Below are 576,716 nucleotides of genomic sequence, written 5' to 3' on the forward strand. Positions count from 1 at the left end.
AAAGTGGGACAAAGGCCCCAAAATAGGGACAATTTTTAAATATTGCTCTTACAAACTTGGAAAGTTAATAGCCTAACAGGTTTTGCATTAACATGAATTTTCTGAAGGCTATGAAGTCTGAAACTCAAATCTCTCATTATTTCCAACTTCAATCTTTAATGATTTGCAACTAATTTGCCATAAAACCACAATTTTATGAAAAGTGGACCAAATTATGAAGCAAAAATCTGGACATTCTGCAAAAATCTGGACAGTTGACAGGTATGTCTGCTCTTCCCTATTCTGCATTCAAGGACAGTAAGTCACGAACGTATCTCGAATGAGATAGAATAAGTTTCTTATGAAAACTGAAAGGATATTCATCAAAAACTGTAAAAGCTGGTATTCATATTCTGTTTCCTTTTTATACCTAGCAACTTTAATCTACATTTGGCAGAATAGCTTCATATTACATGTTAGATAATCCCCTGCTAATCTCTCTCTCTCTTTTCTTCACCGCAGTTAGGCTGGTTCAGCAATGAAATGCCAACTTTTGGAATGCTGAAGAGCCAAAGGATAAATAAATGCTTGAAACACAGAAGGGCAAAAACATCAACTTTAATTGTTTTTTTGCAGGTGTCAATCCCCGCCACCACACCCCCATTCTTATATATACCAGCTCTGCAGTCTCACCAACTAGAAGAAGGCAGAATTCTACCAAAAATCTGAATCATTGCAAATGCACACTTAGAAACTTCACCATAAAGGATTCCCTATGGGAAACAGCATTTGTTGATATGCATTTTGTCTTTGTTCTCTTCAAGCTACTGATGCTCAAGCAATTTTACCTTGAGTGACTGTAGGGAACCCATTAGGGGTTAGGATGGAGATTTCTGTTAACTCACCTAATTTTTATTTTGTACCTTGCACATTGGTTTATAACTGTAGAATGTTTCTAGGTGTCTGATTACTTCACACTTGCTTAATGGGGGTATTTTAGTTTTGTCAGTATGAATATGTGTATGCATATTGATTTCTGGGTGTACATAGTAAGGAACATTTCAGCTGACTGCTAAACTGGTTTATTAAACAGTATATATATTTTTACAGTGGTCTTCTTTGCCAGTAGTGTTATTATTGTATGCCTCTTTTTCTCAGCAGTTACATGCTTTTGACTTACAGTAGAATGACCTTTTGTATTGTTTATGCTTTGAACTATTTAAAGTTATTGATTCTTACTCTGTGTAACAAACTGCAGCCTAAAAAGGGGCCTTTCTGTTCTATTTCACTTACTTTCTCAAACATAAATAAAGTAGTTCTTACATTTTCCTCCCAACCCTGAGGAATTTGTAAAAGGTCCACAGTAAAGCAACAGAAGGCATCTAATAAATGGATACAGGAAAAGGATGAATAATTTTGGGACAGGATAGGGCAATATTGTCACACCAATTACAGACTTCAGTGTCAGGAGGCTTTCTGTAGTTATGCAAAACTAAATATCAATTGTTTCTGTGAGAAATTACTATCTCTTAGTTTGGATTTCTATCTTTGTAAGTGCTACTTATTTAACTATATAATGATAGTAATGACATTTTAGTTTATGATCATGTATAAAATCAACAAGTAATATTGTGATCTTATTTAATATTAATAAAATATGCTATTTATTTGTTTGATATATAATATTAAAATGCATTTACTATAAGCTGCATTTTCTGTCATGCCATTTATAAGGGGAGAGGGCTAACAGTCCACTTAACTCACTAAAGGATAAACACACTGTTAAAGCATTTCTTTTCCCTGGGAGCATGTTTGTCCCATCAAAGTGATCCCCATACTTCCACAAATTACAAAAAAATGCAGATATGTGCACACACATCACACACACAAATTAGCAGTTTCTTCCCTCAGTGACATTTCCATCCTATTCAGATTCCTCACTGCATACCATTTTGTAGCAAAATGAAGTCTAATGATACTTTCTTAAGGAATTTGTCTCAGTTGCTCTTACATTACTTTATATATCACATATGAACATTTCTTGTGAAGGAAAACACACATAGCATTGCATTTGAACTTCCCTCTTGTTATTTAGATCCACCGGGATCATAACGTTATTCAAACTCTAAGACATTGCAGCTCTACTGCCATTTAAAACTGCATTCTTTCACTCCCTTCTGTTCATAAACCAATTGAGCCATTGATTAGTTTTAAATGTTATGACTTCCTGCAAAATAAAGCTTAACTTAACATATAGGAATATGGGCAAAATAAAGTAACAGTTACAGGAAATATAGGGGCATGTCATAAATGACTGAGCTAGTCATTGTTAAAAAGAAACACACAAAAGCATTTGATTGCTATGTAAAGTGCTGTAAAACAAAACAGTTTGCTTAATGCTAAATGGCTATTTCTGTGCAAAGAGATATGTGTGAAGACTAAACATGAATTTCAAATTGTATATTGTACTGGGCACATTTCTAGGGAACTTTTGACTTGTCTATTCATAAATGCATTGTCTAATTTACTGGGAAAAGTGGAACTGTTGCAAACAGAAAGAGACATGGATAAGAATACAACTAAATAATTTTGCTGGCAGGACCAGACACAGCAACCTTTTAATATGTATTCCCATTTATAATTGACTAATTATACGATGACTTCACATTATGATTCAAAAATGAGTACACTGATTGGACAGCCCAATCAGCATGCCTGTTGTAAATTGAGCAGATAGCAAGAGAAAAAAGTCCAGCCGCAGAAGTACCATTGAGTGGCCAGACATTCTATTGATATATGCTGAGGGACAGAACAAAATATGAGACAAATCAGGTACATTTTGTAAAACTTAACAGTCAGAAATATGCCTGATTTACCTTTTATTTCTGACCTGTCCCTTGGCAAATCTCAAAAACAGCAACAGAGATCCTCTCTTTTCTGTTGCTTCTGCTACACTGTACTGATGTACTATGCAAGTGTGGGAACATAAGTCTCATATGTATGTGCAATACATCAATAAACAAGGTAAAATGTGGAAGAACACTATAGCTCATTTATACAAATACATTATTTAAGAAAGGTTAGCAATTTCTTTCGTAAATAATGTCATTGTATAATAGCAATAATTCACACGTGGGCGTGGGTGCATCAGGATTTACTCACTGTTGGATTTGTCCTTGTGATAAAACCACATCAGCTGTAGGTAAATCCTGATATACACACACACAGGAGTGGATTATTATTTAATTAGCTCTGTTTTTCTAAAGTAGGAAATACAATAGTCGGAGGTTTTCTAAGGCAGTAAATATAACCTGGCTGACAAAGGAAAAAGGGGGTGGAAAATGAATGCTTGGGACAAAACCTGAAACTCCATTTTCATTTTAGGTCTATATTTATGCCAACTATTGCACATCACCAACCACTTTTTACTCAATGTATGACATATCTTAGGAAAACAAATATGTAAAAGCCACATCAAGCCAGTCACTGACACTACTGAGGATTCTAAACATTAGCAATATTTCTCACCACTTCCATTATAAGTGAATGAAAACATGATCTGACAGGAGAGACTAGGGCATTATAATCTGATTAGTAGCACTCTCAAAGTAGCTTTCCAGTTATAAAAAAATACAATTATATATATGTATATGTATAATTATATATATGTATATGTATATATATATATATATATATATATATATATATATATATATATATATGGTTCCCTATCAGAAGCCTGAAACACTATAAGCCTGAAAATCAAAATCCTGAAACCAAAAGCCTGAAAATTCAAAATCCCGAAAACCCAAAATCCTGAAACTCAAAATCCTGAAAACACAAAATGGACATACTGACGTCATTGTGGCTTTGCTATTGTTAGCCCTGCGGTGTTAGGTCATGCGTTGGGTTCAGGTAAGTGTGCGGTTGGTTTTCTGTTTGGGTTAGGGGCGGTTTAAGTGAGTTAGGATTAGGGCGCAGGTTAGGCATGTATGCAATAGTGACAAATATTGGGGTTAGGGGTGGTTTAAGTGAGTTAGGGTTAGGGCACGGGTCAGGTGAGTGTGCGATAGTGACGGACCTTAGGGTTTGGGTTAGGGTCAGGGTCAGTTGGCTGATATTAGTGTCTTTATAGTGACATATTAGCATTATTTGTGTTTTCAGGATTCTGAGTTTCAGGATTTTGGGTTTTCGGGATTTTGAATTTTCAGGCTTTTGGTTTCAGGATTTTGATTTTCAGGCTTATAGTGTTTCAGGCTTCTGATAGGGAACTATATATATATATATATATATATATATATATATATATATATATATATATATATATATGGGTTCACTACAGAATCCCGAAATACTAAAATCCCGAATTTCAGTATTTCAAAATTTTATAGCCAAAACCTTTAAATACCGAAACCCCATAACCGCAAAATTTAAAACCGCGAATCTACATTGCAAATACACCACACACATACACATACACACAATCTCCCCCACAATCAAACAAACATTCTTACACTACAGACAAGTAGGGGGGAAGCGCCCCTGCACCCCCATGTGGGAGGCTACATCCCCCACACACCCCTTACTTACATATACTAACTCAGAGATCGCACAATCGCACACAGAAAAGTAACTCACACGCACACATTTCACAGCCCCTTGCACACACACACATCACAGCCAAAACACATACTAACATACACTAAAGCCCCTAACCAACACACTCATACGTACTTACCTACACTTACACCTATGCATTCACACGCTGCAACACCAGAAGCTCCGAACTTCGGTATTTTGAAGTTCGCGCTTCTGGTGTTTTGGAATTTCAAGGCTTCGGTATTATAATTTCGAAATACTGAAAGTCGGGATTTCAGTATTTCGAAATTATAAAGGGAACCCATATATATATATATATATATATATATATATATATATATATATATATATATATATAGATATAGATAGATATAGATAGATATAGATATATAGAATATATATAAACTATACAGAGAGAGAGAAATGCATATATATCTATTTATAGAGAGAGAGAGAGAGCAGCACTTTAAGAATTAGATAGAGGATAAGGAAGGCAAAAATCAAGCCTTACAAATAGTTTTTTTTTTCCAGGAAGTGTCTGATCTCTATGCTTATTTGCAGTGCAAAATGTACATTGTTCACATTGTTCAGTATACATATTGTGCTGTTCCTTAATCATGTAGTATTTTTGTGGTAGGACTCAGCAGTGCAGTTACTTAAGAGTCAGAAGAGCTCTGTTTAAGCTGTACCTTCTAAATGAGTACAGAACTATAAATGGACATGGCTTCTGCATTGACTATCAAAACAGAGCAAAGGCAGCCCCACTGCAATAAATATGGTACATAGTTTTGGGATATTAATGGTGGTTTTCATACTTAGTAAGTGGATATGTGTTAAGACTATACAGTCTATCCAGAAATGAGCATGGCTGAGCCACAATTCATACAGGCCATTTACATTAATACAAGGTCACAAATGAGCATCAGCAAATAAACTCATAATGAGAAGCAAATGAGGAATGATGTAGCCCAGCGTATGCTAATTAAACATTCGCTCCCTATTTGCAATTTATAGCATAATATCCCTGCTTTTCCATGCCATCTACAGATGCTTTATGTTAAGTGAAGTCCCTCCAATCCTATTTACTCAGCAGTATGTGAAAATGCTGTCTCTTGCTGCTAGCCTTGCTATTTCCAGGTGTGAGTTGCTGGTCTTGGCCAAGCCAAAAATGCTTGCACCCAGCAGCGCTCACTGGACAAGAAGGCAAAGATATAGGTAGAGGATAACTCACTATAACTGATAATCAGGTGATACATGATAGGTTCAGGGTAGACAGGGGAAATTATAAGGGTCTTAGTGAGTATATATGATCCTCATAGGGATACTAGAGGAATGGATGGAATTCCTATCCCTGTGGACACTAAGGTATGTATAGCCATCACTATACTTGCCACAGAAATCTTACAGAGACAGACTGGGGACATTTTGGGGATCCTACAGGCTTCTGCCTTGAGGATAGTGTAGCAGTTCCTGGATGTACTCTTGGCACATGTCAAGTCAGTACATCTATTTCCTGGTGACACCTCAAAACCAAGCCTGGACTATAAGTGCCTTTTATGAGGTGGCACATTTCCCTGAGGTATTCAGTGAAATAGATTACACCCATGTTGCAATTAGGGCCCCATCTGATACACAGGGGGAGTGTTACCACAATAGGAAGGGTTACCATTCCATCACTTTCCAGGTAGTGTGTGATGCATGCGGGTGGATCACCAATATCTCTGCCCAGCATCCCTGCAGTGCACATGATTCCCATATCTGGTACACAAGCTCACTCTACAACCTCTTTCTGCATGGTAGGATGCCCAGTGGTCATGTTGTTGGTAAGTTTTTTTTTCATTTACTATTGTATATAAATAGTTATTTATGTAAAATGTATTGCTGAATATTAAACCACTTTTTTGTTTTGTATCCTCCCCTTTTCTTCCCCTCTCTCTCTCTCTTTTTTATTGTTCAGGTGATTCTGGATATTCCCTGGAGCCATGGCTCATGACACCAGTGAGAAATTCAACTGGTGCTGCAGACGAAACCTATTACATATCCCTGTCCCAGAACTGCATTATCAAGAGGGTCTTCAGTCTGCTGAAGAGCCATTTTAGGTGGCTGGATGAGTTTGGAGGTGTCCTTCAGTATGACCCACCTACTGAGTGCAGGGTGTTTACTGCATATTTTGTTCTGCAGAACATGATTGGGAGCCAGTCTGCTGGTGAAGTGACCTGTACTGTTACTGCAACTCCAAGGTCCAGTCCTACTATGACTATTGGTGATTAGCTGACAACAGTAGTAAGGGAACCCATGCAGCAGGCTTGTGCACAGAATATGGCTGCACAGGTAAAGAGGCAGCATTTAGTCAAGAGCTATGGACTATGACATTCAAGTTAGTGTTTCTTTCTTGTAAAAAACACATAGAGTATAACTGTTGCATGCAGTGATGTCTGTAGAATATGCTCTGTGGTGCATGATCTGTTATCACTGTTCATCTATTATTCTCTCTCACCTTAAATATGTTTTTTCCAGAACAGTTACTCATATTATTGCTTTTAAAAGTCATGTCTGAGTGCTCATTGACTCCTGTTCAGTGATGTCATAAGGCGTCATATAAAGAGTAAGCACAATTAACTGTTCTGTACAATTAATTATATTGAGTTGTTTTACCTAAGCATGCAGGTATTAAATGTCCTCAAGTGGTATAATTAGTAAAAAGCATTAATTCATTACTTAACATGAATTCATACCTTACATTTGAATAAAAAGTATACATTTTTTTTTATATTATGCAATGTTTTCAAAGTTTATGCTGTCTGTTGACTACTGCACATCAGATTATTTTATTTTGTCACACACAATACTTTGTGACTTTAGTGACAAAAAAAATCACCATTTGTGCAGTGGTGAGGGTGAAGTGGCAGCAGTGTTTGTTTACATGGTAGGATACTCATTTTAATATATAATTTTCTCATTGCTGTGTGTCCACGAAAAGGTGTGCATTGCTACTTTGGTAACTGCCAGCTGTAAACATTGTAATGCATAGGGCATTGGTGTTCATGACTGCAAACTTACGTATTTTATGTCATAGAGATTTCTTTCCATAGTCACCTAAGGTTTTAAGCAGTACCATTACAAGACTGAAATACATACAGTTGTAAAGTGTCCTAAGCACACAACTCCCCCTTTTTCAATAACTTATTCCTTTTTTAGTTAACATTGACCTTTGTTTGTGAAGGTAAAATTGTAAGTAACATAAATGTCACACTTGAATCACAGTAGGTCAAGGTCAAATGTGTCAATCACATCTCCTAAAGATAGGCTAGGGGACAGTGGAAGCGATTTTGAAGAGGCGCTCTCATGAGAGTTGGATGTTGAGTTGTTGTGATGTCATGACTTAGCTGATGCAGGTAGTCCTGCAGATACTAATCTGACAGTGCCGCAGGAACACAATCAAGACCTTGAATGAATCATCCTGCTAGGTGTAGATGAGCACTGACATGGCCTGCATGAAATTTGTTGTTCTTATACCCCTTGACTAATCATAGTACTTTCTTCAAATGCACTTGCAGTCTCATGTGACTTGCCTCCACATGTCCAGACAGCACCCCATCCTCTTTACTTTCCAAGACTGACTCCTGCTTGAGTTTGGTAAGTCCTAGCTAGTATATAAATGGAGACAGCCATGAATGCTAGGTGTCCAAGAGGACAAACAAACTCTAGCAAAGCCAAATTTGAGGCAAATTTGGCCTCCCAGGCCAAGGACAACTACAAGGCATTTTTTAGCTATGTCCACAACCTAAAAGGCAATACACAATTGTGTGCAGAGATCATTGTAAATGGAGCCACCTATACTGAGCCAGAAGATATAGCAAAAATACTAGCTAACAACTTTAGTTCCAATTTTACCCCTTTCTCCCTATCAACCTTCTCCCAGGAAATACCATCAACTACAACTCCCCTTACTACCTTAATGCTCTCTCTAAGGCTAGGAACACTGCATCAATGGGCCAAGACAATATCCCAGGATGCCTTCTAAATAGCATGAGATATAACCTATTAGCCCCTCTGAAACTGTTCTTTAACTGTAGTCTCCAATCATGCTTTGTGCCTCATGAATGCAGAACAGCAACAGTCATCCCTCTGCACAAATGTGGACTGCCTACAGACTCTGGACACTACAGACCCTTAAGTCTCATTAGTCTCATATAATGGAAAGAATTATCATGGAAATGATTGGTAATGATATAGTAAACTTCCAGACACTGGATCCAACCCAATTTGGTTTTGTCAAGGGCAGGTCATGCCTACTCAGCCTGGTGGACTTCTTTGAGAAGGTCACCAAAGCAATGGATCAGGGCAAAATGGTTCACCCTGCTTATCTTGACCTAGCCAAGGCATTTGACAAAATACCCGACTTGGGTGTTGTTGACAAACTCAGTCGGTTAGGTATAAACCCTTATGTGATCTGGTGGATAGCCAACTGGATCACATACAGGACCCAGGAAGTTAGAACTGGGGAATCCACCTCTACAAACAGGCCAGTCACAAGTGGATTTTTCAGGGATCAATCCTGGGACCACTTTGTTTTGGCATTTACTTCCCTGAAGTCAAGGCCAATGTCAGTGACCTCTGGCTGACTAAATTAGCAGATGATTGCAAACTAGGAGCTGTCATTGAATCCCACACCAACACAAATGTTCTCAAGGAAGAACTGAGACAGATGTAGAACTGGTGACAGAACCACAGACTAAAACTAAATGCCAAGAAATGCATAATAGTATTCTTTGGGAAGTCATCCACCCCTAGTAACTATCGTATTGACAACACACCCCTTAGAGTTGACCCAGTAGTCAGGGACTTAGGAACATACATAGACAGTAATCTAGACTTTGACCATCATGTGTCTGCAGTAGTGAGGAAATCTTTCTATGTTGTGCAACTTATAAATAAAGGTATGGCATCTAGGTCCAAGGAAGCCATTGTTCTGCTGTATTCGGCATTCATCAGACCTATCATTGAGTAAAGTGCCTCCTTTGATATGCATCCAACCAGGCATATCCAACATTTGGAATGTCCACAGAGGTTCCTCACTAAAAGAATTCAGGCCGTAAGTAACATGTATTATGCAGACCACCTCAAGGTCCTATCCCTGTATTCTGTCTGCTACAGACTGTTGTAGAGAGATCTATGTCTGGCATACAGGGCATTGTCAGACTACACTCTGATGGATCTCCTGCATATCTGAAAAACACACAGCACCAGAATTACCTGTTATAAAGACTTAAACCTTACATGTGATATAAATAGGGCCTGCTGGAGTGACAGGTATGTATCCCAGAGACTACCCCATCTCTGGAACAAGCTCCCCATCCATGTGAAGCAGAGTTCCTCCCTAACACAATTTAAGTGTAACTGGACAATTGGATGGGGAGCAAGAAAATTCATCCCTGGTTTGGCACTTATGTCTCTGATGTACTCAGGCAGCCCATAAACAGCTCATCTTCCAGGCCCCTGTTTCTAAATGTTTCATCTCACAAGTCCCTGCTTACGCTTATCAAGGGTACCAGAACTTGTCAAAGATTTGGAATACATGGCTAGGCTTAAAAAGGCCATTGTGGTCATTAGCCTATTAAACACCTATGAACCTTTTTGTGGCATACCAAGCATTCATGGCCACAAATGCTTGGTGTGCACCATACTATGCATCAGTGTGATCATGGCATTATTCCCTACTCTGTGCCATTTCCGAGTAGTGCTAGAAATCCTTATGCATACACTGGAAGATTCTGACTATTTCCTCTTGACTCTCTATGGTTTGTAGGTTCATAGCTGTATACCAGGATAATGACCACTAGGGCCATTAGAAGCCTAGTCATGCAACCCAAATGTGACCTACAAGTTTGATTTATGTGCAGGGTGATTTACCGATTAGCTCTGTCAATCAGAGTCAGGTGCCAGACCAGGGGTGAATTTCCAATTACCCATCCATTAGTCCAAGTTGTGGGTAAATAATGTTAGGAAAGAGCACTGCTTCACATGGATAGGAGCCTATTCCATAGAATATGAACTCTCTGAGATTCATATTTGTCTCTCCAACACGTCCTGTTTATGTTGCAAGAAAAATTTAGGTCGTTTGAGCTAGTAGTTCTGATGCTGTTTGTTTTGAGAGTGTGCAAAAAGTTAATCAAAACAGGGTCCAGAGATGCTTGTACACAAGGCAAACATCACCTCTCAGATGTCTGTATGATACTGAGTAAAGAGAGGGGGCTTTGAGGTGATCAGTGCAGGACATTGTATTTACTCCTTGTAGTCTTTTTGGAAGGAACCTTTGTGGGCATTCTTTTTTTAAATATCTTTACTGAATTATCACTTGTGACATAGACAAATTTAAATTTATACAAAAGTAATCAAATTGAATTAAATTAACATTAATAAACATTATACTTGACATATATTGCTATATATCATATAACCTAAACAAGATTACATAAATTATTCAATTCCTGTCCCTGTTTTAAACAAGAAACCTCTTTATTAAACCATCACATACAACATAAGCAATCATAGATTTATATAAATGAAAATGAACCACACCGACACAGTCCTAGTTGCAAGCTTTTTACATCACAAACCATACTGACACACTCCCAGTTGCAAACATTATGCATCACTTATAATCTAGCCAATCATTTTCAGTCAAACATTACATAGCTCATTTAAGTCCTGCCCTCTTTTAAACTTCATTCCTCCCCTGTATGTATTGTTCCCACAATTCCCATTTTCCCCTATGTAGTTTGCTCCTAGCCTTGCCTAAAGATGTCAATTTAAGTTGTTTTATCTCTGTTACTATATTCATTACTTCTAATATAGATGGTTTAGATTCTGATTTCCATTTTCTAGTAATTTCTTTTTTGGCAGCCACCATAATTAAACACAGCAAGGACTTATCATGTCTAGGCAATTCCGATTCTGTATCATAGCTCAGAAAAATCATCTCCCTCTTCCCACCAGTCCACCCACCCAGCATCTAGTTGCTGTATATGTCTGGTCAGGTACATACTGAAGGGGCATTATACTTTATGATGGGTCTGATGAGGGCTGAGTACAGTGGAATGATGACCACTGTGAGCCTAGATGCCATGCTGTTACTTATAAGCTGAGAAACATAGAAGTATTTTCTTACTACCTTGGGCATATGTGGTCAAAGGCTAGGTCACTATCTACATGAGTTCTCATATCCCTGACAAGTGAATCAACAGTGTTTTACAGATGAAGTAGTTACCCAGGGTTGCTGACTTTCCAAAAGGTGCTATAGTGTATTTCTTGGTATTGAGTTTTAAGCCATGGCTTTGGCACCAAACGTTTGTCTGTCTTAGACCTTCCTGAAGGATGTTGTCATATTAAGGAGATTCAATGACTGCTCCCAATTTTCAGTCATCTGCAAACTTGGTCAGCCAGAGGCCTTTGACATTTGCTCTGACCTCCAATAAGTAAATTCCAAAAAGGAACAGGCTCTGCACAGAGCCCTGAGGGACTCCATTGTTTGTAGAGGTGGCCTCACTGATCCTAACATCTTGGGTTCTATCTGTGAGCCAGCTAGATATCCAGTGTGTTATAAAGGAGATTATACCTAATTCCCTAAGTTTATTGACAATGCCCTAGTGGGGTATTGTATCAAATACTTTAGCCAGACTTTGATAGGCAGTATGCACCACTTTCCCTTTATCCATTGCCTTAGTGACCTTTTCAAAGAAATACACTAGGTTCAGTAAGTATGACCTCCCTTTGACAAAGCCAAACTGGGATGGATCATGTGTCTAGATGTCTCCTATGCCTGTGTTGAAAATTTCCATGATAATTCTTTCCATGACTTTGCAAATAAGACTAATCAGACTAATGGATCTGTAGTTTCCAGGATCCTTTGAAGGCCCTCCTTTATGAATGGTGATGACCATTGCAGTCTTCCATTCTTGTGGCACAAAGCCTGTTTTAAGACTATAGTTAAATAGTGGATCCAGGGGTCTTGATAAGTCACATTTATGACTGTTAAGGAAGCATCCCAGGATGTTATCAGGGCCTATTGAGACTGTGCTCTTGGTTTTAGCGAGCTCAGTCAGTTCATGCTCCCTCTTTATAGTTGGAGAGGTTATGTTTGAGGGTATTTCTTGGGGTATGGTTGTTGAGATAGGGGTAAAGTTGGAACTGAATTCATCTGTTAATAGATTCGCTATATCATCAGGCTCAGTGAATGTGGCATCATTATACACCAGTTCAGCACATTGCTGTGTGCTGTTCTTGAGGTTTCTGACATTGCTGAAGAAGGCCTTATGATAATTTTTCACCATAGAGGCTATCCTAACCTCAATGATGGCTTTGTCTGACCAGATTAGCCAAATTAGTTGCCTATTTAGGGCAGTGCTCTGAGGTCTAACAATGCATAACATATTTGCTTCTGGGCAGCAATGCTTTCTGTGTTTCATGGGGTGGCTGTAACAGATTCCTGCATCTGGGTCTCCTTCGTAAAGGTGTCACTGTGGACACTGTTACCTCTGAATATCTGTCATTATCTTGAAAGTGTTCATCTGGTTTTGGAGGCACTGGTGTAGAAGTGCATGGGTTTTCTCCCTGTACATGTGTGTGTGTAATGTCAGCATATGCTTGACTTTGTGATGCACTGCTACTTCCTGCAGAGCTACTAACATGTTGTGGGGTGTGAGATCTTGGCATTAAACTCAGGGACTGTGTGTCATTTTCCTCAGGCTGCCTCATAAATATAACTATGTTTTCATTACCATCTGCAACAGCTATTCTGCGCTGATATCCTCCAAATTTATTAGTATAGTGAAACTGTTTCTGCTGCTGACCCTGAAAGAAATGATTTGAAAACATCACTAATAAGGAAATCTCATAATCTATCATATGCTTAATAAGGAGGTATGGGGACATTTACCATGCACACTGACTTCATTGTCATGCTGTGCAGATGTAGAAGGTTTGCCTATTAAAATTAATTGTCATGTGCTTAATGCAATTATTGCTTGTCAGCATTCAGTTCTCTATATAAATATATGTTGCTGTTTTTAAACTAACCTTCCTGAGTAAATTAGTGTTGCTGCTGCAGACATTGGTAATAGCCAGTGTCCACACCACCTCTGATTATTCCATTACCATCATTGTCTATGTCATAGTCAGCCCCATGAATGGCGAGGAGGTATTCCTCATCTGGTGTTACTGGGATAATTATTGGTACTCACCCCAGTACTGATATAGGCTATTGTATGCAGCCTGCCCTTGCTTCTTGCACATCCTACCATATAATTTGCTTTCTTTTTGTAGTGTGTTAATATGCAGTTTTTGCTACCCACTGCATTAATGTCCAAGACAACATAATTCCAGGCTTTTGTCCTCTTAGCTTGTTTGGGCCCCCTTTACCAGACATTTCCTGTATGTCCTATGGGCTGCCATGAGAATTCAGTTTTCCTCATGGCTGAAGTTGTCCTATCTCTGCCTTGAGCCCTTGTTTTTTGCATTATTACTGTATATCACATGAAAAAGAAAGCCCAGACACACACACAAAAAAGTTGATGTAATTGTCAGTCAAACAACTCTACAATGACCATGTAGACCATGCTTTCCATTCTCCTATAAAAAGGTTAACAAAAAAAAACCATAATTATATACACATGCAAACGTTCAGTCTAACAAAGTAAAGTTGTGCTATACTAATGTCGTCAACATCATTCACAACAATAAAGGAATCAATGTCATTCTTCCTCTAGCCACTACTGTTTTCATGAGTTTGTAATACTGTCATTCATCATTCTTCAGTGATACTAGGAACTCTTCATGTCAAGACACATGTATGTTCAGTGTTCAACACATTCTTACTACTTTAGTACTTCACAATTAAAACACACGTATTCACAATCACTACATGACAATAAACTAAATAATTTCATCAGTGATCACTAATCATTTCCCACTGCTGCTGTAATGATTTTCCGCTTACTTTTCCACTTGCAAATGTTTGCTTTACACTATTCATTAAAGCCATGATAATATGTCCATCAAAACAGTAAAGTAAATATTTATTAAAGGTAAGCCACTCATTTTACAATATTTTCAAGTGTTTCATTATAAATGTTAATGTTTTTATCACTTTTTTCCTCACTTTAAGAGGTCAGCGGTTTCCTAAGAAATTTGTTGAGTTGAGTAATAGCAACTCAATATAGCACTGTTGAACTATTTCACATAAATGCAGGCCCACTTACATGTTTTACATGCAAATTAGGCCCTTTTACATTTATCTCTATGGATCATAGTAATACCAAAGTGTGTGTGTCACTTAAGCAAATAACTCACTGTCAGCTGCTCATGAATGTGGCCTTGCATTCACATGGACAAGCTGCAGATAGCGGCAGAGTCCATATCAGTCCTCAGTTCTCCCCAGCATGCCACAGAAACACAAAGCCTCTGATATGATCAAATATGAATATATTTAAAGAAGATAAAATTGAGTCTTATGTATTAGTCTGCACAACTATGACATGTCATTTCTGCCAATCTATGATCATCTGGCACACTTTCTCTACTCATATCACTCAATACTTAATAAAAGCTGGTCATCACATACATAGGAATATGCATTTATACACCCCCAAAAAGAAAAAAAAAGTTTATTGATGCTACAATGCAGATATAAATACCATTCAAGGGCAATAATTCAAAAAAGATAGCTAAGGCAATGTACAGCAATAGAAGCAATTATAATTAATACAAAATAAATATGATGATTGCATATTGCTTTTTATGCAGCATATAAATGAAAATTTGAATGTATTCCTTTAAAAAACATGTCATTTTTGGCTAAACCAAACTTGCCAGTAATCACAGTTCCTGCTTTAATGCCCCGCCTGGTTAACTGATTTGGTTAAAGTGGTGGCACACCCCAGAGGAGTATTTCTAAATCTTTGAATCACAGCCCTGTTTATACTTTATTTTGGTTCTGGCACTTCTAATAAAGACAGCACCTGTGAAGGCATAAGGCTGTGCTCCAAACTGGTCCGATAAGAAGACCAAAATTATGATTTCCCTTCTCAGTGAGTCATATCTGGTAATGACTGAGGCATATACAAAATGTTCCAAACTGAAAAAATAGACATCTCGATGGAGTCAGGTGAGCACTTGCCATGCATGACAGGGATCACCCACTCTTGTCAACAGTGCCATCACAGAAATGATGACCCACGGAAGTGTAGGCCAGACTGGCTGGCTGAGTGGGTTGACCAGGTATGGGCAAGAAGGTCAGAGTTCTATAGTAAGAATTAATTTTTTTTTGGGTCGTATTAAACATAGGTTTAAAAATAAATATAAGAAAGTTGCATAATTGAAGGTATTTGCTAAAATAAATACAAGCACCTGAAAAAAATGTACCTGTATTATTAATATTATTATAATGCAAAATAAAGCATAAATACATGTGTACACAGACCTGCATCTGTATACAAATATATGGAATGTTTATTTGATAACATAATTGTCTGTATAACTACAAATGTAATATATGTATGAGTAAAATAATACTAATCTGCATATAAATATAAATATATATATATATGTGTGTGTGTGTGTGTGTGTGTGTATGTGTGTCTGTAAATCACAGATATACGTCTGCATGAGTACAATTAAAACTACTTTTTCACGTATTTACACAGAAAGCGAAAAATGTTTGCATTTCCATATTTTCATTTACTATTGAATCAACTTAGGTAGTAGTCAAATTACACAAAGACAGTTTGCATAGGTCAAAGAATATTTATTAGTATAGCAACTGTATAAGAAATCCATTTATTCCACAATTTTATCTGCATGCACAAGATAGCTGAATTCAGGCAATGCACCATAGTCAGAGGGGAATCTGGGGGGGGGGAGGGGGGGGTGTAGTGTCAAGTGAATGTCCAGCACATAATCATATAATTTACTGAGAAATGGCCACTACTATTACCTCTGTATTACTTCTACATACATTTTTAAATCATCCCCTGATATGCTTAAAATACTTAAGGAAGAAAACTATCAAAGCACACTATTTTGTACAGCTAAGGAAATGCAAACTTCAATGACTTGCTGCGTTGTTCTCTATGTCTCTAGGTTCTCTATGTCTGTATCTTCTGGCTGAATACAATGGACTATTACATGCAAACCGAAATATATATATAAAAAAATTCCACTAAGAGTGTATCTGTGTTTTAACTACAGTAAAGTGAAGATTAGCAAGTATGAGAATTCAGATACTAATGCATATTTTAACAAACACATACTAAGCAAATACTACAGTGAATGGAATAGCTTAGAAATAATACTCTTAGAAGTAATGCTAAGAGGGAAATTGAAATACAGGTAAATACGAATTGTCTTATGGCTTCTCTTTATAGCTAAAAGAGAAATCTCCTATAAGCAGCAACAGGAGAGAAGTGCAATCAAATTGGCTGACTCTACTGGTAAACATGAATAAAGTAGTAAGTAGTATTTCTGTCTTTAACTTTTTATTATTACTGTATATAAAAAAGCAATTAATACAGAATTGTAACTAAAGCACTAGAGTGCATTCAGTATATTACTGCAAGGAAGGGTGAGAAATATGGCAGTATACAAGTACAACATTTCTGTATTTAACTCATTTTATTATTGTATATAAATAAATAATTAATACAGAATACTAACCAAAGCACTACAGTGCATTCCTAAGTACCTTCTACAAAAAATCCTTTCTCTTTGAAAGAAAAAAGTGAAAAATCAGCATCTGTCCCACAAAAAAATAACGCCCCATACATAACTTTCCACTTCACCTATGCATCTTTTTGAAACACTTGATTTGGTACAATTAGCTCTACAAGATTATTCTGTTGTTGTCACCTACCCTTAGTGTGGTGACAGTCCACAATCAGCAAATTTTAGCTACATGTCTATAATTATGTTGCAAAGAATTGGATAGCTATGGTTCTCTCCCACTACCTTCCTGCAAATTCCTCTATTTTTCCATGTGTCCTCCCCTCTGCTTCCCCCATTTCACCATTTTCCTATCAACCCCCTTTTCACACCTTTAATCTTGTCAAAAAATAGAATCATATACAGCACACAGAGACAGAAATGGGCCATAAGAAAGCCTTCACCTTTTGTCTTTAAGTCTTTGCTCAGAGTTCGACATCGCACACCAATGCTGAGTGACCGTGAATGGTTGTTCATGTCTATGGCAAAATCTGGTTAGTTGTTGCCATCAGTTGCAGTAGTCTGATTATTCTCATGCAAAGGTGCTTAAACATGCACTATCAGAATACAGAGTAAAAGTAGAATAAAGACAATACTTTGCAACAATTACTCAAAGAGTTCTTTGACTACTTGATGTAACAAATTGCAGCTTCCACTGTGGAGTGTTGACATAAATCACTTATTCTGAAGCTGGCTTTTTGGTCATAGCATTAAGGGTTCAAGTCCAGACATATGGTACATTATTTCATATTGTGATGTTATACTTCTATGATATGTTTAATGACATACATCTTAATTTTCACCCAGTAACAACCTCGCATGACCAGATTTTTAATACTGATGCAAAAAAGAATTTGCAAGCACATCAGTGCCCATAAGAAAGAATTATTAATCCACCCTTATTCTACCCATGCCATCATCAGTTTTTGCCTGTCCTACAGCTTCTTCATCCCCACAGCCATCACTTACTGATACAGAGCATGACTGATAAATACTGAGGACATGCCATAAAGATGTACATTAATGACCCATAAGACTACCTTTTCACATCTATCTCTGTCTTCACCATTTCTCTCTCACCCCTTGGTACTGTTGACAATTTATTAGCCTGATGGATGTAAATGTAATGCTATGGCATTGTCTGTCTGCCATTACTTTGCTGAAGAATAAAAGCTACATATTCCATTGGCTAAATAGGGTATCACTGTCCCTTCAAAGGTGTTATTTTGAGATTTGTGTAGTAGGATTTCCTTGGTGGGCTCTAGAGATAGTGATTAAGTCTATAAACTTAGTTTTTCATCTTGGCAATGGTTCATATCCAGCATTAGGTCAAACTCATACTGCCTGTTTTTGTAAGTGCCTTTTCTTTGAATGTGTTGCCTATGTATCTAAGCTCCTTCTGTTTTATCAGTTGTAGTGCTCAGGAGCTGTGTGAGATCTGCCAATGAGCAACTGTACTATGTCATGCTAAACGGCATTTCATGTGTTATCACATTATGCAGTGAGTGTTTGCCTTACACTTCATTGCAAACCCAGCTAACTTGTGATTCCCTTTGAAGCATGTCTCATATGTAGTAGAAATAAAAGATTATTTCAGTACTTATTACATACATAATTTTGCCAGTCAACATATTTGTAGTAGTCATTCCTAGGTATTCTTAAAGTTATGATAAAAAGTTAATATAATAATCACATTCTGACACTCTTTGTAAAAACATCTGCATACTGGAGTTGAACTCTACTTCATCTATGTTTTTCATTTAGCTCAGAGAGTTTACACTTTGTGCCACAGAGAAAGCTAGGTTGAGAGGTAGATTTTCTCCAAGTATTGTCCAGAGTATTGACATTCTAACATTGCTGCTAAGCCTGTTTGCACTCTAGAAGGCACACCAAATGTAGTGTTTCACTGTTTCCTTCAGCAGAGAACTCTGTTTGCTCACAGCGTACCATCACACAAATTGGGAAGGCAAGCACAATACTTAATTTCTGATTTCAGCTTTGGAGCTAACATTGAAGGGTACAACAAAACATGTAGGGCACATTTATGCAACATGTGAAGATAAAACTGATCTGTTGTAAACGTAACAGAATCACAACATTTCCCCTGTGATTCGTATTTGTGCAAAGGTTGCCTGGGAACACCACTGAATAGCACTAAACAGCACTAAACATTGTTACTTCACAGTCCAGTTCAACACTTCAAGATCTGCGTGTGCATATGTTAACACTTTGTCAACACAGTGTAAATAAGTTTCTAAGCAATGCGCTTTCAGGAGTGATTTGCAACAAAAATAAATATTGCTACTGGATGATATTAGTTCATTGCATGCAAATTGTGTAATATACTTATGTGAAATGTAATGAACTGTATGGTTAATTGACCACTTCATTCTGGACAGTTGGATCTTCACTACAGCACTGACACTTACAAATAATATACAACCACATACAGCCTTGACATGCAGAAATCATACTTTTTATCCCTTCTGCATTGGAACATTAAGTATTGCTTGGTATTGACAGTCCGCATGCTAAGCATGAGCACATACCATTGCTAATATCAGTACCATTCATTTAGGTTTACATACCATCATCATAACCTGATGATCCATGTATGATTCATGTCAATCCTGTGTTTCACAAGTGTGTGTGTGTGTGTGTGTGTGTGTGTGTGTGTGTGTGTGTGTGTGTGTGTGTGTGTGTGTGTGTGTGTCATATCCACAAGACAGCTACATACATGTCACTCCTAGTTCTGCCGTATACATTAATGACAGCAAAGCTGACATAAGTCAGCAGCATGTATGTACTACTGATCAAAACATTGACCTTACTCTGTCATATGAACAAATTCCAATTTACACAACATTTTCAACATCACAATATCTTGTCTGACACAGAATAAGATGCTAATCCTATCTACACTGCACTGTCAGACTGTAAAGTCAGATTTCTACAGTGGTGCTTATATTATGAACTGTGTCCTCTACGTTATATAGCTATATAGGTAGGGGGCTCTAATCTCAGAGCAGTCAGCGTATGTATGTGTATGTATGATGTTGTGCAGAGATTACCTTACCAATTGCTGTACACAAAACAGCAGCAGCCTGGAGTTAATTTTACACTGTAGGGTGAGTCCACATCAATGTCAGATCCTTTTCCTAACATCATCTTCTCTGCAACACCCCATTGACATCATCCTGCATAAGGTGCACTCTCACACTATAAAAGTTAGACTTCTGCGGTGGCACTTGCATTAAGTATTGTGTCCTCTAGATTGCATAACAAGATAGGTGGGAGGTTCTAATATCACATCAATCAACTTGGGTGTGTGCGTGTGCATGTGTGTGTGCATGTGTGTGTGTGTGTGTGTGTGTGTGTGTGTGTGTGTGTGTGTGTGTGTGTGTGTGTGTGTGTGTGTGTGGACTTGTGCAGATATGACCTTAATTACTACTGTCCATGATACGGTAATAGCCTGAAGATAATTTTACACTGCAGGATGAGTCCACATCAGTTTCAGACCCTTCTTGCAACATCATGTTCTCTGCAAAACCGCACTCATGTCATTCTGTAAAAAGTGCACTCTCACATTGTGAAAGTCAGACTGGTGTGCTGGTGCTTTTGTTAAGTAGTATGTCCTCTAGATGGCATAGCTAGCTAGGTAAGGAGTTCTAATCTCACAGCAGTCCACTTCTGTGTGTATGGAGTTGTGTAGATATGCCCTTAACTATTGCTGTCCACAATACAGTAGTAACCTGGAGTTAATTTTACACTCCAGGGTGAGTCAACATCAGTTTCAGACCCTTCTCCCAACATCACATTTTCTGCAACATAATGCTGATGTCATCCTCTATAAAGTGTACTCTCTCACTATCAAAGTCAGACTTCAGTGATGGCACTTGCACTAAATACTGTGTCTTCTAGACTGTATAACTAGATAGGTAGGGGGTTCTAATCTCACAGCATATCAGTGTGTGTGTGTGTGTGTGTGTGTGTGTGTGTGTGTGTGTGTGTGTGTGTGTGTGTGTGTGTGTGAAGCTGGGTCCATTGCATCAGTGTCAGATTAATTCAACAGGTGTGCTCATTTCACCCCCACTCATGAAAAAAATGTACAGGGTCAGATCAATCCCACATCCTCTTTTCACTCTATCCACAAACACATACTGTCTTAGACACACTTATGAGGTCATCATTTCAATAATGCACTCTCACACCACTATAGTCAGACCTCTCCTGTGGTGTGCGCATATAATAAACTTATCTGTAGAGTGTGTCAGCTGATAGGGAGTTCAAATACAGAAGTGATACTCTCCTGATTGTGTGTGTGTGTGTGTGTGTGTGTGTGTGTGTGTGTGTGTGTGTGTGTGTGTGTGTGTGTGTGTGTGTGTGTGTGTGTGTGTGTGTGTGTGCGCATGTGTGTGTGTATGTAAATGGATGCAGGAGTACGTTATACCTCTTAGTATCGACAACATTTAGAATTCCCATAGCTGTAGAGGTCATCTTTGCACACACATCTCTGTCACATGACAGAGTTTTTGTCATCCTTTCAAAGATGCAGTGCAGCTCACATGCAGTTAGATTTCTTCTGTGGTGTGTGCATATAATACACTTGTATGTAGGTTGTTTCAGTACATAGGTAGGGAGTCTGAATACAGGAATGACTGTCATTATGATTTGTGCATTTCTTCCTCTTACTGTGCAGAGCAGACTCAAATATAAATATGAGGTGTATCTATACGAACTTGTGCTGTGCATCCACTTTTTATCAGAATCATTCAGGTAGGACACAATGGTGATGCCATCCATTGTTGCCCTTGTGTTTCAGCAAATCTTCATTAGCCTGTGACGTTAGCTGTATAGTTCAAATTCCAACAACACTGCTTACAGTCACTGTATATGTTGTTAACAGTGTTGTCACCCACATGTGCTATGTTCAGGTGTAGATGTTGTTTGCTGTTACAAGCGTTTATTCTACATTTCCTTTGGAAAGGCTGTATTCAAGACAGATGCTGTAATTTGAATAGGTTGTCATGCCATCACAGTTGTAGTGAAATACTTCCACAATACTGAGGACATGAGGCGATACAATGTATGTTGTTGTCAAACTAAGGCATGTGTGCTTGTATGGGATTATATCCACATTGTACATAATTGTACTACCATCACAGTGACAACAGCAGGGGGGCTACATGTGTGTTTGGGTATACCTAGCATCAGGCAATGTTATCTGACATACAGCATGATTCTTTCTAAGTAATTACAGGGACACGTATTCCTTGATTCATACACATGATGTAAAGCTTTCACATAACCACATATACCGCAATTGGAGATACACTTATATCATGGTACATTCTTTGATCCCACTATAGTGAAGATTATCTCAATGCTTAGGCAAGTGTTCCAGACCAGCACTGAGTGACTGTAAGCACTTGTGTATTTAAGACATCCCCCCAATTATACTTTGTACATATAGAGTAACAGAGGTCTCCACCATCAATTTTAGCAGATAAAAATTTGGGGCAAATAAAGTAGAGCTGATTGAATGATTTCACATAGGTGGAGTTCAACAGCTGTGATAACAGTTCCACTGTGAAGAATGTGGTTAATAGCCATCTTATTATTTGGAGGTGCTGTATGGTTTGATGTTCAGTTCTAGCATAGTGATTCATTTTGTGTGAATGTACTGACATCACATAACAACCATTATATCATGTCAGTGTTATCCCTTGATATGCTACAAAAACATATGCAAATGCAATTTTGGATTTTCTGAATGTTTACGTTTGTTCTGCCAATGTAACAGTGAGACTGCTACCTTGGCACATGCATTGAGTACTGTGGTGTACACAAGTATGCTTCAGGTCTGGGGTGGTATGAGTGTACATTTATACAGAGAAGCTGTCTTTGACCATGGAACATTGCAACAGGACTGATCACATTTGTGTGCACATGAGCATAATAATTTGCCATCAGTCTGACATGCTGGTATGGCATTTATTCTCAGGGATTCTTTCTTAATTTACACATTAATTTAATTTATTTGTCATAAAACCCATAGCTACCTCCTGGAGCAGATGCTGACAATACACATCTCTGGGGAATATATTGCATCATGGTGTGGGGTTTGCATCTGTTCTTATCTGTCAACACAGTAACTGTGTCAGGCAGGACTGCCTTACACAAGGGTACTAACATATGTCACACTCTGCTTCTACATTTGTAACGCCACACTCTCCTACTTATGGGATGCATAACTATTAGAATACTGAGGTACAAAATTCCTTTCTAGGCTGATCCTCCTTGTACACGTGTTAGGCCTATTTCTGTGGAGTGTACAGTTAATACAAAGGTCATTGTTGACATTGACAGCATGAGTTTGATTCTTGCAAAAGTAGATTGTGGCTTCTAAGCCCTTCTTATTTTTCAACATATTATATAGATGTAATGCACCTGTGCAAGTATCCTATTCTGTATGTACTGTCCTTGCAAACTGTAATCTCAAGTCAGCATATCAATGACATTCATATGTCATGTAATTACCCTCTGTTCATAGGTTCATAGGTGTGTACTAGGCTAATGGCCCTGGAGCCTTTACAAGCCTAGCCCATAGAAGTGCCCTGGCATTGTGCCACCTGACATCAGTTCCCAGTGCCTCTATCAAGTAGAGCCACTGGAGTGATCCCCGGGGTGAACTTTCTATTTCCCATCCACTCATAAAGATTCCTCTTGAAGAGGGCCAGTGAGGTGCTCTGCTTGACATGTATGGGAAGTCTATTCCAGAGCATGGGCAGTCTCTGTGTTATGAAGCTGTCCCTCCAGCATGTTCTGTAGATTGCGGTAATGAGGTCGAGATCTCTGGAGCATGTGGTGTGGAGGGATTGGGATTTCTTTAGATGTAGCATTTCTAACAGAGCTGCGTCAGGCATGGCTTTGTAAGTTAAGCAGGGATCCCCTGTTAGTAGAAGATATGAGACAGAGAATAGCTGGAGTTTTTTTAGTCTGTCCAAGTAGGACATGTGTTTAAGGCCAAGGATCCTCTTCATGAGGTACTTTTGTGGCTTCCCCAGCTGTTGCAGCTGTCTGGCGAGGTACATGCCAAATGAGGCATTATACTCTACAATTGGTCTAATGAGGGAAGAGTAGAGAGAAATGATGACCTCTTTCTTCCTGGACTCAAAACCCTTGGTAATGAGATGTGCCACATAGAAGGACTTTCTGACTACAGTGGCAATGTGATGGCCGAAGGAGAGGTTGCTGTCAACCTGTGTCTTCAGATCCTTCAGTGTTCAGTGGGCTCCCATTGATGTGGTAATTAGTGGGAACTGAGTTTTTCCCAAAGGGGATCATGATGCATTTTTTGGCATTAAGCTTAAGACCATGGTTTTGATACCAGTCATTGGTCTCAGTGAGGCCTTTCTGTAGGATGTCTGCATCACTTGGGGAGTTAATAATGGCTCCCAGCTTGTAGTTGTCTGTGAACTTGGTCAGCCAGAGTCCCTCCGTGTTGGCCTGGACTTCTGAGAAGTAGATGCCAAACAGCAGAGGACCTAGGACCGATACCTGTGAGACTCCACTCTTGACTGGTTGGCAGTCTGACTTGGAGTCTGCTACTTTCACACTGTGGGTTCTATCTGTGAGCCAATTTGCAACCCACCTAATGATATAGGGGTTTATGCCTACTTTGGTGAGTTTATCAATAATTCCTGAGTGAGGAATGGTATCAAAGGCCTTGGCCAGATTGAAGTAGGCTGTATGAACTGCCTTACCCTCATCCACAGATCCGGTGACTGACTCAAAAAAGTCAACCAGGTTGAGCAGGCATGAGCTAACTTTCACAAAACCAAATTGTGTGGGATCTAGAGTTTGGAGATTCCCTATATCCTTGTTAATGAGGTCCATGATGATGCGCTCCATAGCCTTACATATCAGACTCGTCAAGTTAATGGGGTGATAATTTCCAGGGTCTGTAGTTGGTCCTCCTTTATGGAGAAGGATGACTATAGCAGTGCACCATTCAGAAGGGACAAACCCTGAGGTGAGGCTGTGAGTGAACAGGGCACACAGATGTGGTGCTAGTTCACTTTGTAATTCATGTAGAACACAGATAGAGCTATTGTCAGGTCCCATAGAAGCTGCATTCTTGGCTTTGGACAGCACTGTTTTAACCTGTGCAACAGTAATACTGGGTGCCTGGCAATCTACTGATATTGTGATTGGTCCTTTGGTGGGGGAGAGTAAAGTTAGCACTGAATCTGTTGGCCAGTATGTTAGCAATATATGTTGGCTCAGTATAGGATGTACCATTTTGCAGTAACTCAGAGCAAATCTAGGTATTGCCATGGAGATTCTTGATATTACTATAGAAGGCTTTGTGGTTGTTTTTAGTGTCTGTCACAATTCTGCCTTCATAGCTGACTTTGGAGGATTTGATGAGGGATCTCAACTTTTTGTTGAGGCTAATAAGGGAATTTATCCACTCTTGGGACTTCACCTTTTTTGCAACAGTTTCTTCCTTCTGTTGTAGAGTTTATTAATGGCAGGGAACCACCAGATTGGCTTTCTTTTTTGGAGGAGAGGGTCTTGATTCTGTTGGGTATGGCTAGTTCCATGCATTTATGTACCTGTTTGTACATTGCATTGGTGTATGATTTGGCAGTCATGCAACTATTTTCCATTGGCATGGGTGCTGTGAAGTTAACCACCTCTGTTTTTAGGAGTCCAAAGTCAATTTTGGAGAAGTTTTTCATAATGGATACATTTGCAGGGGGTGTGGGTGAGATGTGGATTTCCATGGTGATTAGTTTGTGGTCAGATCTAACCAGGGAGGAGTTGACTATTGGTGTAGAGCAACGGTTGCCATCTTAGTAATAACCAGGTCAAGGATATTGCTTCCTCTAGTGGGGGTAAGAATGAGCTGGTCCAGGGCATTGGAATTGATGAATTCCAGGAAGCATTGGGCCAGTGCATTTTGGTGCATGAGCAGTTTTCCCAGTTGATGGAGTGGTAGTTGAAGTCACCTAGTATGAGACTGTTGGGTTGAATCTTAATAGTTTCCAGGGTGCTTAGGAATGTGGAGTGAGAGTCTTGGGACATGGTTGGGGACCTATAGCAGGCTACAACCTGAATCACCATCTTACCCAATGTTAGTTGTACCTGGAGTATCTCAGATGCTTTATGCTGGGCTACTAGTCTGGAGGTGTGCATATCCTTTATGAACATAGCGACACCACCACCTTTGGAGCTTTGGTCCATGTTCTGGGGCAGAAAGGTATGGAATGAGTTATAGCCTGGTAATGCAGGGTTGCTTTCTGCTGCTTTAAACCAGGTCTCTATTACAGCACAAATGTCGATTTTCTCCATTTTGAGGAGTGCTTTGAGTGAGTGCATCTTGAGATTTAGACTTCTAGCATTGAGCAGCATGACCCTCAGATTGCATTTATTTGTAACTGTTATGGCGGTAATTTGGTCTTTGGAACACCGCCTAAAAAACGCATAATAGGAGTGGCAAGAGCCTTAGCCAGTACCCAGAAACCCAGGGGTGACAGATGCAGGCAATCTCTGGCAAAGCATCGAGATCTGTCAATCATGTCATCCCAAGCAGGCAAATACTAGATCCCCTTAGAATGATGCCAGAAATTTAGCCAATTGTTGAAGTCAATCATTTTATGTTTGTACTGCGGTATCATTTTGGGTGATGGTAGGATGCTGCTCAGGGCTATGGTCATACCTGCCTGGGCCACATAATCTGAGTGCTCCATCATGTTTCTTTTCATGTAGTCCAGGGAGGTGCATCTCAGGTCATTCACGCCCACATGGCAATGACAGAGTCATACTTGTACTTGTTGTGGAGTGACCTGATTGTGTGTGTTATGTGTCGGATTGTGGCACCTGATAGAGAGCTGACTGTTACCTTCTCTTTATCCATCCTAGTGAGTGGGACATCAGTGTGCCTCACTATTGAGTCACCTTTGATTATTGTATTGGGGAAGCTGTTTTGCCTTAGGGGCTTAGGTTGAGGGGAACACTGTGTAGGTCAGCTGTGTGTCTTGGGGTTTGTGCTGTGTTGTGGCGGTTGAGTGCGTTTCTGCCTTGGAGGTGTCTGCTGTTTGCGTAGATTTCTATTGAGAGCCTCCATGAAGGTGGATGTGTGGTTTGTGTTTTTATGTGAGGGCTGTGATGGTGGGTGTTCTGGGGGGCTATGCGTTCCATGTGGTGTGGTGCAGGTGTTGACCTTCTCCTCTTGACCAGATATTCCAGTCTTGGCTAGAGAGTGCATGGCTTCCAATTTGGAGGTATAAGTGCATCTCTCACAAGTCTGAGCATTGGGAGGTAAGAGGAGAGGATTTTCTGTGTACATGAGGCAGTTGCTACACTGCCTCAGAATGCCCAAGTTCACCAGGTTAATAGGAAAAAAGAAGGGATGGTCATCATTACTAAGTACTGGAGCTGTTTCCTTATAGGACATCTAGTGTTGATAGCACTTATGTTTGCTACAATAATTACTACAAAAAGCTTGATGAAATGCTAGGTGAATAAGCTAATTAAAGTGTGAGAGAGAAGAGAACTAGCAAGATCTAAGGGAAAATTTGAAGAGCAGACTTTCTGGCATCAGTAATAGTTTACCGCTTTTAAACCAGAAAGTTGAAAGGAATAGAAAAACTGCCCAAACAGCAAATAAACTACAATTTCAGAGCCAGAAACCACTCATCTTGTGATAGATAGGCTACCTAGTGCTTGCCACTTCCACTGATAAGCTGGAAGGCTTCCCTCTAATACAGATATGTCTGGGGAACTTGGAAACTTACAAAACAGTCCTGGATAAAGCAAATCTGTATTTGGACTACTCTAGTAACAGGAAAGGCAGGAAACAAGCTTAGAACTTTTTTTTAGTATACTGTGAATTTGTGTAACTGTTCATCCTATATCATGTCTTTTATTTACCTATATTTGCTCAGATATTGTGACCACTGTTAATTATTCCAACATAGGTGTTGCAAAATTTTAATATTGCAAAGTTGTCTGTGTGATATAAGCACTCTCACATTAATTATTGTATTAATATTTGAACATTTACCCTCCCCTCTTACATATTTTTGTACATATCTCTGTGATTTCTGTGCACATTATCTTGAGTAGACTTTTCCTGTCTGGTAACCTATGTATTGTAGTCCCCCTTGCAGCTTTACATCCTGTCTTACTTATTATTGTATTCATGTGTTTCATTTATGTGAACAGTATACTCAGTATAGTTTCTCTGTCTGTGTTATTTGCCTTATGTAGCACATCATGCTGTCGGAGAAACTACACTTAACAGGTCTGCTCATAGACAAGCCTTTTTGTTTACTGTGTGTGCTCGTGCTGCTCAAGACATATCCCTACCCCGCCAGCAATGTTGCTGGTCAAGGAAATGTTTTTGTATTTGTGTTAGCATGATGAGCAGCATACATATTTGATTAGTTCTGCTGTTGATCATGCTTACACATAAATGTTGTGCAGGCATCGTGCAAAGCCTACACAATTGTTCATGAATCCCAGGGAAAAAAATATTACTGTGGCCACTCATTTTTTTAATTGTCTATAATCAAAATCAAACATCTGAGATGTACAGTTGAGTGGCAATAAATTAGTGGGTATAGTAGGAGTAAATGGGGGACGTTAGTAATGACTCCTGATGACTTTTGTCCACTATTTGGTCATTGATCTGAGTTTGTCAGACTACATTATATTTGTGGGAAGCAAGGTTAAACATATTACTGTGGCCACTATTTTATGTAGTTGAAAGCAAACATTTGTGGTGTACGTTGTTAAATTGGTATAATTGATGAGTATAGTGTCAGTCTGTGGATGAAAGTGACTCATGCTGTCATTTGATTATTGTTTTTTTTTTTTTACTTAGTTGTTCACTTAACCACTGTTTGCTTGTTTGACTATTTTTGGAAAGTCAGTAATCTGGCTTTGCAGGGCTAATATGCATGTTTGTGAAATAAGTACATTATATTGCCATGGCCACTCATTTTTTTTATGTTATAAAATCAAACATCTGAAATGTACATAGTTAAGTGGCTATAATTGGACAGTATTGCGGGAATCTGTGGAGGAAAATGGCTTATCCCTGTTTTTGTTTGGAAACCATTCGGTTGTTTGACTGCAGAGTGACAGTCATCAATCTGGCTTGCAGGGCTACTGTGCATTTTGAGTGAAACAAGCTAAAATATTTAACTGTGGCCACTCATCTTTATTTTATGTGATCAAAAAATATCTAAGTTAAATGTAACTCATAGAGATATGGTTGCAGTTTTTTGGATTGAAGCAAATAACCTTTTCTATAGTCTGATAACAGTTCCAGTAATGTATCAACATTTACAGGGCTACCATGCATTTACAAGTAACTTGTTAGAAAAAAAAATAGCCATGTCCTTTATGTATGTATTTATTTATTTGATAGCAGTCAAGCATCTAAGGTGTACATAATCAAACTGACTATAATTGGTGGGTGTGGATGCAATATGTGGGAGTAACTGACTCTGCTATCATTTGACCCAGGTTAGACTGTAGCTGCTCCAACTTTGAAGGGCAACAGTGATTTTGTGTAAAATAATGTAAAACTATGAAAGCAAACTTTTTTGCAGATGTTAATCTGCAGATTGGAGAGTTTAGTGTCTCATTCAGCAGCATACTGAACCATTACAGTAAACTTTCCTGGTGAAAGCTGCTGTGATCCTTGGCATACAGTTGTGCACACCAGTGGGTATGTGCATGCTGACATTTGAAAATTATGTAAAATTGAAATCATAGACTATAGCTTCTTAGGAGTATGTGGTTCTAGATTATCTTCCCCAGCAGTTTGCCATGATTCTAGAAAACTGACAAGCAGCTATTTGCTACAAAAGAAAGTTATATCTGGAGTTAACATGGTTGTAGATTATTACTACTGGTACTCAAATGTGCATCATTGAGACAGTGTAGAAATCCTCACAATTATGAACTGATTAACATTTTGACACAAGCACAGTGTATGTCATTGTAAAACAAAGTTGCAGTTCATTTTAACTAATTGATAAGAGGATTATATTGGTATGAACAGTTTTTATGGAATTTGCATTGAGTGCTGCATTGCAGAATTAATTTTAAATGTCATTCATTTTGTACACATTTTTGTGAATTACATTTTGGATGCAAGTCACAGTAAATTAATGTCATAGTTCAGGTGGCAGTGGTTTATCAATGGAACATTGAAAATTTGCCCTTCAAATGTGTTTTAGTAGAGCTAATGTTTGAAAAAAACACTTTTTTTTTTACAAATTTTATCAACTTGTTATTATTATTATTACCTTATTATACCATTATAGTATTTTATAGTTTCCTGGCACTCTTCTGTGTTTGACACTCTCTGTGTGGCAGCAGTAAGCACTTCACAGCTTTCATACCTGTAGAACATTTAACCATTGCTACACATTTTTCTCTAACTTTTGTAACACATGGGAGCAGGAAAACCTCCGTGCACTACAAAGAATTATGATCCAGTCCTTCCAATCATAATCTAGCTTCTTATATCTTCTCAACATGAATGTAGGGGTTCTCCTCAAGAAGCTCTCAGGTGAGTTTCTTGACATACATGTCTCAAATGCCTAACGAATTGGTTATGATCTGAGACCCAATCATAATCTTCCATATCCATTCCATTTGGATTTGTTATAGCTTTTCATAGATAAGCTGCTATGTTTCTGTTGTCCTGAGGCATTCCCTTTGCCACTCTAAAACAGCAATAATACACGATGATCATGTTGCTGTTTATTGAGTCTATCACCCTGTGAAAATATAAAATCATAACAATACATGCTGTACTGTCCTGTTTCTAAAAAATACTTAGTAAACTTGTGATTTCAAACTGATAAGCTCCATTTTGTTGCATGTTTTCCCTGACATGTACAAATCCAAAGGCTAAACAACTCTGATAACAGCCAGTATTCATAGCAACCCAAGGCAAGGCAACTTGAATGTTTTTTTATTTTTATTTTTTAACTGTGCAATGTAAAGCAGCATATATGCACACTTATTTGGGAATGGCACCGATATTCTAAAACATTTAATAACCATTAGCAAAACCTTTCACTGCTGATCTGATATCTGCATTATTTATTATATCTGAAGTTATGTACCATGTATATTAGACCTATAATTGAATACAACTTGTTATTTTCTACATATTCAAGGAGGTGACCTCTCCATGTTAGAAAGTCTTCCAAGAAAATTTACTAAAATAATTATGGCATGCAGGACAATCACATATCAGGTATATGTAGCTAAACTTAACTTTTATTTTATAAGTTACTGTCTCTCAGGTTACATGGCAGACTCGGCCTAGCATATCTTGTACTTCATGATGAAGAAACACAGCTTTTGTTCAATATTGTTCTTGTGGGGCAGAAATTAGACCTTTCAAATAGCAAAATGCAGAACCACTTTCAGATCAAGGTTTATCACCTGAAGTATTGTGAGATCATGTAACAGACTACTATTGAAAGTCAGTAAATGTAACTCACTAGAATCATTAAAGAAGCATTTTGATACTTGGTTTGAATGTTTACTCCATGATCTTGATGCCTGAGTTATGATAGTCCTTGACCTTTATGTAGCTTACCAGAAACTATAAAAATATGAACTTATCATAAGTAATGTGCATGCTCAGTTTCCATCTTTCATCACATCCTTGCAATCCCAGGACACTGTACAATACTGCACACTTGAATGAGCCATCTCTTATTCTTTGTGTCTATTCCCTTACACATGACTGCATTCACATATTTATAACCTTCTATGCTGTCATCTTCCTCTCTGAACCTGTATTACTCCAATACCATTTTGCTAATAAAATGACATTGTAATGTCATTCATTTTGTACACATTTTTGTAAATTATATTTTAGATGCAACTGTGAAGTTTTCACAACAGACATATTGACAGCTTGGTACAACACATCTATGCCTAGTTAAATGTCATGTTCAGATCTATCAGCATTGCTAATGCAGGCCAAGAATGAGCATGTCTTAGCTATGGATATGCACCTCAGGTGCTTGCTGTTCTTTGGAATGTTAATCTCAATTAAATCAGATAGCATTTTGCATTACTATTAGAAAATAATTTTTCACAAAATAGAGATGTGTTTCTTGTAGGCAGACTTGAATATGTACCACACATATCCTGGACACAAGTAAGGATAGACTAGTTGTTTTTCTGAGCACTGATATGTTGTGTAGGAATGCCATAGGATTAGCATGCACCTCATACTAAATACTGATAAATGTGAGTATTGTGCCATCTAGACATTTTATTCCCTAAGGGTTTCAGTGTCAGTCAGCTGCCTGTACTGTATTTTCATTACATCTACAGTATGTGTACATATAACTTCAGTAAAGACTTTAGATTCAAACGATGTGATGCACAGTAAACATGAAACATGACATATAGCACATGCAGGTTACTTATCTACAGTTACTTCACAAGTGCACCACACATTAAGTATGTGTATCATATGACCATATTGTCACACATCAATGCACTGGTAGCAGAATGGCTAACCACTGTGCACATTGAATAAAGCTTTGGATCATTAAATGTCTATACAACATACCACATAGACATTCACAGATTTCAAGCTGTGTGAATTTCAACCATGTAGCATGCATGTTTCGCTGAGACGTCACATGAATGTTCCATATATATATATATATATATAGGTTCCTATTACATTATCGAAAGATAATGTAATCAAACAGCCAAAACATTGAAATGGCCGCATTTCGAAGTTTGAATTGTGGGATCGCAGTACAGTGAAGATTGAGATATTTGCCCTTTCCTCACTGTAGTGCAATCGCGGAGTTGCAATATATATTTAGCGGGGGGATGTGGGGGACTCAGCCCCCTACAATAAAAGTTTTGAAATGCGTCTGTTTCGATGTTTCGGCCATTCGATTACGTTATCGTTCGATAACATATGAACCCTACATATATATATATATATATATATATATATATATATACACACACACACACACACACACACACACACACACACACACACACACACACACACACACACACACACACACACACACACACACACACACACACACACACACACACACACACACACACACACACAAAATTTCATTTTAGACCATAGATGTTATCGTGAGGAATCTCATGTTCTCTTAATTTTTATGCTTCAATTGTTACAGAACTTTTATGATGAGAAATGTTAAGCTCCTTGTTTGGCATTGGCATGTGTGACACAGGTTTTTGATACATACACGGGTAAATGCCCGTTGCATTACTGTTTTGCAAGAAATGTGCGACAGTAAAGGAAATAGGAAATCAAATGAGTATAGTGACAATATACTTGTGAAGCTGAGCCAGAGACAAAATAATATGTGATATAAATCAGTTCAATGCATTGTAACATCACTTTTGTCCATTTTAGTAGCAAGTTGTGTAGATGCATCTGCAATAACATGGTGGTCTGTTAACCCATACTCTAACTCAATACTGCATTTCCCATTTCACCAGATTTAAGGTTATCAGTACTCCATATGGTGATTCAGGTTATGCTTCTGAAGCAGAATAGGGAGGTGGGGAGAAGAGAGTACCTGAGAACCACTTGAGGTACCTATAAAGGTAAGTATCTTATTGGTATGGCCCTATATTCCTTGCAAATGCACACTATAACGCAAAGACAGTAATGATCCAGTATGAAGGATATCATCTCCATAGGTGACATCGTCAGATGCCCCACAGCTCACAGCAGATGCCTCACAGCTCCTTCTGTACCTGAACTAATAATTAAACATGATTCACCTTGGTTGTAATCAAGACTTTATCCCTCTATGCCACAGAGCAGTAGAACACATCATGACTACTTGAGATTTTTACATCAAAGGATGTTAGAATAAGTTGTGTGGTTTTATAATGTCAGACATATATGATGTGCATCATAGTGTCACAGTCCTATTCATTGATGTATAGCTTATACACAGAGTGTGTGAGTAATGACAGTGTGTAATACAGCTACACTTGTGATATTTGATACGTTATAGTATTGTTTCATGCCTTAGTCATGCATATTATGTCATGTAATGATTTTGTGTGGCTTGTGATTATCAATCAAGACTAGAAAATGTTAAATATGTTGAAGTTTGTGTGTTTTAAAGAGATGCTCTCATAACAAAAAATCACCAGTGTGATTTGCTCAGATATTTCAAACAAGTATATGTTACTGTTGGTGCTTCTCACAAAAGTGTCATGCCTTTACTAATAATTCTGTTATGGCAGTGAAGATGAAGGAGTATATGGTGATCACACAGGTTATGAATGAACAGGCGCACTGTGACTAGGCAGCAGTGTTGGCAGAGAGTTGTAGCCCAAAACAAAAATGGCATGTGGTGAACAGTAAGTGCTGTATACATTTCCTGTAATCTTTCACAAGTAAGATGACCTGGCTTCTGGTATGCATTCAGATGAAGGCTATCACTGTTTATCTTTACATATAGGTTAATAAATATGCATCCATACATGGAAAAATGTAGGTATTCTCATTAGTAGCATATGATTTTAGGGGAACTGATTTGCTTGCCTTAGTAGATGTCAGACGTGCATATTCAGAGCTGGATGGGGCAGGTTTTTGCTGACGGCACTCAGGGATATGACTGTAGGGTGCAGAAAGTACTTTATGAAAGTGGAAATTTTTGTAGAGACTGCTGAAGATGCAGTGAAATGGTTATTTAGATATTTGGTTTAAAGGAATGCAGGATATACTTAAGAGGGAGCAAGTGACAGGTGCAGGAAGCAAAGATGCTGGTACTAATGTCTAGAAGATAGACTATTATGTATGTTACATTAACAACTTGTGTGCTTCTGACATCAAGTCAGGTAGATAACACATTTGTAATACACAAAGAATTATTTTTCACTGAACCTGTTCTACGTTCATATTCATTCATATAACTATTGATGAGTAAGAGCTGCAACTCTGGACCTCATCAACTCCAGTGCCCTATACCAATTGGTTGACACCCCCTCAAGGGTCCCAAACATTCTGGATCTGGTGCTCAGTAACATGGGTGATTGCTGCATCACCCCATGTGTGTGGCCCTTCCTAGTGAGGTTTGATTATAAATCAGTCACATAAGAAGTAACAATAACATCTGACCCCCATTAGCACTAACTAGGCTATAAAAAACTTCTCCAAATTACATCCTAATACATGACGGCATTAATAGATTCATAGCCCCTGCCCTCACTGATGGCATGAACACCTATACTGGGATTTACACCAATATCTTGTATCAGCATCTATACAAATGTATTGACTCAGCCGTACCTGATAGGATTAAAACAAGATCCTCAAGAAAGAGCAAGTCTGCCTGGTGGACAGTCACCATTAACAAGTTAGACAATAACAGAAAGAAATGTCTGCCCAAGACCAGGAAGGAAAGGTCTCTGAATTGGACACAGTCCCTCCTCAGCTTAAACAAGCAAATAAGACACCTCATAAGGCATTCTAAAGCTAACTATGAATCTAAATTAGTCTCCTTCACTAAGGATAACCATAAGGCCTTCTTTAGCAATGTCAGAAACCTTAAAGGAAAAACCCAGATCTGCACAGAACTGGTTGTTAATGGTACCACGTATATTGAATCCACAGAAATAGCCAACCTGCTAGCTGACAGGTTCAGTAAAAAATTTCCCCCCTGTCCCCGCCACATATCCCCAAATCATCCCTACTACCTGCCCTCCACGTAGTATCTTCAAGGAGCAGGTCATAAATGCTCTCTCCAAAGCCAAAAACACAGCCTCTGTGGGACCTGATAATATCCCAGACTGCATTCTAAATGGATTAAAACAGGAACTAGCTGCGCTGCTGGGTAATCATTTTAACCACAGTCTAAGCACTGGTTTTGTACCTGCTGAATGGAAAACAGCAACTGTCATCCCATTGCATAAAGGAGGTGCCTCCAGAGACCTTGGGAACTATAGACCCATAAGCCTGAATCTGCAAGGCTATGGAAAGAATAATCATAGACCTAATCAACAAAGATATAGGAGGCCTGCAAATGCTAGACCCAACCCAGTCTGGCTTTGTTAAAGGGAGATCCTGCCTCTTGAACTTGTTGGACTTCTTTGAGACAGTCACAAAAGCTCTAGATGAAGGTAAATCCATGCATATGGCCTACCTGGACCTGGCCAAGGCTTTTGACACTATTCCCTACTCAGGCATCATTGATAAATTCACCCAACTGGGGATCAACCAGTATATTGTCAGGTGGGTTGCAAACTGGCTTACTGATAGAACACACAAAGTCAAAATAGGTGACTCTACCTCCACCAGCAGACCCATAACCAGTGGTGTTCCGCAGAGATCAGTGCTGGGGCCCCTATTGTTTGGAATCAACTTCTTGGTTCAACAGGCTAAAACAAAAGGCCTATAGCTGACAATGTTTGGTGATGATTGCAAACTGGGTGCAGTCATCAAGTCGCCAAATCATGTCAACATCCTACAAGAGGGACTTACACAGACAAACGACTGGTGCCAAAGTCATGGGCTAAAAATGCATTATCATCCCCTTCAGCAAGGGTGACATCCTTGCAGATTACCACATTAATAACAACACACTAAACATGCAATCAGTGGTGAGAGATTTGGACACACAGGTTGAAAGCAACCTTTCCTTTGTCCACCATGTCTCCACAACAGTAAGAAAGGCTTTCTATGTTGCCCAACTCATAAGTAAAGGCATTGCCTCCAGAACAAAGGAGGCTTTGACCCCCCTGTACTCCTCACTCATCAGGCCAATAATAGAATACAGTGCTACCTTTGGTATGTACCTTACCAGGTAACTGCAGCAACTGGAAAGACCTCAAGGGTTTCTTACAAAACAAATTCAGGGTCTTCAGCATATTTCATATGTTGTCAAACTGAAATCATTGTCAGTATACTCTGTGTCTTACAGGCTACTCAGAGTTGACCTCTGCCTTGCATATAAAGCAATCCTGCGCTAATGGAAATGCTGCACATTCGTAAATCAAATGGTATAAGATGCACCACTCACTGTAGGGAACTCAACCTAGTATGTGACATCAACAGGACTTGGAGAGACAGATATATCTCACAGATGTTACCTCTCCTCTGGAACAAACTCTTAAATAATTCAGGTGAAGGAGAGCCCCTCGCTGACCCTATTTAAGCATAGTTTGGATGATTGGATGGGAAACCAAAATTCACCCTAGGAGTTTCACCTGTGTCCCTCTTGGACAGGGAGAAAAGTTGCTGACTTAGTTCCACTTAATACCTTGATATTTTTGGGAATAGGGGTTGTACTTGGCTAGGCTTGTAAGGGCCCTAGGATCATTAGCTTAGTAATGTCCTATGATTCTGTGACAGAGTGGCCACTGTTTCCTGATGATTCCCTTGCTGTGAAACTTCAAATGGTCATTCGTACTGGTCTCCTAACAGATGTCTCCAGAGCATCATCATGTTGCAAATGTTCTTTGGATGCTTCCTGCTCCACCTTTTACTCCTTAATCTGGGAACCCATAATTCCATCATTTACAACATTACCTATACGTCTCCACACTAAATCCATCAATTCACAGGTAATCTATAACTTCAGTTACCTCGCTAATGTCCTTTTCTACATCTACCTTTGTTTCCTTATTTTTTGTATTGTGAAAATTTCCATATCTGGGTGTCTTTGCCTGTGTTTGTCTTCAAATGTATTTTGGAGTTGCATTTTCTGTATTGAATAGTTTGGATTTCTCCTTTGCATAAATATTTGCACCATACTCGATCACTTTTTCTTTCCTATGCCCATGTTTTTTTTATACCTTTCAAAAATCTCTGTGTTTTATTCTTTATGTTTTCACACTTCCTCTGTTACTTCTTTTTCCAGGTGGCCCAAAGTTCCTTTCTCTATGTAATGTTTTTCGTAAATCTATTTTATTAATGAATACAAATTTTCATTTGAAGCTTTTGATAGTTTATCTTAGGAACTATTTTTATTTCGTCAGTTTCTCTTGTAATCTTTCTAAATATCTTCTATATAGAAATTCTGGGCTTCTTGTGTAATAGTAACAACACATAATTTCTTCACTAGCCTCAATAATCCACTTTGTAATATTTATGGTTCTTTTTTAGCTTGTTAGTTTTTGTGTTTTTTTTTTGTAGACTAGTTTTTCCTACTACAAAATGGGGGGGGGGGTATCCCCCCCCCCTGAGCCTATCCTAACCCTGTTGTTGGAGTGTTTCTGTGTCTTGAGGATTATACTCTGCCTTTTTTTCCAGTCCTGGCACCAGTACATTCACCAGAATTGGGCACTTTTTTATCCTGGGATCTGATTGCCTAACTTTTTTTATTTTTAAACTATCGTTCTCCATGACATATGCTATATATACAATCTATAGTCTTTATATCAGCATCGTCTTTGTGAGAGTTTGTGAAAACAGGGTCTGCCAGATGAAGGAACTCACCAAGGTTTGAGGAAGAATTATGTTCAAGCAATATTACTCTCTTTTTTGCTGATTTCATCTCTCCATTGTTACATATGGAATCAGATTATGTGCCATGTAGAAATAAAAAGTAGGTAATACTGTCAGTAGTTGTGGAAGATTAAAGTAGCTAAGATCACCTGTCTTTATAAAAAAATAAAGCAGTTTACTGTACACAGATGAAAATAAGGCAGGTTCTTCCAAGCAAAACAAAGTTTTGTAATTTAAATAAATGCACAAGGACCATTAATTTAGTCTTACACTGCTTGGAAACAATCTCTGTCGGTATCACTTCTCTCTCTGGATTACACTGGCAGAGAAAATTTCGGACTTCTTCTCCATGGTCTTCCTTCATCTGGTGGATTCTCATTCTTAGAACCACTGATCTTCTTTTTATTTCGGCTTTTCCCGTTAGGGGTCGACACAGCAGATCATCTGTTTCCATTTCTTCCTGTCCTCTGCATTTTGCTGTGTCACACCAACCACCTGCATGTCCTCTCTCACCACATCCACAAACCTTATCTTAGGCCTTCCTCTTTTCCTCTTACCTGGCAGCTCCATCCTTAGCATCCTTCTCACAATATACCCAGTATTCCTCCTCAGCACATGTCCAAACCAATGCAATCTTGCCTCTCTGGCTTTGTCTCCAAACCGTCCAACCTGATGACCCTCTAATATACTGATTTCTAATCCTGTCCATCTTCATCAAACCCAATGCAAATTTTAACATCTATAACTCTGTCATCTCCAGCTTTGACTCCTGTCTTTTCATCAGTGCCACTGTCTCCAACCCATATAACATAGCTGGTCTCACTACCCTCTTGTAGACCTTCCCTTTCACTCTTACTGGCATCTGTCTGTCAGAAATCACTCCTGACACTCTTCTCTACCCACTCCACCCTGCCCACACTCTCCTCTTCCTTCTCTTCCACACTCACCATTACTCTGAATTGTTGATCCCAAGTATTTAAACTCATCCACCTTCATCACCTCTACTCCCTGCATCCTCACCATTCCTCTACCCTCCCTCTCATTCACACACATATATTCTGTCTTAGTCCTGCTGACCTTCATTCCTCTTCTCTCTAGAGCATATATCCACCTCTCCAGGGTCTCCTCCACCTGTTCCCTACTCTCACTACAGACCACAATGTCATCTACAAACATCATAGTCCATGGGGACTCCTGTCTGATCTCATCTGTCAACCTGTCCATCACCATTGCAAATAAGAAAGGGCTCAGATCTGTTCCTTGATGTAATCCCATCTCCTCGTTAAACGCATCCATCACCCTTACCTCAGACCTAACCACTGTCACACTGCCCTTGTACATATCCTGTACCACTCTTACATACTTCTCTGCCACTCCCAACTTCCTCATACAATACCACAACTCCTCTCTAGGCACCTTGTCATATGTTTTCTCTAAGTCCACAAAGACACAATGCAACTCTTTCTGACCTTCTCTATACTTCTCTATCAACACTCTCAGGGCAAACATTGTATCTGTAGTGCTCTTTCCTAGCATAAAAAATACTGCTGCTCACTAATCATCACATTTCTTCCTAACTTAGCTTCCACTACTCTTTCCCAAAACTTCATGCTGTGGCTGATCAATTTTATCCCTCTGTAGTTACTACAGCTCTGCACATCACCCTTATTCTTAAAAATTGCTCCACTCTTCAAGCATCCTCTCACTTTCTGAGATTTTGTTAAACAATCGGGTTAAAAAACCCACTGCCATCTCTCCTAAACTCCTCCATGCTTCCACAGGTATGTTATCTGGACCAACAGCCTTTTCATTCTTCATCCTCTTCATAGCTGTCCTTACTTCCGCCTTGATAATCTATTACACTTCCTGCTTTACTGTCCCCACATCATCCAACCTTCTCTCTCTCTCCCTCTCTCTCATTCTCTTCATTCATCAGCCCCTCAGAGTACTCTTTCCATCTGCTCAACACACTCTCCTCTCTTGTGAGGACATTTCTCTTGTTATATTTTATCACTGTAATGTGTTGCACATCTTTTCCAGCTTAGTCCCTCTGTCTAGCCAATTGGTACAGGTCTTTTTCTCCCTCCTTAGTGTTCAACCTTTCATACAACTTGCCATATGCCTTATCCTTAGCCTTTGCCACCTCTGTCTTTACCATACACCTCATCTGCTTGTACTCCTGACTACTTTCTTTATCTCTCTGACAATCTCACTTCTTCTTCGCCAACCTCTTCCTCTGTATACTGTCCTGTACTTCCTCATTCCACCACTGGGTCTTCTTGTTCTCCTTCCTCTGTCCAGATGTCACATCAAGCACCTTTCTAGCTGTCTCCCTTACCACCTCTGTTGTAGCTGCCCAGCTATCTGGTAACTCTTTACTATCACCCAATGCCTGTCTTAACTGTTCCCTGAACTCCACCTTACAGTTATCCTTTTTCAACTTCCACCATTTCATTCTTGGCACTGCCCTCACTCTCCTCCTCCTCTTCTTCTTGATCACCAACATCATCCTACAGACTACCATCCTATGCTGCCTAACTATGATTTCCCCAGTCTCTACACTCCTTCAGACTGGCCCTCCTGCATAGGATATAATCCACCTGTGTGCATCTTCCTCCACTCTTGTACATCACTCTATGCGCCTCCCTCTTCTTAAAATATGTATTCACCACAGCAATGTCCATCCTTTTTGATCTGAATGCCCAATTATTTTACATATAGGGCAAATGCTCTCTGACTGGGCTTCTCTCAAACCTCTTTTTATATTACATTTAATAGCTTAACTTAAGAAAATTCTTATGCCATTTAATAAGCCATCATTCAATTTTCAATGGATATTTTATAACTCTGCTGTAAACATTACTTGCATACCTTGGGTCAGGTGAATTCCTCCATTTCATGAGAGCCACCACTCCAAATATATGTAAATGCAGAAATGTCTATTCCCCTCTCTATAATATTTAGATAGCTATATAGATAGATAAATAAATATAGATATAACTATATGTGTGTGCATGTGAAACATACTACATAGGATATTCCATAGGCACTATAGTGGTATCAGTGTATTGCAGACATTGATAATGTTAACTGTGAAATGGACACATAATTGGATTGTGTCTATTATATATTGCTTCATTAATGACATGTTGATCATTGTACAGGAGGATACAGCCTTAAGATTAATTTCTCTTGAGATTCTACATACAGACTAAAAGATGTGGATTTCTGTGCTCTATTGGTACTTTTCAAACTGCATAAAGGTATGCTCTGGGCATCTGGCCTTGATATTGCGCAGAACACAAATGTTGTTAACTTAGAAGTCAGTACATATATGATGACACTCCTTTAATCATTAGAAATATGTTGCTGCAGAGATTATGGTAACATATATGCAATAAAGTGTTTCTTTGGGAATAAATAATCTAACTGATCTTTTACATTAACAGCATGGAAAATATTTATTTCTTTTAAATCTTAGAGATTATGACATGTTGCTACTTTATTGCTATACACTGCAAGATTTATTACAAAGATGGTGTTTTTGGAACAGCTATAACACTGAGTACCAGTTAAATAAAACGTGACATTGGCATTCTTCAAATGATGTTTATATATCCACAATTAGACTAAAAATAGGTAATTTACTCATGCAATGTTATATTTGTGACCTTCGTGCATTATCTAAATAATAATGTTTATGATTTTAAAAGCGATTATACGGTGGCAACATCTGGCATTTATGATGGGGCCATTATTTGGACAGTCACACAAATATGTGTGTACTTGTACATGGTACAATAGAAGACCTTTTTTTTTCTTTAGTCATCTCACTTTTATCATTTTGTGATGAGACCGCTATGTAAAGAATCAGAGAGCCATATATATATATATATATATATATATATATATATATATATATATATATATATATGTGTGTGTGTGTGTGTGTATTTTACGCAGCACAGCAGAGGCCATTCTCCAAACTTGGCATTTCACTTTGCAGTGTTTCAATACAGGGGTCACTATATGGAAAAACAAATCACAGAGCCACATGTATATAATTCTACATAGCATAACAACAGGTATTTTTAATTTTTTTACTTTTGGCGTTTCATTTTATGACATTTTGTGATGGGCCTCTTCGTGGCAGATCAAATCACAGAGTCATTTGTATGTATTTGCACATGCCAAAAGAATGTCTTTCTTTTCTTAGTATTTCAGTTTGTGACTTTTGTGACAGGGTTACAATAGGTTCATAGGTGTTTACTAGGTTAATGACCACAAGTGCCTTTTTGCTTGTGTCCATTAGAGACATACGTGCCAAACCAGGGATGAATTTCCAGTTTCCCATCCAGTTGTCCAAGTTGCACTTGAATTGGATTAGGGAGGAACTCTGCTTCACATGGATGGGGGCCTGTTCCATAGACTGGGTAGTCTCTGGGATACATACCGACAGTATCTCTCCAGCAGGTCCTATTTATATCACAGGCAAAGTTTAAGCCTTTAGAATGAGTAATTCTGGTGCTGTTAGTTTTGTGGATATGCAGGAGGTCCAACAGAGTGGGTCCTGACAGTGCTCTGTATGCCAGGTATAGATCTCCCCTAAAATGTCTTTAGGAGACAGAATACTGGGGTTCATATTAGAATGACAAAAACACATTTTGTCGAATGCATTTTCGTCGACACATGTAGGGCAAACAGGCAAAACAGCGAAGCGGCTGTTCAGCAAATTCTTTCCCTGTGAAAGAAGTCGCTTGCCCGCTTCATTGCTTTGCCTATTCTGGAGTGTAGTGTGGTCCCTTGTCATGTATAGCTCCCAAGTGTGATTGTGCAACAGTTACTGATGGGTTTATATTAGCTCAGCGAATGCTTAAACAAGCGAACGCTGATTGATCGACCTTATTTTAACAAAAGTGAAAAATATTGAAGCAGCAGAAACTCAAATTTTTTCCTAGGGAAAGAATTCAGTTGTCCGTTTCTGTTGCTTCGGTATTTTCAGTGCTGTGGTGGAAAGTTCCAGGTCAGATTCAGGTAAGTGTGCGATTGTGTGGATGTGAGTGTTAGAGTGGTTTAGGTGAGTTAGGGTTAGGGCTCAGGTTAGGTATGTGTGCGATTGTGTGGACATGATGGTTAGGGCGGATTTAGGTGAGTTAGGGTTAGGGAGCGGGTGAGGTGAGTGTGCAATGGTGACGGACCTTAGGGTTAGGGTTTGGGTTAAGGTAAGTGGATAGTTAGTGCATAGTTTAGTGTAGGGTTAGGTGTCAGATTTTAGGTGTATGTGTGTGGATTTCTTTTTGTTTGGTGTGCTTGTGTTGTGTGTATGTGTTTTGGATCAGCGATTTTTTTCCCTAGGAAAAAAATCACTGATCTGACAGTTCGAGATTGTAAGCTTTCACTTACATAAGGTCGATCAATCAGCGTTCACTTTTTTAAGTGTTCGCTAATATAATATAGACCCTTACTGACCTTAGAGTTAGGGTGCGGGTTAAGGTAAGTGCATATGTATGAAAGTGTTTACTGTTTTTTATTTTGCGTTAGATGTATGATTGAGTTACGGCTGTGTGTGTTTTTAGTTGTTTACTTTTGTTTTGGGGGTAGGATTAGGGTTAAGGTAAGTGTGTTTTTGTTTGGAACTGTTAATGTAAATGTGCGAGAGTTACTGACCTTAGGGTTAGGGTGCGGGTTAAGGTAAGTGCATATGTTTTAAAATGTTTACTGTTTTTTTTTTTTTTTTTGTTAGCTGTATGGTTGGGTTACGTGCATATGTCTATTTCGTTGTTTACTGGTTTTTGGGGGGGTATAATTAGGGTTAGGGTATGTGTGTATGTATTTGAAAGCGTTTAATGTTTTTTTGGGAGGGTTGGAACAATGATTTCTTTCCTTAGGAAAGAAATCGCTGTTCTGTGGTTTCAACATTTTCAGCATTCGCTGAATATGTGTCGATGTAACACTGTTCGCTGTTTTCAGAGTTTGGTGTTATAATATGAACCCGAATACTGGAATAGGGCCTTGAGGTGGTCTGCTTAGGCCATTTTACTTATGCCCTGTATACCTTTAGTGAGGAACCTCTGTGGAAGTTCCAATTGTTGGATATGCCTGGTTAGGTACATACCAAAGGGGGTATTGTACTCAATGATAGGTCTGATGAATGCCGAATACAGTGGAACAATGACTTACTTGGATTTAGATGCTATACCTTTGTTTATAAGTTGCACAACATAGAATTATTTCCTCATCACTGTAGACACATGATGGTTAAAGGCTAGATTACTATCTATGTGTGTGTTTCTAGGTCCCTGACTACTGGATCAGCTCTAAGGGGTGTGTTGACAATATGATAGTTACCAGGGGTGGATGACTTCCTAAAGGATACTACTATGCATTTCTTGGCATTTAATTTTAGTCCGTGACTCTGACACCAGTTGTTTGTTTGTGTCAGCTCCTCCTGGAGAACATTTGTGTCAGTATGATATTCAATGATAGCTCCTAATTTGCAATCATCTGCAAATTTAGTCAGCCAGAGACCACTGACATTGGCCTTGATTTCTGAGAAGTAAATGCCAAAAACAAGTGGTCCAAGGACTGATCCATGAGGGAATCCACTTGTGACTGGCCTCTTTGTAGAGGTGAACTCCCCAATTCTAACTTCCTGGGTCCTGTCTGTGAGGCAGTTGGCTATCCACCGGGTGACATACAGGTTTGTACCTAACCTCTTGAGTTTATCAACAATGCCTTTGTGGGGTATTGTGTCAAATGCCTTGGCAAGGTCAAGGTAGACAGTGTGAATGATTTTGCCGTCATCCATTTCCACCAGGCTGAGTAGGCATGATCTGCCCTTGACAAAACCAAACTGGGTTGGGTCCAGGGTCTAGAGGTTTACTGTATCCCTATTGATAATCTCCATGATAATTCTTTCCATGTCTTTACATATAAGACTAGTGAGACTTATGGGTCTGTAGTTTCCAGGGTCTGAGGATGGCCCATCTTTGTGTAGAAGGATGATTGTTGCCTTTCTCCACTCATGAGGTACGAAGCCTGTTTGGAGGCTACAGTTAAATACTAATTCCAGACTCCCTGATAGGTCATGACTCTGAGTCATACAGCCTCAGACATAGTATTAATCAAAAACTGAAATCTAAAACAGTCAGCACACCGCAGCATTAATAATGCAGTAAATGACTTCAGGTGTCAACAGCTTGGCTGACTAATGACAGTGTTCCCACTTATTCATATATGCATATCTACTGCTTAGTGTATTGTATGCATATTAGATAGATAGAGAGATACACACACACACACACACACACACACACACACACACACACACACACACACACACACATGTGTGTGTGTGTGTGTGTGTGTGTGTGTGTGTGTGTGTGTGTGTGTGTGTGTGTGTGTGTGTGTGTAAAAAGATAGAGAGAGAGACTGAACACAAATACCCAAAATCTCATAAAAAATTACCAACGTCAAGTAACTTTAGCATTTTTGTTCATTTTTATTAACCAGAACTTTATCTGAAATAAATGATTACTCATATAGTCCAAAAGCCCCAAATAAAACCATACCAGAGGTAGTGATTTATTTCAAAAATTTATTTTTTTCCCAATAAAGCCAGGCTGGAACATACTTAGAGCTTAATGGGACACACTAGTAAGTGTTTGTTTGATTTGGATGAGGAAACTAAATCTATCAGCAGAGACATTAAGGAGGAACAAGAGTAATTGTCATCTTTATCAGATTATGATTTAGTTACTGACAGAGTTAAAAAGAAGGGGGCAACATTAAAAGAAAATATAAAAAGTTGTAACAAGACATGTAAGAGTACGCCAAAGGCACGGTGTTCTCTATAATTCTTCATTCGGGGGTGAAAAGCTATTCTACAAAAAAAATCCTCAACGACAGAAAAAATTAATAAATTAGAAATTACATAAGTTTTAATGCAGACACTCTGGTGTTGAAAACCAGGACATTGAACACAATTTTAACATAAATAATGAAGAACATTTTTAGATTCAACTGAATAGTCAAACCTATGGACGTCTGAATGCTTGACCCAGAGGTGGCAACAGTAACAGATCAATTAGAATTCGTTAAACTTCCAACAAGAAGTACTTCAGACAATAGTTTACTGAAGGAAACATTATTACAGCTCCAACTGAGGGTGAGGTTTTTCACTGCAGACAAACAGAAGAGGAAGGAGGCCAATGTCATCATCTTCTTCTTTATCATCATCAACCCCCCTTTTTCTCATTTTCTAAATGGGGTTGAGGTGTTGTGTCAACTGTCACTATATTTCTCAGTTCAATGCTCTTACCTTATTGATAGTCATACCTGAATGTTGCAAGTCTTCTGTCACACAGTCTATCCGCTTCTTTGCTGGATGTCCTCATTTCCTCTTGCTTTCTTTCTGTCTGTCTTAAATCTTCTTCATCAGATTATCTTCATCTTTCCCTGCGCATGTGCCTAAACCACAGTAATCTGTTCTTTTTGATCTTCTCAGCAATTGGAAGTGCTTGGGCTTCTTTTCTGATGTTCTCATTTCTTCTTCTTCTGTCTCACAGTATATATCCGACTACCCTTTTCAAGCATATCATCTCTATCACCTCTAGCTTTTAAAGCTGGGAGCTCCTATATGAGTATGAATGCTGTTTGTACTTGTGCCATTGGGTCCTTGTACATAGCTTGCACTACTTTTACCAATGCTTCTGGGATTTCAAACCATCACAGAACTGCCCAAATCAGCTTACTTGGGACTTTGTCATATGATTTCTTCAAGTCTAGGAATGCCCATTTGGACTCTCTCCTTTTCTCTAGCTTCTTCTCAACCATATGTCTCACTGTGTACTTTGGATTGGTTGTGCTGCATCCTGATCCAAACTGTTAATCTCCCCACTTAGTTTCTACTACTCTGCATATTTTTTATCACCCTCTACAGACCTTTCATGCAGTGTGACAGGAGTCTGATATCTCTATACAGCACACAGTTATGAATGTCCACTTTGTTCTGGTGCACTGACTTTAGAATGCTTCTTCTGCAGTTCTTGCCATTCTTTCCATACTTCTGTGAGTACCCCCCCCAAAGTCACCTGTCCCCTGCCTCACCCAACATCTTGATCATATCTTTCATCATCTCATCTGAGACCTGCTGCTTTCCTTGACTTTATTTTCCTTAGTGCTGTTCTTATTTCTTCTGTGGTAGGCTACTCTTCTTTCATTGTAGGCTGTATTTGGGGCAGTACAGCTTCTGTGGAGTTTTCTTCATTCAGAAGCTGACAGAAGTACCCCTCCCATCTGCCCTTGATGTCCTGTGGACTTTTCAGCAGGTTGTTTGCTGGTATCCCTTATGATGGGTGTCTGATGACTGTCTTCTTTATCTTTCTGTCTTTGTTCTGCAGCATAAGAGTTTCTTTGTACCATCTGCTGAATCCCTTTTCAGAAGCTGGTAGAGTGCCTCTGATGCCTTCTTCTTTGCTAGTGTAGTTGGTCTTTTAGTGTCTTTGTTAGCCAACCACTAGTCTTTCTTTGCCTGGTCTGTGTTTTCTATCTTTTACTTTTTCCTGTGCTCCTTTCTTTTGATAACTTCTTGGAATTCTGCATTCCATCACCAGTTTTCCTTATGCACCTTATTTCCATACCTGACTTGGTTGTATATCTGTTCTATAGTCCTCACACTTGCTATTATGAGGCATCACTATTCTTCTTCAACTCCACCTATTTCCTCTTCTTTCTGAAGTATTAGGGCCATGAGTATTTCCTCAAACTCTTGTGCTTTCTCTTCAGTCAACCAACATGTCTTCAGCCTAGTCACTGATGACCTTAGAGCCTTCTCTGACCACTGCTTATAGCTGATTGTGACAACCTGTGGTTTATGCTGTGGGATGACTGTTTCACTGGGGATGACTTTGCAATCTCTGCTTCTAGCCCAATGCCTTTTCCTTGCTAAGATGAAATCTACCCAAGTTGCATGTTGACTACTCTTGTACATGATCATGTGACTGTCGTTCTTGATAATCCATGTGTTGGCCACCATCAAGCCATTTGCCTGACAGAAGTCTAGAATGTCTTCTCCTTCCTTATTCCTGTTGCCTCACTCATGTGAACTCAAGCAGTTTTCATATCTTGTTCTGCCTGTCCTAATATTTGTATTCAGGCCCTCCATTATCAACACCAGCTCATGTTGTCCTTCTTTACCTAGAAGGTACTTTAACTGCTGCCTGAATGCAGTCTTTTCCTTGCTATCACAATCCTGCTGTGGGGCACATGCTGAGATTAAAAATAGTGTCCTATCCATACACTGGAGTCTGATTGCCATGGGTCTGTCACTAATTCTGATGACATCCCTCATTGCGTTATGAAGCCTTTCCCTTACCACAATTCCAACACCATTTCTAGTCTGTCCTCCTGCAGAGTAGTGGACTCTAGATTCTAAGCCAAGTGGTTTTGCTGCACTGCCCTTCCATATTGTCTCCTAGATTCAGAGTATGTCCAGCCTCTTCCTTACCAACATGTCATCCACTTCCAAATGGTGCTCTGTCAGTGAACCTTTATTGAGTATAGCAATCCTTTGCTCATGTTTGGCAGGTTGACTAGTTTTATGTCCAGATTTCGCTCAGTGTAATTATCCTTGATAACCCAAGTTGGGCAACTGGATACTGGCCTGCTAGTAGCTTGCTGACCCAAGGCCACACACTGGCCGGAAGAGGACACATAGACCAGTCCCACCATTAGTATGGGTCCTTGCAAAGGTCCTAGGAGGCCAGGTCCTCAACCCACTTATCAATGGCTAATTAAAACCCATGCCCATTTTTGGTGATATTAGTCAATGTGACACAATCACCTATAGCCAGTTTTTACAGTGTTGAGTGACTAGCCCTGACACAGTACACAATCTGTAATCCATGTACTCTTATCTAGAGGATAATGTGCAACACAGTTGATGCCTAAAGCAGTTGGTCTATAGAACTTTTCCCTGATAAGCACCATATGGAGTCTGTGCTGCTGCCCACAACCCCATTATTGGATGAATATAAGGTAGAAATGCCCAGCATGTTTTTGGAAGGTGGGAGGAACCAACAGAAACACAGGGACAACTTGGAAACTCTACACGGGCATTAGACAGAGGTCAGAATCGAACCTTGTATTTTGCATGAGAGGTGAAAATCGTAACCATTATGGTAACTCTGCTCTAAAGGAAGAGAAGAAGGCCAATGAAATAATCAGTAGTATTAATACAAGGGTTTCTCAGTCTTCATGTTATTTCAAGAAAATAAATTTGATTGGCATTAACTTTAGAGATAAGAACTGTTGTAATTTAAGGTAAAGAATGAACTTCATTTCTTGATGGAGGGTGTCCTTGCATTTATTGTATTATATTCATTTGAAAAGAAACATAATCTGATGTATATTCTTAAAGGAATTACTAGTATAAACAAGAACTGTTGTAGTAGTTTAAGAAGAAAATCTTGTTTTAATCCTCCCTTGTATGCAACTTTACAAGGATTTCAAAATATTTGTGAAATTTTTTCAGTCAATTATGAACTTTTTTTTAAATTTACCTTTGAGTGAAAAGAAAACATTGAATGAGTTAAATAGTATGATGGAAGTGCCATTGATGAAAGTGGTAATGAAAGAGATTATGTAAAGGTTGTGAAAAGAACTGCTTGACCAAGATGAAAGTTATTCCTTAGTTACTAGAAATGGTTTGAATACTGCTTATAAGAGACTAGATGACACTCTTTTAGATTTATGGAATGATGAGTGCTTTACTCTTCCTTATATGAATTTTTGCTTGTTAGAAATCTCAGATTAGGTTACCTAATGGCATGCCAAAAATCACAAAAGCATGAGTAACGAGGCTTAAAATCAAATGAATAAACATTTCTTGGATGTAGAGCTTGAAAAAGTTTTGGAGTTGGTAAAACTCTGCATAAAAGTTTAATGGGAGTTTTCTAGAACAACTGAAAATTTGGATTTACTATAAGCACTCTTGTGCTATATGCTCGAGATACACTTGCTCTTTGCCACTTGCTGAAATAGGCAAGTGCTCAAACTCCTACTAGTACAATCTACCAGAAGCTTAACTTTAACCCTAAAACTCCCATCCTGCTCTCCAACCCTAAAACTCTCTTCCCACTCCCTAAAACTAAAACTCCAGTGTTCTCCATAAACCTAAAACTCCCTTACCATTTCCTAACCCTAAAACTCCCTTCTCACTCTCTGAAATTAAAACTCCAATGCTCTTCATAAACCTAAAACTCCCTTCCCACTTCCTAACCTAAAACTCCCTTCCCACTCCCTAAATCTAAAACTCCAATTCTCCCAACCCTAAAATTCCATTCCTGCTTCCTAAACCTAAAACTCCCTTCCCACTCCCTAACCCTAAAACTCTCTTCCTGCTCCCTAAACCTTAAACCCCAGTCTCCTCCTAAACCTAAGATTCCCTTCCTGCTTATTAATCCAAAATTCACTCTCCTGCTCCCCTAATCCTAAACCCTGTCCCAATCCCTCTCCACAATGCTTGCACAAACTCACATTTGACTTTAAGCATCTGCAGCATCCTATGCAAGCTACAAGGCACTCATGTCCCTGGCTTCAAAACACTGTTTTTAGAACTTTTGGGACTTGAGCACCTGTAATGAACCCAAGAACTTTTTGTTCAATAGATACTGATTTTGATGTTTTGTTATAGTTTACATGATATCATTGTGCTATATTATCCCAAATGAAGAAAGCATGGATTTAGTTAGGAATTTTTCAGCTGAAAAATCTACTTTAGCAATTAACAAACTAAACGCCATTTTTACTTTATTAGATGCAGTATTGCACAATAGTTTTTTTGTTTTTTTTGTCGAAAATTACATTTATTATCAGACTAAGGGAATGGTGAAAGAGATCCAATGGCCACAGTATACGTCAACCTAGCCTGAGGTCAATGAGAGGATATTCATCTTTGTACAAATTAATAGTTTAAACAGAAAGTAACATTTCATTGCTGTGTTACAGGTGACATGTTTTTGGTTAGAGGTATGGAAGAGGAATGTAATGCCATTCTATTGAATTGAGAGGGCAAAATATCTTTTTTGAGATTTACTTTTCAAGCTTAAAAATAGGTTATCAACTATTTAAATACAGATGTTTACAAAGACCTGAATTCATGTATGTTGGGCTTTAGAATTTACAGGATGGAGACATTCACAAATGTGTATTTACACTTCTCTATTGTATATCCTGTTTGCAATAAACAAAATATTGTGAGGGGTCAGCATGTGAGAGTGTTTCAATAGGTATCTGACAATGAAGGACTTAAAGAAGAATTTGAGATACTTTAGGTTTTAATTTTGGGAGGGTTTAACCAGAATACACGAACGACTTAGCTAAGGATAAATTTTTCATCTGAGAAACAAAGTTCCTAAACAATGCATAAAGATTACTCAACAAAAAGTACTAATAGAGAGAGAAATGATTCTGACCAGGCATTAGTTTTGACATTTTATTATATGCTTTCAGCATTAAACAGAAAATAGTTAACAATTGCAAAATTGTCCTGGGCATGTATGATTGTGGGGGGGGGGGGTCACAGGTTTCTGTCTAAGGCAGTATATAAAAAGGGGCAACTATTAAGCATTTCCTTGAACATCATTAGGCAAAATATAAAATATTATTTAGAAAAAGAGGCGCCATTCCATGTATGTGTGCATGTTCACAAAGTTGATTAATTGTTCAGTACTGAACAATAGCGAAGTTCTTAATATAAATAGTCATTATTCATGTATTTCTAAAGGCATTATTTGTTTAGTTAATTGTGTGGTGCATAGAACATACTATGTGGGCAAAATGACACTCAAATTTTGGATTGCATTTAAGAACATAGCTATGTGATCATACAGAGTAAAATTGAAAATGCCATAGCAAAATATAGTCTGAGCTGCAAGAAGTTCGGTAAATTCACTTTCCTGGTAATAGAGAAGATTGAGTTGGATGTCAGAAGAGGAGATTTTGATAATTTACTTGAAGAGAGAGAACTTTTTTTGCAATTAATGTTAAATGATAAAAAGTGTTTTAAATCTGAGATCATTGAAATGAAATGTTGAATATACTTTCAACAAATGGTAATGCCTTTGACTGTGTTTTTTGTATATCATATGATTTTATTTGGGTTATTTAAGTTATATGAGAGTGATCATCCATTTTTTCTAATCAAGTTCTAGTTAAAAAAATAGACCAAAAGCACTAAAGTTATTTGATACTACTGATTATTGATGCAGTTTTTGTTTGATTTTTTTTTTTGATTATTTGGTCACTTGTTGCATCATAGTCAGTGAATTTTTCACTGTTTAGGGATATATAAATGTGTGTGTGTGTGTGTGTGTGTGTGTGTGTGTGTGTGTGTGTGTGTGTGTGTGTGTGTGTGTGTGTGTGTGTGTGTGTGTGTGTGTGTGTGTGTGTGTGTGTGTGTGTGTGTGTGTGTGCGTGCTTGGGTATGTTTGTGTGTGCATGTGTGTGTACATGTGTGCATCTGTATCTGGGTGCATGGGTGTACACACACACACACACACACACACACATATATATATATATATATATATATATATATATATATATATATATATATGTGTTAACTGATTAACACTGAAATACCTACATGTTGGCTGTCAAGAAACTGATAATGTTAATGTTGGCATGCTACTGCTCATGCTTCACGGAATAAATTCAGTGCGTGCAAAATTTTAAACTAAAAAAAAATAAAACATCATTTTTTTTTTCAGGGGCCCAACCCCCCCCCCCCCGCACTTCCCACACCCCTTGCTAATTATATATACTAACTCTAAGACTGCATAATGTCAAAGAAAAGGCATATTTCCCAAATCTGCAAACTGTGTGAACTTGATCACTTGCCAACCAACTGTGCAGCTGATAAATTTTGTAGACTAAACAAATGTCAATCAAATGTGGATTCGATGTTATTTATTTCACCATATAAAAATATATATACACACATCTATCTATCTATCTATCTATCTATCTATCTATCTATCTATCTATCTATCTGTCTATCTGTCTATATAAGGGGAAGCATATTCCATAACCATGGATGGCATAGTATAATTTGTCTATCTGTCATTTTTTTTGTATTACTGGTATTTATTTTTTATTATACAATTACAGGTCATTAACATTTAAAAATGTGCACGGTAATTGGTCAGCCCAACTAGCACGCCTGTTGTAAATCAAGCATATAACAATATTCCGGTTGCCCAGACTTTCTTCTAGTAATATATGCCAACACTTTGCAGTTTTCTTGAGCTAAGAGGTCAAGAGGTAGCTACAGAGGGCAAAGAAAATATAAGGAAAATCAGGTATGTTATACAGAACAAAAGAAACATACCTTATTTTCCTTGTATTTTGCCGTCTCGTACCTCTAAACTGTCTGAATTTCACGGTTTCTTTAAAAAAAAAAAAAAAAAAAGACGCAACTTCCCATTTCCATTGCTTGCTTGACAAAGCACTGGTATACTTTATAAGTGTGGGAATGTAAGTCCCATAGGCATGCGCAGTACATCAACAAAGCCGCAGGATATGGAAACAATGTGGAAGAAGACCATGGCTCCATTATACAAAGACATGTAATTTTTTTTATTAAATAATGTAATTGTATAATAGCAATAACTAACTACTGGATATGATATATTAAAGATTTACCCAGGGTTGCCTTTGTTTAATCACTCTGGCTTCACCCTTGTGATTAATCCACATTAACCACAGGTAAATCTTCAAAATACCACACCCATGTCATTGGTTATTGCGATAATATTATATTCACTGAACTGCTATTAGCAAGTCCAGCTGGATAAGTCATGCAAAAGCTTTTAAACTTTAACAGATCAAACACTGTGTTACAGTTACAGGTCATCTCTATGTAACATAAAAAAGAAGATATAATGACAATTCATGAAGTGTAGCTGAACTATTCAAGCTTTTCAGGCATATGACTTTTATAATATGGAATTGCTTTTCAAATTGTTTTCAGTGACTTGCTTGAGAGCTACAAAAATGTAGCATAGTATTTAATAATGACTTCATACCTCTCAACTGTACAGATTTTTGCAGAATGTCCAGATTTTTGCCTCATATTTTTGGTGTGTTCCTCCTAAAATATGTACCTTTCTGGCAAATAGCTGAGGATTGAAGTCATTAAATAATGACACATATTTGAGTTTAAGAAAGACTCCACATCCTTCAGAAAATTCATGGTAAGGCAAAACCTATTATTTTATCAACTTTCTAAGTTTGTAAGAGCAATGTTTAAAATCTGTCCCTATTTGTCCCCCCATCATTTTAGGCTTTGTCCAGATTTTTTGCTCTAAGTGGTTGAGAGGTATGGTGTGATTCACTTTATGAAATGGCTAGACATGCCCTGTAGGATTAGGCAAGTTACTAACTATACTTTTCTGATTCTGATAGATACAAGCTGGGCAAGTTTAAACTGTTTGCCATTGTTTTTGAATCTGTAATATTTTTCTTAATATCTGACCATTTTATGATAACAAGAGTGTTTTTTTTGTCAAGTCTCATGTTGCTACATTTATTTGCATTAAAGGCAAGGCCATTCTTACTGCACTAAGGATGTATTTTTGTAGACCACGTCACCTAGCAGTAGATTTTCACTATCTAAAATAACTATGTTACCCAATTTGCTATTATCATCATATTTGGTTATGTATAATCTATTTCTCACTTTTTCAGCTGAAAAAACAGTCCAAAAAGAAATGGCCTCAGTATAGCACACTAAGAAGCAATAATCGTAACCCTCACTGGGATAGACAGGTACACCCATCTGTATCCTCACTCACCCTGACTTTCTGCACCCCGGTGCTTAACCTGTGTTTAACCACTGAAGTATGTATGAATTGACATTTAATGCTTTTAATTTGTCTGTTATTCCCTTACATGGAATATTGTTGAATATATTAGCAAAAAACAAGATCTCTCCTTGATAAACCGATACACTTTCAGATTTAAGAGATGTGACTCCCCTTCATAATTTTGGATAAGCTCCATTATGACTTTAGCCATGATGGTACATATGTACTAGTAAAACTGAAGGGTATAAAATTGTTTGGAATTGATGTATTATACTCTTTTTTTAGAATGCAAGGGGGAAAGCCTATGTGGCCCAGGTTGGGAATGAAACGTGTCTGCAGAACAGGCCACTTACCCAGTCAATAACTACTAAATGAAAAAAAAGATATATTTTACTCTCAAAACAGGATGTCTGGGGTAGCAGCTTTCTCCCTTACACTTGAAATATGTCACCTCTGTAGATTCATAGATGTACACTAGGCTAATGATGACTAGGGGACTTATAAACCTAGCAGTGCAACCCAAATGGGACCCATACATTTTATTTATATATAGGTGATGATTTACTGACTGCCTTTGTCCATCAGACACACAGGAGTCAGACCATGGGGTGAATTTCCAATTACCCATCCATTGGTCTAAGTTGTGCTTAAATATGGATAGGGAGGAACTCTGCTTCACATGGACGGGGAACCTGTTCCAGAGAATGGGAATTCCCTGTGAAGCATATCTGGCTGTCTAACATGTCCTATTTATGTTACAAGCAAAATCTTAATAGTACTGATGCTGTTTGATTTGCAGATGTGCAAAATGTTCATCAAAACAGGGTCCAGGGATGCCTTGTATCAGAAGTCTGTATGATACCAAATAAAGAGACAGGTTTTTGAGATGATCAGCACAGGACATTGTGTTTATTACCTATATTCTTTCTGTAAGGAACCTTTGTGGACATTCAAGTTGCTGCATGTGTTAGGTCAAGTACATACCGAAGGGGGACTTATACTCTATGATGGGACTGATGGCAGAATACAGTGGTATGCTGACCTTTCTGGACCCAGATACCATACCCTTACTGATAAGCTGTGCAAACTAGAAGGATTTTCTTACTACTGTAGACACATGTTTCCCAAAGGCTAGGTTACTTTCTACACGAGTTCCCAGATCCCTGACTAGTGAATCAACTTTTAAGGGTGTTTTATTGATGAATCAATTACCCATGCTGGCAGATTTTTCAAAAGGTACTATAATGCATTTCTTGGCATTGAGTTTTAAGCCATTGTTTGACACCAATCGTTTGTCTGTATTAGACCTTTAGACCTTCCTGAAGGGTGTTGTCATCTTGGGAGGATTTAATGACTACTCTCAGTTTGCAATCATCTGTAAACTTGCTTAGACAGAGGCCTTTGACATTGGTTTTGACATCCAAGAAGTAGATACCAAAGAGGAGTGGGCCTAGCACAAATCCCTGGGGGAAACCACTGGTAACCAGCCTATTTGTGGAGGTGGCCTCACCAATTCTCATCTCATGGATCTTATCCATGAGCCAGCTAGCTATCCAGCATGTTATAAAGGGATATATACCTAGTTCCATAACTTTGCTGACTATGCAAAAGTGGGGTATTGTACCAAGTGCCTTAGCCAGATCTAGGTAGACAGTGTGCACTGTCTTCCCTTCATCCATTGCCTTGGTGACCTTTTCAAAGACATTCACTAGACTTAGTAAGCATGACCTCCCTTTGACAAAGCCAAACTGGAATGGATTTAGTGGTTGGAGGTCTCCGCTGTCCTTGTTGATAATTTCCATGATAATTCTTTCCATGGCTTTGCAAATAAGGCTCGTCAGTCTAACTGGGCCGCAGTTTTCAGGATCTGTTGAAGGTCGTCCCATATGAAGGGAGAAGACTGTCACTGTCTGACATTCACATGGTACAAAGCCTGTTTTAAGACTTTAGTTACGTAATGATTCTAGAGGTCCTGATACGTTGTATTTTAAATTATTCAGGAGGCATCCTGGGATGTTATCACAGCCCATTGAGTCTGTGTTCTTGGCTTTAGTGAGCACAGCCAGTACATGCTCAGTAGTTATAGTTGGAGGGGGTTATGTTTGAGGTCATTTTGTGGGGGGGGGGGTTGGAAATGAGAGGAGGGTAAAGCTGGAACTGAACTTGTCAGCTAACAGGTTTGCTATATCGCCAGGCTCAGTAAATCTGGTACCATTAACTGCTGTGTGCTGCCTTTGAGGTTTTTGACATAGCTGTAGAAGGCCTTACAGTTATCTTTCATCTGGGAGGCTATCTTAAGCTCAAAGTTGGCTTTGCTTGACCTAATTATACCCTCTTAGGTGCCTATTTACTTTGATGAGAGAGTGTTTATGTTTATGGGAATTACCCTTCCTGCTTTTTGCCATATATTTCCTTTTGTTATATATCCTGTTTAATTTGGGATGCCACCAGGGCTGTTTGTTTCTGGGGCTAGTCCTGGGCTTACTTCTGGTAGCTACAATAGCCACTATGTGGCCATTGACATGGTTGTACAGAGTTTCTGACAACATTCAGCATAGGCCGCTGTGTTCCTGGGGTTTGGAGGGACACTGAATTTTGACAAACCATCACTTAATAACAGGTAATTTGCTTGAAATACTTTCTAACTGTTACTGGTTTTAATGCATTCATGCAGTTGATTTTGATTTCAAAAGAGACAAATTTATGGTTGGACCTTACCAGGGAGCATGAGGTCAAGTATATTGGAACCTCTAGTGGGCATATCCATTGTTTGGTCAAAGGTGTTTGTATTTATGAAGTCCAGGAATCTCTGTGACTATAAATTTGAGGCTGTGCAGGATTCCCAGTATACAGGAGTAGTTAAAGTCTCCCATAAGTAGGGTGCTAGGTTAGATGGCAAGTGTCTCCAGTAGGTCTAAGTGCATCATGAGTTTCTTGGGACTTAGAGAGTGACATACAACTGGCTAGGATATGGTATGAGATTTTGTGCATGGTGATCTGGAAATGGGGGAACTCCAGCACACCATCCCTAAAGGTATGCTTGTTATTGATGTATATTGAGATACCCCCACCTTTAGCCCTTGTCTGTGCAGCTACTGGTCTAAAAGTGTGGAAGGCACTAAAACCTTGCACTGCCAGGGTACTCTCTGCCTCTTTAAACCATGTCTTGGTAACTGCACAGATGTCTATATTCTTGAGTGTGAAGAGGGCTTGCAGAGAGTGTAGTTTGCTTTATTTAGGCTCCTGACATTGAGCAGGAATACTTTGAAGTTGAGTTAAGTTGATTTTGCTATGCTGGGAGGTTTGTCAATTCGGCATTGCCTAAAAACGGCACTATGGGGGTGGATTAAGTTTTAGCCAATATTCAAAAACCTAAATGGAAGAGATGCAGATAAATGTATTCTCCTTAGGGGAAGTGGATAAAGCACCAGGTGTTACACACACAAGTTTCCCACCCTGAGCACCAAACCTCCTACTTACCTAGTTACACAATCTAGACAGCACAGTATTAGTCTCTAGTGCCACAGGAGAAGCCTGGAAACACAAAATCAAAGCCTGTCCAAATTCAAAATGGCAGAAAACAAAAACAAGATTGAGATGTGTACACTCCCCCTCCCACATATCAAAAACCTATGCTGAATTCTTAGGTACCTATGTCAGTCACTGGAATGTCTTCAAGGAGTTTGTTATCTACTCAGTCTCTGCTGGAGGAGATAAACACTTGCCATTTTTCTTTTCATTTGCTGTCCCCTTATCTCATTACAAGAGACTGATAACGTATCAAGATGCGTGCCTTCAGTTGGCTGTCCAAACCCCAGTGTCTATTATCCCTAACTTCTAAAAGCATGTAACTCTTTAATAGCCATTTCTGCATGCAAAATATAAATCTATCTTTAAGTACCTGCCTTTCACCAAATCTCTGAAAAACGTTTTATATGAAGCCTATTCCAAAATCATCCATGTAATACCATGTAATGCCACATCCAGTCTGCACTCCGTAACTTTACTATTCTTTCCAGTTCAGAAAGTAACACAAAAAAGTATGGTCCACACTTCTGCACTCACAAAGAAAGGGGTGCAGGAAGTAAAAAATTCCAGTACATCTGAAGTGACTTATGAAAATGTTATTAAATGTGAGTTAAACACTTTCGTCCATATCCAATGCTTGGACTTCTTCAGAACTCATGAAATTAAAAAAACAGCTTTTCTGAGGTCACTGCTGGGCACAGGCCCTGACTGATTACCTCTGACTTTTCTTGGGAGTTGTGCCTTGCTTTGCTCTCCTCCCAACCTACAGCAGGTTTCCGTGTACAGAAAACTGCTGTATGTTATGTGGGGATGGGGGGTGGGAATTGTGTGGTTATTACTTCTTTAATTTTCATCACAGTCAAACCTTAGAGATGTGCACAGGAGGTCATTATAGCTTGTGTTTGGCCTGATGACAGTGAGGTCATCGTTTGTTTTACTTTTCTGACAGACCTCAGAGGTGTACAAAGAAGGTTACTAAAGCTTCTGCAGGGGCAGTGTCTGTCTAGGAGCAACAAAGTAGAATACATTACTGTAATCATTATTTTTTTTCATTTTCCTCACTGTGACGCCTGCTCCCTGGCCCAGCAATCAAGGAGCCTCAATCCTCACCACTAACACCAGAGAGGGTGTCTCATATAAGAGGAAAGGATAAGAAATACACACAGTAAAGTACAATTTCCCTTAAGTGCACACAGAGATCACAGTCAGTCTGGGGCTGGTTGCTCCCTTGCTCTCCAGGTCCCCAATAAGACTCCCCACTGGCACAGCTATAGGGTCCAGATCTCAGCCTAGCTGGCAAGCTAACCTCCAGTACCCTCTCTGTCCAACCAGTGCTTTGTGCCCCTGCCCAAGTAGCTGACACACACACACACACACACACACACACACACACACACACACACACACACACACACACACACACTTTGAGATAAGTATTTTTACAACTTCAACGACACTCCTGGGAAAGACTGACACAGATTCTCCAGCTGTGCCCCTTTACCCAGGCTATACGGTAGTAATTACTGCCACCACCAGCTAATAATTATCAGATACCCAAAGGCCCTTAAAAGGGTGTCCAATTATTACTGTACAATATTATTATCCAATTAGTAAGTGTGACTAATCAGTCTTAAGGCTTATCAGAGTGGCCTTGTACAATAAACTCTATAAATATGCAATGTACTCTAGAGCTTAACTTATTGCTACACAAACCAGCCACAGGTAAAAGGTTTTTAAAATATTTAATAATAAATACTAAAAAACACAAGACAATAGTACTACACCACAGTGCTATTCAAGAATTCAGAGATCACACAGAAACTTAAAATAAATCAGTAGTACAGTTCTGACATAACAGAAAAACACTTAGTCTAACTTTCTTCTTATTTCCTAGCTATTACTACAAGAAAACATACTTCTAAGATAACTTACATAGAGCAAGGCAGTGCTGAGTTGAATAGTCAGATCAAAATGCTTAATAATCTCTGTTTCTCACTGTTTAAATTGAAACTGCAGTTCTGCTAAAACATTACATCATTTGTTTACACTTTCCTAGTTCCCAGGCCACAGAAACTACATTTACATTAGTTTACACTTAGAGCAATAAAGGGCATTCCATATGTAAATTCTGGTCATTAACTTTAGCCTTAAAACAATAGACAGGATGCTTACTCCAGACTCATCGACTCCAAATTCTAACTTCAAAGGACATACAAAACATAATTTTAATTTCAAAGAACATTTGAAATGCTTGGCTTAGTTTTCCTTACAGCAGATGGCAATGTTGCCACAATCTTGAAGTTCACATTTTACAGTATTTGCTTTCATTTAAGAAACAAGCCTGTATTTTACATTTATATTTACATATACCAGAATTATCTATAAAATTCTATCTGGCTAGGCTGGCAGCCTTCACCCTTCTCTACCAGTCTTCACACTCACAATCATATATCAGGCATATATACTGGTGGCTGTTTTTAGGAGCTACAGTGAGGAGTGAGGAGGCATGATATGTATATTTATGTCAGCAATTACTTGAAATACATGACTGTGACAATTTGTACCTCTGCTTTCATCCCAACCTAACACCGGTGGGATGCATAGGCAGTAACTGTACTTTTTTTCCGGGGGGGGGGAGCTAGGGAGGCAGGCAGTATTCCGGGATAGACCTGTGTATCCTCACAACAACTGACTTGTTAGTTTATTGTGAGATACTATTTTGTCAGCTTTGAACATTTAGCCTTGGGCACAATTTAATATTTATTTATTATTTATTTTACATCTGTTTACCGGGATAGTCCGACTGGATACATGTCCATTTTCAGCGGAGGCTCGGGGAGAAAAGCTCCACATAGACAAACACATAGATTACACAGAAGTTAGCAAACAATTATAAAAACAAAGTGATTATATACAATGGGTTAGTAGTGCTCCCTAGTAGGGACTCACAATTCTCATGGACAGATAATTAAAAGTAAGAGACATCAGATTGGAAGCAGAGCTTGGTGATATAGTTACAAGTTATGATAATTGCAGAATATGCTTTTAGTTTATAACTTAATCAGGGTTGGTACATGGGCATAGCCAATTCACTTTGAGATACTGTTTGAGGTTTTTTTTTTTTTAAGAGAATTTTGGAGGATTGTAGGGTTATATAATTTGGCAATGAATTCCAGGTTTTACCAATGAAGTTGGCAAACAGGGATTCACCAGCAGAGTTATTAGCTTTGTGGGTTTGGACCAGTCTTCCTTGAAAGACAAAAAAAGACTGGAATTCTTTTCTTACTCTTGATTTTTGTTTAGGCCACCATTGGATTAAAAGGTTAGGAAAGTGCTCAGAAATACATCCCATAGTATCTATAACCATACGGCTTCTTGGACCTGGCTTATTTGCATTATTTCCTAAATGGTTATTACTGTGGTGTCCTGGTTAGGAAAGGTGTGTTGAAAGGATACAAGGAAAACTAAAGCTCAACAGCAACACTGAATTTCTTTCTTTAATCATAATTTATGTTTAAGCCATAATGGATAATAAGGTTGTGTAAAGAGGAAAACAAATAAAAATGCACTTTACGGTACATAGAAAACAGAAGGCAGGACTGGAAGGTTTGGTGTGTGTGTGTGTGTGTGTGTGTGTGTGTGTGTGTGTGTGTGTGTGTGTGTGTGTGTTGGAGGGGCTGAAACAGTAGGCCTAAGGTGCCATTTCACTCAAATTCAGACCTTTACATACAGTTGTGATGTATCACTGTTGCAACTAAATGCCAGTAACTGTAAATGCCCCTTTTTGAGAAGGGCTAACATAGTGTGGTACATTGGGTCTATATTACATTGTTGAACTCACAGGAGTTCGAATGATGTAATATCAAACCAGGAAGTTGGAAACCCAAAAAGTACGAAAACACAGAACAGCGATATTTTTCCCCAGGGAAAAAAAATCACTGTTCTGGTACAAAAAAACAAAACACGTACACTTTAAATTAATGTGGGGGGCTTTGCCCCCACACCCCCTTACTTAAATATACTAACTCCGAGATCGCACACAGTGGAGTAAATAGCAAAGCTGTGAAAATGGCCCACCAATTTTTTTTCCCTGGGAAAAAAATCAGTGTTCCGTGGCTTCGCTATTTTCACATTTCAAACATAAGGGTTCGATATTACAACGTTCGGACTCCTGTAAGTTCGGTGTTGTAATATAGACCCTGGTACACTGACCTGTTGTAATGTAACAGCATTATAACTACAGATCAATCTGTGCATACTACTCCTAAAAGTTTGCAGCATGAAGTAAAAGTTTGCTTAAAGGGGTGCAAGTGACAGGGTGATACTTACACTGGAAGTGCCTTGGGGGCCCCAACTTGAATTTTACTGGGGGCGTGAAGATTTTTGGTGAGACTTTTAGCACTGAGCAGTAACTCCTTAAGGTTGCTTTGAGTTTTTTTTTGCTATATTGGAAGGTTTGTCATTTTTCATTGCCTAAAAAACGCTCTAAGGAGTTGGACAAAGTTTTAGCTAATATCCAAAAGCCCAGGAGTACAGGTGCTGATCATCCTTGGCAAAGCAATGAGGTCTATTAATCATGTCCTCTCATGCTGATAGATATTGAATCCTCCCCTGGAATGACACCGGAAACTAAGTTAAAATCAGTCATTTTTTTGTTCATACTGTGACATCATGTTAGGTGAAACAAGAATGCTTCTCAATGCTAGGCGCACACCTGTTTTTGACACATATTCAGAGAGATCCATAATGTTTCTTTTCATATAGTCCAGTGAGGTACGTCTCAGGTCATTTCAACCACATGGACTATGACTGAATCATATTTGTACCTGTGATGCAGTGACTTGAGTGTATACATGATATTGCAGATCCTGGCTCCAGATAAGCAGCTGACCATTATCCTCTTCTTGCCTTGACCAGTGATTGGGGTATCTGTGTGTTGTACAATGGAATTCCCTATGACAAGGTAAAATGTTTGCTTGGCTAATGGGCTTTAATCTTGGGGGACCATCGGCTGTAGGATTATAAGCAGTGTTTGCTGTAGCTTTTGGTCTGTGCTTTAAAGATTGCTCAGAATAGGCATTGCTGTTTGTAGTCTCAGAAGGTATTTGGGGTTTGGGAAGGTTTCTTTTAAATGACTTAGCACAAGATGGTCTATGTGTATGGTAAGTGTCACTTAACTGGAGGTCAATAAGCAGTAGATTACCTACTTCTCATGTCTACAATTCTAAATTTTAAACCACTGTCCATCATTAAAATCTATTTAAGAACTCTCCTGAACATGACCACCTAAGGACCTTAAATGCTCACTTAATATTGGGCATACAGTCTTTGGCTATATTGCCCCTATTACATAGAACAATATTCTCCATTGAATCTGTAGCCATGGCCTAATCAATCCACCTTCCCATTTGTAACAACCAATGTGCATTCACAACTATTTCTTCATTCTTATTATTATCACATCCCTTCTGCATATTTCTATAAGCAGTAAGTCCCCTTCTCGTTGAACTAAACTTGTTTTGGATGTTGGTATGCCCAGTACTGTGTCTCTTCTCAGATAGCCTCATTTTCTGTATCTTTTGAGTTTTTACTAACACATTTTTTTTATCTAATCAACACTTCATTTTCCATTGTTTTAGTTTTTGAAAAGCTTATCCTTGTTGTTCTTTTTCTTCTAGTCAATGGTTTTATTTTTAACTGAAGCCTCCATGTTTTTCCACCCATTTTATGATTTCCAAACATGGTTATGCTTTTAAGTTTAGGTTTACTGCTGAAAACTGGCATTATTTATACTACTGTTCATTTCATTGCTGTTTTTTGTTTATTGTGATTAGAATGATAGTTTAAAAATGCCTACATGACCCTGATTACGAATCTGTTAAAAATAAAACATTAAATACAAGTAAAAGTATAAATTTTAAATTAAACAATATTTAACTTTTTGTTTCACTTGACAAAAATATTTTTAGAGATACAACTGCTGTGAGACTCATACCTCTCAAATATGTACCTCATTATCAGGAATGTTCATCACTTTGAGTCTAAAAAGTACATGTTCCATGCAGAGTTTGGCTTTATTGGCCTGAAAATGCCCATAAATAGACTTAAAAAGAAAAAGTTATGGACATTCAGAATTGCCATTTAGATGAAACACTTGATATCCTTAAATGGTAATTTGCATATAGCCCATGTCACCTCTAGTACAAGAGGTTTAAGGTATCACACAGCGGAAACTCTAGCTTTGCTAGATTTTTCTTTTTGTGTGTTTTAACTGATTGATTTTTTTTCTGTGTGACCTTTTTACTCTTTGTTTTAACACTGAGAAAGGCTGTCACACTTTCAGTGTTTACAAATGCTAAATAATACAAAACGTATTAATCTATCAAGATAATGTTGAAGTGACATATTTTAACCACCTTGTGAGATTCCTAATTCAAATTGTTAGTAAGTTTTCCACATTTTGCCCATTTGTTCCACATTATGAGAGTCTTCTTCTTCTGGCATTTCCTGGTTAGGGGTCACCACAGCAGATCATCTGTCTGCTCATGATTGGCAGTGGAGTTTTATGGTGTTGAGTTGCCAGCCCGGCGCCCAACCTTCCAAAGAAGGCACACCCACATGCACACACTCACACCTAGGGCCAATTTAGAGTGCCCAATCCACCTACTGCATGTCTTTGGGATGTAACCGAAGCACCCAGAGGAAACCCACGTGACCACAGGGAGGACATGCAGACTCCGCACGGAAGGCACCCCTGCTGAGAATCGAACCAGAGAACCTCTTGCTGTGAGGCGGCAACGCTAACCGCGGCACCACCCCAGCTACCCTTGCTCCACATTATGAGAGCATTATTCCACATTCAAAAGGTGGTGGGTTAAGAGTTATGATGACCTTTCCTCACACTTACATCTAGAGATGTTAAAACCAGATGACACAGTGTTTATTTGTACACAGACTTATTGCATTCCTGAATGCTGCAGCATGTTTCTATCACTGATGCCATTGCAAAGACAATATCTAGCCAATCTGCTCATCTATTACCTAAATTGCGTTTCGCGTCATGCAGTAGCAAGATGAGCAAGGCAGAGGACTTCCCTATCCCAATGATGGTGTGAACAGCTTTTCCTTATGGTTATACTGCAACAGGTGGTGAAAGACAACGTTTTCCGTTTAATCTAACCTCGAGTAGAAAACAAAAACACGAGTTAAGACCATTAAACGTATTTGTATTAATTTGGTCATTCATTTCCTTAAATAAAGGTATAATTTATAGTTATATAGTAGATGTTTCAAAATAATAGGCAATGCATCAAGGCTTAGCTCCTACGTTAAATAAACTAGTTGGACCAAGAGCTTCACTAAACCAAGCCTTGATTTTTGTTAACAGATAAGCACAGTGCTGTAGCAGTCAGCTTGTAGAGCCTTGTCCTCGTCTAGTTATAACTCTTAAATAATTACGGATCTTCTAGCAATATAAAATTGGAAAGCTACAACTCTACTACTATAGATATTAAGAAGCCACGCAAAGCTTCCAGCGACAGCTTTGAATTTTACATATTATAAACGAAAATAAACCCTCAGTGAGTAGCATAAGACACTATTACGGACATTTTCTTAACTGGCTTAGTAAAATATGGTTATATTACAAATAACCAGTATCTAGCACTGCATTTATGGCATACAACTATTTTTACTGAATGAATATTGAAGTGCATTTCAACACGTCTATAGCTAGCCTTTAGTTTTTCGACAACAATTTTATACGACCGTCCCCGGTACACCTGGAAACGTTAGAGGGTCTCCCCATTTGACAACTGTCAAATATGTACCATTTGTACACAAAGGAGGAGCAGAGAAAGCCAACAAAGCAGCGGTGAAGTAAACCTACAAACACTTCCTACGTCAGCGAGAAGTAGTAGGCGGGGCTAATACCTTACACGTCAAAGGCAATCTCTTCCATATTAATTAGATCTTCAACCGCGGAGAGGTTGTAAAAACTGGCTCTTTCTGGTTTAGGTATCAGAGCCAGTACGCCTGTATTTGTACAAGTGTTTTTTTTTTTTACCAGCTTAACTATCTTGAGGCACGAACGGCAAAAAAGGCAGTGAGTGACAGACCTAGAGGTTGTTTCTTAGGAAGCAGCAGGTGAAGGAGTCGTTTTACAAAAGGGCAGCACACTTTACACTGAGTTTCGCCGGAGTAAGGTAGGCACTGGCAGTAGTCTATCCTAATAGTACCCATACCATTTTTTAGCTTATCTTTTCTTGCCTCCTTACGTTGGTCTTTGACTTCTTGTGTTGGTCGTCGTTGCTTCTTAGGAATGTAGTTGTAGGCTCGAGGCGACTAACGGGAAAGTGAGATCTTGATTGTTATGTTTGCCATTTCTCTTATTTGTTCATGTATTAGGCAGCAGAACACATTAACATTTTTTACATTTTATTCTTAGAATAAGTTAGTGTGGGTACGTGAGTGGATCTGCATTGTATACGTTTTATTCCACCCGAATGCATTTCCCAATTCCTTTTTTTGAGAACTAGCGTTCCTGGTGATGGATCAAATCTGTACCACCGTTCCCATCATAATCGAGATGGCTGAAAGAAGATGACATTAGGAGTTTATTTACCCTGAGGGAACTTGAATGTACATAATTAGTTTTTTGGGGGGAGGGGGGTGCAGTGTGGGAAGGAATTGTAGGTGCTGGACAGTACTTAAAACGTGGCAGTAGACGTAGTCTAACGTGGCAGGCAGTGGCAAGTACAATACATACAGTAGTAACTGAACCCGTGAACGTAGTGATTCTTCGGTTGTACATAATACGTGTCGGACTGAATATTTAGCCCTCCGCCCCCAAAGCACACGCGCGCGCACCCACCTTGTTTTTCTTGCTGTTTTGGGCTATCTGTTCGCCGACAACTTGGACTTGTAGTGGTAATGGTGGTTGTGTACATGGTTATGTATAGCTCGAGGGAAACGGAGCCTACAGCGTTACCCTATGTACGGCTATAGGCAGCGAGTTTGTCATCCTAAAGTGATATGTTCATGCAAACAATGGCTGCCTTTGTTGAACGAAAATCTGGGTGAAGAATTAACTGCCCTTGCTTTGCGTGCCAAATCTGGACACGTTTTGCGTTCCAGCTGTGTGCTGGTCATTTTGTCATTTGGGTTATAGTTTATGGTTGTGGGGATGCTGGCTTCATTAGGTAGTGTTTTCCTTAGTTTGACATTATGTTTATGTTTCGCACGGCACCGTTTGTAAAGGGACTAATGAATAATATTTGATAAACTGTCGCTTCGGTATTCGGACATGGACATGGTAGATTAAGAAAAAAATGCCTAATGGCATCGGCACAGAGCCTGGCAGTGGCACAAGGAAAAATAAAGGTGTGTGTGTTTATATATATATATGTATATATATATATATATATACACGCATATGTGTATGTGTAACAAATAGCCGGAAATATTTTACTAATTTCATATTTTTTTAAGTAAATAGTTTTTTTTAAAAAAAAATGTCATGCGTGCCCTTTCAGCACTAAGAAAAAACACTTACTTTGCTTCTTCAGCGCTCTTAGTAATACTGAGATGCCGTCTCTTTATCCCACCTACATACAAATGGTCAGTGTTATCACCATTTCATATGCCCAAAAAAAAGTTACTTTGGCCAAAGTAATGTATTCTACAACAGTTTCCAAAGTAGCTCCTATGATTTGGGCAGATATTCTTTCCACTCTAGTTCCTAGAGTGATTTTATTTTTTGAGCTACTGTTTAGAATATAATTTCTGTTTAAATAAAAGCACTGTAGAAGTGATGGTAAATTTAATTTTAAAAGCATGCAAAGTAATAATACAAACAAAGGAAGAAACTAAAGATTTAAGTATAGAAAGTGATGAGCTTTTTGGATAAGATATAGTTCCTTTTCACACTTTCTGTGGATTATGGTCTTCATATTGGCAAATTTAGTTGATTAGGCCACAAAACGAAACTCTGCGTGATAATGCTGTCATCAGCCAATGTCATCCATATAGCCATATCACTGATCTTGAGCTACATCACTGTTTTTCTTACTAGCAACAGTCTTACTTTCCTTCATGTGGCAGGTTCTGGTGTATCAATCTTCACATGTTTTGCTTAATTTAACTTTCCTGTTCAACTACTCACAACCTTTGCTCAAAATCCTGCACTCCACTCGACTGTCCCATCATGTCCACTTAAATAACATACACTTATGGTTATTACATGGCTTTCTATGTGAGATTGTCTTGATTTTTGTAAATACTATTCATATTTTAACAGCTGATAATGGTATTTTACATATGCGTATTTTGTTGTACTCTTGAAATTCTGATTTTCTTTGTAATTTCAGGCTGAGACCTGAGTGGCTGATACCTACATTTCATAAGTGTCAGTTGTAGTCTTGCCAATAAAGTGCAACACCATTGAGTGCAGAACATCCAAGGGAACTTGTACATGATAAACAAAAAAGAGAAATGGTGGGACCAGTAAATCAACACAGAAAGTAAAAACAAATGCAACATTTGTAATGTGCCTATAAGTCAAGGCTGTGTTTTTTCTGATTCTTCCAGACTCTTTATAGGAGCTGTGAGAGTTTCACATTATTGCATCTGCAAGGAGTATAACCAAATCATACTTCATATAAATTATGAACATATCGTGTAGCAGAAAGAATGTCAACATATTGTCTTGTTCGTTCAACTGTCCCCATAGGGATTGCCACACCGGATCATCTGTATTCATTTCTTCCTGTCTTCTGCATCTTGCTCTTTCACACCAACCACCTGCATGTCCTCTCTCACCACATCTATAAACCTTATCTTAGGCCTTTCTCTTTTCCTCTTATCTGGCAGCGCCGTCCTTAACATCCTTTTCCCAATATACCCAGCATCCCTCCTCAGCACATGTCCAAACTAATGCAATTTCACCTCTCTGGCTTTGTCTCCAAACTGTCCAACCGGAGCTGGCCCTCTGAGTCCTAATCCTGTCCATCCATGTCACATCCAGTGCAAATCTTAACATCTTTAACTCTGTCACCTCCAGCTCTGCCTCCTGCCTTTTTGTCAATGCCACCATCTCCAACCCATGTAACCTAGCTGGTCTCACTACCCTCTTGTAGACCTTCCCTTTCACTCTTACTGGTAACTGTCTGTCACAAATCACTCCTGATACTCTTCTCCACCCTGCCTGTACTCTCTTTTTCACCTGTCTTCCACACTCACAGTTACGCTGAATTGTTGATCCCAAGTATTTAAACTGATCCACTTTCACCAACTCCACTCCTTGCATATTCACCATTTTTCTATCCTCCTCTCATTCATACACATGTATATTCTGTCTTTGTCCTGCTGACCTTCATTCCTCTCCTCTCTAGAGCATGTTTCCACCTCTCCAGGGTCCTCAACCTGTTCCGTACTCTCACTAGTTTGCACTTTGTATAAATTATAAACTTACAGTGTGGCAGAAAGAATGTAAACATATTGCATATTATGTAAGCTATAGATCTGCACTGTAGTAGCAGACACAGTACCTAAATGATTCCTACATATTTTATACCTTGAGGTTAAGTTGTGACTTCATTCAAACCTAAGCAGGAAATAAGGCAACTGCATTGCCTGTTCTACACAACATACCAATTAGCCGTACAAGTAAGCAGTAATGTGTTTCTGTATCAAATGCCTTAACAGCTATTTTAAACATTGTTGTGCATGAGCATCTGAAAGGAAGAGTACCTAACCTGTGTTCTTAAACAGACTGTTAAAAAGTATGTCTTCATCAGTGCTTGGTGTTATTAGTGGTCTGCCAATTCTGTGTTATGCAAAATGTAAAAATTCTCATCTGTCTCTACGCAACACTTGCTACAGCAATGTCATGCTGTGTCAGAGCAGTTTCTTAATGTGCTTTATTATACGCAAAAGGATGTGGTATTTCTGAAAAAAGTATGAAATGTTTTCATGATGGGTAATACAAAGGAAACGCATACAACCACAGTCTAAGCCACATGCTACATGACCCCTTGAGGCTTATGCACAACTATTTTTCCAGAATGTCTTTGTACTGTTTTTTTTTTTTTTTCCTTTTTAGTGAATTTACTACAATAAAAGCTCTTAATTCACAATAGAAGTGTTTTAATTGCTAAGTTTGTATGTTGTTAAAAATTTATGAATGTGTTATTTTCTTTCTAATCTCAGGAATAATTTCCACAGGAAGCAGGTGTGTCATTGTATAGTTGGGTGATCCATGATAATGATACTTTTGCGACTTGTCATCTCATGTTTCTGTAAGCTTTTCTGATGGTGAAAATAGAAAACAAACTGATCAAATAGGTACATAAAGTTTTGCTATAAAACTAACAAGCTGGTAAACATAAACTTTATGTTGATTATCTTGTTTGTTTTGCAGCAGAAAGGCAATGGCTGTTGCAATATATTTTATTATCCTGGTCCGTGGCTGTTGTCTTGATTATTTTATTTTTGATCCGTGAGTTCAACAGACACAGGAAATTACCTCATAGTTGAAAGTGGGACATTTAGGGTGGTATTAGTAGACAACTTGCTTAGTTATGTGAAGGTGTCCCCATTCACATCCCTCCATGCAGCAGTGTGGTGCAGCTGAACTCTGCTGAGCATCCCATAGAAATGTCGTAGTCAGGAGGGGGGGTCTCAGCTGATGAGGTCCCTTTGTAGTCTCCTGCACTGCTCTAGAGCACAAATTGCCTAGTAGTGCGTTCTGCCTAAATACACACCACTGGCAATCTAATGTCATTTTAGAGTGAAATTAACAGTCTGACAATTAGATAAAATGCTCTGAGGTTAAATAACTGGTATGTTACTTGTTCCAAAGAAATTGCTAATATTATTTGCCAGTTATTTTGCCTACTTTACAGGCAAGGATAGTAATGCAACAGTGGCTCTTCCACAGATAGCCATTGAATTATTGCCTATTTTCAACAGTTCCCACGCAAAGAAGTGAACTGATGGCTGAAAAATATACCTAGTTGTGGCTCATGTGGTTTTAATAAGTTTTGCCCAGAGTTTATCAAGGCATGTGACACTTTCCTGTCTAAGTAACATATAATTAGCATGTTTTTAAACTACTGTACCATTGCTGGACTATGGAAACATCTACAGTGATTCAACTTCCCATACTGTGTTCATTGTAACACATGCAGATATATAAACGTCTCTCTGTACACTTGCTAAATTGCTAGCAGGGGTCACCTCATCTAAAATCCTTCTTATTCCATCAGGGGCTGATAGCAAAATGTGGAGAACTCTTCTGGGGTTAGCTGCATTGATTTTTCAACAGTGTTTGATTTTATGCACCACCTTAAACTTTTTTTGGAGTTTATATTGTACTGCTTCACCATTTGTCTGCAGCATTGTGTCTTCAAGATGCTGGTAAACTATTTTTCTCATTATTTAGTAGTCTCCAGTGGTGTTCCTAAACTAGGCCCACCCTTTTTTTTCCCCAAAATTTTCCTCAAACTTGGACCATATTCCTTACACTGATAATCTAGATAAGACTCACAACATTTTTTTATGGAGCAGATTAATCTGAATTGCAGATGTGGGATTAAATGTGAACTGAAAAAAAATCTGAGGGAATGCTTTTTAGAAACCCTCAAAAACTTCCGAAAATTACAGACAGTTTGGTCTGTCATTTCACCCTTTGGAGGTACTGTCAGTAACATTATGTAATACAGATCCCTTGGTGTTTGGCTGAACAAACACGCATACATACACATTGGCAAGATGTGAACCAAAGTGCATACTCTATGAGGGCTTGCCACAAACTAAGCCACTAAATAGCAACAGAAGGAAGAATGACTTTTGGTAACGGTGTGTCATTGCCTATCTTAGAATGTGCAGTAGTTGGCATTACTGGTAAATCCATTTATAGCTTGCAGTGATTGCTGTCTGAGATCAACAAGCTCTGGTAGGTTTTTGGTCAGTGCACTTAGTAAAGGACATCACTGCTGTAGCTTGAGTCTGACCAATTCTCCATTTTATGTTTACCACTTGCACTCTTTTGTTAACCTTTCTTTTGCACACTCATTCAGTATGACCTTTCTAATGCATTTTATGTAGCCTTTTACTTGAACCTGCAATTACTTGCCTTGTGTCACCTCCTGCCTCTGAAAATATTCTTACTTTTATATGCCTTAAATGGGTCTGTATTATATCATCGAACACTTAAAAAAAGTGTACAATGAATAATCGACCCTATGTAAGCGAAAGCTTACAATCTCGAAAGCTCAGAACAGCGATTTTTTTTCCAAGGGAAAAAAATTGCTGTTCCCAAAAAAAGGGAAAAAAATTGAAAGAATACACAAAGTGGGGGGCTTCACCCCCCACCCCCCTACTTAAATATGCCAACTCTGAGATCGCACTGCAGTGCCGAAAACGGCACAGTAACGGAAGCGACCAAGCAAATTCTTTCCCTGGGAAAGAATCACTTAAAAGCCGGTTCACTATTTTGCCTTTTTGTTGTTTTAAGTTTGACCAAGACACATTTGATAGAATGCGTCTTCGGTCATCTAATAGAAACCCCCTTAAATAGTTATATTATTAATAATGTATTAAACTATGCCTGAGTTATTTGTTTGGATGATTTCATCATATGGACTACAGCTGGTCTATCCATTAACATATTAGTACACTTATGAACTGACACTGTTCTGCTAATTTATGTAGTTCTGCCATGTAGATTAATGATACTTTCATGTACCATTTTGAATTTGTGAAAATTACTATTGGTCTGTGTTTACTAAAAGTTTTAAAGTTGTTGTTTGTGTAGAGGTGCACTTTCTGGTTGCCATTTGTGTAACAGTATAAAGTGTTAGTATTTATAGCTGTTAGACATACCACACTCCTGGCGTTTTTAATCTAGTAATTCAATGACATTTAAAAAAACTCCCCATATATTTAAAGAATTATAATTCAGGTCCCTGATCATAATTTCAGTTCATGTGTTGCTGAAATGGGATAATTACAAGGTAAGTGTTGACAAGTGTTGTCAATGGGATAGTTACAAGGGAAGTCATGCTTGCTGAAGGATATGATGATACATTTCTTGGCTTTTAGTTTTAGGCTCAGTATGGAAGTAATCTTCGGTATTGAGTGTTATATTAGCAGGAAAGAAAAATAAAGTACCCCTATTGACATCACTGTAAATATTGTTGGGAATCTGATAATTTTCTTTTGTTTTGGGGAATGTGCATTAAGCCCCTTCCTCCAAAATGATGATTCCTAGACGGATCCACTGTCATTGTGAAGGTACATGACTCTTGCTGATGTCATATTACATTTTTGAGTTGAGTCACCTTGTTTGCCATTTGAGTAAAAAAGTAGGCCATATTTAACTTTGGATGATTCACTGGTGTGTCTGCAAAGTTTCAGACAGAAAGGAATTGTTAAAGAGGCTTTCTTTTTTTTTAAGTAGTAGACTAATAAGTGCAAGGGTGCTTTCCTTTGTGGAAACAATGTAAAAAAAAAAAAGCTGTTCAGGTAAATACATGAGTTCTGCTTCATGCTATCATTTGGATTCACTATTTGGTTGGTCTGAATGCACTTCTGTTTCCTTAGTTTTGTACCATTAGACATTGCCCGTTCGATTCTCAGTAAGAGCGTCTTCTGTGTGGCGACATGCGTGAATGGGTGTTCCTTCGTTGAAGGTTGTGCGTTAGGCCCGGCAAGCCAGCACGTAAAAATCCACTGCCAATCATTAGCGGACTGGAGTTCCGCTGTGGCGACCCCTAACCGGGAAAAGCCGAAAGACACAACAACAACCAGTTTAATGAAGATAAGTGAAAATGAGATGTATGCTTCGGCATAGTTCTTATTTATTCATCATTAGTTGTTGTGTTCAAGGCTGCTGGATCTCTGAACATAGCAATGCTGAATCAGAGACCACCCAGAATGAGGACTGACATGTTTTGTGAACTGGTGGTATTTTAAGTGTAGACTTTTTGCATCAATTATCAGAAGGTTTAAGACTGACTGATTAGTGTATCAAAACACGCCATCACTGTAGCAAATGTATATACTGAAATTGCTTTGTAGAGCATTTTCAAAAGTTAATCTTTTTGATTTAATTTTAATGGTTGATTTTAGTCTTCTTTATATGATCAGAGTATTGGAAAAATAATATGAAAAATTTGTACTTTTTAGAGTCTGAGCTAATGTCGTTAGATGTGTACAAGTAGGTATTATGTAATATGAGTACATTTTTGTGCTCAACTTGGGTGTCGGGTTGTGGCCTCGGAGGTGGGCAAATACTGTGTGACTTGAAAGTTTCCCAGAATTTTGACTGCTTTTCAGATTTTTTTGTATGAATATAGTATGAGGTGAGGAAAGATATTTGGATTGTCAAGCTCAGTTGATGTTTTTGCTAATTCTTCTATTACCTTCCTTTTTTGTATTTGCTTCTTATACCTTTAAACCCTTGTGTAGCTTCACACTGTCTCTCACTGTCTGTACATTTTAAGCATGTTTCACCTTGTCTTTTAAGTAACATTTCCTGATATTGGTTTTAAATCAGTGCACCCCTAGCTGTCCTGTATAAACCTGTGTCGTTTGTTAGTTTCTTTTCAGTTCTGTGTCCTTTGATGTAGTGCATTTATAGCATATTCCTTTTCCCTTATTCTGTTTTACCAAAATGTGAGTTGAACTTGACGGACATACTTCTTTTTGACCCTAGGGTTACTCCGAACAAACAATTTCACCAAATTTTACTAAATTTCACCCAACCAGCATCCCTCATCGTCCAGCGGCTAGCAGTTGACATAGAACTGGTGCAAACAGGGCATCCGACTGTTTAATTAAAACAAAGCATCCCAAAGGCCCGAGACAGGTGTTGACGCAATGTGATTTCTGCCCACTGCTCTGAACGTCAAAGTGAAAAAATTCAATGAAGCGCAAGTAAACGGCAGGAGTAACTATAACTCTCTTAAGGTATCCAAATGCCATATCATCTAATTAGTGACGCAAATGAATGGATGAACGAGATTCCCACTGTTCCTACCTACTATCTAGCGAAACCACAGCCAAGGGAACGGGCTTGGCAGAATCAGCTAATTGATGAATTCCTGCCTTCCCATAAACTCACTCACTCCTCCTCCTGAACATTATTCTGCATATTGTTCCCACAACTTCCATTTATTTCTGTAAGATCTATAATGTATGTAAAAGGAATTTTTTTTTTTGCTAATGTATATTTGTCTGTATCTTAAGTGATAATTTAATAAAGGTGTTTAAAAATGTTGTTATATATTTCTGCCTTTGAAGATGATCCTTTCAGGTGGTTAACAGTTTTATTTGTCTCATCCTTTGCTCATTTATAAACTAGCAGAACTTAATCTGTCCCCATTCACTATCTCTTGGTTCAGCAGCTACCTGTCCAATAGGCAACAATCTGTTAGATGGCTTTCTACACTGTCCCCTCCTCTGCCAGTCACTACAGGTGTGCCCCAAGGCTCCATCATAGGACCTTATAAATACTGCCCCAACGCAATGCTCATCCAATATGTGGACACTTCTACAGTCATCACCTCCTCTGATTATTCCTCAGACCTGCTTTCCAAAACCCAGCAAGCATTCAAAGGTATTGAGATCTGGCTAACCAATAACCAGCTAATACTCAATGCTAAGAAAACTAAACTACTGCTATTTCTGCCTAAATCACTCTCTCATAACACCTCAAGCCTTCACTATCACCTCGTTAGACAACACCACCATCAATGTTGAATCCCATACCAAACTACTAGGGGTCATAATTGGATGATAAACTAAAGTTCGGCCTTCATATAAATTACTGTACCAGAAATACTAACCAAAGGCTTGGCTTATTGTACCATAACAAAAGATATCTCACACCAGAGGCAAGATGGTTACTCCTACTGTGTTTCTTCTATGGCTCCCAAATCCTCACTAACCTACAGGCGGTACTACTGAATAAGATGGAAAATACATATCACAATATAGCTAGATTTGCCGCCAACACTCAACCTAAATTCTATCAATGCCTGGTGTTGAAAACACTGAACTGGCTTGAGTTCCCCAATCAACTTATTGTCTATCAACTTAATATTATCCACTCCATCTTCTACAAACCCTCCTTCTGCTCTGACATTTCCAACATCTTAAATGACTACCCCCCCAACCAGAAAACTTAGAAGCACCACCCAAAACCTCCTTGACATCTACAAACCTAAAATTCAATTGTTGAAACCCTCTACAACTATCCCTCTAGCCACTGAAGTAAGCTACCCCCTCTACAACTATCTTCCCTCTAGCCACTGAAGTAAGCTACCTTTAACAATCAGATCTGTCACACAGCCCCAGCCATTTAAAATCGCCCTAAAAGTCCACTTTACAAATATCTGGACTTGCTCCTGTACGCAACCACCACAAACTGAATCACCTAACCCCTTTTGCATACAGCCCCTTATCAATTCATATTTAATTCTAGCCACATAACTCTTAACTCCTAGTACCTTTTTCACTGAATTTCTCCACTACTCACATTTATCTCCCTTCCTTCTTTTCCCACTTAGCTTACTCCTGTTTCTTAGATTTCATTTGATTCTAACTCCTACTACTCTCTTCTCTTATTTGTAAATTAAAAAATGTCTAATTTTTCCTCTTTTACCCATAGCCAGTCCCCCTTTTTTTCTCTTAACACTTGACCGTTTTCTATCACCTGCTCTCTCTGTCAACTTCCCATCTGCTTCTGATTACTGATGCTCATGCTGTTGTCTGTAAGAACTAAGATTTGATATACAGTACTTTTTGTACTCTTATCTTAAACTCTGAGTTAATTGTCATTTCTTCCCCACTAAATGGTGAATTCCTTATGTATTGGATGTATATGAATGACTTAAGCATATTGTTTTATTGCCTTTTTTGTAAGTAACACCTTTTAAATTCTCAGGCTACAAGTGGTTATCCAAGCATTATAATGCATGTTTATATTACCTCATGTATACTGCACTGTTTGTAAACATTTTTATGGTGTGTGTAATATTTTGTGGAGCTTTTCTTCCTGGGCCTCTGCTGAAAAAGGGCGCAAGCTCAGTCAGACATTCCCGGTCAACACGTCAAATAAATAAATATATTGTTTTCATACATAATATACATGAATATGATCTTTTTGTTACCAATATTAGTGTGAATGACCTTAGGCAGATGGTCTCCCTTAGAGGAGATGCAGTGAGATACAGTTGATATCGCCACCTATGTCTCCAAGGAGCATAATTCACTATTATTGAGCAATAGAGTTCATTTCTCCTCTCACCTAAAAGGAGAATAGTGTAATTAAAGAGAGTATTTCTTGCACAGTTAGAATATGATGTACCCATCATCACAGCATCGTCTAAAAGAATCTTAAACAAGTACAGATAATGTCCAACACGATCTGTCAGTTTCATTGTCCTCTAACCCAGTAGAACAAGTCACAACCATACACTATCAAATTCAAAACGGTAAACTGTAATAAAAAAAAGCGAGAGCACAGCTTTTCCTAGGATCCCAGTATTTAAACTCCTGAACTTAGAATCCTTTTTCAGCACATCTTGTTAGAGCTATTTGTCAAACTGGCCTTACCTTATTAATAAACTCCAATGCACAAATCACAGTTTCTCAGTCATGTACCAAACACGTGGAGAGCATTTTCCCAAATTCCAAGTCATAACCCAAATTCTGAAGAAAAATCTTTCTTATAATGCTAAATACTCATGTTTCATTCGGATTGCCATAACATAATGAAATCCCTTTGTCAAAACTCTCCTGCTCACTACATTTACTTTAGTCGTCTATTTGAAACTTCATCCTTTCCTTGCTCTTTCTTTCAGTTATTTCTTCAACTGTCATACATAACCATATGTCCCCCATTCCCTTTTTTCTTCCTTGTGTGTCTGTCACTGAATATTTGCCATGTGTACGTACTAATATGTTCTGTTTTTCTATTCCTTTTGCATGTCTTGTACTGGTGCAGCGCCTGTCATCTTGGTATGAGCTGGGTGGTGCCGAGTCACCAGTGGTACACACTGCAAAATAAAAAAGTACTCAAAAACAACGTAGCAGCCAGAAGGGGCTACCTGATCAAGCAAGCCAATTATAAACTAATTTTCTGAACACTACTTTTTTTTCCTTCCCTCACAAGATTTAACTGCAGTAGTCCCAAACAAAGTTACCTGCTATATGAGATTTCATGACTCTTGAAAACATTCTCATGCCCTGCTACTTACAGTGATCTACAGCAGATCAGTGACATAGGCAGGGGTTCAGTCTCATTCCTGGCATGTTCTTCTTTTTAGGGTTGGTGGTGGCATAATTGTCAAGGTGTCTCTCTCTCCATGGCCAGCCTCCTTGAACCGTATGCTAACCTAAAGAATTTCAAGAGCCTTCCACCCGAGATCCTGTAACTAAAACAGATACTTATGTCACCGATTTGTATTCCCACACGTATCTCTGTGGCTCTAGGACTATTGAACGAAAGTTCAATAGTCCGAATCCACAATCACCGAACACACTTTAACGAAAGCGCTTTCACTGAAAAAGCACTTTCGTTAAAGTGTGTTAAAAAAAAAAACAATAAATCTACTTTTATGCAGGGGGCAAGCCCCCCTGCACCCCCCCATGTGGGGGGCTATGCCCCCCACACCCCCCTACTTTAACATTCTCACTCCCAGATCGCACTACAGTGAGGAAAAGGGAATATTCCCTTATCTGCACCGTAGTACGATCTCCGCAACAGGCATACTTATGCGAAAGTGCTTCTTCAGTGAAAAGCAGTTTCGCGTAAGTATGCCTGGCCTATAGTGATTCATTCACGTTGTTGTTTGGGGATCAGTATAGATCCCATCTCTGCGTCAAGGCGTTTGTCCCCATCTACCACAAATACAATGCCCGATTAAAAGACAAGCCCCTGTGGTGTACCTCAAAATCATTAAGCTTTGTAAAAAGATGAAAACAATTTTGACCCTGAAAAATAATCAGTTTCTCCTGCATCAGGCTGCAGTAACCTATCGATGCCAGATTCTTGTTTTAGTTCCTTTTGGCCATGTTCAGTGCTGCAGTGTGGTGGTAATGGCCGTGCTGCAGATTTTTACAAATCATTTTTTTGCAGGGGGTGGGCTGTGTTGATGTTCTTCGTGTTTCACTGTTGCAGTCATTACACTAGGGTTATCCTGCCAGGGGTAGCCCTCAATTGGCCCGAATACCAGAGGCTTAGTATTTCTGCGTCAGTTGCTGTCGCTTCAGGACTGACGTCAGGTCATCAGTGGTATAAAAACAGGCAGCTGACACCATTACAGTAGTCTTTCTTGGGGAGGAGCCCGAAGCAGAATCAGTTCGCACGAGTGCCGGTCACCCGCTACCAGAGTTTTCATTTCTGAAATTGAAGTTGAAGTCTTCTAAAGCTAAATACCCCAATGGGGATCCTTTTTTTCTTGCTCAAACCAATGTCATAAGTAGTTAACAATTGTCTCACCTGTGGAAAGCAAATACCACTCCATTCTTACTGTGTCACTTGTTTATGCCCAGACCACGACGTCCCTCACTGTCAGTGTTGTGCTTTGTTCAACACCCAAACTATTCGTCATCGGGCCCTTATTGTAGCTAGATACTTTCGCTCTCGGTCTCTGTATTCCAAAATGGCTTCAGTAAGCCATCCGACTTCCGATCTTCCGAAAAAACATATGGATAAAGACACAGAGACAGACCACACAGGTCCAAAACTGCCGACGATGCTTCCATTAAGCTAGTCGCCAGTTCGCCGGTACTCAGTGAGGCGCTTTTGCAGTCCCTAATGCCCACTTTGATGGGTTTGCATGCAACTACCGAGACCAGTTCGGAGTCCGGTATGCCGCAAGACTCTTCTTAGACTACAGAACTTGCGGATGTCTCTACCTTGGATGGGCCCAGAGCCACTGTGCAGGCACCGGCTTCTGAGGAAGTTCTTTGCACTACTGATTTTCGACACAAGCCAAGGACTTCTTTTGCGTCTTCAGTTCTTTGTAAAACTACTGAGTTTCTAAGGCCCAGAGTACAAGTTAGGCCTAAAAAACGATGACCCAAACTCAAGCGCCTGCTTCCTTGCCACAATCACAATTGCTTAAAAGGGCGGAAGACATTATCATGCTGATTAGGGGAGGCCAGTCTTCCCCTGCTAAAAAGAAAAGAGACATGTCCCCACAGCTTTATCTGACCAAGAGTCCGACCCTGAGGTTTCTGATTATGAAGACATCTGCTTATGAGGATTCAGATGCAGAGGAATCCATTCCTTCAGAGGATTTTTCATTTGGTGAAATCCTACGTACTTTGAGAGAGCATTTCCATTGGGAATGCCAGGATTATCCTCAGTCCAAAAAGAGACTCAGGGAATTTTTAGATTTACCACAGCACAGACCCTTAGCTATCCCTCCTGTTGTGGATGTTGTCTTTATGGAATCCAGTCTTACTCCTGATACTTTACCTCCAGCTTGCAGGAAACCTGACAGATACTACAGAGTCCCTGACTCACACAAATTTCTTTTCAAGAATCCTACTGCTGACCTGATGGGGTAAAAAAGTATGCACCTCTTGCCATTAGAGCATTATAGGTTCATAGGTTGGTACTGGGCTATCTGCCCAAAGGCATATATTAGCCCAGCCACGTTGTGCCTTAATACGCCCCTTTAGTAGTTCCCTAGACCCTTGTACTAGCAGCTAGTACCCTTGGCCCCTATCTAGTAGTGCTGTTGGTGTGATCCCCGGTGTGAACTTTCTGTTACCCATCCACTCATCAAGGTTCCTCTTGAAGAGTGATAGTGAGGGGCTCTGTCTTATGTAGATCGGGACCCTGTTTCATAGTAAGGGAAGTCTCTGCGAAGTGAATCTATCCCTCTAGCATGTTCTATTCATTGTTGTGTTGAGGTTTATATCCCTAGAGCGTGTAGCTCGAGTAGATTTGGTTTTGCTAAGATGGAGCATGTTCAACAATTCTGGGTTGGACATGGCTCTGTACGTTAGACAGAGATTGCCTCCGAGAAAGCGGTATGCAACAGAGAACAGTCTTAGCTTTTTCAATCGTGCTGCATAGAGCAACTGTTTGAGGCCAGTAATCCTCTTGGTTAGGTACCTCTGTGGTCTCTCCAGCTGCTGGAGATGTCTAGCCAGGTACATTCCAATTGGTGCATTGTACTCAATAATGGGTCTGATGAGAGAAGAGTAGAGGGGCAGTTCCACATGCTGAAATACCAGCAACAAACTATGGAACTTATTAAGCAAAAAACTATTTACCTTCCCTGACTGTGCAGAAAATAAAGAATTACAGGAGCTTATGCATTCTGCAAGCTAAGTCAGCAAGCATACCCTGCAATGTGGGTGTGACACACTAGAAGCATCTTGCAGGGCAGCAGTCACAGGTTCTGTACTTAGAAGGCATGCCTGGCTTAAGAAACAGACCTTGGCAAACCTTGTCAAATCAAAATTATTGGATGCACCACTGAACAAAAACAATCTGTTTAGCACCAAAGCAGAAGAGGTTTTAAAAAAGATGGAAGAAAAAGCTAAGTCTATGCAGACAGTCAAAGTTTTTTGCAAGTACAGCCTCCAAGATTCAGTAGGCATTGCCCCTCAAAATATTGGTCCTTTCCAGCCCCCTCAAGGCCACCTCAGACTAGACCTAGGGGAAGCAGACCCCCCAAACAACAGTCTCAGGGCATGCAGAGATCTAAGCAATGGGCTACCTCCACTTTTAAAACAGGGAGTGCTACGTCACCCCCTTATGGAAAGAATTCACAATGATTTCTCAACTTCTCACCTTACCTCTGCCCAATTGCTTGTGCCCCTAGGCGAAAAACTTGCCTACCATGCAAAAAACTGGGCCTCCATCACCAACCCTTATGGAAATAATTCACAATGACTTCTCAACTCCTCCCCTCACCTCTGCCCAATTGCTCCTGCCCCTAGCAGGAAAACTTGACTACCATGCAAAAAAACTGGGCCTGTATCACCAACGATGGATGGGTCCTCAACATAATATCCCAGGGGTACAGATTGTATTTCCACATACTGCCAACCCCAAAAGGGTTCCCAGATCTTTCTCCAAACCAGTGGGCAGAGGCACAAAACCAAGTTCAATCCCTGCTCTCCATAAAGGCAATTCAGCCTGTTCCTGCATAACAGGTAGGACAATGTTTTTATTCCAGACTTTTCCTGGTACCCAGAAAACAGGGCACCTGACGCCCAATCTTAGATCTATCCATTCTAAACCTCTTCCTGGTGGTACCAAAATTCAAAATGCTCAACCTACAGCAGCTTCTCCCTATGCTGTCCAGAGATGCTTGGCTAGCCAACCTAGACATAAAGGAGGCCTATCTGCATATCCCAGTCAGGGACTCCTGCAGGAAATATCTACGTTTCAAGGCAGGATCTATGCATTATCAGTTCTGCACTTCCCTTCCATATGCCAGATTGCATATGAGGAAACTTCACTGGTACTTAAAAAGTCTTTGGTGCCAACATTCTCAGGACCTGGAAACTATCATACCTGTGAAAACTTGTCTAAGGAAAGAGTTCCTTTGGTGGGCAGCAGCATGCAACCACAATAAGGGACTCCCATTTACACAACCCCACGCCACCCATACTCTAACCACAGACGCATCAGACTATGTCTGGGGTGCACATCTGGACGGCAGGTGCATTCAGGGACACTGGAGCCCAAATCAAATTCATCTGCACATCAACCAGAAAGAGATGCTAGCTGTTCAGCACGTTTTAACAGCTTTCGGGTCCCTACTCTCTCTCCGGGGCCTCTTCTAATCAAAACCAACAACATCACAGTGATGAGGTACATCAACAAGCAGGGGGGAATCCACTCTTACCCACTCTGCAGGCTAGACCCACACGAGTGGCAATTAAACCACACCTTCAGCCTTGTGACCCAGAAATGGGGTACCCCGAAGGTGGAGCTATTTGCCTCCCCCTACAATCACCAGCTAAGCAAATTCTGCACCAGGGAACCTCACAGCAAGGCCTGGAAAGTGGATGTCCTGTCCTTCCACTGGGAAAATCTCTCAATCTATGCATTTCTCCCCCTTCTTCTTCTTCTTACCAGAGAACTACTATTTTCATTTGCTCTCACCACAGCTCCCAGGGTGTTCACCAAATGCATCACAGTATTTGCAGTTTGCCTCAAACTGCAGGGATTCTATGTGTTTCTGGACGACTGGCTCATAGTCGAACCAACCAGGCATCTACTGATCCAGGCCAGGGACTTTCTGTTGCAACTGGCTCTAACTTTAGGGATCACTATAAATCTTCAGAAGTCGCTAGTATAACCAGTATAGATGATAGAGTTTATAGGAGCTTGTTTGGACACAAACAAAACCCTTGCCTATCTTCCACCAGACAGGATTCTTTCACTAAGGACGCATTTCAGACAAATGCTAGCTGTTCCAGTTCCTCCAGCAAATCTTGTCCTCAGGGCATTGGGCTGTATGGTCACAACAATAACACTACCAACAGCTCACTTACACATGAGAGTTCTTCAGTGGACGTTGTAATTTCAGTGGTCCCTTCTGCACCAACCCCTGAATCATCCTATATAAGACTGTCTTGCATGTGCAGAAATTCTCTTTTGTGGTGGCTTCACCATCCAGAAGTCGAACAAGGTTGACTGTTCTTTCTTCCCACTCCCATCACCAAGCTGACCACGGATGCCTCACAGCTTGGTTGGGGGTAGCATTTGGATTTCCCAGGAGACCGACCTGCATATCAGCATCTTAGCGATGAGGGCAGTACTTATAGGGTTGCAAGCACTTCACTGCTTTCTCCCTTTATGGACAATTTCAGTTGAAGCCAACAGCATGTCTGTTGTGTGGTACTTCAACAAACAAGGTGGGTAACTCCACCCGGATCTTCACAACTTGAAATTAACTGGATGGTTTCTCCAATTCTGGTGATGGCTGGACACTCCAGGCTTTCTACCCCAGTTCAGAGGATTTTGATTTCCTTCCACAAGACCTCTACTAGGAAGATTTATAAAAGTAAGTGGAAAAGGTTTTCCATTTAGGCCCAGCAGCATCACATTGACCTGCTCATGGCACCCATTTCGGCAGTTATGTATTTCCTAGCTGGTCTGTTTCATTTTGGTGCCAGTTTTTCTACTGTCAGAGTTCACTTAGCAGACATTTCTAATTTCCATATTGGAGAAAATGCTGGATCCTTACCTTCTTCGAGGCTTTGCAAAGCTTTTCTTAGAGGTACTTTTCTTCTTTGTCCCACTGTCAAAGATCCTAACCCCCATGGGATCTCAAGTTGGTTCTCCAAGCTTTGATCTTGCCTCCCTTTGAACCCGCTGCAAAGGCAGATTTAAAGTTTTGTTCTGGAAGACAACTTACATAGTAGCCATTACTTCTGCCCAAAGGGTGTCAGTGCAGGAGCTTCAAGCCTTATCTTCCAAATCCCCCTACCTTATTTTTCATGAAGTCAGAGTTACTCTTTGTACTCATCCCTCTTTCTTACCCAAGGTCACTTCAGTAAGTACCATTAATCAATCCAGCAACCTCCCAGTGTTCTTCCCAATTTTCAAAATAAGGGAGAATATATGTTGCACCTGTTAGACATTCATAGACAGTTGTGCTTTTATGTAGATAGAACAAAATCTTTCAGAAAATCTGACCAGTTGTTTGTGGCTTTCTCATATTCCAAAAAAGAGAAAGCTGTTGTCAAAGCTACCATAGCTCAGTGGCTGCGGAATTGTATCTCTTATGCTTATTCGTTGAAGAATGTTCCTCTACCTAGGCAAGTCAGAACTCATTCTGTGAGATCCATAGCCACATCTCAGGCTTTTTGGTCTAGGGTTTCTTTGGAAGACATTGGTGCGGCTGCTTCATGGGCAAGTTTTCACACTTTTATTTCACATTACAAACTTGATATCATCTCCAGGAATTGGGCTACTTTTGGCTTTGCTGTACTCTGGAATATTTTTCCGTGAGGCCACCAATTGTCAACAAACTCGGTTCTGAGGTATCTGGGAGGAGCAAGGGAGTATGGGTAGGGTGAGGGAGCTCTAGTTCTAAAGCTTTAGCTTGCTAATGGCTGAGTCGGTTCCGACGTCAGAACCAAAACCCACATGAGGTCGCTGAACTACTTGTGCCACTTTACCCGCCTTCAAAGGGATCTCCTTAAAGAGCTAGGAGATACCCTTCAAGATCCATCAGCTGCGGGGGCCCAGGCCAAGGTTGCCTCCCAGCTGGTGGCTCTTAATTCGGTAGTAAACTCCTCCATGCGGCTCATCTCTTATGCAGCCGATGGAGCGAGTAGGGCCGCAGGCACAGGCGTGGCCTTGAGGAGGCATGCTTGGATGCGGTTATGTAACTTTGCGGAACCCTTCAGGGTGTCTTTTACTAACACCCCCTTTGATGGTTCTGCTCTTTTTGGACCACAGGTGAAGGATACCCTTACCAGGTGTGAGTAGGAAGGCAAGACTCTCTCTGCTGTGGGAGTCCGTTTTTCCACTCCTTCTAGACCGTATCCCAAGGGTCAGAAGAGTGGGAAGATGTGGTTCCGGAAACCCCAGAGAGCCGTGCCTGACACACGTGGAGAGTTCCCCTCCAGGGGCAGAGGAAGGAACAACAATAGACGCCGCCCTCGGGGCAGAGGGGGTCCGCAAAATCAGGGCAACAGAGAATCTTTCTCTGACAAGCCCTTCCAGCATCCCTGAGGTGCTGCCCGGCTGTCACCTTCGGAGGCAGTCGGGGGAAGATTATCGCTGTACCCAAAAGCCTGGCAAAGTATAACACAAGACAAATGGGTACTGTCTATCATATCCGAAGGCTACAAAATCCCCTTCTTTTGCACTCCCTACATTCCCAACAAATCCCTACCAGATGTTCCACCCAATCTAAGGGATCAAGCAGTTCAAGAAATATCAAAACTGCTAAGAAAAAAAGCCATCCAACCAGTCCCAGCAGACCAGCAAGGATCCGGAATTTACTCAAAGTTCTTTTTGGTACCAAAAAGGACCGGGGACTGGAGACCCATTCTGGATCTCAGCACACTAAACAGGTCTGTTCAAAGAACGAAGTTCCGGATGGTCACGCTACAGTCCATTATACCCTTTCTGGGTCAGGACAATTGGATGTGCTCCATAGATCTTCAGGATGCGTACTACCATATCAAAATGGACAGACGCTCCAGAAGATTCCTCCGCTTCCGGCTGGAAGCCAGTCATTATCAGTTCAGAGCTCTGCCCTTTGGTCTCACCACAGCCCCCAGGGTGTTCACCAAATGTTTGGCAGTAGTTACCGCTCACCTGAGACGGCAAGGATTCCAGGTGTTTCCATATCTAGACGACTGGCTCCTTACTACTACCACCAGACATCACCTGCTGCGAGCCAGAGACTACACCATCCAAACTTGCTCCAAACTAGGTATCACAATAAATTTCGAAAAGTCTGCATTGTCGCCTTGTCAATCTATTACCTTTATAGGCGCAAACTTAAATATAAAGGACATGTCAGCGAGACTGCCATTAGACAGAGTGTTAGACATTCGCCAACATGTGCAGGTCTTATTAGGATGCAAAAAAATTCAGGCCAGATTCATCCTAAAAACCTTGGGTCTCATGGCAGCGGCTATCATACTAGTTCCCCTTGCTCGTTTTCATATGAGGATTCGTCAGTGGATGCTGTTCACCCAATGGTCTTTCCAGCAACTTCCAATGTCTCACAATATAATGATCACACAGACATGCAAAAACCAACTTGCTTGGTGGATGGTTTCCCCATCAGTACCCCAGGGCAGACCATTTTCTCTTCCTCCTCCAGTGGCTACGGTGACCACGGATGCCTCCCTGATCGGGTGGGGGGGGGGGCATTTTCAGGGCAGAACAGTCCAAGGCACCTGGCAGCCTCACAAGTACCATTTGCATATCAATGTCTTGGAGATGAGGGCCATGCTTTTGGAGTTGCAAGCTCTTCACAACTCTCTTCCCACCGGGACCATTGCAATTCAAACAGACAATATGTCGGTAGTGTGGTACATCAACAAGCAGGGCGGAACCAAGTCCTACCCTCTATGTCGAGAAGCACTCAGACTCTGGCAGTGATAGCAGCGCACATCCCTGGGAAGTCCAGCGTTATAGTAGACAGGCTGAGCAGAGCAATTCTCATGCCTCACGAGTGGTCTCAATCAGACAGTGGCGGATCAAATCTTCCACAAATGGGGTCAGCCTTGCTGCGACCTTTTTGCCACCCCCTTCAACAGCAAGTGCAACAATTTCTTCTCTCTACTCCCTCTTCCCGGACACTCCCCCAGAGACGGTCTAGTTCACGATTGGCCTCAGGCGCTTCTTTATGCATTCCCTCCATTTCCCCTGATTCCCAAACTAATACAGAAAGCTACCATCTTGGGATGCAAGATGATCCTCATTGCCCCTTACTGGCCTCGACAAATTTGGTTCCCGTTCCTGCATCATCACCTTCTGAAGCAGCCCTGGACCCAGTTCCAGACCTCCTGATCCATCAGTCGGACAGGCTGCACCAATCCCTTCAATCTCTCCAGCTCACTGGTTGGTTGCTCCACTTCCGACCTTAGCCAGGCTTCCTAACATCTCCCACTCGGTGCGTGAAATCATCTTATCGCATAAGTCTACCACTAGAAAGACTTATGATAGTAAGTGGAAACGTTTCTCTTTCTGGGCAGAGGCTAGAAATATAGATCCCTTTTCAGCCCCTGTGCACCATATTTTGGATTTTTTAGCAGACCTTTTTCATGCTGGATCTTCTTCTGCCACGATTAGAGTTCAATTAGCTGCAATTTCAAACTTTCATACAGGCCTATCAGATACTAGTATTATGTCCCATAAGCTTTGTAAAGCCTTTCTCAAAGGGACTACTTTAATCAGGCCCCCAGTGAGAGATCCCCCACCTCCGTGGGATCTAAATTTGATTTTAGCTTCCCTGATATTGCCCCCCCTTTGAACCTGCAGCTTCTTGTTCTTTGAAGTTTCTTTCTTGGAAGACCCTTCTGGTTGCAATTACTTCAGCCAGAAGAGTTTCTGAACTTCAAGCTCTTTGTGTTCGCCCTCCTTATCTAGTTTTCCGAGTTTCTCTCAGGACTAATCCTTCCTTCCTTCCAAAGGTTTCTTCTAAGAATAATTTGAATCAGTCTGTTGATCTCCCTGTGTTTTTTCCAAATTATTCCAACAAGGCGGAGTACAAATTGCATCAGTTGGATGTTCATAGACAGTTACATTTTTACTTGCATAGAACTAAGCAAATCAGAAAATCAGACCAGCTGTTCCTGTCCTATGCTGAGGGTAAACAAGGTCTACCAGTGTCGAAAGTAACTTTATCTAGGTGATTGACGTCTGTTATTACATTGATATATCAGCTAAGGAATAAAGAGCTTCCTGCTAAACCAAAAGGTCACTCCACTAGAGCTCTAGCTACTTCAGTGGCTTTTCAGGCAAGATTGCCAGTGGAAGCTATTTGTGCAGCAGCTACATGGGCCAATCCTCATACCTTCATTTCACATTATAAGCTGGACGTGGCCTCCAGGAGCAGAGCTGATTTTGGTTCCACTGTTCTGAAGAGTCTGTTCCGATGAGCCACCCAGGATTGAGGTGCTAGGGACGCTGTCCCAACCAGCAAGAATGAAGGCGAGATAGACAACTTAACATTAAGAAGTTATGTACCTACCATAACATTCCATGTTAGTTGTCTTCTTCTCGCCTTCTTTCTTGCGTCCCACCCTCCATCCCCTTATCCTAGTAGACTGAGAAGAGTTCCGTATATTTTTCTTTCACTGGCTGAGTCTTCTCTGGCTATTCCTTTCTGACTAGTAGTCTCTGCAGTAGGATTTATGCATTCTAGGATAGGATTCCTGTATTATTATGTCTGCAGTTAGACTTACCAAACGAGATCTGGGTATCTAGCGCCAGGCATCATGGGATATAGGGGGCCTCGAGCCAGTAAGCAGCTCTCGAGCTTTTGAAGTTGGCCGAGTCGGAGCCGAGGATCGGCTCCGAACCCAACCAGTAAGAAAGAAGGCGAGAAGAAGACAACTAACATGGAATGTTATGGTAGGTACATAACTTCTTATTCATGCTTATCGTGCTTTCCTAAGAAAATAAAAATCATCTGAATCCTCCCTGGTTGTCAGCTTTGGTAGTCAAACGTTTGACCAAGTCTACAACATTTCTAAAAGGATATAGTCATTCAGCAGTGCTATTAGGAAGTTTGTTTTACACATGCTTAGAGTCTTCACCCACATTCACGAGAACAGAGAAAATGATCATCTTAAAGGAAAAAATTCTATTTCACTGATTTCTATTTATATTTGAATTTTCCCCAGGACACTTAGAAGGTGAGCTAGGACGGCATGCAAAGTTGTGAATCTTCAGGCAGCACTGATGATCCTCTTAGTAGTGGGCTACGTAGAACTCGACACCCTCGAATAGTAGTGATTGGTGCTGGACTTGCAGGCCTTTCTGCTGCAAAAACACTTCTGGAGAGTGGGTTCACTGATGTCACAGTTCTAGAAGCATCCGACAGAATTGGAGGAAGAGTACAAAGTGTCAAGCTTGGTAAGGAGGAGGAGTTACCACATTTCATTTGTCATTTTCAGATTCCTGAGTACATCTTATTTAAAGTAATTCATTTGTTTGACAATGTATATGTCCATTTTGTTGTCTTACTTGGGATTTTTAAGGTGTTGATGGAAGCCCTTCAGTGGCATTTTAATTAGATGGTGTCTTTGAACAGATTATTAAAAAACATTCCTGATTCCAGTTTGAGTACATGCTGCCAGTTATAACAGGTTTATATGTTTTTAATTAACAAAGGTAGCTTTAAGTTATAGTATACAGCAGAACCTTTAAAAACTCTGCCACCTCTGCATCACAACAGATTTGAAGAGTTCATTCTCCTATTTCTTCTGTCCTCAGTTGTCATATTAAAGTAATACATACTCGCCATCTGCCTCAATCTCTTAACATTTTCTGTATGCTTACAAAAAAGGACAGCTACCTGTTCCCAGTCAGTATTTGTACAACTGTAACACTCCTTAATGCTGGACTGCATAGACTTCAAATGTAATCTGTTGGAGGCCAACCATTTTTCCTGCATGCTGTATAAATTCTTTTTCCCCCCTACTTAATTATGCCTTGTATTAACCTGTGTAATTTTGCATAGTGGATAAAGCTCGTTGAATTATATATGCTTATGTACTAAGTTTATGCCAAAGAAAAAAACTTTTCATACATGCTTAAACAAAGGAGTTATAGTTCTTAATATGCAGGTTTTCTGAAGGATTCTTATCTTTATACGCTTAACTCTTTATTCTCACTGGGGTATGTCATATTTTATCCAACCCCTCTTGACACAACTATAATGTTTTCTGTATAACATATTTCCCTGCAGTTACCACTTGTAATCAGGTTGAATTTAGTCCTTTTATCCTTCCAGGATGCATCAGTTCATTCATTCAGTTCATCTATAGTTTTAAAACCCAGAACAACGATTTGCAGGACTGTCTGCAGAATACATTCCTTGTGAACTTGTATCCCATTTCCATAATGTCACTGAAACTGATTCTGACTGAGTCTGTTGTAGCTGTCTGATCAACAAATGTATGTAGCTCACCATAATTGTTAAATGTAATGCATACACACGCACACATAGAAAGCGTCAAACTGTATCAGTGTTTTTTTTTTTTTATAAGTCCATTGTAAACCGTCTCCAGGTTAAAAATATCTTGCAAGGGGATTTTAAAATTCACTGATGTGCAAACACACACACTAAAAGAAGCTAAAAGATGCCCTTGATATACTTACCTTACAGAAAACTGTTAACTTTCTAGATATCTAGACCTGGATGCTACAGCATTGAATGTGTACCTTACTAGACTGTACCTTTTACAGAAAGCCTGCCCAGATGTTCTTCATGTTTTAGCCCTGACTTGTAGGATTTCCTGCAGTGTAAGTCCTTGGTCGGCCGACTACCAGATTAAAAATCTCCCTCCTGCTTAGGCTGGCGGATGCCCTATCCGATGTTAGTACGCTTGGGTATATAGGGAGCCAGCCAACGACATGATATCAGTCTTTTCTTACCGTTGGAGCCCAAAGCAGTGTTTCAGTGTGTCAGTTGATCTGTACCAGGGAGTTGTCTGAAAGCTAATTACCCTGTTGGGGAATACTTTATTTTTCTTGCTTTAACCCATGTCAGATAAGGTTAACAATGGTCTCCACTGTGGTAAGCAAATCCCACACCAAGACTTCCATTCGCTGTGTGTCAGTTGTCTAGACCCTGATCACTATGTTCCTAATTGTCATTTCTGCGCCCATTTCAACTGTAGGATTATCAGGCGTAGGGCCAAGATCCTAACCTCCCATCTACTTTGCATCGTCCAATGGCGTCATGTGGTTGTCCTGAGGTTGAGCTCCCTAAGTGTAGGAAAGATAAGTAAAAAAGACCACCTTAGGGGCATGGATGACAGTTTATGTTCTTCGCGTTTCACTGTTGCAGTCATCACATTTGGATTATCCCTGCCAGGGTAGCCCTCGGCCGGCCTGAATACCAGAGACTTAGTATTTCTGCGTTGGTTGCTGTCGCTTTAAGACTGACGTGAGGTCGTCAGTGGTATAAAGGAAGGCAGCCGATGCCATTACAACAGTCTTTCTGCAGAAGCAGTTTGCACGAGTGCCAGTCGGCCGCTACCTGGATTTCGTTTCCGAATTGAAGTTGAAGTCTTCAAAAAGCTAAGTACCCCATTGGGGATCCTTTTTTTGTTTGCACTAACCGATGTCAGAAAAAGTTAATAATTATTTTTCCTGTGGAAAGCAAATACCACACCGGGACTTCCACTCTTACTGCATCACTTGTCTAGGCCTATTCCCTCATCCACGTTGTTGATTCTGTGCTTTGTTTAACGCCAGAACTATTCATCGTTGGGACCTTATTGTAGCCAGATATTTCCGATTACAGTCCTCGAATTCCGATATGGCTTCCATAAGCTATCCAACAGCAGATCTTCCGAAAAAATGTAAAGATAAAGACAGAGACAGACCGCACAGGACCAAACCCCCCAAGGCTCATTATCACTGAGGAAAGAGAGCTGCTTTTGCAGCCCCCTTCTGCATCTCAGATAGTGGCACAGGCCTCTGTCCAGATGCTTCTAGAGTCAGACATGCCATCGGGTCCCTCCGCTTCTAATCAGGCCCGAGACAGAAGCAGTTCGCAAGTGCCGGTCGGCCGACTCCTGAGATTTTCAAAGTCGAATTTCAGATCCGAAGTCTCCAATAAAGCTAAGTACCCCATTGGGGAAACTTTTTTCTTGCCTCAGACCGATGTCAGAAAAAATTAATAATTGTATTTCTTGTGGAAAGCAAATACCTCATAAGGACTTCCACTCTTACTGTATTCCATGCCTAGGCCCTGATCACGACGTCACTAGTTGTCGGTTTTGTGCTAGATTTAACAAACGGACTATTAAAAGGCGTTTTGAATTTTCATTGCACTACTTTGGCTGAAGGTTCAATTATACAATGCCGTCGGATCAACCGACGACCGCAATAGCAAAGAAACGCAAGGATAAGGATAAAGACAGACATCCGAGGTCCAAAACCGACAACGAAGCCTCTTCTAGGCCAGTCGCCGGTTCTCTGTGAGGTGCTTTCGCAGCCCCTGACACCCGCTACCTCAGAGCCACAGGCCGCCTCCGACTCCCACGTGGAGACAACTAGGCCTGTTGATACTAAAGGTATTGGGCCTATGGAAACTAATCCCTCAGATGGGTCTGGAGCCGCTGAGCAGGCATCGGCTTCTGAGGGTGTTTTCAGACCTTCTGAACTTACCATTAAAACTACAGCCAAGACAAAAGTACCACTAAAGACAAAGAAACAAGTACAGCATTCTCCTGGACAAGCCTCCATGCCTAAGAAACAGATGCTTAAAATGGCCGAAGACCTCATTACTTTAATCAGGGGTTCCCATCCCCCTCCTGAGAAAAGGCCTAGGCAGGATACAGACTATGATTCCTCTGATCAGGTTTCCATTTCCTCTGATTCCTCTTCAGACCAGGGGTACTCTCTACCCCCCTATGAGGACTCTGATGCTGAATAATCTATCCCTTCAGCCTCTCCTCCTGAGGATTATTCTTTTGGGGAAACTTTACATACCGTGAGGGAGCATTTCCACTGGGAAAGTCAGGATTACTCAGAATCTAAGAAAAGGCTCAGAGATTTCCTTCTATTGCCTCAGCACAGGCCCCTGGCTATTCCACCTGTGCTAGATATTGTGGATGATGTGTTCTCTGAATCTAGCTTATCTCCTGATTCTTTGCCGCCTGCACCAGCCAAGCCAGATAGGTACTACAGAGTCCCTGACTCTCACAAGTTTCTTTATAAAAACCCTTCTGCAGATCCAGAAACTATTTCCCAGGGTCCAAAAGAGGTTAAGGCTTCCATTGCAAAAAATCCAGTACCCTCTGACAGAGATTCCAGAGCTTTGGATAGATGGGGGGGAGAAAGTATACACATCTGCAACTTTAGCAGTAAGAGCTTTAAATTGCCAGTTTCACATGCTTAAGTACCAACAATATTTAATGGCTCAATTAAAACAGAAAATGCTTGCAAGCTCAGAAGCTCCTGATTGTAAAGAAATGTAGGATTTATTGCATGCAGTTGAACAGGTGGGAAAACATACTCTGCAATGTGGTTTTGATTCTCTAGAGGCCTCTTGTAGAGCCACAGTTACAAGTTCAGTGATTCGAAGGCATGCCTGGTTAAAAGAACCGAGCTTACCTGATCATGTTAAGGCAAAATTATTGGATGTTCCTTTACAGCATGATACCTTATTTGGTGTTAAGGCAGAAGAAGTGTTAAAGAAAATGGAGGATAAAGCTAAATCTATGCAAACAGTCAAGGATTTCTTACAGGTACAGCCACCTCGATTTAGCAGAAATTGGCCTACAAAAAAATTGGTCCTTTCCAGTGTCAGACAGACCACAGAGAGGCAGATACAGATGCCCAAGAGGCAGATCTCAACCCCAAGGCTCAAACAGACAACGACAGTTGGGCACCTCAACCCCAAAAGGAGGTGAGGACAAGTCTCAACCTTACAGGAAACAGTCACAATGACTTTCCCCTTCGTTCGCCAAGCACTTCCCTTTTGGAAGCCCCCTTGGGGGGAAAACTAGCACTTTTTTATCAAAACTTATTGTGTCTCAAGGTTACAGGTTCCACTTTCATACTTTACCAAGGCTAAAAAGAATGCCAGACCTGCCACAAAATCAATGGGCAGAGGCACAGAAACAAATTTCAGCCCTCATGGACATGAGAGCTATTCAAAAAGTACCACAGCAGGAACAAGGGCAAGGATTTTACCCAAGACTCTTCCTGGTCCCCAGAAAGGACAAGGCCTGGTGGCCCATATTAGACCTTTCAATTCTAAATATTTACCTGGATATTCCGAAATTCAAAATGTTGACATTGCAGCAGCTTCTACCCATGCTGGGCAAGAACGCTTGGCATGTTACTCTGGACTTCAAAGAGGCATACCTGCATGTCCCTCAGATTCAAAGCTGATACAATGCACTACCAATTCTCTGCACTGCCCTTTGGCTTATCTACTGCGCCCAGGGTCTTCACAAAGTGCCTGGCACCAGTAATTGCATTTTGCAGACAAAAAGGAATTGAAATATATCCATACCTGGACGACCGCCTCATTCAAGCAGAGACAAAGGACATTCTTCTACAGCATCTGGCATTTGTAAAAAGGTTGCTAACTTCTCTAGGGTACACAGTAAACGAAAAGAAGTCAAAACTAGTACCCTCACAACAGATTACATTCCTGGGTGCCAGCTTAAATACAACGGCCCAGATGGCTTGCCTCACGCCAGACAAGCAGGTTCAACTAACTCAATATTTTCAACTACTGGCAAAAAAGTCCCATCTCCCTGCAAGAAAAATTCTGCAGGCCCTGGGATTCATGGCATCCTGCATACTACTAATACCATATGCTAGACTGCATATGAGGAAACTACAATGGTACCTAAAAAGTGTTTGGACTCGGCACTCTCACAGTTTAGAAGCAGTAATACCACTGATTCCCTGCCTACAACAGGAGTTTCGATGGTGGGCACAGGCATGTCACCTAAACAAGGGTCAGCCTTTCACCCTACCCACAGCCAGGCAGACTCTTAACAACAGATGTTTCAGATTACGCCTGGGGAGTACACATGGCAGGAAAATGCATTCAGGGCAAGTGGACCACAGACCAGATGCATCTTCACATCAATCAAAAGGAGATGTTGGCTGTGCAAAATGCCCTAACAGCTTTCAAGGATCTTCTGCATCCAGGACAATTATTACTAAAGACAGACAACACCACAGTAATGTGATAGATAAACAAGCAAGGGGGCACTCATTCTTACCCCCTATGCAGGCAAGCCATGACCTTGTGGAACACAGCTCTAACGTACCAAGTTCACCTGCAAGCACAATTCCTGCCAGGAAAGAAAAATACTCTGGCAGACGATCTAAGCAGAAATATCATGGACCCTCACAAATGGAAATTGAATCCACAAATCTTCAGCATGGTAACGCAAAAATGGGGATGCCCAGACATAGATCTTTTTGCCTCCCCACTGAATTGCCAACTACAAAAATTCTGCACAAGGACTTATCACAAACAAGTACAGAAAGTGGATGCTCTTTTGTTCAGCTGGAAGAACCTAAAAGTTTATGCCTTCCCGCCTCTGCCTCTCCTTTCAAAGGTACTCCTAAAAGCCAGACAAGAGAAACCACAGATGATCCTGATTGCTCCAGACTGGCCATGTCAGCACTGGTACCCTATTTTAAGGAACCTAGCACAAGGCCCACCATGGATTTTGCCTCAAATTCCACACCTTCTGACTCAACAAAACAATCAGATCCTGCACGGTCAGCTCAAAAACCTAAACCTGGCTGCATGGCAGATTTATTAGTCAAACAAGCAACACCTCTCTCTAAAGCGGTTATGGATGTCATTTTGGAGGCCAGGAGGCCTAGCACCAGGAAAGTTTACTCAGAAAAATGGAAGAGATTCTGCGCCTGGATCCAGGCTCAAAGCCTAGATCCTCTTCTTCCAAACATTCCTCAGATTTTACAATACTTAACTGAGATGCTGGACAGAGGCCTATCCTTCTCATTAATTAAGATCCACGCCTCTGCCATTTCAGCACATTATAACACGGATCCTCCTTTATTCTCTCATCCCTTGCTAAAGCAGTACCTCAGAGGGGCTAAAAACATAAGACCGCCCCGGAGAGCTCCAACACCAACCTGGGACCTCAATTTTGTTTTGGAAAAGCTGACCCTGCCACCTTTTGAGCCAGCCAATACAGCCGATCTAAAATTTTTATCATGGAAAACAGCTCTGCTCCTGGCAGTAACTTCAGCACGAAGAGTCTCAGAGCTACAGGCATTAATGGCAGTGGAACCTTTTATAATTTTTCATCGGGACAGGTTTTCTTTAAGGACAAACCCTACCTTTATGCCAAAGGTGGTATCTAGTGTGGCTCTTAACCAAACCATCCATTTGCCAACTTTTTATCCAAATCCCCAGAATAAAGGGGAGAAACTTCTGCATTCTTTGGACATGCACAGGCAGCTACGCTTCTTCTTGGACAAAACAAAAGCTATCAGAAAAACTGAGCAACTGTTTGTAGCATATGCTGCAGGATCACAGGGCAAGGCTATCTCAAAGCAGACTATATCCAAATGGATAGGACACTGTATTCATTACTGCTACACACAGCATGGGAAATCAGTCCCAAACAGCATTAGGCCACATTCCACCAGGGCTACAAGCCACTTCAGCGGCCTTTCTCAGAGGAGTACTTAACAAGGAAATTTTGGAGGCTGCAACTTGGAGTTCAGTGCACACCTTTACCAAGCATTACCACCTGCCTCTTTACTCTAAATCCAGAGCAGGATTTGCCACTGCAGTTCTGCAGGGTCTCATAGCAAATCCTAACTCTTTATAGACCAGCCACCCACCCTTAGCTTTGGGATTCTACCCAAGTGTGATGACTGCAGCAGTATAACACGATGAACATAGTACAGTTTTGTACCTACCATAAATGTAGATGTTCGAGTGTTCACACTGCTGCAGTCTAGGTTACCCTCCCTCCATCCCCTCTGAACTAGCTGGCCTTATCTATACCTTTCTATCCTATACAACCTTTGTGGTGTATTTGCTTGTGACTGAAGGTATTGTTTTTATTTTATATGTATTGCCTACCTACTTGGGGGCACCTGACATCTGGGGCAAGAAAAACTGAAGAAAATGGTGTCGGATGCATCTTATATACCCCTGGCGCACTGACGTCAGGGAAGAAGCAACAGCACCGACGCCGGACCAGGACTTTGGAACTCTGGCCGACTGCGGGACCACTTGATGGCAGGATAACCCAAGTGTGATGACTGCAGCAGTGTGAACACTCGACCATCTACATTTATGGTAGGTACAAAACTGTACTTTTTGCATCCCAATCTGCAGACTGTCAGCTTGGATAATCCCCCAGCATCCTTCTCTGAGATTGCCCTAAGCAAACTAGTTCAAGACATTCTGAAAGAGGCCAGAAGGCCTAGTACTAGGAAGTCATACTCAGCCAAGTAGAAAAGATACTTCATCTGGTGCCAGCAGAAAGGCCTCAATCCTAATTCAGCCATTATCTCTGACATTCTGGCTGTCCTGGTTGACAGAGGGCTGTCCTTTTCTTACATCAAAATTCACACCTTTGCCATTTCAGCCCACATCTCTGTACTTCCGCCTATCTTTTCACATCCCCTGCTGTAACAATTCCTTAGGGGAGTGATTTACATCAGACCTCCCAGGAGGCAACCCATGCCTCCATGGGACCTCAGTTTTTGCTGACCTAAAATTTTTAACTTGAACGACTTTTATTGGTCATCATCTCAGCTAGGAGGGTCTCTGAGCTGCAAGCTCCAACGTCATTGGAACCATTTTTCATATTTCACCCAGACAGAGTATCCTCAAGGCTAACCCATCCCTTATGTTCAGGGTGGTCATGGAGACATCCTTGAATCAAACCATACACTTGCCAACATTCTTCCCCAATCCTCAGAACAGGGGGAGAGAATCCTTCATTCCTTAGATGTGCATAGACAGCTCTGCTACTATCTCGACAGAACTAAATCTTTCAGAAAATCAGACTAACTCTTTGTGTCCTTTGCCTCTGGCTCTGAAGGAAAGCCAGTTTCCAAATTATTTTCCAAGTGGATCTCTCACTGTATTTCCTTTTGCTACAGCCATCATGGTAAAAAGCCACCTGAAGCTGTCAGGTCTCACTGTACTAGGGCCACTGCTACCTCTGCTGCTCTCCTGAAGGATCCTCCTCTTGAAGGCATCAGCAGTGATACTTGTCCACAAACAAGGGATCCCACTTTTGTTTTCTGATTGTTTTATCCCTTTTCTTTCCCCGCTGTTATAAATACTTGAAAGAGTTGCATTATCACCTCTTACATTTCATCTCTGCTGGTTTAGTCTTCTAATCTCTCACCAGCATGGGTTCAGGAAGTACTTTAACTGACACCCGCTGCCTTACAAATCATATCCTGGAAATGCGGGCTTATTAGGACAGTCTTTGTTGAATACCTGGCAGTGATATTTGCTTCAGTATAGCACCCCAGAGTTTTTCGAGAGATAACAAAGTACATGTATTCACCAGCCACACTTAATTGGATATATAGCTATCTTAGTAACTTGCTTTTCTGAATTAGTGTGTGTGTGTGTGTGTGTGTGTGTGTGTGTGTGTGTGTGTGTGTGTGTGTGTGTGTGTGTGTGTGTCTGTCAGTCACTCCCTTTCTGCCTGTTATGCACAGTAGGTCAGCATAGACATCCCTCAAAAGTTCTGTCTGCAGGGTCAAAACAGACTATTTTAAGATGGTTGCCCTTGCCTTTTTTTTTTTTTTTAATCCCACCATGGCAAATCTGTTGCAGGCTGAATCGAGACATATTCTACAAGAGCCTTGGTTTCTTTGATGGCATGTTGGAAAGAGGTGTGCTCTAGAAGCATTCTAGAGGTAGCTACTGGTCCTCTGTGCATACCTTTTACAAACCATTGTAAACTGTGTTTCTTTTCATTCTTTCATTGTTGCAGCAATGAGAATGATAAATGTAGAACAGTTGAGGAATGTAGTGCAGTTGTGTAAGTTACGCTTACCATAACAGTGGATGTTCAAATTCCTAAAGTACTGCAGTAGCCGCACCCTCCCTCCATCCTTTTATAGTTTTTATTTTTTTTTGCATAGAGGTAAGAGCCATGTGTTCCTAACATTTTTGTGTTTCATGACAAGTTGTCTCTCTCCATTTTTGGGGGTCAAGAATGTCTTAAAGAAATTGCCACCCAGGATGCTGTTTTCTCCCTGAGGATTTCAAGCCTCAGTTCATGTGTTGATGTTAGCCAGACACTCTTGAAGACTTGCTGGACTTTTTCTCCTGGACAGAATATAACCTGTAGGCTACTGCGGCTGTGAAAAACTTGAACACCTACTGTTATAGTAACTGAAACTTACAGAACTCTACTTTCTTTGTACTGCTTTCTACATATTTGTGTAAGTCACTTACTGTGTTTGTCATGTTATGTATTTCATTTTTTTTTAAATACTCCTGGGCTGAAACCTCAATGGAGCCACTGGGATCAGTGCTCTGCCCTGATTAAAACATTCATATAATTAAATAAATAAATGTAGACTGTAGAAAATGTCATGGAAAATGTTAGAAAGAAATGGAATGTGGATGCTCTTGTGCTAGTATGACAAAATACTTGACCCTGACATATGCACAAGGCAAGGGCTGGTGGTAACCGCTCCTGTATAATTCTCAATGGATGACAGAAATCTTGTCTTGATATTAATCTTAGAAAACTCAATGTAGCAGAAGAAGACAAAAACCCACACAGTTAAAAAATATAGTGAGTCAAATAAGAGGCTTACAGATGTAAAGTGGACAGTAGAGGAGAAAAAAGAAATGATGTTTTGCTATTATTATGCGGTTAACACAGTAATTTACAAACTTAAGTACACAGGAAGAGCATGAGAAAAAATAGGGCACAAAAAATTTACCAGGAAAATATTAAAAAATGTTTAGGTGTTAATTTAATATCCTTAATTAAAGCAAAAAGGTACATAGACGAAGAAACACTGGCTGATATACATATATATATGTGTGTGTGTGTGTGTGTGTGTGTGTGTGTGTGTGTGTGTGTGTGTGTGTGTGTGTGTGTGTGTGTGTGTGTGTGTGTGTGTGTGTGTGTGTGTGTGTGTGTAAGGCTGTAAGGCTGTAATGGAAGAAGTTTTAATATTGAAGGGAAATGTACCAGCAATATTTAAAATCCAAAAGGGAGACTTGTGGGATAAAGCTAGAGGACTGATTTTAATGGTGCAGTGTATGTACTGAAGAAGGCTGTAAGAAAGTACAGTTGTATAAAATTTTACCATAACGGTAAATGTCCTTGCCTTCACTGCTGCAATATTCATTACTTATGGGCTTCATGACAGGTAATCCCATAAGTAATGTATACTGCAGTGGTGAATGTAAGGACATCTGATTTGCATGTGTCGGCTACAAAGTTATTTAAAGATATGCATAGACAAAAACACTTGTAATTGATAGATATTAAATAGTAAGGTTAGAGACTAACAACTTGGATGTAGAATCTTTTGAAAAGTAAGCAGCATAGTAGTCCAAAAGGGAAGCAAATTGAAACTGAAGTGATAGACCAACAATGAAGTGAGGCATTAGAATTGGAACCTCAGAGGCAAACTGTACCCCAGTATGATGGTTAGTAAAAACAGCTACACACTCAAGAAGTAACAGAGGAACTAAAACAGGATCTCATTAACAAAGATGTATCACAAAAGAATTTTCCAGAAACTTCATCGGGAAATAATTTGAAACAATTATAGTCATCCAGAAGGAGAAAGATCAAAAATCACAGATCATAGAAAAAAATATATAAAAAATGAAGACTTTATAGATTTAATAGAATTGAATATAATAATGTATATGACAATTAGGCTGTAAAAAATGAATAATGCACACACTCTCAAAAGAGTAAACACTTGAATACAGTAATGGTATCACGAAGAGATAGCCATATGAAAAAAGAGATTAACAAAATACATTTCTGTGCAGTACTAATAAGTAAACCAATACCAGGAAATCGTACGGTAGTACAGGAAAATAAATGGATGCATACAGTGTTCTGTTCGATGGCTGAAAGATGAGTTTTTTAATAGAGGTTTTTCCCAAGTGTCCCTCAGCAGTATCTTTGGGTATCTATATTTGTGTTTTAGTTATCCTTCCAGGATGTTTTATTTATCATTTTTCACTGACAGTTGTTCCTCTATTTCTTTGAGCCTGTTTCTGTTTTCTGCTGCGTACTTTTCTGACCTAGCTAGCATGTTTTGTTGCCCACCCACAGTCCTTCTTAGGAAGTTCATGGCTTCTACTTGCCTTGAGAACATGGCTGTCATTTTATGTCTTTTTTTTCTTGCATTTTTATCTCCATTTTGATGGTATTGTTTTCTGTAGCTTGCCTGGTTGTTTGCTTTGCAGGCTGTGAGATAATTTTGCAGTTTTGTAGATTTTTCACTCGGGCTTCTAAACAGCTCCTAATTTAGCAGCCATCTTTCCCTGTAGTGTGTTAAGTGTGTAGTATACTTCTTAGCAAGTAGTGTAAATATTTATGTCTATATTTTCATTTTATATTTATATACTGGTCTGTTCCTCGAAGTCTGTATATTTTGTATTGCTTTAGTCACTTTCATTTAGTTTAACAACAAACCTGTATAAACATAAAGTTGTGAACTGTGCTATTTTTAGAGCTTTTCTTCCTAGGCCCTTCTGCACAACAGTGTAATTGTATAATCGTAAACACAGTTGTAATCTGTAATAGTGTTTTCTCCCCAGGCCTTTGCTGAAAATGGGCTTTTCCCAGTTGGACTTTCCCAGTCAACAAAAGCAAATCTCTTTCTCTGTATGCCTATGTATTTATAAATATCTGTGTATAAACACACGCGTGCGCACAGACACACACACTATATATATATATATATATATGTATATATATATATATATATATACATATATATATACATATATATATATATATATATATATATATATATATATATATGTATATATTTATGTATGCATATATACATATATTTGTCTATGTACACACAGCTCAGAATTGTCCCGAATTCCATGGGACCAACCATTTTAAGCTTAAATAAGCTTAATCTCCCGATTGCCCAATTTGCCCAATGGGCAGAGTTAATGATGGATCTTTTGGATACACACACACACACACACACACACACACACACACATATAGAATTACTGCATTTTCTTGAAAAAACTAGACTTCTTGAAAGTACCAACTGTCTAGGATGCTGCATTTTTAAGTGCTGGTACAGTATTAAATAAAAGAGATGTAGGGGGCACAGTCCCCTCCAATCTACCTCTCTGGGACCCAGAATCACATTAAAAACAGCAATGTAATGCTATATAACCATATATATTTGTGTGTCTGTATACACAGTATAACTTCTAATAAAGCCCACCCTGCAGTAAAAGACTGTTTAATAGAAAACTGCACATTTTCATTTGTTTGCTTGCCTGAAGTTTTATAGAATACACCCATTTAGTGCAAACCAGTAAATCCAAGAAGAACTTCTCAGCTTTCGAGAGAAAGACTTAGTCAAGATTTTTTTGAATAGTAAAATATAAGGCAAAGATGAGTTAAAATACCATACTTAAAAAAGTAAAAAAAAAACCTGTTAAACCACTTTTGCAATCATTTAATATCTAGTTTACCTAAACTGGACATGTACTTTGTTTTTTTACTTAAACTTTATTCATGTAATGCATCAGGTACAACTCTGTCCAAGTAATCTAAGCAGGACCAAACACAGTAGAACATACTTTTGACTTTGGTTTCCTTGGTAGTATGTGATATCAAGCATTATTATGCTTGTTTTAAGTAATACTTTTGCATTGTTATTTTAGTTATCACTCTGTATTTTCTTAACTGTAACACAGTAACAAATGTTACAAGTCTTAATATTTAGTTTGATAAACTCAAGGATTTACATTGTTCGTAGTTGTATATGAATGAATAGGTATGCATTTTTATTTGTTTTGTAGGGTAGAGCAGTTCTCTCCATTGACCTTTTTTACACTCAGTCCAGGAGTATTTCTTGTTAGATGACTTGCCCAGAGTCTGACAGTTAGGTAATGGAAGCTTAGGAAATCAAACTTTACACCTCTGGTCCGTAGAACTTGTTAACAGCTCTGTAATACTCAGTCAACTGATAGACATGTTATAGGAGTGTGGCTTCAATATATATGTTACTTCTGTGGAAGAATGCTATGTGTAAATGCTGTGAATGTATACATTATGAATTAATGTAAGAATGTATGCATATAGGACTTAATGATCCTAACCTAGAGTAAACAAAAGTCCTGTATTTCTGTGGCTCCTAATCTTTTCAGGGGAGTTTTACAAACATTGCCACCCTTCCAGACTAAGCTCAAAGATCCTTTTCTTACAGAACATAAATATAACAAATGTAGAGGTATTAGTTACATTTAATAACTGATTTAGAGGCATCAGTTAGACATTATAGGAAATAAGTTACACCTGTATCTGCTTAACAGTGTGTTGACTGCTCACATTTGCAAAAATGTGGAGTGTGAGCAAACCGAGTTTATATGTAGTTAAGAATTTCACTTGTTCATTGAAATTGTAGCAGATATATGTATATATATATTTTTTTTTCGTTTGTTGCTGTAATTAATTTTGTTGTTATTCTGTTACTAAAATGTTGATTTATGTATAGTATGTAATTAATTTTGATCTGTATATTTTCTTCACTGCTGCAGAGGGAGCCTAGGTATTGTCTGAAAAGGGTTAATAAAACAAATACATTATTTAAGATAAACTTATTTATAAAGTACCATGTATACTTCTCTCACAGTGTAGTTAGTACAGTACTGTGGTTAATTATGCAGGTGTTGGCTAAGCAGGAAACAGTTTTTAAAGGTATAGTCAAGTGACTTGCTCATTCGGGAAGGAACAGTCACAAAGGAATACACAAAAGTGTAACTACTTTTTAATTATGGTGATTGGTTAGGAGGTCTACAAACAGGCGACTATAGTGTGAAAAAATTACCTGTGGGACATATATAGTTATACTCCTGTTACACTACCATTGTATTATGAAAGGTCCTTAAACTGAATATTTGCCAGGTTATCAGCAGGGGCAATGCTGGTTTCCTTATTCTTATTGCTCTACCAGTTTTTCTAGAAGATGTGATACGATTCGTTAAAAGGTACATTTCAGCTGACATCAGCAAGGTGTAATAATTTTTGTGGCACCTAAAATTACCCCAACTATGGTGTAAGCTGTAATAATTTTTTGTAGCCACCTAAGATCACCCCCACTTTGGGTTTGACGCTCTTTAGTAACTGCAGCACAGGTTGAGAAAATTGATAGCTAAATGAATCACGTCGGCTTTCTTTCCATAAAGAAATATACTCTCACATTTTCTCAGTGCACAGCGTGGCAAAGTCTTTGGTTATCCACACACTAGATTACATAGTTCTACTACAAGTGCTCAAGTCTCAAGCACTCGAAGACCACTACCTCAAAGCCAAGAACTCAACTGTCTTGTAGCTTGTATAGGCTGCTGTTCGCTCTCAAACTCAAAAATTACTTCAGGCAAGCAGCTGTTGCAGCTTACCTGAGCACATTATTCAAGTACAAGTGAGGTAAGTGTGACCGCTGTATGAAGGGAATGGGAGGGAATGGGGAAAGAGATTTTGTTATAGGGAGCAGGTAGGAAGTTTAGGGTTAGGGTGTAGGAGGTGAGTTTTAAGATTATGGAGTGTGAGAGGAGTTTCAGAATTAGAGATTGGGAAGGGAGTTTTAGGGTTAAGGAGCGACAAGTGGGTTTTAGGTTTCGGGAGGGTAAAAGAAGTTTAGGGTTATGGAGCGATCAGGGAATTTAGGTTTAGGGAGTAGGATTAGAGTTGTAAGTTTGGGGAGTGATAGACCTTTAGGGTTATGGATAGGAATTGGAGTTATACGTTTAGGCAGCAATTAGAATGTTAGGTTTAGAAAGGGGGATTAGAGGAGCAGAGGATTTAGGCTAAGAACTAGGTGAATGTTTTAGAGGTAGAGTTAGGCCACTGGCCCACTGGTAGGGATGTAGGATCAGGTGCTGGGAGCAGTACGTAGTTAAGTAAGATCGGGCTAGTGGAAGTTAGAGCACATTAACAGTTGCAGTAGAGTATGTCTAACACAGACATTAGTTATATATGTATATATACATATGTAAATATATACACGAACAACATAATGTGGCGAGCTTGCAGCCATTAGCCATAACTGCTAGGCAGACTGTTATTTCTGTTATGGTAGCAATATCATTGAATTTATTATTGTCTGTTTATAAAAGACTCTGTATTAAATGATTTTCTGCTTATAATCTGTAATCCTTTGGCATCTTTTGACCTGTGTTGGATCTCCTCTACCTAATGGTGAATGCCATCAATTCAGAGCTTCGTCAGTCCAGCAACCTGCAAAGGATGCAGAGTGAGCTAAGGTAAAAGTATTGTCTGCAACACACTTTCACATTACTCTTTAGTGCTTTCTTCCCTGTTCCATGACTTAAATTTCAAAATAAGTCTGCCTTCATTGTTTTTTGGCTACTGTGAAAGCTTATGGCCAGTTAACTTTTTCAAAACCTTTGGTAACTGCAATCATGAAAATATTTGCTTTTGATCCATGTTTAATAGCCTAGCTATAAGTCTGTCCTGTTCTTTTTTGTTAACTGTGCTGTACTAATTTTAAACTCTATATTGTAAGACTTCCTTTTAGGCATTGCCAGGTGGCAAACCAGCTCTGAAAATGACCCTTTTTATAGTAGCAACACAACTGAATAATTAAGTAAGCAGCTGCTAGCTGACCACTTTTAGAAGCTGCCCTCTAAATAAAGTCATGGGTTTCAGCATATAAAATATATGTTTGTCATTCCCAGTGCTGTATTAGCCTTTAGGTTATAGGGGTTGCTTCCTGCCTAGGAAACAACAACCTGCCAGCTTCAAAAAGCTCTAATCCCCCTGACTCTGTCCTTCTTACTGTTGATTGGCTAATCCCAAGGAGGGAAATCAGCAGTCAGAGTGAAGCTTTCTTGAGTACTTTCTTGCTGTCTCGAGAAGAAGCACCTCTCAGGCTTCACAGGAGCAGCTATCAGGTTAAGTGTTTCATTTTTGGCAAATAACCCGTCCACTTAGAAATTATTGCCCTTTTAAGAAAAATAATTTATATTTTATTTTTTGACTAAAAGCAGTATTTTCTGTTTAAGAAACCCAATATTTTTTCACAATATCAAAAGCTTATTGTTAGGGATGGCTGTTTTTACATAGAACTAACTGCCTGTGCTCATAAGTTAAAGGATTAAAGGCTTCTGTTTCAGAATGTTTATAGTACCAAAGAAAGAAGCCTCTTGGAGATCAGTACTAGATCTTTCATTTCTAAACCTGTTTGTGAAAGTTTAGATCTTTCATTTCTAAACCTGTTTGTGAAAGTTCCAAATATTAAAGTGTTTGCTTTATAGAACCTGTTACCTATCATTCTTCTGATGAGTTACTTGGTAACTCTAGATCTAAAGGATGCTTATTACCACATCCCCATAACCGTAGGCTTCAGGAAATTTCTAAGGTGCTGTGTTCCTGGGACACGTTATCTGTTCTCTGCATTACCTTTTGGTTTATCTACAGTTTCATGGGTATTCACAAAATGCCTAGCTCCAGTAGTAACATATTGTAGAGTGAATAGCATTCATTTCTTTTTTTATTTAGACAACTTGCTTATCTTTGCAGAGTCTTTATCCAGATATCAGGAGTCATTAACTTGGGTTATGTCTCTCTTGACCCGTCTGGGCTTCCAGATGTGTATTGCAAGATCCTCCTCATCTCTGTCTTGCAAGATTATGTTTCTGGATTGTTTATAGATGCTTCTCTTCAAAAGTCCTTTTTTTGACACAAGAGAAGGTGGATTTTTCTCTGGAATTTTTTATTGAGTTTCCCAAATCAGTCTCAGACTTCTGCAAGAGAATTCTTCAGGATTCTAGGGTTCATGCCTTCTGTGATTCTCATGATTTCTCTAGCCAGATTACATATAAGAAAAGTGCAGTGGTTTCTACAAAAAACACACACAGACCCAGCATTTGCATTGTCTAGATATCAAATTCCAGTCTTGGGGCCTTGTGAAAAGGGAATTACATTGTTGAAGACAACAAATTCAACTGAACTTAGGTCTCCCCTTCACTGCTCAGACTCCAAACCAATTTCTACCACAGTATGTCATATTTTGATTAGTTAAAAGCTTCCCTGGGGGCAAAAATGTAAGGCCCGTGGAGTCTTTCAGACAAAGCACATTGACGTAAAGGAGTTGTTGGCTGCGATTCATGACTTAAAACCTCTTCACCGTCTATAGTCCCAAGAACCTCTTCAAGCGATTGCAGACAACACCACAGTCCTGTGGTACATCAACAAGCAGGGAGGTACAAGGCCCTACACAGGCAGGCTGTGGTGGTTTGGGAGTTAGTTCTTCAGCATTCATTAACTCTCCAAGCATCTTACATTCTGTAAAAGCAAAACATAGTAACAAACAACTTGAGCAGGACCAGGAAAGACTCCTCACAAATGAAAATTGAAGGAGGGGATCTTCTAGGAACTGATGCTTTCATGGGAAATACCTCAAATAAATGTGTTTCTCTCTCTTCAGAACAGACAACTAAGCACATTTTGTTCCAGGACTCTGGCTGTCAATCTCCCAGTTTACTACTCAGAATTTAAAAACCTGGACGGAAGGATTCTGAGTACTCTGGACATTGCACAGACAGCTCAGGTGTTACCCTGACAGAAGTAAGCCCTTTAAAAAAAATTGACCAGCTGTTTATTTCTTTTTGGGGTGGTGGAAAAGATGACATCTTGTGTCCAAACAGACAGTTTCCAAGTGGATGTTCTCAGCTACGTTTTTGTTCTCACCATGGCAAATCTGTTCCAGCAATATCAAGGTACATTCTTCTAGAGTCTTATTAGAGCCTTGTCTTCTTTGATGGCATACTTGAAAAGGTTGGACTCTAGCAGCATTATACAGACAGCATACTTTTACAAAGCATTACAAACTGGACTCCTTTTCTAGGTCAAGTTTAAACTTTTCTAGGGCTATTCTGTATGGGTTGCTGGGTCCATATCTTTCCACTTCCCTGGTTGGAAAAGCTTTGGTAATCAACCCATATAGCCTAAAGGTTGTTGCAGTAGTGGAAATAATAAACATAGTACAGATATGTAATTTGGTCTTACCCCATAACAGTAGATGTTCAAGTTCCTTGGTGCTGTAATAGCCAAACACACCCTCCATCCCACTACTCTTGTATGTATTTGTAGCTGAGATATAAAGTAGGGCTGGCATTGTTTCTACTTTATATATTTATTGCTGTTATTGGTTGTTTGATTCATGATTATTGGGCTCGTTTCTCATTGTATGGGTAAAACAAGTCCTGAAGAAAGTTAACTCCAGCTAATCCCAAGGAGGGAAATCAGCAGTCAAAGTAAGGGATTTGGGGGGGGGGATTTTTGAAGCTGTCAGGTTGTTTTTTTCTAGGCAGGAAATAACCCATACAGCCTCAAGGCGGCATGCAATTTTCACAACTGTACTTTACAAACCATTTTACTTTAATTAGAAGATATATTTTATGTAATTTAATGTAGTACGATATAATATAATATAGTATGGTATATGTATGGCATTATATAATTTATTTTAATGGAGAACTGTAGATAAAGGGTGTGGTAAGAACATGTAGCTGGTATAATGCATCTACTGTCTTGTCTTATCATCTGAAGTATATCCCCTCGAGTGTCTTCACAGATTTATCCGCATCCTTGTTGTGTCATCATAACTTCTGACATTCCTACCATGTTTATACTGTCTTCTAAAAATTGTTGTTAATTTTCACATTCTGCTCACATAAAGCACAGACAACTACACAACACCAAAACTCCATAGCTCACCTAAAATGAACCCAAGACACAAATCTATACTTAATTTAATTGAAAAAAGTAAAGTTAAAAATATATATGTATATATATATATATATATATATATATATATTTATATATATATAGTATATAATGTATATATAGTTTCATAGTTTCATAGTTTAGTACTAGGCTATCTGCCCTGGGGCATTTGTAAGCCTAGCCATAGTGATGTGGCTTTTGCCACCCCATGAAATGGTACAAAAATGTACAGAATAAATTTAGAATACTGTGCCTCTGTCTAGTAGTGACACAATGAAGGTCCCCTTATATAATAGAATTAGTTTACTGTGCCCCTGTCTAGCAGTGACACAGATGTGACCCCTGTGTAAACTTACGATCTCCCATCCACTCATCAAGATTTCTCTTGAAGAGAGTCAGTGAGGGGCTCTGCCTAATACGAACTGGGATCTTGTTCCAAAGCATGGGAAGCTTCTGGGTTATGAATCTATCCCTCCAGCATGTCCTATTCATACTTGTGCCGAGGTTTAAGTCTTTAGCTCTCGTGGTCCTGATGGATTTGGATTTTTTGAGGTGGAGCATGTCCATCAGATCCTGATTGGACATGGCCTTGTACGTCAGGCAGAGATCACCTCTGAGCAGGCGGTATGCTACTGAATAGAGCTGAAGTTTCTTTAGTCTGACAGAATAAGACATATGTTGGAGACCCTTGATCCTCTTGGTGAGGTACTTTTGTGGTCTCCCCAGCTGTTGCAAATGCCGGGTGAGGTACATACCAAATGGGGCATTGTACTCAATCATGGGTCTTATGAGGGAGGAGTATAGGGGTACAATGACATCCTTGGATCTGGATGTGAATCCCTTCATGATGAGGTGTGCAAGGTAGAATGTTTTTCTAACCACTTTGGCAACGTGGGTGTCAAATGAGAGGTCGCTGTCGACTTGGGTCCCTAGGTCTCTGATTACTTTTTCCGTACTCAGTGGGTTGCTGTCTATGTGATAATTTGTGGGTACTTTGTTTTTCCCAAAGGGGATGACTATACATTTTTTGGCATTTAGTTTAAGGCCGTGACTCCGGCACCAGTTGTCCATTTCTGTGAGGCCTTTTTGTAGGATGTATGTGTCCGCTGGTGTATCGACTATGATGCCTAGTTTGCAGTCATCTGCGAACTTTGTCAGCCACAACCCTCCCATGTTTGCTTTAACATCTGAGAAATAAATGCCGAACAAGAGGGGTCCCAGGGCAGATCCCTGGGGGACACCACTTGTGACTGGCTTTGAGTCTGACATTGCTCCAGCGATTTTAACTTTATGGGTTCTGTCCTTTAGCCAGTTTGCAACCCATCTAGTGACATAAGGGTTTACGTTTAAGCTGTTGAGCTTATCTATGATGCCTGAGTGGGGTATTGTGTCAAGGCCTTAGCCAAGTCCAGGTAGGCTGTATGGACTGCTTTGCCCTCATCAATGGCTCTAGTGACTGTTTCGAAAAAGTCAACCAGGTTCAAAAGGCATGATCTGCCCTTTACAAAGCTGAACTGGGTGGGGTCAAGTGTCTGTAGGTCCCCTATGTCTCTGTTTATGAGTTCCATAATGATTCTTTCCATAGCTTTGCAGACCAGGCTGGTTAAGCTTATGGGGCGGTAGTTCCCAGGGTCTGTAGAGGTACCCCCTTTGTGGAGTGGGACCACTGTTGCTGTACGCCAGTGTTCAGGTACATATCCTGTAGTAAGGCTAAGGTTAAATAGCATTTTTATGTGCGGGTTTAGCTCCTCTTGGAGTTCACGTAGCACGCAACCCGGGATACCGTCAAGTCCCATTGATGCTGTCTTTTTAGCTTTGTTTAGGGCGGTTCTCACTTAGATATCTGAGATGACAGGGAGATTACATTCAGCTGGGATAAGTATTTCTTCTTTTGGGGGTGAGGGAGGGGAGAAATTTGCACTGAACCTGTCAGCCAGAATGTTGGCAATATCTGTGGGTTCAGTGTATTTTTTGTTGTTGTGAACTAACTCTGAGCATATCTGAAGGTTTCCGCCCAGGTTTCTAACATAGCTGAAGAAGGCTTTGTGGTTATCTTTAGTGTCCTTAGCGATTTTTCTGTCAAAGTTGGCCTTGGATGTTTTTATGAGAGAACGTAGTTTTCTGCTAATGTTGATCAGAGATGTCTTCCCTTTATGGGATTTTGCTCTGACGTGCAGTAGCTTCCTTCTTTTGTTATACAATTTGTTAATGGCTGAGGTCCACCAGACAGGACGCTTGCCTTTGGTGGAGAGGGACTTGGATTTATTTGGGATTGCATGATCCATGCATTCTTGGAGATGTCCATAGAAAGCATTTGTGAAGGATTCGGCATTGTGGGATATGGTATCCACTGGCTCAGTGGGCTTAAAGGATACCATCTCAGTCTTGAGAAGAGTGAAGTCTGCTTTTGAGAAGTTTTTCACTGTGGTCTTTTGTGCTGGGGGTGGAGGTGGGATATGTATATCCAAGGTGATTAGTTTGTGGTCAGATCTCACTAGTGAGGGGTATACCTCCGGTGTGGAGCATTTTGTCCCCATGTTTGTGATGATCAGGTCTAGTATATTATCTCCCCTAGTAGGAGAGGTGACTAGTTGTTCCAGTGCATTTGAATTTATGAATTCCAGGAACCTTTGGGCTAGGGTATTAGGGCTAGAATAATGTACCCAATCTATGTTTGGGTAGTTGAAGTCTCCCAGTATGATGGTATTTTGTGATACATTCATATCCTCCAATGTCTTCAGGAAGACTGAGTGGGGTTCTTGAGATTGGGAGGGAGGGAGGTCTGTAACATGCTACCAGTTGTATAGCAGTTTTGCCTATGGTTAGTTGCACCTGTATGGTCTCTGATGCTTCATGTGTTGCTACTAACCTGGAGTTGTGGGTGTCCTTGATGAATATGGATACTCCCCCTCCCTTTGTGGTTCGGCCCGGGTTTTGGGGCAGAAAAGCATGATACGAGGTATAGCCTGGTAGCGCTGGGGTGCTCTCAGGAGCCTTGAACCAGGTTTCAGTTACTGCACAGACGTCGATGTTCTCCATGCTGAGGAGTGCATCGAGTGCCTGCATCTTGAGATTTAGACTTCTGGCGTCGAGCAGCATTACCCTTAGTTTTTTTCCATTTTTGTTTTCTAAGGAGGTGGGTTTGTCTTCTGGGCCTTGCCTAAAAAAGGCACTATAGGGGTGGCAAGAGCCTTAGCCAATATCCGGAAGCCCAGTGGTGACAGGTGTAAGCCATCCCTTGCGAAGCAGCGTGGCTTGTCCAACATGTCATCCCAGGCAGACAGACGTATCCCCTTAGAATGACACTTGAGCCAACTATTAAAGCTGATCGTCTTGTCTTTGTATTGTGGCATCATTCTTGGTGAGGGCAATATGCTGCTCAGGGTCAGGGTCATACCAGCCTGGGCTACATAATCGGAGCGCTCCTCTATGTCTCTTTTCATGTAGTCCAGGGAGGTACGTGTCAGGTCATTCACGCCAGCATGGACAATGACGGAGTCATATTTGTACTTGCTTTGGAGTGACTTGAGTGCGTGTGTTATGTGGCGGATCCTAGCTCCCGATAGGCAGCTCACAGTCACCCTCTCCTTGTTCAGCCTGATCAGTGGGACATCAGTGTGTCTGACTATAGAGTCACCTATTACTAGTGTATCAGGCATGGTGTTTGGCCTTAAGGGCTGTGATTGGTTGACACACTGATTTATTGAAGTATGTGTTGCATGTGTTTTGTTTTGAGGTGGTGGATTTTTGGATGTCTGCTTTGGGAGCCTCTGTTGTTTTGGTAAGTTTTTTATTAGAGCCTCTGAGTATGTCTTTGTGTTTTTATGTGTTTGGTTTGCAGTTGTGGTAGGTCTATGTGGGAATGGGATTGTTGTGTGTGTGGTTACCATCTCCTCCTGTCTGGTCATGCCAGCCCTGAGTTGAGAGAGTTCAGCCTCCGGTTTGGCTATATAGTTGCATCTCTCACATGTATTTGTGTTTGTTGGGAGGAGGAGAGGGTTGTCTGTGTACATGAGACAATTGTAGCATTGTCTCAAGATACCCAGATTGACCAGCTGAACTGGAGGGGACGCCAGTAATCTACCACTCGACATGCTAGAACAGTATAAGGGAGTGCTGTGCCTTTAAGGGAAGTGGATATGCACAGGGGTGGTAGGTAGATGTAGTGCTTTACTTAGTACGAGAGTGCTTACTTAGTAGAGAAGTATTGAGAACAAGTGCTAGGCTTATAATATAGTGAGTAGTCTGATTATACTAAGAGTAGAGCTTCCTTAAGGGAAAATTTGAAGAGCAGACTTGGCGGAGCCAGAAGAAGTTTAACCTTGTTTAACCGGCGCTGAGCTATGCGCACAATCGCGCAACGCCACGCAAACGCGGATTTTAAACAGGGAACTACAAAAGAGCTAGAAATGGTCCAAAACAACCAATTACTACAGCTCTTGTGCTGAGGTCACTTCCTACAGGGACAGGTAGGCTGCTCAAGGCTCCCCACTCCCACTGGTGAGCAAAGAAACTTCCCTCTATCCAAGTAAGGTAATGGACAACACAGGAACTACACCACAGCCCAGAATACAGCAATGCCTGTAAACTGGTCTAAACTAGTCGAGGAGAGGCGGGAAAACAAGGATTATTTTTTTGTTTTTTTGATAGAAACACACAGAAAATGCAGAAACAGTGATAAATCAGTTACACAGGCTAGCACACTTTAGTGGGCAGCCTCAACAGTTAAATTAAACAAACAAACTTTCGATCAAATTCAACTAAAAAGTAACTTTAAGTGCAGATTTTAAAATAATGCAGCAAACAGCTAAAAAACAGTGTAAGCTTGTTCAGGGTAAGCTACAGAAGATATTCCAAGTGAAAAAAAAGCAAAGATACTTAAATCCAGAAAGTAGTCGCTTTTCTGAGTTCTCTGTAGCTAGGACCACTCTGCAGGACCACGAGGAGCTTGTCTGAGCAGTATAGCCAGATAAAAACGCCCAGAGGCGGATTTTAAACAGGGAACTACAAAAGAGCTAGAAATGGTCCAAAACAACCAATTACTACAGCTGTTGTGCTGAGGTCACTTCCTACAGGGACAGGTAGGCTGCTCAAGGCTCCCCACTCCCACTGGTGAGCAAAGAAACTTCCTTCTATCCAAGTAAGGTAATGGACAACACAGGAACTACACCACAGCCCAGAATACAGCAATGCCTGTAAACTGGTGTAAACTATTTGAGGAGAGGCGGGAAAACAAGGATTATTTTTTTTGTTTTTTTGTTATTTTGATAGAAACACACAGAAAATGCAGAAACAGTGATAAATCAGTTACACAGGATAGCACACTTTAGTGGGCGGCCTCAACAGTTAAATTAAACAAACAAACAAACAAACTTTCGATCAAATTCGACTAAAAAGTAACTTTAAGTGCAGATTTTAAAATAATGCAGCAAACAGCTAAAAAACAGTTTAAGCTTGTTCAGGGTAAGCTACAGAAGCTATTCCAAGTGGAAAAAAAAGCAAAGATACTTAAATCCAGAAAGTAGTCGCTTTTCTGAGTTCTCTGTAGCTAGGACCACTCTGCAGGACCACAAGGAGCTTGTCTGAGCAGTATAGCCAGAAAAAACGCCCAGAGGCGGATTTTAAACAGGGAACTACAAAAGAGCTAGAAATGGTCCAAAACAACCAATTACTACAGCTGTTGTGCTGAGGTCACTTCCTACAGGGACAGGTAGGCTGCTCAAGGCTCCCCACTCCCACTGGTGAGCAAAGAAACTTCCTTCTATCCAAGTAAGGTAATGGACAACACAGGAACTACACCACAGCCCAGAATACAGCAATGCCTGTAAACTGGTCTAAACTAGTCGAGGAGAGGCGGGAAAACAAGGATTTTTTTTTTTGATAGAAACACACAGAAAATGCAGAAACAGTGATAAATCAGTTACACAGGCTAGCACACTTTAGTGGGCAGCCTCAACATTTAAATTAAACAAACAAACAAACTTTCGATGAAATTCGACTAAAAGTAACTTTAAGTGCAGATTTTAAAATAATGCAGCAAACAGCTAAAAAAACAGCATAAGCTTGTTCAGGGTAAGCTACAGAAGCTATTCCAAGTGAAAAAAAAGCAAAGATACTTAAATCCAGAAAGTAGTCGCTTTTCTGAGTTCTCTGTAGCTAGGACCACTCTGCAGGACCACGAGGAGCTTGTCTGAGCAGTATAGCCAGAAAAAAACGCCCAGAGGCGGATTTTAAACAGGGAACTACAAAAGAGCTAGAAATGGTCCAAAACAACCAATTACTACAGCTGTTGTGCTGAGGTCACTTCCTACAGGGACAGGTAGGCTGCTCAAGGCTCCCCACTCCCACTGGTGAGCAAAGAAACTTCCTTCTATCCAAGTAAGGTAATGGACAACACAGGAACTACACCACAGCCCAGAATATAGCAATGCCTGTAAACTGGTCTAAACTATTCGAGGAGAGGCAGGAAAACAAGGATTATTTTTTTGTTTTTTTGTTTTTTTGATAGAAACACACAGAAAATGCAGAAACAGTGATAAATCAGTTGCACAGGCTAGCACACTTTAGTGGGCAGCCTCAACATTTAAATTAAACAAACAAACAAACTTTCGATCAAATTCGACTAAAAAGTAACTTTAAGTGCAGATTTTAAAATAATGCAACAAACAGCTAAAAAACAGTTTAAGCTTGTTCAGGGTAAGCTACAGAAGCTATTCCAATAGAAAAAAAAGCAAAGATACTTAAATCCAGAACGTAGTCGCTTTTCTGAGTTCTCTGTAGCTAGGAGCACTCTGCAGGACCACGAGGAGCTTGTCTTATATAGATATATATATATATATATATATATATATATATATATATATATATATATATAGATATGGGAAAAAATATATGTATCTACATATGTATATATATATATATCTACGTATGTGTATATACATATATATATATATATATATGTATATATATATATATATATATATATATATATATATTTATATATATAACACACACATATGTAAAACCTTGATCACAACTAGCTAGTTGGAAAATGGACTAAACAGACATTAATCAAACCATCTAAACTAACATTAAATTGACTAAAAGCATAAACTGTAAAACTAACAAATCCTAACATAACCCTCGCTAAAGTACATGAAAATAGATACATGGAATGGAAAAAGTGCTTTTTTGTATACTGCAGTGTCGTGTAAAAACAATGCAGGAAGAGTGTCCTTTATGTGCTGTCAGTGTCTCATTGCATCAGCACTGGGTAGTTACAGAGTGTATGCTTTTTGTGGTGTGCTGAACTCTTAGAAGAGAGAGAAAGTGCGTATTATATTGTTTTCCATGTTATGCCTTTTCCCTGAGTTTATACAAGCTTAGACATAGTATGTGTTAATGTCAGGATTGTGAGGGTCTGCTCCTGCTGCATCAAAAGTGGAAGAGTTTGGTAGATGCATTAAACAAAGACAGTGTGAAAAAACTGTCCTTATTCTAATGGAGAAGGCCAGACATTTTTCACTTTCTAGTGTCAGGAAGTGGCATGGTTAAACTGCTGATAGTCATGGCAGTGGCTGATGTGATGCTACTCCCAAGACAGTAGAGAGAGTGTCTGTGTAGGTCTTGGTTGGTAATTTTGGTGGCCTCACAGATAGTTGGTAGGGTTGGCTGTAGGCCTGGAATCATAAGATTTCATCAGCAAAGCCTAGGATCAAGATGTAAACTGTGTGAGCAACAGAAAAAGCTTGGTGGGTTTGGGAGTAGGTGTCCTTATGTAGTTGGCAAATAACATAGTAGGTGCTGACACCAAGCATGCACATTCCTCATCCTCAAGTGTGGAGTCTTTCAAGAAGAATGCTAATTTGAATTAATCATCTGTATTAGTCACAACCGTAAGAGCCCATCGGTGGAAGCCTTTGACATCAGATTGATAGATTCACTAACTCATTGTTATGGGTATTAATTCATGAAACTGTACCATGGCTGTGATCATTATGTTTATCAGCTTTTCATATTATGAGAAAAATTTTATGAAATTAATATTTATTTGTTTTGGTCATCTTTCAAGTATAATGACTACCATTTTTCAGATCAGGCCATAATATTTGTTTTTTAAGTTCTGGCAGTGAGCACAAAGGACTAAGGCTCTTACTTTGTAATGAACTGCTTCCTGTGCCAAGGGTACAGAATATGAATCTTTCTGCCTTCGTTTACCTGCTGTGAGACCCGAGTGATTCACTTAACCAGACAGTGCTTTGAAGCAATTGGGGCAACTGGGAATTTGAGCTAGGCTTCTCAGTCGCTTCTTGGACTGCATGTCTAGTGACTACTTGTGAACTTCATGAGATTTCCCATTTGCTGTAAAAAAATAACCTTTTCAGCAAGGTATGAAGTTTTTTATTGTACTTGTTTATAAGGTAAAACTGTGTAAACAACACAGTAATACACACACACACACACACACACACACACACACACATGCAAGTACACACACATAATATATTAGAGTGCTACAGATGAATAGTGTTGATTTTTACAGATGCAGTTTCACAGTTTGGACATATTTTAGTATTTCTTTTCATGGTGCAGATGTGACGCATGTTATATGAGAGCAAACCAAAATAATATTTTCAGTAAGCCACTTGTACTTGGCAGGGAGGACAGCCCCACTAACAGTGACCTGAGTTAAACTACCAGGCTGCTACCATTGAATCTGTCTGAGGGGAAAGAATGAGAATGTGATAACCAGCTTGTCTTTTACAGGAGTAAAATGATGGCACCATTACCTGAAGGTGCTACAGCAAGTGATTCAGTTTTAGGTTCAATTTTATATGCTTATTACACACGAGAATGTGCATTTTTATGAAAATCCTAGAGCTGAAGAATTTACCATTAATGTCTGATGTACTGTGAGTGCAATGAAACAAATGCCTGTGTATCTGTAGTATTATGGACCTATGTTAAGTTGTCAATCTCGCCTTCATTCTTGCTGGATGGGTTCGGAGCCGATCCTCGGCTCCGACTCGGCACTTGCTAAACTCGAGAGCTAATTTTACCAGCTCGAGGCAACCCTATATCCCATGATGCAAGGCGGAGACTACCCAGATCTCGTTTGCCTCTTCGCTAACGAGGTGCCTTCTTTTACCAGCTCCAGGTAAGTGAATAGATTTGAGACTTTCGTCTACCCCCCATTAAATTTATATATATGTTTGTTTTTTGTTAACCTTAACGCTTACTTTAACCCTATTCCCGTTAGTGTTCCCTTTTTTTCGAGTTATTTATCCCTTTTCCCTAGCTTAGGCCTTAGGCCTTCCCCTCCCTAAATTTTTTCCTGTTAGGGATTGTTTGTGTATGACTGTGTGTTATCCCTGTTTATTTTAAATTGTTGGATTGGGTGTTTTTGTGTGTGTGTTAGTGTATTGTGTTTCCTCGACACAGTTATGTCGAAGGACACTAAGGTCTCAGGCTTCAAGAAGTGTGACTCGTGCTGTCAGAAGATGTCTTTGACAGACGGTCACACTTCTTGTGTTTATTGCCTGGGACCTTTGCACCTGCAGGACTCTTGTGCTATCTGTCATGCCTTCAGCCCAAGAGTCCTGCAGGAGCGAAGAAATAAGTTGATATTAAGGGGCTTATTAAAGCCCGAGAGCTCCCCGACTAAGTTGGCGCCGGGGAAGCCCTGAAAACCTGATAAGCCTTCGGCTGAGAGTTCCAAGCCGTCGGCTTCTGGTTCACCCTCACCAGGGTCGAGATCGGCTCCGGCCGGAGCCGATGCTTCCACCTTAGCAATCTCAGTATCGGCTCCATCCGGCGCCGATACTGCCCAATCTAGACATTCAGTGTCGGCTCCGGCTGGAGCCGACGTATCTTCGGCTCCGTTGGCTCCATCGATCTCAAAAAATAGATCCCGATCCCCTTCAGTAGAGTCCATACGTTCGGCTCCGAGATCACCCCTGCTCTCGGAGCGGAGCCATCGGAGCCGTTCTTCTCGGTCGTCCAGGCTGTCTGATCACGACCTCGAGAGAGTGGTGAGTAGACTATTTAAGTCTCAGGCATTGGCCCAAATACTCCATAGCCTATCTCAACAGACGGTAGCTATTTTACATCCACCAAACATTCCTCCTTCGACTCTCTTACAGAGCTCGGAGCCGGAGCTCCTCGGAACCGTCACTGTTGTAGCTTCGGAGCCGATACCACCCCTTTCGGCTACGTCGTCCTCTGCTCCAATTTCCTCCTTGAGGCCTTCATTGGAGGGATCCGGGCGTCTGGTCTCTCTCTTCGGCTCCAAGGGGGCGAGTGGCATCGGACCCTTGTCCGACCCCGTTCTCCCTCTCGGAGCTTCGGCGTTGGTGAGCTCGGCCCCGACATCTGCCTCGGAGCCTTCCCTCTCGGTGAGGCCTGGGGTTCCTATCTCTTCGGAGCGGGAACTTTCTGGTCTCTCTGACGGGGGAGCCTTCGAGGTGATGAGGAGTGTACTAGCCCCTGGGCTTAGTCAACGGACAGTTCCATCAGCTCCTCCCACTACAGTGCCTGCTGACGTCTCTTCCCACTCTCTTGCTCCCGGACCCAGAGATCCAAGTCTACTACATCTGATACTGACCTGGATGAGTCAGAGGGATCCCCAAGGTCCTCTTCTGAGGATGTCTCATTCTCAGACATCCTTGAACTCCTTAAGCAGAGGGGGAACTGGCCCTCCCTTAATCCTTCCGAGGACGAGTCAGTATACCTGGAGGCGTTCGGATCTCGACCCTCCACCTCCTGGGTGTCTCCGCCTTTCGACCCTCTTATGGAGGTAGTGGCTCGGAAGGCGTGGATGGCTCCGGATTCGGTGGAACCTATCCCTAGGAGGCCTTCAAAATTCATTACGGCCCCACCAGATAGACAATATTTAACAAAGGGTGTCCCAGTTGATGCCATGGTGGTGGCTGCTGCCACCAAGAAGGAACTAGCTGATCCTTCAGTACCTGTCCATCCTTCTAACAAGGACTCTAGGACTATGGACAGGTACGGCTATCGGATTTTTTCTTCAGCGACTTTTGCCATGAGATCGCTGAACTACTTATGCCACTTCACCCGCCTTCAAAGAGATGTTCTTAAAGAGTTGGGAGCAGTTTTACAGGATCCGTCAGCTGCTGGGTCTCAGGATAAGATTAGCTCACAGCTAGGAATCCTTAACTCCATTGTTAACTCCTCCATGCGGCTCATTTCTTATGCAGCCGATGGAGCGAGTAGGGCAGCAGGCACAGGAGTGGCTTTAAGGCGTCAGTCCTGGATGTGGCTTTGTAATTTTGCAGACCCCTTCAAGGCGTCCTTCACAAACTCCCCCTTTGATGGTTCGACCTTGTTCAAGTGAAAGACACTTTGACTAGATGCGAAGAAGATGGCAAGACTCTTTCTGCCGTAGGAGTCCGTTTCTCCACCCCTTCAAGACCTTACCCCAAAGGACAGAAGGGAGGGAAAATGTGGTTCCGCAAATCTCAAGGAGTCATGCCTGACGCACGAAGTCAGTTTACCCCCAGAGGCAGAGGGGGTAACAATAATAGACCGCCCTAGGGGCAGAGGGGTTCCGCAGAATCAGGGTAGCAGAGAGCCTCTTTCTGACAAACCCTTCCAGCATCCCTGAGATGTTGCCCGATTGTCCGCCTTCGGAGGCAGTCGGGGGAAAATTATCGCTGTACCCAATAGCCTGGCTTTCCCTTTCTCAAAACAAATGGGTACAGTCGATTATATTCGAGGGTTACAAAATTCCCTTTATTCAAACCCCAATTCAAAAGGGAACCCTTCCAGACGTTCCACCCGGTCTAAGGGAACTAGCAGTACTAGAAATATCAAAACTGCTAGTAAAAAGAGCCATCCAGCCAGTCCCAGTGGACCAAATAGGATCCGGAATCTACTCAAGGTTCTTTTTAGTTCCAAAAAAGACAGGGGACTGGAGACCAATATTAGATCTGAGCAAACTAAACAAGTTTGTAAAGAAATCAAGATTCCGGATGGTCACGCTTCAGTCCATTCTGCCCTTTCTGGGCAAGGACAATTGGATGTGCTCGATAGATCTTCAGGATGCGTACTATCACATAAAAATTCACAAACGATCCAGAAGATTTCTCCGCTTTCGGCTGGGGACCAGTCACTTCCAATTCAGAGCCCTGCCCTTTGGACTCACTACAGCCCCCAGAGTGTTCACCAAATGTATGTCAGTGGTTACGGCTCACCTGAGACGTCAAGGATTCCAGGTGTTTCCATATCTAGACGACTGGCTCCTCACTGCCACCACCAGGCATCAGCTTCTCCAAGCCAGAGATTACACCATTCACATTTGCAGAGGGCTAGGGATTTCTATAAATTTCGAAAAATCTGCCTTGTCGCCTTGTCAATCTATTACTTTTATAGGCGCAAGATTGGACACCGTACAACTTTCAGCAAAGTTAACAGACCAAAGGATCTTGGACATTCAAAGACACGTCCAGGTGATTCTTCTCAGCAACAAAATTCAGGCCAGATTTGCTCTGAAGGTATTGGGTCTTATGGCGGCCTCCATAACACTTCTTCCCCTTGCCCGCTTTTACATGCGTCTTCTACAATGGATGCTATTCACCCAATGGTCTTTTCAACAACTTCCCATGCGTCACGAGATCATAGTAACTCCAACTTGCAAAAGGCATCTGACTTGGTGGATATCGTCCCCTCAAGTCCATCAAGGCAGACCTTTTGTTCTTCTTGCCCCGGTTGCCACGGTTACATCGGACGCCTCCCTGATCGGGTGGGGGGGGGGCATTATCAGGGCAGAATGGTCCATGGCACTTGGCAACCTTTCGAGTACCATCTGCACATAAATGTCCTGGAGATGAGAGCGGTGCTTTTAACGTTGCAAGCCCTCAACGACTCTCTTCCCCTGGGAACTATTGCAATCCAAATGAACAATATGTCCGTAGTGTGGTATATAAACAAACAGGGTGGAACCAAGTCCTATCCACTGTGTCGAGAGGCTCTCAGACTTTGGCAATGGGCAATCTCTTCTCACCGGTTTCTGATAGCAACGCACATCCCCGGGAAATCCAACATCATAGCGGACAGATTGAGCAGAGCTATTCTCATGCCTCACGAGTGGTCTCTCAAACAATCAGTGACAGAAGAGATTTTTCAGAAGTGGGGCCTTCCTTGCTGCGACCTTTTCGCTACACCTCAAAACAGCAAATGCCCAGACTTCTTCTCTCTCTTCCCCCTTCCAGGCCATCCCCCCAGAGATGCTCTAACCCAAGGTTGGCCCCAGGGACTTCTTTATGCTTTTCCCCCCTTTCCGCTGATACCTCAGCTAATTCAGAAAGCAACCGCTTTGAGAGCTAAGTTGATTCTCATTGCCCCTTATTGGCCTCGACAGATATGGTTTTCGTTCCTACATCATTATCTCTTGGTACAGCCATGGCATCTGGATCCGGTTCCAGATCTTCTGACCCACCAGTTGGGTTAACTGCACCAATCCATACCTTCTCTCAACCTCACTGCTTGGTTGCTCCACTTCCATCCTTAGCCAGGCTTCCTATGATTTCTAATCCTGTCCGGGATATCATAGTAGCTTCCCTAAAATCTTCTACCAGAAAGATTTACACTAGTAAATGGTGACGTTTCTCTTTCTGGGCAAAAGCTTGGAACATAGACCCTTATACTGCTCCAATTCATTCGGTATTGGACTTCCTAGCTGAGATTTTTCATTCAGGATCCTCTTCTTCCACAGTGAAAGTTCAACTGGCAGCTATTTCAAATTTTCATATAGGCCTTTTGGACCACAACATTATGTCACATAAACTTTGCAAGGCATTCCTTCGAGGTATCTTTTTACTGAAACCTCCGATTAGAAACCCCCCACCACAGTGGGATCTAAATTTAATTTTAACATCCTTGATTCTTCCCCCTTTCGAACCTGCAGCTGCCTGTTCTTTGAAATTGCTTTCTTGGAAGACACTTTTTCTAGTCGCCATTACTTCTGCAAGGAGAGTATCTGAGCTTCATGCTCTCTGCATTCGTCCTCCCTATTTAATATTCCACAAAGATAGGGTATCTCTAAGGACTAATCAGTCTTTCTTACCAAAAGTGGCATCGCAGACGAACCTAAATCAATCCATTGATCTTCCAGTGTTTTTCCCGAATTATTCTGATAGAGCGGAACAAAAGTTACATTGTCTTGATGTTCACCGCCAGCTCAGATATTATCTGGACAAAACTAAAATTTTTAGGAAATCTGATCAACTGTTTCTATCCTATGCAGAGAACAGGAAATGCGTTCCAGTTTCCAAGGTAACTTTATCTAGATGGCTGTCTTCTGTGATCACTTACATTTATCAGCTCAGAGGCAAAGAGTTGATTTCTAAGCCAAAAGCCCATTCTACCAGAGCTCTAGCTACATCTACAGCTTTTCAAGCTAGACTTCCAATAGACACTATTTGTGCAGCAGCCACGTGGGCCTCTCCTCATACCTTTGTTTCACATTACAAATTACACTTGGCCTCCAGAGACAGAGCGAATTTTGGTTCCACCGTTCTCAAGAGTCTGTTCCATTGAGCCACCCAGGATAGAGGTGCTAGGGACACGGTCCCATCCAGCAAGAATGAAGGCGAGATTGACAACTTAACATTTAGAAGTTATGTACCTACCATAACGTTCCATGTTAGTTGTCTTCTCTCGCCTTCTTTCTTGCGTCCCGCCCTCCATCCCCCTAGCCTGGTCAGACCGGGAAGATTATGCATCTTCTATTAAGAGGTTATTCCCTTTTTCTAGCTGTTCAACTTCTAGTGTCACTAGATTAGGTTGATCCTTTCTAGAGGGTTATGATGTTAGTATTGTTATTTTTCTTCCTCCTCTTCAGTTGGAAGAAAATATTACTATTTCTTTAGCTACCAAACGAGGTCTGGGTAGTCTCCGCCTTGCATCATGGGATATAGGGTTGCCTCGAGCTGGTAAAATTAGCTCTCGAGCTTAGCAAGTGCCGAATCGGAGCCGAGGATCGGCTCCGAACCCATCCAGCAAGAAAGAAGGCGAGAGAAGACAACTAACATGGAACGTTATGGTAGGTACATAACTTCTAATTTCTTTCCCAGGTGGCCACTCTTCATTTTATTCACCATTAGAAATGTTTTGAGCTCTGGCATGAAGAAGGATATTCAGGAATCAATGAGAAGGTTGGGGCACTCAGTGGGGCTGTCTCCTGAGCCTGACTAAGTGGGTCATAGGTATGATGCAACTGGAGGAGGCCCCGGGGCAGAATCAGGACATGTTGGACAGATTATATGTGTTAGCTTACTTAGAAACATGGGGCCATGCAAGAAGAGCTGTTGTTGGAGATAGGGAAGTGTGGTTTGTCTTGTCTGTCCTGGTTAGCATACTGCTGCTACAACCCTCACCAGGATGAGTAGTTTAGAAAAGTGATAGATTGTTTGTTTGCAGCATTCAAAGCCTGCAAAATCAGATTATCAAGGCCCCTTCAAGTGTATTTATTTATTTAATTTTTTTACAGGCATTGCATCATCCTTCTACAAGTAATATTCAGTGTTCTCACATAATGTTGAGGCACACAGAAAAAAAAGGCAGACCTCTATTTATTAAAGTAGCAGACACTTCTAAAGATGTTCTTGTATTAGTTTTACATTACCTGAGTAAGTCATTGAAAGAAATGTCTAAAAGACAAGTCTTAAGTCTTTCCTTCCCCATATCTGTAGTTCCTATTGCTGTATAAAGCTACTAAAATGCTTCTCCCAGAAGTGAAGGCAAACTTCCAATAAGTGCAAAAAATTCAGGACCATCACAAGGAAAACATCGATAAGGATATTCCATATTTAGAATAATGGGCTTGTACTGGACATCAGAATGATAAGAACAGCTCTAAAGTTAGCAGAGGCTGGCAAAGAAATACATTATGTCGCATGATGAAATAAATAACTTTAGCAAAAACAGGAAATAAAGTAACCTTTGGATTGACAAAATAGTTTATTTTCTGGTGCATGTCTTAAGTTGTCTTTAACTGGTAATGCTGTACCAAACCTTAATATCTGTTTGACAGAACTACTGTATCTTTCAGGGCGCACTACCTTTGAACTTGGAGCAACCTGGATTCATGGTACCCAAGGAAATCCTATCTATCATCTAGCAGAAGAACATGGGCTGCTTGAAGAAACAACTGATGGGGAGAGAAGTGTTGGTCGCATTAGCCTTTACTCCAGGGATGGGGTGGCTTACTACCTCACCAACTGTGGCAAGAGAATCCCAAAGGATGCAGTGGAGGAATTCAGTGATTTATACAACGAAGTATGTTACAGTATTGGTTATCAAGAATTGTATAACAGTGCAGTACAAGTGTTTTGTTAAAATCCGGACGATGTGTCATAAATGTTATAGTATCGCTAAAGCAATTTTCATTTTTTAATTATTTCTGAGTTTTATGTGCACGTGAAGCTGTGACGTCCCTCCTGTCAACCAGTAATCAAGGAGCTTCAATCCTCACCACTGACACCGGCGAGGGACATTCATTTGGGACAAATATAGATACAGACAGTATCTCCAGATGCGGCTCTTTGCACCAAGCACAATTTCCCGTAAGAGCACACATGGAGCACACTCAGTCCTGTGGCTAAGTTTCCATCTGATGTTGTAAATCTTTATTTATTAATTCCTTACTGCTAGGACTTCGGTTCCATCCTTGGAACTGACACAGCCGTTTCCAAACTTGCGCCAGCCAAAAACTCTCAGCTAAGACTTACCCATAATGCCCCCCTCATAGCCTCTTCAGATCTCATTTGCCATGTCCCTTGTCAGATGTGCCAAGCCTTCTCTCTCACCTCCTAAGACTAAAAAACACAAAGAGAAATAGAGTCACTCTGTTCCTACATCTCCGTCCATTTCGGAACAGAGTCGACACCGAGCTTCTCCGGCACCTTCGGTGCAGACAACCTCGGCACCAAGCTCTGTGTCTTCTTCCTTGGTGCTGCCTCTGATGTTGACTTCTATTACGGTTCCAGCTTTGGCACCATTGTCTTTGGTGCCGTCCTTGGTTCTGACACTGGCTTTGACAACCATACCTGCTTTGGCACCATCCCAGACCACGATGCCGATAGCTTATACAGCTCCACAGTCTATGACCCCATCGGTTCCAAAGGCTGTACACCTTCCCAGAACCAGATATTCTCCAATTTACGACCCTTTTTCGGGACACCAATTTAGACCATTTCTTGCAAGACCTGGCTCTCCTTCAGCAGCTTCCTATAGCTCTACCAGGAGCCTTTCAGAACAAGATGTAGTGTGGGTTGTGGACCAGCTTCTGGCAGCTGGAGGATTGCCCACCCCTGCTAGACTTTCCGTCCCCTTTGCAATGGAACCTTTCACAGCATACTCACCAGTATATCCTCTTCCGGCCTCTTCCCAAGCGCCAGAGACCTCGGTACAGATGACCACCCCGGTGCGTACTGTCTTGTCTCTGACTGCAGAGTTTCCCCTGTCGGCACCAACCACCATTGGTGCATCGGCTCCATTGGAACTGGTGCACACTCGGAGCAGTGTTTGGGCTGTTGGCACTGTGGTTCCTAGTTTGGCGCCTGTTTTTTCACTGGCACCGTCTATGTCCACGGCTCCACCGACAGCTACCAGTCCACTCGGAGCTCCTCACCTGGAGGTGGGCTCCTCAGGGTGGGGTGTGACCCCGCTTCTGAGGTTGTCCTTCTCAGATGTTCTTCGTGTTTCACTCTTGCAGTCATTACATTTGAGTGACTGCTGGCAGTTTGCCCTCAGTCAGCCTGATTAACAAAGTCTTGGGTCCTATGTTGGTTGCTGTCCCTTCTTCCATGACATCAGGTTGTCAGGGGTATAAAACATGCAGCCAATGCCATTACATAAGTCATTCTTGCTGCTCGGTGCCCGAAGCAGAAGCAGTTCGCAAGTGCCAGTCGGTCGACTCCTGAAATTTTCGTTTTTGAGTTTCAGAACCGAAGTCTTCAACTAAAAGCAAAGTACCCCGTTGGGGAAACTTTTTCTTGCTCCTTACTGATGTCAGTAAAAGTTAATAATTTTATTACTTGTGAGACGCAAATACCTCATAAGGATTTTCATTTGTACTGTATTCCTTGCCTAGGCCCTGACCACGATGTACATTGCTGTCGGTTTTGTGCTTTATTTAATCAGCGCACCATCCGTCGTCGGTACATATTCTCCCACAAATTCCTTTTCAAAAATCCTGTTGCGGACCCTGAAACCATTTCTCAGGGGCCCAAGGGCATTAAGGCTTCTTCTGCTAAAAATCCTACCCCTTCTGATAGAGATTCCAGGGCGCTGGATAGATGGGGTAAAAAGGTTTATACTTCTGCAACCTTGTCAATCAGGGCTCAATTCCATATGCTAAAATATCAACAGCATATCATGGGCCTGCTTAAACAGAAAATTATGTTGATTTCTGACTGTGTGGAAAATAAGGATTTGCAGGATTTATTGCATTCAGCTGAACATGTTGGAAAACATACTTTGCAATGCGGTTGTGATTCTTTGGAGGCCTCTTGAAGGGCTGCTGTTACTGGGTCTGTGCTTAGAAGGCATGCTTGGCTTAAGGAGCAATCTCTGCCTGATCATGTTAAAGCAAAATTGTTGGATGCTCCTTTGCAGCAGGACCGTGTGTTTGGCAATAACCTCCAAGATTTAGTAGGCACTGGCCTACTAAGAACTGGTCCTTTCCAGTTCCTTCCAGAGCCACTCAAGCCAAACCCAGGTATTCCAAAATCACCAGGTTTCAGTCCCAAGGGACTTTCAGAACTAAGCAATGGGGTGCCTCCGCTTCCAAATCTGGAAATAACAAGACACCACCCTATGGTAAACAGTCTCAATGACTTTCCTTTAAAATTACCAAGCACTTATCTCTTAGCCGCCCCTTTGAGGTTAAAACTGGCTCTTCATGCAAACAACTGGCAACTTATAACCCAGGACAAATGGGTTTTAAATATAGTGTCCCAGGGATACAGATTTCATTTCCACACGTTGCCAACTCCAAGCAGGTGGCCAGACCTGCCTCAAAATCAGTGGACAGAGGCTCAGAAACAAGTACTTTCCCTCCTAAACATGGGGGCCATTCAATTAGTACCACAAGCGGAAAAGGGATAAGGTTTCTATTCCAGACTTTTCCTGATACCCCGAAAAGACAAATCATGGTGTCCAATTCTGGACCTGTCTACTCTAAACACCTTTGTGGACATTCCAAAATTCAAGATGCTGACTCTTCACCAGTTACTTCCTATGCTAGGCAAAGATGCCTGGTTGGCAACTCTAGATTTAAAAGAGGCTTACCTGCATATCCCAGTCAGGGAATCTTGCAGAAAATACCTACACTTCAAAGCAAGCTACTTGCATTATTAGTTCTCTGCACTGCCCTTTGCTTATCTACTGTGCCCGGGGTATTTACAAAGTGCCTGCCCCAGTAATTGCATTTTGCAGGCAAAGAAATATTCAAATATATCCATACCTGGACGATTGTCTAATTCAGGCAGAAAACCAGGCCATTCTTCTAAAACATGTGGCATTTATAAAAAGGGTTCTAACTTGTCTAGGGTACACCATAAACGAAACGAAATCACAACTGGTACCCTCTCAAAAAATTACATTCCTGGGTGCAAGCTTGAATACAACTGCCCAGATGGCTTTCCTTACACCAGAAAAGCAAATTCATTTGGTGACTTACTTCAAACAGGTGGCCACAAAAACCCTGCTATCTGCAAGACAAATACTGCAAGCCTTGAGGTTCATGGCCTCCTGCATTCTTCTAATTCCATATGCAAGACTGCATATGAGGAAACTTCAGTGGTACTTAAAAAGTTTATGGAGTCAACATTGTCACAGCTGGAAACAATGATTCCTATCATACCTTGCCTGCAACTAGAGTTCCTATGGTGGGCAGAGGCCTGCCACCAAAACAAGGGTCTGCCATTCACACCACCCCCTGCCACCCAAACCCTAACTGCAGACGCATCAGATTACACATGGGGGGGCTCATCTGGCAGGGAAGTGCATTCAGGGAAAATGGAGCCCAAATCAAATGCACCTTCATATCAATCAAAAAGAAATGCTAGCTGTACAGAATGCAGTGACAGCCTTCAAGGACTACCTTTATCCAGGACAACTAATAGTAAAGACAGACAACACCACAGTTATGTGGTACATAAACAAGCAGGGGATACACATTCCTACCCCCTCTGCAGACTAGCCATGGCATTGTGGAACATAGCCTTGAGCTATCAAGTACAACTACAAGCTCAATTCCTGCCAGGAAAGTTGAATATTCTGGCAGACAAACAAAGCAGAAATCTCATGGACGCACACGAATGGAAACTGGAACCACGAATTTTCAACATGTTGACACGCAAATGGGAGCGTAGGCATAGATCTTTTTGCCTCACCCCAGAACTACCAGTTGGACAAATTTTGCACAAGAACTCCTCACAAAAAAGCCTGGAAAGTGGATAATCTGTCCTTCAGCTGGAAAAACCTCAGTCTATGCCTTTCCCCCTCTGCCTCTGCTCTCCAAAATTCTACTAAAAGTCAAACAGGACAAACCAAAAATTATTTTGATTGCTCCAGACTGGCCTCGCCAACACTGTACACACTCCTACGCAGTCTGTCACAGATTTCTCCATGGCACCTGCCTCAGACACCTTTCTTACTGTCTCAGCAGGAGAACCAAATTCTGCACCCTCAGCTCCAAACATTGAATCTTGCAGCTTGGCTAATCACTTAAATTTCCCCTTAGCATCTCTCAGCAAATCTGTGATGGATGTCATTTTGGAGGCGAGATGACCTAGTACTAGAAAATCTTATGCTGACAAATTGAAACGATTATGTGCCTGGAATCAATCTCAAGGGATGAACACAGCAGCGCCCAATTTACCTCAGATTTTGCAATACTTAACTGAGATGCTTCACAAGGGCCTGTCTTTTTCTTCCATAAAAATCCATGCATCAGCCATTTCAGCTCATTTTAACACAGAACCCCCCCCCCCCCTTCTCTCATCCTCTGCTAAAGCAGTTTCTCAGAGGGGCCAAAAACCTGAGACCTCCCAGGAGAGCTCCAACCCCTGCCTGGGACCTTAATTTTGTATTGGAGAAACTCACTCTACCTCCTTTTGAGCCAGCTGCTACTGCAGACTTAAAATTTCTTTCCTCGAAAACAGCCTTCCTTTTAGCAATCACTTCAGCTAGAAGGATCTCTGAATTACAGGCCTTTATGGCAGTGGAGCCTTTCATCATCTTTCATGCGGACAGGGTGTCTGTCACTCAGGACCAATCCATCCTTCATGCCCAAGGTGGCATCCAGTGTGGCTCTTAATCAGTCCATTCATTTGCCAACTTTCTTTCCCAATCCACAGAACAAGGGGGAGCAGATTCTGCATTCATTGGATGTACACAGACAGCATAGATTTAACTTGGACAGGACTAAATCTCGAAGAAAATCTGAACAACTGCTGGTAGCATTTGCTGCAGGGGCATAGGGAAAGCTATTTCAAAGCAAACCATTTCTAAATGGATAAACCATTGTATTCACTTCTGCTATAAGCACCATGGAAAACCTATCCCCCAGGGAATCAGATCCCATTCCACCAGGGCTGCATCTACTTCTTCAGCCTTTCTCACAGGTGTTCCTACCAGGGATATTCTAGAAGCTGGACTTCAGTTCATACTTTCACCAAGCATTATCACTTAACAATTTTCTCTAAATCCAGAGCTGGCTTTGCCACTGCTCTTTTGCAGGGCCTTATAGCCGTAGTCCTAATGCTGTATAAATCCATTTTCCCAACCATAGCTTTGGGAATCTACCCAAATGTAATGACTGCAACAGTGAAACACGAAAAACATAGTACAGTTGTGTACACTTATCATAAATGTAGATGTTCGAGTGTATTCACTGTTGCAGTCCTGGTTCCCCTCCCTCCAGCCCCGTTTTTCTCTTACTATGCCTCTACTTTCTTTTACTATACTTAAAAGCCTTTTTGGTGTATTTGCTGTTGTTTGGAGGTATATATATATTTGTGTTTTTAATTATTTATATATTTTGCACCCCATTTGGGGGGCACCTAACATGTGGGGCAAGAAAAACTGATGTAATGGCGTCGGCTGTATGTTATATACCCCTGATGACCTGACGTCATGGAAGAAGGGACAGCAACCAACGCAGGACCCAAGACTTTGTTAATCAGGCCGACTGAGGGCAACCTGCCAGCAGATTACCCAAATGTAATGACTGCAACAGTGAATACACTCGAACATCTACATTTATGGTAAGTGTACATAACTGTACTTTCTGGGCTCTCATCCCTGCTTGGGCGGGCCTACTTTCCAGGTGATGGAGAGGGTCCTTGCCTCAACAGGCCCACAGTCAGCACCAATGGCATCGACATCAGAACCCCCCTCTAGCATGCAGCTGTCCCAACCCCCTACTCTAGGATCCCAGGCACAGGAGCCGCAAGACCTTCCCTTGAAGGGAACTCTTTCTCCGGAATCCTCCTCAGAAGATCCCACTGTGGAGCCACTCCGGAAGAAATGGTGCAAGAGGAATCACCTTGATTCCCCTGAGGAATCTATCACTGAGGACACCGATTGCGATGAGGGAGAAGGGTCCCCACGGTCTCCCCCAGAAAACGTCTCATTTGGAGACATTCTCGAAATCCTCATGAAGAGGGGAGACTGGAAGTCCTCTAACCCTTCTTCGGGGAAATCGGTGTTCTTGCAGGCCTTCTGTGCCTTGCCATCTACTTCTTGGGTGACCCCACCTGCGGTTGAGCTTGTATAGCTGATCGTGCAGCGTGCTTGGAAGGCCCTGGACAATGCAGAACCTGTTCCCCGGAGCCCGGACAAAATTTTATCCACCCCCGAAGACCAGCCCAATTGGTCCAAGCAGTTGGTAGTTGATTCCATGGTCGTGGCAGCAGCCACCAGGAGGGAACTGGCAGAAGATAGTTCCACTCTTCATCCCCCAAACAAGGAGTCTCGGGCCATGGACAGACTGGGGAAGCGGACCTACACTTCAGCGACCTTTGCCATTCGGTCGCTGAACTATCCGGCACACTTTACTCGCCTCCAAAGATACTTAATTTTTGAAATGTCTACCTCTTTGGCAGGGATACTGCCTGATGAGGTGCATGACACTGTTGCCTTACTGCTAGCTACCCTGGAATTTATCTCGAACTCCTCGATGCAATTGATATCTCACAGCACCGGGGGGGTAGCTCGAGCAGCCGCATCACGTATCGTCATGAGACGGCATGCTTGTATGCATTTGTGTGATTTCGTAGACCCCTTTAAATCTTCCTTCGTCAATGCGCCTGTCGACGAATCTTCACTCTTTGGTCCCAAAGTACGAGACACACTATCACGAAGTGAGAAAGACGGAAAGACCTTGTCTGCTGTGGGCATATGTTTTTTGCACCCCCCAAAGGTCCTATTTCAGGAACCAGAGGGGAGGGAAATTGTGGTTCAAAAAGTCCCAAGGATCATTTCGTGACACACATGGTTAGCACTCCCTGGGGCAGAGGGGGCAGCTCATCTGGAAGATGCCTGCAGAAGGGGTCCACGTAACCAGGGAGCTCCTGAGCAGCAGCCCGATTGCTTTCCTCTGTAAGCAGTCGGGTCGTTTTTCTCTGCACCTACCAGCCTGGCAACTTATTACTACCGATGTATGGGTGCAGAGAATAATATCCAGAGGCTACCATATCCAATTCGATCTTACTCCCAGACCCGTCAAATGGATCCCCGATGTTTCACCCAATCAGAGGGAGGTAGCAGCCTTAGAAATAGAAAAGCTGCTAAGAAAAAGAGTCATCCAGCCAATCCCACCAGACCAGAGAGGTTCTGGGTTTTACTCAAGGTTCTTTTTAGTGCCAAAAAAGACAGGGGACTGGAGACAAATCCTGGATCTCAGCCTATTGAATAAATTTATAAAACCTCAAAAATTCCGGATGGTCACGGTACAGCCCATCCTCCCTTTTCTAGGGAAGGACAACTGGATGTGCTGTATAGATCTCCAGGACGCGTATTACCACATAAAGATGGACCAGCGCTCCCGGAGCTTTCTCCACTTCCGGCTGGGAGCCAATCACTACCAGCTCAGGGTACTGCCATTCTGTCTCTCGACAGCCCCCCCCCCGAGAGTTCATTAAATGTATGACAGTTGTAGTAGCTCATCTTCGACTACAAGGATTCCAGGTGTTTCCGTATCTAGACGATTGGCTCCTTAACGCCACGACCAGGATCTTCTCATCCACGGCCTCTCTTACACTCAAGGCCTTGCTCTTTGCTTGGGGATTACAATCAACAAGGACAAATCTCAAATTTCCCCAACAAAAACACTGGAAATTTATTGGAGCGCTCTTCAACGCAACATCCTGTCAAGCTTCCTTCCCTCCTCACAGGCTTTCAAAAATAAGAAAACAGATCCAAGTCCTCCTTCCACAGACATTTGTACCAGCATGCCTTGTACTACAACTATTTGGCTCTATGGCAGCAACCATTACCCTAGTACCACTGGCGAGGTTGCACATGAGACTATTACAGTGGCTCCTTTCACCACAATGGTCAATCTTAACCCACCCACTTGACCACATGATACGCCTTACAAACCTTTGCAAGAAAGAAATGCTATGGTGGATGATGCCAGAATAGAATCTTTGGTGTCGACCGTTCTATCTCCCCCAGCCCAGGGCCACAGTAACCACAGATGCTTCCCTGTTAGGGTGGGGTGGGGGGGCATTTCCAGAGAAAGACGGTCCAAGGCACCTGGTCCCCCAAGGAGGCCAATTTGCACGTAAATGTCCTGGAATTGAGGCCAGTTCTCTTAGCGTTGCAAGCATTCCATACATCCCTCCCTTCCGGGACCATTGCAATTCAGTCGGACAACATGTCAGTCATCTGGTATATAAACAAACAAAACAGAACCAGGTCTTACCCCCTCTGTTGGGAAACCATGAGAATTTGGCACTGGGCGATAGCTTCCAACTGCTTTCTTATAGCAACGCACATTCCCAGGAGTTCCAACCTTATTGTGGACAATCTGAGCAGGAACATCCTGATGCCTCACAAGTGGTCCCTCAATCCTGTAATAGTGGATCGGATCTTCTGCTGTTGGGGCAGGCCTTGCTGCGATCTGTTTGGTTCCCCCCTAAACAACAAAGCTACTTTGCCCTGATCCCCCCTCAGGGGGAATCACCAAGGGATGCTCTAATGCATGATTGGCCCCCCGGGTCTACTGTATGCCTTTCCCCCGTTTCTCAAAAGTTGAGAAGCAACATGATCTTCATTGCCCCTTATTGGCCCCGTCAAGTCTGGTTTCCTTTCCTATGGCCTCATCTGATTCACAGCCTGTGGATCCTGGATCAATCCCAAGGTCTGCTGTCTCACCCTCAGGGACTGATTCACCCCAGTTTCCACAGCTTCAAGCTCACAGCTTGGTTCCTCCACTTCTGATGATTGCCAAGCTGCCTGGTGTTTCATTTCCTGTCCGTGAGATTCTTCTGGCGTCACACAAACCTTCCACCAGGAAAATTTATTCTAGTAAGTGGGCTAGGTTCTCTACATGGGCCAAAGATCAGGACATAGACCCTTTCTCTATGCCTTTTCAGAAGATCCTACAGTACCTGACTACTCTAATACATGCAGGAGCTTCAGCATTGACAATTACTGTGCATTTAGCAGCTATCGCAAATTTTCATAATGGATTCGATAATTCTTCTGTTATGTCACACCGTATGTGCAAAACTTTCTTGAAAGGAGTATTACATGTTAAACCTCCTGTCAAGCCCTCTCATAGAATCTTGGGACTTGACTTTGGTATTAACAAGTCCTCCTTTCGAACCTTTTAATTCATGTGATATAAAATTTTTATCTTGGCAGACTCTACTTCTAATAGCACTTACCTCAGCAAGAAGAGTATCTGCGTTGCAGGCCATGAGTGTCAAGAGACCTTACTTGAATTTCCAAATGGATAGAGTGTCCCTATGTACTGACTCATTCTTCTTGGCCAAGGTCATTTCTGGATTTTCAATTAACCAATCTGTTGACCTGCCGGATGTTCTTCGTGTTTCACTGTTGCAGTCATCGCATTTGGGTTATCTGCCTGCAGGTAGCCCTCAGCCGGCCTGAATACCAGAGTCTTTGGATTCCTGCATCGGATGCTGTCTCTTCTTCCATGACGTCAGGTCATCAGGGGTATAAAACATGCAGCCGACGCCATTAACTCAGTCTTTCTTGCCTTGTGATGCCCGAAGCAGAAGCAGTTTGCAAGTGCTGGTCGGCTGACTCCCGATATTTTCATTTTCGAGTTTCAGATCCGAAGTCTTCAAAAAAGATAAGTACCCCATTGGGGATCCTTTTTCTTGCTCCAGCCGATGTCAGTAAAAGTTAACAATTGTCTTACCTGTGGAAAGAAAATACCTCATAGAGATTTTCATTCGTACTGCATCCCCTGTTTAGGCCCAGACCTTGACGTCCCTTACTTTCGGTTTTATGCCTTGTTCAACCCTTGAACTATTCATCATCGGGCTGTCTTTGCAGCAAATTATTTTCATACTCGGTCTCAGTACTCTGAAATGGCTTCATTAAGTCATCTGACTACCAATCTTCTGAAAAAAACGTAAGGATAAAGACAGAGACAGACTGCATAGGTCCAAAACTGCCGACAATGCTTCCGTTAGGCTAGACGCCAGTCCGCCGGTACTCAGTGAGGCTCTTTTGCAGCCCCTGATACCTGCTACTTCAGATTCGCAGGCCTCTACTGAGACCTTTTCGTAGTCCAGTATGCTGCGAGGTGCTTCTTCGACTATGGAACCTGTGGATGTCTCTACCTTGGATGGGTCCGGAGCCGCTGTGCAGGCACCGGCTTCTGGGGGTGTTTTCAGGCCTACAGACTTGCATTTTAAACCAATGCCATTGTCTTCATCCAGGCCTAAAACTCGCACCACGCCTAGAAAACTGATGTCCAAACCGCAGGCTCAGGCCCATATGCCTAAAAAACAAATGCTTAGAATGGCTGAAGACCTTATTGCCTTAATTAGGGGAAGCCAGCCTTCCCCCTCTAAGAGACCTAGAACTGATTTTCCTTCTGAGTCTTCTGATCAGGAATCTGATATTTCTGTTCCTTCTGATTACCAGGATTTGCCTTTATCTACCTTTGAGAATTCTGATGCAGAGGATTCCATTCCCTCTGCTTCCCCTCCAGAAGATTTTTCTTTTGGTGAAACCTTGCACACTTTTAGGGAGCATTTCCGCTGGGAAAGCCAGATTACTCTGACTCCAAAAAGAGGCTTAGGAAATTCTTACTCCTTCCTCAACACAGGCCTTTAGCTATCCCTTTAGCTATCCCTCCTATTCTGGACATTGTAGATGATGCTTTCTTGGAATCTAGCCTTTCCCCAGACAGTTTACCTCCAGCTCCCAGAAAACCTGGCGGGTATTACAGACTACCTGACTCTCACAAGTTCCTCTTCAAGAACCCTACTGTGGATCTAGAGACCATTTCCCAAGGACCAAAAGGCATTAAGGCTACTGCTGCCAAAAAATCCTACCCCTTCTGATAGAGATTCTAGTGCCTTAGACAGATGGGGAAAAGAAGGTATACACTTTTGCTACTTTGGCCATTAGGGCTTTAAATTGCCAGTTTCATATGTTAAAGTATCAGCAGCATATTATGGGGCTACTTAAAAAGAAAATTATGTTGATTCCTGACTGTGCTGAACACAAAGAATTACAGGATTTAATGCATTCTGCAGAACAAGTTGGTAAACATACTTTGCAATGTGGTTTTGACGCTTTAGAAGCATCTTGCAGGGCTGCTGTCACTGGGTCTCTACTTAGAAGGCATGCTTGGCTTAAGGAGCAAAACTTGCCAGATCATGTTAAAGCTAAATTACTGGATGCTCCCTTAAACAAAGACTGCCTGTTTGGCAACAAAGCAGAAGAAGTCCTCAAAAGGATGGAGGAAAAAGCTAAATCTATGCAAACTGTTAAAGATTTCCTACAAGTACAGCCTCCCAGATTTAGTAGGCATTGGCCTTCAAAGAATTGGTCTCAGTCCAAACCCAGGAACAGCAGACCACCTAGGTTACAGTCTCAGGCTGCACACAGGCCTAAGCAGTGGGGGGCTCCCACTTCCAAAGCAGGGAGTAGTAAGTCACCCCCCTATGGAAAAATGGCACAATGAGTTAACCTTAACTCTTTCAAGCCCTGTTCAGCTGCCTGCTCCCTTAGGAGGAAAGCTCGTCCTGCATGCACAAAAGTGGGAACTCATTACCCAGGACAAATAGGTTCTGAACATAGTTTCCCAAGGATACAGATTCCACTTCCACACACTACCAACCCCAAACGGTTGGCGAGAACTACCCTCAAACCAGTGGGCGGAGGCCCAACAGCAGGTTCTCTCTCTTCTAAGTATCAGGGCTATTCAACCTGTCATAGCAGAACAAAGGGGACAAGGTTTTTATTCAAGACTTTTCCTGGTACCCAGAAAAGACAGCTCCTGGCATCCTGACCTGGACCTCTCTATTCTAAACACCATTCTGGTAATCCCAAAATTCAAAATGCTAACACTTCAACAGCTTCTTCCTATGCTAGGCAAAGATGCCTGGCTGGCAACCTTAGACTTAAAGGAAGCTTACCTGCACATTCCAATAAGGGAATCTTGCAGGAAATACCTATGCTTCAGGGCAGGCTCCGTGCACTATCAGTTCTATGCACTTCCCTTATGGCTGATCTACTGCACCCAGGGTATTCACAAAGTGTCAAGCTCCAGCCATTGCATTTTGCAGGCAGAGAAATATTCAACTATATCCATACTTGGATGATTGTCTGATTCAGGCAGAAAGCCAGGACTTGCTGTTAACAACATCTGGCATTCGTAAAGAAACTTCTAATCTCACTGGGGTACACCATAAACAAAAAGAAACCTCACCTAGTACCCTGCCAACAGATTGTATTCCTGGGAGCAAGATTGAACACAACTTCCCAGATGGCATTCCTTACTCTGGAGAAACAAGTTTATTTGACAACCTACTTTAAACTGTTGGCCGCAAAACCCCAGCTGTCTGCAAGGAAAATTCTGCAAGCCCTGGGGTTCATGGCCTCTTGCATTCTACTAATTCCATATGCAAGACTGCATATGAGGAAACTACAGTGGTATCTAAAAGGCCTATGGTGTCAACATTCTCAGGACCTGGAATCAGTGATCCCTGTCATTCCTTGTATAAAGACAGAATTCCTTTGGTGGCAGGGGCCTGCTACCACAACAAGGGGTTCCCTTTCACTCTACCCCCTGCCGCCCAAACCCTAACAGATGCATCAGACTGTGCATGGGGGGCTCACTTGGCAGGGCAGTGCATTCAGGGCAAATTGAACCCTAGACAGATGCACCTGCATATCAATCAAAAAGAAATGTTAGCTGTACAGAATTTCCTGACAGCCTTCAAAGACCATATTCTTCCAAGACAACTATTGGTAAAGACAGACAACACCATAGTTATGTGGTACATAAACAAGCAGGGGGGAACCCACTCGTACCCTCTCTGCAGACTAGCCATGGGTCTGTGGAACACAGCCTTGAGTTACTAATTGCACCTACAAGCCCAATTCCTTCCAGGTAAGCTAAACTCACTGGCAGATGACAAGCAGAAATCTCATGGACCCACACGAATGGAAACTAGAACCAAAAATATTCAACCTCTTGGGGAACAAATGGGGAACTCCAGAAGTAGATCTGTTTGCTTCCCCTCAGAACTACCAATTGGACAAATTCTGCACAAGGACTCCCCACAGTCAAGCTTGGAAAGTGGATGCCCTGTCCTTTACCTGGGAAAGCCTCTCAGTTTATGCCTTTCCCCCTCTGCCTCTCCTCTCGAAGGTTCTGCTAAAGATCAAACACGACAAGCCAAGGACAATACTGATTGCACCAGACTGGCCACGCCAGCACTGGTACCCCCTCTTGCTGTCCCAGCAGGCGGGCCAGATTCTGCACCCTCAGCTTCAAACCCTGAACCTTGCAGCCTGGCTAATCCCTTGAGCTCTCCAATGGCATCCCTTAGTAAGCAGGTGCTAGATGTCATTCTGGAGGCAAGGAGGCCTAGTACTAGAATATCCTATGATGAAAAGTAGAAAAGATACTGTTCCTGGAGCCAGACTCAGGGTATGGGCGCAACGATGCCCAGCTTACCACATATTCTTAAGTACTTAAAAGAAATGCTCCACAAGGGCCTGTCCTTTTCGTCAATCAAAATTCATGCCTCTGCCATTTTAGCACATTATAATACTGAGCCACCCCTCTTCTCTCAACCCCTGCTAAAACAATTCCTTAGAGGGGCCAAAAATTTAAGACCCCCCCCCAGGAGAGCCCTCACTGCAGCCTGAGACCTTAACTTTGTATTGGAAAAGCTCACTCTACCTCTCTTTGAGCCAGCTGCAAATGAAGAGTTGAAATTCCTTTCTTGGAAAACAGCCTTCCTTCTAGTCATCGCTTCAGCAAGAAGTTACAGGCCCTCATGGCAGTGGAATCCTTCATTATCTTCCATGCAGAGAGGGTCTCCCTCAGGACCAATCCAAGATCTACAACACAGATGGAACGTTATGGTAAGACATAACTTCTTATTCTGTCTCTCTCCAGGCCCCCCAATAAGACTCCCCACTGACACATCTATAGAGTTAAGTCCTTATCCGGGTGTTCTAAGACAAGTCCTCCACCACCCTCTCTGTAAAATCAGTGCTCTGTGTCCCTGTTCCAAGTTAAGCACTCAGGTCTCTCTTTCAAGGGTGATGTGCTCCATATTGCACAGACTACATGAGCAGACTGAGGATCAGAAATGTTGGTCATCATGTAGAACTTCCAGGTAAGATAGGTGCTTTCCTGGTGTGCAGGGACAAGCAACTGCTTATGAATTGTCCATCCATCCTTTGACCTGCATAAAGAAATACAAACCGCTGTATTCCCTGATATTCTGTGCCATGGTGTCATTAGAGGCCTTATGATGGCTACTTCTTACTCATATCTTTGTATCAATGCAACATCTCTGTGTTGAAATGTTGGCACTCGAAATGCCAAATTCTGGGGGGGGGGGGACAGAAAACACAAAAGAAGAGTATCTCAAATTCACTTTTCTCTTTAAAACTTCTTTTTGCAGAGGTGCCAAGCCCCCCTACACCCCCCCCCCCCAATCTGGAAGGCAAGCCCCATACTTCCCTTGAATTTATATATATATATATATTGGCATACCTCTGAAAAAGGAAGTATTCCTAGAAATGGCATCTTGGACTTGGTATATACAAGTCTGATCTTTCAGCTATTCAGCCTGTACCTTTTGGGAGTCGCTTTAGCGGGTGCTGACATTTCAAATGGTTACCCTCTGCAGCCTGGTTGTGCAGGTGCTTTAGCCCACATAAGATTTCAGAGCAGTATTTTGTTTCCTGTGTAGTTAGCAATACTCGCCTGCATTTTTTTCACTTTATGAAAGATACTGTGCCTTTCTAAAGTGTTACTGCCAGACTATACTTTTCTCTTGCCAGCTTGTACTCTGAATAAGGCTTGAAATGAGGCTATTGGCAGTAGAGTCACTGTGGTTTAGCCAGAAGTAGTGACATGTTGCTTGCTTATGTAATAAAAGAGAAAAAAATAAAAATTAAAATAACTGTTCATTTCTATTTCTAAGACATTCTGGTGCTTTTTCATGTATATTGTCTTCACTCCTTTAGAGTTTTGCCACACTTAAAGATGAAAGGCATAAGCTGTGAGCATCATCTTTTGCTTCACTTCATTTACAGTAAATCAGTGGACAATCTGAGCAGGCTGATTCATTCCTAGTCTAGGCATGTCCTTGCTTGATTTAATTAGTATTCATTCCATGTCAGTGTTCTGCTGGTTAGATTCTGATACTATGAAAATCTTTCTTGAAATGGAAGCTTAAGCATGTACATTCACAAGTTTTTTAAGCTCTTTTATTGAAAGTTTCAGTGTCCTTGGATGTCTTTGTTTCTCATTGATGTTTTCCTTGTATTCTACAGTATGTTCAAAGTGTTGGACATTTTCTTTCTAGGCAAAGCATTTTCAGTTGTTTTATATAACAAAACACATGAAATGCTGATTTGAAGAAGAAAGGGTCATTGCACACTGTTACCATAGTTAAAAACATACATGTCTTGATTGCTTGTCATGCACTATATGCGTTTTTTTGTTGACTGACAACAGACCTTCATATTGTTCAAGCAAGAAAAACAGTCAGCGACTTTTTCAAATTTCCAGTCATTTGGCGTGTAAAATTAATAGTCCTGATAGATATCTTGTATTGTAAAGAATTGCTGCTAATACACTTCCCGTCTGTTTCATGTTGAGTCATATCCTTTTCTGTTCATTCTTGCTGTTTTTTAGGTTGGGCTATTACCTGGCTTGCCTTGGTGCAATAAATAAATAAATTAATTAAATGTGTACCTGATTTTTATGTTTATCAACTTATACTTTCTAGAATTGAATAGTGGAAAACCATAACTTGAATTCATGTGACTTGGCCAAACAGAGGGGAGGCCTTTTTTGGGAGAGGCTATACTCACCATTTGAAAAATAATGCCAGATGGGATCATAGTGTTTGTGCTTTGGTCCAGGAGCCCTTTTGATGTTAATTCTCTCAACTGTAACATTTGATATGTCAGGTTGGTTGAACGATAAGAAGGAGGCCATCTGAGAATCTGCATATAGTTGATGTCCTTCATGGATGCATCTGCAGTCATAACAAGTGGGTTGTCCTGTCGTCAGGCAGCCCTTCAGTCGGCCGGATTCCAAAGTCCGGGTCCGGCTTCGGCTGATGTCGCACTCCACCCGACGTCATCTCTGTTGGACTCCGGGTATAAAGGCATCAGCCGACGCCATTTTCCTCAGTCTTTCTTGCCGCGTGGCGCCCGAAGCAGAAGCTGTTCGCAAGTGCCGGTCGGTCGGATCCAGAGATTACTTCTACCGAATACTACTTCGAAGACTTCTAAAGCTAAGTACCCGTTGGGGACTCTTTCTTGCCTCAGCCGATGTCAGAAAAAGTTAACAATTGTTTAAACTGTGGGAAACAAATACCTCATAAAGATTTCCAGTCTTACTGTCTGCCTTGTTTAGGCCCAGCCCACGGCGTAGCAGCCTGTTCGGCCTGTGCTTCTTTCAACCGACGACGCTTAGGCGTCGGTCGGAGTTTGCAGAACAGTTTTTCGGTTCTGAGTTTTTGCGTACTTTATGCCGCCGGATCCTCCGACTACCCAATCTAGCAAAAACGCAAAGATAAAGACCGACACTGCGGTCCGCGGTTTCGGCCGAAACCATGGTCAAGCAAACCATGAGTGTCTCGGTTTCGGCCGAAACCGAGAAAACTGAACAAAGTACAGCTGAACCTATTCCTACAACTGAGGCCCCTGCTACAACTCTTGAAACGACTTCAGAAATTTTACCCACTACGGTGGTTGACTTATCAGACACCATCCCCTTGGATGTTTCTACCCCAGCACGTTGTGCTGCTAGGCCTCCAGCAGCCATGTCCATTAAGGCCTTCGCCAGGGCTAAAGCAGCCAAGACTACTAAAACAGTGCCTGTTAAACCACCTACATCCAGGCCCTCTTCTAGTTCTCAAATGCTTACTTTGGCAGAAGATTTAATTTCTTTAATTAGAGGATCTCAATCTCACCCAGACAGGGCCTCTCAGCCCCCAGAGAAGAGACCTAGGGCAGAGCACCCCGAGCCAGTGTCCTCTGATGATTCTGCTGATGAATCAGACATAACTGACCAGCCAGAGGCTCCCTTCTCCAATTTTGAAGATTCTGATGCTGAAGAATCCATCCCAGCTGCTTCCCCACCAGAAGAATTCTCCTTTGGGGAAACCTTGCATGCCATGCGAGAACAGTTCCAATGGCAGCAACAGGATTTTTCAGACTCCAGAAAAAGACTTAGGACTTTTCTGCACCTCCCACAGCACAGGCCCTTAGCTATACCCCTGTTCTCTCTGTGGTGGATGATGCTTTCAATGATGTTTGCTCCGCTCCAGATTCTTTACCCCAGCCCCTGCCAAACCAGACAGATTTTACAGGGTGCCAGATACTCATCACCACCTTTACAAGGCTCCACTTGCAGACCCAGAAACTATATCCCAGGGCCCCAAGGCAGTAGCGACCATAGCTAAAACCCTATTCCTTCTGAAAGGGAAGCAAGGTCATTAGACAGATGGGGTAAAAGGTCTACACTTCAGCTACTCTCTCAGCTAGAGCTTTGAACTGTCAGTTTCACATGATACAATACCAAGAGTTTATGCTGGATCAGTTAACTAAAAACTAACCACTGATGAATCTCTTGATAAGAAATATGTATTAGAGATGGTAAATAACATACAACAGGTTAGCAACCATTCCTTAAAATGTGGCTATGATGCACTGGAGGCTTCATTTAGATCAGCCATGACAGGCACAGTGATAAGAAGGCATGCATGGCTAAAGGAACAAGCTTTACCGGATCATGTTAAAGCTAAGTTGCTAGATGCTCCTATGGACAAGACAAGTTTGTTTGGTACATCTGCCCAGCAGGTTATGAAGAAAATGGAAGAAAAGGCAAAATCTGTTCAAACTGTTAAAGATTTCTTGCAGGTTCAACCCCAAGGTTTAGCAGGAACTGGCCTGCCAAAATTGGTCCTTTCCTGACTCCACAAAATTTCAAAGGGCAGGAATAGACGCTCCAGAGGCAGAAACCAATCCAGAGGAGGTGCCTACAGAGCAACACAGTGGCAAGGTAACAACAGACGCACAGACACAGCCACTGCCACTACATCAACACAACCACAGTGACTTAACCTAAATCCGCCTACCAGGGAACAAATAGCAGCTCCTCTAGGCGGAAAGTTAACCTTATTTTCAAAGAACTGGCACTACATAACAAAGGACAAGTGGATTTTACAAACCATAGATCAAGGTTACGGTTTCACTTCCACACTTTTCCAGTCAAAAGAGGAATGCCAAATCTACCTCCAAATCAAAAACAGAGGCTCTACGCCAGATAATGGAGTTAGCAAACATGAGAGCTGTGGAAAGAGTGCCAACAGCAGAGCAAGGAAAGGGGTTCTACTCCAGACTATTCCTAGTTCCAAGAAAGGAAAAAGTTGGAGACCAATTCTCGACCTGTCCACCTTAAATACATACATCATTGTCCCAAAATTCAAAATGCTGACCCTACAGCAACTTCTTCCCATGCTGGGCAAGGAGTCTTGGCTGGTAACTCTAGATCTCAAGGAGGCATACCTGCACGTCCCCATTCGACCAATCTGCAGAAGATACCTCAGATTTCTTGCAGGATCAGAGCACTATCAATTCTCAGCATTGCCTTTTGGCTTATCTACTGCGCCCAGAGTATTCACAAAATGCCTGGCATCAGTAATCGCCCATTGCAGACTTCAGGGAATTCAAATTTACCCATACCTGGACGACTGCCTGCTACAAGGGGACAACAAAAGCAAGCTGACAACAGATTTACAAAGGGTCATTTACTTGCTACAAGCACTGGGATACACAGTCAATTTACAAAAGTCAAGGCTGATACCATCCCAAACAAGGACATTCTTGGGCGGAATTGGACACAGTAAAACAAATGGCATTCCTGACTACAGAAAAACAAAAAGAACTCCCTCTATACTTCTTGGCACTGACAAAACTGAACAAGTTAACAGCAAGAAAAGTACTGCAGGCCTTGGGCTTCATGGCATCATGCATAATCTTGGTTCCATTTGCCAGACTACATATGAGAAAACTACAGTGGTACCTAAAGAATTTATGGTCCCAACACAGACACAGTCTAGAAACAGAAATCCCACTAATTCCATGCTTAAAACAGGAGTTCCTATGGTGGGCTCAGGCATGCCAGTCAAACCCAGGCCTACCCTTTCGCAGATGTCAAGCAAACCAGACCATCACAACAGACGCTTCAGACCTAGGATGGGGGGCCCACATGCTGGACAAATGCGTGCAAGGATTGTGGACACAGGATCAACTCCAACTGCACATCAACCTAAAAGAAATGCTGGCAGTAAAACTGGCAATCCAAAAGTTCAAACCATTTCTCAAAGAGGGCCAGTTGATGATAAGGACAGACAACACCACAGTCATGTGGTACATCAACAAACAGGGAGGCACTCATTCATACCCCTATGCAGAATGACCTTGGAGCTGTGGACCCTGGCACTCAGCTACAACATCCAGTTACAGGCAATATTTGTACCAGGGAAAGACAATACCCTAGCAGACATATTAAGCAGAACCACCGGATGCCCACGAATGGAAGCTTCACCCGGACATCTTCAAGACCATCTCAAACAAATGGGAATGCCACAGATAGACCTATTCGCATCACCTCTCAATCACCAGCTCAAAAATTCGGCAGAGGGACATTCCACCCATTAGCATGGAAAGTGCATTCGCTCTCTTTCAACTGGAAAGGCCTAACAGCATATGCATTCCGCCTCTTCCTTTGATACACAAGGCACTACTGAACATCAAGGAAGATCCTCCAAGGGTAATGCTGATAGCTAGATACTGACCAAGACAACACTCGTCCCCACTACTGAGGAGCATGTCTCGAACAATATGTGGACAATTCCCTGATGCCCTTGATGTTAACGCAGAACAACTACAGCATCATACATCCAAACCTAAAACCTTGCAACTGACTGCATGGAACATCACATAACAGCAGCTATTCCAGAACTTTCCCAAAGAGTTAAAGACATTATTCTTGAAGCACGCAGACCTTCAACAAGAAGGAACTATGGTGGAAAATGGAAAAGGTTTGTCATCTGGAGTACGGAAAGAGGAAAAGATGTGTCAAACATAGATATGCCTAACATTCTGGAGTATTTGGCGAACTTCTTCATTCAGGCCTGTCCTACTCCTCCATCAAGATACATGCATCAGCTATTTCAGCAGAATACAGCTTTGATACACCTGTTTTTTCGCACCCTTTGCTCAGGCAATTCCTCAGAGGAATCAAGAATGTAAAACCTCCAAGGAAACCACCATTACCAGCTTGGGATTTAAACTTTGTGCTAGAAAAATTGACACTAGCACCCTTTGAACCAGCAGCAACAGCAGACCTACAACACCTGTCATGGAAAACTGCTTTCCTACTGGCAATTACTTCAGCAAGGAGGGTTTCAGAACTACAGGCCTTAATGGCAGTGCAACCCTTCCTAATCTTCCACCAAGATAGAGTGTCCATGAGGACTAATCCTACATTTATGCCTAAGGTGGTATCCAGACTGTCTTTAAACCAGGCAATCCACCTACCTACCTTCTTTCCCAACCCACAAAACAGAGGGGAAAGAATACTGCATACCTTGGATGTACATAGACAGCTACGCTACTACTTGGACAGAACAAAAAAATAGCAGAAAGACTGACCAACTTTTTGTAGCCTATGCAACAGGAAGGGAAGGAAAAGCTATTTCCAAACAGACAATCTCCAAATGGATAGGAAATTGCATACGCTTCTGTTACTCCTTCCATGGAAAACCAATTCCACAGAACATAAGACCTCATTCTACAAGGGCAACAGCCACTACCACAGCCTTCTTACGAGGAGTGGCAACCAAAGACATTATTGAGGTGGCTACTTGGACCTCCGTGCATACATTTGCCAAGCATTATAATTTGCCTCTATATTCCAGATCCCGAGCAGGGTTTGCCACTGCTGTACTGCAAGGGATCCTAAACACACCATAATCTATTTTTATCCTCCTCCCTAGTTGGCTATGGTATTCTACCCACTTGTTATGACTGCAGATGCATCCATGAAGGACATAGTACAGTTTTGTACCTACCATAAATGTAGATGTCCGAACTGGATAGCATCTGCAGTCAGGATTACCCTCCCTCCATCCCCTCTGTGGTACTCCTAGGGTGTTTACCCTTCTAATAGCTAGCTGTTGGGGGGGAGTCTTTTATGGTGTATTTGTTTGTGTATATGTACATACATGCTTATTGTTGTGTTTACCTCTATCTATTTGGAAACATTGGCATTTATCCAAATTTTAGCCTGCAAGAGGGCTACTGGCATCTGGGGCAAGAAACACTGAGGAAAATGGCGTCGGCTGATGCCTTTATACCCGGAGTCCAACAGAGATCACGTCGGGTGGAGTGCGACATCAGCCAAAGCCGGACCCGGACTTTGGAATCCGGCCGACTGAAGGGCTGCCTGACGACAGGACAACCCACTTGTTATGACTGCAGATGCTATCCAGTTCGGACATCTACATTTATGGTAGGTACAAAACTGTACTTTTTCTCAGTATATATTTCAGATGCATCCAGTGTGCGGAATGTCAGACTACTTTATGTGCCTTATTTTAACAGTTATGTAGGCTAAAATCACCAAGTGCTTAAAGCTGTACATCTGTATGTTGCTTCCCCCTTTTTAAGACAAAAGTTCCCCGTAATCTGTGAGACAGTTTGGTTTAAATACACATATAACTTCAGATACTGTGCATTTCTACACTTTGTAACAGACTTTTTATGTGAATACTGTGTATTTAATACTTTTTCAGGTGCAAATATCACTTGTTTTCCAAAAAGCAGTTTAGCTTTTGTTAGTACAGTATTTAGCAGCATATTAAACAAATCAGTGCTTTTCAGAGTCTTGAGTTCATCACTGCGATGTTCCTCATATGTATCACTGCTGCAGTAGGCTTAGATATATAGGCTATATCCTGCTAAGAATATAACAACTGGACAGCTTACATAGCTTCAGGGTACCTTACACTTGCCGAAATCATTAGTCAGCTCGAGCTGACTGAAAAGGCAGGCTTTGGTACTAAGCCCTTCGGAGCTTTATATCAACAGAGGGAGGGAGGCTGAAGCACTGACAAAGACAAGACTAGGAAAATAAAACATCTATTGTTATGATAAGTTTATTTACACAACTGTACTTTTCTCTCTAATGTCTCTGTAATCTACCATATTTTAAGAGTTTAGAAGAATATTTGGTATGTAGTTCTACTACTGATATGCTAGGAACAGTAATCTTGATTCATACAGTCTGACAGAATGTTCTGGATTCAGATGCACACTTCTTGGCTCATTCATTGCTGTTTCTGGAAGTATCTTTGGGGACAACCTCTTGGACAACTTTTTAAACACGTATTGATGCATTTCCTAGCTCTATTGTTATGATAAGTTTGTCATAACAGTAACCTCCAAACTCTGGACCCCACCCAGTTCGAGTTTGTGAAAGGCAGATCATGCCTTCTGAAACTGATCGACTTCTTTGAGGCAGTCGCCAAAGCTGTAGACGAAGGTAAGGTGGTTCACACAGCCTATCTTGACCTCGCCAAGGCTTTCGACACCATCCCCCATTCTGGAATTATAGCTAAACTCACTAAACTAGGTATAAATCCCTACTTCACAAGATGGGTTGCCAACTGGCTCACTGACAGAACCCACACTGTAAAAGTTGCAGACTCCAAATCTGACTTCAAACCAGTGACAAGTGGAGTACCACAGGGTTCAGTCCTGGGACCTCTCCTGTTTGGTATCTACTTCTCTGAAGTACAGGCTAACACAGAAGGCCTCTGGCTAATGAGGTTTGCAAATGACTGCAATGGTGTCATCTGCGTATTGTAGTACTGAGGCAGTGGGTGAGGATGAATAGATCTTGTTAGTAAATAAAGAGAACAGCAAAGGGCCAAGGATGGATCCTTGAGGGACTCCTATAGTAACTGGTAATGGGGGGCAGTTGTCCCCGCCATAGGACTGCTTGCTGACGGCCAGAAAAGTAGCTGTTGACCATGATATAGAGGGGGGGACTTATATTTAGGGAAGATAAAGTTTCAAGAAGCATATTGTGATTTACCATGTCAAAGGGTTTTGATAAGTCTAAGAATATGGAAGAAACAAATAGCCCTTGTTTCTATAGTGGTTAACTATATTGGTGAATGATAGTAATGCTGTGGTGGTGCTATGGGAAGGTCTAAAGCCATGCTGGGATATGGAGTATGTAGAGTAGATTGTTATTTTGGAGGTACTGCATTAGTTGACTATGAACAACTCTTTCTAATATTTTGAATAAAGGTGATAGGATTGCTATTGGGCAATAGTTGGTGAGCTCTAAGGAGTTACCTCCTTTGTGCGGTGGAATAATATGTGATGTTTTTCATGTGGTGGGAACTTTGCATTCTAATAGAGATCTATTTATGAGAATAGAGACAGGATAGGTCATAGCTTCAGCTGATATCTGAAGGAAGTCTGATGGTAGCATATCAGCTGCTAGAGTGGTTGGTTTAAGTTTCCTAAGGAGTTTAGAAATTGTCTTGGTGGACACGGAGTGAAGGTGAAAACTGGGGGGTATCGTTTTGTATATTAGGGTGGGTTGGGCAGTTATTGGTGAGAGGCTGCTAATGCTATTTTGGGCATTGGCAAGGGTCTGGACTGTTTTGATAAAGAATTTGTTAAATTGAGTATGAATGTTTTCATGGTTATTTGGTAGCAAATGGGGTTGGAGTAGTGGACTTTCCTGGGTGTAGTATTACCATTTATTGTGGCCCAGAATTTTTGGGGGTTGTAAGCATATTTTTCTTGCATATTTTATAGTAGCTAGATTTGTCTAGTTTGATTTGTTTTTTGGCTTTGTTACGGAGCTCAAGATAGTTTTGTCTCAAAGTAGTGGTTTTGTTTTTTTTATATTGAATCCAGGCCTTGTCCCTTTCTTTCATTGTAGTTTTAGTATCCTTTCTTAGTCATCGGGCATAGTTAGTTTTTATTCTAATGGTTCTTGGGGGGGGGGTGTATGATGATTTAAGATTTTTAAGAAGGTTTTGTTCAAGTATTGTTAAAGTATTGAATGGCTTTGTCTAGAGATAGTTGTTTTAGGGGAGTCCAGTTGCAGCTTTTTAGTGCATTGATGAAGTCAGTAGCTGTAAAGGTATTTTTGTTACGAACTACTCTGAGGATAGGTTGGCTGATGGTTTGGGATCTGTTCCTAATTAGGTAGGTTGGATGTTGATCACTTAGGGTATCTAGTAAGAAAGCCAGATTGTTGTGCAAGAGTGGAGTCAGATACCAGGATCCAGTCTCAGATGGACTGGCGTTTGGATGTTTGGTCAATTCTAGTGGGGGTGGTTTTAGTTTGGGTAAACCTGTGGAGGTTAATAAAGGCAGAGGGATTATGACTGGAGCAGTTAACCCAGTCAATATTGAAGTCCCCTAACAGTATGGTTTCATGTGTTAGGGAGATGGAGATCCAATTAAGCAGACTTTCCGTTACAGTGATGTTATTGCCTGGTGGGATATAGCCACCTGCAATAGTTATGTGTTTGTTGGAATTAATTTTTAATTTGGCAATGATTAGTTCTACATCTTTGACTTCTTGTGTATTATAATCTAGTTGTTCTATGGTGAGATGATTTTAGAATAATATTGCAACACCTCCGCCCTTTTTCTCTTAATATGTCTCTTCGGATAATATTGTAACCAGGGACAGTAATCTCATAATTATGGTGTTGTGGTTTGAGCCATGTTTCAGTTAACACAGCAGTATCTGGTTTGTATAGACCTAGTAGGGCATGAAGGTCCTGAATTTTGTTAAGTATACTTCTTGCATTAATGTTTAAGAAGAGGAGAGCCTCCTGAGGTAGTTCTGTGGTATAGGGGATGTAGCTGATTTGAGTTTGGGTTGGCTGATGTTTTGGGTCCTGGATTGGGGTGTATGTCTGCACTACAAGTGAGTTTATGGAGTAGGTGTAGATAGAGTTTGATTAATTTGTGAATTATTTTATTTTGTCTTTGAGAAGACATCTGTCTCAAAGAAGTTAAGCATTTTGCTTTGCAAGACTGATTTGCTTTCAGACTGTGTTGTACTGAAATCACAATTTCATGTTGAACTAAAGAAGTAGAGGATGACAAATTATTCTTTAGTGATAGCTGATATGTATATCTTATGAGGAAGTACTTATGTACTTGAATAAAAATGTTCATTTACTTAACAGTTGCTTTTATGACTCTAAGCTTTCCTCTGGATATTTTCACAGTTTGAACTGTCATGTTGACTATACCACTGGACTGGAGACAGTTGGGAGTACAGGCCGCATGTTGAAATTCCCAATGTTTGAAAATCTCTAGAATTCCATAGCTGCAAATTTTGAGCCATTATCTGAGACAACCACATCAGGTATTCCTTTTCTCAGAAACACAGGTGTAAGTCCATACAGTAGTCAACCCTTATCAAATAGACACAGTGTCTGAATTCAAACAGATTTGTTCAAGCTTTACTATGTAGTTTTCCAGTGTAATAAAATAAATCTTTTCTTTTCCTGGTCTATTGTTAAGAGATGTTCTGCACACAGAACAGTGTGTAGTGCGTAGCTTAATGTCTTTAATTTACACTGACATGCGTGTCCAAGATATGTCAAATATGTCTGCCCTCTGATTGTACTTCACAGTTACTAATGGGATTTATATTCTTGGCACCATTTCTTTCCTTCTTAGATGACTGGGCACTAACTGCTGTATCTGTTTTAAACATCAGACGTAGCATAAAACCTATTTCTTTAAATAAAAATGTGGAAATTGTTTATTTAAAACAGACCCTTTCTCTGGTTATTCTTTCATCGTTACATCTCAAAGCATTCTTCATATCCTTTTCGAGTTTTGCTTCGCTTTGGTCATGGACAGCTGGAGTATTACCAGCTTCACTTCTGTTTCATCCTCGAGCAAATCCTGTTGATGTCCTTCATGGATGCATCTGCAGTCATAACAACTGGGTTGTCCTGTCGTCAGGCAGCCCTTCAGTCGGCCGGATTCCAAAGTCCGGGTCCGGCTTCGGCTGATGTCGCACTTCACCCGACGTCATCTCTGTTCGTCTTCGGGTATAAAGGCATCAGCCGACGCCATTTTCTTCAGTCTTTCTTGCCGCGTGGCGCCCGAAGCAGAAGCTGTTCGCAAGTGCCGGTCGGTCGGATCCAGAGATTACTTCTACCGAATACTACTTCGAAGACTTCTAAAGCTAAGTACCCCGTTGGGGACTCTTTCTTGCCTCAGCCGATGTCAGAAAAAGTTAATAATTGTTTAACCTGTGGGAAACAAATACCTCATAAAGATTTCCACTCTTATTGCCTGCCTTGTTTAGGCCCAGCCCACGACGTAGCAGCCTGTTCGCCTGTGCTTCCTTCAACCGGCGACGCTTAGGCGTCTGTCGGAGTTTGCAGAACAGTTTTTCGGTTCTGATTTTGCGTACATTATGCCGTCGGATCCTCCGACTACCCAATCTGCCAAAAAACGCAAAGATAAAGACCGACACTCGCGGTCCGCGGTTTCGGCCGAAACCATGGTTAAGCAAACCGCGAGTGTCTCGGTTTCGGCCGAAACCGAGAAAACTGATCAAAGTACAGCTGAATCTATCACTACAACTGAGGCCCCTGCTACCACTCTTGAATCGGCCTCAGAAATTTTATCCACTACGGTGGTTGCCACTGACTTATCAGACACCATTCCCTTGGATGTCTCTACCCCAGCACGTGGTGCTGCTAGGCCTCCAGCAGCCATGTCCATTAAGGCCTTCGCCAGGGCTAAAGCAGCCAAGACTACTAAAACAGTGCCTATTAAACCCCCCACAGCCAGGCCCTCTTCTAGTTCTCAAATGCTTACTTTGGCAGAAGATTTAATTTCATTAATTAGAGGATCTCAATCTCACCCAGACAGGGCCTCTCAGCCCCCAGAGAAGAGACCTAGGGCAGAGCCCCCTGAGCCAGTGTCCTCTGATGATTCTGCTGATGAATCAGACATAACTGACCAGCCAGAGGCTCCTTTCTCCAATTTTGAAGATTCTGATGCTGAAGAATCCATTCCAGCTGCTTCCCCACCAGAAGAATTCTCCTTTGGGGAAACCTTACATGCCATGCAGAGCAGTTCCAATGGCAGCAACAGGATTTTTCAGACTCCAGAAAAGACTTAGGACTTTTCTGCACCTTCCACAGCACAGGCCCTTAGCTATACCTCCTGTTCTCTCTGTGGTGGATGATGCTTTCAATGATGTCTGCTCCGCTCCAGATTCTTTACCCCAGCACCTGCCAAACCAGACAGATTTTACAGGGTGCCAGATACTCATCACCACCTTTACAAGGCCCCACTTGCAGATCCCGAAACTATATCCCAGGGTCCCAAGGCAGTAGCGACCATAGCTAAAACCCTATTCCTTCTGAAAGGGAAGCAAGGTCATTAGACAGATGGGGTAAAAAGGTCTACACTTCAGCTACTCTCTCAGCTAGAGCTTTAAACTGTCAGTTTCACATGATACAATACCAAGAGTTTATGCTTGATCAGTTAACTAAAAAGCTAACCACTGATGAATCTCTTGATAAGAAATATGTATTAGAAATGGTAAATAACATACAACAGGTTAGTAACCATTCCTTAAAATGTGGCTATGATGCACTGGAGGCTTCATTTAGATCAGCCATGACTGGAACAGTGATAAGAAGGCATGCATGGCTAAAGGAGCAAGCTTTACCGGATCATGTTAAAGCTAAGTTGCTAGATGCTCCTATGGATAAGACAAGTTTGTTTGGTACACCTGCCCAGCAGGTTATAAAGAAAATGGAAGAAAAGGCAAAATCTGTTCAAACGGTTAAAGATTTCTTGCAGGTTCAACCCCCAAGGTTTAGCAGGAACTGGCCGCCCAAAATTGCTCCTTTCCTGACTCCCCAAGATCTCAAAGGGGCAGGAATAGACATTCCAGAGGCAGAAACCAATCCAGAGGAGGTACCTACAGAGGCGACAGTGGCAAGGTAACAACAGAGGCACAGACACAACCACTGCCACTACATCAACACAGCCACAGTGACTTAACCTAAATCCGCCTACCAGGGAACAAATAGCAGCACCTCTAGGCGGAAAGTTAACCTTATTTTCAAAGAACTGGCACTACATAACAAAAGACAAGTGGATTTTACGAACCATAGATCAAGGTTACGGTTCCACTTCCACACTTTACCAGTCAAAGAGGAATGCCAAATCTACCTCCAAATCAAAAAACAGAGGCTCTACAACAGATAATGGAGTTAGCAAACATGAGAGCTGTGGAAAAAGTGCCAACAGCAGAGCAAGGAAAGGGGTTCTACTCCAGACTATTCCTAGTTCCAAGAAAGGAAAAAGTTGGAGACCAATTCTCGACCTGTCCACCTTAAATACATACATCATTGTCCCAAAATTCAAAATGCTGACCCTACAGCAACTTCTTCCCATGCTGGGCAAGGAGTGTTGGCTGGTAACTCTAGATCTCAAGGAGGCATACCTGCACGTCCCCATTCGACCAATCTGCAGAAGATACCTCAGATTTCTTGCAGGATCAGAGCACTATCAATTCTCAGCATTGCCCTTTGGCTTATCTACTGCCCAGAGTATTCACAAAATGCCTGGCATCAGTAATCGCCCATTGCAGACTACAGGGAATTCAAATTTACCCATACCTGGACGACTGCCTGCTACAAGGGGACAACAAAAGCAAGCTGACAACAGATTTACAAAGGGTCATTTACTTGCTACAAGCACTGGGATACACAGTCAATTTACAAAAGTCAAGGCTGATACCATCCCAAACAAGAACATTCTTGGGCGCAGAATTGGACACAGTAAAACAAATGGCATTCCTAACTACAGAAAAACAAAGAGAACTCCCTCTTTACTTCTTGGCACTAACAAAACTGAACAAGTTAACAGCAAGAAAAGTACTGCAGGCCTTGGGCTTCATGGCATCATGTATAATCTTGGTCCCATTTGCCAGACTACATATGAGAAAACTACAGTGGTACCTAAAGAATTTATGGTCCCAACACAGTCACAGCCTAGAAACAGAAATCCCACTAATTCCATGCTTAAAACAGGAGTTCCTATGGTGGGCTCAGGCATGCCAGTCAAACCCAGGCCTACCCTTTCGCAGATGTCAAGCAAGCCAGACCATCACAACAGACGCTTCAGACCTAGGATGGGGGGCCCACATGCTGGACAAATGCGTGCAAGGATTGTGGACACAGGATCAACTTCACCTGCACATCAACCTAAAAGAAATGCTGGCAGTAAAACTGGCAATCCAAAAGTTCAGACCATTTCTCAAAGAGGGCCAGTTGATGATAAGGACAGACAACACCACAGTCATGTGGTACATCAACAAACAGGGAGGCACTCATTCATACCCCTATGCAGAATGACTTTGGAGCTGTGGACCCTGGCACTCAGCTACAACATCCAGTTACAGGCAATATTTGTACCGGGAAAAGAAAATACTCTAGCAGACATATTAAGCAGAACCACATCGGATGCCCACGAATGGAAGCTGCACCCGGACATCTTCAAGACCATCTCAAAGAAATGGGGAATGCCTCAGATAGATCTATTCGCATCACCTCTCAATCACCAGCTCAAACAATTCTGCACAAGGACATTCCACCCACTAGCATGGAAAGTGGATTCGCTCTCCTTCAGCTGGAAAGGCCTAACAGCATATGCATTCCCACCTCTTCCCTTGATACACAAAGTACTACTAAAAATCAAGGAAGAACGTCCAAGGATAATCCTGATAGCTCCAAACTGGCCAAGACAACACTGGTACCCACTGCTGCGGAGCATGTCTCAGAACAATATGTGGCCAATACCCCTGATGCCTTTGATGTTAACTCAGAACAACTACAGCATCATACATCCAAACCTAAAAACGTTGCAACTGACTGCATGGAACATCACATAGCAGCAGCTAATCCAGAACTTTCCCAAAGAGTTAAAGACATTATCCTTGAAGCACGCAGACCTTCAACAAGAAGGAACTATGCTGGAAAATGGAAAAGGTTTGTCATTTGGAGTACTGAAAGAGGAAAAGATGTGTCAAACATAGATATACCTAACATTCTGGAGTATCTGGCCGAACTACTTCATTCAGGCCTGTCCTACTCCTCCATCAAGATACATGCATCAGCTATTTCAGCAGAATACAGCTTTGATCCTCCTGTTTTTTCGCACCCTTTGCTCAGGCAGTTCCTCAGAGGAATCAAGAATGTAAAACCCCCAAGGAAGCCACCATTACCAGCTTGGGACTTAAACTTTGTGCTAGAAAAGTTGACACTATCACCATTTGAACCAGCAGCAACAGCAGACCTACAACACCTGTCATGGAAAACTGCTTTCCTACTGGCAATTACTTCAGCAAGGAGGGTTTCAGAACTACAGGCCTTAATGGCGGTGCAACCCTTCCTAATCTTCCACCAAGATAGAGTGTCCATGAGGACTAATCCTTCATTTATGCCTAAGGTGGTATCCAGAGTGTCTTTAAACCAGGCAATCCACCTACCTACCTTCTTTCCCAACCCACAAAACAGAGGGGAAAGAATACTGCATACCTTGGATGTACATAGACAGCTACGCTACTACTTGGACAGAACAAAAGTAGCAGAAAGACTGACCAACTTTTTGTAGCCTATGCAACAGGAAGGGAAGGAAAAGCTATTTCCAAACAGACAATCTCCAAATGGATAGGAAATTGCATACGATTCTGTTACTCCTTCCATGGAAAACCAATTCCACAGAACATAAGACCTCATTCTACAAGGGCAACAGCCACTACCACAGCCTTCTTACGAGGAGTGGCAACCAAAGACATTATTGAGGCGGCTACTTGGACCTCCGTGCATACATTTGCCAAGCATTATAATTTGCCTCTATATTCCAGATCCCGAGCAGGGTTTGCCACTGCTGTACTGCAAGGGATCCTAAACACACCATAATCTACCTTTATCCTCCTCCACTAGTTGGCTATGGTATTCTACCCAGTTGTTATGACTGCAGATGCATCCATGAAGGACATAGTACAGTTTTGTACCTACCATAAATGTAGATGTCCGAACTGGATAGCATCTGCAGTCAGGATTACCCTCCCTCCTTCCCCTCTGTGGTACTCCTAGGGTGTTTACCCTCCTAATAGCTAGCTGGTGGGGGGGGAGTCTTTTATGGTGTATTTGTTTGTATATATGTACATGGTTCATGTACATACATGCTTATTTTTGTGTTTACCTCTATCTTTTTGGAAACATTGGCATCTATCCAAATTTTAGCCTTCAAGAGGGCTACTGGCATCTGGGGCAAGAAACACTGAAGAAAATGGCGTCGGCTGATGCCTTTATACCCGAAGACGAACAGAGATGACGTCGGGTGAAGTGCGACATCAGCCGAAGCCGGACCCGGACTTTGGAATCCGGCCGACTGAAGGGCTGCCTGACGACAGGACAACCCAGTTGTTATGACTGCAGATGCTATCCAGTTCGGACATCTACATTTATGGTAGGTACAAAACTGTACTTTCTGGTAATGAAGAATGCCCTAGTGTACCTGCTGTATACATATTCTTGTCTTGCCTGTACTTTAACTCATACTTTTGCAGGCTGAACAACTTTCTGTGCAGTCTTGGCAATGCCTGGTATAAGAACATCTTAAATATACTCTGCATTGGCTTATGGTCTGTTTTTATCAACAACAAAAAAAAAATCCTATAAATATATTTTTAGAACTTTTCATATCGATTAGCTATGATATGGGACTCTGTTTTCTATCGGTGCATATCTCCTCCTGCTTTCTTTAAAAGCTGTTGACCAATAGCACTGATTTACCTTTAAGCAGAATCACTACACCACAACCATTCTAACAGCCACATTAAAATATTTCAGTACCTACATGCAAGTTACTGCTTAAACATTCCTTATGTTTTTCTTGCAGAGTACTCAATACCATTCTGCTTCATTTTTGTCACTCAAAAATAAGAATGTATTTTAAACTTTCAGGCTTGTTCAATGCAGCATGCAGACATGTAGCATTCTGTATCTTTCCTGACTTCTCAGAGATTCCAGTCTTACACAGAAAGAACTTGAATTTCTGGATTAATTGTTTCTAGTTCTTAGACAAATTACCCTAAAGAGAGAGGTTGTAAGATGGCTGTATATGAACCATAGCTCAAACAAAAAACAAAACAATTTTATTACTTCTGACACCATGTAACATTTGATGTAGCAAGATGGCTTTAAAAAACTAGACAGAGACCACCACGTGGTACACATTTTAAGCAGATATGTAAATTGAAGTTGCCATTTTGTTACAAATGTGTACGTGTGTAGTGCATTGCATCTTTACATATATCTGTGAGAATCAAGGGGACCCCTGTTGAATCTTCCCACAAGCTGTAGACCTGCAGTCATCCTCAGTGCATTGGAAATGCAAGTGTTCTTTAAACCTGGTTGAATTCTTATGGTATATGACTATGTAAGTCAGGGAACACATATTTGGTGAACACAGTTTGATGTCAATGCAGCATACTGCATGTAATTCGTTTGTACTGGTGCTATGTCTAGCAAGCACCTCCTGTTGTGCTGAGGGCCCACAGTCTAGTGCACTGCAGGCTACTTCTTAATGGGGGAAAGTTCAGTGAGCAAGGCTTCCCTTTGAGTCCTCCAGTGTAGGAAAGCAGAGAATCCCAAACTTCTTGCCTGTTAGATGAACAGTGATAATTAGTCTCCATTTTCTGTAGCTTCTGCCAAATGACCATACTATAGAGAAATGCTTAAGCTTAAGAGGTTCTCCATAAATGGATCTGTGGTTCCACTGCCCTTCTTCAGAAAATAGCAAGTCAGTATTTTAGGAAAGAAGGAGTAACAGCCCTTGAATTATGTCCCTAGAGAGCCTGGTTACTAATCTCAGGGGGCATACACCCCGACCCGGTCCAAGCAACCCAACCCTATCCCAGAAACACAAGTCAGACCTACTTATTATCAATATAAACACACATAGCATATCCAACAAACTACATGACTTTCACACATTCATATCCCACTACTCCCTAGACATACTAGCCGTTACAGAGACCTGGCTAAAACCTGCCATACAAAACAAAGAAATTCTTCCCCCAGGCTATAACATCCTAAGGTAAGATAGAGGTACCAAAAAGGGAGGTGGAGTTGCAATCTTATTTAAAAATACACTTAAACTCCAACCACTAAAAACCCCACTTCCCAAATTCCAGAATGCAGAGACATTAGGCTCCGTTATGTCCCTTAAAAACAAAAAGAGAATCAACATCCTCCGTAGTTACATTCCTCCAGGAAATAACTCCCCTATAATAGAAGGGATTCTACAATGGGCCCCAATCAGCCTACCCCAAGAAACCATCCTGCTATCAACATCCTCTGTAGTTACATTCCTCCAGGAAATAACTCCCCTATAATAGAAGGGATTCTACAATGGGCCGCAATCAACCTACCCCAAGAAACCATCCTGATATCAACATCCTCTGTAGTTACATTCCTCCAGGAAATAACTCCCCTATAATAGAAGGGATTCTACAATTGGCCGCAATCATCCTACCCCAAGAAACCATCCTGATATCAACATCCTCTGTAGTTACATTCCTCCAGGAAATAACTCCCCTATAATAGAAGAGATACTACAATGGGCCGCAACCAACCTACCACAAGAAACCATCCTGATATCAACATCCTCTGTAGTTACATTCCTCCAGGAAATAACTCACCTATAATAGAAGAGATACTACAATGGGCCGCAATCAACCTACCCTAAGAAACCATCCTGATATCAACATCCTCTGTAGTTATATTCCTCCAGGAAATAACTCACTTATAATAGAAGAGATACTACAATGGGCCACAATCAACCTACCCCAAGAAACCATCCTGCTGTCAACATCCTCTGTAGTTACATTCCTCCAGGAAATAACTCACCTATAATAGAAGAGATACTACAATGGGCCGCAATCAACCTACCCTAAGAAACCATCCTGATATCAACATCCTCTGTAGTTATATTCCTCCAGGAAATGACTCACTTATAATAGAAGAGATACTACAGTGGGCCACAATCAACCTACCCCAAGAAACCATCCTGCTATCAACATCCTCTGTAGTTACATTCCTCCAGGAAATAACTCCCCTATAATAGAAGGGATTCTACAATGGGCCGCAATCAACCTACCCCAAGAAACCATCCTGCTATCAACATCCTCTGTAGTTACATTCCTCCAGGAAATAACTCCCCTATAATAGAAGAGATACTACAATGGGCCACAATCAACCTACCCCAAGAAACCATCCTGCTATCAACATCCTCTGTAGTTATATTCCTCCAGGAAATAACTCACCTATAATAGAAGAGATACTACAATGGGCCACAATCAACCTACCCCAAGAAACCATCCTGCTATCAACATCCTCTGTAGTTAAATTCCTCCAGGAAATAACTCCCCTATAATAGAATAGATACTACAATGGGCCACAATCAACCTACCCCAAGAAATCATCCTGACATCAACATCCTCTGTAGTTATATTCCTCCAGGAAATAACTCACCTATAATAGAAGAGATACTGCAATGGGCCACAATCAACCTACCCAAGAAACCATCCTGCTATCAACATCCTCTGTAGTGATATTCCTCCAGGAAATAACTCACCTATAATAGAAGAGATACTGCAATGGGCCACAATCAACCTACCCAAGAAACCATCCTGCTATCAACATCCTCTGTAGTTACATTCCTCCAGGAAATAACTCACCTATAACAGAAGAGATACTACAATAGGCCGCAATCATCCTACCCCAAGAAACCATCCTGATATCAACATCCTCTGTAGTTAGATTCATCCAGGAACTAACTCCCCTATAATAGAAGAGATACTACAATGGGCCGCAATCAACCTACCCCAAGAAACCATCCTGATATCAACATCCTCTGTAGTTATATTCATCCAGGAAATAACTCACCTATAATAGAAGGGATACTACAATGGGCCCCAATCAGCCTACTCCAAGAAACCATCCTGCTGTCAACATCCTCTGTAGTTATATTCCTCCAGGAATAACTTACCTATAATAGAAGAGATACTACAATGGGCCGCAATCAACCTACCCCAAGAAAACATCCTGATATCAACATCCTCTGTAGTTATATTCCTCCAGGAAATAACTCACCTATAATAGAAGAGATACTGCAGTGGGCCACAATCAACCTACCCCAAGAAACCATCCTGCTATCAACATCCTCTGTAGTTACATTCCTCCAGGAAATAACTCACCTATAATAGAAGAGATACTACAATGGGCCACAATCAACCTACCCCAAGAAACCATCCTGCTATCAACATCCTCTGTAGTTACATTCCTCCAGGAAATAACTCCCCTGTAATAGAAGATATACTACAATGGGCCACAATCAACCTACCCCAAGAAACCATCCTGCTATCAACATCCTCTGTAGTTATATTCCTCCAGGAAATAACTTAACGATAATAGAAGAGATACTACAATGGGCCCCAATCAGCCTACTCCAAGAAACCATCCTGCTATCAACATCCTCTGTAGTTATATTCCTCCAGGAAATAACTCACCTATAATGGAAGAGATACTACAATGGGCCACAATCAACCTACCCCAAGAAACCATCCTGCTATCAACATCCTCTGTAGTTACATTCCTCCAGGAAATAACTCACCTATAATAGAAGAGATACTACAATGGGCCACAATCAACCTACCCCAAGAAACCATCCTGCTATCAACATCCTCTGTAGTTACATTCCTCCAGGAAATAACTCACCTACAATAGAAGAGATACTACAATGGGCCACAATCAACCTACCCTAAGAAACCATCCTGATATCAACATCCTCTGTAGTTATATAGAGATACTACAGTGGGCCACAATCAACCTACCCAAGAAACCATCCTGCTATCAACATCCTCTGTAGTTACATTCCTCCAAACCATCCTGATATCAACATCCTCTGTAGTTACATTCCTCCAGGAAATAACTCCCCATAATAGAAGAGATACTACAATGGGCATAACCAACTACCCAAGAAACCATCCTGATATCAACATCCTCTGTAGTTACATTCCTCCAGGAAATAACTCACCTATAATAGAAGAGATACTACAATGGGCGCAATCAAACCCCCCTAAGAAACCATCCTGATATCAACATCCTCAGTAGTTATATCCCTCCAGGAAATAACTCACTTATAATAGAAGAGATACTACAATGGGCCACAATCAACCTACCCCAAGAAACCATCCTGCTATCAACATCCTCTGTAGTTACATTCCTCCAGGAAATAACTCACCTATAATAGAAGAGATACTACAATGGGCCTAAGAAACCATCCTGATATCAACATCCTCTGTAGTTATATTCCTCCAGGAAATGACTCACTTATAATAGAAGAGAACCCCAAGAAACCATCCTGCTATCAACATCCTCTGTAGTTACATTCCTCCAGGAAAACTCTCCTATAATAGTCAACCTACCCCAAGAAACTATCCTGCTATCAACATCGTCTGTAGTGACATTCCTCCAGGAAATAACTATAATAGAAGAGATACTACAATGGGCCACAATCAACCTACCCCAAGAAACCATCCTGCTATCAACATCCTCTGTAGTTATATTCCTCCAGGAAATAACTCACCTATAATAGAAGAGATACTACAATGGGCCACAATCAACCTACCCCAAGAAACCATCCTGCTATCAACATCCTCTGTAGTTAAATTCCTCCAGGAAATAACTCTATAATAGAATAGATACTACAATGGGCCACAATCAACCTACCCCAAGAAATCATCCTGACATCAACATCCTCTGTAGTTATATTCCTCCAGGAAATAACTCACCTATAATAGAAGAGATACTGCAATGGGCCACAATCAACCTACCCAAGAAACCATCCTGAGAGATACTGCAATGGGCCACAATCAACCTACCCCAAGAAACCATCCTGCTATCAACATCCTCTGTAGTTACATTAACCATCCTGATATCAACATCCTCTGTAGTTAGATTCATCCCAAGAACCCATCCTGATATCAACATCCTCTGTAGTTATATTCCTCCAGGAAATAACTCACTATAATAGAAGAGATACTACAATGGGCCACAATCATCCTACTCCAAGAAACCATCCTGCTATCAACATCCTCTGTAGTTATATTCCTCCAGGAAATAACTCACCTATAATGGAAGAGATACTACAATGGGCCACAATCAACCTACCCCAAGAAACCATCCTGCTATCAACATCCTCTGTAGTTACATTCCTCCAGGAAATAACTCACCTATAATAGAAGAGATACTACAATGGGCCACAATCAACCTACCCCAAGAAACCATCCTGCTATCAACATCCTCTGTAGTTACATTCCTCCAGGAAATAACTCACCTACAATAGAAGAGATACTACAATGGGCCACAATCAACCTACCCCAAGAAACCATCCTGCTAGGCGACCTAAACTTAGACTGGCTAGTCTGCAACTCCAACAACCCCTCAAACCGTATTAACTTATTTGGATTCTCACAACTAATCCAAGAACCCACCAGAGTAGACAAAGCAAATCCAATAGAACCTCCATTCTGGATTGGACACTAGTTAATATCCCCACAGAAAATTATCAAGGTGGCTGCTTACCTGATACATTGAGTGACCACTGCCCCACATTCCTCCTTCGTAAACAGGCAAAAATACCCAAACCCATGCTATTCAAGGAAACTAGGGACGAGCACAAAGCCAGTCCACAAACACTTAACAGTATGCTCCAGCAGCAGGACTGGAATCCACTAAAACCTCTACCTTTAGACCTGACAGTTGATTTTTTTAATATTACTTTTATGAATGTACTAAATATACTAGCTCCCATCAGGAAACTCAGGACTATAGTTAACTATACCCCATGGCTAAATAGGACAACAAAAGCCTTAATAAAAGCCAGATACAATGCCTGGAAAAACTGGAAAAAGAATAACACTACCCAAGACAGACAGAAATATCAAGAACTATGAAGTAAGGCGAAAACCCAAACAAAAGTAAATAAAAAGAACTATTTCTTAGACATCCAAAACAAGCACTCTAGAAACCTCCAAAAAGTTCTGGCAGGCCGTCAGTTCTCTTCTAAAACTGGACAAAACCACCACCCCATCTCCCAACAATTCTGATAATGACAGCATAGCTTCAGAATTCAACCATCACTTCACAGAATCTATCCTCGCACTATCTATCTAACTGTCCAACAAGAACACTAAAACCACCCCATCTGTAGAACAAACTAACATACCCACCTTCACACTCACCTGTACCAACCTCGTCAGTTAAAAAGCTACTCTCTAAACCTAAAACCCACCACACTCACAGCAGATGGCTTACCCACAAATTTTCTAAAATTAGCTGCAGAATCACTAGCCTACCCTGTCTCAATTTTTATAAACTGCTCTGTACAAGAAACCTACGTACCACATCTATGGAAAGTGTCACATATAATTCCCCTTCACAAAGGCGGAAACTCCTATGAACTATCAAACTACCGGCCAATGGCTATCTTATCCCCCCTATCCAAGCTTCTGGAGAAATGTATTCATACCCAGGTAATGCACTTCCTATCCTCACATAACGTCCTGTCCCACACACAGCATAGTTTCTGCCCAAACCATAGCACAATCACTACTCTACTCTCCTTTACCAATCAGATTAACCATCTAAGAAACAACAACAAATTTGTCTCAGCCATATTCCTAGATCTATCAAAAGCATTTGATATGGTCTCCCATAACCTACTGTTAGACACTCTGTCAACCTTATCCTTCGCCCCCTCTACCTACTACTTCATGGTTTAGAAGCTATCTATCTGACAGAAAACAATCAGTTAAATGGCAAAGTACACTATCTCCTCTATTACCAACTACTATAGCGGTCCCACAAGGATCAATACTGGGTCCGCTACTATTCACCATTTTCACTAACAAACTACATACTTCCACCCTGCATGCATCACTTGTACAATAAGCAGACGACTCCACCCTAATCTGCTCAGCCCCATCCATAACCACTCTTCAAAACCTTACCCAAGAATCCTTCTGTTCCGTGGAACAATGGATTACCGATATCCAACTCATTCTAAACCCCAACAAGACCAAATTACTCCTTTTTACCCCCAATAAATCCAAATCCACACCTTCTACCTTCACTGTCACCTCCAAAAACAGGGCCACAGTCTCCCCTTTCCCTCACTAAGCTGCTCGGAGTTGAAATAGATAACAATCTAAACTTTAATGTCCATATCTCACAAACCATCACAGAGGTACATAAGAAACTAGGAACCCTTTACAAACACAAACAGTTCCTATCGGACCAAGCTAAAATTTCCTTAGCCCAAATCCACCTCTTGTCTACCCTAATGTATGCTTCACCAATCCTAATTCATATCAGGAAAACAGACCTAAACAAACTAGAGTCGTGTTACACTAAAATTGCAAAATATGCTAACAGCTCCACTTTTAGAAGTCATCACTGTCTTGCCCTGAAGCAACTACAGTGGTTAGAACTCCCTCAGCTCATTAGCTATCACCAATTAGTCCTCACCTTCAACATAATAAGGAACCCTGAGAAAACCCCAGCCCTAAACCAACTTCTAAACCAATATTCTGCAAATCGCCCTCTACGGTCATCCAACAAAACCCTGCTCTGCATAACCAAAGCCACTAACACTGCAGGGAAAAGTCTGTTCTCCCACACCAGCTTTACCAGAAAGGCTCATCCAGACTCTGCTACACTTTGCTGTGAAGGAAAGGTTAGTTTGCTGTTATTTTTTGTATTTCTGTATTGCCTTTCTATATTTTGAATACTGTAGTTTGTTTTCTTTACCTTCTGTTTTGCTTGCATTCTGTTTTAACAGCATATTAAAACTTCAAAAGAGACCACAGCTCTCTCTGTTCTGAGTCAGGCAGAAATAAGAACTGATTAATTAAGGACTCATTCATAAGACAGAAGAGGTCACTTAAGGTTAATCACTTGTTAACAGAGTGGGTGGAGCTAGGAACTAAAATTTCTATTTAAGGAGTAAACTAAAACATTTCAGAGCTTTACCAGAAAGGCTCATCCAGACTCTGCTACACTTTGCTGTGAAGGAAAGGTTAGTTTGCTGTTATTTTTTGTATTTCTGTATTGCCTTTCTATATTTTGAATACTGTAGTTTGTTTTCTTTACCTTGTGTTTTGCTTGCATTCTGTTGTAACAGCATATTAAAACTTCAAAAGAGACCACAGCTCTCTCTGTTCTGAGTCAGGCAGAATTTTGCAGAATTTTTTTTCCCTCCCTCCCTCCCACCCATTTAAGTTGTCTTGTTAAATACCACTGTCTTTCTAGTTGCCCGCCTCTTATGTTAATCTGACCATATATCTCATTTCTCTCTACTTTCACTGGCTTATGTGAGTAATCACAAAACCATCACTTTTGAAATCCCACCCCTTCAATTATTTAAATTTATTGGCCATCCTACAGTATTTCATAGTACCAAAATACAAAAGTAACCACCCCTTTCAGTCCATCTTGCTGTTTTAAAAATAGTAACTCTCCACTAAACCTTAACTTTTTAAACAGGTAAAACTCAAGTTACCTACTTTCATATCTAACTTCTCTAGTGCACACTGCAGAGTGCATTCTTTTCAATCTTACCTTTAAGCATCCCTGTTACTAGCACTTTCTCTAATACCTAAAACGATCATCTCTACTTGACTCCAAGTAGACTTTTCTCTATCTGTTAAACCTAGCACTTGCTCCTACAGTACTTATTACCTTGATACGGCACTCTTATAGATAGCACCCCAAAAGGAAAACCCCCATTTCTCGGTCACCCACATCCCCCGGAATCTCTCTTTTAAAGTTTTTTGTCTAGTCCTTCTAGCATGTCGAGGATCAGTTGCTAGTGTCCTCTCCTGCTCAGCTGGTGAACCTGGGAATATTGAGGCAATGTTACAATTGCCTCATGTACACTGAACAACCCTCTCCACCTTCCACAAAACACAAATACATGCGAGAGATGCAACTGTACGGCCAAACTGGAGGCTGAGCTCTCTCAACATAGGACTGGCAAGACCAGTCAGGAGGAGAAGGTTACCACACACACTATAGACCCAGTCTCACATAGTACCATCACAACCTCAAATCATACACATAAACACACAAAGACATACTCGGCTCTGATCAAAATCTACCAAAACAGCAGAGGCCACCAAAGCAGACACCCAAACAACCACCACCTCAGAACACAACACCTGCAACACATAGACCTCACAGTCAGAGTGTCAAACAGTCACAGCCCTTAAGGCCAAACACAATGCCAGACACACTAGTCATTGGTGACTCCATAGTCAGACACACTGGCGTCCGCTCACCAGACTGAGTAAGGAGAAGGTCACAGTAAGCTGCCTGTCGGGCGCTAGAATCCGCCACATAACGCAAGCACTCAGGTCTCTCAACAGCAGGTACAAATACGACTCAGTCATTGTCCACGCTGGTGTAACCGACCTGAGACATACCTCCTTGGACTACATGAAAAGAGACATTGAGGAGCTCTCTGATTATGTAGCCCAGGCAGGTATGACCCTGACCTTGAGCAGTATCCTACCTTCACCAAGAATGATGCCACAATACAGAGATAAGATGATCAGCTTTAACAATTGGCTTAAACTCTGGTGTCATTCAAAGGGGATCCAATGTCTGTCTGCCTGGGATGACATGCTGGACAAGCCACGCTGCCATGAGGGACGGCTTGCACCTCTCACCCTGGGATTCCGGATATTGGCAAAGGCTCTTGCCACCCCCATAGTGCCTTTTGTAGGCAATGCTCAAATTCTAAACCTACCACCCTAGAACACAAGAAAGGAAAAAACTAAGGGTAATGCTGCTCAATGCCAGAAGTCTAAATCTCAAAATGCACGCACTCGAGGCCCTTCTCAGTATGGAGAACATCGATGTCTGTGCAGTGACAGAAACCTGGTTCAAGGCTCCTGAGAGCACCCCAGCACTATCAGGTTTTACCTCTTATCATGCATTCCGCCCCAAAATCCGGACAATACCAAGAAAGGAGGGTATCCATATTCATCAAGGACACCCACACCTCAAGACTGGTGGCAACGCACGATGCATCGGAGACCATCCAGGTACAATTAACCATAGGCAAGACTGCTCTGCAAATTGTAGCATGTTACAGGCCACCCTCACAAGCTCAGGAACCTCACATGGCCTTCCTGAAAACACTAGAGGGATAAATGTATCACCAAACACCATCATACTAGGTGACTTCAATTACCCTAATATAGACTGGGAACACTACTCAAGCCCAAACACCCTAGCCCAAAAGTTCCTGGAATTCATAAACTCAAATGCCATGGAACAACTAGTCACCATCCCCACAAGAGGAGAAAACATACTTGATCTCATCATCACGAACATGGGAGCACAATGTTCAACACCGGACGTATACCCCTCACTGGTGAGATCAGATCACAAACTAATCTCGCTGGAGGTCCTCATCCCACCCCCACCTGAAATAAAAAGACCACAGTAAAGAACTTCTCGAAAGCCAACTTCACACTTCTAAAGACTAGTGTGGCCTCCTTTAAGGCCCCGAGCGGGAAAACAGTACCCAAGCCGCTGAATCACTTACAAATGCCTTCTACCAGCACCTGCAGGACTGCATGGATAAGGCAATCCCAAGCAAAACAAAGACTCTTTGTACCAAAGGCAAGCGTCCAGTCTGGTGGACCCCAGCCATAAACAAACTCTACAACAAAAGGAGGAAGCTACTACAAGATAGAGCAAAATCCTTAAAAGGTAAGACACCCTTGATCACTATAAGTAAAAACTAAGAGCTCTCATAAAATCATCCAAAGCAAATTTTGAGAGAAAAATAGCTAAAGACTCAAAAGACAATCATAAGGCCTTCTTTAGCTATGTTAGAAACCTGGGAGGAAACTCCCAGATATGCTCAGAACTAGTTCAAAATGATGTGAAGATTACTGATCCTACAGACATTGCCAACATACTGGCTGACAGGTTCAGTGCAAACTTCTCCCCTCCCCAAAAGGAGAGATATCTATACCAAGCGATTGCAGCCCCCAAACATCTCCAACGCCCCAGTGAGAACTGCTCTCTCCAAAGCAAAAACACAGCATCCATGGTACCTGATGGTGTCCCCGGCTGTGTGCTCCACGAACTCAACGAGGAATTAAACCCACAGCTAGGACAGCTGTTTAATCATAGTCTTACCTCTGGATACGCCCAGGAGTGGCGCACTGCAACTGTGGTCCCACTTCACAAAGGCAGTGCCTCCACCGACCCTGGAAATTACCGGCCCATTAGCTTGACAAGCCTTATCTGCAAAGCCATGGAGAGGATCATAATGGACCTCATAAATAAAGACATAGGGAATTTGCAGACTTTGGATCCATCCCAGTTTGGCTTTGCCAAAGGCAGATCATGCCTTCTGAACTTGGTTGACTTTTTCGAAACAGTCACCAAAGCCATTGATGAGGGAAAGGCAGTCCATACAGCCTACCTCGATCTGGCGAAGGCCTTCGATACAATACCCCACTCGGGTATCATTGAAAAACTCATCAGCTTAAATGTTAACCCATACATCACAAGATGGGTTGCAAACTGGCTGAGTGACAGAACCCACAGGGTCAGAGTTGCTGGCGCCATGTCAGACTCAAAGCCTGTCACAAGTGGTGTATCACAGGGCTCAGTCCTGGGCCCACTCTTGTTTGGCATCTACTTTTCCGAAGTACAAGCAAACACAGGAGGGTTATGGCTGACAAAGTTTGCAGATGACTGCAAACTGGGCCATAGTAGAAAACACATCTGACACAGATATCCTTCAGAAGGGTCTCACAGAAACGGATAACTGGTGCCAGAGCCATGGCCTAAAGTTAAATGCCAAAAAATGCATAGTCATACCCTTCGGGAAAAACAAGGTTACCCCTAGCTACCAAATAGGTGGCAATCCACTGAGCACAGAAGAAGTTATCAGGGACCTGGGGACCCAGGTTGATAGCAGTCTGTCATTCGACACCCATGTAGCTAAAGTAGTTAGGAAGACCTTCTACATTGCCCACCTTATCATGAAGGTATTCTCATCTAGATCAAGGGAGGTCATAGTCTCCCTATACTCATCACTCATCAGACCAATGATTGAGTACAATGCCCCATTCGAATGTATCTGACCCGACACTTGCAGCAGCTGGAGAGGCCACAAAGTTCCTCACCAAAAGGATAAAGGGTCTCAAACATCTGTCCTATGCTGCCCGACTGAAAGAACTCCAGCTCTATTCAGTCGCCACCGCTTGCTCAGAGGTGACCTTTGCCTAACATACAAGGCCATGTCAAACCCAGATTTGATGAATATGCTTCACCTCAAAAAATCTAGATCCGTCAGAGCCACAAGGGCGGGAGACTTAAACCTCGACACGGCTATTAATAGGACGTGCTGGAGGGATAGATTCATCACCCAAAGACTCCCTATGCTGTGGAATAAAATCCCGGTATATGTGAGGCAGAGCACCTCGCTGGCCTTGTTCAAGAGAAATCTTGACCAATGGATGGGAGATCGCAGATATACCCCAGGGATTACCTCAGTGTCACTGCTCGGCAGAGGCACAGCAAAATAATGGGTATAGTTCCCCATACTAAAGGGGTGGCGTAAGCCACAAAACTATGGGCTAGGCTTGTAAATGCCCTCGGGCAGATAGCCTAGTATGAACCTATGAACCTAACACCATTGCTAGGGAATGGAATAACCTCCCCCAAAGTATCTTGTCTGCACCATCCATCTCACTTTTCAAGACATTACTAAAGTCACACCTCTTGCAATCATGGCTCCGTCCCTGTATCACATAAAATCTTTTCTGCTCTCCTCCTAACTTGCCACACCTCATCTCCTCACTATCCTACAAACTATTTCTCACGCTATCACATGTCTTCCGAATAGCATTATTTTCCAGATTCCATTCCTTCATATTTATGCTTTGTACTACCAATAGGGAATTCAAAGTTTTGCTATCTATATGCCAAGCTTGCTCAAATCAAACTAAGGTACAAAAAATCTCCTTGACTGTATATATGCCACTGTATAGAAATTTTCTGTCATTCGTGGATTATCTGTAGTCATGTAAAGACATGGAGCTCTGATTGTATATATGCCTCTGTACAGAAATTTTTTGTCATTTGTTATATTTGTACTGTTATGTTATGGAGCTTTTCTCCCCGGGCCTCCGCTGTAAGTAGACTTTGTTCCAGTCAGACTTTCCCAGTAAACAAATGTAAAATAAAATAAATAAATAAAAATAAATTAAGGATACCATTCTGTCAGTTTGGAAGCACCCAGATTCTGGTCATTCAGCTCACAAAAAAGTGTTAACCTTTGTAAACCTATAATAAGATATCCCTCCAAGCTTCCTTAGACAGACTGCAGTCTGATGTCTTCAGTCACAACCATCTAATTTCCATCCTTCTCTTGTGGATTTGGGCCCTGGAAAATTAGGAGAACTATATTATTCTGGGATCAAGGAGTCTGAAGTAAAGATGCTTACATTCACTTCCTCAGTGAGCTTTCACACTCCCAGCTGTAACTTTGACTGTATACTGGATCCAGATAACATATACCAGGCTGTTTACTAATTAGCCTGAAACATGACTTGTCAACCCCCCCCCACCCCCCCACCCCCACACACACACAGAAGCTATTCACTATTAGCATCAAAGCAGGCTTTGTTCTGGATGAATGGTGAACAGCAGCAGTCATTCCCTCATGCAAAGATGGGGCTTTATTGAACCTGGTTAATTATAGATGCATAAGCCTAACTAGTCTCAGTTGTATAGCTGTGGAAAGGATTATTATGGAACAAGTAAACAGGGATATAGATAACCTACAGACTCTGACCCAGCTTATTTTAGATTCATTAAGGGCAGGTCCTACCTACTTAACCTAGTCAACTTAGTTGAAAAAGTCACTGAGGCAATGGAAGAAGGCAAATCAGTGCACACTGCATATCTCAACCCTTACAAAGGAGTTCAACACCATCCCACTATCAGACTTCACAGATAAACTTTCCTAGCTAACAGTGAGTTACATGGAGTTCAAACTAGCTGGCAGATGGAACCCAGAAAGTAAGGGTGGGCAGTCCTACTTCTTGCAAAAGACCTTTCACTAGAGGAGCACCCCATGGTTCAGTCCTTGGGCCCCTTTTCTTTGGCATTTACTTCTCGGAGGCCAAAGATAATGTTAAGGATTTGTGCAAACCGTGTGCTATCAGACTCCCAAAAGGACATCAGAATCCTATAAGAGGGCCTGTCTGAAACAAATATTTAGTGCCAAAACCATGAATTTGAATGTATTTATTTATTTATTTTATTTTACATTTGTTTACTGGGATGGTCTGACTGGGACAGTGCCCATTTTCAGTGGAGGCCTGGGGAGAAAAGCTCCAGCCTAAGCTTACATACAAAATTATAACATCAAGTAATAGAAATTATAGACAAAAATGAGTGTTAACACATTTACAGGATAAAAATGTCAAAACAAAAATATATACATACAATTAAATAGAACGAGACTTTAAACACTTGAATATAGACAGATATATAGTTGAACTTATATATGTGGAGGAACATAACATTAGTTAGGAAATTAAGTAGGGAGAATCACCTAGGCAAAGTAGTGCATAATTGCTAATGCATCCGTGGTGAGAGTTGCAGCGAGGAATTTAACTTCTTATAGAGAAGTAATGTCAGAAGGGATATGTTAACAGAGTTAGTAAGTACAGCCAAATTGTATAAGTAATGCTAAGTTAATAAGTAACGTGGAGTGTTACATGTGCAAAGCCAGGATTGAGATAAGTGTGTTATGAGAGATATTTTGAAATTAAATTTATTCCATGAGAAGGCGAAGATCGAGGTACCAGAATTCATTAAACGGATCTATTCACTACAGTCTGGCTGTTACTTTTGTTCATCGACTTGGTTGTTTTGGAATATTTTGAAATTATTAAGATTGCTTATGGATCTAATACTATGTGGAAGGGTATTCCAATTTTTAGCAACAAAGTTAGATTAAAGAGAGTTGCCTGCTGTATTGGATACTTTGGTTACTTGGAGTAAGTCTTTGTTAGATAATCGAAGATTATGAATGTTAGAGTAGGGTTGGAGAAGGTTTTTAGGGAAGGTACGTTGTCAGGAGTGTGCATTATTTTGTGAGCCATTATTAACTGGTTATAGTTCATAACATGAGGTAGTTCCAACCAAGAAAGATTTGTTAGGCATTGACAGTGATGGGTTGAATGTGTAGAATTTGTTGCAAATTTGGCAATCTTAATGTAACATGATTCTAATTTACTTAGTTCTGACTTTTTGAGGTTGGTAAGTATGGGGGATGCATATAAGAGTGTGGAGAGAAGGTGGGTTCTAGCTATGTCTGTTCTTGGAGTGTCTGTTAAGAATTTTTTGTTTCTATACATTGTTCCCATTTTCTTTTGAACCTTTTTGATTGTGTTAGAAATGTGTATGCCAACTTTTAGTCTGTTGTCAATTATGATGCCTAACAGTTTTGTTTGGGAATCTGGGAAAATCCTAGTATTATTATTAGTGGCAGTGATATAAAAGTTAGCTGGGAGGTTAGTAGGTTTAGATGAGTGAAAGATCATAAGTTTAGTTTTATTAGGGTTGAGAATGAGTTGTGAGTTTGCTAGCCATATTTCAATATCAGAGAAGGCTTTTTCTGTGACTGTAAGAAGTTGAGTTGTTGTGGATGGTGCACATATGAGGGTTGAATTGTCTGCATATTGGTAATACCAGTAAATGTATCACTGATGGACCCAAGGAAGGCATAACTCTCCAAGTCAGAAACTTAATTTATTGTAGGTCATTCAAATTTCCTAAGTTAGTCTTCTCTTCCATTCCACAGAAGGAACAAATTATCCACAAACCTTCTATAAAATACTACTTGTTGTTTATAGGGTCCATTGAAAATATATTTGTTCTCCCATACTGCCATAACTGAATTGGCGTAGCTATTGGTACAGGATGTGCCCATAGCTACACCATTCCGCTGCCAGAAAATCTTTCATTAAACAAGAACACATTGTTCTCTAATACACACTGTAGTGAATGAACTACAATATATTAAGTTTTTAACCTGGAGAGCTGAGCCTTCTTTGGGTCCATCAGTGTTCTTGGATTATTTGTCTTTATTTTTGTTGGACTCTGCTGCTCTCGAAAGTTGGTGGTAGTTTTTCTTTGACCAATAAATGTATAATCTTATCCTTCAGCAGACATGACTCCTCTTGTAACTATTACGTTGGCAGTATCCCTTTTGAAAATTGAGCCCATAGTTAAAGATCTTGGAACCTATGTTGACAATGAGCTATCTTTCTATCATCACATATCCACTATTGTAAGGAAATCCTTTTTCATTGCACATGTTTTATCAAAAGGTATGGTGTTCAGTTCCAAGGCTCCATTGTACTCAGCACTTGTTAGGCAGATCATTGAGTATAATGCCTCTTTCGGCATGCAGAAGACTCCAAGAAGTATAACACATTTGTGAGATGGAGAGCAGCTACTGAACAACCAAACACTTTTCAAAACTGGAACAACTTCAACATTTTCTCAGTAAGAAAATAAAGGGCCTAAATCCTAACAGCTATGTAGACCATATCAAAGCCATGTCTCTTCTTGGTGTCATACTCCTTGGGTAGTGAGCTTCAGCAGACCCTATTCTGTCAAACCTATTACACATTTGCAAATTTAGTGGTGTCATAAACACGTACTCTAGGGGCATAATTATTGTTTGCAAAATTTAATAGAACGTGCTGGAGGGACAGGTATGTAATACAGAGAGTACCACTACTATGGAACTGTCTTCCTTTCCACATAAAGCAGAGTACTTTCCTTACCAGTAATTTAGATGAATGGATGGGTAACACAAATTCACCCCTGGTTTAGCACCGCTGGCCGTCATATATAGGTGGAACATGCAATTAATTCAATATAAGTGTAATAACTGGAATGCAAGTCTAGGCTTCTTAAGATCCTCACAGATCAATAGCCTAGAAAGTATCTATGAATCTATAATTACTGTAGCTGTTGCATCTGCATACTGAATGTATGTTTACCACCTGGTTCAGGCTTTCAGCCTTCAAAGAAGAGCTGGCATAGGGGTCTTCTGAATGCTGTTTTTTGGAAACGGGTCTTTTTTGTTAGTGCAGACATTCTAGAATACCACTGAAGACTTGCAGAGGTGGAAGCAGAGACTGACACTGTGGAGGGTCTCTGTGATGGCCCTTCCATAGTTTCCATCTCGTTGACTTAAAGGCTAGCACAAAATCCAAGAAATATAGCACATTTTGGAGATAGAGAATAGCTTCTGAACATCCAGTAGCCTTTTCCACTGTGTGATTCCCCCCACCCCATTTAATCTCCCAGAAAGTAGTTTTTCACATGGACTTACACAATAATTATAGTATTGCACAGGACTGCATAGAAGAGGATATATACTTGTGTTTGCCTTGACTTGAAGAACCATTACTAGCAACCAGAGGACTCTTGACAAGGTTTCAAATTGTAGTGCATTCTGAAGTTTTGCTTCAGCCAGGATTTCAATAAGGAATAAAACTGTTTCTTCTGAACTCCTGGAGCATGGGCTATAGAACTTGCTTCTTCTTCAGAAATATTTTTTCCCAGCTCTTCATCATTCTGAAAGGCATGGAGGTCCGTACATTTCTGGATGTCAGTACCTTCAGTGGGTACTTTCTATATTTTGACCTTGGAGAAGGCCATACCCTTCCTTACATGTAGGTCTGGATGGTGTTGTTCGACATGGTTCATATATTTTAGCACATTACTGTGTGAGAACCCTCACAAAACTTCTTTTTAACTCACACTTATCAACCCTAGTTTCAGTACAAAGTACTGCCTTTTAGTATACCATCTTCTTTGCCACAGTGGAGAATGCACTTATTCTCCTGATTTGCTTAGTATAGCAAGGCAGGGGAGTTGAGCATTTGACATCTTTTTTCTACAGTGGTATGATTCCTGAATGCCTTTCTACCTTTTCATCTGAATCCTCACCTGCAAGCAATATTCAGAGATTAAAGAGGAAGTGTCTTCCTCATCTCTTGTGGCTGAGCTGATGTGGCTTCAGGTTGTTGGATCTCTAGAAGTACAGGTCTCTACCTTGTGCACACCACACTTTCAGACCTAGTTATTCCTATTGAATTCTTCATACTGATAAATATCTTGGTTGAGGTCTCAGAGGTAGTAGAGGCCACTAGGAAGCCGTCCAGACCTCATAAGCAAAAAGGCTGTCTTTTTGGAGACTTGGTTGCATCTCCTGTTGTACATTTATATTTACTCTGATGTTAAAACTGGCAAATTTAATTTTGCAGTGCATGCTTTGTAGACTTGCATGTTAAATGCACTGGAAAAAAAGAGAATCTTCAAGAATTTTTGACATGCATTTCTTGCTGTGCACATTCCTGGTGCATCTTGTTGCTGTAACTCCGGAACATACATAGTTTTAATGTTGTCATCAAGCAAACAAAAGGAAGCCGTGGTAGCGTTAACATCTTTTCACATTGTCTCTTATTTAAATTAGGGCAGATGATAAGCTTGTTTACGATGGTTAGCATTTTGCTATTGGTATTCCTTGTCCATTCTTTGCTTGGCTACATTTACTGATCTACATAGGCATCACTGACTTCAGATCCTGTCCTTCTCTCATAGCTCCATCCTGACCCCAGAGACATCACTGTTGTGGCATACCCCAATGTGACCATTTTCTTTGCCAGTGCTAGCTCTTAAGGTGGAATGAATCTCTGCTAGCTTTAGTGCCCTGTGACCAGGGGAATAGAACAAATGGTTGTGGGGACCATCATTCTGTGGCTGTGTGGTTGGAGATTAGCTTGCCTCAAGGATCTACTAGCTTGTGTGGATTTGGGTATGGGAGCATGATGGGCATTACAAGAGGTACCTCACCTTTGTGGTGACATTCATCCCTTCTGATCTCTACCCACACATCTTGCTTGGCTACTTGCCATCTCATATACTACTTGTCTCTATAGGGAATGGGCAGCGGTGATGCTCCGCCATAAATCTATCCCTTTCTCTTCCTGAGAGAGAGAGAGAGAGAGAGGTGATACTGTTTTGTCATCCCTGTCCCCTCATCATAGGAAGTTACTAGGCTAATGGCCCTAGGGCCTTTACAAGCCTAGCCAAGTTCTACCCTTATTTCCACAGTCAGCAGCTATACCTATTGCTCCTGTCCAAGAGGGACACAAGTGGAACCCCCGGGGTGACTTTATGGTTACCCATCCAGTCATCCAGATTCCATTTGAAGAGGGCCAATGAGGTTCTCTATTTGACATGAAGTGGGAGTCTGTTCCAAAGGTGTGGTAACCTCTGGGAGGCAAATCTGATGTTCTTCGTGTTTCACTGTTGCAGTCATTACATTTGGGTAATCTGCTGGCAGGTTGCCCTCAGTCGGCCTGAATTCCAAAGTTTTGGGTCCTGCTTCAGTTGCTGTCTCCTCTTCCATGACGTCAGGTCGTCAGGGGTATAAAACATGCAGCCGACGCCATTTTCTTTAGTCTTTCTTGCCGCTTGGTGCCCGAAGCAGAAGCATTTCGCAAGTGCCGGTCGGCTGACTACTGAACTATTCGAGTTTGAGTTTCAGAACCGAAGTCTTCACTAAAGCTAAGTACCCCATTGGGGAAACTTTTTTCTTGCTTTTTACCGATGTCAGAAAAAGTTAATAATTGTATTACTTGTGGGAAACAAATACCTCATAAGGATTTCCATTTATACTGTATTCCTTGCCTAGGCCCTGATCACAACGTGCCTGGCTGTCGGTTTTGTGCTAGATTTAATCAACGCACTATTAAGCGTTGGTATATTTTTGCATCAAAGTATTTTGGAAACAGATTTAACTACCCAGAAATGTCGTCGGACAGCAATCCGATTACCGGAGTACATAAAAAACGCAAAGAAAAGGACAGAGAAAGGCAGTCGAGATCCAAAACCGACGATGAAGCTTCTCCTAAGTCAGTCGCCAGTTTGCCGGTACTCAGCCCCCGATACCCGCTACCTTCGAGTCGCAGGCCTCTACCGACACCCATGTGGAGTCCGGCATGCCGCAAGATACTCAAGGTATTGGACCGATGAATGCATCTCCCTCGGATGGGTCTGGAGCCGCTGAGCAGGCACTGGCTTCTGAGGGTGTATTCAGACCTCAATATTTGTATATCAAACCGACGACAGGTGCTAAACCAAAGACAAAATCAACTTCTAAAACTAAAATAAACGACGCATGAGCCACGTGCACAGGCCTCTATGCTTAAAAACAGATGATCAAAATGGCTGAAGACCTTATTACCTTGATCAGGGGTACCCATACCCCTCCAGATAAGAGGCCTAGGCAAGACACTGATTATGAATCTTCGGATCAGGTTTCTATTTCTTCTGATTCCTCTTCTGATCAGGAATTATCTATTCCTCCCTATGAGGATTCTGATGCTGAGGAGTCTATTCCATCCACATCTCCTTCTGAGGATTATTCATTTGGAGAAACCTTGCATACTTTGAGGGAGTATTTTCACTGGGAGAGTCAAGACTTCTCAGAATCAAAAAAGAGGCTCAGGGATTTTCTTCTTCTCCCTCAGCACAGGCCTTTAGCCACAGAAACACCTCACTAAAAGAATCACAGGCCTAAAGCAGATGCCCTACGCTGACCGCCTTAAAAAACTCCAGCTATACTCTGTCGCATATCGTCTACTCAGAGGCGATCTTTGCTTAACATACAAGGCCATATCAAACCCAGAGCTGTTGGACATGCTACACTTAAAGAAATCCCAATCCCTCAGAGCCACACGCTCCAGTGATCTAAACCTTGTCATCACAATAAACAAAACATGCTGGAGGGATAGAAACCCTGCTGCTGATCCTGAAACTATTTCACAGGGTCCTAAGGGAGTTAAAGCCTCAACAGCAAAAAATCCTACCCCCTCTGACAGAGATTCAAGAGCACTGGACAGATGGGGAAAAAAGGTTTATACATCTGCAGCCTTGGCAGTCAGGGCCTTAAACTGTCAATTTCATATGCTTAAGTACCAGCAACATGTTATGGGATTGCTGAAACAGAAAATGATGTTGATTTCAGAATGTGCAGAAAATAAAGAATTGCAGGAATTATTGCGTGCAGCTGAACAAGTTGGAAAGCATACTTTGCAATGTGGTTTTGATTCCTTAGAGGTCTCCTGCAGGGCCGCAGTTACTGGATCTGTGATTAGGAGGCATGCCTGGTTAAAGGAACAACATTTGCCTGATCGTGTTAAAGCTAAATTGCTAGATGCACCTTTACAGCATGATTCTCTGTTTGGTATTAAGGCAGAAGAGGTTTTAAAGAAAATGGAAGACAAAGCTAAGTCTATGCACACTGTTAAAGACTTCTTACAAGTGCAGCCACCAAGATTCAGTAGACATTGGCCTACAAAAAATTGGTCCTTTACTGTGTCAGACAGAGCTCAAAGGGGCAAATCCAGATGCCCTAAGGGTTCCAGATACCAGGCGCAAGATTCATACAGGTCAAAGCAATGGGGAGCTCCCACCTCCAAATCTGGAGGAGATAAAGCGCAAACCTACAGAAAGCAATCCCAATGCCTTCCCTCTGCCTACACCAAGCACTTATCTTTTGGCAGCACCCATAGGGGGAAAATTAGCACTTTTTGCTCAAAATTGGCAGTTAGTAACCCAGGACAAGTGGGTACTAAACATCGTATCGCAGGGATACAGATTCCATTTCCACACTCTGCCAATGGCAGATGGTTGGCCAGATCTGCCAAAAAATCAATGGGCGTAGGCACAGAAACAGGTTACGTCCCTCATGGATATGGGAGCCATTCAGACAGTACCAGAACAGGAAAAAGGACAAGGTTTTTACTCAAGACTGTTCCTGGTACCCAGAAAGGACAAGGCCTGGCGGCCAATACTGGATTTATCGATATTGAACACATACCTGGACATTCCAAAATTCAAAATGCTAACTTTGCAGCAGTTTCTGCCCATGCTGGGCAAGAATGCTTGGCTGGTGACTTTAGACCTAAAAGAGGCATACCTGCATGTCCCAATAAGACAATCGTGCAGAAGATACCTCAGATTCAAGGCTGGCTTAATGCATTACCAATTCTCTGCACTGCCCTTTGGCTTATCTACTGCGCCCAGGGTGTTTACAAAGTGCCTGGCACCAGTAATTGCATTTTGCAGAAACAAAAGTATACAAATATATCCTTACTTAGACAACTGTCTCATTCAAGCAGAGAACAAGGACACTGTTCTTCGACACCTGGCATTTGTGAAAAGGCTTCTAACATGCTTAGGGTACAAAATAAACGAAAAGAAATCACAACTGGTACCCTCTCAAAAGATAACATTCCTGGGTGCAAGCTTGAATACAACGGCCCAGATGACTTACCTCACGCCAGACAAGCAAAGGCAACTGACTACTTACTTCAAACTGATGGCAACAACAACCCAGTCTTCTGCAAGACAAATTCTGCAGGCTCTGGGCTTCATGTCATCGTGCATCCTACTGATTCCATATGTAAGTCTGCATGTGAGGAAACTTCAGTGGTACCTAAAAAGTTTATGGAGTCAACATTCACACAGTCTGGAAACAATGATTCCTCTCATCCCCTGCCTGCAACAGGAGTTTCTATGGTGCGCAAAGGCCTGTCACCAAAATATTGGATGGCCCTTCACTCTATCCCCTGCCAGCCAAACCTTAACAACAGACGCATCAGATTATGCCTGGGGGGCCCACATGGCAGGAAGATGCATTCAGGGCTTATGGGCACCAAATCAAATGCATCTACATGTCAACCAGAAAGAGATGCTAGCTGTTCAAAATGCCCTAACAGCCTTCAAGGACTTACTTCATCCAGGACATCTACTGATAAAGACGGACAACACCACAGTCATGTGGTATATAAACAAGCAAAGGGGCACACACTCATACCCCCTTTGCAGATTAGCCATGGCATTGTGGGACACAGCTTTGACCTACCAAATAAATCTTCAAGCTCAATTCTTGCCAGGAAAACAGAACACTCTGGCAGACGATTTAAGCAGAAACCTTATGGATCCTCATGAGTGGAAACTAAATCCACAAGTATTCAGCATGATAACAGAAAAATGGGGGAGCCCAGACATAGATCTATTTGCCTCTCCTCAAAATTATCAATTGAAAAGATTCTGCACAAGGACTTATCATAGACATGCATGGAAAGTGGACGCCCTATCCTTCAGTTGGAAAAACCTGTCAGTTTACGCCTTTCCTCCTCTGCCTCTTCTACCCAAGGTCCTCCTAAAAGTCTGACAAGAGAAGCCAAAGATGATATTAATTGCCCCGGACTGGCCCCACCAGTACTGGTACCCAATCCTAAGGAACTTGTCTGTATACCCAGCTTGGACCTTGCCTCAAAGACCACAACTACTGTCCCAGCAAAACAATCAGATCCTGCACAATCAACTACAGACTCTGAACCTGGCAGCATGGCTAATCATGTAATCATACGAACGATACCTCTCAGTAAAGCTGTGATGGATGTCATTTTGGAAGCCAGAAGGCCTAGTACTAGAAAATCTTATGCTGACAAATGGAAGAGATTCTGTGCTTGGAATCAAGCACAAGGAACTGATACAGAAGAACCACATATTCCACAGATATTACAATACTTAACTGAGATGCTTGACAAAGGCCTATCTTTCTCATCAACCAAAATCCATGCCTCTGCCGTTTCAGCTCATTACATTACAGAGCCACCAATCTTTTCTCATCCTTTACTAAAGCAGTATCTTAGAGGAGCCAAAAACCTAAGGCCTCCTAGAAGATCACCATTACCTGCATGGGACCTCAATTATGTGTTGGAAAAGCTCACCCTGCCTCCATTTGAACCAGCTGCTACCGCTGATATAAAGTTCTTATCATGGAAGACAGCTCTGCTACTAGCAATTACTTCAGCAAGAAGAGTTTCAGAGCTACAGGCCCTCATGCCTGTAGAGCCTTTTTATCATATTTTACCCAGACAGGGTGTCTCTGAGGACAAATCCTACTTTTATGCCTAAGGTGGTTTCCAGTGTGGCTCTTAGCCAAACAATTCATCTTCCAACTTTTTATCCAAATCCACAGAACAAAGGGGAAAGAATTCTGCATTCCTTGGACGTACACAAACAGCTAAGATTCTACTTGAGCAGGACAAAAGCTCTAAGAAAAACTGAGCAATTACTAGTGTCATATGCTGCAGGATCCGAAGAAAGGCTATCTCAAAGCAGACAATTTCAAAGTGGATAAGCCACTGCATCCATTTCTGCTACTTACACCATGGTAAACCTGTGCCCAAGGACATTAGGTCTCATTCCACCAGAGCTGCAGCTACTTCGGCAGCCTTTCTCAGAGGAGTACCAACCAAAGACATTCTAGAGGCTGCTACTTGGAGTTCTATTCACACCTTTACAAAGCATTACCATTTGCCTCTCTACTCTTAAGTCCAGGGCAGGCTTTGCCACTGCAGTGCTGCAAGGCCTTATAGCTGCACCTTATGCTGTTTAGCTCCAGCCTCCCAACCATAGCTTTGGGATTCTACCCAAATGTAATGACTGCAACAGTGAAACACGAAGAACATAGTACAGTTGTGTACACTTACCATAAATGTAGATGTTCGAGTGTATTCACTGTTGCAGTTCAGATTACCTTCCCGCCATCCCCCTGTCATTCTACAGATGTTCATCGTGTTACCCTGCTGCAGTCATCACACTTGGGTTATCCTGCCGTCAGGCGGTCCCGCAGCCGGCCTGAATTTCAAAGTCTTGGTCCGGCGTCGGTTGCTGTCGCTTCTTCCCTGACGTCAGTGTGCCAGGTGTATATAAGAGGCATCCAATGCCATTTTCTTCTGTCGGCCGACACCTGAGATTTTCGATTTGAATTTCAGTCCGAAGTCTTCAATAAAGCTAAGTACCCCGTTGGGGAACCTTATCTTGCCTCAGTCCGATGTCAGAAAAAGTTAACAATTGCATTTCTTGTGGGAAGCAAATACCTCATAAGGATTTCCATTCCTATTGTATTCCTTGCCTAGGCCCAGACCACGACGTCACAGGTTGTCGGTTTTGTGCTAGGTTTAATAAACGAACAATCAAATGCCGTTTTGACTTCACACGTCATTTTTTTGGTAGGAAATTTAATTATATCATGCCGTCGGAGCAGCCGACGACCGACATACATAAAAAACGCAAGGATAAGGACAGGCAGCCTAGGAACAAGCCAGACTCTGTGGCCTCTGCTGGGCCTGTCTCCGGTTCTCCGGTTTTCAGTGAGGCGCCAACGCAGCCCCTGACGACCGCAGAACTGGAACCCCAGACAACTGTGTATTCTCAAGCGGAGTCTGCTAGGCCGACGCAGCCATCTTCCGACACCGGAGCAGAAGTAGACCCTTGTACAGTGTAAACACCTTCGGTTGCAGAAGGTGTCTTCAGACCGACTACACTCACCATTAAATCTTATGCTAAGCTTAAAACACCTTTAAAACCTAAGAAGACTGTACATCAGTTTACAGTTCAAGGCCCCATGCCTAAGAAACAGATACTTAAGATGGCTGACGATTTGATTACCCTAATCAGGGGTTCCCATCCCCCTCCTGATAAAAGACCAAGACAAGAGGAGGATTATGCTTCCTCTGACCAGGTTTCAATTTCCTCAGATTCTTCTGAGGAACAGGATTACACTTTTCCACCTTATGAAGACTCTGATGCTGAAAACTCTATTCCCTCAGCATCTCCCCCTGAAGACTACTCCTTTGGGGAAACTTTACATACCATGAGGGAACATTTCCACTGGGAAGGCCAGGACTACTCTGATTCTAAGAAAAGGCTCAGAGAGTTCCTTTTACTACCCCAGCACAGACCTCTTGCTATCCCTCCAGTTTTAGATGTTGTGGATGATGTTTACTTGGAGTCTAGTTTAAATCCAGACTCTCTACCCTCTGCTCCAGCCAAACCAGACAGATACTATAGAGTACCTGACTCACACAAATTCCTTTATGAAAGCCCTTTGGCTGACCCAGAAACAATTTCCCAGGGTCCTAAGGGAGCTAAAGCTTCTATGGCTAAAAATCCTGTACCCTCTGAAAGGGATTCCAGAGCCCTAGATAGATGGGGAAAGAAAATATACACCTCAGCAACTCTGGCTATGAGAGCATTAAATTCTCATTTTCACATGCTGAAATATCAGCATTTCCTAATGTCTCAATTAAAACAAAAAATGAGCACACATACTGAACAGTTTGAATTCAAGGAAATGCAGGATCTGTTGCATGCAGCTGAACAGGTGGGCAGACATACTTTACAATGCGGATTTGATTCGTTGGAAGCATCCTGTAGAGCAGCTGTTACTGACTCTGTCATAAGTAGACATGCTTGGTTAAAAGAACAAACCCTTCCTGATCATGTTAAAGCAAAATTATTGGATGCACCTTTACAGCAGGATGTATTACTTGGTGTCAAAGTAGAAGAGGTTTTAAAGAAAATGGAGGATAAGGCAAAGTCTATGCAGACGGTCAAGGATTTTTTTCAGGTACAACCCTCTCGTTTCAACAGAAATTGGCCAACAAAAAACTGGTCCTTTCCAGCTTCTGACAGATCACAGACGGGCAAATACAGACATCCAAGGTGCAGAGGTCAGTCACAAGGCCCTTACAAACCTTGCCAATGGGGTACTGCTACCCAGAAAGGAGGAGAAGACAGGCCCCAAGCTAACAGAAGACAAACACAATGACTCAATCCTCAAACTACCAAACAAATCTCTCCTGGCAGCTCCCTTGGGAGGAAAATTAGCATTTTTTTTGCAGACAACTGGCACATCATCACAAAAGACAAATGGGTCCTAAACGTTGTCTGTCGAGGATACAGATTCCACTTTCATACCTTACCAAGGATAAAAGGAATGCCAAACCTGCCACCAAATCAATGGGCAGAGGCACAAAAACAAATTGCAGCTCTCATGGACATGAGAGCCATTCAACGGGTACCTACACAGGAGCAAGGACAAGGATTTTAGTCAAGACTCTTTCTAGTCCCAAGAAAGGACAAAGCATGGAGACCCATTCTGGATCTTTCATTTCTGAACACCTATCTGCAAGTACCAAAATTCATGATGCTAACACTACAGCAGCTTCTTCCCATGCTGGGCAAGAATGCTTGCCTAGTAACGTTGGACCTCAAGGAGGCATACCTGCATGTCCCTATCCGACAAAATTGCAGAAGATACCGCCACTTCATTGCAGGTTCAACGCATTATCAATTCTCTGCACTGCCCTTTGGCTTATCTACTGCGCCCAGGGTCTTCACAAAATGCCTGGCACCAGTAATTGCATACTGCAGACAAAGAAGAATTCAAATATACTCATACCTGGACAACTGCCTTATTCAAGCAGAAAGCAAGGACATTCTTTTAAAGCAACTGGCATTTGTCAAATACCTTCTAAGTTGCCTAGGGTACACAATAAACGAAAAGAAATCAAAACTAATGCCCTCACAAAACATAATATTCCTGGGTGCCAGCTTGAATACAATGGCCCAGATGGCTTATCTCATGCCAGACAAGCAACAATAGCTGACTCAATATTACAAAATAATGGCAACAAAGACCCAACTCCCTGCAAGAAAAAAATCTGCAGGCCTTGGGATTCAAGGCATCTTACTTACTACTAATACCATTTGCAAAACTGTATATGAGGAAATTACAATGGTACCTGAAAAGCGTATGGACTCAGCACAGCCACAGCTTGGAAACAATGATACCACTCATTCCCTGCCTTCAACAGGAGTTTCTTTGGTGGGCACAGGCATGTTACCTCAACAAGGGTCAGCCTTTCACCTTACCCACAGCCAGGCAAACTATGACAACAGATGCATCGGACTATTCCTGGGGAACACACATGGCAGGACAGTGCATTCAGGGCAAATGGACTACAGATCAGAGGCATCTGCATATCAATCAAAAAGAAATGCTAGCAATACAGAATGCCCTAACAGCTTTCAAGGACCTCTTACACCCAGGACAACTTATAATAAAGACGGACAATACCACAGTAATGTGGCACATAAACAAGCAAGGGGGCACACATTCCTACCCTCTATGCAGGCAAGCAATGACCTTATGGAACACTGCACTGTCTTACCAGGTTCAATTACAAGCACAATTCCTGCCAGGAAAGAAAATCACATTGGCAGATGACCTAAGCAGAAACATCATGGATCCACACGAGTGGAAACTAGATCCACAAGTATTTGCAATGATAGCTCAAAAATGGGGACGCCCAGACATAGATCTGTTTGCAAGCCTCCAAAACTACCACCTTCAAAAATTTTGCACAAGGACATTCCATCCACAAGCTTGGAAATTGGACACCCTCTCATTCAGTTGGAAAACATTAACAGTGTATGCCTTTCCTCCACTGTCTCTTCTTGCAAAGGTACTGCTGAAAGTCAGATTAGAGAGGCCACAAATGATACTCATTGCACCAGACTGGCCACGCTAGCATTGGTATCCAACTCTAAGGAACATGGCCCACGGCCCACCATGGATTTTACCACAAATTCCTCACCTGCACACCTAGCGAGACAATCAGATTCTACACGGCCAGCTCAAGACTTTAAACCTGGCTGCATGGCAAATTACCTAAACAACCAGCCAACACCTCTATCCAAAGCTGTTATGGATGTCATTGCGGAGGCCAGGAGGCCCAGCACCAGGAAAATCTATTCAGACAAATGGAAAAGATTTTGCACCTGGAACCAGGCTAAAGGCCAAAATCCCCTTGATCCAAACAATCCTCAGATTCTACAATATTTAACTGAGATGTTGCACAAAGGACTTTCCTTTTCATCTATTAAGATCCACGCCTCAGCAATTTCAGCTCATTACAACACAGATCCTCCTTTATTCTCACGTCCACTCCTAAGACAGTACCTCAGAGGGGCTAAGAACATACGACCGCCAAGGAGAGCACCAACACCTACTTGGGATCTCAACTTTGTTCTGGAAAAGCTTACACTGCTGCCCTTTGAACCAGCTTTTTCAGCTGATTTAAAATTTCTTTCATGGAAAACTGCCCTGCTACTAGCAATAACCTCAGCTAGAAGAGTCTCAGAGCTACAGGCACTAATGGCAGTGGAGCCTTTCCTCATTTTTCATCAAGATAGAGTCTCTCTACGAACTAACCCTTCCTTTATGCCAAATGTGGTATCCAGTGTGGCCCTAAACCAAACCATTCATTTGCCCGCCTTTTTCCCAAATCCCCAGAACAAAGGAGAAAGACTCCTGCACTCTTTGGACATTCACAGGCAATTACGTTACTACTTGGATAAAACTAAGGCTTTCAGAAAAACTGACCAGCTCTTTGTAGCCTATGCTACAGGATCACAAGGAAAAGCTATCTCAAAACAGACTATTTCTAAATGGATAGGGCATTGCATACATTTCTGCTACACGCATCATGGGAAACCGGTACCTGCTAACATTAGGTCCCACTCTACCAGGGCTACAGCTACATCAGCAGCCTTTCTCAAGGGAGTGCCAACCAAGGATATTCTGGAAGCTGCAACTTGGAGTTCAGTGCACACCTTCACCAAACACTATCACTTACCTCTATATTCTAAGACTAGAGCTGGTTTTGCCACTGCAGTTTGTAGGGCCTACTAGCTTCTTCTAACCCTGCTTAACTCCACCTCCCATCCTTAGCTTTGGGATTCAACCCAAGTGTGATGACTGCAGCAGGGTTAACACGATGAACATTGTACAGTTTTGTACCTACCATAAATGTAGATGTTCGAGTGTTCACCCTGCTGCAGTCCAGGTTACCCTCCCTCCATCCCATCTGAATTAGCTGAACTTACCTATACCACTCTATCCTATACAACCTCTGTGGTGTATTTGCTTTTCCCTAAAGGTATTGTTTTATTTTTATCTAGTTATATATATATATATATATATATATATATATATATATATATAATTTTTTTTTTTTGTCTACCTATTGGGGGCACCTGACATCTGGGGCAAAAAAACTGAAGAAAATGGCGTTGGATGCCTTTTATATACCCCTGGTGCACTGACGTCAGGGAAGAAGCAACAGCAACTGACGCCGGACCAAGACTTTGGAATTCAGGCCGACTGCGGGACCGCCTGACGGCAGGATAACCCAAGTGTGATGACTGCAGCAGGGTGAACACTCGAACATCTACATTTATGGTAGGTACAAAACTGTACTTTTGTCTTTCCTTCTCTATCTTCTACAATCTGTGTGGTGTATTTGCTTGTAGATGAAGGTAAAGTTTATATTGATGCATGTATATAGATAATATATATATATATATATATATATATATATATATATATATATATATATATATATATATATATGTATATAATATTGCTATCTTTTTGGGGGCATCTGACATCGGGGGCTGACGACCTGATGTCATGGAAGAGAAGACAGCAACCGACGCAGGACCCAAGACTTTGGAATTCAGGCCGACTGAGGGCAACCTGCCAGCAGATTACCCAAATGTATTGACTGCAACAGTGAATACACTCGAACATCTACATTTATGGTAAGTGTACACAACTGTCATTTCTGTAGTCCAATCTTGCTTTCATTCTTACATATGGGTTCAGAGCCGATCCTCGTCTCTGACTCAGCCCATTACAAAGCTCAAAGTCTCTCAGTTGGCTCGTGGCAAGGTAGGTATCCCATAGTGCACTAGTAAGAATCCCCAGATCTCGTTTGCTGCGTCTACAAGTTCAGAAGTGCTTATTTCTTGGCCATGGCTAAGTTGGATATTTTTCATTGTTATTCTTATTTTTATTGATATATTGGCATATAATATAGCTTAGTTTTCATAGCTTAGGTAATAATTATTAGTAGGTAGTAAATAGAAGTGTGTTTTTGCTATTTTCTGTAGTTATTGTTGAGAACTTGTTGGCCGTTTCTAGGTCCGTTTTGTTCTCCGAGTGGTATCCCTTCTGTGTGCTAGTTTTTCAGATATTTTCTATTAGCGTAGGTCCACGTTTGTGTTAGGACCTTTTATTCTAGTGTTGTTTTTCACTAGAATTCCTTTTTGTGTGTGCAGTGTTGTTTATTATTGGCTAATTTTTAGCCTGTTTAAAAAATTTACAGTTTGTAGTATACTTGCTGACTTAGCGTTTCCATTTTTATGTGACAGCTAAGTCTGTTTAAGTTAGAGGGCCTAGTCCTCTATTATCCTTTTCTGCTGTTGTTCCTCTTCAGGGCTAGGCCCATTTAAGTTAGATGACCTAGCCCTCTGCTTTTGCTCGTCTGTGTGCGTGTTGTGTTTAGCAGGGCTAGGCCCATTTAAGTTAGAGGACCTAGTCCTCGGTTGTATTTCTTGTGTGCTGTTTTTCTTGCAGGGCGAGGCCCGTTTAAGTTAGAGGACCTTGTCCTCTCTTCTGTCTTTGATAGTGTTGGTTATTAATAAGCATGTCTAAGGAGTCTAAAGATCATAAACCTTCAGGTTTTAAAAAGTGCTTTAAGTGCACCATAAAAATGTTGATAACTGACAGGCATAGTAACTGTGTTTACTGCCTTGGCACCATTCATTTGCAGGAAACTTATTCTTTCTGTCACTCATTCAGCTCTCGAGTTCTCTAAGAAAGGAAGAACAAGCTTAACATGAAAGGTCTCCTTAAGCCTTCCTTTGAGGAGGATTTAGCCAGCTCATCATCCTCACACTCCCAATTCTCCTTCTTCAAAGAAAGAGAAGGTCAAGTCGGCCAAGAGACATTCTCCTGCACCGACTAATTTGTCTGGACCTTCTCAGAAAGTTTTGATATTGGACAAGCCTTCTACCTCTTCGGCACCACCATCCTCGGAGCCGGTCGATGTTATCAATATTGACGCTGCAGTGTCGACTCCCAAGTTTTTCAGAGTCAACCTCTGAGAAATTGCCTCGGAGCTGGTCCAAAGAGTTATTGCCAGTTTCTTCAACCTTATGATCTCCCATATTGCAGAAATCTAGGTCGCCTACCCTGTCATCCAGATCCTCCAAGAGCCTTTCAGAAGAGGATGTAGACAGAGTAGTGCTTAGACTCTTGAAGTCATCTGCTTTACCAAAATTATTGCTAGCTCCGACCCAGTCATTTCCGGAGCCATCTAAGACCATTCCCCCTGTTGTTGTTCTTCCTCCGTGCCATGTTGGTCCTTCGGAGCCAGAGCTTTCGGTGCCACTTGTGGTGGAACCCTCAGTTCCAGCACCCCTTGTGTCTTTCTCGGAGCCGAGTTCTGCTCCGACACCTTCGGCGCCATCCTTGGTGTCTAGGAGACGAAGCTCACCAGTCGGCCCCGACAGGGACGCTTGGACCAGAACTTCTTTGGTTCCGAGCCTACCTCTCGGTGCGTTGGCTAGGATGAGCTCGGATCCTACATCCATCTCGGAGCCTATCACTTTGGAGCTGCGAGCTACTTCTGTTTCCTCGGAACCGGGGCTGTCCTCGGAGCCAGAGAGATTTCCATTCGAGATGATGAGGAGCGTGCTGTCCAAGGTCGTCAGCTCCGCACAAGGGTACCAATACTCTTCCCCCTCAAGCACCAACCTGTGTGTCAGCACCATCTCTCTCTCTCTCGGCAGCAGAGACCCATAGCCTCAGGAGCCCTCGTTGAGTGGCCCCCAGTCTTCCAAGACCTCCCCAGAATACCCTTCTGAGGACACCCCTCGGAAGAGGACTTGCAAGAGGAAGCATGTAGACTCCCCGGATGAGTCCATCATCTCAGACACTGACCTCGAGGAGTCAGAAGGGTCCCCTAGGTCATCCTCTGATATCTCCTTTGTAGATATCTTAGAGATCCTGAAACAGAGAGGTGGCTGGCCCACTATCACCCCTTCTGATGAGGAGTCAGTGTACATAAAGGCTTTCGGGTCTCAACCTTCAACCTCCTGGGTGTCTCCAGCTTTTGATGAGATCCTGGACCTAGTTAGTTGAAAGGTGTGGGAAACTCCTGATGTCGTGGAACCTGTCCCCAGAAGGCTGAACAAATTTCTCTCAGCCCCCAAAGAGAAAGAGTTTTTGACCAAAGGTATACCTGTAGATGCCATGGTGGAGGTGGCAGAGACAAAGAAAGAATTAGTGGAGACTTCTACATCTGAGCATCCACCGAGCAAGGAGTCTCGAACGATGGATAGATATGGGAAGCGTATCTTCTCTTCAACGGCTTTCACTCTCAGATCACTGAATTACCTTACCCATTTTACTAGGCTTCAAAGAGATCTAAAAGAACTAGGAGATACCCTCCAAGGTACATCAACTGAAGGAGTCCCTGAGAAAGTTACTGCTAAGTTGCCCACCTTAAACTCCATTGTTAACTCCTCCATGAGGCTGATATCCTGTGCAACAGATGGAGCGAGTAGGGCAGCGGGTTCAGGAGTTTCCCTTTAGGAGACACTCCTGGATGTGCTTATGTAACTTTGCGGAGCCTTTCAAATCTACTTTTACCAATGCCCCCTTTGACGGTCTTCTTTTTTTTGACCAAAGGTAAAAGATACACTCACCAGGTGCAAGCAGGAAGGGAAAACTCTCTCTGCCGTGGGAGTACATTTTTCCGTCCCTTCTAGACCATACCCGGAGGGTCAGAGAGGCAACAAAATGTGGTTAAAGAAATCCCAGAGATTTTTCCCGGATGCACAAGGTGATTCCTCCTTCAGAGGCAGAGGAGGAGGAGCTAATGGCAAACGTTGTCCTAGAGGCAGGGGGGGGGGGGTCCGCAAAACCAGGGTGGTGCGATTCCTTTCGTGGTTATCCCTTTCATCGCTCCTGAAGTGGGGCCCGACTGCGCTTCTCTAGAGCCAATCGAGGGTCGCTTATCTTTGTATCCAGAAGCCTGGCTCAACATCACCCAAGACAAGTGGGTACAAAAAGTAATCACCAGGGGATACTCCATACCCTTTTTTCTCCCACCTCATACCACCAAGAAGATCCCAGATGTTCCACCCAATCACAGGGATCAAGCAACCATAGAAATTCAAAAGTTGCTTACAAAGAGAGTCATCCAAACCTTCCCCCACAGACCAGATAGGATTCGGAACTTACTCCAGAATCTTTTAGTGCCAGAACGAACAGGAGACTGGAGGCCCATTTTGGACCTCAGCAAATTAAATTAACCAGTGAAGAAGTCCAAGTTCCGAATGGTAACTCTGCAGTCGATACTCCCTCTGTTAGGGAAAGACAATTGGATGTGCTCCATAGACCTCCAAGATGCATACTACCACATCAAAATGGACAGAGCATCGGGGAGTCATTTATGCTTTCGGCTGGGAGCCAGTCATTACCAATTTCGTGCTCTGCCCTTTGGTCTCACCACAGCTCCCAGGGTGTTCACCAAATGCATGGCGGTAGTGACAGCTCACTTGAGATGTCTTGGATTCCATGTGTTTCCGTACCTGGACGACTGGCTCCTGACCACCACCACTAGGCATCTACTTCTACAAGCCAGGGATTCAACCATTCAGCTCTGCACCCAACTAGGGATTACGATAAATTGGGAAAAGTCTGCCTTGTCGACCTCTCAATATGTAACTTTTATAGGAGCAGAAACAGACACAGTCGCTATGTTGGCTCGTCTTCCCGCAGACAGAATTCAAAATCTCAGAAGACAGATATACACCCTACTTCCTCAACAAAGAGTCAAAGCCAAGACAGTGCTGAAACTTTTAGGGACCATGGCTTCTGCCATAACCCTAGTTCCACTAGCCAGACTACATATGCAAATCCTTCAATGGCTACTCTTTTCTCAGTGGTCTCTCCAACAACTGCCTCTGTCTCACCATATTCTGATAATGGAATCTTGCAAAAAGGACCTTTGTTGGTGGATTCAGCCTGATTAACTAACGACAGGAACACCCTTCCTTCCTCGCCAGCCCGTTGCTACTGTGACCACGGATGCCTCCCAGATAGGGTGGGGGAGGGGGCATTATCTAGGCAGGACTGTCCAAGGCACATGACAAGATCACAAGGCTCACCTGCATATCAATGTCCTAGAGATGAGAGCAGTGCTACTAGCGTTGCAAGCACTTCACAACTTTCTTTCTGTAGGGACGATAGCAATCCAGTTGGACAATATGTCAGTGGTATGGTATTTAAACAAGCAAGGAGGAACCAGATCTTACCCCCTATGTCGAGAGGCTCTTCGTGTTTGGCAGTGGAAGTTGTCTTTCCAGTGCTTTCTAGTAGCAACGCATATCCCAGGGACAACCAGTGTAATAGCTGACAAGCTCAGCATGGCAATTTTGATGCAATCTGTTTGCCAGCTCAATCAATGCCAAATGCAGCAGCTACTTCTCCCTTATCCTCCCTCCGGGAGAGACACCCAGAGACGCACTTGTTCACAATTGGCCTCCAGGACTTCTTTATGCATTTCCCCCCTTTCCAGTCATATCAAAAGTGAATCAGAAAGCAAAGTCCTTGGGAAGCAGAATGATTCTGATAACTCCTTACTGGCCTCGTCAGATTTGGTTCTCCTTTCCTGGCCTCACCTTTTAGACGATCCATAGACTCTGGACCCAGTTCCAGACCTCTTGACACACGTCAGGCACCCTCCACCCCTGCCTTCACACCCTCAACTTGACAGCGTGGCTGGTCCACTTCCATCCCTAGTCAGGCTTTATGATTTTTAACCTGCAGTTACCCATATCATTGCGTCTTCCCACAAACCTTCCATGAGGAAATTATACACTAGCAAATAGAAAAGATTCTCTATTTGGGCAAAAGAGAAAAATGCAGATACTTATACAGCATCCATTCCTTTGATATTAGAATTCCTAACTGAGCTTTTTCACCAGGGATCAGCTGCTGCTACAATCAAAGTTCACCTAGCAGCAATATCCAATTTCCACTTAGGACAACATGAGCCTAATCTTATGGCTCACACATTGTGTAAGACTTTCCTTAAAGGCACTACCTTGCTAAGACCGCCCTTTCAGGAACCTATGTCTCCTTGGGATCTAAATTTCGTTCTATCCAAACTTACTTCCCCGCCTTTTGAATCCGCACATTCTTGTGAACTGAAGTTTCTGTCTTGGAAGACCATTTTTCTAGTAGCTATTACATCCGCCAGAAGAGTGTCAGAGTTACAAGCACTGTCAGTCAAACCTCTTTACTTGATTTTTCATAGAGACAGTTTCCCTTCGTACAAACTCATCTTTCATACCCATGGTTTGCTTTCAGTCTAATTTGAATCAAACTCTCGAACTGCCAGTATTTTTTCCTAATAACTCAATCAGTGCAGAATGTAAATTTTATCAACTTGATGTTCACAGGCAGTTAAGGTTCTAGCTTCATAGAACCAAGGAACTTAGAAAATCAGACCAATTGTTCGTATCCTTTTCTGACACTAGGATGGGTATGCCAGTTTCTAAGATAACTATCAGATTGAATATCAAACTGTATCTCGTTTATTTACTCTTCCAATGGCAAGTAACTTCCGTTTAAAATTAAGGCTCATTCAACCAGATCCTTATCCACATCTGCTGCTTTTCAAGCCAGAGTTCCAGTTGACAGTATTTGTGCAGCAGCAACTTTTATTACTCATTACAAATTGGATTTGACCTCAAGGGGTAGAGCCTCTTTTGGTTCCACGGTTCTTAGAAGTATATTCCCGTGAGCCACCCGAAAAAAAGGGGCTAGGGACGCTGTCCCATATGTAAGAATGAAGGCGAGATAGGACTATAGAACATAAAGAAGTTATATACTCACCATAACGTTCCATGTTTGTAGTCCATCTCGCCCTTCATTCTTACGAACCCACCCACCAACCCCCGTCCATGTATCCTTGGAGGATCTGGAGACAAGATAGTATTGCTTCTTTGTAGGGTGGAGACCTTTCATCTTATTGTACCTTGTGGAAAACTTTTCTATCACTCTTATAGTCAGCAGCAAACGAGATCTGGAGATTCTTACTAGTGCACTATGGGATACCTACAGTGCCACGAGCCAACTGAGAGACTTTGATCTTTGTAATCGGCCGATCCTCGGCTCCGAACCCATATGTAAGTGTGAAGGGCGAGATGGACTACAAACATGGAACATTATGGTGAATACATAACTTCTTTTTTTGTAAAATCACTCCCTTTCAACTATTTAAATTTATTGGCCATCATACTGTATTCCCTAGTACCAGAATACAAAAGTGCCCACCCCCTTTCAATCTATTTTGTTCTTTTAAAAATAGTGGCTCTCCATTAAAACTTAACTTTTTAGACAAGTTACCCACTTCGATAGCGAACAGCTTAGTGCACACTGCAGTGTTTAGGATAAACCATTTTTTTTTCATATTACCTTTAAGCATCTATTGCAAGGGTTCTACCTCACATAAACGAAACACCACAACACCGACAACGCAATCACCGACACCACATAACCGACAGTACAAAAACACGAAATCCCACATGCCCGACAACGAAATAACCGACGGTACACAAACACGAAACCTCATACACTTCACACACCACAATCAACAACCAAAACACATTCCCCGTCCAAAAACCACATACACAACACAAGCACACCAAAATCCCTACAAACCCACACTAAACCATACATACACAACTACCTACAACCCTGACCCAAACCCTAACCCTAAGGTCCATCACTACCGCACACTTACCTGACCCGCTCCCTAACCCTAACTCACTTATCCCGCCCCTAACCCAAACACAATCACTACCAAGACACTTACCTGACCCGCTCCCTAACCCTAACTCACTTATCCCGCCCCTAACCCAAACACAATCACTACCGCACACTTACCTGACCCGCTCCCTAACCCTAACTCACTTAACCCACCCCTATCCCCACTTACCTTACTCGCACCCTAACGTCCGTCACTACCGCATACTTACACAGCCTTTTCCCATTCCGGCATCCTCGGCGTCGGTGCTTTCATCCGTCGGGTCGGTCTTCTGCTTGTCGATCTTCTAGGTCCCGTCGCGTCGGTCTTCTGCGCTGTCGATCTTCTGGGGCTCGCGATTTCCCTGTCGATGTTCCGGCGTGTCGTTGAAGTGAGGTAGAACCATTGTAAGACACCACCAGTTATTGGAGAGCCCACATTCTGCCTCTCAGTAGTCATATTGGGATTAGTGCTTCCGTTTTCTCCTGGTGAGAGAAGGAGTACAGTGACATTATTTTCTGGAGACTGCTAATCACCAGAAAGCCTAATAACTGCTTTATAGGTGACAGTTTGGAGTCTGTGCTTATATTCTGATCCTGGTGAGAGTAGGAGTAGAGTGCATTGATTCCTGAGTCTTTCTGGGTGGAGAGTGAGTGTCTGTTCTTAACATGCCTGATTGATCTGGTTGCTATTCGAGGCATCTACCAGAAAAAGGTTACAAGCCTACAGACCTTTGCATCATATGGGACAAGACTGTGGATCACCAAACAGGCTGTGGCCTGCTTCTCTTCTTGGGATTGGTGCTAACATTTTGCTTCTGGTGAGAGAAGAAGCAAAGGAGTATTGTATCCCAACAGAGTGAAGCTGTGGTGAGACCAGGATTAGTAGTGGGTCTGTATTAGATGATCGAACTTTTAAAAGTTCGAACATCAGGTCGACACCATATCATCAAACTTTTAAAAGTTCAAAAATCTAATAAAAAAAAATAAATGACAGAAAAAACATACCTGAACGTTGTAAGCAGGGGGGGGGGGGGGCAAGCATGTGTAGTGCGATATTGAAGTTGGTATATTTAAAGAGCGGGGGGGGGCGCTCTTTAAATATACCAACTCCAATATCACACTACAGTGCAGGAAAGGGAAATCTTCCCATTCCGCACTGTATGGAGATCTCCGTTGAAGCGTTCAAACTTTTAAAAGTTCGATCATATGGTGTCAACCATATGACATTTGAACTTTTAAAAGTTTGATAATGTGATATAGACCCTTAGTAGTAGCCAGGCATTAGCCATTCATGCGACTCCCATCTTTTCATCATTCTTGACAAGCTGATTCTTTGTTTTCAGTAAGTACTGCTTGAGTTGTTTCTAACTTCAGAATATCTGCCTAAATACTTCATCCTTAAATTTTCAGGGTCTGAATATTAGTTTCCCCTCAAGTGATTGGCAGTGCTGTGTACAAGACACTTTGAGTGACATTTTTCCTGTAAAAGCACAATTGAAATTTATCCAATATCTAGTTGCACACAGGACTAGTTTGCAGTGACAAGCACTGTCCACATAGTTGCAAACTGGATACTCCTGATAGTGATTGATATTCTCACTCCAACAGTCTAATCAATAAAAAAGGTCTGCTGCTTTGGATATGAACTTTCCTACTGTCTCCATTACCAACTTGGTGGATATGGGCATCCTGAGGCAATGTAGAAATTTCCTCATGTTTACTGACAACCAGTTAATTCTCAAACAAACTGATACGGTATGTGAGAGATGTATTTACACAACGTCACTGGAGCCAAAGATCTCACAGAAAACTATTCCTAATGTCGATAAGGTTGTCAGTAGTACACATGCTGCACCCATCACACACAATGCAAAGCAGACATGTAGACCCACATATACTGAGGCACTTACATGTAACCTTCCTAAACCACAAAGACCTCCCAGACAAAGTACACATAAGAAATACCCTCAGCAGCCCCAAATGCACTCTTTCCAAACAATACCCACATCAAGAGATAGATCTACATCTCATGGAGCCTCTACCTCTAGGCCCATAAGGCAAGTCACCACACAATCCAACATTCTAGTTATTGGAGACACTCCATTGTGAGACACACTGATGTCCCTCTCACCAGGCTGAGTAAGGAGAAAGTTACGGTCAGTTGCCTATCAGGGCCCATGCTTACGCTTATCAAGGGTATCAGAACTCGTCAGAGATTTGGGATGCATGGCTAGGCTTAAAAAGGCTCTTGTGGTCATCAGTCTAGTAAACACCTATGAACCTACAAAGGAGTCATAACAGTATCTGTTGTTGAGAGACTTGAGTGCATGTGTGATATGGTGTATCCTGGCACCTGACAGACAGCTGACCGTGACCTTTTCCTTATCCAGCCTGGTGAGAGGGATATGTGTGTGTCTCATGATGGAATCACCTATGACTGATATGTTTAGTTTTGTGGTTTGCCTTAAGGGCTTGATGGGTAGGACACTGGCACATGATCTGTTATATGTATTGTGTTCTGCAGAGGAAGTATTATGTGTAGGGTGCTTGTGTTTGTGTTTGGTAGGTCTCTGGTGTTTAGGTATGTTACTGTTAAGGACCTTCGCATATGTAGGTATGTGTGATTTGGGTTTGGGTGGAGTAGGAGGCGAGGTGTGCATGCTGACAACCCACTCTTTGTCATATGAACTAACTGGTGTATGACAGAGCATGGATTCCAGGTTCTTAATATAGCTGCATCTCTCACATATTGAGTTTGTGTGGACTAGGAGTAGAGGGTTGTCAGTGAACATGAGGCAGTTGCTACACTGCCTCAGGATGCCCATGTTGACCAAGCTGGCTGGGGAAACTGTAGGAAATTGTCCTCCCATAGTGTTAGGTAAATTTATATGGTCAGTAAAAGAGGTCACATATTGGAATGGCTAGTGGTTGAGAGGTGTGTTGGTACCTCTGAGGCGAGGCTAACTGTTCCCCCTGATAGTAAAGTAGGGCCACGAAAAACCTCTGGAGGACCACAAGCTAAGTGCTTAGGGAAAATTTAACAAGCAGAACGTTTATGTCTAAACCACCAAAGGTGTCACCCCTATGTGGCAGTGCACAATAGTTCTCCAGCTCCCAGGGCACCAGTCCAACCCAAGATGACTAAGTTTTCGTCACGGCTTCTTCTCTCTGTGCCACAGAACCTACTGTAAGAACTTCTGATTTTTTGTAAATGCTGAAAGGCTATGCTTACTCCTGGATGGTGAGATAGTTATTTACAGTTTTGAAGTTAAGTCAAGGGAACTGTGTGATAAACTGTTTAGTGCTGCCACCTCATAGTTGTTGGTTCTCTTTCTTGGTTCCCATCCAGCATGCTTTCTGTGCAGAGTTTGCATGCCTTTCCTGTGTTTTTCGCAAATGTTTCACTTTCATTTCACTTTCCAAATGCATGCATATGGTTAGGTTGGTCATCTTCCAAACTGATCATTGTATGGGTGCAGTGTACATTTGAATGTGTGCATCCTGTGATGGGACTGGTATCCTTTCCTTGATCTGTTCTCTGCCTTATGCCTGTAAAGTGCCAGGACAGACTGTGGTTCCTTTGCATTCCCAAAGAGAGTATAAATAGTGTAACAGAAAATGAGGGAGTACAACTGGGACAGTGTTAGTTGCTTTTTGTAACATAAAACATTTGTTCCAACATACATTCTGTTTTAACAAACAACATGTCATATTTGGTATATTTTATGATGTCTGCATGAATTTCTTAAATTAGTTTAAATATTGGTGTGTATGTATAGATTGTGTTTTATGTAGTAAGGCACTGTGTTTTGCTCCCATATGGCAGAATTACAGAACTTATATGCAACTGGACTTTGATGCCTAGATTTGTAGTTTTACAGAATTTGTTCTACAAGCATAACCATATTTTAGCACTTTTATTTCAGTGCTAATTTATTTTTATAATCTTGAAAGAGAAGTGTGTTAAACATGATATGCCTTGTTCTGATTTTTGGGGGGTGTTGGGTTGGGTTTATTTTGTAAATAACCAAAAAATAAAATAAAATAAAAAAGCTCACAGCAGTCAATTTTGTACCATTATCTTTCTTTATAGGTCTATGACCTGACTCAAGAGTTCTTTCAGAGTGGAAAACCTGTTGACGTTGAAAGTCAAAATAGCGTGGGTGTGTTCACGCGTGACCTTGTTCGAAAGCGTATCAAGGCAGATAGGGATGACTCGGACATTATCAGGAAGCTGAAGCTAGCCATGCTTCAACAGTACCTGAAGGTAAGATACTGTATATAGCAAAATGCAGGACTTTGGAAACACAAGTTTAAAAAAGTGTGATAATTTGACTGTTGTGGTGTTTTGTGTTTTTGGAAAAAAGACAGTATCTGATGTTGTCCTTTTCATTCTTCCTCACTACTGGGTTTTTGGATCTGACATTGATTCTGATTTGGCCACATTCACCAGACTTAGGATCTGAGTCTCAAGCTCCTTCCATTCCCATAATGCATCACGTCTGTAACTCCTCAGGTCTTGTTTGCCGCCTTCCAGCACAGACATGATCCGTGAGTCTCAAGCTTGTATTTGGTCATTTGAGTTACAAATTCAAATGTTTTGCTTTCCTTTAGCTTCTTCAAACTCGTTTCTTGTCCTGTTGTACTTTTTTTTTTTTTGCTAAGGTCATTTTTGGTCCTTTCTTTACCTCCTTTCCCACACTTTGTTAACAAGGGCGTAAGGTTCCCCTCAGCCACTAATTTTTTTCTGTCTTTATCTTTTCTTGGTAAGAAAAAAAGAAAGAAAAAAAGACCCCCCCCCCCCGATCACTTACACTGTTACAAGGGTGTTCCAGTTGAATGGAAAACTTTTTGAATGGTTTTATCTGACGCAGTTCTGGTTAATAACTGAACGAAAAGTGCTTAATAAACATCAGTGTGGACTGTTTCCTGTGGTTGCAATTTATTCGTTTGGATTGGTGGTTTACAGGAGTTTTTATCTAGTTTTCAAGTTGTTCCAGTGATGCCATTGTGGTGATGGCAGCCGCAAAAAAGAAGCTGACCTAGGAGAGTTTCTCCCCCAAAACAAAGTGTCCCGAGCATTGGACAGATACGGGAAGCGTGTGTATGCTTCAGCTACTTTCACATTGAGAGGCTTAAACTATTTGGCACATTTTACATGGCTTCAGAGAGATCTGATCAAGGAGCTAACCATCTTTCTGAAAGAGGCCTTGTTGGAGGAGAATCTTAAACAGGTTTCTCCCCAGTTGGAGACTCTTTCTTCCCTGGCAAATTCCTTGATGAGGCTGATCTTGCACTCTCTGGAAAGTACCTCACGAGCAGCCGGTACAGGCATAGACATTAGGAGACATGCCCAGATGTGGCTTTGCAATTTTGTGGAACCCTTCAAGGCATAGTTCATTAATGCCCCCTTTGATGCCTCCTCCTTGTTTGGACCATCAGTGAAAGAAAAGCTTACCTGCAACAAAAAGGATGGGAGGATCTTATTTGCCATAGGGACCCCCCCAAAGGACCTTTGCAAGGAATCAGGGAGGCAAGAAACTTTAGTTTAAAAAATCCCATGGTACTTTCCAGGACTCGCATGGGGGATACTTCTTCCAGGGGCAGAGGAGGAGGTTTTAATGGTAGGCACTGCCTCAGAGGCAGAGGGGCTCCTCAAAGTCATGGCTTTAGGGAAGCCTTTTCCGATAAGCCCTATCAGCGTTTCTGAAGTGCTTCCCAACTGCTCGCCTCTGGAGGTAGTTGGGAGACATCTATCCCTTCACCTAAATGCCTGGAAAAACATCACACAGAACAAATGGGTGCTAAAAATAATATCCAAAGGTTCCCTTTTCCCCTTCATCTCCAAGTTCCAGGAGGGTGCTCCCCCATGTGCCACCCAGTCAGAGGGAGCCTGCCTTTCTCAAAAACTTCTAGAGAAAAGAGTCATCCAGGAGGTCCTGACCAAGCAAAGAGGATTCAGAACTTATTCTGGATTCTTTTTGGTGCCAAAGAAAACAGGAGACTAAGACCAATACTGGATCTTAGCAGCCTCAATCTGTATGTCAAGAAGTTGAAGTTCTGAATAGTTACAGTCCAGTCCATTTTGCCGCTTCTATGCAAGGACGATTGGGTGTGCTCTACAGATCTCCAGGATTTGTATTATATCAAAATGAACAAACCCTCTAGGAGACACTGGCGCTTTAGGCTGGGGGCCAGTCATTACCAGTTCAGAGTGCTGCCCTTTGGTCTCACCATAACCCCCCCAGGTGTTTACCAAATGCATTTCAGTTATCACAGCTCACCTGAGGCTGAAAGGGTTTCAGGTGATGTTCTTCGTATTTCACTGTTGCAGTCAACACACTTGGGTTCTCTGCCTGCAGGTAGCCCTCAGTCGGCCCGAATATCAGAGACTTAGTATTTCTGCGTTGGTTGCTGTCGCTTCAGGACTGACATCAGGTCGTCAGGGGTATAAAAACAGGCAGCCGACACCATTACATCAGTCTTTCTTGCCAAGGAGGAGCCCGAAGCAGAAGTAGTTCGCAAGTGCCGGTCGGCCGCTACCTGAATTTTTCATTTTCAAATTGAATAATCCTTAAGTCTTCTAAAGCTAAGTACCCCGTTGGGGATCCTTTTTGCTTGCTCTAACCGATGTCAGAAAAAATTAACAATTGTCTTGCCTGTGGAAAGCAAATACCTCACAGAGATTTTCATTCTTACTGCCTCACCTGTTTAGGCCCAGACCACAACGTTCCTCACTGTCGGTTTTGTGCATTGTTTAATGCCCAAACCATTCGTCGTTGGGCTCTCTTTGTCACTAAATTCTTTTGCTCTCGATCTCCGTATTATGAAATGGCTTTGGTAAGCCATCCGACTACGAATTTTCCAAAAAAAGTAAGGATAAAGACAGAGACAGACCGCATAGGTCCAAAACTGCTGACGACCCTTCCGTCAAGCTAGTCACCAGTCCGCCAGTACTCAGTGAGGTGCCTTTGCAGCCCCTGATACCCAATTCAGTGGATTCGCAGACCTCTGCTGAGACCCATTCGGAGTTGGGTATGCCGCAAATATGGAACCTGTGGATGTCTCTACCTTGGATGGGTCCGGAGCCGCTGTGCAGGCACCGGCTTCTGAGGCAGATGTCCTTCGTGTTTCACTGTTGCAGTCATTACATTTGGGTTATCTGCTTGCAGGTAGCCCTCAGTCGGCCTGATTAATAAAGTCTTGGTTCTTGCGTCGGTTGCTGTCCCTTCTTCCATGACGTCAGGTCGTCAGGGGTATAAAACATGCAGCCGACGCCATTACATCAGTCTTTCTTGCCACGTGGTGCCCGAAGCAGAAGCAGTTCGCAAGTGCCGGTCAGTCGACTCCTGAAATTTTCGTTTTCGAGATTCAGAACCAAAGTCTTCAACTAAAGCTAAGTACCCCGTTGGGGAAACATTTTCTTGCTCCTTACCGATGTCAGTAAAAGTTAATAATTGCATTACTTGTCGGAAGCAAATACCTCAGAAGGATTTTTATTTGTACTGTATTCCTTGCCTAGACCCTGACCATGACGTACCTTGCTGTCGATTTTGTGCTTTATTTAATCAACGCACTATCCATCATCGGTATGTTTTCGCCTCTAAATATTTCGGTTCTCAGTTTAATTATTCTGAAATGTCGTCAGTTAGCCATCCGACTACTGGAATTCTGAAAAAACGCAAAGATAAAGACAGAGACAGGCCGCCAAGGTCCAAAACTGTCGACGACTCTTCTCCTAAGCCAGTCGCCAGTTCGCCGGTACTCAGTGAGGCGCTTTCGCTGCTCCTGATACCCGCTACTTCTGATTCGCAGGCCTCTATTGAAACCCATTCGGAGTCCGGTATGCTGCGAGATGCTTCAACTATGGAACCTACAGATGTCTCTACCTTGAATGGGTTCGGAGCCGCTGTGCAGGCACCGGATTCTGAGGATGTATTCAGGCCTACAGACTTGCATATTAAACTGACGCCTCCTTCTTCAGTTAGGCCTAAATCTCAAACCATGCCTAAAAAAACGATGCCAAGGCCACATGTTCAGGCCTCTATACCTAAAAAACAAATGATAAGAATGGCTGAAGATCTAATAACTCTAATCCGGGGTAGCCAACCCCCCCCCCCCCCTTCTAAGAAGCCTAGGACTGAAGTTGTTTATGAATCTGATAAACAGGATTCTGTTTTTTCTGATTCTTCTGATGATCTGGATTTGCCCTTATCTACGTATGAGAATTCTGATGCAGAGGACTCCCATTTCCTCTGCTTCCCATCCAGAGGATTTTTCTTTTGGGGAAACTTTACATACTTTAAGGGAGCAGTTCCACTGGGAAACCAGGATTTTTCTGATTCAAAAAAGAGGCTTAGGAATTTCTTACTCCTACCTCAGCATAGGCCTTTAGATATTCCTCCTGTACTAGACATTGTTGATGATGCTTTTTCGGAATCTAGTTCGGTCCCTGATTCCTTGCCTTTTGCTCCCAGAAAACTTGACAGATACTACAGGGTCCCTGAGTCACACAAGTTCCTTTTTTAAAATCCTATTGCGGATCCATAGACTATTTCACAGGGACCCAGGGGCATTAAGGCTACTACTGTTAAAAATCCTACCCCTTCTGATTCAGACTCTAGGGCACTGGATAGATGGGGTAAGAAGGTTTATACTTCTGCAACCATGGCCATTACAGCTTTAAACTGCCAGTTTCATATGTTAAAGTATCAGCAACGTTATTGGAGTGCTTAAACAGAAAATGATGTTGAATCCAGACTGTGTGAAAAATAAAGAATTACAGGATTTAATGCATTCTGCTGAACAAGTTGGAAAACATATTTTGCAGTGTGGTTGTGATTCTTTAGAGGCCTCTTGAAGGGCTGCTGTTACTCGATCTGTGCTCAGAAGGCATGCTTGGCTTAAGGAGCAATCTTTGCCTGATCATGTTAAAGCTAAATTGTTGGATGCTCCCTTAAATCAGGACCGCCTGTTTGGCAACAAAGCTGAGGAAGTTCTTAAAAAGATGGAAGATAAAGCTAAATCTATGCAAACTGCTAAAGATTTCTTACAAGTTCAGCCTCCTAGATTTAGTAGGCACTGGCCCTCTAAGAATTGGTCCTTTCCAGCCCCTTCCAGGTCTTCTCAAGCCAAACCCAGACATAGCAAAACCCCCAGGTTTCAGTCCCAGGGGACACACAGGACTAAGCAGTGGGGGGCCTCCACTTCCAAATCTGGGAGTAATAAGACTCCCCCCCATGGTAAACTGTCTCAGTGACTTCCTTTTACAATTTCAAGCACTTATCAACTGACCGCCCCTTTGGGGGGAAAGATTGCTCTTCATGCAAAGAACTGGGAATTCATTACCCAGGACAAATGGGTTTTAAATATAGTATCCCAGGGATACAGTTTTCACTTCCACACATTGCCAATGCCAAACAGGTGGCCGGACCTACCCCCAAATCAGTGGGCAGAGGCCCAAAAACAAGTACTTTCTCTCTTAAGCATGGGGGCTAGTCAACTGGTATCAGAAGAGGAAAAGGGACAAGGTTTCTACTCTAGACTTTTCCTGGTACCCAGAAAAGACAATTCATGGGGTCCTATCCTGGACCTGTCTACTCTAAACACCTTTTTGGAGATTCCAAAATTCAAGATGCTGACTCTTTACCAATTACTTCCTATGCTAGGCAAAGATGCCTGGTTGGCAACACTAGATTTAAAAGAAGCATACCTGCACATCCCAATCAGGGAATCTGGCAGAAGATACCTACCCTTCAAAGCAGGCTAAAAGCACTATCAGTTCTCTGCACTGCCCTTTGGCTTATCTGCTGCACCCAGGGTATTCACAAAGTGCCTAGCTCCAGTTATTATATTTTGCAGGCAAAGAAATATTCAGATATTCCCATACCTGGACGATTGTCTAATTCAGGCAGAAAGCCTGGACATACTTTTGAATCATCTGGCCTTTGTACAAAGGGTTCTAACTTGTCTGGGGTACACAATAAACGAAAAGAAATCACACCTGGTACCCTGTCAACAAATTATATTCCTGGGAGCAAGCTTGAATACAACTTCCCAGATGGCTTATCTCACGCCAGAGAAACAAAATCATTTGACAACCTACTTCAAACAAGTGGCCACAAAAACCCTGCTATCTGCAAGACTAATACTGCAAGCCTTGGGGTTCATGGCCTCCTGCATTCTTCTAATTCCATATGCAAGACTGCATATGAGGAAACTACAGTGGTATCTAAAAAGCCTATGGTGTTAACATTCTCAGGATCTAGAAGCAATGATGTTAAGTTGTTTCTCTCGCCTTCATTTTTGCTGGTTGGGTTTGGAGCCGATCTTCGGCTCCAACTCGGCCATTTTCTAAAGCTCGAGAGCTATTTACTGGCTCAAGGCCTCCATATATCCCACAATGCCTGGCGCTAGATCCCCAGATCTCGTTTGCCGCTTCAGCTACAAGGTTGCGCTTTACTGGCTCAGGTCGTATTCATCTTTTTGTCATAATTAGTTGTTAAAATTTTGTATACATTTCAAGCTTTTTCATTCTTAGTAGTGTAGTACTGTTAGATTAGTTGTAGTACCTGTGTTTTCTGCCTTTTAGGAAACTCGTTTTAATTAGAGAGTCCCCCCCCCCATCTCCCTAAAGTAGGACGTTTAAATTAGAGGCTATCCCCTTCCCTTTTATAAACCTTTTTCCAGTAGGAAGTAGTGTTTAGCCTTTGTAGTTAAAGATCATTTTCTTTTTATTTTTGCTAGTATTGTTACTCTCTTTAATTTTTTGTGTGAAGGTGTGGGACTAGTGTGTGTGTGTGTGTGTGTGTGTGTGTGTGAGTGTGTGTTTATTTACAATAGTCTAATATTATTCTGTTGGTATCCCTTTTTCTTTAGCATGTCAAAGGATACCAAGGTATCAGGGTTCAAGAAGTGTGACTCGTGCTGTCAGAAAATGTGTCTGACAGACGGTCACACTTCTTGTGTTTATTGTTTGGGCGCCCTACACCTGCAGGACTCTTGCTCGGTATGTCATGCCTTTAGTCCGGGAGTCCTGCAGGAGCGTAGGAACAAGCTGATTCTCAGGGGGTTACTTAAACCCGAGGGGTCTCCGGTGAAGTCTCAGCCAGCGAAAACCCCTAAGCCCACCAAGCCGTCGGCTCCCAGTACGGAGCCGTCGCCAGGTGGAGCGTCTGCTTCTATTTCGGTTCCAGCCGGAACCAAAGTATCTAAATCTCACTCGGCTCCGACCTTGTGTCGGAACCGTCAGGGAGCCGTAAGCGATCTAGGTCGCCATCCCTAGAGACGATTCGCTCGGCTCCGGGGTCGCCTTTACTACAATCTGAACGGAGCCATCGGCCCCACTCTTCTCGGTCCTCGAGGCTATCTGATCATGACTTGGAGAGAGTGGTTAGTAGACTCCTCAAAGCGCAGGCCCTGGCTAAAATGTTAACTAGCCCTCCTCATCAGGCTGTGGCTGTTCCTGTTTCTGAAGTAGTTCCACCTCCAACTCCTCCTGCCAGTTCGGAGCCGGAGTTTGTTGGGGCTCGGATCTTGGAAACGTCGGCGCCGATGCTTCCCTTTTCGGCTCCGTTGTCTGCTCCGATTTCTTCAATGGTTCCGTCCTTGGAGGGATCTGGGCACCGAGACTCCCACGTCGGCTCCGAGGGGTTGAGTGGCATCGGACCCTTGTCCAACCCCATTCTCCCTCTTGGAGCCTCGGCGCAGGTAAGCTCGGCTCCTACATCGGCCTCGGAGCCGTCCCTTTCGGTGCCGGGGAGGATTCCTGTCTCTTCGGAGCGGGGCCCCTCTTCTCTGCCGGACAGGGACGCCTTCGAGGTCATGAGGAGCGTGCTGACTTCCGAGTCTGCACCTCGATCAGCCCCTTCAACTCCTCGCCCCAGGGTGCCTGCTTCGGTCTCTACCCCTCCTCCAGACCCCAAGCGAGAGGATCAAATGCTCCAGGTCACCCCACTGGGTGTATCTTCCTCTTCCGAGGCCTCCCCTCAGATTTCAGAGGAGCCCCCTCATAAGAGGAAATGTAAGAGGAAACATGTTGACTCCCCCGAGTCTGTCACGTTAGATATCGACTTGGAGGATTTGGTAGGGTCCCCAAGATCCCCCTCTGAAGATGTCTCTTTCTCAGACATCCTTGAGATCCTTAGGCAGAGGGGGAACTGGACTGCCCTTAACCCTTCTGAGGACGAGTCGGTATTCCTGGACGCGTTTGGTTCTCGCCCCTCCACCTCCTGGGTGCCTCCGCCTTTCGATCCATTGATGGAAGTAGTGGCTCGAAAGGCATGGTCAGCCCCGGACACACTGGAATCAACCCCCCCGCAGGCCTACTAAGTTTATTATGGCCCCTCAAGATAAACAGTTTTTGACAAAGGGTGTCCCCGTTGATGCCATGGTGGTAGCAGCGGCCACGAAAAAGGAGTTGGCTGACACTTCTGTACCTGTCCATCCCCCTAATAAAGAGTCTAGGATGATGGACAGATACGGGAAGCGGATGTTTTCTTCAGCGACCTTCTCCATGAGGTCGCTGAATTACTTGCGCCACATCACCCGTCTCCAGAGGGATCTCCTCAAGGAACTAAGAGATAGCCTTCAAGATCCATCAGCTGCGGGGGCTCAAGACAAGATTAACTCCCTGCTGGTGACTCTTAATTCTATTGTCAACTCCTCCATGCAGCTCATTTCGTATGCGGCTGATGGGGCGAGTAGGGCTGCAGGCACAGGCGTGGCTTTGAGAAGACATGCCTGAATGCGGTTATGTAACTTTGCTGATCCCTTCAAGGAGTCTTTCACCAATACCCCTTTTGATGGTTCGGCTCTGTTTGGACCTCAGGTGAAAGATACCCTTACCAGGTGTGAGCAAGAAGGCAAGACTCTCTCTGCCGTGGGAGTCCGTTTTTCCACTCCCTCTAGACCATACCCTAAAGGTCAGAAGAGTGGAAAGATGTGGTTCCAGAAACCCCAGGGAGCCATGCCTGACACACGTGGCGAGTTTCCCTCCAGAGGCAGAGGAGGGAACAACAATAGACTCCGCCCGCGGGGCAGAGGGGGTCCGCAGAATCAGGGCAGCAGAGAATCTTTCTCTGACAAGCCCTTCCAGCACCCCTGAGGGGCTGCCCGGCTGTCCGCCTTCGGAGGCAGTCGGGGGAAGGTTGTCTCTGTACCCAGAAGCCTGGCGTCTCATCACACGAGACAGATGGGTATGGTCTATCATATCCGGAGGTTACAAAATCCCTTTTGTCCACACCCCCTTAAAATCAAACAATCCCATCCCAGATGTTCCACCCGGTCTAAGGGAACATGCAGTACAAGAAATTTCAAAACTGCTAAAAAAAACGGGCCATCCAACAAGTCCCAGCAGACCAGCAAGGATCCGCAATGGTACCAAAAAAGACAGGGGACTGGAGACCCATTTTGGAACTCAGCAGGCTAAACAAGTCTGTTCAAAGAACGAAGTTCTGGATGGTCACGCTTCAGTCCATTCTACCCTTTTTGGGTCAGGACAATTGGATGTGCTCCATAGATCTTCAGGATGCGTACTACCATATCAAAATGGACAGGCGTTCCAGAAGGTTTCTCCGCTTCCGGCTGGGAGCCAGTCATTACCAGTTCAGAGCCCTGCCCTTTGGTCTCACCACAGCCCCCAGGGTGTTCACCAAATGCATGGCAGTGGTTACTGCTCAACTGAGATGGCAAGGATTCCGGATGTTTCCATATCTAGCTCCTTACTGCTACCACCAGACATCAATTGCTGAGAGCCAGGGACTATACCATCCAAACATGCTCCAACCTAGGTATCTCAATAAATTTTGAAAAGTCTGCATTGTCGCCTTGTCAGTCTTTAACCTTTATAGGCGCAAGATTAAATACGAAAGATCTGTCTGCAAGACTTCCAATAGACAGAGTGGCAGACATTCGCCAACATGTACAGGTATTATTAGGATGCAGAAAGATTCAGGCCAGATTCGTCCTAAAAACCTTGGGTCTCATGGCAGCAGCGATTATATTAGTTCCCCTGGCTTGTTTTCACATGAGGATTCTCCAGTGGATGATTTTCACCCAATGGTCCTTTCAACAATTTCCTATGTCTCACAAGATAATAATCACGCAGTCATGCAAAGACCACTTGGCTTGGTGGATGGTCTCCCCATCAGTACCCCAGGGCAGACCATTTGTCCTTCCTCCTCCACGTTGCCACGGTGACCACGGATGCCTCCCTGATTTGGGGGGGGGGATTTTCAGGGCAGGACTGTCCAGGGCACCTGGCAACCCCACGAGTACCACTTGCACATAAATGTCTTGGAGATGAGGGCGGTGCTTTTAGCGTTGCAAGCTCTTCAGAACTCTCTACCCACTGGGACCATTGCAATTCACACAGACAATATGTCTGTAGTGTGGTACTTCAACAAGCAGGGCGGAACCAAGTCCTATCCCTTATCTCGAGAAGCACTCAGACTATGGCAGTGTGCAATCTCCTCTCAATGGTTTCTGACAGCAACACACATCCCTGGCAAGTCCAACGTCATAGCGGACAAGCTAAGCAGAGCTATTCTCATGCCTCATGAGTGGTCTCTCAATCGGACAGTAGCGGACAAGATCTTCCGCAAATGGGGTCAGCCTTGCTGACACCTTTTCGCAACTCCTCTCAACAGCAAGTGCGACAGTTTCTTCACTCTCTTCCCTCTTCCCGGACACTCCCCCAGAGATGCTCTAATTCACAATTGGCCCCAGGGACTTCTGTATGCATTCCTCACCCTTTCCTCTAATTCCCAAACTAATTCAGAAAGCTACCATGCTGGGTTGCAAGATGATCCTAATTGCCCCCTACTGGCCTCGACAAATCTGGTTCCCGTTCCTGTGTCACCTTCTAGAGCAACCTTGGAATCTGGACCCAGTTCCGGACCTCCTGATCCATCAGTCGGGCAGGCTGCATCAATCTCTTCAGTCTCTCAACCTCACTGCTTGGTTGCTCCACTTCCAACCTTAGCCAGGCTTCCCAGTATTTCCCATTCTGTGTGTGAGATTATCCTTTCTTCGCACAAACCTACAACCAGGAAGACTTATGGTAGTAAGTGGAAACGTTTCTCTTTCTGGGCAGAGGCTAGAAATATAGATCCTTTTACGGCCCCTGTCCATAACGTTCTAGATTTTTTAGCAGAACTTTTTCAAGTGGGCTCATCTTCTGCCACCATTAGAGTTCAATTAGCAGCAATCTCAAATTTCCATACGGGCCTGTCAGAAACCAGCATCATGTCCCATAAGCTTTGCAAAGCTTTACTTAAAGGAACAATTTTGCTCAGGCCTCCAGTGAGAGATCCCCCGCCTCTGTGGGACTTGAATTTGATCCTAGCTTCCTTGATACTGCCTCCTTTTGAACCGGCAGCTTCCTGTTCCTTGAAATTGCTTTCTTGGAAAACTCTCTTTTTGGTGGCCATTACTTCAGCGAAGAGAGTTTCTGAACTTCAAGCCCTATGTATTCGTCCTCCTTACCTAATTTTCCATAAGGATAGGGTTTCACTCAGGACTAATCCTTCGTTCCTTCCTAAGGTCCCCTCCGAAAATAATTTGAATCACTCCATTGATCTACCAGTTTTTTTTCCAAATTATTCCAACAAAGCTGAACACAAATTACACCAGTTGGATGTTCATAGGCAATTACGTTTCTATTTGCATAGGACTGAGCAAATAAGGAAATCAGACCAACTCTTCCTGTCCTATGCGAAGGGTAAGCAGGGTCGACCAGTGTCTAAAGTAACCTTATCCAGGTGGTTGTCCTCTATTATTACCCTTATTTATCAGTTGAGGAATAAAGAACTCCCTGCTAAACCTAAAGGCCACTCTACAAGGGCTTTAGCTACGTCGGTAGCCTTTCAAGCAAGACTACCAATGGAAGCCATTTGTGCGGCGGCCACATGGGCCACCCCTCATACCTTCATTTCACATTATAAATTGGATGTGGCCTCTAGGAGTAGAGCTGATTTTGGTTCCACTGTGCTCAAGAGTCTGTTCCGATGAGCCACCCAGGACTAAGGTGCTAGGGACGCTGTCCCAACCAGCAAGAATGAAGGCAAGAGAAACAACTTAACATTAAGAAGTTCTGTACCTACCATAACGTTCCATGTTAGTTGTCTTCTTCTCGCCTTCTTTCTTGCATCCCACTCTCCATTCCCCTAGCCTAGATAGACCGAGAAGAGTCCTCTTACGAGTCTTGTCACTGGCTGAGTCTTACCCGATTTATGTCCTCTTATCTTTTCTTTAGCCCTATAGCTGAAGTCTTACTATTGGGACAGTTGTCCTCTTGTATTGTTATGGTGTTAGGTCTTTCAAACGAGATCTGGGGATCTAGCGCCAGGCATTGTGGGTTATAGGGAAGCCTCGAGCCAGTAAATAGCTCTCGAGCTTTAGAAAATGGCCGAGTCGGAGCCGAAGATCAGCTCCGAACCCAACCAGCAAGAAAGAAGGTGAGAAGAAGACAACTAACATGGAACGTTATGGTAGGTACATAACTTCTTAATTCCTATCATACCTTGCCTACGCCTAGAGTTCCTTTGGTGGGCAGAGGCCTGCCACCAAAACAAGGGACTACCTTTCACACCACCCCCTGCCGTCCAAACCCTAACAACAGATGCATCAGACTATGCATAGGAGGCTCACCTGGCAGGGAAGTGCATTCAGGGCAAATGGAACCCAAATCAAATGCACCTGCATATCAATCAAAAAGAGATGTTAGCTGTACAGAATGCTCTGACAGCCTTCAAGGACCACATTCTTCCAGGACAACTAATGGTAAAGACGGACAACACCACTGTTAATGTGGTACATAAACAAGCAGGGGGTGCACATTCTTACCCCCTCTGCAGACTCGCCATGGCATTGTGGAACACAGCCTTGAGCTCCCAAGTGCACCTACAAGCTCAGTTCCTGCCAGGAAAATTAAATGCACTGGCAGACGGACTAAGCAGAAACCTCATGGACCCACACGAGTGGAAACTGGAGCCAAGGATTTTCAACATGTTGACAAGCAAATGGGGGAGCCCAGATATAGACCTGTTTGCCTCTCACCAGAACTACCAATTGGACAAATTTTGCACAAGGACTCCCCACAAACAAGCTTGGAAAGTGGATGCTCTGTCCTTCAGCTGGAAAAACCTATCAGTCTATGCCTTCCCCCCTTTGCCTCTGCTCTCCAAAGTACTACTAAAAATCAAACAGGACAAACCAAGGATGATTTTGATTGCTCCAGACTGGCCATGCCAACACTGGTACCCACTCCTGCACACTGTGTCACGGTTACCCCCATGGCACCTGACTCAGACTCCTTCACTGTTGTCTCAGCAAGAGAACCAGATTCTGCACCCTCAGCTTCTAACACTGAACCTTGCAGCCTGGCTAATTACATAATCTCTCCTTTACCATCCCTCAGTAAACCTGTGATGGATATCATTTTAGAGGCAAGGAGGCCTAGTACTAGAAAATCTTATGCTGAAAAATGGAAAAGATTCTGTGCCTGGAACCAATCTCAAGGGATGAACACAGAAGCGCCCAGTTTACCTCAGATTTTACAATACTTAACTGAGATGCTTCACAAGGGCTTGTCTTTTTCCTCCGTTAAAATCCACGCCTCAGCCATTTCAGCTCATTATAACACAGAACCTCCCCTCTTCTCTCATCCACTGCTCAAGCAGTTCCTCAGAGGGGCCAAAAAATTGAGACCACCCAGGAGAGCTCCATTCCCAGCCTGGGACCTTAACTTTGTTTTTAAACTCACGCTACCACCTTTCGAGCCAGCTGCTACTGCAGACTTAAAATTTCTTTCTTGGAAAACAGCTTTTCTTTTAGCAATCACTTCAGCTAGAAGGGTATCTGAATTACAGGCCCTTATGGCCGTGGAGCCTTTCATCATCTTTCATGCGGACAGGGTGTCCCTCAGAACCAATCCATCCTTCATGCCCAAGGTGGTATCCAGTGTGGCTTTTAATCAGTCCATTCATTTGCCAACCTTCTTTGCCAATCTACAGAACAAAGGGGAACGGATACTGCATTCCGTAGATGTGCACAGACAGCTTAGATTCTACTTGGACAGGACTAAACCTCAAAGGAAATCTGAACAACTGCTGGTGGCATTTGCTGCAAGGGCAGAGGGGAAGGCTATTTCAAAGCAAATCATTTCTAAATGGATAGGCCATTGCATTCATTTCTGCTATAAGCACCATGGAAAACCTATCCCCCAGGGGATCAGACCTCACTACACCAGGGCTGCATCTACCTCTACAGCCTTTCTCAGAGGCGTCCTTACCAGGGACATCCTAGAAGCTGCTACCTGGAGTTCTGTATGTACTTTTCACCAAACATTATAATTTTCCAATTTTCTCTAAATCCAGAGCTGGCTTTGCCACTGCAGCCTTGCAGAGCCTTATAGCTGGTCCTAATGCTATCTAAATTCCTCCTCCCAACCATAGCTTTGGGAATCTACCCAAATGTAATGATTGCAACATTGAAACATGAAGAACATAGTACAGTTGTGTACACTTACCATAAATGTAGATGTTCGAGTGTATTCACTGTTGCAGTCTTGGTTACCCTCCCTCCAGCCCCTTAACTTCTTTTGGCTATACCTCTACTTTCCTTTACTATGCTTAAAAGCCTTGTTGGTGTATTTGCTTTTTTGTTGGAGGTATATCATTGTAATTTTTTATTTAATTGCTTCCCATTATGGGGGGCTTCTGACATCTGGGGCAAGAAAAAGTGATGTAATGGCATCAGCTGCATGTTTTTTACCCCTGACGACCTGACGTCATGGAAGATGGGTTCATAGGTAGGTACTAAGCTATCGGCCCTAGGGCCCATACAAGCCTAGCCAAAAAATGTACCCTGGCTTTCACCACCCATGAAAATTATTTTCTTGTGCCCCTGTCGAGCAGAGCCACAGAAGTGATCCCCAGGGTGAATTTCCCATTTCCCATCCAATCATCAAGATTTTTCTTGAAGAGTGCTAATGAGGAGCTCTGTTTGACATAGATAGGTAGTCTGTTCCAGAGTATGGGAAGTCTCTGGGACAGGAATCTATCCCTCCAGCATGTTCTGTTTATTGTGGTGACAAGGTTAAGGTCCCTAGAGCGTGTAGCTCGGAGGGATTGGGATTTCTTTAAGTGGAGCAATGTCCAACAGCTCTGGGTTTGACATAGTTTTGTATGTTAGGCAGAGATCGCCCCTGAGTAGGCGATATGCGATGGAGTAAAGCTGTAGTTTTCTGAGACTGTCTGCATAGGGCATCTGTTTGAGGCCAGTAATCCTCTTTGTGAGGTATTTCTGTGGTCTTTCCAGTTGTTATAGATGTAGGGACAACAACTGACGCAAGACCCAAGACTTTGTTAATCAGGCCGACCGAGGTTTACCTGCAAGCAGATAACCCACATGTAATGACTGCAACAGTGAATACACTTGAACATCTACATTTATGGTAAGTGTACAAAACTGTACTTTCTTCGCTCTACCGATGTTCGAATTAAACCGATAACTTCATTTCTAGCCAAAACTACCAAGTTTCTTAGGCCCAGAGTACACACTGTGCCTAGAAAACCGACGACCAAAGCGCATGCTCAGGCTCCCATGCCACAAAAACAAATGCTTAGAATGGCTGAAGACCTTATTACACTGATTAAGGGAAGTCAGACTTCCCCTGCAAAGAGACAAAGAACCCAGTCCCCTTCAGGATGTTCTTCGTCTTCCCTTGCTGCAGTCCTGACTATTGGGTATAGTCCGCGTCCCAGTCGGCAGCAAGGGAATCCTCGAACATCTACATTTATGGTAGGTACAAAACTGTACTTTCTAAAGACCAGGAGTCCAATGCACTGACATTTCTGATTATGAAGACATGCCCTTATCCGTCTATGAGGATTCAGATGCAGAGGAATCCATTCCCTCTGCATCCCTTCCAGAGGATTTTTCTTTTGGTGAAACCTTGCATACTTTAAGAGATCATTTCCATTGGGGATGCCAAGACTATCCTCAGTCCAAAAAGAGACTCAGAGAACTCAGCACAGGCCTTTAGCCCCCTATCCTGGATGTTGTGGATGATGCTTTCATGGAATCCAGTCTTACTCCTGACACTTTACCTCCTGACCCTAGGAAACCTGACAGGTACTACAGAGTATCTGATACTCACAAGTTTCTGTTCAAGAATCCTACTGCTGACCCAGAGATCATTTCCCAGAGGCCTAAATGTATCAAGGCTACTATAGCCAAGAATCCCACCCCTTTGGACAGGGATTCCAGAGCTTTGGACAGATGGGGTAAGAAGGTGTATACCTCTGCAACTCTTGCTATCAGGGCTTTGAATTGTCAGTTTCACTTGCTAAAGTACCTGCAACATATTATGGAGATTATTAAACAAAAAGTGGTAACTTTTCCAGACTATGCAGAAAATAAAGAATTGCAGGAGCTTATGCACTCTCTAAACCAAGTCAGTAAGCATACTTTGCAGTGTGGCTTTGATGCCCTAGAAGCATCTTGCAGGGCAGCAGTCACTGGCTCTGTACTGAGAAGACATGCTTGGCTGAAGGTGCAGACCTTGCCAGATCATGTCAAATCTAAATTACTAGATGCTCCTTTGAATAAGGACTCTTTGTTTGGCACCAAAGCAGAAGAGGTTCTTAAACAAATGGAAGAAAAAGCTAAATCTATGCAGACTGTTAAAGAACTCTTACAAGTGCAACCCCCTAGATTCAGTAGGCATTGCCCTTCAAAACACTAGTCCTTTCCAGCCTCCTCCAGGCCTTCTCAAACAAGACCCAGGGGAAACAGACCACCCAGACTACAGTCTCAGGGTATGCAAAGATCTAAGCAATGGTGTGCCCCCACCCCTAAAGCAGGGAGTGGTAAGCCACCTCCTTACAGAAAAAGCTCACAATGACTTCTTCAATCCACTTCCCAGCCCTGTCCAAATGCTTGTGCCCCTAGGAGGATAACTTGTCCTTCATGCAAAAAACTGGATGTCTATCACTCAGGACCGATGGGTCCTCAACACTGTATCCCAGGGGTACAAATTTTATTTCTATTCTCTGCCAACCCTAAGCGGGCTTCCAGGTCTTCCTCCAAACTAGCGGGCAGAGGCTCAAAGCCATGTACTTTCCCTGCTCAATATCAGAGCTATTCAGCTTGTTCCAGTAGAACAGAGGGGGCAAGGCGTCTACTCCAGACTCTTCCTGGTACCCAGAAAAGAGGGCTCTTGGTGCCCAATCCTGGATCTTTCAATTCTCAACACCTTCCTGGTGGTACCAAAATTCAAAATGCTTACCCTGCAACAGCTTCTTCCTGTGTTAGCCAAGGATGCCTGGTTAATCACCCTAGACTTAAAAGAAGCCTATCTGCACATCCCTATAAGGGAGTCATGCAGGAAGCATCTACGTTTCAGGACAGGATCTATGCATTATCAGTTCTCTGCACTTCCCTTTGGCTTTTCTACTGCGCCCAGGGTATTCACAAAATGCCTGGCTCCAGCCATTGCATACTGCAGGCAGAGAATTATCCAAATTTACCCATACTTGGACGACTGCCTGATTCAGGCGGACAGTCAGGAATTGCTACTTCATCACCTGGCATTTGTAAAAAGCCTTCAGACTTCCTCGGGGTACACCATCAACGAAAAGAAACCACAACTGGTACCCAGTCAAAATATTGTATTCCTGGGAGGAAGCTTGGACACAACTTCCCAGATGGCATTCTGCACTTCAGAAAAGCAAGTCTATCTGACAGACTACTTCAAACAAATGGCCACCAGAACCCAGCTATCTGCAAGAAAAATACTGCAAGCCCTAGGGTTCATGGCCTCATGTATACTGCTAATTCCAATATGCAAGACTGCATATGAGGAAACTTCAATGGTATTTAAAAAGTCTTTGGTGCCAACATTCTCAGGATCTGGAAACAGTCATTCCTATCATACCCTGTCTAAGGACAGAGTTCCTTTGGTGGGCAGAAGCATGCAACCACAATAAGGAACAGACATTCACTCTACCCCACGCTGCCCAGACCCTGACCACAGAAGCATCAGACTATGCCTGGGGGGCTCACATGGCTGGCAAATGTATTCAGGGCCACTGGAGCCCAAGTCAGATTCATCTGCACATCAACCAGAAAGAGATGCTAGCTGTACAGAGTGCCCTGACAGCTTTCAGATCCCTACTCTTTCCAGGACAACTGCTAATCAGACAACACCACAGTTATGTGGTACATCAACAAGTAGGGGGAACCCATTCCTACCCACTCTGCATGTTAGCCATGGCCCTGTGGCACACGGCCCTGGACATCCAAGTCCACCTACAAGCTAATTTCCTGCCAGGCAAGCAAAACTCACTGGTGGATTATTTAAGCAGAAATCTCTTAGACCCACATGAGTGGAAATTGGAGCTAAGCACTTCAACCTTCTGATTCAGAAATGGGGGGACTCCAGAGGTGGATCTCTTTGCCTCCGCTACAACCGCCAGCTCAGCAAATTCTGCACCAGGAATCCTCACAGTAGGGCCTGGAAAGTGGATGCCTTATCCTTTCTATGGGAAAATCTCTCAGTCTATGCCTTTCCCCCTCTGCCCCTTCTCACAAGAGTATTACTCAATATAAAACAAGACAGGCCAAGGACAATTCTGATTGCCCCAGACTGGCCATGACAGCACTGGTACTCACTCCTGCGAAGCCTGACACCGGTGCCACCCTGGCACCTACACCAGACACCAACCCTGCTGTCTCAGCAGGAGGGACAGATTTTGCATCCACAATTACAAACCCTAAATCTTGCAGCCTGGCTTATTCCTTGAATTCTGCACCAGCAACCCTAAGCAAACAGGTGCTGGATGTTATCCTTGAAGCCAGAAGGCCCAGTACAAGGAAATCCTATGATGATAAGTGGAAAAGGTATTGTTCCTGGATTCAGTCTAAAGGAGAGGACACAGCACTGATCTCCTTAACCCTAATTCTGGATTACCTAGCTGAATTACTCCACAGAGGCCTATCCTTCTCCTCCATTAAGATCCATGCCTCTGCCATCTTAGCTCATTACAACACTGAGCCACCCGTATTCTCTCATCCCCTCGTCAAACAGTTCCTGAGAGGGGCAAACAATTTAAGGCCACCAAGGAGAGCACCCACCCCTGCTTGGGACCTTAACTTTGTACTAGAAAAGCTCACACTCCCCCCTCCCTTTGAACTGCATGCTTCAGCAGAGTTAAAATTCCTCTCTTGGAAAACAGCCTTGCTTCTAGCCATCACTTCAGCTAGAAGAGTGTGTGAGCTACAAGCACTGATGGCTGTGGAACCCTTCATTATTTTCCATGCTGACAGGATTTCCCTCAGGACTAACAATTCCTTTATACCTAAAGTGGTGTCCAGTGTGGCTCTCAACCAAGCCACCCATTTGCCAACCTTCTTCCTTAAACCTCAAAATAAAGAGGAAAGGATCCTGCACTCTTTGGACATGCACAGACAGCTCAGATTCAACCTTGACAGGACTAAGCCCTTCAGAAAATCTGACCAGTTACTAGTCAGATTTGCAACAGAGGCAGAGGGCAAGGCCATTTCAAAACAAACCATTTCCAAATGGATAGCACACTGCATCCATTTCTGCTACAAGCACAGTGGAAATCATATCAATGTCCTGGAGATGTTTTCTCTTCCCCCTCCAGTAGTCACAGTGACCACAGACACTTTGCTTTTGGGGTGGGGGGCATTACCAGGGAAAGATGGTCCAAGGCATGTGGTCCCAGCACAAGACCAATCTGCATATCAATGTCCTGGAGATGTTTTCTCTTCCCCCTCCTGTAGCCACAGTGACCACAGACACTTTGCTTTTGGGGTGGGGGGGCATTGCCAGGGAAAGATGGTCCAAGGCATGTGGTCCCAGCACAAGACCAATCTGCATATCAGTGTCCTGGAGATGAGAGCAGTCCTTCTAATGCTGCAAACCTTTCAGGACATTCTCCCTCTAGGGGATGATTGCAATTCCTGCAGACATGTCAGTGGTCTGATATATAAACAAAGTGGAACCTGGTCTTGCTCTTTATGCAGAGAGGCCATGAAAGTTTGGGAATGGGCGAGCTCTTCCAGACGCTTTCTAATTGCAACGTATATTCCGGGAAAACCAACATTCTATCAGACAGCCTCAGCAGGTCTGTTCTGAATCCTCATGAGTGGTACTTCAGTCAAGCAGTAACAGATCAGATTTTCAGCTGTTGGGGCCAACCTTACTGCAATCTCTTTGCTTCTCCCCAGAACAACAAATGCAGCAAGTTCTTTGCTCTGATCCCCCCAAAAGGGGAGTCACCGAGGGATGCTGTTATCCACGATTGGCCCCTGGGTCTCCTTTATGCTTACCCCCCACTCCCCTTGATCCAGAAATTTCTACAGAAAGCCAGCAAGCTGAAGTGCTCAGTTATCCTCATTGTCCTCTTCTGGCCTTATCAGGTATGGTTCCCCTTTCTATGGTCTCACCTAAAGTATCACCCATAGATACTGGATCTCGATCAGGACCACATCTCTCATCTATAAGAACATCAAAAAAACAGTCTCCACACTCTCAAGCTAACCGCATGGTTCATCCACTTCCAATGATTATAAGAAGGTCCAGGCTAGCATCCCCAGTTCATGACATAATCTTGGTCTCGCAAAGACCATCCACAAAAAGGTCTGTAACAGTTAATGGAGAAGATTTACTGTTTGGGCGTCGAAGGAGAATATCGATCCCTTTACAGCTCCTTTGTCATCTATTCTCCTTTTTCCAAGTTCTCTTTTTCATGATGGTGCCAGTTTCCCTACTGTTAAGCTACAGCTGGCTGCAAGTTTGAAATTCCATTTATGAAAAGGATTTCACTCTATTCCCTCATCGAAGTTATGCAAAGCCTTTGAGGGGTATTTTCTTGCTAAGGTTTCCAATTAAAGATCCTTGCCCTCCTTGGGACCTTACCCTTGTCCTTCAAGGCCTCAATCAAAAACCTTTTGAACCAAAAGATAGTTGTGACCTGAAATTTCCTTCTTGGAAGACAATTTTCTTGGTAGCTGTTACATCAGCCAGGAGGGTATTGGAATTGCAAGCCTTGTCAGCCAATCCTCCTTACATAATTTTTCATAAAGACAGAGTTTCCCTAAGAACTAATCCATCTTTTATGTCTAAACTGGCAACACTGTCCAACATTAATCAGTCCATTTTGTTGCCGGTCTTCTTTCCAAATGATTCAAACAAAGGAGAATACATGTTACATCTTCTTGATTTTTGTAGACAGTTGCACTTCTGTCTGCACAGAACAAAGAAGCACAGAAAATCTGATCAACCCTTTGTATCTTTCTCTGCTAATCATTTGGGACAAGCAGTATCCAAGATTACTTTCGCTAAATGGATAATAGATTGCATTTCTTCCATTTATTCCCAACAAGCGGTTGATTTGCTTCGTCCTCCAAAAGCTCACTCTACTAGATCCATGGCCACTTCAGCTTTTTCTGCTAGGATATCTATTGACAAAATATGTGCTGCAGCCACTTGGTCTAAGACTCATACATTTGTTTTTCACTATAAGTTGTACATTTTCTCCACAAGCAGGGCATCTTTAAGGTTGACAGTGCTCCTGCTTATCCTTCCTTAAGGGCCACCCAGGAGTTACATAGCTGGGGACCCTGACAGATTTTGAAGTTACAGTATGTACTTAGCATAACTTGGCATTTGTGTTGTCCATTTTCATTTTTCTTCATGTCCCATCCTTCCATCCCCCAGTCTTGGTGTCTTTGAGAAGTTACCTTGAGGGATTTAGAACCCCTAGGTTCATGGTTTGAGCTCCAGAATTTCTTGTTATGCACTATTCCTTTTTCAGGCTCTATGACTGTTAGGGCAGCAAACTCGATCTGAGGAGTTAGAGAGATGTGATGCATTATGGGAATGGGAGGAGCTCAAGACTTGGATTCTAAGTATAGTGAATGTGGCCAAATTGGATCCAGTGTCGGTTCAGAAGGCCCAGAAGTGAAGAAGAATGAAAATGGACAATAGAGATGCCAAGTTATGGTAAGTAAATAACTTCAAAATTTGCTGATTGCTCATTGAAGATGAACTGAAGTTAACTTTCATTCTTTCATTCTCTCAGACACTATTTTGTATTCAGCTGCATGGTAGAATATAGTAGATGTGTGTGCCTATTTCCTGATGTGGCACTGGCAAATTTAGAATGGGGATAAATTGTAAGGGCGATGAGATAAAGCAGCAGATAATAAAACAACACTTTTAGTTTCATCAGATTACACAGCACTGGGATTTTACTTCTGCTGTGTGCTCAAAGGATTGGGTATATCCAGAGTGGGAGTGCAGATCTTTATTGTTATTCAATTTATATGCTTATTAGTGACATTTTACAGGACTATGAGTAGTGTATTTTACTAAATACAAGTAAAAGTTCAGGCCTCAGTGAAACAGTCAGTATGAAGCCTGTTCTACAGGAGGCATTTGAAACAGCAGTAGTGTCAGTGGCCCAACAAGTAATAGACTCACCGTTGCTGTTGGAAAATCAGAAGGCTGTGAGTTCTGTCCCCACGCCTGGATGCTTGGATTAATTTCAGTAGTGAGACTCTATTTTGTAGGAAACAAAATGGGATTATCAGTGTCTAAACAAACTATTTCCAAATGGATCTGCAGTGCAGTTCTCTTCAGTTATATAAATTATGGAAATCCATTACCTGGAATACTTAAAACCCTTTCTACCCATACAGTGGCTACTTCAGAGGCTTTTGTGCAGAAGGTGGTCTGTAAAAGAATTCTAGCAGCAGCAGCTAAGTCATATGTCCTCATGACATGACAAACCAGCTTCTCAGTCTACTACAAGAACTGGTTTTGCTAAGGCTGTCCTACATGGAATCCTGAACTTGACAGTATTACCTTCTTCCACCATCCAATTTGCTTGAGCTCAGGAGTTGTCCCATATATAAAGAATACGGCAACGGTGATCTGATAAAGAACATACTACAAATGTGCATGTAACTTACTATAATGACAGATGCGTAAGTAAGTCACTGTAGCAGTACCTATAGCCTCGTTTTACCTTTACTTGGGGTAAATGTTCATCTAACACATTGAATTATTGGAATTTGGGTAGTAGTGCCCTGCTGCCCTTCTCTGACAGTATACTAAAGCTCAAAGTCCCTCCCGTGCCATCCTAAATAGAACCAAGATGCTCTCCTCCAAAGGAAGCCAATCTGGTGGTCCCCTGCCATAAACAAACTGTACAACAGAAGGAAGAAACTCTTGCAAAAGAGAGTAAAATCCCACGAGTGGAAGAGCTCCCTGGTCAGCCTCAGTAAGAAGCTGCAATCCCTGATAAAATCCTCCAAAGCTAGTTACAAAAACAAAATCGCCACTGATTCTAAAGACATCCACAAAGCATTCTATAGCTATGTCAAGAATCTCAATGGCAACACTCAGATCTGCTCTGAGTTACAGCACAATGGCACTAAATATACAGACCCAACTGATATTGCCAACATCCTGGCAGATAGGTTCAGTGCTAACTTTGGCCCCCTCTCACCCCCTAAAGAGCCCATCTCTATACCGGAAGAATGCAAAGTTCCTGTAATCACGGCTGCACAGGTAAAAACCACACTCTCCAAAGCCAAGAATACAGCATCCATGGGACCAGACAACATCCCAGGCTGCGTTCTGCATGAACTACAGAACGAACTGGCACCCCACCTAAGTACCATGTTCAATCATAGCCTCACCTCAGGCTTTGTGCCTGCTGAATGGCACACAGCAACGGTTATCCCACTCCACAAGGGGGGAGCTACCACGGACCCCGGGAACTACCGCCCCATTAGCCTGACGAGCCTGGTCTGCAAGGCCATGGAACGTATCATCCTGGAACTTATAAACAAAGACATTGGTAATCTCCAAACTCTGGATCCCACCCAGTTCGGGTGTGTAAAAGGCAGATCATGTCTTCTAAACCTAATCGACTTCTTTGAAGCAGTCACCAAAGCCGTAGACAAGGGTAAGGTGGTTCACACAGCCTATCTAGATCTTGCCAAGGCTTTCGACACCATCCCCCACTCTGGAATTATAGATAAACTCACTAAACTAGGTATAAATCCCTATGTCACTAGATGGGTTGCCAACTGGCTCACTGACAGAACCCACACTGTGAAAGTAGCAGACTCCAAATCCGACTTCAGACCAGTGACAAGTGGAGTACCACAGGGTTCAATCCTGGGTCCTCTCCTGTTTGGTATCTACTTCTTTGAAGTACAGGCTAACACAGAAGGTCTTTGGCTAACGAAGTTCGCAGATGACTGCAAACTAGGAGCCATAATCGAAACTCCTGACGATGTGGACATCCTACAAAAGGGCCTGGTGTCAAAGCCATGGCCTCAAGCTCAATGCTAAAAAGTGCATTGTCATCCCCTTTGGTAAAAACTCTGTACCCATGAACTACAACATAGGCGGTAGTATACTTAACACCAAAAGTGTGATAAGAGACCTTGGTACACAGGTGGACAGTAGTCTCTCCTTTGATAATCAGATCGCCACAGTAGTCAGGAAATCCTTCTACGTGGCACACCTCATCAGAAAAGGTTTCTCATCCAGAAAAAAAGAGGTAATTGTTCCCCTCTACTCATCACTCATTAGACCCATTATAGAGTACAATGCCCCTTTTCGTATGTACCTCACAAGACATCTACAACAACTGGAAAGGCCGCAGAAATACCTCACAAAGAGGATTACCGGCCTCAAACAGATGCCCTACGCAGACCGTCTAAAAAAACTCCAGCTTTACTCCGTCGTATATCGCCTACTCAGAGGTATATCGCCTACTCAGAGGTGATCTCTGCCTAACATACAAAGCTATGTCAAACCCAGAGCTGTTGGACATGCTTCACTTAAAGAAATCCCAATCCCTCCGAGCTACATGCTCTAGGGACCTAAACCTTGTCACCACAATAAACAGAACATGCCGGAGGGATAGATTCCTGTCCCAGAGACTTCCCATACTCTGGAATAAACTACCTGTCTATATCAAACAAATTTCCTCATTAGCACTCTTCAAGAAAAATCTTGATGATTGGATGGGAAATAGGAAATTCACCCTGGGGATCACCTCTATGGCTCTGCTCGACAGTGGCGCAGGAAAATATTTTCTTGGGTGGCAAAAGCCAGGGTACCTTTTTGGCTGGGCTTGTATAGGCCCCAGGGCCGATAGCCTAGTACTTACCTATGAACCTATGAAATAATTAACATCGTCATGGAGCATTACATATTTAAGTATTGGACTACAACTTAGGTAAGTACCAATGTTCTTCGTGTTTCACTGTTGCAGTCATCATATTGGGGTTATCCCTGCCAGGGTAGCCCTCGGCCGGCCCGAGTACCAGAGGCTTAGTATTTCTGCGTCGGTTGCTGTCGCTTCAGGACTGACATCAGATCGTCAGTAGTATAAAGTAAGGCAGCAGACGCCATTACATCAGCTTTTCTTGCCGTGGAGCCCGATGCAGAAGCAATTCGCACTAATGCTGGTCGGCCGCTACCTGAGTTTCGTCTACTGAACTGAAGCTGAAGTCTTCTAAAGCTAAGTACCCCGTTGGAGATCCTTTTTTCTTGCACTAACCGATGTCAGAAAAAGTTAATAATTGTCTCACCTGTGGAAAGCAAATACCACACTGAGACTTTCATTCTCACTGCGTCACTTGCTTAGTCCCAGACCACGACGTCCCCACTTGTCGCTTCTCTGCTTTGTTCAACGGCAGAACTATCCGTTGTCAGGCCCATATTGTACCTAGATATTTTCGCTTACAGTCCTCGAACTTCGATATGGCTTCGGTAAGCCATCCGACAGCCAATCTTCTGAAAAAACGTAAAGATAAAGTCAGAGTCAGACCGCAGAGGTCCAAACCTACTGACGATGCTCCCGTTAAACTAGTCGTCAGTTCTCTGGTCCACAGTGAGGGGCTTTCGCAGCCCCTGATGCCCGGTTATGTGGATTCGCAGGCTGTTACAGAGACCCTTTTGGAGTCCGGTATACTGCAAAACTCTTCTTTAACTAAGGATCCTGTGGTCGTCTCTAACTTGGATGGGTCCAGAGCCGCTGAGCAGGTACCAGCTTCCGAGGAAGTACTTCGCACTACCGATTCTTGACACAAACCAACGTCTTCTTTCGCGACTACCGTTCTTTCAAAAACGACCGAGTTTCTTAGGTCCAGGGTAAGAACCACACCCAAGAAACTGACGACCCAATCTCAGGCACCTGCTTCCTTGCCTCATTCTCAAATGTTTAAAATGGCAGAAGACCTTCTCATGCTGATCAGTGGAAGCCAAGCTACCCCCTCCAAAAGGAAAATAGATCTGTCCCCTGTAGTTTGTCTGAACAAGAGTCAGAGGACTCTGATGCTTCTGAATATGAAGACATGCAACCCCTCTCTATTTATGAGGATTTTGATGCAGAGGACTCCATCCCTTCAGTCTCTTCCCCAGAAGATTTTTCTTTTGGGGAAACCCTTCATACCTTAAGGGAACATTTCCAATGGGAGAGTCAGGACTAGCCTCAGTCTAAAAAGAGACTCAGGGAATTTTTAGATCTTCCGCAGCATAGACCTTTGGCCATCCCCCCAGTCCTGGATATTGTGGAGGATGTTTTCCTGGAATCCAGCTTGACTCCTGACACCTACCCTCCTGCACCCAGAAAACCAGACAGGTACTACAGAGTCCCTGACTCATACAAATTTAAAAAAAAAAATCCTACTGCTGATCCTGAGGTAATTTCTCAAAGGCCTAAAGGAATTAAAGCAACCTCTGCTAAGAATCCCACCCCCTCAGATAGGGATTCCCAAGCACTAGACAGATGGGATAAAAAAGTATACACCTCAGCTACTCTTGCTATCAGAGCACTAAATTGTCAGTTCCATATGCTAAAATGTCAGCAACATAGCCTGGAACTCCTCAAACAAAAAATGTCTTCCTTTCCTGCTTGTGCAGAGTCTAACGAGTTACAAGAGTTAATGCATTCTGCAAGTCAAGTAACTAAACACACCTTGCACTGTGGTTTTGATTCCCTAGAAGCTTCTTGCAGGGCAGCAGTCATCAGATCTGTCCTTAGAAGACATGCATGGCTTAAGGAACAGCTCTTGCCAGACCATATCAAATCTTAATTGTTGGATGCCCCTTTGCACAAAGACAACTTATTTGGCACTAAGGCAGAAGAGGTCTTAAAAAAGATGGAAGAAAAAGCAAAATCTATGCAGACAGTTAAGGATTTCTTACAGGTCCAGCCATCCAGGTTCAGCAGGCATTGTCCCACCAATCATTGGTCCTTTCCTACTCCCACTAGGTCAGTTCAGCCCAGACCCCGGGGAACCAGACCCCCACCCAGACAGCAGCCACAAGGAATGCAGGGATCTAAGCAGTGGACTACTTCCACTTCAAAACCAGGGAATTCTAAGCCACCCACCTATGGTAAGAACGCACAATGACTCACCTCCCACCCCTTCCTCTGGCCGTCTTCACTTTCCCCTAGGAGAAAAACCCTCCTTTCACGCAAGCACCTGGGCACCATTACCAATGACCACTGGGTTCTCAACATAGTTTCCCAGGGATACAATTTTCCTTCCATGCCCTTCCAACTCCAAAAGGGTTCCAAGATCTACCTTCAAACCAGTGGGCAGAGGCGCAAAAGCAAATCCTTTCCCTGCTCTCTATGAGGGCAGTAGAGCACGTTCCTGCAGAACAGAAAGGCCAAGGTTTCTACTCCAGACTTTTTCTGGTACCCAGAAAAGAGGGCACCTGGCGCCCCATCCTCAATCTATCCATTCTAATCACTTTCCTGGTGATCCCAGAATTCAAAATGCTCACCCTCCAGCAGCTGCTACTCATGCTCTCCAAGAATGCTTGGCTAGCCACCCTAGACCTAAAAGAGGCCTACCTCCACATTCCTATCAGGGAATCATGCAGGAAATATGTATGTTTCAGGGCAGGATCTCAGAACTTTTAGTCCTCTGCGCTTCCCTTTGGCTTATCTACAGCTCCTAGAGTTTTCACAAAATGTCTGGCTCCAGCCATTGCCTTTTGCAGACAAAGGAATATCCAGATTTACCCATACTTAGACTACTACCTAATTCAGGCAGACAGCCAGGAAAAGCTGCTCAAGCACCTGGCCTTTGTAAAGTCCCTACTAACCTCCCTAGGGTACACTATCAACGAAAAGAAATCCAAACAGGTGCCCACCCAAAGGATTATATTTCTGCGAGCAAGCCTGGACACAGCATCCCAGATGGCATTCCTTACACCAGAAAAGTAAACTTTCCTAACAGCCTACTTCTGTCAACTAGCCACCAGGACCCAGCTATCTGCAAGGAAAATCCTGCAAGCTCTGGGTGTCGTAAAAAGAATGAGACAGTTGGAAGCACCTACAGTTTTGTCCTACTTGTGTGAGTTATTCAAAACTGGACTTGCCTATTGTTTTGTAAAGGCACACTTGTCTGCTGTGTCATTCTGCATGCCACTTAATCCATTTTCTCTCAAGAGTCGAAAACAAGCAGGTTGTAAAGAGCATCCTTTACCTGAGTATACCTAAGAAGACTATTCTACCCCCCCCCCCCCGGATCTCAAATTCATTTTGGAAAAGCTTTGCCACCCGTTGAACCAGCAGCCTCCACATCATCCCTAAAGTTTTGTAGTTTTTAGTGAATTCAGTTGTCACTGATTTGCCAGAAAACCACAAATATTATAAGGAGCAGACCAAAAATTTGAGGCAAAAATTTGGTTAAATTACAAAAATCTGGACAGTTAAAGAGATATTCTGCACTCCTTGGATGCTCACAGACAACCGAGATTCTACCTTGATAAGACTAAAGACATTAGGAAAACTGACCAGGTTTTTGTCTCCTTCCTGGAAGGCAAATTGGGCAATGCTATATCAAAGCAGACATCTTATTTTTTTGTACTATGACAAGTTCTTGTCCACCTGTGAAAGCTCACACCATAAGAGCAGTATCCTCATGTGGTGCTTTATTCAATAGTGTTGACTCCTGAGCCATTCTAGAAGCAGCCATCATGTCCTTTGAATACATCTTCATGAAGTACTACAAAGTAGACCCTTTTTCTAGATTAAGGACTTCTTTTGCCAGATGTGTACTTCTTGGATTGGTAGACAGCTGTCCTGATGATGTCCTTCAAGGATGCATCTGCAGTCCTTACAAATGGGTTGTCCTGTCGTCAGGCAGCCCTTCGGTCGGCCGGATTCCAAAGTCTGGGTCTGGCCTCGGCTGGTGTCGCACTTCACCCGACGTCATAGCTGCAGTTCTTCGGGTATAAAGGCATCAGCCGACGCCATTTTCCTCAGTCTTTCTTGCCGCATGGCGCCCGTAGCAGAAGCTGTTCGCAAGTGCCGGTCGGTCAGATCCAGAGATTACTACTACCGAATACTTCTTCGAAGACTTCTAAAAAGCTAAGTACCCCGTTGGGGACTCTTTCTTGCCTCAGCCGATGTCAGAAAAAGTGAATAACTGTTTAACTTGTGGGAAACAAATACCTCATAAAGATTTCCACTCTTACTGCTTACCTTGTTTAGGCCCAGACCACGACGTAGCAGCTTGTTTAGCCTGTGCTTCTTTCAACCGACGAATGCTTAGGCGTCGGTCGGAGTTTGCTGAACAGTTTTTCGGCTCAGATTTTGCGTACATAATGCCGTCGGATCCTCCGACTACTCAAATTGTTAAGAAACGCAAAGAAAAGGACCGACACTCGCGGTCCGCGGTTTTGGCCGAAACCACGGTTAAGCAAACCGCGAGTGTCTCGGTTTCGGCCGAAACCGAGCAAACAGTTCAATCTTCAGCCGAATCCTTGACTACTACCGAGGCCCCCTCTACCCTAGTTGAATCGGCCTCTGAAGTTTTACCTACTACTGTGGTTTCACAAGACTTATCGGACACCATCCCTTTGGATGTTTCTACCCCAGCACGTGGTGCTGCTAGGCCTCCTGCAGCCATGTCTATAAAGGCCTTTGCCAGGGCTAAAGCAGCCAAAACTTCTAAGTCTGTGCCTGTTAAGCCCCCCTCTCACAGGCCCAGCTCCAGTTCCCAAATGCTTACTCTGGCAGAGGATCTCATTTCTTTAATAAGGGGATCCCAATCTCACCCAGACAGGGCCTCTCAACCTCCAGAAAAGAGACCTAGAGCAGAGCCCCCTGAGCCAGTGTCCTCAGATGACTCTTCTGATGATACAGACAATACAGACCATCCAGAGGCTCCCTTTTCTACTTATGAAGATTCCGATGCTGAAGAATCGATTCCTTCAGCTTTTCCACCAGAGGAGTTTTCTTTTGGGGAAACTTTACATGCCATGAGAGAACAATTCCAATGGCAGGGGCAAGATTTCTCAGATTCAAGGAAAAGGCTTAGGACCTTTTTACACTTACCGCAACATAGGCCTTTAGCTATACCTCCAGTTCTTCCTGTTGTGGATGATGCATTTAATGATGCTTGCACTGCTCCTGATACTTTACCTCCAGCCCCTGCTAAGCCCGATAGGTTCTACAGGGTCCCGGACACTCATCACCATTTATTTAAGGCTCCTTTCGCAGATCCTGAGACTATCTCCCAGGGGCCTAAGGCAGTAGCTTCGACCTCAGCTAAAACCCTCTCCCTTCTGAAAGGGAATCCAGGTCCTTAGAGAGATGGGGTAAAAAAGTATACACCTCTGCTACTCTCTCAGCTAGAGCATTGAACTGTCAGTTCCATATGATCCAATACCAAGAGTTTATGCTTGATCAGTTAACTAAGAAACTGTCCTCGGATGATTCTTTAGATAAGAAATATGTTCTAGAAATGGTGAATAACATTCAGCAGGTTAGTAACCATTCCTTAAAATGTGGCTATGATGCACTGGAGGCTTCATTTAGATCAGCCATGACTGGCACAGTTATAAGAAGACATGCATGGTTGAAAGAACAGGTCCTGCCGATCATATTAAAGCAAAGCTATTAGATGCTCCTATGGATAAGGTCAGTTTATTTGGTTCTCCTGCCCAACAGGTACTGAAGAAAATGGAAGAGAGGGCAAAATCTGTACAAACAGTAAAAGATTTCTTACAGGTTCAGCCCCCAAGGTTTAGCAGGAACTGGCCTTCCAAAAATTGGTCCTTTCCAGACTCCTCTAAAACTCAGAGAGGGAGGAATAGGCGTACAAGAGGCAGAAATCAATCCAGAGGAGGTGCCTACAGGGGCGCCAGTGGCAAGGTAACAACCAGAGGCACAGACACAACCACTGCCACTACAACAGGACAATCACAGTGACTTGGCTTTGACACCGCCTACCAGGGAACAAATAGCAGCACCCTTAGGTGGAAAGTTAACATTATTTTCAAAAAACTGGCACTGTATCACAAGAGACAAGTGGATTTTGCAAACTATAGACCAAGGCTACAGGTTTCATTTCCACACTTTACCCGGAAAGAGGAATGCCAAACCTACCACCAAATCAAAAGACAGAAGCTCTAAAACAAATAGCTCAATTAGCAAGGATGAGAGCTGTGGAAAGGGTACCATCTATGGAACAAGGCAAGGATTTTACTCAGACTCTTCCTGGTACCAAGAAAAGAAAAAATTGGAGGCCTATTCTCGACCTGTCCGCTTTAAACACATACATCATTGTTCCAAAATTCAAAATGCTGACCCTACAGCAACTTCTTCCTATGCTGGGCAAGGAGTTTTGGCTGGTAACTCTAGATCTCAAGGAGGCATACCTGCACGTCCCCATACGACCACATTGCAGAAGATACCTCAGATTTCTTGCAGGATCAGAGCATTATCAATTCTCAGCATTGCCCTTTGGCTTATCTACTGCGCCCAGAGTGTTCACGAAATGCCTGGCATCAGTAATCGCTCACTGCAGGCTTCAGGGAATCCAAATTTATCCATACCTGGGCGACTGCCTAATACAAGCGGACAACAAAAACAAGCTAACAGAAGACTTACAGAGAGTCATTTGCTTACTACAGGCCCTGGGATACACAGTCAATATAAAAAAGTCAAGACTGATACCATCCCAAACATTAACCTTCTTAGGTGCAGAATTGGACACAGTAAAACAGATGGCATTCCTAACTGCAGAAAAACAAAAACAACTTCCTCTCTATTTTTTGGCATTAACAAAGCAGAACAAACTAACAGCAAGGAAAGTACTGCAGGCCTTGGGCTTCATGGCATCCTGCATAATCCTGGTCCCCCATGCCAGACTACATATGAGAAAACTACAGTGGTACCAAAAGAATTTATGGTCTCAACACAGGCACAGCTTAGAAACCGAAATACCACTAATTCCATGCCTGAAACAAGAGTTCTTGTGGTGGGCTCGGGCATGCCAGTCAAACCCAGGTTTGCCCTTCCACAGCATTCAACCAAGCCAAACCATCACAACGGACGCCTCAGACCTCGGTTGGGGGGCCCACATGCTGGACAAGTGCATACAAGGCTTATGGACTCCAGAGCAGCTGCACCTGCACATAAATCAAAAAGAAATGCTGGCAGTACAACTAGCAATCCAGAATTTCAGACCATTCCTCCAAGAAGGCCAGTTGATGATAAGGACAGACAACACCACAGTCATGTGGTACATCAACAAACAGGGAGGCACTCATTCATACCCTCTATGCCGAATGGCCCTGGACCTATGGAATATGGCTCTGAGTTACAACATTCAGTTACAAGCAATTTTTGTACCGGGAAAAGAAAACATCCTAGCAGACATATTAAGCAGAACTACCTCGAATGCTCACGAATGGATGCTACACCCGGACATTTTCAAGGCCATCACAAAGAAATGGGGACTGCCACAAATAGACCTATTCGCATCCCCACTCAATCACCAGCTCAAGAAATTCTGCACAAGGACATACCACCCACTTGCTTGGAAGGTGGACTCTCTATCCTTCAGTTGGAAAGGCCTGACAGCATATGCATTCCCACCTCTTCCTTTGATGCACAAGGTGCTATTGAAAATCAAAGAGGAACGTCCAAGGATAATTCTGATAGCACCAGACTGGCCAAGACAGCATTGGTACCCATTACTATGGAGCATGTCTCGGGGGAGAATGTGGACACTACCCCTGATTCCCTTGATGTTAACCCAGAGCAACTACAACATCCTGCATTCAAACCTGAAAACTCTGCAACTGACTGCCTGGAACATTACATAAGAGCAACTAACCCAGATTTATCCCAAAGGGTTAAATACATTATCCTTGAGGCCCGCAGACCTTCAACAAGAAGGAACTATGCAGGAAAATGGAAGAGGTTTCTCATTTGGAGTACCGACAGGGGCAAAGATGTGTCAAAGGTAGACATTGCCAACATCTTGGAGTATTTGGCAGAGCTTTTCCATACAGGCCTGTCCTATTCCTCCATCAAAATACATGCATCAGCTATTTCTGCAGAATGCAGCTTCGATCCACCTGTCTTTTCGCATCCTCTACTCAGGCAGTTTCTGAGAGGAATTAAGAATGTAAAACCGCCTAGGAAACCACCACTACCAGCATGGGACTTGAACTTTGTACTAGAAAAATTGACACTTCCCCCTTTCGAACCAGCAGCAACAGCAGATCTTCAACACCTATCCTGGAAAACTGCTTTCCTGCTGGCAATTACTTCAGCAAGAAGGGTTTCGGAACTACAGGCTTTAATGGCAGTACAACCCTTCCTAATCTTTCATCAAGATAGAGTGTCCATGAGAACTAATCCTACATTTATGCCTAAGGTGGTATCCAGAGTGTCTTTAAACCAGGCAATCCACCTACCTACCTTCTTTCCCAACCCACAGAACAGGGGGGAAAGACTACTGCATACCTTGGATGTACATAGACAGTTACGCTACTACCTGGACAGAACCAAGGGTAATAGAAAATCTGACCAGCTTCTGGTAGCATATGCAACAGGAAGGGAAGGAAAAGCAATTTCCAAACAGACAATCTCCAAGTGGATAGGAAATTGCATTAGATTCTGTTACTCCTACCATGGAAAGGAAATTCCACAGAACATAAGACCTCACTCTACAAGGGCTACAGCCACTACCACAGCTTTCTTACGAGGAGTGGCTACCAAGGACATCATAGAGGCTGCTACTTGGACCTCCGTGCATACATTTGCCAAGCATTATAACTTACCTTTATACTCTAGATCCCGAGCAGGGTTTGCCACTGCTGTTTTGCAAGGGATCCTAACTACACCATAAATTTTTCTTCCTCCTCACCTAGTTTAGCTATGGTATTCTACCCATTTGTAAGGACTGCAGATGCATCCTTGAAGGACATAGTACAGTTTTGTACCTACCATAAATGTAGATGTCCGAACAGGATAGCATCTGCAGTCAGGATTACCCACCCTCCTTCCCCTCTGTGGTACTCCTAGGGTATTTGCCCACCTAATAGCTAGCTGGGGGGGGGGGGGTTCTCTTATGGTGTATTTGTTTGTATATATGTACATACATGATTATTTTGTGTGTTTGCCTTCTACTATTTGGAAACATTGGCATTTATCCAAAATTTAGCTTTCCAAGGGGGCAACTGGCATCTGGGGCAAGAAACACTGAGGAAAATGGCGTCGGCTGATGCCTTTATACCCGAAGAACTGCAGCTATGACGTCGGGTGAAGTGCGACACCAGCCGAGGCCAGACCCAGACTTTGGAATCCGGCCGACCGAAGGGCTGCCTGACGACAGGACAACCCATTTGTAAGGACTGCAGATGCTATCCTGTTCGGACATCTACATTTATGGTAGGTACAAAACTGTACTTTCTTCGTGTTTCACTGTTGCAGTCATTACACTTGAGTTATCTGCTTGCAGGTAGCCCTCAGTCGGCCCAAATACCAGAGTCTTGGGATTTTTGCGTTGGGTCTCAGGGGTATAAAACATGCAGCCGATGCCATTACATCAGCTTTTCTTGCCACGCGGGAGCCTGAAGCAGAAGCAGTTCGCAAGTGCCGCTCAGCCGCTACCTGCAATTTTAGTTTTTCAAGTTTCATACCTGAAGTCTTCTAAAGCTAAGTACCCCATTGGGGATCCTTTTTTCTTGCTCTAATCGATGTCAGAAAAAGTTAACAATTGTCTTGCCTGTGGAAAGCAAATACCTCACAGAGATTTTCATTCTTATTGCATCACCTGTTTAGGCCCAGACCACGACGTTCCTCGGTGTCGGTTTTGTGCCTTGTTCAACGCTTGAGCTATTCGTCGTCGGGCTATCTTTGTCGCTAAATTCTTTCGCTCTCGTTCTCTGTATTCACGAATAAAATACCCTAGGGAAGCCATGAACAAATGGATGACCAGGTATGCTGCCTTAATAAAGGTACGGTGCGATGTCGGTGAAGAAGCTGTGCTACCGGTAAAGCCTTGAGAAAGGCTGTGCGTACCCGAGCGCTTGTGGTTGAAGGCTGAGTAAAGCCTTTAGAAAGGCTTCGTATATAGGTCGTAGTTCCGGCTGGTCAGGTCGCCTGGTGAGAGGAATCGCTAGTGTGGCAGCTAGAAATCAAAGATGAAACACGCAGAAAAAACAGGCAAAACAACGTAAATGTGGCTAGGCTAAGGAGCTCTGCTCGCCGTGGTGGCAAAAAAATCAACGTAGTCGAAGTTCAGATTCTAGAAGGTTGTACTTTATTGAAGTAAAAAGTACCAGAAGTACAATCACCATTGAAGCATAGTTCCTTAATGGAAAGAGTGATCCTGAGGATTTCCTTTTATGAGAGTACCTGGGGGTGTGTCAGTGAGAGCCAATCAAGTGTGGGTGAAAAAACCTTTATTGTGATTGGGCACGACAACTTGACATCGCACCTTACAATCTGATAGGTTAGATACCCTGAGCCAGCTCATACGTGGTTAGTAGAATCACTCTAAACCTACAGTAGTGAAGTTCGGAGATTAGCTAAAATTAGCTAAAAAATGTAGTTAACTAAAAATAGTCTTGCTGGAAAAAAAAATCAACCCAAGCTGGTAAAATACATTGTTAGGCTACACTTTTCGAAATCTTCGGCAGGATGGTGGACGACCTAAAAAAGCATAATAAGCAAAGCCGAGCGTACTAGAGAAATAGCAACAACATGTATGTAAAATAACATGTATGTAAAATAAGAAACAGGCTAGAAAACCAAAAAATAAGACCAAAAAATAAGAACCAGTAATAAATAAGTAATAAAAATAAGGCCAGTCGCCGATTCGGCGGTGCTCAGTGAGGCGCTTTCGCAGCCCCTGACTCCCGCTACCTCAGAGCCACAGGCCGTCTCCAACTCCCACGTGGAGACAGCTAGGCCTCTAGATACCCAAGGTATTGGCCCTTTGGAAATTGATCCCTCAGATGGGTCCGAAGCCGCTGAGCAGGCATCAGCTTCTGAGGGTGTCTTCAGACCTACACAACTTTATATAAAGCCTACTTCAGCATCCAAGACAGTCTAAAACAGTTTTAAAGACAAGAAAACCAGTACAGCATTCTCCAGGACTGACTTCTATGCCTAAGAAACAGATGCTCAAAATGGCCGAAGACCTGATTACTTTGATCAGGGGTTCCCATCCCCCTCCTGATAAGAGGCCTAGGCAAGACACTGAATATGATTCCTCTGATCAGGTTTCCATTTCCTCTGATTCCTCTTCTGAACAGGGATATTCTGTTCCTCCCTATGAGCATTCTGATGCTGAAGATTCTATTCCTTCAGCTTCTTCTCCTGAGGACTATTCATTTGGGGAAACCCTGCATACCATGAGGGAGCATTTCCACTGGGAGAGCCAAGATTATTCCAATTCTAAGAAAAGACTTAGAGACTTTCTTTTACTTCCTCAGCACAGACCTCTTGCAATTCCCCCTGTTCTAGACATAGTAGATGATGTATTTTCAGAGTCCGGTCTGTCTCTAGACTCTTTACCTCCTGCTCATGTTAAGCCGGACAGATACTACAGGGTTCCAGACTCCCTTAAATTTCTTTACAAAAACCCTGCTGCTGACCCAGAAACTATCTCACAGGGTCCCAAAGGGGTCAAGGCTGCTTCTGCTAAAAACCCTGTCCCCTCAGATAGAGATTCTAGGGCTTTGGACAGATGGGGGAAAAAGTTTACACTTCTGCTACCTTGGCTGTAAGGGCTTTAAATTGTCAATTTCATATGCTCAAATACCAGAAATACTTAATGTCTTTGTTAAAACAAAAAATGTTGACAAATTCTGAATGTTCTGAGAACAAAGATTTATTGCATGCAACCGAACAAGTGGGAAAACATACTTTGCAATGTGGGTATGATTCACTGGAGGCCTCGTGCAGGGCTGCTGTTACAGGTTCTGTTATTAGAAGGCATGCTTGGTTAAAGGAACAGAATCTGCCTGATCATGTTAAAGCAAAATTATTGGATGCTCCATTACAGCATGATACTTTGTTTGGTGTTAAGGCAGAAGAGGTGTTGAAGAAAATGGAGGATAAGGCTAAATCTATGCAGACAGTAAAAGATTTCTTACATGTACAGCCACCCAGATTTAGCAGGAACTGGCCCTCTAAGAATTGGTCCTTTCCAGTGTCAGACCACAAAGAGGCAGATTCAGATGCCCTAGAGGCAGGCAACAGCCCCAGGGCTCATACAGGCCCAAACAATGGGGTGCTTCTACCTCCAAAAGCGCAGAAGACAAATCACAGCCTTATAGAAAACAGTCCCAATGCCTTCCCTCTGCCAATGCCAAGCACTTATTTTTTGGCAGCACCCTTAGGGGGAAAGCTAGCACTTTTTTCTCAAAACTGGCACAAGATCACCCAGGACAAATGGGTCTTAAATATAGTCTCTCAGGGCTACAGGTTCCATTTTCACACCCTTCCAAAGGCAAAAGGTATACCAGACCTGCCACACAATCAATTGGCAGAGGCACAAAAACAAGTTTCGTCGCTCATGGACATGGGGGCTATTCAGCCAGTGCCACAACAAGAGCAGGGACAAGGATTTTACTCAAGACGTTTCTTAGTACCGAGAAAGGACAAAGCCTGGAGACCGATCCTGGACCTGCCTATTCTAAATACTTCTCTGGACGTCCCAAAATTCAAAATGTTGACTCTACAGCAGCTTCTACTCATGCTGGACAAGAAGGCTCGGCTTGTAACTTTGGACCTCAAAGAGGCATACCTGCATGTCCCAATCAGACAGTCTTGCAGAAGATACCTCAGATTCACAGCTGGCTCAATGCACTACCAATTCTCTGCACTGCCCTTTGGCTTATCTACTGCACCCAGGGTATTCACAAAATGCCTGGCACCAGTAATTGCATTTTGCAGACAAAGAGAAATTCAAATATATCCCTACTTGGATGACTGCCTTATTCAAGCAAAGACCAAAGATATTCTACTACAGCATCTGGTGTTTGTAAAAAGATTACTAATTTGCCTAGGGTACACAGTAAACGAAAAGAAATCAAAAACTGGTACCCTCTCAAGAGATAATATTCCTGGGTGCAAGCTTAAATACAACTGCCCAGATGGCTTATCTCATGCCAGACAAACAAAGGCAACTGACTTCTTACTTCAAAAACATGGCAAAAAAGACCCGGTTATCTGCAAGAAAAATTCTGCAGGCTCTGGGCTACATGGCATCCTGCATTCTACTAATTCCATATGCAAGACTGCATATGAGGAAACTACAATGGTATCTAAAAAGTGTTTGGACTCAACATTGCCACAGCCTGGAAACAGTAATTACACTCATTCCCTGCCTGAAACAGGAATTTCAATGGTGGGCACAGGCCTGTCACCACAAGGGACAGCCATTCACTTTACCCACTTCCAGGCAGACACTAACAACAGATGCATCAGATTATGCCTGGGGGGCGCACATGGCAGGAAAATGTATTCAGGGCACATGGCCCACAAACCAAATGCATCTTCATATCAATCAAAAAGGGATGCTAGCTGTACAAAATGCCCTGACAGCCTTCAAGGACCTACTTCATCCAAGACAACTTCTGATAAAGACGGACAGTACTACAGTCGTGTGGTACATAAACAAACAAGGGGGCTCACATTCCTACCCCCTCTGCAGACAAGCCATGACTTTGTGGGGCACAGCATTGACTTATCAAGTACATCTGCAAGCACAATTCCTGCCAGGAAAGACAAATACATTGGCAGACGAACTAAGCAGAAACCTCATGGATCCTCACGAGTGGAAACTAGATCCACAAATCTTCAACATGATAACAGGGAAATGGGGATGCCCAGACATAGATCTATTCGCCTCCCCTGACAACTGCCAGCTACAGAGATTCTGCACTCGGACTTATCACAAGCAAGCATGGAAAGTGGACGCCCTTTCATTCAGCTGGAAAGCCCTTATAGTATATGCCTTCCCTCCTCTGCCTCTCCTCTCCAAGGTACTCCTAAAGGTCAGACAAGAGAAGCCAAAAATGATACTGATTGCCCCAGACTGGCCACGCCAGCACTAGTACCCAATCCTAAAGAGCTTGTCTCAAGGCCCAGCCTGGACATTGCCTCTAATACCTCATTTGCTGACCCAACAGAACAATCAGATCCTGCACAGCCAACTCAGAACCCTAAATCTGGCTGCATGGCGAATAATGTAATCATTCAGAACACTCCTCTCTTTCTCTCTCTCTAAAGCAGTTATGGATATTATTTTGGAGGCCAGGAGGCCCAGCACCAGAAATTCTTATGCAGAAAAATGGAAGATATTCTGTGTTTGGAACCAAGCGCAGGGAATTGACACGTTTGTACCAAATATTCCTCAGATTTTGCAATACCTAACTGAGATACTGGACAAAGGCTTATCCTTTTCATCAATTAAGATCTATGCCTCTGCCATTTCAGCTCATTACAATACAGACCCACCTATTTTTTCTCATCCACTGCTAAGACAGTTTCTCAGAGGGGCCAAAAACATAAGACCTCCAAGGAGAGCTCCAATACCTGCATGGGGCCTCAATTTTGTCTTGGAAAAACTCACACTGCCTCCTTTTCAGCCAGCCAATACAGCAGAGATAAAATACTTGTCATGGAAAACCGCTTTTCTCCTAGCAATAACTTCAGCAAGAAGAGTCTCAGAGTTACAGGCACTAATGGCTGTGGAACCTTTTATTATTTTCCATCAGGACAGGGTTTTTCTAAGGACAAACCCGACATTTATGCCTAAGGTAGTGTCCAGTGTGGCTCTTAACCAAAACATACATTTGCCTACCTTTTATCCAAACCCACAGAATAAGGGGGAAGAGACTTCTGTATTCTTTGGCATACACAGACAGCTACGCTTTTACTTGGACAAAACTAAAGCCTTCAGAAAGACTGAGCAACTCTTAGTGGCATATGTTGCAGGATCACAAGGAAAAGCCATTTCAAAGCAGACTATTTCAAAATGGATAGGCCACTGCATTCTTTTCTGCTATTCACAACATGACAAATCAGTACCCAAGGGCATTAGGCCACATTCTACCAGAGCAGCAGCCACTTCAGCAGCCTTCCTCAGAGGAGTACCAACCAAGGACATTTTGGAGGCTGCAACCTGGACTTCAGTGCACACTTTTACAAAGCAGTACCATTTACCTCTCTACTCTAAATCCAGAGCAGGCTTTGCCACTGCAGTTCTGCAGGGCCTCATAGCCACTCCAAACTCTATTTAGGTCCAGCCACCCAACCTCAGCTTTGGGATTCAACCCAAGTGTAATGACTGCAACAGTGAAACACGATGAACATAGTACAGTTGTGTACCTACCACAAATGTAGATGTTCTAGTGTATTCACTGTTGCAGTCCAGGTTACCCTCCCACCATCCCCCTTTTTTCTTTGCTGGGACTTATCTGTACCTCTCTATTCTATACAACCTATGTGATGTATTTGCTTGTAGATGAAGGTTATGTGCATGCTTTTTTATGATCATAATATTACAGCCTACCCTTTTGGGGGCACCTGACATCTGGGGCAAGAAAAACTGAAGAAAATGGCGTTGGCTGCATCTTTTATACCCCTGGTGCACTGACGTCAGGGAAGAGGCGACAGCAACCGACGCCTGACCAGGACTTTGGAATTCAGGCAAACTGCGGGTAGCCTGCCAGCAGGATAACCCAAGTGTAATGACTGCAACAGTGAATACACTCGAACATCTACATTTATGGTAGGTACACAACTGTACTTTCTCTGTATTCTGAAATGGCTTTGTTAAGCCATCTGACTACCGATCTTCCAAAAAAAAGTAAGGATAAAGACAGAGACAGACCGCATAAGTTCAAAACTGCAGATGACGCTTCCGTTAAGCTAGTCGCCAGTTCGCCAGTACTCAGTGAGGTGCTTTCGCAGCCCCTGATACCTGCTTCTACAGATTCGCAGGCTTCTACTGAGACTCATTCGGAATCTGGTATGCCATGAGATGCTTCTTCGACTATGGAACCTGCGGATGTCTCTACCTTGGATGGGCCCAGTACCACTGTGCAGGCACCGGCTTGTGAGGGTGTATTCAGGCCTTCCTATGTTCGTATTAAACTGACTACTTTGTTTTCGACTAAATCTACCAAATTTCTCAGGCCCAGAGTTCGCACTACACCTAGGAAACCAACGACCAAAGTGCATTCTCAAGCTCCCATGCCTCAGAAACAAATGCTTAGAATGGCTGAAGACCTTATTACTTTAAGCCAGCCTTCTCCTTCTAAAAGACAAAGAATTGATTTTCCTTCTGATTCTACAGACCATGAGTCCGATGACTCTGACCCTTCTGATTACCAGGACATACCCTTATCGACCTATGAGGATTCAGATGCAGAGGATTCCTTTCCCTCTGCCTCCCCTCCAGAGGACTTTTCTTTCAGTGAAACCTTGCATACCCTAAGAGAGCATTTCCGCTGGGAATGTCGGGACTACCCTCAGTCAAAAAAGAGACTCAGGGAATTTTTAGACTTGCCTCAGCACAGGCCTCTAGCTATATCCCCTGTCCTTGATATTGTAGATGATGTCTTCATGGAATAGGTTCCTAGGTAGGTACTAGGCTATCTGCCTGAAGGCATTTACAAGCCTAGCTGGAATTGTGTTGGTTTTCGCCGCCCCCTTAGATTAGTTCCCTGTGCCTCTGTCCCGCAGAGCCATTGAAGTGATCCCCGGGGTAAACTTTCTGTTTCCCATCCACTTGTCAAGGTTTCTTTTGAAGAGTGTTAGCGAGGAGCTCTGCCTAATGTAGATTGGAATCTTGTTCCAGAGCATGGGAAGTCTCTGGGACAGGAATCTATCCCTCCAGCACGTCCTATTTATTGTTGTGGTGAGGTTTAGATCTCTAGAGCGTGTGGCTCAAGGGGATATGGTTTTCTTTAGGTGGAGCATGATCATCAGTTCTGGGTTGGACATGGCTTTGTATGTCACGTATAGATCACCTCTGAGTAGGCGGTATACAACCAAGTACAGCTGGAGTTTCTTCAGTCGAGCTGCATAGGGCATCTGTTTGAGGCCAGTGATCCTCTTGGTGAGGTACTTCTGTGGTCTTTCCAGCTGTTGCAGGTGTCTTGTAAGGTACATCCCAAATGGGGCATTGTACTGTATGATGAGTTTGATGAGTGATACGTAGAGGGGCACAATGACCTCTTTTGATCTGGATGCAAACTATTTTGTGATTAGGTGGGCCACATAGAAGGATTTTCTAACCACTTTGACAATGTGATTATCAAAGGAGAGATTACTATCTACTTGGGTCCCCAGATCCCTTATTACGTCTTCCGTATTTAGGGGTCTACCACCTGTGTGGTAGTTTGTGGGTACTTTGTTTTTTCCAAAGGGGATAACTATCCACTTTTTGGCATTTAGCTTGAGACCATGGTTTTGACACCAGGTATCTGTCTCAGTGAGACCCTTTTGGGGGATGTCTATGTCAGCCGGAGAGTCAGTTATAGCCCCTAGTTTGCAGTTGTCTGCGAACTTGGTCAGCCATAGACCTCCTGTGCTTGCCTGTACCTATGAGAAGTATATGCCGAACAGGAGGGGTCCTAGGACTGTGCCCTGGGGAATGCCACTTGTAACCGGTTTAGAGTCAGACCTAGCTCCCACAACTCTTACCATGTGGGTTCTGCCCATGAGCCAGTTGGCAACCCATCTTGTGACATAGGGTTTATGTTCAGGCTGGTGAGCTTGTCTATAATACCAGAATGGGGAATGGTGTTGAAGGCCTTTACGAGGTCTAGGTAGGCTGTGTGGACCACCTTACCCTCATCTATAGCCTTGGTAACTATCTCAAAGAAGTCCACCAGGTTTAGGAGGCATGATCTGCCCTTAACTAAGTTGAACAGGGTTGGGTCCAGTGTTTGGAGGTTCCCAATGTCTCTTGTTGATGAGATCCATGATGATGCTCTCCATAGCCTTGCAGCCCAAGCTAATCAGGCGTATAGGGTGGTAGTTCCCCGGGGTCTGTTGTAGCTCCACCTTTGTGGAGCGGAATAACCATTGATGTGCGCCACTCTATGGGCACGTAGCCTGTGGAGAGGCTGAGTTTGAACAGTGTGTTTAGGTGAGGGGTTAGTTCATCTTTGAGCTCATGTAGGACGCAGCCTGGGACACCGTCCAATCCCGTTGATGCTGTGTTTTTGGCTTTGGAGAAGGCTGTTTTAACCTGAGTGTCTGTGATTTCAGGGGCACTACATTCTTCTGGTATGGTTATGGGCCCTTTTGGGGGTGAGAGGGGGGTAAAGTTTGTACTGAACCTGTCTGCCAGGATGTTGGAGATATCGGTCGGTTCAGTGTATTTTGTGCTATTCTGCACTAACTCCGAGCAGATCTAAGAATTGCCACTTAGATTCTTGACATAGCTAAAGGATACCTTATGGTTATCTTTGGAGTCCTTGGCAATTTTTCTTTTGAAGATAGCCTTGGATGATTTTATGAGGGATCATAGTTTCTTGCAGATACTGATCAGGGATGTCTTACCTTCTTGGAATTTTACTCTTTTCTGTACTAGTTTCCTCCTTCTATTGTGTAGCTTGTTTATGGCAGGGGTCCACCAGATTGGTTTCCTTTTCTTGGAGGGGTGAGTCTTGGTTTTGCTTGGGAAGGCACAATCCATGCATTCTTGTAGGTGCCCGTAGAGTGCATTAGTAAAGGATTCTGCACCTTGGGCAGCATTATCCTTTAGCACAGGGGCTTTGAACCTTTCCACCTCGGTCTTAAGTAACGTGAAGTTTGCTTTTGAAAAGTTTTTCACGGTGGTTTCTTTGACCAAGGGTGGGGGCGGAATGTGGATATCCAGAGTGATTAGTTTATGGTCAGATCTAACCAGCAAGGGGTTGACCTCCAGTGTGGAACACCAGTCGCCCATGTTGGTGATGTCCACGTCCAATATGTTGTCACCTCTGGTGGGGGTGTTGACCAGCTGATCCAGGGCGTCTGAGTCTATAAATTCTAGGAAATGTTGGGCAAGGGAGTTAGTACTTGAGTAGTTCTCCCAGTTAATGTTTAGGTAATTGAAATCACCCAATATCAGGGTGTTTGATAGGACCTTTATGTTTCCCAGTATTTCCAGAAATGCGGAATGGGGGTCCTGGGACATGATGGGTGATCTGTAGCAAGCTACAATTTGAATTGCAGTTTTGCCCGTTGTTAGTTGCATGTGGATGATCTCTGAAGCATCGTGCTGTGCCACTAACCTGGAGGTGTGGGTATCCTTGATGAATATGTATACACCCCCACCTTTTGTATTTTGGTCTGAGTTTTGTGGCCGAAATCTATGGTATGAGTTGTAGCCTGGTAGTGCTGGGGTGCTCTCTGTAGCCTTAAACCAGGTTTCTGTTACTGCACATATAGCGATTTTCTCCATACTGAGGAATGTCTCGAGTGCATGCATTTTGAGGTTTAGACTTCTGGCACTGAGCAGCATTGCCCTCAGTTTTTTGTTACTTGTGCTATTTACGGCGGTGGGTTGGTCTTTTGAGCCTTGCCTAAAAAAGGCACTATGGGGATGGCAAGAGCTTTGGCCAGTATTTGAAAGCCTAAGGGTGACAGGTGCAAGCCGTCTCTAGCGAAGCAGCGTGGTTTGTCGAACATGTCATCCCAGGCTGACAAACACTTGATCCCCTTTGAATGACACCAGAAACATAGCCAGTTGTTGAAATTGATAATTTTTTCTTTATACCGTGGTATCATTATTGGTGAGGGCAGGATGCTACTCAAGGTCAGGGTCATACCGGCCTGGGCTACATGATCAGAGAGCTCTTCCATGTCTCTTTTCATGCAGTCCAGGGAGGTACGGCTCAGGTCATTCATGCCAACATGGACAATGACAGAGTCGTATTTGTACTTGTTCTGGAGTGACCTGAGTGCTTTTGTTATGTGGCGGATCCTGGCACCCGACAGGCAGCTAACAGTAACCTTCTCCTTGTTCAGCCTAATGAGTGGGACATCAGTGTGCCTGACTATAGAGTCACCTATTACTAGTGTGTTGGGTATGTTATTTTGCCTTAAGGGCTGTGATTGCGTGGCACACTGGTTTTGTGAAGTATTTGTTTCATGGTTTGTGTTGGGGGGGGTGGAGGTTGCTTGGGTGTCTGCTTTGTGGTCTCTGTTGCTTTTGCAGATTTTTATTTAGAGCCTCCGAGTATGTTTTTGTGTATTTGTGTGTTTTCTGCCGGTGCTGGTTTCATAGGTCTATGTGAGACTGGTGGTGTGATGCAAGTAGTTCCCTTCACCTCTTGACTGTCTGGTCCAGTCTTGGGTTGAGAGAGCTTAGCCTCCAGTTTGGCTGTATAATTGCATCTCTTGCATGTATTTTAGTGTTTGGTGGTAGGAAGAGAGGGTTGTCTGTGTACATGAAGCAGTTGTAACATTGCCTCAAAATGCCCAGGTTCACCAGTTGGAATGGAGAGTACACCTGAAACTGCCCTTTGGGCATGCATGGATAGGTACCGTGAACTGTTTTTCTGAATAGCTGGTAAGGGCGAATAGTGAGCCTTGTCCTTTTCTACGGTATAGGGGGTCTAGTGCTAAGGTTTATTAGTGCTTGCTATGAGTTTTGAACAAGTGCCGGGCTGAGAAGTGAGTGGTTTGAGTACTTAAGTTGAAAGTTTGTCTAGTTCCAAGGGAAAAATTGAAGAGTAGACTTTGTGGAGCTGGGAATAGTTATGCCCTAGCTAACTGGCGCACAAAACCATGCAAATGAGGGTTTTATAGCAGGGAAATGAAAGAGATAGAAATTAGCCCCAAATGGCCAATAAACTACGAATTTCTGGGCAGAAACCACTCCTCCAATCTATTCTTACTCCTGATATATTACCTCCAGCTCCTAGAAAGCCTGACAGGTACTACAGAGTACCTGACTCTCACAAATTTCTCTTTAAAAATCCTACTGCGGATCCAGAGACCATTTCCCAGGGACCTAAAGGTATTAAGGCTACTACAGCCAAAACCCCTACCCCTTCGGACAGGGATTCTACGGCTTTAGACAGATGGGGTAAGAAGGTATATACCTGTGTAACTTTTGCCATCAGGGCTTTAAATTGCCAGTTTCAACTGTTAAAGTACCAGCAGCATATTATGGAGCTAATTAAACAAAAAATGTTTTGATTCCTGATTGCGCAAAAAATAAAGATTTACAAGAGTTAATGCATTCTGCAAACCAAGTTGGTAAACATACTTTGCAGTGTGGTTTTGATGCCTTAGAAGTATCTTGCAGGGCTGCTGTCACTGGGTCTGTTCTGAGAAGGCATGCTTGGCTGCAGGAACAAATCTCGCCGGACCATGTCAAAGCAAAATTACCAGATGCTTCATTAAATCAAGAATGTTTGTTTGGCACAAAAGCAGAAGAAGTTCTTAAAAAGATGGAGGAAAAAGCTAAATCTATGCAAACTACACATACATATATATATACATATATATATATATATATATATATACGTATATGTATATGTATATATATATATATATATATATATATATATATATATATATATATATATATATATATATATATATATATATATACATATATATATATATATATATATATATATATATATATATATATATATGCACACACACACACACACACACACATATATATATATATATATATATATATATATATATACACACACACACACACACACATATATATATATATATATATATATATATATATATATATATATATATGTATAGATATAGATATATATACATATATTTCTACAGGTGCAGCCACCTAGATTCAGTAGGCATTGGCCTTCAAAAAACTGGTCCTTTCCAGTCCCTCCCAGGCTTTCTCAGTCCAAACCCAGGGGCAACAGACCACAGAGACTACAGTCTCAGGGTATACACAGATCTAAACAATAGAGTGCTCCCACCTCAAAAACAGGGAGTGGTAAGCCACCCTCTTATGGAAAAAGTTCACAATGACTTCTCCTGCATCCTTCCTACCCATGCCCAATTACTTGTACCCCTAGGAGGAAAATTTGCCCTACATGCAAAAAAACTGGGAATACATTACCCAGGACCATTGGGTCTTAAACATTGTATCCCAGGGATAGATTCTACTTCCGTTCACTGCCAACCCCAAGCGTATTGCCAGACCTTCCCCCAAACCAGTGGGCAGAGGCACAAAAGCAAGTACTTTTTCTTCTCAATGTCAGGGCTATTCAACCTGTTCCAACAGAGCAAAAGGGACAGGGTTTCTACTCCAGACTGTTTCTGGTGCCTAGAAAAGAAAACTCTTGGTGCCCTGTCCTGGATCTGTTAATTCTCAACACCTTCCTGGTGGTACCAAAGTTCAAAATGCTTACACTCCAACAAATGCTTACACTCCAACAGCTGCTGCCTGTTCTAGCCAAGGACTCCTGGCTGGTCACCCCAGTCTTAAAAGAAGCTTATCTGCACATCCCCATAAGGGAATCTTGCAGGAAATATCTACGTTTCAGGGCAGGCTCTATGCAGTATCAGTTCTCTGCACTTCCCTTTGGCTTATCTGCTGCACTCAGGGTATTCACAAAGTGCCTGGCTCCAGCCATTGCATACTGCAAGCAGAGAAACATTCAAATTTTCCCATACTTGGACGATTGCCTGATTCAGGTGGACAGTCAGGAATTGCTACTTCAGCACCTGATATTTGCAAAGAGACTCCTAACTTTATGGGGTATACCATCAACGAAAATAAATCACATCTGGTACCCAGCCAAGAAATTGTATTCCTGGGAGCAAGCTTGAACACAACTTCTCAGATGGCATTCCTCACTCCAGAAAAGCAGGTTTATTTGACAAATTACTTCAAACTACTGGCCACCCAAACCCAGCTATCTGCAAGTAAAATACTGCAAGCCCTAGTGTTCATGGCCTCATCCATTCTCCTAATTCCATATGCAAGACTGCATATGAGGAAACTTCAGTGGTACTTAAAAAGTCTCTGGTGTCAACATTCTCAGGACCTAGAAACAGTGATTCCGATCATTCCTTGTCTAAGGACAGAGTTCCTTTGGTGGGCAGAGGCCTGCAACCACAACAAGGGACTCCCTTTCACTCAACCCCCCGCCACCCAAACCCTGACAACAGATGCATCAGACTATGCATTGGGGGCTCTCTTGGTAGGCAAATGCATTCAAGGCAAATGGAGCCCTGGACAAATGCACCTGCATATCAATCAAAAGAAATGTTAGCTGTACAGAATGTACTGACAGCCTTTAAATACCTTGTACGTCCAGGACAACTCTTGATAAAGACAGACAACACCACAGTCATGTGGCACGTAAACAAGCAGGGGGGAACTCATTTCTACCCACTCTGCAGGTTAGCAATGGCTCTGTGGAACACAGCCTTGTGCAACCAAGTGCACCTGCAAGCTTAATTCCTGTCAGGCAAACAAAATTCACTGGCAGATGACAAGCAGAAATCTAATGTAACTGCACGAGTGGAAACCAAACCCAATTAATTCAAGCTTCTAATCCACAGGTGGGGGACACCAGAGGTGGACCTGTTTGCTTCCCCCAGAACCATCAATTGAGCAAATTTTGCACCAGAACTCCCCACAGCCAGGCATGGAAAGTGGATGCCCTATCCTTTACATGGGAAAACCTCTCAAAATATGCCTTTCCCCCTCTGCCCCTCCTCTCGAAAGTACTACTCAAGATCAAACAGGACAGGCCAAGGACAATCATTATTGCAGTAGACTGGCCATGCCAGCACTGGTACCCACTTTTACACAGTCTGACAACAGTGCCACCCTAACACCTGCATCAGACCCCTTCTCTTCTGTCCCAGCAGGAGGGCCAGATTTTGCATCCTCAGCTGCAAACCCTTAACCTAGCAGCCTGGCTTATTCCCTGAATAAATCACCAGCAACCCTCCGCAAACAGGTGCTGAATGTCATCCTTGAGGCCAGGAGGCCTAGTACTAGGAAATCCTATTCAGAAAAGTGGAAAAGATGCTGTTCTTGGAGCCAGTCTCAGGGAAAGGACACAACCATGCCCACCTTGCCTCAAATCATAGATTATCCAGCAGAGCTGCTCCACAAAGGCCTATCCTTCTCATCCATTAAGATTCATGCCTTTGCCATCTCAGCTCATTACAATACTGAGCCACCCCTCTTCTCTCACCCTCTGGTCAAACAGTTCCTGAAAGGAGCTAACAATTTAAGACCCCCGAGGAGAGCTCGCACTCCTGCCTGGGACCTTAACTTTGTACTAGAGAAGCTCACGCTTCCCCCTTTTGAGCCTGCTGCTACAGCAGAGTTAAAATTTCTCTCTTGGAAAACAGCCTTACTTCTAGCCATCAGTTCAGCAAGAAGAGTGACTGAGTTACAGGCCCTTATGGCTGTGGTACCCTTCATTATCTTCCGTGCGGACAGGGTTTCCCTCAGGACTAACCCATCATTTATGCCCAAGGTGGTATCCAGTGTGGCTTTAAACCAATCCATCCATTTACCAACATTTTTTCCTAATCCTCAGAATAAAGGGGAAAGGATCCTGCACTCATTGAACGTGCACAGACAGCATAGGTTCTACCTTGACAGGACTAAACCGTTCAGAAAATCTGACCAGCTGCTAGTCAGCTTTGCTACAGGGGCAGAGGGCAAGGTCATTTCAAAACAAACCATCTCCAAATGGATAGCACACTGCATCCATTTCTGCTACAAACATCATGGAAAACCTACCCCACAGGGGATCAGAACCCATTCCACTAGAGCTACCTCAACCTCTACAGCATTTCTCAGGGGAGTCCCTACCAGAGACGTCCTGGAAGCAATAACCTGGAGTTCAGTACACACCTTCACCAAGCATTACCACTTACCTATCTTTTCTAAATCCAGAGCTGGATTTGCTACTGCAGTCTTACAAGGCCTGCTAGCCAGCCCCAATACTTCTTGACTGCCTCCACCCTTCCTCAGCTTTGGGAATCAACCCAAGTGGGATGACTGCAACAGTGAAATATGAAGAACATAGTACAGTTGTGTACACTTAGCATAAATGTAGATGTTGGAGTGTATTGACTGTTGCAGTCTTGGTTACCCTCCCTCCAACCCCCTGACTTATCTTTACTTTCTATCTATCCTCTTTTTTGGCCATATCTTATGGCAGTGGTATTTACTTTTTACTGGAGGTGTACCACACCTTGTAATTGCTTCCTATTTTGGGAGCTCCCGACATCTGGGGCAAGAAAAACTGATGTAATGGCGCCAGCTGCATGTTTTATACCCCTGACGACCTGATGTCATGGAAGAGGCGACAGCATCCGATGCAGAAATCCCAAGACTCTGGTATTCGGACCGACTGAGGGCTACCTGCAGACAGATAACCCAAGTGCGATGACTGCAACAGTGAATACACTCGAACATCTACATTTGTGGTAAGTGTACACAACTGTACTTTTCCAGTCCGTCTAGCCTAAACAACTTCCAAGGTTTGTGAGTCATCCAATGGTATTGGAATACTGCAACCATGATGTAAGCAAGGACATAGTACAGTTGTGTAAGAACTTATCATAACAGTAGATGTCCTACTGATCACTGTTGCAGTACTGTTTCCCTACCTCCCTCCTTCCTCCTTGCCTTCTCCCCTCCTTTTATCTAACCTTGTTTTTTTCTTTGCTCTATTATTTGGGCTTTTTCCAGGGTCTTAAGTTAGTCTGAGGGTCTTACGCTCCTGCATCCACTTATGTACTTCTATGCCCATGGGCTTTGGTTATATGACAGGCATACAAGCATGTGGAAGGTTTTTGGCTTTGGTACGCCAGTAAGATGTCAGGTTACCTCAGCAAGATAACCCAGTAGTATTGTAGTACTGCAACAGTGATCAGTAGGCCACCTACTGTTAAGTTCTTTCACATCTGTACTTTTTAGCATCATGTGATGCAAATGACAAACTGGCTAAAACACTGAGGATTTTTTAACACCTTTATAAAATTATTGCTTAAGACATACACAAGCATACATTAATAGAAAATAAAACAAACCATATTAATGTGGTCATTCTCTCCAATGTTATATAAATTGCTCAATTCCTGCCTTCCCTTAAACCTCACTCTTCCTTCTAAATGTTATACTGCATGTAATGCTCTCACAAATTCCATTTGATGTTCTTCGTCTTCCCTTGCTGCAGTGACAAATTGTTAGAGTATTCCAGTCCAGTCGGCCCGAATAGAGAGAGCGAAAGGCATGGCGCTTAGACCGACGCCAGTATAGACTGGTACCAATGTACTGCGGAACATGTCGCGTGACCGGCGTCATTTTTTTCAGTCTCCGCAATGCATGGTCCGATGCGAAAGAGTGAGTGCAGATTTTGCTTTGAGAGTTTCCAACCGAAGAAACAGACCGGCTTAAGAATGCTAGAACATTCTGGTTTTTTTTTTGGTTTTTTTTCTTGCCCTCAGTATATTACCGGATGTCAGAAAAGTTGAAAAGCAGTGAATAACCGCGGGATTATCATACACGTAGATGGGATTTAGGTACATTGTGTCATTTCCCATTCCACCACGCAGGCCTTGCTAGCCTTGCCGTTCTTGATTTATTAAGCATAGGTTAGGAGGAGGCTTGATTGTGCTAGGTTAGTGTTTGGGCCGGATTTGGGCGTTGATGTTCCCGACGAAGAAGTATCCGACGCCTGCTTCATCTAAGAAAGGGCATCTACAGTGGGGCAGTGGGGAAGGGAAGTCCCGGGCCGTCCCTCCGGAGGAGGTCAGGGTTAGGCCAGCTGTTTAGCTCAGGCTCTCTAGGGAACTGTCTCAGATGTTTACTGTTAGGCAGTGCCCCCTTACAGGAAATGCCAGGCTCAGGAAGTAGGCTCCACTGGTAGCTTCTCAGGTTTCGAAGGTTCCCTCTCTTCTCAAGGTTTCAGAGCTTTAGCCTGGGCCAGGTTAAACTGAGCTTCTTTTTTCAGAAGGCATTTCTAGATATTCTTCTCCCATATACTTAAGATAGCTGAAGCCTTTGATGATCTGATGCCCAGGTTCTATGGAATCACCTGAAATGGGAGGAACAGGAGTCTGAAGTATTGATTGTTTTGAACAGTGTTCACAGGCTTCTTCTTCTGAACTGAAAAGTGTGCAAGAGTTTCTTCTCCTTCTTGACTGATTCTGATTCCATTCCTTCTCTCTGATTCTCTTGTTCGATTTTTTTCATTTTCAGAGACTCTTCACTTTATGAGGGAGCACTTTAAACTCAAAGGCTAAGATTACTCTGACCCCAGTAAAAAGGCCAAGGGTGCCTAGCTTTTCCCCCTGTGTTGCCTCTCGGTCTTCCTCCTGTGGAGGAGCTGCTCTGGGATGTTCTTTGTTGCGATTCCTCTGTGGAGCCTGATGCAAGCCTGAGGGTGCCCGAAGCTCTTAAGTATTCCTATATTGTTTCCAGGGGCGGGCCAATTTGGTGGAAGGGCTTTATGCAGGGCAGAAAGGTTGTGCAGGGGCCTGTGTTAACATCCTCTGCAAGGCTTCCAAAGGTGTTAGTTGGGATAAATTAAAAATTCCCTCTGCTTGATGATGTGAGCCATGATTTCCATGCTGAAATAAAGGAGGTAAGAACTTTCAATACTCTAAATCTAAAATTCAATGCTGAAATCTTTCTCATTGAGTTGGCAAGGGTCGGATTTGGTTCATGTGTGCTGGCAGTGGTCTTGGATTTGGCTTTGGAGTGTGTGCTGTTAAGGAAGGGCTGCAATGGCTGCTACTGTGTCCTGGAAGGAGTTCAGCAGTTACTAGTGTGTGTGAAGGATCGTTTCTGTTCTGATGTGAGACCAGGATGCTGGTGTGCTGATTGTTTTAAATGAAAGCATTTACAGGCCAGTGAATTGTTTTGAAAAGGACAATCTTGGGCGAAGGCAGTTTTGGGACTGTGAAGAGTTTGGAAAGACTGTTAAGACTACCAATTGGGAGTGCTAAAGAAAAGATCTATCCTGCTGCAATTGGCCAGTCAGGGTGAATCTTATGGTAGGTGGGGTTCCAAGTTTAGATTTGGTGGTAGACGCAGGGCTTCCTGTCGTAAGGACTTCTGGCAGTGACCCAGTAGAATGTCAGTGACTCTAATGGGACCAGCCAGCTGCTCAAAAGCAGCAGACCAGTCAACTCTTGCGTCTGGCAGCTCTCAGCTGGGAGTCGCCTTTCCTTTTTCATTCAGAAATTCAAATTTAGCTCAATGAGACATCTGCCTTTTGGATATCATTCATCGATGTTTACACTCATTCAAGAACACATTGCCGGATTTCAAAGGCATGGGTGATGTTCCTCCTCCACAAAGATGTTTCTATGTAATTTGATTCTTCCTTTTTCTAAAGATTCCATTTTCTGTTTTTTTTTTCTCTCTTTAACAATGTTCAGTACTTCAGTTACAAATGGTTTATATTTTGATTTCCATTTTCTAGTAATTAATTTTTTGGCAGCCAGTAGCATTAAACTTAATAAATCCCCTGTATCTAGGCCATTTAGATCCTGTGTCAGAGCTCAAAAGAATCATGTCTTTAGTTACAGGCATTTGCTTCCCCCATTATTTCAGACAGAGTACTCTGTAGGGAAGTTTTGAATTCTGCCAACTCATTACATACCCAGAAAATATGATGTTTATCGTATTGATCACTTCTGCAGTAAACTTAGCTATTATTACATCCTGTGAAGGATATAACAGCCAGCCAGCTTCCAAAACTTCAGGACACCTTCCATGTCCTCAAACAGTTATGTGGTATGAGCTGAGCTTGCTAAAAAGACAAGTTTGTCCCAAGGTCTTCAGAACTTTTATGACACTTAAGAGAACACTCCTTTGGGCTTTCAGGGATCAGTGGTTGGGTTGTGCTATTCCATTGTTGGGCAGATAAGTTTCCTTTGCGGAAAAACCTTCCACATTTACAAATTTGTTGTTTAAATGTACTTTCCTGGTTGGGAAAATGTTTTCCGCGTTTGCTCTCTACCTGAGGAAAAATTTGTTGACGTCTGCTATGGGCTTACAATGCATATGGAAACACTTTCAAGCAAAAATCCTAAACCTTTGGACTTTGTTGCATACTTGGGAGCCATACATATGTTCTTCCATTGTTCCTTTTTAAATTCCTTTTTATGGTCTGCCTTCCCAGTCTTTTCTTAACTCCTCTGAGTCTTGCAGTCATCGTGTTATTTTATATCCTGGATTAATTATCCCCTTTTTTAATGCAGTTTCTGTTCTAGACGACTAGAAATCTGTACCAGAGCTGGTCTTTCACTTAGGACTCCCCTATCCAATTTCTTTACCTGTACTCCGCCTTCCCTACAATGGATTTATATCAATCTCCAACCTGCATTCCAGATTTCTGCTTGGCCTCAGAAAATGAGAATGTTGAGAACAATTGTGGGGACTGTAAGTGCAGAAATGACATTTTAAGAATACTTAATTCCTATTAGTGTCTCTGAACCACTGTATTTCTTTACCTGTACTCCGCCTTCCCTACAATGGATTTATATCAATCTCCAACCTGCATTCCAGATTTCTGCTTGGCCTCAGAAAATGAGAATGTTGAGAACAATTGTGGGGACTATAAGTGCAGAAATGACATTTTAAGAATACTTAATTCCTATTAGTGTCTCTGAACCACTGTATTTTACAACTCCAGTATAAAGTCTAATGCAGTAGTGCAGTATAGAGATGTTCTGCATGCAATCTTTTTTCACTTATGATTTATGCTCACTACTCAGAATACCTGATCATGTGTTGTGTATTGTGCACAAATCCTTTTCTAGTAGTAGTTCTTCATTAGATGTAGATCTCTGTTTCTGTAGAAAAACTATGTTAGACATTCATTTTCTTGAAAAGGATGGAATTTGCCAACTTTCATGGTGCTACTGCTTTAGAAAACATATTTGTACAGTCAAGCAGTACTGAACACATCAGTAAATGTTTGTTTATATTACAACTAAAAAGTAAATGCATTTCATTTTTGAAAAAATGATTAACAATCTTTTAGTTTTAAAATCAGATGTCTTTATGTTCTGTTCTTCAAGGTCGAAAGCTGTGAAAGCAGCTGTCACAGCATGGATGATGTGTCTCTTAGTGAGTTTGGTGAGTGGTCTGAAATCCCAGGTGCCCATCATGTGATCCCTAGTGGGTTTATGAAGATTGTAGAAATCTTGGCTCAGGACATTCCAGAATCCATCATTCAGCTCAGGAAGCCTGTCAGGTGTATTCACTGGAATCAGTCAGTCTCCAAAGAGATTGAAACGGTTGCTGACCACAACAATGACCATCCAAACCAAGAAGGATACCCAGTCTTTATAGAGTGCGAAGACTGTGAGTTCATTCCTGCAGATCATGTTATTGTAACAGTGTCTCTTGGTGTCTTGAAAAAGTTCCATGAAAACATGTTCCAACCTCATCTGCCTGAAGACAAGGTGACTGCCATCCAGAAACTTGGGATAAATACCACAGATAAAATCTTTCTGGAATTTGAGGAGCCTTTTTGGAGTCCTGAATGCAACAGTATTCGATTTGTTTGGGAAGATGAGTCTGAAAGCAGAAGTCTGTCTTATGCAGAGAAGCTGTGGTTTAAAAAGATTAGCGGCTTTGATGTGCTGTATCCGAATGAACGTTACGGTTATGTGCTAAGTGGTTGGATTTGTGGAGAGGAAGCACTTATCATGGAGAAATGTGATGATGAAACTGTTGCAGAAACATGCACTGAACTTCTCCGTAAATTTACAGGTTTGTGGTCATTAGCTGTTTTATGTTTTGTTTGTGCTTTTCAGAATGATAAGGAATGATGGTTAAATATGTTAGAAAAAGCCCTATGAATATAATGTAAACATTTAAAATTTATGTACCCAGTAGTACAATGGTGTGTGTTCATTTTTTTTATTTTTTGCAGCCCCCTTTTTATTATGTCATTATGTTTGTAATTGTACATTTACATCTGCAGAACTTGTTATATAAGTGGTGTCAGATTTCCATATGAAACAAGATTGAGCAGGAATTCTAGCACAGTGATATAGATACATGTATGTGAACCTGCCAGATCTGGCTTCAGAATGCTCTTAGAGGTGTCCGCATTTTCACAAATGTTTATTTCAAGTCATAATGTCTAACTCTATAGATTCAGTAGATTGGAAATAAAAAAAAAAAAACCTTTGACACTGCCCTGTTACTTCTCTTCCTCAGCAAGAGAGAGGGCGGGCTTCATGACTAGTGCATTAGTAGTACGCTGTGGAGAATTTAGGAAATTCTCATTTTTATCAGCAAAATTAAAAATCTCCAGTAGTTTTCTCTTTCCAGTCTTTTCTCTTGTGCCATTTCTAAAAATATGTGTGCATTAGTTCAAATGCACCTGCTCTGACCAGGATAAGACTAGCTGTCAGCATGTGTAATACCCTTAGGAATGGCATTTGGCAATGAAAACATTATTTCCATAAAGGTTTTGTGGTTCTAATGTAGGGTGTGTGGAGGTGTTGCTGTGTTCAGGTTATACTTTGTTTATGAAACACAGGCCTGTGAGGCTTCTTAACAACCCCTGCTGCTTAGAAATCTCCTGGGATGGAACCCTAACTGCTGCCTAGAAGGCTGGAGCTTTAATAGTTCATAGCTTCACTGGTATTTAATAGCTTTGCAGTCAAGGAGACCATTCCGGAGTCTAGCCCATTTTCCAAATGACCACAAAACACTCTGTGGTTAAGTGAGTTTCTCAGAGTCACATAGTAGGCAAATGGAGGCTGAGGAAATCAAACTCCGGACTACAAGAATAGCTTGTTAACTGCTCACAGCTTTAGTCATGTATGCTAACTTCTAGACAAAAAAAAAACAAACATTGAATTTGCTTGAACACAGACTGTGTAAGTGAGAGATCCAAATCCTTACCACTAGATCATCAGGGGACCCTCTTGAGGAGATAGTGGGTAGGTGGGGGATAAAAAGGAGTGGTAGTTTGCTAGCTTGCCTGTCTCAGAGGAGAGACTGGATTTTCAGCAAAGACTTCAGCCAGCATTGCAGACAAGGGGCCTCAATCCTTTCACAGAATAAGTGAGGGTGCATACTGACAGATTATCTTTGGCTTGCCAACATTAATGTTATTGCATTCTGCAAATGTGATTTGGACAAATGATTGGGCAAGTATAAAAAAATATATATAAATATAAAAAATGTGAGTTTGAATGACCCACAAATGATTGCTCTTCTTAAACTGATTCTTGTTCCATTTGGATACATAGCTATTAACAGCCGTTAACCCTTCCCAAGAGGAGCCTGTGTTCCCGGAGGCCTTTGGTGCTGGTCCGTCTACTTCCAGGGTGATGCTGCCTACAAATGAGCTCATTGATTTAGTCTCTCAGTGGACGTGGAAGGAGCCAATCCCTAAGAGACTAGATAGGATCCTGGCACCACCTAAAGATAGAACACACTGGAGTAAAGAAGTATTCGTTGATGCCATGGTCATAGTGGTCACCACTAAGAAGGGACTGGCAGAACAAAGTTCCTCTATTCACCCCCCCTCCCCCAACAAGGAGTCTTTTACAGGACTCCAGAGGGATTTGATCAAGGAACTTTCAAAGTCCTTCTCTGGGAACATATCCTCTGAGGTAGAGTACTATTTTTTTGGCTAGCCTTCAGTAATATTTCAAATTCATCTGTGAGGCTTATCTCCCACTTGGATTAAGGTACCTAATGGGTGGCAGGTTCAGGCATTTCCTCAGAAGACATGCCTGGATGCACTTATTATGTGATTTGGCAGAACCCTTCAAATCTTCTTTCATCAGTGCTTCGTTTGACAGAACCTCCTTATTTGAACCCAAAGTAAAATACACACTCTCTAGGTGTGATAAGGAAGGGAAAACCCTGCCTTCTGTGGCCGTATGTTTTTGACCCCTCAGTAGACTTTTTCTGGGAACCAACAAGTTGGATTGAAAATGTTGTTTAAAAATCCCAAGGTCCTTTCCAAGATCCACATGGAGACATTTCCCCCAGGGAGGAACTCAAATGGAAGACGCCATCCCCATGGCAGAGGTGGTCCACATAACCAGGGATCTAAGTATACATTCTCTGACAGATCTATCAGCGCTCCTGAAAGTAGGCCCGACTGTCTGGCAGTCTGGAGTCATTTATCCCTGCACCAGAGAGCCTGGCTAGAAATTACAAAAGATTCATGGGTGCAGAGGATATTATCCAGAGGGTTTATATCGTACCATTTTTCCATTCACCCCCCTTAGTATCAGACAAAATCTCCGATGTCCCACCCAGTCATAGGGAAACAGCAGCACTAGAAATAACCAAGCTTTTAGAGTTACCCAAGAGGTCCCCCCAGACCGGAGAGAGTCCAGAACTTATTCAAGATTCTTTTTATTGCCAAAAAAGACGGGACTGGAGACCAGTCTTGAATGTCAGCAAGCTAAATTGATTGGTTCAGTACACAAAGTTCCAGAGGGTCATGGTTTAGTCCATTCTGCCTTTTCTGCACAAGGACAACTGGATGTGCTTGCTAGATCTTCAGGATGCATGCTATTACATAAAAATTAACAAATCCAGGAGATGTCTCCACTTCCAGCTGGCAGCCAGTCATTACCATTTCAGAGCACTGCCCTTTGGTCTCACCACAGCCCCCAGGATGTTTATCAACTGTATGTCAATAGTTGCAGCTCACTTGAGACTGCGGGGATTCCGAATGTTTCCATATCTTGACTACTGGTTCCTAACTGCTCTGATCAGGTGTCAACTAATTCAAGCTTGGGACTATTTACTCCAGTTGTGCCCTCATTTTGGAATTTCTGTCAGTTACAACAAATCTCAACTCGAACCTACTCAGATTTTGGAATTCATTGGTGCTGTTTTCAGTATGGTCACTCAAATAGCTTCTCTCCCTCTGCCCCAGATTCAAACAATTCAATCCCAGGTCAAAAAGATCATTCAAAGCTCTTCTCTTTCAGCTTATCTGATACTCAGAGCATTGGGATCCATGTCAATGGCTATCATTCTTGTACCACTGGCAAGGTACTGTATGACGATCCTTCACCTGACACTTGCAACTCAGTGGTCTGTTCTCCATCAGCCTTTATCCAGTCAAGTAACAATAATGCAAGCTTGCAAAAATGACCTTCTGTGATGGATCCATTCCAGTAAAATACAGGAAGGCCATCCCTTTGATGTTCTTCATTCCACATTGCTGCAGTCCTAACTATTGGGTAGTCCGCTGTCCAGTCGGCCCGAATACCAAAGTATATGGCTGACGTCGGTCACGGCGCATTAGACTGACGTCAGTACGTCAGGGTACTAATGCGCATGACCGACGTCATATCCTCAGTCTTTTTTGCCGCATGGTCCGATGCAGAAGCAGTTTTGCGAGTGCAGGTTGGCGTTCTGAAAGTTTCTGAAGTCAGAGTTTCAGACCGAATCAAAGTTGGCTAAGTACCCGTTAGAATATTTTGGTTTTTCTTGCCTCAGTATTTAACCGGATGTCAGAAAAAGTGAATAACTGTATTTCTTGTGGGAAACAGATACCTCATAGGGATTACCATACTTTGTGTATACCTTGTTTAGGGCCTGAGCACGACGTTGTTGGATGCCGCTCTTGTGCTAGATTTAACAAACGCACTATTAAGAGAAGGTTAGACTGTGCCAGGTTAGTGTTTGGGAAGCGTTGTAATTATAAAATGCCGTCGGATGCTCCGACGCCCGCTTCAGCCAAAAAGCGCAAGGACAAGGCAGGGAAGCCTAGAGTGGAGGAACCGACAGTCCCGGACGTCGGTTCTTTAGAAGGCTCAGTGGAGCCGGAGGTTCTGCCGGGAGTTTCTTTGGAGTCTCAGGGAGAAACTTTACTGTTACAGGATGTGTCCTCTCAGGAAGTAGGCCAGGCTGAAGGGGCTTCTCAGGTGGCTGTTCTTCCCTCTCTTCCTAAGGTGGTTAGGGCCTCGCCTTCTGTTTCTAAGGCTTCTTTAAGAGGCAGGCCTACTTTAGCTTCAGTGGGGGTTTCTCCGAGTGTTTCAGGGTCTTTGCCTAAGAAGCATATGCTAAAAATGGCAGAGGATTTGATTACAATGATTAGAGGTTCTATGCCCCCTCCTGATAAGAGGCCTAGGGTGGAACCTGAGTTGAAGAGTTTTGAGCAATGTTCGAGGCTTCTGAGTCTTGACTGAAGACTTGCAGGTGTTTCCTCCTTTTTCTGATTCTGTTGTGGATGATTCTACTCCTTCAGCTTCGCCTCCTGAGGATTTTTCTTTTTCAGAGACTCTGCATTCCATGAGGGAGCATTTTAAATGGGAAGGTCAAGATTTCTCTGATTCCAGGAAGAGGCTTAGAGAATTCTTGTTTTTACCCCAGCATAGGCCTTTAGCTATAGCTCCTGTTCTGAATGTGGTAGAAGATGTTTTTGCAGAGGCTTCCCTGAATCCTGACTCTTTGCCTCCTGCCCCAGTTAAACCGGATAGGTACTATAGGGTGCCTGAAGCCCATAAGTATCTTTTTAAGAGTCCTAGGGCGGACCCAGAAACTGTCTCTCAGGGGCCTAAGGGTGTGAAGGCTTCTGTGGTTAAAAATCCTGTTCCTCCTGATAAAGAGGCAAGGGCTTTGGATAGATGGGGAAAGAAAGTGTATACTTCTTCCACTTTAGCCATGAGGGCGTTGAATTGTCAGTTTCATATGTTAAAATATCAGAATTATCTCCTTTCACAATTGAAGTCTAAGGTGGATGCTCTGGCTGAAGGTATTGAGTGTAAAGAGTTGCAGGATTTAGTTCATGTTTCTGAACAGGTGGGTAAGCATTCCTTGCAGTGTGGTTTTGATGCTGTGCAGGCCTCCTCGAGGGTGGCTGCCACTGGTTCTGTTCTTCGTAGGCACGCCTGGTTGAGGGATCAGAACTTAGCTGAGCATGTTAAGACAAGGATTTTGGATGCTCCTTTACAGTCTGATGTGTTGTTTGGTTCGCCTGTGGAAGCAGTTTTAAAGAAAATGGAGGACAAGGCTAAGTCTATGCAAACTGTTAAGGATTTTTGCAGGTGCAGCCTCCAAGTTTAGTAGAAATTGGCCTACTAAGGGGTGGACTTATCCTGCTTATGATTCCCAGTCTAGGGGTAGGTCTAGACGTGGTAGAAGCAGAGCTCAAGGTTCTTTTAGGCCTAGGACAGGAGTTCACCTGCTCAGACTTCTGGTGAGGGCAGGGGTCAGTCCTTTCGTTAGCAGACCCAATGACCTGCCTTTTCAGCTGCCAGTACATTCTCGCCTGGCAGCACCTTTGGGAGGAAGGCTGTCTCTTTTCAAAGAAAATTGGGATTTAATTACCCAAGACAGATGGGTTCTGGATATCATTCACCACGGTTACAGGTTTTATTTCCATACCTTGCCTCCTTTCAAAGGCATGCCAGACATTCCTCCTCTGCAAAGAACAGAGGCTCACAAGCAAATTTCTCTGTTGCTCCAAATAGGGGCCATTCAGTCAGTTCCTGTGCCAGAAAGGGGCCTAGGATTTTATTCTCGCCTGTTCCTAGTACCAAAGAAGGGGAACACGTGGAGACCAATTTTGGATTTATCTATCCTCAACACTTATCTGGACATTCCCAAGTTCAAAATGTTGACGTTACAACAGCTTTTACCTCTGCTGGGCAAAGATCACTGGATGGTAACTTTAGATCTCAAGGAAGCTTACCTTCATGTGCCAATAAGACTAAGTTGCAGGAAGTATCTGCGTTTTCGAGCTGGAAATTCTCATTATCAGTTCTCTGCATTGCCCTTTGGCTTATCTACTGCGCCCAGAGTATTCACAAAAGTTCTGGCTCCAGTGATAGCTTACTTCAGGCTAAAAGGAATTCAAATCTATCCTTACTTGGACGACTGCCTGATTCTGGCTCCAGAAAAGGAAGACCTTCTACAGCATTTGGAATATGTCATAGCAGTGCTAAGATGCCTAGGGTATTCTGTGAACGAAATAAAGTCCAGTCTAGTACCCTCTCAAGACATGTGCTTTCTGGGTGTGAGACTGAATACAGCAGCCCAGATGGCCTTTTAACCCCGGACAAACAAAAGAATCTTTCCAGTTACTTCCATCAACTATCTCTTCAGTCCGGGCTGACTGCAAGGACAGTCCTTCAAGCCTTAGGGTTCATGGCATCTTGTATTCTGGTGCTTCCCAATGCCAAACTGCATATGAGGAAGCTACAATGGTATCTCAAAAATCTGTGGACACAGCACTGCCAGGATTTGGACACTGTCATTCAAATAATACCTTGCATTCAAAAGGAATTTTTGTGGTGGGCTCAGGAATGTCACCTAAACAAGGGACTCTCTGTGACCCGCCAGAGGCAAGTCAGATTCTAACGACAGATGCCTCAGACATTGCTTGGGGAGCTCATCTAAATGGAAAGTGGATACAAGACAAGTGGCCTGCCAGACTACAGCATCTACATATCAACATGAAAGAGATGTTAGCAGTCCAGTTTGCATTAATGGCTTTCAAGGAGTTACTTCTTCCAGGGCAGGTGTTGATTCTAACAGACAACACAACTGTCATGTGGTACATCAACAAACAAGGGGGAACACATTCTTACCCATTGTGCAGGCAAGCAATGATTTTATGGGAGACTGCGCTCAGCTTGCAACTAACTCTTCAGGCAAGGTTTCTGCCGGGAGCACAGAACTCCTTAGCAGATGTGTTAAGCAGACAAATCATGGATCCCCACGAGTGGAAACTGGATCTTCATGTATTTCAAAAATTGACAGTGTCATGGGGAACTCCAGACATAGATCTGTTCGCTTCTCCAGTAAACCACCACCTGCCAAAGTTTTGCACGAAGAGATTTCATCACACAGCTTGGAAAGTGGATGCTCTTTCTTTCAGTTGGAAAAATCTTCATGTGTATGCTTTTCCACCTCTGCCTCTTCTCCCAAAGGTGCTTCTAAAGGTCAGACAAGACAAGCCAAGGATGATTTTAATAGCTCCAGATTGGCCTCGGCAGCACTGGTACCCATTACTGAGGAGTCTGGTAAGGAAGCCTCCATGGCCTTTACCCTTGATTCCACGCCTGTTGTCTCAGAGGGACGGTCGTCTGCTCAATGTCAAGCTTCACTCTCTTCATCTAACAGCCTGGCATATTCTGTTTTGAAAGACAGCAGGTCTCAACTTCCTCAACAAGTTTTAAATGTGATTATGGAAGCCAGAAGACCTAGTACAAGGAAAGTGTACGCAGAAAAATGGAAGAGATTTTTATTTTGGACTGCAGCAAAGAATTTGGAGATTTCTGAGCCTAATTTGAGTGTGGCTCTTCAATATCTTACTGAGTTATTGGACAAAGGTTTGTCTTTCTCTTCCATTAAGATTCATGCTGCGGCAATTTCAGCTCACTATGATTGTGACCCACCATTGTTTTCACATCCTTTGTTCAAGCAATTTCTTAGAGGGACAAAGAATATAAGACCCCCACGTAGAGCTCCTACTCCTGCTTGGGACCTCAATTTTGTGTTGGAGAAACTTACTCTACAACCTTTTGAGCCTCGGCTACTGCTGAACTGAAATACTTGTCATGGAAGACTGCTTTTTGTTGGCCATTACTTCTGCTAGAAGGGTTTCTGAGTTGCAGGCCCTTATGGCGGTTGAGCCTTTTTGATTTTTCATAAGGATAGGGTATCATTACGCACTAATCCTTCCTTTATGCCTAAGGTGGTTTCTAGTGTGGCTTTAAACCAAACTATTCATTTGCCTACTTTTTATGCAGATCCCCAAAATAAAGGGGAAAAGATTTTGCACACTTTAGATGTACACAGGCAATTGCGTTATTATTTAAGCAGGACTAAGGATTTTAGGCAGTCTCAGCAGTTGTTTGTTTCTTTTGCTTTGAGTTCACAGGGCAAGCCTGTGTCAAAACAAACTATTTCTAGGTGGATTGGGTTTTGCATTGCATTTTGTTATTCCCATCATGGCAAGGAGATTCCAGCTGGGATTAGGCCTCATTCCACTAGGGCTACTGCCACTTCAACAGCATTTCTAAGGGGGGGTGGCAACTAAGGATATTTTGGAGGCAGCTACTTGGAGTTCAGTGCATACTTTCTCTAAGCATTACCACCTTCCTCTCTACTCTAAGTCTAGGGCTGGTTTTGCCACAGCTATTTTGCAAGGCATGTTATCAGCTCCTGCTTCCTTATGATTTGCCAGCCTCCCTTACCTCTGCTTTGGGATTCTACCCAATAGTTAGGACTGCAGCAATGTGGAATGAAGAACATAGTACAGTTTTGTACCTACCATAAATGTAGATGTTCGAGGATCCACATTGCTGCAGTCCAATTTACCCTCCCTCCTTCCCCTCTATGTTTAGGGGTGGTTGTGTAGGTGAGATTATATTCTGGTACCTTTGTATATATTGTATATATTTTTGGTGCAGGTATGTTTGGTGTTTTTGGTTTTGGCCTTGTTTTTTTAGGGTCTTCTGACATCTGGGGCAAGAAAAGACTGAGGATATGACGTCGGTCATGCGCATTAGTACCCTGACGTACTGACGTCAGTCTAATGCGCCGTGACCGACGTCAGCCATATACTTTGGTATTCGGGCCGACTGGACAGCGGACTACCCAATAGTTAGGACTGCAGCAATGTGGATCCTCGAACATCTACATTTATGGTAGGTACAAAACTGTACTTTCTCCCTCAACCCAAGGCCACAATGACCATGGGCGCCTCTCAGATTGGGTGGGGGGACACTTTTGGGATGGATGGTCCAAAGCACATAGCCCCCTGAAGAAGCTAACATGCATTATCAGTGCCCTGGAGATGAGAGCTGTCCTCCTAGGGTTGCAGGCCTTCCAAGATGCTCTTCCAACCAGGACTGTTGCAATTCAGACAGACAATATATTGGTGGTGTAGTATAGCAGCAAACAAGGGAGAACCAGATCTTGCCTTCTTTGTTGAGAAGTTATGAGAGTATGGTAGTGGGTGATCTCATCCAGTCACTTTCTGATAGCAGTGCACATTCTGGGGAAGTCCAGCGTAATTGCAGATAAGTTAAGCAGGTCTATTCTAATGCCTCATGAAGGTGGAGGAGACGATAGGGCCAACAGTGCTGCTATGTGTTTGCATCTCCTCTTAACAACAATTGCAGCAGGTTCTTTGCCCTGTTCCACACAGTGGAGGAGTCCCCAAGGGATGCTTTACTTCAAGTTCGGCCCTCCATTCTCCTTTGTACTTACCCTTCTGTTACCTCTAATGCCCACATTTCTATAGAAAGCATCTTGATTGAAGAGCATGGAAATCCTCATTGCCCCTTATTGGCCTCATCAGATCTGGTTTCCCCTCACCTTCTATACCCACCCTGGATTCTGGATATAACTCCAGACCTACTGTATCACCCGAAATAATCATCTAGACATTTCAGGCCTCAAGTTGACTGCATGGTTTCTCCAGTTCCATTGATGGGTAGACAGTCCAGGCTCTCTGCCCTGTATGTCACATTCTATTATCATCCCACAAAGTTTCCACTAAAAAAGTTTACAAAGGTAAATGGAAAAAAAATTGTTTTTGGGCACGTAAAAAGAATTTAGATCCATTTTAAGCACAGATTTCTAAAGTTCTTGATTTTTTAGCTATGCTTTTCAATGAAGGTGCTAGTTCCTCACCTGTCAGAGTAAAATTAGCAGCCATTACTAACTTTCATGTAGGAGTAAGTAACTCAACCTGTGTTTCCTCCAAGCTTTTCAAATCCTTTCTAAGAGCAACATATTTGCGTAGACTTCTGAAGTATCCTACTTCTCCTTGGAATTTAAATGTTGTTCTTCAGGCCTTAACCCAGCTTTGAACCATCAGCAAAGTTTGAACTAAGATTTTAGACCTGGAAGACTATTTTCTTAGTTGCTATTATTTCTGCCAGAAGAGTATCTGAACTTCAGGCCCTTTCTTCTAAACCTCCTTATTTAATTTTTCACAAGGCTAGAGTATCTCTACTCACCAAGCCTTCCTTTCTACCTAAGGTGGTGTCAGAGTCTAATATTAATCAGCTTATCAACCTTCCCATCTTCTTTCCAAATTTTACAAAAGAGAATATATGTTATACCTGCTGGATGTTCACAGATAGTTATGTTCTTACCTTCACAGAACCAAAGATTTGAGGAAATCTGAACAATTGTTTGTTTCCTTCTCTAAATCAAAACTAGGCAAACCAGCATCTAAAGTGACTTTAGCTAAATGGTTGACTGATTGTATTACCTTTGTTTATAAAAAAGTGGGTTTGCCTTTAGAAAGACCACCAAAAGCCCATTCCACCAGGTCTATGGCAGCCTCTTCAGCCTTTTTGTCTAGAACGTCCTTGGATGATATTTGTATAGCTGCAACTTGGGATAATGCTCATACCTTTATTGCTCATTACAAATTGGATCTAGTCTGTAGGGGAAGAGCAGCCTTTGGCTCAGCTATGCTTAGAAATATCCTTCCTTAGAGTTCTCTCGGGATTCAGGTAGCTGGGGACTCTGTCCCAACAGTTGAGGAATGAATGGAAATGACAACATCAAATAAAAAAGTTATGCAGTCACCATGACTTTCCGTATGTGTTGTCTATTTTCATTCTTCTTCAGCTTCTCTCCCACCACTCCTCTTTTGATTTACTCCTGGAAAGATCGAAGGATATTGAAGAAACTATTTTTCTTTTGTTTCAGTCCCAGATTCCATTGATGTTCATCGTGCTATGCTGCTGCAGTCATCACACTTGGGTTATCCTGCCGTCAGGCGGTCCCGCGGTCGGCCTGAATTTCAAAGCCTTGGTCCGGCGTCGGTTGTCGTCGCTTCTTCCCTGACGTCAGTGCGGCAGGGGTATAAAAGAGGCAGCCGACGCCATTTTCTTCAGTCTTTCTTGTCACGCGATGCCCGAAGCAGAAGCAGTTCGCAAGTGCCAGTCGGCCAGCTCCTGAGATTTCCGAATAGAATTTCAGCCGAAGTCTTCGATAAAGCTAAGTACCCCGTTGGGGAGACTTTTCTTGCCTCAGACCGATGTCAGACAAAGTTAATAATTGTATTTCTTGTGGGAAGCAAATACCCCATAAGGATTTTCATTCTTATTGTATTCCTTGCCTAGGCCCAGACCACGACGTTTCTGGTTGTCGGTTTTGCGCTAGGTTCAATAAACGCACTATTAAGCATCGGGCTGATACCGCCCAACATTATTTTGGCAGAAAATTCAACTACATTATGTCGTCGGAACCTCCGACTACCACTATTTTTAAAAAACGCAAGGACAAAGACAGGCAACCTAGACCAGATACCGAGGTCTCGGTTAGGCCTGTCGCCAGATCTCCGGTATTCAGTGAGGCGCCTACGCAGCCCCTGACTACCGCGGATTTTGAAAATACGACTACCTCTCAGTCAGAATCTACTGGGCCACTGGAGTCAGCTCCTACTCAACTCGCGGACGCCAGCATTGACGGCGATCCACAGACTATGGACAGGCCTTCGGTTTCAGAAGGTGTCTTTAAACCGACGACACTCTCCATTAAGTCTTACGCTAAACTTCCAAAGGTTAAGAAACCGAGTCCACAGACTCCCACACAGGCCCTTATGCCTAAAAACAGATGCTCAAAATGGCGGAGGACCTGATTACCCTTATCAGAGGTTCCCATCCCCCTCCTGACAAAAGGCCTAGACTGGAGGAAGATTTACCTCCTTCTGGCCAGGAATCCATTTCCTCAGCGGACTCAGAGGAACAGGATTACCCCTTCCCTCTCTATGAAGACTCAGATGCTGAGGAGTCTATTCCCTCTGTTTCCCCCCCTGAAGACTTCTCTTTTGGGGAAACCCTGCACATCATGAGAGAGCATTTCCACTGGGAAGGACAAGATTACTCTGACTCCAAGAAAAGGCTACGTGAGTTTCTTCTTCTACCACAGCATAGACCCCTAGCCATCCCTCCTGTTTTAGACATTCTGGATGATGTCTACACTGAATCCAGTCTAAATCCAGATTCCTTACCTCCAGCACCACCAAAACCAGACAGATACTATCGAGTCCCTGATTCTCACAAGTTTTTATATAAAAGTCCCGTTGCAGACCCAGAAACCATTTCCCAGGGTCCCAGAGGGGTTAAAGCCTCTATTGCTAAGAATCCACTGCCTGCGGAAAGGGATTACAGGGCATTAGAAAGATGGGGGGAAAAAGTGTATACCTCTGCCACTCTGGCCATGAGGGTGTTAAACTGCCAATTTCACATGATTAAATACCAGCAGTACTTACTAAATCAGTTAAAACAGAAAATGACCCCTCAAACAGATCAACTAGATTTTAAGGGGATGCAAGATTTGTTGCATGCAGCAGAACAAGTGGGAAAACAGTGTGGTTTTGATTCCTTAGAGGCCTCATGTAGAGCAGCAGTCACAGGGTCTGTAATACATAGACATGCTTGGCTAAAAGAGCAGACCTTACCAGAACATGTCAAAGCAAAGTTACTGGATGCTCCACTGCAAAAGGATGCATTATTTGGTGTCAAAGCAGAGGAAGTTTTAAAAAAGATGGAAGAAAAGGCAAAATCAATGCAGACAGTTAAAGATTTTTTACAGGTCCAACCTCGTCACTTCAGCAGAAACTGGCCATCAAAAAACTGGTCCTTTCCTGCTTCAGACAGACCCCAAAGGGGCAGGTACAGACGCCCTAGGGGCAGAGGCCAGACACAAGGCACCTTCAGGCCTAGACAATGGCAAACAACAACTCAAAGAGGGGGAGACGACAGATCTCAGCCCTTCAGAAAACAATCACAATGACTTCCCTCTTCGCCTGCCAAGCAAAATTGCCTAGGCAGCACCTCTAGGAGGAAAACTGGCTCTTTTTCCAGAAAATTGGCGCATCATAACAAAGGACAAATGGGTTCTGGATATTATTACCCGAGGCTACAGATTTCATTTTCAAACTTTACCACGGATGAGAGGCATGCCAAATCTGCCAACAAATCAATGGGCAGAGGCACAAAAGCAAATTTCAGCTCTCATGAACATGAAAGCAATTCAAAAGGTACCTGCAAAAGAGCAAGGTCAAGGATTTTATTCAAGACTGTTTCTAGTACCAAGAAAGGACAAAGCCTGGAGACCCATCTTAGACCTTTCAATTCTAAACACGTACCTGGACATTCCCAAATTCAAAATGCTCACACTACAGCAGCTTCTTCCCATGCTGGGCAAGGAGTCTTGGCTGGTAACGTTGGACCTCCAAGAGGCATACCTGCATGTCCCTATCAGACAAGATTGCAGAAGATACCTCAGATTTTTGGCAGGCACAACGCATTATCAATTCTCTGCATTGCCCTTTGGCTTATCTACTGCGCCCAGAGTATTCACGAAATGCCTGGCATCAGTAATTGCATACTGCAGACAGCGAGGAATACAAATTTATACATATCTGGATGACTGCCTGATCCAAGCGGACAGCAAAGACACCCTACTACATCTGGCATTTGTAACAAAGTTGCTAAGTTGCCTAGGGTACACAGTAAACAAAAAGAAGTCAAAACTAATACCCTCACAAGAAATAATTTTCCTGGGTGCCAGCTTGAATACAACGGCCCAGATGGCTTACCTCACGCCAGGCAAACAAAAACAACTGGCTCAGTACTTCAAAAAGATGGCAACTTCTGCCCAGCTCACTGCAAGGAAATTCCTGCAGGCATTGGGGTACATGGCATCCTGCATTCAACTAATTGCACACGCAAGGCTGCATATGAGAAAACTACAATGGTACCTAAAAAGTGTATTGTCCCAACACAGACACAGCCTCTAAGCAAGTATAACTCTCATTCCCTGCCTTCAAAAAGAGTTTCTATGGTGGGCTCAAGCATGCCAAGCAAACAAGCACCTTCCTTTTGTCTCACCTCCAGCAAATCAAACTCTGACAACGGATTCATCAGATTACGCCTGGGGTGCACACATGGCAGGACAATGCATACAGGGCAAATGGTCTGCAAACCAAAGGCAATTACACATCAATCAAAAAGAGATGCTAGCTGTAAAAAATGCACTAACAGCCTTCAAGGACCTCTTGCATCCAGGACAACTTCTAATAAGGACGGACAACACCACAGTTATGTGGTACATAAACAAACAAGGAGGAACCCACTCCTATCCACTATGCAGACAGGCAATGGACTTGCGGAACACAGCATTGACTTACCAAGTACAACTGCAAGCACAATTCCTGCCAGGAAAGGAAAACATTTTTACAGACAAATTAAGCAGAAATTTGACAGACCCTCACGAGTGGAGACTACACCCACAAGTATTCTCAATGATAACTCAAAGGTGGGGACCTCCAGACATAGATCTGTTTGCCTCAACCAACAATTGTCAGCTACAAAAATTTTGCACAAGGACGTATCATCCCCTGGCCTGGAAAGTGGATGCCTTATCATTCAGTTGGGCAGCATTGCCAGTCTACGCCTTCCCACCTCTGTCCCTACTGACCCAGGTATTACTGAAAGCCAGATCAGAGAGACCACAGATGATCCTCATTGCTCCGGACTGGCCATGTCAACACTGGTACCCACTACTACGAAACCTGACTCACAGCCCTCCATGGATCTTACCTCAATTCCCTCTGCTGTTAACCCAACAAAACTATCAGATCCTTCACAGTCAGCTAAGGACCTTAAATCTAGCTGCATGGAAAATACCTTAAATTATCAAACAGCACTTCTATCAAAGGACGTCCAGAATGTCATCTTGGAGGCCAGGAGGCCCAGCACCAGAAAAACTTACTCAGACAAATGGAAAAGATTTTGTGTATGGAACCAGGCCAGAAGCCTAAATCCTGGCATCCCAAATATTCCACACATACTCCAATATCTAACAGAGATGCTACACAAAGGCCTTTCTCATCCATAAAGATCCATGCTTCAGCCATTTCAGCTCAATATGATACGATTCCTCCCATTTTCTCTCATCCTTGGCTAAGGCAGTTTCTCAGAGGGGCAAAAAATATAAGACACCCCCCCCCCCCCGAAAACCACCAACTCCTACTTGGGACCTGAATTTTGTTCTGGAAAAGTTAACACTTCCTCCTTTCGAACCAGCCTTTTCAGCAGAGCTTCAATACTTGTCATGGAAAACAGCCCTGCTGCTGGCTATCACCGCAGCACGCAGAGTCTCAGAACTGCAGGCACTTATGGCAGTGGAACCTTTCATCATTTTCCATCAGGACAGAGTATCCTTACGCACCAACCCTTCCTTCATGCCTAAGGTAGCATCCAATGTGGCTCTCAATCAGACCATACACTTGCCCACCTTTTATCCAAACCCACAGAATAAAGGAGAGAGACTCCTTCACTCCTTGGACATTCACAGACAGTTACGTTACTATTTGGACAAGACAAAGGCCTTCAGAAAATCTGACCAACTCCTTGTATCCTATGCACCAAGCTCAGAAGGAAAGGTTATTTCAAAACAGACTATCTCCAAATGGATAGCACATTGCATCCGCTTTTGCTACTCACACCATGGGAAAGCAGTGCCTGCTAGTATTAGGTCTCACTCTACCAGGGCTACAGCAGCCTCAGCAGCCTTCCTACGAGGAGTCCCAACAAAGGACATTCTGGAGGCAGCTACATGGAGTTCAGTGCACACCTTCACCAAGCATTACCACCTTCCTCTTTACTCAAAAGCCAGAGCTGGGTTTGCCACTGCAGTCCTGCAGGGCATCTTAGCTACACCTAACCTAGTTTAGCTCCTACCACCCTAACATAGCTTTGGGACTCTACCCAAGTGTGATGACTGCAGCAGCATAGCACGATGAACATAGTACAGTTTTGTACCTACCATAAATGTAGATGTTGGAGTGGTTATGCTGCTGCAGTCCAGGTTACCCTCCCTTCATCCCCTCTACCTAACAAGGCTTTTCTTACTCCTTCATGTACTTCAACCTTTGGGATGCATGTCTGTATGGTGTATTTGCTTACAACTAGTACCATTGTTTAGCACTAAGGTATGTTTTGCAAGCTTCTTATTTTGCCTTCTTAGTTTGGGGCACCTGACATCTGGGGCAAGAAAAACTGAAGAAAATGGCGTCGGCTGCCTCTTTTATACCCCTGCCGCACTGACCTCATGGAAGAAGCGACGACAACCGATGCCGGACCAAGGCTTTGGAATTCAGGCCGACCGCGGGACCTCCTGACGGCAGGATAACCCAAGTGTGATGACTGCAGCAGCATAACCACTCGAACATCTACATTTATGGTAGGTACAAAACTGTACTTTTCTTGATTCTCCACTATTCTGCAGGTCTGTGGGCAGCAAACTAGATCTGAGGTATGTAAGGTATATAGGTTCATAGGTTCATAGATTAGTTCTAAACTAACTGCCCTTGTGAGCCATTTTAAGCTTAGCCAGTTATCCCTTGTGAGACTCAAACCCTGCACCTTGTGTTTGTAAGGCAAACACCTTAACCATTAGGCCACCCTGCCAACCAAACCAGGTGATTAGGACATTGTGGGTAAAAGGAGGAGCTTGAGAGTTTCAGTGTTTCAGTACCAGGGAGTTTCTCTGCCTCTTGGGCTCAATGGCATCAACTATCCCCATGCTATCTCTAGCCACGCTGCACATGATTAAATTCCAGTGGTACCTCAAGTCAGTATGGATGCAACATACTCATCCATTGGAGTTTATTATTCCCTGCTTGAAAAAAGAACTGAACTTGTGGATTCAGCAGATTTCCTTGAGTCCAAGCCTACCCTTACAGCCGCCCCTTCCCACTCAGGAGATGTTCACAGATGCTTCAGACTTGGGATGGGAAGCAACCTTGGCATCCTGGAAGGTTCAAGATGTGTGGTCTCCCTCCCAAAAAAGGGAACACATAAACATAAAAGATCGAAAAAGCAGGCAGCAAAGAACGCTTTATCCTCTGTGTCATAAACATAAACGATAAGAGCCCTAATTTTCACTCTGCAAATTTTCAAACCTCATTTTCTTCTAGGTGCCCTAAAGTGGTTCACATACAAGAAGCATGTAGGGACTTAGTCTTATCTCCTTGCAGACTGGCTCTCCAAGCTTGGGAGTTAGGCTGTCAGAGTCAGCTCACCCTCCAAGCAGTCTACATTCCTTCCGATCAAAATGTTGTGGCAGACACACTGAGCAAGTCCATGACTCAATCCACTGAATGGATATTGCACAGGGATGTGTTTATGCACATTGTCCATCAGTAGGGTACGCCTCAGGTAGATCTCTTCACCTCCCCTATGAACAGACAACTTCCAAAATTTTGTACCAGAGTTCCCAATCCTCTGGCATGGAAGGTGGATGCCCTATCTTTCTCTTGGAAGGGGATGTTTCTCTGTGCATTCCCCCCATCCCGCTTCTCCACAAAGTTCTGTTGAAGATCAAACAGGAGCAACCAAAAATCGTGTTGGTGACTCCTTTTTGGCCAAGGCAGCATTGATTCCCCCTTCTTCTCCATTTAGCAAAGGGCAGTCATCACAAGTTACCCCACAGAGTGGACTTACTCACAGAACAAGGGATCTTTAATACATCCACAGATGTCAACCCTGTAACTGATTCTGTGGGTGATAGGGTTTTGATCCCTTTCAGACACCTTTTCTCTGAGGACATGCTGCATGTTCTTCAGGAGGCCAGAAAACCCAATACTAGAAAATCGTATATTTCAAATGGAAGAGGTTTTCCGTCTGTTGTCTTTCTAAGGACCTACAATCACTGCTGGCGGATGTCCCAGTGGTTCTGTCATACCTGTGTGAATTATTGAAGAGGGGATTGTCATACTCTTCAGTTAAAGCTCATCCTTCAGCAATCTCTGCCTGATTTCTCCCTTGGCTTCAAAGTTTGAAGTTAAACTTTTCCTGAAAGGTGTCCTTCATATCAGACCACCAAGAAAACCAGATGTTCATCGTGTTTCACTGTTGCAGTCATTACACTTGGGTTATCCTGCTGACAGGCTACCCGCAGTCGGCCTGAATTCCAAAGTCCTGGTCCGGCGTCGGTTGCTGTCACCTCTTCCCTGACGTCAGTGCACCAGGGGTATAAAAGATGCAGCCGATGCTATTTTCCACAGTCTTTCTTGCCGCGCGGTGCCCGAAGCAAAAGCAGTTCACAAGTGCCGTCGGCCGACTCCTGAGATTTTCAAAATTGAATTTCAGATCCAAAGTCTTCAATAAAGCTAAGTACCCCGTTGGGGAAACTTTTTCTTGCTCCAGACCGATGTCAGTAAAAGTTAACAATTGTATTTCTTGTGGAAAGCAAATACCTCATAAGGATTTTCATTCTTACTGTATTCCTTGCCTAGGCCCTGACCACGACATTGCTAGTTGTCGGTTTTGCACTAGATTCAAACAACGCACTATTAAGCGTCGGTTTGATTTTGCTTTACATTACTTTGGCTGAAGGTTTAACTATATAATGCCGTCGGAACAACCGACGACCGGAGTTCATAAAAAGCGCAAGGACAAAGAAAAGGACAGGCATCCGAGGTCCAAAACCGATGACGAAGCCTCTTCTAGATTAGTCGCCAGTTCACCGGTTCTCAGTGAGGCGCTTTCGCAGCCCCTGACACCCGCAACCTCAGAGCCACAGTCCGCCTCCGACTCCCACGTGGAGACAACTAGGCCTCTGGAAACTCAAGGTATTGGGCCTACGGAAACTATTCCCTCAGATGGGTCTGGAGCCCTGAGCAGGCATCGGCTTCTGAGGCTGTTTTCAGACCTACACAGCTTACTATCAAGACCACTTCTGCAGCCAAGGCAAAGTCTAAAACACCTTTAAAGACAAAGAAACAAGTACAGCATTCTCCTGGACAGTCGTCCATGCCAAAGAAACAGAATCTTAAAATGGCCGAGGACCTAATTACTCTGATCAGGGGTTCCCATCCCCCTCCTGATAAAAGGCCTAGGCAAGATACTGACTATGATTCCTCTGACCAAGTTTCTATTTCCTCTGATTCCTCTTCAGAACAGGGATATTCTCTTCCTCCCAATGAGGACTCTGACGCTGAAGAATCTATCCCTTCAGCCTCTCCTCCTGAGGATTACTCCTTTGGGGAAACCCTGCACACCATGAGGGAGCATTTCCATTAGGAGAGCCAGGATTATTCAGAATCCAAGAAAAGGCTCAGAGACTTTATTTTACTACCTCAGCATAGGCCCCTTGCTATTCCCCCTGTTCTAGATATTGTTGATGATGTTTTTTCTGAATCCAGTTTGTCTCCTGATTCTTTACCCCCTGCACCAGTTAAGCCAGATAGGTACTACAGGGTCCCAGATTCTCATAAATTTCTTTATAAAAACCCTGCTGCTGACCCAGAAACAATTTCACAGGGTCCCAAAGGGGTCAAGGCTTCCACTGCAAAAAAACCCTGTTCCTTCTGATAGGGATTCTAGAGCACTGGACAGATGGGGGAAAAGGTTTACACCTGTGCTACTTTAGCTGTAAGGGCTTTAAACTGCCAGTTTCACATGCTTAAATATCAACAATACCTAATGTCTTTGCTAAAACAGAAAATGCTTACAAGCTCAGAATGTCCTGAAAATAAGGAAATGCAGGAATTATTGCATGCAGCTGAACACGTGGGAAAGCATACTTTGCAATGTGGTTTTGATTCTTTAGAGGCTTCTTGCAGAGCCGCAGTTACAGGTTCTGTCATTCGAAGGCATGCTTGGTTAAAAGAACAAAGTTTACCTGATCATGTTAAAGCAAAATTGTTGGATGCTCCATTACAGCATGACACTTTGTTTGGTGTTAAGGCAGAAGATGTGTTAAAGAAAATGGAGGATAAAGCAAAATCAATGCAGACAGTAAAGGATTTCTTACAGTTTCAGCCACCCAGATTTAGCAGCAACTGGCCTTCTAAAACTTGATCATTTCCAGTGTCAGACAGGCCACAAAGAGGCAGATACAGACGCCCAAGAGGCAGATCTCAGCCCCAAGGCTCATACAGACCTAAACAATGGGGTGCTTTAGCCCCCAAAGGCGGAGAAGACAAATCACAACCTTATATGGAACAGTCCCAATGACTTTCCTCTAACAATGCCAAACACTTACCTTTTGGCAGCACCCTTAGGGGGAAAACTAGCACTTTTCTCACAAAATTGGCACATGATCACCAAGGACAAATGGGTACTGAATATTGTTTTCCAGGGTTACAGGTTCCACTTTCGCACCCTACCAAGGCCAAAAGGTATGCCAGACCTGCCACACAATCAATGGGCAGAGGCAAAAAAACAAATTTCTGCTCTCATTGACATGAGGGCTATTCAGAAAGTACCACAGCAAGAGCAGGGACAAGGATTTTACTCAAGACTTTTCTTGGTACCCAGAAAGGACAAAGCCTGGAGACCAATGCTGGACCTGTCTGCTCTAAATACTTTCTTGGATGTTCCAAAATTCAAAATGTTGACACTGCAGCAACTTCTACCCATGCTGGGCAAGAAGGCTTGGCTAGTTACTTTGGACCTCAAAGAGGCATACCTGCATGTCCCAATCAGACAATCTTGCAGAAGGTACCTCAGATTCATAGCTGGCTCAACGCATTACCAATTCTCTGCACTGCCCTTTGGCTTATCTACTGCGCCCAGGGTTTTCACAAAATGCCTGGCACCAGTAATTGCATTTTGCAGACAAAAAGGAATTCAAATATATCCCTACTTGGACGACTGCCTTATTCAAGCAGAGAGCAAGGACATTCTACTAAAGCATCTGGCATTTGTAAAAAGATTACTAATTTGCCTAGGGTACACAGTAAATGAAAAGAAATCAAAACTAGTGCCCTCTCAAGAGATAATATTCCTGTGTGCAAGCTTAAATACAACTGCCCAGATGGCTTATCTCACGCCAGACAAACAAAGGCAACTGACTCATTACTTTCAAATGATGGCAACAAAGACCCAGCTACCTACAAGAAAAATTCTGCAGGCTTTGGGCTTCATGACATCCTGCATCCTGCCAATTCCATATGCAAGACTACATATGAGGAAGCTACAGTGGTATCTAAAAAGTGTTTGGACTCAACATTGCCACAGCCTGGAAACAATAATTACTCTCATTCCCTGCCTGCAACAAGAGTTTCGATGATGGGCACTGGCCTGTCACCACAACAAGGGACAGCCTTTCACTTTACCCACAGCCAGGCAGACACTAACAACAGATGCATCGGATTATGCCTAGGGAGCACACATGGCGGGAAAATGTATACAGGGCACGTGGACCACAGACCAAATGCATCTTCATATCAATCAAAAAGAGATGCTAGCTGTACAGAATGCCCTGACAGCCTTCAAGGATCTACTACATCCAGGTCAACTATTACTAAGGACGAACAATACTACAGTCATGTGGTACATAAACAAGCAAGGGGGCACACATTCCTATCCCCTCTGCAGGCAAGCCATGACTTTGTGGAACACAGCACTGGCCTATCAAGTACATCTGCAGGCACAATTCCTGCCAGGAAAGAAAAATACTCTGGCAGACGAACTAAGCAGAAACCTCATGGACCCTCACGAGTGGAAACTAGATCCACAAGTCTTCAGCATGATAACAAAGAAATGGGGATGCCCAGGTATAGATCTGTTTGCCTCCCCTCACAGTTGAGATTCTGCACAAGGACTTATCACTCACAAGCATGGAAGGTGGATGCTCTATCATTCAGCTGGAAAAGCCTAACAGTTTTTGCCTATCCACCATTGCCTCTACTCTCCAAGGTACTCCCAAAAGTCAGACAAGAGAAGCCACAAATTATTCTGATTGCCCCAGACTGGCCACGCCAGCACTGGTACCCAATCCTAAAGAGCTTGTCTCAAGGGCCAGCCTGGACTTTACCTCAAATTCCTCATCTGCTGACCCAACAAAACAATCAGATCCTGCACAGCCAACTCAGAACCTTAAATCTGGCTGCATGGCAAATAATGTAGCCACTCAGAACACACCTCTCTCTAAAGCAGTTATGGATGTCATTTTGGAAGCCAGGAGGCCCAGCACCAGGAAATTTTATGCAGAAAAATGGAAGAGATTCTGTGCTTGGAACCAGGCACAAGGACTTGAACCGCTTGTTCCAAATATTCCTCAGATTTTACAGTACCTAACTGAGATGCTGGACAAAGGCCTATCCTTCTCATCAATTAAAATCCATGCCTCTGCCATTTCAGCTCATTACAATACGGAACCTCCTATTTTATCTCATCCACTGCTGAGACAGTACCTCAGAGGGGAAAAACATAAGACCCGCAAGAAGAGCACCTATACCAACATGGGACCTCAACTTTGTCTTGGAAAAGCTCACACTGCCTCCTTTTGAGCCAGCCAATACAGCTGAGATAAAATTCTTGTCATGGAAAACTGCTCTGCTCCTAGCAATAACTTCAGCAAGAAGAGTCTCAGAGTTACAGGCATTAATGGCAGTGGAACCTTTTATCATTTTTCATCTGGACAGGGTTTCTCTAAGGACAAACCCAACATTTATGCCAAAGGTAGTATCCAGTGTGGCTTTTAACCAAACCATTAATTTACCAACCTTTTATCCAAATCCGCAGAATAAAGGGGAGAGACTACTGCACTCTTTGGACATACACAGGCAGCTATGCTTCTGCTTGGACAAAACAAAAGCTTTCAGAAAAACGGAGCAACTTTTTGTGGCATACGCTGCAGGATCACAAGGAAAGGCTACTTCAAAGCAGACTATTTCAAAATGGATAGGACACTGCATTCGTTTCTGATATGCACAGCATGGCAAATCAGTGCCTAAGAATATTAGGCCACATTCTACCAGGGGAGCAGCCACATCAGCAGCCTTTCTCAGAGGAGTACCAACCAAGGACATTTTGGAGGTTGCAACTTGGAGTTCAGTGCACACTTTTACCAAGCACTATCACTTACCTCTTTACTCTAAATCCAGAGCAGGCTTTGCCACTGCAGTTCTGCAGGGCCTCATAGCCACTCCTAATCCTATTTAGACCCAGCCGCCTAACCTCAGCTTTGGGATTCTACCTAAATGTAATGACTGCAACAGTGAAACACGATGAACATAGTACAGTTGTGTACCTACCATAAATGTAGATGTTCGAGTGTATTCACTGTTGCAGTCCAGGTTACCCTCCCACCATCCCCCTTTCATTGCTGGGACTTATCTCTACTTCTGTATTCTATACAATCTATGTGGTGTATTTGCTTGTAGAGGAAGGTAATGTTTATGTTAGTGCATGCATTTTTATTTGCAAATTTTTAGCCTACCCTTTTGGAGGCACCTGACATCTGGGGCAAGAAAAACTGAAGAAAATGGTGTCGGCTGCATCTTTTATACCCCTGGCGCACTGACGTCAGGGAAGAGGAGACAGCAACCGACGCTGGACCAGGACTTTGGAGTTCAGGCCGACTGCGGGTAGCCTGCCAGCAGGATAACCCAAGTGTAATGACTGCAACAGTGAATACACTCGAACATCTACATTTATGGTAGGTACACAACTGTCCTCCTCCCTGGGATCTAAATTGTGTTCTAGATAGACTTTCTTTAGCCCCTTTTGAACCAGCAGTTTCTTCTTCTTCTCTTCAGCATTGCACTTGGAAAACAGTTCTTCTTGCGGCCATCACCTTAGCCAGAAGGGTTTCAGAACTTCAGGCACTAATGGCCTCTACCCCCTTTGCTGTTTTCCACAGGGATAGGGTCTCCTTATGCACTAATCCCTCCTTTATTCCCAAGGTGATGAATAAGTTGTCACTTAATCAATCCATTAATCTGCCCACTTTTTTCCCATCTTCACAATCCTGTAGTGAGAGGATTTTACACATCTTGGATGTGCATAGACAACACAGATTTTATTTAGATAAAACCAAGCCTATTGGGATATCTGATCGTCTTTTTTATTTCCTATCATCCTAAGGCACTGGGCAGGCCTGTTTCCAAGCAGACTATCTCCACTTGGGATTTCCAAAAACATTTCCTTTTGCTATCCAGAAAAAAGGAGGTCATTGTCCCACTGTACGTATCCCTCATTAGACCCATTTTAGAGTACAATGCCCCGTTTGGCATGTACCTCACAAGACATCTGCAACAGCTGGAAAGGCCGCAGAAATACCTCACTAAAAGAATCACAGGCTTAAAGCAGATGCCCTGTACTGACCATCTAAAAAAACTCCAGCTATACTCTGTGACATACCGTCTACTCAGAGGCGATCTCTGCTTAACATACAAGGCCATGTCAAACGCAGTGGCGGCTGGTGACTTCAAATCAAAGGGGGGGGCTGCAGGAGACAGCTGAATGGGTGGGGTCAAGGGGGAGGGGTGTGGCCAACTAGAAAGGGGAGGAGCTATGCTCAAAACCACAAAAACTAACTTTAATTAAATCCGCTGCCCTGGGTGCCAAACCATCATTATGAGAGTCCAGTCAAGACAAAAATAAGTGTAGAAGAATAAAAATATTTCAATGCATTGGCTGCATGACAGCTTACTTAATATCTAGATGGAAACAAAAGGTTGTGAGGTATGAAAAAATAAATTACTTTTTAAATACATTACTGGAATGCCAGTCAAAATCAAGTATAAGAAAAACAAGAAGCACTCAACTCAAACCACTTCTCCTTGCACTGCAGTTCTAATTATAATTTATATTCAGCTTTATTAAAGTACCAAGTAACATGCTGAAAGTAGAAATCTCTGTGATGCCCCCACTTGTAAAAATGTTTCTTATCCAAAAAGACCTGCTGCCTGACAACTATCTACTTGTTTCATGGGGAAAACATGATCAAAGTAAAAACTGAAAAGCAAACAAGCTCAAGATACATTGCTTAAAGGATTACTATACAGGTAATGGACCACACATGATTGGCATTCTGTTTAGTTTACGGGTAAAGTCTGTAGAGATGACTGGAAGTCTCCAACAAGTGTAATGAGCTTTTTAAAATAATGGAATCCTGTCCTTTAATACCCAAGGCTTATACATTATCTAGTCAAGTATTCTCTGCATGGCAACAACAGAAAGGCTTTCAGTGTTGGCAGTTCTTTAACAGTATGCTTATTAAAGCTTACTTGCATCTTACGATCTCAGACAAGCTTACCTTATGATCATTAAAGCATTGCAACTTAAACACAGAGCAACAGGCACTTTCTGCGTAATAAGCATAAATCTGAGTAATAAGCATAAATCAACAGTACAAAAATATGACAGAAACCAGACCGTTCTGCAAAATCAAGGACAGATGAAAAGCCACTGTAGTACTTGTGTCTACCTTGGATGGGGGGACACACTGCACATTTACACTGCATAACTTATCCTTGCTTTGCTTGGACACATCCAGAGTCACTACATGGGGGAGTGGGGTGCAACAAGTATGTCACAATTTGAAATGTCTCTGGCTGACTGTGATGGCCCTGACACATTTGTCATACCTCTCAACCTCAGAGCAAGAAATCTGGACAAAGCCATACACAGAAGTGGGACAAAGGCCCCAAAATAAGGACAATTTTTAAATATTGCTCTAATAAACTTAGAAAGATAATAGAATAGGTCTTGCATTAGTATGAATTTTCTGAAGGGTATAACATCTGGAACTCAAATGTCTGTCATTATTTTCTAACTTCAGTCTTTAGTGATTTGCCACTAATTTGCCAAAAAACACAATTTTATGAAAAATGGACCAAAAATGTGATGCAAAAATATAAAATAGCCACACAATACAGCTGGGAACTTGTCAAAGAAGGGACACTTTAATATTAGTACTGCTAACTTGAGCAGCTGACAAAATAAAATAATCTACATGCATTTCAAGTAATCTATAACTTTGATTGTTACAGTTATTTCTTAATTGTAAACCCTCCATGTTTTCTTCCAAAATTGCTATTTTGTGGAGGGATGATTAGGGGGAAGAGCAACATTTTGAGCCAAAATCGGGGACAGTTGAGAGGTTGGCTATGACTAATTCTATAAAGCAATTTATTTGTATGTACCTCTCAACCTGTTAATGCAGTAAATCTGAACAAGGCCAAATATATTGGGGGAACATATAAACAGTACTAAAAATTGCCCTTGTATAAATTGAGACAGTTGATAGAATAACAGTTCTTACTTTAGCATGCATTTTTCTGAAGGTTATGAAGTCTGAAACTCAGTGTATCATTATTTAGTGACTTAATTTCTAAATGATTTGCCAGAAAACTACAAATTTTATGAAGAACAAACCAAAAATAAGAAGCAAAAATCGATTCATTCTTTGAAAATCTGGACAGTTGGGAGGTAAATTCAGCTAGGCCTGTCTGAGTTTGCTGCCCTTCCCCCCTGACAAAATCATGGTTGAATGGAGCCTCTGCAGCCATTCCAATGAACCATTACTTGGCTATTTCACTCCATTTACCATAAAGACTAATGTGCATACTGCTTTACTTCTATGATGAGTTGGACTTCATTTGAAAGTTTTATTTTGTATTTTACAGCACAAACACTAAGTCATCTGCTAAACAAAGCAATGCAGTCTCACAATGAAAACTTAGCATTAAAACTTCTCTGACCTTGAAACTCACATTCATTGAAGCAGCATTGAAACCCACATTCAAAGAAAATACATTTTGCCAGTGGCAGATAAAGATTCATTTTGGGCTGTTTTCAAATCATAGGCCCCTTGCATATGAAACATACATGTGCTCTTTGATACACCTTCCTCATTGTACTAAATTATATTCCTTGTACAATACAGTACAGTTGTTAGAGGGCGTTTTAAATTTGTTTTGAACATTTTTCCAGTAAGCAATGAAACAAAACGCATGCACCCATAATGGCAAAACTGCCCAGTTCAGAACATTTATCATAAAAGTCTACTCAGACTTCCACAGTCCACCATTATTAGTAAATATGCACAATTCTACAGTCCATTATCAGTAAATATGCACAATTCTACAGTCCATTATCAGTAAATATGCACAATCTCTGAAGAAGTAAAAGTCATCTAAATAATTCCACATTAAAGACATCTGTAACTAATGAAGAGGTTGCTGCTAGCAAACACCTTTATATTTCATGGTTTCATCGAAAAATAAAGTGTCTGTTGCCCCTCAGGAATAAATTGCCTATATTACATTAAAAAAATGATAAGCTAGTAATATTGCAAGAGGAAATGGATGGCAAACTGATAACACTCATAGTTAGTATCTTCACCAAGGAGAACATTCTCAGTATGGCAGCATCCACCCCTTGTGGGAGTAGAACCCACAGCCTTCTGCATCAAAAGCAAGTAGACAACCTGTTGTGCTATTAACAAGGCAAACCAACTTCACTTAAGCAACACTAAACTTCTGTTCCCCTGCAGCTCTCAGCTCCTTGTAAAATCTACTCAATACTCAACTGCATCTCAACTTAGCAGCACAAGAAAACTGGAAAAAGCCAAAATGTATGGGGGGGGGGGTCAAAAGCTCAAAAACCAGGGACACATTAAACATTGCTTGTATAATCTTGGAAAGTTGCTAGAATAAAATGCTGTGTTACCACCATACATTTTAATGCCAAGGTCCCTGTGCAAAACAGTCAGAGCAACATACCACTACGCCAAATCAGCTGCTTTGTAAAAGAGAGGAAGACTGAAACTTAAATGGCTATCATTTAGTGAATTCAGTTCTCACCATAGCTGTCAACCTCTTAGTACAAAACACCTGGACAAACCTAGTAATGAGGGAATACAGCCCTCAAACATATTCAGTGAATTCAGTTATTGCCATAGCTGTCAACTTTAGCACAAAAAACCTGGACAAAGCCAATAATTGGGGAAATACAGTCCCAAAAATAGGGACAAATTTCAAATATTCATCTTATAAACTTAGAAAATTGCTAGAATAAAAGGTTGTGTTACGGTTGTGTTACTATGTATTTTCTGAAGAACATGAAGTCTGAAATTCAAATGCCTGACAATTTTACTGCTGACAGAACAAAAACAATTTTCAGCAAAGACCCATGAAGAAATACTGCAGACACGTCTTTGTAAAATGACAGGGCACCAGAGCAAATCCACACAAACACAGGGAGGAGATGCAGACTCCACACAGAAGGCACTCCAGCCAAGAATCAAACCAGAAAACCTATAGCTGTGAGGCAACAATACTACCACTGCACCATCAAATATGCAAGGAATTAAACATTCAGAAACCTGAAGTCTGAAATTCAAATGCCTGTCAATTTTATTTAACATTTGTTAATCAGTACAGTCCGACTTGGAACAAAAAAAAAATTTCAGCAGAGGCCCAGGAAGAAATAATGCAGACATGTCTTTGTAACATGGGAGGACACAAAAGCAAACCCATGCAAACACAGGGAGAAGATACAGACCCCACAAAGAAGGCAACCCAGCCAAGAATCAAACCTGAGAACCTGCAGCTGTGAGGCAACAATGCTACCACTGCACCACCAAATATCAAGCATTGCAGCATTTACAAACTACGGATATTATGAGGAACAGATCAGATCAAATATGAGGCAAAAATCTGCATTTTTTTTTTTTACAAATGGTGGTGGGTAGGGAATTCAGGTCTTTAACACCTGCATACAAGGTACAGAGTTCAAGCTTGAGGTATTCCCTACCACACCCACACACACACCTGTAGTAGCAAACCACAAAAACTAATTATACTGCCCTGGGTGCCAAACCATCATTATGAGAGTCCAGTCAAGACAAAATGAAGTGTAGAAGAATAAAAATATTTCAATGCATTGGCTGCATGACAGCTTAATATCTAGTTGGAAACAAAAAAGGTTGTGAGGCATGAAGAAATAAATAACTTTTTTTTAAATACATTAATGGAATGCCAATCAAAATCAAGTATAAGAAAAACAAGCAGCACTCATCTCAAACCACTTCTTGCACTGCAGTTCTAATTATAATTTATATTCAGCTTTATTAAAGTAACAAGTAACATGCTGAAAGTAGAAATCTCTGATGCCCCCACCTGCTGCCTGACATTCTACTTGTTTCATGGGGAAAACATGATCAAAGTAAAAAATGAAAAGCAAACAAGAAATAAGCTCAAGATACATTGCTTAAAAGGATTACTGTACAGGTTATGGACCACTCGATTGGCATTCGGTTTACGGGTAAAGCCTGCAGAGATGACTGGAAGTCTCCAAGTGTAATGAGACTCTTAAAATAATGTAATTCTGTCCTTTATTACAAATACTGGCATATGCATTTCAATACCCAAGGCTTGTACATTATCTAGTTAAGTATTCTCTACATGGCAACAGAAAGGCTTTCAATGTTGGCAATTCTTTAACAGTATGCTTATTAAAGCTTACTTGCATCTTGCAATCTCAGCCAAGCTTACCTGATGGTCAATAAAGTATTGCTACTTAAACACAGAGCAACAGGCACTTTGAGTAATAAGCATAAATCAACAGTACAAAAAATATGACAGAAACCAGACCATTCTGTAAAAATCAAGGACAGATGAAAAGCCACTCTAGTACTTGTGTCTACCTTGGATGGGTGGGGTTCTCTGCACATTTACACTGCATAACTACTCCTTGCCTTGCTTCGACACATCCAGAGTCTCTACATGGGGGAGTGGGGTGCAACAAGTATATCACAGTTTGAAATGTCTCTGGCTGACTTGTGATGGCCCTGACACATTTGTCATACCTCTCAACCTCAGAGCAAGAAATCTGGACAAAGCCATACAAAGAAATGGGACAAAGGCCCAAAAATAAGGACAATTTTTAAAATATTGCTCTTATAAACTTAGAAAGCTAATAGAGGTCTTGCATTAGTATGACTTTTCTGAATGGTATGAAATCTGAAACTCAAATGTCTGTCATTATTTTCTAACTTCAGTCTTTAATTATTTGTCACTAATTTGCCAAAAAACCACAATTTTATAAAAAAATGGACCAAAAATGTGATGTAAAAATATAAAATAGCAACACAATACAGCTGGGAACCTGTCAAAGAAGGGACACTTTAATATTAGTACTGCTAACTTGAGCAGCTGACAAAATAAAATAATCTACATGCATTTCTGAAATAAAAGTAATCTGATTATTACAGTTATTTCTTAATTATAAACCCTCCATGTTTTCTTCCAAAATTGCTATTTTGCAGAGGGATCATTAGGGGAAGAGCAACATTTTGAGCCAAAATCAGGGACAGTTGAGAGGTTTGGCTATGCCTAATTCTATAAAGCAATTTATTTGCATGTACCTCTCAACCTGTTAATGCAATAAATCTGGACAAGGCCAAATATATTGGGGGAACATATAAACGGTACTAAAAATTGCTCTTGTATAAACTGGGACCGTTGATAGAACAGGTCTTACTTTAGCATGCATTTTCTGAAGGTTATGAAGTCTGAAACTAGTGTGTCATTATTTAGTGACTTAATTCCTAAATGATTGCAGAAAACCACAAATTTTATGAGGAACAAACCAAAAATAAGAAGCAAAAAATCTATTCATTCTTTGAAAATCTGGACAGTTGGGAGGTATAGTTCAGCTAGGGCTGCCTAAGTTTGCCGCCCTTCCCCCTCACAAAACCATGGTTGAATGGAGCCTCCCCCTGCAGCCATTCCAATGATCCATTACTTTGTTATTTCACTCCATTTACCATAAACACTAATGTGCATACTGATTTACTTCTATGATGATTTGAACTTCATTTGAAAATTTTATTTTGCATTTTACAGCACAAACACTAAGACATCTGCTAAACAAACTTGGCATTAAAACTTCTCTGCCCTTGAAACTCACATTCATTGAAACAACATTAAAACCTACATTCAAAGAAAATGCATTTTACCCGTGGCAGATAAAAATTAATTCTGGGCTGTTTTCAAATCATAGGCCCCTTGCATATGAAACATACATGTGCTCTTTGATACACCTTCCTATTGCTTTGAACATTTTTCCAGTAAACAATGAAACAAAACTGCCCAATTCAGAACATTTCTATCATAAAAGTCTACTCAAACTTCTACAGTCCACTATTATTAGTAAATATGCATAATTCTACAGTCCACCATTATCAGTAAATATGCACAATCTCTGAAGTAGTAAAAAAGTCATCTAAATAATTCCACGTTAAATCTGTAATGAAGAGGTTGCTGCTAGCAATCACCTTTATATTTCATGGTTTCATCGAAAAATAAAGTGTCTGATGCCCCTGAGGAATAAATTGCCTAAATTACATTAAAAATAAGCTAGTAATATTGCAATAGGAAATGGATGGCAAACTGATAACAGGCTCGTAGTTGGTATCTTAACTTTCAGTAAGGCAGCATTCACCCCTTATGGGAGTAGAACCAACAACCTTCTGCATCAAAAGCAAGTACACAACCTGTTGTGCTATTAGCAATGTGAACTGACCTAGCATAATCAGCGCTAAACTTCTCTTCCCCTGCAGCTCTCAGCTCCCTGTAAAAATCTACTCAATACTCAACTGCATGTCTGGAAAAAGCCAAATGTATTGGGGGGGGGGTCAAAAGGACAAAAACCAGGGGCACATTAAACATTGCTTGTATAATCTTGGAAAGCTGCTAGAATAAAATGCTGTGTTACCACCATACATTTTACTGCCAAGGTCCCCGTGCAAAAGAGTCAGAACAACATACCACTATGCCAAATCACCTGCTTTGTGAAAGAAAAATGCTGTGTTACCACCGTACATTTTACTGCCAAGGTCCCTGTGCAAAACAGTCAAGAGCAACATACCACTACGCCAAATCGGCTGCTTTGTGAAAGAGAAGAAGACTGAAACTTAAATGGCTATCATTTAATGAATTCAGTTCTCACCGTAGCTGTCAACCTCTTAGCACAAAACACATGGACAAACCCAGTAATGAGGGAATACAGCTCTCAAACATATTCAGTGAATTCAGTTCTTGCCATAGCTGTGAACCTTAGCACAAAAAACCTGGACAAAGCCAATAACAGGGTATTACAGTCCCAAAAAATAAGGACAAATTTCAAATAGTCATCTTATAAACTTAAAGAATTGCTATAATAAAAGGTTGTGTTACTATATGTTAATTGCTAGAATAAAAAGTTGTTTTACTATGTATTTTCTGAAGAATATGAAGTCTGAAATTCAAATGCCTGTCAATTTTACTTCTGACGGAACAAAAACAATTTTCAGCAGAGGCCCAGGGAGAAATACTGTAGACGCATGTCTTTGTAAAATGGCAGGACACCAGAGCAAATCCACACAAACACAGGGATAAGATGCAGACTCCACACAGAAGGCACCCCAGCCAAGAATCAACCCAGAAAACCTATAGCTGTTAGGCAACAATACTGCCACTGCACCATCAAATATGTAAGGACGTAAACATTCAGAAACCTGAAGTCTGAAATTCAAATGCCTGTCAATTTTATTTAACATTTGTTAATCAAGACAGTCCGACTTGGAACAAAAAAAACAATTTTCAGCAGAGGCCCAGGAAGAAATAATGCAGGCATGTCTTTGTAACATGGGGATACAGACCCCCCCCCCCCAACAAAGAAGGCACCCCAGCCAAGAATCAAACCCAAGAACCTGCAGCTGTGAGGCAACAATACTACCACTGCACCATCAAATATCAAGCATTGCAATATTTACAAACCACAGATATTACGAGGAATAGATCAGATCAAATATGAGGCAAAAATCTGCAATTTTTTTACAAATGGTGGTGGGTAGGGAATTCAGGTCTTTAACACCTGCATACAAGGTACAGGGTTCAAGCCTGAGGTATTTCCTACCACACCACCATGAGTCTAACCACCAGTATATTGCAACTGGGGCATTTTCACACACACACACACACACAACCCCCCCCCCCCACCTTACCTGTGAAATCCTGTCCATAGACCAACAGTAAACCACCACCGCACATCCTACATCCTATCCAAAACCCAAACCTGACTGCTGATGTTGCACCCCGACGCGTTTCCCCAGGACAGTCTTTGCAGTTTAAAACTGCATGGACTTGTGGGAGCTCTGTTGTCCATGTTTCCCAGTCAGGACTGCTGGTTTTAAAATTATATTTTTTCTATTTATTTATTTTTTATTTTAAAGTTGAGGGGGCTGCAGTCCGGCAGTCCAGTAGCACGGGCCGCCCCTCAAACCCTGAGCTGGTGGACATGCTCCACCTAAAGAAATCCCAATCCCTCAGAGCCACACACTCCAGGGATCTAAACCTTGTCATCACAATGAACAAAACATGTTGGAGGGATAGGTTCCTGACCCAGAGACTCCCCATACTCTGGAATAGACTGCCCATACATGTCAGGCAGAGCGCCTCCTTGGCCCTCTTCAAAAGGAACCTTGACGATTTGATGGGAGATAGGAAATTCACCCCGGGGATCACATCACTCACCCTGCTAGACATGGGTCCAGGGAAGTAAATATTGTGGGAAGACATATCCAGGGAATTGTTATGGCTAGGCTTGTATAGGCCCTAGGGCCGATAGCCTAGTACCAACCTATGAACCTATGTGTCTCATGGGAAAACTCTTGTTCCCCCAGTAAAGGCACACTCGACTAGAGCTGTGCCCTATTCATGTGCTTTTTTCAAAGGTGTGGACACCTTCTCTTCCATGTTAGAAGCATCTACCTGGTCTTCTGTACACATTTTCACAAAACATTATAAGTTGGATGGCATTTCCAGGTCTAGAGCTGGTTTTGCAAGGGCTTTTCTGCAGGGGGATGTAGAGAGTGCTACTGCCCCTTCGCCCAATTTTTCTTCTGCATGAGATTTGGTATTCTCCCTCATGTTATAAATACTGCAACATATAAATAGAGACATAGAACAGTTGTGTAAAACCCTACCATAACCATAGTTGTTCTTCATGTTTCACTGTTGCAACCATCAAATTTGGGTTTCGGCCTGATTATCAAAGTCTTGGGTCCTGCGTCGGTTGCTGTCTCATCTTCCGTGACGTCAGGTAGTCAGGGGTATAAAACATGCAGCCGACGCCATTACATCAGTCTTTCTTGCCATGTGGTGCCCGACGCAGAAGCAGTTTGCAAGTGCCGATCGGCCAACTCCTGAAATTTTCATTTTCGAGTTTCAGAACCGAAGTCTTCAACTAAAGCTATGTACCCCATTGGGGAATCATTTTCTTACTCTAACCGATGTCAGTAAAAGTCAATAATTGTATTTCTTGTGGAAAGCAAATACCTCATAAAGATTTTCATTTGTATTGTATTCCTTGCCTAGGCCCTGACCACAATGTACCTCGCTGTCGGTTTTGTGCCTTATTTAAACCACTAACTATTCATAGTCGGTATATTTTTGCTTCTAAATATTTTGGTACTCGGTTCAATTATCCAGATATGTCTTCGGTAAACCACCCAACTACCGACATTCCAAAAAAACGCAAAGATAAAGACAGAGAAAAGCCGCCTAGGTCCAAAGCTGCCGACGATGCTTCTCCTAAGCTAGTCGCCATTTCGCCGGTACTCAGTGAGGTGCTTTCGCAGCCCCTGATACCCGCTACTTTAGATTCGCAGGCCTCTACTGAGACCCATTCAGAGTCCAGTATGCTGCGAGATGCTTCAACTGTGGAACCTGTGAATGTCTCTACCTTGGATGGGTCCAGAGCCACTGTGCAGGCACTGGCTTCTGAGGGTGTATTCTGGCCTACTGACTTGCATATTAAACCGATACCAGCTTCTTCTTCAAGGCCTAAAACTTGAACCATGCCTAGAAAACTGACGCCCAGACCGCATGGTCAAACCTCTATACCTAAAAAACAAATGATAAGAATGGCTGAAGACCTTATTACTTTAATCAGGGGAAGCCAACCTTCCCCCTCTAAGAGACCTAGGACTGAATTTGCTTATGATACTTCTGACCAGGATTCTGAAATTTCTGTCTCCTCTGATGACCAGGATTTACCCTTATCTACCTATGAGGATTCTGATGCAGAGGACTCTATTCCTTCTGCTTCTCCCCCAGAGGTTTTTCTTTTGGTGAAACCTTGTATACTCTTAGGGAGCATTTTCACTGGGAATGCCAGGATTGCTCTGATTCTAAAAAGAGGCTTAGAGCTCTCTTACTCCTGCCCCAACACAGGCCTTTAGCTGTCCCTCCTGTGCTGGACATTGTTGATGATGCCTTCTCGAAATCTAGCTTGGCTCCTGACTCTTTACCTCCTGCTCCCAGAAAACCTGATAGATATTACAGGGTTCCTGATTCTCACAAGTTCCTTTTTAAAAATCCTACTGCGGATCCTGAGACCATTTCACAGGGACCCAAGGGCATTAAGGCTACTACTACCAAAAATCCTACCCCCTCTGATAGAGAGTCCAAGGCCTTGGATAGATGGGGTAAGAAGGTATACACCTCTGCAACCTTGGCCATCAGGGCCTTGAATTGCCAGTTTCATATGTTAAAGTATCAGCAGCATATTATGGGATTGCTTAAACAGAAAATTATGTTGATTCCTGATTGTGCTGAAATAAGGATTTGCAGGATTTAATGCATTCTGCTGAACAGGTTGGAAAACATACTTTGCAATGTGGTTTTGATTCACTAGAGGCATCTTGCAGGGCTGCTGTCACCGGGTCTGTACTTAGAAGGCATGCTTGGCTTAAGTAGCAATCTTTGCCAGATCATGTTAAAACTAAATTGCTGCATGCTCCCTTAAATCAGGACCGCCTGTTTGGCAACAAAGCAGAAGAAGTTCTTAAAAAGATGGAGGAAAAGCTAAATCTGTGCAAACTGTTAAAGATTTCTTACAAGTGCAGCCTCCAAGATTTAGTAGGCATTTGCCCTCAAAAAATTGGTCCTTTCCTGCCTCTTCCAGGCCTTCTCAGTTCAAACCCAGAACCAGCAAAACACCCAGGCTTCAGTCCCAGGGTGCGCACAGGACTAAGCAGTGGGGGGCTCCCACTTCCAAATCAGGGAGTAGTAAGTCTCCCCCCTATGGTAAGCTGTCTCAATGACTTAACTTTAAAATTCCCAAGCACTTCTCAAATGACTGTTCCTTTAGGGGGAAAGATTGCTCTGCAAGCAAAAATAAACTGGGAACTCATTACCCAGGACAAATGGGTTTTAAATATAGTTTCCAAAGGATACAGATTTCACTTCCACACGTTACCAACCCTAAATGGTTGGCCAGATCTACCCCCAAATCAGTGGGCAGTGGCTCAAAAGCTAGTACTCTCTCTCTTAAGATTAAAGGCTATTCAGACTGTACCAGAAGAGGAAAAGGGACAATGTTTCTACTCAAGACTTTTCCTGGTACCCAGAAAAGACAGCTCATGGCGTCCTATCCTGGACGTTTATATCCTAAACACCTTTTTGGTGATTCCAAAATTCAAGATGCTAACTCTTTACCAGTTGCTTCCCATGATAGGCAAAGATGCCTGGTTTGCAACACTCAGTTTAAAGGACGCCTACCTGCACATCCCAATGAGGGAATCTTGCAGAAGATACCTACGCTTCAAAGCAGGCTGCATGCACTATCAGTACTCTGCACTGCCCTTTTGCTTATCTACTGCGCCCAGGGTATTTACAAAGTGCCTAGCTCCAGTCATTGCATTTTGCAGGCAAAGAAATATTAAAATGTACCCATACCCGGACGATTGTCTAATTCAGGCAGAAAGCCAGGACATACTTTTAAATCATCTGGCATTTGTACAAAAGGTGCTAACCTGTGTGGGGTACACCATAAACAAAAAGAAATCACATCTGGTACCTTGTCAGCAAATTACATTGCTGGGAGCAAGCTTGAACACAACTTCCCAGATGGCTTTCCTCACTCCAGAGAAACAAATTCATTTGACAACTTACTTCAAACTAATGGCTACAAAAACCCTGCTATCTTCAAGGCATATACTGCAAGCCTTGGAGTTTATGGCCTCCTGCATCCTACTAATTCCATATGCAAAACTGCATATGAGGAAACTACAATGGTATCTAAAATGCCTATGGTGTCAACATTCTCAGGATCAAGAAGCAATGATTCCTATCATTCCTTGCCTGCAATTAGAATTCCTTTGGTGGGCAGAGGCCTGCCAACAAAACAAAGGCCTACCATTCACTCTATCCCCTGCCACCCAAATCCTAACAACAGACGCATCAGACTATGCATGGGGGGGCTCACCTGGCAGGGAAGTGCATTCAGGGCAAATGGAACCCAAGTCAAATGCACCTGCATATCAATCAAAAAGAAATGCTAGCTGTACAGAATGCTCTGACAGCCTTCAAGGACCACATTCTTCCAGGACAATTAATGGTAAAGATGGACAACACCACTGTTATGTGGTACATAAACAAGCAGGGTGGTACCCATTCATACCCCCTCTGCAGACTAGCCATGGCTCTGTGTAACACAGCCTTGAGCTACCATGTCCAGCTACATGTTCATTTCCTGCCAGGAAAACGAAATACATTGGCAGACGAACTAAGCAGAAATCTAATGGACCTACATGAGTGGAAACTGGAACCAAAGACTTTCAACATGTTGATAAACAAATGGGGGAGCCCAGATATAGACCTGTATGCCTCCCCCAGAACTACCAATTGGACAAGTTCTACACAATGACTCCCCACAAACAAGCTTGGAAAGTGGATGCTCTGTCCTTCAGCTGGAAAAATCTATCAGTTTTATGCCTTACCTTCTCTGCCTCTCCTCTCCAAAGTACTACTAAAGATCAAACAGGACAAACCAAGGATGATACTGATTGCACCGGATTGGCCACGCCAACACTGGTACCCCGTCTTGCGCAGCATGTCACTGCTGGCTCCATGGCACCTGCCTCAGACCCCTACCCTGCTGTCACAGCAGGAGAGCCAGATTTTGCACCCTCAGCTTCAAACCCTGAACCTGGCAGCCTGGCTAATTACCTAATCTCTCCATTACCATCCCTCAGTAAACAAGTGGTAGATGTAATTTTGGAGGAAAGAAGGCCTAGTGCTAGAAAATCTTATGCTGATAAATGGAAAGGATTCTGTGCCTGGAACCAACCTTGAGGGATGGACACAGCTGCGCCCAATTTACCTCAGATTCTTCAATATTTAACTGAGATGCTTCACAAGGGCCTTTCTTTTTCCTCCATCAAAATTCATTCCACAGCCATTTCAGCTCATTACAGCACAGAACCACCTCTCTTCTCTCATCCACTGCTCAAGCAGTTCCTCGGAGGTGCCAAAAACTTAAGACCACCCAGGTGAGCCCCAACTCCAGCCTGGGACCTTTGTATTGGAAAAACTCACTTTTCCTCCTTTTGAGCCAGCTGCAAGTGCAGAGTTAAAATTCCTTTCTTGGAAAACAGCCTTCCCTTTAGCAATCACTTCAGCAAGAAGGGTATCGGAATTACAGGCCCTTATGGCAGTGGAGCCTTTCATCATCTTTCATGAAGAAAGGGTGTCCCTCAGGACCAATCCCTTCTTCATGCCCAAGGTAGTATCCAGTGTGGCTTTTAATCAGTCAGTTCATTTGCCAACCTTCTTTTCTAATCCACAGAACAAAGGGGAACGGATACTGCACTCCTTAGATGTGCACAGACAACTTAGATTTTAGTTGAACAGGACTAAATCTCAAAGGAAATCTGAACAACTGCTGGTGGCATTTGCTGCAGGGGCAGAGGGGAAGGCTATTTCAAAGCAAACCATTTCTAAATGGATAGGCCATTGCATTCATTTCTGCTATAAGCACAATGGAAAACCTATCCCACAGGGGATTAGACCACATTCAACCAGGGCTGCATCTACCTCTACAGCCTTCCTCAGAGGTGTCCCTACCAGGGACATCCTAGAAGCTACTACTTGAAGTTCTGTACATACTTTCACCAAGCATTACCATTTGCCAATTTTCTCTAAATCCAGAGCTGGCTTTGCCACTGCAGTCTTGCAGGGCCTTATAGCTGGTCCTAATGCTGTCTAAAGTCCTCCTCCCATGTTTAGCTTTGGGAATCTACCGAAATGTGATGACTGCAACAGTGAAACACGAAAAACATAGTGCAGTTGTGTGCACTTACCATAAATGTAGATGTTTGAGTGTATTCACTGTTGCAGTCCTGGTTACCCTACCTCCAGCCCCCTGATTTCTATTGGCTATACCTCCTTTCTCCTTTACCATGCTTAAAAGCTTTTTGGCGTATTTGCTTTTTTGTTGGAGGTATAACCTTATATATATATATATATATATATATATATATATATATATATATATATATGTGTGTGTGTGTGTATTTAATTGCTTCCCAGTAGGGGGCACCTGACATCTGGGGCAAGAAAAACTGATGTAATGGCGTCGGCTGCATGCTTTATACCCTTGACTACGTGATGTCATGGAAGATGAGACAGCAACCAGTGCAGGTCCCAAGACTTTGATAATCAGGCTGACTGAGGGTTACTGCAAGCAGATAACCCAAATGTGATGACTGCAACAGTGAATACACTCTAACATCTACATTTATGGTAAGTGTACACAACTGTACTGTGTCCTTCTCTTCTATATGTTGCAGTATCCACCCCCCCACACCTCCCCCCTGATGATTGCCTGTATGCTGGTTGTGTGCTTCCTCACCTTTTTCAGGCTGGTGATCTTCCTGAGGCATTCAGTTATGAGGCTTGGTGCATGCCAACATCCGCTTTATACCCAACGTCACTCTATGACCAATGTAGGACTGGATCTATGTGCGACTTCACATGTACCCTGCAGTAGCTTTAGATTTTTGTATACTGGCAGGATGTATGAGTCACCAATGCAGGTCCCAAGACTTTGATAATCAGGCCGACTGAGGGTTACTGCAAGCAGATAACCCAAATGTGATGACTGCAACAGTGAATACACTCTAACATCTACATTTATGGTAAGTGTACACAACTGTACTGTGTCCTTCTCTTCTATATGTTGCAGTATCCACCCCCCCACACCTCCCCCCTGATGATTGCCTGTATGCTGGTTGTGTGCTTCCTCACCTTTTTCAGGCTGGTGATCTTCCTGAGGCATTCAGTTATGAGGCTTGGTGCATGCCAACATCCGCTTTATACCCAACGTCACTCTATGACCAATGTAGGACTGGATCTATGTGCGACTTCACATGTACCCTGCAGTAGCTTTAGATTTTTGTATACTGGCAGGATGTATGAGTCAGCTCATGGCGGACTCCCACATGTTATGAATACTGTAACATATAGAGAAAAGGACATCTGAGGTTATGGTAAGATTTTACGCGTCTATTCTTTCTCTTCTTAGCCTTAATGTTTCCATTCATACATGGATGTGGCACACAGTAGGCTGAACTCAAGAACAGAGTTTGTCTCCCAGGCATATGCCCCAACGTTCTTCCTGTGGAAGAAGTAAGCAAGTCTTTTCCTAATCACTCATGTCCTAGCTAACTCTTCCAGAGCCTAGGCCTTTATTCAAACCCAAGATGTCTAGCCATAGTCACTGGCAACATTGTAAGAGTATTATAAGATTAAAAATTGTATTCATAAGTCACTAAGTGAAAATGTTTTATATTCTGGAAATTTGATGGAAAGCAAAGTTTATTTCAGATGTAGGCATGGCCATAAGAAAATGATCATATTGTATTCCTTCCTGGCTTTCCACTCATGGATCATTGAGGTGCTGCTCTTCCTCATTCCATTTTTATTTGGTTCAATGTCAGATAATAAAGGTTGCCATCCTGTAACACATTTCCCCTGGCTGCAGTCTTATGTTCAGCCCAAAGAAGGCTGTCGCAGGACTCTGTATTAAGGGGCAGTAAGCCATTGTTTTCTTCTGAATTTTTAGTTGCTTTGAGCACTGGTCAGCTTCTGTGAGAACTGTTATCTACACTCTTTTGAAGTATGATTCTTTGTTGATTTCAAGTGGCATACACTGTTTAAGTACTATTTTATGCATTTAGTTAAATTTAATTTAATTGATGCTATGCTGGTTTGGTGGTAGAAATAAGAAAATAAAAAGTCCACCTTCAAGAGATATAACTTTAAAAATCCAGTGCTTTATGTCTGATTTAAGAGCAGGGAACTGAGAAAGCATATGTATGATTTTCTACTTAACCCTGTAAAACCAGAAAAGTTTCCAGTAGGCTGTCCCCAAATTACTGAGTGCTTTTAATTGTTTTCACTGTTTGTGTATGAACTCCTGCATGTCCAGCTAGAGTTTCCACCTATCCTCAGAGTTATAGCAGCAGCTACATTTTGAATTTTAATGAAAAAATTCCATGTTTCTGTCCTTATTTCTCAACACACAAAATCACTGTTATATAAAAATGTACACTGTTTTAGGCATCATGTATCAATGTTTTGATACATAATTGATTTGTATGTGAATAGTGCCATTTATGAATTTAAAAGGGCATTTTGACTTAAATTTGACCATAACTTTAAATGTCACAGGTTCTGTACTGCTTCAAAATATTTCTATGACTGATGAGACCGTTAAATAATCCCTATTTGCTTTTGTATTGCATTTAATTCCATTTTGGGAAGGCAACCAGCTGAACTGTGAATGCCTGTCAGACAGAAGCATAGCTGGCTCAACCAGTGCCATGTGCTGGTCTCAAGAACTAGTGCCTCACTTTTGAGCTCGTCAAGTGAAGAGCAAAAAAAGGACTTCTGCTTCCTGCAGACAGTACCCAATCCGTGCACCCTCCCACTCCCCAAGCTGTTCAGGTAAATAGCACAAATAAGTAAATAAATAGGTTAATTCCTTTTACTGCCACACCAGCTAGATGGAAAGATGCATGACATGCCCCTCCCCACCCCCACTTCCTTCCCTTCTGCTCCAGCCATTCAGGTCCCATTTCTGTAGCCTGCCCCGACCCTCCTTCCCCACATTTAAGTTAGTCAAAAAAAAAAAAACTCATTTCATCAGTATACCCTGTCTGCACAGTGCACTATGGCACTCATGTTTGAGTTAAAAAAATCTCTTAAACCGTAGCAAACTGCTTTCTACAAATGTGTCATATAGTTGCTACAGTTTATAACCTGCAGGATGCACTACAGTGCACAGGTTTGAGTAAAAAAAAAAAAAAAAACATCTTTTAAACTGTACCAAAAGTCTTGCCAAAATGTAGCAAACAGTTGCAACAGTTTAGATGACACAATGAATGGTACAGTCTTAAGGTTTGACCACAAATGTGTTCATTTAAGTCTTTACTGCAGGAACACTGTGAACAACATATTGCAGATGAGCGCTTTCGATGTTCTTCGTGTTTCACTGTTGCAGTCATTACATTTGGGTAATCTGCTGGCAGGTTGCCCTCAGTCGGCCTGAATTCCAAAGTCTTGGGCCCTGCATCGGTTGCTGTCTTCTCTTTCATGACGTCAGATCGTCAGGGGTTTAAAACATGCAGCCGACGCCATTTTTTTTAGTCTTTCTTGCTGGGCGGTACCCGAAGCAGAAGCATTTTGCAAGTGCCGGTCGGCCGACTACTGAAATATTCGAGTTTGAGTTTCAGAACCGAAGTCTTCACTAAAGCTAAGTACCCCGCTGGGGAAACTTTTCTTGCTTTTTACCAATGTCAGAAAAAGTTAATAATTGTATTACTTGTGGGAAGCAAATACCTCATAAGGATTTCCATTTATACTGTATTCCTTGCCTAGGCCCTGATCACAACGTGCCTGGCTGTCAGTTTTGTGCTAGATTCAACCAACGCACTATTAAGCGTCGGTATAGTTTTGCATCAAAGTATTTTGGAAACAGATTTAACTACCCAGAAATGTCGTCAGATAGCAATCCGACTACCGGAGTACATAAAAAAACGCAAAGAAAAGGACAGAGAAAGGCAGTCGAGATCCAAAACCGACGACGAAGCTTCTCCTAAGCCAGTCGCCGGTACTCAGTGAGGTGCTTTCGCAGCGCCTGATACCCGCTACCTTCGAGTCGCAGGCCTCTACCAACACCCATGTGGAGTCCAGCATGCTGTAAGATACTCAAGGTATTGGACTGACGGATGTATCTCCCTCAGATGGGTCCAGAGCCGCTGAGCAGGCACCGGCTTCTGAGGGTGTATTCAGACCTCAACATTTGTATATCAAACCAACGACAGCTGCAAAACCAAAGATAAAAGCAACTTCTAAAACTAAAAAACCGATGCATGAGCCACGTGCACAGGCCTCTATGCCTAGAAAACAGGTGATCAAAATGGCTGAAGACCTTATTACCTTGATCAGGGGTACCCATCCCCCTGCAGATAAGAGGCCTAGGAAAGACACTGATTATAAATCTTCAGATCAGGTTTCTATTTCTTCTGATTCCTCTTCTGATCAGGAATTATCTATACCTCCCTATGAAGATTCTGATGCTGAAGAGTCTATTCCATCTGCATCTCCTCCTGAGGATTATTCATTTGGAGAAACCTTGCATACTTTGAGGGAGAACTTTCACTGGAAGAGTCAAGACTTCTCAGAATCAAAAAAGAGGCTCAGGGATTTCCTTCTTCTCCCTCAGCACAAGCCTTTAGCCATTCCCCCTGTTTTAGACATTGTGGATGATGTGTTTTCGGAGTCAAGCTTGACCCCTGACTCCCAGTAAGCCTGACAGATATTACGGAGTTCCTGACTCACATAAATTTGTATTTAGAAACCCTGCTGCTGATCCTGAAACCATTTCACAGGGCCCAAAGGGAGTTAAGGCCTCAACAGCAAAAAATCCTACCCCCTCTGACAGAGATTCAAGGGCACTGGACAGATGGGGAAAAAAAGGTTTATACATCTGCAACCTTGGCAATCAGGGCCTTAAACTGTCAATTTCATATGCTTAAGTACCAATAACATGTTATGGGATTTCTGAAACAGAAAAATGTTCATCGTGTTTCACTGTTGCAGTCATTACTCTTGGGTTATCCTGCTGGCAGTCTACCTGCAGTCGGCCTGAATTCCAAAGTCCTGGGTCCGACTTCAGTTGCTGTCGCCTCTACCCTGATGTCAGTGCGCCAGGGGTAAAAAAGATGCAGCCGAAGCCATTTTCTTCAGTCTTTCTTGCCACGCGGTGCCCGAAGCAAAAGCAGTTCGCAAGTGCCAGTCGGCCGACTCCTGAGATTTTCAAATCTGAATTTCAGAATCGAAGTCTTCATTAAAGCTAAGTACCCCGTTGGGGAAACTTTTTTCTTGCTCCAGACCGATGTCAGAAAAAGTTAACAATTGTATTTCTTGTGGGAAGCAAATACCTCATAAGGATTTTCATTCTTACTGTATTCCTTGCCTAGGCCCTGACCACGACGTCGCTAGCTGTCGGTTTTATGCTAGATTTAACCAACGCACTATTAAGCGTCGGTTCAATTTTGCATTTCATTACTTTGGCCGAAGATTTAACTATATAATGCCGTTGGAACAGCCGATGACCGGAATTTACAAAAAGTGCAAGGAAAAGGATAGGCATCCGAGGTCCAAAACGGACGACGAGGCCTCTGTTAGGCCAGCCGCTGGTTCGCCGGTTCTCAGTGAGGCGCTTTCGCAGCCCTTGGCGCCCGCTACCTCAGAGCCACAGGCCACTTCCGACTCCCACGTGGAGCCGACTGGGCCTCTGGATACTCAAGGTATTGGACACTCTGAAATCATTCCCTCAGATGGGTCTGGAGCCGCTGAGCAGGCATCGGCTTCTGAGTGTGTCTTCAGACCTACAGAGTTATATGTTAAACCATCTTCAGCTTCAAAGACAAAGACCAAAGCTGCTCTAAAGACAAAGAAACAAGTACAGCATTCTCCTACTCAGACTTCCATGCCTAAAAAACAGATCCTTAAAATGGCCGAAGACCTAATTACTTTGATCAGGGGTTCCCATCCCCCTCCTGATAAGAGGCCTAGGCAAGAGACATAATGTGATTCTTCTGATCAGGTTTCAATTTCCTCTGGTTCCGCTTCTGAACAGGGATATTCTTTTCCTCCTTATGAGGATTCTGATGCTGAAGAATCCATTCCTTCAGCCTCTCCTCCTGAGGATTATTCTTTAGGGGAAACCCTGCATACCATGAGGGAGCATTTCCACTGGGAGAGCCAAGATTACTCAGAATCTAAGAAAAAGCTCAGAGACTTTCTGCTACTACCTCAGCACAGACCTCTTGCTATTCCACCTATTCTAGACATTGTAGATGATGTATTTTCAGAGTCCAGCCTGTCCCCTGACTCTTTACCCCCTGCACCTGCTAAGCCAGACAGACACTACAGGGACCCAGACTCTCATAAATTCCTATATAAAACCCCGCTGCTGACCCAGAAACTATATCTCAGGGTCCCAAAGGGTCAAAGCTTCCACTGCAAAAATCCCTGTCCCCTCTGATAGGGATTCTAGGGCGCACTGGACAGATGGTGGAAAAATGTTTACACTTCTGCTACCTTGGCTGTAAGGGCTTTAAATTGTCAGTTTCATATGCTTAAATATCAGCAATACTTACTGTCACTGCTTAAACAGAAAATGTTGACAAATTCTGAATGTTCAGAGAATAAGGAAATGCAGGATTTGTTGCATGCACCTGAACAAGTGGGAAAGCTTACTTTGCAATGTGGTTATGATTCACTGGAGGCCTCTTGCAGGGCCGCTGTTACAGGTTCTGTTATTAGAAGTCATGCTTGGTTAAAGGAACAGAATCTGCCTGATCAGGTTAAAGAAAAATTATTAGATGCTCCATTACAGCATGATACTTTGTTTGGTGCTAAAGCAGAAGAGGTGTTGAAGAAAATGGAGGATAAAGCGAAATCCATGCAGACAGTTAAGGATTTCTTACAGGTACAGCCACCCAGATTTAGCAGGAACTGGCCTTCAAAAAACTGGTCCTTTCCAGTGTCAGACAGGCCACAAAGAGGCAGAAACAGACGTCCCAGAGGCAGATCTCAGCCCCAAGGATCATACAGGCCTAAACAATGGGGTGCTCCTACCTCCAAAAGTGGAGAAGACAAAGCACAACCTTACAGGAAACAGTCCCAATGACTTTCCTCTGCCAGATCCAAGCACTTTTCTTTTGGCAGCCCCCTTAGGGGGAAAACTAGCACTTTTTTCACCAAATTGGCATGATTACCCAAGACAAATGGGTCTTAAACATAGTGTCCCAGGGTTACAGGTTCCATTTTCACACCCTACCAAGGGCAAAAGGTATGCCAGACCTGCCACACAATCAAAGGGCAGAGGCACAAAAGCAAATTACAGCCCTCATGGACATGAGAGCCATTCAACAAGTACCACTACAAGAGCAGGGACAAGGATTTTACTCGAGACTTTTCTTGGTGCCCAGAAAGGACAAAGCCTGAAGACCAGTACTGGACCTGTCTATACTAAACATGTTTCTGGAGGTTCCAAAATTCAAGATGTTGACTCTACAGCAGCTACTGCCCATGCTGGGCAAGAAGGCTTGGCTTGTAACTTTGGACCTAAAAGAGGCATACCTGCATGTCCCAATCAGACAATCTTGCAGAAGATACCTCAGATTCATAGCTGGCACAATGCACTACCAATTCTCTGCACTGCCCTTTGGCTTATCTACTGCACCCAGGGTCTTCACAAAATGCCTGGCACCAGTAATTGTATTTTGCAGACAAAGACGACTTCAAATATATCCATACTTGGACGACTGCCTTATTCAAGCAGAGAACAAAGACATTCTTGTAAAGCATCTGGCATTTCTAAAAAGATTACTAATTTGCCTAGGGTACACAGTAAACGAAAAGAAATCAAAACTAGTACCCTCTGAAGAGATAATATTCCTGTGTGCAAGCTTAAATACAACTGCCCAGATGGCTTATCTCACGCCAGACAAACAAAGGCAACTGACTTCTTACTTCAAAAAGTTGGCAACAAAGACCCAGTTATCTGCAAGGAAAATCCTGCAGGCCTTGGGCTTCATGGCATCCTGCATTCTACTAATTCCATATGCCAGACTGCATATGAGGAAACTACAATGGTATCTAAAAAGTGTTTGGACTCAGCATTGCCACAGCCTGGAGACAGTAATTACCCTCATTCCCTGCCTGCAACAGGAGTTTCGATGGTGGGCACAGGCCTGTCACCACAACAGGGGTCTGCCATTCACTTTACCCACAGCCAGACAGACACTGACAACGGATGCATCAGATTATGCCTGGGGGGGCCCATATGCCAGGAAAATGTATTCAGGGCACATGGCCTGCAAGCCAGATGCATCTTCATATCAATCAAAAAGAGATGCTAGCTGTTCAGAATGCCCTGACAGCTTTCAAGGGTCTACTTCATCCAGGACAACTTCTGATAAAGATGGACAGTACTACGGTCATGTGGTACATAAACAAGCAGGGAGGCACACATTCCACACTACTTTTATGCCTAAGGTGGTTTCTTAACCAAACAATTCATCTGCCAACTTTTTATCCAAATCCACAGAACAAAGGGGAGAGAATCCTGCATTAGACAGCTAAGATTCTACTTGAGCAGGACTAAAGTTCTAAGAAAAACTGAGCAGTTACTAGTGTCATATGCTGCAGGATCAGAAGGAAAGGCTATTTCAAAGCAGACAGTTTCAAAATGAATAAGCCACTGCATCCGTTTCTGCTACTTACACCATGGTAAACCTGTGCCCAAGGGCATTAGGTCTCATTCCACCAGAGCTGCAGCTACTTCAGCAGCCTTTCTCAGAGGGGTACCAACCAAAGACATTCTAGAGGCTGCTACTTAGAGTTCTGTTCACACCTTTACAAAGCATTACCATTTGCCTCTTTAAGTCCAGGGCAGGCTTTGCCACTGCAGTGCTGCAGGGCTTTATAGCTGTACCTAATGCTGATGTTCTTCGTGTTTCACTGTTGCAGTCATTACATTTGGGTAATCCTGTTGGCAGGTTGCCCTCAGTCGGCCTGAATTCGAAAGTCCTGGGTCCTGCGTCGGCTGTCGTCGCCCCTTTCCTGACGTCAGGGGTATAAAAGAAGCAGCCGACGCCATTTTCTTTAGTCTTTCTTGCCGCGCAGTGCCCGAAGCAGAAGCAGTTCGCAAGTGCCGGTCGGCCGACTCCTGAGATTTTCGAGTTTGAATTTCAGACCCGAAGTCTTCTATAAAGCTAAGTACCCCATTGGGGAAACTTTTTTCTTGCTCCAGAAACGATGTCAGAAAAAGTTAATAATTGTATTTCTTGTGGGAAGCAAATGCCTCATAAGGACTTTCATTCTTACTGTATTCCTTGCCTAGGCCCCGATCATAACTTTCTGGGTTGTCGTTTTTGTGCTAGATTTAACCAATGCACTATTAACTGTCAGTATGATTTTGCTTTGAATTACTTTGGACGCAATTTTAATAATCCAGAAATGTCATCGGAAAGCAGTCCAACTACCGGAGTTCACAAAAAACGCAAAGAAAAAGAAAGACAGCCGAGGCCCAAAACCGACGACGAAGCTTCTCCTAAGCCAGTCGCCGGTTCTCAGTGAGGCGCTTTCGCAGCCCTGGACGACCGCTACTTTAGAGTCGCAGGCTGCTACTGACTCCCACGTGGAGTCGGCCATGCCGCTGGAAACTCAAGGTATTGGAGCCTCGGACGCTAATCCTTCAGATGGGTCCGGAACCGCTGAGCAGGTACCGGCTTCAGTGGGTGTATTCAGACCCAAACATCTATACATTAAACCGACTTCAAAGGCAAAGACTAAAGCACCTTCAAAGGCAAAGAAGCAAACTCAAGAGCCATGTGGACAGGCCTCCATGCCCAAAAAACAGATGCTCAAAATGGCCGAAGACTTGATTACCTTGATCAGGGGTTCCCATCCCCCTCCTGATAAGAGGCCTAGGCAAGAGACTGACTATGAATCTTCAGATCAGGTTTCCATTTCTTCTGATTCCTCTTCTGATCAGGAATATTCTTTTCCCCCTATGAGGATTCTGATGCTGAAGAATCCATACCTTCAGCTTCTCCTCCTGAGGACTATTCCTTTGGGGAAACCTTACATACCATGAGGGAGCATTTCCACTGGGAGAGCCAAGATTTTTCAGAATCTAAAAAGAGGCTCAGGGATTTCCTGTTACTACCTCAGCACAAGCCACTTGCCATCCCTCCTGTGTTAGACATTGTAGATGATGTGTTTTCGGAGTCTAGCCTTACCTCTGACTCCTTACCTCCAGCTCCTGTTAAGCCAGACAGATATTACAGGGTTCCTGACTCACATAAATTCCTTTTTAAAAACCCTGCTGCAGACCCAGAAACTATTTCTCAGGGTCCAAAGGGGGAGTTAAGGCTTCTGCTGCAAAAAACCCTACCCCTTCTGACAGGGATTCTAGGGCACTGGACAGATGGGGAAAAAAGGTTCACACATCTGCTACCTCGGCTATAAGGGCCTTAAACTGTCAGTTTCATATGCTCAAATAGCAGCAGCATGTCATGGCATTGCTTAAACAGAAAATGTTGTTAAACTCTGAATGTGCAGAAAACAAGGAAATGCAGGATATATTGCATGCAGCTGAACAAGTTGGAAAGCATACTTTGCAATGTGGTTTTGATTCTTTAGAGGCCTCCTGCAGTGCTGCAGTTACAGGTTCTGTAATTAGAAGACATGCTTGGTTAAAGGAACAAAATCTGCCTGATCATGTTAAAGTTAAATTATTAGAAGCACCTTTACAGTACGATACTTTGTTTGGTGTTAAGGCAGAAGAAGTGTTAAAGAAAATGGAGGACAAGGCTAAATCTATGCAAATGGTCAAAGATTTCTTACAAGTACAGCCACCTAGGTTTAGTAGACACTGGCTTACAAAACATTGGTCCTTTCCTGTGTCAGACAGAGCTCAAAGGGGCAAATCCAGGCACCCTAAGGGTTCCAGATACCAGGCGCAAGATTCATATAGGTCAAAGCAATGGGGCGCATCCACCTCCAAATCTGGAGGAGATAAAGTGCAAACCTACAGAAAGCAATCCCAATGACTTCCCTCAGCCTTCATCAACCACTTATCTTTTGGCAGCACCCATAGGGAGAAAATTAGCACTTTTTGCTCAAAATTGGCAGTTAATAACTCAGGACAAGTGGGTACTAAACATCGTATCACAGGGATACAGATTCCATTTCCACACTCTGCCAATGGCAAATGATTAGCCAGATCTGCCAAAAAATCAATGGGCAGGGGCACAGAAACAGGTTACGTCACTCATGGATATGAGGGCCATTCAGACAGTACCAGGACAGGAAAAACGACAAGTTTTTTACTCAAGACTGTTCTTGGTATCCAGAAAGGACAAGGCCTGGAGGCCAATACTGGACCTATCGATTCTGAACACATACCTGTATATACCAAAATTCAAAATGTTGACTTTGCAGCAGCTTCTGCCCATGCTGGGCAAGAACACTTGGCTTGTAACTTTAGACCTAAAAGAGGCATACCTGCATGTCCCAATCAGACAAATATGCAGAAGATACCTCAGATTCAAGGCTGGCTCAATGCATTACCAATTCTCTGCACTGCCCTTGGCTTATCTACTGCGCCCAGAGTCTTTACAAAATGCCTGGCACCAGTAATTGCATTCTGCAGACAAAGAGGAATACAAATATACCCTTATTTGGACGACTGTCTAATTCAAGCAGAGAACAAGGACATCCTTCTACAGCATCTGGCGTTTGTGAACAGACTTCTAACATGCCTAGGGTGCACAGTCAACAAAAAGAAATTAAAACTAGTACCCTCTCAAGAGATAATATTCCTGGGTGCAAGCTTAAATACAACTGCCCAGATGGCTTATCTCATGCCAGAGAAACAAAGGCAACTGACTACCAATTTCAAAATGATATCAACAAAGGCAACTGACTTCTTACTTCAAAAAGTTGGCAACAAAGGCCCAGTTATCTGCAAGAAAAATTCTGCAGGCTTTGGGCTTCATGGCATCCTGCATCCTATTAATTCCATATGCAAGACTGCATATGAAGAAACTTCAATGGTATCTAAAATGTGTTTGGACTCAACATTGCCACAGCCTGGAAACCATGATTACTCTCATTCCCTGTCTGCAACAGGAGATGTTCTTCATCTCACATTGCTGCAGTCCTTACTTATGGGTAGTCCGCTGTCCTTGGTCGGCCCGAATACCAAAGTATTAGGCTGACGTCGGTCATGGGCGCCTAGATCTGACATCAGAGCGTCAGGGTATAAAGGCGCATGACCGACGTCATATCCTCAGTCTTTTTTGCCGCATGGTCCGATGCAGAAGCAGCGTTGCAAGTGCCGTTCGGCGTTCTGAAATTTTTCGTTTTCGGAGTTTCAGACCGATACCAAGTTGGTCTAAGTACCCCGTTGGGGAATATTTTTGTTTTTTCTTGCCTCAGTTACTTACCGGATGTCAGAAAAAGTGAATAATTGTATTTCTTGTGGGAAACAGATACCGCATAGGGATTACCACTCGCTTTGTATTCCTTGTTTGGGTCCGGAGCACGACGTAGTCGGGTGTCGGTTTTGTGCTAGATTTAATAAGCGCACTATAAAACGGAGGTTAGATTGCGCTAGGTTAGTCTTTGGCAAGAGGTGTAATTATAATATGCCGTCGGATGTTCCGACGCCTGCTTCTACTAAGAAGCGCAAAGACAAATCTTTAAAGCCTAGGCAGGATGATTCGTCCGTTTCGGACGCCGGACCTTTAGAAGCTACAGCTGAACAGGTGGATCCGGCTGAAGTTTCTGTTGAGTCCCAGGGGGAAACTTTGATTTTACAGGATGTGGCCTCTCAGGAGGCAGGTCAGGCGGAAGGGGCCTCTCAGGTTACTATTCTCCCTTCTATGCCTAAGGTGGTTAGGCCTTCTGCTACTGTTTCTAAGGCTCCTTCTAAGGGCAGGTCTGTCTTGCCTTCCTCTGGTGTCAGTTCTGGTTCTTCAGGGTCTGTGCCTAAAAAGCACATGCTTAAAATGGCAGAGGATTTTATTACTTTAATTTGAGGTTCTATTCCCCCTTCTGTTAAAAGGCCCAGGATGGAGCCAGAGTTGGAAAGTTTGGAGCAGGCCTCAGATGATTCAGAGTCTTCTGCTGAAGACATTCAAGATTTCCCTCCTTATTCTGATTCTGATGCAGAGGATTCCACTCCTTCTGCTTCTCCTCCAGAGGATTTTTCATTTTCAGAAACTCTGCATTCCATGAGGGAGCATTTTCAGTGGGAGGGACAGGATTACTCTGATTCACGGAAGAGACTTAGGGAGTTCTTGTTTTTACCACAGCATAGACCCTTAGCTATACCTCCGGTTTTGGATGTTGTTTCAGATGTTTTTTCGCCCGCTTCCCTTAATCCAGATTCTGTGCCTCCTGCCCCAGTTAAACCGGACAGGTATTACAGGGTGCCTGAGGCTCATAAATATCTGTATAAGAGTCCTAGGGCGGACCCAGAAACTATTAGTCAGGGGCCTAAGGGTGTTAGAGCCTCTGTTGTTAAGAATCCGGTTCCTCTGGATAAGGAAGCTAGAGCTTTGGATAGATGGGGTAAGAAGGTGTATACCTCTTCTACTTTAGCAATGAGAGCTTTGAACTGCCAGTTTCATATGTTGAAGTATCAGAATTTCCTCCTTTCTCAGCTAAGGTCTAAAGTGGATGCTTTGGCAGAGGGCATAGAGTGTAAAGAATTGCAGGATTTAGTGCATGTTTCTGAACAGGTGGGTAAGCACTCTTTGCAATGTGGTTTTGATGCTTTACAGGCTTCTTCTAGGGTGGCTGCCACTGGTTCAGTTATTCGTAGGCATGCCTGGCTTAAGGATCAGAATTTGTCTGAGCATGTTAAGTCTAGAATTCTGGATGCCCCTTTACAGTCTGAAGTTTTGTTTGGTCCTCCTGTGGAGTCAGTCTTAAAGAAAATGGAAGACAAGGCTAAGTCTATGCAGACTGTTTAAGATTTTTGCAGGTACAACCTCCAAAGTTTAGTAGAAATTGGCCTACTAAGGGGTGGACGTACCCTTCTTCTGATTCTCAGTCTAGGGGTAGATCTAGGCGTGGTAGGGGCAGAGCTCAGAGTACTTTCAGGCCGAGACAATGGAGTTCGCCTGCTCAATCTGCTGGTGAGGGCAGGGGCCAGTCCTTTCGTAAACAGGCCCAATGACCTACATTTTCAGCTGCCAGATTCTTCTTGCCTGGCAGCTCCTTTGGGAGGAAAGTTGGCTCTTTTCAAGCAAAATTGGCATTTAGTCACCCAGGACAAATGGGTATTGGACATTATAAACCGAGGTTACAAGTTCTATTTCCATACCATGCCTCCTTTCAAAGGCATGCCAGACGTCTCCTCGGCAAAGGATAGAGGCTCGCAGACAAATTTCTTTACTTCTTCAAATAGGAGCTATACAGCCAGTTCCTCTGTCAGAAGTGGGCCTAGGATTTTATTCTCGCCTGTTTCTAGTTCCAAAGAAAGGGAACACGTGGAGACCAATTTTGGATTTATCTATCCTCAACACTTACCTGGACATTCCAAAGTTCAAGATGCTGACTTTACCACAACTTTTACCTCTGTTGGGAAAAGATCACTGGATGGTTACTCTGGACCTCAAAGAGGCTTACCTTCATGTTCCTATCAGGCCCAGTTGCAGGAGGTACCTGCGTTTCGGGCTGGAAATTTACATTATCAGTTCTCTGCATTGCCCTTTGGCTTATCTACTGCGCCCAGAGTGTTCACAAAGGTTCTGGCTCCAGTGATAGCATTTTCAGACTAAGAGGAATACAGATTTATCCTTATTTGGACGATTGCCTGATTATTGCACAAGAAAGGGCGAACTTCTTCATCATCTACAGTATGTGATGGCAGTGTTAAGATGCCTGGGGTATTCTGTGAGCGAAACAAAGTCCAGTCTAGTACCCTCTCAGGACATGTGCTTTCTGGGTGTGAGACTGAATACAGCTTCCCAGATGGCCTTTTTGACCCCGGACAAACAAAGAAGCCTTTCTCTTTATTTCCATCAAATGTCTCTACGGTCCAGGCTGACTGCAAGGACAGTCCTTCAAGCCTTGGGGTTCATGGCATCTTGTATTCTGGTGCTTCCCAATGCCAAATTGCATATGAGGAAGCTTCAATGGTATCTCAAAAATGTATGGACACAGCACTGCCAAGATCTAGACGCTGTCATTCAGATAATACCTTGCATTCGGAAGGAGTTTTTGTGGTGGGCTCAGGAATGTCACCTAAACAAGGGACTCTCTGTGACCCGCCAGAGGCGAGTCAGATTCTAACGACAGATGCCTCGGACAAGGCTTGGGAGCACACCTCAATGGAAAATGGGTGCAAAACACGTGGCCTGTCAAACTCCAACATTTGCATATCAACTTGAAGGAAATGTTAGCAGTCCAGTTTGCATTGATGGCTTTCAAAGATTTACTTCACCCAGGGCAGGTGTTGATTCAAACAGACAACACTACTGTCATGTGGTACATCAACAAGCAGGGGGAACCCATTCTTACCCTCTTTGCAGGCAAGCGGTGATTCTGTGGGAAACTGCTCTCAATCTACACCTCAATCTTCAGGCAAGGTTTCTACCAGGAGCACAGAACTCCTTAGCAGATGTATTGAGCAGACAAATAGTGGATCCTCACGAGTGGAAATTGGATCCTCATGTATTTCAACAGTTGACAGTGTTATGGGGAACTCCAGACATAGATCTGTTCGCTTCTCCACTAAATTACCAGTTGCCAAAGTTTTGCACAAAAATGTTTCATCACACAGCTTGGAAGGTGGACGCTCTATCATTCAGTTGGAACAATCTGCATGTATATGCCTATCCACCTCTGCCTCTTCTTCAAAAGGTACTCTTGAAGGCCAGACAAGACAAGCCAACCATGATTTTGATAGCACCGGATTGGCCTCGACAACACTGGTACCCACTACTGAGGAGCTTAGTACGAGAACCTCCATGGCCTCTGCCTTTGATTCCGCACCTTTTGTCACAAGAGGACAGTCACTTCCTCAATGTCAAGATTCAGTCTCTACATCTAACAGCCTGGCATATTCTGTTTTAGACTCTGGAGGGTCTCAGCTTCCACAACAAGTTTTGAATGTTATTTTGGAGGCCAGGAGGCCTAGTACCAGGAAAGTTTACGCTGATAAATGGAGGAGATTTTTTATTTGGAGCAAAGGAAAGGACTTTGATGTCTCCAAACCTGATTTAAGTGTTGCTCTTCAATATCTTACTGAGTTATTGGACAAGGGTTTGTCTTTCTCCTCTATAAAGGTCCACACTGCAGCCATTTCTGCTCACTATGATTGTGACCCTCCTTTATTCTCTCATCCTTGGTTTAAGCAATTTCTTAGAGGGGCAAAGAATATAAGACCCCCACGTAGAGCTCCTACTCCTGCTTGGGATCTCAATTTTGTGTTGGAAAAACTTACTCTACAACCTTTTGAGCCTGCAGCTACTGCCGAGTTAAAGTATTTGTCATGGAAAACTGCTTTTTTGTTGGCCATTACCTCTGCAAGAAGGGTTTCTGAATTACAGGCCCTCATGGCAGTGGAGCCTTTCCTGATTTTTCATAAGGATAGGGTATCTTTGCGTACTAATCCTTCCTTTATGCCTAAGGTGGTTTCTAGTGTGGCCTTAAATCAAGCTATTCATTTGCCTACTTTTTATGCAAACCCCAAAAATAAAGGGGAGAAAATTTTGCATACTTTGGATATTCACAGGCAGTTGCGTTATTATTTGAGCAGAACCAAGGAGTTCAGACAGTCTCAGCAATTGTTTGTTTCTTTTGCTTTGGGTTCGCAGGGTAAACCTGATGTTCTTCATCTCACATTGCTGCAGTCCTTACTTATGGGTAGTCCGCTGTCCTCGGTCGGCCCGAATACCAAAGTATTAGGCTGACGTTGGTCATGGGCGCTTAGATCTGACATCAGAGCGTCAGGGTATAAAGGCGCATGACCGACGTCATATCCTCAGTCTTTTTTGCCGCATGGTCCGATGCAGAAGCAGCGTTGCAAGTGCCGTTCGGCGTTCTGAAATTTTTCGTTTTCGGAGTTTCAGACCGATACCAAGTTGGGCTAAGTACCCCGTTGGGGAATATTTTTGATGTCCTTCATGGATGCATCTGCAGTCATAACAACTGGGTTGTCCTGTCGTCAGGCAGCCCTGCAGTGATTCCAAAGTCCAGGTCCGGCTTCGGCTGATGTCGCACTTCACCCGACGTCATCTCTGCTGGTCTCCGGGTATAAAGGCATCAGCCGACGCCATTTTCTTCAGTCTTTCTTGCCGCGTGGCGCACGAAGCAGAAGCTGTTCGCAAGTGCCGGTCGGATCCAGAGATTACTACTACCGAATACTACTTCGAAGACTTCTAAAAGCTAAGTACCCCGTTGGGGACTCTTTCTTGCCTCAGCCGATGTCAGAAAAAGTCAATAACTGTTTAACTTGTGGGAAACAAATACCTCATAAAGATTTCCACTCTTACTGTTTGCCTTGTTTAGGCCCAGACCACGACGTAGCAGCCTGTTCGGCCTGTGCTTCCTTCAACCGACGAACGCTTAGGCGTCGGTCGGAGTTTGCTGAACAGTTTTTCGGTTCAGAATTTGCGTACATTATGCCGTCGGATCCTCCGACTACCCAAATTGTTAAGCAAAGAAAAGACCGACACTCGCGGTCCACGGTTTCGGCGAAACCATGGTGAAGCAAACGCGAGTGTCTCGGTTTCGGCGAAACCGAGAAAACTGATCAAAGCACAGCTGAATCTTTGACTACTTCTGAGGTTCCTGCTACCTTACTTGAATCGGCCTCTGAAATTTTACCTACTACAGTGGCTTCTAGTGAATTATCAGACACCATCCCTTTGGATGTCTCTACCCCAGCACGTGGTGCTGCTAGGCCTCCTGCAGCCATGTCCATTAAGGCCTTTGCCAGGGCTAAAGCAGCCAAGTCTACTAAATCAGTGCCTGTTAAACCCCCCTCAACCAGGCCAGGCCTACTTCTAGTTCACAAATGCTTACTCTGGCAGAAGATTTAATATCCTTAATCAGGGGATCTCAGTCTCACCCAGACAGGGCCTCTCAGCCCCCAGAGAAGAGACCTAGGGCAGAGCCCCCCGAGCCTGTGTCCTCTGATGATTCTGCGGATGACTCAGATATTACTGACCAGCCAGAGGCTCCTTTCTCCAATTATGAAGACTCAGATGCTGAAGAATCCATTCCAGCTGCTTCTCCACCAGAGGAATTCTCCTTTGGGGAAACCTTACATGCCATGCGAGAACAATTCCAATGGCAGCAACAGGATTTCTCAGATTCCAGAAAAAGACTTAGGACTTTTCTGCACCTTCCACAACACAGGCCCTTAGCTATACCTCCTGTCCTCTCTGTTGTGGACGATGCCTTTAATGATGTCTGCTCTGCACCAGATTCCTTACCTCCAGCCCCTGCCAAACCAGACAGATTTTACAGGGTACCAGACACGCATCATCACCTTTACAAGGCCCCACTTGCAGACCCGAAACTATATCCCAGGGGCCTAAGGCAGTAGCCTCGACCACAGCAAAAACGTATTCCTTCTGAAAGGGAAGCCAGGTCTTTAGACAGATGGGGCAAAAGTTTATACCTCAGCTACTCTCTCAGCTAGAGCTTTAAACTGTCAGTTTCACATGATACAATACCAAGAGTTTATGCTTGATCAGTTAACTAAAACCTATCCTCTGATGACTCTATAGATAAGAAATATGTATTAGAAATGGTAAATAACATACAACAGGTTAGTAACCATTCCTTAAAATGTGGCTATGATGCACTGGAGGCTTCATTTAGATCAGCCATGACTGGCACAGTGATAAGAAGACATGCATGGCTGAAGGAACAAGTCTTACGGATCATGTTAAAGCTAAGTTATTAGATGCTCCTATGGATAAGACCAGTTTGTTTGGTACACCTGCCCAGCAGGTAATGAAGAAAATGGAAGAAAAGGCAAAATCTGTTCAAACGGTTAAAGATTTCTTGCAGGTTCAGCCCCAAGGTTTAGCAGGAACTGGCCTGCCAAAATTGGTCCTTTCCTGGCTCCACAAGATCCCAAAGGGGCAGGAATAGACGTTCCAGAGGCAGAAACCAATCCAGAGGAGGTGCCTACAGAGGACGACAGTGGCAAGGTAATAACAGAGGCACAGACTCAGCCACTACCACTACAACAGCACAATCACAGTGACTTAACTCTACATCCGCCTACCAGGGAACAAATAGCAGCTCCATTAGGCGAAAAATTAACCTTATTTTCAAAAACTGGCACTACATCACAAAAGACAAGTGGATTTTGCAAACCATAGACCAAGGTTACCGGTTCCACTTTCACACATTACCAGTCAAAAGAGGAATGCCAAACCTGCCTCCAAATCAAAAACAGAAGCTCTACAACAGATAATGCAATTAGCAAAGATGAGAGCTGTGGAAAGAGTGCCAATAACAGAACAAGGCAAAGGATTTTACTCCAGACTATTCCTAGTTCCAAGAAAGGAAAAAAGTTGGAGACCTATTCTCGACCTGTCCACCTTAAATACATACATCATTGTCCCAAAATTCAAAATGCTGACCCTACAGCAACTTCTTCCCATGCTGGGCAAGGAGTGTTGGCTGGTAACTCTAGATCTCAAGGAGGCATACCTGCACGTCCCCATTCGACCAATTTGCAGAAGATACCTCAGATTTCTTGCAGGATCAGAGCATTATCAATTCTCAGCATTGCCCTTTGGCTTATCTACTGCCCAGAGTATTCACCATATGCCTCGCATCAGTAATCTCCCACTTCAGACAACAGGGCACTCAAATTTATCCATACCTGGACGACTGCCTGCTACAAGGGATAACAAAAGCAAGCTGACAACAGATTTACAAAGGGTCATTTACTTGCTACAAGCACTGGGATACACAGTCAATTTACAAAAGTCAAGGCTGATACCATCCCAAACAAGGACATTCCTGGGCGGAATTGGACACTGTAAAACAAATGGCATTCCTAACAGAAAAACAAAAGAACTCCCTCTTTACTTCTTGGCTCTAACAAAACAGAACAAGTTAACAGCAAGAAAAGTCCTGCAGGCCTTGGGCTACATGGCATCATGCATAATCTTGGTTCCACATGCCAGACTACATATGAGAAAACTACAGTGGTACCTAAGGAATTTATGGTCCCAACACAGGCACAGCCTAGAAGCAGAAATTCCACTAATCCCATGCCTAAAACAGGAGTTCCTATGGTGGGCACAAGCATGCCAGTCAAACCCAGGCCTACCCTTTCACAGCTATCAAGCAAGCCAGACCATCACAACAGACGCCTCAGACCTAGGATGGGGGGCTCACATGCTGGACAAATGCGTACAAGGATTGTGGACGCAGGATCAACTCCACCTGCACATCAACCTAAAAGAAATGCTGGCAGTAAAACTGGCAATCCAAAATTTCAGACCATTTCTCAAAGAGGGCCTTTTGATGATAAGGACAGACAACACCACAGTCATGTGGTACATCAACAAGCAGGGAGGCACTCATTCATACCCCCTATGCAGAATGACTTTGGAGCTTTGGAACCTAGCACTCAGCTACAACATCCAGTTACAGGCAATATTTGTACCGGGAAAGGACAATACTCTAGCAGACATATTGAGCAGAACCACATTGGATGCCCACGAATGGATGCTACACCCGGACATCTTCAAGACCATCTCAAAGAAATGGGGAAGACCACAGATAGATCTATTCGCTTCCCCTCTCAATCACCAACTCAAAAAATTCTGCACAAGGACATTCCACCTACTTGCATGGAAAATGGATTCGCTGTCCTTCAGCTGGAAAGGTCTAACAGCATATGCATTTCCACCTCTTCCCTTGATACACAAGGTATTACTAAAAATCAAGGAGGAACGTCCAAGGATAACCCTGATAGCTCCAAACTGGCCAAGACAACACTGGTACCCATTACTGAGGAGCATGTCTCGGGACAACATGTGGCCAATACCCCTGATGCCTTTGATGTTAACTCAGAACAACTACAGCATCATACATCCAAACCTAAAAACGTTGCAACTGACTGCATGGAACATCACATAGCAGCAACTAACCCAGAACTTTCCCAAAGGGTTAAAGACATTATCCTTGAAGCCCGCAGACCTTCAACAAGAAGGAACTATGCAGGAAAATGGAAAAGGTTTGTCATTTGGAGCACTGAAAGAGGAAAAGATGTGTCAATTATAGATATGGCTAACATTCTGGAGTATCTGGCAGAGCTTCTACATACAGGCCTGTCCTATTCCTCCATCAAGATACATGCATCAGCTATTTCAGCAGAATACAGCTTTGATCCACCTGTCTTTTCACACCCTTTACTCAGGCAGTTCCTCAGAGGAATCAAGAATGTAAAACCTCCAAGGAAACCACCATTGCCAGCTTGGGATTTGAACTTTGTGCTAGAAAAATTAACACTCACCTTTTGAACCAGCAGCTACAGCGGACCTACAGCATCTATCGTGGAAAACTGCTTTCCTACTGGCAATAACCTCAGCAAGGAGGGTCTCTGAACTTCAGGCCCTAATGGCAGTACAGCCCTTCCTAATCTTCCACCAGGATAGAGTGTCCATGAGGACTAATCCTACGTTTATGCCTAAGGTGATATCCAGAGTGTCTTTAAACCAGGCAATCCACCTACCTACCTTCTTTCCCAACCCACAAAACAGAGGGGAAAGAATGCTGCATTCCTTGGATGTACATAGACAGTTACGCTACTACCTGGACAGAACAAAAGTAGCAGAAAAACTGACCAGCTTTTTGTAGCCTATGCAACAGGAAGGGAAGGAAAAGCAATTTCCAAACAGACAATCTCCAAATGGATAGGAAATTGCATACGGTTCTGTTACTCCTTCCATGGAAAACCAATTCCACAGAACATAAGGCCTCATTCTACAAGGGCAACAGCCACTACCACAGCCTTCCTACGAGGTGTGGCAACCAAGGACATTATTGAGGCGGCTACTTGGACCTCCGTGCATACATTTGCCAAGCATTATAACTTACCAATGTACTCCAGATCCCGAGCAGGGTTTGCCACTGCTGTGCTGCAAGGGATCCTAACCACACCATAATCTAAATTTTTCCTCCTCCCTTAGTTGGCTATGGTATTCTACCCAGTTGTTATGACTGCAGATGCATCCATGAAGGACATAGTACAGTTTTGTACCTACCATAAATGTAGATGTCCGAACTGGATAGCATCTGCAGTCAGGATTACCCTCCCTCCTGCCCCTCTGTGGTACTCCTAGGGTATTTACCCTCCTAATAGCTAGCTAGTGGGGGGAGTCTTTTATGGTGTATTTGTTTGTATATATGTACATACATGCTTATTTTCTGAGTTTGCCTTCTATCCTTTTGGAAACATTGGCATTTATCCAAAAATTAGCCTTCCAGGAAGGGCATCTGGCATCTGGGGCAAGAAACACTGAAGAAAATGGCGTCGGCTGATGCCTTTATACCCGGAGACCAGCAGAGATGACGTCGGGTGAAGTGCGACATCAGCCGAAGCCGGACCCGGACTTTGGAATCCGGCCGACTGCAGGGCTGCCTGGCGACAGGACAACCCAGTTGTTATGACTGCAGATGCTATCCAGTTCGGACATCTACATTTATGGTAGGTACAAAACTGTACTTTTTTTCTTGCCTCAGTTACTTACCGGATGTCAGAAAAAGTGAATAATTGTATTTCTTGTGGGAAACAGATACCGCATAGGGATTACCACTCGCTTTGTATTCCTTGTTTGGGACCGGAGCACGACGTAGTCTGGTGTCGGTTTTGTGCTAGGTTTAATAAGCGCACTATAAAACGGAGGTTAGATTGCGCTAGGTTAGTCTTTGGCAAGAGGTGTAATTATAATATGCCGTCGGATGTTCCGACGCCTGCTTCTACTAAGAAGCGCAAAGACAAATCTTTAAAGCCTAGGCAGGATGATTCGTCCATTTCGGACGCCGGACCTTTAGAAGCTACAGCTGAACAGGTGGATCCGGCTGAAGTTTCTGTTGAGTCCCAGGGGGAAACTTTGATTTTACAGGATGTGGCCTCTCAGGAGGCAGGTCAGGCTGAAGGGGCCTCTCAGGTTACTATTCTCCCTTCTATGCCTAAGGTGGTTAGGCCTTCTGCTACTGTTTCTAAGGCTCCTTCTAAGGGCAGGTCTGTCTTGCCTTCCTCTGGTGTCAGTTCTGGTTCTTCAGGGTCTGTGCCTAAAAGCACATGCTTAAAATGGCAGAGGATTTGATTACTTTAATTAGAGGTTCTATTCCCCCTCCTGATAAAAGGCCCAGGATGGAGCCAGAGTTGGAAAGTTTGGGACAGGCCTCAGATGATTCAGAGTCTTCTGCTGAAGACATTCAAGATTTCCCTCCTTATTCTGATTCTGATGCAGAGGATTCCACTCCTTCTGCTTCTCCTCCAGAGGATTTTTCATTTTCAGAAACTCTGCATTCCATGAGGGAGCATTTTCAGTGGGAGGGACAGGATTACTCTGATTCACGGAAGAGACTTAGGGAGTTCTTGTTTTTTCCACAGCATAGACCCTTAGCTATACCTCCGGTTTTGGATGTTGTTTCAGATGTTTTTTCGGAAGCTTCCCTTAATCCAGATTCTGTGCCTCCTGCCCCAGTTAAACCGGACAGGTATTACAGGGTGCCTGAGGCTCATAAATATCTGTATAAGAGTCCTAGGGCGGACCCAGAAACTATTAGTCAGGGACCTAAGGGTGTTAGAGCCTCTGTTGTTAAGAATCCGGTTCCTCTGGATAAGGAAGCTAGAGCTTTGGATAGATGGGGTAAGAAGGTGTATACCTCTTCTACTTTAGCAATGAGAGCTTTGAACTGCCAGTTTCATATGTTGAAGTATCAGAATTTCCTCCTTTCTCAGCTAAGGTCTAAAGTGGATGCTTTGGCAGAGGGCATAGAGTGTAAAGAATTGCAGGATTTAGTGCATGTTTCTGAACAGGTGGGTAAGCACTCTTTGCAATGTGGTTTTGATGCTTTACAGGCTTCTTCCAGGGTGGCTGCCACTGGTTCAGTTATTCGTAGGCACGCCTGGCTTAAGGATCAGAATTTGTCTGAGCATGTTAAGTCTAGAATTCTGGATGCCCCTTTACAGTCTGAAGTTTTGTTTGGTCCTCCTGTGGAATCAGTCTTAAAGAAAATGGAAGACAAGGCTAAGTCTATGCAGACTGTTAAAGATTTTTTGCAGGTACAACCTCCAAAGTTTAGTAGAAATTGGCCTACTAGGGGGTGGACGTACCCTTCTTCTGATTCTCAGTCTAGGGGTAGATCTAGGCGTGGTAGGGGCAGAGCTCAGAGTACTTTCAGGCCGAGACAATGGAGTTCGCCTGCTCAATCTGCTGGTGAGGGCAGAGGCCAGTCCTTTCGTAAACAGGCCCAATGACCTACATTTTCAGCTGCCAGATTCTTCTTGCCTGGCAGCTCCTTTGGGAGGAAAGTTGGCTCTTTTCAAGCAAAATTGGCATTTAGTCACCCAGGACAAATGGGTATTGGACATTATAAACCGAGGTTACAAGTTCTATTTCCATACCATGCCTCCTTTCAAAGGCATGCCAGGCGTCCCTCCTCGGCAAAGGATAGAGGCTCGCAGACAAATTTCTTTACTTCTTCAAATAGGAGCTATACAGCCAGTTCCTCTGTCAGAAGTGGGCCTAGGATTTTATTCTCGCCTGTTTCTAGTTCCAAAGAAAGGGAACACGTGGAGACCAATTTTGGATTTATCTATCCTCAACACTTACCTGGACATTCCAAAGTTCAAGATGCTGACTTTACAACAACTTTTACCTCTGTTGGGAAAAGATCACTGGATGGTTACTCTGGACCTCAAAGAGGCTTACCTTCATGTTCCTATCAGGCCCAGTTGCAGGAGGTACCTGCGTTTTCGGGCTGGAAATTTACATTATCAGTTCTCTGCATTGCCCTTTGGCTTATCTACTGCGCCCAGAGTGTTCACAAAGGTTCTGGCTCCAGTGATAGCATTTTTCAGACTAAGAGGAATACAGATTTATCCTTATTTGGACGATTGCCTGATTATTGCACAAGAAAAGGACGAACTTCTTCATCATTTACAGTATGTGATGGCAGTGTTAGGATGCCTAGGGTATTCTGTGAACGAAACAAAGTCCAGTCTAGTACCCTCTCAGGACATGTGCTTTCTGGGTGTGAGACTGAATACAGCTTCCCAGATGGCCTTTTTGACCCCGGACAAACAAAGAAGCCTTTCTCTTTATTTCCATCAAATGTCTCTACGGTCCAGGCTGACTGCAAGGACAGTCCTTCAAGCCTTGGGGTTCATGGCATCTTGTATTCTGGTGCTTCCCAATGCCAAATTGCATATGAGGAAGCTTCAATGGTATCTCAAAATGTATGGACACAGCACTGCCAAGATCTAGACACTGTCATTCAGATATTACCTTGCATTCGAAGGAGTTTTTGTGGTGGGCTCAGGAATGTCACCTAAACAAGGGACTCTCTGTGACCCGGCCAGAGGCGAGTCAGATTCTAACGACAGATGCCTCGGACAAGGCTTGGGAGCACACCTCAATGGAAAATGGGTGCAAAACACGTGGCCTGTCAAACTCCAGCATTTGCATATCAACTTGAAGGAAATGTTAGCAGTCCAGTTTGCATTGATGGCTTTCAAAGATTTACTTCACCCAGGGCAGGTGTTGATTCAAACAGACAACATTACTGTCATGTGGTACATCAACAAGCAGGGGGGAACCCATTCTTACCCTCTTTGCAGGCAAGCGATGATTCTGTGGGAAACTGCTCTCAATCTACACCTCAATCTTCAGGCAAGGTTTCTACCAGGAGCACAGAACTCCTTAGCAGATGTATTGAGCAGACAAATGGTGGATCCTCACGAATGAAAATTGGATCCTCATGTATTTCAACAGTTGACAGTGTTATGGGGAACTCCAGACATAGATCTGTTCGCTTCTCCACTAAATTACCAGTTGCCAAAGTTTTGCACAAAAATGTTTCATCACACAGCTTGGAAGGTGGACGCTCTATCATTCAGTTGGAACAACCTGCATGTATATGCCTTTCCACCTCTGCCTCTTCTTCCCAAGGTACTCTTGAAGGCCAGACAAGACAAGCCAACCATGATTCTGATAGCACCGGATTGGCCTCGACAACACTGGTACCCACTACTGAGGAGCTTAGTACGAGAACCTCCATGGCCTCTGCCTTTGATTCCGCACCTTTTGTCACAAGAGGACAGTCACTTCCTCAATGTCAAGATTCAGTCTTTACATCTAACAGCCTGGCATATTCTGTTTTAGACTCTGGAGGGTCTCAGCTTCCACAACAAGTTTTGAATGTTATTTTGGAGGCCAGGAGGCCTAGTACCAGGAAAGTTTACGCTGATAAATGGAGGAGATTTTTATTTGGAGCAAAGGAAAGGACTTTGATGTCTCCAAACCTGATTTAAGTGTTGCTCTTCAATATCTTACTGAGTTGTTGGACAAGGGGTTGTCTTTCTCCTCAATAAAGGTCCATGCTGCAGCCATTTCTGCTCACTATGATTGTGACCCTCCTTTATTCTCTCATCCTTGGTTTAAGCAATTTCTTAGAGGGCAAAGAATATAAGACCCCACGTAGAGCTCCTACTCCTGCTTGGGATCTCAATTTTGTGTTGGAAAAACTTACTCTACAACCTTTTGAGCCTGCAGCTACTGCCGAGTTAAAGTATTTGTCATGGAAAACTGCTTTTTTGTTGGCCATTACCTCTGCAAGAAGGGTTTCTGAATTACAGGCCCTCATGGCAGTGGAGCCTTTCCTGATTTTTCATAAGGATAGGGTATCTTTGCGTACTAATCCTTCCTTTATGCCTAAGGTGGTTTCTAGTGTGGCCTTAAATCAAACTATTCATTTGCCTACTTTTTATGCAAACCCCCAAAATAAAGGGGAGAACATTTTGCATACTTTGATTATTCACAGGCAGTTGCGTTATTATTTGAGCAGAACCAAAGAGTTCAGACAGTCTCAGCAATTGTTTGTTTCTTTTGCTTTGGGTTCACAGGGTAAACCTGTTTCAAAACAAACTATTTCTAAATGGATTGGGTTTTGTATTTCTTTCTGTTATTCCCGTCATGGTAAGGAGATTCCTGCTGGAATCAGGCCTCATTCCACTAGGGCTACTGCTACTTCTACGGCCTTTCTAAGGGGGGTAGCTACAAAAGACATTTTGGAGGCAGCTACTTGGAGTTCAGTGCATACCTTTTCTAAACATTACCACCTTCCTCTTTATTCTAAGTCTAGGGCTGGATTTGCCACTGCAATTTTACAGGGCATTTTAGCGGCCCCTAATGCTTTATGATTTTACCATCCTCCCTTTCCCGTTGCTTTGGGATTCTACCCATAAGTAAGGACTGCAGCAATGTGAGATGAAGAACATAGTACAGTTTTGTACCTACCATAAATGTAGATGTTCGAAGATCCACATTGCTGCAGTCAATTACCCTCCCTCCTTCCCCACTGTAGTTAGTCTTGGTGTTATGCTTTAGGTGATGGTTGTTGTTGGGCATGTTTTTGGGAGGTATTCTGTTTTTGGCTGTGGCCTTTCTGGTTTGGCCTTCTGACATCTGGGGCAAGAAAAGACTGAGGATATGACGTCGGTCATGCGCCTTTATACCCTGATGCTCTGATGTCAGATCTAAGCGCCCATGACCAACGTCAGCCTAATACTTTGGTATTCGGGCCGACCGAGGACAGCGGACTACCCATAAGTAAGGACTGCAGCAATGTGGATCTTCGAACATCTACATTTATGGTAGGTACAAAACTGTACTTTTCAAAACAAACTATTTCTAAATGGATTGGGTTTTGTATTTCTTTCTGTTATTCCCATCATGGTAAGGAGATTCCTGCTGGAATCAGGCCTCATTCCACTAGGGCTACTGCTACTTCTACGGCCTTTCTAAGGGGGGTAGCTACAAAAGACATTTTGGAGGCAGCTACTTGGAGTCCAGTGCATACCTTTTCTAAACATTACCACCTTCCTCTTTATTCTAAGTCTAGGGCTGGATTTGCCACTGCAATTTTACAGGGCATTTTAGCGGCCCCTAATGCTTTATGATTTTACCATCCTCCCTTTCCGTTACTTTGGGATTCTACCCATAAGTAAGGACTGCAGCAATGTGAGATGAAGAACATAGTACAGTTTTGTACCTACCATAAATGTAGATGTTCGAAGATCCACATTGCTGCAGTCAATTTACCCTCCTCCTTCCCCACTGTAGTTAGACTTGGTGTTATGCTTTAGGTGATGGTTGTTGTTGGGCATGTTTTTGGGAGGTATTCTGTTTTTGGCTGTGGCCTTTCTGGTTTGGCCTTCTGACATCTGGGGCAAGAAAAGACTGAGGATATGACGTCGGTCATGCGCCTTTATACCCTGACACTCTGATGTCAGATCTAGGCGCCCATGACCGACGTCAGCCTAATACTTTGGTATTCGGGCCGACCGAGGACAGCGGACTACCCATAAGTAAGGACTGCAGCAATGTGGATCTTCGAACATCTACATTTATGGTAGGTACAAAACTGTACTTTTCAATGGTGGGCAAAGGCTTGTCACCAAAAGAAGGGAAACTCCAGCAATGAAGCCAGGCTTTTGGGGGCAAAAGTCTGTGACTACCTCTGTAGCACCCCTCCCCCTGTCCTCAGCCCCACTGTCCCTCTTTTCCAAAGACTGTCGCTCTCCCTGATTAGGTGGGAAAATTTTATTACAGACAAATAAGTCCTCTCCGTCATCATGGACTGTTATGTCATATCTTGAGAAAGCATCCTCCCACCCTGAAAGTCAGTCCTCCACCTCCTCAAAACCAAATTTTCCTTCTGACCCCCATTATTCAAGACCTCTTGAATGAGGGCACCATTGAGCAAGTCCCAAGAGAATCAATAGGAAATGGGTTTTATTCCAGGATTTTTCTAGTTCCAAGAAAAGAAGGGCAATGGAGACCCATCCTAGACCTGTGTACCATCCTAGACCTGTGTACCCTGAACACTTGCCTGAAGATACCCTCTTTCAGAGTGCTCTTCCTTCTGACCTTGCTTCCTTTCATACTACCACAGGCTTTCTTAGTGCAATTAGATCTGAATGATGCGTACCTACAGATCCCTATCTTCCTTTTTCTGCAAGAGATTCCTCAGGTTTTTCTCTCATTCCTTGCATTTTCAGTTTATTGCTGTTGTCATTTTATATTTCAACATCGCAAAGAGTGTTCACGAAGTGTATAAAGCCTGTAGCTTTCTGTCACTGGATGACCTTCTGATCCAGTCTGCCTCCCCAGGCATTCTTCTGCAGCATCTTCATTTCACCCTTCAACTTCTGACAGGCCTAGGTTTTGTCATAAACTACAAAAAATCGCACATGATCCCTACACAGGACCTGTTGTTTCTGGGATGCAAACTGGACACAAAGAAAATGCATGCCTTCCTTTCCCAGGAAAAGGTTCTCAGTCTGTCCAGTTACTTCCGAGACTTCTTGTCTACAACCCTTTGTATGGGAAGGGAGATTCTAAGGACATTGGAATTCATGGCAACCACCATTCCTTTGCTTCCCCTGCCCAGGCTTCACATGAGGAAAATTCAGTGGTATCTGAAATCCATGTGGTCCCAGCACTGCCACCCTTTGGACACTCTAATCCTACCTTTCTCACCTGCTCTTCCTGCTCAGTAAATTCACATGGATGGCTCAGATGAGGTGTGGGGGTGCATGAACGGAATCACACCAAGTGCAGGGAAATGGCAAACCCACTTCCTGAGGGAATACTTCATCCTAAATTAAATGAGGGCTCTTCTGCAAGGTCTCCAGATTTTTGCCCACCTTTGGAAACTGGGACCACTCCCAAGTGTGCATGCACACATTTGCATATGCTTTCTATATGCTTTGTTATGTGATGACACACTACATTTTTCAGTATTGTAAGCATTACTAGGCAGAGATGATTTAATTGATTTTTGATTACTGCATTAATTAACGATGTAATGGGATGATTTTGATTGGTGCAAGCTGGTTAAACCTGCCTTTATATTGATGTACTATAGAAGGAATACTTTTTAAGTCTGAAGAAGCGTTCAGAGAAATGTGAAAGTGCTTACTGGCCATTGTTCTGTGCTCTTTGTGTGAATAAAAAGGTTTTCATCAGGTCGGCTCTGTTTGTCGTGGTGTGCCTCTGGAGTTTTTTTTCATTGTGTAAGAACTTACCGTAACAGTACAAGTCCTACTGGTCACTGTTGCAGTATTCCATCCCACCCTCCATTCCCTCTTTTTTATTTCACTAGTATCTCCAGTTCTCACTTTCTTTTTTGGCTCTATCCTTACCTGTCTCACACGAGTACAGGAGAGCTTTCTCAGGTTTTCTAGCAACACCCCTCCCAGCTGATCAGTCTCATCTCTCAGTAGCTTTCAAGCCGCTGGCTTGGAGATAGTCTAAGGATCCACACTCCTACATCTGTCTTTATACCGCAGTGCTTAAGTTCTGAGGTCATGTATCAGATGTACGACTAAGAGAATGTAAAGATTTGGTACTCCAGCTGGATGTCACTACTGATAACCCATTTCTCAGGAATACTCCAACAGTTATTGGCAGGACGTCTACTGTTATGGTAAGCTGTTATACAACTGTACTTTCCTGACAATGTACTGGCCATATTAATGAAAGTTACCACATGTTCTTCGTGTTTCACTGTTGCAGTCCTAACATATGGGTTGTCTGGCTCCCGGTAGCCCTCAGTCGGCCCAAATACCAGAGTCCTCGGTATATGACGTCGGCTGTAAAACTGATGTCAGAACGTCAGGTATAAAAGGAGGCAGCCGACGTCATTTCCTCAGTCTTTTTTGCCGCGGAGCCTGAAGCAGATGCAATTCGCACTAGTGCCGGTCAGCTGTTTACCTTCTTTTTGCATTCCGACTACCAAGTTGAAGACACCCTCAGATAACTACCCCGGTGGGGACCCTCTTTTCTTGCTTTAACGAATGTCAGATAAAGTTAATAACTGTCTTGCCTGTGGAAAACAGATTCCGCACCGTGATTTTCATTTCTATTGTATAACTTGTTTGGGCCTTCAACACGACATCCCTAATTGTGATTTCTGTGCTTCCTTCAACCCACGTACCATACGCCGTAGAGCTAAGATTTTGTGTAAGCATTTCGGAGTCTGGCCTAAGTTCATCGGTAAGGTGTCTTCTGGTCTCCCGACTTCCGATGTACCTAGGAAACGCAAGGACAAGAACCGTGACAGGCCTAGGGTTAATTCTGCTGACAACGCACCGGTGAAATTGGTCGTCAGCCCAGCGGTAGTCAGTGAGGTGCTTTCGCAGCCCCTGCAGTCTGCAAATTTTCAGCCGCAGGCCTCTGCCGAGACCTTTACGGAGTCCTCCATGCCGCAGGCTGCTATTTTGTCTTCAGACCCTCCGCCTGTCACCGCCTCAGATTGGTCCAGAGCCACTATGCAGGCACCGGCTTCTGATTCCTCTTCTCTTCGATATGAGACCAGAGCCAGACCAGCTACCGTAATTCAGACATCTGCAATTGCTAGGCCTCCCGAGTCCCTCCGGATTACTAGCAAACTTTCCAGCTGCAAATCTACTCACAAGCAGGAGTCGACCTCCCCTCCTTTGCCTCAGTCCCAGTTGATAAAGATGGCTAGTAATCTTCTTTCTCTTATTAGGGGCTCTCACCCCTCCCCTTCCAAGAGGGCTAGGGAATTGTCTCCTGATGTTTTGTCTGTCTCAGATTCTGAGGTTTCCAGTATTTCTGTTGATGAAGAGGGAAATTCTCAGCTTTCTTATGGCTTTGAGGATTCTGATGCTGAAGACGCTGATGCTGATCCCTTCTGCCTCCCCTCCAGAAGATTTTTCCTTTGGGGATACATTGAATTCTCTTAGGGAGCACTTTAAATGGGAAAGTCAGGATTTTCCTCAGTCTAAGAAAAGAATCAGGGAATTTTTGGATTTGCCACAGCATAAACTTCTGGTTATACCTCCAGTTTTGGAAGTTGTGGATGATGTTTCCATGGAAAATTCTGTAAATCCTAATTCTTCTCCTCCTGCCCCCAGAAAACCTGATAGGTATTATAGGGTTCCTGATTCTCATCAATTTCTTTTCAAAAATCCTACTGATGATCCTGAGATTATTTCTCAAGGCCCCAAGGGTGTTAAGGCTACTATTGCTGAAAACCCTGTACCTCCTGATAAGGAGTCTAGGGCCTTGGACAGGTGGGGTAAAAAAGTCTATACCTCCGCAACTCTTGCCATTAGATCTGTAAATTGTCTTGTTCACATGCTTACGTATCAGCAGCATATTTTGGAGGCTATTAAGGCCAAACTTGGGGATGTTCCTTCCTTGTCGGAGAACAAAGACTTAACGAGATTTACTAAATTCTGCCGCTCTAGTTAATAAGCATTCACTACATTGCGGTTTTGACACCTTGGAGGCTTCCTGCAGAGCAGTAGCCACTGGTTCCATTATTAGAAGGCATGCTTGGCTTAGGGATCAGCCTGTTTCTGAACCTGTTCAGTCTAAATTGCTCGATGTTCCTTTGCACAAAGACAACCTTTTTGGTAACAAGGCTGAGGAGGTACTGAAGAAGTTGGTGGATAAGGTGAAATCTATGCAAGCTGTTAAAGATTTCCTTCAGGTTCAGCCTCCTCGGTTTAGTAGACATTATCCTTCCAAGAATTGGTCTTTCCCTGATTCTGGCAAGCAGGGTCGCTCTAGGCCTAGGTGGTTCAGATCTTCCAGAGGGCAGGCTTCTGCTCCTCAAAAGGCTAAACAATGGCATTCTTCTTCTAAATCGGGAAGTTCTAAGCCAGCTTCCCAAAGCAAGCATTCTCAATGACTCCGGCCTTCTTGTGCCTACCTCTGCAGGCCCAGGGCTTCCCTTGGAGGGAAGGTTAGCCAGGTTTGCAGAGGTATGGTCTACCATCACAGACGACAAATGGGTGCTCAGTATAGTAAACCAAAGTTACAAGTTTTATTTTCACACCTTCCCTGTTCTACAAGGGTACCCAGACATACCCAGAACTCTCAGGGCAGAGGTAGAAAATCAAATTTCTTCTCTAATGTCTATGGGTGCTATAGATCCAGTTCCTGCAGCTCAGGCAGCCTAGGTTTTTATTCAAGACTTTTTCTGGTACCCAAAAAAAGGGGGCACCTGGCACCCTATTCTGGATCTGTCTATTCTAAACACTTTTCTGGTGATTCCCAAATTCAAGATGCTCACTCTTCCAACAGTTACTGCCAGTGCTGTACAAGGATTCATGGCTGGTAACTTTAGATCTCAAGGAGGTGTATCTGCACATCCCAATAAGGGAAATTTGCAGGCAGTTCCTTCGTTTTATGGCTGGGGAACAACACTTCTAATTCTCTGCACTGCCCTTTGGCTTATCTACTGCTCCCAGAGTTTTCACGAAGTGCCTGGCGCCAGTCATTGCTTTTTGCAGGCAGAGAAACATTCAGATTTATCCTTACCTGGATGACTGTCTCATTCAAGCAAACTCCCCAGAACAACTAAAAAAGGATTTGGACTTTGTGAAGAACATTCTCACCTCTTTGGGTTACACTCTCAACGAAAAGAAGCCAAAGTTGGTTCCTACAAGGGAGATTGTTTTCCTGGGAGCGAGCCTGAATACAGCCGCCCAGATGGTATTCCTCCTGCAAGAGAAACAAGAAGATCTTTCGGTTTATTTCAAGAACTTGGCAAGGATGACCCACCTCTCTGCAAGGCAATTCCTGCAAGCACTGGGGTTCATGGCTTCATGTATTCAGATGATCCCATATGCAAGGCTGCATATGAGAAAACTTCAATGGTACCTCAAGAACCTTTGGTGCCAACACACACAGGACTTAGACTTGATTCTTCCTGTAATTCCCTGAATACAAATGGAGATGTTCATCGTGTTACACTGCTGCAGTCATTACATTTGGGTTATCCTGCCGTCATGCGGTCCCATAGTCGGCCAGAGTTCCAAAGTCTTGGTCCGGCGTCGGTTGCTGTCGCTTCTTCCCTGACGTCAGTGTGCCAGAGGTATATAAGATGCATCCGACGCCATTTTCTTCAGTCTTTCTTGCCATGCGGTGCCTGAAGCAGAAGCAGTTCGCAAGTGCCGGTCGGCCAACTCCTGAGATTTTCGAAGTCGAATTTCAGATCCAAAGTCTTCAATAAAGCTAAGTACCCTGTTGGGGAAACTTTTTTCTTGCCTCAGACCGATGTCAGAAAAAGTTAATAATTGTATTTCTTGTGGGAAGCAAATACCTCACTTCCACTCTTACTGTATCCCATGCCTAGGCCCTGATCACGACGTCACTAGTTGTCGGTTTTGTGCTAGATTTAACAAACGCACTATAAAAAGACGTTTTGATTTTGCTTTGCACTACTTTGGCCGAAGGTTCAATTATACTATGCCGTTGGATCAACCGATGACTGCAATACCAAAAAAACGCAAGGACAAGGATAAAGACAGGCATCTGAAGTCCAAAACCGACGACAAAACCTCTTCTAGGCCAGTCGCCGGTTCTCAGTGAGGCGCTTTCGCAGCCCCTGACACCCGCTACCTCAGAGCCACAGGCCGCCTCCGACTCCCACGTGGAGACAGCTAGGCCTCTGGAAACTCAAGGTATTGGGCCTACGGAAACTAATCCCTCAGATTGGTCCGGAGCCACTGAGCAGGTATCGGCTTCTGAGGGTCAGACCTTCACAACTTACCATTAAAACAACAGCCAAGACAAAGTACCATTAAAGACAAAGAAACAAGTACAGCATTCTCCTGGACAGACCTCCATGCCTAAGAAACAGATGCTTAAAATGGCCGAAGACCTCATTACTCTAATCAGGGGTTCCCATCCCCCTCCTGAGAAAAGGCCTAGGCAGGATACAGACTATGATTCCTCTGATCAGGTTTCCTTTTCCTCTGATTTCTCTTCAGACCAGGGATACTCTCTGTCCCCCTGCGAGGACTCTGATGCTGAAGAATCTATCCCTTCAGCCTCTCCTCCTGAGGATTATTCTTTTGGGGAAACTTTACATACCATGAGGGAACATTTCCATTGGGAAAGTCAGGATTACTCAGAATCCAAGAAAAGGCTCAGGGATTTCCTTTTATTGCCTCAGCACAGGCCCTTGGCTATTCTGCCTGTGCTAGATATTGTGGATGATGTGTTCTCTGAATCCAGCTTATCTCCTGATTCTTTTCCCCCTGCACCAGCCAAGCCAGGTAGATATTATAGAGTCCCAGACTCTCACAAGTTTCTTTATAAAAACCCTTCGGCTGATCCAGAAACTATTTCCCAGAGTCCAAAAGGGGTTAAGGCTTCCATTGCAAAAAAAATCCAGTACCCTCTGACAGAGATTCCAGAGCTTTGGATAGATGGGGGAAGAAAGTATGCACTTCTGCAACTTTAGCAGTAAGAGCTTTAAATTGCCAGTTTCACATGCTTAATTACCAACAATATTTAATGGCTCAGTTAAAACAGAAAATGCTTGCAAGCTCAGAAGCTCCTGATTGTAAAGAAATGCAGGATTTATTGCATGCAGTTGAACAGGTGGGAAAACATACTCTACAATGTGGTTTTGATTCTTTAGAGGCCTCTTGTAGAGCCGCAGTTACAGGTTCTGTGATTCAAAGACATGCTTGGTTAAAATAACAGAGTTTACCTGATCATGTTAAGGCAAAATTGTTGGATGTTCCTTTACAGCATGATACCTTGTTTGGTCTTAAGGCAGAAGACGTGTTAAAGAAAATGGAGGATAAAGCTAAATCTATGCAAACAGTCAAGGATTTCTTACAGGTACAGCCACCTCGATTTAGCAGAAATTGGCCAACAAAGAATTGGTCCTTTCCAGTGTCAGACAGGCCACAGAGAGGCAGATACAGACGCCCAAGAGGCAGATCTTAACCCCAAGGCTGAAACAGACAACGACAGTGGGGCACCTCAACCCCAAAAGGAGGTGAGGACAAGTCTCAACCTTACAGGAAACAGTCACAATGACTTTCCCTTTCGTACGCCAAGCACTTCCCTTTTGGAAGCCCCCTTAGGGGGAAAACTAGCACTTTTTTTCTCAAAACTGGCAAACAATCACCCAAGACAAATGGGTTCTGAATGTTGTGTCTCAAGGTTACAGGTTCCACTTTCATACTTTACCAAGGCTAAAAGGAATGCCAGACCTGCCACAAAATCAATGGGCAGAGGCACAGAAACAAATTGAAACAAAATGGACATGAGAGCTATTCAAAAAGTACCACAACAGGAACAAGGACAAGGATTTTACTCAAGACTCTTCCTGGTCCCCAGAAAGGACAAGGCCTGGAGGCCCATACTAGACCTTTCAATTCTAAATACTTACCTGGATATTCCGAAATTCAAAATGTTGACATTACAGCAGCTTCTACCCATGCTGGGCAAGAAGGCTTGGTTTGTTACTCTGGACCACAAAGAGGCATACCTGCATGTCCCTATCAGACAAAATTGCAGAAGATACCTCAGATTCAAAACTGGTACAATGCACTACCAATTCTCTGCACTGCCCTTTGGCTTATCTACTGCGCCCAGGGTCTTCACAAAGTGCCTGGCACCAGTAATTGCATTTTGCAGACAAAAAGGAATTCAAATATATCCATACCTGGACGACTGCCTCATTCAAGCAGAGACAAAGGACATTCTTCTACAGCATCTGGCATTTGTAAAAGGGTTGCTAATTTACACAGTAAATGAAAAGAAGTCAAAACTAGTGCCATCACAACAAATTATATTCCTGGGTGCCAGCTTAAATACAACGGCCCAGATGGCTTACCTCACGCCAGACAAACAAGTTCAACTAACTCAATATTTTCAACTACTGGCAAAAAAGTCCCATCTCCCTGAAGGCAAATTCTGCAGGCCCTGGGATTCATGGCATCTTGCATACTAATAATACCATATGCCAGACTGCATATGAGGAAATTACAATGGTACCTAAAAAGTGTTTGGACTCAACACTCTCACAGTTTAGAAGCAGTAATACCAGTGATTCCCTGCCTACAACAGGATTTTCGATGGTGGGCACAGGCATGTCACCTAAACAAGGGTCAGCCTTTTACCCTACCCACAGCCAGGCAGACTCTAACAACAGATGCTTCGGATTACGCCTGAGGAGCACACATGGTAGGAAAATGCATTCAGGGCAAGTGGACCACAGACCAGCTGCATCTTCACATCAATCAGAAAGAGATGTTGGCTGTTCAAAATGCCCTAACAGCTTTCAAGGACCTTCTGCATCCAGGACAATTACTACTAAAGACAGACAACACCACAGTAATGTGGTACATAAACAAGCAAGGGGGCACTTATTCTTATCCCCTATGCAGGCAAGCCATGACCTTGTGGAACACAGCTGTAACGTATCAAGTTCACTTGCAAGCACAATTCCTGCCAGGAAAGAAAAATACTCTGGCAGACGATCTAAGCAGAAATATCATGGACCCTCACGAATGGAAATTGAATCCACAAATCTTCAGCATGGTAACGAAAAAATGGGGATGCCCAGACATAGAGCTTTTTGCCTCCCCACTGAATTGCCAACTACAAAAATTCTGCACAAGGACTTATCACAAACAAGCATGGAAAGTGGATGCTCTTTTGTTCATCTGGAAAAACCTAAAAGCTTATGCCTTCCCGCCACTGCCTCTCCTTTCAAAGGTACTCCTAAAAGCCAGACAAGAAAAACCACAGATGATTCTGATTGTGCCAGACTGGCAACGCCAGCACTGGTACCCCTACCTTAAGGAACTTAGCTCAAGGCCCACCATGGATTTTGCCACAAATTCCACACCTTCTGACTCAACAAAACAATCAGATCCTGCACGGTCAGCTCAAAACCCTAAACCTGGCTGCATGGCAGATTCATTAGTCAAACAGGCAACACCTTTCTCAAAAGCTGTTATGGATGTCATTTTGGAGGCCAGGAGGCCTAGCACCAGGAAAGCTTACTCAAAAAAGTGGAAGAGATTCTAGGCTCAAAACCTTGACCCTCTAATTCCAAACATTCCTCAGATTTTACAATACTTAACTGAGATGCTGGACAGAGGCCTATCCTTATCATCAATTAAGATCCACGCCTCTGCCATTTCAGCACATTACAACACGAATCCTCCTTTATTCTCTCATCCCTTGCTAAAAGACCGCCCCGGAGAGCACCAACACCAACTTGGGACCTCAATTTCGTTTTGGAAAAACTAACCCTGCCACCTTTTGACCCAGCCACTACAGCCGATCAAAAATTTTTATCATGGAAAACAGCTCTCCTCCTGGCAGTAACTTCAGCATGAAGAGTCTCAGAGCTACAGGCATTAATGGCAGTGGAACCTTTTATAATTTTTCATCAGGACAGGGTTTCTTTAAGGACAAATCCTACCTTTATGCCAAAGGTGGTATCTAGTGTGGCTCTTAACCAAACCATCCATTTGCCAACTTTTTATCCAAACCCCCAGAATAAAGGGGAGAAACGTCTGCATTCTTTGGACATACACAGGCAGCTACGCTTCTACTTGGACAAAACAAAAGCTTTCAGGAAAATTCAGCAACTGTTTGTAGTATATGCTGCAGGATCACAGGGCAAGGCTATCTCAAAGCAGACTATATCCAAATGGATAGGACACTGTATACGTTACTGCTACACACAGCATGGAAAATCAGTCCCAAATAACATTAGGCCACATTCCACCAGGGCAACAGCCACTTCAACAGCCTTTCTCAGAGGAGTACCTACCAAGGAAATTTTGGAGGCTGCAACTTGGAATTCAGTGCACACCTTTACCAAGCATTACCACCTGCCTCTTTACTCTAAATCCAGAGCAGGATTTGCCACTGCAGTTCTGCAGGGCCTCATAGCCAATCCTAACTCTTTATAGACCAGCCACCCAACCTTAGCTTTGGGATTCTACCCAAGTGTAATGATGTAATGACTGCAGCAGTGTAACACGATGAACATAGTACAGTTTTGTACCTACCATAAATGTAGATGTTCGAGTGTTCACACTGCTGCAGTCCAGGTTACCCTCCCTCCATCCCCTCTGAACTAGCTGGACTTAACTATACCTTTCTATCCTATACAACCTTTGTGGTGTATTTGCTTGTAACTGAAGGTATTGTTTTTATTTTTATATGTATATTTTTTATTAGCAATATGTATTGCCTACCTACTTTGGGGGCACCTGACATCCGGGGCAAGAAAAACTGAAGAAAATGGTGTCGGATGCATCTTATATACCCCTGGCGCACTGATGTCAGGGAAGAAAAGACAGCAACCGACGCCGGACCAAGACTTTGGAACTCTGGCCGACTACGGGACCGCCTGACGGCAGGATAACCCAAGTGTAATGACTGCAGCAGTGTGAACACTCGAACATCTACATTTATAGTAGGTACAAAACTGTACTTTTTGCAAGGCCTCCTTACCAACCCTTAATCTGTGATTCTTCCTCCCCTCTTTGTTTTTCTCTGGGCTTTGGGAATCAACCCATGTGTTAGGACTACAACAGTGAAACACAAAGAACATAGTACAGTTGTGTACACTTACCATAAATGTAGACGTTCGAGTGTATTCACTGTTGCAGTCGTGGTTCCCCACCCTCCATTCCCCCTTTTTTCCTAAGGCACAGACTAGATATTTTATTTTTTGGATGGCATGTTTCCAGGGTGTTTCCTTCCTGGATTAGCCTTCTTTTGGGGGCTCTTGACATTTAAGTCATGAAAAACTGAGGAAATGGCGTCGGCTGCCTCCTTTTATACCTGACGTTCTGACATCAGTTTTACAGCCGACAATAGCCGACATCATATACAGAGGACTCTGGAATTCGGGCCGACTGAGGGCTACTGGGAGCCGGATAACCCATATGTTAGGACTGCAACAGTGAATACACTTCAACATCTACATTTATGGTAAGTGCACAGAACTGTACTTTCTGCTTCCAGCCCAAGGACTACACATCTGGATATTCCTCATAAGCGTAGACAGAAAATATAACACATTTCTCTATCCTTTACCCCTCATCCAAGTTAAAAAAAAGAACATAAAGGGGACTGGTTTAACTTTGGCTTTTCAAACTAGTTGGCTTTCATTTTCTTCAGCTTCTATTCCTTTAAAAAGGAAATTACACTACTTTTCCTCTGAAGAAGAATTTTGAGTTAGATCAAGGGGATTAAATTGTAACTGTCAGATCCCTGCCCCCTCGGGTTTTGAATCAGAGGCAGATAATTTGATATCCTATGATGTTCATCATTGGTATCACTGCTGCAGTTGCCTTAGCTTTATGGGTTTGGTGTGTTGAATCTGAGGTACAGCAGACAGTGTTCCATACCCACAAAAGATGAGATAGTTTACTTTTTGGTCTCATTTACTGCCTTTGTGGTATCCTCATAGCCATATAGCTTTGTTAGTAGTACTTTGCTCCCCTCGTATCTCCAAAAGATCTACTGCATATGTGGAATTGTCACTAGGTTTGTGTGTATGTATTTGTGTGAGTGCTATCTTGGTGGGACTACCATAATATTCCCTCTGTAGTTTGACTTAATCCTGTTTCTTATGACATTATCTGCAGCTTACTGTGACATTTTGTATCATTTATTGAGTGGATAAGTTGGATATGGACTCTTTTAGAGAGAGTTGAATATAGCCAGTCAACCACCATATTTTCAGGAGATGAGAAGAATCCAGATTACATGGAGAAAACCCGGATAAACACAAAGAATTTATACAGACCCCAAACAAATATGGATTGGAAATAAGGACTGATCCCATAATCTGGAGATTTGAGGCAAAGATCTTACCATTGTCTCACCATGTTGCCATAATTACTTAGTTTGTACTAAAAATGGATAGGTAGTTGTTACATGCACATTTGTGCATGCATAAAATAAAGAGCAAGTGGCCACACCTGCATAGTGTTTCAGAAAGTGAAAATGATTTTAAAAAGTTTTAACGTGAACAAGATGCCAAATCACGTCCATTCTTTACTTATAGTGACTTCCAGAATTAGACAGCATGAACATATGCATAATGCAAAAGTGGCTAGGACTTAATTTTACTAAAAAAATATTTGTTTGTTTTTTACTAGGGAATCCAAACATTCCAAAGCCACGAAAAATTTTTCGTTCATCGTGGGGAAGTAATCCTTACTTTCTTGGGTCCTACTCTTATATTCAAGTTGGTTCAAGTGGAGCTGATGTGGAAAAGCTAGCCATGCCACTGCCTTATACTGAAAGTTCAAAAATGGTGGTAGGTATTGTCAGATATAATAGCTTTTCTTAAGAAAATACAAAACTTTGTTTTGTAATAGGAACATGTTCAGTTGTTTATTTTTGTTTCTTGCCTTATATTTTTTATCTTAAACTATTCAACAGCAGAAACCCAAATGCTGCATGCTAAGCATTCTGCTGATACATCCATTGATGGGGAATGCAAAATTCAAAATGAGCTGAGGACTGTTGCTTTTCGTCAGTTCATTGGTGTTCCATGCATGAATCTGCAGTATCCCTCTTGTTGGGACAGTTTGCAGAGGAAGACTATTAGTTTCACTTTAATCATACCAACACAGCAGTACTAGCAAGACAGATGGTATATGTGCTGCCTGAAGCTTGTGTTTAGCTCCATTGTACCAAGAAGCATAGTATCAGTGTGGTCACACTGGCTTTTGCAGCTGCTGCTGATTTCAAGCCTGGTTAATAATATTTAAACGAATGTGTGCATCTTTTTTCAATAAATCCAGTCCTGCAACTCCCTTGACAAATGGGCATATCTGATACAGTTTTGAGGAATGTCACTGGGCCAGTGAGCCATAACATATGGGTTTACTCACCAGGGAAACTTCATCAGCCTGGTCATTGTTTTCCATAGCTGTCTCATTACCCTGTGAAGACCTACACTGTTCTTATACTGATACAGGTAATGGCATACTGTGATGCAATGTTTACATACAAATAGCGTCAGTATGTGCTTACTTACCACTTTGAAACTCTTAGTAACTCAGCTAGTATTTTTTTTTGTATTTGAGTGTGCTAATAAGTCATTACTCCTTCATTGTAGCTTTTGTCTCTTCAGTATTTCCTGAAACTACTTAATATACATTCAGTATTAAGTACTTTTTGATGTGTTGCATCTGGTAGGTGTACCTTCCATTTCAGAATCCATTAGGACGTGTTTTTTTGCTTCACAATCCATCATGTCTGTTTTTGTGTTGTGGCCAGATTGTAACACAGTGGGGAAAATGTGGGAAGTTTAATAAAGTCAACTGATGACGTGTAAAACTTTATTTCTGTCAGACAAAGAAAAAGGAGGAGAAAAGTTAATGTTCGGCTGAAAAAATGCATTGAGGAGGATTCAGTAACAGAAAAAAAATAACTTTTCCTTAAACTCCACTGAAGGCCTGGCTATACCTTCAATGGCTCCTACTTCTAGGTCACAAAAGCAAGTAATTCAAGTGTTTTAAAGTAGTTGCTTACAAAGTTAAATAGCTGACCCACACACTGGTAGAATCATCAGGACTGTACAGAATTGTTTTCCAGATTTATATTCATTCTAAACTAGAACAGGACCTGGCATTTTAATTGTGGAAATGCCTAAGGTTATGGAGTTTTCTTGTCAAAGAGTATGTTGCTATTGGCTGCATCATTGCCTTCATTGTCGTAGTCAGTACAGCCTTTTGTATCCCCAGCCCTTTGATTATAAAATGCTTGCAAAATCAGTAAATTGCAGAGTATGAGCATTATTTCTAAAAAAAAAATGATTTAACACCTATGTAGGTCCTTTTTGGTTTTACATGAGCTGATATCTTTGCCTATACTATCTTCTGTAGGGAAAGGTAAAGAAAGAAAATTGTCTCTTTCCCCACTGTTTTATGATAAGGAAGATTTCTATGTGAAGTAGATTGATTATCCTGTGGGTCCACAGTCAGACCACAATAATACATTTTTTGAGTACTTTGGTCTGGTGCCCCCCCCCCCCAATGTATAATTTGTGGAGAAAAACAATTGCGTGATTATATTTTTGGTTTGCTAGTGAGTGTCCCTTCTCCAAAGAGGAGACAATGTGAAATGATGATGATAAATGAGTCAAAATGGTTTAATCTAAAACTGAAGATCTTTTCTGATGGGTACACTAGTTAAGTTATCCTGTTTAGAATCAGAATCCAGCATCTTTTTTTGCAGAAGCTCCCACCCCAGGGAAAGTTATGCACACATTATGATACATACCATGATCACATATGTTGACTATGTAAGTGTGCTGTTCTTTTATGACTGTCAGTGCATTTTTGGTGCTTTGGTTTGGATCTTGATTTTTGGTGATATTCATCATGTTACCCTGCTGCAGTCATTACACATGGGTTATCCTGTCGTCAGGCGGTCCCGCAGTCGACCGGATTTCCAAAGTCTTGGTCCGAGGTCGGTTGCTGTCGCCTCATCCCTGACGTCAGTGCGCCAGGGGTATGTATATTGCAACCAACGCTATTTTCTTCAGTCTTTCTTGCCGCGCGGTGCCCGAAGCAGAAGCAGTTCGCAAGTGCCGGTCGGCCGACTCCTGAGATTTTTGAATTAGAATTTCAGACCGAAGTCTTCTATAAAGCTAAGTACCCCGTTGGGGAAACTTTTCTTGCCTCAGACTGATGTCAGAAAAAGTTAACAATTGTATTTTTTGTGGGAAGCAAATACCTCATAAGGATTTTCATTCTTATTGCATACCTTGCCTAGGCCCTGATCACGACGTCACTTCTTGTCGTTTTTGTGCTAGATTTAATAAACGTACTATTAAGACGATTTGATTTCGCACAACACTTTTTTGGTAGAAAATTTAATTACACCATGCCGTCGGAGCTACCGACTACCGGCGTGCACAAAAAGCGCAGGGACAAGGACCGACAGCCCAGGCCTAAGCCTGATTCCAAGGCCTCGGTTGATCCAGTCTCCGGTTCTCCAGATATCAGTGAGGCTCCGACGCAGCCTCTGACTACCGCAGTTCTGGAACCCGAGACCGCCACAGATATTTTGACGGAATGTACTAGGCCAACACAGCCTTTTACTTCAGGCCCTTCTGACAATTTACCTTCCAAGGACGTCGGTGCTTCTGAAACACCATCGGTTTCTGAAGGCGTTTTCAGACCGACGACTCTTACAGTCAAAACGTTTTCCAAGTCGAAGACTCCTTCTAAATCGAAAAAGGCTTCACTTCAGTCTCCTGTTCAAGGCCCTATGCCTAAGAAAAAGATGCTCAAGATGGCTGAAGATTTGATTTCTCTTATCAGGGGTTCTCAGCCTCCTCCTGACAAAAGGCCTAGACAAGAGGAAGATTCTGCTTCCTCTGAACAACTGTCTATTTCTTCATATTCCTCTGAGGACCAAGACTATTCCTTCTCTCCTTATGAAGATTCTGATGCTGAGGACTCTATTCCCTCAGCTTCCCCTCCAGAAGATTACTCTTTTGGGGAAACTTTACACACTATGAGGGAACATTTTCACTGGGAAGGTCAGGATTACTCTGATTCCAAGAAAAGGCTCAGAGAGTTTCTTTTACTCCCCCAACACAGACCCCTAGCCATTCCTCCTGTTTTGGACATTGTGGATGATGTCTATTTAGAATACAGTTTCAACCCTGACTCCCTACCTCCTGCCCTGGCCAAGCCTGATAGATACTACAGAGTACCTGATTCCCACAAATTCCTTTACAAAAGCCCAATAGCTGACCCAGAGACTATCTCCCAGGGTCCCAAGGGGGCTAAGGCTTCCATGGCTAAAAATCCAGTAATTTCTGAAAGGGATTCAAGAGCACTAGACAGATGGGGGAAAATGGTTTATACCTCAGCCACTTTAGCCATGAGAGCACTAAACTGTCAATTTCATATGCTTAAGTATCAGCAATTTCTGATCTCTCAGTTAAAACAAAAGATAACCACCCTCCCTCAACAATCTGAATTGAAAGAAGTACAGGATTTGTTGCACGCCACCGAGCAGGTGGGCAAACATGCCTTACAATGTGGGTTTGACTCTTTAGAGGCCTCCTGCAGAGTAGCCATCACTGGATCAGTTATACGTAGGCATGCCTGGTTAAAAGAACAAAGTCTGCCTGATCATGTTAAAGCAAAGCTACTAGATGCTCCCTTACAGCAGGACGTTCTTTTTGGTGTTAAAGCAGAAGAAGTTTTAAAGAAAATGGAAGATAAGGCAAAGTCAATGCAGACAGTCAAAGATTTCCTACAAGTACAACCCCCTCGCTTCAGCAGAAACTGGCCAACAAAAAATTGGTCCTTTCCAGCCTCCGACAGGCCTCAGAGGGGTAAATACAGGCGCCCAAGGGGCAGAGGACAACCACAAGCTCAGTATAAACCTCGCCACTGGGGCACTCCAACCCAAAAGGGAGGAGAAGATAGGTCTCAATCCACCAGAAGGCTAACTCAATGACTTGCACCTCAGCTGGCCAAACAAAGCTCTTTTGTCAGCCCCCCTGGGGGGGAAACTAGCACTATTTGCAGACAACTGGCACATGGTCACAAAGGACATATGGGTCCTAGACATAATTTTACGAGGATACAGATTCCACTTTCACACCTTGCCAATAAAAAGAGGAATGCCAAACCTGCCAAAAAATCAAAGGGCAGAGGCTCAAAAACAAATTACAGCTCTCATAGCCATGAACGCCATTCAAAGGGTACCAACTCAAGAGCAAGGCCAAGGATTTTACTCAAGACTCTTCCTAGTACCCAGAAAAGAAAATGCTTGGAGACCAATTCTGGACCTTTCAATCCTAAACACGTACTTACAAGTTCCCAAATTCAAGATGCTGACACTACAGCAGCAACTTCCCATGTTGGGCAAGGAAGCATGGCTGGTAACGTTGGACCTCAAGGAGGCATACCTGCATGTCCCTATCAGACAAAGTTGCAGAAGATACCTCCATTTCATTGCAGGTTCAACCCACTATCAATTCTCTGCACTGCCCTTTGGCTTATCTACTGCGCCCAGAGTATTCACAAAATGCCTGGCACCAGTAATTGCATACTGCAGACAAAGAGGAATTCAAATATATCCATACCTGGATGACTGCCTCATCCAAGCAGAAAGAAAAGACATTCTCTTACAACATCTTGCCTTTGTGAAGCATCTAATAAATTGTATGGGGTACACAGTAAACGAAAAGAAGTCAAAACTAGTACCCTCACAAAAAATGACATTCCTGGGTGCCAGCTTGGCTGCTTGCCCAGAAGGCTTATCTTACACCAGACAAGCAATTACAACTGACTCAATACTTCAAGACAATGGCAACAAAGACCCAATTAACTGCAAGAAAAATTCTGCAGGCTTTGGGCTTCGTGGCATCTTGCATTCTGATAATACCATTTGCAAAGCTGCATATGAGGAAATTACAGTGGTACCTAAAAAGCGTATGGTCTCAACACAGCCACAGCTTGGACACAGTGATATCTCCCATCCCCTGCCTTCAGCAGGAATTTCTATGGTGGGTACAGGCATGTCACCTCAACAAGGGTCAGCCTTTCACCTTGCCCACACCCAGGCAAACTATCACAACAGATGCTTCAGACTATGCCTGGGGGGCACACATGGCAGGGCAATGCATTCAAGGCCAATGGACTGCAGAACAAAGAAAACTGCACATAAACCAAAAAGAGATGCTAGCTGTACAGAAAGCTCTGGCAGCCTTCAAGGATCTTCTATAGCCAGGACAGCTTGCAATAAAGACGGACAACACCACAGTAATGTGGTACATAAACAAACAAGGGGGCACACATTCCTACCCTCTATGCAGGCAAGCAATAATCTTACGGAACACAGCTCTGGCCTACCAAGTACAGTTACAAGCTCAATTCCTGCCAGGACAGAAAAACACATTGGCAGACAACCTAGGCAGAAACATCAAAGATCCCCACGAGTGGAAGCTAGACCCACAAATATTTACAATGATAACTCAAAGATGGGGCCTACCAAATATAGACCTGTTTGCCAGTCCTCAAAACTACCAGCTGACAAAATTTTGTACAAGGACATCCCACCATCAAGCTTGGAATGTGGACGCTCTCTCCTTCAGTTGGAAAAACCTGACAGCATATGCCTTTCCTCCATTACCTCTTCTCACAAAGGTACTTTTGAAGGTCAAAAAGGAGAAACCTCGAATGATTCTCATAACCCCAGACTGGCCACACCAGCACTGGTACCCGCTACTGAAGAATATGGCTCACAGCCCACCATGGATATTGCCTCAAATACCTCATTTGCTCACGCAGCAGAACAAGCAGATTCTGCACAGCCAGATCAAAACCTTAAACCTGGCTGCATGGCAAATCAATTAAGTATCCAACCTTCACCTCTTTCACAAGCAGTACTGGATGTTATTCTAGAAGCCAGGAGGCCAAGCACCAGGAAGGCTTACTCGGACAAATGGAAAAGGTTTTCTGCTTGGAACCAAGCTAAAGGCCAAGACACAACTCAGCATCATATGCCTCACATTCTGCAGTATTTAGCTGAGATGTTGCATAAAGGACTTTCCTTCTCCTCAATTAAGATCCATGCATCAGCTATTTCAGCTCACTACGACACAAATCCACCTTTTATTTTCAGATCCTCTCCTAAGGCAGTTCCTCAGAGGGGCAAAAAACATTAGACCACCTAGAAGAGCTCCTACACCAACATGGGATCTCAACTTTGTTCTGGAAAAACTAACGTTGCCTCCTTTTGAACCAGCTTTTTCTGCAGACCTTCAGTTCCTATCTTGGAAGACTGCCCTGCTCCTGGCAATAGCTTCTACTAGGAGAGTCTCAGAATTACAAGCACTTATGGCAGTGGAACCTTTCGTCATTTTTCATCAAGACAGAGTTTCTCTACGAACTAATCCTTCCTTCATGCCTAAGGTGGTTTCCAGTGTAGCTTTAAATCAAACCATCCACCTGCCCACTTTCTTCCCCAATCCACAGAACAAAGGTGAGAGACTCCTGCACTCCTTGGACATTCACAGGCAGCTTCGTTACTACTTGGATAAAACTAAGGCTTTCAGAAAAACTGACCAGCTCTTTGTTTCCCATGCTACAGCTTCTCAAGGGAGGGCCATATCCAAGCAAACCATTTCTAAATGGATAGGCCATTGCATACAATTCTGCTATACCCATCATGGGAAACCAGTTCCTCTTACCATTAGATCCCACTCTACCAGGGCAACAGCTACCTCTACAGCCTTTCTCAGGGGGGTTCCTACCAAGGAAATTTTAGAAGCTGCAACTTGGAGTTCTGTACGCACCTTCACCAAACATTATCACTTACCTCATTATTCTAAGTCCAGGGCAGGCTTTGCCACTGCAGTTCTGCAGGGCCTCATTTCCTCCACTAACCCTCTATGATGCCTCCACCCTACCTTAGCTTTGGGACTCAACCCATGTGTAATGACTGCAGCAGGGTAACACGATGAACACAGTACAGTTTTGTACCTACCATAAATGTAAATGTTCGAGTGTTCACCCTGCTGCAGTCCCAGTTACCCTCCCTCCAACCCCTCTGATCTACTGGCTAAATCTTTGCTATGCCTTACTGATGTATTTGCTTACAGCTGAGGGAATTTTGTGTCTGTACATTGTTAACACCTTTTGGTACAAATTTGGATCACCTTTTTGGGGGCACCTGACATCTGGGGCAAGAAAAACTGAAGAAAATGGCGTCGGTTGCAATATATATACCCCTGGCGCACTGACGTCAGGGATAAGGCGACAGCAACCGACGTCGGACCGAGACTTTGGAAATCCGGCCAACTGCGGGACCGCCTGACGACAGGATAACCCATGTGTAATGACTGCAGCAGGGTGAACACTCGAACATCTACATTTATGGTAGGTACAAAACTGTACTTTCTTGATAAAAGATGTTAGTCATTAGATCACTGTTGTAGTTGCTTCAGCTATATAGATCATGTCCTGCGAAGGACTGGTCTAATGGACAGCTTCCAAAGCTTATGGGCACCTTCCACACTCCCTGTCTGCCTTATAGGGTGCCAAACCATCAGAATTTTCTAGCTGTCAAAGTACACTTTTCCTTGTGGGCTTTGAGTGATTGACGATCAGCTAGTGCTTCTTCAGGGATGAACAAAGGACTACCTTGTTGGGGGCTTACTTCTTTTTTATCAACTGCCGATGAGTGACTTTGCTGTGACCATAAAGGGCTTCTCAGGTTGCTCATCAGTTTCCTTTGGTCCCTCTGCCACTTCTCCTTGGGAAACTACTAAGGAATGAGAAGCAGGGACATCCTCTGTAACTGTTATGCTGTCCACTATGGACAAGGGAGAGCCACTCTTGTCAAAATCAGAGGAGGGAGCTGACATTTTTCTTTTGCAAAGCCACTCTGAGGAGCTTTACTCCCAGGGAAAGGACCATTCTTCAGGGTACTCTTTTTCTGGGTAAACTCAGTGAGACTATACAAGGTTCCTCAGACTCACAATCTTTTTTCAAACCCCAGATCAGACTCTTTAGTGATTTGTGTGACAAAACCGTCTTCTGCCAAGCATCTTGTGGCAGTTAACCCAATTCATTTTGACAAAAATGGGAAAGCTTTTGATAAGTTAGGTTTAGGAAGTTTACACTTCCACCTTAGACTTCAGAATAGTGAATTGTCAGGCTCACATGTCTAAGTTTCTGCTGGCTTCCTTTGACAGTATAAGAAACTTAATTGCTGACCTCGCTTTTACAGAAACTAAGACATCAAATTCTGTATTATCTTTTTGTCTTAGGTAACCAAACACATTCTGAAGTATTCTTATGATTTTTAATGCTGTTTCTAAAGCAGTTGCACTGGGTAAGTGATGAAGAAGTTTGCCTGGCTACATTCTCAGAATTTACCAGTGGATGTCAAAGCTGAGCTCCTGAATGCTCCCCTGGATAAAGAGTGTTTTTATTTTGTCCTCTTGACGTCTTTAAAAGATTTCATGAAATAGAATAATTAATTCGTGGGATTACTCAGACATGATGTCCTTCAAGGATGCATCTGCAGTCCTTACAAATGGGTTGTCCTGTCGTCAGGCAGCCCTTCGGTCGGCCGGATTCCAAAGTCTGGGTCTGGCCTCGGCTGGTGTCGCACTTCACCCGACGTCATAGCTGCAGTTCTTCGGGTATAAAGGCATCAGCCGATGCCATTTTCCTCAGTCTTTCTTGCCGCGTGGCGCCCGAAGCAGAAGCTGTTCGCAAGTGCCGGTCGGTCAGATCCAGAGATTACTACTACCGAATACTACTTCGAAGACTTCTAAAAGCTAAGTACCCCGTTGGGGACTCTTTCTTGCCTCAGCCGATGTCAGAAAAAGTGAATAACTGTTTAACTTGTGGGAAACAAATACCTCATAAAGATTTCCACTCTTACTGCTTACCTTGTTTAGGCCCAGACCACGACGTAGCAGCTTGTTTAGCCTGTGCTTCTTTCAACCGACGGACGCTTAGACGTCAGTCGGAGTTTGCTGAACAGTTTTTCGGCTCAGATTTCGCGTACATAATGCCGTCGGATCCTCAGACTTCACAAGTTGTTAAGAAACGCAAAGAAAAGGACCGACACTCGCGGTCCGCGGTTTCGGCCGAAACCGTGGTTAAGCAAACCGCGAGTGTCTCGGTTTCGGCCGAAACCGAGCAAAAGGTTCTAACTTCAGCCGAATCCATGACTACTACTGAGGCCCCTTCTAACCTGGTTGAATCGGCCTCTGAAATTCAACCTGCTACTGTGGTTTCACAAGAATTATCGGACACCATCCCTTTGGATGTTTCAACCCCGGCACGTGGTGCTGCTAGGCCGCCTGCAGCCATGTCCATAAAGGCCTTTGCCAGGGCTAAAGCAGCCAAAACTTCTAAGTCTGTGCCTGTTAAGCCCCCCTCTCACAGGCCCAGCTCCAGTTCCCAAATGCTTACTCTGGCAGAGGATCTCATCTCTTTAATAAGGGGATCCCAACCTCATCCAGACAGGGCCTTTCAACCACCTCCAGAAAAGAGACCTAGAGCAGAGCCCCCTGAGCCAGTGTCCTCAGATGATTCTTCTGATGATTCAGACAATACAGACCATCCAGAGGCTCCTTTTTCTCCTTATGAAGACTCGATGCTGAGGAATCGATTCCTTCTGCCTCTCCACCAGAGGAATTTTCCTTTGGGGAAACCTTACATGCCATGAGGGAGCAATTTCAATGGCAGGGCAAGATTTCTCAGATTCCAGGAAAAGGCTTAGGACTTTTTTGCATTTACCACAACATAGGCCTTTAGCTATACCTCCAGTTCTTCCTGTTGTAGATGATGCATTTAATGATGCCTGCACTGCTCCTGATACTTTGCCTCCAGCCCTTGCTAAGCCCGATAGGTTCTACAGGGTCCCGGACACACATCACCATTTATACAAGGCTCCTTTTGCAGATCCGAGACTATCTCCCAGGGGCCTAAGGCAGTAGCCGACCTCAGTTAAAATCCCTCCCATCTGAAAGGGAATCCAGGTCCTTAGAGAGATGGGGTAAAAAAGTATACACCTCTGCTACTCTCTCAGCTAGGGCATTGAACTGTCAGTTTCATATGATCCAATACCAGGAGTTTATGCTTGATCAGTTAACTAAGAAACTGTCCTCTGATGACTCTTTAGATAAGAAATATGTTCTAGAAATGGTGCATAACATTCAGCAGGTTAGTAACCATTCTTTAAAATGTGGCTATGATGCACTGGAGGCTTCCTTTAGATCAGCCATGACTGGCACAGTTATCAGAAGGCATGCATGGTTGAAAGAACAGGTCTTGCGGATCATGTTAAAGCAAAACTGTTAGATGCTCCTATGGATAAGGTCAATTTATTTGGTTCTCCTGCTCAGCAGGTACTGAAGAAAATGGAAGAGAAGGCAAAATCTGTACAAACAGTGAAAGATTTCTTACAGGTTCAGCCTCCAAGGTTTAGCAGGAACTGGCCTTCAAAAATTGGTGCTGTCCGGACTCGTCTAAAACACAGAGAGGCAGCAATAGGCGTTCAACAGGCAGAAACCAATCGAGAGGAGGTGCCTAGAGGGCAGGCCAGTGGCAAGGTAACAACCAGCGAGGCACAGACACAACTACTACCACTGCAACAGGACAATCACAGTGACTTGGCTCTGACACCGCCTACCAGGGAACAAATAGCAGCACCCTTAGGCGGAAAGTTAGCCTTATTTTCAAAAAACTGGCACTGCATCACAAGAGACAAGTGGATTTTGCAAACTATAGACCAAGGCTACAGGTTTCATTTCCATACTTTACCAGGAAAAAGAGGAATGCCAAACCTACCGCCAAATCAAAAGACAGAAGCTCTAAAACAAATAGCTCAATTAGCAAAGATGAGAGCTGTGGAAAGGGTTCCATCTATGGAACAAGGAAAGGGATTTTACTCCAGACTCTTCCTGGTACCAAGAAAAGAGAAAAATTGGAGGCCTATTCTTGACCTGTCCGCTTTAAACACATTCATCATTGTTCCAAAATTCAAAATGCTGACCCTACAGCAACTTCTTCCCATGCTGGGCAAGGAGTCTTGGCTGGTGACTCTAGATCTCAAGGAGGCATACCTGCACGTCCCCATACGACCAAATTGCAGAAGATACCTCAGATTTCTTGCAGGATCAGAGCATTATCAATTCTCAGCATTGCCCTTTGGCTTATCTACTGCGCCCAGAGTGTTCACGAAATGCCTGGCATCAGTAATCACTCACTGCAGGCTTCAGGGAATCCAAATATATCCATACCTGGACGACTGCCTGATACAAGCGGACAACAGAAACAAGCTAACAGAAGACTTACAAAGAGTCATTTGCTTACTGCAAGCCCTGGGATATACAGTCAATATAAAAAAATCAAGACTGATACCATCCCAAAGAATAACCTTCTTAGGTGCAGAATTGGACACAACAAAACAGATGGCATTCCCAACTGCAGAAAAACAAGAACAACTTCCTCTCTACTTCTTGGCATTAACAAAGCAGAACCAACTAACAGCAAGGAAAGTACTGCAGGCCTTGGGCTTCATGGCATCCTGCATAATCCTGGTCCCTCATGCCAGACTACATATGAGAAAGCTACAGTGGTACCTGAAGAATTTATGGTCTCAACACAGGCACAGCCTAGAAACCGAAATACCACTAATCCCATGCCTGAAACGAGAGTTCCTATGGTGGGCTCAGGCATGCCAGTCAAACCCAGGTTTGCCCTTCCACAGCATTCAACCAAGCCAAACCATCACAACGGACGCCTCAGACCTCGGTTGGGGGGCCCACATGCTGGACAAGTGCATACAAGGCTTATGGACTCAATATCAGCTGCACCTGCACATAAATCAAAAGGAAATGCTGGCAGTAAAACTGGCAATCCAGAATTTCAGACCATTCCTCCAAGAAGGGCAGTTGATGATAAGGACAGACAACACCACAGTCATGTGGTACATCAACAAACAGGGAGGCACTCATTCATACCCTCTATGCCGGATGGCACTGGACCTATGGAATATGGCTCTGAGCTACAACATTCAGTTACAAGCAATTTTTGTACCGGGAAAAGAAAACATCCTAGCATACATATTAAGCAGAACTACCTCGGATGCTCACGAATGGATGCTACACCCGGACATCTTCAAGGCCATCACAAGGAAATGGGGACTACCACAAATAGACCTATTCGCATCCCCACTCAATCACAAGCTCAAGAAATTCTGCACAAGGACGTACCACCCACTTGCTTGGAAGGTGGACTCTCTATCCTTCAGTTGGAAAAGCCTGACAGCATATGCATTCCCACCTCTTCCTTTGATGCACAAGGTGCTATTGAAAATCAAAGAGGAACGTCCAAGGATCATTCTGATAGCTCCAAACTGGCCAAGACAACATTGGTACCCATTACTGAGGAGCATGTCTTGGGGGCAAATGTGGACACTACCCCTGATTCCTTTGCTGTTAACTCAGAGCGGCTACAACACCCTGCATCCAAACCTGAAAACTCTGCAGCTGACTGCCTGGAACATTACATAAGAGAAACTAACCCAGATTTATCCCAAAGGGTTAAAAGACATTATCCTTGAGGCCCGCAGACCTTCAACAAGAAGGAACTATGCAGGAAAATGGAAACGATTTCTCATTTGGAGTACTGAAAGGGGAAAAGATGTGTCAAAGGTAGACATAGCCAACATCCTGGAGTATTTGGCAGAGCTTCTCCATACAGGCCTGTCCTATTCCTCCATCAAGATACATGCATCAGCCATTTCTGCAGAATACAGCTTCGATCCCCCTGTCTTCTCGCATCCTCTACTCAGGCAGTTTCTGAGAGGAATTAAAAATGTAAAACCTCCTAGGAAACCACCATTGCCAGCATGGGACTTGAACTTTGTGCTAGAAAAATTGACACTCCCCCCTTTCGAACCAGCAGCAACAGCAGAACTTCAACACCTATCCTGGAAAACTGCTTTCCTGCTGGCAATTACCTCAGCAAGAAGGGTTTCTGAGCTACAGGCTTTAATGGCAGTACAACCCTTCCTAATCTTCCATCAAGACAGAGTGTCCATGAGAACAAATCCTACATTTATGCCCAAGGTGGTATCCAGAGTGTCTTTAAACCAGGCTATCCATCTACCTACATTCTTCCCCAATCCACAGAACAGGGGGGAAAGACTGCTGCATACTTTGGATGTACATAGACAGTTGCGCTACTACCTGGACAGAACCAAGGGCAATAGAAAAACTGACCAGCTTCTGGTAGCATATGCAACAGGAAGGGAAGGAAAAGCAATTTCAAAACAGACAATCTCCAAGTGGATAGGAAATTGCATCAGATTCTGCTACTCCTACCATGGAAAGCAAACTCCACAGAACATAAGGCCTCATTCTACAAGGGCTACAGCCACTACCACAGCTTTCTTACGAGGAGTGGCTAGCAAGGACATTATAGAAGCTGCTACTTGGACCTCCGTGCATACATTTGCCAAGCATTATAACTTACCTTTATATTCTAGATCCCGAGCAGGGTTTGCCACTGCTGTTTTGCAAGGGATCCTAACTACACCATAATTTCTTCTTCCTCCTCCCCTAGTTTGGCTATGGTATTCTACCCATTTGTAAGGACTGCAGATGCATCCTTGAAGGACATAGTACAGTTTTGTACCTACCATCAATGTAGATGTCCGAACAGGAATGCATCTGCAGTCAGGATTACCCACCCTCCTTCCCCTCTGAGGTATTCTTAGGGTATTTGCCCATCTAATAGCTAGCTGGGGGGGATCTCTTATGGTGTATTTGTTTGTATATATGTACATACATGCTTATTTTTTGTGTTTGCCTTCTACTATTTGGAAACATTGGCATTTATCCAAAATTTAGCTATCCAAGAGGGCAACTGGCATCTGGGGCAAGAAACACTGAGGAAAATGGCGTCGGCTGATGCCTTTATACCCGAAGAACTGCAGCTGTGACGTCGGGTGAAGTGCGACACCAGCCGAGGCCAGACCCAGACTTTGGAATCCGGCCGACCGAAGGGCTGCCTGATGACAGGACAACCCATTTGTAAGGACTGCAGATGCATTCCTGTTCGGACATCTACATTTATGGTAGGTACAAAACTGAACTTTCTTCATATGAATCACTGCTGCAGCAGCCCAAGCTATATGGGTTATATCCTGCAAAGAATATAATAGCCGACTAGCTTCTAGAGCTTCAGGACACCATCCACACATCCAAACCATTAGTAAGTTTGAGCTGAGCTGACTAAAAGATGGGTTTGGCTGCCAAGTCCTTCAGAGCATTCCTACCTCCAAAGAGAGCATTCCTGTGCAGGCTTTCGAGGATCAACAGTCAGTTAAAGCCGTTTTATTTTTGGGCAGACAATTTCCCTCTGGGAGAAAGAAACTTTGACTTTACTTTTTTTTATATAAACTGTACTTTTTCATTAAAATTTTAATTTTAGACTGGAGAGAAAAGTGTTTTTAGTGATCGTCAGATGACATTTAATTACTTTTATACAGGAGTGTCACTTTTTACTTTTTTGTTAAAAAGTTATTAAACTTATACTACTTTGTCTTTGGAGAAGATTTGTTTAATTTACGTTTGGGGAATAAGGTAGGTGTTTAAAGTGTTTTTCATTATGTTTTTACAGGGAAAAGGTTACATTTTACTAGATGTCCTTCAAGGATGCATCTGCAGTCATAACAAATGGGTTGTCCTGTCGTCAGGCAGCCCTTCGGTCGGCCGGATTCCAAAGTCTGGGTCCGGCTTCGGCTGATGTCGCACTTCACCCGACGATGTCCTTCATGGATGCATCTGCAGTCATAACAACTGGGTTGTCCTGTCGTCAGGCAGCCCTTCAGTCGGCCGGATTCCAAAGTCCGGGTCCGGCTTCGGCTGATGTCGCACTTCACCCGACGTCATCTCTGTTGGCCTCCGGGTATAAAGGCATCAGCCGACGCCATTTTCCTCAGTCTTTCTTGCCGTGGCCAGCAGAAGCTGTTCGCAAGTGCCGGTCGGTCGGATCCAGAGATTACTTCTACTGAATACTACTTCGAAGACTTCTAAAGCTAAGTACCCCATTGGGGACTCTTTCTTGCCTCAGCCGATGTCAGAAAAAGTTAATAACTGTTTAACCTGTGGGAAACAAATACCTCATAAAGATTTCCACTCTTACTGTCGGCCTTGTTTAGGCCCAGCCCACGACGTAGCAGCCTGTTCGGCCTGTGCTTCTTTCAACCGGCAATGCTTAGGCGTCGGTCGGAGTTTGCAGAACAGTTTTTCGTTCTGATTTTGCGTACATTATGCCGCCGGATCCTCCGACTACCCAATATGCCAAAAGCAAAGATAAGACCGACATTCGCGGTCCGGTTTCGCGAAACCACGGTTAAGCAAACGCGAGGGTCTCGGTTTCGGCGAAACCGAGAAAACTGATCAAAGTACAGCTGAATCTATCTCTACAACAGAGGCCCTGCTACCACTCTTGAATCGGCCTCAGAAATTTTATCCACTACGGTGGTTGCCACTGACTTATCAGACACCATTCCCTTGGATGTCTCTACCCCAGCACGTGGTGCTGCTAGGCCTCCAGCAGCCATGTCCATTAAGGCCTTCGCCAGGGCTAAAGCAGCCAAGACTACTAAAACAGTGCCTGTTAAACCCCCCACTACCAGGCCCTCTTCTAGTTCTCAAATGCTTACTTTGGCAGAAGATTTAATTTCATTAATTAGAGGATCTCAATCTCACCCAGACAGGGCCTCTCAGCCCCAGAGAAGAGACCTAGGGCAGAGCCCCCTGAGCCAGTGTCCTCTGATGATTCTGCTGATGAATCAGACATAACTGACCAGCCAGAGGCTCCTTTCTCCAATTTTGAAGATTCTGATGCTGAAGAATCCATTCCAGCTGCTTCCCCACCAGAAGAATTCTCCTTTGGGGAAACCTTACATGCCATGCGGGAGCAGTTCCAATGGCAGCAACAGGATTTTTCAGACTCCAGAAAAAGACTTAGGACCTTTCTGCACCTTCCACAGCACAGGCCCTTAGCTATACCTCCTGTTCTCTCTGTGGTGGATGATGCTTTCAATGATGTCTGCTCCTCTCCAGATTCTTTACCCCCAGCCCCTGCCAAACCAGACAGATTTTACAGGGTGCCAGATACTCATCACCACCTTTACAAGGCCCCACTTGCAGACGCCGAAACTATATCCCAGGGTCCCAAGGCAGTAGCCGCGACCATAGCTAAAAACCCTATTCCTTCTGAAAGGGAAGCAAGGTCATTAGACAGATGGGGTAAAAAGGTCTACACTTCAGCTACTCTCTCAGCTAGGGCTTTAAACTGTCAGTTTCACATGATACAATACCAAGAGTTTATGCTTGATCAGTTAACTAAAAAGCTAACCACTGATGAATCTCTTGATAAGAAATATGTATTAGAAATGGTAAATAACATACAACAGGTTAGTAACCATTCCTTAAAATGTGGCTATGATGCACTGGAGGCTTCATTTAGATCAGCCATGACTGGCACAGTGATAAGAAGGCATGCATGGCTAAAGGAGCAAGCTTTACCGGATCATGTTAAAGCTAAGTTGCTAGATGCTCCTATGGATAAGACAAGTTTGTTTGGTACACCTGCCCAGCAGGTTATGAAGAAAATGGAAGAAAAGGCAAAATCTGTTCAAACGGTTAAAGATTTCTTGCAGGTTCAACCCCCAAGGTTTAGCAGGAACTGGCCTGCCAAAAATTGGTCCTTTCCTGACTCCACAAGATCTCAAAGGGGCAGGAACAGACGTTCCAGAGGCAGAAACCAATCCAGAGGAGGTGCCTACAGAGGACGACAGTGGCAAGGTAACAACAGAGGCACAGACACAACCACTGCCACTACATCAACACAGCCACAGTGACTTAACCCTAAATCCGCCTACCAGGGAACAAATAGCAGCTCCTCTAGGCGGAAAGTTAACCTTATTTTCAAAGAACTGGCACTTCATAACAAAAGACAAGTGGATTTTACAAACCATAGATCAAGGTTACCGGTTCCACTTCCACACTTTACCAGTCAAGAGAGGAATGCCAAATCTACCTCCAAATCAAAAAACAGAAGCTCTACAACAGATAATGGAGTTAGCAAACATGAGAGCTGTGGAAAGAGTGCCAACAGCAGAGCAAGGAAAGGGGTTCTACTCCAGACTATTCCTAGTTCCAAGAAAGGAAAAAAGTTGGAGACCAATTCTCGACCTGTCCACCTTAAATACATACATCATTGTCCCAAAATTCAAAATGCTGACCCTACAGCAACTTCTTCCCATGCTGGGCAAGGAGTGTTGGCTGGTAACTCTAGATCTCAAGGAGGCATACCTGCACGCCCCCATTCGACCAATCTGCAGAAGATACCTCAGATTTCTTGCAGGATCAGAGCACTATCAATTCTCAGCATTGCCCTTTGGCTTATCTACTGCCCAGAGTATTCACAAAATGCCTGGCATCAGTAATCGCCCATTGCAGACTACAGGAATTCAAATTTACCCATACCTGGACGACTGCCTGCTTCAAGGGGACAACAAAAGCAAGCTGACAACAGATTTACAAAGGGTCATTTACTTGCTACAAGCACTGGGATACACAGTCAATTTACAAAAGTCAAGGCTGATACCATCCCAAACAAGGACATTCTTGGGCTGAATTGGACACAGTAAAACAAATGGCATTCCTAACTACAGAAAAACAAAAAGAATTCCCTCTTTACTTCTTGGCACTAACAAAACTGAACAAGTTAACAGCAAGAAAAGTACTGCAGGCCTTGGGCTTCATGGCATCATGCATAATCTTGGTCCCATTTGCCAGACTACATATGAGAAAACTACAGTGGTACCTAAAGAATTTATGGTCCCAACACAGACACAGCCTAGAAACAGAAATCCCACTACTTCCATGCTTAAAACAGGAGTTCCTATGGTGGGCTCAGGCATGCCAGTCAAACCCAGGCCTACCCTTTCGCAGATGTCAAGCAAGCCAGACCATCACAACAGACGCTTCAGACCTAGGATGGGGGGCCCACATGCTGGACAAATGCGTGCAAGGATTGTGGACACAGGATCAACTTCACCTGCACATCAACCTAAAAGAAATGCTAGCAGTAAAACTGGCAATCCAAAAGTTCAGACCATTTCTCAAAGAGGGCCAGTTGATGATAAGGACAGACAACGCCACAGTCATGTGGTACATCAACAAACAGGGAGGCACTCATTCATACCCCCTATGCAGAATGACTTTGGAGCTGTGGACCCTGGCACTCAGCTACAACATCCAGTTACAAGCAATATTTGTACCGGGAAAAGAAAATACTCTAGCAGACATATTAAGCAGAACCACATCGGATGCCCACGAATGGAAGCTGCACCCGGACATCTTCAAGACCATCTCAAAGAAATGGGGAATGCCACAGATAGATCTATTCGCATCACCTCTCAATCACCAGCTCAAAAATTCTGCACAAGGACATTCCACCCACTAGCATGGAAAGTGGATTCGCTCTCCTTCAGCTGGAAAGGCCTAACAGCATATGCATTCCCACCTCTTCCCTTGATACACAAAGTACTACTAAAAATCAAGGAAGAACGTCCAAGGATAATCCTGATAGCTCCAAACTGGCCAAGACAACACTGGTACCCACTGCTGAGGAGCATGTCTCGGAACAATATGTGGCCAATACCCCTGATGCCTTTGATGTTAACTCAGAACAACTACAGCATCATGCATCCAAACCTAAAAACGTTGCAACTGACTGCATGGAACATCACATAGCAGCAGCTAATCCAGAACTCTCCCAAAGAGTTAAAGACATTATTCTTGAAGCACGCAGACCTTCAACAAGAAGAAACTATGCTGGAAAATGGAAAAGGTTTGTCATTTGGAGTACTGAAAGAGGAAAAGATGTGTCAAACATAGATATGCCTAACATTCTGGAGTATCTGGCCGAACTTCTTCATTCAGGCCTGTCCTACTCTTCCATCAAGATACATGCATCAGCTATTTCAGCAGAATACAGTTTTGATCCACCTGTTTTTTCGCATCCTTTGCTCAGGCAGTTCCTCAGAGGAATCAAAAATGTAAAACCTCCAAGGAAACCACCATTACCAGCTTGGGACTTAAACTTTGTGCTAGAAAAGTTGACACTATCACCCTTTGAACCAGCAGCAACAGCAGACCTACAACACCTGTCATGGAAAACTGCTTTCCTACTGGCAATTACTTCAGCAAGGAGGGTTTCAGAACTACAGGCCTTAATGGCAGTGCAACCCTTCCTAATCTTCCACCAAGACAGAGTGTCCATGAGGACTAATCCTACATTTATGCCTAAGGTGGTATCCAGAGTGTCTTTAAACCAGGCAATCCACTCTACCTACCTTCTTTCCCAACCCACAAAACAGAGGGGAAAGAATACTGCATACCTTGGATGTACATAGACAGCTACGCTACTACTTGGACAGAACAAAAGTAGCAGCAAGACTGACCAACTTGTTGTAGCCTATGCAACAGGTAGGGAAGGAAAAGCTATTTCCAAACAGACAATCTCCAAATGGATAGGAAATTGCATACGATTCTGTTACTCCTTCCATGGAAAACCAATTCCACAGAACATAAGACCTCATTCTACAAGGGCAACAGCCACTACCACAGCCTTCTTACGAGGAGTGGCAACCAAAGACATTATTGAGGCGGCTACTTGGACCTCCATGCATACATTTGCCAAGCATTATAATTTGCCTCTATATTCCAGATCCCGAGCAGGGTTTGCCACTGCTGTACTGCAAGGGATCCTAAACACACCATAATCTACTTTTATCCTCCTCCCCAGTTGGCTATGGTATTCTACCCAGTTGTTATGACTGCAGATGCATCCATGAAGGACATAGTACAGTTTTGTACCTACCATAAATGTAGATGTCCGAACTGGATAGCATCTGCAGTCAGGATTACCCTCCCTCCTTCCGCTCTGTGGTACTCCTAGGGTGTTTACCCTCCTAATAGCTAGCTGGTGGGGGGGAGTCTTTTATGGTGTATTTGTTTGTATATATGTACATACATGCTTATTTTTGTGTTTACCTCTATCTTTTTGGAAACATTGGCATCTATCCAAATTTTAGCCTTCAAGAGGGCTACTGGCATCTGGGGCAAGAAACACTGAGGAAAATGGCGTCGGCTGATGCCTTTATACCCGGAGGCCAACAGAGATGACGTCGGGTGAAGTGCGACATCAGCCGAAGCTGGACCCGGACTTTGGAATCCGGCCGACTGAAGGGCTGCCTGACGACAGGACAACCCAGTTGTTGTGACTGCAGATGCTATCCAGTTCGGACATCTACATTTATGGTAGGTACAAAACTGTACTTCATCTCTGCTGGTCTTCGGGTATAAAGGCATCAGCCGATGCCATTTTCCTCAGTCTTTCTTGCCGCGTGGCGCCCGAAGCAGAAGCTGTTCGCAAGTGCCGGTCGGTCAGATCCAGAGATCACTACTACCGAATACTACTTCGAAGACTTCTAAAAAGCTAAGTACCCCGTTGGGGACTCTTTCTTGCCTCAGCCGATGTCAGAAAAAGTAAATAACTGTTTAACTTGTGGGAAACAAATACCTCATAAAGATTTCCACTCTTACTGCCTACATTGTTTAGGCCCAGACCACGACGTAGCAGCCTGTTTAGCCTGTGCTTCCTTCAACCGACGAACGCTTAGGCGTCGGTCGGAGTTTGCTGAACAGTTTTTCGGCTCAGATTTTACATTATGCCGTCGGATCCTCCGACTACCCAAATTGTTAAAAAAACGCAAAGAAAAAGACCGACACTCGCGGTCCGCGGTTTCGGCCGAAACCACGTTAAAGCAAGCCGCGAGTGTCTCGGTTTCGGCCGAAACCGAGAAAACAGGTCAATCTTCAGCCAAATCCATGACTACTACTGAGGCTCCTGCTACCTTAGTTGAATCGGCCTCTGAAGTTTTGCCTACTACTGTGGTTCCTAGTGAATTATCAGACACCATCCCTTTGGATGTCTCTAGCCCAGCATGTGGTGCTGCTAGGCCTCCTGCAGCCATGTCTATAAAGGCCTTTGCCAGGGCTAAAGCAGCCAAAACTGTTAAATCAGTGCCTGTTAAGACCCCCTCACATAGGCCCACTTCTAGTTCACAAATGCTTACTCTGGCAGAGGATTTAATCTCCTTAATTAGGGATCCCAATCTCACCCAGACAGGGCCTCTCAGCCTCCAGAAAAGAGACCTAGAGCAGAGCCCCCCGAGCCAGTGTCCTCTGATGATTCTTCGGATGACTCAGACATTACAGATCAGCCAGAGGCTCCTTTTTCTACTTATGAAGATTCCGATGCTGAAGAATCCATTCCATCTGCCTCTCCACCAGAGGAATTTTCCTTTGGGGAAACCTTACATGCCATGAGAGAACAATTCCAATGGCAGGGACAAGATTTCTCAGATTCAAGAAAAAGGCTTAGGACCTTTCTGCACTTACCTCAACATAGGCCCTTAGCTATACCTCCAGTTCTGCCTGTTGTGGGTGATGCATTTAATGATGATGTTCTTCATCTCACATTGCTGCAGTCCTTACACTTGGGTAGTCCGCTGTCCTCGGTCGGCCCGAATATCAAAGTATAAGGCTGACGTCGGTCAAGGCGCATTTGACTGACATCAGGACGTCAGGGTACAAATGCGCATGACCGACGTCATATCCTCAGTCTTTTTTGCCACATGGTCCGATGCAGAAGCAGCATTGCAAGTGCCGGTTGGCGTTCTGAAATTTTTCGATTTCGGAGTTTCAGACCGAGTCAAAGTTGGCTAAGTACCCCGTTGGGGAATATTTTAGTTTTTTCTTGCCTCAGTGGTTTACCGGATGTCAGAAAAAGTGAATAATTGTATTTCTTGTGGGAAACAAATACCGCATAGAGGCTATCATACTTTGTGTATTCCTTGTTTAGGGCCTGAGCACGACGTTGTTGGGTGTCGCTCTTGTGCTAGATTCAATAAGCGCACTATAAAGAGAAGGTTAGATTGTGCCAGGTTAGTCTTCGGGAAGCGGTGCAATTATAAAATGCCGTCGGATGCTCGATGCCCGCTTCTTCAAGAAGCGCAAGGACAAAGCAGTTAAGTTTAGGCTAGAAGAACCGTCTGCATCGGTTCTTTAGAGGTGTCGGTGGAGCCGGTGGTTCCACCGGAGGTTTCTTTGGGATCCCAGGGAGAGACTTTGTTATTGCAGGATGTGGCCTCTCAGGACGCAGGTCAGGCTGAAGGGGCTTCTCAGGTTACTATACTCCCCTCCCTTCCTAGGGTGGTTAGGCCCTCTCCTTCTGTTTCCAAGGCTTCTCCCAGAGGCAGGCCAGGTTTAGCTTCAGTTGGTGTCACCCCTAGTTCTTCAGGAACTGTGCCCAAGAAGCATATGCTTAAAATGGCAGAAGATTTGATTACTTTGATTAGGGGTTCTTTGCCGCCTCCTGATAAGAGACCTAGGGTGGAGCCTGAGCTATGGAGTTTTGAGCAGGCTTCGGATGTTTCAGAGTCTTCGGCTGAAGACTTGCAGGAGTATTCTCCTTATTCTGATTCTGATGTGGATGATTCTACTCCTTCTGCTTCTCCTCCTGACGATTTTTCTTTTCAGAAACTCTTCATTCCATGAGGGAGCATTTTAAGTGGGAAGGTCAGGACTTCTCTGATTCCAGGAAAAGGCTTAGGAATTTTTGTTTTACCCCAGCATAGGCCTTTGGCTATACCTCCTGTTTTGGATGTGGTGGAAGATGTTTTACAGAGGCTTCTCTTAATCCTGATTCTTTGCCTCCTGCTCCTGTTAAACTGGATAGGTATTACAGGGTGCCTGAAGCTCATAAGTATCTTTTTAAGAGTCCTAGGGCAGACCCAGAAACTGTTAGTCAGGGGCCTAAAGGTGTTAAGGCTTCTGTTGTCAAGAATCCGGTTCCTACAGATAAAGAGGCCAGGGCTTTGGATAGATGGGGAAAGAAAGTTTATACTTCTTCCACTCTAGCTATGAGGGCTTTGAATTGCCAGTTTCACATGTTGAAATACCAAAACTATCTCCTTTCACAATTGAAGTCTAAAGTTGATGCTCTGGCGGAAGGTATTGATTGTAAAGAGTTGCAAGATTTAGTACATGTTTCTGAACAGGTGGGTAAGCATTCTTTGCAATGTGGTTTTGATGCTGTACAGGCCTCGTCTAGGGTGGCTGCCACTGGGTCAGTTCTTCGCAGGCACGCCTGGCTGAGGGATCAGAATTTATCTGACCATGTTAAAACAAGGATTTTAGATGCTCCTTTACAATCTGATGTGTTGTTTGGTTCTCCTGTTGAGGCAGTTTTAAAGAAAATGGAAGACAAGGCTAAGTCTATGCAGACTGTTAAAGATTTTTTTGCAGGTTCAGCCTCCAAAGTTTAGTAGAAATTGGCCTACTAAGGGGTGGACGTATCCTTCTTATGATTCCCAGTCTAGGGGTAGATCTAGACGTGGTAGGGGCAGAGCTCAGGGCTCTTTCAGGCCTAGAACAGGGAGTTCTCCTGCACAGTCTTCGGTGAGGGCAGGGGTTAGTCCTTTCGTAAACGGACCCAATGACCTGCCTTTTCAGCTGCCAGAGCCTTCTCACCTGGCAGCACCTTTGGGAGGAAGGTTGGCACTTTTCAAAGAAAATTGGAGTTTAATTACCCAAGACAGATGGGTATTGGATATCATACACCACGGTTACAGGTTTTATTTCCATACCTTGCCTCCTTTCAAAGGCATGCCAGACGTTCCTCCTCAACAAAGAATAGAGGCTCACAAGCAAATTTCTCTGTTACTCCAAATAGGGGCCATTCAGCCGGTCCCTATGCCAGAAGTGGGCCTAGGATTTTATTCTCGCCTGTTCCTAGTACCAAAGAAAGGGAACACGTGGAGACCAATTTTGGACTTATCTATCCTCAACACTTATCTGGACATTCCCAAGTTCAAAATGTTGACGTTACAGCAGCTTTTACCTCTGCTGGGCAAAGATCATTGGATGGTAACTTTGGATCTCAAGGAGGCTTATCTTCATGTTCCTATCAGACTGAGTTGCAGGAAGTATCTGCTGAGCTGGGACTTCTCATTATCAGTTCTCTGCATTGCCCTTTGGCTTATCTACTGCGCCCAGAGTGTTCACGAAAGTTCTGGCTCCAGTGATAGCTTTCCTCAGGTTAAAAGGAATACAGATCTATCCTTATTTGGACGATTGCCTGATTCTGGCTCAAGGAAGGGACGAGCTTCTTCATCATTTGGATTATGTGATAGCAGTGCTAAGATGCCTGGGGTATTCTGTGAACGAAATAAAGTCCAGTCTAGTACCCTCTCAGGACATGTGCTTTCTGGGTGTGAGACTGAATACAGCATCCCAGACAGCCTTTTTGACCCCGGACAAACAAAAGAATCTTTCCCTTTACTTTCATCAGTTGTCTCAGCAGTCCAGGCTGACTGCAAGGACAGTCCTTCAAGCCTTGGGGTTCATGGCATCTTGTATTCTGGTGCTTCCCAATGCCAAACTGCATATGAGGAAGCTACAATGGTATCTCAAAAATGTATGGACACAGCACTGCCAGGATTTGGACACTGTCATTCAAATAATACCTTGCATTCAAAAGGAATTGTTGTTGTGGGCTCAGGAATGTCACCTAAACAAGGGACTCTCTGTGACCCGGCCAGAGGCGAGTCAGATTCTAACGACAGATGCCTCAGACAAAGCTTGGGGAGCTCATCTGAATGGAAAGTGGATACAAGACAAGTGGCCTGCCAGACTACAACATCTACATATCAACTTGAAAGAGATGTTAGCAGTCCAGTTTGCATTAATAGCTTTCAAGGATTTACTTCTTCCAGGGCAGGTGTTGATTCTAACAGACAACACAACTGTCATGTGGTACATCAACAAGCAAGGCGGAACACATTCTTATCCTCTATGCAGGCAAGCAATGATTTTGTGGGAGACTGCTCTCAGTTTACAGCTAAATCTTCAGGCAAGGTTTCTGCCGAGCACAGAACTCCTTAGCAGATGTGTTGAGCAGACAAATTATGGATCCCCACGAGTGGAAATTGGATCCTCATGTATTTCAGAAATTGACAGTGTCATGGGGAACTCCAGACATAGATCTGTTCGCTTCTCCACTAAACAACCAGCTGCCAAAGTTTTGCACAAAAAGGTTTCATCCCACAGCTTGGAAAGTGGATGCTCTTTCTTTCAATTGGAGCAATCTTCATGTGTATGCCTTTCCGCCTCTGCCTCTCCTCCCAAAGGTACTACTAAAGGCCAGACAAGACAAGCCAAGGATGATTTTGATAGCTCCAGATTGGCCTTGACAGCATTGGTACCCATTACTGAGAAGCCTGGTACGGAAGCCTCCATGGCCTTTGCCTTCGATTCCACACCTGTTGTCTCAGGAGGACAGTCATTTGCTCAATGTCAAGCTTCACTCTCTGCACCTAACAGCCTGGCATATTCTGTTTTGAACCATAGTGGGCCTCCACTTCCACAGCAAGTTTTGAATGTTATTTTGGAAGCTAGAAGGCCTAGTACAAGGAAAGTGTACAGATAAATGGAAGAGATTTTTATTTTGGAGTGCAGCAAAGGATTTTGATGTTTCTGAGCCTAATTTAAGTGGGGCTCTTCAATATCTTACTGAGTTACTGGACAAAGGTTTGTCCTTCTCTTCTATTAAGGTTCATGCTGCAGCAATTTCGGCTCACTATGATTGTGACCCACCATTGTTTTCTCATCCTTTGTTCATGCAATTTCTTAGAGGGGCAAAGAATATAAGACCCCCACGAAGAGCTCCTACTCCTGCTTGGGATCTCAATTTTGTGTTGGAGAAACTCACTCTACAACCTTTTGAGCCTGCAGCTACTACTGAATTAAAGTTTTATCATGGAAGACTGCTTTTTGTTGGCTATTACCTCTGCAAGAAGGGTTTCTGAGTTGCAGGCCCTTATGGCGGTTGAGCCTTTCTTAATTTTCCATAAGGATAGGGTATCTTTACGTACTAATCCTTCCTTTATGCCTAAAGTGGTTTCTAGTGTGGCTTTAAACCAAACTATTCATTTGCCTACTTTTTATGCAAATCCCCAAAATAAAGGGGAAAAGATTTTGCACACTTTAGATGTACACAGGCAGTTGCGATATTATTTGGACAGAACTAAAGGGTTCAGGCAGTCTCAGCAGTTATTTGTTTCTTTGCTTTGAGTTCTCAGGGCAAGCCTGTGTCAAAACAAACTATTTCTAAGTGGATTGGGTTTTGCATTGCTTTCTGTTATTCCCATCATGGCAAGGAGATTCCAGCTGGGATTAGGCCTCATTCCACTAGGGCTACTGCCACTTGACAGCTTTTTGAGGGAGTGGCAACTAAGGATATTTTGGAGGCAGCTACATGGAGTTCAGTGCATACTTTCTCTAGGCATTATCACCTACCACTTTACTCTAAATCCAGGGCTGGTTTTGCCACTGCTGTTTTGCAGGGCATTTTGGCAGCTCCTGCTTCCTTATAGTTTGGCCATCCTCCCTTACCTCTGCTTTGGGATTCTACCCAAGTGTAAGGACTGCAGCAATGTGAGATGAAGAACATAGTACAGTTTTGTACCTACCATAAATGTAGATGTTCGAAGATCCACATTGCTGCAGTCCAATTTACCCTCCCTCCTTCCCCTCTGTAGTTAGAGGCGGTTGTGTGGGTTGGGTTGTCAATAGGGTGTATATTGTATATATTGTACATATTTTTAGTGCTAGGTTGGTTGTTTGTTTGCTGTCTTTTGGTTTTGACCTTTTTTTTTAGGGTCTTCTGACATCTGGGGCAAGAAAAGACTGAGGATATGACGTCGGTCATGCGCATTTGTACCCTGACGTCCTGATGTCAGTCAAATGCGCCTTGACCGACGTCAGCCTTATACTTTGATATTCGGGCCGACCGAGGACAGCGGACTACCCAAGTGTAAGGACTGCAGCAATGTGGATCTTCGAACATCTACATTTATGGTAGGTACAAAACTGTACTTTTGCACTGCTCCGGATACTTTACCTAAAGCCCCAGCCAAACCAGATAGATTTTACAGGGTGCCAGACACTCATCACCACCTATACAAGGCCCCACTTGCAGATCCTGAGACTATATCCCAGGGGCCTAAGGCAGTAGCTTCAACCTCAGCAAAAAACCCTCTCCCTTCTGAAAGGGAATCCAGGTCCTTAGAGAGATGGGGGAAAAAAGTTTACACCTCTGCCACTCTCTCAGCTAGAGTTTTAAACTGTCAGTTTCACATGATCCAATACCAAGAGTTTATGCTTGATCAGTTAACTAAGAAGCTGTCCTCTGATGACTCCTTAGATAAGAAATATGTTTTAGAAATGGTGAATAACATTCAGCAGGTTAGTAACCATTCTTTAAAATGTGGCTATGATGCACTGGAGGCTTCATTTAGATCAGCCATGACTGGCACAGTGATAAGAAGGCATGCATGGTTGAAGGAACAGGTTTTGCCGGATCATGTTAGAGCAAAGCTGTTAGATGCTCCTATGGATAAGGCCAGTCTATTTGGTGCACCTGCTCAGCAAGTAATGAAGAAAATGGAAGAGAAGGCAAAATCTGTACAAACAGTTAAGGATTTCTTACAGGTTCAGCCCCCAAGGTTTAGCAGGAACTGGCCTGCCAAAAATTGGTCCTTTCCAGACTCCTCAAAATCTCAAAGAGGCAGGAATAGACGCTCTAGAGGCAGAAATCAATCCAGAGGAGGTGCCTATAGAGGACGCCAGTGGCAAGGCAATAACCAGAGAGGCACAGACACAACCACTGCCACTGCAACAGGACAATCACAGTGACTTGACTCTGACACCGCCTACCAGGGAGCAAATAGCAGCACCTTTAGGCGGAAAGTTAGCCTTATTTTCGAAAAATTGGCACTATATTACAAAAGACAAGTGGATTTTGCAAACCATAGACCAAGGCTACAGGTTCCACTTCCACACCTTACCAGTAAAAAGAGGAATGCCAAACCTACCTCCAAATCAAAAAACAGAAGCTCTAAAGCAGATAGCTCAATTAACAAAGATGAGAGCTGTGGAAAGAGTACCATTAACACAACAGGGCAAAGGATTCTACTCCAGACTCTTCCTAGTACCAAGAAAAGAGAAAAGTTGGAGACCTATTCTCAACCTGTCCGTCTTAAACACATACATCATTGTACCAAAATTCAAAATGCTGACCCTACAGCAACTTCTTCCCATGCTGGGCAAGGAGTGTTGGCTGGTAACTCTAGATCTCAAGGAGGCATACCTGCACGTCCCCATACGACCAAATTGCAGAAGATACCTCGGATTTCTTGCAGGATCAGAGCATTATCAATTCTCAGCATTGCCCTTTGGCTTATCTACTGCGCCCAGAGTATTCAGAAAATGCCTGGCATCAGTAATCGCTCATTGCAGGCTACAGGGAATCCAAATTTATCCATACCTGGACGACTGCCTGTTACAAGTGGCCAACAAAAGCAAGCTGACAACAGATTTACAAAGAGTCATTTGCTTACTACAAGCCCTGGGATACAGTCAATTTAAAAAAGTCAAGACTGATACCATCCCAGACAAGAACATTCTTGGGTGCGGAATTGGACACAGTAAAACAAATGGCATTCCTAACTGCAGAAAAACAAGCACAACTCCCTCTTTACTTCTTGGCATTAACAAAGCAGCACAAACTAACAGCAAGAAAAGTACTGCAGGCCTTGGGCTTCATGGCATCATGCATAATCCTGGTCCCCCATGCCAGACTGCATATGAGAAAACTACAGTGGTACCTAAAGAATTTATGGTCTCAACACAGGCACAGCTTAGAAACCGAAATCCCACTAATCCCATGCCTGAAACAAGAGTTCCTATGGTGGGCTCAAGCATGCCAGTCAAACCCAGGCTTGCCCTTCCACAACTTTCAAGCAAACCAAACCATCACAACGGACGCCTCAGACCTAGGATGGGGGGCGCACATGCTGGACAAGTGCATACAAGGATTGTGGACTCAGGACCAGCTGCACCTGCACATAAACCAAAAAGAAATGCTGGCAGTAAAACTGGCAATCCAGAAATTCAAACCATTCCTCAAAGAAGGCCATTTAATGATAAGGACAGACAACACCACAGTCATGTGGTACATCAACAAACAGGGAGGCACTCATTCATACCCCCTATGCAGAATGACTTTGGACCTTTGGAATCTGGCTCTGAGCTACAACATCCAGTTACAGGCAATATTTGCACCGGGAAAAGAAAACACCCTAGCAGACATTTTAAGCAGAACCACCTCGGATGCTCACGAATGGATGCTACACCCGGACATCTTCAAGGCCATCACAAAGAAATGGGGAATGCCACAAATAGATCTATTCGCTTCCCCGCTCAATCACCAGCTCAAAAAATTCTGCACAAGGACATTCCACCCACTAGCATGGAAGGTGGACTCTCTATCCTTCAGCTGGAAAGGCCTGACGGCATATGCATTTCCACCTCTTCCCTTGATGCACAAGGTACTACTGAAAATCAAAGAGGAACGTCCAAGGATAATCCTGATAGCTCCGAACTGGCCAAGACAACACTGGTACCCATTGCTGAGGAGCATGTCTCGGGAGAAAATGTGGTCAATACCCCTGATGCCTGTGATGTTAACTCAGAACAACTACAACATCATGCATCCAAACCTAAAAACCTTGCAACTGACTGCCTGGAACATCACATAGCAGCAACTAACCCAGACCTTTCCCAAAGGGTTAAAGACATTATCCTTGAAGCCCGCAGACCTTCAACAAGAAGGAACTATGCAGGAAAATGGAAAAGGTTTGTCATTTGGAGTACTGAAAGAGGAAAAGATGTGTCGAACATAGATATTGCTAACATCCTGGAGTACTTGGCAGAGCTTCTACATACGGGCCTGTCCTATTCCTCCATCAAGATACATGCATCAGCTATTTCCGCAAAATACAGCTTCGATCCACCTGTCTTTTCGCATCCTCTACTCAGGCAATTCCTCAGAGGGATCAAGAATGTAAAACCTCCTAGGAAACCACCATTACCAGCATGGGACTTGAACTTTGTGCTAGAAAAGTTGACACTCCCTCCGTTTGAACCAGCAGCAACAGCAGATCTACAACACCTATCATGGAAAACTGCTTTCCTACTGGCAATTACTTCAGCAAGGAGGGTTTCGGAACTACAGGCCTTAATGGCAGTACAACCCTTCCTAATCTTCCATCAAGATAGAGTGTCCATGAGAACTAATCCTTCTTTTATGCCTAAGGTGGTATCCAGAGTGTCTTTAAACCAGGCAATCCACCTACCTACCTTCTTTCCCAATCCACAGAACAGGGGGGAAAGAATGCTGCATACCTTGGATGTACATAGACAGTTACGCTACTACCTGGACAGAACCAAAAGTAACAGAAAAACTGACCAGCTTTTTGTAGCCTATGCAACAGGAAGGGAAGGAAAAGCAATTTCCAAACAGACAATCTCCAAATGGATAGGAAATTGCATAAGATTCTGTTACTCCTACCATGGAAAACCAATTCCACAGAACATAAGACCTCATTCTACTAGGGCTACAGCCACTACCACAGCTTTCTTACGAGGAGTGGCAACCAAGGACATTGAGGCGGCTACTTGGACCTCCGTGCATACATTTGCCAAGCATTATAATTTACCTCTATACTCTAGATCCCGAGCAGGGTTTGCCACTGCTGTACTGCAAGGGATCCTAACTACACCATAATTTTATTCCTCCTCCCTAGTTTGGCTATGGTATTCTACCCATTTGTTATGACTGCAGATGCATCCATGAAGGACATAGTACAGTTTTGTACCTACCATAAATGTAGATGTCCGAACTGGATAGCATCTGCAGTCAGGATTACCTCCCTCCTTCCCTCTGTGGTACTCCTAGGGTATTTACCCTCCTAATAGCTAGCTGGGGGGGGGTCTCTTATGGTGTATTTGTTTGTATATATGTACATACATGCTTATTTTTTGTGTTTGCCTTCTACCTTTTGGAAACATTGGCATTTATCCAAAATTTAGCCTTCCAAGAGGGCAACTGGCATCTGGGGCAAGAAACAATGAGGAAGATGGCGCCGGCTGATGCCTTTATACCAAGACCAGCAGAGATGACGCCGGGTGAAGTGCGACATCAGCGAGCCGGACCCAGACTTTGGAATCCGGCCGATCAAGGGCTGCCTGACGACAGGACAACCCATTTGTTATGACTGCAAATGCTATCCAGTTCGACATCTACATTTATGGTAGGTACAAAACTGTACTTTTGTACCTACCATAAATGTAGATGTCAACAGGATAGCATCTGCAGTCAGGATTACCCACCCTCCTTCCCTCTGTGGTACTCCTAGGTATTTACCCTCCTTATAGCTAGCTGGGGAGTCTCTTATGGTGTATTTGTTTGTATATATGTACATACATGCTTATTTTTGTGTTTGCCTTCTACTATTTTGGAAACATTGGCATTTATCCAAAATTTAGCTTTCCTAGAGGGCAACTGGCATCTGGGGCAAGAAACACTGAGGAAAATGGCGTCGGCTGATGCCTTTATACCCGAAGACCAGCAGAGGTGACGGGTGAAGTGCGACATCAGCCGAAGCCGGACCCAGACTTTGGAATCCGGCCGACCGAAGGGCTGCCTGACGACAGGACAACCCATTTGTTATGACTGCAGATGCTATCCTGTTCGGACATCTACATTTATGGTAGGTACAAAACTGTACTTTATCTGATGTACTTCATCTTTCACTGTTGCAGTCATTACATTTGGATAATCTGCTGGCAGGTTGCCCTCATTCGGCCTGAATATTAAACTCTTGGGTCCTGCGTCGGTTGCTGTCTCCTCTTCCATGACGTCAGGTCGTCAGGGATATAAAACATGCAGCCGACGCCATTTTATTCAGTCTTTCCTGCCGCGTGGTGCCTGAAGCAGAAGCAGTTCACAAGTGCCGGTCGGCCGACTCCTGAAATTTTCACATTCGAGTTTCAGAACCAAAGTCTTCAACTAAAGCTAAGTACCCCATTGGGGAAACTTTTTCTTGCTCCTTACCAATGTCAGTAAAAGTTAATAATTGCATTACTTGCGGGAAGCAAATACCTCATAAGGATTTTCATTTTTACTGTATTCCTTGCCTAGGCCCAGATCATAACGTGCCTTGCTGTCGGTTTTGTGCTAGATTTAACCAACGCACTATTAAGCGTCGGTATATTTTTGCTTCTAAATATTTTGGATCCAGATTTAATTACCCTGAAATGTCGTCCGTTAGCAGTCCGACTACCAGAGTTCACAAAAAATGCAACGAAAAAGACAGAGACAGACCGTCGAGGTCCAAAATCGACGACAAAACTTCTCCTAAGCCAGTCGCCGGTTCGCCGGTCCTCAGTGAGGCTCTTTCACAGCCCCTGATACCCGCTACTTTTGAGTCGCAGGCCTCTACCGAGATCCACGAGGAGTCTGGTATGCCGCAAGATTCTCAGAGTATTGAACCTGCGAATGTCTCTCCCTCAGATGGGTCCGGAGCCGCTGAGCAGGCACCGGCTTCTGAGAGTGTTTTCAGGCCTCAACATTTTTATATAAAACCAACGCCAGCCTCAAAAACAAGATCAAAAACATCTTTTATGTCTAAAAAAAACTATGCATGAGCCACGTGCTCAGGGCCCTATGCCTAAAAAACATATGATCAAAATGGCTGAGGACTTAATTACCTTTATCAGGGGTTCCCAACCCCCCCCCCCTGCTAAGAGGCCTAGGCAAGGCACTGACTATGAATCTTTAGATCAGGTTTCCATTTCTTCTGATTCCTCTTCTGATAAGGAATTTTCTATTCCACCCTATGAGGATTCTGATGCAGAAGAATCCATCCCATCTGCATCTCCTCCTGAGGATTATTCTTTTGGAGAAACCTTGCATACTTTAAGGGAACATTTTCACTGGGAGAGTCAGGATTTCTCTGCATCAAAAAAGAGGCTTAGGGATTTCCTTCTTCTTCCTCAGCATAGGCCTTTGGCAGTACCTCCTGTATTAGATATTGTTTATGATGTGTTTTCAGAATCAAGCATGGCTCCTGATCCCCTATCTCCGGCTCCTAGTACGCCAGACAGATATTACAGGGTTCCTGATTCCCACAAATTTCTATTCAAAAATCCTGCTGCTGATCGTGAGGGTCCCAAAGGTGTAAAGGCCTCTACAGCCAAAAATCCTACCCCCTCTGATAGAGATTCCAGGGCGCTGGATAGATGGGGAAAGAAGGTTTATACGTTTGCAACATTGGCAATTAGGGCCTTAAACTGCCAGTTTCATATGCTTAAATATCAACAGCATGTTATGGGTTTATTGAAACAGAAAATGATGTTGATTTCTGATTGTGTGGAAAATAAAGAATTACAGGAATTATTGCATTCAGCAGAACAGGTTGGAAAGCATACTTTGCAATGTGGTTTTGATTCCTTGGAGGCCTCTTGCAGGGCCGCAGTTACTGGATCTGTGATTAGAAGGCATGCCTGGCTCAGGGAGCAAAATTTGTCTAATCATGTTAAAGCTGAATTGTTGAATGCCCCCTTGCAGCATGATACTCTGTTTGGTAATAAGGCAGAAGAGGTTTTAAAGAAAATGGAAGACAAAGCTAAATCTATGCAAACTGTAAAAGATTTCTTACAAGTGCAGCCACCCAGGTTCAGTAGGCACTGGCCTACTAAAAATTGGTCCTTTCCTGTGTCCAACAGAGCCTCTCATGGCAAATCCAGGCACTCAAAAGGCTCTAGATACCAGTCATAGGATTCTTACAGGTCAAAGCAATGGGGTGCCTCCACTTCCAAATCTGGAGGTAACAAAGCACAACCCTACAGTAAGCAGTCTCAATAACTTCCCTCTACCTTCACAAAGCACTTATCTTTTGGCAGCCCCCTTGGGGGGAAATTAGCACTTCATGCTCAAAATTGGCAGTTAATTACCCAGGACAAGTGGGTATTAAACATAGTATCCCAGGGGTACAGATTTCATTTCCATACTTTGCCAATTCCAAATGGTTGGCCAGATCTGCCACAAAATCAATGTGCAGAGGCTCAGAAACAAGTTATGTCCCTCATGGATATGGGGGCTATTCAACCAGTACCAGAAAAGGAAAAAGGACAAGGTTTTTATTCAAGACTGTTCCTGGTACCCAGAAAAGACAATGCCTGGCATCCAGTACTGGACTTATCAATTTTGAACACGTTCCTGGACATTCCAAAATTCAAAATGGTGACTTTACAACAGCTACTGCCTATGCTGGGCAGGAACGCTTGGTTAGTGACTCTAGACTTAAAAGAGGCATACCTGCATATCCCAGTAAGGGAATCGTGCAGAAGATACCTCCGCTTCAAGGCAGGTTTTTCACATTACCAGTTCTCTGCACTGCCCTTTGGCTTATCTACTGCGCCCAGGGTCTTTACAAAGTGCCTGGCACCAGTAATTGCATTCTGCAGACAAAGAAGCATACAAATGTATCATTATCTGGACGACTGTCTCATTCAAGCAGAGGACAAGGACACTCTTCTTTAACATCTGGCGTTTGTAAAAAGGCTTCTAACATGCCTAGGGTACACAATAAATGAAAAGAAATCCCAAATGGTACCCTCTCAAATAATTACATTCCTGGGTGCAAGCTTGAATACAACTGCCCAGATGGCTTATCTTATGCCAGACAAACAAAGGCAACTGACAACATACTTTAAACAAATGGCAACAAAAACCCAGTTATCTGCAAGACAAATTCTGCAGGCTTTGGGGTTTATGGCATCCTGCATTCTACTAATTCCATATGCGAGACTGCATATGAGGAAACTTCAGTGGTATCTAAAAAGTTTATGGAGTCAACACTGTCACAGTCTGGAAACAATGATTCCTCTCATTCCCTGCCTACAACAGGAGTTTCTTTGGTGGGCAGAGACATGTCGCCAAAACAAGGGACTGTCATTCACTCTACCCCCTGCCACCCAAACCCTAACTACAGACGCATCAGACTATGCTTGGGGTGCCCACCTGGCAGGGAGATGCATTCAGGGCAAATGGAGCCCAAAACAAATGCATCTGTATATCAACCAGAGAGAGATGCTAGCTGTTCAGAATGCACTGACAGCTTTCAAGGACTTACTTCATCCAGGACAACTACTGATAAAGACGGACAACATCACGGTTATGTGGTACATAAACAAGTAGGGGGGGTACACATTCCTACCCCCTTTGCAGACTAGCCATGGCATTGTGGAACACAGCTTTGACTTACCAAATACATCTTCAAACTCATTTCCTGCCAGGAAAACAAAATACTCTGGCAGACGACCTAAGCAGAAATCTTATGGACCCGCACAAGTGGAAACTGGATCCACAAATCTTCAGCATGTTAACACAGAAATGGGGAAGCACAGACATAGATCTATTTGCCTCTCCCCAAAATTATCAACTGGACAAATTCTGCACAAGGACCTATCACAGACAAGCATGTAAAGTGGATGCCCTAACCTTCAGCTGGAAAAGCCTATCAGTCTATGCCTTTCCCCCTCTGCCTCTTCTCTCCAAGGTGTTACTAAAGGTCAGACAGGAAAAACCAAAAATGATCCTAATTGCTCTGGACTGGCCTCACCAGCACTGGTACCCAGTTCTAAGGAATATGTCTCAACTCCCTCCTTGGTACTTGCCTCAAATACCTCATCTACTTTCTCAGGAGAACAATCAAATTCTGCACACTCAGCTCCAAACTCTGAACCTTGCAGCATGGCTGATCATTTAATTATTCAAACAACACCTCCCAGTAAATCTGTGATGAATGTCATTTTGGAAGCCAGAAGGCCTAGTACCAGAAAATCTTATGCTGATAAATGGAAGAGATTCTGTGTTTGGAACCAAGCACAAGGAATGGACACAGCAAAGCCCAATATCCCTCAGATTTTACAATATTTGACTGAGATGCTTGACAAGGGCCTATCTTTCTCTTCAATAAAAATCCATGCCTCTGCCTTCTCGGCTCATTACAACACGGAGGCTCCCCTCTTTTCTCATCCTCTGCTTAAACAGTATCTTAGAGGGGCCAAAAATTTAAGGCCTCCCTGAAGATCACCATCTCCTACATGGGACCTCAATTTTGTGCTGGAAAAACTCACCCTGCCTCCTTTTGAACCAGCAGCTACTGCGGATATAACATTTTTATCTTGGAAAACAGCTTTCCTCTTTGCAATCATTTCAGCAAGAAGGGTTTCAGAACTACAGGCTCTCATGGCTGTGGAGCCTTTTATTACATTTTACCCGGACAGGGTGTCCCTCAGGACCAATCCTTCTTTTATGCCTAAGGTGGTATCCAGTGTGGCTGTTAACCAAACAATTCACCTGCCAACATTTTACCCAAATCCGCAGAACAAGGGGGAGCGGATTCTGCATTCATTGGACGTACACAGACAACTAAGCTTCTACTTAAACAGGACCAAATCTCTAAGAAAATCCGAGCAACTACTGGTGGCATTTGCTGCAAGATCAGAGGGGAAGGCTGTGTCAAAGCAGACTTTTTCTAAGTGGATAAGCCACTGCATTTGTTTCTGCTGCTTGCACCATGGTAAACCTGTGCCCAAGGGGATCAGGTCACATTCCACCAGGGCTGCCTCTACCTCAGCAGCTTTTCTCAGAGGAGTTCCAACCAAAGACATTCTAGAAGCTGCTACTTGGAGCTCTGTTCATACTTTCACAAAGCATTATCATTTGCTCTCTTCCCCAAATTCAGGGCAGGCTTTGCCACTGCTGTTCTGCAGGGCCTTATAGCTGCTCCTAATGCTATTTAGTTCCAACCTCCCATCCATAGCTGTGGGATTCTACCCAAATGTAATGACTGCAACAGTGAAACACGAAGAACATAGTACAGTTGTGTACACTTACCATAAATGTAGATGTTCGAGTGTATTCACTGTTGCAGTCCGGGGTACCCACCCGCCATCCCCCTTTTCTATAACTACTCTTTCCTTCACTGTATTCTAAAGCCTTTGTGGTGTATTTGCTTTTAGATGAAGGTAAAGTTTATGTTGCTAAATTTGCATTTACATGTATTTCTGTTTATATATTAATATATATATATATATATATATATATATATATATTTTTTTTTTTTTTTTTTTTTTTTGCTCCCCATTTGGGGGGCACCTGACATTTGGGGCAAGAAAAACTGAATAAAATGGCGTCTGCTGCATGTTTTATACCCCTGACAACCTGACATCATGGAAAAGGAGACATCAACCGACGCTGGACCCAAGACTTTGTTATTCAGGCCGACTGAGGGCAACCTGCCAGCAGATTACCCAAATGTAATGACTGCAACAGTGAATACACTCGAACATCTACATTTATAGTAAGTGTACACAACTGTACTTTTCACAGACTGCTGCTGTCTGTCTTATCTGGGAGTCCAGTATTTTTTTGGCTTAACCATGGAACAACCTACTGGTTCCACAGTTTTTTCCTCCTTTCAATCAAAAAAGAAGAAAATTACTAAACAGCCTTTGCAACCACAGCAGTCTGCTAAAGTGCCTCAGCCATAGATGGCTTAGTCCTTTGTGGCCAAATCTGTTTTTATCAGACCACTCATCTCTTTCACTGGCTCTTGCTGGTGTAGTGACTGCAACCACCATAGACCTTGGGTTAGACTTGTGCCCTTGGTGGGTGAGGAAGATCCACCGTTGTTGGTCCTGGGAGAAGGGGTAGAGAATGCCACGCTGACTAGCCAGAAAGCTGTACCCATCCCTAGAGACATTTTTCCTGGCAAATGTAGGTATGCTTCTTTAGATATTCCTGTCAAAAACAAGGCTAAAATTTAGATGTGTGTCTTCTCCTGTCTCAGTTTCTCTGAACAAGAGAAATTTATTAGACTAAGCTCAGGGTTTAGTTCAGGCTCCTGACCTTTACTGTATGACTGTATTTCTGGTAAAATAAAAATGGGTTCTTCATTTTCTGAACAGATAAGAATCTGAGCCTCATAATGATCATGAAGGGACAGATTATGTTTTGTCTCCACATAATTTTAAAATAAAAGTACTTTCTTTGTATAATAATCTTTTTTTAGTATACATTTTCAGAACAAAAACCCACAGGGACCCTCTCTAACACAGTAGCCTTCAATCCGTCAGGATGTGAACTATGAAATTCCATAAAATGTTTTACTACAGCACTGTCCTCTTTTTTATTCTTAATATTGTTTATATGTTCCTGTAGTCTACACTTAAATTTCCTATTACGTTCACCTGTATATGTTTGACTAAAGGGACATTGTAAGGCATAGATTACACCTTCTGCATTACAACTAAATGTCGGTGATGGATAAAAAGTTTGACCATTAATAAAAGAAAAACTTCTAATCGCATAAGTACATATATTGCAATGGCCACAGGGAAAAGTACCTGTAGGCTGAGTAATAGAGGCAGGGTTCAAAACAGGAAATTTAAAATGATTATGAACCAAAATATGTCTTAAATTTTTGCCTTTCTTATATGCTATACCTAATGATGGTGAAAGAATACTGGTTGAATCACTAAACTTAAACACATTATTCCAATAATGTTTAACCACATCAATCAAAATAGAACTAAAATCACCATAACTGGAGACAAAATACATTTTCCTCATATCTCCTCTTCTATTAACAATATTACGATTATGAGATCATCCAGTATTGGAAAACTCAACATTTCGTAAGGAATGCACATCAAAACTATTAAGCATTTTATTGACAGAAGCTTGTAACAAATCTTTATCATAACCTCTAGATGAAAACATTGAACACATTCCATTTACTTCTATATCAAAATAATAATCATTATTACATAACCTTCTTAGTCTTAAGCATTCACTATATGGAAGAAAAGAAATAGTATGTGGAGGGTGACAGCTGGTATAAAACAAATATTTTCCACCATCTTCAAACTTTCTATGGATTGATGTAAATAACATATTGTCAGTTTAAAGTAAGATTAATATCCAAAAATGTAATTTTTTACCCACTTGCAAGCCATTAAAAGAAAGGCCAAATCTATTATTTTGTAACCATTCAAAAAACAAATTAATTTTCGTCATACCCTCTTTACATACAAATATAAGGTCATCAGTAAACCAGTAGTACTTGACTACACATTTTCTAAAAAAATCTCCATGATATAAGTATTCCAGTTCATATAAACGCACCAAAAGGTTGGCATACATAGGGGCAAATGATGCCCCCTTAGCCGTACCTTGAAGTTGATGTAAAATTTGATTATTAAATGTAAAATAATTATTCATCAAGTAAAAACGTAACAATTCCAAAACATAATTCCCTTTTGGCATATCACCTATAAAATGTTTAACTGCCTCTAGGCCAAATTTATGTTGAATGTTTGTATACAAACTACATACATCTACTGAAATAAAGTACATGTCCTCAGACCACTCAAAATCAGACAACTTATCCAAAAAATCAATGGTATCCCTTATATATAACAAGGGTAATTTAACTGTATATGGTAATAGAAATTTATGTAAAAGCAGACCTATGTTAGTCAAAAAATATTTTCGAGCAGAAACAATCGGTCTACCTGGGGGGTTGGAAACATCCTTATGGATTTTGGGTAGGCAATAAAAATTGCCAGATGTTCATCGTGTTACACTGCTGCAGTCAGTACATTTGGGTTATCCTGCTGTCAGGTGGTTCCCCAGTCGGCCTGAGTTCCAAAGTCTTGGTCAGGCGTCAGTTGCTGTCGCCTCCTCCCTGACGTCAGTGCGGCAGGGGTATAAAAGATGCAGCCGACGCCATTTTCTTCAGTCTTTCTTGCTGTGCGGTGCCTGAAGCAAAAGCAGTTCGCAAGTGCCGGTCGGCCGACTCCTGAGATTTTCATTCCGAATCCAGAACCGAAGTCTTCTACAAAGCTAAGTACCCCATTGGGGAAACTTTTTCTTGCCTCAGACCGATGTCAGTAAAAGTTAATAATTGTATTTCTTGTGGGAAGCAAATACCTCATAAGGATTTCCATTCCTATTGTATCCCATGCCTAGGCCCAGACCACGACGTCACTGGTTGTCGGTTTTGTGCTAGGTTTAACAAGCACACTATTAAACGTCGGTTTGATTTTACCCGACATTATTTTGGCAGAAAATTCAATTACACCATGCCGTCGGAACTTCCGACAACCGGTATACATAAAAAGTGCAAAGATAAGGACAGGCATCTGAGGCCCAAAACTGACGACGAAGCCTCTTCTAGGCCAGTTGACGGTTCTCCGGTTTTCAGCGAGGCGCCTTCGCAGCCCCTGACAACTGCTTCTGCAGGACCACAGGCCGCCTCCGACTCCCAAGTAGAGATGGCTGGGCCTTCGGACGCACAAGTTTTTCAGCCTACCGAGACTAACCCTACAGAGGGTGTCTTCAGACCTACTCAGTTAAGCATTAAACCCTCTGCTAAGTCTAAGACTCCTTTAAAAACAAAGAAACGGCATTCTCCAGGACAGGCCTCTATGCCTAAGAAACAAATGCTCAAAATGGCCGAAGACCTAATCACTTTGATCAGGGGTTACATCCCCCTCCTGATAAAAGGCCTAAACAGGATGCAGACTATGATTCATCCGACCAGGTGTCCATTTCTTCAGATTCATCCTCAGACCTAGGATATTCTTTACCCCCTTATGAGGATTCTGATGCTGAGGAATCAATTCCATCAGCCTCTCCGCCTGAGGACTACTCTTTTGGGGAAACCTTACATACCATGAGGGAGCATTTCCATTGGGAAGGCCAGGATTACTCAGAATCCAAGAAAAGGCTCAGAGACTTCCTTTTATTTCCTCAACACAGACCCCTAGCTATTCCGCCAGTGTTAGACTTTGTGGATGATGTGTATACCGAATCCAGCTTAAATCCTGATTCCTTACCTCCAGCCCCAGTTAAACCTGACAGATACTACAGAGTCCCTGACTCACACAAATTTCTGTATAAAAGCCCAGTTGCTGACCCTGAAACTATTTCTCAGGGACCCAAAGGAGTTAAGGCCTCATCAGCAAAGAATCCAGTTCCCTCGGACAGAGATGCCAGAGCATTAGACAGATGGGGAAAGAAAGTATATACGTCTGCAACTTTAGCAATGAGAGCCTTAAATTGCCAATTTCATATGTTAAAATATCAGCAATTTCTGATGTCTCAGTTGAAACAAAAAATGCTTCCAGATTCAGATCCTCCTAATATTAAAGAAATGCAGGATTTATTGCATGCTGCTGAACAGGTGGGAAAACTAGGATATTCTTTACCCCCTTATGAGGATTCTGATGCTGAGGAATCAATTCCATCAGCCTCTCCGCCTGAGGACTACTCTTTTGGGGAAACCTTACATACCATGAGGGAGCATTTCCATTGGGAAGGCCAGGATTACTCAGAATCCAAGAAAAGGCTCAGAGACAATGTGGTTTTGATTCTTTAGAGGCCTCCTGTAGAGCAGCAGTTACAGGCTCTGTCATTAGAAGGAATGCTTGGTTAAAAGAACATACGTTACCAGATCATGTTAAAGAAAAATTATTGGATGCACCTTTGCATCAGGATGTGTTATTTGGAGTTAAGGCAGAAAAGGTATTAAAGAAAATGGAGGATAAGGCAAAATCTATGCAAACGGTGAAGGATTTCTTACAGGTTCAGCCTCCTCGATTTAGCAGAAATTGGCCAACAAAGAATTGGTCCTTTCCAGTTACAGACAGACCTCAAAGGGGCAGATACAGACGTCCAAGAGGTAGAGGTCAACCACAAGGTCCTTACAGGCCTTGACAATGGGGTGCACCAGGCCAGAAAGAAGGGGAAAACAGGCCCCAACCATATAAAAAGCATCCCCAATGACTTCCCACTACAGCTACCAAACAGCTCTCTTGGCAGCCCCCTTGGGAGGAAAACTGGCACTTTTCTATCACAATTGGCAAATGATCACCAAAGACAAATGGGTTCTCAACATTGTATCTCAAGGTTACAGGTTCCACATTCATACTCTGCCAAGGTTAAAAGGAATGCCAAATCTGCCACAAAATCAATGGGCAAAGGCTCAGAAACAAATTACAGCACTCATAGACATGAGAGCTATTCAAAAGGTACAAGGATTTTACTCAAGACTCTTTCTGGTGCCCAGAAAAGACAAAGCCTGGAGGCCAATTCTGGATCTTTCTTCTCTAAACACTTACCTGGATGTTCCGAAATTCAAAATGTTGACACTACAGCAGCTTCTTCCCATGCTGGGCAAGAAAGCTTGGCTCGTGACCTTGGACCTCAAGGAGGCATACCTGCATGTCCCTATCAGACAAAATTGCAGAAGATACCTCAGATTCATAGCTGGTTCAATGCACTATCAATTCTCTGCACTGCCCTTTGGCTTATCTACTGCGCCCAGGGTCTTCACAAAGTTCCTGGCACCAGTAATTGCATTTTGCAGACAAAAAGGAATTCAAATTTATCCGTACCTGGACGACTGCCTTATTCAAGCAGAGAGCAAGGGCATTCTTCTAAAGCATCTGGCATTTGTAAAAATGTTATTAAGTTGCCTGGGGTACACAGTAAACGAAAATAAATCAAAACTAGTGCCCTCACAAGAGATAATATTCCTGGGTGCCAGCTTGAACACAATGGCCCAGATAGCTTATCTCACGCAAGGACAATTGACTCAGTACTTTCAATTGATGGCAACAAAGACCCAACTCCATGCAAGAAAAATTCTGCAGGCCTTGGGTTACATGGCATCTTGCATACTACTAATTCCATATGCCAGACTGCATATGAGGAAACTACAATGGTACCTAAAGAGTGTATGGTCTCAACACTGTCAAAGTTTGGAAACAGTTATACCACTAATTCCTTGCCTTCAACAGGAGTTTCGATGGTGGGCTCAAGCTTGTCACCTCAACAAGGGACAGCCTTTTACTCAACCCACAGTCAGGCAAACACTGACAACAGATGCATCGGATTACGCCTGGGGAGCACACATGGGAGGAAAATGTATTCAGGGCAGGTGGCCCGCAGAACAAAGGCATCTTCACATCAATCAAAAAGAGATGCTGGCTGTACAAAATGCCCTTATAGCTTTCAAGGACCTGCTGCATCCAGGACAACTACTACTAAAGACAGACAACACCACAGTTATGTGGTACATAAACAAGCAAGGGGGAACTCACTCCTACCCCCTCTGCAGACAAGCCATGACCTTGTGGAACACAGCTCTAAACTATCAAGTTCATCTGCAAGCACAATTCCTGCCAGGAGAGAAAAACACACTGGCAGACGACTAAAGCAGAAACATCATGGATCCCCACAAATGGGAATTGAATCCACAAATATTCAGAATGATAACACAGAAATGGTGGAGCCCGGACATAGATCTGTTTGCATCCCCAATGAACTACCAGCTACAGAAATTCTGCACAAGGAGTTAACATCCACAAGCATAGAAAGTGGATGCCCTCTCATTCAGCTGGAAAAACCTACAAGTATACGCTTTCCCACCACTACCTCTCCTTCCAAAGGTACTCATAAAAGCCAGAAAAGAAGAGCCAAAGATGATCCTGATTGCACCAGATTGGCCACGACAACACTGGTATCCAATCTTAAAGAATTTAGCACAAGGACCACCCTGGATTTTTCCTCAAATCCCACATCTGCTGACTCAGCACAACAATCAGATACTCCACAGCCAGTTAAAGACCTTAAACGTAGCTGCATGGATGATTCCTTAGTAAAGCAAGCAATGCCTCTCTCCAAAGCTGTTATGGATGTCATTCTGGAGGCCAGAAGGCCTAGTACCAGGAAAGCCTATTCGGATAAATGGAAGAGATTCTGTGCCTGGAACCAGGCTCACAACCTTGACCCTCTTGTCCCAAACATTCCTCAGATACTACAGTATTTAACTGAGATGCTGGACAAAGGCCTCTCCTTTTCATCCATCAAGATCCACGCCTCCGCCATCTCTGCTCATTACAGCACGGATTCACCAATTTTCTCTAATCCTTTGCTAAAACAGTACCTCAGAGGGGCTAAAAACATAAGCCCGCCCCATAGAGCACCTACTCCAACTTGGGACCTCAACTTTGTTTTGGAAAAATTAACTTTACCTCCTTTTGAGCCAGCTAGCACAGCAGAATTAAAGTATATCTCTTGGAAAACTGCTCTGCTCCTGGCAATAACATCAGTACGAAGAGTTTCAGAATTACAGGCACTAATGGCAATGGAACCTTTCCTCATTTTCCACCAGGACAGTGTGTCTTTAAGAACTAACCCTACGTTTATGCCAAAGGGGTATCAAGTGTGGCTCTAAACCAAACTATTCACTTGCCAACTTTTTATCCAAAACCACAGAATAAAGGGGAGAGACTACTGCATTCTTTGGACATTCATAGGCAGTTACGCTTCTACTTGGACAAAACCAAAGCTTTCAGAAAATCTGAGCAGTTATTGGTAGCATATGCTGCGGGAGCATAGGGAAAAGCCATTTCTAAACAGGCTATTTAAAAATGGATAGGACATTGTATACATTTTTGCTATACACACCATGGGAAACCTGTACCTAGCAGCATTAGATCTCACTCCACTAGGGCAACAGCCACTTCAACTGCCTACCTCAGAGGAGTACCTAGCAAGGATATTTTGGAAGCAGCAACATGGAGATGTTCATCGTGCATACAGCTGCAGTAATCACAGATGGGTTCTCTGCCGTCAGGCGGGTCCTCGGTCGGCCAAATTCCAAAGTCTAGGTCCGGCGTCGGTTGGTGTCGCTTTCTTTCTTGACGTCAGTGAGGCCAGAGTATATAAGACACAGCCGACGCCATGTTCTTCAGTCTTTTTTGACGCACGGTGCCCGAAGCAGAAGCAGTTCGCAAGTGCCGGTCGGCCAGCTCCTGATTTACGAAAAAATTGGAAACCGAAGTCTTCATTAAAGCTAAGTACCCCGTTGGGGAAACTTTTCTTGCCTCAGACCGATGTCAGAAAAAGTTAATAATTGTATTTCTTGTGGGAAGCAAATACCGCATAAGGATTTCCATTCCCTCTGTTCCCTCTGCATACCTTGTTTAGGCCCAGACCACGACATCTCGGGCTGTCGCTTTTGCGCTACTTTCAATAAACGCACTATTAAGCGTCGGGCGGAGTTCGCCCAACACTTTTTTGGTAAAGCCTTTGGTTATAAAATGTCGTCGGAGTCTCCGACTACCGTTTTGTCCAAAAACCGCAAGGACAAGGACCGACACGCGAGGTCCGCGGTCCCCACCGACACCACGCCAAAACCAGCTACACGTGGTCCGGTTCTCAGCGAGACGCCTTTGCAGTCCCTGACTACCGACGACACTTCTTAGCGGTGTCCTCTGTACCCGAGACCGCAGGTACCTCGGCCCTTTCCCAGACTACAACCGAAGCCATTGCTAATGTTGAGCCTCCTAATGTGGACAGGTCCACTTCCACCCATGGTGTCTTTAGACCCTCATCTTCTTTTTCTATTAAGGCCTTTACTAAATCCAAAGCAGCCAGGCATCCCAAGAGGCCTGTTGCACAGGGCCCTTCTCCAGGCCCCATGCCTAAAAAACAGATGCTGAAAATGGCTGAGGATTTGATTACTCTTATCAGGGGTTCTCAACCCCCTCCAGACAAGAGACCCAGAGTGGAGGAAGATTCTCCCTCTTCTGATCAGGGCTCCATTTTATCAGAACATTCTGATGTAGAGGAACACTCTTACTCCCCTTTTGAAGATTCGGATGCAGAGCAGTCCATTCCTTCTGTATCTCCTCCTGAGGATTTTTCCTTTGGGGAAACCTTGCACACTTTAAGAGAACACTTCCATTGGGAAGGCCAAGACTTTTCTGATTCCAAGAAAAGACTTAGGGAATTTCTTTTGTTACCTCAACACAGGCCTCTGGCGATACCTCCTGTTTTGGACATACTTGATGATGTTTATTCGGAGGCTTGCCTTAACCCGGATTCCCTGCCTCCTGCACCAGTCAAATCTGATAGGTACTACAGAGTTCCTAACTCTCACCAATTTCTCTACAAAAGCCATAATGCTGACCCTGAAACCATTTCTCAAGGCCCCAAGGGATTGAAGGCCTCTACTGCCAAGAATCCACTTCCTGCGAAAGAGAGTCAAGATCTTTAGAAAGGTGGGGAAAAAGGTATATACCTCGCCACCCTTGCCATGAGGGCCTTAAATTGTCAGTTTCATATGCTTAAATATCAACAGTTCCTGTTATCACAATTAAGGAATAAAATGTCTCAACCTGAACAACCAGATTTAAAGGAGTTACAGGATATGATGCATAGTGCAGAGCAAGTGGGTAAACACACCTTACAATGTGGCTATGATGCCCTAGAGGCCTCAAGTAGAGCGGCTGCTACAGGATCAGTCATTCGTAGACATGCCTGGCTTAGGGAACAAAGCTTGCCTGATCATGTGAAAGCTAAACTTCTAGATGCTCCTTTACAAAAGGATGTGCTGTTTGGTACTAATGCTGAGGAGATATTACGGAAAATGGAAGAAAAAGCCAAATCTATGCAAACTGTCAAAGCTTTTTTACAGGTCCAACCACCACGTTTTAGCAGAAATTGGCCTTCAAAAAACTGGTCCTTTCCAGCTACTGACAAGCCCCAAAGAGGTAGATACAGACGCACAAGGGGCAGAGGGCAATCACAAGGATCATATAGAGGCCGACAATGGCAAACTCCAGCACCAAGAGGTGGCGAAGACAGTGCACAACAATACAGAAAATAAACCCAATGACTCCCTCATTTCCATGCCAAGCAGGTCTCAGCTGGCAGCACCTTTGGGAGGAAAGCTAGCATTATTTGCAAGAAATTGGCATATCATCACAACAGACAAATGGATCCTGGACATTATAAACAGAGGCTACAAATTTCTATTCCACACTCTCCCAAAAATGAGAGGCATGCCAAACCTGCCACACAATCAAAGGGCAGAGGCACAACTACAAATTTTAAAGCTCGTAAGCATGAGAGCTATACAAGAGGTACCTACTCACGAACAAGGTCAAGGTTTTTATTCAAGACTTTTTCTGGTACCAAGGAAAGGAACAGACTGGAGACCCATTTTGGACTTATCCATCCTAAACACATTTTTACTCGTACCAAAATTCAAGATGCTCACATTACAGCAGCTTCTTCCCATGCTGGGCAAGGAGTTCTGGCTGGTAACATTGGACCTCAAGGAGGCATACCTGCATGTCCCAATTAGACAAAGTTGCAGAAGATACCTCAGATTTCTTGCAGGTTCAATCCACTATCAATTCTCTGCATTGCCCTTTGACTTATCTACTGCGCCCAGAGTATTCACAAAGTGCCTGGCATCAGTGATTGCCTACTGCAGACTTCAAGGGATACAGATTTAACCTTATTTGGACGACTGCCTGATCCAAGCGGACAGCAAGCACATACTTCTGGAACATCTGGCTTATGTAACACGGTTAATGCATTCTCTGGGATATACAATCAACAAAAAGAAATCCAGGCTAACACCATCTCAGAAAATAACTTTCCTGGGTGCCAACTTGGACACAAACACCCAGATGGCCTATCGAACGCCAGAAAAACAGGGGCAGCTAACTCAGTACTTCAAAATACTAGCAAAATGTACCAGGCTTACTGCAAGGAAAATCCTGCAGGCTCTGGGCTTCATGGCATCTTGCATTCTTCTAATCCCATGTGCAAAGCTGCATATGAGGAAACTTCAATGGTACCTAAAAAAACCTATGGTCTCAACACAGTCACAGTTTGGAAACAATAATACCAATAATTCCATGTTTGCAAAAGGAATTTCTATGGTGGGCCCAAGCATGTCAATCAAACACAGGCCTCCCATTCTGCAAGCCTCAAGCAAACCAAGTCATTACAACAGATGCCTCAGACTACGCCTGGGGGGCGCACATGACAGACAGGTGCATTCAGGGTAAATAGTCCCAAAAGGAAAAGCACCTTCACATCAATCAAAAAGAAATGCTAGCAGTAATAAATGCAATTATAGCTTTCAAGGACCTCCTGCATCCAGGACAATTACTGATAAGAACAGACAACACCACAGTAATGTGGTACATAAACAAACAAGGTGGAACACATTCATACCCCTTGTGTAGACTAGCCATGACTCTTTGGAACTTGGCTCTGGAATGGCAAATCGAACTTCAAGCACAGTACTTGCCAGGATTGGAAAACACGCTGGCAGACAATCTAAGCAGAAATATGACAGATCCACACGAATGGAAGTTGCATCCTCAGGTGTTTACAGAGATAATACAAGAGTGGGGGAGGCCAGACATAGATCTTTTTGCCTCCCACAGGAATCATCAATTGGAAAAGTTTTGTTCAAGGACCTTTCATCCAAAGGCCTGGAGAGTGGACGCCCTTTCATTCAGTTGGACAGCATGGACAGTTTACGCTTTCCCACCTCTGCCTCTTCTGCCCAAGGTGCTCTTGAAAGCAAGAGCAGACAGACCGAAGATGATACTGATTGCTCCAGACTGGCCAAGGCAACACTGGTATCCGCTCCTGAGGAGTCCAACACATATTCCTCCCTGGTCCCTTCCTCTAATGCCTCTTCTGCTGACTCAGCACAGCTACAAAACGCTTCACGGTCAGCTGAAAACACTCAATCTTGCAGCATGGAAAATTCCTTAACACCACAACAGACCCTACTTTCCAAGGAGGTGCAGGATGTCATTTTGGAGGCCAGAAGACCATCTACTAGAAAGGCTTACACCGCAAAATGGAAACGGTTCTGCTCTTGGAATGAGAAAAAAGGCCAGGACCCTAAAAAGCTGAATTTGCCTCAGATATTACAGTATCTAGCAGAGCTACTGAACAGTGGACTTTCATTTTCTTCTATAAAAATTCATGCCTCAGCCATTTCTGCAGAATTCAACTCGGATCCACCTTTATTTTCTCACCCACTCTTACGACAGTTCCTCAGAGGGGCTAAGAATATAAGACCTCCAAGGAAACAACCAATACCAGCCTGGGATCTTAATTACATTCTAGAAAAATTAACATTGCCTCCTTTTGAACCAGCTGCATCAACAGATTTGCAATATTTGTCCTGGAAAACAGCCTTCCTTCGTGCCATCACTTCAGCTCGTAGGGTTTTGGAACTACAGGCCCTCATGGCGGTGCAGCCCTTCCTCATCTTCCATCAGGACAGGGTTTCCCTTCGTACCAACCCGTCATTTATGCCTAAAGTGGTATCCAGGGTAGCTTTAAACCAAGCCATACACTTACCCACCTTTTACCCCAATCCTCAAAACAAAGGGGAAAGGTTGCTACATTCTTTAGACATCCATAGGCAGCTACGCTATTATTTGGACAGAACAAAGTCCTTCAGGAAATCAGAACAACTTTTTGTGTCCTATGCTGTAGGGGCTCAAGGGAAGCCAGTGACCAAGCAGACAGTTTCAAAGTGGATAGGCCACTGCATACGGTTCTGTTATTCATATCATGGGAAATCTGTTCCCACAGGCATCAGATCCCACTCCACCAGGGCCACAGCTACCTCTACAGCCTTCCTCAGAGGAGTTCCTACCAAAGACATTTTGGAGGCAGCCACTTGGAGTTCTGTACATACCTTCACAAAACACTACCACCTGCCTTTATATTCCAAAACTAGAGCAGGCTTTGCCACTGCTGTGTTGCAGGGCATTCTGGCTCATCCCAGTTCCAACTAGTACCTACCACCCTGTGTGTAGCTTTGGGACTCTACCCATCTGTGATTACTGCAGCTGTATGCACGATGAACATAGTACAGTCTTGTACCTACCATAAATGTAGATGTTCGAGTGCTAATACAGCTGCAGTACAAGTTACCCTCCCGCCTTCCCCACTTGGTAAAGGCATAGGGCCTAACCCCTCTTCGTTCAACCTGACTGGGTTATCCTTCTATGGTTTATTTGCTTGCAACTACTGATTTTGGATTATATTGCATTGTTTGTATATATATATATATATATATATATATATATATATATATATATATATATATATATATATATATATATATATATATTTTATGTATTGCCTTCCTTCTGGGGGCACCTGACATCTGGGGCAAGAAAGACTGAAGAACATGGCGTCGGCTGTGTCTTATATACTCTGGCCTCACTGACGTCAAGAGAGAAAGCGACACCAACCGACGCCGGACCTAGACTTTGGAATTCGGCCGACCGAGGACCCGCTTGACGGCAGAGAACTCATCTGTGATTACTGCAGCTGTATTAGCACTCGAACATCTACATTTATGGTAGGTACAAAACTGTACTTTCTGTGCATACCTTCACCAAGCATTACCATCTGCCTCTTTACTGTAAATCCAGAGCTGGCTTCGCCACTGCAGTGCTGCAGGGCCTAATAGCCACCCCTAATGCTTTATAGAGCCAGCCTCCCTACCTCAGCTTTGGGATTCTACCCAAGTGTAATGACTGCAGCAGTGTAACACGATGAACATAGTACAGTTTTGTACCTACCATAAATGTAGATGTTCGAGTGTAGACACTGTTGCAGTCTAGGTTACCCTCCCTCCTTCCCCTCTTACTTGCTGGTACGTACCCATGTCTTCTACCCTTTACTACCTATGGGGAGTATTTGCTGGTAACTGAAAATTGTTGTTTGCTTTTCTTATGTATGTTTTATTAGCAATATAAATTGCCTACCTATTTGGGGGCACCTGACATCTGGGGCAAGAAAAACTGAAGAAAATGGCGTCGGCTGCATCTTTTATACCCTTGCCGCACTGGCGTCAGGGAGGAGGTGACAGCAACCGACGCCGGACCAAGACTTTGGAACTCGGGCCAACTGGGGAACCGCCTGACGGTAGGATAACCAAAGTGTAATGACTGCAGCAGTGTCTACACTCGAACATCTACATTTATGGTAGGTATAAAACTGTACTTTCGCCATCATTACAATTTACTTTTTCTCCAAATCCAGTCTAGAAAAATATCCCAATCTAAACCCTTTATGTAAAAGAACCTCAAAATCACATACAGCTTTTCTATATTCATTCATGCTACTTATGCTATAAGTTTTTTCACCTTCAAGATGTAATATACACATAGTAAAATATTATTGGGCATTCGTTATCAAAATTATACCCCCTTTATCTGAAGATTTAATAACAATATTGTTATTTCTAGCCAAAAGCTGAATTTCACGCCATTCTTGAGCAGTTAAATTATATGTAATAGTATGCTTATTATTCATAAAATCATTGTATGTATATTCCACTGCATAATTCAACATTTGAGAGAAATGGTGAATACCCTCATGTCTATATGGAGGAATAAAACCACTTTTATATGAAATTTCAGTAGTATTAAACAGACTATATGCATTAAAGTCACAATCTCTCTCTACATTTTCATCCATATCAGAAATGCATGTATGGAAGCTGTCATCAAAACTATCATCAGACTCACTAAAACTTTCATTATTATAACAGTTACGTCTCTCTTTAATAAGAAACTGATAAAGTAAGTGCAATTTACGACACATCCTAAACACATCACATTTAAGTTTACATAAATGTGGTATAACAGTTGGGATGAATTTCAGGCCATAATTCAATACTTTTAACTGAGAATTAGTTAAAGCTACGCCTGAAATGTAAATCACCACAGAATCTACAACTAAATTAATACCATTTGGATTTCTTATATTGTCGCATATTGTCCTTTGAATAGTTTGGGTCTGGTAGATTCTGTCCTCGTTTACGGTCATTGTAGACTTCATCCAAACTTCTGGACTCTCTCCGGAAGTCTTTCACTAGCCTGGAAGGATCTGTTCACCATTGTTTTATGTGTCAACGGACGTGCCTGACATGTCAGATGCAAAGGCAACGCCTTTGGAGGAATAAAAACATTTTCTTAAAGGTGCAGCATTTCTTCGTTCACTCTTGCGCTCCCTTTTTCGCCACAAAAAAGCACGTCCCCTTCATAGTCCCTCAAGTCCCATTTAAGTTTGGTACTTTTGCATTCTACCAGTTCACTTTCATACTTTTTAATTTTTCATTGATATCTGACAACTGTATATCCAAGTTACTAGGAGTTAAAAGCTTGGATAATTCATGAAAAGTAGATTTAATGTCAGCTTTAATTTTAGATTGCTTTATAAAGTCATGCTCAAGCAGAATTGTCACCCATTCTATTGCACATCAATGTGCAGCTGCCAGCCATCTCTTAGAAATTTTTTTTCAGTATTATCTGTCCTATTAAACGGGGCAGAGGGAGTTTTAAACACCATCACTCATCTGGGAGAAATGTCTAAATCAACATACTTTTGTAAACCCAAAATGTTAAAATGAGTAGCAGTTTCTTTGTGAAGCTCTCCATTCCTGTTCAAACTCATTCATGAAACTAAGAGAATTAGAGGCACCATTACCCCCATTTTCGTGTACATTCGTACAATTAGAAGGAGTTGCAGCAGACCCATCATTATGGCTAACAAAATTGTCCAATGTCCATTGTGAATTATCCATTAAATCCACTCTGAATACCCTCGGTATATTAAATGATGGATCACTCGCCATGAATAAAAAACAATAAAACAACCAACCAAAAATGAACAGCAAATCCAAAAAAAAAACAGCCAGGAACTGTCAAAAACAGATTTAATCACTATCTAATGCTTCGGCAAAGCCTTCAAGGAGTACATAAGACAAAAGACAACACATCCATTTAAATATACATAATTATTAATCAGTTATCCGATCAACATAAAAAACAACCCAATTAAATCAGCAGCTTCCAGTTATACTCTAAATTAAGTCCCGAGGGAGATAAAATGTCAAATTTTAATATAAAAATACTTTGTATATTGATCTTTTTTTGTATACATTTTCAGAACAGAAATCCACAGGAACTCTCTCTTAACATGGTAGCCTTCAATCCGTTAGGATTTGAACTATGAAATTCCATAAAATGTTTTACTACAGGACTATTCTCTTTTTTATTCTTAATATTTCTTATATGTTCCTGTAGTCTACACTTAAATTTCCTTTTACTTTCACCTAATTAAGTGAGACTACATGGACATTGTAAGGCATAAATTACACTTTCTGTATTACAACGAAATGTCTCTGATGGATAAAAAGGTTGACCATTAATAAAATAAAAAAGTCTAATCACATAAGTACATATATTGCAATGCATATATTGCAATGGCCACAGGGAAAAGTACCTGTAGGTTGAGTAATAGAGTCAGGGTACAAAACAGGAAATTTAAAATGATTATGAACCAAAATATCTCTTCATTTTCTTCAGATATTCCTGTCAAAAACAAGGCTAAAATTTAGATGTGTGTCTTCTCCTGTCTCCGTTTCTCTGAACAAGAGAAATTTATTAGACTAAGCTCAGGGTTTATTTCAGGCTCTTGACCTTTACTGTATGACTATTGCTGGTAAAAAAATGGATTTTTCATTTTTCGAACAGATCTAAGAGTCTGAGTGTCATAATGATCATGAAGGGACAGATTATGATGTTCTTCATCTCACATTGCTGCAGTCCTTACTTATGGGTAGTCCGCTGTCCTCGGTCGGCCCGAATACCAAAGTATTAGGCTGACGTCAGTCATGGGCGCTCAGAACTGACATCAGAGCATCAGGGTATAAAAGCGCATGACTGACGTCATATCCTCAGTCTTTTTTGCCGCATGGTCCGATGCAGAAGCAGCGTTGCGAGTGCCGTTCGGCGTTCTGAAATTTTCGAATTCTGAGTTTCAGACCGAAACCAAGTTGGGCTAAGTACCCCGTTGGGGAATATTTTTGTTTTTTCTTGCCTCAGTTAATTCCGGATGTCAGAAAAAGTGAATAATTGTATTTCTTGTGGGAAACAGATACCGCATAGGGATTATCAGTCTCTTTGCATTCCTTGTTTGGGACCGGACCACGACGTAGTCGGGTGTCGGTTTTGTGCTAGGTTTAATAAGCACACTATAAAAAGAAGGTTAGATTGTGCTAGGTTAGTCTTTGGTAAGCGGTGTAATTATAATATGCCGTCGGATCCTCCGATGCCCGCTTCCACGAAGAAGCGCAAAGACAAATCCTTGAAACCTAGACAGGTTGATTCGTCCGTTTCGGACGCCGGTCCTGCAGAAGCTACAGTAGAGCAGGGGGATCCGGCTGAAGTTTCTGTTGAGTCTCAGGGGGAAACTTTGAATGTTAAGTTGTCTATCTCGCCTTCATTCTTGCTGGATGGGTTCGGAGCCGACCTCGGCTCCGACTCGGCCACTCTAAAAGCTCGAGAGTTGGTTCCACCGGCTCGAGGCTCCCCTTATATCCCACAATGCTAGGCGAGAGTTACCTCAGATCTCGTTTGCCGCTACAGCTTCGAGGTTGGTTGCTTCTACCGGTTCCTGGTGAGTGTTAATTTTTCTTGTAAAAGTTACTCTTTTAAACCCCTTTTAAGTTAAATTTCTTTCTTAGTTAGTGTAGATTACAAAACTTTATCCCCAACCCTAAATTTTCCGTTTCTTTACCAAAGAACTTTTGGTTCTTCCTTTGGGCCCTTTGGCCTTCCCTTCCCTAGTGGAGTGTTTGTGTTTCTTGTAGTTTACTTTAGTTTAGTGTACTTTAAATTCTAGTATTACTACTAAAATTATTATTTTTTCCTGACAGGGTATAACTTGTGTGTTTGGGTGTGTGTTTGTGTACACCTGTTAGTCAGGGAAATGTCCAAAGAAGCAAAGGTCTCCGGATTCAAGAAGTGTGATGCGTGCTGTCAGAAAATGTCTCTGACAGACGCTCACACTTCTTGTGTCTATTGTCTGGGGCCTTTGCACCTGCAGGACTCCTGTGCTGTGTGCCATGGCTTCAGCCCCAGGGTCCTGCAGGAAAGAAAAAACAAATTAATTCTTAGAGGCTTACTGAAGCCAGAGGATTCCCTGTCAGTTTCAACAGGGAAGCCCTCTAAGGCATCGAGGTCTTCGGCTCCGGCTTCTGAGCCGAGACCTCAGGTTGCTCAACCTTTGCCTTTATCAGCTCCGGCTGGAGCCGATAAGTCTCAGTCCACAGTTTCTGTGGCTCCCTCAGCTCCGGCCGGAGCCGAGGTTATTGAGGTTCCCGTGTCGGCTCCGACCAGACCTTCGGAGCCGACAACTAGGAAGAGATCTAGGTCACCATCTCTTGGCTCCGTTCATTCGGCTCCAGGATCTCCCCTGCTGTCTGAACGGAGCCAAAGGTCTCATTCCTCTAGGTCATCGAGGCTGTCCGATCATGACCTTCAGAGGGTAGTGAGTCGACTACTTAAGTCCGAGGCACTAGCCCAGATGCTTCAGAGCCCGACTCAGCAGTCGGTGCCTGCCCCGGTCCATCAACTTTTTCCTCCTTCGACTCTCTTGAGTTCGGAGCCGGGTCGCGTTGGAACCGAGACTGTGATTACCGAGCCGAGACAATTGTCTTCGGCTCCGTCGGGCTCCGTTTTCTTCTTTGGAAGAATCTCGCCGGACTTCCCTCGTCGGCTCTGAGGGTGAGTGGCATCGGACCCTTGTCCGACCCCTCTCCCTCTCGGGCTTGGCTGGTGAGTTCGGCTCCGACATCGCCTCGAGCCATCACTGTCGGTGCCGAGAGGGTTCTTAGCTCTCGGAGCGGGGACCTCTGGCTCTGCCTGACAGGGGTGCATTCGAGGTCATGCGGAGTGTGTTAGAGCCTGGCTCTACTCCACAGTCGGCTCCGTCCGCCCTCCCTCTATGCTGCCTCAGGGTAAGTCGACTCACTCCCTCATCCCGGACCGCAGAGAGCCAGCTCCTCAGGAGCCCCCTGTGGGGATTTCATCCTCTTCGAGGCCTCTCCTGATTTGGCAGAAGAGCCCCTCGAAGAGGAAGTGCAAGAGGAAACACATTGACTCACCTGAGTCTATCACGCCAGACACAGATTTGGATGATTCTGAGGGTTCCCCGTTCCCCTTCTGAAGATGTCTCATTTGCAGACATTCTGGAGATCCTGAAACAGAGGGAAATTGGCCAGCCCTCAACCCTTCGGAGGACGAATCTGTGTATCTTGAGGCGTTGGCTCGTCCTTCCACCTCCTGGGTGTCCCTCCCTTGACCCCCTCATGCAGGTGGTTGCTAAGAAGGCATGGACGGCTCCTGATTCAGTGGACCCCACTCCCAGGAGACCCTCTAAGTTCATCACAGCTCCATCAGACAAGCAATTTTTATCAAAAGGAGTTTCTGTGGATGCTATGGTGGTAGCTGCTGCCACAAAGAAGGAACTGGCTGATCCTTCAGTGCCTGTCCATCCACCTAACAAGGAATCTAGGTCCATGGATAGGTACGGAAGCGGATGTTCTCCTCAGCGACATTTACCATGCGTCGCTGAACTACCTGTGCCATTTCACTTTCGTCTTCAAAGGGACTTGATCAAGGAAGCGAGTGAAATGTTAAGAATCCTACAGCTGCGGGTTTCAAGAAAAGATGAACACGCAGCTGGCTACCCTTAATTCCATATCCAACTCCTCCATGCGCCTCCTCTCTTATGCGGCCGATGGAGCGAGCAGAGCCGCAGGGACAGGTGTAGCCTTATGTAGGCACGCCTGGATGCGGCTATGCAATTTTGCGGACCCTTTCAAGACGTCTTTCACGAACTCCCCTTTTGCTGGATCATCTCTCTTTGGTCCTCAAGTGAAAGAAACCCTGACTAGGTGCGAGACTGATGGCAAGACCCTTTCTGCCGTCGGGGTGCGTTTTTCGACTCCGTCTAGGCCTTACCCCAAAGGCCAGGAGGGTGGGAAGGTCTGGTTCGGTAAACAATCTCAAGGGACTTAGCCTGATGCACCGAGTCGCTTTTCCTACCAAAGGCAGAGGTGGGAATAACAATGGTAGACGTCCCTAGGGGCAGGGGGTCCGAGAACCAGGGCAATCGGGAAGCCTTTCCTGACAAGCCCTTTCAGCATCCCTGAGGTGTTGCCCGACTGCCCATCTTCGGAGGCAGTCGGGGAAGATTGTCACTGTACCCAGAAGCCTGGCTATCCCTGACTCAAGACAAATGGGTACAGTCCATCATTTCGAAGGCTATTCTATCCCCTTTCTTCGTTTTCCAATTCAGTCAAAAAAATCCCTTCCAGATTTTCCACCGCTCAAAGGGATATAGCAGCTTTGGAAATTTCAAAACTGCTTGCAAAAGAGCAATTCAGCCAGTGCCAGCAGACCAACAAGGATCCGGAATCTACTCAAGGTTCTTTTTAGTTCCAAAGAAAACAGGGGACTGGAGACCGATTTTGGATCTCAGTGTCTTGAACAAATCAGTCAAGAAAACAAGATTTGGATGGTCACGCTGCAATCCATTCTTCCCCTTTTGGGCAAAGGAAACTGGATGTGCTCTATAGACCTTCGGGATGCGTACTATCACATAAAAATGAACAGACGCTCCAGAAGATTCCTCCGCTTCAGGCTGGGAACCAGTCATTTTCAGTTCAGGGCCCTGCCCTTTGGTCTCACCACTGCCCCGGTGTTTACCAAATGCATGGCAGTGGTAGCTTCTCACCTGAGACGACAAGGATTCCAGGTGTTTCCATATTTGGACGACTGGCTTCTCACAGCTCCCACCAAGCATCTCCTTCTGATGGCCAGAGATTATACTTTTCGCTTGTCAAAACTGGGTATTTCAATAAATTGAAAAGTCTGTTTTGTCGCTTGTCGTTCTATTACCTACATAGAAGCAAATTTAGATACTATAAACATGTCTGCAAGGCTAACGAACCAAAGGATATCAGACATTCACAAATTGGTGTCACTTCTTCTCAACAACAACAGAGTCAAAGCCAGGTTAGTTCTAAAGGTGTTGGGAATCATGGCAGCGCCATACCTCTCCTTCCATTGGCCAGATACCACATGCGGATCCTTCAGTGGATGCTTTTACTCAATGGTCATACCAGGAACTTCCAATGTCTCACACCATTATGATCACGCAAGCGTGCAAAAGCATCTCATGTGGTGGATGTCTTCCCCAGCTCCTGTCGGAAGACCATTTGTTCCACCTCCTCCGGTTGCTACTCTGACAACGGATGCCTCCCTGATCGGGTGGGGGGGGGCATTATCAGGGCAGGACAGTCCAGGGCACATGGCAACCAAACGAATGCCACTTGCACATAAATGTTCTGGAGATGAGAGCAGTGCTTTTAGCGTTGCAAGCCCTTCAAGACTCTCTTCGCTTGGGAGCGATTGCAATCCAGACAGACAGTATGTCTGTAGTGTGGTACATCAACAAACAAGGCGGAACCAGATCATACCCCTGTGTCGAGAAGCACTCAGACTGTGGCAATGGGCGATTTCTTCTCAGCGTTTTCTGATAGCAACGCACATCCCGGAAGTCCAATCACATTGCGGACAAGTTGTGCAGAGCTATACTCATGCCTCACGAGTGGTCTCTGAAAGACTCTGTAGTGAGAGAAATCTTTCTCAAGTGGGGTCAGCCTTGCTGCGATCTTTTGCTACTCCCCAAAACAGCAAGTGCAGAGAATATTTCACTCTATTCCCTTTACCAGGCCAACCCAGCAGGGACGCTCTAGTCCAAGTTTGGCCCCGGGCACTTCTGTATGCATTTCCTCCTTTCCCACTGATCTCTCAAGTAATACAGAAAGCTATCGCTCAGAAGGCCTCATTGATCCTCATTGCTCCTTACTGGCCTCGACAAGTGTGGTTCCCCTTTCTACATCAATTTCTTTTGGGCGACCGTGGAATCTGGACCTAGTTCCAGATCTTTTGATCCACCAGTCGGGTCAGTTTCATCGCTCCCTCCCCTCTCTGAACCTCACTGCTTGGTTCCTCCAATTCCAACCGTAGCCAGGCTTCCTCAATTATCTCACTCTGTTAGAGATATATTGATAGCTTCCCATAAATCTTCCACTCGAAAGATTTATTTGAGTAAGTGGAAACGCTTCTCATATTGGGCACAAGGAAAGGACATAGATCCTTTCACCGCTTCCATTCAACTAGTCCTTGATTTTTTAGCTGAACTCTTCCATGCAGGTTCATCTCCATCTACTCTTAAGGTTCAATTGGCAGCTATTTCTAACTTCCATGTGGGTATTTCTGAATCTGCCCTAATGTCCCACAAACTTTGCAAAGCCTTTTTGAAAGGAGTTTTTCTTCTCAGACCTCCTATAAGAAATCCTCCTTCTCCTTGGGACCTAAATTTAGTTCTTGCTTCTTTGATTCTTTCCCCTTTCGAACCTGCAGCTTCATGTTCCTTGAAATTATTATCATGGAAAACTCTCTTTCTGGTGGCTATTACATCAGCCAGAAGAGTTTCAGAACTTCAAGCACTCAGTTGTCGTCCTCCTTATCTTTTGTTCCATAAGGACAGAGTATCCTTACGAACTAACCCGTCCTTTTTTTCTAAGGTGGTTTCAACATCAAATCTAAACCAAAGCATTGACCTCCCTGTCTTTTTTCCAGAGTATTCCAATAGGTCTGAACAAAAGTTACACTGCCTGGATGTTCATCGTCAATTAAGGTACTACTTGGATAGAACAAAACAATTCAGAACATCTGATCAGCTGTTTGTCTCCTATGCGGAAAGCAGAAAGGGACTTTCAGTTTCAAAGGTATCATTATCCAGATGGCTAACATCTTTGATTTCCCTGGTATATGAAATTAGACAACAGAAATTGCCTAATAAACCTAAAGCCCATTCCACCAGAGCTTTGGCTACTTCTTTAGCCTTCCAAGACAGACTGCCTATTGACACCATTTGTGCAGCAGCTACTTGGGCTACTCCTCACACTTTTATTTCTCATTATAAGTTGGATTTAGCTTTTAGGCATAGAGCTAACTTTGGTTCCACTGATGTCCTTCATGGATGCATCTGCAGTCATAACAAGTGGGTTGTCCTGTCGTCAGGCAGCCCTGCAGTCGGCCGGATTCCAAAGTCCGGGTCCGGCTTCGGCTGATGTCGCACTCCACCCGACGTCATCTCTGTTGGTCTTCGGGTATATAAGCATCAGCTGATGCCATTTTCCTCAGTCTTTCTTGCCGCGTGGCGCCCGAAGCAGAAGCTGTTCGCAAGTGCCGGTCGGTCGGATCCAGAGATTACTTCTACCGAATACTACTTCGAAGACTTCTAAAGCTAAGTACCCCGTTGGGGACTCTTTCTTGCCTCAGCCGATGTCAGAAAAAGTTAACAATTGTTTAACCTGTGGGAAACAAATACCTCATAAAGATTTCCACTCTTACTGTCTGCCTTGTTTAGGCCCAGCCCACGACGTAGCAGCCTGTTCGGCCTGTGCCTCTTTCAACCGACGAACGCTTAGGCGTCGGTCGGAGTTTGCAGAACAGTTTTTCGGTTCTGTTTTTGCGTACATTATGCCATCGGATCCTCCGACTACCCAATCTACAAAAAAACGCAAAGATGAAGACCGACACTCGCGGTCCGCGGTTTCGGCCGAAACCACGGTAAAGCAAACATGAGTGTCTCGGTTTCGGCCGAAACCGAGAAAACTGATCAAAGTACAGCTGAACCTATTCTTACAACTGAGGCCCCTGCTACAACTCTTGAATCGACCTCAGAAATTTTACCCACTACGGTGGTTGACTTATCAGACACCATCCCCTTGGATGTCTCTACCCCAGCACGTGGTGCTGCTAGGCCTCCAGCAGCCATGTCCATTAGGGCCTTCGCCAGGGCTAAAGCAGCCAAGACTACTAAAACAGTGCCTGTTAAACCCTCCACATCCAGGCCCTCTTCTAGTTCTCAAATGCTTTCTTTGGCAGAAGATTTAATTTCTTTAATTAGAGGATCTCAATCTCACCCAGACAGGGCCTCTCAGCCCCAGAGAAGAGACCTAGGGCAGAGCCCCTGAGCCAGTGTCTTCTGATGATTCTGCTGATGAATCAGACATAACTGACCAGCCAGAGGCTCCCTTCTCCAATTTTGAAGATTCTGATGCTGAAGAATCCATTCCAGCTGCTTCCCCACCAGAAGAATTCTCCTTTGGGGAAACCTTGCATGCCATGCGAGAACAGTTCCAATGGCAGCAACAGGATTTTTCAGACTCCAGAAAAAGACTTAGGACCTTTCTGCACCTCCCACAGCACAGGCCCTTAGCTATACCTCCTGTACTCTCTGTGGTGGATGATGCTTTCAATGATGTTTGCTCCACTCCAGATTCTTTACCCCCAGCCCCTGCCAAACCAGACACATTTTACAGGGTGCCAGATACTCATCACCACCTTTACAAGGCCCCACTTGCAGACCCAGAAACTATATCCCAGGGTCCCAAGGCAGTAGCCGCGACCACAGCTAAAACCCTATTCCTTCTGAAAGGGAAGCAAGGTCATTAGACAGATGGGGTAAAAAGGTCTACACTTCAGCTACTCTCTCAGCTAGAGCTTTAAACTGTCAGTTTCACATGATACAATACCAAGAGTTTATGCTTGATCAGTTAACTAAAAACTAACCACTGATGAATCTCTTGATAAGAAATATGTATTAGAGATGGTAAATAACATACAACAGGTTAGCAACCATTCCTTAAAATGTGGCTATGATGCACTGGAGGCTTCATTTAGATCAGCCATGACAGGCACAGTGATAAGAAGGCATGCATGGCTAAAGGAACAAGCTTTACCGGATCATGTTAAAGCTAAGTTGCTAGATGCTCCTATGGACAAGACAAGTTTGTTTGGTACACCTGCCCAGCAGGTTATGAAGAAAATGGAAGAGAAGGCAAAATCTGTTCAAACTGTTAAAGATTTCTTGCAGGTTCAACCCCAAGGTTTAGCAGGAACTGGCCTGCCAAAATTGGTCCTTTCCTGACTCCACAAAATTTCAAAGGGGCAGGAATAGACGTTCCAGAGGCAGAAACCAATCCAGAGGAGGTGCCTACAGAGGGCGACAGTGGCAAGGTAACAACAGAGGCACAGACACAGCCACTGCCACTACATCAGCACAACCACAGTGACTTAATCCTAAATCCGCCTACCAGGGAACAAATAGCAGCTCCTCTAGGCGGAAAGTTAACCTTATTTTCAAAGAACTGGCACTACATAACAAAAGACAAGTGGATTTTACAAACCATAGATCAAGGTTACGGTTTCACTTCCACACCTTACCAGTCAAAAGAGGAATGCCAAATCTACCTCCAAATCAAAAACAGAGGCTCTACGCCAGATAATGGAGTTAGCAAACATGAGAGCTGTGGAAAGAGTGCCAACAGCAGAACAAGGAAAGGGGTTCTATTCCAGACTATTCCTAGTTCCAAGAAAGGAAAAAGTTGGAGACCAATTCTCGACCTGTCCACCTTAAATACATACATCATTGTCCCAAAATTCAAAATGCTGACCCTACAGCAACTTCTTCCCATGCTGGGCAAGGAGTCTTGGCTGGTAACTCTAGATCTCAAGGAGGCATACCTGCACGTCCCCATTCGACCAATATGCAGAAGATACCTCAGATTTCTTGCAGGATCAGAGCACTATCAATTCTCAGCATTGCCCTTTGGCTTATCTACTGCCCAGAGTATTCACAAAATGCCTGGCATCAGTAATCGCCATTGCAGACTACAGGGAATTCAAATTTACCCATACCTGGACGACTGCCTGCTACAAGGGGACAACAAAAGCAAGCTGACAACAGATTTACAAAGGGTCATTTACTTGCTACAAGGACTGGGATACACAGTCAATTTACAAAAGTCAAGGCTGATACCATCCCAAACAAGGACATTCTTGGGCGGAATTGGACACAGTACAACAAATGGCATTCCTGACTACAGAAAAACAAAAAGAACTTCCTCTTTACTTCTTGGCACTAACAAAACTGAACAAGTTAACAGCAAGAAAAGTTCTGCGGGCCTTGGGCTTCATGGCATCATGCATAATCTTGGTCCCATTTGCCAGACTACATATGAGGAAACTACAGTGGTACCTAAAGAATTTATGGTCCCAACACAGACACAGTCTAGAAACAGAAATCCCACTAATTCCATGCTTAAAACAGGAGTTCCTATGGTGGGCTCAGGCATGCCAGTCAAACCCAGGCCTACCCTTTCGCAGATGTCAACCAAGCCAGACCATCACAACAGACGCTTCAGACCTAGGATGGCGGGCCCACATGCTGGACAAATGCGTGCAAGGATTGTGGACACAGGATCAACTTCACCTGCACATCAATCTAAAAGAAATGCTGGCAGTAAAACTGGCAATCCAAAAGTTCAAACCATTTCTCAAAGAGGGCCAGTTGATGATAAGGACAGACAACACCACAGTCATGTGGTACATCAACAAACAGGGAGGCACTCATTCATACCCCTATGCAGAATGACCTTGGAGCTGTGGACCCTGGCACTCAGCTACAACATTCAGTTACAGGCAATATTTGTACCGGGAAATACAATACTCTAGCAGACATATTAAGCAGAACCACTTCGGATGCCCACGAATGGAAGCTGCACCCGGACATCTTCAAGACCATCTCAAAGAAATGGGGAATGCCACAGATAGACCTATTCGCATCACCTCTCAATCACCAGCTCATAAAATTCTGCACAAGGACATTCCACCCACTAGCATGGAAAGTGGACTCACTCTCCTTCAACTGGAAAGGCCTAACAGCATATGCATTCCCACCTCTTCCTTTGATACACAAGGTACTACTAAAAATCAAGGAAGAACGTCCAAGGATAATCCTGATAGCTCCAAACTGGCCAAGACAACACTGGTACCCACTACTGAAGAGCATGTCTCGGAACAATATGTGGCCAATACCCCCGATGCCTTTGATGTTAACTCAGAACAACTACAGCATCATACATCCAAATCTAAATACGCTGCAACTGACTGCATGGAACATCACATAGCAGCAGCTAATCCAGAACTTTCCCAAAGAGTTAAAGACATTATTCTTGAAGCACGCAGACCTTCAACAAGAAGGAACTATGCTGGAAAATGGAAAAGGTTTGTCATTTGGAGTACGGAAAGAGGAAAAGATGTGTCAAACATAGATATGCCTAACATTCTGGAGTATCTGGCCGAACTTCTTCATTCAGGCCTGTCCTACTCCTCCATCAAGATACATGCATCAGCTATTTCAGCTGAATACAGCTTTGATCCACCTGTTTTTTCGCATCCTCTGCTCAGGCAGTTCCTCAGAGGAATCAAGAATGTAAAACCTCCAAGGAAACCACCATTACCAGCTTGGGATTTAAACTTTGTGCTAGAAAAGTTGACACTATCACCCTTTGAACCAGCAGCAACAGCAGACCTACAACACCTGTCATGGAAAACTGCTTTCCTACTAGCAATTACTTCAGCAAGGAGGGTTTCAGAACTACAGGCCTTAATGGCAGTGCAACCCTTCCTAATCTTCCACCAAGATAGAGTGTCCATGAGGACTAATCCTACATTTATGCCCGAGGTGGTATCCAGAGTGTCTTTAAACCAGGCAATCCACCTACCTACCTTCTTTCCCAACCCACAAAACAGAGGGAAAGAATACTGCATACCTTGGATGTACATAGACAGCTACGCTACTACTTGGACAGAACAAAAATAGCAGAAAGACTGACCAACTTTTGTAGCCTATGCAACAGGAAGGGAAGGAAAAGCTATTTCCAAACAGACAATCTCCAAATGGATAGGAAATTGCATACGATACTGTTACTCCTTCCATGGAAAACCAATTCCACAGAATATAAGACCTCATTCTACAAGGGCAACAGCCACTACCACAGCCTTCTTACGAGGAGTGGCAACCAAAGACATTATTGAGGCGGCTACTTGGACCTCCGTGCATACATTTGCCAAGCATTATAATTTGCCTCTATATTCCAGATCCCGAGCAGGGTTTGCCACTGCTGTACTGCAAGGGATCCTAAACACACCATAATCTACTTTTATCCTCCTCCCTAGTTGGCTATGGTATTCTACCCACTTGTTATGACTGCAGATGCATCCATGAAGGACATAGTACAGTTTTGTACCTACCATAAATGTAGATGTCCGAACTGGATAGCATCTGCAGTCAGGATTACCTCCCTCCTTCCCTCTGTGGTACTCCTAGGGTGTTTACCCTCCTAATAGCTAGCTGTTGGGGAGTCTTTATGGTGTATTTGTTTGTATATATGTACATATATGCTTATTGTTGTGTTTACCTCTATCTATTTGGAAACATTGGCATCTATCCAAATTTTAGCCTGCAAGAGGGCTACTGGCATCTGGGGCAAGAAACACTGAGGAAAATGGCGTCGGCTGATGCTTATATACCCGAAGACCAACAGAGATGACGTCGGGTGGAGTGCGACATCAGCCGAAGCCGGACCCAGACTTTGGAATCCGGCCGACTGCAGGGCTGCCTGACGACAGGACAACCCACTTATTATGACTGCAGATGCTATCCAGTTCGGACATCTACATTTATGGTAGGTACAAAACTGTACTTTCTCAGGAGTCTGTTCCGTTAGGCCACCCGGGACAAGGTGCTAGGGACGCGGTCCCATCCAGCAAGAATGAAGGCGAGATAGACAACTTAACATATAGAAGTTATGTTCTTACCATAACGTTCCATGTTAGTTGTCTTCTTCTCGCCTTCTTCTTGCGTCCCACCCTCCTTCCCCCTGGCCTGGACAGACCTAGAGGAGTTGTGATCGTGACCTCTCTTTCTACCACCTCTTTCTTAGTCATATGCTATTATGCATATTTCTTGGTTCAGGATGTAGGTCACCCTTCTTTCTTCCTGTTGTTAGAGGTGGATTCTGTTTTACAGTTATACTGTTACTGTTATAAGCTGGGGTTAGCTTACAAATGAGATCTGAGGTAACTCTCGCCTAGCATTGTGGGATATAAGGGGAGCCTCGAGCCGGTGGAACCAACTCTCGAGCTTTTAGAGTGGCAGTCGGGCCGAGGTCGGCTCCGAACCCATCCAGCAAGAAGAAGGCGAGAAGAAGACAACTAACATGGAACGTTATGGTAAGAACATAACTTCTATTTTTGCAGGATGTGGCCTCCCAGGAGTCAGGTCAGGCTGAAGGGGCCTCTCAAGTTACTGTTCTCCCTTCTATGCCTAAGGTGGTTAGGCCTTCTGCTTCTATTCCTAAGGCTTCTTCTAAGGGCAGGTCTGTTTTGCCTTCCTCTGGTGTCCCTCCAGGTACTTCAGGGTCTGTGCCTAAAAAGCACATGCTTAAAATGGCAGAAGATTTGATTACTTTAATTAGAGGTTCTATGCCCCCTCCTGATAAGAGGCCCAGGGTGGAGCCAGAGTTGGAAAGTTTGGATCAGGCCTCAGATGACTCAGAGTCTTCTGCTGAAGATATTCTAGATTTTCCTCCTTATTCGATTCTGATGCAGAGGATTCCACTCCTTCTGCTTCTCCTCCAGAGGATTTTTCATTTTCAGAAACTCTGCATTCCATGAGGGAGCATTTTAAGTGGGAAGGACAGGATTTCTCTGATTCAAGGAAAAGGCTTAGGGAATTCTTGTTTTACCACAGCATAGACCCTTGGCTATACCTCCTGTTTTGGATGTTGTTCAAGATGTTTTCTCGGAGGCTTCCCTTAATCCAGATTCTTTGCCTCCTGCCAGTTAAACCGGACAGATTTTACAGGGTGCCTGAGGCTCATAAATATCTGTATAAGAGTCCTAGGGCGGACCCAGAAACTATTAGTCAGGGGCCTAAGGGTGTTAGAGCCTCTGTTGTAAAGAATCCGGTTCCTCTAGATAAGGAAGCTAGAGCTTTGGATAGATGGGGTAAGAAGGTGTATACCTCTTCTACTTTAGCATTGAGGGCTTTAAATTGCCAGTTTCATATGTTGAAGTATCAGAATTTCCTCCTTTCTCAGCTAAAATCTAAAGTGGATGCTTTGGCAGAGGGCATAGAGTGTAAAGAATTGCAGGATTTAGTGCATGTCTCTGAACAGGTGGGTAAGCATTCTTTGCAGTGTGGTTTTGTGCAGGCCTCTTCTAGGGTGGCTGCCACTGGTTCAGTTCTTCGCAGGCACGCCTGGCTTAAGGATCAGAATTTGTCCGAGCATGTTAAAACTAGAATTCTGGATGCCCCTTTACAGTCTGAAGTTTTGTTTGGTCCCCCTGTGGAGTCGGTTTTGAAGAAAATGGAAGACAAGGCTAAGTCTATGCAGACTGTTAAAGATTTTTTGCAGGTGCAACCTCCAAAGTTTAGTAGAAATTGGCCTACTAAGGGGTGGACCTACCCTTCTTCTGATTCTCAATCTAGGGGTAGATCTAGGCGTGGCAGGGGCAGAGCTCACAGTACATTCAGGCCTAGAACTTGGAGTTCGCCTGCACAATCTGCAGGTGAGGGCAGGGGCCAGTCCTTTCGTAAACAGGCCCAATGACCTGCATTTTCAGCTGCCAGATTCTTCTTGCCTGGCAGCTCCTTTGGGAGGAAAGTTAGCACTCTTCAAGCAAAACTGGCTTTTAGTCACCCAGGACAAATGGGTATTGGACATTATAAACCGAGGCTACAAGTTTTATTTCCATACATTGCCTCCTTTCAAAGGCATGCCAGACGTTCCTCCTCGGCAAAGGATAGAGGCTCACAAGCAGATTTCTTTGCTTCTTCAAATAGGAGCTATACAGCCAGTTCCTCTGTCAGAAGTGGGACTAGGATTTTATTCTCGCCTGTTTCTAGTACCAAAGAAAGGGAGCACGTGGAGACCAATTTTGGATTTATCTATCCTCAACACTTATCTGGACATTCCAAAGTTCAAAATGCTGATGTTACAACAGCTTTTACCTCTGTTGGGAAAAGATCACTGGATGGTAACTCTGGATCTCAAAGAGGCTTATCTTCATGTTCCTATCAGGCCCAGTTGCAGGAGGTACCTGCGTTTTGGCTGGAAATTTACATTATCAGTTCTCTGCATTGCCCTTTGGCTTATCTACTGCCCAGAGTGTTCACAAAGGTTCTGGCTCCAGTGATAGCCTTTTTCAGGTTAAGAGGAATACAGATTTATCCTTATTTGGACGATTGCCTGATTATTGCACAACACAAGGACGAACTTCTTCATCATCTACAGTATGTGATGGTAGTGTTAAGATGCCTAGGGTATTCTGTGAACGAAACAAAGTCCAGTCTAGTACCCTCTCAGGACATGTGCTTTCTGGGTGTGAGACTGAATACAGCTTCCCAGATGGCCTTTTGACCCCGGACAAACAAAGAAGCCTTTCTCTTTATTTCCATCAAATGTCTCTACAGTCCAGGCTGACTGCAAGGACAGTCCTTCAAGCCTTGGGGTTCATGGCATCTTGTATTCTGGTGCTTCCCAATGCCAAACTGCATATGAGGAAGCTTCAATGGTATCTCAAAAATGTATGGACACAACACTGCCAAGATCTAGACACTGTCATTCCAATAATACCTTGCATTCAGAAGGAATTTTTGTGGTGGGCTCAGGAATGTCACCTAAACAAGGGACTCTCTGTGACCCGACCAGAGGCGAGTCAGATTTTAACGACAGATGCCTCGGACAAGGCTTGGGGAGCACACCTCAATGGAAAATGGGTGCAAGACACGTGGCCTGTCAGACTTCAACATTTGCATATCATCTTGAAGGAGATGTTAGCAGTTCAATTTGCATTGATGGCTTTCAAGCATTTACTTCACCCAGGACAGGTGTTGATTCAAACAGACAACACTACTGTCATGTGGTACATCAACAAGCAAGGGTGAACCCATTCGTACCCTCTTTGCAGGCAAGCGATGATTTTGTGGGAGACTGCTCTCAGTTTACAACTCAATCTTCAGGCAAGGTTTCTACCAGGAGCACAGAACTCCTTAGCAGATGTGTTGAGCAGACAAATTGTGGATCCTCACGAGTGGAAACTGGATCCTCATGTGTTTCAAAAGTTGACAGTGTTATGGGGGACTCCAGACATAGATCTGTTCGCTTCTCCACTAAATTACCAGTTGCCAAAGTTTTGCACAAAAATGTTTCATCCCACAGCTTGGAAAGTGGATGCTCTATCATTCAGTTGGAGCAATCTTCATGTCTATGTCTTTCCACCTCTGCCTCTCATTCCCAAGGTACTCCTGAAGGCCAGAATAGACAAGCCATCCATGATTCTGATAGCGCCGGATTGGCCTCGACAGCACTGGTACCCACTACTGAGGAGTTTAGTACGGGAGCCTCCATGGCCTCTACCTTTGATTCCGCATCTTTTGTCTCAGGAGGGCAACCACTTCCTCAATGTCAAGATTCAGTCTCTGCATCTCACAGCCTGGCATATTCTGTTCTAGACCCTGGAGGGTCTCAGCTTCCACAGCAAGTTTTGAATGTTATTTTGGAGGCCAGAAGGCCTAGTACAAGGAAAGTTTACGCAGATAAATGGAGGAGATTTTTTCTTTGGAGCAGAGCGAAGGACTTTGATGTTTCCAAGCCTGATTTAAGTGTTTCTCTTCAATATCTTACTGAGTTATTGGACAAGGGTTTGTCTTTCTCCTCGATAAAGGTTCATGCTGCAGCCATTTCGGCTCACTATGACTGTGACCCTCCTTTGTTTTCCCATCCTTTGTTTAAGCAATTTCTTAGAGGGGCAAAGAACATAAGACCCGCACGTAGAGCTCCTACTCCTGCTTGGGATCTCAATTTTGTGTTGGAAAAACTTACTCTACAACCTTTTGAGTCTGCAGCTACTGCCGAGTTAAAGTATTTATCATGCAAGACTGCTTTTTTGTTGGCCATTACCTCTGCAAGAAGGGTTTCTGAATTACAGGCCCTTATGGCAGTGGAACCTTTCCTGATTTTTCATAAGGATAGGGTATCTTTGCGTACTAATCCTTCCTTTATGCCTAAAGTGGTTTTTAGTGTGGCCTTGAACCAAACTATTCATTTGCCTACTTTTTATGCAAACCCCCAAAATAAAGGGGAGAAGATTTTGCATACTTTGGATATTCACAGACAGTTACGTTATTATTTGAGCAGAACCAAGGGGTTCAGGCAGTCTCAGCAGTTGTTTGTTTCTTTTGCTTTGGGTTCTCAGGGAAACCTGTTTCAAAACAAACTATTTCTAAATGGATTGGGTTTTGTATTTCTTTCTGTTATTCCCATCATGGTAAGGAGGTTCCGGCTGGAATCAGACCTCATTCCACTAGAGCTACTGCCACTTCTACTGCCTTTCTAAGGGGTAGCTACAAAGATATTTTGGAAGCAGCCACTTAGAGTTCAGTACATACTTTTTCCAAGCATTACCACCTTCCTCTTTATTCTAAGTCTAGGGCTGGATTTGCCTCTGCTATATTACAGGGCATTTTAGCAGCCCCTAATGCTTTATGATTTTGCCATCCTCCCTTTACCTCTGCTTTGGGATTCTACCCATAAGTAAGGACTGCAGCAATGTGAGATGAAGAACATAGTACAGTTTTGTACCTACCATAAATGTAGATGTTCAAGATCCACATTGCTGCAGTCCAATTACCCTCCCTCCTTCCCTCTGTAGTTTGGCATGGTAATATGGTTTGGGTGATGGTTGTTGTTGGGCATGTTTTTGGCAGGTATCCTGTTTTTGGGCTGTGGCCTTTCTTTTTAGGGCCTTCTGACATCTGGGGCAAGAAAAGACTGAGGATATGACGTCGGTCATGCGCTTTTATACCCTGACGCTCTGATGTCAGTTCTGAGCGCCCATGACCGACGTCAGCCTAATACTTTGGTATTCGGGCCGACCGAGGACAGCGGACTACCCATAAGTAAGGACTGCAGCAATGTGGATCTTCGAACATCTACATTTATGGTAGGTACAAAACTGTACTTTTTGTCTCCACATATTTCTTATGTAGATGCTGAGGACAGTGTGGCTTTGGCCAGTCCTTTTGAAGGATTCTGTTTCTCTGAAATTATTTCCAGAATGACTCAGTTGTTTCAATGGGAAACAATTTCCCGACTGTGTTCCTGTTTCTCCTGGTCTTTCTGCTTTGGGTGATGTTTTGTCATAGCCAGCAACTTCCCTGATAATAACCGTCCTGCTGGCCCCAGGAAAGCAATTAGACTGTGTAAAGTTTTTCAGTCTTTGATGGGTTTTTTTTAATCCCATGTTATACAAGTCAGCAATTGCTTTAATGAGTCCAGCTGCTGCTGCTAAGTGTTGGTTAATACTAATCCCTGTCTGACAATGATGGGCATGCTTATAATAGATTTGGAGGAAAGTGTATTCTTTTGCAAACTTGTTTTTAGAATTCTCAACTATCACAAGTCAATACCCATTGTTTTCTGCTGATGACACTCAGAACCCTCCATAACAAAGGATAGTCTAATAACTTTGACTGTTATGAAAGGACTTCCATCTACCCTCACATTCTGGCAGTCCTTTACTCCTTCTAGAAAGTCTGAACCTCAATTTCTCCCTATGGCAACAGATAGTTTCAACAGATGGGCTCTGAGAGTAATCCATCAAGGTTGCAGATGGCATTGGAGTCTTTCCCACCATTTCAGGGGATTCCTCCTCACCTACCAGACTAAACTCTTTGCCCTCCTGTCATTCAGCATATGCATTTGCTTGCCTCATGATGTGATAAAAGTTGTCCCTTCTCTTCAGTTTTGGGAAGGGTTTTATTCAAGGATGTTTCCGATTTTTATCGTGTTACCCTGCTGCAGTCATCACACTTGGGTTATCCTGTCGTCAGGCGGTCCCGCAGTCGGCCGGATTTCCAAAGTCTTGGTCCGATGTCGGTTGCTGTCGCCTCATCCCTGACGTCAGCACGCCAGGGGTACATATATTGCAACCGACGCCATTTTCTTCAGTCTTTCTTGCCGCACGGTGCCCGAAGCAGAAGCAGTTCGCAAGTGCCAGTCGGCCGAATCCTGAGACTGTCGAATTCGAATTTCAGACCGAAGTCTTCTATAAAGCTAAGTACCCCGTTGGGGAAACTTTTCTTGCCTCAGACCGATGTCAGAAAAAGTTAACAATTGTATTGCTTGTGGGAAGCAAATACCTCATAAGGATTTTCATTCTTATTGCATACCTTGCCTAAGCCCTGATCACGACGTCACTTCTTGTCGTTTTTGTGCTAGGTTTAATAAGCGTACTATTAAAAGACGATTTGATTTCGCACGACACTATTTTGGTAGAAAATGTAACTATAACATGCCGTCGGAGCTTCCGACTACCGGCGTGCTCAAAAAGCGCAGGGACAAGGACCGACAGCCCAGGCCTAAGCCCGATTCCGAGGCCTCGGTTGATCTGGCCTCCGGTTCTCCGGTTATCAGTGAGGCTCCGAAGCAGCCCCTGACTACCGCAGTCCTGGAACCAGAGACCGCCACGGATATTTTGACGGAATGTACTAGGCCGACGCAGCCTTTTACTTCAGGCCCTTCCGACGATTTACCTTCCAAGGACGTCGGTGCTTCTGAAACACCATCGGTCTCTGTAGGCATTTTCAGACCGGCGACTCTTACAGTCAAAACGTTTTCTAAGTCGAAGACTCCTTCTAAACCAAAAAAGACTACACTTCAGTCTCCTGTTCAAGGCCCTATGCCTAAGAAACAGATGCTCAAAATGACTGAAGATTTGATTTCTCTTATCAGGGGTTCTCAGCCTCCTCCTGACAAAAGGCCTAGACAAGAGGAAGATTCTGCTTCCTCTGAGCAACTTTCTATTTCTTCTGATTCCTCTGAGGACCAAGACTATTCCTTCTCTCCTTATGAAGATTCTGATGCTGAGGACTCTATTCCCTCAGCTTCCCCTCCTGAAGACTACTCTTTTGGGGAAATTTTACACACTATGAGGGAACATTTTCACTGGGAAGGTCAGGATTACTCTGATTCCAAGAAAAGGCTCAGAGTTTCTTTTACTCCCCCAACACAGACCTCTAGCCATCCCTCCGGTTTTGGACATTGTGGATGATGTCTATTTAGAATCCAGTTTCAACCCAGACTGTCTACCTCCTGCTCCGGCCAAGCCTGACATATACTACAGAGTACTTGATTCCCACAAATTTCTTTACAAAAGTCCAGTAGCTGACCCAGAGACTATCTCCCAGGGTCCCAAGGGGGCTAAGGCTTCCATGGCAAAAAACCCAGTACATTCTGAAAGGGATTCAAGAGCACTAGACAGGTGGGGGGAAAAGGTTTACACCTCAGCCACATTAGCTATGAGAGCACTAAATTGTCAATTTCATATGCTTAAGTGTCAGCAATTTCTGATCTCTCAGTTAAAACAAAAGATAACCTCCCTCCCTCAACTATCTGAATTGAAAGAAGTACAGGACTTGTTGCACGCCACCGAGCAGGTGGGCAAACATACCTTACAATGTGGGTTTGATTCTTTAGAGGCCTCCTGCAGAGCAGCTGTCACTGGATCAGTTATATGTAGGCATGCCTGGTTAAAGGAACAAAGTCTACCTGATCATGTTAAAGCAAAACTACTAGATGCTCCTTTACAGCAGGATGTTCTTTTTGGAGTTAAAGCAGAAGAAGTTTTAAAGAAAATGGAAGATAAGGCAAAATCAATGCAGACAGTCAAAGATTTCTTACAAGTGCAACCCCCTCGCTTCAGCAGAAACTGGCCAACAAAAAATTGGTCCTTTCCAGGCACTGACAGACCTCAGAGGGGTAAATACAGGTGCCCAAGGGGCGGAGGACAACCACAAGCCCAGTATAAACCTCGCCAATGGGACACACCAACCCAGAAGGGAGGAGAAGACAGGTCTCAACCCACCAGAAGGCAAACTCAATGACTTGCACCTCAGCTGGCCAAACAAAGCTCTTTTGTCAGCCCCCTTGGGGGGAAAACTAGCACTTTTTGCAGACAACTGGCACATGGACACAAAGGACAAATGGGTCCTAGACATAATTTTGCGAGGATACAGATTCCACTTTCACACCTTGCCAATGAAAAGAGGAATGCCAAACCTGCCACAAAATCAAAGGGCAGAGGCTCAAAAACAAATTACAGCTCTCATGGCCATGAGAGCCATTCAACGGGTACCAACTCAAGAGCAAGGCCAAGGATTTTACTCAAGGCTCTTTCTAGTACCCAGAAAGGACAATGCTTGGAGACCAATTCTGGACCTTTCAATTCTAAACACTTACTTACAAGATCCCAAATTCAAGATGCTAACACTACAGCAGCTACTTCCCATGTTGGGCAAGGAAGCATGGCTTATAACGTTGGGGACCTCAAGGAGGCATACCTGCATGTCCCTATCAGACAAAGTTGCAGAAGATACCTCCGTTTCATTGCAGGTTCAACCCATTATCAATTCTCTGCACTGCCCTTTGGCTTATCTTCTGCGCCCAGAGGTTTCACAAAATGCCTGGCACCAGTAATTGCATACTGCAGACAAAGATGATTTCAAATATATCCATACCTGGACAACTGCCTCATCCAAGCAGAAAGAAAAGACATTCTCTTACATCATCTAGCTTTTGTGAAGCTTCTACTAAATTGTCTAGGGTACACAGTAAACGAAAAGAAGTCAAAACTAGTACCCTCACAAAAAAAGACATTCCTGGATGCCAGCTTGGACACAATGGCCCAGAAGGCTTATCTAACACCAGACAAGCAACTACAACTGACTCAATATTTCAAGACAATGGCAACAAAGACCCAATTAACTGCAAGAAAAATTCTGCAGGCTTTGGGCTTCATGGCATCTTGCATTCTGATAATACCATTTGCAAAACTGCATATGAGGAAATTACAGTGGTACCTAAAAAGCGTATGGTCTCAACACAGCCACAGCTTGGACACAGTGATATCTCTCATTCCCTGCCTTCAACAGGAATTTCTATGGTGGGCACAGGCATGTCACCTCAACAAGGGTCAGCCTTTCACCTTGCCCCCAACCAGGCAAACTATCACAACAGATGCTTCAGACTGTGCCTGGGGGGCACACATGGCAGGGCAATGCATTCAAGGCCTGTGGACTGCAGAACAAAGAAAACTGCACATAAATCAAAAAGAGATGCTAGCTGTACAGAAAGCTCTGACAGCCTTCAAGGATCTACTACAGCCAAGACAACTTGCAATAAAGACGGACAACACCACAGTAATGTGGTACATAAACAAACAAGGGGGCACACATTCCTACCCTCTTTGCAGGCAAGCAATAATCTTATGGAACACAGCTCTGGCCTACCAAGTCCAGTTACAAGCTCAATTCCTGCCAGGACAGAAAAACACATTGGCAGATGATCTAAGCAGAAACATCAAAGATCCCCACGAGTGGAAACTAGACCCACAAATATTTTCAGTGATAACTCAAAAATGGGGCCTTCCAAATTTAGACCTGTTTGCCAGTCCTCAAAACTACCAACTGACAAAATTGTGTACAAGGACATTCCACCATCAAGCTTGGAAAGTGGACGCTCTCTCCTTCAGTTGGAAAAACCTGACAGCATATGACTTTCCTCCATTACCTCTTCTCACAAAGGTTCTTTTGAAGGTCAAAAAGGAGAAACCTCGACTGATTCTCATAGCCCCAGACTGGCCACACCAGCACTGGTACCCGCTACTGAAGAATATGGCTCACAGCCTACCATGGATATTGCCTCAAATACCTCATTTACTCACGTAGCAAAACAAACAGATTCTACACAGCCTTCTCAAAACCTTAAACCTGGCTGCATGGCAAATCAATTAAGCATCCAACCAGCCCCTCTTTCACAAGCAGTTCTGGATGTTATTCTGGAAGCCAGGAGACCAAGCACCAGGAAGGCTTACTCGGACAAATGGAAAAGGTTTTCTGCTTGGAACCAAGCTAAAGGCCAAGCCACAACTCAGCCTCATATGCCCCACATTCTACAGTATTTAGCTGAGATGTTGCACAAAGGACTTTCCTTCTCCTCAATTAAAATCCATGCTCCAGCTATTTCAGCTCACTACGACACAAATCCACCTGTATTTTCAAATCCTCTTCTAAGGCAGTTCCTCAGAGGGGCAAAGAACATTAGACCACCTAGAAGAGCTCCTACACCAACATGGGACCTCAACTTTGTTCTGGAAAAACTAACGCTACCTCCCTTTGAACCAGCTTTCTCTGCAGACCTTCAGTTCCTATCTTGGAAGACTGCCCTGCTCCTGGCAATAACTTCTGCTAGGAGAGTCTCAGAATTACAGGCACTTATGGCAGTGGAACCTTTCCTCATTTTTCATCAAGACAGAGATGTTATGTGATCCTATCTCGCCTACATTCTGACTGATGGGTTCGGAGCCGATCCCTCGGCTCCGACTCGGCACGCTTATGCCAAAGAGCGAAGTCTCTTATTGGCTGAGCTTACTATATCCCAGGATGCACCACTACCAGTCCCCCAGATCTCGTTTGCCGCTAATCTGCGAAGACGTGGTCTCGAGCTGGCTGAGCTGAGTAGTAAATTTACTAACTTTTTTCTGTCAGAATTTTGCTGTTCTTGTCATAAAAAGCTGTTTTAACGGCTATTCTTCACTTTTGTGTGTGTTTGGAGTTTGTGAAAAGACTTGTTGTGTGATTGGGTTGAGTTTGGTTTAAGGGCCTTCCCGGCCAGTCAACCCTCCTAAAACCTTACAGGGTTTCAAAGTACCCTTGTTATTTGCGACGCTTTCTTTACTTAAGCGATAACTGTAAGCCTATTATTAGGTAGTGTCAGTAAACAGAAAGTCAGTGGATATTGTATTTTTCTGTCAAAGGTTACTGAAATTTTTTTGCCATAATGTCTCAAAATCCTAGGCCTTCGGGCTTCAAAAAATGCACCAAATGCAATTTCAAAATGTCTATCACAGACGATCACTCGCTCTGTGTGTATTGTTTGGGTGCAAAACACTTACAGGAGTCATGCAGTGTGTGTCACGCTTTTTCCTCAAGGGTCCTCCAGGAGAGGAAAAATAAACTGATTCTTAAAGGGTTAATAAAACCTTCCTTTGAAGAAGCCTTGGCATCCTCTCCTTCTCCGGCTAAAAGAAAGGCGTCGGCTCCGACCAGTCCGTCGGATCCGACCGCCAAAAGACATAGGCAGGCTTCTCCTTGGCTCCAAGGACTTGGAGCCGAGGAACGTCTGCCTCGATGCCACCAGTCTCGACTCCTCTGGCTTGAGCCGATGGCTGGGGCATCGAGGCGGGTCACCTTCGGCTCCACTGGTCTCGAGCCGACAAGGGTTGCCCGCTCAGACACTTCCTCCTCGGCGCCGATGTCCACCTCGGCACCGATGGAATCTAGTGTGTATTCCTTGCGCCGATAGTCATCGAGTCGCCTCGGGCGGTCCCCTAGCCCTTTGGGGCCGTTGGAGAGGCCATCTCGAACCCGTTCAGTATCCTCTCGGTCTTGAGGATGTCGGATTCAGATATAGACAGGGTGCTCCAAAGACTGTTCCAGTCCCTAGTCTTCCAAAATTTGTTTCGGTTCCGACCCAGTTGGCTTCGAGCCGATAGCCAAACCCACCCATTGCCATTCCTCCTCCGACCGCTTGGCTCCGTGAGCAGGTGCTGTTGGAGCCGGTGGAGATCTTAGGGTCGGCTCCGACCCTTACTCCAACCCGCCTTCGGGTCCGAGTTTGGTACACGGACTTCTTCGGCTGGACCGGGGTGATGTTTGGGACCTATGATTTCGGTTCCGAGCCTCCCTCGGTGCTTGGCTGCGGGACTTCCGTCGGCTATCATGGCTCGGGGACCGGACACTCCCAGGATTCTGGGGTCCGGCTTTCAGAGCCATGAGGAGTGCCTTGGCCAAGTCTTCTTCGCCATCTCTCCGGCTTTACCGGCACCTTCCCTGGGCGTGGAGACTGGGTCTTTGGCAGTTCCCTGTCCGTAGGCAGCGGAGCCCCTGGGCCTGAGGTTACCCCATTGGGGTTCCCTCCTCCTGAGGGTTCTTCGGAGTTGTCTTCGGAGGAACCCCAAGGAAGAGATCGTGCAAGAGGAAGCACGTGGACTCCCCGAGTCTATTACATCGGACACTGATCTTGATGATGCAGAGGGGTCCCCGAAGTCGTCCTCGGATGATGTCTCATTTGCAGACATCTTAGAGATCCTCAAACAACGAGGCGGCTGGATATCCAAACCCCCCTCTGCTGATGAGTCAGTGCTCCTCAAGGCCTTTGGGGCTCAGCCCTCCGCCTCCTGGGTGTCTCCGCCCTTGACGAGCTTCTGGATTTAGTTTGTCGGAGGGCGTGGGAACATCCAGATACCGTGGAACCAGTCCCTTCTCGTCCTAATAAATTTTTGTCTGCCCCACCCGAGAAGGAGTTCCTCACTAAAGGCGTGGCTGTAGATGCCATGGTGGTGGCATCTGCTACACAACAGGGCGTGGCAGAGGCTTCAGCGTCCGTCCATCCTCCTAATAAGGAGTCTAGGAGCATGGACAGGTATGGGAAGCGCACCCTGACTTCAGCGGCCTTTACTTTAAGGTCTCTGAATTATTTGGCACATTTTACCAGGCTTCAGAGGGATCTGGTCAAGGAGTTGTCAGATTCCCTCTCGGGTAACCTACCTGAGCAGCTAGCCCAGTCGGTTAGCTCTCAGTTGGCTATCCTTCGTCAATTTCTAACTCGTCCATGAGGCTCATTTCCTATGCGGCCGAAGGCGGGTAGAGCGGCAGGCACAGGCGTGGCTCTCGGAGACAAGCCTGGCTCCGCTTGTGTCAGTTCTGGAGGCCTTCAAGTCTTCCTTCGCCGACGCTCCCTTTGATGGGTCCTCTTTGTTTGGACCTAAGGTTAAAGACACCCTTACCGCTGTGAGCAAGAGGGAAAAACTTTATCTGCCGTAGGTGCCCGTTATTCCACTCCCTTCGGCCTTACCCCAAGGCTAAAGGAGGGAAGATGTGGTTCCGTAAATCTCGTAAGTTTTTCCCCAACAGCAGGAAGATTCCCTTCCAGAGGCAGAGGACGGGAAATTTTTCTGGGAGACGCCGTCCCAGAGGCGGCAGAGGGCCCGCAATTCTGGAGACCGCGAGTCCTTTCGTGGCTCTTCAGCCTCCCACACATCATGAGGGATTGCCCGGCTGTGCTGCTCGAGCCAGTCGGGTGTCGTTGCCAAGCACCTAAAAGCCTGGGAGTCAATCACTCAGGACAGATGGGTGCTTTGGATCATTGCCGGAGGTTACACCATCCCATTCACATACTCACCCCCACCGTCCAAAAAAATCCCGGACCCACCACCCAGTCAAAGGGAAATGGCAGCCGCAGAAGCTTTAAAGCTGCTAGAAAAAGGAGTCATCCAACCGGTCCCCACAGACCAGATCGGATCCGGAAATTACTCCAGGTTCTTTTTAGTGCCAAAAAAGACAGGGGACCTGAGACCAATATTGGATCTCAGCAGACTGAACCAATCCATCACGAAATCCAAATTCCGAATGGTCACATTACAATCCATTCTCCCATTGTTGGAGAAGGATGTTTGGATGTGCTCCATAGACCTCAAGGACGCCTATTATCACATACCGATACATCAGGCGTCCAGGAGGTACCTGCGCTTCAGCCTGGGAGTCAGTCATTACCAATTTTGTGCACTGCCCTTTGGTCTCACCACAGCCCCCAGGGTGTTCACCAAGTGTTTGGCAGTAGTGACGGCTCACCTGAGGAGTCTTGGATTCCAAGTGTTTCCCTATCTGGACGACTGGCTCCTGACTGCCACCACCAGGCATCTACTAATGGACAACCTCAAAGCCACCATCTCCTGGGTGCTACCCTGGGGATTACATTCAATTGGTCAAAGTCTGTCTTGCTGCCCTCTCAGCATAAGGTTCATAGGAGCAGAGATAGACTCAAAATTAATGCGTTTTTCTTCCTGCGAAAGGATCCAAACTTTACAGGGCCAAGTCCAAGCTCTGATTTCAAGATCCAAAGCCCCAGCCAGGATGGTTCTACAAGTTTTAGGTTCAATGTCTGCCACGGTTCTTTTAGTTCCTCTGGCAAGATTGCACATGAGGATTCTTCAGTGGCTATTGTCAACTCAATGGTCCTTTCAGGACCTTCCCCTCAATCATCCCATCATGATTACAGAAACATGCAAACGGGACCTTCGCTGGTGGCTTCAGACATCCAATCTAAATCAAGGAAGTCCTTTTGTTATTCCCTCTCCAGTGGTCACCCTGACGACAGATGCCTCCCAGATAGGGTGGGGGGGGGGCATTGTCTGGGCAGGTTAGTTCAGGGCTCCTGGCTTCCAGACGAAGCTCTTCTCCACATCAATGTGTTGGAGATGAGGGCTGTACTTCTATCCCTACAGGCCTTACACAAGTTTCTTCCTCAGGGCATCATCGCCATCCACACAGACAACATGTCGGTGGTCTGGTATCTAAACAAACAAGGAGGGACCAGATCTTACCCCCTTTGCAGAGAGGCCATGAGGGTGTGGGAATGGGCTGTAGCTACCAACCGTTCTTGGTAGTGACCCACATTCGGAAATCAAATATATTGGCAGACAAATTGAGCAGGACAATTCTCTCTCCTCACGAGTGGTCCCTAAACGAAACAGTAGCAGCTCAGGTTTTCCGGAGATGGGGGACGCCGTGCTGCGACCTATTTGCAACCCCACTAAACACGAAGTGCAAAAGGTTCTTCTCCTTGACTCCACATCAGGGAGAAGTAGCTATGGATGCTCTAGCACAACCTTGGCCAACAGGGCTACTTTATGCCTTTCCTCCGATTCCACTTCTCTCCAAAGTCATTCAAAAAGCTTCTCAATTGGGGTCCGCAATGATACTGATTGCCCCATACTGGCCTCGTCAGGTATGGTTTCCTTACCTGAAGAAACATGCGGTGGACGATCCGTGGACTTTAGACCTAATTCCGGATCTGTTAATTCATCAGTCGGGACAACAGCATCAGTCCCTTCGATCCTTGAAGTTGACAGCTTGGCTCCTCCACTTCCGACTTTAGTCAGAAGTCACACATTAGACCGGAAGTTATTCACATTTTATCTTGACCCACAAACCCACCACTAAGAAATTGTACCTCAGTAAGTGGAAGAGGTTTGCTATCTGGGCTCAACTCAGGGGCTTAGACCCTATCACTGCTCCTATCCCAGAGGTTTTGAAATTTTTAACATCCCTATTTAATCAAGGATCTTCTGTCTCTACTATTAAAGTCCAACTAGCGGCTATCTCTAAATTTCACGAGTCCATGGATCCTCCATTGATGAGCAGCAGACTATGCAAAACTTTCATTAAAGGTGCGGGTCTGTTGAGACCCCCAGTTTTTCATCCTGCGCCTCCGTGGGATCTAGATTTAGTGCTTCGTGCATTGACATCTTCCCCTTTCGAACCGGCTGCTACATGTGAATTAAAATATCTGTCTTGGAAAACTGCCTTCTTAGTTGCAATTACTTCTGCAAGAAGAGTTTCAGAGCTTCAAGCCCTGTCCATTAAACCACCGTACTTGATTTTCCACAAGGACAGAGTATCTCTTAGGCCTAATCCATCCTTTGTCCCAAAGGTCTGTTCTAATCTCTGTCTCCAACAGTCTCTAGAGCTACCAGTTTTCTTTCCAAATTTCTCCAATGAAGCAGAATACACTCTCCATAAATTGGATGTTCACAGGCAATTACGCTTCTATTTAGGCAGGACTCAGCAACTTCGTAAATCAGACCAGTTGTTTGTGTCCTTCTCAGATAATAAATTGGGTAAAACCATCACAAAAACTACTATTTCCAAATGGATTAGAGATTGCATAACTCAGGCTTATTCTTCTTCGAATAAGCAACTTACAACATCTATCAAAGCTCACTCTACCAGAGCTATGGCTACTTCTATAGCTTTTCATTCCAAGCTCGCTATATCGGAGATTTGTGCTGCTACTTGGTCCAATCCGCACACTTTCATTTCCCACTACAAATTGGATGTGGCATCTAAAGGACGAGCATCATTTGGTTCCACGGTACTCAGGAGTGTTTTCCAGTGAGCCACCCAGGATTCAGGTGCTAGGGGCTGTCCCATCAGTCAGAATGTAGGCGAGATAGGATCACATAACATCTTTTAGTTATGTACTCACCATAACTTCAGATGTTTGGGATCCATCTCGCCACATTCCTAATACCCACCCTCCTTCCCCCTGCCTTGGAGGTCAGAAGAAATTGAACGGTTTTGAGTTCTACTGTTTTATCTTGTTTCATCTGACGATGTTATATAAGCAGGGCGTGCATGTGTGCATGTATGCGGACAAACTAGATCTGGGGGACTGGTAGTGGTGCATCCTGGGATATAGTAAGCTCAGCCAATAAGAGACTTCGCTCTTTGGCATAAGCGTGCCGAGTCGGAGCCGAGGGATCGGCTCCGAACCCATCAGTCAGAATGTAGGCGAGATGGATCCCAAACATCTGAAGTTATGGTGAGTACATAACTAAAAGTTTCTCTACGAGCTAATCCTTCCTTCATGCCTAAGGTGGTTTCCAGTGTAGCTTTAAATCAAACTATCCACCTACCCACTTTCTTCCCCAATCCACAGAACAAAGGTGAGAGACTCCGGCATTCCTTGGACATTCACAGGCAGCTTCGTTACTACTTGGATAAAACTAAGGCTTTCAGAAAAACTGACCAGCTCTTTGTATCCTATGCTACAGCTTCTCAAGGGAGGGCCATATCCAAGCAAACCATTTCTAAATGGATAGGCCATTGCATACGGTTCTGTTATACCCATCATGGGAAACCAGTTCCTCCTACCATTAGATCCCACTCTACCAGGGCAACAGCTACCTCTACAGCCTTTCTCAGGGGGGTTCCTACCAAGGAAATTTTAGAAGCTGCAACTTGGAGTTCTGTACACACCTTCACCAAACACTATCACTTACCTCTTTATTCTAAGTCCAGGGCAGGCTTCGCCACTGCAGTTCTGCAGGGCCTCATTGCCTCCACTAACCCTCTATAATACCTCCACCCTACCTTAGCTTTGGGACTCACCCCAAGTGTGATGACTGCAGCAGGGTAACACGATGAACATAGTACAGTTTTGTACCTACCATAAATGTAGATGTTCGAGTGTTCACCCTGCTGCAGTCCAGGTTACCCTCCCTCCAACCCCTCTGATCTACTGGCTAAATCTCTGCTCTGCCTTACTGATGTATTTGCTTATAGCTGAAGGGATTTTGTGTTTGTACAGTGTTCACACCATTTGGTACTAATTTGGATCACCTTTTTGGGGGCACCTGACATCTGGGGCAAGAAAAACTGAAGAAAATGGCATTGGTTGCAATATATGTACCCCTGGCGCGCTGACGTCAGGGATGAGACGACAGCAACCGACGTCGGACCAAGACTTTGGAAATCCGGCCGACTGCGGGACCGCCTGACGACAGGATAACCCAAGTGTGATGACTGCAGCAGGGTGAACACTCGAACATCTACATTTATGGTAGGTACAAAACTGTACTTTACCAAATAAGGAAAGAAGGTTATTGGAGATCTTTCTGTATCTTTCTTTTCTGAACCTAGTTGTGTTAGCGTATAAGTGCAAAATGTTGTCACTTTACAACCTGTTAACTGTTATTCCCCATTTATTTTCTTGTGACATTAGATTTAAAAGATACATATAATCACATTCCTGCAGATACAGATTTCATGTTTGTCTTAATTTGAACCAGCCACACAAAACCTTATCAGTTCTCTGTATTACCCTGTAGCTCCTGTGACAGCCTACAGTGTATTAACATTTTTCCTTATTAAGGCAACTTGCTCGTGTTTGCAGAGTCTTTATCAAAGTGTCAGGAATCTCATACTTAGGTAAGGGATCTCAAAGAAGTCTTGTCTGACTCCTTCTCACAAGTTAGTTTTCCTTAGGTGTCTTCTGGACATCTCAGTTCAAATAAATTTTCTTTCATAGTGAAAAATATATATGTAGATCTGTATTTAGATACTTTCCTGAGTTTTTCCACTCAGACTACTTTCTCAGCAAGCAAATTTCTCAGAATCCTGGGTCTTGTGGCATCGTACTGAGCTAGAAGATGTAGCAAACCTACTGGCTGACAAATTCAGCCTCAACTTTACCCCTCTTTTCCCCTCAACCTTCCCTCAGGGAGTACCATCAAATATAACTCCCCCTGCTATCACTAGGGAACAGGTCAGGTTCTTAATGCTGTCTTTAAGGCCAAGAACACTGCATTACAAGGCACAGACAGTATCCCAGGATGCCTTCTAAATTCTGTAACTGTAGACTGCAAACAGGCTTTGTGTCTCGTGAATGGAGAACAGTAACCGCTATCCCTCTACATGATGGTGGGCCATCAACAGACTCTGGAAATTATAGACCCATAAGAATCACACTAGTCTTGTATGCAAAGCCATGGAAAGAATTATCGTGGCAATGGTCAATAATGATATAGTAAACCTCCAGACACTGGACCCAATCCAGTTTGGTTTCATCAAGGACAGGTCATGCATACTGAACCTGGTGGACTTCTTTGAGAAGGTCACTAAGGCAATGGATGAGGCAAAATGGTTCACACTGCTTTACCTTGATCTGGCCAAGGCATTTAACACAATAACCCACTCAGGCATTAGTGAAAAACTCAAGAGGCTAGGTACAAACCCATATGTCACCCGGTGGATAGCCAACTGGCTCACAGACAGGACCCAATAACTTAGAACTGGGGAGTCCACCTCTAGAAAGAGGCCAGTCAGAAGTGGAGTCCTTCAGGGATTGGTCCTTGTGCCGCTTCTTTTTGATATTTACTTTTCTGAAGTCAAGGCCAATCTCAGTGGTCTCTGGCTGACTAAATTTACAGGTGATTGCAAATTAGGAGCTATCATTGAATCCCATACTGACACAAATGTTCTCCAGGAAGGGCTGATACAGGCAAACAACTGGTATCAGAGCAATGGATAATAACTAAATGCCAAGAAATACATAATAGTATTCTTCAGGAAGTCTTCCATCCCTGGTAACTATCATATTGACAACCCACCCCTTAGCGTTGACCCAGTAGTCAGGGACTTCGAGACACACACATATGCAGTAATCTAGCCTTTGAAAATCACATTTCTAGAGTAGTGAGGAAATCATTCTATGTTGCACAAACAAAGGTATGGGTCCATAGTTTCCAGGGTCTGTAGATAGCCCACCATTGTGCAGAGAGATAATGATTGCTAATGTTCTTCGTGTTTCACTGTTGCAGTCATTACATTTGGGTAATCTGCTGGCAGGTTGCCCGCAGTCAGCCTGTTTAACAAAGTCTTGGATCCTGCGTCAGTTGCTGTCCCTTCTTCCATGACGTCAGGTCGTCAGAGGTATAAAACATGCAGCCGACGCCATTACATCAGTCTTTCTTGCCGCATGGTGCCTGAAGCAGAAACAGATGTTCATCGTGCATACAGCTGCAGTAATCACAGATGGGTTCTCTGCCGTCAGGCGGTCCCTCGGTCGGCCGAATTCCAAAGTCTTGGTCCGGCGTCGGTTGTTGTCGCTTTCTCTTCTGACGTCAGTGAGGTCAGAGTATATAAGACACAGCCGACGCCATGTTCTTCAGTCTTTTTTGCCACGCGGTGCCCGAAGCAGAAGCAGTTCGCAAGTGCCGGTCGGCCAGCTCCTGAATTACAAAAATTTTGGAAACCGAAGTCTTCATTAAAGCTAAGTACCCCGTTGGGGAACCTTTTCTTGCCTCAGACTGATGTCAGAAAAAGTTAATAATTGTATTTCTTGTGGGAAGCAAATACCGCATAAGGATTTCCATTCCCTCTGCATACCTTGTTGAGGTCCAGACCACGACATCTCGGGCTGTCGCTTTTGCGCTACCTTCAATAAACGCACTATTAAGTGTCGGGCGGAGTTCGCCCAACACTATTTTGGTAAAGCTTTCGATTATAAGATGTCGTCGGACTCTCCGACTACCGTTTGGTCCAAAAAACGCAAGTAGAAGGACCGACATGCGAGGCCCGCAGTCCCCGCCGACACCACGCCAAAACAGGCTACACGTGGTCCGGTTCTCAGAGAGACGCCTTTGCAGTCCCTGATTACTGACGACACTCCTTTGGCGGTGTCCTCTGTACCCGAGACCGCTGGGACCTCGGCCCTTTCCCAGACTACAACCACCGAAGCCTTTGCTAATGTTGAGCCTACTAATGTGGACAGGTCCACCTCCACCCATGGTGTCTTCAGACCCTCATCTTCCTTTTCTATTAAGGCCTTTACTAAATCTAAAGCAGCCAGGCATCCCAAGAGGCCTGTTGCACAGGGCCCATCCCCAGGCCCCATGCCTAAAAAACAGATGCTTAAAATGGCTGAGGATTTAATTACTCTTATCAGAGGTTCTCAACCCCCTCCAGACAAGAGACCCAGAGTGGAGGAAGATTCTCCCTCTTCTGATCAGGGATCCATTTTATCAGAACATTCTGATGTAGAGGAACACTCTTACTCCCCTTTTGAGGATTCGGATGCAGAGCAGTCCATCCCTTCTGTATCTCCTCCTGAGGATTTTTCCTTTGGGGAAACCTTGCACACCTTGAGAGAACACTTCCATTGGGAAGGCCAAGACTTTTCAGATTCTAAGAAAAGACTTAGGGAATTTCTTTTGTTACCTCAACACAGACCTCTGGCGATACCCCCTGTTTTGGACATACTTGATGATGTTTAGTCGGAGGCTTGCCTTAACCCGGATTCTCTGCCTCCTGCACCAGTCAAACCTGATAGGTACTACAGAGTACCTAACTCTCACCAATTTCTCTTCAAAAGCCATAATGCTGACCCTGAAACCATTTCACAAGGCCCCAAGGGATTGAAGGCCTCCACTGCCAAGAACCCTCTTCCTGCAGAAAGAGAGTCAAGATCTTTAGAAAGGTGGGGAAAAGGTATATACCTCGGCCACCCTAGCCATGAGGGCCTTAAATTGTCAGTTTCATATGCTTAAATATCAACAGTTCCTGTTATCACAATTAAGGAATAAAATGTCTCAACCTGAACAACCAGATTTGAAGGAGTTACAGGATATGATGCATAGTGCAGAGCAAGTGGGTAAACATACTTTACAATGTGGTTATGATGCCCTAGAGGCCTCAAGTAGAGCTGCTACAGGATCTGTCATTCAGACATGCCTGGCTTAGAGAACAAAACTTGCCTGATCATGTGAAAGCTAAACTTCTAGATGCTCCTTTACAAAAGGATGTGCTGTTTGGCACTAATGCTGAGGAGATACTTCGGAAAATGGAGGAAAAAGCCAAATCTATGCAAACTGTCAAAGCCTTTTTACAGGTCCAACCTCCACGTTTTAGCAGAAATTGGCCTTCAAAAACTGGTCCTTTCCAGCCACTGACAAGCCCCAAAGAGGTAGATACAGGCGCACAAGGGGCAGAGGGCAATCACTAGGATCATATAGAGGCCGACAATGGCAAACTCCAGCACCAAGAGGTGGCGAGGACAGTGCACAACAATACAGGAAGCAAACCCAATGACTCCCTCATTTCCATGCCAAGCATGTCTCAGCTGGCAGCACCTTTGGGAGGAAAGCTAGCATTATTTGCAGGCAATTGGCATATTGTCACAACAGACAAATGGATACTGGACATTATAAACAGAGGCTACAAATTTCAATTTCACACTCTTCCAAAAATGAGAGGCATGCCAAACCTGCCACTGAATCAAAGGGCAGAGGCACAACTACAAATTTCAAAGCTCATAAGCATGAGAGCTACTCAAGAGGTACCTACTCACGAACAAGGTCAAGGTTTCTATTCAAGACTTTTTCTGGTACCAAGGAAAGGAACCGACTGGAGACCCATTTTGGACTTATCCATCCTAAACACATTTCTACTCGTACCAAAATTCAAGATGCTCACATTACAGCAACTTCTTCCCATGCTGGGCAAGGGGTTTTGGCTGGTAACATTGGACCTCAAGGAGGCATACCTGCATGTCCCTATCAAACAAAGCTGCAGAAGATAGCTCAGATTTCTTGCAGGTTCAATCCACTATCAATTCTCTGCATTGCCCTTTGGCTCATCTACTGCGCCCAGAGTATTCACAAAGTGCCTGGCATCAGTGATTGCCTACTGCAGACTTCAAGGGATACAAATTTACCCTTATTTGGACGACTGCCTGATCCAAGCGGACAGCAAGCACATACTTCTGGAACATCTGGCATATGTGACACGGTTAATGCATGCTCTGGGAATCAGAAATCAAGGCTAACACCATCTCAGAAAATAATTTTCCTGGGTGCCAACTTGGACACAAACACCCAGATGGCCTACCTTACGCCAGAAAAACAGGGGCAACTATCTCAGTACTTCAAAATACTAGAAAAATGTACCAGGCTTACTGCAAGGAAAATCCTGCAGGCTCTGGGATTCATGGCATCTTGCATTCTTTTAATCCCATGTGCAAAGCTGCATATGAGGAAACTTCAATGGTACCTAAAAAACCTATGGTCTCAACACAGTCACAGTTTGGAAACAATAATACCAATAATCCCATGTTTGCAAAAGGAATTTCTATGGTGGGCCCAAGCATGTCAAGCAAACACAGGCCTCCCATTCTGCAAGCCACAAGCAAAGCAAGTTATCACAACAGACGCCTCAGATTACGCCTGGGGGGTGCACATGACGGACAGGTGCATCCAGGGCAAATGGTCCCAAAAGGAAAAGCACCTTCACATCAATCAAAAAGAAATGCTAGCAGTAATAAATGCAATTACAGCTTTCAAGGACTTCCTGCATCCAGGACAATTACTAATAAGAACAGACAACACCACAGTAATGTGGTACATAAACAAACAAGGAGGAACACATTCATACTGCTTGTGCAGACTAGCCATGACTCTTTGGAACTTGGCTCTGGAATGGCAAATCGAACTTCAAGCACAGTACCTGCCAGGATTGGAAAACACTCTGGCAGACAATTTAAGCAGAAATATGACAGATCCACACGAATGGAAGTTACATCCTCAGGTGTTTACAGAAATAATCCAAGCGTGGGGGAGGCCAGACATAGATCTTTTTGCCTCCCACAGGAATCATCAATTGGAAAAGTTTTGTTCGGGGACCTTTCATCCAAAGGCCTGGAGAGTGGACGCCCTTTCATTCAGTTGGACAGCATGGACAGTTTACGCATTTCCACCTCTGCCTCTTCTGCCCAAGGTGCTTTTGAAAGCAAGAGCAGACAGACCGAAGATGATACTGATTGCTCCAGATTGGCCAAGGCAACACTGGTACTCACTGCTGAGGAGCCTAACACATACTCCCCCCTGGTCCCTGCCTCTAATGCCTCTTCTGCTGACTCAGCACAGCTACAAAACTCTTCACAGTCAGCTGAAAACACTCAATCTCTCTGCATGGAAAATTCCTTAACACCACAACAGACCCTACTCTCCAAGGAGGTGCAGGATGTCATTTTGGAGGCCAGAAGGCCATCTACTAGAAAAGCTTACTCTGCAAAATGGAAGCGGTTTTGTTCTTGGAATGAGAAAAAAAAGGCCAGTACCCTAGAAAACTGAACTTGCCTCAGGTATTACAGTATCTAGCTGAGCTGCTGAACAGTGGACTTTCATTTTCTTCCATAAAAATCCATGCCTCAGCCATTTCTGCAGAATTCAACACGGATCCTCCTTTATTTTCTCACCCACTCTTACGACAGTTCCTCAGAGGGCTAAGAATATAAGACCACCAAGGAGACAACCAATACCAGCCTGGGATCTTAATTACATACTAGAAAAGTTAACATTGCCTCCTTTTGAACCAGCTGCCTCAACAGATTTGCAATATTTGTCCTGGAAAACTGCCTTCCTTCTGGCTATCACTTCAGCTCGTAGAGTTTCGGAACTACAGGCCCTCATGGCGGTGCAGCCCTTTCTCATTTTCCATCAGGACAGGGTTGTCCTTCGTACCAACCCATCATTTATGCCTAAAGTGGTATCCAGGGTAGCTTTAAATCAAGCCATACACCTTCCTACCTTTTACCCCAATCCTCAAAACAAAGGGGAAAGGCTACTACATTCTTTAGACATCCATAGGCAGTTACGTTACTATTTGGGCAGAACAAAGTCCTTCAGGAAATCAGAACAACTCTTTGTGTCCTATGCTGTAGGGGCTCAAGGGAAGCCAGTTTCCAAGCAGACTATTTCAAAGTGGATAGGCCACTGCATACGTTTTGTTATTCCTATCATGGGAAATCTGTTCCTACAGGTATCAGATCACACTCCACCAGGGCCACAGCTACCTCTACAGCCTTCCTCAGAGGAGTTCCTACCAATGATATTTTGGAGGCAGCCACTTGGAGTTCTGTACATACCTTCACAAAACACTACCACCTGCCTTTATATTCCAGAACAAGAGCAGGCTTTGCCACTGCTGTTTTGCAGGGCATTCTGGCTCAACCCAGTTCCTCCTAGTACCTACCACCCTGTGCGTAGCTTTGGGACTCTACCCATCTGTGATTACTGCAGCTGTATGCACGATGAACATAGTACAGTTTTGTACCTACCATAAATGTAGATGTTCGAGTGCTAATACAGCTGCAGTACAGGTTTCCCTCCCTCCTTCCCCACTTGGTAAAGGCATGGGGCCTAACAACCCCTTCATACAACCTGACTGGGTTATCCTTCTTTGGTTTATTTGCTTGCAATCACTTATTTTGGATTTTATTGCAGTGCTTGTATATATACATATAAGCATAGTTTATGTATTGCCTTCCTTGTGGGGGCACCTGACATCTGGGGCAAGAAAGACTGAAGAACATGGCGTCGGCTGTGTCTTATATACTCTGGCCTCACTGACGTCAGAAGAGAAAGCGACAACAACTGACGCCGGACCAAGACTTTGGAATTCGGCCGACTGAGGGACCGCTTGACGGCAGAGAACCCATCTGTGATTACTGCAGCTGTATTAGCACTCGAACATCTACATTTATGGTAGGTACAAAACTGTACTTTCTCAAGTGCCGGTCGGCCGACTCCTGAAATTTTCGTTTTCGAGTTTCAGAACTGAAGCCTTCTACTAAAAGCTAAGTACCCCGTTGGGGAAACTTTTTCTTGTTCCTTACCGATGTCAGTAAAAGTTAATAATTGTATTACTTGTGGGACGCAAATACCTCATAAGGATTTTCATTTGTAGTGTATTCCTTGCCTAGGCCCTGACCGCAACATGCCTTGCTGTCGGTTTTGTGCTAGATTTCACCAACGCACTATTAAGCGTCGGTATAGTTTTGCCTCAAAGTATTTTGGAAACAGATTTAACTACTCAGAAATGTCGTCGGATAGCAATCCGACTACAGGAGTACATAAAAAAATACAAAGAAAAGGACAGAGAGAGACAGTCGAGGTCCAAAACCGACAATGAAGCTTATCCTAAGCCAGTTGCCGGTTCGCCGGTACTCAGTGAGGCGCTTTCGCAGCCCCTGATGCCCGCTACTTTCGAGTCGCAGGCCCATACCGACACCCATGTGGAGTCCGGCACGCCGCGAGATACTCAAAGTATTGGACCCACGGATGTGTCTCCCTCGGATGGGTCCGGAGCCGCTGTGCAGGCACCGGCTCCTGAGGGTGTATTCAGGCCTCAACATTTTTATATCAAACCGACGACAGCTGCAAAACCAAAAACAAAAGCAACTTCTAAAACTAAAAAAATGACGCATGAGCCACGTGCACAGGCCTCTATGCCTAAAAAACAGATGATTAAAATGGCTGAAGACCTTATTACCTTAATCAGGGGTTCCCATCCCCCTCCAGATAAGAGGCCTAGGCAAGACACTGATTATGAATCTTCAGATCAGGTTTCTGTTTCTTCTGATTCCTCTTCTGATCAGGAATTATCTATTCCTCCCTATGAGGATTCTGATGCAGAGGAGTCTATACCATCTGCATCACCTCCTGAGGATTATTCGTTTGGAGAAACCTTGCATACTTTGAGGGAGCATTTTCACGGGGAGAGTCAAGATTTCTCAGAATCAAAAAAGAAGCTCAGGGGTTTCCTTCTCCCTCAGCACAGGCCTTTAGCCATACCCTCTGTTTTAGACATTGTGGATGATGTGTTTTCGGAGTCAAGCTTGACCCCTGACTCCTTACCTCCGGCTCCCAGCAAGCCTGACAGATATTACAGGGCCCCTGACTCACACAAATTTTTATTTAGAAACCCTGCTGCTGATCCTGAAACTATTTCACAGGGTCCAAAGGGAGTTAAGGCCTCAACAGCAAAAAATCCAACCCCCTCTGACAGAGATTCAAGGGCACTGGATAGATGGGGAAAAAAGGTTTATACATCTGCAACCTTGGCAATTAGGGCCTTAAACTGCCAGTTTCATATGCTGAAGTATCAACAACATGTTATGGGATTGCTGAAACAGAAAATGATGTTGATTTCTGAATGTGCGGAAAATAAAGAATTGCAGGAATTAATGCATGCAGCTGAACAGGTTGGAAAGCATACTTTGCAATGTGGTTTTGATTCTTTAGAGGCCTCCTGCAGGGCTGCAGTTACTGGATCTGTGATTAGGAGGCATATCTGGCTAAAGGAACAAAATTTGCCTGATCATGTTAAAGCTAAATTACTAGATGCACCTTTACAGCATGATACTCTGGTATTAAGGCAGAAGAGGTTTTAAAGAAAATGGAAGACAAAGCTAAGTCTATGCAAACTGTAAAAGACTTCTTAAAAGTGCAGCCACCAAGATTCAGTAGACACTGGCCTACAAAAAATTGGTCCTTTCCTGTGTCAGACAGAGCTCAAAGGGGCAAATCCAGACGCCCTAAGGGTTCCAGATACCAGGCACAAGATTCATACAGGTCAAAGCAATGGGGCGCTTCTACCTCCAAATCTGGAGGAGATAAAGTGCAAACCTACAGAAAACAGTCCCAATGACTTCCCTCTGCCTTCACCAAGCACTTATCTTTTGGCAGCACCTTTAGGAGGAAAATTTTCACATGTTCTTCATCTCACATTGCTGCAGTCCTTACACTTGGGTAGTCCGCTGTCCTCGGTCGGCCCGAATATCAAAGTATTAGGCTGACGTCGGTCAAGGCGCTTAAGACTGACATCAGGACGTCAGGGTACAAATGCGCATGACCGACGTCATATCCTCAGTCTTTTTTGCCGCATGGTCCGATGCAGAAGCAGCGTTGCAAGTGCCGTTCGGCGTTGTGAAATTTTCATTCGGAGTTTCAGACCGAGTCAAAGTTGGCTAAGTACCCGTTGGGAATATTTTAGTTTTTCTTGCCTCAGTGGTTTACCGGATGTCAGAAAAAGTGAATAACTGTATTTCTTGTGGGAAACAGATACCGCATAGAGATTATCATACTTTGTGCATTCCTTGTTTGGGGCCTGAGCACGACGTTGTTGGGTGTCGCTTTTGTGCTAGGTTCAATAAGCACTATTAAGCGAAGGTTAGATTGTGCCAGGTTGGTCTTTGGGAAGCGGTGCAATTATAAGATGCCGTCGGACTCTCCGGCGCTTCTTCAAGAAGCGCAAAGACAAGGCAGCTAAACCCAGGCAAGAAGAGTCGTCGCACGGACGCCAGTTCTTTAGAGGCGTCAGTGTAACCGGTGGTTCCGGCGGAGGCTTCTCTGGAGTCCCAGGGGGAAACTTTGTTATTGCAGGATGTGGCCTCTCAGGAGGCAGGTCAGGCTGAAGGGGCTTCTCAGGTTACTGTACTCCCTCCCTTCCTAGGGTGGTTAGGCCCTCTCCTTCTGTTTCTAAGGCTTCTCCCAGAGGCAGGCCAGGTTTAGCTTCTGTTGGTGTCACTCCTAGTTCTTCAGGATCTGTGCCCAAGAAGCACATGCTTAAAATGGCAGAAGATTTAATTACTTTGATTAGAGGTTCTTTGCCCCCTCCAGATAAGAGGCCTAGGGTGGAACCAGAGTTGGGGAGTTTTGAGCAGCCTTCAGATGTTTCAGAGTCTTCGGCTGAAGACTTGCAGGAGTATTCTCCTTATTCTGATTCTGATGCAGATGATTCCCCTTCTGCTTCTCCTCCAGAGGATTTTTCTTTTCAGAGACTCTTCATTCCATGAGGGAACATTTTAAGTGGGAAGGTCAGGACTTCTCTGATTCCAGGAAAAGGCTTAGGGAGTTTTTGCTTTTACCCCAGCATAGGCCTTTGGCTATACCTCCTGTTCTGGATGTTGTGGAAGATGTGTTTGCAGAGGCTTCACTTAATCCTGATTCTTTGCCTCCTGCTCCTGTTAAACCGGATAGGTATTATAGGGTGCCTGAGGCTCATAAATATCTTTATAAGAGTCCTAGGGCGGACCCAGAAACTGTTAGTCAGGGACTTAAGGGTGTCAAGGCCTCTGTTGTAAAAAATCCGGTTCCTCCAGATAAAGAGGCCAGAGCTTTGGATAGATGGGGAAAGAAAGTCTATACTTCTTCCACCTTAGCTATGAGGGCTTTGAATTGCCAGTTTCACATGTTGAAATATCAGAATTATCTTCTTTCTCAGCTGAAGTCTAAGGTAGATGCTCTGGCGGAAGGCATTGAGTGTAAGGAATTACAAGATTTAGTACATGTCTCTGAACAGGTGGGTAAGCATTCTTTACAATGTGGTTTTGATGCTGTACAGGCCTCGTCTAGGGTGGCTGCCACTGGGTCAGTTCTTCGCAGGCACGCCTGGCTGAGGGATCAGAATTTATCTGAACATGTTAAGACAAGGATTTTGGATGCTCCTTTACAGTTTGATGTGTTGTTTGGTTCACCTGTTGAGTCAGTCTTGAAGAAAATGGAAGACAAGGCTAAGTCTATGCAGACTGTTAAAGATTTTTTGCAAGTCCAGCCTCCGAAGTTTAGTAGGAATTGGCCTGCTAAGGGGTGGACATACCCTTCTTATGATTCACAGTCTAGGGGTAGATCTAGACGTGGCAGGGGCAGAGCTCAGAGCTCCTTCAGACCTAGAACAGGGAGTTCTCCTGCACAATCTTCAGGTGAGGGCAGGGGCCAGTCCTTTCGTAAACAGGCCCAATGACCTACCTTTTCAGCTGCCAGATCCTTTTTGCCTGGCAGCACCTTTGGGAGGAAGGTTGGCACTCTTCAGGGAAAATTGGAGTTTGATTACCCAAGACAGATGGGTATTGGATATCATACGCCAAGGTTACAGGTTTTATTTCCATACCTTGCCTCCTTTCAAAGGCATGCCGGACGTTCCTCCTCAGCAAAGACTAGAGGCTCACAAGCAAATTTCTCTGCTGCTCCAAATAGGGGCCATACAACCGGTCCCTCTGCCAGAAGTGGGCCTAGGATTTTATTCTCGCCTGTTCCTAGTACCAAAGAAGGGAAACACGTGGAGACCAATTTTGGATTTATCTATCCTCAACACTTATCTGGACATTCCCAAGTTCAAAATGTTGACGTTACAACAGCTTTTACCTCTGCTGGGCAAAGATCACTGGATGGTGACTCTGGATCTCAAGGAGGCTTACCTTCATGTTCCTATCAGGCTAAGTTGCAGGAAGTATCTGCGTTTTGAGCTGGGACTTCTCATTATCAGTTCTCTGCATTGCCCTTTGGCTTATCTACTGCCCAGAGTGTTCACAAAGGTTCTGGCTCCAGTGATAGCTTTCTTCAGGCTAAGAGGAATACAGATCTATCCTTATTTGGACGATTGCCTGATTCTGGCCCAAGGAAAGGACGAACTTCTTCATCATTTGCAATATGTGATAGCAGTGCTAAGATGCCTGGGGTATTCTGTGAACGAAATAAAGTCCAGTCTAGTACCCTCTCAGGACATGTGCTTTCTGGGTGTGAGACTGAATACAGCATCCCAGATGGCCTTTTGACCCCGGACAAACAAAAGAATCTTTCTCTTTACTTCCATCAATTGTCTCATCAGTCCAGGCTGACTGCAAGGACAGTCCTTCAAGCCTTGGGGTTCATGGCATCTTGTATTCTGGTGCTTCCCAATGCCAAACTGCATATGAGGAAGCTACAATGGTATCTCAAAAATGTATGGACACAGCACTGCCAAGATATGGACACTGTCATTCAAATAATACCTTGCATTCAAAAGGAATTTTTGTGGTGGGCTCAGGAATGTCACCTAAACAAGGGACTCTCTGTGACCCGGCCAGAGGCGAGTCAGATTCTAACGACAGATGCCTCAGACAAAGCTTGGGAGCTCATCTAAATGGAAAGTGGGTACAAGACACGTGGCCTGCCAGACTTCAACATCTACATATCAATTTGAAGGAGATGTTAGCAGTCCAATTTGCATTAATAGCTTTCAAGGATTTACTTCTTCCAGGGCAGGTGTTGATTCTAACAGACAACACAACTGTCATGTGGTACATCAACAAGCAAGGGGAACACATTCTTATCCTCTATGCAGACAAGCAATGATTTTGTGGGAGACTGCTCTCAGTTTACAGCTAAATCTTCAGGCAAGGTTTCTGCCGGGAGCACAGAACTCCTTAGCAGATGTGTTGAGCAGGCAAATTATGGATCCCCACGAGTGGAAATTGGATCCTCATGTATTTCAGAAATTGACAGTGTTATGGGGAACTCCAGACATAGATCTGTTCGCTTCTCCACTAAACTACCAGCTGCCAAAGTTTTGCACAAAAAAGTTTCATCCCACAGCTTGGAAAGTGGATGCTCTTTCATTCAATTGGAACAATCTTCATGTGTATGCCTTTCCACCTCTGCCTCTCCTCCCACAGGTACTCCTGAAGGTCAGACAGGACAAGCCAAAGATGATTTTAATAGCTCCAGATTGGCCTCGACAGCACTGGTACCCATTACTGAGAAGTCTGCAGCGTACGGAGCCTCCATGGCCTTTGCCTTCGATTCCGCACCTGCTGTCTCAGGAGAACAGTCATTTACTCAATGTCAAACTTCACTCTCTTCACCTGACAGCCTGGCATATTCTGTTTTAAACCCTGGAGGGTCTCAGCTTCCACAGCAAGTTTTGAATGTTATTTTGGAGGCCAGAAGGCCTAGTACAAGGAAAGTGTGCAGATAAATGGAAGAGATTTTTATTTTGGAGTACAGCAAAGGAATTTGATGTTTCTAAGCCTAATTTAAGTGTGGCTCTTCAATATCTTACTGAGTTACTGGACAAAGGTTTGTCCTTCTCTTCTATTAAGGTTCATGCTGCAGCAATTTCTGCTCACTATGACTGTGACCCACCATTGTTTTCTCATCCTTTGTTTAAGCAATTCCTTAGAGGGGCAAAGAATATAAGACCCCCACGGAGAGCTCCTACTTCTGCTTGGGATCTCAATTTTGTGTTGGAGAAACTCACTCTACAACCTTTTGAGCCTGCAGCTACTGCTGAGTTGAAATATTTATCATGGAAGACTGCTTTTTTGTTGGCCATTACCTCTGCGAGAAGGGTTTCTGAATTACAGGCCCTTATGGCAGTTGAGCCTTTCTTAATTTTCCATAAGGATAGGGTATCTTTGAGTACTAATCCTTCCTTTATGCCTAAAGTGGTTTCTAGTGTGGCTTTAAACCAAACTATTCATTTGCCTACTTTTTATGCAAACCCCCAAAATAAAGGGAAAAGATTTTGCACACTTTGGATATACACAGGCAGTTGCGATATTATTTGAGCAGAACTAAAGGGTTCAGGCAGTCTCAGCAGTTATTTGTTTCTTTTGCTTTGGGTTCTCAGGGCAAGCCTGTGTCAAAACAAACTATTTCTAAGTGGATTGGGTTTTGTATTGCTTTCTGTTATTCCCATCATGGCAAGGAGATTCCAGCTGGGATTAGGCCTCATTCCACTAGGGCTACTGCCACTTCTACAGCTTTTTAAGGGGTGGCAACTAAAGATATTTTGGAGGCAGCTACTTGGAGTTCAGTGCATACTTTCTCTAAGCATTATCACCTTCCACTTTACTCTAAATCGAGGGCTGGTTTTGCCACTGCAATTTTACAGGGCATTTTGGCAGCTCCTACTGTTTTATAGTTTTGCCATCCTCCCTTATCTCTGCTTTGGGATTCTACCCAAGTGTAAGGACTGCAGCAATGTGAGATGAAGAACATAGTACAGTTTTGTACCTACCATAAATGTAGATGTTCAAGATCCACATTGCTGCAGTCCAATACCCTCCCTCCTTCCCCTCTGTAGTTAGAGGCGGTTGTGTGGTTTGGGGTGTACATATTGTGAATATTGTATATATTGTACATATGGTTAGTACAAGGGTGGTTGGTTGTTTTTTGCTGTCTTTTGGTTTTGACCTTTCTGTTTAGGGTCTTCTGACATCTGGGGCAAGAAAAGACTGAGGATATGACGTCGGTCATGCGCATTTGTACCCTGACGTCCTGATGTCAGTCTTAAGCGCCTTGACCGACGTCAGCCTAATACTTTGATATTCGGGCCGACCGAGGACAGCGGACTACCCAAGTGTAAGGACTGCAGCAATGTGGATCTTCGAACATCTACATTTATGGTAGGTACAAAACTGTACTTTTTTGCTCAAAATTGGCAGTTAGTAACCCAGGACAAGTGGGTGCTAAACTTTGTATCACAGGGATACAGATTCCATTTCCATACTCTGCCAATGGCAAACGGTTGGCCAGATCTGCCAAAAAGTCAATGGGCAGAGGCACAGAAACTGGTTACGTCCCTCATGGATATGGGGGACATTCACCCAGTACCAGAAAAGGAAAAAAGACAAGGTCTTTACTCAAGACTGTTCTTGGTACCCACAAAGGACAAGGCCTGGTGGCCAATACTGGATTTATCGATTTAGAACACATACCGGGACATTCCAAAATGCTGAATTTGCAGCAGCTTCTGCCCATGCTGGGCAAGAATGCTTGGCTGGTGACATTAGACCTAAAAGAGGCATACCTGCATGTCCCAATAAGGCAGTCGTGCAGAAGATACCTCAGATTCAAGGCTGGCTTAATGCATTACCAATTCTCTGCACTGCCCTTTGGCTTATCTACTGCGCTTAGGGTCTTTACAAAGTGCCTGGCACCAGTAATTGCATTTTGCAGACAAAGAAGTATTCAAATATATCCTTACTTGGACGACTGTCTCATTCAAGCAGAGAACAAGGACATTCTTCTTCAACACCTGGCGTTTATGAAAAGGCTTCTAACATGCCTAGGGTACCCAATAAACGAAAAGAAATCACAACTGGTACCCTCTCAAAAGATAACATTCCTGGGTGCAAGCTTGAATAGAACTGCCCAGATGGCTTACCTCACGCCAGGCAAGGAAAGGCAACTGATTACTTACTTCAAACTGATGGCAACAAAAACCCAGTTATCTGCAAGATAAATTCTGCAGGTTTTGGGCTTCATGGCATCCTGCATCCTACTGATTCCATATGCAAGACTGCATATGAGGAAACTTCAATGGTACCTAAAAAGTTTATGGAGTCAACATTGTCACAGTCTGGAAACAATGATCCCTCTCATTCCCTGCCTACAACAGGAGTTTCTATGGTGTGCAAAGGCATGTCACCAAAACATGGGACAGACCTTCACTCTACCCCCTGCCAGCCAAACCTAAACAACAGACGCATCAGATTATGCCTGGGGGGCCCACATGGCAGGACAATGCATTCAGGGCATATGGACCCCAAAACAAATGCATCTACAACATACACAACACACTAGTCATAGGTGACTCTATAGTCAGGCACACTGATGTCCCACTCACCAGGCTAAATAAGGAGAAGGTTACTGTCAGCTGCCTGTCGGGTGCCAGGATCCGCCACATAACCCACGCACTCAGGTCACTCCACAACAAGTACAAATATGACTCTGTCATTGTCCATGTTGGTGTGAATGACCTGAGACGTACCTCCCTGGACTACATGAAAAGAGACATGGAAGAGCTCTGCGATCTTGTAGCCTAGGCAGGTATGACCCTAGCTGTGAGTAGCATTCTGCCATCGCCTAGAATGATACAGCAGTACAAGGACAACATGACTGATTTCAACAATTGGCTAAGCTTCTGGTGTCATTCAAAGGGGATCCAGTATCTGTCTGCTTGGGATGACATGGTCGACAGACCACGATGCTTTGCCACAGATGGCCTGCACCTGTCGCCCCTAGGATTCCAGATACTGGCTAAGGCTCTTGCTGCCCCTATAGTGCCTTTTTTAGGCAGGGTTCAAGTAACAAATTCACCACCATAACAGGAACAGGTAAGCAAAAACTGAGGGTAATGCTACTCAATGCTAGAAGTCTAAATTTCAAAATGCACTCACTCGAGGCACTCCTTAAAATGGAGAACATCGATATCAGTGCAGTGACTGAGACCTGGTTCAAGGCTCCAGAGAGCACCCCTGCACTACCAGGCTATAACTCATACCACACTTTTCGGCCATCTAACCTGGACCAAAACACCAAAGGTGGGGGTGTGTCCATATTCATTAAGGATATCCACACCTCCAGGCTAGTTGCCCAGCGTAATGCATCCGAGGTTATCCAAGTGCAACTAACTCTTGGCAAAACTGCAATCCAAATTGTAGCTTGCTACAGCTCCCCCACCATGCCCCAGGATTCCCACTCCTCTTTTCTTGATGTACTGGAAAATATTAGGGTTCAGCCAAACACCCTAATAATGGGCGACTTCAACTACCCCACCATTAACTGGGAAAACTACTGATGTACTAACTCCTTAGCGCAACGCTTTCTGGAATTCATAAACTCCAGTGCCCTAGATCAACTTATCCCCACCCCCACCAGGGGCAACAGTATCCTAGACCTAGTCATTACCAACATGAGTGACCGGTGTTCCACACCTGAAGTCAACTCCTCGTTGGTCCGATCCGACCATAAGCTAATCACCCTTGATATCCACATTCCACCCCCACCCCACATTAAGGAAACCACAGTAAGAAAATTCTCCAAAGCCAACTTCATGCTTCTTAAGACAGAAGTAGTGAACTTCATGACACCCATGCAGATGGACAATACAGTTACAACTGCTGAATCCTACACAAATGTGCTCTATAAGCACCTACATGAGTGCATGGATCGTGCTATCCCAAACAGAACCAAGACGCTATCCTCCAAAAAAAGGAAGCCAATCTGGTGGTCCCCTGCCATAAACAAACTGTACAACAGAAGGAAGAAACTGTTGCAAAAGAGTAAAATCCCATGAGTGGAGGAGCTCCCTGGTCAGCTTCAGTAAGAAGCTGAGATCCCTTATAAGATCCTCCAAAGCTAGCCACGAAAATAAAATTGCCACTAATTCCAAGGGCAACCACAAAGCATTCTATAGCTATGTCAAGAATCTCAATGGCAACACCCAGATCTGCTCTGAGCTACAGCACAAAGGCATGAAAATTACAGAACCAACTGATATTGCCAACATCCTGGCACATAGGTTCAGTGCTAACTTTACCCCCCCTCACCCCCTAAAGGGCCCATATCTATACAGGAAGAATGCAGAGTCCCTGTAATCACAACTACGCAGGTGAAAGCTGCACTCTCTAAAGCCAAAAACACAGCATCCATGGGACCGGACAACATCCTAGGCTGCATTTTACACAAACTTCAGAATGAACTGGCTCCCCACTTAAGCACCATATTCAACAATAGCCTCGCATCAGGCTTTGTGCCCACTGAATGGTGCACAGCAACAGTTATCCCACTCCACAAAGGGTGAGCCACCACTGATCCTGGGAACTATAGACCTATTAGCCTGACGAGCCTGGTCTGCAAAGCCATGGAAAGTATCATCATGGAACACATAAACAAAGACATTGGTAACCTCCAAACTCTGGATCCCACCCAGTTCGGGTTTGTGAAAGGCAGATCATGCCTCCTGAACCTGATCAACTTCTTTGAGGCAGTCACCAAAGCCGTAGATGAGGGTAAAGTGGTTCACACAGCCTATCTTGACTTCGCCAAGGCTTTCGACACCATCCCCCATTCTGGAATTATAGCTAAACTCAATAAACTAGGCATAAATCCCTACATCACAAGATGGGTTGCCAACTGGCTCACTGACAGAACCCACACTGTAAAAGTTGCAGACTCCAAATCTGACCTCAAACCAGTGACAAGTGGAGTACCACAGGGTTCCGTCCTGGGACCGCTCCTGTTTGGTATCTACTTCTCTGAAGTACAGGCTAACACAGAAGGCCTCTGGCTAACGAAGTTCGCAGATGACTGCAAACTAGGAGCCATAGTCAAGTCCCCAAATGTTGTGAACATCCTACAGAAGGGCCTCTCTGAGACAGATGCCTGGTGTCAGAGCCATGGGCTCAAGCTCAATGCCAAAAAGTGCAGTGTCATCCCCTTTGGTAAAAACTGTGTACCCATGAACTACCACATAGGCAGCAATCTAGTTAACACCGAATGCGTTATAAGAGACCTTGGGACCGAGGTGGACAGTAGTCTCTCCTTTGATAGTCACATCGCCACAGTAGTCAGGAAGTCCTTTTACATGGCACACCTAATCATAAAAGGGTTCTCGTCCAGGAAAAAAGAGGTCATCGTTACCCTCTACTCATCACTCATTAGATCCATTATAGAGTACAACTCCCCTTTTGGAATGTACCTCACAAGACATCTGCAGCAGCTGGAAAGGCCACAGAAGTACCTCACAAAGAGGATTACTAGACTCAAACAAATGCCCTACATTGACCGCCTCAAAAAACTCCAGCTTTACTCCGTAGCATATCGCCTACTCAGAGGTGATCTCTGCCTAACATATAAAGCTATGTCAAACCCAGAGCTGTTGGACATGCTACACCTAAAGAAATCCCAATCCCTCCGAGCTACATGCTCTAGGGACCTAAACCTTGTCACCACAATAAACAGGACATGCTGGAGGGATAGATTCCTATCCCAGAGACTTCCCATACTCTGGAACAGGCTACCCATCTATGTCAAGCAAAGTTCTTCATTAGCACTCTTCAAGAAAAATCTTGATGAGTGGATGGGAAATAGGAAATACACCCCGGGGATCACTTCTGTGTCTCTGCTCGTCAGTGGCACAGGAAAATAACTTTCTTGGGTGGCGTAAACCAGGGAACCTTGTTGCCTAGGCTTGCATAGGCCCTTGGGCTGATAGCCTAGTACCTACCTATGAACCTATGAACATATCAACCAGAAAGTGATGCTAGCTGTTCAAAATGCCCTGATAGGCTTCAAGGACTTACTTCATCTAGGACAACTACTGATAAAGACGGACAACACCACGGTCATGTGGTATATAAACAAGCAGGGGGGCACGCACTCATACCCCCTTTGCAGATTAGCCATGGCACTGTGGAACACAGCTTTGACTTATTGACTTACCAGATACAGCTTCAAGCTCAATTCCTGCCAGGAAAGCAAAATACTCTGGCAGACGATTTAAGCAGAAACCTTATGGATCCTCACGAGTGGAAACTAGATCCACAAGTCGTCAGCATGATAACAAAGAAATGGGGGAGCCCAGACATAGATCTATTTGCTTCCCCTCAAAATTATCAATTGAAAAGATTCTGCACAAGGACCTATCACAGACAACCATGGAAAGTGGACGTCCTATCCTTCCGGTTACGCCTTTCCTCCACTGCCTCTTCTTCCCAAGGTCCTCCTAAAAGTCAGACAAGGGAAATCAAAGATGTTACTAATTGCCCCAGATTGGCCCCAACAACACTGGTACCCAATCCTAAGGAACTTGTCTCAGTACCCAGCTTGGACCTTACCTCAAAGACCTCAACTACTGTCCCAGCAAAACAATCAGATCCTGCACAATGAACTCCAGACATTGAACCTGGCAGCATGGCTGATCATGTAGTTATACAAACAACACCTCTCAGTAAAGCTGTGATGGATGTCATTTTGGAAGCCAGAAGGCCTAGTACTAGAAAATCTTATGCTGATAAATGGGAGAGATTCTGTGTTTGGAGTCAAGCACAAGGAACTGATACAGCCGAACCAAATATTCCTCAGATATTACAATACTTGACTGAGATGCTTGACAAAGGCCTATCTTTCTCATCAATTAAAATCCATGCCTCTGCCATTTCGGCTCATTACAATACAGAGCCACCAATCTTTTTTCATCCTTTACTAAAGCATCATCTTAGAGAAGCCAAAAATTTAAGGCCTCCTAGAAGATCACCAATACCTGCATGGGACCTCAATTATGTGTTGGAAAAGCTCACCCTGCTTCCATTTGAACCAGCTGCTACTGCTGATATAAAATTGTTGTCATGGAAAACAGCACTGCTTCTAGCAATTACTTCAGCAAGAAGAGTCTCAGAGCTACAGGCCCTCATGACTGTGGCGCCGTTTATCATATTTTACCCAGACAGTGTGTCTCTGAGGACAAATCCAACCTTTATGCCTAAGGTGGTTTCCAGTGTGGCTCTTAACCAAACTATTCATCTGCCAACCTTTTATCCAAATCTGCAGAACAAGGGTGAGAGAATTCTGCATCCATTTCTGCTACTTACACCATGGTAATCCTGTGCCCAAGGGCATTAGGTCTCATTCCACCAGAGCTGCAGCTACTTCAGCAGCCTTTCTCAGAGGAGTACCAACCAAAGACATTCTAGAGGCTGTTACTTGGAATTCTCTTCACACCTTTACAAAGCATTATCATTTGCCTCTCTACTCTAAGTCCAGGGCAGGCTTTGCCACTGCAGTTCTGCAGGGCCTTATAGCCGCACCTAATGCTGTTTAGCTCCAGCCACCCAACCATAGCTTTGGGATTCAACCCAAATGTAATGACTGCAACAGTGAATCATGAAGAACATAGTACAGTTGTGTACCTACCGTAAATGTAGATGTTCGAGTGTATTCACTGTTGCAGTCCAGGTTACCCACCCATCATCCCCCTATCCTTTGCTGGGCCTTATCTGTACTTCTCTATTCTATACAACCTATGTGGTGTATTTGCTTATAGATGAAGGTAGAATTTTGATTTACTGCATGCATGTTTATTGGCATAAATTAGCCTACCCTTTTGGGGGCACCAGATGGCACCTGACATCTGGGGCAAGAAAAACTGAAGAAAATGGCATTGGCTGCTTCTTTTATACCCCTGGCGCACTGACGTCAGGGAGGAGGCGACAGCAACCGACGCCGGACCAGGACTTTGGAATTCAGGCCGACTGCGGGTAGCCTGCCAGCAGGATAACCCAATTGTAATGACTGCAACAGTGAATACACTCGAACATCTACATTTATGGTAGGTACACAACTGTACTTTACTCCACTTCCAACCTTAGCCAAGCTTTCCAGTATCTCCCCAGTAGTCCGTGATATTATTGTTTCCTCACATAAGTCAACTACGAGGAAAACGTATGCTAGTAAATGGAAACGGTTTTCTTACTGAGCAGAATCTAGAAATTTGTATCCTTTCTCAGCCCCAGTCCATGAAATTCTTGAATTTCTAGCACAACTCTTTCAGTCTGGTGCGGCTTCTGCTACCATTAGAGTACAGCTAGCTGCCATTTCTAATTTTCGTATGGGTATGTTTAATTCTAGCATAATGTCTCATATATTCTGCAAGGCCTTTATGAGAGGAACATCTCTTCTTAGACCCTCAGTTAAAGATCCTCCTCCTCCGTGGGATCTCAATTTAGTTTTAGCTTACTTAATTTTGCCTCCCTTTGATCCGGCAGCATCATGTTCCTTAAAATTTCTTTCTTAAAAGACACTTTTTCTGGTTACTATCACTTCAGCTAGACGTGTCTCAGGACTTCAAGCTCTGTGTTCGTCCTCCTTACCTGGTGTTTCACAAGGACAGAGTTTCTCTGAGGACCAATCCATCTTTTATTCCTAAAGTCTGCTCAGAGAACAATTTAAATCAATCCATAGATCTCCCAGATGTCCTTCAAGGATGCATCTGCAGTCCTTACAAATGGGTTGTCCTGTCGTCAGGCAGCCCTTCGGTCGGCCGGATTCCAAAGTCTGGGTCCGGCTTCGGCTGGTGTCGCACTTCACCCGACGTCATCGCTGCAGTTTTTCGGGTATAAAGGCATCAGCCGACGCCATCTTCCTCAGTCTTTCTTGCCGCGTGGCGCCCGAAGTAGAAGCTGTTCGCAAGTGCCGGTCGGTCAGATCCAGAGATTACTACTACCGAATACTACTTCCAAGACTTCTAAAAAGCTAAGTACCCCGTTGGGGACTCTTTCTTGCCTCAGCCGATGTCAGAGAAAGTGAATAACTGTTTATCTTGTGGGAAACAAATACCTCATAAGGATTTCCACTCTTACTGCATACATTGTTTAGGCCCAGACCACGACGTAGCAGCTTGTCTAGCCTGTGCTTCTTTTAACCGACGGACGCTTAGACGTCGGTCGGAGTTTGCTGAACAGATTTTCGGCTCTGATTTTGCCTATATTATGCCGTCGGATCCTCCGACAACTCAAATTTCCAAAAAAACGCAAAGAAAAGGACCGATACTCGCGGTCCGCAGTTTCGGCCGAAACCGCGATTAAGCAAACCGCGAGTGTCTCGGTTTTGGCCGAAACCGAGCAAGCGGTTCTTTCTTCAGCCGAAACCATGCCTTCTACAGAGGCCTCCTCTAACCTGGTAGAATCGGCTTCTGAAATCCAACCTTCTGTTGCGGTTTCTCAGGAATTATCAGACACTATTCCCCTGGATATTTCTACCCTTGCACGTGGAGCTGCTAGGCCTCCAGCAGCCATGTCTATTAAGGCCTTTGCCAGGGCTAAAGCAGCCAAAGTTTCAAAAACGGTGCCTGCCAAACCCCCCTCACACAGGCCCAGCACCAGCTCCCATATGCTTTCTTTGGCTGAGGATCTAATTTCTTTAATTTGTGGATCCCAGCCTCATCCAGACAGGACCTCTCTCCCACCTCCAGAAAAGAGGCCTAGAGCAGAGCCCCCTGAGCCAGTATCCACAGATGATTCCTCTGATGACTCAGAGCATACAGATCCTCCTGAGGCTCCTTATTCCCCTTACGAAGACTCTGATGCTGAAGAGTCCATTCCTTCAGCCTCTCCACCTGAGGAATTTTCCTTTGGGGAAACCTTGCATGCTATGAGGGAACAATTTCAGTGGCAGGGCCAAGATTTCTCAGACTCCAGAAAAAGGCTTAGAACCTTTCTACATTTGCCACAACATAGGCCTTTAGCTATACCTCCAGTTCTTTCTGTTGTAGATGATGCATTTAATGATGCTTGCACTGCTCCTGATTCATTACCTCCGGCTCCTGCTAAGCCCGATAGGTTCTACAGGGTCCCGGACACTCATCACCATTTATATAAGGCTCCCTTTGCAGATCCAGAGACTATCTCCCAGGGCCCTAAAGCTGTAGCAGCTACTTCTACTAAAAAACCCCTCCCCTTTGAAAGGGAATCTAGGTCCTTAGAGAGATGGGGTAAAAAAGTTTACACTTCTGCTACTTTGTCAGCAAGGGCTTTGAACTGCCAATTTCATATGATTCAATATCAAGAGTTTATGCTTGACCAGTTAACTAAAAAGCTGTCCTCTGAAGAATCTTTAGATAAAAAATATGTTCAGGAAATGGTACATAACATACAGCAGGTTAGTAACCATTCTTTAAAATGTGGCTATGATGCACTGGAGGCTTCCTTTAGATCAGCCATGACTGGCACAGTTATCAGGAGACATGCATGGTTGAAAGAACAGGCATTACCAGACCATGTCAAATCAAAGCTTTTGGATGCACCTATGGACAAGGTCAATTTATTTGGTTCCCCTGCACAACAGGTACTAAAAAAGATGGAGGAGAAGGCAAAATCTGTACAAACAGTGAAAGATTTCTTACAGGTACAACCTCCAAGGTTTAGCAGGAATTGGCCCTCCAAGAATTGGTCCTTTCCAGACTCCTCTAAGACACAGAGAGGCAGGAATAGGCGTTCTAGAGGCAGAAACCAATCCAGGGGTGCCTACAGGGGACGCCAGTGGCAAGGTAACAACCAGCGAGGCACAGACGCAGCCACCACCACTATGACAACTCAATCACAGTGACTTGGCAGTGGCACCGCCTACCAGGGAACAACTAGAAGCACCCTTAGGCGGAAAGCAAACCTTATTTTCAAAGAACTGGCATTGCATCACAAGGGAAAAATGGATTTTGCAAACTATAGACCAAGGTTACAGGTTCCATTTCCATACTCTACCAGGAAAGAGAGGAATGCCAAACCTACCACCTACTCAAAGGGCAGAAGCTCTAAAGCAAATATCTCAACTATTAAGAATGAGAGCTGTGGAAAAGGTACCATCTATGGAGAAAGGAAAGGGATTTTACTCCAGACTCTTCCTGGTACCAAGAAAAGAAAACAAATGGAGACCTATTCTAGACCTGTCCGCTTTAAACACATTCCTCATTGTTCCAAAATTCAAAATGCTGACCCTACAGCAGCTTCTTCCCATGCTGGGCAAGGAGTCTTGGCTGGTAACTCTAGATCTCAAGGAGGCATACCTGCACGTCCCCATTCGACCAATTTGCAGAAGATACCTCAGATTTCTTGCAGGATCAGAGCATTAAAAATTTTCAGCATTGCCCTTTGGCTTGTCTACTACGCCCAGAGTGTTCACGAAATGCCTGGCATCAGTAATTGCTCATTGCAGACTTCAGGGGATCCAAATTTATCCCTACCTGGACGACTGCCTGATACAAGCGGACAACAAAAGCAAGCTATCAGAAGACTTACAAAGAGTCATTTACCTGTTACAAGCCCTGGGATATACAGTCAATATAAAAAAGTCAAGGCTGATTCCATCCCAAAGAATAACCTTTCTGGGTGCAGAGCTGGACACTTCAAAACAAATGGCATTCCTAACTGCAGAAAAGAAAGAGCAACTACCTCTCTACTTCTTGGCATTAACAAAGCAGAACCATCTAACTGCAAGAAAAGTATTACAAACCCTAGGCTTCATGGCATCCTGCATAATTCTGGTCCCTCATGCCAGAATGCATATGAGAAAGCTACAGTGGTACCTGAAGAATTTGTGGTCCCAACACAAGCACAGCCTAGAAACCAAAATTCCAATAATCCCATGCCTGAAGCAAGAGTTCCTATGGTGGGCCCAGGCCTGTCAATCAAACACAGGATTGCCCTTCTGCAACAGTCAACCAAGCCAAACCATCACGACAGATGCCTCAGACCTCGGTTGGGGGGCACACATGCTGGGCAGGTGCATACAAGGCTTATGGACTCAAGACCAGCTGCGCCTGCACATAAATCTAAAGGAAATGCTGGCAGTAAAATTGGCAATTCAGTCATTCAGACCGTTACTCCAGGAAGGTCAGTTGATGATAAGGACAGACAACACCACAGTTATGTGGTACATCAACAAACAGGGAGGCACACATTCATATCCTCTATGCCGGCTGGCACTGGACCTATGGGATGTGGCTCTGAGCTACAACATTCAGTTACAAGCAATTTTTGTACCGGGAAAAGAAAACATTCTAGCAGACATATTAAGCAGAACTACCACAGATGCCCACGAATGGATGCTACATCCGGACATCTTCAAAGCCATTACAAGAAAATGGGGATTACCACAAATAGACTTGTTTGCATCCCCACTCAATCACCAGCTAAAGAAATTCTGCACAAGGACATACCACCCACTTGCTTGGAAGGTGGACTCCCTATCTTTCAGTTGGAAAAATCTGACAGCATACGCATTCCCACCACTTCCTTTGATGCACAAGGTGCTTCTGAAGATCAAAGAGGACCGTCCAAGGATCATTCTGATAGCTCCAGACTGGCCAAGACAACATTGGTACCCATTGCTGAGGAGCATGTCTCGGGAACAAATATGGACACTACCCCTGATCCCATTACTGTTAACACAGAACAACTACAACATCCTGCATCCGAACCTGAAAACTCTGCAGCTGACTGCCTGGAACATTACATAAGAGCAATTAACCCACATTTATCCCAAAGGGTTAAAGACATAATCCTGGAGGCTCGTAGACCTTCAACAAGAAAGAATTATGCAGCAAAGTGGAAAAGATATCTCATTTGGAGTACTGCAAAGGGAAAAGATGTGACACTGGTAAACATAGCCAACATCCTGGAGTACTTGGCAGAGCTCTTCCATACAGGCCTGTCCTATTCTTCCATCAAGATACATGCATCAGCTATTTCAGCAGAATACAGCTTGGATCCTCCTGTCTTCTCTCATCCTCTGCTCAGACAGTTTCTGAGAGGAATTAAAAATGTAAAACCTCCTAGGAAACCACCATTGCCAGCATGGGACTTGAACTTTGTGCTAAAAAAATTGACACTTCCCCCTTTCGAACCAGCAGCAACAGCAGAATTACAATACTTATCCTGGAAGACTGCTTTCCTGCTGGCAATAACTTCAGCAAGAAGGGTCTCTGAACTACAGGCATTAATGGCAGTGCAACCCTTCCTGATCTTCCATCAAGATAGAGTGTCCATGAGAACAAATCCTACATTCATGCCTAAGGTGGTATCCAGAGTGTCATTAAATCAGGCTATCCACCTACCTACATTCTTCCCAACCCACAGAACAGGGAGAAAGACTCTTACATACCTTGGATGTACATAGGCAATTACGCTACTACCTGGACAGGACCAAGTCCAATAGAAAAACTGACCAGCTTCTGGTAGCATATGCAACAGGAAAGGAAGGAAAACCAATTTCAAAACAGACAATCTCCAAATGGATAGGAAATTGCATTAAATTTTGTTACTCCTACCATGGAAAGAAAACTCCAGAGAACATCAGGCCTCACTCCACAAGGGCTACTGCCACTACCACAGCTTTCTTACGAGGAGTGGCTACCAAGGACATTATAGAGGCTGCTACTTGGACCTCCGTGCATACATTTGCCAAGCATTACAATTTACCTTTATACTCTAGATCCCGAGCAGGTTTTGCCACTGCTGTTTTGCAAGGGATCCTAGCTACACCATAATCTCTACTTTTTCCTCCTCCCCTAGTTTAGCTATGGTATTCTACCCATTTGTAAGGACTGCAGATGCATCCTTGAAGGACATAGTACAGTTTTGTACCTACCATAAATGTAGATGTCCGATAGGAATGCATCTGCAGTCAGGATTACCCACCCACCTTCCCCTCTGAGGTACTCCTAGGGTATTTGCCATCCTTCAGCTAGCTTGGGGGGGATCTATTATGGTGTATTTGTTTGTATATATGTACATACATGCTTATTTTATGTGTTTGCTCTCTACTATTTGGAAACATTGGCATTTATCCAAATTTAGCCATCTAAGAGGGCACCTGGCATCTGGGGCAAGAAACACTGAGGAAGATGGCGTCGGCTGATGCCTTTATACCCGAAAAACTGCAGCGATGACGTCGGGTGAAGTGCGACACCAGCCGAAGCCGGACCCAGACTTTGGAATCCGTCCGACCGAAGGGCTGCCTGACGACAGGACAACCCATTTGTAAGGACTGCAGATGCATTCCTATCGGACATCTACATTTATGGTAGGTACAAAACTGTACTTTGTCTTTCCCAATCACAGCAACAAGGCAGAATACAAGCTCCACCAACTGGATGTGCACAGACAATTGCGTTTTTACCTCCACAGAACTAAGGAACTAAGAAAGTCAGGCCAGTTATTTCTTTCTTATGCTTTCAACAAACAAGGTCTTCCAGTTTCTAAGGTGACCTTATCCAGATGGTTATCTGATACTGTTGCCTTTATTTATCAGTTATGAAATAAAGAGCTACCAGCTAAACGAAAAGGTCATTCTACTAGAGCATTAGCCACCTCTGTAGCCTTTCAGTCTAGGTTGCCCATAGACTCAATTTGTGCAGCTGCCACTTGGGCAAACCCTCATACTTTTATCTCTCATTACAAGGTGGATATGGTCTCCCGGAGCAGAGCTTCCTTTGGTTCTACTGATGTCCTTCATGGATGCATCTGCAGTCATAACAACTGGGTTGTCCTGTCGTCAGGCAGCCCCGCAGTCGGCCGGATTCCAAAGTCCGGGTCCGGCTTCGGCTGATGTCGCACTTCACCCGACGTCATCTCTGCTGGTCTCCGGGTATAAAGGCAACAGCCGACGCCATTTTCTTCAGTCTTTCTTGCCGCGTGGCGCCCGAAGCAGAAGCTGTTCGCAAGTGCCGGTCGGTCGGATCCAGAGATTTCTACGAATACTACTTGAAGACTTCTAAAGCTAAGTACCCGTTGGGGACTCTTTCTTGCCTCAGCCGATGTCAGAAAAAGTCAATAACTGTTTAACTTGTGGGAAACAAATACCTCATAAAGATTTCCACTCTTACTGTTTGCCTTGTTTAGGCCCAGACCACGACGTAGCAGCCTGTTCGGCCTGTGCTTCCTTCAACCGGCGACGCTTAGGCGTCGGTCGGAGTTTGCTGAACAGTTTTCGGTTCAGAATTTGCGTACATTATGCCGTCGGATCCTCCGAGTACCCATATTGTTAAGATGCGCTAAGAAAAAGACCGACACTCGCGGTCCACGGTTTCGCCTAAACCATGGTGAAGCAAACGCGAGTGTCTCGGTTTCGGCGAAACCGAGAAAACTGATCAAAGCACAGCTGAATCTTTGACTACTTCTGAGGTTCCTGCTACCTTACTTGAATCGGCCTCTGAAATTTTACCTACTACAGTGGCTTCTAGTGAATTATCAGACACCATCCCTTTGGATGTCTCTACCCCAGCACGTGGTGCTGCTAGGCCTCCTGCAGCCATGTCCATTAAGGCCTTTGCCAGGGCTAAAGCAGCCAAGTCTACTAAATCAGTGCCTGTTAAACCCCCCTCAACCAGGCCTACTTCTAGTTCACAAATGCTTACTCTGGCAGAAGATTTAATATCCTTAATCAGGGGATCTCAATCTCACCCAGACAGGGCCTCTCAGCCCCCAGAGAAGAGACCTAGGGCAGAGCCCCCCGAGCCTGTGTCCTCTGATGATTCTGCGGATGACTCAGATATTACTGACCAGCCAGAGGCTCCTTTCTCCAATTATGAAGACTCAGATGCTGAAGAATCCATTCCAGCTGCTTCTCCACCAGAGGAATTCTCCTTTGGGGAAACCTTACATGCCATGCGAGAACAATTCCAAATGCAGCAACAGGATTTCTCAGATTCCAGAAAAAGACTTAGGACTTTTCTGCACCTTCCACAACACAGGCCCTTAGCTATACCTCCTGTCGTCTCTGTTGTGGACGATGCCTTTAATGATGTCTGCTCTGCACCAGATTCCTTACCTCCAGCCCCTGCCAAACCAGACAGATTTTACAGGGTACCAGACACGCATCATCACCTTTACAAGGCCCCACTTGCAGACCCCGAAACTATATCCCAGGGGCCTAAGGCAGTAGCCTCGACCACAGCAAAAACCCTATTCCTTCTGAAAGGGAAGCCAGGTCTTTAGACAGATGGGGCAAAAAAGTTTATACCTCAGCTACTCTCTCAGCTAGAGCTTTAAACTGTCAGTTTCACATGATACAATACCAAGAGTTTATGCTTGATCAGTTAACTAAAAAACTATCCTCTGATGACTCTATAGATAAGAAATATGTATTAGAAATGGTAAATAACATACAACAGGTTAGTAACCATTCCTTAAAATGTGGCTATGATGCACTGGAGGCTTCATTTAGATCAGCCATGACTGGCACAGTGATAAGAAGACATCCATGGCTGAAGGAACAAGTCTTACCGGATCATGTTAAAGCTAAGTTATTAGATGCTCCTATGGATAAGACCAGTTTGTTTGGTACACCTGCCCAGCAGGTAATGAAGAAAATGGAAGAAAAGGCAAAATCTGTTCAAACGGTTAAAGATTTCTTGCAGGTTCAGCCCCAAGGTTTAGCAGGAACTGGCCTGCCAAAATTGGTCCTTTCCTGACTCCACAAGATCCCAAAGGGGCAGGAATAGACGTTCCAGAGGCAGAAACCAATCCAGAGGAGGTGCCTACAGAGGACGACAGTGGCAAGGTAATAACAGAGGCACAGACTCAGCCACTACCACTACAACAGCACAATCACAGTGACTTAACTCTACATCCGCCTACCAGGGAACAAATAGCAGCTCCATTAGGCGGAAAATTAACCTTATTTTCGAAAAACTGGCACTACATCACAAAAGACAAGTGGATTTTGCAAACCATAGACCAAGGTTACCGGTTCCACTTTCACACATTACCAGTCAAAAGAGGAATGCCAAACCTGCCTCCAAATCAAAAAACAGAAGCTCTACAACAGATAATGCAATTAGCAAAGATGAGAGCTGTGGAAAGAGTGCCAATAACAGAACAAGGCAAAGGATTTTACTCCAGACTATTCCTAGTTCCAAGAAAGGAAAAAAGTTGGAGACCTATCCTCGACCTGTCCACCTTAAATACATACATCATTGTCCCAAAATTCAAAATGCTGACCCTACAGCAACTTCTTCCCATGCTGGGCAAGGAGTGTTGGCTGGTAACTCTAGATCTCAAGGAGGCATACCTGCACGTCCCCATTCGACCAATTTGCAGAAGATACCTCAGATTTCTTGCAGGATCAGAGCATTATCAATTCTCAGCATTGCCCTTTGGCTTATCTACTGCGCCCAGAGTATTCACAAAATGCCTGGCATCAGTAATCGCCCACTGCAGACTACAGGGAATCCAAATTTATCCATACCTGGACGACTGCCTGCTACAAGGGGACAACAAAAGCAAGCTGACAACAGATTTACAAAGGGTCATTTACTTGCTACAAGCACTGGGATACACAGTCAGTTTACAAAAGTCAAGGCTGATACCATCCCAAACAAGGACATTCCTGGGCGCGGAATTGGACACTGTAAAACAAATGGCATTCCTAACCGCAGAAAAACAAAAGGAACTCCCTCTTTACTTCTTGGCTCTAACAAAACAGAACAAGTTAACAGCAAGAAAAGTCCTGCAGGCCTTGGGCTACATGGCATCATGCATAATCTTGGTTCCACATGCCAGACTACATATGAGAAAACTACAGTGGTACCTAAGGAATTTATGGTCCCAACACAGGCACAGCCCCAGGCCTACCCTTTCACAGCTATCAAGCAAGCCAGACCATCACAACAGACGCCTCAGACCTAGGATGGGGGGCTCACATGCTGGACAAATGCGTACAAGGATTGTGGGCGCAGGATCAACTCCACCTGCACATCAACCTAAAAGAAATGCTGGCAGTAAAACTGGCAATCCAAAATTTCAGACCATTTCTCAAAGAGGGCCTTTTGATGATAAGGACAGACAACACCACAGTCATGTGGTACATCAACAAGCAGGGAGGCACTCATTCATACCCCCTATGCAGAATGACTTTGGAGCTTTGGAACCTAGCACTCAGCTACAACATCCAGTTACAGGCAATATTTGTACCGGAAAGGACAATACTCTAGCAGACATATTGAGCAGAACCACATCGGATGCCCACGAATGGATGCTACACCCGGACATCTTCAAGACCATCTCAAAGAAATGGGGAAGACCACAGATAGATCTATTCGCTTCCCCTCTCAATCACCAACTCAAAAAATTCTGCACAAGGACATTCCACCCACTTGCATGGAAAGTGGATTCGCCCTCCTTCAGCTGGAAAGGTCTAACAGCATATGCATTTCCACCTCTTCCCTTGATACACAAGGTATTACTAAAAATCAAGGAGGAACGTCCAAGGATAACCCTGATAGCTCCAAACTGGCCAAGACAACACTGGTATGTCTCGGGACAACATGTGGCCAATACCCCTGATGCCTTTGATGTTAACTCAGAACAACTACAGCATCATACATCCAAACCTAAAAACGTTGCAACTGACTGCATGGAACATCACATAGCAGCAACTAACCCAGAACTTTCCCAAAGGGTTAAAGACATTATCCTTGAAGCCCGCAGACCTTCAACAAGAAGGAACTATGCAGGAAAATGGAAAAGGTTTGTCATTTGGAGCACTGAAAGAGGAAAAGATGTGTCAATTATAGATATGGCTAACATTCTGGAGTATCTGGCAGAGCTTCTACATACAGGCCTGTCCTATTCCTCCATCAAGGTACATGCATCAGCTATTTCAGCAGAATACAGCTTTGATCCACCTGTCTTTTCACACCCTTTACTCAGGCAGTTCCTCAGAGGAATCAAGAATGTAAAACCTCCAAGGAAACCACCATTGCCAGCTTGGGATTTGAACTTTGTGCTAGAAAAATTAACACTCGCACCTTTTGAACCAGCAGCTACAGCGGACCTACAGCATCTATCGTGGAAAACTGCTTTCCTACTGGCAATAACCTCAGCAAGGAGGGTCTCTGAACTTCAGGCCCTAATGGCAGTACAGCCCTTCCTAATCTTCCACCAGGATAGAGTGTCCATGAGGACTAATCCTACGTTTATGCCTAAGGTGATATCCAGAGTGTCTTTAAACCAGGCAATCCACCTACCTACCTTCTTTCCCAACCCACAAAACAGAGGGAAAGAATGCTGCATTCCTTGGATGTACATAGACAGTTACGCTACTACCTGGACAGAACAAAAGTAGCAGAAAAACTGACCAGCTTTTTGTAGCCTATGCAACAGGAAGGGAAGGAAAAGCAATTTCCAAACAGACAATCTCCAAATGGATAGGAAATTGCATACGGTTCTGTTACTCCTTCCATGGAAAACCAATTCCACAGAACATAAGGCCTCATTCTACAAGGGCAACAGCCACTACCACAGCCTTCCTACGAGGTGGCAACCAAGGACATTATTGAGGCGGCTACTTGGACCTCCGTGCATACATTTGCCAAGCATTATAACTTACCAATGTACTCCAGATCCCGAGCAGGGTTTGCCACTGCTGTGCTGCAAGGGATCCTAACCACACCATAATCTAAAATTTTCCTCCTCCCTTAGTTGGCTATGGTATTCTACCCAGTTGTTATGACTGCAGATGCATCCATGAAGGACAGTACAGTTTTGTACCTACCATAAATGTAGATGTCCGAACTGGATAGCATCTGCAGTCAGGATTACCCTCCCTCCTGCCCCTCTGTGGTACTCCTAGGGTATTTACCCTCCTAATAGCTAGCTAGTGGGGGGAGTCTTTTATGGTGTATTTGTTTGTATATATGTACATACATGCTTATTTTCTGAGTTTGCCTTCTATCCTTTTGGAAACATTGGCATTTATCCAAAAATTAGCCTTCCAGGAAGGGCATCTGGCATCTGGGGCAAGAAACACTGAAGAAAATGGTGTCGGCTGATGCCTTTATACCTGGAGACCAGCAGAGATGACGTCAGGTGAAGTGCGACATCAGCCGAAGCCGGACCCGGACTTTGGAATCCGGCCGACTGCGGGGCTGCCTGACGACAGGACAACCCAGTTGTTATGACTGCAGATGCTATCCAGTTCGGACATCTACATTTATGGTAGGTACAAAACTGTACTTTCTGAAGAGTCTGATGTTCATCGTGCATACAGCTGCAGTCATAACAGATGGGTTCTCCTGCCGTCAGGCGGGTCCTCGGTCGGCCGAATTCCAAAGTCTAGGTCCAGCGTCGGTTGTCGTCGCTTCTTCCCTGACGTCAGTGCGACAGGGGTATAAAAGAACCAGCCGACGCCATTTTCTTCAGTCTTTCTTGCCGCGCGGTGCCCGAAGCAGAAGCAGTTCGCAAGTGCCGGTCGGCCAGCTCCTGAGATTCCGAAAAATTTGGAAACCGAAGTCTTCTTACCCCGTTGGGGAAACTTTTCTTGCCTCAGACCGATGTCAGACAAAGTTAATAATTGTATTTCTTGTGGGAAGCAAATACCGCATAAGGATTTCCATTCCCTCTGTATACCGTGTTTAGGCCCAGACCACGACGTCTCGGTCTGTCACTTTTGTGCTACATTCAACAAACGCACTATTAAGCGTCGGGCGGAGTTCGCCCAGCATTTTTTTGGGAAAGCATTTAACTATACCATGTCGTCGGATACTCCGACTCCGGTTTTGTCTAAAAAACGCAAAGACAAGGACCGACACACGAGGTCCGCGGCCTCTACCGACACCACGCCAAAGCCGACTACACGTGGTCCGGTTCTCAGTGAGGCGCCTACGTAGCCCCTGGTTACCGACGACACATCTTTGGCGGTGTCTCCTGTACCCGAGATCGCAGGCTCCTCGGCCCACACCCTGACTACGGATACCGAAGCCACTCTTGGCGTTGAAACACAGAATGTGGACAGGTCCACCTCCACTCAAGGTGTCTTCAGACCTTCCTCTTCTTTATCCATCAAGGCTTTCACCAAGTCTAAAGCAACCATGCACCCTAAGAGACCAGCTACACAGGGCCCATCTCCTGGCCCCATGCCTAAGAAACAGATGCTTAAAATGGCTGAGGATTTAATTACTCTAATCAGAGGTTCTCAGCCACCTCCGGACAAAAGGCCCAGAGTGGAGGAAGATTCCCCTCCTCTGATCAGGGCTCCATTATTTCAGAACACTCTGATGATCAGGAACAGTCTTACTCCCTTTTGAAGACTCTGATGCAGAGGAGTCTATTCCTTCTGTATCCCCTGGGGATTACTCATTTGGGGAAACTTTGCATACCTTAAGGAGCACTTCCACTGGGAAGGCCAGGATTATTCAAATTCCAAGAAAAGGCTCAGGGAATTTCTTTTGTTACCCCAGCACAGGCCTCTGGCTATACCTCCTATCTTGGACATCCTAGATGATGTTTACTCGGAGGCCTGCCTTAACCCGGACTCTCTACCTCCAGCTCCAGTTAAGCCTGACAGGTACTACAGGGTTCCTGACTCGCACCAATTTCTTTACAAAAGCCATGCTGCTGACCTAGAAACCATCTCACAGGGGCCCAAGGGAGTTAAGGCTTCCATTGCCAAAAATCCATTGCCTTCCGAGAGATTCCAGATCCTTAGAAAGGTGGGGAAAAAGGTATATACCTCGGCTACCTTAACCATGAGGGCCTTAAACTGTCAGTTTCATATGCTAAAATACCAACAGTTTCTGTTATCTCAATTGAAAAGTAAAATGTCAGCCTGAACAACCAGACTTGAAGGAGTTGCAGGATTTGATGCATAGTGCAGAACAAGTGGGTAAACATACCTTACAATGTGGTTTTGATGCTCTAGAGGCCTCATGTAGAGCTGCTGTTACAGGCTCAGTCATACGTAGGCATGCCTGGCTCAAGGAACAAGCCTTGCCTGATCATGTCAAAGGTAAATTACTAGACGCCCCTCTTCAAAAGGATGTACTATTTGGGGCAAATGCTGAGGAAGTATTACGGAAAATGGAGGAAAAAGCTAAATCAATGCAAACTGTGAAAGAATTTCTGCAGGTTCAACCCCCACGTTTTAGTAGAAATTGGCCTTCCAAAAACTGGTCCTTTCCTGCCACAGACAGACCCCAAAGAGGCAGATACAGGTGCCCGAGGGGCAGAGGACAATCACAAGGATCGCACAGAGGCAGACAATGTCAAGCTCCTACACAAAGAAGTGGTGAGGACAACTCACAATCTTTCAGAAAGCAAACCCAATGACTTTCCCCTTTGCAGGCCAACCAGGTCTCAAATGGCAGCCCCCTTAGGAGGAAAGCTGGCACTATTCTCAAAAAATTGGCATGTTGTCACAAAGGACAAATGGATCCTGGACATTATAAACAGAGGCTACAAATTCCATTTTCATACCCTTCCAAAAATGAGAGGCATGCCAAAACTGCCACACAATCAAAGGGCAGAGGCACAAAAGCAAATTTCAGATCTTATAAACATGAAAGCTATTCAAGAGGTACCTACACACGAACAAGGTCAAGGTTTTTATTCCAGGCTATTTCTGGTGCCAAGGAAGGGAAAAGATTGGAGACCTGTTTTGGATCTTTCCATCCTAAACACATTCCTACTCGTACCAAAATTCAAGATGCTCACTCTACAGCAACTTCTTCCCATGCTGGGCAAGGAGTCTTGGCTGGTAACATTGGACCTCAAGGAGGCATACCTGCATGTCCCAATCAGACAAAATTGCAGAAGATACCTCAGATTTCTTGCAGGTTCAACCCATTATCAATTCTCTGCATTGCCCTTTGGCTTATCTACTGCGCCCAGAGTATTCATGAAATGCCTGGCATCAGTAATTGCCTACTGCAGACATCAAGGGATACAAATATACCCTTATTTGGACGACTGCCTGATCCATGCGGACAGCAAGCACATTCTTCTGAAACATCTGGCTTATGTAATAATGTTATTAAACTCTCTGGGATACACAGTCAACAAAGAGAAATCAAGGCTAATACCCTCTCGGAATATAACTTTCCTGGGTGCCAATTTGGACACAAACACCCAGATGGCCTACCTCACGCCAGAGAAGCAGGGGCAACTAATTCAATATTTCAGAACACTGGCAAATTGCACCAGGCTGACTGCAAGGAAAATCCTGCAGGCTCTGGGATTCATGGCATCTTGCATCTTACTAATCCCATGTGCAAAGCTGCATATGAGAAAACTACAATGGTACCTAAAAAACATATAGTCTCAACACAGCCACAGTTTGAAAAAGAAATGCTAGCAGTAATAAATGCTATTATAGCTTTCAAGGACCTTCTACAACCAGGTCAACTATTGATAAGAACGGACAACACCACAGTTATGTGGTACATAAACAAGCAGGGAGGAACACATTCTTATCCCCTATGCAGACTGGCCATGTCACTTTGGAACATGGCCATGGACTTACAAATGGAACTACACGCACAGTACTTGCCAGGCAAGGAAAACACGCTGGCAGACAACCTAAGCAGGAATATGACAGATCCACACGAATGAAAGTTGCATCCAAAAGTTTTTACAGAAATAATCCAAGAATGGGGAAGGCCAGACATAGATCTCTTTGCCACCCACAAAAATCATCAATTGACAAAATTCTGCTCGAGGATCTTCCATCCAAAGGCCTGGAGAGTGGACGCTCTCTCTTTCAGTTGGACATCAATGACAGTTTATGCCTTCCCGCCTCTTCCTCTGCTGCCCAAAGTCCTATTGAAGACCAGAGCAGACAGACCAAAGATGATCCTCATTGCTCCGGACTGGCCAAGGCAACACTGGTACCCACTCCTGAGGAGCCTGACGCATTCCCCTCCATGGACCCTACCTCTAATGCCTCTTCTGACTCAGCACAGCTTCAAAACTCTTCACAGTCAGCTAAAAACACTCAGTCTAGCCGCATGGAAGATTCCTTAGCATCACAGCAGGCCCTACTCTCCAAGGAGGTGCAGGATGTCATTTTGGAGGCCAGAAGGCCATCAACTAGAAAAGCTTACTCCGCAAAATGGAAACATTTTTGTGTCTGGAATGAGAAAAAGGGCCAGAACCTTACCTCAAATACTACAATATTTGGCTGAACTGCTAAGCAGTGGACTTTCATTCTCCTGCATCAAAATCCATGCCTCAGCCATTTCTGCAGAATACAACACTGATCCTCCTTTATTCTCTCACCCTCTTTTAAGACAGTTCCTCAGAGGGGCTAAGAATTTAAGACCTCCAAGGAAACAACCAATACCTGCTTGGGATCTTAATTTCATTCTGGAAAAACTGACTTTGCCTCCTTTTGAGCCAGCTGCCTCATCAGATTTGCAATATTTGTCCTGGAAAACAGCTTTCCTTCTGGCTATCACTTCAGCTCGTAGAGTTTCAGAACTACAGGCTCTCATGGCTGTCCAGCCTTTTATCATCTTCCATCAGGACAGAGTTTCCTTACGAACCAACCCGTCCTTTATGCCTAAAGTTGTATCCAGGGTAGCTTTAAATCAGGCCATACATTTACCTACTTTTCATCCCAATCCTCAAAACAAAGGGGAGAGATTACTACATTCCTTGGACATCCACAGGCAACTGCGTTATTATTTGGACAGAACAAAACCTTCCAGAAAATCAGAACAGCTCTTTGTGGCCTATGCGGTAGGAGCTCAAGGAAAGCCAATTTCCAAACAGACAATCTCAAAATGGATAGCCCACTGCATACGTTTTTGCTGTTCCTTTCATGGCAAAACTGTACCTACAGGCATTAGAACTCATTCCACCAGGGCCACAGCCACCTCTGCAGCTTTCCTCAGAGGAGTTCCTACCAAGGATATTTTGGAAGCAGCCACTTGGAGTTCTGTGCATACCTTCTCCAAACACTACAACCTACCATTATACTCCAAATCTAGAGCAGGCTTTGCCACTGCAGTCTTGCAGGACATTTTGGCTACTCCTAGTTCCACCTAGTGCCTACCACCCCTTTCTTAGCTTTGGGATTCTACCCATCTGTTATGACTGCAGCTGTATGCACGATGAACACAGTACAGTTTTGTACCTACCATAAATGTAGATGTTCGACTGCTAATACAGCTGCAGTCCAGATTTCCCTCCCTCCTTCCCCTCTAGGGGTATTCTTTTATGGTGTTTTTGCTTGCAACTACTGTTTTTTGATTATATTGCATTGCATTACTACATAATTTTATGTATTGCCTTCCTTCTGGGGGCACCTGACATCTGGGGCAAGAAAAACTGAAGAAAATGGCGTCGGCTGGTTCTTTTATACCCCTGTCGCACTGACGTCAGGGAAGAAGCGACGACAACCGACGCCGGACCTAGACTTTGGAATTTGGCCGACCGAGGACCCGCCTGACGGCAGGAGAACCCATCTGTTATGACTGCAGCTGTATTAGCACTCGAACATCTACATTTATGGTAGGTACAAAACTGTACTTTCCAATGAGCCACCCAGGATTTTAGGTGCTAGGGACGCTGTCCCAAACAGCAAGAACGAAGGAGAGATGGGCAACTTAACATAAAGAAGTTATGTACCTACCATATTCCATGTTAGTTGTGTTCATCTCGCCTTCCTTCTTGCGTTCCTCCCTCCTTCCCCCTTCCTAGAGGATTGAGAGGAGTTCCTTTTGTTTTCACTGGCTGAGTATCTTTTAATGTTAAGTTGTCAATCTCGCCTTCATTCTTGCTGGATGGGTTCGGAGCCGAACCTCGGCTTCGACTCGGCCTATTACTAAAGCTCGAGAGCTATTTTTAACCGGCTCGAGGCTATCCTATGTCCCATAATGCTAGGCGTCATATACCCAGATCTCGTTTGCCGCTTCAGCTACGAGGTTGCGTCTTTTTGCCGGCTCCAGGTTGTATTAATCTTTTTCTTGTATTTAGTCAGTTTTTTGGTTCTAACCTTAGCAATAGTTATTCCTAGTTCCTACCCTATAGATCCCTGTTTAGAATCCCCTCTTAGGTAGTTTTTTTCTTCAGTTTTCCCCTCACTGAATAGTTAGGCCTTTGGCTAAACTTGTCCTATTACAGTTTTCTGTAGCAGTAAATCCGTTTGGATTTTTTTCTGTAGATTTTTTTCTTGTATGTGTGTGCCTAGAGTTAAACTGTCTGTGTGTGTGTGTGTGTGTGTGTGTGTGTGTGTGTGTGTGTGTGTGTGTGTGTGTGTGTGTGTGTGTCGATGTCGAAGACAGGCGGGTCACACTTTTGTGTGTATATTGGGCCCTCCCTGCACCTGCAGGACTTTGTTTCTGTCTGCCATGCGTTCAGTCCAGAGTCCTCGCAGGGCACCAGAAGCAAACTTATTTTTTGAGGAAGCCTGAAGGCTTGAAAGTTCCCCTGCTAAGCCTTCATCGGTACCGTTCCAAGTCTGCGCTGGCTCGCTCCATGTTCGAGCCATCACCACTAGCAAGCGCCCATTACTATTTCTACCTCATCAAGCTCCGAACCTCTGGCGATTGATTCGAGAGGAGCCATCTTTGTTATCGGAGCGGAGTCACAGGTCCCATTCCTCTCGGTCTTCCAGGCTGTCGGATCATGACCTCGAGAGGGTGGTTAGCAGACTACTTAAGTCGCAGGCACTGGCCTAAATGTTGCATAGCCCTCCTCATCAGGCAGTGGCTATCACTACTCCCTCTTCGATTCCTCCTCTGACTCTTCCTTTGAGTTCGGAGCCGGAGATCGTAGGGGTCGGGAACGTACCACTCCTTTCGGCTCCCTCGTCGGCTCCGATCTCTTCCTTGGTTCCATCCTTGGAGGGATCCGGGTGCCGGGACTCCCTCGTCGGTTCCGAGGGGGCAAGTGGCATCAGACCCTTGTCCGACCCTGTTCTCCCTCTCGAAGCCTTGGCGCAGGTGAGTTCGGCCCCGACATCGGCCTCGGAGCCGTCCCTCTCAGTGCCGGGAGGAGTCCTTGTCTCTCTTCGGAGCGGGGACCCCCTTCCCTGCCTGATAGGGCTTTGAGGTCATGAGGAGTGTGCTGGCCCCTGTGCCTGCTCCACGGTCGGCTCCTTCGGCTCCTTCCTCTATGGTGCCTGCTTCAGTCTCTGTCCGTCCTTGCGATCCCGAGCATAGAGAACCGACGCTACAGGTAGCCCCATTGGGTGTATCCTCCTCTTCCGAGGCCTCCCCTGTTCCTTCAGGGGAGCCCCCTCGAAAGAGAAAATGCAAGAGGAAGCATGTAGACTCCCCTGAGTCAGTCACGTCTGACAACGACTTGGATGAGTCAGAAGGGTCCCCAAGGTCCCCCTCTGAGAATGTCTCCTTTTCTGACATCCTGGAGATTCTTAAGCAGAGGGGAAACTGGTCTGCCCTTAACCCTTCTGAGGACGAGTCGGTGTACCTGGATGCGTCCGGTTCTCGCCCTTCCACCTCCTGGGTGTCTCCGCCTTTTGACCCACTCATGGATGTGGTGGCTCGAAAGGCGTGGACGGCTCCGGATACTATGGAACCAACTCCCGGAGGCCTACAAAATTTATTACAGCCCCTTCTGACAAGCAGTTTCTAACTAAGGGCGTCCCTGTTGATGCCATGGTGGTGGTGGCGGCCACTAAAAAGGAGTTGGCTGACCCTTCAGTACCTGTCCATCCTCCTAATAAGGAATCTAGGACCATGGACAGGTATGACAAGCGGATGTTTTCTTCAGCGACTTTTGCTATGCGGTCGCTGAATTATTTGTGCCATTTCACCCGTCTCCAGAGAGACCTTCTCAAAGAACTGGGTGATACTTTACAGGACTCATCAGCTGCGGGGTCTCAGGAAAAGATCAACTCCCAGCTGGGGACCCTGAACTCTATCGTCATCTCCTCCATGCGGCTCATTTCCTATGCAGTCGATGGAGCAAGTAGGGCTGCAGGCACGGGCGTTGCTCTAAGGAGACACTCCTGGATGCGGCTTTGCAATTTTGCTGACCCCTTCAAGGCGTCCTTCACTAACACCCCCTTTGATGGTTCTGCCTTGTTTGGACCTCAAGTGAAGGATACTTTGACCAGGTGTGAGCAGGAAGGCAAGACTCTCTCTGCCGTGGGAGTCCGTTTTTCTACCCCTTCTAGAACATACCCTAAGGGTCAGAAGAGTGGGAAAATGTGGTTCCGCAAACCTCAGGGAGTACTGCCTGACACATGTGGTGAGCTTCCCTCCAGAGGCAGAGGAGGGAACAATAATAGACGCCACTCGAGGGGCAGGGGGGGTCCGCAGAATCAGGGTAGCAGAGAACCCTTCTATGACAAACCCTTCCAGCACCCCTGAGGAGCTGCCTGACTGTCCACCTTCGGAGGCAGTCGGGGGAAGACTATCGCTGTACCCAGAAGCCTGGCATTCCCTCACGCAAGACAAATGGGTATGGTCGATCATATCCGAGGGTTACAAAATTCCCTTTATTCACACCCCACAACAGCCAAAAGGGCCCCTTCCAGATGTTTCTCCCGGTCTGAGGGATCAAGCAGCACTAGAAATTTCAAAGCTGCTAGAAAAAAGAGCCATCCAGCCAGTCCCAGCAGACCAGCAAGGATCCGGAGTCTACTCCCAAGTTTTTTTTGGTACCAAAAAAGACGGGACTGGAGACCTATTTTGGATCTCAGCAGGCTGAACAAGTCTGTTCAAAGAACGAAATTCCGGATGGTCACGCTTCAGTCCATTCTACCCTTTCTGGGTCAGGACAATTGGATGTGCTCTATAGACCTTCAGGATGCGTACTATCATATCAAAATGAACAGGCGCTCCAGGAGGATGTTCATCGTGCATACAGCTGCAGTAATCACATATGGGTTCTCTGCCGTCAGGCGGGTCCTCGTTCGGCCGAATTCCAAAGTCTAGGTCCGGCGTCGGTTGTCGTCGCTTTCTTTCCTGACGTCAGTGCGACAGGGGTATATAAGACGCAGCCGACGCCATATTCTTCAGTCTTTTTTGCCGCGCGGTGCCCGAAGCAGAAGCAGTTCGCAAGTGCCGGTCGGCCAGCTCCTGAAATTATGAATAATTGGAAACCGAAGTCTTCTTTAAAGCTAAGTACCCCGTTGGGGAAACTTTTCTTGCCTCAGACTGATGTCAGACAAAGTTAACAATTGTATTTCTTGTGGGAAGCAAATACCGCATAAGGATTTCCATTCCCTCTGCATACCTTCTTTAGGCCCAGACCACGACGTCTCGGCCTGCCGCTTTTGCGCTACCTTCAATAAACGCACTATTAAGCGTCGGGCGGAGTTCGCCCAGCACTTTTTTGGTAAAACCTTTGATTATAAAATGTCGTCGGATACTCCGACTACCGTTTTGTCCAAAAAACGCAAGGACAAAGACCGACACCACGCCAAAACCGGCTACACGTGGTCCGGTTCTCAGTGAGGCGCCTACGCAGCTCCTGACTACCGACGACACTTCTTTGGCGGTGTCCTCTGTACCCGAGACCGCCGGTTCCTCGGCCCATACCCAGACTACAACCACCGAAGCCACTGTGAGTGTTGAGCCTCCTAATGTGGATAGGTCCACTTCCACCCAAGGTGTTTTTAGACCCTCATCTTCCTTCTCCATTAAGGCCTTTACTAAGTCCAAATCAGCCATGCATCCCAAGAGGCCTGTTGCACAGGGACCATCTCCAGGCCCCATGCCTAAAAAGCAGATGCTAAAAATGGCTGAGGATTTAATTACTCTTATCAGGGGTTCCCAGCCCCCTCCAGACAAGAGACCCCGAGTGGAGGAAGCTTCTCCCTCTTCTGACCAGGAATCCATTCTTTCAGAACATTCTGATGAAGAGGAACACTCGTACTCCTCTTTGAAGATTCGGATGCTGAGCAGTCCATTCCTTCTGTATCTCCCCAGAGGATTTCTTTGGGGAAACCTTGCACACCTTGAGGGAACACTTCCATTGGGAAGGCCAAGACTTTTCTGATTCCAAGAAAAGACTTAGGGAATTTCTTTTGTTACCTCAACACAGACCTCTAGCGATACCTCCTGTCTTGGACATACTTGATGATGTTTACTCGAGGCTTGCCTAAATCCGGATTCCCTGCCTCCTGCCCCAGTCAAGCCTGATAGGTACTACAGAGTTCCTACCTCTCACCAATTTCTCTACAAGAGCCATAATGCTGACCCTGAAACCATTTCTCAAGGCCCCAAGGGAATGAAGGCCTCTACTGCTAAGAATCCACTACCTTCCGAAGAGAGTTAGATCCTTAGAAAGGTGGGGAAAAGGTATATACCTCGGCCACCCTAGCCATGAGGGCCTTAAATTGTCAGTTCCATATGCTTAAATATCAGCAGTTTCTGTTATCACAATTAAGAAATAAAATGTCTCAACCTGAACAACCAGATTTGAAGGAGTTGCAGGATATGATGCATAGTGCAGAACAAGTGGGTAAACACACCTTACAATGTGGCTATGATGCTCTAGAGGCCTCAAGTAGAGCTGCTGTTACAGGATCAGTCATTCGTAGACATGCCTGGCTTAGAGAACAAACCTTGCCTGACCATGTTAAAGCTAAGCTACTAGATGCTCCTTTACAAAAGGATGTACTATTTGGTACTAATGCTGAGGAGATACTACGGAAAATGGAAGAAAAAGCTAAATCTATGCAAACTGTCAAAGCTTTTCTACAAGTTCAACCACCACGTTTTAGCAGAAATTGGCCTGCAAAGAACTGGTCCTTTCCAGCCATGGACAAGCCACAAAGAGGTAGATACAGGCGCACAAGGGGCAGAGGACAACCTCAAGGATCATATAGAGGCAGACAGTGGCAAACTCCAGCCACAAGAGGTGGCGAAGACAGTGCACAGCAATACAGGAAACAAACCCAATGACTTCCCCCTTTCCATGCCAAGCAGGTCTCAGCTGGCAGCACCCTTGGGAGGAAAGCTGGCATTATTTACAAGAAATTGGCATATTATCACAACAGACAAATGGATCCTGGACATTATAAACAGAGGCTACAGATTTCACTTTCACACTCTTCCAAAAATGAGAGGCATGCCGAACCTGCCACACAATCAAAGGGCAGAGGCTCAAATACAAATTTCAAAGCTTATGGCCATGAAAGCTATTCAAGAGGTACCTACTCACGAACAAGGTCAAGGTTTTTATTCCAGACTTTTTCTGGTACCAAGGAAAGAAACCGACTGGAGACCCATTTTGGACTTATCCATCCTAAACACATTTCTGCTCGTACCAAAATTCAAGATGCTCACATTACAGCAGCTTCTTCCCATGCTGGGCAAGGAGTTTTGGCTGGCAACATTGGACCTCAAGGAGGCATACCTGCATGTCCCAATCAGACAAAGTTGCAGAAGATACCTCAGATTTCTTGCAGGTTCAATCCACTATCAATTCTCTGCATTGCCCTTTGGCTTATCTACTGCGCCCAGAGTATTCACGAAATGCCTGGCATCAGTAATTGCCTACTGCAGACTTCAAGGGATACAAATTTACCCGTATCTGGACGACTGCCTGATCCAAGCGGACAACAAGCACCTACTTCTGGAACATCTGGCTTATGTAACACGGTTATTGAATTCTCTGGGATACACAGTCAACAAGGAAAAACCCAGGCTAACACCATCTCAGAAAATAACTTTCCTGGGTGCCAAATTGGACACAAACACCCAGATGGCTTATCTTACGCCAGAAAAACAAGGGCAACTAACTCATTACTTCAAAATACTAGCAAATTGTACCAGGCTCACTGCAAGGAAAATCCTGCAGGCTTTGGGCTTCATGGCATCTTGCATTCTTCTAATCCCATGTGCAAAGTTGCATATGAGGAAACTTCAGTGGTACCTAAAAAACCTATGGTCTCAACACAGCCACAGTTTGGAAACAATAATACCAATAATTCCATGTTTGCAAAAGGAATTTCTATGGTGGTCCCAAGCATGCCAAACAAACACAGGTCTTACATTCTGCAAGCCTCAAGCAAAACAAGTCATCACAACAGACACCTCAGACTACGCCTGGGGGGCGCACATGACAGACAGGTGCATTCAGGGCAAATGGTCCCAAAAGGAAAAGCACCTTCACATCAATCAAAAAGAAATGCTAGCAGTGATAAATGCAATTACAATTTTCAAGGATCTCCTGCATCCAGGGCAATTATTGATAAGAACAGACAACACCACAGTAATGTGGTATATAAACAAACAAGGTGGAACACATTCATACCCCCTGTGTAGGCTAGCCATGTCGCTTTGGAACTTGGCTCTGCATTGGCAAATCGAACTTCAAGCACAGTACCTGCCAGGATTGGAAAACACGCTGGCAGACAATCTAAGCAGAAATATGACAGATCCACACGAATGGAAGTTACATCCTCAAGTGTTTACAAAGATAATCCAAGCGTGGGGAAGACCAGACATAGATCTCTTCGCCTCCCACAGGAACCATCAATTGGAAAAGTTGTGTTCAAGGAACTTTCATCCAAAGGCATGGAGAGTGGACGCCCTTTCTTTCAGTTGGGCAACATGGACAGTTTACGCTTTCCCACCTTTGCTTCTTCTGCCCAATGTGCTCTTGAAAGCAAGAGCAGACAGACCGAAGATGATACTGATTGCTCCAGACTGGCCAAGGCAACACTGGTACCCACTCCTGAGGAGCCTAACACATACTCCTCCCTGGACCCTACCTCTAATGCTTCTTCTACTGACTCAGCACAACTACAAAACTCTTCACAGTCAGCTGAAAACTCTCAATCTGGCTGCATGGAAAATTCCTTAACACCACAACAGACCCTACTCTCCAAAGAGGTGCAGGATGTCATTTTGGAGGCCAGAAGACCATCTACTAGAAAGGCTTACTCCGCAAAGTGGAAACGTTTTTGCACTTGGAATGAGAAAAAAGGCCAGGATCCTAGAAAACTGAATTTGCCTCAGATATTACAGTATCTAGCTGAGCTGTTGAACAGTGGACTTTCATTTTCCTCCATCAAAATTCATGCCTCAGCCATTTCTGCAGAATACAACACTGATCCACCCTTATTCTCTCACCCACTTTTAAGACAGTTCCTCAGAGGAGCTAAGAATATAAGACCTCCAAGGAAACAACCAATCCCAGCTTGGGATCTTAACTACATTCTAGAAAAATTAACATTACCTCCCTTTGAACCAGCTGCCTCTACAGATTTGCAATATTTGTCCTGGAAAACAGCCTTCCTTCTGGCCATTACCTCAGCTCGTAGGGTTTCGGAACTACAAGCCCTCATGGCTGTGCAGCCCTTTCTCATCTTCCATCAGGACAGGGTTTCCCTACGAGCCAACCCTTCATTTATGCCTAAGGTGGTATCCAGGGTAGCTTTAAATCAGGCCATACACTTACCTACCTTTTACCCCAATCCTCAAAACAAAGGGGAAAGGCTGCTACATTCCTTAGACAGCTACGTTACTATCTGGACAGAACACAGCCCTTCAGAAAATCAGAACAACTTTTTGTGTCCTATGCTGTAGGAGCTCAAGGGAAGCCAATTTCCAAACAGACAATTTCAAAATGGATAGGCCATTGCATACGGTTTTGTTACTCCTTTCATGGCAAACCTGTGCCTACAGGCATCAGATCCCACTCCACTAGGGCCACAGCTACCTCTACAGCCTTCCTCAGAGGAGTACCTACCAAGGATATTTTGGAGGCAGCCACTTGGAGTTCTGTGCATACCTTCACAAAACACTACCACCTGCCTTTATATTCCAAAACTAGAGCAGGCTTTGCCTCTGCTGTGTTGCAGGGCATTCTGGCTGCTCCCAGTTCTACCTAGTGCCTACCACCCTGTGCGTAGCTTTGGGATTCTACCCATATGTGATTACTGCAGCTGTATGCACGATGAACATAGTACAGTTTTGTACCTACCATAAATGTAGATGTTCGAGTGCTAATACAGCTGCAGTACAGGTTTCCCTCCCTCCTTCCCCTCTTGGTAAAAGCCCAGTGGTTAACACCTCCTCATACAACCTAATTTGGGTTATCCTGCTATGGTGTATTTGCTTGCAACTACTGATTTTTGATTATATTGCATTGCTTGACTATATTTATATATATAATTTATGTATTGCCTTCCTTCTGGGGGCACCTGACATCTGGGGCAAGAAAGACTGAAGAATATGGCATCGGCTGTGTCTTATATACCCCTGTCGCACTGACGTCAGGAAAGAAAGCGACGACAACCGACGCTGGACCTAGACTTTGGAATTAGGCCGACCGAGGACCCGCCTGACGGCAGAGAACCCATATGTGATTACTGCAGCTGTATTAGTACTCGAACATCTACATTTATGGTAGGTACAAAACTGTACTTTTCTCTGCTTCCGGCTGGGAGTCAGTCACTACCAGTTCAGAGCCCTGCCCTTTGGCCTCACCACAGCCCCCAGGGTGTTTTCCAAATGCATGGCAGTGGTTGCGGCTCACCTGAGAATACAAGGATTCCAGGTGTTTCCATACTTAGACGACTGGCTCCTTACTGCCACCACCAAGCGTCAGCTACTCCATTCCAGAGATTATACCCTCCAAATTTGCAACGAGCTAGGTATCTCTATAAACTCTGAAAAGTCTGCCTTGTCGCCTTGTCAATCTATTACCTTCATAGGCGCCGTTTTAAACACTGTGGAACTGTCAGCAAAACTGCCTGTACAAAGGATTTCAGACATTCGCGATCATGTTCAAATCCTACTACAAGAGAGCAGAGTCCAGGCCAGATTCGTACTAAAAACTCTAGGTCTCATGGCAGCAGCCATCACATTACTCCCCCTAGCTCGCTTTCACATGCGGATCCTGCAATGGATGTTGTTTTCCCAGTGGTCCTTTCAACAGCTTCCAATGTCACACATCATTCTAATCACTCAGTCATGCAAAAGGCACCTTTCGTGGTGGATGGTCTCCCCTCAGGTTCTTCAGGGCAGACCTTTTGTCCTTCCTCCTCCTGTTGCTGCTGTGACAACGGATGCCTCCCTGATCGGGTGGGGGGGGGGGAATTTTCAGGGCAGGACAGTCCAGGGCACATGGCAACCTTTCGAAGGCCACCTGCACATAAATGTCTTGGAAATGAGAGTGGTACTTTTAGCGTTGCAGGCCCTTCAAGACTCTCTACCCACCGGGACTATTGCAATTCAGACAGACAATATGTCTGTAGTGTGGTACATCAACAAGCAGGGCGGAACCAGGTCCTACCCCCTATGTTGGGAAGTACTCAGACTTTGGCAGTGGGCGATCTCTTCTCAACGGTTTCTGGTAGCAACGCATATCCCCGGGAAGTCCAACGTCATAGCGGACAGGCTGAGCAGAGCCATTCTCATGCTCCACGAGTGGTCTCTCAACCAGCTAGTAGCGGAAAAAAATTTCAGAAGGTGGGGTCAGCCTTGCTGCGATCTTTTTGCAACCCCTCAAAACAGCAAGTGCCAAGACTTCTTCACCCTCTTCCCTCTCCCAGGTCTTCCCCCCCAGAGATGCTCTAGTCCACGATTGGCCCCGGAGTCTTCTGTATGCTTTTCCCCCTTTCCCATAATTACTCAGTTAATCCAGAAAGCAACTGCTTTGAGATCCAGAATAATCCTTGTTGCCCCTTACTGGCCTCGACAAATTTGGTTTCCGCTCCTGCAACGTCATCTACTAGATCAGCCCTGACATCTGGACCCAGCGCCAGATCTTCTGACACATCAGTCGGGCGGGCTGCATCAATCTCTTCAATCTCTCAACCTCACAGCTTGGTTGCTCCACTTCCAACCCTAGCCAGGCTTCCCTCAAGCTCTCATTCAGTTCGTGACATCATCCTCGCTTCACACAAGTCTACTACCAGAAAGACTTATGCTAGCAAATGGAAGCGTTTCTCTGTTTGGGCAGGGGAGAAACAAGATGACCCTTTTACAGCTCCTGTCCATGCAGTTTTAGAGTTTTTGGCAGAACTTTTTCAAATGGGTTCTTCTTCAACCACCATCAGAGTTCAGCTGGCAGCTATTGCAAATTTTCATGTTGGATTGTCAGAGACCAGCATTATGTCACACAAACTTTGTAAAGCCTTTCTAAAAGGAACCCTCTTACTTAGGCCCCCGGTAAAAGATCCTCCCCCACCATGGGACCTAAATTTGGTGCTGTCGTCTTTAATTCTCCCTTCCTTTGAGCCTGCGGCTTCCTGTTCGTTAAAGTTGTTCTCTTGGAAAACTCTGTTCTTAGTAGCCATCACTTCAGCGAGAAGGGTATCAGAACTTCAAGCCCTTTGTGTTCGCCCTCCTTACCTTGTTTTTCACAAAGATAGAGTGTCACTTAGGACTAATCCATCCTTTTTACTCAAAGTACTCTCTGAAACATATCTGAATCAGACCATCCATCTTCCTGTCTTCTTCCCACTTTATACCAATAGGTCTGAATGGAAGCTACATTGTCTGGACATTCACCGTCAATTACGCTTCTACCTGGATAGAACCAAGCAGACGAGGAAATCTGAACAGCGCTTCCTGTCTTACGCGAAAGGGAAGCAAGGCCTGCCAGTTTCCAAAGTAACCTTGTCCAGGTGGTTGACCTCTGTTATCATGTTGATTTACCAATTGAGGCATAAAGAGCTCCCTATTAAGCCCAGAGCTCATTCAACCATAGCATTAGCTTCTTCAGTAGCCTTTCAGGCAAGATTGCCAATGGATTCCATTTGTGCAGCGGCCACATGGGCCTCTCCTCATACCTTCATTTCTCATTACAAGCTGGACATGACCTCTAAAAGTCGGGCTGATTTTGGTTCCACTGTACTCAAGAGACTGTTCCATTGAGCCACCTCGGACTAAGGTGCTAGGAACGCTGTCCCATCCAGCAAGAATGAAGGCGAGATTGACAACCTAACATTGAGAAGTGATGTACTTACCATAACGTTCCATGTTAGTTGTCTTCTTCTCGCCTTCTTTCTTGCATCCCACCCTCCATCCCCCTAGCCTGGCAAGACCAAGAGTATCTTCTGAGATGTGTTATCACGAGAGTTATTTCCTCAGCTACCTCTCTTCCTTTTCTTGGTAACTCTTATAAGAGTTTTATATATGTACATATATATGTATATGTAGATATATATATATATATATATATATATATATATATATATATATATATATATATATCTACACATATATATATATATATCTACACATATATATATATATATATATATATATATATATATTCTCTGTCATGGTGGGGACATGTATGTCCATAGTGTTAGCTATCAAACGAGACCTGGGTATATGACGCCTAGCATTATGGGAAATAGGATAGCCTCGAGCCGGTAAAAAAATAGCTCTCGAGCTTTAGTAATAGGCCGAGTCTGAGTCGAGGTTCGGCTCCGAACCCATCCAGCAAGAAAGAAGTTCTAACTAACATGGAACGTTCATCAAATGAAGAAGTCGGTAAAACTTGTCAAGTGGTTCACTCACCAAAAACGAAGCACAACAATATGAAACAGAAGTGGTGAACCAGCCACTGGGACAGTTCAATAAAATATTCCTATAGCTTTAGCTGCTTAAACCAACAATGGTGAGTCGCCAAACTGTTGAACAAATCTATCCAAAAACTGCATGCAGAGCTGCAACACTTGTGCTGGCATAAAAAGATGCTACTCCGTTGTAAAAATAGGCAGTCTTTTTATTGAACTGTCCCAGTGGCTGGTTCACCACTTCTGTTTCATATTAACATGGAACGTTATGGTAAGTACATTGAAGATGCATTGTTCTTGGCTATTTCAGCATATTTACTTATGGACCAGTTTTTTACCAGTAAAACTGTTTCTCAGAGATGTCCTCCACCAATGATCTACACAAGTATAAGTTTGAGATAACGTCTTTTGATGTAACCCTTCTGCCAGATTTGTTAGCATATACAGCCAGCGGTAGTTGCATTCCTATAGCACTAAGGCATCCTAGTATCTGTGATACTTTTCTAGCCCAGCCTGGGAAGATCTAAGTTCCACGAATTACGAGCTGTTCATTTTATATGTGAAATAGAATACACTCAAATGAAAGTATGTTCACAAGTGGTGTAGCTCAAGAATGACTACAGAAATCAGTCCTTGTTGATTTGAATGATGTAGAAGGCCTGAATGGAAAACTTTGTCTTTGTTGTTGAAAGCACTACAGAATTGCCAAAACATGACTCACCGATATTTAATTAGAGGTAACACGTGGGTAGTGGTGAAATGATATACATGACTTGCTGTGTTGAGGGTAGTGGGATGAAACCCTGACTGACCCAGTTGAGAGATGCTGAGGCATTGTAGAAGATAACATGGAACGTTATGGTAAGTACATAACTTCTCATTACTTCACATGCCAGGTAATTTATGACTCTTTCCTTGTTTAGGTGTATTGGACAACCAGTTTGTAGGTAACTGGTTACTCTACTTATGTCTAGTATGCACTATCTGGGTAGCTGATGCTGGGCATTCTGGGATAAGGGGTAGCCTCGAGCCAGTAAACAGCTCTCGAGCTATAGAAGATGGCCAAGTCGGAGCCGAGGATCAGCTCCGAACCCAAACAAACAGCAAGAAGGAAGGTGAGATGAAGACAACTAACATGGAACGTTATGGTAGGTACATAACTTCTTTTTCCTCCCTAACCCAATTCAAGTGCAACTTGGATCATTGAATGGGGAAGAGGAAATTCATCCCTGACTTGGCACCTGTGTCTCTAATGGACACTGGCAACCTGTAAATGGCTTCTCTCCCAGGCCCCTGCTTCCAAATGTTACATCTCCCAAACCCCTGCTTACACTTATCAAGGGTACCAGAACTTGTCACAGATTTGGGATGCTTGGCTAAGCTTAAAAAGGCCCTAGTGGTGGTTGGCCTAGTAAATACTACGAACCTGTAAACCTGATCTATGATACTTATGATACTTCTTTCAAACATCCACATAAATCCAGTGGTACAAAAAAAAAACACTAGAGCAGTAATTAATGAATAAAGCACATGTAGGACCACGCTGAAAGCCAAAAAATCTTTACTGATGTCTCCTGGTACCTCAGCTTACGCCTTCAGTGGATAATTTACACACCAAAAAAATGGCTTTTGTATTACATCAATTAAACAATTACAAACTTAAATATTCAAATCCATACCCAAAGAATTTGCCTTTTAAAAGTGATACATCATGTGTCCACAAAAAAACAATGCTGTATATTAAAATTGCATATCTAAAACTTTAAACATTATAATTAACTTCCAAGTTTAAACCCCCTGGATATAAGGTTTCAAAATTTATGAGGAACCTAATTTCTAAACTCAACAATTTATTTCTGTGCATCTCCCCATGCTGTTGCATGGGTTGAGCTAGCACACTGAAAAACAAAGTGTAATCAGATCCCCCATGATGTGTCCAAAAGTAAAGAGCAACTGGGCTATCCATTCTATGATGCCTGATGTCCCTCAAGTGTTCCAAAATATATTTTTTACTTGTATTTTCGTCTGTCCTATATACAATTTAATTTCGGAACACCCACATCCTATAATGTAAATCACTCCACTCGAGCAACAGTGTTGCTTTGTATACTCTGTTACTGATTTTACTACCATCCAAATTCCTAACTTTTCCACAAACTTTACATCTTCCACAAGGAACACAACCAACATGATTCCCCAAATCCACCTTTTTTAGCATTCTGATTTCAGAGCTCCCTTAAATTGGGGAACCTGCTGTAAGAAAAGGTCACCTTATCTGGAAATAGTCCCATGGTAGTATCCCCCTGCATCACAATGGGCCAAAACCTGTTCACTATCCTACTTAATGTTTCTGAAAACTGTGAAAATCTAGTAACAAAACATATTTTTACACATTATCTACCATCAACTTTTGCTGTTGTCTTTTCCACAAACTAAGATTTCTTTTTGATGTATGCCTAATATTCTCTTCTCTGTCTTGATTAAATGTTCCAGCTTATATCCCGTTTAACAATTTAACCCTCACTTTGGAAAATTCTTCAAAAATGGTATTTTTATCATATGTATTATTAAAAATACGGCTGTATTTTCCATAAGACAAGGGTTCAAGTAAATGTGGGGGATGCATGCTAGAAGCTAGGAGAAAGTTGTTAGCTGCAGTTTCCTTACAATAAGGTCTAAAAGATACTACCCCCTCTCTATTAATGTACAACCACAAATTCAGAAATTGCATTACCCTACTATGTGTTCTAAATGTAAATGACAATCCAGATGTGTTATCCTCCACCTCAGCCATGAACTTCTCAAAATCTTTTCTTTCCCACCTACACACAAAAATCAGGTCATCTATATATCTTTTATAAATGATAAACTTCTTGGAAAAAATCCTTATGACAAATAAACTGAAGTTCAAAAAAATTCATAAAAATAATAGCATAAGAGGGAGCATAATGGTTGTACCACCTTTCTGCAAGAATACCTGCTCCCCAAAATAAAAACAATTGTGTGACAAACAAAATTCTAACAACTGAAGAATGTAGTTGGATGTTCCTCGTGTTTCACTGTTGCAGTCATTACATTTGGGTAATCTGCTGGCAGGTTGCCCTCAGTTGGTCTGAATAACAAAGTCTTGGGTCCTGCGTCGGTTGCTGTCGCCTCTTCGATAACGTCAGGCTGTCAGGGGTATAAAACATGCAGCCGACGCCATTTTAATCAGTCTTTCTTGCCGCGCAGTGCCCGAAGCAGAAGCAGTTCGCAAGTTCCGGTCGGCCCACTCCTGAAATTTTCATTTTCGAGTTTCAGAACCGAAGTCTTCAAATTAAAGCTGAGTACCCCGTTGGGGAAACTTTTTCTTGCTCCTTATCGATGTCAGTAAAAGTTAATAATTGCATTACTTGTGGGAAGCAAATACTTCATAAGGATTTTCATTTGTACTGTATTCCTTGCCTAGGCCCTGATCACAGTGTGCCTTGCTGTCGGTTTTGTGCTAAATTTAACCAACGCACTATTAAGCGTCGGTATATTTTTGCTTTTAAAGCAAAATACTGTGGCAGACGACCTAAGCAGAAATCTTATGGTCCCACACGAATGGAAACTGGATCCACAAATCTTCAGCATGTTAACACAGAAATGGGGAAGCCCAGACATAGATCTATTTGCCTCTCCCTAAAACTGTCAGTTGAACAAATTCTGCACAAGAACTCATCACAAAAAAGCATGGAAAGTGGATGCTCTATCCTTCAGCTGGACAAACCTATCAGTCTATGCCTTTCCCCCTCTGCCTTTACTCTCCAAGGTTTTACTAAAAGTCAGACAGGAAAAACCAAAAATTATTCTAATTGCTCCGGACTGGCATGCCAGCACTGGTACCCGCTTCTAAGGAATATGTCACACCTTCCTCTGTGGTACTTGCCTCAAACACCTCACCTATTGTCTCAGCAGAACTATCAAATTTTGCACACTCAGCTCCAAACTCTGAATCTTGCAGCATGGCAAATCAACTAATTTTACCAACCCCATCTCTCAGTAAACCTGTGATGGATGTCATTTTGGAAGCCAGAAGGCCTAGTACTAGAAAATCTTATGCTGAAAAATGGAAGAGATTCTGTGCTTGGAACCAAACACAAGGAATAGACACAGCAAAGCCCAATATTCCTCAGATTTTATAATACTTAACTGAGATGCTTGACAAGGGCCTATCTTTTTCTTCAATAAAAATCCATGCCTCTGCCATCTCGGCTCATTACAACACAGAGCCTCCCCTCTTCTCTCATCCACTGCTAAAACAGTATCTCAGAGGGGCCAAAAGTTTAAGGCCCCCCAGGAGAACGCCTACCCCTGCATGGGATCTCAATTTTGTGCTGGAAAAACTCACCCTGCCTCCTTTTGAACCAGCAGCTACTGCGGATATAAAATTTATTTTTTGGAAGACAGCTTTTCTTTTGGCAGTCACTTCAGGGTTTCAGAACTACAGGCTCTCATGGCAGTGGAGCCTTTCATTATTTTTTACCCGGACAGGGTGGCCCTCAGGACCAATCCTTCTTTTATGCCTAAGGTGGTATCCAGTGTGGCTCTTAACCAGAACATTCACCTGCCAACTTTTTTCCCAAATCCGCAAAACAAGGGGGAGTGGATTCTGCATTCATTGGATGTACACAGACAACTAAGATTCTACCTAAACAGGACAACATCTCTACGAAAGTCTGAGCAACTACTGGTAGCATTTGCTGCTGGATCAGAGGTGAAGGCTATATCAAAGCAGACTATTTCTGAATGGATAAGCCATTGCATTCGTTTCTGCTACTTGCACCATAGTAAACCTGCGCCCAAGGGGATCAGATCCCATTCCACCAGGACTGCCTCTACTTCAGCAGCTTTCCTCAGAAGGGTTCTTACCAGAGACATTCTAGAAGCTGCTACTTGGAGCTCAGTTCATACATTCACAAAGCATTATAATTTACCGCTCTTCTCTAAATTCAGGGCTGGCTTTACCACTGCAGTCCTGCAGGGCCTTATAGCTGCTGCTAATGCTGTTTAGTTCCATCTTCCCATCCATACCTTTGGGATTCTACCCAAATGTAATGACTGCAACAGTGAAACACGAAGAGCATAGTACAGTTGTGTACACTTTGTAGATGTTCGAGTGTATTCACTGTTGCAGTCTGGGTTACCCACTTGCCAGCCCCCTTTCTATACCTTTTCTTTCCTTAACTATACTCAACAGCCTTTGTGATGTATTTGCTTTTAGTTGAAGGTAACTTTTATGTTTCTAGGATGCATTTATATATTTACAGTTTATATATTTATATATATATATTTGCTCCCCATTTGGGGGGCACCTGACCTCTGGGGCAAGAAAAACTGATTGAAATGACGTCGGCTGCACGTTTTATACCCCTGATGACCTGACGTCATGGAAGAGGAGACAGCAACCGACACAGGACCCAAGACTTTGTTATTCAGGCCGACTGAGGGCAACCTGCCAGCAGATTACCCAAATGTAATGACTGCAACAGTGAATACACTCGAACATCTACATTTATGGTAAGTGTACACAACTGTACTTTTCTCTGTCTCGAGACTGGCTCCAATTTGTAATGAATTATAAAGGTATTAGGATTTGACCAAATAGTTGTCCCATAACTAGACTCCCTGGGTAGTCTAGACTGGAATATAGTGGAAGTGGTCATAGGTGTAGTTGAAAGAGCCTGTATTGGTTTGTTAGGGGGGAAATTCAATTTAGGGAAGACAAAATATAATCTGTCAACCACTTGGTTATAGTTACGTCTGTGACCAATTTGCCCATTTTTTTCTTGTGTCAAGGAAGCCAACAATTGATCCATTTGGATGAATGGATGAGTAACCAAAAATTCATCCTCAGTTTAGTACTCCTGTCCCTCATGGATAGGGGAAACATAAATGTCCCAACATGTCCTTGTTTGTCCTGTGTATGGGTTATTTGTATGCAAAATATAAGGCTGTCATGGAAATGTAAGGCTAGTCTTCTAAAGATCCTCACAGATTAATAGCCTATTAAATGCTTATGAACCTAAGTTAATTTTTTTACGTACATTAGATATTTGTTTTGCTGTACACATGCTTACAGCTTTCATTAATGTCAGGTGTTGATCTGCACATCCCTAGCTTTGGATAAGGTCATTTTTTTATGTTAAAATCCTGTCCCTTATTTCATTATTTTTTATACAGCAAGTTATTCTGTTTCTTATTAGAGACTCATGCAGCTCACCAGATTCAGCTTGTTGATGTTTTCGTCTACTCATTAACATATATACCTATAGTGTCATATGTGCTTGTAAAGAAAAATGGTCTATAAATGACAAATTATGTCTGGGCTTGATGCCACCTCGTTGCAGAAATTTCAGAGCTTATTTGCTCCTTTATTGGGAAATATTCAAAAACAGCTAACACTGTCACATAATGTTAATCATTGCACGCTGGTGTTTTTAATTCCAACCACACTACTCGAAATAGGGCTTCTGATGCAGATGATATAATGTAGACAATGAAGGTGAAGAGACCCAAATTGCTGCTGATGCTAGCCTTTAGGGTGAGGCAGCAGTAGTTCTCTCTGCTGATGCAGGTAATCGACAAGTGAAGCTAGTAATGTCCACCTCTTTATACAGTGCAAATAGTGCTAAGTCCACCCAATCCTGCACATTATTGACGTAACAGTGTGGATTATTTAACTGTGCTAGACTTCAGACACTGTCCTCAGAGGACTTCCTTACGATCATAAGGGAAACTGGGAGACTAGTATTAGGAATTCCTACTTAGCTAGATGGAAGATATTTTCCCTGTGGTGCCAAAGGAGGGATTACAACACCAGTTTAGCAAGAGTGTCTCTGATTCTACAAATATTTACCCCAAGCTGTTTGTAGCAGGACAAGGCTTTGTCTCATTGAAGATGCATTGTTCTTGACTATTTCAGCATATTTACTTATGGACCAGTTTTTTACCAGTAAAACTGTTTCTCAGAGATGTCCTCCACCAATGATCTACACAAGTATAAGTTTGAGATAACGTCTTTTGATGTAACCCTTCTGCCAGATTTGTTAGCATATACAGCCAGCGGTAGTTGCATTCCTATAGCACTAAGGCATCCTAGTATCTGTGATACTTTTCTAGCCTAGCCTGGGAAGATCTAAGTTCTATGAATTACGAGCTGTTCATTTTATATGTGAAATAGAATACACTCAAATGAAAGTATTTTCACAAGTGGTGTAGCTCAAGAATGACTACAGAAATCGGTCCTTGTTGATTTGAATGATGTAGAAGGCCTGAATGGAAAACTTTGTCTTTGTTGCTGAAAGCACTACAGAATTGCCAAAACATGACTCACCGATATTTAATTAGAGGTAACACGTGGGTAGTGGTGAAATGATATACATGACTTGCTGTGTTGAGGGTAGTGGGATGAAACCCTGACTGATCCAGTTGAGAGATTCTGAGGCATTGTAGAAGATAACATTGGAGAAAGAGGAATGATGGGGCTACCCTGCCATTAACTGGGAAAACTACTCCTGTACCAACACCTTTGCCCAACGGTTCTTGGAATTCATAAATTCCAATGCCCTGGATCAACTATTCCATAGTCCCACCAGGAGGGTCCAATATTCTAGACCTGGTCATTACCAACATGGGAAATCAATGCTCCACACCTATGGTCACCCCCTCGTTAGTCAGGTCTGACCATAAGCTAATCACCCTTAACATCCAGATCCCACCCCCACTCTCCAGTAAGGAAACCTCCATAAAAAACTTCTCCAAAGCTAACTTCATACTACTCAAGTCAGAAGTGACAAATTTCATGACACCCATGCAGACGGGAACTGAAAGTTCAACTGCTGAATCCTTCACTAAGGCACTGTACGAGCACATACACTCATGCATGAATCGTGCCATCCCAAATAGAACCAAGGTGCTCTCATCCAAAAAAAGAAAGCCAATCTGGTGGTCCCCTGCCATAAACAAACTTTACAACAAAAGGAAGAAGCTGTTGCAGAAAAGAGGAAAATCCCAGGATGTGAAGATCCCAGAAAGTTCAACTGCTGAATCCTTCACTAAGGCACTGTACGAGCACATCCACTCATGCATGAATCGTGCCATCCCAAATAGAACCAAGGTGCTCTCATCCAAAAAAAGAAAGCCAATCTGGTGGTCCCCTGCCATAAACAAACTTTACAACAAAAGGAAGAAACTGTTGCAGAAAAGAGGAAAATCCCAGGATGCAAAAAACTCCCTTACAAGCCTCAGTAAGAAACTGAGATCCCTCATAAAATCCTCCAAAGCTAGTTACGAAAATAAAATTGCCAAAGATTCCAAAGACGACCACAAGGCATTCTATAACTATGTCAAGAATCTGAATGGCAATGCTCAGATCTGCTCTGAGCCAAAACATAATGGCATTAAATGTATTGATCCCAAGGATATTGCCAATATCCTGGCAGATCGATTCAGTGCCAACTTCACCCCCCCTCTCACCCCCTAAATGGCCCATCTCAATACCGGAAGATTGCCAAATTCCGGTAATAATGGTCACACAGGTAAAAAACGCACTCTCCAAAGCTAAGAATACAGCATCCATGGGACCAGATGACATCCTGGGCTCTGTACTACATGAACTACAAAATGAACTGGCACCTCACCTAAGTGTCATGTTTAATCATAGCCTCACCTCAGGTTTCGTGCCCACTGAGTGGTGCACAGCTACAGTTATCCCACTCCACAAGGGGGGATCCACCTTGGATCCCGGAAACTACCGTCCCATCAGTCTAACAAGCCTTATCTGCAAGGCCATGGAGCATATTATCATGGAACTTATAAACAAAGACATTGGCAACCTTCAAACACTGGACCCCACCCAGTTTGGGTTCGTGAAGGGCCGATCTTGTATACGGAACCTGATTGACTTCTTCGAATCAGTCTCCAGAGCCATGGACAAGGGTAAGGTGGTCCACACAGCCTATCTAGACCTTGCCAAGGCCTTTGACACCATCCCCCACTCTGGAATCATAGATAAACTTACTAAACTGGGCATTAATCCCTACGTCACCCAATGGGTTGCTAACTGGCTTACTGAAAGAACCCACACAGTAAAAGTAGCCGACTCCAAATCCAGCTCCAGACAAGTGACAAGTGGAGTACCTCAGGGTTCAGTCCTGGGACCGCTCTTGTTTGGCATCTACTTCTCTGAAGTACAGGCCAACACTAAGGGACTCTGGCTAACAAAGTTCGCAGATGACTGCAAACTGGGAGCCATTATTGAATCCCCAAATGATGTGGATACTCCGCAAAAGGGCCTTACAGAAACAGATGCTTGGTGCCAGAGCCATGGGCTCAAGCTCAATGCCAAGAAATGTATAGTTATCCCCTTTGGGAAAAAACATGTATCCATGAATTACCATAGAGGTGGCAGTACACTAAACACCGAAAGTGTCATAAGAGACTTAGGGACACAGGTGGACAGTGGTCTCACCCTCGATAACCACATTGCCAAAACAGTCAGGAAATCCTTCTATGTGGCACACCTCATCACTAAGGGCTTTTCATCCAGAAAAAAGGAGGTCATTGTCCCACTGTACTCATCCCTCATTAGTCCCATTATAGAATACAACACTCCGTTTGGTATGTACCTCTCAAGACATCTGCAACAACTGGAAAGACCGCAGAAATACCTCAGTAAAAGAATCACAGGCCTAAAGCAGATGCCCTATGCTGACCGCCTTAAAAAACTCCAGCTATACTCTGTCGCATATTGTCTACTCAGAGGCGATCTCTGCTTAACATACAAGGCCATGTCAAACCCAGAGCTGTTGGACATGCTACACTTAAAGAAATCCCAATCACTCAGAGCCACACGCTCCAGGGATCTAAACCTTGTTATCACAGTAAACAAAACATGCTGGAGGGATAGGTTCCTAACCCAGAGACTCCCCAGACTCTGGAATAGATTGCCCATACATGTCAAGCAGAGTGCTTCTCTGGCCCTCTTCAAAAGGAACCTTGATGATTGGATGGGAGAAAGGAAATTCACCCCGGGGATCATGTCAGTTGCCCTGCTAGACAGGGGTCCAGGGAAGTAAATAGTGTGGGAAGAAATAGCCAGGGAATTGTTATGGCTAGGCTTGTATAGGCCCTAGGGCTGATAGCCTAGTACCAACCTATGAACCACTGCCCCCTTGCCTTCCATTGGGGGATAGGGTGATGTGCTGTTGAGCATGCTGTTCCTGTAGCCCCAGTAGAGCCAAGATTCAGAACAACAGCTTAGTTAGGCAAGCAAATAGGACTTTGGTGGCATTACTGCCTTAGAGAAAGGGATGGATGCACACCTAGACCGTGCCTATCTAGGAATGCCAGCATGTGTGTGTGGGGGGGGGGGTGGTTAGGGCCTCTTCCTCCTGCAATTTCTCAAGCTATCTTGTGAGAGTTGCGGTGTTGACTGTCAGGCTCATTCATCTCCTGTGGCACCTGTCTTCACTAGTAAGGTGAGCAGCTGGCAGTCTTGACCCAGAGTGCTTAAACACCCAGAAAGTACTGCATAGTCTATAATATTTGGGTTAAGAAGGTGTAGAGGAGTCTCTGAAGTCAACTCTAAACCGGACAGTCCAATCCATGGTCAAAAAAAGAATGACACGTATGAGATGTTGAAAGGCTGTGAAGAGAATTGGAAAGATTGAATGAATACTGAATGTCATAGCTACTTAAATTTAATGCAGCATCAGTTTAAATAATTTGGGAAGCAGAAACCTAGAATGGAAGAAGTCTAGTCAGCAGTCAGTTTCAGACCTTGATGTTTAAGGGTTACATTTTAATTAGTGAAAGCATGAGATGCAACTGTATTTACAGAAATTTAAGCCCAATTATTTGCTTTTAGCGTGTGACTTAAAGCTGTGTGACATGCATGCTACAATTAACAGTCTTCTTGCCTTTATTTAGCCAATGCAGGTGATGTTTGCAGGAGAGGCCACTCACAGGCAGTACTATTCCACAACCCATGGTGCTCTACTTTCCGGTCAAAGGGAGGCTTCACATCTCATTGAAATGTACCAAGACTTCTACAGTGCAGTAACCACAAGGCCTGATATTTAAAAGAAGCCACTAACGAGTGATTCATTTTTAAATGTATGTCAGATCGTCTTTTATAAAAATAAAACTGGTAGATTTTTAAATTGGGTGAAAGTCCCAATTCTTGTAGACTAAAGATATGTGTATTTTTTTCAGTGTTTTGTAATGTTAACAAAACAAGGTGCTCTTTCTGTCCTGTTAGCTGTTTCTGTTTTCTTTAAGTAATTAATGCACTTTTGTTGCCTATTTGATTTTTTTTCCCTTCTGGCAAGTGCCTTCATTAACAAACAGTTGTAATAAAATAATGAACAACTTATTTAAAAGGTTACGTTTGTTAATGTTCTTCATTTTGTTCATTCTTTGAATTATTTATTTATTTTTTGCATTTGATACCATTGCTAGTTCAATATAAGTGATAGCAATGATTGAGTTTTGTTTCATAAGTAAGACACTGTTGATCACTGGATCACGATATGTATGTTACTGTACAGTTGAAGTGTCTGTAATGCAAGTGTCTTTCATAGCTGTATGTTTTTTCAAATTGTAATCCTGTACTCATTATCTGCAGTGAGTGTATTGTTCTTTAGGAAACATATATCATTTAAAGCACAGTAGTCTTTGTTTATCCACAATTGCATGTTTAAACATTCAAGGTAGCTTTCTTCTTATTATTTGTATGTTACACTTGAACTTCTTTGATTAGGTTACTTTAACAAGATTACAAACTCATCGTACCTTTCTCCTGCTCAGCTTTTTCAGCCTGCAAATGTTCATCATGTTTCACTGTTGCAGTCATTACACTTGGGTTATCCTGCTGGCAGGCGACCCATAGTCGACCTGAGTTCCATAGTCCTGGTCCGGCGTCGGTTGCTGTCACCTCTTCCCTGACATCAGTGCACCAGGGGTATAAAAGCTGCAACCGACGCCTTTTTCTCCAGTCTTTCTTGCCGCGCAGTGCCCGAAGCATAAGCAGTTCGCAAGTGCCGGTCGGCCGACTCCTGAGATTTTCGAAATTGAATTTCAGAACCGAAGTCGTCAATAAAGCTAAGTACCCCGTTGGGGAAACTTTTTCTTGCTCCAGACCGATGTCAGTAAAAGTTAATAGTTGTATTACTTGTGGGAAGCAAATACCTCATAAAGACTTCCACTCTTACTGCATTCCTTGCCTAGGCCCTGACCACAACGTCACTAGTTGTCGGTTTTGTGCTAGATTTAATAAACGCAGTATTAAACGTCGGTTTGATTTTGCTCTACATTATTTTGGACGAAGATTTAATTAGATAATGCCATCGGAGCAACCGACGACCCGAATGTATAAAAAATGCAAAGACAAAGAAAAAGACAGGTATCCGAGGTCCAAAACCGATGACGAAGCCTCTTCTAGGCCAGTAGCCGGTTCGCCGGTTCTCAGTGAGGCGCTTTCGCAGCCCCTGACACCCACTACCTCAGAGCCACAGGCCACAACCGACAGCCACGTGGAGACACCGAGGCCTGTGGAAACTCAAGGTATTGGGCCTACGGAAGATATACCCTCAGATGGGTCCGGTGCCGCTGAGCAGGCACCGGCTTCTGAGGGTATTTTCAGACCTTCACAGCTTACAATTAAAGCTACTACAGCAGCAAGGGCAAAGTCAAAAACACCATTAAAGACAAAGAAACAAGTGCAGCATTCTCCAGAACAGTCCTCCAGGCCTAAGAAACAGATGCTTAAAATGGCCAAAGACCTTATTACTTTAATCAGGGGCTCCCATCCCTCTCCTGACAAAAGGCCTAGGCAAGACACTGATTATGATTCCTCTGATCAGGTTTCCATTTCTTCTGATTCTTCCTCTGACCAGGGCTATTCTCTCCCTCCCTATGAGGACTCTGATGCTGAAGAGTCCATTCCTTCAGCCTCACCGCCTGAGGATTACTCTTTTGGGGAAACCCTGCACACCATGAGGGAACATTTCCATTGGGAGAGCCAGGATTACTCAGAATCCAAGAAAAGGCTCAGATATTTCCTTCTATTGCTTCAGCACAGGCCCTTGGCTATCCCCCCTGTGCTTGATATTGTTGATGGTTTTTCTGAATCCAGTCTGTCTCCAAATTCTTTACCCCCTGCACCAGTAAAGCCAGACAGGTACTACAGGGTCCCTGACTGTCATACATTTCTTTACAAAAACCCCACTGCGGACCCAGAAACTATTTCTCAGGGTCCAAAAGAGGTTAAAGCTTCCACTGCCAAAAATCCTGTTCCCTCAGATAGGGATTCCAGAGCTCTGGACAGATGGGGGAAAAAAGTTTACACTTCTGGTACTTTAGCTGTAAGACCTTTAAACTGTCAGTTTCACATGCTTAAATATCAGCAGTATCTCATGTCATTGTTAAAGCAGAAAATGGTAACAATTACAGAAGGTCCTGACTGTAAAGAAATGCAGGATTTATTGCATGCAGTTGAACAAGTGGGAAAGCATACTCTGCAATGTGGTTTTGATTCATTAGAGGCTTCTTGTAGAGCCGCAGTTGCAGGCTCAGTTATTCGAAGACATGCTTGGTTGAAAGAACAAAGTTTACCTGACCATGTTAAAATGAAATTATTGGATGCTCCACTACAGCATGATACTTTGTTTGGTGTTAAGGCAGAAGAGGTTTTAAAGAAAATGGAGGATAAAGTAAAGTCAATGCAAACTGTGAAAGATTTTTTTACAGGTTCAGCCACCTAGATTTAGCAGGAACTGGCCTTCAAAAAATTGGTCCTTTCCAGTGTCAGACAGGCCACAAAGAGGCAGATACAGACGCCCAAGAGGCAGATCTCAGCCCCAAGGCTCCTACAGACCTAAACAGTGGGGTTCTTCAGCCCCCAAAGGGGGAGAAGACAAATCACAACATTATAGAAAACAGTTACAATGACTTCCCTCTGCAAATGCCAAGCACTTACCAGTTGACAGCACCCCTGGGGGGAAAGCTAGCACTTTTCTCAAAAATTGGCACATGATCACCCAAGACCAATGGGTGTTGAATATAGTTTCTCAAGGGTACAGGTTCCACTTCCACACACTTCCAAAACCAAAAGGTATGCCAAACCTGCCTCAAAACCAATAGGCAGAGGCACAAAAACAGATTGCCGCTCTTATGGATATGGGAGCTATTCAAAATGTTCCACAAGAAGAACAGGGCCAAGGATTTTACTCACGACTTTTCCTAGTACCCAGAAAGGACAAAGCATGGAGACCAATACTGGACCTGTCAATCCTAAATACTTTCCTGGATGTTCCAAAATTCAAAATGTTAACACTACAACAACTCTTGCCCATGCTGGGCAAAGAGGCTTGGTTAGTTAATTTGGATCTCAAGGAGGCATACCTGCACGTCCCAATCAGACAATCGTGCAGAAGATACCTCAGATTTATAGCAGGCTCAATGCATTATCAATTCTCTGCACTGCCCTTTGGCTTATCTACTGCGCCCAGGGTCTTCACAAAATGCCTGGCACCAGTAATTGCATTTTGCAGGCAAAAAGGAATTCAAATATATCCCTACTTGGACGACTGCCTTATTCAAGCAGAGAGCAAGGACATTCTTCTAAAGCACCTGGAGTTTGTAAAAAGATTACTAATTTGCCTAGGGTACACAGTAAATGAAAATAAATCAAAACTAGTGCCCTCTCAAGAGATAATATTCCTGGGTGCAAGCTTGAAAACAACTAACCAGATGGCTTATCTCACACCAGACAAACAAAGGCAACTGACTCAGTACTTTCAAATGATGGCAACAAAGACCCAGCTTCCTGCAAGAAAAATTCTGCAGGCCCTGGGTTTCATGGCATCTTGCATTCTACTAATTCCATATGCCAAACTGCATATGAGGAAACTACAATGGTATCTAAAAAGTGTTTGGACTAAGCATTGTCACAGCCTAGAGACAATCATAACCTTGATTCTCTGCCTACAACAGGAGTTTCGATAGTGGTCACATGCCTGTCACCACAACAAGGGACAGCCTTTCACCTTACCTACAGCCAGGCAGACAGTAACAACGGATGCATCTGATTACGCCTGGGGAGCACATATGGCAGGAAAATGTATTCAGGGCACGTGGCCCAAGGAACAACTGCATCTTCACATCAATCAAAAAGAGATGCTAGCTGTACAAAATGCCCTGACAGCCTTCAAGGACCTAATACATCCAGGACAATTATTAATAAAGACGGACAATACCACAGTTATGTGGTACATAAACAAGCAAGGGGGCACACATTCCTACCCCCTATGCAGACAAGCCATGACTTTGTGGAACACAGCACTGACTTACCAGGTACATCTGCAAGCTGAATTCCTGCCAGGAACAAAAAATACACTGGCAGACGAACTAAGCAGAAATCTCATGGATCCTCACAAATGGAAGCTAAATCCACAAGTGTTCAACATGATAACAAGGGAATGGGAACACCCAGACATAGATCTATTTGCCTCCCCTCACAGTTGCCAATTACAGAAATTTTGCACAAGGACTTATCACTCTCAAGCATGGAAAGTGGATGCTCTATCTTTCAAATGGAAAAATCTGACAGTCTATGCCTTCCCTCTGATGCCTCTTCTCACCAAGGTGCTTCTAAAAGTCAGACAAGAGAGGCCAAAAATGATCCTGATTGCACCAGACTGGCCACGCCAGCACTGGTACCCAATCCTAAAGATTTTGTCCCAAGGCCCGGCTTGGCCTCTACCTCAAATCCCTCATCTTCTGACACAGCAAAACAATCAGATTCTGCACAGTCAACTCAGAACCTTAAACCTGGCAGCATGGCAGATAATGTAGCCACTCAGACTGCACCTCTTTCTAAAGCTGTTATGGATGTAATTTTGGAAGCCAGGAGACCCAGCATTAGGAAATCTTATGCGGAAAAGTGGAAGATATTCTGTGCTTGTAACCAGGCACAAGGGCTCGACCCACTGGTCCCTAATATGCCTCAGATTTTACAATACCTGACTGAGATGTTGGACAAAGGCCTATCTTTTTCTTCTATTAAAATCCATGCCTCTGCCATTTCAGCTCATTACAATACGGATCCTCCTATTTTTTCACATCCTCTACTACGACAGTACCTCAGAGGGGCAAAGAATATAAGACCCCCTAAGAGAGCACCAGTACCTACTTGGGACCTCAATTTTGTTTTAGAAAAACTAACACTGCCTCCTTTTGAACCAGCCAGCACAGCTGATCTAAAATTCTTGTCATGGAAAACTGCTCTGCTCCTAGCAATAACTTCAGCAAGAAGAGTTTCAGAGTTACAGGGATTGATGGCTGTGGAACCTTTCCTCATTTTTCACCAGGACAGGGTTTCTCTAAGGACGAACCCAACATTCATGCCAAAAGTGGTCTCCAATGTGGCCTTAAACCAAACTATTCATTTGCCTACTTTCTACCCAAATCCCCAGAATAAAGGGGAAAGACTTCTGCACTCTTTGGATATTCACAGGCAGCTACGTTTTTACTTGGACAAAACAAAAGCTTTCAGAAAAACTGAGCAACTGTTTGTAGCATATGCTACAGGATCACAAGGAAAACCTATTACAAAGCAGACAATCTCCAGATGGATAGGACACTGCATCCGCTTCTGTTGTGCACAACATGGAAAATCTGTGCCTAAGGGCATTAGGCCTCATTCTACCAGAGCAGCAGACACTTCAGCAGCTTTCCTCAGAGGGATACCAACCAAAGACATATTAGAAGCTGCAACCTGGAGCTCAGTGCACACTTTTACCAAGCACTACCACCTACCTCTCTACTCCAAATCCAGAGCAGGCTTTGCCACTGCAGTTCTGCAGGGCTTGTTAGCCAAATCCAATCTAGACCCAGCCACCCTGCCTAAGCTTTGGGATTCTACCCAAGTGTAATGACTGCAACAGTGAAACACGATGAACATAGTACAGATGTTTATCGTGTTACCCTGCTGCAGTCATCACACTTGGGTTATCCTGCCGTCAGGCGGTCCCACAGTCGGCCTGAATTCCAAAGTCTTGGTCCGGCGTCGGTTGTTGTCGCTTCTTCCCTGACGTCAGAGCGCCAGGGGTATATAAGAGGCATCCAATGCCATTTTCTTCAGTCTTTCTTGCCACGCGGTGCCCGAAGCAGAAGCAGTTCGCAAGTGCCGGTCGGCCGACACCTGAGATTTTCGATTCAAATTTCAGTCCGAAGTCTTCAATAAAGCTAAGTACCCCATTGGGGAACCTTTTCTTGCCTCAGTCCGATGTCAGAAAAAGTTAACAATTGTATTTCTTATGGGAAGCAAATACCTCATAAGGACTTCCATTCCTATTGTATTCCTTGCCTAGGCTCAGACCACGACGTCACAGGTTGTCGGTTTTGTGCTAGGTTTAATAAACGAACTATCGAACGCCGTTTTGACTTCGCACAACATTACTTTGGTAGGAAATTTAATTATATTATGCCGTCGGAGCAGCCGATGACCGGCATACATAAAAAAACGCAAGGATAAGGACAGGCAGCCTAGGAACAAGCCAGACTCCGAGGCCTTGGCTGGGCCTGTCGCCGGTTCTCCGGTTTTCAGTGAGGCGCCTACGCAGCCCCTGACGACCGCAGAACTGGAACCCCAGACAGCTGCTGATTCTCAAGCAGAGTCTACTAGACCGACGCAGCCATCTTCTGACACCTGAGCAGAAGTAGACCCCGGTGCAGTGGAAACACCTTCGGTTGCAGAAGGTGTCTTCAGACCGACTACACTCACCATTAAATCTTATGCTAAGCTTAAAACTCCTTTAAAACCTAAGAAGACTGTACATCAGTCTACAGTTCAAGGCCGCATGCCTAAGAAACAGATGTTTAAGATGGCTGAAGATTTGATTACTCTAACCAGGGGTTCCCATCCCCCTCCTGATAAAAGACCAAGACAAGAGGAGGATTATGCTTCCTCTGACCAGGTTTCAATTTCCTCAGATTCTTCTGAGGAACAGGATTACACTTTTCCACCTTATGAAGACTCTGATGCTGAAGACTCTGTTCCCTCAGCATCTCCCCCTGAAGACTACTCCTTTGGGGAAACTTTACATACCATGAGGGAACATTTCCACTGGGAAGGCCAGGACTACTCTGATTCTAAGAAAAGGCTCCGATAGTTCCTTTTACTACCCCAGCACAGACCTCTTGCTATCCCTCCCGTTTTAGATATTGTGGGTGATGTTTACTTGGAGTCTAGTTTAAATCCAGACTCTCTACCTCCTGCTCCAACCAAACCAGACAGATACTACGGAGTACCTGACTCACACAAATTCCTTTATAAAAGCCCTGTGGCTGACCCAGAAACAATTTCCAGGGTCCTAAGGGAGCTAAAGCTTCTATGGCTAAAAATCCTGTGCCGCCTGAAAGGGATTCCAGAGCCCTAGATAGTCGAGGAAAGAAAATATACACCTCAGCAACTCTGGCTATGAGAGCATTAAATTGTCAGTTTCACATGCTGAAATATCAGCTATTCCTAATGTCTCAATTAAAATAAAAAATGAGCACACATACTGAACAGTCTGAATTCAAGGAAATGCAGGATCTGTTGCATGCAGCTGAACAGGTGGGCAAACATACTTTACAATGCAGATTTGATTCGTTGGAAGCTTCCTGTAGAGCAGCTGTTACTGGCTCTGTCATACGGAGACATGCTTGGTTAAAAGAACAAACCCTTCCCGATCATGTTAAAGCAAAATTATTGGATGCACCTTTACAGCAGGATGTATTATTTGGTGTCAAAGCAGAAGAGGTTTTAAAGAAAATGGAGGATAAGGTAAAGTCTATGCAGACGGTCAAGGATTTTTTGCAGGTACAACCCCCTCGTTTCAGCAGAAATTGGCCAACAAAAAACTGGTCCTTTCCAGCTTCTGACAGATCACAGAGGGGCAAATACAGACGCCCAAGGGGCAGAGGTCAGTCACAAGGCCCTTACAAACCTCGCCAATGGGGTACTGCTACCCAGAAAGGAGGAGAAGACAGGCCCCAAGCTAGCAGAAGGCAAACACAACGACTCAATCCTCAAACTATCAAGCAAATTCCTCCTGGCAACTCCCTTGGGAGGAAAATTAGCATTTTTTGCAGACAACTGGCACATCATCACAAAAGACAAATGGGTCCTAAACATTGTCTCTCAAGGATACAGATTCCACTTTCATACCTTACCAAGGATAAAAGGAATGCCAAACCTGCCACCAAATCAATGGGCAGAGGCACAAAAACAAATTACAGCTCTCATGGACATGAGAGCCATTCAACAGGTACCTACACAGGAGCAAAGACAAGGATTTTACTCGACTCTTTCTAGTCCCAAGAAAGGACAAAGCATGGAGACCCATTCTGGATCTTTCAATTCTGAACACCTATCTGCAAGTACCAAAATTCAAGATGCTAACACTACAGCAGCTTCTTCCCATGCTGGGCAAGAATGCTTGGCTAGTAACGTTGGACCTCAAGGAGGCATACCTGCATGTTCCTATCAGACAAAATTGCAGAAGATACCTCAACTTCATTGCAGGTTCAACACATTATCAATTCTCTGCACTGCCCTTTGGCTTATCTACTGCTCCCAGGGTCTTCACAAAATGCCTGGCACCAGTAATTGCATACTGCAGACAAAGAGGAATTCAGATATACCCATACCTGGATGACTGCCTTATTCAAGCAGAAAGCAAGGACATTCTTTTAAAGCATCTGGCATTTGTCAAACACCTTCTAAGTTGCCTAGGGTACACAGTAAATGAAAAGAAATCAAAACTAGTGCCCTCACAAAACATAATATTTCTGGGTGCCAGCTTGAATACAACGGCCCAGATGGCTTATCTCACGCCAGACAAGCAACAACAGCTGACTCAATATTTCAAAATAATGGCAACAAAGACCCAACTCCCTGCAAGAAAAATTCTGCAGGCCTTGGGATTCATGGCATCTTGCATACTACTAATACCATTTGCAAAACTACATATGAGGAAATTACAATGCTACCTGAAAAGCGTATGGACTCAGCACAGCCACAGCTTGGAAACAATGATACCACTCATTCCCTGCCTTCAACAGGAGTTTCTGTGGTGGGCACAGGCATGTCACCTCAACAAGGGTCAGCCTTTCACCTTACCCACAGCCAGGCAAACTATGACAACAGATGCATCAGACTATGCCTGGGGAGCACACATGGCAGGACAGTGCATTCAGGGCAAATGGACTACAGATCAGAGGCATCTGCATATCAATCAAAAAGAAATGCTAGCAGTACAGAATGCCCTAACAGCTTTCAAGGAACTCTTACACCCAGGACAACTAATAATAAAGATGGACAATACCACAGTAATGTGGTACATAAACAAGCAAGGGGGCACACATTCCAACCCTCTATGCAGGCAAACAATGACCTTGTGGAACACTGCACTGTCTTACCAGGTTCAATTACAAGCACAATTCCTGCCAGGAAAGAAAAACACATTGGCAGACGACCTAAGCAGAAACATCATGGATCCACACGAGTGGAAACTAGATCCACAAGTATTTGCAATGATGGCTCAAAAATGGGAACGCCCAGACATAGATCTGTTTGCAAGCCCCCACAACTACCAACTTCAAAAATTTTGCACAAGGACATTCCATCCACAAGCTTGGAAAGTGGACGCCCTCTCATTCAGTTGGAAAATATTAACAGTGTATGCCTTTCCTCCACTGCCTCTTCTAGCAAAGGTACTGCTGAAAGTCAGATTAGAGAGGCCACAAATGATACTCATTGCACCGGACTGGCCACACCAACATTGGTATCCAATTCTAAGGAACATGGCCCACGGCCCACCATGGATTTTACCACAAATTCCTCACCTGCTCACCCAGCGGGACAATCAGATTCTACACAGCCAGCTCAAGACTTTAAACCTGGTTGCATGGCAAATTACCTAAACAACCAGCCAACATCTCTATCCAAAGCTGTTATGGATGTCATTCAGGAGGCCAGGAGGCCCAGCACCAGGAAAACCTATTCAGACAAATGGAAAAGATTTTGTGCCTGGAACCAGGCTAAAGGCCAAAATCCCCTTGATCCAAACATTCCTCAGATTCTACAATATTTAACTGAGATGTTGCACAAAGGACTTTCCTTTTCATGTATTAAGATCCATGTCTCAGCAATTTCAGCTCATTACAACACAGATCCTCCTTTATTCTCACATCCACTCCTAAGACAGTACCTCAGAGGGGCTAAGAACATAAGACCGCCAAGGAGAGCACCAACACCTACTTGGGATCTCAACTTTGTTCTGTAAAAGCTTACACTGCCGCCCTTTGAACCAGCTTTTTCAGCTGATTTAAAATTTCTTTCATGGAAAACTGCCCTGCTACTAGCAATAACCTCAACTAGAAGAGTCTCAGAGCTACAGGCACTAATGGCAGTGGATCCTTTCCTCATTTTCCATCAAGACAGAGTCTCTCTATGAACTAACCCTTCCTTTATGCCAAAGGTGGTATCCAGTGTGGCCGTAAACCAAACCATTCATTTGCCCACCTTTTTCCCAAACCCCCAGAACAAAGGAGAAGGACTCCTGCACTCTTTGGACATTCACAGGCAATTGCGTTACTACTTGGATAAAACTAAGGCTTTCAGAAAAACTGACCAGCTCTTTGTAGCCTATGCTACAGGATCACAAGGAAAAGCTATTTCAAAACAGACCATTTATAAATGGATAGGGCATTGCATACGTTTCTGCTACACGCATCATGGGAAACCGGTACCTGCTAACATTAGGTCCCACTCCACCAGGGCTACAGCTACATCAGCAGCCTTTCTCAGGGGAGTGCCAACCAAGGATATTCTGGAAGCTGCAACTTGGAGTTCAGTGCACACCTTCACCAAACACTATCACTTACCTCTATATTCTAAGACTAGAGCTGGTTTTGCCACTGCAGTTTTGCAGGGCTTACTAGCTTCTTCTAACCCTGTTTAACTCCACCTCCCATCCTTAGCTTTGGGATTCAACCCAAGTGTGATGACTGCAGCAGGGTAACACAATGAACATAGTACAGTTTTGTACCTACCATAAATGTAGGTGTTCGAGTGTTCACCTTGCTGCAGTCCAGGTTACCCTCCCTCCATCCCCTCTGAACTAGCTGAACTTATCTATACCACTCTATCCTGTACTACCTCTGTGGTGTATTTGCTTGTTCCTAAAGGTATTGTGTTATTTTATCTAGCTATATATATATATTTTGCCTACCTATTGGGGGCACCTGAAATCTGGGGCAAGAAAAACTGAAGAAAATGGCGTCGGATGCTTCTTATATACTTCTGGCGCACTGACGTCAGGGAAGAAGTGACAGCAACCGACGCCGGACCAAGACTTTGGAATTCAGGGCGAATGCGGGACCGCCTGATGGCAGGATAACCCAAGTGTGATGACTGCAGCAGGGTGAACACTCGAACATCTAAATTTATGGTAGGTACAAAACTGTACTTTGTGTACCAACCATAAATGTAGATGTTCGAGTGTATTCACTGTTGCAGTCCTGGTTACCCAACCACCATCCCCCTCTTTGCTGGGACTATTCTGTACTACTCAACTCTATACAACCTATGTGGTGTATTTGCTTTTAGAAGAAGAAAATGTTTTTAGTGATATATGCATGGTTGTTTGGCATATTTTTATCTTTACAGCCTTCATATCTGGGGGTACTTGACATCTGGGGCAAGAAAAACTGAAGAAAATGGCGTCGGTTGCAGCTTTTATACCCCTGGCGCACTGACGTCAGGGAAGAGGCGACAGCAACCGACGCCAGACCAGGACTTTGGAACTCGGGCCGACTACGGGTCGCCTGCCAGCAGGATAACCCAAGTGTAGTGACTGCAACAGTGAATACACTCAAGCATCTACATTTATGGTAGGTACACAACTGTACTTTGTATTTCTTTACAAGGTTATTCTGGTTCTAGCATTTGTGTGAACAATGCAGTTCCATAAAGCCAGTGTCGTTTGTTGGGTTCTTCAAGTATTTCATGTCTTGCATAATTTTAGGTAAACAGTGGGTTGCTCTTTTTCATCATTACTGTTTTCTACAAAAGGTCTCCATTTACAGCTTCAAATGTAATTGAAATCATGATAATGGCAGACTTAAATCACTCTTTTTACTACAGATAGGAGCATTTTAGTTAGCTTAATATTTTTTTCTTCAGTTCAGTCTTGAGAAGGTCAGAGTCAGGAGAAACTGAAGCAAAAGGAGAAATAAATGTAGCAGAGAGAAATCATCAAAGAAAAGTATCAGGGAGTTAGAAAACAAAAAAGAAATCTGATAAACTTTTTTGAGGAGGGTGGAGATTCTTAAATGACGTCCGTACACAAGGACATGCAGTCGTTTTCTAAAGAAACAAGATTTTCCTCACCAACCTCAAATTTCTCTTACGTAACTTATCAACACCTTTGCCATTACCGTAGTTGTGTTCATGACAGCTTTAAACTTCTGGATGTTTTAATTATTGAGGAACCTAGCGCACCTCTGGTAAATTCTTAGTCTAGGGCTTCTATCCTAACATACATTCCAGCTTCCGGTCAAGTTTCAGCCCTCATTTGATTGTAGAACTCTTGCCAGTTAATATTTTAATGTAGTTCATGAAATTACATTAAAACAGGAAAGATACAAATCAATAGTACTTAGGCCTGTACCCTGTTGGACCATGAGAAGCCTGTGGATGGAACACTTAGATGCAAATCATTATAGATACCCACAAAGATTCAAGTGGGGAAAAAGAAAAAAGATACTGTCACCTGAATCATCTAGTATGGATGATGATTTCTGTATGAGAAAGATGTATTCTCCTTCCCCTTAGGATTTAGTTAGTGAGGTTTCTTCATCTGAGTGCTCAGGGTCATAACAGAAGACTTTTGTGTTTGCTTTGTCATATGGTTGAATCATTTAAGTGGCCTGCAGGAATCCAGCTTCAGTTTTTATTTTATTTTACATTTGCTAACCAGGTGTAAGTGCTCTAGTGTAGAGACTCTTTTCAGGCAAAACCAAACCATTGGGCAAAAATTTAGAGTCCAATGAAGGTTTTTTTTTTTTTTTACAATGTTTGCATTTTACAGCCATACAAGCATAAGACATGTGTTGCATTTTTCCATTTCTTCCTGTCCTCTTCATCTTGCTCTGTCACACCAACCACCTGCATGTCCTCTGTCACCACATTCATAAACCTTATCTTAGGCCTTCCTCTTACCTGGCAGCTCCATCCATAGCATTCTTCTCCTAATATACCCAGCATCCCTCCTCAGCACATGTCCAAACCAAGGCAATCTCGCCTCTGTGACTTTGTCTCCAAACCATCCAACCTGAGCTGACCCTCTAATATACTCATTTCTAATCCTGTCCATCCTCGTCACACCCAATGCAAATCCTAACTTTAACTCTGCCACCTCCAGCTCTAACTCCTGTCATTTCGTCAGTGCCACTGTCTCCAACCCATGTAACATAGCTGGTCTCACTACTATCTTGTAGTCCTTCCCTTTCCCTCTTATTGGTACCTGTCTGTCACAAATCAATCCTGATACTCTTATTCAACCACTACACCCTGCCTTCACTCTCTTCTTCCACAGTCACCATTACTGTAAACTGTTGATCCCAAGAATTTAAACTCATCCACCTTTGCCAACTCTACTCCCTGCATCCTCGCCATTCCTCTATATGCTCCCTACTCTCAGTACAAATCACAATGTCATCTGCAAACGTCATAGTCCACGGGGACTCCTTTCTGATCTCGTCTGTCAACCTGCCCATCATTATTGCAAATAAGAAAGGGTTTAGAGCTGATCCTTGATGTAATCCCACATCCACCTTGAACATGTCTGTCACTCCTACCGCAGACCTTACCACTGTTACTCTGCCCTTGTGCATATCCTGTACCACTCCTTAAATACTTCTCTGCCACTCCTGGCTTCCTCATACAGTACCACAGCTCCTCTCTAGGCATCCTGAAGTGACAATTAGCGAGCAGCAGTACTATGCTTTCTTCAAGTCCTCAAAGACACAATGCAGCTCTTTCTGACCTTCTCTTTACTTCTCCGTCAACAGCCTCAGAGCAAACATTGCATGTTAAGTTGTCTATCTCGCCTTCATTCTTGCTGGATGGGTTCGGAGCCGACCTCGGCTCTGACTCGGCCACTCTAAAAGCTCGAGAGTTGGTTCCACCGGCTCGAGGCTCCCCTTATATCCCACAATGCTAGGCGAGGGTTACCTCAGATCTCGTTTGCCACTACAGCGATCGAGGTGTTGGTTTTCTACCGGTTCTTGGTAAGTGACTTTCTTGTAAAGTTAGTACATTTAAACCCCTTTATTTTTAATTTTTATACTACTTTCCCTTAGTTTAGAGAATTCTTGCCCTTTTTTCTTAAAATTCCTGTTTTTTCCCCACAAGAACTTTAAGTTCTTCCCTCGGGCCTTCAGGCCTTCTTCCTTCCCTAGTGGGTGTGTGTGTGTGTGTTAATTCTTAATTTAAAACCTAGTTAGTTGTTTTATTTTAAGTTAAAATTAGACAGGGTGTAATCAGTGTGTTTCTGACTGTGTGTGTGATTGCACCTTAGGAATGTCTAAAGAATCAAAGGTCTCAGGCTTCAAGAAGTGTGATGCGTGCTGTCAGAAAATGTCTCTGACAGACGGTCACACTTCTTGTGTCTATTGCCTGGGACCTTTGCACCTGCAGGACTCCTGTGCTGTTTGCCATGGCTTCAGTCCCAGGGTCCTGCAGGAAAGAAAAAATAAGTTAATATTAAGAGGTTTACTCAAGCCGGAGGATTCCCTTACTGTGTCTTCAGGGAAGCCCTCCAAGGCTTCTAGGTCTTCGGCTCCAGCAACTGAGCCGAGACCTAAGGCTTCTAAACCTCTGCCTACATCGGCTCCGGCTGGAGCCGATGAGTCTCAGTCCACAGTTTCTGTGGTTCCCTCGGCTCCGGCTGGAGCCGAGGTATTAGAAATTCCCGTGTCGGCTCCGACCAGACCTTCGGAGCCGACATCTAGGAAGAGGTCCAGGTCACCATCCCTTGGCTCCGTTCATTCGGCTCCAGGATCTCCCCTGCTGTCTGAACGGAGCCATAAATCTCACTCCTCTAGGTCATCGAGGCTGTCGGATCATGACCTTCAGAGGGTAGTGAGTCGACTTCTTAAGTCCGAGGCACTGGCCCAGATGCTTCAGAACCCGACTCATCAGTCGATGCCTGCCCCTGTCCATCATTATATTCCTCCTCCGACTCCGTTGAGTTCGAGCCGGGTCGTCGGAACAGAGACTGTGGTAGCCGGAGCCGATACAATTGTCTTCGGCTCCATCGCCGGCCCGATTTCTTCCTTAGAAGAATCTCGGCGCCGGACTTCCATCGTCGGCTCGAGGGGTGAGTGGCATCGGACCCTTGTCCGACCCGCTCTTCCTCTCGGAGCTTCGGCGCTGGTGAGTTCGGCTCCGACATCGCCTCGAGCCATCACTGTCGGTGCCGAGGGGTTCTCAGCTTCGGAGCGGGACCTCTGGCTTTGCCTGACAGGGGTGCGTTCGAGGTCATGCGGAGTGTGTTAGAGCCTGGCTCTACTCCACAGTCGGCTCCGTCCGCCCTCCCCACGGTGCCTCAGGTCAAGTCGACTCACTCCCTCATCCCGGACCGCAGAGAGCCAGCTCCTCAGGAACCCCTGTGGGATTTCATCCTCTTCCGAGGCCTCTCCTGATTTGGCAGAAGAGCCCCCTCGGAAGAGGAAGTGTAAGAGGAAACACATTGACTCACCTGAGTCCATCACATCTGACACAGATTTAGATGATTCTGAGGGTTCCCCCCGTTCCCCTTCTGAAGATGTCTCCTTTGCAGACATTCTAGAGATCCTGAAGCAGAGGGGAAATTGGCCAGCCCTTAACCCTTCGGAGGATGAATCTGTGTATCTTGAGGCGTTTGGCTCTCGCCCTTCCACCTCCTGGGTGTCTCCCCCCTTTGACCCCCTTATGCAGGTGGTTGCTAAAAAGGCATGGACGGCTCCTGATTCAGTGGACCCCACTCCCAGGAGACCCTCCAAATTCATAACGGCACCAGCAGACAAACAGTTCTTAACAAAAGGAGTTTCTGTGGATGCTATGGTGGTAGCTGCTGCCACTAAGAAGGAACTAGCTGATCCTTCAGTACCTGTCCATCCACCTAACAAGGAATCTAGGTCCATGGACAGGTACGGGAAGCGGATGTTCTCATCAGCGACATTTACTATGCGTTCGCTGAACTACCTGTGCCATTTCACTCGTCTTCAAAGGGACTTGATCAAAGAAGCGAGTGACATGTTGAAGGACCCTACAGCTGCGGGTTTTCAAGATAAGATGAACACTCAGCTGGCTACCCTTAACTCCATAACCAACTCCTCCATGCACCTCCTTTCTTATGCGGCTGATGGAGCGAGTAGGGCCGCAGGGACAGGTGTGGCCTTACGTAGGCATGCCTGGATGCGGCTATGCAATTTTGCGGACCCCTTCAAGACGTCTTTCACTAACTCCCCGTTTGATGGATCATCTCTCTTTGGTCCTCAAGTGAAAGAAACCTTGACTAGGTGCGAGACTGATGGCAAGACTCTTTCTGCCGTCGGAGTCCGTTTTTCTACTCCTTCTAGACCTTACCCCAAAGGCCAGAAAGGTGGGAAAATGTGGTTCCGTAAACAATCTCAAGGGACTTCGCCTGACGCACAAAGTCGCTTCTGCCAGAGGCGGAATAACAATGGTAGACGCCGCCCTCGAGGCAGGGGCTCCGCAGAACCAGGGCAACCGGAAGCTTTCTCTGATAATCCCTTTCAGCATCCCTGAGGTGTTGCCCGACTGCCCACCTTCGGAGGCAGTCGGGGGAAGATTGTCACTGTACCCAGAAGCCTGGCTATCCCTGACTCAAGACAAATGGGTACAGTCCGTCATTTCCGAAGGCTATTCTATCCCCTTTCTTCGCATTCCAAACCAATCAAAAAAATCCCTTCCAGATGTTCCACCCGCTCAAAGGGATCTAGCGGTTTTGGAAATTTCAAAACTGCTTGCAAAAAGAGCAATTCAGCCAGTTCCAGCAGACCAGCAAGGATCCGAATCTACTCAAGGTTCTTTTAGTTCCAAAGAAAACGGGACTGGAGACCAATTTTGGATCTCAGTATCTTGAACAGATCAGTCAAGAAAACAAGATTTCGGATGGTCACGCTGCAATCCATCCTTCCCCTATTGGGAAAAGGAAACTGGATGTGCTCTATAGACCTTCAGGATGCGTACTATCACATAAAAATGAACAGACGCTCCAGAAGATTCCTCCGCTTCAGGCTGGGAACCAGTCATTTTCAGTTCAGGGCCCTGCCCTTTGGTCTCACCACTGCCCCCCGGGTGTTTACCAAATGCATGGCAGTGGTAGCTTCTCACCTGAGACGACAAGGATTCCAGGTGTTTCCATATTTGGACGACTGGCTCCTCACAGCTCCCACCAAGCATCTCCTTCTGATGGCCAGGGATTACACTTTTCGCATTTGTCAAAAGTTAGGCATTTCAATAAATTGCGAAAAGTCTGTTTTGTCGCCTTGTCGTACTATTACTTTCATAGGCGCAAATCTAGACACAGTAGACATGTCTGCAAGACTAACACACCAAAGAATAACAGACATTCACAAACTGGTCTCACTCCTTTTCAACAACAACAGAATCAAAGCCAGGTTGGTACTGAAAGTGTTGGGAATTATGGCGGCTGCCATACCTCTGCTTCCATTAGCCAGATTCCACATGCGGATCCTTCAGTGGATGCTCTTTACACAATGGTCATACCAGCAACTTCCAATGTCCCACACCATTATGATCACGCAGGCGTGCAGAAATCATCTCATGTGATGGATGTCTTCCCCTCAGCTCTTGTTGGGAAGACCCTTTGTTCCACCCTCCGTTGCTACTCTGACAACGGATGCCTCCTGATCGGGTGGGGGCATTATCAGGGCAGGACGGTCCAGGGCACATGGCAACCAAACGAATGCCACTTGCACATAAATGTTCTGGAGATGAGAGCAGTGCTTTTAGCGTTGCAAGCCCTTCAAGACTCTCTTCCCTTGGGAACGATTGCAATCCAGACAGACAATATGTCTGTAGTGTGGTACATCAACAAACAAGGCGGAACCAGGTCATACCCCTGTGTCGGGAAGCACTCAGATTGTGGCAATGGGCGATTTCTTCTCAGCGGTTTCTGATAGCAACGCACATCCCGGAAGTCCAATCAAATTGCGGACAAGTTGAGCAGAGCTATCCTCATGCCTCACGAGTGGTCTCTGAAAGACTCTGTTGTGAGAGAAATTTTCCTCAAGTGGGGTCAGCCTTGCTGCGATCTTTTGCTACTCCCCAAAACAGCAAGTGCAGAGAATATTTCACTCTATTCCCTTTACCAGGCCAACCCAGCAGAGACGCTCTAGTCCAAGTTTGGCCCCGGGACTTCTGTATGCATTTCCTCCCTTCCCTCTAATCTCTCAAGTGATACAGAAAGCTATCGCTCAGAAGGCCTCATTGATCCTCATTGCTCCTTACTGGCCTCGACAGGTGTGGTTCCCCTTTCTACATCAATTTCTATTGGAGCGACCTTGGCATCTGGACCTAGTTCCAGATCTTTTGATCCATCAGTCGGGTCAGTTTCATCGCTCCCTCCCCTCTCTGAACCTCACTGCTTGGTTCCTCCAGTTCCAACCTTAGCCAGGCTTCCTCAATTATCTCACTCTGTTCGAGATATAAATCCTCCACTCGGAAGATTTATTTGAGTAAGTGGAAACGTTTCACATATTGGGCTCAAGGAAGGGACATAGATCCTTTCACTGCTTCCATCCAAATAGTCCTTGATTTTCTAGCTGAACTCTTCCATGCAGGTTCATCTCCCTCTACTCTTAAAGTTCAATTGGCAGCTATTTCTAACTTTCATGTGGGTATTTCTGAATCTGCCTTAATGTCCCACAAGCTTTGCAAAGCCTTTTTAAAAGGAGTTTTTCTTCTCAGACCTCCTATAAGAAATCCTCCTTCTCCTTGGGACCTAAATTTAGTTCTTACTTCTTTGATTCTTCCCCCTTTCGAACCTGCAGTCTCCTATTCTTTAAAATTGCTATCATGGAAGACTCTTTTTCTAGTAGCTATTACTTCAGCTAGGAGAGTTTCAGAGCTTCAAGCACTCAGCTGTCGACCTCCTTATTTATTGTTTCATAAGGACAGAGTATCCTTACGAACGAACCCGTCCTTTTTGCCTAAGGTGGTTTCGACGTCAAATCTAAATCAAAGCATTGACCTCCCTGTCTTTTTTCCAGAATATTCCAATAGGTCTGAACAAAAATTACACTGCCTGGATGTTCATCGTCAATTGAGGTACTACTTGGATAGAACAAAACAATTCAGAAAATCTGACCAGCTGTTTGTCTCCTATGCGGAAAGCAGAAAGGGACTTTCAGTTTCAAAGGTATCATTATCCAGATGGCTAACATCTTTGATTTCCCTTGTATATGAAATTAGACACCAAAAACTGCCTAATAAACCTAAGGCCCTTTCTACCAGAGCTTTGGCTACTTCTTTAGCCTTCCAAGACAGACTGCCTATTGACACCATTTGTGCAGCGGCTACTTGGGCTACTCCTCACACTTTCATTTCTCATTATAAGTTGGATTTAGCTTCTAGGCATAGAGCTAACTTTGGTTCCACTGTTCTCAGGAGTCTGTTCCGTTAAGCCACCCGGGACAAGGTGCTAGGGACGCGGTCCCATCCAGCAAGAATGAAGGCGAGATAGACAACTTAACATATAGAAGTTATGTTCTTACCATAACGCTCCATGTTAGTTGTCTTCTTCGCTTCTTCTTAAGGCCCCACCCTCCTTCCCCCTGGCCTGGACAGACCTAGAGGAGTTGTGATTGTGACCTCTCTTTCTACCACCTCTTTCTTAGGCATATGCTGTTGTGCATATTTCCTGGATCAGGATGTAGGTCACCCTTCTTTCTTCCTGTTGTTAGAGGTGGACTCTGTTTAGAGTTATTCTGTTACTATTATAAGCTGGGGTTAGCTTACAAACGAGATCTGAGGTAACTCTCGCCTAGCATTGTGGGATATAAGGGGAGCCTCGAGCCGGTGGAACCAACTCTCGAGTTTTTAGAGTGGCCGAGTCGGAGCCGAGGTCGGCTCCGAACCCATCCAGCAAGAAGAAGGCGAGAAGAAGACAACTAACATGGAACGTTATGGTAAGAACATAACTTCTATATCTGTAGTCTCCTTCCTGGCGTGAAGCCATACTGCTGCTCACTAATCGCCACTTCCCTTCTTAACCTAGCATCTGAAGCAATTAACTTAATTTGAACAGCAACCTGTGGGTATCTGATCCGACCTGGATCCGAGCCGGCAGCTTTCCAAGCTAAAGATCTGAGCTCTCAGCTCCTCCCCCTTACCCATAATACCCTGCTACCTCCCTCCCGTCCTCAGATCTCGTTTGCTGCGGCTTCTTGAAGCACGAGGGATGAGCTCTTGGCTGTTTTGGTGAGAGTAAATTGGGAAAAATTTCTGTCAAATTTGTAGCGCTTTTTGTGTGTGTGTGTGTTTCAGACCCTTAGTTAAGTTAAATCATTTTTGGTTCTTAATTGAAATTTAGTGTGTTCCCCTTCCCCTTATTGTGTGTTAGGGTGTGTGCGTGAGTGTCATGGCCGAGGGCCCTAAGGCCATTTTTTCTAAATGCGCTGAGTGTGGTCATAAGCTGTCCCCAGCAGATGGCCACACTCAGTGCGTTCTTTGCCTGGGGATAGCCCATTTAACATTGGGCTGCCAGATTTGCACGGCCTTTAACCCCCGGGCTCTGAGAGACAGGAGGAACAAGCTAATCCTGGCGGGACTCTTGCCCGCGGATTCTTCTTCCTCCTCTCCCTCAGTGGCTCCAGTCGCAGCTGCAACTAACCAGCCTTCAGTTCCCCCTTCCCTGGCAGGGACTCAGCCTCCCGTTGTTTCCCAGGGAGAGGGGGACTCTTCTAAGAAAGAGAAGTGGCATAGAGAGAGGGAGGGAGAAAGAGAGAGATAGACATAAAAGTCACAAGCAGCGGGCCGAATCAGCCCCTTCGGCCCCGCCTGCTAAACTAATCTGTTCCCCCGTGAGGGTTTCCAGGTCTTCCCTCTCTCGGCTCCGCCCTCCACGCTTCTCTCCGGAGCTGAAGGAGGAGTGCCGGTCACCATTGAGGTCATATAAGCGGCCTTCCCGGCCTGCTTCGGTGACTTCTTCTAGGTCTACTAGGAGTCTTCCGACGCGGATATGGACCGGATGATGCGTTGATTCCTGCAGGCCCAGATGCAGATGGGAGTGCTTTTGCCTCCCCCCCCCCCCAAGAGGGAGCTCGGTCCCTTTCTTTGCACCCATCGCTCCTTCTCCGATCCACTGTCGGGTTTCGGAGCCGGGGAGTCGGCGTCGATAGTAGTTGCTACTTCGCCGTCGGCCTTACCCTCGCATTTATCTGGTCATCTTTCAGACCCGAGCTCTCGGGGCCAAGAGCCGAGCTTCGGATCCACAGGGGTGAGTGTGTCTTCGGCTTCATTGCGGTTGGAGCACACTTCCCTTTCGGGTCCGATCACATTGGTTCCGGTGCCGGTCCTCATGTCGGAGCCGAGAGGACTGCTCTCGGAGCCAGGAGAGAGTGGTTCACCTTCGGTGGAGAGGGTGCTGTCGAAGAGTTCGAGGTCCCCGGTTTGTGCTATGGATCCACCCCTCATTCCCTCGCATTTGGGCCCGTCTTCCATCGTCCAGCCCCAGGGACAGCCTGCGTCTGCACCCCAGCTAGTTCCTGTAGAGGAACATGACCCCGTTGGTGAGCCCTCCTTGGACAGTCCCGCCAATGAGGTCCCTCACAAACGAAAGTGTAAAAGGAGGCACTTGGACTCCCCGAGTCCCTCACGGAAGACACCGACTTAGAGGAAGGGGAAGGTTCCCCCAGGTCACCCCCCCCGAGGATGTCTCCTTTGGAGACATTATGGAGATGCTGCGCATTAGAGGGGGGTGGTCAGCCCAGAAACCTTCCTCGGATGAGTCTGTTTCTGGAGGCATTTGACGCAGGCCCGTCTACCTCTTGGGTGTCCCCCCCGGCCGACCCCCTGGTAGACCTGATTACTACCAGGGCATGGAAGGAGCTGGACACTGTGGAACCAATCCCTAGGAGACCAGATAAAATCCTTAGCCCCCCCCCCGCGCAGACAAGCCGGCGTGGAATAAAGGTTCCCCGGTAGATGCCATGGTGGTGGCGGCTGCCACTAAGAAGGAACTGGCGCAAGAAAGTTCCTCGGTCCATCTTCCTGATAAGGAGTCTCGGACGATGGACCGCATTGGAAAGTGGATGCTTGCTTCAGCCACCTTTTCCATAAGGTCACTGAATTACCTGGCACACGTCATTAGGCTTCATCGAGATCTGATAAAAGAGTACGCTGGGTCTCCCCCGGAATCCCTGGCGGCCGAGGACAAACGAACCTTCTCGGCTCGCATGGCCACTCTAAAATCGATATCTAACACTTCTATGCGGCTTCTTTCCCATGCCACGGAGGGGGCGGCTAGAGCCAGCAGAGCAGGGGTCGCCTTGCGGCGCCACGCCTGGCTCTGACTTTGCGACTTTGCGGAACCCTTCAAGGCGTCCTTCGCGGATGCTCCCTTTGACGGTTCTATGCTATTCGGCAAAACCGTCCGCGATATGCTACTCCAGAGCAAGAAAGACGGGAAGACGCTGTCTGCCGTCGGAATCCGCTTCTCGGCTCCTCAAAGGTCCTTCTCAAGGAACCAGAGAGGACAAAACAAGACGTGGTTCCGGAAGTCACAGCAGTCCCATTCCACTGCGGACCCTTCGTCCTTCAGAGGCAGAGGAGGACAAGGTGGACGCCGGCCCAGAGGCAGAGGGTGGGCCGAAGAATTTCGGGTCGAGAGAACCCTTCTCCGACCGACCCGCGCAGCAACCCTGAGGGGTTCCCTGACTGCCCCTGTCTGGAAGCAGTCGGGAGCATTTTTCGGAGCATCTAGCAAGTTGGGAGTCCATTACTACAGATCGCTGGGTGCTCCAAATAATATCCAGAGGTTACTCTATCCCCTTCATGAATCTTCCCCCTCTAGGGAAGAGCCTCCCCAATGTCCCACCCAATCAGAGGAAGGCTGCGGCTTCGGAAATAAAAACATTGCTAGAAAAAAAGGCAATCCAGCACGTCCCCCCAGGGCAGTCCAGGTCGGGCAATTACTCCAGGTTCTTTTTGGTGCCAAAAAAGACGGGGGACTTGAGGCCAATTCTCGACCTGTCAACTTTGAACCTTTTCATTGCCAAAGAGAAATTCTGGATGGTCACTCTACAATTTATTCTCCCCCTTCTGCAGGAGAACGACTGGATGTTCATCGTGTCACACTACTGCAGTCATTGCACTTGGGTTATTCTGTCGTCAGGCGGACCCGCAGTCGGCCAGAGTTCCAAAGTCTTGGTCCGACGTCGGTTGCTGTCGCTTCTTCCCTGACGTCATTATGCCAGGGGTATATAAGATGCATCTGACGCCATTTTCTCCAGTCTTTCTTGCCGCGCTGTGCCAGAAGCAAAAGCAGTTCGCAAGTGCCTGTCGGCCGACTCCTGAGATTTTCGAAGTCGAATTTCAGATCCGAAATCTTCAATAAAGTTAAGTACCCCGTTGGGGAAACTTTTTTCTTACCTCAGACCAATGTCAGAAAAAGTTAATAATTGTATTTCTTGTGGGAAGCAAATACCTCATAAGGACTTCCACTCTTACTGTATTCCATGCCTAGGCCCTGATCACGACATCACTAGTTGTCGGTTTTGTGCCAGATTTAACAAACGCACTATAAAACAACGTTTTGTTTTTGCTTTGCAATACTCGAAGGTTCAAATCTGAAGTAGGATATTCATTTGTCTGCAACCTGTGGGTTATGGATCCGATATCGGATCCGAACCGGCATGGTTTTCCAGCTATGGATCCAAGCTCTCAGCTCCTCCCCTCACCCATAATGCCCTGCTCTACCCTCATGACCTCAGATCTTGTTTGCCGCGCTGGTAACTGGATGTGGGTACATAGCTCTCAGCTAAGTGAACTCTTTTCTTGTTTAAAATAGAAATTTTTTTGATTCTTTAACTAAATTTGTGTGAAAGTATTAGGTTTCCCTTTAATATAGACTGTTTTGAGTTTATTTTAAGTTAAAGTAATATTTTTATTCCCTCCCCTCGCTGTTGCGAGTGTGTGTGTAGGCCTGTGTGTTTTTGTTGTTTGTTACTTTCTGTAACTTCAGGTTTTATAGATTATGGCTGAACAGCCTAAATCTATATTTTAATGCTCCGAGTGTGGCCATAGGCTCTCACCGGCTGATGGCCACACTCGGTGTGTTAAGTGTCTTGGGGTTGAACACCTCACATCTGGTTGTTCCATTTGTGCAGGGTTCAACCCCAGGGCACTGAGGAGCGGAGGTCCAAGCTGGTCTTGGCGGGTCTTTACCGCCGGACTCGGCCCGCCTCCGCTCCTTCGGGACTACTGTTTCTGCAGTTGTTCCCCTGTGGCACCCTCCTGCTCCTGGGACTCAAACTCGCGCTTGTGGAGAGGAGAGGGATGCGGCTAAAAAGTAGCGGAGGGGGAAGCACCACAAGGGGCGGGCCGAGACCTCTGTTTCGCCCCGCCAGCCAAGCGGCTTCTCCCGGCTCCTGTCGGGTCTCCTCCTTCGGCTCCGTCCCCTGTGTGCTTCTCACCGGGTCCTGAGGAGGAGGAGACCCGATCTCCGTCGAGGCTATCGAGGAGGCACTCCAGGCCTACCTCGTAGCCTCTTCGAGATCTACCCATAGCCTTTCTGATGCTGATCTGGACCGGATGATGAGAAGGTTCATCCAGGCCCAGATGCAGATGGGAGTGCTTGCCTCCCTCGGGAGCTCAACACCCTTTTAAGCCTATTGCTCCTTCTCCACCCGCTATCCGGGTTCGGAGCAACTGGAGCCGAGCAGCCGAGCGGGAAGGTCGGAGCCGATAGTACTTGGTACTGGACCCGACCCTGCCCTCGAAAGTGCGTCGGACCCGATCTCGGAGCCTGGATCCGAGCCGGATCCGGGGATCAGTGCTCCTTCGGCGCCCTGTGTCGGAGCGCACTGTCCCTTCGGATCCGGTGCTTGGCGCCGGCCGATCCACTCTTCGATCCGAGGGGAGCCGATTGTCGGATCCTTTGGTCGAGGTCGGCTCCTTCGCCTTTGATGTAGTGGAGAGGGCTCTGTTGAGGGTCTCCGGACCCCGGCACTTGCTTCGCCCGCCCGCCCCTCTGCACTGGGCCAGGCTTCCACCATCCGGCCCCTGGGACAGCCCGCTTGTGCCCCAAGTTGCTCCCATGGAGCAAATTGCTGCTTGCGAGGACTCCTCTGACAGCCCCCAGAGGAGGCCCCTCAAGCATACGCAAAAGGAGGCACATTGACTCCCGAGTCTCTCACTGAAGACACGGACTTGGAGGAAGGGGAAGGCTCCCCACGGTCACCCGAGGATGTCTCCTTCGGAGACATCATGGAAATGCTCCGTATTAGGGGTGGTCTGCCCAAGTCTTCCTCGGACGAGTCCGTGTTTTGGAGGCATTCAAACGGGCCCGTCTACCTCTTGGGTGTCCCTGCCGACCCCTGGTGGACCTTATTACCACCAGGGCGTGGAAGGAACCGGACACCGTGGAGCCAATTCCCAAAGACCGGATAGGATCCTTAGTCCGCCTCCGACAGGACCCATTGGAGTAAGGGGCCTCCTGTAGATGCCATGTTGATGGCGGCGCCACAAAGAGGGAACTGGCTCAGGAGAGTCCTCAGTCCACCCACCGAGCAAGGAGTCTCGATGATGGACCGCTTGGGGAAGCGGATGTTCAGTTCGGCGACCTTCTCGGTAAGGGCGCTGAACTATTTGGCACATGTTATTCGGATGCAGCGAGATCTTATTAAGGAATACGCTGCATCCCCTGAGTCCATTTCGGAGGAGGACAGAGTTCTGCACTCCACCAAAATGGCCACTCTTAGGTCAGTTACAAATACTTCTATGCGGCTACTCTCCCATGCAACGGAGGCGCCGCTAGAGCTGCGGGACAGGACTGGTCACTAGACGCCAGGCCTGGCTCCGTCACTGCGATTTTTCTGAGCCCTTCAAGGCGCTTGCGAACGCCTTTGATGGTTCTGCTCTGTTTGGCAAGACCGTCATGAGACGCTGACCCAGAGCGAGAAGGACGGAAGACGCTGTCTGCCGTCGGAATCCGCTTCTCTGCACCCCAGAGGCCCTATTCTAGGAATCAAAGGGTCAGAAGAAGATGTGGTTCGAAGTCGCAGCAGTCCCAGCCTGCTCCGACAACCAGTCCTTCCGTGGCAGAGGAGGACAGGGAGGACGCCGCCCTAGAGGCAGAGGGGCTCCCAGAAACTTCGGGTCCAGGGAACCTTTCTCTGAACGGCCCGCAGCAACCCTGAGGGTTGCCCGACTGCTCTACTCTGGAGGCAGTCGGGGACGTTCGGGGCACCTAGCGGCATGGGAGTCCATAACATCGGACCGCTGGGTTCTCCAAATCATATCCAGGGGATATCGCATTCCTTTCCTTCACCTTCCAAAGTTGAAGTCCCTCCCAGACGCCCCACCGGTCAACGGGAGGCTGCTTTGGCAGAAATTGGCCATCTGCTAAAGAAAAGAGCCATCCAGCCCGTTCCCCAGACCAGATCGGATCAGGGTTCTACTCCAGATTCTTTTAGTGCCAAAAGACGGGGAACTAAGACCAATCCTAGACCTCTCTCTCTTGAATCTGGCAGTCCCCAAAGAAAAATTCCGAATGGTCACTCTGCAATCTATTCTCCCCTTCTGGGAGAAAATCACTGGATGTGCTCGATAGATCTCAAGGACGCGTACTACCACATCCTGATGGACAGGCGCCCAGGAGGTTTCTCCGCCTCGGCTGGGAGCCAGTCACTACCAGTTCGGGTCCTTCCCTTTGGTCTCACCACAGCACCATGGGTCTTTACCATAGTTCTAGCAGTGGTAGCGGCCTACCTGAGGCTTCAGTGGGTGCTGGTCTTTCCCTACCTGGACGACTGGCTCCTTACCGCCCCAACAAGGCATCTACTTCTCTTGCCGCCTGACTCCTTTCTCGTTCTAGCTCCATTTCTGGGCATGACAATAAATACAAAAAAGTCCAACCTGGGGGCCATACAGCTCTTAGATATGATAGGGGCCAGACTAGACACAAGGAGTATACGAGCGTTCCTCACTGCGGACAGAGTTCTAAATCTGCAGCTCCAGGTGCGGGCCATTCTCCATTCAAGTTCTGTTCCAGCGGAGTTGGTCCTGAGGGCTCTAGGGTCCATGGCTTCGCTATAGCACTTCTTCCTCTTGCCAGGCTCAATATGCGCATTCTACAGTGGACGCCTTAGTACAGTGGTCATACCTTGCTCTCCCCATGCATCATCCCATAGCGATCAGCAAGGCTTGCAAGCGGTCCCTCTTGTGGTGGCTCCACTCCCGGATCTCCACGAGGGTCGCCCATTCTGTGCTTCTCCCTCTCGCCACGGTGACCACGGACGCCTCCGCCTCGGGTGGGGGCACTTTGGGCCGGACAGTCCAAGGCACGTGGAACGATTCAGAGACCTTACTGCATATCAATGTTCTAGAGATGAGAGCAGTGCTCTTAGCGTTGCTAGCACTTCAGGACTTTCTTCCCTTGGGAACAATTGCGATTCAATCGGACAATATGTCTGTTGTCTGGTACATCAACAAGCAAGGGGGAACAAGGTCTTACCCTCTTTGTCGAGAGGCCATGAGAGTTTGGGAATGGGCAATCTCCACCAATCGCTTTCTCATAGCAACGCACATTCCAGGTCGGTCCAACATCCTAGCGGACAAGCTCAGTCCCACCATTCTGACCCCTTACGAGTGGTCTCTCAATTGTCAAGTAGCGAACGCATATTCGCACGGTGGGGAACCCTTCATGCGATCTTTTGCTTCTCCCTCAAACAGCAAGTGCGACAGCTTTTTCGCTCTAATACCTCCTCCCGGAGGTACCCCAAGAGATGCTCTGGTGCATGCTTGGCCACCCGGTCTTCTGTATGCCTATCCACCCTTGCCTCTGATGCTGCAAGTTCTTCAGAAAGCCTCTCGGGTGGGTTGCAGAATGATTCTCATTGCTCCATTCTGGCCTCGACAGATCTGGTTCCCCTTCCTAAGGTCTCACTCGGTGAATCCTCCTTGGATTCTAGATCCCATTCCGGATCTGATATCCCATCCATCCTGCATTCCTCCTCCGAACCTGGACAACCTGAAGCTGACCGCTTGGCTGCTCCAGTTCCACTCCTGATAAGGACTCCCGGTATTTCTTCACCGGTAAAGGCTATTTTGGTGGCGGCTCATAAACCATCCACTAGAAAGGTTTACCGAAGCAAATGGAAACGTTTCTGTGTGGGCGGAGCGGCAAGGCCTAAATCCCTTCACGGTTCCCCTCCCTGTAGTGCTTGATTTTCTAACCTCTCTCTTTAATGATGGTGCCAGCAGTTCCACAGTCAAAGTTCAACTGGCGGCAATTTCTCACTATCACATTGGTCAAGATTCTAATCCTCTTATGTCAGCCAAATTGTGCAAAACATTTCTTAAAGGTACTTTCCTTCTCAGGCCCCCTATAAAACAAGCAGTTCCTCCTTGGGACCTTTCTTTGGTCCTACAGGCCTTGACCGCTCCCCCTTTGAGCCCGCGGCCACGGTGGATCTCAAATTCTTGTCCTACAAGACAGCCTTTTTGGTAGCCATTACATCAGCCAAGAGAGTTTCTGAACTTCAAGCTTTATCAGCTAAACCTCCTTACTTGGTATTTCATCCAGACTGTCTCCCTCAGGACCAACCCGTCCTTCCTTCCTAAAATCGCTTCTGAAGCAGACATCAATCAATCCATTAACCTCCTGTTTTCTTCCTAAGTATGAAAACAAAGGTGAATATAAGCTACACTCTAGATGTTCACAGGCAACTTAGATTTTATCTCAACAGGACAGCTGGTCATAGGCAATCCGACCAGCTGTTTATTTCCTTTGCAAAATTCAATTTGGGCAAGCCAATTTCTAAAGTTTCTCTGTCCCGCTGGATTTCACAGTGCATTTTATTGGCTTATCAAGCCAGGAAGGCTCCGACCGGAGGGTGTTCATGCCCATTCAACCCGGTCAGTATCTACCTCGACAGCCTTCAAGGCTAGGATTCCTCTAGATGATATTTGTGCAGCAGCCACGTGGGCTTCATCTCATACATTTATTTCTCACTATAAGTTGGATCTTGCATCTAGGGGTAGAGCATCCTTTGGCTCCGCGGTGCTCCGGTATATCCTTCCATGATGGCCGCCCAAGATTCAGGTAGCTGGGGACTCTGTCCCACAGGTTGCAGACAAATGAATATCCTACTTCAGATTTAGAAGTTATGTACTCACCATAACGTTCCATCTGAGTAGGTGTATTCATTTGTCTGCAACCATCCCGCCCTCCTATCCCCCTGGCCTTTCAGTTTCCTGCATATTCCTTGTTACCCTTTTTAGGGTATTGTTGCTTTGGCAAACTCGATCTGAGGTCATGAGGGTAGAGCAGGGCATTATGGGTGAGGGGAGGAGCTGAGAGCTTGGATCCATAGCTGGAAAACCATGCCGGTTCGGATCCGATATCGGATCCATAACCCACAGGTTGCAGACAAATGAATACACCTACTCAGATGGAACGTTATGGTGAGTACATAACTTCTAATTATACAATGCCGTCGGAACAACCGATGACCGCAATTCATAATAAACACAAGGACAAGGATAAAGACAGGCATCTGAGGTCCAAAACCGATGATGAAGCCTCTTCTAGGCCCATCGCCGGTTCTCAGTGAGGCGCTTTTGCAGCCCCTGACACCCACTACCTCAGAGCCGCAGGCCGCCTCCGACTCCCACGTGGAGACAACTAGACCTCTGGAAACTCAAGGTATTGGGCCTACGGAAACTAATTCCTCAGATGGGTCTGGAGCCGCTGAGCAGGCATCGGCTTCTGAGGGTATTTTCAGATGTTCACAACTTACCATTAAAGCAACAGCCAAGACAAAAACACCATTAAAGGCAAAGAAGCAAGTACAGCATTCTCCTGGACAGTCCTCCATGCCTAAGAAACAGATGCTCAAAATGGCTGAAGACTTCATTACTCTAATCAGGGGTTCCCATCCCCCTCCTGAGAAAAGGCCTAGGCAGGATACAGACTATGATTCCTCTGATCAGGTTTCCAATTCCTCTGATTCCTCTTCAGACCAGGGATACTCTCTACCCCCTATGAGGACTCTGATGCTGAAGAATCTATCCCTTCAGCCTCTCCTCCTGAGGATTACTCTTTTGGGGAAACTTTACATACCATGAGGGAGCATTTCCTTTGGGAAAGTCAGGATTATTCAGAATCCAAGAAAAGGCTCAGGGACTTCCTTTTATTGCCTCAGCACAGGCCCCTTGCTATTCCGCCTGTGTTAGATATTGCGGATGATGTGTTCTCTGAATCCAGCTTATCTCCTGATTCTTTCCCCCCTGCACCAGCCAAACCAGACAGGTACTATAGAGTCCCTAACTCTCACAAGTTTCTTTATAAAAACCCTTCTGCTGACCCAGAAACCATTCCCCAGGGTCCCAAAGGGGTTAAGGCTTCCATTGCAAAAAATCCATTCCCCTCTGACAGAGATTCTAGAGCATTGGATAGATAGGGGAAGAAAGTTTACACTTCTGCAACTTTAACAGTAAGGGCTTTAAATTGCCAGTTTCACATGCTTAAGTACCAACAATATTTAATGGCTCAGTTAAAACAGAAAATGCTTACAAGCTCAGAAGCTCCTGACTATAAAGAAATGCAGGATTTATTGCATGCAGTTGAACAGGTGGGAAAAACATACTCTGCAATGTGGTTTTGATTCTTTAGAGGCCTCTTGTAGAGCCGCAGTTACAGGTTCTGTGATTCAAAGACATGCTTGGTTAAAAGAAGAGTTTACCTGATCATGTTAAGGCAAAATTACTGGATGCTCCTTTACAGCATGATACATTGTTTGGTGTTAAGGCAGAAGAGGTGTTAAAGAAAATGGAGGATAAAGCTATATCTATGCAAACAGTCAAAGATTTCTTACAGGTACAGCCACCTTGATTTAGCAGAAATTGGCCTACAAAGAATTGGTCCTTTCCAGTGTCAGACAGGCCACAGAGAGGCAGATACAGACGCTCAAGAGGCAGATCTCAACCCCAAGGCTCTAATAGACAATGACAGTGGGGTACCTCAACCCAAAAAGGAGGTGATGACAAATCTCAACCATACAGGAAACACTCCCAATGACTTCCCCTTTGTACGCTAAGCACTTCCCTTTTGGCAGCACCCTTAGGGGGGAAAACTAGAACTTTTTTATCAAAATTGGCAAACAATCACCCAAGACAAATGGGTTCTGAATATTGTGTCTCAAGGTTACAGATTCCACTTTCACACTTTACCAAGGCTAAAAGGAATGCCAAACCTGCCACAAAATCAATGGGCAGAGGCTCAAAAACAAATATCAGCCCTCATAGACATCAGAGCTATTCAAAAAGTACCACAGCAGGAACAAGGATTTTACTCAAGACTCTTCCTGGTCCCCAGAAAGGACAAAGCCTGGAGACCCATACTAGACCTGTCAACTCTAAATACTTACCTGGATGTTCTGAAATTTAAAATGTTGACACTACAGCAGCTTCTTCCCATGCTGGGCAAGAAGGCTTGGCTTGTTACTCTGGACCTCAAAGAGGCCTACCTGCATGTCCCTATCAGACAAAATTGCAGAAGATACCTCAAATTCAAAGCTGGTACAATGCACTACCAATTCTTTGCACTGCCCTTTGGCTTATCTACTGCGCCCAGAGTCTTTACAAAGTGCCTGGCACCAGTAATTGCATTTTGCAGACAAAAAGGAATTCAAATATATCCATACCTGGACGACTGCCTCATTCAAGCAGAGACAAAGGACATTCTTCTAAAGCATCTGGCGTTTGTAAAAAGGTTGCTAATTTCTCTAGGGTACACAGTAAACGAAAAGAAGTCAAAACTAGTGCCCTCACAACAGATAATATTCCTGGGTGCCAGCTTAAATACAATGGCCCAGATGGCTTATCACACGCCAGACAAACAAGGACAACTGACTCAATATTTTCAACTACTGGCAAAAAAAGTCCCATCTCCCTGCAAGAAAAATTCTGCAGGCCCTGGGATTCATGGCATCCTGCATACAACTAATTCCATATGCCAGACTGCATATGAGGAAATTACAATGGTACCTAAAAAGTGTTTGGACTCAGCACTCTCTCAGCTTAGAAGCAGTAATACCAATAATTCCCTGCCTACAACAGGAGTTTCGATGGTGGGCACAGGCATGTCACCTCAACAAGGGTCAGCCAGGCAGACACTAACAACAGATGCTTCAGACTACGCCTGGGGAGCACACATGGCAGGAAAATGTATTCACGGCAAGTGGACCACAGACCAAATGCATCTTCACATCAATCAAAAAGAGATGTTGGCTGTTCAAAATGCCCTAACAGCTTTCAAGGACCTTCTGCATCCAGGACATTTATTATTAAAGACAGACAACACAACAGTAATGTGGTACATAAACAAGCAAGGGGGCACTCATTCTTACCCCCTGTCCAGGCAAGCCATGACCTCGTGGAATACAGCTCTAACTTATCAAGTTCATCTGCAAGCACAATTCCTGCCAGGAAAGAAAAATATTCTGGCAGAAGATTTAAGCAGAAATGTCATGGACCCTCACGAATGGAAACTGAATCCACAAATCTTCAGCATGGTAACGCAAAAGTGGGGATGCCCATAGATCTTTTTGCCTCCCCACTGAATTGCTAACTACAAACATTCTGCACAAGGACTTATCACACACAAGCATGGAAAGTGGATGCTCTCTCGTTCAGCTGGAAAAGCCTAAAAGTTTATGCCTTCCCACCACTGCCCTCCTTTCAAAGCTACTCCTAAAAGCCAGACAAGGAAAACCACAGATGATCCTGATTGCTGCAGACTGGCCATGACAGCACTGGTACCCAATCTTAAAGAACTTAGCTCAAGGCCCACCATGGATTTTGCCTCAATTTTTGCACCTTCTGACTCAATAAAACAATCAGATCCTGCACGGTCATCTCAAAACCCTAAACCTGGCTGCATGGCAGATTCATTAGACAAACAGGCAATACATCTCTCTAAAGCTGTTATGGATGTCATTTTGGAGGCCAGGAGGCCTAGCACCAGGAAATCTTACTCGGAAAAATGGAAGAGATTCTGCGCCTGGAACCAGGCTCAAAGCTTTGACCCTCTTGTCCCAAACATTCCTCAGACTTTACAATACTTAACTGAGATGCTGGACAAAGGCCTATCCTTCTCATCAATTAAGATCCACGCCTCTGCCATTTCAGCACATTACAACACGGATCCTCCTTTATTCTCTCATCCCTTGCTAAAGCAGTACCTCAGAGGGGCTGAAAACATAAGACCACCCCAGACCAACACCATCTTGGGACGTCAATTTTGTTTTGGAAAAACTGACCCTGCCACCTTTTGAGCCAGCCAATAGAGCCGATCTAAAATTTTTATCATGGAAAACAGCTCTGCTCCTGGCAGTAACTTCAGCACGAAGAGTCTCAGAGCTACAGGCATTAACGGCAGTGGAACCTTTTATAATTTTTCATTAGGACAGGGTTTCTTTAAGGACAAACCCTACCTTTATGCCAAAGGTGGTATCTAGTGTGGCTCTTAACCAAACCATCCATTTGTCAACTTTTTATCCAAAGCCCCCAGAATAAAGGGGAGAAACTTCTGCACTCTTTGGATATACACAGGCAGCTACGCTTCTACTTGGACAAAACAAAAGCTTTCTGGAAAACTGAGCAACTGTTTGTAGCATATGCTGCAGGAACACAGGGCAAGGCTATTTCAAAGCAGACTATCTCCAAATGCATAGGACACTGTATTCGTTACTGCTACACACAGCATGGAAAATCTGTCCTTAATAACATTAGGCCACATTCTACCAGAGCAACAGCCACTTCAACAGCCTTTCTCAGAGGAGTACCAACCAAGGAAATTTTGGAGGCTGCAACTTGGAGTTCAGTGCACACCTTTACCAAGCATTACCACTTGCCTCTTTACTCTAAATACAGAGCAGGATTTGCCACTGCAGTTCTGCAGGGCCTCATAGCCAATCCTAACTCTTTATAGACCAACCTCAGCTTTGGGATTCTACCCAAGTGTAATGACTGCAGCAGTGTAACATGATGAACATAGTACAGTTTTGTACCTACCATAAATGTAGATGTTCGAGTGTTCACACTGCTGCAGTCCAGGTTACCCTCCCTCCATCCCCTCTGTCCTAGCTGGACTTATCTATACCTTTCTGTCCTATACAACCTTTGTGGTGTATTTGCTTATAACTGAAGGTATTGTTTTTTATTAGCAATATGTATTGCCTACCTACTTGGGGGCACCTGACATCTGGAGCAAGAAAAACTGAAGAAAATGGCATCGGATGCATCTTATATACCCCTGGCGCACTGACGTCAGGGAAGAAGTGACAGCAACAGATGCCGGACCAAGACTTTGGAACTCTGGCTGACTGCGGGACCGCCTGACGGCAGGATAACCCAAGTGTAATGACTGCAGCAGTGTGAACACTTGAATATCTACATTTATGGTAGGTACAAAACTGTACTATGTGCTCCATAGACCTCAAGGATGCGTACTACCACATTCTCATGGACAGGTGATCCAGGAGATTTCTCCGCTTTCGGCTGGGGGCCAGTCATTATCAGTTCAGGGTCCTCCCGTTCTGCCTCACCACAGCCCCCAGGGTGTTCACCAAGGTCATGGCAGTTGTGGCGGCCCACCTGAGACTTCAGGGAATTCAGGTCTTTCTGTACCTGGACGACTGGCTCCTCACCACCCCCACCAGGCATCTGCTGTGTTCTGCCAGGGATTATTTTTTACTCTTGGCCCATCAACTAGGCATTACCATAAATTTCAGGAAGTCGTCTCTTTATCCTTTTCAGGTTCTAGATTTCATAGGGGCCAGAATAGACACTCTTCAGTCCAAGGCCTTTCTGACAGTGGACAGGCTCCGCACCTTATCACTTCATGTAATAGCGCTTCTGCAGTCCCCAGCCCCACCCGCGGAATTAGTCCTGAGAGCCCTAGGATCCATGTCGGCAGCCATCAGCCTTTCACCTCTTGCCCTTTTGCACATGAAAGTTCTTCAATGGACCTTTCAGGTCCAGTGGTTCTTCTACATCCATTGGATTCACCAATTCCCCTCAGCAGGGTTTGCAGGGACTCCCTTCTTTGGTGGCTTCATTCCCGAGAGCTTCGGGAAGGGAGACCATTCGTGATGCCTCAACCCCAAGCCACGGTGACCACGGACGCTTCTCGCCTCGGGTGGGGGGCATTGCATGGGCAGAACCATCCAAGGCACGTGGACCCCTATAGAGACCGTTCTGCATATCAATGTTCTGGAGAAGAGGGTGGTGCTTTTAGCATTGCAAGCTCTTCAGGACCTTCTTCCTCCGGGGACTATTGCAATTCAGACAGACAACATGGCGGTGGTCTGGTACATCAACAAACAGGGAGGAACCAGGTCTTACCCTCTTTGTCGAGAGGCCATGAGAGTTTGGGAATGGGCGATTTCTACCAACCGTTTTCTGATAGCAACGCATATTCCGGGTTGGTCCAACATTCTAGCGGACAAGCTGAGTCGATCTATCCTCACACCTTACGAGTGGTCTCTGAACCCCTTAGTAGCGAAACAGATCTTCCTCAGATGGGGTCAGCCTTGCTGCGATCTCTTCGCATCTCCTTCAAATGCAAAGTGCAGCACATTTTTCGCTCTAATTCCCCCACCAGGGGAGAGCCCCAGAGACGCTCTAGTTCATGCTTGGCCACCCAGTCTTCTTTATGCTTATCCTCCTCTCCCGCTAATGACGAAATTTCTACAGAAAGCTCATCGGTTGGGGAGCAAAATAATCCTCATAGCCCCATTCTGGCTTCGTCAGATCTGGTTCCCATATCTATGGTCTCACATCATAGCTCCTCCTTGGGTCTTAGATCCCATTCTGGATCTGATTTCTCATCCTTTGGGATTGCAAACTCCGAATCTGGACGACCTCAAGCTTACGGCTTGGTTGATCCAGTTCCATTAGTGGCTAGGACTCCCGGTATCTCGTCTCCCATAAAATCTATCCTGTTAGTGGCACATAAGCCCTCTACCAGGAAGATCTACAACAGTAAATGGAAGCGTTTTTCCATATGGGCCAGACATAGGGATTTGGACCCTTTTACGGCTCCCATTCCAGCAGAATTTCTGTCCCACATTTTTCATCAAGGGGCTAGATGTTCATCGTGCATACAGCTGCAGTCATAACAGATGGGGTTCTCCTGCCGTCAGGCAGGCCCTCGGTCGGCCGAATTCCAAAGTCTAGGTCTGGCGTCGGTTGTCGTCGCTTTCTTTCCTGACGTCAGTGTGACAGGGGTATATAAGACACAGCCGACGCCATTTTCTTCAGTCTTTTTTGCCGCGCGGTGCCTGAAGCAGAAGCAGTTCGCAAGTGCCGGTCGGCCAGCTCCTGAAATTACGAAAATTTGGAAACCGAAGTCTTCTTAAAGCTAAGTACCCCGTTGGGGAAACTTTTCTTGCCTCAGACCGATGTCAGACAAAGTTAACAATTGTATTTCTTGTGGGAAGCAAATACCGCATAAGGATTTCCATTCCCTCTGTATACCTTGTTTAGGCCCAGACCACGACGTCTCGGGCTGTCGCTTTTGTGCTACTTTCAATAAACGCACTATTAAGCGTCAGGCGGAGTTCGCCCAGCACTTTTTTGGTAAAGCTTTTGATTATAAAATGTCGTCGGAGACTCCGACTACCATTTTGTCCAAAAAACGCAAGGACAAAGACCGACACGCGAGGTCCACGGCCTCCACCGACACCACGCCAAAACCAGCTACATGTGGTCCGGTTCTCAGCGAGGCGCCTACGCAGCCCCTGACTACCGACGACACTTCTCTGGTGGTGTCTTCTGTAACCGAGACCGCAGGTACCTCGGCCCATACCCTGACTACAGCTACCGAAGCCACTGTGAGTGTTGAGCCTCTTAATGTGGACAGGTCCACTTCCACCCATGGTGTCTTCAGACCCTCATCTTCCTTTTCCATTAAGGCCTTTACTAAATCCAAATCAGCCATGCATCCCAAGAGGCCTGTTGCACAGGGCCCATCTCCAGGCTCCATGCCTAAAAAGCAGATGCTCAAAATGGCTGAGGATTTAATTACTCTTATCAGGGGTTCCCAACCCCCTCCGGACAAGAGACCCAGAGTGGAGGAAGATTCTCCCTCTTCTGACCAGGGCTCCATTATTTCAGAACATTCTGATGAAGAGGAGCACTCGTACTCTCCCTTTGAAGATTCTGATGCAGAGCAGTAAATTCCTTCTTTATCTCCCCCAGAGGATTTTTCTTTCGGGGAAACCTTGCATACCTTGAGGGAACACTTCCATTGGGAAGGACAAGATTTTTCAGATTCCAAGAAAAGACTTAGGGAATTTCTTTTGCTACCTCAGCACAGACCTCTGGCGATCCCTCCTGTCCTGGACATACTTGATGATGTTTACTCGGAGGCTTGCCTTAATCCGGATTCCCTGCCTCCTGCCCCAGTCAAGCCTGATAAGTACTACAGAGTTCCTAACTCACACCAATTTCTTTACAAAAGCCATAATGCTGACCCTGAAACCATTTCTCAAGGCCCCAAGGGAATGAAGGCCTCTACTGCTAAGAACCCATTACCTTCCGAAAGAGAGTCTAGATCCTTAGAAAGGTGGGGAAAAAAGGTATATACCTCGGCCACCCTAGCCATGAGGGCCTTAAATTGTCAGTTCCATATGCTTAAATATCAGCAGTTTCTGTTTCTAAAATTAAAGAATATGAATGGATCTTGAGACTTATGAGTGATTCAAAACCAGGCTTGAATAGCCAAGTCAGTCTCAAACCTATTTTAGTTAAATTAAGTAGAGCTAATCTCTCTTAGCCTGAAGTTTTATCTAAATATATATATTTTTTAAAGTTTTATTAAAGTATTTTAAGTTTTTGTATTAAGTTTCTTAAAAAAGTTTTTTTTAAATGTTTCTTTAAAATGTTTTTGTGATTTGGATGACATATCATGTGATTTTGGCTGCATGTCATGTGATATATTTGGACCTATATATAAAGAGCTGGTTCTATGCATTGTTTTGTATTGAGAAAGGATTGTATCCGAAAAGCTTTACTTATATAAAGTGTTTATCCAGTGGTTTCCTGCCTTGTTCTTTGCATTTTGGTTCCTGGTGTTTATTTTCTTCACCTCAAGGAGGCATACCTGCATGTCCCAATCAGACAAAACTGCAGAAGATACCTCAGATTTCTTGCAGGTTCAATCCACTATCAGTTCTCTGCATTGCCCTTTGGCTTATCTACTACGCCCAGAGTATTCACGAAATGCCTGGCATCAGTAATTGCCTACTGCAGACTTCAAGGGATACAAATTTACCCTTATTTGGACGATTGCCTGATCCAAGCGGACAGCAAACACATACTTCTGGAACATCTGGCTTATGTAACACGGTTATTGAATTCTCTGGGATACACAGTCAACAAAGAGAAATCCAGGCTAACACCATCTCAGAAAATAATTTTCCTGGGTGCCAACTTGGACACAAACACCCAGATGGCGTATCTTACGCCAGAAAAACAGGGGCAACTAACTCAGTACTTCAAAATACTAGCAAATTGTACCAGGCTAACTGCAAGGAAAATCCTGCAGGCTCTGGGCTTCATGGCATCTTGCATTCTTCTAATCCCATGTGCAAAGTTGCATATGAGGAAACTTCAATGGTACCTAAAAAACCTATGGTCTCAACACAGCCACAGTCTGGAAACAATAATACCACTAATCCCATGTTTGCAAAAGGAATTTCTATGGTGGGCCCAAGCATGCCAAACAAACACAGGTCTACCATTCTGCAAGCCTCAAGCAAATCAAGTCATCACAACAGATGCTTCAGACTACGCCTGGGGGGCACACATGACAGACAGGTGCATTCAGGGCAAATGGTCCCAAAAGGAAAAGCACCTTCACATCAATCAAAAGGAAATGCTACCAGTGATAAATGCAATTACAGCTTTCAAGGACCTCCTGCATCCAGGGCAATTATTGATAAGAACAGACACCACAGTAATGTGGTACATAGACAAACAAGGAGGAACACATTCATACCCCCTGTGCAGGCTGGCCATGTCACTTTGGAACTTGGCACTGGAATGGCAAATCGAACTTCAAGCACAGTACCTGCCAGGTTTGGAAAACACGCTGGCAGACAATCTAAGCAGAAACATGACAGACCCGCACGAATGGAAGTTGCATCCTCAAGTGTTTACAAAGATAATCCAAGCATGGGGAAGGCCAGACATAGATCTCTTTGCCTCCCACAGGAATCATCAATTGACAAAATTCTGCTCAAGGACATTCCATTCAAAGGCCTGGAGAGTGGACGCCCTTTCTTTCAGTTGGGCAGCACGGACAGTTTACGCCTTCCCACCTTTGCCTCTTCTGCCCAAGGTGCTCTTGAAAGCAAGAGCAGACAGACCGAAGATGATACTGATCACTCCAGACTGGCCAAGACAACACTGGTACCCACTCCTGTGGAGCCTAACACATTCTCCTCCCTGGACTCTACCTCTAATGCCTCTTCTACTGACTCAGCACAGCTACAAAACTCTTCACAGTCAGTTGAAAACACTCAATCTGGCTGCATGGAAAATTCCTTAACACCACAACAGACCCTACTCTCCAAGGAGGTGCAGGATGTCATTTTGGAGGCCAGAAGGCCATCTACTAGAAAGGCTTACTCCGCAAAATGGAAACGGTTTTGCACTTGGAATGAGAAAAAAGGCCAGGATCCTAGAAAACTGAATTTACCTCAGATATTACAGTATCTAGCTGAGCTGTTGAACAGTGGACTTTCATTTTCCTCCATCAAAATCCATGCCTCAGCCATTTCTGCTGAATACAACACTGTTCCACCATTATTCTCCCACCCACTCTTAAGACAGTTCCTCAGAGGGGCTAAGAATATAAGACCTCCAAGGAAACAACCAATTCCAGCCTGGGATCTTAATTACATTCTAGAAAAACTAACATTGCCTCCCTTTGAACCAGCTGCCTCAACAGATTTGCAATATTTGTCCTGGAAAACAGCTTTCCTTCTGGCCATTACCTCAGCTCGTAGGGTTTCGGAACTACAAGCCCTCATGGCTGTGCAGCCCTTTCTCATCTTCCATCAGGACAGGGTTTCCCTACGAACCAACCCGTCATTTATGCCTAAGGTAGTATCCAGGGTAGCTTTAAATCAGGCCATACACTTACCTACCTTTTACCCCAATCCTCAAAACAAAGGGGAAAGGCTGCTACATTCCTTAGACATCCACAGACAGCTACGTTACTATTTGGACAGAACAAAGCCTTTCAGGAAATCAGAAGAACTCTTTGTGTCCTATGCTGTAGGAGCTCAAGGGAAGCCAATTTCCAAACAGACTATTTCAAAATGGATAGGCCACTGCATACGGTTTTGTTACTCCTTTCATGGTAAATCTGTACCTGCAGGCATCAGACCCCACTCCACAAGGGCCACAGCTACCTCTGCAGCCTTCCTCAGAGGAGTCCCTACCAAAGATATTTTGGAGGCAGCCACTTGGAGTTCTGTGCATACCTTCACTAAACACTACCACCTTCCTTTATACTCCAAAACTAGAGCAGGCTTTGCCACTGCTGTGTTGCAGGGCATTCTGGCTCCTCCCAGTTCCACCTAGTGCCTACCACCCTGTGCGTAGCTTTGGGATTCTACCCATCTGTTATGACTGCAGCTGTATGCACGATGAACATAGTACAGTTTTGTACCTACCATAAATATAGATGTTCGAGTGCTAATACAGCTGCAGTCCAGGTTTCCCTCCCTCCTTCCCCTCTGGGTACAGACCTAGTGGCTAACTCCTCATCTCACAACTTGATTGGGTTATCCTTCTATGGTGTATTTGCTTGCAACTACTGGTTTTTGATTATATTGCAATGCATGATTATATATTATATATATATATATATATATATATTTTTTTTTTTTTTTTATATATTTTGCCTTCCTTCTGGGGGCACCTGACATCTGGGGCAAGAAAGACTGAAGAAAATGGCGTTGGCTGTGTCTTATATACCCCTGTCGCACTGACGTCAGGAAAGAAAGCGACGACAACCGACGCCGGACCTAGACTTTGGAATTCGGCCGACCGAGGGCCCGCCTGACGGCAGGAGAACCCCATCTGTTATGACTGCAGCTGTATTAGCACTCGAACATCTACATTTATGGTAGGTACAAAACTGTACTTTCTTCTACTGTGAAGGTTCAGATGGTGGCCATTTCTCATTTCCACATCGGGGACATCCTTGGACCCTTGGCTTCCTCTAAGATATGCAAGACCTTCTTGAAGGGCACCTTTCTGTTAAGACCTCCTGTCAAGAATGCAGTTCCTCCTTGGGACTTAACCTTAGTTCTTCAGGCTCTAACTGGCCCACCTTTTGAACCTGCAGCCTCTGTTGACTTAAAATTCTTATCTTGTAAAACTGCCTTCTTGATTGCAATTACTTCAGCTAGAAGGGTATCTGAACTTCAGGCCCTTTGTACAAAACCCCCGTATCTGGTCTTCCATAAGGACAGAGTATCTCTCAGGACTAATCCTTCCTTCTTGCTTAAAGTGGCCTCCGAGGCCAATATCAATCAAGCCATCAGTTTGCCTGTTTTCTTCCCCAACTTTCAAAACAAAGGGGAATACAGACTGCACTTGTTAGATGTGCATAGACAATTGCGATTTTATTTGCACAGGACAGCTGCTTCTCGCAAATCGGAGCAACTTTTCGTTTCTTTCGCTAAGCCATCCTTAGGCAAGCCAGTTACAAAAGTTACTTTAGCTAGATGGATATCCCACTGCATTTTACACGCGTATAAAGCTTCCGGTCGGCCAGAACCCTTGGGGGTTCATGCTCACTCTTCCCGTTCTATGGCTACCTCTGCAGCATTTTGGTCAAGAGTTCCCTTAGATGACATCTGTTCAGCGGCTACTTGGGCCTCTTCTCATACCTTCATTTCACACTACAAGCTGGATCTGATATCCAGAGGGAGGGCAGACTTTGGCTCCACAGTGCTCCGGAATATTCTTCCTTGAGGACCTCCAAGGTTTTTTTGGTAGCTGGGGACTCTGTCCCACAGGTTGCTGATCAAATGAAGTTAACTTCTTCAGATAAAGAAGTTATGTACTCACCATAACGTTCCATTTGAGTAGGTAACTTCATTTGTCAGCAACCAACACCCCCCCCCCAACCTGTTTTGTGGTGATAGTCATGATGGAATGTCTTCCTTCTGTTAGGCATCAGGTTAGCATTTCTCTTTTTGAGTATGGTTTGGCTGTTTGTTGCTTGATAAGTTGGCAATCTCGATCTGAGGACAGGAGAGGTAGCAGGGTATTATGGGTAAGGGGGAGGAGCTGAGAGCTCAGATCTTTAGCTTGGAAAGCTGCCGGCTCGGATCCAGGTTGGATCCGATACCCACAGGTTGCTGACAAATGAAGTTACCTACTCAGATGGAACGTTATGGTGAGTACATCATTTCTTTTTTCACTACTCTTTCTCATAACTTCATGCTGTGGCTGATCGGTTTTATCCCCCTATGGTTACTACAGCTCTGCACATCACCCTTATTCTTAAAAATCAGTACCAGTACACTTCTCCACTCTTCAGGCATCCTGTCACTTTCCAAAATTCTGTTAAACAATCTGGTTAAAAACCCCACTGCCATCTCTCCTAAATAACCTCCATGCTTCCACAGGTATAACATCTGGACCAACAACCTTTCCATTCTTCATCCTCTTCATAGCTGCCCTTCCTTACTTCCTCTTTGCTAATCTGTTGTACTTCCTGATTCACTATTCCCACATCATCCATCTTTCTCTCTCTGTCATTCTCTTCATTCATCAGCCCCGCAAAGTACTCTTTCCGTCTGCTCAACACACTTTCCTCGCTTGTGAGTATGTTTCCCTTATTATCCTTTATCACCATAACCTGCTGCACATCTTTCATAGCTTGGTCCCTCTGTCTAGCCAGTTGGTACAGGTCCTTTTCTCCCTCCTTAGTGTCCAGCCTTTCATACAACTCACCATAAGCCTTATCTGTAGCCTTTGCCACCTCTCTGTTCACCATGCGTCTCATCTCCTTGTACTCCTGTCTACTTTCTTCACCTCTCTGACAGTCCCACGTTTTCTTTGCCAACCTCTTCCTCTGTATAATCTCCCGTACTTCATTCCACCACCAGGTCTCCTTGTCCTCCTCCTATCCAGATGTCACACCAAGCACCTTTCTAGCTGTCTCCCTTACCACCTCTGCTGTGGCTGCCCAGCTATCTGGTAGATGTTCTTCGTGTTTCACTGTTGCAGTCATCACTTTTGGGTTATCTGCTTGCAGTAGCCCTCAGTCGGCCTGATTAACAAAGTCTTGGGTCCTGCGTCGGTTGCTGTCCCTTCTTCCATGATGTCAGGTCGTCAGGGGTATAAAACATGCAGCTGATACCATTAATCAGTCTTTCTTGCCATGTGGTGCCCGAAGCAGAAGCAGTTCGCAAGTGCCGGTCGGCCGACTCCTGAAATTTTCGTTTTCGAGTTTCAGAACCGAAGTCTTCAACTAAAGCTAAGTACTCCATTGGGGAAACTTTTTCTTGCTCCTTACCGATGTCAGTAAAAGTTAATAATTGCATTACTTGTGGAAAGCAAATACCTCATAAAGATTTTCATTTGTACTGTATTCCTTGCCTAGGCCCTGACCACAATGTACCATGCTGTCGGTTTTGTGCTTTATTTAATCAGCGCACTATCCATCGTTGGTATATTTTCGCCTTAAAATATTTCGGTTCTCGGTTTAGTTATCCAGAAATGTCATCGGTTAGCTATCCGACTACCGGGATTCCGAAGAAATGCGAGGATAAAGACAGAGACAGGTCACCGAGGTCCAAAGCTGCCGACGACGCTTCTCCTAAGCCAGTCGCCAGTTCACCAGTACTCAGTGAGGCGCTTTTGCAGCCCATGATACCTGCTACTTCTGATTCGCAGGCCTCTACTGAGACCCATTCGGAGTCCGGTATGCTGCGAGATGCTTTAACTATGGAACCTGCAGATGTCTCTACCTTGGATGGATTCGGAGCCGCTGTGCAGGCACCGGCTTCTGAGGGTGTATTCAGGCCTACGGACTTACATATTAAACCGACGCCTCCTTCTTTTAGGCCTAAATCTCAAACCATGCCTAAAAAACGATGCCCAGGCCGCATGCTCAGACCTCTATGCCTAAAAAACAAATGATAAGCATGTCTGAAGATCTTATAACTCTAATCAGGGGAAGCCAGTCTCTCCCTTCTGAGAGACCTAGGACTGAAGTTGTTTATGAATCTTCTGACCAGGATTCAGATTTTTCTGATTCTTCTGATGATCTGGATTTGCCCTTATATACTTATGAGGATTCTGATGCAGAGGACTCTATCCCTTCCGCTTCCCCTCCAGAGGATTTTTCTTTTGGTGAAACCTTATATACTCTAAGGGAGCATTTCCACTGGGAAAGCCAGGATTTTTCTGATTCAAAAAAGAGACTGAGGGATTTCTTACTCCTGCCTCAGCATAGGCCTTTAGCTATTCCTCCAGTACTAGACATTGTTGATGATGCTTTTTCGGAATCTAGTTTGGCCCCTGATTCCTTGCCTCCTAATCCCAGAAAACCTGACAGATATTACAGGGTTCCTGATTCACACAAGTTCCTTTTTAAAGATCCTATTGCGGATCCAGAGACTATTTCACAGGGACCCAAGGGCATTAAGGCTTCTACTGCTAAAAATCCTACCCCTTCTGATAGAGACTCTAGGGCGCTGGATAGATGGGGTAAGAAGGTTTACAGTTCTGCAACCTTGTCCATTAGGGCTTTAAACTGCCAGTTTCATATGTTAAAGTATCAACAACATGTTATTGGATTGCTTAAACAGAAAATGATGTTGATTCCTGACTGTGCGGAAAATAAAGAATTACAGGATTTAGTGCATTCTGCTGAACAGGTTGGAAAACATACTTTGCAATGTGGACTTGATTCTTTAGAGGCCTCTTGCAGGGCTGCTGCTACTGGGTCTGTCCTCAGAATGCATGCTTGGCTTAAGGAGCAGTCTTTACCCGATCATGTTCAAGCTAAACTGTTGGATGCTCCCTTAAATCAGGACCACCTGTTTGGCAACAAGGCTGAGGAAGTTCTGAAAAAGATGGAAGATAAAGCTAAATCTATGCAAACTGCTAAAGATTTCTTACAAGTTCAGCCTCCTAGATTTAGTAGGCACTGGCCCTCTAAGAATTGGTCCTTTCCAGCCTCTTCAAGGTCTTCTCAAGCCAAACTCAGACATAGCAGAAACCCCAGGTTTCAGTCCCAGGGGACACACAAGACTAAGCAGTGGGGTTTCCGCACCCAAATCAGGGAGTAGTAAAACTCCCCCTATGGAAAACAGTCTCAATGACTTGTTTCTAAAACTTCCAAGCACTTCCCAACTGAATGCTCTTTTAGGCAGAAAGATTGGTCTGCAGGCCAGAAATTGGGAACTCATTACCCAGTACAAATGGGTTTTAAATATAGTGTCCCAAGGATACAGATTTCACTTCCACACCTTACCAACACCAAGCGGGTGGCCAGATCTACCCCCATGTCAGTGGGCAGAGGCCCAAAATCAAGTACTCTCTCTCTTAAGCATGGGGGCTATTCAGTTGGTACCAGAAGAGGAAAAGGGACAATGGTACTATTCGAGACTCTTCCTGGTACCCAGAAAAGGAAATACATGGTGTCCTATCCTGGTCCTTTCTACTCTAAATACCTTTTTGGTGATTCCAAAATTCAAGATGCTGACTCTTCACCAGCTGCTTCCTATGCTAGGCAAAGATGCATGGTTGGCAACACTAGATTTAAAAGAAGCATACCTGCACATCCCTATCAGGGAGTCTTGCAGAAAATACCTACGCTTCAAAGCAGGCTACATGCACTGTTCTCTGCACTGCCCTTTGGCTTATCTACTGCACCCAGGGTATTCACAAAGTGCCTATCTCCAGTCATTGCATTCTGCAGGCAAAGAAATATTCAAATATACCCATATCTGGACAATTGTCTAATTCAGGCAGAAAGCCAGGACATACTTTTGAATCATCTGGCCTTTATTCAAAGCGTACTGACTTGCCTGGGGAACAACATAAACAAAAAGAAACCACAACTTGTACCCTGTCAACAAATTATATTCCTGGGAGCAAGCTTGAATACAATTTCTCAGATGGCTTTCCTCACGCCAGAGAAACAGATTCATTTGACAACCTACTTCAAACAAGTGGCCACAAAAACCCAGTTATCTGCAAGGCAAATATTGCAAGCCTTGGGGTTCATGGCCTCCTGCATTCTTCTAATTCCATATGCAAGGCTGCATATGAGGAAACTGCAATGGTATCTCAAAAGCCTACGGTGTCAACATTCACAGGATCTAGAGGCAATGATTCCTATCATACCTTGCCTACGCCTAGAGTTTCTTTGGTGGGCAGAGGCCTGCCACCAAAACAGGGGACTATCATTCACACTACCCCCTGCCACCCAAACATTAACAACAGACGTATCAGACTATGCATGGGGGGGAGGGCCCACGTGGTAGGGAAGTGCATTCAGGGCAAATGGAACCCAAGTCAAATGCACCTGCATATCAATCAAAAAGAAATGTTAGCTGTACAGAATACTCTGACAACCTTCAAGGACCACATTCTTCCAGGACAATTAATGATAAAGACAGACAACACCACTGTTATGTGGTACATAAACAAATGGGGGGTACACATTCTTACCCTCTCTGCAGACTAGCCATGGCATTGTGGAATACAGCCCTGATTTATCAGGTACATTTACAAGCTCAATTCCTGCCAGGAAAACAAAATACACTGGCAGACAAACTAAGCAGAAACCTCATGGACCCACAGGAGTGGAAACTGGAACCAAGGATTTTCAACATATTGACAAACAAATGGGGGAGCCCAGATATAGACCTGTTTGCCTCCCCCCAAAACTATCAGTTGGACAAATTCTGCACAAGGACTCCTCACAAACAAGCTTGGAAAGTGGATATGAGGAAACTGCAATGGTATCTCAAAAGCCTACAGTGTCAACATTCACAGGATCTAGAGGCAATGATTCCTATCATACCTTGCCTACGCCTAGAGTTTCTTTGGTGGGCAGAGGCGTGCCATCAAAACAGGGGACTACCATTCACACTATCCCCTGCCACCCAAACATTAACAACAGACATATCAGACTATGCATGGGGGGGTCCACGTGGTAGGGAAGTGCGTTCAGGGCAAATGGAACCCAAGTCAAATCCACCTACATATCAATCAAAAAGAAATGTTAGCTGTACAGAATACTCTGACAGCCTTCAAGGACCACATTCTTCCAGGACAATTAATGATAAAGATGGACAACACCATTATTATGTGGTACATAAACAAATAGGGGGGGTACACATTCTTACCCCCTCTGCAGACTAGCCATGGCATTGTGGAACACAGCCCTGATTTATCAGGTACATTTACAAGCTCAATTCTTGCCAGGAAAACAAAATACACTGGCAGACGAACTAAGCAGAAACCTCATGGACCCACACGAGTGGAAACTGGAACCAAGGATTATCAACATGTTGACAAACAAATGGGGGAGCCCAGATGTAGACCTGTTTGCCTCCCCCCAAAACTATCAGTTGGACAAATTCTGCACAAGGACTCCCCACAAACAAGCTTGGAAAGTGGATGCTCTATCCTTCAGCTGGAAAAACCTATCAGTTTATGCCTTTCCTCCTCTGCCTTTGCTCTGCAAAGTACTACTAAAGATCAAACAAGACAAACCAAGGACAATTTTGATTGCACCACACTGGCCACGTCAACACTGGTACCCTCTCTTGCGCAGTGTGTCATTGTGGGCCCCATGGCACCTGCCTCAGACCCCTACTCTATTGTCTCAGCAGGAGAACCAAATTCTGCATCCTCAACTTCAAACACTGAATCTAGCAGCCTGGCTAATTACATAAGTTCTCCTTTACCATCCCTCAGTAAACCAGTGATGGATATCATTTTAGAGGCAAGGAGGCCTAATACCGGAAAGTCCTATGCTGAAAAATGGAAAAGATTCTGTGCCTGGAACCAATCTCAAGGGATGAGCACAACAGTGCCCAGTTTACCTCAGATTTTACTATACTTAACTCATTCCCTCCAGTACATCTCTTTTGAGTGTGTACCTTTAACTCCTAGTGGGTGTGGCCTGAGCCTTTAAAAATGAAGATGTTATGTAGTCCAATCTCGCCTACATTCTTACCTGTGGGTTCGGCTCCGACTCGGCCAAACTTTTCTAGCTCAAAGTCTTTCTATTGGCTGGGCTAAGATAGTATCTCATGCTGCATTGCTCTATATCCCCAGATCTCGTTTGCCGTTCGTGTAGCTCGGATGTGGTCTTGCTCTTGGCTGTGGCTAAGTACCTTTTTTTCTTCTTCTTGAGAGAATTTATTACAAACAAAAAGCTATTTTAATAGCTATTCCTAGTTTGGTGTTATTTGTGAAAAATGTTTCTGTGTGTGTGTGTGATTGTTTCTGTGGTATCCCACTAGCTGTTCCAACGGGCTAGGCCGTTTCAGTTAGAGGACCTAGTCTGTCCTCTTGCTTCCCTGTTTTTCTAACTTCTGGTCTAAAACCGTTTAAATTAGAGGTTTTAGTCTTAGTCCCCTTGGTGTGTGTACTAACTGCTGGTCTAAACCGTTTAAATTAGAGGTTTTAGTCTTAGTCCCCTTTGTGTGTGTGTGTATCAGAGGATTGTTTTGTTAAGGTTGGTTAGCGGTAGTTTTTTTCCCGCTCTCAGTGTGGTGTAGTTTGTGACTGTTTTTCTCCAGTCAGTTCAGTACCTGTGATCTTTTGTCTTGATGATTGTTGGTAATTCTTAAGATGTCTAAAGATTCTAAGGAGCACAAGCCCTCTGGCTTCAAGAAATGCTCAAAGTGTGGCTATAAAATGTCCATTACCGATGGACATTCGGTATGTTTATTGTCTGGGAGCAATCCATCTGCAGGAGTCTTGCAGCTTCTGTCATGCATTTAGTCCTAGGGTACTTCAGGAAAGAAAGAATAAGTTAATTCTGAAGGGACTTTTAAAACCCCCGTTTGAAGAGGGTCTGAAATCTGCTTCCAGCTCTAAACCTAGATCCACTAAATCAAAAAAGAGGTCTTCGGCTCCTTCAGTCTCCTCGGAGCCACCGAAGAAAGGAATTAAATTAGCTTCAACATCCTCTGCTCCACTGTCCTTGGGGCCACAGGAAGTGTCGGTGATGATGGAACCGGCGTTGGCTCCAATTATATTGGAACCTATTCGGAGCCGATCACCTAGTATTAAGCAAGTATCACCTGAGAGGAGCTCTCGATCTTCCTCCCTGTCCTCCAAATCCTCCAGGACACTATCGGATGTGGATGTCGATAGGGTGGTGCAGAGACTCCTTCAGTCACCGGTTTTGGCTAAATTGTTCTCGGCTCCGTCCGAGTCGGCTCCAGATCCCATCATGCAACCTACTTCGACTCTTCCTCCTCCGAGTGCATCTCAGCCTTCGGAGCCGGAGTGCTTGGCTCAATGTGATGTTTCCAGGTCGGTTCCGATGGCCCCTCTTGGCTTATCGGTGCCGACGTGGGCTCCGACCCCGTCGGCACCGTCCACGGGATTCAGGACTCGGGATTCTTCAGTCGGGCCTATGGAGAGGCATCGGGACATCTCTTGGTTCCTAGCCTCCCCCTCAGTGGTTCAGCGTGGGGATCCCCGACTCCTGTTGCGGCCTCGGAGGCTGGTCACTCTTCGGATTAAGGAGGACCAGCCTTTGAGGCCATGCGGAGTGCGCTGGCCAGATCGCCAGTGACATCATGCGGGTCAGTCATTCTGTCCCCTACCACTCCGGTGCAGGTCTCTGATCACCTATCTTTAGACAGCGGAGCCCCAAGGCCTCTGGGTACCCCCATGAGTGGTCCCCAAGTTTCTGAGGGCCCCTCAAAGTGTCTGCCTGAGGAGCCCCCTAGAAAGAAAACGTGCAAGAGGAAGCACATAGACTCCCAGGATGAGTCTCTCACTTCAGCTACTGACCTCGAGGAATCGGAGGGGTCCCCCAAGTCATCCTCTGAGGATGTTTCTTTCTCTGACATCCTGGAGATATTGAAACAAAGAGGTGACTGGCCATCCAAAGCCCCCTCCGAGGAGGAGTTCGTCTTCCTGAAGGCCTTCGGTGCTCAGCCCTCCGCCTCCTGGGTGTCCCCACCCTTCGACGAGCTCCTGAATTTGATTTGTTGGAGGGTGTGGGAGAACCCTGATTCTGTGGAACCTGTCCCCAGGAGACCCAATAAATTTCTGTCTCCTCCCCCGGGTAAGGAATTTTTGTCCAAGGGAGTCCCTGCCATGCCATGGTGGTGGCAGCAGCCACGCAGAAGGACTTAGCCAAGACTTCTTCCTCCGTTCATCCTCCTAACAAGGAGTCTAGGACCATGGACCGGTACAGGAAGCATACCCTCTCTTCAGCAACCTTTATCTTATGGTCTCTGGACTACTTATCTCACTTTACACGGCTCCAGAGAGATCTCCTCAAGGAGCTTGGAGATACTCTCACGGGTAACGTTTCTGAGGTGGTGGCCCAGACGGTTAACGCCCAGATGTCTACCCTCAATTCCATCGTTAACTCCTCCATGAGGCTGATTTCATATGCAGCCGAGGGAGTGAGTAGGGCAGCAAACTCAGGAGTCGCCCTTAGGAGGCAGGCCTGGATGCACGTTTGTCATTTCGCTGAGGCCTTCAAGTCTTCATTCACCGGCTCCCCCTTTGATGGTTCCTCTTTGTTTGGAACCAAGGTGAAAGACACCCTCACCTAGTGCGAGCAGGAGGGAAAAACTCTGTCTGCTGTAGGGGTCCATTTTTCCCTTCCCTCTAGGCCTTATCCCAAGGCCCAGAGGGGTGGAAAAATGTGGTTCAAAAAATCACAGAGGTTTTTTCCCGGTGCACAAGGTGCGCCCCCCCCTCCAGAGGCAGAGGAGCGGGAGGTTATTCAGGAAGACGCCGCCCTAGAGGCAGAGGAGGTCCCCGCAACTCGGGAGACCGTGATTCCTTTCGCAGTTCTCCCTACTGTCGCTCCTGATGGGAGGCCCGACTGTGCTTTTCCAAAGCCAGTCAGGGATCGAATATCGTTATACCCGGAGGCCTGGCAGAGCATCACCCAGGACCAATGGGTTTTACGAATAATTTCCGGAGGTTATGTCATCCCCTTTTTGTCAGATCCCCCTCCAGTCAGAAAAATCCTGGACGTTCCACCCAGTCAAAGGGATTACGCGGCTTCAGAGGTTTCAAAGCTGCTAGAAAAAGGAGCCATCCAGCATGTCCCCTCAGACCAGATCGGATTAGGGACTTGCTCAGGATTCTTTTTGGTGCTGAAAAGAACGGGGGACCTGAGACCCATATTGGATCTCAGCCGATTGAACAACCATGTACAAAATTCCAAATTCTGTATGGTCACATTGCAGTCAATTCTCCCATTGTTAGGAAAAGAAGTATGGATGTGCTCCATCGACCTCAGGATGCTTACTACCATATCAAAATGGACAGAGCATCCAGGAGTCACCTACGCTTCCAGCTGGGAGCCATTCATTTTCAGTTTTGAGCCCTGCCCTTTGGTCTCACCACAGCCCCCAGGGTGTTCACCAAATGTATGGCGGTGGTGACGGCTCACCTGAGACGTCAAGGATTCCAAGTGTTTCCTTATCTGGACAACTGTCTCCTCACTGCCAACATCAGGCATCTACTAATTCAGACCAGGGACACCACCATCATTCTCTGTCAACAGTTGGGCATAACATTGAACTGGAAAAATCTGCCTTGTTGCCCTCACAGCGTGTCATTTTTATAGGTGCAGAACTAGACACCATACAAATGTGGGCATTTCTACCACAGGAAAGAATCAGAGTCTTACAGCAACAAGTTCACGCCCTGCTCCCCCTGAGAAGAGCGAAGGCAAGATGGGTTCTCCAACTCCTGGGGACTATGGCTGTGACAATTATGTTAGTCCCTCTAGCAAGATTACATATGAGGCTCCTTCAATGGCTCCTCTTTGCTCAGTGGTCTCTCCAAAGGCTTCCACTTTCTCACCCTATTCTACTCACGGAAGGTGCAAACAGGATTTCAGTTGGTGGCTTTGCACCAACAATCTGGACATGGGGAAACCCTTCGCTCCACCGCCCCCGATTGCCACGGTGACCACGGATGCCTCCCAGATGGGGTGGGGGGGCATTATCTAGGCAGGACAGTCCAAGGCACATGGCAAGAGCACGAGATACATTTGCATATCAACGTCCTGGAGATGAGAGCTGTGCTACTTGCGTTGCAGGCACTTCAGAGCTTTCTCCCTCTCGGGACTATTGCAATCCACTCGGACAATATGTCAGTGGTGTGGTATCTGAACAAGCAGGGAGGAACCAAGTCATATCCCCTGTGCAGAGAGGCCATGCGAGTGTGGCAGTGGGCAGTATCTTCCCAACATTTTCTGGTGGCAACGCACATTCCGGGGAAGTCCAATGTGATCACAGACAGGCTAAGCAGAGCTATTCTGATGCCTTAAGAGTGGTCCCTGAACCGTCTAGTTGCGGAATGGATCTTCTGCAGATGGGGTCAGTCTTGCTGCGACCTTTTTGCCAGCCCTCTCAATGCCAAATGCAGCAGCTACTTCACGTTGATTCCCCCTCAGGGGGAGTCACCCAGGGACGCTCTAGTCCATGATTGGCCCTCCGGTCTGCTAGATGCCTTTCCTCCGGTTCCCTTGCTGTCAAACCTGATTCAGAAAGCACAATCCTTGGGAAGCAGAATGATTCTGATTGCCCCACACTGGCCTCGTCAGGTTTGGTTCCCCTTTCTCCATCCCTACATTGCGGATGCGCGTTGGATTCTGGACCCACAACCAGATTTACTGACACACATGTCAGGGCAGCTCCATCCCTCTCTGCGGACCCTCCGGTTGACAGCCTGGCGACTCCACTTCTGTCCTTAGTTAGGCTTCATCATTTTTCACCGGAGGTAGTTCATATTTTATCTTCCTCTCATAAGCCCTCTACTAGGAAGATTTATTCCAGCAAATGGAAGAGATTTTCAATCTGGGTTCATACCCAAGGGATTGATCCTTACACAGCTCCAATTGCTTCTGTTTTGGAGTTCTTGTCTATGCTTTTTCATCAGGGCTCAGCGTCCACCACCATAAAAGTCCAATTGGTGGTGATTTCTAACTTTCATGTTGCTAATGAGCCTAGTCTGATGGCTCACAGACTAGTCCTCCTGTTTCGGAACCTATCATGCCTTGGGATTTAAACTTTGTTCTACCGGCTCTTACTTCACCACCCTTTGAACCTGCAGCTACTTGTGATTTAAAATTCTTGACCTGGAAGACTGTCTTTTTAGTAGCCATCACATCAGCCAGACACATTTCAGAGATTCAAGCTCTTTCTATAAAACCCCCATACTTGATTTTTCATAAGGACAGCGTTTCTCTCAGACCCAACCCTTCCTTTCTTCCCAAAGTGGCGTCTATCACTAATCTTAATTAATCTATTGAGTTGCCAGTGTTTTTTTCCCAGTTCTCAAATAAGGCAGAATTTAAATTTCATCAATTGGATGTACACAGACAATTGCGTTTTTATCTGCACAGAACCAAAGCTCTCAGAAAATCTGATCAGTTTGTTTCCTTTTCGGAAAACAGAATTGGGTCTCCTGTCTCCAAAATCACTCTGTCCAGGTGGATATCCAGTTGCATCTCTTTCATTTATTCTTCAGGGGGTAAAGATCTACCGTTCCCAGTCAAGGCTCACTCTACTCGGTCTGTATCTACATCTACAGCCTATCAGGCCAGATTGTCTAAGGATGATATTTGTGCTGTGGCTACTTGGGCATCTCCTCACATTTTTGTTACTCATTACAAGTTGGACGTGGTATCTAGGGGCAGGTCTTCCTTTGGTTCCACAGTGCTTAGGAGTATTTTCCACTGAGTCTCCCAGGATTTATGTGCTGGGGACACTGTCCCACGGGTAAGAATGTAGGCGAGATTGGACTACATAACATCAAGAAGTTATGTACTCACCATAACGTTCGATGTATATAGTCCATCTCACCTCACATTCTTACTTACCCCCCACCTTCCCCCTTCCTGGAGGATCTGGAGGTTAGGACTGGTTTTCATAGCTCCCATCACTCTTGGTTTGTTCTTCCTTTCCTTGGGTGTTGTTATGCATGGAATATGAGTGTTGGTGTTCACAGCAAACTAGATCTGGGGATATAGAACAATGCAGCATGGGATACCATCATAGCCCAGCCAATAGAAAGACTTCGAGCTAGAAAAGTTTGGCCGAGTCAGAGCCAATATTCGGCTACGAATCCACGGGTAAGAATGTGAGGCGAGATGGACTACATACATTGAACGTTATGGTGAGTACATAACGTCTTGTTATCACCTTACAATTCTAACAAATACTCATTGACAGAGGCCAAATATGAATACAATTGTGTTTGCCATCATGTACGCTTCAAGATAAAATATTCTGATATCTTGTATGTAGCATGGTTTTGGAATTATTAATGCAAGTATGAACAAGTAATATTTGATGCCTAGAGGAGCAGTAGGCGGTAACTGCAGATACACCTGGAGGCTTCACTCGGATGTAATGAGTTAACTGGGATGCTTCATAAGGGCCTGTACTTCTCCTCCATCAAAATTCATGCCTCAGCCATCTCAGCTCATTATAACACAGAACCTCCCCTCTTCTCTCATCCACTGCTTAAGGCAGTTCCGCAGAGGGGCCAAAAATCTACGACCACCCAGGAGAGCTTCAACTCCAACATGGGACCTCAAGTTCGTATTGGAAAAGCTCACCCTTCCTCCTTTCGAGCCAGCTGCCATTGCAGACTTAAAATTCCTTTCTTGGAAAACAGCTTTCTTTTTAGCAATCACTTCAGCAAGAAGGGTATCTGAATTACAGGCCCTCATGGCAGTGGAGCCTTTCATCATCTTTCATGCGGACAGGGTGTCCCTCAGGACCAATCCCTCCTTCATGCCCACGGTAGTATCCAGTGTGGCCCTTAATCAGTCCATACATTTGCCAACCTTCTTTCCTAATCCACAGAACAAAGGGGAACAGATTCTGCATTCCTTAGACGTGCACAGACAACTTAGATTCTACTTGGACAGAACTAAACCTCAAAGGAAATCTGATCAACTGCTGGTGACATTTGCTGCAGGGGCAGAGGGGAGGGCTATTTCAAAGCAAACCATTTCCAAATGGATAGGCCATTGCATTCTTTTTTGCTACAAACACCATGGAAAACCTATCCCACAGGGGATCAGACCCCACTCTACCAGGGCTGCATCCACCTCTACAGTCTTTCTGAGAAGCGTCCCTACCAGGGACATCCTAGAAGCTGCTACTTGGAGTTCTGTACATACTTTCACCAAACATTACCATCTGCCAATTTTCTCTTAATCCAGAGCTGGTTTTGCCACTGCAGTCTTGCAGGGCCTTTTAGCTGGTCATAATTCTATTTAAAATCCTCCTCCCATCCTTAGCTTTGGGAATCTACCCAAAAGTGATGACTGCAACAGTGAAACATGAAAATAGTACAGTTGTGTACACTTACCGTAAATGTAGATGTTCAAGTGTATTCACTGTTGCAGTCCTGGTTACCCTCCTTCCAGCCCCCTTCTATTTCCTTTTTTGGATATACCTCTACTTTCCTTTACTATCTTCAAAAGCTTTGTGGTGTATTTGCTTTTTTTGTTGGAGGTATAACCTTGTATATTTATAGTTTTAATTGCTTCCCATTAAGGGGGCACCTGACATCTGGGGCAAGAAAAACTGATGTAATGGTGTCGGCTGCATGTTTTATACCCCTGACGACCTGACATCATGGAAGAAGGGACAGCAACCGACGCAGGACCCAAAACTCTGTTAATCAGGCCAACTGAGGGCTACTGCAAGCAGATAACCCAAATGTGATGACTGCAACAGTGAATACACTCGAACATCTACATTTATGGTAAGTGTACACAACTGTACTGTCTTCACTGCCACACAGTGCCTGTCTTAACTGTTCCCTGAACTCTGGCTTACAGTTATCCTTTTTCAACTTCTACCATTTGATCCTTGGCACTGCTGTCACTCTCCTCCTCTTTTTCTTGATCGCCAATGTCATCCTACAGACCACCATCCTATGCTGCCTAACTACACTTTCCCCTGTCACCACTTTGCAGTCTCCACAATTTCCTTCAGACTGGCCCTCGTACATAGGATATAATCCACCTGTGTGCATCCACCTCCACTCTTGTACATCACCCGATGCTCCTCCTTCTTCTTAAAATACTTATTCACCACAGCCGTGGCTGTCCTTTTCACAAAATCCAGTACCATCTGCATTCCTCTTCTTAACACCATACCTACCCATCACCTCCTCATCTCCTCTGTTCCCTTCACCAACATGCCCATTGAAATCCACTCCAATCACCACTTTCTCACCCATGGGTACACTCTCCACCATTTCATCAACTCAATTCAAAATGTTTATTTCTCATCCATCACACACCCAACTTGTGGAGCATATGCACTAACAACATTCATCATCAAACCATCATTTTCCAGCTTCATAAACATCACTCTTTCTGACACTCCTTTCACCTCCAAAACGCTCTTAACATACTGTTCTTTCAGGATAACCCCTAACTCCATTTCTACCCCCATCCACACCATGATACCACAATTTGAACCTGCCTCCGATGCACCTGTCCTTACTCCTATTCCATCTGGTCTCTTGCACGCACAATATATCAGCCTTCTGTCTCTCCATGATATCAGCTAGCTTTCTCCCCTTACCAGTCATACTGCCAACATTCAAAGTTCCTACTGTCACTTCCACCCTACTAACTTTCCTCCTCTCCTCGTGCCTCCGGGCATGCCTTCCCCCTCGTCTTCTCCTTCTCCTCCTTCAGCCAACAGTAGCCCAGTTTCCACCAACATGCTTTTTGCTAACAGTACTGGAGGCGGTCATTGTTAACTCAGGCCTCGACCGATCCAGAATGGAAATCTGTATTGTTGTCCGCATATTTACTCTGGAAAAAAATTTACACTGGATGGCCTTCCCGACGTAACCCACCCCATTTATCTGGGCCAAGGACAGCACAAAAAAGTACACTGGCTTGTGCATCCCCCACTGGCTGGGTTAGTAATTCTTAGGATTTCTGTTATACACAAATGACGGAGCCCATAGTTTTTGTGACATATATATTTACTTCCGAACAAGACTGGGAAAACTTTACCTTTAGCTACTTTAACCTTAGACAAGAATTCAAGATTGTTAGATAAATATGGGAGAAGGGTTAAACACATGTTGTACACCAGCTATTAGGGCATATAATTGGTTAACACATATGTCTTTCAGAAGTGCTATTTTTGTAACACATTCAAAAAAATTAGTTCATTCCTGCTAGTAATATTACTAACAGAGCAGCAAAACTGACTGTAACTGTTAATAATATAGGAGTGCATACAATTGTTGGTGATGCTGCATCAGGGGCTGCAATGTCTAGAGTTACACTAAGACATACCTGACTTAGAACTGAATCTTATAATGGAAATGTTAGTGACCAGCTGGCCAGCTTTCAAAGCTTAAGGGTACCTTTTACATGCCCTAACTGCCCGGGACTTGAGAGGAGAACATAAGAAAGGCATTTAGGGTGCCAAAAGCTTCAGAGCTTTTCTGCTACTGAAGTGTGTCCCTTCTGCAGGCATCTTGAAACTGACAGCTGGTTAGTGATGCTTCAAGACTGGGCACCAAGTCCCTTGGTGAGGAAGACCTTCCATGATTTTGTTTTTCTGAAGAAAGTTTGTGTTTTTTTTTTCTGTGAAATTGTTAGGCTGGTTTATAACTTGTCAGGGGATTTTTTTCCTTGTGAATGTTTGTGTGAACAAACTTGGGTAAAAATCTGTATTTTATTATCTTCTGTACATGTTTGTAAAATTTACGAGTTAGGAGCAGGACTTTGTGCTTTTGGACTGTTGGTGTGTTTTTTACCTTAAAATCACTTTTTGCTATCATAAGGTTCACTGACTCTTTCAGGTTCTATTAGCAGTCTTCTTTCTCAGTTGGACCTATGAAGCAGTTACTGGTCTCCTCAGATGTTCATCGTGTTTCACTGTTGCAGTCATTACAATTGGGTTATCCTGCTGGCAGGCTACCCACAGTCAGCCTGAATTCCAAAGTCCTGGTCTGGCGTTGGTTGCTGTCGCCTCCTCCCTGACGTCAGTGCGCCAGGGGTATAAAAGATGCAGCCGACGCCATTTTCTTCTGTCTTTCTTGCTGCGCGGTGCCTGAAGCAAAAGCAGTTCGCAAGTGCCGGTCTGCCGACTCCTGAGATTTTCAAGTTTGAATTTCAGATCCGAAGTCTTCATTAAAGCTAAGTACCCCGTTGGGGAAACTTTTTTCTTGCTCCAGACCGATGTCAGGAAAAGTTAATAATTGCATTTCTTGTGGGAAGCAAATACTTCATAAGGATTTTCATTCTTACTGTATTCCTTGCCTAGGCCCTGACCACGATGTTGCTAGTTGTCAATTTTGTGCTAGATTTAACCAACGCACTATTAAGCGTCGGTACGATTTTGCATTTCATTATTTTGGCAGAAGATTTAATTATATAATGCCGTCGGAACAGCCGACTACCGGGATTTATCAGAAGCGCAAAGAAAAGGAAAGGCATCCGAGGTCCAAAACCGACGACGAGGCTTCAGCTAAGCCAGTCGCCGGTTCGTCGGTTATCAGTGAGGTGCTTTCGCAGCCCCTGACACCCGCTACCTCAGAGCCACAGGCCGCTTCCGACTCCCACGTGGAGCCAACTAGGCCGCTGGATACTCAAGGTTTTGGACCCTCGGAAACTATTCCCTCAGATGGGTCTGGAGCCGCTGAGCAGGCATCGGCTTCTGAGGGTGTTTTCAGGCCAGCACAGTTATATGTAAAATCAACTTCAGCTTCAAAGGCAAAGACTAAAGCACCTCTAAAGACAAAGAAACAAGTGCAACATTCACCAGGACAGGCCTCCATGCCTAAAAAACAGATGCTTAAAATGGCCGAAGACCTAATTACTTTGATCAGGGGTTCCCATCCCCCTCCTGATAAGAGACCTAGGCAAGAGACATAATATGAATATTCAGATCAAGTTTCCGTTTCCTCTGATTCCTCTTCTGAACAGGGATACTCTCTTCTTCCTTATGAGGATTCTGATGTTGAAGATTCTATTCCTTCAGCCTCTCCTCCTGAAGATTATTCCTTTGGGAAGACCCTGCATACTATGAGGGAGCAGTTTCACTGGGAAAGCCAAGATTACTCAGAATCAAAGAAAAGGCTCAGAGATTTTCTTTTACTACCTCAGCACAGGCCCCTTGCTATTCCTCCTGTTTTAGACATTGTAGATGATGTTTTTATAGAGTCCAGTCTCACTCCTGACTCTTTACCACCAGCTCCTGTTAAGCCAGACAATATTACAGGGTTCCTGATTCACATAAATTTCTTTATAGAAACCCTGCTGCTGACCCAGAAATTTTTTTTCAGGGTCCCAAAGAGGTCAAGGTGTCCACTGCAAAAAACCCTATACCCTCTGATAGGGATTCAAGGGCCCTGGACAGATGGGGGAAAAAGATTTACACTTCTGCTACTTTGGCTGTAAGGGCCTTAAATTGTCAATTTCATATGCTTAAATATCAACAATATCTTATGTCACTACTAAAACAGAAAATGTTGACAAATTCTGAATGTGCAGAAAACAAAGAAATGCAGGATTTATTGCATGCAGCTGAACAAGTAGGAAAGCACACTTTGCAATGTGGTTTTGATTCTCTGGAGGCCTCCTGCAGAGCTGCTGTTACAGGTTCTGTCATTAGGAGACATGCTTGGTTAAAGGAACAGAGTCCGCCTGATCATGTTAAAGCAAAATTATTAGATGCTCCATTATAGCATGATACCTTGTTTGATGTTAAAGCAGAAGAGGTGTTGAAGAAAATGGATGGCAAAGCTAAATCTATGCAAACAGTCAAGGATTTCTTACAGGTACAACCTCCCAGATTTAGCAGGAACTGGCCGGCAAAGAATTGGTCCTTTCCAGTGTCAGACAGGCCACAAAGAGGCAAATACAGACGGCCCAGAGGCAGATCCCAGCCCCAGGGCTCATACAGGTCTAAACAATGGGGTGCTTCTACCTCCAAAAGTGGAGAGGATAAATCACAGCCATACAGGAAACAGTCTCAATGACTTTCCCCTGCCAGCACCGAGCACTTATCTTTTGGCAGCCCCTTTAGGGGGAAAACTAGCACTTTTTTCACAAAATTGGCACATGATCACCCAGTACAAATGGGTCCTGAATATAGTTTCTCAAGGCTACAGGTTTCATTTTCACACCCTGCCAAGAGAAAACGTAATGCCAGACCTGCCACACAATCAATGGGCAGAGGCTCAAAAACAAGTTTCAGCCCTCATGGACATGAGGGCCATTCAGTGAGTGTCACAGCAAGAGCAGGGACTAGGATTTTACCCAAGACTCTTCTTGGTGCCCAGAAAGGACAATGCATGGAGACCAATACTGGACCTGTCTATTCTAAACACATTTCTGGATATTCCGAAACTCAAAATGTTGACTCTGCAGCAGCTTCTGCCCATGCTGGGCAAGAAGGCATGGCTTGTGACTTTAGACCTAAAAGAGGCATACCTGCATGTCCCAATCAGACTTTCATGCAGAAGATACCTCAGATTTATAGCTGGCTCAATGCACTACCAATTCTCTGCACTGCCCTTTGGCTTATCTACTGTGCCCAGGGTCTTCACCAGTAATTGCATTTTGCAGACAAAGAGGAATACAAATTTATCCTTACTTGGACGATTGCCTTATTCAAGCAGAGAACAAAGACATTCAATTACAGCATCTGGCTTTTGTAAACAGATTACTAAAATGCCTAGGGTACACAGTAAATGAAAAGAAATCAAAACTAGTACCCTCACAAGAGATAATATTCCTGGGTGCAAGCTTAAATACAACTGCCCAGATGGCTTATCTCACGCCAGACAAACAAAGACAATTGACTACTTATTTCAAAATGTTGGCAACAAAGACCCAGTTATCTGCAAGAAAAATTCTGCAGGCTTTGGGCTTCATGGCATCCTGCATACTGCTAATTCCATATGCAAGACTGAATATGAGGAAACTACAATGGTATCTAAAAAGTGTTTGGACTCAACATTGCCACAGCCTAGAAAAAATAATTACCCTCATTCCCCTGCCTGCAACAGGAGTTTTGATGGTGGGCAAAGGCCTGTCACCACAACAAGGGACAGCCTTTCACTTTACCCACAGCCAGGCAAACATTAACAACAGATGCATCGGATTATGCCTGGGGCCCCATATGGCAGGAAGATGTATTCATGGCACATGGTCCGCAAGCCAAATGCATCTACATATCAATCAAAAAGAGATGCTAGCTGTTCAAAATGCCCTGACAGCCTTCAAGGATCTACTTCATCCAGGACAACTATTGATAAAGACGGACAATACTACAGTCATGTGGTACATAAACAAGCAGGGAGGCACACATTCCTACCCCCTCTGCAGACTAGCCATGACTTTATGGGACACAGCATTGACTTACCTAGTACATCTGCAAGCACAATACCTGCCAGGAAGGATAAATTCTCTGGCAGACAAACTAAGCAGAAACTTAATGGATCCCCACGAATGCAAATTGGATCCACAAGTCTTCAGCATGATAACAAGGAAATGGGGATGCCCGGACATAGACCTCTTTGCCTCACCTCACAACTGCCAACTACAAAAATTCTGCACAAGGACTTATCACAAGCCAGCATGGAAAATGGACGCTCTATCATTCAGCTGGAAAAACTTAACAGTATATGCCTTTCCCCCACTGCCTCTCCTCCCCAAGATACTCCTAAAGGTCAGACAAGAGAAGCCAAAAATGATACTGATTGCCCCAGACTGGCCCCGCCAGCACTGGTACCCAATCCTAATGAGCTTGTCTCAATGCCCAGACTGGACATTGCCTCAAATTCCTCACTTATTGACTCAACAAAACAGTCAGATCTTGCACAGCCAACTCAGGACCTTAAACCTGGCAGCATGGCAGATAATGTAACTGTTCAAAATACGCCTCTGTCTAAAGCAGTGATGGATGTTGTTCTGGAGGCCAGGAGGCCTAGCACTAGAAAAGCTTATGCAGAAAAATGGAAGGGATTCTGTGCTTGGAACCAGGCACATGGAATTGACAGAATTTAACCAAATATTCCTCAGATTTTACAATACTTAACTGAGATGCTGAACAAAGGCCTTTCCTTTTCGTCTATTAAGATTCATGCCTCTGCCATTTCAGCTCACTACAATGCAGAACCACCTCCATTCTCTCATCCATTACTAAGGCAGTACCTCAGAGGGGCCAAAAACATAAGACCCCCAAGGAGAGCACCAATACCTGCATGGGACCTAAATTATGTCTTGGAAAAACTCACACTGCCTCCTCTTGAACCTGCCTCTACAGCTGATATCAAATTCTTATCTTGGAAAACAGCTTTGCTGCTAGCAATAACCTCTGCAAGACGAGTCTCAGAGTTACAGGCACTCATGGCTGTGGAACCCTTCATCATTTTCCATCAGGACAGGGTTTCTCTGAGGACAAACTCGACATTTATGCCCGAGGTAGTGTCCAGTGTGGCCCTGAATCAAACAATTCATTTGCCTACCTTTTATCCAAACCCACAGAATAAGGGTGAGAGACTTCTGCATTCTTTGGACATTCACAGACAGCTACGTTCCTACTTGGACAGAACCAAAGCTTTCAGAAAAACTGAACAACTTCTAGTGGCATACGCTGCAGGATCACAAGGAAAGGCTATTTCAAAGCAGACTATTTCAAAATGGATAGGCCACTGCATTCGTTTCTGCTATTCACAACATGGCAAATCAGTGCCTAAGGGCATTAGGCCACATTCAACCAGAGCAGCAGCCACTTCAGCAGCCTTCCTCAGAGGAGTACCTACCAAAGACATCTTAGAGGCTGCAACTTGGAGTTCAGTGCACACTTTTACAAAGCACTATCACTTACCTCTTTATTCTAAATCTAGAGCAGGCTTTGCCACTGCAGTTCTGCAGGGCCTCATTGCCTCTCCTAATCCTGTTTAGCCCCAGCCGCCCATCCATAGCTTTGGGATTCAACCCAATTGTAATGACTGCAACAGTGAAACATGATGAACATAGTACAGTTGTGTACCTACCATAAATGTAGATGTTCGAGTGTATTCACTGTTGCAGTCCAGGTTACCCACCCACCATCCCCCTTTTTTTTGCTGGGTCTAATCTGTACTTCTCTATTCTATACAACCTATGTGGTGTATTTGCTTGTAGATGAAGGTAGAGTTTTACTTTACTGCATGCATGTTTATTGGCATAAATTAGCCTACCCTTTTGGGGGCACCTGACATCTGGGGCAAGAAAAACTGAAGAAAATGGCATCGGCTGCATCTTTTATACCCCTGCCACACTGACGTCAGGGAGGAGGCAACAGCAACTGACGCCAGACCAGGACTTTGGAATTCAGGCCGACTGCGTGTAGCCTGCCAGCAGGATAACCCAATTGTAATGACTGCGACAGTGAATACACTTGAACATCTACATTTATGGTAGGTACATAACTGTACTTTCTTCCTTCACCAGAATGAAGAAGAAAGTAACTAACGGGTCTTTAGGTTTTAGGCCAGCACCTTCACTGCTTCAGACACAAATGGGTGACATAGCTGTGGTTGGACTTGGTTCCTCAGACCACACATTGTTATCCCTCAGTCCCTTTTGTGTAGCACTTACAGTCACCAAGGACAGGGAGTTAGGGAGAACTACTTATGTGAGAGTGTTCAATCTCGCCTTTGTTCTTACACATGGGTTCGGAGCCGATCCTCGGCTCCGTGCCGACTGCAAGCTCTGCATCGAGAAGAAGCTCGAGGACATCTAATACCCACAATCCCCCTCTGCCTTTACCTCAGATCTAGTTTGCCGCTGCTGCATACGCATCGCTGGGGACTAGCTCGAGGCTTTTACAGATAAGAATTTATCTTTCTGTTTAAACTTTTCAAAAAAATTTCTTTAAATATAGTCTATGAATAGTTAGAGTAGGTGTGTGAGTGGACTTTGATATCTCGGTTCCTTAGATTAGTTACTTAGTTTAACTAAAGGGTACAGAGTTTTTTGGGGCCTACCACCCTACTTGAATAACTTTGACTAAGTATTGTTGTAGTCTGCTTTATTACAGGAATTGACACTTATTACGGATTTGACTGTTTTTCATTGGAAGTGACTTTTAATTACTGGACTGTCTTTCTTTCTTGTTGTTATGTCAGAAAAATTAAAATCTGGCTTCAAACGTTGTCAGTGTGGCCAAAAATGTCGGTCACAGACAACCACAGTTCCTGTGTCTACTGTCTTGGCCCTCTCCACTTACAAGAGGACTGCTCTATTTGTCACTCTTTTAGTGGGAGGGTCATGACAGATAGGCGCAGGAAACTGATGGATAGAGGATTGCTGAAACCCTCTTTCCAGGAGGCTCTGGATGCTTCGGACCAGGCATCCAAGTCTTGAAGGGGTCGGCGTCGGAGCCAAAGTCATCGGCTCCGAGCTCTTGAGTCTAGTTAGATCACCGGTTCCACAGACTTGGGGCCGAGTGTTCAACTGTTGGCAGTTCCCGAGCCTCGAGTCTTGGAACCGGTGACGGAGCTCCCTCCACCGACTCTGTTGAGGTCGGCTCCGTCTTCGATCCCTTCGACTCGTTCTTCTAGAGCCCTTTCCGACACCGGCGTGGACCGTGTGGTGCAGAAACTTATGGAGCATACGGCCCTGTCCAAGCTTATTTCGGTCTCCTCTCAGTTGATGTCGAGACTTGAAGGCCTGCCACTATCTCCATCTGTTCCTCCTCCGAGACCTGTTCAGTCTTCGGAGCCGGAAGAAGCTGACTTGATGATTGTGGAGCCCTCGGTGCCAGAACCGTCTTTTTCTCGGTCGGCACCGTTTACCTCGACTCCATCCGATCCGGTACCGGAGTCTCGGGGCCGAAGATCTGTCCTTGGTTCCGGGGCCCTGAGTCGGACCGATGTTTCGGTTCCGGCGCTCCTCTCGGGCCTCGCACGGATCGATTCGGTTCCGTCCTCGGGTCGGTGCCTTTGGCTCCTGTTTGAGGATTCTTCCCATTTCTTGAACCGGGAGATACCTCGACTCGGGACCGGGGCCTTCGACCTCATGAGGAAGGTGTTGTCTACCCAGACAACCACATCAGCAGGTACAGCTTCTCCTCCCGCAAAGGACCGTTATCCTCCTCTGCACCCACGGCCACGTCAAGCGTCGGGCACCAGTGTCTCAGCCACCCCTGGAGGTGCCCCTCTTCCTCGGAGGCTTCTTGGATGCTCCCACGAAGAAGTTCCTAGGAAAAGACTGTGTAAGAGGAGACACTTGGATTCTCCACAAGAATCCTTGACATCTGATACTGACTTAGATGAGTCAGAAGGGTCCCCTAAGTCACCTTCAGAGGATGTCTCTTTTTCTGACATCTTGGAGATCCTTAAACAGAGAGGTGACTGGCAAGCCCTCCCCCCTTCTGAGGATGAGTCAGTTTTGCTGAAGGCATTTGGTGCCCGTCCTTCCTCCTCCTGGGTCACTCCGCCCTTTGATGAGTTAATGGAATTAATTGCTCGAAGGGCGTGGGAGACTCCTGACACGGTGGAACCAGTCCCTAGGAAGCCAAATAAGTACATCACGGCACCACAGGACAAAGCTTACCTTACCAAAGGAGTTCCAGTAGACGCCATGGTGGTGGCAGCGCCACGAATAGGAGATGTCGGAGTCTTCCTCATCTGTCCATCCGCCTAACAAAGATTCTAGGACCATGGACAGATACGGGAAGCGCATTTTCAGTTCAGCGGCTTTCTCTATGCGTTCCCTGAACTATTTGACCCATTTTACACGTTTACAGAGAGATCTAGTCAAAGAGTTGGGAGATACCCTCCAGGGTGCTACAGATGCCGCTGTCTCAGAGAAAGTTACAGCGCATCTCAACACCCTTACGTCCATTGTGAACTCGTCCATGAGGCTGATATCCTATGCAGCCGAAGGATCGAGTAGGGCAGCGGCTTCAGCGATTGCTCTTCGTAGGCAATCCTGGATGCGCTTATGTTCGTTTGCGGAAGCCTTCAAGTCTTCCTTTACTAACGCCCCATTTGATGGAGCCACACTTTTGGCCCTAAAGTAAAGGAGACCCTTACCGGTGTGGACAGGAGGGAAAGACTCTGTCTGCTGTCGGAGTCCGTTTTTCCACCCCTTCCAGACCGTACCCCAAAGGGCAACGTGGTGGGAAAATGTGGTTTCGAAAACCCCAAGGATCTTTCCCAAACACACAGGGTGATGCCCCCTCTAGAGGCAGAGAGGGGGGGCAGAGGTGGAAGACGCCGCCCTGGTGGCAGAGGGGGTCCGCAAAACCAAGGTGACAGGGATAACCTCCCTGGCAAACCTTTTCAGCACTCCTGAGAGGAGGCCCGACTGTCCTGCTCTGGAGGCAGTTGGGGGTCGCTTAGCTTTATACCCTCAGGCCTGGCAAAACCTTTCTTCAGACAATTGGGTAAAAAGCATTGTTACCAGAGGTTACAAAATCCCATTTCTATCCACCCCATTCCAAGAGAAAACTCCCAGATGTACCACCCCATCTGCGAGACCCAGCAGCTACAGAAATTTCAAAGCTGCTAGAAAAAAGAGTCATCCAACCAGTCCCAGCGGACCAAATAGGATTCGGAACTTACTCAAGGTTCTTTTTAGTTCCAAAGAAAACAGGGGACTGGAGGCCAATTCTGGACCTAAGTCATCTCAACACCTTTGTCAAGAAGGAAAAGTTCGAATGGTCACGCTTCAATCGATCCTTCCATTCTTACAGAAGGACGACTGGATGTGCTCAATAGATCTGAAGGACGCATACTACCACATCAAAATGGCCAGGGCGTCCAGGGATCATTTGCGCTTCCGGCTGGGAGCCAGTCACTATCAGTTTGAGCCCTGCCCTTTGGCCTGACCACAGCCCCCAGGGTCTTCACCAAATGCATGGCAGTGGTAGTGTCTCATCTGAGGCGCCTAGGATTCCAGGTGTTTCCGTATCTGGACGACTGGCTCCTGTCTGCCACCACCAGGCGTCAACTGATACAAGCCAGGGATTACACCCTACAACTTTGTACACACCTTGGCATCTCAGTAAATTTGAAAAATCGTTGCTACAGCCATCACAGCATATCTTATTCATAGGAGCGAATTAGATACGTCAGTTAGTTCTAAAACTTCCGACAGAAAGAATAGTAGCACTTCAATTCAACATTTCCTTCTTCTGTCGTCCAGAAAGTCACCAGCAAAAATTGTTCTGAAAGTTTTGGGTCTCATGGCAGCTTCTCTCATAGCAATACCATTGGGAAGACTGCACATGAGAGTGCTACAATGGCTTCTATTTGCACAATGGTCATTCCAACAACTTCCACTGACTCACGAAATATTGATAACGAAAACATGCAAATCACACCTAATGTGGTGGTTACAGACTTGCAACCTATCCAGCGGAAGACCATTTGTGCTACCCGCACCGTCAGCGACGATAACCACGGACGCTTCCCTGATAGGGTGGGGGGGCATCTTTCAGGGACAGACAGTCCAAGGCGAATGGACCAATCTGGAGTACAATCTGCACATCAATGTTCTGGAGTTGAGGGCAGTGTTTTTGGCGTTGCAACACTTTGCTCCCCTTCTTCCTCCAGGGACCATTGCAGTTCAGACAGACAACATGTCCGTAGTCTGGTACATAAACAAGCAAGGGGGAACCAGGTCTTACCAACTATGCAGAGAGGCCATGAGAATTTGGCAATGGGCAGAGTCCACCGGTCGCTTTCTGATCGCAACGCACATCCCGGGGTCATCCAACGTCATAGCCGACAGGCTGAGCAGGGCAATACTATTGCCTCACGAGTGGTCCCTCAAACAGTCAGTTGCGAGAAGGATTTTTCGCAAATGGGGCCAGCCTACCTGCGATCTGTTTGCGTCTCCAATGAATGCCAAATGCAGGAGCTACTTTGACCTATTACCCCCTCCAGGGGAAGTCCCCAGGGATGCGCTGGTGCACGATTGGCCCCCGGGTCTCCTATATGCTTTTCCTCCATTTCCCCTGATTGCAAAGTTTCTACAGAAAGCCAACAACCTTCAGAGGACTATTATTCTCATTGCCCCGTTCTGGCCTCGTCAAATTTGGTTCCCCTTTCTATTGCATCACCGCATTCGGGAACCTTGGATGCTGGACCCAGAGCCAGATCTACTGACTCACTCGTCAGGAGTTCCTCACCCATCTCTAGAATCTCTCCATCTAGCAGCTTGGCTGCTCCGCTTCCTAGCCAGGTCAGTTCCCTTACATCGGCAGTTCAAGATATTTTAGTAGCTTCTCATAAAGTTTCCACTACAAAGACTTACACCAGTAAGTGGAAACGTTTTGTCTTCTGGGCGGAATCACATCATTTGGACCCTGTTACAGCTCCGTTAAACAAGGTTTTAGAATTCTTGACTGAATTATTTCATGAAGGAGCTTCCCCGGCTACTTTAAGAGTACAGTTAGCTGCCATTTCTAACTATCATGTAGAAGAATGTGGTGCGCCTATTATGGCTCACAGACTTTGTAAAGCCTTTTTAAAAGGTTCTTTTCATATCAGACCACCAGTCAGAAGTCCGACATCACCGTGGAATTTAAATTTGTTGCTCTCTAAATTGATGTTGCCACCCTTTGAACCAGCTTCAAGTTGCACATTGAAATTTTTGTCATGGAAAACATTATTTCTAGTGGCCATTACATCTGCTAGATGAGTGTCTGAGCTTCAGGCCCTTTCGGTCAAACATCCTTATTTAATATTTCATTCTGACAGAGTATCCCTACGCACTAATCCATCCTTTCTTCCCAAAGTTTGTTCTTCTAGTAATATTAATCAGTCCATTGAATTACCCACCTTCTTTAAAAACCACTCTAATAAATTGGAGTATATGTTGCACAAACTGGACGTCCATAGACAACTCAGATTTTATTTGGATAGAACAAAAGATCACAGGAAATCTGATCAATTATTTGTAGCTTTTGCTGACAGCAGAAAGGGTCTTGCAGTTACGAAATGAACTCTTTCTAAATGGCTAACTGACTGTATCACATATGTTTATGAAGCCTCTGACCAAACTTTATCAGCAAAACCCAGAGGACATTCTACCAGATCAGTGTCTACATCTTTGGCTCAGGCAGCTCGCTTACCTTTAGACACTATTTGTGCGGCTGCTACTTGGGCTAAACCACATACATTTATCTCTCATTACAAAGTGGACAGGGTTTCTAGGGATAGGGCAACCTTTGGTTCCACTGTGCTCAAGAACGTTCTCCCTTGAGTTCCTCAGGATCATGGAGCTAGGGACGCTACCCATGTGTAAGAACAAAGGCGAGATTGAACACTCTCACATAAAGAAGTTATGTCCTTACCATAACGTTCCATGTGGAGTGTTCATCTCATATGGTTATTACACTCCCACCCTTCCCACCCTTAGGAAGAACGTTCGATTTGGTGCCTGGTCTGGAGTATTCTCCTTCTGCTGTTGCAGTATTACTGTTACTATCATACTCTTGGTATGTTTGTATATATGTACTTTTATGTATATAGCTGGCATGTGTGCGTGCTGTATGTCTGGTTTGCTTGCAAACTAGATCTGAGGTAAAGGCAGAGGGGGATTGTGGGTATTAGATGTCCCCGAGCTTCTTCTCGATGCAGAGCTTGCAGTCGGCCGGCACGGAGCCGAGGATCGGCTCCGAACCCATGTGTAATAACCAAGGCGAGATGAACACTCCACATGGAACGTTATGGTAAGGACATAACTTCTTTTTATCAGTCTTGGGGGAGGATGTGGGTGGAGGTCTAACACATAGCCAGGGTAAGGTGCCTGATCCCTGTGACGATGCTTTTGAGATGAGTTGATCTTTTTCCAGGGAGTCCCCCAGGAAAAGAAACAAAATTAAGAATGTTGCTCCTGTTATGTCAGTTTCTTTGGGCAGGGAAAACTTTCTTTGCTGGGGAATTAATTTCTCCTTTTAATGTGAGTAATTACTCTTCTGGCAGAAAAATAAATAGTTCCCTCTCTTTCTGATACTGATTTTCAGGCAGAAGATCAGGGACTGGAAGGAGAGTGTTTTTCTTCAGTGTTTTTTGTACAAACTGAAGATCTGGATTCTTGGGAAAGTGTTAACTTTGAATTTCCCTTCCAGAAGACCTTTCTTTTTCCTGTGATTGTAACTAAATTGAAAGAGGTATTTCAGTAAAAACAAAGTTAAATTCCTATTAATCAGCAAAAGCATTATGATCTGTTACAGTTGGATATTCTACAGTCCCGCAGTTTATCTTCTTGGTTTATCTGCTTTAGAAGATCTTTTCAAGGCAGTTTGCAGTTTACCTTGACAGTCACCCTCTTGCTCCTAGAAAATGTGATAGCCAAACAAGGCATATCAGACTCAAATATCTGTTTAGTAACCCTAAAGTAGACACTGAAGTAATTTCCTGATCACAGACTGATTCTACTAACAGATTGCTAATGCTGATCCCATTCCGTCTGGGAAAGCTTTCAACAGATTTGGGAGGAAAGTCTAGTCTTCTGCCACTATAGCATTCAGAATTTTAAACTGCCATTTTCAAATGTTTAAGTTTTTACTTCTGTCCTTTGGAACCATGAAAAGTTAACTGTTACTTCCTTCTTCTAAGGTGAAAAATTCTTTGACTGTCTTGTTTTGCTTCACATGTAATCAAATATTTTGAAATGTCTCCAGAGATGCTGCTACTGATTCAGGCATGAGATGTGTTTGGCCATGTTCTCAAAGCTTAGCAGATGTAAAATCTGAGATTTTAAATTCTCCCCCTGGCAGAGAAACTCTGTTTGACTCTTCTGATGCTGACGTACTTAAGAGATGTGATGAGAAGGAAAAGTTGATTTAAGGGGGTGACCCAAATTTTCCACCCCCCCCTTTCTAAGTTTTGTAAACATTTTTCTTTGTACTTCAGTTCCTTTTTTCAAAAAGCAGTTTAAGCAGCCAACAAGTGCCTTTTCAAAAATCCATGACACAAAAGGGTAAACCTCTCAGACTCAAGAACAGTTCAAAAAGTCAGAACGTCTGCTTGCCTCTTCAGACTCCCTCCCTCCCTCTCCCATCCTGGCAATCCCTCCCTCACATTAGGTCTACATCTTCCTCCGTGGCACCAGATTATTTCAGAAAAATGGATTTTGAAAATCATTCAATAGGGTTACAGATGGCAACAGGAGTCCGTCCCTCCTTTTCAGGGTTTACCTCTTTGTCCAGCAAACCAAATTTCCGTGTTCCTCCAATTTCTAAACAAATTATCTTATGTCAGTTTTTATTTTGTCCTCAATTATTGGGTCTGGATCCAAACCATCAGATCTGACTCAGCCATTGCTAAAGCTCATGGCAACAAAATCTCTTGAGCTTCTCCCTTACCCCCAATGCACCTCCCCCGAATATCTCAGATCTCGTTTGCCGCTTCAAGCTAACAGACATGGTCTACCATCTATGTCGAGCTGTACAACACAGATAAGTTAAACTTTTTTTTGTATTTTGACTGTTTTTCTCTCAAATTGTTAATTTATAATCTTTATCTTTGATCTCTCATATTACTATATTTCTTAATTTCTGTAGTACTTGGTACTTCTTAGATATTATCATTAGTATCTCTCTTTCCTTACGACTCTTTCCTTGCCTATCTTTACCATTGTTAGTATTTCCTTACTCTCTTTTCATACTAGTGTAAAAGAAAATCATGGTCTATCATACTTATTTTTTTCTCTGTATAATTCCTCTGACCTATAGTTGTTGCTGTTGTTGTTGGAGTTATTATTGTTCATTGCTCGTTATGACTGACAAACCTGCTGGGTTTAAAAAATGTACTAAGTGTGGACATAAATTGACAGTTTCTGATGCTCACACGCTTTCTGTTTATTGCCTGGACCCTTTTTATTTACAAGAGGATTGCTCAATTTGCCATGGCTTCAACCCCCGTGCTCTTACGGAACATAAGAACAAGTTGATTTTGAAAGGTCTCTCCTTCATCCTTTGGAGAAACCATGTCTGAGTCGCCTAAACCTAGACCTTCTTCTTCAAAATATTCTTCTACTGACTCTTCAAACAACAGAAGTCAAAAGGACCTGGTCTCAAACCCGGATCTGAAAAAAATTGAGAGTGCAGAAGCATACGTATTCTTTGGAGCAGACTATCTCAACACTACCAGATCTGACCCTGACAAAATTGAATCAGAAACATGTTAACCCATCGGATTCTACCCTATCAGATCCAACACTGACATAAGTTATTGAGATACCTTTATTGCCATCCACCATATACTTCTCTTCCATGGATCTAGTTTCTGACAGGCTCCCATCGCCCTTTTTACAAAGATCAATGTCTACATCTATTCACTCTCCTCGTTTTTCCAGAAGCCTTACTGTAGAAGATGTGGAGAGAGTGGTGAGGAAAATCCTCTTGGTGCAGGAGCAGATTCGGTTTCCTTCAGCGCCTACCCCTCTGGGTCAGGTTATCCATCCTTCCACAACACCCCCTTTGCAGATTCCTCCTCTGACATTCTGTTGCTTCAGAGTCTCAGGATCCTAGACTTCCAGATCTGTCAGCCTTAGAGCCGATGATTTCCATATCATCAGATCTGAGATCCTCTCTGAGATCTCCTGTCCACTCAGATCCGGATAGCTCTCGGAACCTAAATTTGCCTGTCAAATCCAGGGTGCAGCATTCGAATCTGAAGTTTCTGGAGCCATCTCTGTGCCTCGGAGCCTCAGCAGTGGACAGTTTGGCTTTGGCTTTCACCTCGGGACTACTGCCATTGGAGCGGATGGGGGCAATGATTCAGAATCTCACTTTTTCAGACCAAAACCCCTTTTCCACTCCTTTGAGCTCTGCCTTCGAGGATGCAAAGACAGTTTTCTCTGCCTTGGCAGATCTGTGGAGCCTTCCTCTTTGGATCCTAGACATTCTACCTTTTTGTCTCGGCATCAAGAGCCTCTCCACTTCTCTCCACAGGGGCATCCAGTACCAAAGACTCAGGTTCCCTCTCAGAGAATTCTGATTTCCTCTACAATAACTTCCCAGAGCATCCCTCTGAGGAGCTGCCCAGGAAGAGGATATGTAAGAGGAAGCACATAGACTCCCCACAGGAGTGCCATCACTGAAGATACAGATTTTGATGAAGGCAGAGGGTCCCCACGGTCACCTCCTGAAGATGTCTCATTTGGAGACATCCTGGAAATTCTTAAACAGAGAGGTGGCTGGACTCCCTCCAACCCTATGTCTGAGGAATCTGTTCCCCCGGAGGCCTTTGGTACATGACCATCTACCTCCTGTGTGACTCCACCCGCAGATGAGCTTATTGATATGATCTGTCAGTGGGCATGGAAGGAACCTTATTCCATAGTACCCATTCCTTGGAGACCAGACAGGATAATGGCACCACCTGAGGACAGACAGTTCTAGGAGAAAGGGGCTCCAGTTGATGCCATAGCTGTAGTGGTGGCTAGAAAGAAAGAACTCACCAATGAGAGTGTCACTGTCCACCACCCACCAGCAGGGAGTCACAGGGGATGGGCAGATTAGAGAAGCACATCTTTACTTCAGTGACCTTTGCACTAAGGTCACTGAACTATTTGGTAGACTTTATTAGACTTCAGAGGGATTTGACTAAGGAGTTGTCAGATCCTCTCGTAGGTGCCATTTCTGAGGAGATTCAGTGCCCCATTTGATGGATCCTCCCTTTTTAGTACATCAGTCAAAGAGACCCTAACCTGCAGTGAGCAAGAAGAGAAGACCTTATGGTCAAGTTTTTAGCTCCTCAGTGCACCTTTTGTAGAAACCAGTGCAATGGATAGAAAACCTGGTTCTGAAAATCTCAGGGGTTTTCCCAAGATCAGCATGGGGATCCTTCCTGAAGAGGCAGAGGAGGAAGTTTCAGTGGCAGATGCTGCCCCAGGGGCAGAGGAGGACCACAGAATCAGGGTTTCAGGGAGCCTTTCTCTGATAGACCCTATCAGCGCTCCTGAAGTGCTGCCCAACTGCTCATCTCTAGAGGTAGTCAGGGGTCATTTTTCTCTGCACCAAGCCATCTAGACCAATACAATGCAAACGAAATGGGTACTAACGATTATATCCAGAGTATATTTTAATCCCTTTCTCCTTCCTTCACCGGAGAGGCCAAAGAGACTCCCCAGCATTCTACCCAGTCTGAGGGAGTACACTGTAGCAGAAATTCAAAATTTACTGCAAAAAAGTGTCATCCAAGGGATCCCGACTGAACAAAGAGGATTCAGAGCTTACTCTCACTTCTTTTTAGTGCCAAAGAAAACTGGGGAGCTGCGATCCATTTTGGAACTAAGCAAATTAGTTCCTCATTAGGAAGGTGAAGTTTCGAATGGTGACAGTCCAGTCCATTCTACCGCTGTTGTGGAAGGACAATTGGATGTGCTCGGTGGACTTAAAGGACGTGTACTATCATATCAAAATAGACAGATGCCCCAGAAGTCATTTGCACTTCCAGCTGGAAGCCAGTGATTTTCAATTCAGAGCTCTGCCCTTTGGAGTCACCACAGCCCCCCAGGGTGTTTGCCAAATGTATGGCAGTAGTTGCAACTCACGAGACTGCAAGGATTCCAGGTGTTTCCATATCTGGACGACTGGCTCTTCAGTACCAGAACCAGGCATCAACTACTCCAGGCCAGGGATTACTTCTTCAACCTTGCCAATAATCTGGGTATCACCAAAAACCTGACAAAGTCAAACCCCTCCCCAGTTCAGAGTTTAGAATTCACTGGAGCTGCCTTGTACACAATGAACCAGATTGTGGCTCTACTCACTCATCATGTCCAGACTTTAAGAGATCATGTTCAAGCCATCTTAAACCAGCCTTCACCACCGGCAAAGGTGATACTTCAGCTTCTAGGATATATGGTGGCTGCCATCCCCTTAGGCCCTCTTGCAAGTTATTTTATTTGAGTTCGTCAATGGACCCTGGCTGCTCAATGGTCTACTGTCTACCAGCCTCTATCTGTTCCTGTGAAATTGACTTCTGTTTGCAGAAGGCATTTTCAGTGGTGGTTGCTGTTGGATGACCTAAAGATAGGCAGGCCCTTCCTCCTTCCTTTCCCCTCAGCCACAGTGACCACGGGTGCTTCCCAGTTGGGGCAGGGGGGTGTTTTAAGGGAAAGATGGTCCAAGCCATGTGGTCCCATGTGGAGACCAAGTTGCATAACAGTGTTCTAGCGAGGAGAGCAGTCCTTCTTATGTTGCAAGCCTTTCCAGACATTCTCCCTCTAGGAACTATTGCGATTCATACAGACAACATGTCAGTGGTGTGGTACATCAACAAACTAGGAGGAACCTGTTCTTAACCATTGTGCAGAGAGGCCATGAGGGTTTCGGAATGAGCGATGTCTTCAAACCGTTTTCTACTTGCAACCCACATACAGGGAGATCCAGCATCCTGGCAGACAAACTCAGCAGGTCCATTCTGACCCCTTATGAGTGGTCCCATAACCAATTAGTAGCAGACTTGATATTCAAGTACTGGGGCCAACCCTGTTGCAACCTGTTTGCATCCCCCAGAACAACAAGTGCAGCAACTATTTCAGTCTGATCCCCCCTCGGAGGGAGTCCCCGAGAGATGCCCTGTTTCATGAAAGGCCCGCCCAGTCTCTTCCACACTTATCCCCCACTACCCTTGATCCCAAAGTTTCTTCAGAAAGCAAAGCACCCAAAGTCCTCTGTAATTCTCATTGCCCCCTGTTGGCCTTGCCAGACTTGGTTCCCCTTCCTCTGGTCTCACCTGAAATATCCTCCATGGATACTGGAACCCAAACAGGACCCCCTTTTTCACCCGATAGAGGCTTTTCACCCCAGCCTGATATCCCTCAAATTAATGGCTTGGTTTCTCCATTTCTCCACTTCCAGTGATTGTTCAAAGGTCCAGACTTGCTTCCCTTGTCCAAGACATTATTCTATCCCCCCAAAAACTGGCTACCAAGAACGTCTATGGGAGTGAATGAAAGAGATTTGTTTTCTGGGACTCTAAAGAGAACATTGACCTTTTTTCCACTCAGATTTTGGTTATCCTTCTCTTCCATGTATCTCTTTTCAAAGAAGGAGCCAGCTTCTCTACCATCTAACTTCAGTTGGCAGCCATGTGTAACTTTCATTCAGGTAATGTTTCCAGTTCCCCTACAACTTTCAAACTGTGCAAGGCCTTTTTGAAAGGAATCTTCCTCCTCGGGCTCCCAGACAAAGATCTTCCCCCACCATGAGATCTCGCTGTGGTCTTACAAGGCTTAACTCAAAAACCTTTTGCACCAACCAGTGATTGTGACTTAAAAGTTTCTTTCATGAAAGACAGTCTTTCTTATCACCATCACTTCAGCAAAGAGAATTTCTGAGATTCAGCTGCTGTGTTCTAAGCCTCCCTGCATCATTTTCCACAAGGATAGGGTGTCCCTTCATACTAATCCCTCTTTCATGCCCATTGTGACTACAGAATCCAGACTATAAACGTACCAGTTTTCTTCCTAAGTTTCTCTAGTGAAGGAGAATGATTGTTACAACTGCTTGATGTTCATAGGCAAATATGTTTTTATCTTCATAGAACGGAACCTTTTCAAAAAACAGAACAATTATGTGTGTCCTCCTTTCATTGCCATCTAGCTCAGGTGGTTTCAGAAGTTACTCTTGCTCAATGGATAACAGACTGTATTACCTTGATTTATACCAAGAATGGATTACAGCTACCTCATCTTCCCAAGGCCCACTCAATTAGTTCTATGTCCACCTCATCTGCCTTTTCTTCCAGGGCATCTTTAGATGATATCTGTGCTGCAGCCCTTCAGTTCAGCAGTGCTCCAGCATATTCTTCCTTGAGACCACCCAAGAGTTTTATAGCTGGGGACTCTAACCCAACCATGAGGAGGAATGAAAGAGACAACATCAGATTTATACTTAGCATAACTTGGTGTCTGTGTTGTCTTCTTTTATTCCTTCGCACCTTCCCTCCCTGCCATCTCCCTACCTGGTGCTCTGGAAAACCTGGAGAGAACTTTTTTTAGGAACTGATCTTCTTGATTTTGAGCTTCTAGTTCTTAATGTGTGCTCCCTTCTTTCTTTCTCTGCTCTCTATCAGCTGTTTGTGCAGCAAGTTCGATCTGAGGGAGTTAGACAGAGGACAGTGTGTATTATGGGAAGTGGGAGGAGCTCGAGACTTGGATCCTAGTCTGTAAAAATAAGGCCGAGTCAGATCCGAGGGTTGGATCCATAACCCAACCATGAGGAGGAATGAAAGGAGACCACACAGATATGAAATTATGTTAAGTACATATGTAATTCTCCCTTGGTTTGAAACTGGCATACAGTAATTAACACACACATCCCCACAGACTGGATATACTCACACAAGGTGAGTAGACCCTTTTAACGCCCAGTTGCCTTTGGTCTTGATTATCTGTGTGTTACTATCCTCTGGTCTTTCTTACTCATTTATCAAGATTTATTTGTTGGCTATTTCTACATTTCTACCCTTGGATGTACCGTCTGCTTGTTCTCAAGTTAAGAAGCTTTTGAAAGGGATTTTCTATAGCTCCACCTAGGAAGCAGGTTCCCTTCTTCAGGATCTCAACTTTGTACTTGAAAAGCCAACTTTTCTTTCTTGAGGTTCTTAACATGGAAAACTGTGTTAATCATTTATTTGACTTCTGCAGGAATGGTATCTGTTTTTCAAGCTCTTATAATGTGTCAACCCTACCTCATTTTTCACAAGGGCTGGGTTTCTTTGAGGACAAATCCTTACTTTATACATAAAGTGATTGAGTGTACCTTGAGCCAATGTATTAATCTCCCTGTATTCTTTCAGAATCTAAAAATGAAGAAGAAAGACAATTAGATATGCTGGATATCCACAGGTGGCTCAGATACTGCTTAGAATTAAGTCCTTCAGGAAAGCCGATCAGTTGTTTGTCTCCTAGGAAAAAAAGGACAACCAGTGTCAAAGCAGACAGTTACTAGATGATTGTTCAAATGACATTTACTTTTGTCATTCTCACTATATCAAGCCACTTCCAGACAGGGTTAGGGTCCACTCTACCAAGGCTATGGCTTCTTCTGTGGCTTTATGGAAAGGGGTAGACTCCAGAACAATTATAGAAGCAGCAATCTGGTCCTCTGTACATAACTTTTACAAAGCATTACAAACTGGATCTTTTTTCCAGGTCCTGAAGAAGGTTTGCTATGACCAGTTTCTAAGGGATCCTGGATTCTTAAACAACTTCCTCTTTCTTATGTTACTAAGCTATGGTTACCTGCCTAATAGTTTAGGCTGCTGCAGTAGTGATCTAGATGTTCTTCGTGTTTCACTGCTGCAGTCATCACATTTGGGTTATCTGCCTGCAGGTAGCCCTCAGCTGGCCTGAATACCAGTGTCTTCGGATTTGTGCATCAGATACTGTTGCTTCTTCCATGATGTCAGGTCATCAGGGGTATAAAACATGCAGTCGATGCCATTACATCAGTCTTTCTTGCCGTCCAGTGCCCAAAGCAGAAGCAGTTCACAAGTGCCGGTCGGCCGACTCAAGAAATTTTCATTTTCGAGTTTCAGACCTGAAGTCTTCAAAAAGATAAGTACCCCATTGGGGATCTTTTTTTCTTGCTTTAACCGATGTCATAAAAAATTAACAATTGTCTTGCCTGTGGAAAGCAAATACCTCATAGAGATTTTCATTCTTACTGCTTCACCTGTTTAGGCCCTGACCATGATGTCCCTCGCTGTCGATTTTGTGCCTTGTTCAGCACCCGAACTGTTCGTCGTCAGGCTATTCTTGTAGCTAAATACTTTTGTTCTCGATCTCCGTACTTCTAAATGGCTTCATTAAGCCATCTGACTACCGATTTCCCGAAAAAACGTATGGATAAAGACAGAGACAGACCGCATAGGTCTAAAACTGCCGATGATGTTTCTGATAAGCTAGTCACCAGTCCGCCGGTACTCAGTGAGGCGCTTTCACAGACCCTGATACCCGCTACTACAGATTTGCAGGCCTCTACTGACACCCTTTCGGAGTCTGGTATGCTGCGAGATGCTTATTCAACTATGGAACCTGCAGATGTCTCTACCTTGGATGGGTCCGGCGCCGCTGTGCAGGCACCAGCTTCTGAGGGTGTATTCAGGCCTACTGATTTTCATATCAAACCGACGACTTCGCTTCAAGCTAAAAATACTGAATTCCTCAGGCCTAAGGCTCGCACTAAGCCTAGAAAACCGACAACCAAAGCACATTCTCAGGCCCATATGCCTCAAAAACAAATGATTAGAATGGCTGAAGACCTTATTACCTTAATTAGGGGAAGCCAGCCTTCCCCCTCTAAGAGACCTAGAACTGATTTTCTTTCTGATTCTTCTGATCAGGAATCTGATATCTCTGATGTTCATCGTGTTTCACTGTTGCAGTCGTTACTCTTGGGTTATCCTGCTGGCAGGCTACCCTCAGTCGGCCAGAATTCCAAAGTCTAGGTCCGGTGTCGGTTGCTGTCGCCTCTTCCCTGACGTCAGTGCGCCAGGGGTATAAAAGATGCAGCCGACGCCATTTTGTTCAGTCTTTCTTGCCGCGCGGTGCCCGAAGGAAAAGCAGTTCGCAAGTGCCGGTCGGCCAACTCCTGAGATTTTCAAATCCGAATTTCAGAACCGAAGTCTTCATTAAAGCTAAGTACCCCGTTGGGGAAACTTTTTTCTTGCTCCAGACCGATGTCAGAAAAAGTTAACAATTCTATTTCTTGTGGGAAGCAAATATCTCATAAGGATTTTCACTCTTACTGTATTCCTTGCCTAGGCCCTGATCACAACATTGCTAGCTGTCGGTTTTGTGCTAGATTTAACCAATGCACTATCAAGCGTCGGTTCGATTTTGCATTTCATTACTTTGGCCGAAGATTTAATTATATAATGCCGTCGGACCAGCCGACAACCGGAGTTTACAAAAAACGCAAGGACAAGGAAGAGGATAGGCATCCGAGGTCCAAAACCAACGACAAAGCCTCTGCTAGGCCAGTCGCCGGTTCACCGGTTCTCAGTGAGGCGCTTTCGCAGCCCCTGGCGCCTGATACCTCAGAGCCACAGGCCGCTTCTGACTCCCATGTGGAGCTGACTGGGCCTCTGAATACTCAAGGCATTGGACACTCGGAAATCATTCCCTCAGATGGGTCTGGAGCCACTGAGCAGGCATCGGCTTCTGAGGGTGTCTTCAGACCTACACAACTATATATTAAGCCGTCTTCAGCTTCAAAGACAAAGACTAAAGCAGCTCTAAAGACAAAGAAACAAGTACAGCATTCTCCTTCTCAGACTTCCATGCCTAAAAAACAGATGCTCAAAATGGATGAAGACCTAATTAGTTTGATCAGGGGCTCCCATCCCCCTCCTGATAAGAGGCCTAGGCAAGAGACAGAGTATGATTCTTCTGATCAGGTTTCTATTTCCTCTGATTCCTCTTCGGAACAGGATTACTCCATGCTTCCCTATGAGGATTCTGATGCTGAAGAATCCATTCCTTCAGCCTCTCCTCCTGAGGATTATTCTTTTGGGGAAACCCTGCATACCATGAGGGAGCACTTCCACTGTGAGAGCCAAGATTATTTTGAGTCTAAGAAAAGGCTCAGAGACTTTCTGCTACTTCCTCAGCACAGACCCATTGCTATTCCACCTGTTCTGGACATTGTAGATGATATATTTTCAGAGTCCGGCCTGTCCCGTGACTCTTTACCCCCTGCACCTGCTAAGCCAGACAGATACTACAGTGTCCCGGATTCTCATAAATTCCTATATAAAAACCCCGCTGCTGACCCAGAAACTATATCTCAGGGTACCAAAGGGGTTAAAGCTTCCACTGCAAAAAACCCTGTCCCCTCTGATAGGGATTCTAGGGCTTTAGACAGATGGGGGATAAAAGTCTACACTTCTGCTACCCTGGCTGTAAGGGCTTTAAATTGTCAGTTTCATATGCTTAAATATCAGCAATATTTAATGTCACTGCTTAAACAGAAATTGTTGACAAATACTGAATGTTCAGAGAACAAGGAATTGCAGGATTTATTGCATGCAGCTGAACAAGTGGGAAAGCATACTTGCAATGTGGTTATGATTCACTGGGGGCCTCTTGCAGGGCCGCTGTTACATGTTCTCTTATTAGAAGGCATGCTTGGTTAAAGGTACAGAATCTGCCTGATCATGTTAAAGCAAAATTATTAGATGCACCATTACAGCATGATACTTTGTTTGGTACTAAAGCAGAAGAGGTGTTGGAAAAAATGGAAGATAAAGCAAATTCCATGCAGACAGTCAAGGATTTCTTACAGGTACAGCCACCCAGGTTTAGCAGGAACTGGCCATCTAAAAATTGGTCCTTTCCAGCATCAGACAGACCACAAAGAGGCAGATACAGGCGTCCCAGAGGCAGATCACAGCCCCAAGGCTCATACAGGCCTAAACAATGGGGTGCTCCTACCTCCAAAAGCGGAGAAGACAAATTACAACCTTAAAGGAAACAGTCCCAATGACTTTCCTCTACCAGATCCAAGCACTTTTCTTTTGGCAGCCCCCTTAGGGGGAAAACTAGCATTTTTTTCATCACATTGGCAAATGGTTACCCAAGACAAATGGGTCCTGAACATAGTGTCCCAAGGCTACAGGTTCCATTTCCACACCCTACCAAGGTCAAAAGGTATGCCAGACCTGCCACACAATCAATGGGCAGAGGCACAAAAACTAATTACAACCCTCATGGACATGAGGGCCATTCAGCAAATACCACAACAAGAGCAGGGGCAAGGATTTTACTCCAGACTTTTTCTAGTACCCAGAAAGGACAAGACCTGGAGACCAATACTGGACCTGTCTATACTAAATACGTTTCTGGAAGTTCCAAAATTCAAGATGTTGACTCTACAGCAGCTACTGCCCATGCTGGGCAAGAAGGCTTGGCTTGTAACTTTGGACCTAAAGGAGGCATACCTGCATATCCCAATCAGACAATCTTGCAGAAGATACATCAGATTCATAGCTGGCTCGATGCATTACCAATTCTCTGCACTGCCCTTTGGCTTATCTACTGCACCCCGGATCTTCACAAAATGCCTGGCACCAGTAATTGCGTTTTGCAGACAAAAAGGAATTCAAATATATCCCTACTTGGACGACTGCCTAATTCAAGCAGAGAACAAAGACATTCTTCTGAAGCATCTGGCGTTTGTAAAAAGATTACTAATTGGCCTAGGGTACACAGTAAATGAAAAGAAATCAAAACTAGTGCCCTCTCAAGAGATAATATTCCTGGGTGCAAACTTAAATACAACTGCCCAGATGGCTTATCTCACACCAGACAAACAAAAGCAACTGACTACTTACTTCAAGAAATTGGCAACAAAAATCCACTTATCTGCAAGGAAAATCCTGCAGGCTTTGGGTTTCATGGCATCTTGCATTCTACTAATTCCATATGCCAGACTGCATATGAGGAAACTACAATGGTATCTAAAAAGTGTTTGGACTCAGCATTGCCACAGCCTGGAGACAGTAATTGCACTCATTCCCTGCCTGCAACACGAGTCTCGATGGTGGGCAGAAGCCTGTCACCACAACAAGGGTCTGCCATTCAGTCTACCCACATCCAGACAGACACTGACAACAGATGCATCAGATTATGCCTGGGGGGTCCATATGGCAGAAAAATGTATTCAGGGCACATGGCCTGCAAACCAGATGCATCTTCACATCAATCAAAAAGAGATGCTAGCTGTTCAAAATGCCCTGACAGCTTTCAAGGACCTGCTTTATCCAGAACAGTTACTGATAAAGACAGACAACACTACGGTCATGTGGTACATAAACAAGCAGGGAGGTACACATTCCTACCCCCTCTGCAGACAAGCAATGACCTTATGGGACACAGCATTGGCTTTTCAAGTTCACCTGCAAGCACAATTCCTGCCAGGAAAAACAAATACTCTGGCAGACAAACTAAGCAGAAACCTCATGGATCCCCACGAATGGAAACTGGATCCACAAGTCTTCAGCATGATAATAAGGAAATGGGGATGCCCAGACATAGATCTATTTGCCTCCCCTCACAACTGCCAATTGCAGAGATTTTGCACAAGGATTTATCACAAGCAAGCATGGAAAGTGGACGCCCTATCCTTCAGCTGGAAAAATCTAACGGTATATGCCTCTCCTTCCCAGGGTACTCCTAAAGGTCAGAAAAGAGAAGCCAAAAATGATACTCATTGCACCAGACTGGCCACGCCAGCACTGATACCCAATCCTAAAGAGCTTGTCTCAAGGTCCAGCATGGATATTGCCTCAAACTTCTCACTTGCTGACCCAACAAAACAATCAGATCCTGCACAGCCAACTCAGGACCTTAAATCTGGCAGCATGGTGGATAATGTAGCCATTCAGAACACCCCTCTTTCAAAAGCTGTTATGGATGTTATCTTGGAGGCCAGGAGGCCCAGTACCAGAAAATCTTATGCAGAAAAATGGAAGAGATTCTGTGCTTGGAACCAGGAACAAGGCATTGACACGTGTGTACCAAATATCCCTCAGATTTTACAATGCCTAACTGAGATGCTGAACAAAGGCCTTTCTCATCAATTAAGATTCATGCCTCTGCCATTTCAGCCCATTACAATATGGAACCACCTATCTTTTCTCATCCTTTAATAAGGCAGTACCTCAGAGGGGCCAAAAACATTAGGTCTCCAAGGCGAGCACCAATTCCGGCCTGGGACCTCAATTATGTTTTGGAAAAACTCACACTGCCTCCTTTCGAGCCAGCATCAACAGCAGATGTAAAATTCTTATCCTGAAAAACAGCTCTGCTCTTAGCAATAACCTCTGCAAGGCGAGTCTCGGAGTTACAAGCACTCATGGCTCTGGAACCTTTCATCATTTTTCATCCAGACAGGGTTTCTCTGAGGACAAACCCTACATTTATGCCTAAGGTAGTGTCCAGTGTGGCCCTTAACCAAACCATTCACTTTCCTACCTTTTATCCTAATCCACAGAACAAGGGTGAGAAAATTATGCATTCTTTGGACATACACAGGCAGTTACGCTTCTACTTGGACAGAACTAAAGCTTTCAGAAAGTCTGAGCAACTTTTAGTGTCATATGCTGCAGGATCACAAGGAAAGGCTATCTCAAAACAGACTATTTCTAAATGGATAGGCCATTGCATCCGTTTCTGCTATTTTCAACATGGCAAATCAGTGCCTAAGAGCATTAGGCCTCATTCCATCAGAGCAGCAGCCACTTCAGCAGCCTTCCTCAGAGGAGTACCAACCAAAGATATCTTAGAGGCTGCAACTTGGAGTTCAGTGCACACCTTCACAAAGCACTACCACTTACCTTTTTACTCTAAGTCCAGAGCAGGCTTTGCCACTGCAGTTCTGCAGGGCCTCATAGCCTCTCCTAATCCTATTTAGCCCTGCCACTCTTCCTCAGCTTTGGGATTCAACCCAAGAGTAATGACTGCAACAGTGAAACACAAACATAGTACAGTTGTGTACCTACCATAAATGTAGATGTTCGAGTGTATTCATTGTTGCAGTCCAGGTTACCCACCCACCCCCACCCTTCTCTTTGCTGGGACTTATCTGCACTTCTCTATCCTATACAACCTATTTGGTGTATTTGCTTGTAGATGAAGGAAATGTTATTTTTGTGCATGCATTTTTATTGGCATATTTTTCAGCCTACCAATTTGGGGGCACCTGACATCTGGGGCAAGAAAAACTGAAGAAAATGGCATTGGCTGCCTCTTTTAAACCCCTGGCGCACTGACGTCAGGCAAGAGGCGACAGCAACTGACACCGGACCTAGACTTTGGAATTCTGGCCGATTGAGGGTAGCCCGCCAGCAGGATAACCCAAGAGTAATGACTGCAACAGTGAGTACACTCGAACATCTACATTTATGGTAGGTACACAACTGTACTTTCCTTCTGACTACCAGGATTTACCCTTATCTACTTATGAGGATTTTGATGCAGAGGATTCCATTCCCTCTGCGTCCCCTCCAGAAGATTTTTCTTTTGGTGAAACATTGCATACCCTTAGGGAGCATTTCCACTGGGAAAGCCAGGACTATTCTCAATCCAGAAAGAGACTTAGGGAATTTTTAAACCTGCCTCAACACAGGCCTCTAGCTATCCCTGCTGTTCTGGAGATTGTAGATTATATTTTTTTTTGGAATCCAGCCTTACCCCAGACACTTTGCCTCCAGCTCCCAGGAAACCTGACAGGTACTACAGAGTACCTGACTCTCACAAATTCCTTTTCTAGAATCCTACTGCGGATCCATAGATCATTTTCCAAGGACCAAGAGGCATTAAGACTACTACTGCCAAAAATCCTACCCCTTCTGATAGGGATTCTAAAGCTTTAGACAGATGGGGTAAGAATGTATATACTTCTGCCACTTTGGCCATTAGTGCTTTAAAATGCCAGTTTCATATGTTAAAGTATCAGCAGCATATTATGGGCTTAATTAAATAGAAAATGATGTTGATTCCTGACTGTGCTGAGCACAAAGATTTACAAGAGTTAATGCATTCTGCTGACCAAGTAGGTAAACATACTTTGCAATGTGGTTTTGATGCTTTAGAAGCATCTTGCAGGGCTGCTGTCACCGGGTCTGTACTTAAAAGGCATGCTTGGCTTAAGGAACAAAACTTGCCAGATCATGTTAAAGCTAAATTACTGGATGCACCCTTACACCAAGCGCGCCTTTTTGGCAACAAAGCAGAAGAAGTCCTCAAAAGGATGGAAGAAAAAGCTAAATCTATGCAAACTGTTAAAGATTTCTTACAAGTACAGCAACCTAGATTCAGTAGGCATTGGCCTTCAAAGAACTAGTCCTTTCCAGTCCCTTCCAGGCCTTCTCAATCCAAACCCAGGAGCAGCTGACCACAAAGACTTCGGTCTCGGGCAATGCACAGATCTAAGCAGTGGGGGGGGCCCCACTTCCAAAGCAGGGAGTAGTAAGCCTCCCCCCTATGGAAAAATGGCACAATGACTTATCCCTACCCCTACCAAGCCTTGCTCAACTTCTTGTTCCCTTAGGAGGAAAGCTCGCCCTGCATGCAAAAAACTGGGAACTCATTACCCAAGACAAATGGGTTTTAAACATAGTTTCCCTAGGATACAGATTCCACTTCCACTCACTCCCCACCCCAAGTGGATGGCCAGACCTTCCCCCAAACCAGTGGGTGGAGGCCCCAAAACAAGTGCTCTCTCTCCTCAGTATCAGGGCTATTCAACCTGTTCCAGCAGAACAAAAGGGACAAGGTTTTTATTCAAGACTGTTCCTGGTTCCCAGAAAAGAAAACTCCTGGTGTCCTATCCTGGACCTTTCTATTCTCAACACCTTTCTGGTGGTTCAAAAATTCAAAATGCTAACTCTTCAGCGGCTTCTGTCTATGCTAACCAAGGATGCCTGGCTGGCAACTCTAAACTTAAAAGAAGCTTACCTGCACATCCCAATAAGGGAATCCTGCAGAAAATTCCTACGCTTCAGGGCAGGCCCCATGCACTATCAGTTCTCTGCTCTACCCTTTGGCTTATCTACTGCATCCAGGGTATTTACAAAGTGCCTAGCTCCTGCCATTGCATTTTGCAGGCAGAGAAATATTCAGATTTACCCATATTTAGACGATTGCCTGATTCAGGCAGAGAGTCAGGACTTGCTATTACAGCACCTGGCATTTGTAAAGAGACTTCTAACTTCACTGGGGTGCACCATCAGTAAGAAGAAATCACACCTATTACCCTGCCAACAGATTGTATTCCTGGGAGCAAGATTGAACATAACTTCCCAGATGGCATTCCTCACTCCAGAGAAACAAGTTCATTTGACAACCTACTTCAGACTACTGACCACAAAAAAACAGCTATCTGCAAGGAAAATCCTTCAAACCCTGGGATTCATGGCCTCTTGCATTCTGTTAATTCCATATGCAAGACTGCATATGAGGAAACTTCAGTGGTACCTAAAAAGCCTATGGTGTCAACATTCTCAGGACCTGGAAACAATGATTCCTATTATCCCTTGTCTAAGGGCAGAGTTTCTTTGGTGGGCAGAGGCCTGCTACCACAACAAGGGGCTCCCTTTCACTCTACCCCCTGCCACCCAAACCCTAATAACAGACACATCAGACTATGCATGGGGGACTCACATGGCAGGGCAGTGCATTCAGGGCAAATGGAACCTAAAACAGATGCATCTGCATATCAATCAAAAAGAAATGTTAGCTGTACAGAATGCTCTGACAGCCTTCAGAGACCTTATTTTTCCAGGACAACTGTTGGTAAAGACAGACAACACCACAGTTATGTGGTACATAAACAAGCAGGGGAAACCCATTCTTACCCACTCTGCAGACTAGCCATGGCTCTGTGGAACACAGCTTTGAGTTACCAAGTGAACCTACAAGCTCAATTCCTGCCAGGCAAACTAAATTCACTGCCAGATCACAAGCAGAAATCTCATGGACCCACACGAATGGAAACTGGAACCCAAAATATTCAAGCTCTTGAGGAACAAATGGGGGACTGCAGAGGTAGACCTGTTTGCCTCCCCTCAGAACTACCAATTGAACAAATTCTGCACCAGATCTCCCCACAGCCAAGCTTGGAAAGTGGATGCCTTGTCCTTTACCTGGGAAAGCCTCTCAGTTTATGCCTTTCCCTCTCTGCCTCTCCTGTCGAAGGTTCTACTAAATATCAAACAGGACAAGCCAAGTACAATACTGATTGCACCAGACTGGCCACTCCAGCACTGGTACCCCCTTTTGCGCAGTCTGACAGTGCTACAACTTTGGCATCTGCCTCAGACCCCTTTCCTGCTGTCCCAGCAGGCGGGCCAGATTCTGCACCCTCAGATTCAAACACTGAACCTTGCAGCCTGGCTAATTCCCTGACCTCACCTCCAGCAACCCTCAGTAAGCAGGTGCTGAATGTCATTCTTGAGGCAAGGAGGCCTTGTACTAGAAAATCCTATTCAGAAAAGTGGAAAAGATACTGTTCCTAGAGCCAGGTTCAGGGGATGGGCACAGCGGTGCCCAGCTTACCTCATATTCTAGATTATTTAACAGAAATGCTCCACAAGGGCCTATCTTTCTCTTCAGTTAAGATTCATGCCTCTGCCATATCAGCACATTATAATACTGACCCACCCCTCTTCTCTCATCCCCTGCTAAAACAATTCCTTAAGTGGGGCCAACAATTTAATACTGCCCAGAAGGGCTCCCACTCCAGCCCGGGACCTTAACTTTGTATTGGAAAAACTCACTTTTCCCCACTTTGAACCAGCTGCTACAGCAGAGTTGAAATTCCTTTCTTGAAAAACAGCTTTACTTCTAGCCATCGCTTCAGCAAGAAGAGTGTCTGAACTGCAGGCCTTCATGGCAGTGTAACCCTTCATTATCTTCCATGCAACAGGGTTTCCCTCAGGGCTAATCCATCCTTCATGCCCAAGGTGGTGTCTAGTGTGGCTCTAAACCAGTCCATTAATTTGCCTACCTTTTTCCCTAATCCTCAGAATAAAAGGGAAAGAATACTGCATTCTCTGGATGTACACAGACAGCTTAGATTCTATTTGGACAGGACTAAGCCTCTCAGAAAAATCTAAGCAGCTGCTAGTGAGCTTTGCTGCAGGGCCAGAGGGGAAGGCCATTTCAAAGCAAAACATTTCCAAATGGATAGCACATTGCATCCATTTCTGCTACAAACACCATGGAAAACCTACCCCACAGGGGATAAGAACACATTCCACCAGGGCTACATCTACCTCTACTGCATTTCTCAGAGGAGTCCCTACCAGGGACATCCTGGAAGCTGCAACCTGGAGCTCTGTACATACTTTTACCAAGCATTACCACCTGCCTGTCGTTTCTAAATCCAGAGCTGGATTTGCCACAGCAGTTTTACAGGGCCTTATTGCTAGGCCTAATGCTCTTTAACTACCTCCACCCTTCCTTAGCTTTGGGAATCAACCCAAATGTGATGACTGCAACAGTGAAACATGAAAGAACATATTACAGTTGTGTACACTTACCATAAATGTAGATGTTCAAGTGTATTCACTGTTGCAGTCCTGTTTACCCTCCCTCCAGCCCTCTGACTTCTCTTGACTTTTACCTTTCCTCCTTGTTTGGCATACATTATATCATGTGTATTTGCTTTTTCCTAGGGGGTGTTCCATACCATATAATTGCTTCCTATTGTGGGGGGCACCTGACATCTGGGGCAAGAAAAACTGATGTAATGGCATCGGCTGCATATTTTATACCCTGACGACCTGACATCATGGAAGAAGCGACAGCATCTGATGCACAAATCCGAAGACTCTGGTATTCATGCTGGCTGAGGGCCACCTGCAGGCAGATAACCCAAATGTGATGACTGCAACAGTGAATACACTCAAACAGCTGCATTTATGGTAAGTGTACACAACTGTACTTTCTGAACATAATACAGTTGTGTAAGTAAACTTGCTGTAACAGTACATGATGTTCTTCATGTTTCATTGTTGCAGTCATCACCTGTGGGTTTATCCCTGCTATGGTAGCCCTCGACCGGCCCGAATACCAGAGTCAATGTTTTTCCGCATCAGCTGCTGTCACTTGCTGCCTGACATCAGGTCATCAGTGCTGTAAAGGAAGTCAGCTGATGCCATTACATCAGTCTTTCTTGCCGTGGAGCCCATAGCAAAAGCATTTTGCAAGTGTGCCAGTCAGTCGCTGCCAGAGTTTGAATTACAGCTGAAAACGTCTAAAGCTAAGTACCCCATTGGGGATCCTTTTTTCTTGCACTAACCGAAAAGTTAACAATTGTCTCGCCTGTGGAAAGCAAATACCATACCAAGACTTCCATTCATACTGCATCACTTGTTTAGGCCCAGACCATGACGTCCCCTGTCGCCGGTTCTGTGCCCCCTTTAATGCGAAAACCATTTATCGTAGAGCTCTTATTGTAGCCAGGTATTTTCGTTCTGAAATAGTGTCTGTGAGCCGATAATCCATAGACATTCTGAAAAAATGTAAGGATAAAGATAGAGACAGACCACTCAAGGCTAAGCCTTCCGACAACTCTACTGCTAATAAGGTCATCAGTTTTCCGGAATTCAGTGAGGTGCCTTCGCAGGCCCTGATGCCCAGTTCGATACCTTCGCAGGCCTCTACTGAGACGCTTTCTGAGTCCGGTATGCTGCAGAAATCTTCATCTTCCAACTCTTTGGTTGTCTCTGCCTTAGTTGGGTCCAGAGCCGCAATGCAGGCATCAGCTTCCGAGGAGATTTTTTTGCACTACCGAATCTAGAAAAAAATGAAATCTTCTCTGACTACCATTTCTCTCAGACCGTTGGATACTCTTAGGCCTAGAGGCAAGGCCACTCACAGGAAAACTACCTCTAGCCACCATTTTACCCCTGCTCCACCACCCCAAGTTCAAATGCTTAAAATGGCAGAGGATCTTATCACCCTTATCAGGGGTAGTCAGGCCACTCCTTCTAAAAGGAAGAGACCTTTCTCCTGAAATACTCACAAAGCAGGATTCTGAGGAGTCTTGATTATTCAGATTTTGAAGAGGAACAACAACCTCTGACTGCTTATATGGATTCAGAAGATTCAGATGCAGAGGAATCCATCCCTTCTGCCTCCCCACCAGAAGATATTTCCATTGGGTAAACCCTTCACACCCTCAGGGAACATTTCCAGCATGAATCCCAGGACTGCCCTCAGTCTAAGAAAAGACTAAGAGAGTTTCTAGACCTGCCCCAGCACAGACCTTTGGCCATCCCTCCAATCTTAGAGGTGGTTGATGATATCTACCATGACTCCAGCTTAACTCCTGATGCCCTTCCACCTACTCCCAGAAAACCTGACAGGTATTAAGGGTACTGGATTCTCACAAATACCTGTACAGAAATCCTGCTGCAGACATGGAGGTCATTACACAGGGACCAAAAGGAGCTAAGCCTAGTTTTGCAAAGAATCCTATTCCTTCTGACAAGGACTCCAGAGTTCTGGACAGATGGGGCAAAAAAGTATACACCTCTGCAACCTTAGCTGTCAGAGCACTCAACTGTCAGATCCACATGTTAAAATATCAACAACACACTTTGGAACTATTACAACAAAAGATTTCAACTTTTCCTGACTGTGCCAATTTGAAAGAGCAGATTTACTGCACTCTACTTGTCAAGTGGCTAAATACTCATTACACTGTGGATATGACACCCTAGAAGCCTCATGCCAGGCAGCAGTGTCAGGATCTGTCATTAGGAGACATGCATGGTTGAAGGAATGACCTTTCCCCGATCATATCAAATCTAAATTACTTGATGCACCCTTGGATAAGGACTGCTTGTTTGGAGTAAAAGCAGAAGAGGTGCTTAAAAAGATGGAAGACAAAGCAAAATCTATACAAACAGTAAATGACTTCCTTCAGATACAACCTCCTAGGTTCAGCAGGAATTTTCCCTCAAAACACTGGTCCTTCTCTGCACTTAGCAGACAGGAGCAAGGTAATCCCCGCAGGGAAAGACCACCCACACTCCTATCCCAGGGACAGCAGAGAACCAAACAATGGACCACTTCCGCTCCAAAGGCAGTGAGTTCTAAGCCATCCCTCTATGGCAAAAACTCTCAATGCCTCCCTCTCCCCTCTCTGCCTTTTTTACAGTCACCAAAAACTAGGAGGAAGGCTCTCCCTCTGCAAAGAAAATTGGCTTTCTGTAACCAAGGATCAATGGGTCATAAAGATCATTTTCAGGGATACAAATTTTCCTTCAACGAACTCCCATTTCCAAGAGGGTATCCAGACTTACCTCCAAATCAGTGGGCAGAGGCAGTGAAACAAGTCCAAACTCTCATATCCCAAGGGGCACTAGAACATGTCCCCTCAGATCATACAGGCAAAGGTTTTTATTCCAGACTATTCCTTGTCCCCAGAAAAGAGGTCACTTGGTGCCCCATCCTGGATCTATCCATTCTGAACACCTTCCTGGTGGTCCCCAAATTCAAAATGCTAACTTTGCAGAAGCTGCTGCCTATGCTGACAAAAAATGCCTGATTAGTTACCCTGGATCTAGAAGATGCCTACCTCCACATCCCCATAAGGGAATCCTGCAGGAAATTCTTTCGCTTCAGAGCAGGCTCACAACACTTTCAGTTCTCTGCACTACCCTTTGGCTTATCTACTGCTCCCAGGGTATTCACCAAATGCTTAGCCCCTGCCATAGCCTGTTGCAGACAGAAAAATATACAGATTTACCCTCATCTGGACGACTGCCTCATTCAGACAAATTGCAAAGAAAAGTCCCCCAATGACTTTCTCTTTGTCAAAACCCTCCTAACCTCCTTAAGGTACACCATCAGTGAGAAGAAATCAAGGCAAACACCCTCCAGGAAGATCATTTTCTTGGGAGCACTGCTGGACACAGCATCCCAAATGGCCTTCCTATCTCCAGAAAAGCAGAGCTTCCTGCCTCTCTGTTTTACACGGCTAGCTTCCAGAAGTCACCTCACTGTGAGGAAGTTCCTGCAATCCTTGGGGTACATGGCATCTTGCATCCTTCTAATTCCTCTGGCCAGGCTTCACATGAGAAAACTTCAGTGTTACCTAAAGAACCTTTGGTGTCAGCACTCTCAACCCCTACAGACCTCTCTCCCTCTGATCCCCTGTATAAGGGCCAAGTTTCTCTGGTGGGCAGGGGCCTGTGCCCAGAACAAGGGTCTTTCACCCACAGCCCAACTGGGCAGACCATTACCACTGATGCCTCAGACATAGCTTGGGTCGCTCAGCTAGAAGGCTGGTGCACCCAAGGTCTTTGGGATGCCCAGCACCTTCTCTTACACATCAACCAGAAGGAAATGATGGCGGTATAAAAGGCTCTGACATCCTTCAAAACCCATCTCGAGCCAGGGGTTCTCCTTATCAAAACAGACAACACCACAGTGATGTGGTACATCAACAAACAGGGAGGGACCCAATCTTACCTTCTGTGCAGGCTAGCCATGAA

The 576,716-nt window shown here is 43.8% G+C and overlaps 1 protein-coding gene across 1 annotated transcript; it reads left to right on the forward strand.

The window, feature by feature from the left end:
• Positions 1 to 67,216: 67,216 nt before the first annotated feature.
• SMOX (spermine oxidase) lies at positions 67,217 to 483,483 on the forward strand. The gene is made up of 7 exons (XM_044062005.1): positions 67,217 to 67,466; positions 90,625 to 90,856; positions 126,509 to 126,735; positions 201,209 to 201,382; positions 256,524 to 257,220; positions 337,341 to 337,501; positions 483,029 to 483,483. The coding sequence occupies exons 2-7, from the start codon at positions 90,652 to 90,654 to the stop codon at positions 483,179 to 483,181; spliced, it is 1,617 nt and encodes a 538-aa protein (XP_043917940.1). The 5' UTR covers positions 67,217 to 67,466; positions 90,625 to 90,651; the 3' UTR covers positions 483,182 to 483,483.
• Positions 483,484 to 576,716: the final 93,233 nt, after the last annotated feature.

This window comes from Protopterus annectens, chromosome 2.part1 (assembly GCF_019279795.1).
Source record: "Protopterus annectens isolate FY-2018-M chromosome 2.part1, PAN1.0, whole genome shotgun sequence".
NCBI classification, from domain to species: Eukaryota; Metazoa; Chordata; order Ceratodontiformes; family Protopteridae; genus Protopterus; species Protopterus annectens.

Coding starts and splice junctions, on each gene's coding strand:
- SMOX (XM_044062005.1), top strand. CDS start 90,652: ATGCAAAGTTGTGAATCTTCAGGCAGCACTGATGATCCTCTTAGTAGT. Junction 90,857..126,508: donor AGTACAAAGTGTCAAGCTTG/GTAAGGAGGAGG, acceptor TGTATCTTTCAG/GGCGCACTACCTTTGAACTT. Junction 337,502..483,028: donor CTGAAAGTTCAAAAATGGTG/GTAGGTATTGTC, acceptor GCCTTTATTTAG/CCAATGCAGGTGATGTTTGC.